This window comes from Ornithodoros turicata, chromosome 7 (assembly GCF_037126465.1).
Source record: "Ornithodoros turicata isolate Travis chromosome 7, ASM3712646v1, whole genome shotgun sequence".
In the NCBI taxonomy this organism is placed as follows: domain Eukaryota; kingdom Metazoa; phylum Arthropoda; class Arachnida; order Ixodida; family Argasidae; genus Ornithodoros; species Ornithodoros turicata.
In genome coordinates, this window is record NC_088207.1 from 51,252,199 (window position 1) to 51,663,107 (window position 410,909).

General features: G+C 45.5%; 6 protein-coding genes, 3 long non-coding RNA genes and 1 other non-coding gene across 11 annotated transcripts; 5 read left to right on the forward strand and 5 right to left on the reverse strand.

Annotated features, from left to right (window-relative positions):
* The first annotated feature begins 9,519 nt into the window (after positions 1-9,519).
* Positions 9,520-47,466, forward strand: LOC135401479 (endothelin-converting enzyme-like 1). Of its 2 annotated transcripts, none has more exons than XM_064633919.1 (24): positions 9,520-9,880; positions 11,054-11,090; positions 16,688-16,809; positions 16,879-16,944; positions 18,153-18,314; positions 18,370-18,456; positions 18,526-18,728; positions 19,887-20,004; positions 20,072-20,133; positions 20,199-20,276; positions 23,631-23,663; positions 25,033-25,166; positions 25,221-25,443; positions 26,569-26,679; positions 31,279-31,341; positions 39,992-40,098; positions 40,547-40,605; positions 40,688-40,739; positions 40,806-40,873; positions 41,135-41,265; positions 41,358-41,411; positions 41,719-41,823; positions 41,881-41,957; positions 46,878-47,466. In XM_064633919.1, exons 3-24 carry the CDS (start codon positions 16,728-16,730, stop codon positions 46,975-46,977), a joined length of 2,175 nt encoding a protein of 724 aa, XP_064489989.1. In that variant the 5' UTR covers positions 9,520-9,880; positions 11,054-11,090; positions 16,688-16,727; the 3' UTR covers positions 46,978-47,466. The 2 variants fall into 2 exon arrangements, with proteins under 2 accessions (XP_064489989.1, XP_064489988.1); XM_064633918.1 differs by having other exon boundaries at positions 9,521-9,880; positions 41,328-41,411.
* A 1,977-nt stretch (positions 47,467-49,443) lies between these two features.
* Positions 49,444-115,805, reverse strand: LOC135401480 (thyrotropin-releasing hormone receptor-like). Its single transcript, XM_064633920.1, has 5 exons — positions 115,471-115,805; positions 105,643-105,920; positions 56,643-56,812; positions 53,398-54,554; positions 49,444-51,492 (listed from the first exon to the last, which is right to left on the reverse strand). The coding sequence occupies exons 1-4, from the start codon at positions 115,792-115,794 to the stop codon at positions 54,160-54,162; spliced, it is 1,167 nt and encodes a 388-aa protein (XP_064489990.1). The 5' UTR covers positions 115,795-115,805; the 3' UTR covers positions 49,444-51,492; positions 53,398-54,159.
* On the forward strand, positions 57,174-270,994 carry LOC135401482 (uncharacterized). Its single transcript, XM_064633921.1, has 9 exons — positions 57,174-57,211; positions 57,292-57,347; positions 257,964-258,084; positions 258,846-258,995; positions 262,924-263,211; positions 264,004-264,126; positions 267,447-267,770; positions 270,628-270,726; positions 270,855-270,994. Coding segments are annotated over exons 3-9 (1,092 nt in total). The 5' UTR covers positions 57,174-57,211; positions 57,292-57,347; positions 257,964-257,978; the 3' UTR covers positions 270,857-270,994.
* Trnae-cuc (transfer RNA glutamic acid (anticodon CUC)) lies at positions 203,690-203,761 on the forward strand. The gene has a single exon. It is a non-coding gene; the product is annotated as a tRNA-Glu (tRNA).
* On the reverse strand, positions 242,196-248,274 carry LOC135401483 (uncharacterized). Its single transcript, XR_010424824.1, has 3 exons — positions 248,225-248,274; positions 248,003-248,172; positions 242,196-242,243 (listed from the first exon to the last, which is right to left on the reverse strand). It is a non-coding gene; the product is annotated as an uncharacterized LOC135401483 (long non-coding RNA).
* On the reverse strand, positions 248,275-279,850 carry LOC135401484 (uncharacterized). Its single transcript, XR_010424825.1, has 3 exons — positions 279,655-279,850; positions 272,196-272,376; positions 248,275-248,350 (listed from the first exon to the last, which is right to left on the reverse strand). It is a non-coding gene; the product is annotated as an uncharacterized LOC135401484 (long non-coding RNA).
* A 1,673-nt stretch (positions 279,851-281,523) lies between these two features.
* Positions 281,524-326,216, reverse strand: LOC135400040 (lysosomal acid lipase/cholesteryl ester hydrolase-like). The gene is made up of 9 exons (XM_064631784.1): positions 326,053-326,216; positions 309,333-309,537; positions 299,406-299,520; positions 295,341-295,491; positions 285,149-285,241; positions 284,846-284,998; positions 284,076-284,147; positions 283,361-283,429; positions 281,524-283,009 (listed from the first exon to the last, which is right to left on the reverse strand). The coding sequence occupies exons 1-9, from the start codon at positions 326,182-326,184 to the stop codon at positions 282,761-282,763; spliced, it is 1,239 nt and encodes a 412-aa protein (XP_064487854.1). The 5' UTR covers positions 326,185-326,216; the 3' UTR covers positions 281,524-282,760.
* A 47,292-nt stretch (positions 326,217-373,508) lies between these two features.
* On the forward strand, positions 373,509-374,830 carry LOC135400041 (uncharacterized). Its single transcript, XR_010424496.1, has 3 exons — positions 373,509-373,857; positions 374,438-374,532; positions 374,767-374,830. It is a non-coding gene; the product is annotated as an uncharacterized LOC135400041 (long non-coding RNA).
* Positions 374,831-376,228: 1,398 nt separating this feature from the next.
* Positions 376,229-383,678, forward strand: LOC135400638 (lactosylceramide 4-alpha-galactosyltransferase-like). Its single transcript, XM_064632469.1, has 2 exons — positions 376,229-376,764; positions 382,810-383,678. The coding sequence occupies exons 1-2, from the start codon at positions 376,229-376,231 to the stop codon at positions 383,156-383,158; spliced, it is 885 nt and encodes a 294-aa protein (XP_064488539.1). The 3' UTR covers positions 383,159-383,678.
* Positions 383,679-386,581: 2,903 nt separating this feature from the next.
* Positions 386,582-405,529, reverse strand: LOC135400042 (short-chain dehydrogenase/reductase family 9C member 7-like). The gene is made up of 5 exons (XM_064631785.1): positions 405,167-405,529; positions 390,355-390,561; positions 389,133-389,315; positions 388,857-388,989; positions 386,582-388,361 (listed from the first exon to the last, which is right to left on the reverse strand). The coding sequence occupies exons 1-5, from the start codon at positions 405,402-405,404 to the stop codon at positions 388,028-388,030; spliced, it is 1,095 nt and encodes a 364-aa protein (XP_064487855.1). The 5' UTR covers positions 405,405-405,529; the 3' UTR covers positions 386,582-388,027.
* Positions 405,530-410,909: the final 5,380 nt, after the last annotated feature.

The following is a 410,909-nucleotide window of genomic DNA, read 5'->3' on the forward strand; positions in this document are numbered from 1 at the left end:
CGCTGACAGTGATAAATGCCACCTCTGTAATCATTTTGACCAATCAGGCTGATAATTTATCCTTGAAACTTTGGTTCTTACGTAAGAGGGGAAGTGGGTATTTTCTCTATTACTGCTTTCTGTGAAAAATATGCTGCAAGGTTTATTCCGTCATAATAAGAAATGAGAACAGAGTGCAGACCTATTCTGCTTTTTTAATATGGTGGATATCAACGAAAAGGTGTCAGGATATGTCAGGAAAGGATATCTTCAATGGTAAGTGAAGTTTATTCCAACAGTGAGCTAACATAAAAAGATGTGTAAAAAATGTGCTCAATCCTTAGAGCTAGAAAGCAAATTTGAGGGCGTTTGACTTCAACATAAATATATAGTACAATGCAAATGTCGTGACGTCTACTGAATTTTTGAAGGCCAATCTTTCTTCATCTAATGTTTCACCAAATCTTTCTACATGCCGGCCAGGTAAGGCTGCCTGGACATGCATGCTGCTCTCATGTCAACCTGGTAAAAGTGAGAAATGAAATTCGAAATATTATTTTTGCTGCCTGTTATGAAGGAGCCATACGAGTGCAAAGCGAACAAAACACTGAACAACTTCACGAAGATGTGACGTTGAGACGAACTGGTGAGATGAACGCTTCACCGTCCGTTCTTCATCCCCACGCTCAAGCACAAGATGTGCTATCGTAGTTTCGGTTTCGTGCAGTCTCGACACCGGAGCTAGTGCTGAACGTTTGAGTTCAGAACAAAAAGCTGTTATACACCTGCTTATAAACGTTGTACCTTAGGATAGACATAAATGGGACGACATGGCTATAAATAATTTCTGGAGTTATTTCCTTTGAAATACAACAAATACCGTTGCAGACGACAGGCTAGGCGAAGAGCGCAGACGACACTCTCAGATGGTCGCAGACGACAAGTTCCGCTCAGGCCGTGTACCTGTTCGCCAAAGGTAAGTTTCACATCCTTTTACTGCTGTTTAAAGCGCCTGTTTCCTGTATTATCATCACTAGGCTACCAGGAGAGTTACATAATGCGTTCAAATTCTCGGTCCCGAGCTTAATTGTATCGAACAAAGCTCTAGCTTTTGCCGTTAGGGCTAGGGTTGAGAACCATAGCCGTTAAAATTCTCTAGTGCTTATGTATTGCTCCCTACGAACTAAATTCATTCGTCTGCAGCCTCCGGAGCATGGAATAACATTGATAAGGGCCTGGAAACCAACATTAACAAAACAATGTAACACGATCAACAGACCGACGTTGTGTGTGGTGGGTATTCCTAGTACCTGTTACTCAAGGGGAAGGGGAAGGGAAGGACTTCAATTGTATAAATCGTCCAAATTTTTCTTGTACAACAGGGGCATCCGTCTGGAAGGCATCTTTTAAAGGTTCATGTTGCCCTCGATCTGGGCGCGTGTTACCTGCAGCCATCTGAAATCTGCCAGTCTTTGCCTTTGCAAAGAGATTGACAGCGCACTTCTCCGTGAAGTCGGCCCAGGACACCACTCTCCTTCCAAGCCCGCAGTCCTTATTGCACCAAGCTTGTGTCTGCTTGTGTGCGCCGCTCGTCAGACACCACATGCTATGGAGATAACAAGGAACTAAGAAAAGAAACACCGAACGAGGGCAGAGAAAACTGTTTTCTTAAAGAAGAAAACAGTTCTCCTGCTGGTTAACTTCATTGTATTGTCTGTGCTGCATGCTAAGCACACGTCCTACTTTCATTATTTCATAATTTGAAAAGCCTGAGTCTTGGCACAACTAGAGGGAAAGGACGAACCCACGTCTCATCTTTTCGCTGGCTACGTTGAGATTATTCTGGCTGACTGGCTGGTACATTTTGTTCTATATCTGTTACTGTGCTTCCTGTGTGCACTGGTTGGTCATCACGTGTGCTAATCAAGTGTTCAGCTGCGTTAATTTCAGGGTACTCTCGATAGTTGGTAAGTGTGTAGTATTTGCTAGCTTCATCCACTACCAATTATCTGCTTACTTATCGTTAGATTGTTCTGGCTGGCTTGTACGTGTTGTTCTGTATCTGTTACTGTGCTTCCCGTGTGCACTGGTTGCTCATCACGTGTGCTAATCAAGTGTTCAGCTGCGTTAATTTCAGGGTACTCTCGATAGTTGGTAAGTGTGTAGTATTTGCTAGCTTCATCCACTACCAATTATCTGCTTACTTATCGTTAGATTGTTCTGGCTGGCTTGTACGTGTTGTTCTGTATCTGTTACTGTGCTTCCTGTGTGCACTGGTTGCTCATCGCGTGTGCTAATCAAGTGTTCAGCTGCGTTAATTTCAGGGTACTCTCGATAGTTGGTAAGTGTGTAGTATTTGCTAGCTTCATCCACTACCAATTATCTGCTTACTTATCGTTAGATTGTTCTGGCTGGCTTGTACGTGTTGTTCTGTATCTGTTACTGTGCTTCCCGTGTGCACTGGTTGCTCATCACGTGTGCTAATCAAGTGTTCAGCTGCGTTAATTTCAGGGTACTCTCGATAGTTGGTAAGTGTGTAGTATTTGCTAGCTTCATCCACTACCAATTATCCGCTTACTTATCGTTAGATTGTTCTGGCTGGCTTGTACGTGTTGTGTTGTTCTGTATCTGTTACTGTGCTTCCAGTGTGCACTGGTTGCTCATCACGTGTGCTAATCAAGTGTTCAGCTGCGTTAATTTCAGGGTACTCTCGATAGTTGGTAAGTGTGTAGTATTTGCTAGCTTCATCCACTACCAATTATCTGCTTACTTATCGTTAGATTGTTCTGGCTGGCTTGTACGTGTTGTTCTGTATCTGTTACTGTGCTTCCTGTGTGCACTGGTTGGTCATCACGTGTGCTAATCAAGTGTTCAGCTGCGTTAATTTCAGGGTACTCTCGATAGTTGGTAAGTGTGTGGTACTTGCTTCATCCACTACCAATTATCTGGTTACTTATCGTTAGATTGCTCTGGCTGGCTGGTGCGTTTTGTTCTGTGCCTGTTACTGTGCTTCCTGTGTTGTGCACTGGTTGCTCATCACGTGTGCTAATCAACCGTTCAGCTGCGTTAGTTTCAGGGTACTCTCGATAGTTGGTAAGTGTGTAGTATTTGCTAGCTTCATCCACTACCAATTATCTGCTTACTTATCGTTAGATTGTTCTGGCTGGCTTGTACGTGTTGTTCTGTATCTGTTACTGTGCTTCCTGTGTGCACTGGTTGGTCATCACGTGTGCTAATCAAGTGTTCAGCTGCGTTAATTTCAGGGTACTCTCGATAGTTGGTAAGTGTGTGGTACTTGCTTCATCCACTACCAATTATCTGGTTACTTATCGTTAGATTGCTCTGGCTGGCTGGTGCGTTTTGTTCTGTGCCTGTTACTGTGCTTCCTGTGTTGTGCACTGGTTGCTCATCACGTGTGCTAATCAACCGTTCAGCTGCGTTAATTTCAAGGTACTCTCGAGTGTTGGCAAGTGTGTGGCATTTGCTTCATCCACTACCAATTATCTGCTTACTTATCGTTAGATTGCTCTGGCTGGCTGGTGCGTTTTGTTCTGTGCCTGTTACTGTGCTTCCTGTGTTGTGCACTGGTTGCTCATCACGTGTGCTAATCAAGCGTTCAGCAGTGTTAATTTCAGGGTACTTTCGAGTGTTGGTAAGTGTGTGGCATTTGCTGCATCCACTACCAATTATCTGCTTACTTATCGTTAAATTGCTCTGACTAGCTGGTACATATTTTTTCTATATATGTTACTGTGCTTCCTGTGTTGTGCACTGATTGCTCATCACGTGTGCTAATCAAGCGTTCAGCTGCGTTAATTTCAAGGTACTCTGGAGTGTTGGTAAGTGTGTTGCATTTCCTTCATCCACTACCAATTATCTGCTTACTTATCGTTAGATTGCTCTGGCTGGCTGGTACATGTTTTTCTATATATGTTACTGTGTTTCCTGTGTGTAGTGGTTGCTCATCACGTGTGCTAATCAAGCGTTCAGCTGCGTTAATTTCAGGGTACTCTCGAGTGTTGGTAAGTGTGTGGCATTTCCTTCATCCACTACCAATTATCTGCTTACTTATCGTTAGATTGCTCTGGCTGGCTGGTACATGTTTTTCTATATATGTTACTGTGTTTCCTGTGTGTAGTGGTTGCTCATCACGTGTGCTAATCAAGCGTTCAGCTGCGTTAATTTCAGGGTACTCTCGAGTGTTGGTAAGTGTGTGGCATTTCCTTCATCCACTACCAATTATCTGCTTACTTATCGTTAGATTGCTCTGGCTGGCTGGTACATGTTTTTCTATATATGTTACTGTGCTTCCTGTGTTGTGCACTGGTTGTTCATCACGTTTGCCAATCAAGTGTTCAGCTGCGTTAATTTCAGGGTACTCTCGATAGTTGGTAAGTGTGTGGTACTTGCTTCATCCACTACCAATTATCTGGTTACTTATCGTTAGATTGTTCTGGCTGGCTTGTACGTGTTGTGTTGTTCTGTATCTGTTACTGTGCTTCCTGTGAGCACTGGTTGCTCATCACGTGTGCTAATCAAGTGTTCAGCTGCGTTAATTTCAGGGTACTCTCGATAGTTGGTAAGTGTGTAGTATTTGCTAGCTTCATCCACTACCAATTATCTGCTTACTTATCGTTAGATTGTTCTGGCTGGCTTGTACGTGTTGTTCTGTAACTGTTACTGTGCTTCCTGTGTGCACTGGTTGGTCATCACGTGTGCTAATCAAGTGTTCAGCTGCGTTAATTTCAGGGTACTCTCGATAGTTGGTAAGTGTGTGGTACTTGCTTCATCCACTACCAATTATCTGGTTACTTATCGTTAGATTGCTCTGGCTGGCTGGTGCGTTTTGTTCTGTGCCTGTTACTGTGCTTCCTGTGTTGTGCACTGGTTGCTCATCACGTGTGCTAATCAACCGTTCAGCTGCGTTAATTTCAAGGTACTCTCGAGTGTTGGCAAGTGTGTGGCATTTGCTTCATCCACTACCAATTATCTGCTTACTTATCGTTAGATTGCTCTGGCTGGCTGGTGCGTTTTGTTCTGTGCCTGTTACTGTGCTTCCTGTGTTGTGCACTGGTTGCTCATCACGTGTGCTAATCAAGCGTTCAGCTGCGTTAATTTCAAGGTACTCTGGAGTGTTGGTAAGTGTGTGGCATTTGCTGCATCCACTACCAATTATCTGCTTACTTATCGTTAAATTGCTCTGACTAGCTGGTACATGTTTTTTCTATATATGTTACTGTGCTTCCTGTGTTGTGCACTGATTGCTCATCACGTGTGCTAATCAAGCGTTCAGCTGCGTTAATTTCAAGGTACTCTGGAGTGTTGGTAAGTGTGTTGCATTTCCTTCATCCACTACCAATTATCTGCTTACTTATCGTTAGATTGCTCTGGCTGGCTGGTACATGTTTTTCTATATATGTTACTGTGTTTCCTGTGTGTAGTGGTTGCTCATCACGTGTGCTAATCAAGCGTTCAGCTGCGTTAATTTCAGGGTACTCTCGAGTGTTGGTAAGTGTGTGGCATTTCCTTCATCCACTACCAATTATCTGCTTACTTATCGTTAGATTGCTCTGGCTGGCTGGTACATGTTTTTCTATATATGTTACTGTGTTTCCTGTGTGTAGTGGTTGCTCATCACGTGTGCTAATCAAGCGTTCAGCTGCGTTAATTTCAGGGTACTCTCGAGTGTTGGTAAGTGTGTGGCATTTCCTTCATCCACTACCAATTATCTGCTTACTTATCGTTAGATTGCTCTGGCTGGCTGGTACATGTTTTTCTATATATGTTACTGTGCTTCCTGTGTTGTGCACTGGTTGTTCATCACGTTTGCCAATCAAGTGTTCAGCTGCGTTAATTTCAGGGTACTCTCGATAGTTGGTAAGTGTGTGGTACTTGCTTCATCCACTACCAATTATCTGGTTACTTATCGTTAGATTGTTCTGGCTGGCTTGTACGTGTTGTGTTGTTCTGTATCTGTTACTGTGCTTCCTGTGTGCACTGGTTGCTCATCACGTGTGCTAATCAAGTGTTCAGCTGTGTTAATTTCAGGGTACTCTCGATAGTTGGTAAGTGTGTAGTATTTGCTAGCTTCATCCACTACCAATTATCTGCTTACTTATCGTTAGATTGTTCTGGCTGGCTTGTACGTGTTGTTCTGTAACTGTTACTGTGCTTCCTGTGTGCACTGGTTGGTCATCACGTGTGCTAATCAAGTGTTCAGCTGCGTTAATTTCAGGGTACTCTCGATAGTTGGTAAGTGTGTGGTACTTGCTTCATCCACTACCAATTATCTGGTTACTTATCGTTAGATTGCTCTGGCTGGCTGGTGCGTTTTGTTCTGTGTCTGTTACTGTGCTTCCTGTGTTGTGCACTGGTTGCTCATCACGTGTGCTAATCAACCGTTCAGCTGCGTTAATTTCAAGGTACTCTCGAGTGTTGGCAAGTGTGTGGCATTTGCTTCATCCACTACCAATTATCTGCTTACTTATCGTTAGATTGCTCTGGCTGGCTGGTGCGTTTTGTTCTGTGCCTGTTACTGTGCTTCCTGTGTTGTGCACTGGTTGCTCATCACGTGTGCTAATCAAGCGTTCAGCTGCGTTAATTTCATGGTACTCTGGAGTGTTGGTAAGTGTTTGGCATTTGCTGCATCCACTACCAATTATCTGCTTACTTATCGTTAAATTGCTCTGACTAGCTGGTACATGTTTTTTCTATATATGTTACTGTGCTTCCTGTGTTGTGCACTGATTGCTCATCACGTGTGCTAATCAAGCGTTCAGCTGCGTTAATTTCAAGGTACTCTGGAGTGTTGGTAAGTGTGTTGCATTTCCTTCATCCACTACCAATTATCTGCTTACTTATCGTTAGATTGCTCTGGCTGGCTGGTACATGTTTTTCTATATATGTTACTGTGTTTCCTGTGTGTAGTGGTTGCTCATCACGTGTGCTAATCAAGCGTTCAGCTGCGTTAATTTCAGGGTACTCTCGAGTGTTGGCAAGTGTGTGGCATTCGCTTCATCCACTACCAATTATCTCCTTACTTATCGTTAGATTGCTCTGGCTGGCTGGTACATGTTTTTCTATATATGTTACTGTGTTTCCTGTGTGTAGTGGTTGCTCATCACGTGTGCTAATCAAGCGTTCAGCTGCGTTAATTTCAGGGTACTCTCGAGTGTTGGTAAGTGTGTGGCATTTCCTTCATCCACTACCAATTATCTGCTTACTTATCGTTAGATTGCTCTGGCTGGCTGGTACATGTTTTTCTATATATGTTACTGTGTTTCCTGTGTGTAGTGGTTGCTCATCACGTGTGCTAATCAAGCGTTCAGCTGCGTTAATTTCAGGGTACTCTCGAGTGTTGGTAAGTGTGTGGCATTCGCTTCATCCACTACCAATTATCTGCTTACTTATCGTTAGATTGCTCTGGCTGGCTGGTACATGTTTTTCTATATATGTTACTGTGCTTCCTGTGTTGTGCACTGTTTGCTCATCACGTGTGCTAATCAAGCGTTCAGCTGCGTTAATTTCAGGGTACTCTCGAGTGTTGGTAAGTGTGTGGCATTTCCTTCATCCACTACCAATTATCCGCTTACTTATCGTTAGATTGCTCTGGCTGGCTGGTACATGTTTTTCTATATATGTTACTGTGCTTCCTGTGTTGTGCACTGGTTGCTCATCACGTGTGCTAATCAAGCGTTCAGCTGCGTTAATTTCAGGGTACTCTCGAGTGTTGGTAAGTGTGTGGCATTTGCTTCATCCACTACCAATTATCCGCTTACTTATCGTTAGATTGCTCTGGCTGGCTGGTACATGTTTTTCTATATATGTTACTGTGTTTCCTGTGTGTAGTGGTTGCTCATCACGTGTGCTAATCAAGCGTTCAGCTGCGTTAGTTTCAGGGTACTCTCGAGTGTTGGTATGTGGGTGGCATTTCCTTCATCCACTACCAATTATCTGCTTACTTATCGTTAGATTGCTCTGGCTGGCTGGTACATGTTTTTCTATATATGTTACTGTGTTTCCTGTGTGCAGTGGTTGCTCATCACGTGTGCTAATCAAGCGTTCAGCTGCGTTAATTTCAGGGTACTCTCGAGTGTTGGTAAGTGTGTGGTATTTGCTTCATCAACTACCAATTATTTGCTTACTTATCGTTAGGTTGCTCTGGCTGGCTGCTACGTTTTGTGTGTGTCTGTTACTGTGCTTCCTGTGTTGTGCACTGGTTGTTCATCACGTTTGCCAATCAAGTGTTCAGCTGCGTTAATTTCAGGGTACTTTCGAGTGTTGGTAAGTGTGTAGTATTTGCTTCATCAACTACCAATTATTTGCTTACTTATCGTTAGGTTGCTCTGGCTGGCTGCTACGTTTTGTTGTGTGTCTGTTACTGTGCTTCCTGTGTGCACGGGTTGCTTATTACGTGTGCTAATCAAGCGTTCAGCTGCGTTTATTTCAGGGTACTCTCGAGTGTTGGTAAGTACGTAGTATTTGCTTCATCCATTACTTATTATCTGCTTACTTATCGTTAGATTGCTGTGGCTGGCATGTTTTGTTCTATGTGTGTTACTGTGTTTCATGTGTGCACTGGGAAGGAAGAGTGTGCATTCTGGGCAGACTTCGCATTTTCCTTCTAGCGTCTCAGGAAAAGCGAAGGGAAAACAAAGACAGCAACATTCAGTGCCAGGATTCTAACCCGGGTCATCTCCCAGTGTCGACGCGGAACGTGATCATTTTAGACACCAAACCACGGGAGCTGGTTGTTTCGTGTTACGAAATCGGTTTCGTTCGGGTTACATACTGTAGGAACCGTACCTTCATGAAATTTTTCGGGTTAGCATTTCTGAAGGATTATGACGACCTGAGCCCCTACGTCACCGATTAGGTTTCGCCGCCGCGCAAAGCGTGATGGTGGACATCAGAGTTGCGCAGTTGCCACTCCGGAGTTGGAATGATTCCGGAATCATTCCAGATTTGTCAGAGCTTGGAATGGAATTAGAACGGATTGCCGGAAACTGTCAGATGAATGGAATGGGAATGAAATTAGGTATTTGTTCGCAGGAATGGAATTGGAATAGAATGGTTTGGGTGCGCCGCTGGTGGTTTTCGTTTCAACCCGCTGGTTTCTGTCCTCATGCCCTTTGCAGACACGCACCGCACCTGCACACGATCAAGACCGAAATAACCTTGTATTTATGTTTTCTCCGTGCTGGGTAATGCCTATCTACTCTAGCACTGCTGGGCTAGCCTCCAGTACTTTTATCGGTCGATCTTCTTTCACGATGGAATTAAAGGAACGTAATGGGGCTGCAAGGCCATCCCAGGAGTGGGAATTGACCATACGTTTTCAATCAGAGGAATTGAAAGGAATGGAATTATTACAAATCCCCATTCCTTGCAATGGGATTGGGATGGAATGGGCGACCTCATTCCGCAACTATGATGGACATTATAAGCTTTTTCAGCCTATCAGACGACGCATTTTTTTCCGCTTCTTGCCCACCACAGCAAAATAAAACCACGAACCGGTCTTCTCGTGACGTCACATGTTTGTAAACATGGTTGGTCAGCGCGTGCAGCACCTACTCGCGCTACCGCTACTACCGCACGAAGAACCTCGTGAGGTCTGGCAGTCCCACCGCTCCTTTTCGTGCTCGGCGTACCGCAAGAATCGCAGCTTCCCTTAAACGTTGCTCGTCACCACGAACCATTGTCACCCTGGAGACAGCGGAGAGCTCTGAGAAAGACGTCGAGGGCCCCGACAGTTCGCCGGCGTCACCGTTGACCGAAAGCCCCGACAACCGGACGCGGCTGCTGAGCTCCACTCCGGCTCCGCAATGGAACGATTTCTCCAACTACGACCTGAGCAATCCTGCGATACACCTGGAGCTCTTTCGCGGGAAACAATACGGTCAGTGGCCCGTGGTAAAATAATAGCGAATTCGGGTGGTCATTGCATGGCAACGCGGCAGGGCGCTGGGAAAATGGCCCTCCGCTGGATCACGTGACCGTTGCCAACCGAACATGAGTGCCATGAAATCTAGCAGTTTGGTGTCTGGTTTTTGGTCGCTTGGATCACGCTATAGGGGCATCGCGGTCGCTCGTCTTCGGGTTTCGTCGTCTGGTGGTGATGGTGAAAGGGGTCGCCGTTCTCGGCCTCACAGAGGTGGGCAACGTCACGGCTAACACCCTGGGAAATGTGCGTCCTGGGACGACTTCTAAGGGAGAACCCCAACTTCTAACAACTTCAACAACCTCTAAGAACCCCAGACAGCAGAGCCGGCACCGGGATTCGAACCCGGGTACCTCGAGACTCGATGTTGTGTCTCTTGAGTCTCTTGTTTTGTCGTCTGCTAACCCATATGTATGTAACCCGCGTGGATTTCGGCGTGCCAGCCAGTGCGGGCCCTCGCCAACCTTGCAGTGCGGATGTGACGACACCGGATATAGTTGGCCAACCCGCTGCTCGGCAGTTTCGAGACCGGGCGATAAAAGTGCTAGCTGGCAAATTCCGGGTGCTCGGAAAGCGTCACGCGAACGTGCGAGATTGCTGCGCTTTGTCCAAGCGAACATGATTGCTCGGGATTTGGTAAAAAAGTTGTCACGAAATGACCACCCGAATTCGCCATAAGTCTGCAGGCGCACAGAGCTAACGCATCTAGGCATCGGTACTGGACTTTTGGTTATTGGATGGAAGAATAGTACTTTACTGCGCGGTACTGCAAGTCCATCGCCTTTTTCTAGGTTAGTTTGTCTGAGCAGCAAAAGTACTCGTGAGAATTCATGAGAAGTACTCGGGTGTCTTTAAATTTATGTGAAAGTTTGTTCTTTTAGAACTATACTTAAAATCTCGCAGAAAACTGATTTTGATGCTTGAACAGTGCCTCAGTCCTTCAGTCCATCTCGTCTGTTGCACTGGCCTGCACCGCCTTCATTGAATTTCATTAGGAGTTTGTGTGTTTGTGTTGTGTACCGCACTGCGTACATCATATAGTGTATACTACTTGTTCTTGTACCATCTTGGTAGTGAATGCTCTGTTTCGACTGACTGTGCTTACCCACAAGTTGGCCATTCTTACTGTAGGTGCCGAAACAGCCTCTTCGTTCTCTCTCTCAACAAAGTAAGTTATTTATCTTATCCCAGTGTTGACAATTGCATGCATTTTTGCTTCACGTTCGTCTGGACGCTTGTTAGTTGTAAAACATGGGACCATCGTCCACGCTAACTATAGAGCAACCACAGTACATGTATGACCCTTCGTACATTGGTTTAAGGAACACTGGAGGGACAAGACGGGGTCCCTTTTTAGACGACTTGCTCAAATCCCGGGAGGCAGCGCGAAGGCGCGCGGTGCACTGTGGGAGTTACGTACTCCGGAGCTCTTCCGTTGGCGCGTGTCTTCGTTAGGCCCTGTATGTCATTCTCTGTGCGAACACGCAGTAGTGTGAGGTTTCTGTTCAAGTTGGTTGTCTTCAGGGAATTGCAACTCTGGTCAAATTTCCCACAACTACATTCGAGTTCTACCCCGAAACGTCAACTACAGAAAGAGACACCGAACAGCGTAAGCTCGCGTACATGCCGGCAATAGGATTTCACGCCTTCCTCTACGAAACAACGTCGCCCTCAGTAATTAACATATCGACTTTATTCAAACAGATGACGCTGTCCCAAATATAAGCATACCCAGGGGCAGATCCAGGATTTTTCTGAAAGGGGGGGGGGGTCCAGCCTTCACTCTTAAAAATGAACTTCACCGCATAGCACGCTCCTAGCCAACCATAATCTCGAATGATATCGTTATCTGCCCTGATTTGCTGAAAACAGGAGGCGTACGCCTTTTTTGTGACACTTATGCTGTTCATAATTGTCACAAAAATGGCGTACGCCTTCCGTTTTCAACAAATCGAGGCAGATAACGATATCATTCGAGATTATGGTTGGCCAGGAGCGTGCCATGCGGTGAAGTTCATTTTTAAGAGTGTTGGCCAGCATGGTAGACACACAATCTAGGTCAATTAAACACTATGTGAAGAGAGAAATTGAGGAGGGGGTCAGGACATCATGACTCCCCTCCCTCTAGATCCGCCCCTGAGCATACCCTATTTCGAAAAGGAAGAATACAATTCCGCTTGACAGCGGCCATCGGCAACAATCATGCTGTACGACAGGTAGAGGAGGAGGAACATATGAAATAACAAAATATCTGCTATAATGCCATGCAAATGTCGGTTCATATGTGATAGTAAAACCATTAAACGAAATGGTAATCCACAGACGATATGACATCTCGCAGAGCATCACGTTCCGAACGCATTTCCCATATTCCTGCAGGCTCTCATAGTCTGCGCAGCAGATGGCGCTACCACCTTTGCAAGTCGTGTATTTACGCTTTCCCATCTTCTCTCCCTCTCAAGATGCGTAGCAACGCAGAGCGTTTGCCCAATCATTGCCGGGTATCGTTTGAGGAAACCAATGGGAGGAACGTTCCGCATTTTCGTGCCTTTGGAGAAGGAGAGACGAGGGAAGGTGCAAACTATAACGGTATCGTTTGCGAAATCACCAACGACGCTACGGACGAATACAGTTCCTTTTGTGTTGGTGTCAAAGTAACGGCATCGTTCACAACACGAGAAATTTTCGTGCACTGTAGTGCCCCTTTAAAGGGCCTGGACATTGCCCTAGAAAAGAGCGATACGATCGACGAAGATGGCAGATGAGTATGACATAAGGTACTTCAGTATGCACGGCAAGGAACTTCCGTGCTTTTCAACTGAATACTAAGCGTTGCGTAAAAACTTTTTATTCATTTTGCGAAATTTTATGCGTTTGACACGCGAAAATTTAGGACACTCCTAAAACCAGTAGTTGCTCTTGCGGAGATTATGTAGCCCTGTGAAATTAGCATTTATTTTTTTGAGAGACGAAATCAAATGCAGTAGGGATGTTTTAAAATATTCCGTCTTGTCTTGTATTATAAAGAGTATAGGAATAAATTACATATGAATATTTATGATTGTGATTTCCGTGGCTTATTTATGCAAACGCCGGTCAGTCACCTTTTGATCCCAGCTTGTCCTGGCTGGGTAAGAGATGGGTTCCGCAGAAAGGCTTTCCAGAACAATTCTTTTCATAAGGGGTCCGAGAGATTAGAGCAGTCTCAGCACACTAAGCTTCCATTCTGCTTCTTCATACAATAAACGAAAGTGTCAGAACATAGAAACGTCAATGAGTATTACGTACGTTGTGTCAATCTCTTACGTCAATATTGTCTTATTGGATGTTATTGCGTATCTCAATGGAGTGAGGATGAGGCATGAAACGCAGACATGACCTTTCGAACTATCCATATGCTGACCGACGTGCAACCTCTTGATAACTGACAAAATTTAGCTACCAATAACACTGCAGTTGCCTTGACCAATTATGAGTCATCACAGGGTTATCATATACGCTCGATATAACCATTACTGACTCTACGGTATTGTGTAGCGTAAACACCGAGTTGATGACAAAAAAACGAGAACAAGAACAACAAAACGAAAGAAATTTTGTTCCGATGCTGGCGGTAGGCATATAAAATTTCCGTAAAATTTGGGCCTCGACAAAAAAAAAAAAAAGGTTTTCTTGCTATTTATTTTCGATAATTTTGAAGAAAAAAAGAAAATAATGAACATACTGTTACTACTAGCCTGTAACTTGTTTATTGACATGTATATACAGAGACACCCCTGACACCCCTGCCAGCGTGCCGTGCACCTCCGATTGCTCATGCAAGCAGGGCATTGTGTTGTCTACATATATAATGATCTGAAGGACATTCAATCCCTGTAGATTTCAAAGGGATTTCGCACCGCAGTGCATAGTTATGATGCAAAACGTACGAATCACGTGTTCAAAACAATCAAGATGGCGGTGGTGCGAAGTGGAGTTGAGAGCTGTTGCTTCCCAGACGGCGACGTGCCGCTTTGCCCGAGACGTCTCTGTGTTGTTATTTATTTACCCCTTTTTGCTGGGGTTGGCGATTCGCAAAAGAAGAAATATATCCAATGCTCGACAGCGGACGAACTATATTACAAAAGTGCCATGAGCACTCCGGTCAAAGCGAAAGCAATGAATGACGATGGCAATCTTTCGCCGCTGCCCATCGAAGTGCATGCTGACGCAAGAAAAACGCCATCTGGCTTAGTTTTTCTTTTCTTTTTTTTTCACATTTGGGCAGCTGAAAAAAAGTTTTTTTTATAAATTTCAGTTTTTTCTCTCCCGTTACATCTCTAGCTGGCGGTAACGTAATGTTCGTTGTTTTGAATGTCACGTGTTCGTGTTTTGAAATACTGAATCTGAAGACGGGAGTAAGAACCGTACTGGTATATCCCTCCATCTCTGACGTCTATTACGAATTGTCTGCACTGCAGAGTAAACATGACAGTGTTTACAACAATTGTAAGCTCCAAAAGCGCGCGTGTTTACTTTGCTACTCGTAAAGCAATTCCTACGTCGTATGGCGCCCTCAGTGCTCACAACGTTCTCGAAACGTTTCTCGAATATGGCTCTGTAAGAGGGCATGTACCGGTGTACTGGTACACAGAAGGAAAGACGCTCAGCTCATGGAGGCGCATGTAAGCCGCAGAAAAAAAATAAAAATAAAAGCGTGGAAACACTCAAGCTTTAATTTCACCTAACCATATATAGGCTTTCAGTTTCTTTTGAACACACACGTAAGCATTCGGAGAGAAAATTGTCATTGTCAGAGATAATTGGCTCCGTCTGCTCACGCTGCTACATGAAGATAGCGAGGCATATATTGCTTTTAAAGGAGGCTCGCAATATATCCTTCTGAGTATTGTACATTGTTTGTCCGATACAAGTGTTAACCTATGGAGGTGAAGGTATGAGCTTGTCATCGGTGGCAACGTTGTACAGTGAACCCTAGTTAATATGACCCCCGATAATCTGACATACGCGCTTTACGACCATACTCCTGGCGAACAATGCAGTGAAACCTCTGCAACCCCCCCCCCCCCCGCGTAAATATGACAATTCCGCATTATGACCAAAATTTTCGGGAACGACCATGGTCATAATAACGAGGGTCCACTGTATGCTAGGCTAATCAGATTTCGCCAATGAACTTTGTCATGATTATGGGAAGGATTTGCATTCCATCAAGTATACCTGAGAAGAAGACAAATTTAATAGGACCTTTCATAATAATAATGTTTCGATAAATAATATGTCCCGTCCGCCACAGCGGTTCAGTGTCGGACTGCGCATGTCCATGTAGACGTCACCGGGAAAGTTCCCGGTGGGCCGCAAGGCGCGGTGGAGGCCCTCGAAATGAAGTTATGTAGGTCATAACCAAGGTTTCCGGTTCTCGGTATTTGCCGAAAACCGCCGAAAGTGTTCGCCGATAAATTTTTCGTGCCTTCGGCGAAAACGAGTAACCGCCGATAACCGCCGTAAATAGGCCCAGGAATTTTGCCTGACCGGTCCCAGAATACCACCACTGAGACGCAGTAGTCTCCCAGGGCAATAGGGGATACAATGAAGGTGCTAACTGGAACGGTACGAACATAGCCTGCAACATTTTCTAAGTATATTTCACAGAAAACAGCGATATGTCATGCATTGCGAGTCGTTGAACATGTATGTATAACGGTCTTTTCTAACAAGTTCAAGTTGTAAAAGGCTATTAGTTCTCGAGTAATAAAGGTGTTGAAATGCGCAATGACTTTCTGGATTGAGGAATGGGCACACATGGCTCACGCATCACCACCTACTCAGAGGTCAGGATCCGCCAGTTTGCGTGCACTGCGTTGACAGCTTGACTGCGTGCGCTCACTTTGAACACCAACGCCAACAGTATCGTCGTCAACGTAACAGTGTTGTCTTTCGATTTGTTTCCCGGCACGGGGGTTTTATCGCTTTTAAAGTATGATACACCGAACAGCCCAATTTTTAACAATTTTGCCAACAGTATTTCACCGCACTTCGATACCGCGTCCCACTCCACCAGCCCTTCTACTGGGTGACACTCCTCTTGTGCCGTTTGATAAGGTTATCCAGTTTTTTTTTACCATGTGTGGGCTACTTAGTCAGATGTAGATGTTCAGCATTTTTCCGCTTTTAGCCTTTATCACCTAACCCCGCATGTAAATCTCTCATCCCGGATCATCTCATCGCTCATACTTGTAGATAGCTTTTAACTGCCACACTCACTTGTTATCGTCATCCTCCTCCTCTCTCTCTCTTATCCTGGATCATCTCATCACTCATACCTGTAGATAGCTTTTCATTACAACACTTACTTGTTATCGTCCTCTCTTTCTCTCCCACATCATCACCTCTCTCCCATCATCTCCCACACACTCACCATAGTTCTGGCGCTCTTTGGCCCTTTGTCGCCTTTGTGCCATTAAACACATAATCTCTCTCTCTCTCTCTATCACTTTCTCGCTTTCACAGTGGGTGGCAACATCAGAAACGTTACCGCCGAAAGCCGCCGTTTCTAGTTGTCGCAAAATCAGCGTTTCTTTTTCTCTTTTTTTTTCTTTTGTGCCGAATTTCGGAATATATATCCGCCGAACACCGAAAACCCTAGTCGTAACTCATGAGATAATTTATGTGATCGTAATAATTGTGCATCATGAATTTCTTGTATCTGTATTCTGATGATTGCGAGTCATGAAGATAACTTACGCGAATATAATTTCGTTGCAGCGCGTTCTGGGACGGTCGCACGGCGTTAGAGCAGTGCCTGATGGTCTTCTGTGTGTCCACCATACTCATCATTACTATGATGCTTACCTTTACTTTCTACTACGCTAAGGAGTACAGCAAAGGTAATTGAGAAGTTCATGAATGTCAGTCGCGCGTGAAGCACGTGACATTAACTTATGTGACATTCGCAGCTGAACGCAGAAAACAGGTAGGCATCGAATACTACGAGTGCGAGTCGTCCGTTTGCCACGATGCAGGTAAGGATGCCCGGAACTGTCGGTACTATACCGATGTCCTGTACCGTTACATCCTATATTAGTTAGAGATGGGACGAATCCAGAATTTTACGAATCCCGATCGGGATCCGGATCCAAGGAAGGTTCTGCGAACTTCCACGAATCTTACGGATCTCGAATCTTCCGAATCCGTTCTTTAAAAACAGTTTAAAAAGCCAGGAAAAAAAAACAAAAAAACTACTACTGAAAAGTGTTTTGAAGCAGAATATGATACATATGTTTAATGAAAAACAAATTGAATAATAGTGCAGTTTCAGGAGAAAATATACCCGTATAATTATTCTTAAACGTAATTTATTTAACATGCTGTTCAACGACTATGAAACGACTAAGTTCTCGAGTCTGAATTATTTCCATAAAACTAAGCAAGTATCAAAAACAAAACCATGTTAGTAATATGTTCCTGTCTGAGCTCTCTCAGTTTAGAGCAATGTAAGCAAACAAACAAGAAAACGCACGTCGGCCAATGAGGCTTTCGGCGGACTCCGGGGGCGCCAATTTGAAAAAGAAGCAAACAAACGTGGTTGGTGGATTCGAAAGATTCGATTCGCCGTTTTAAGCACTGGGATTGGGATTCCCGAATCTCTAATCCCTGCCTAGGATTCGAGGATCCGCGGATGCGATTGGTACAATACTATTAGTTATTATATAGGTAGTATCTAAACGCATCTATAGAGGTCAGCCATAAGCTTCGCGTAAAATTACTCAGTGCCTAGTTTTTCATGCATTGGGCTTGAAGGAATCGGTATCAAAATATAACCCGAGATATGTTCCTAAGATAAGAAACGCCATATAGTTAAACCGCTCAGATTTCCTGATTGGCTTCATGTATTACTTCTGAGCGGAATGTATATACAGTGAACACTCGTTATTATGACCATGGTCGTTCCTGAAAATTTTGGTCATAGTGCAGAATTGTCATATTAACGGGGAGGAATTTGCAGAGGCTTCACTGCATTGTTCCCCAGGAGTATGGTCGTAAAGCGCGTATGTCAGATTATCGGGGGTCATATTAACGAGAGTCCACTGTAGTGGAATCAGTTATTAAACGTAACATTGCACTTCAGAAGCTGCTAAGAGACATAATATATCTCATCTACATAGGCCCACCTGTCACTGTCTTCATACAGCGCTATCCAGCTTTACGCAACATAACCTTCCTTTCTCAGCAATTGAACTGAAAGACACCTTGAACCTCGACAAGGATCCATGCAAGAACTTCTACGAGTATGTGTGCAGCCTGTGGCCCAACCGCTACCAGATCCCGGATGACATGGGACTCTACTCCGTTAAGGACACCGTCAGAGAGAAGGAACGACAAAGACTCATCCGTAAGTTCTATCTGCGGCGATTGTGTCGGGTTCCCAAACGATCCTTGCTGCTCAGCTCTGCTCATCAAAGGACATCTGGAAGACCAGAGGTTTACAGACGAGCGGTCCGCTGTGCGCATGTTTCAGTCCTGCCGAAACCTACGTATGTCTGCCATAGACTATTCTGAGTATAGAGACTGGAGATCTTAGTTGTTGCACGTGGGTTGTGCAGGAAACACGGACCAAGTCGGTGTGTACGGCCTGCGCGAAGTCCTGCGCTCTATGGATCTTGGCGATTGGCCCTACATTACCGGCGAGAAGCTGCCTGACGCTAAGACTGTCGTTCTCAAGACAAGCGCACACTATGGCTTTGCTTTCGTCTTCGCCCTCAGCGTAGAACCTGATCCGCGAAATTCCCGGGTCAACATGCTGCAGGTACAGACTGCTTGTCGACTCGTAATCTCTCCGTGTATTGACCTTTGGTGCCCTGCTATGTTGCTTTGTCTCTGGTGTGCAGCGTAAGTTGTGCAAAATGCGTTGATCACATGCTGTCTCCAAGACTGCCAACCACATATTGGCGTGGTTTCGACGCAGCCCGAGGTGCCAAGGGGCTAATCGACGTTGGCAACGGTGGCGTCCCAATCGCGGCGCTACAGACAAAATATATTTAAATTTACATAAAATTAAGTCGGATTATCGAAAGGATTCTCCACGGAGTGTGTGCAGCGGGGTGTACAGCGTGTTTTTTACTTCGGCTGTTCATGGGCTGTTCAATTAATGTTGACGAGCAGCATGAAATGACGTCGACAAACACTAAGGTACAGAACGTAGATGGGTAGAAATCCAGCGAACCGGTAGAGATGTAGGAAGGGAGTTGCCTCAGGACAGAAGCCGCCGATATTTCGAACAGAGACTGTTCTTCAGCCCAGAAGAAGAACAGTCTCTGTTCGAAATCTCGGCGGCTTCTGTCCTGAGGCAACTCCCTTCCTACTAAGGTACAGAAGATAATTTATATCATTGCATGTATTAGGAGCACGTTTACGCTAAATACAACCGATTAACTTTTGATGGCGAGATTGATTCCATGGCATGCTGTAAGTGCACCAGACGTGGCCGATCGCTTGGCGTGTCTGCTGGTCACCTGGCCAAACACTCAAGTGTTCTGACAGCTACCATGGTACAATAGGAACGCTAAAATCTGAGTGCATGAGCTCAGATTTCAGCGTCAGGTGGGCAGGCAGTTTTTTTTTTCGGGTGAGCTAAATTAAATACAAACTATAATTCTATTAAAAATCGATTCATTAAATAAGGAATTCTTATGATAGCTAATTATGAAGTCCAAATACAGAATCCCTTCAGGGCCGCTCATGCAACGCTCACTGACTTGGTAACTTGGACTTCTGGTTCTCGACATTTGGCAAAAAAAGAAAAAAGACAAAAATGTCAATAAACACACACCGAAGTTTCAATAAATAAATGCCGAAGACCAGAAATCCCAAATGTAACGGAAGCACATTTCATGGTGCCATTTGTGGTGGTCGCTGCGGAGACCAGCAACGCTTTCCAACACAACACTGCAACTTCTAATTTCAGGTGGACCTCTCAAACACACTCCTGCACTCCAACTTCTTGACGTCCAACCACGAAGAACACTCTAGCTTATTGAAGGCATACGACCAATACTTCAAGCATTCGCTCAAGGCAATCCAAGGTATGTATTGTCATCAGGTAAGAGAACTACCTGTGGAGGTAGCCAATTCAATCCAATCAAATCCAAGGTAGCAAAGCAGCAAACAGCGTGTTCAACGACATCTTGACCTTCGAGACTCTGATGGCTCAGGTGATTAATCTTTGCCACACAATGCTGCTGGCGTGCTGAGATGACTTGCGTCGTTCTCGTTGTAGCATTCAAGTCACCGCACTCTTCGTGAGTTGACGGAATTTAACGAAGACAACATTGTTCGCCTACAGGACCTCAAGAAGGTAAGCTTTCATATTAAACGGGCACTAAAATGCAACAACTACTTGCTCTCAAACGGAAGTCTGGGTTTCAGTGGTAAAATACAAGCAAAATTAGTTCACACAGCGCTACCGTTTACAAGACAAACGCAGCGAAAACAGAGATGTCTTTTGTGGCAACGAATGGGATCCCCAGGAGGCCAAGATTTGCGGTATCCAATGAGACAACAGGAGAAGCGAGCACGTACCTATCGTGGCCGTGTGGATTTGGAACGGGTCCGATCGTACTGTGCATATATGCGCGGCATGATGCGCACTGCTGCATTTTTCAATATCGATTCACTGAATCCCTAGGGTTCTTCGTTCCTAGGTTAAACCCGATTTTTCACGATAGTTCCCCCACGAACAAATTTTCAAGAATTCGAGTAAAACCCGATTGATATCTACCCGAAATCTTTTGCGGTCCTTCAACTTGTCGTTCTCGGTAAACCGTCGGAAAAGTTAATCATAATATGAGGATAGAGAGCTATTTGTGACAACCTATTTGTCCTCTTTTTTTTATGATTCCCTCCTGCAGGAGTCAAAGACGAGCTTTTGTGGAGCTCGTGCAAGTGTTTGAATACCGTGGTCATTCACTATCCCAGTTCCGAGTGGAAATATATATAAAGATTCTTGTTCTCGTCCCCGTGTCACGGCAGTGGTTTGTTTCATATGCCCTTCATTTCACCCGAAAATTCCCTCGCAACATATAAAACAGAGATCATAGTGCCCGATTTCTCTCCGAATTTTCACGCGTAAATAGCACTCGATTTTCCCATCCCGAATTTGAAAAATAATAAAATGCGAAAACGAAGAACCCTATATGGACTAGCATGGACTAAAAACACCACCATGCACCTAGATACAGAAAGCCTGCGCGCTCGTCGACGTGACGTAACAATTAAGTCAGCCAATCAGGGTCGTGTTTTCAACGGCGGCAGCCAATCACGAACGTGCCTTCAGCGGTCGTGTCTATGAAGACGAACCACCGTCGTCTGCGAGTTGTGTTTGAACGTCCCCGCGTACTGAATGGGAAAACTTTTAAGTAAAGCACAAAACTGTCTTAATCTTTCTCAAAACTGATTTTCTGGAACGCGTCTTGCGCTTTTTGTCTAAACATTTATAGGTCCTGCAGGTTCCAGGTGAGCTCCAGTCCTTTGCGAGTCCTTGAATTCGCAGAACGGTGAATCGAAGTAGCAGACGAATTCTGACTCTTATAATGTCCACGTAGCGAAGGAGAGAGAGGAGGCAATGAGGAGGCTTTCTGAATCTAGGTAGCGTTGACTAAAAACACCTATATGCACGAGCTGAAACGGCATTCACTGCTTAGCGCCGAAGCAAGAAAGAGCCCGGTATAATTTCGATTGCAACTCCGGGACAATAGACCTCTAGACCAGTTTCCGCGGGTGACGTCACAAGGCCAGTGTGGGCAAAACAAATTAACAGAGTCCGGGACAATGAGTATAATGTGACACAGTTTGCCAGAAATTACCATTCGACAACACCTGAATCAATCTGCAATTACATACGGCAATCAGGAGTTGCGTTCGTGTTGTTGCCCACACAACAATGGCGTCTTTTGTTTGTAAACGGAAAGAGGCCTCTACCTGTTTGTAAACAAATGACGTCATAATGTTCGAAAGCGCCACGAGTTTGGTAGAGTTGAACTACGTTCAAAGCTAGTGGCGAACCAGGGATGGGCAGTATTTAAATACATTGTAATTAAAATACTATTTATATTTTGTATTTAAATACAGACTTGAAAAATGTATTTATAATTATATTTAAATACCAATTTTCGGGTATTTATTCTTGTAAATACTTTATAAATACTCTTAAATACAGAATATACTGACTCATATCTTAAAGTTGCCCTGCATTTGACCTTTCGGGAAGAAGGGCGAGTTTGGGGCGCAATTATGCCGGGTTTGCGCTAGCATGCGCATGCGACAAACCATTTTAGATGGCGAGTTTTTCACTGTTGTTGCGGACAACGGTCGTGACTACCCGATTACATTGTTCTACGAAGCATCTTCGTCAAATTTAATACAAGCATTTGTTCATCGGCACCTGTGGAGATGCTGTTCTCCTTTGCGAATCTGATTGTACGGCCGAACAGAAGATGCCTAAAAGAAGCAGTCTTCGAGAAATTTCTAATATTAAAATCGCCATGATAATCTAACAAATAAATGCTATTCTTTCTTGCTGATTTGTCCTTATGATCATAATTATTTACATAATTCCCGATGACATCTTCCTCACAGTATTTATGGTAGTAGTTACGGTATTTAAATACAGTATTTATATTTTGTATTTAAATACTCATGTTGAAAGCTATTTATGAAGAGTATTTAAATACCCCTGTCAACAAAGTATTTTGTATTTATATTTAAATACTCAAAAAATGTATTTATGCCCATCCCTGTGGCGAACAAGGTCGCGCCCGAAAGGCCACGGTCTTGAGGGGATTACGATGGTCTCTGAAAAGTACGCGACCTTCGGTCCTACTTTTCTTTCAGTAGGAGGCAGCGAACTATTGCCCATTCGTGGAACTCAGCTCTCCCCTTCCGATCTGTTTTGGTTTCGGTGTGTCTCGGTTAGAGGTTTATTACGACGACAAGTACGAAACTAACATAGCGTGGAACGCAATTTGAAGTGAACTTGTCTTTGCATTTTAGTGCCCTTTTAATTAATTTCTGGGTACACGATTTACTCGCTTAGACAAACATCTCGATGTTGTCATACGGGACGCTGTCTGCCTCGAAGCTTACAAAGTAGGCAAACATTTGCCAGGACTTCCGTGCTTCGAAGGCCGGGTTCCGGGAGGCTTGAGTAAATGATATCCCGTTGCTTCCCGAAGAAATTAGCGAATATAATGCATCGCTTCAGTTGACTCTGTGTGCACTTTGCGGGTCCCTAGTGCATCACAAAGCAGCGATGTCTACCTTATGCCGTCATTTTCTGACTGCTCATTTGCCTGTGTAGCCCTTCTAACGAAGCAACCTTTCATCGCGCAGAAAATCTCCTCCGGGTAGCTGCCATCATTTACTTCCCTGTCGCGGTTCATTTCACGTTTGACTGCGGAAAAGCTATTTCTCGGTCGTTCGCGAAAAACCGCTACGCTTTTCTGTTGACAGAAATGTAGTTCTAAGCAAGAGCGCGATACTTTGACGACGTAGCTCAACATCGAGGAAAGGAAACATTCCCGTAACACGACATAAAGTCTCTTAATTTACCTTTATGTTTTTGATAGCAGGCAGGTTTCGGGGAGCGTATGACTCTCTAGCGTGCTTGCTAAATTGAAACCTGTCTTCGAATAACGTGTTTCGAATTTTTCAGGGTTCTGTTTCGGGCACTAGCCACCAAGCAAAGGTACGTCTACAGTCAATAAATTCTAAGAGAAAAATTGCTCCCTACATATATAAAAGCGTTGCTTCGTCGAGAAGCGTCACGGCGGATGTCAACAAACATTCGGTACCAATAGACTTTGTTCATTGACGTCATTCTTCCAGAGGGCACTAGCCTCGGAAACGCGAAATCGCCGCCATGACGTAGGTCTCTCGAAGTTTGGTTTACTCTTTTCGTTCACTGCCATACGCTATTTAGGGGACTATTAACGTTGCAAACATTGGAAATTACTTGGATTGTGGTACAAATAGTACTCACACCGTACAGTAACCTCAAAACACCAAATGTATGGTGAAGGCAACGTGGGTGAAGACCTGGACAGTAGGGATGGAATCGATGACGATATTGTTATCGATGTTATCGATATTACCTGCCTGCGATCGGTACTTTTAAAATAGCGATATTTGGTCGATAAAAATATCGATATTCACATCGATAATAGATATCGATACTACATATAGATATAGATATCGATATGCATGCTGGTAGAAATATCAGTAACTCGGCAGTATACTGCGCGCGAAGAGGGTATATGAAACCCTCTTGATTTGGTTTTGCAACACGATGCCGATATTTCCTGTCAAGATGTGATGCACGTTAGAGGAAAACTTTGTTAGTTTCAAAAAGTTCGTGGATCGCCCGGGGCTGCATTTCGTGCCGAACGACGCATTGGAATGTGCATAACGAATTCACCGAGCGCGCAACGCACCCGGCAGTCGAAACCGAGGATTTTCTGTTGCTGGCTAGACTCCGTATTCGCAAACATCCACTCCTCAAGGAAAAAAGGAGGAGGACGCAGGCAAGCTGGTGCGGAATCCGAAGAGGCCGACATCCTTTGCACTCACCTAAATTCTTGCACTAATTATTCCCCAATCTTTCTGACACGATAATTGGGGACGTATCTTCATTGGCTCTCGTAATGCACGTTGTTCTTCGGTTGTCTTCATCAACAAAACGAGGGCAACTTTTTCAATTGTGCAAGTAATGGCGTGACGGCTTTTCAATCATCGATATATCGAAAATTTCGATATTTTTGCATCGCTATTGCACAGTCATAAACCTGAATACCTATATTATGGCGCGGGTTCGATCCGGGCCGAAGACGGTAGCAATGTGGGGGAGGTAAATATTGCTTCCAGCACCGTGTGACGGAGGTTTCCGTCGCACGTCAAAAGAACCCCAGGTGGTCGAAATTATCCGCAGTCCCACCCTGCGGCACATTTTTTTTATAACGGCAAATCTACTAGCGACAGCGGCGCTCTCCTGCGGATGACGTCACGCGATGACGTCAGTACAATGGTGAGACGAACCGCACGCTGAACTTTCCCCACAGGGCTTGCTGGCTCGTATAATCTACGACATCTACCTAAAGGCCAGCGTCCCTCTCTCTGCCGGTGAAGAGGTCCTTGTGTGGAACTCCTCAGCCATCGAGGCCCTGGATGCCTTCTTCGTGGACGCCGACAAAACGTAGGGAACTTCCGCTACTCTGATTTCGTATGAATGCTTAGCACACACGCGCAGGCGGTTGTTGTTAAACTACGTCGGCTGGCGTGTTGTGGAAACTCTAGGACCAGCAACCAACCAGGAGCTTCTCAGTTATCGGCACCTGTTCTACCAAAGCAAGCTGGGAGCCGACGATGTTCCGTCTCTCGACGTCTACTGCTTTGAGCAGGTAATGGCTCTCATGCCATTGGCCATGGGACGTATGGCCTTTAGGAGTCACGCGGACAGATCGAGCGTTCAGGTGAGCTCGCAGGTTTGCTAGAACAAAAAGCGTTGCTGTTACGCCTTGGGGGCGGCACGATGTGTTCGCATCAACGCCACCTGGATACAGAAGGCGTGCTTAATGCCTCCTCTCCATTGGATTGGATTGGACTGGATTCTTCGCTACGTGTTCATATAAAGTCAGAATTCGTCTGCTACTGCGATTCGCCGTTCTGCGAATTCAAGAGCTCTCAAACGATTGCAGCTAACTTGCAACCTGTAGACTTGAATATGTATAGAATGAATATGTATGAATATGTATAGAAATTGTAACGTACTTTCGAGCAGTGATCGACAAAGTACCTCAGAATTGTACTTAAAGTAAAGTACGAAGTGCCTAGCACCTGTTGCAAGTACAGTACACAGTACCATACTACAAATGTACTTAAAGTAAAGTACAAAGTCTTTGGCAAAGTACTTTAATGTGCTCGTCAAGTACATTACAGATTTAGATTGTATCGCTGGATGTTGTAACGCTTGGTAGTGATAAAAAGTGAGGTAATTATGTTTCGACTGTTATGTTTAAAAAGCTTTTATCAAGCATGTTTGCCGTGTGCTAGTTACAAAACATGGATAGTTTACAGCCGATTCACTAATATGAACTGAAAGAAGTCATTTCGCGACCAAGTTTTGCATTTGTTTTGCCATTGGGTACTTGAGTACTTAAAAGGAAAGTACCAAAGAAAAGTACTTAAATTTAAATGTACTTTAAGTAAAGTACAAGTACTGAGAAATGTACTTAAAGTAGTACTTAAGTACTTGGTACCTCAAGTATTTCCCATCACTGCTTTCGAGGAAATCGTTCTTGAGAAAGATATTGAACCACTTTGCGCTTTATTTCCAAGTTTTCCCATTCAGTACACGGGGACGTTCAATCAACCCGCAGACGACGGTGGTTCGTCTTCATGACCACGACCGTTGAAAACACGTTCGTGATTGGCTACCGCCGTTGAAAACACGATCCTGATTGGATGACTCTTAATTGTTACGTCACGTAAACGAGTAAGCAGGTTTTCTCTGCCTAGGTGGTGTTGGTCCGTATGCGCAGTAGCAGTTTACTCGTTCAGAAGGTGCCAAGCACAGCTGACGCCATCTTATCGTGCAGACCCTCGTTTCCCGAATGGTACACGAGATAAAAAAGTCTTTGCTGCTATTGCTGGAACGGAGTGACGTCAGTTGGCTCACAGACGAATCCAAAGCCGTCGCTATTCAAAAGGTAAAGAACAAGCTCGTGCACAACCAACTCCTTTCCGTTAGGGGTCCTTTACAGCTGCAAAGGACACCTTTGCGAAAAGAGTTCGTGTCGGTGACACATGGCAAGGGGTGTTCCTTTTGGTGTTTCGTTTGAAAAATATATACCGAAAGATATAACAGTCAGGTAGTTAGGTAACAGTAAACATAACAAGACGAGCAATGAATTCGCAAATAGCAAAATACGAGCAAAATACGTACTGCAACTGCAATATCTGCACGCAGACTTCGAGTACTCGAAAAGTGAAATCCTTCGTTCGAGATTATTGCCGTCGTATCGCCATTCGTCCGAAGCTACGCCTTACACCCTTACAGATGAAAAGGAGATCGCCAATCTCAGCTTCCCAAAAGGACCGCTTCGTGAAAGGAGATTCTCCTTTGCCGTGTGTCGTGTCACGCAACGCCTTTCCGTTATGTGTCCTTTTGTGTAAAGGAGTTCAAACGTGCCCGTGTGTCAGCGTACTTAATCGATTTGCACGTTTAACATAACGCTAGCGAAACGAGCTAACTACTCTGCGCTCGCTCGTTGAGGCTACCGTGCTTTGAGGAAACTGCACTGAACGAATAACCGCCTGCTAACGAGGATACTATTTAACAGTCCAATAGGGTCAAATTGTGTATCTCTTCTTCGTTTCGTTAGCTGGCTAACTCTTCGATATTCGCCTCGGCTGCTGCTCGCGGATCTCGCACGGCCCTCTCTTCTTGTTGTATGTTACGAGAATTGAACCGTAATTATGTGGCTTGTTATTCGTGTAAATGAATAGGGCTGCGTCCTTGGGTGGTCAGAATAACCTAACGGAGTCAGACACGTGGAAATGAGAGGAATCTTGACGCCTTCAGGAGCAGGATGCACGAATAGCCGTTTCTGTTAATTTTCAAGCGAAGAAGAGTTGCGGCATTTTACAAGCCTTCCAGCAGAGCCAGCCTGTGATCTGCCTGGAACCTCGCGCTGACGCTATAAGCAGAACGCTCGCTGATTGGCTTAGAGAAATGTTGTCTGCTACTCCGCTGTCGTCTGCTACTCGGCTGTTCGGGGTTCTGAAAAAGCCTTTCTCCTGGCTCGGTAATGATTCGGCCGCTCCTTCTATCCCCACTTCTCCGGGAGAACTGGCAAAACTGGCTTACGGCGGCAAAGGGACAAGGCGCTGACCCCCACTGACCGGGGAACCAGAACGAGTTCTCCTTATAACGTCATCGGTGACGTGCCATCATACCTCTTCATCCTCGTTATAGCCATGTTTATGTGAGTTTTTTTCTGGGAAACAAATTGCACACATCAAAAACTTTCGCGCTATTCGGTATAATGACATACACACTTTTATCAGATGGGTAGAAATCCAGCGAACCGGTAGAGATGTAGGAAGGGAGTTGCCTCAGGACAGAAGCCGCCAATATTTCGAACAGAGACTGTTCTTCTTCTGGGCACCGTCCTCATCATTGACTGCCTTGTTAGAGCGTGGAGGGGATTATGTGAACGTAGCATAGATCACTACGTTCACATAACCCCCCACACTCTAACAAAGCAGCCATTCACTCCGGCCGTAGAAGCCCGTACGGACCCTTTCTTCCCTCCGGGCTGTTGGTACGGGGCCATTACATCCAACGAGCTGTTACATCCATCGTGTCGTTACATCCATCGATGGACGTAATGGCACGATGGATGTAACAGCTCGTTGGATGTAATAGCACGGTATGGATGTAACGACGCGTTGGACGTAACAGCATGATGGATGTAATGACACGATGGATGTAACGACACGATGGACGTAACGGCCAAAAAATCTGGGTCGCCATGGGGGCGATGGGAGGTAAGAAGGCCGACGGGAGGCGAAGCCCGGATTAGGAATGACAGGAGTGAACTGTCAAGACGACTACAACCCGCAGGCGGTTGCTGTGTGTGTGTTTCCTTTCTTTATTTTTTTCGTTTTCTTTATATGGAAGGAATAGCAAGTCGGCCTATGCCTGACTAACCTTTTCTCGCTTTTTTTTCCCAATAAACATCGCTGCATGGGACGCGCGGACGTCTGCATCCAAATTCGATGCGAAAACTTTATCAAATTGTGGCTTTCATTTCCACCTCATTCTTTCCCGAACGATCTTGAAACGTGAACCAGTACAAACCAGCCGCAGACAGTCTCAAAAAAGAAAAAGAAAAGAAACACGCGCGCTTACTTGACCTGCCAGCCTCACGTCCACAACGTGTGGCTGCAACATGTGGCAGACATTGAAAATAAAATACATAACTAAATGAATTAAGCATGAACGTGTCTTTAATGATCTTATCTGCGTGCTGCTCTCGCTATATAGTTGCGCAACGGTACTATTGCCAAAGGTATAGCAGTGACTTAACAGCAAAAGATCACAGTTTCTTGAGCAGCGCGGCCATAATTGATAATAGCAAAGTGCATTCTATATTTTAGTAGGTACATCAGTTACAAACAGCGCTTCATTCGCGGACTGTAACATTATGTACATGGCAAAACCCCAACATCTATCACGCATTTCAGGTACGTTGCGACGTCTTTATATTGAACGAGGGCACACAAAAAATAGTGGCGAAATAGTTCCATCTCTTCGGCATGCCGGGCGTTCCTCTCCCGGATTCGTGACGTTTGTGGCTTGGGCAGCGCTGCAGGGTCGCACAGCAGAAGCCACAGCTGGTACTTGTATTGCCAACTGTAGGATGGGACAAGCGTAAGCTTGTCCCATCCTACAGCGGTACTTTGCGGCATGCTGCACCTTCTGGAAAAATACAAGAAATTCCGCGAGACTCGGGAGCTGGTTCGGGGGTTGGTCATGGAGTCCATTGTGCCAACCCTCAACCACATTCGCGGTGCGTGCTCCGGAGTTGCCAAAGTGGTCCTATACGTCACGGACGGGAACGTATGTCAGCCAAAATTGTGGAAGTAGGATATGAAGCGCCGCAGCAGAGCGCTCAGAAGAGGTGATACGTGCTGAGGTGGATTGGAAATAAAATCCTCGCTGAACGGGAGACGGAAATGTTCGGGGAGGAAGGGCAGGTGCCTTACCGTCCTGAACCACTCTCGTACTTCTTCATTGTCCTCCAGACGGTTCCCAAGCAAAGCTAGTCCCGCTTTTCATTTATCGCCGTCGCATAATGAAAGGCACAGGCACTTATTTTTATCGGCTGATTCACACGTACAGCGCTGAACACTGTCACTGCTGCATTCATAGCTGCAACTTCGAAGTGAAGCATCCAGTAACCTGAGCTTTGTAGTGTTCCCAAGTGGCTGAAACGGTGTAGGAGTGTGTCACGAATTACACCATGGGCGGCTGTGTCACGTCGCCTGGTGAGAGCAAAACCACAAAGTGACACTCTCCTCGTATCGAGACATGAAGGGTGTACAACGGGATTCATGAATTCTGGTGAGTTATGCTTAAAGTTTCCGTCCCAAAACACTTACTCGGCCGACAAAAGCGCTTCCAAGTCGCTATCTCCGCACAAGACGATCATTTCGCTGTCCGGTGTGGAGTCTGTGTAATCGTCCAGGCAGCAACAATAACCCGTTTCTGGGTCAACCCGTGGTTTTTCCCGGATTCAGATGACCAGGTGTGTGCACCTTCCCAACCCTATCTGGTATTCACACCACGTGATTCACACCCAGGACGCTATCTCATAGGTGAAGGAGATCGTTGGCAATAAAGCGCAGAACCGCGACATTCGCACTGGGACCACTCAGTTTCAAAGCAACTAAGTTTCCTAAGTTTCAAAAACAACTAAGGAATTAACGACCTCAAGACTTCCTGGCCACTGACGTAGGTGCGACAAAAAAGTACAGAACAGCCATGTTGGAATGAACCGCGTTTGAGATGGTCGATGGAAGGCGCTGCGTAACAAGCACAGAACAGCGACGAAAACATTGACCGAGTATTCTGTGTCCGTGGATGTAATGGCTCGTTGGACGTACTGGCCCGATGGATGTGATGACTCGTTGGATGTACTGGCTCGTTGGATGTAATGACCCGTGGATGTAGTGGCCAAAATGGATGTAACGTCTCGTTGGATGTAACGGCACAATGGATGTAACAGCATGTTGGACGTAACGGCTCGTTTTTGGATGTACCGGCGCGTTGGATGTAATGGCACGTTGGATGTAGTGGCACGGAATCCGGGCTGTTGACCCACAATTCGCATGAACCTTTAAACACGTCACACCTAACCCTTTAAATACCATGCCAATGATGAGGACGGTGCCCAGAAGAAGAACAGTCTCTGTTCGAAATATCGGCGGCTTCTGTCCTGAGGCAACTCCCTTCCTACACTTTTATCAGATGTCTCAATCTGAAAATTTTTTGGATTTTTTTTGGTACATTGAATCTCTCATTCTAAGCCGAAACTAATAACGAATAATACGCCCTAATCAAACAGGTTTAACACACTGAACCTCTCATTATAAGACGAAACCGTTAGATCATTAATGGGACGAAAAATTACACCCCTCTAGCGCTAATGATGAAAAGAGCGCGTTGTATGCCAGTTCCGCCCCCAATGGTTCTGCCGTTAGCGCTGTTGTGGCTGATGACGATGATTATATGGTTTCAGATAAGAAAGGTTCAACTCGTGCAGCAGCCTTTCAACAGCACAATCATAGATCCAGATACACCAGTAAGTGACTCTTCATCTATATAGGGTGGTCCACCAACCATGATAGAAATTCATAGTAAAAAACGTAGGCCCCGGAGAGACATGCGGTCAAGGGATTCTTGTCTGCAAATAACTTTTTCCACATATTGGTAACATTTTTATTTCATTTCAATTGACGGAAAGTTAATTTCTTGAATTGAACTCTGAAATTCCCCAAGGCAACCTAACGTTTTCTTTGCGGAAACGGGTTCCCTGTCGTCTATTTTAGTCAGTATAGCACGTAATCCCACTCGTAATGCGATGGCAATTGCCGAAATAAATTCGCTGAAAATCCGTGGAAATGAGCCCTTGGCTGCGCCTCTTTTTTGACGGCTCGTAGTTTGAGCGCAAAGCTCCGTAGAAAGGTGGTTACATTGACACGCCACACGAAAGGGGAAAGGGTTATACAAGCCGTCGGGTGACCTCATTCTTGAAAAGATAGCTCTGATTCCCGCACTCACCGCGCGTGTTTGTTCCGTGGGTAAGGCTTGTAACCCTTTTCCCCCTCGCGTGGCATGTCAATGTAACCTCCTTTCTTCGGAGCTTTGCGCTCAAACTACGAGCCGTCAAAAAAGAGGCGCAACCAAGGGCTCATTTCCACGTATTTTCAGCGAATTTATTTCGGCAATTGCCATTGCATTACGAGTGGGATTACGTGCTATACTGAGTAAAATGACCACGGCGAACCCATTTCCGTAAAGAAAACATTAGGTTGCGGGTGTTGTTTCCAATGCAGCCCCCAATAGACGGATTATCTCCGATGAATAGAAGGATTAGCCATTGTGTAGGGTACACCACTAGAGGGCGCTACGAGCGACGCCTCACCACTAGGGGCCGCTGCTGTCGCATTCCGCGGATGACGTCATTGCTCCTTCGGGGAGCATGGTGAGAGATAGCGGGAGGCATTGGATGGCGATGCGAAATAGAGCGCCCCCTTGTGCAAGGCTGTGGTGGCGCTGCGGGCGACATGACAGACGCTCTCGGTGGCGGCTCTCCACGGCGGTGTCATGGTCTCGTGACCGCGATACGCGGCGTCGGCGGCAAAAGGGTTTTGGGTCCAGCGTTGTGTACGAGTCTTTGAGCGAGTTTATATTAATCTCACTCCGTTTATTGTTCAACTGATGGTTGTTGTTTGAGAGCTCAATTGCTATGCTGTGAGATTGGGGTGTACGGCACGCATACGGCATACGACAATATAAATAAATAAATATAAACAAAAGGACGTGCACGATAAATTACGCCACATTATTATGGCTTCCCGTGTTGCTACACTTTGCATTATAAAGGCGCTTTCGCTAACCAGTCCGTTCACAAACAGCCGTGTGCATCCCTTGGTGTATTTATTAGACTTGGATACTTTCCTTTTAATTGCCTAATAACGCTTTTGTGACTCGAGCGCGTATATTAGAAGGCTCCAGACTCGCGCAATATTATTTTGGTGATGGCGCATATGTTCAGACAAGAGCGGAGGAAAGTTGTTCCCCCCCCATTTGCTTTATGTATTTATTCACCTCAGTATGTCATTCTCACATACTAGTTTAAATTTAATTAGCGATTAGTAATACTGCAGTATATGCAATTTAGCACACTACAGTGCTGTAAGATATATTGTACAAGCGCCTTGGCTGCAGAATCACTGGGTGGATATCTGTAAAATTTTAGTGCCTTCTTTTCTGTGGTGGTCACTGTCACTAATAGGGATTCAGTTAAGTGTTGTGGCAATTCCAATGTAAACAGTCATCTGCTATATTGGAAAGTGAGTGATTATGGTCAAACAAGTCAATTAACATGATACCTTCTACAATACCATCTGTGATTCCTAAATGTTAGTATACAACAAGTCAGTATATGACAAGGTATGAAGAAAGGTTAACGTAGTGCATGCTATTCAAAGCAAGTTCTTCCACACCCCCCCCCCCCCCATCTACAAACACCCAGAAAACAAAAACAAAAAAACTGGTCTTGGGTTTGCCTCTGGAAACATAATTTAACTACACAAATGCAGATATGTGCAGCCAAACACATTTGCCATAAGGAAAGCGTGAAGATTATTGCAGTTGCAACGGTCATGTCAGTAGGTCATGTACATCTTGGTATTTTCGAAATTTCCCAAACATTTCCATGTCTTTTATATTCAACATGCTGGACATCTAGTGTGCAACACCTGATATCGAATCAAAATCTGAGCCAGTATTGGGTCATGAACACACCGGTGTAACATGAGCAACAAAAAGGCAGACCACATGTCAACAAGTTGCAAACCGATGTTCCATGTTGCACATTTGTCATGCTCATCTAGGTATTTTTAAAATTTCTCAAACATTTCCGTATCTTTTATACCTAGATGAGCATGACAAATGTGCAACATGGAACAGCGGTTTGCAACTTGTTGACATGCCGTCTACCTTATTGTTGCTCAGGATACACCGGTGTGTTCATGACCCCATACTGGCTCAGATTTTGATTCGATATCAGGTGTTGCACACTAGATGTCCAGCACGTTGAATATAAAAGATATGGAAATGTTTGAGAAATTTCAAAAATACCTAGATGAGCATGACAAATGTGCAAGATGAAACAACGGTTTGCAACTTGTTGACATGTGGTCTGCCTTTTTGTTGCTCATGTTACACCGGTGTGTTCATGACCCAATACTGGCTCAGATTTTGATTCGATATCAGGTGTTGCACACTAGATGTCCAGCATGTTGAATATAAAAGACATGGAAATGTTTGGGAAATTTCGAAAATACCAAGATGTACATGACCTACTGACATGACCGTTGCAACTGCAATAATCTTCACGCTTTCCTTATGGCAAATGTGTTTGGCTGCACATATCTGCATTTGTGTAGTTAAATTATGTTTCCAGAGGCAAACCCAAGACCAGTTTTTTTGTTTTTGTTTTCTGGGTGTTTGTAGATGGGGGGGGGGGGGTGTGGAAGAACTTGCTTTGAATAGCATGCACTACGTTAACCTTTCTTCATACCTTGTCATATACTGACTTGTTGTATACTGACATTTAGGAATCACAGATGGTATTGTAGAAGGTATCATGTTAATTGACTTGTTTGACCATAATCACTCACTTTCCAATATAGCAGATGACTGTTTACATTGGAATTGCCACAACACTTAACTGAATCCCTATTAGTGACAGTGACCACCACAGAAAAGAAGGCACTAAAATTTTACAGATATCCACCCAGTGATTCTGCAGCCAAGGCGCTTGTACAATATATCTTACAGCACTGTAGTGTGCTAAATTGCATATACTGCAGTATTACTAATCGCTAATTAAATTTAAACTAGTATGTGAGAATGACATACTGAGGTGAATAAATACATAAAGCAAATGGGGGGGAACAACTTTCCTCCGCTCTTGTCTGAACATATGCGCCATCACCAAAATAATATTGCGCGAGTCTGGAGCCTTCTAATATACGCGCTCGAGTCACAAAAGCGTTATTAGGCAATTAAAAGGAAAGTATCCAAGTCTAATAAATACACCAAGGGATGCACACGGCTGTTTGTGAACGGACTGGTTAGCGAAAGCGCCTTTATAATGCAAAGTGTAGCAACACGGGAAGCCATAATAATGTGGCGTAATTTATCGTGCACGTCCTTTTGTTTATATTTATTTATTTATATTGTATGCCGTATGCGTGCCGTACACCCCAATCTCACAGCATAGCAATTGAGCTCTCAAACAACAACCATCAGTTGAACAATAAACGGAGTGAGATTAATATAAACTCGCTCAAAGACTCGTACACAACGCTGGACCCAAAACCCTTTTGCCGCCGACGCCGCGTATCGCGGTCACGAGACCATGACACCGCCGTGGAGAGCCGCCACCGAGAGCGTCTGTCATGTCGCCCGCAGCGCCACCACAGCCTTGCACAAGGGGGCGCTCTATTTCGCATCGCCATCCAATGCCTCCCGCTATCTCTCACCATGCTCCCCGAAGGAGCAATGACGTCATCCGCGGAATGCGACAGCAGCGGCCCCTAGTGGTGAGGCGTCGCTCGTAGCGCCCTCTAGTGGTGTACCCTACACAATGGCTAATCCTTCTATTCATCGGAGATAATCCGACTATTGGGATAATCCGACTATAATCCGACTCCGATTTACGACAAATCTCCGGAACCCCTTTGAAATGTTTTTGCTAGCGTTAGCTCAGCGGTTCTTCGGTAAATTTTAGCATTTTTGGCCATATAATTTTAGTTTTACTTTTACATTCTCCCTTAGTGCTCTCAGCGTACAGGGGTCAGCAGGTGTGGCTCAACTTTTATGAAATTAATTGCGACAATACCCTTGGAAACACACGTACACAAAAAGATAAATCGGGACGCGCTTTCAAATTTCTAACGATTATTAGTTGAACTGAAGAAACTAAAAAAAAAAAAAATCGAATCCCCATCCCAAGAACGTTGCCTCAGTTATGAATATGAACATGCCAGAAAAGATAAACCCGTTATAAGTCCTGGAACACGCGAATGCGTTGGCCCACGTCTGGTAATGCACTAAATCTATATATTGAAATCTGGTAATGCACTAAATCTATATATTGAAATATGCACGCGAAAAGCTTTTTGTTAGGAACAACTCATGCACGTCCGTCGTCCATAAAAATATGCGTAAAATGCTTTTCAGCTATTGCAGTTGCTCTCCTTTCATCATACACGGTAACCCAAGTAGAAAACTGAAGAGCATCGTGCCGGAAATGCGCACATGCCAAAGGCACGCGGAATCATGCACAGCAACGAAATATACAGAAAGCCTTATCTCTGTTGGCTGCGACATGACGCATAGAAATACGATTACAAAACTTGATACGTTTCCTGCGACTGACGGAATTGAAATTTCCCAAGCAGCAAAATGTACTGAAAGTCGAGTGCAATAGGGGTGGACGGGTAGGTGGAAGGCCTTGAACAGACTGATGAAGCTAAAGAACGTTGATAAGACACATACCGTCCACCCCTATTGCACTCGACTTTCAGTACATTGTGCTGCTTGGGTTTGATATGGTTGCCAGTTATCTTTATATAGCTGGTTTCGAATAGAAGGTCGTCTTTGCTTGATGGTCCTTGAGAATGAATTTGTGCTGTCACGTGCTGTGGTGTGGCATGACTGTCTCGTGGTCTGGGAGAAAGTTTTGGGGTGAGAAGGTGACGGTGTTACGGACGGACGGACACAACGCATCGGGACTAGTTCCTCTACGGAATAGGGTAAGGTGGGGCAAGATGAGACAGAAATTTGCAATTGAATATGAATTTATTTTTCGTGTTAAAAAAAAAGGTCTAGCCATAGGTCTAGCAGCAGGTCATGCAGAACGGACGTAGCCGGTCTAAAATAAACGCGGAACAAGAAATTCAAAAATGCAGATTGTCTCATTTTGCCCCAGATGGCCATATCAAGCTAGAGCGAAAAAAAAAAAGAAAAAAAGAAGTGGTGGACTGTAGAAGTCAAGGCATGGTGGCTTGCTTCAGGATATGTACATTAGAGCACTGCACGGGCCCGGGCCCCCGACCCGGCAGGGGCCCGACCCGGCCCGCGGGCTGGGCTGGGCTTGTTATTGGCTGTGTGCTCCGGGCCGGGCCGAGCCCGGGCCGACAAAATACGCCAGCACCGCGGGCCGGGCCGGGCCCGGGCCGTTAAAATACGCCACCACCGCGGGCCGGGCCGGGCCCGGTCCGACAAATATGTTCCCGAGAGTCAGGCCCGGCCGGGCCACGCAGCTAATTCCACACATTGGAGATGCATTAGTTCATATCATCATGCGCTTGCGTCATTCCTGTGCATATTTTGCAAAGACAAGCAAAGGGTACTGCATTATGCATATGATTCGACCCTCTAGAACATTCTCCAAGCCACTTTACATTGCTCCTCACTCCTCACATATTTCACAATCACTTTGGCAAAGCTTGGTCAGAGGGATAGGGACTGGGAGAAGCAGTTTGTCGACAGCATGCTCTATCTCCGCAAAATTTTGACAGTGTAAAGGCCTGTTCCGACATATAGCTGCGCGCTAATATAGAGCTACAAAACAGCACGCAAAAACAGCGCTCACTGTTATCGGACGGTTCACACTTGCACAGCGGCGCAAGTGCTATAATTTAGTGGAAGTTATCTTTTCCGGTCTCTCCCAGCATGACGCCTCCAGAGTTCGACAGCGACGGAAAAATTCGATCAACTGACTGAGCACCTTATCAAGGACAATCAGAAAAATTATCAGGCATTTGGGATGACACACTCGCCGGTTCCAATGCGGTCGCCATGCCGTGAAATGCGGAAGCAAAACAGCTCCACTGAAGGGCCTCCTGATTGGCCAACACGAATGTATTGCTAATATTAGCGCTGAAAAAGTTGACTGAAGCTCAACTCCGGCAAGCACTAATTTTTAGTGTTTCCGAGCCCTACGAGGAGGAAAATATCGCCCTATTTTGTAGCGCTATATATCAAATCGCTATATGTCGGAACAGGCCTTTACGATAACGCCCCGTGCGTTCTGGATTTAATTTGGTCTCGTGCGGTTACGGTGTTAAACCGCCATCACTTGTATGTTTGTCTTCTCTCCTTATAAATTTACTTATAAATTTGTTTGATAATCGCCAGAAACGCGTACGTCGCGGCTGGAAATACTAGGCCGGGATCTAGTCGCCGGGTCACCGGGCCGGGCCGGGCCGGGCTCTATTTGCTTAGACGCCGGGCCGGGCCGGGCTCTAGTCACTGGGTCACCGGGCCGGGCCGGGCCGGGCCGCATAAAAATATGAAGGTCCGGGCCCGGGTCGGGCCGGGCCATTTGTCGATGCGCCCGGGCCGGGTCGGGCCCGGAAAAGTCGGCCCGTGCAGTGCTCTAATGTACATAGTACCTTGTACCTCTTCTCGTCGCGACATTGTCCGCAATGAATATTAAATAATGTTGTTCGACGTTCCATAGCTATATTTCCTGAAGTAAATGGCCTGCAGAGGTATTTCCAAGGGGAGTCAGCGTCCCAGACGCACACGCACAATCAGGTACACGCAGTGAAGCTTTCAACTGTGTATTGACACAAGCTTTCATGCAGTGATGAGGGTTTTATGCAATGTATCTTCGTGCTTGCGATCTCCGACAGGGGCCGTCGCCGAACTGCATGAAAGCTTGTGTCAATACACAGCTGAAAGCTTCACTGCGTGTACTTCATTAAACACAGAGCTCGCAAGAAAGAAGGGCAAAATAAATAGGGACAAACACATTAAAACGAGGGCATGTGTGAAGATTCAGGGTACGACAAGTGTACGAAATATATGAAACATACTTGAGTACGCGACTTAGTGATTACATTTTTGCTAGTTATTTAGATAATGATGAAAACGTAAGACAAAGAACCGAACGATGTTCGCAAACTATCACAACGGGCGGTACTTGACATACCGTGTAATTCGATAACGTTTCTGTTCCCAGGAGCCAGGTCGCATTACATTTTCCAAAAATGAAGGTATATACCTTCATTAGTGCTATATGCTTCTATAAAGCTATGAAGCCGTGCACAATACTGGCCTGCGACTCTGACCCCGCGCCACTTTAAAATTATTCGTTTTTGACGCAACCACTGCTATACTATACACAAATGCAGAGCGGTAGGTATTGTGTGCTGTCATCATATACACACCGTCGCGTGAACAAAGGCGTAGCGATAGTGACCTCAAAAGAACATATAATTTTTCGCAGTCACACGCGCAGGGTGCAGCTCCCTCGGTGCCTACATGTACGTATCATGTTGCACAGTTATACTGTTGCTCAGGATATCATATCTCAAAGAGGGCGCGCGATCGAGGACCATTCTTTTCGATCAGGTTATATATTATACTTCTCGGTTGCTTTTCAAGTGCGTGACAAGATGGCGATGTTCGTTGACAACCCCAAACGGGAAGATGTCTGTGTATGTGGACAGGTCGCCAAACTGAGAGTTGGCAAAGCTGCCTTTTTTGGGGAGGAGAGCAGGGGAGGAGAGCAGGGGAGGGGGGGGGGGGGGTAACATGAATTGACAGGTCCCAGAATTGTGCTATAACTCGACGTTTATTAAAATTGAGCGGCGAAGGAACTCAAAAGGGGTCTCAAACGTAGTCGCGCTGAACTCTTCGCGGTCTACAAGAATTGAGAATGGGGTAATTGTGCCAACTTGACGTTTATTTCCATTGAGAGTGAAGCATATCAAACTGTCTGTAAAAGCTATCGTGCTGAACGTTTTTTGGGTTCGAGCGAAAAGAACAATGGGATTCGTGTGACGGTAGACGCGCTGTCAGTGAGGAGGTAACTAGCTTTTAAACCGACAGATCCGCATGTATTTACAGTATGCAAATTCCGATGCGTGCGTGATATGCCTGTTTAAGATAAATTTATCACTCCAGTGATAGAACAGCAATAAAGGGCATAAAAAGAGTGACAACAGACCCTCCATCGTAATATCTGAAATCTGAAATGACGTTGCCCGACAAGCATAAGAAGATAATATACTGATCCCTGTCGACGGCTAGTTCATACACAAAGGCCACATTCTTTTGACTGGTACGGGGACTGTTGACCATTCTGGACATACACCGTGAAACGTGAATTTGAACGCACATCATTTTTGCTTACTTGCACGCAGGACGTGTTGTTGGAAGACAGCTACTACCTGAACAATCTGGTCATCTACCTGCAGGCCAAAGCAAAAGCCCACTGGCGCACCCTTGGGCGCCTCAATTACGCAGGCGGGTAAGTTGCTGGGAAAGGCATACACACGGCAAGTCCATTATCGCGACATTACGAGAAAGCAGGAGCGTGTTCTCTCCGGAATAGCATCAATGCTTCGGCAACCACATACATTAAACTGGCATTTTTTGGCATATTCTTTTTTGCTTTTCTGTTCGAGTGTTATAATGCATCGGTGACTGAGCGCCCCACAGGGGTGGCGACATTTCCGGTAAGAAATAATGACAATACATCATGCCTGGTGCGTTCCTGCACCAGAAGAACCTGCTGGTGCATTTCGAGCAGCTGTCATTTTTAAATCGAAACACGCAGCTGTATGTATCAAACGTATATTGTTCTTGAGTATTCTACGATAAACGAGACTAACAATACACCGTTGTCCGGACAACGCAAGTGCACGTTGTACTGACCCTCTCATTATCGGAGTATGAAAGAGTTGTCCATCTTCTAGGGTCGCCGTTCCGCAACTGCGTCTTAGCATAACATATGATGTCTACAGAAATGCTATTAGTAAGTACTTCGTATTGTGAAAGCCATAACGGATGTGTTATCGTGTACCTTTCAACGAACGCTTTGTTCATCCCGATACCAGTCGTACCGACGCTTATTGCAAGGCCGACAATCCTGACGCCAGAACTCAGTCCGTAAGTTTGCCATGAGGAACCTAATGGCCATAATTCCAGTAAGAACTAACTTTCCCTAATTTTCAGATCGATTAACTTTGGCGCATTTGGCTATTTGGTCGCACATGAGATGCTTCGAGGCATTATGTTCAGTGGTGAGCCTCCTTTATGTAGTATTGCGGGAAGTAATCGATTGATTTAATGTGAACATATTTTTAAGAAATCGAAGTAAATAACGACGTATGCCGTTCCCACATTCGATGGAATACAGGAATGTTATAAGGTCGAAGGTATCAGCAAGAAAGATATTAGCAAAATGTTCTAAATTCAGTGCTTCTGCTTGCGGTTATGGCGTCAGCAAAAAGATCTATCAATACCAATGTTTATCAATCAATACCTATATCAATACCATGTAGGTAGCATGATTGACGAGAACGGTAGCCTGCGAAAGTGGTATTTCCGAGACACATCTGCGAAGTTTCGGATCCTTGTCAACTGCTTCGAGTCCATGCTTCGACGTACCATCAATAACGAGCTCATGGACAGGGTACGTCATAGATATCCGAAAGGCCTGTTTTGTATAAATGCTTTTATCTTTCGACCGGAAAGGTACGAACTCGAAATGTCGCCTTATCACAGACAATCAACCGAGAACTGGTCATCGGGTCCACCGCTTTGCCAGCTGTCTTCAAGGTACTGTGAAGGGGAGACCAGTGTTGGCTCAAGTGCAATTACGTGTGCTATTCCTAGGAGGTAGACGCCAGAGCTCTCGGTGACGTCACTAACTCTTAGAGAATCAGAAACTATGAAGTTTTGCGGGTTCTTTCGAAAAATCGTGGAAGAGCCATAATGTCCACTGGAGACATTTGTATTTTGAGTAATTAGTCTTAAAGAGCATTTGATTAGTGCGTCGTGGCACTTAAGCTCTTCGCGTTAATTTTAGCCTCGTGCGTGATGATTTCATCCTATGTTCTGGACTGATCATGTGCTTCGCATCCAGGCTTACAGAACGTTCATGGCCATGTACGAGGGCGAAGCGGAATTCAGTTCATTGCCACGCGTGCGCTTCACCCAGAACCAACTGTTCTTCTTATATTTTGCGAAGGTAATTTTCGCTATTGGAAAAAGAACGTGTTTCAAGTTGTCTGCCATCACTGTGCAGAGCTGGTGTCACACGAAGAGAAAGGTCTACGAACCGTACTACATCGAGGACACCAACGAACCCCCTCCTGATTTGAGGTACGCTATTTTCTAGACTCGTGCAAGTATGAGATTATAATGAGTCGAATACGTGTGGGCATTGGGCAATGAATAACTGAGGCACTACCGATTTTCCATGGACATGAGCTGTGTATAGGCATGGTCAGATAGAGATGATGGCGCAGGAAGAAGACGGGGGCTATTATGCGTTACTAGGACGGCTTCACGGGAAACTGTGTCGACATCTCTCTGGATAATTCACTAGCGAAACCACAGGCAGCACGGCCGGTGGCACGATCCTATTACGTCCAGTTACGTGCAGTTACTACCAAGGGGTAGACGCTGTATCCACCCTGTCATGTCGCTGGTGCTTTCCTCCATGTCATAGAGGAACGCACTAGCGACATGACCATGACAATACCACATGACAAGACATAGAATCTCCGAGCACTATACCCTGGCGCGCGCGCACACACACACACAGAGAGAGACAGACAGACAGAGACAGACAGACAGACAGAGACAGACAGACAGACAGAGAGAGACAGACAGAGAGAGAGAGGGAGACAGACAGACAGACAGACAGACAGAAAGATAGAGAGACAGACAGACAGAAAGACAGAGAGAGACAGATTTTGTTGTGGTAGCAGGCAAATATTCGTGCTGGTGGTGAAAGGTGTGGTATGGGTGTACATACGATTCAGTTGGTAGCTGCTGGATAACTTGGTTATGAGTCCACATGACCGTGATTCAGGCAGAGCTGATATAGTGATATAGACAGAAGCCGTAGGTCTCTTGCTTCGCAGCATATCAGCCTATCAGGCAGTATCCAAGCTACTCGACCAACCTGTTTTATTATACGCAAGAAAAGTTCAGGATGAGTTCCGTCTCTAGCTAAAGAGCCATGTCGCATGCGACCAGAAGCCTCTTCTTCTATCTGCTGCCCCGCAATGCCTCCTGTAGTACTTGCTCGCTTGCCACGCGTCCAGCTGCTCAACTCCGTCATTCAGCTGGCGATGGTTGGGAGCACTCGCTGAGCTACGTGTCGATCTCGAGTGGTCGAGGTACCTCGAATGTCTTTGTGACTTTCCCCTCGGTGTCTACTGCTGTGTAAGCGAAAGCTTCCTCTGTCTCCGTCTGCTTCAGCTGGTCACCGGAGTCGCCACAATCGAATCCCTACGTATGCGACACCTTTCTACCAACATGTTTCCACTGAGTAGAGTTCGTTGTTTGGCTAGTTGGTGCATATCAGTAAGGTAATAAGCGCGAACACCAAAGACGATCACGAGATAAGTGGACGGGACGAGAGCAAACTGTCAACTGTCTTTATTTGCCCTATGCCAGGAAAAAGTGGGCTCGGCCAAGGCCAAATAAAGACAACTGAGAGTTTGCGTTCGTCGCGTCCTCTTCTCTCGTGTTCGTCTTTAGTGTTTTGCGCTCATTACCTTTATGATGTGTCCACTGTTCCCATGGGACATTGTAAAACCTTCCATCCCTCTCTTCCGCTGGAGGCCTTTAGTGCGTACTTAAGCCTTTCACTGTTCGACGCGCATGTGCCAGTGACAGAGCGTGTACTTCAGCCCAGACGCAACGCTGACATAGACAACGGCCTTCATCTTAAGGAGTGGCTCGCCCAGGTCATCGTGCATCTTCGTCCTTTACCTTAGAACAGTTAATATATCAAGCAATAGGGTTTGCTAACCTGAAACGTTACCCTGTACTTGTACCTATCTTGAGTACGCACTCAAAATACAGTATTTTAAATACTTTTCGGTATTTTGGTATTCTACTCAATACTACTTGCGACAAGTATTTTAAAAGTATTTAAAATACTTTTTTCAATATTTGCTCCACAGTATACTCGTCAAGCCGTATCCAGCACACTTCCCCACCGTGTCCAGATTTTCAGTTCACTGAATCTTAACCCCCCCCCCCTTTTTTTTTTTTTTTGAACTCTCGCATCTTGTCGTCTGGTACAATAGGCTGGTCCCACGCTTGGCCTTTGCTTGTCAATAGCCCGACCCCTTCGTCAGAGAACGGTTGCTGTTAATATTGCCAGGTGATACTCCCAGGGATTAGGTAAAGGATAATCCCAGCATTTATTTCCTTGGTCACCAAAGCAATAAACACGCGCCAGAAGTTGAATAGCGAACATGTGAATAGTAAATAGCGAACTTGCGGGTAGATCACGTGAGAAGTGGGGGGTGGGGGTGAGAATTTACCTTAGGAAAGCAGAACAAGTCGGAAGACCAGTTCAGTTTCTCCTATTTTTTTCCCCTTACAAACAAGCAAACCAACCCAAGCTGACATACAGGAGGGACTACGAAGTTTTGCGTCGGAACATATCACCAAAGATTACTTCACCAAAGTTCACCAAAGTCCACAAAAAGACATGCTTAATTATGGCGGATGAAGTTTATTCCTTACATTTGTATGGCCACTATCAAAATACGGGTTTCACTTCCTGCTAATACGAAAGTGCTTTAAAGAGTATCTTAAATACTTCTTAGAGTATTTAGTACTCTACTCAAATTACTTTCAGTTTTGAGTATTTAGCATCATCTTATTTTGCGCAGTATTCTGTGCATGTCTGGTCACTACGAACAAAAAAGAGAGGAAGAGAGACAGAGAGAGGGAAGAAAAAGCTTTACTGGATGTTCAGCATGAAAAGAACCCGAACACGCTAAAAACAAACAACCGAATGGGGGATGGGGAATGTACTTTTGTTTGTTTGGGGTTGTGTGTTTGTTTGTTGTTTTGTTTTGGTAGTAGCAGAACTAGACAGGAGACAAGTTTCATTTCTCCCTGGTTTTCTTTTAAATAATCGATCAATCATCCTCACTCTTCCTTCTTTTTCTTCTTATTCGTTATCGTCCGTCACCGTGTCCGTTGTGAAATCAAGGTCAGCTAAGGTTGACGGATAACAGCTCTGTCTCTCTTATATGCAGCACATGACGCGAATTACATTTTCCTCCAGATCTCAATATGGCCTACAAGATGTGTGATTATCCCCATGAAAGTTGAGATTTCCGGACTCAACTATACAGCAGTAGCAACAACAACAACTTTATTTTGAGATAATGAACGGGGAGTTTCATCGCTACCATAATGCTGGTGGTGATGAACTATACCAAATGTACGAGTTTCGACACGGACATACTTCTCTATCCACATGAGCTCCGTGTTTGACTATGATTCTTACTGGGATTATCTCCTAAACCGCTTTCGACAGGAGCTCGCTAGCTGCGTTTAAAATATACTCATTTCACGCCGTCTGCGTGCTCCAGACGGGCGCCGCGCACTCACTGTATTGACCCTGACGCTCCGCATTAAAAGTAGAAGGCCTGAGGCGCGGGTGGGCTGGTACATAGCAACGGAAGGGTGACCCGAGACAGGGAAAGGAGGAACACGCTACGCATGTTTTTTCTCAAATCGAGCAAAATTCTATCAGGGCACCAGAGTAAGCCAGGAGCTCGAACACAAATAAGAGCAGTGTTCGAATAAAATATAGCTGAAACATTTCAGATGCTATACAGACGACAAGGGAGTCTGTTTTTTTACAATTTAATTCAGGGCTACAAAGTTTGGGTTAGTTTGTACAAGAAGAGGTCCCATAGTTAATGCTAGTACTGGGACTTCGATTTATTATCTTATTTTGTTAGCAGCTCTATATGGTAAACGTATATGTTATGTAGGTCAAACGTAAAAAAAAAGTACAGCGTAATGCACATTAACGTACACTATATACAATAGGAATAGTTAAATTATTACAATAGAAATACACTGTATGGATCCCATGGACTTCTTGCCCGTGAAAGCTCTAACAGCGTCAGCACCGAGCAGAAAGGAGTAGCGTTCACGTACAAAGGACCCTGGAAGCAATTATATTATTGCTCGATAGATTCGACGCACTGAAGAGACATACTCAAAGATTTGCTGGAAGGCAAGAGAGCTGCATAGCACAAAAAAAAAAAAAAAAGAAAAAAACCGCAGACAGAGAACGATGGTAAAACGACGTACAAAAGCGAGCTCAATAGGTAGGACACCGCTGCTGTACACGAATCACGTATTGCAGCCGACCCCCTCGGGGCAATATGGTTGTAACTAAGACTGGACGACGCAAGCAAGGAATACAGAAAAAAGGGAAGGGAGGAAAGAGGGAATGTAAGGAGAAGAACGGCACTAACTAAGAGGACAACGTAAAGGAAGGAGGACAGAAAAGTAGAGAGAAAAAAGAGGCATGCTGTTGAAACTTTCTTCAAGTGATAAGAATGCTAGCAATCGGCTACCTGGAGTGTTCCTATATGTGGAGGACAAAAGAAAAATGCGGTCCTTGCAAAGACCTACTCTCTTGTTGGAGTCGTACTTGGGTGCATCACGTTCATTGGCCGCGTTCTTCCGAGAGTGCCAGCACTGCGCACTGCTTCCCGTTCGGTGCTCCAGGCAGTCCGTCGCTATGTGGCAACGACGCCGAAACTATGGGCAGAGGAGCTGTTGTTGTTGCTGGTGTTGTTTTCGTGACGCTTAGGCGACTAGGGTCACAGTGCGCCGAAACAGGGCCAGGAACCTACATGTCGAGTTTCGCACCAAGTTCTATCCAGAATCCCCGAGATTTCGAATCGTAACGGCAACACCCACTGGTGACGACTGATGTTGTTGTTGTTGTTGTTGTTTGTTTCCCACTTGTGACGACCCAACTACCTTGCTACTCGAGCATGTGCCGCTGTTCTATGTTGTCAGTCAGTCTTGCTAAATAGGGAGTCAAAGCACCATGCAGAGCTTCCGCATCCCATGATAGACCGTAAAAGCCCCAGGTCTTGACCCGCTGATACTTTCTTTTTCAAAGAATGCCAGTTCACGACCTGCGACTTCTCCTTTTGAATGAATATATAACGACAATAATGTACGTATTACTGTCGTGACAACGTGTCTGCCACCTTGTGGCTTTTTCCTGTTTAGGGTCAACCAGATACTGATGGACTTTGAGAAATTTGGAAAAACCTTCGACTGCCAACTGGGGACTATCATGACTCCCCATTTCAAGTGCGCCACCTGGTAGACACTACAGTACCCTATTTAGTGACTCCAGTATAGACACTGCATGCGCTGCATCATCTTCGAACCAAGGATTCGTCGGGGCAAATAACCATGGACTATAGACCGTTTCAAAATGTGCATGCTGACGGATTATATATATTTCTGTTCCAGGTCACGTCGACCTCGACGTATCTGAATGCGAATATAGTTTCGATATTGAAGAAGCTCGTGCTACGTGTGATAAAAGCGCTGCGCGTGTATTGTGCGTAACGTTAACTTCTCAACTTCTCAACGTCGTTTTGTTTGAAACTCATGTTGGCAAGTTTCCTTCGTAGATAAATTGCGACAAAGTTACTTAAGCACGTGGTACAGCGCAACGCTTACAAACGAGACTTGTCTTACTTTAGAAGAAAACAAAATGGCTGTGTTTTGTGCCATTATGTCCTCATTCAGATGTACGTACTTCCCGATAGCCTAATTTGATCCTTGTGCCGTCATTGCTAAGCCTATCTACGCTAGCCTCCATTTTTCTGTCTAGCGCTTTCACCTATACTATGGGGTATGTTACCAAGTCTGACATATTCCAGTCGAGTGCGTGTGAAAAAGCGTAACGAGCAAAAGCCCAGCAGCTCAAAAAGATAACTTCACCTGTTGAAACGACAGACCAAGCACTATATAGCACGTTGCTTCGCGTTTGCTACCGCATGAGCACGGACGCAAGAGCTTACAGAAGGAACGGCTTCCATTGCGGAAAGATGGAAGTCACTGAAAAAGGTTAAACGACATCGGGACTACCGGTCCAGGGCTCTACCGACTGAGCTAAGCTAACCCACCTCCCCCGCGACTGCCAAGGGCGCGCCATCTGCTGCCGGCGTTTCCTTCACGTTCTTCAACTGTTTCCTTAGCCGCCTTGTAAAAGGATAATCAATCCTAGCGGTTCAAAGAAAAAATAAGGAAGGTGAAAGAAAACGAAGTTCACTAAAACTCAATTATACCGGGAGTTTCAGTTCGCTATGTAATTTTTTTGAAGTTTGTTTGAAAATAGAGGTCTCTTGTTTCAACCGTTGTGACTGCGTACGCGGGCTCTAGGGGCTGCTGGGATTATAGGCACCGTCTGACTGACGGTGGTCTGATTGCCTGGGGAGTTTGTTTCAGGGAGTTCGAAAAAAAAAACGTTTTACGAACCTTGACGATGAGCCCCATCGATGAGTGAACCCCAAGACATGCCTAAGTCGAGAACGTTGAGAGAACTGGCGCAGAGAGAATGGCATTGAGAGAACTGGCATTCGACGGAACAGTTTCGTTGTTATAGTAAAAAAAGTGTTGTCCAAGCAAAGGGAAAAGGAACGAGGAAGAAATAATTTGCAAATATCCGTCAATATAGAGCTCTCGAGCGGCATGTGCTTTTCTGTGTCTCTGTCTTCTACTATCGAACGCCAATGAAACGCCGCAGCAGAGACAGCGTGTTCTCTGGGTAGCGAGAGGAGCGTACTCCGCTCTGTCCTCCTGCGCTAGGCGTTTGGGAAGTTTTTTGTCTACGTTTGTTTCCGGAGCTTCTAGCTTGCGTTCCCTCTGGGCAATTCGTTGCATGAGTTCGTTATACAGGGGTCCGGATAAACCTAAATGGCATGGCAAACATAGCTCGTTGCCTGTTTACCGGACGAACTTCCGATGGCGCAAGACGAAGACGCACTTATGCCTATCCTATGCACCTATGGAAGCAATAGACCTCCCCGTGTTTTGTAAACATTGCAGCGACTGAAGCGTCACAGTGATGGGCGTCGGTCGTACGTAGAACTATTCGCAGTGTGCTGGCGTATATAATAACGTCTATTTGTTTTGCCCACCAGTAGGCAGACCACGTCACAGTGACGTAGTTCTCGGGGAACTCTATTCCACGGAAGCCGAAGTTGTTGTCGCTTGATTTATTTTGTTACACCGAGTTTAAATTTGCCGCGATTGTTGCGCAGTCGTGCGATTGTTGTTGCGCTGCGATGCCACTGCTTGTCACGGCATTGAGTGATGCGGATTGCTACCTCACTCTAAAAACAGAACTTCACCGCATAGCACGCTGTGCGCCAACGATTGCCAAGAATGATAGGGCTATCGCTTCTGATTCGAAGAAAGAGGTGGGCGTACGCCTTTTTGTGGCAATTTGGATATGTGAAAATTGCCACAAAAAGGCGTACACCCCCCTCCCTCTTCGAATCAGAAGGGATAACCCTATCATTCTTGGCAACGTGTGCTTGGTTGGCACACAGTGTGCTATGCGGTGAAGTGCTGTTTTTAGAGTGTGCAGCTAATAGAACCGGACTACACAGTTAAAGTGTGGCCATTTTTATTTATGCCAGATAGACCCGTGTAAGTATAAATTAAACGCTATGTAATAATTGTAAATTAGATGACAATGACAATAATGACAATGACATAATAATAATGACGATTATAGTAATGATAATAATGATGATAATAATGACAAGTTTTCACCTCGTACTGGAACTTTTTAATCCACAAATAAAGTATCTGTTACATGAAACATGACAGCATGTTTGATATACAAGTATACAATAAACTCTGGCGCTATTAGTCAACAGTATGGCCTCATGCATTCGAATGTTTTACGCAGTAAGTATAGAGTGAGCAATCGTCCGACACACCAATATAGGCACATAGTTCGTTTTACCCTGCATTTTGGAGGACCCATAAACGCTGGTATCCAGCCAAACCAATCGCTACTTAATTTTGGGGATAACGATTTCACAGCACTACAGCGGAAGTACAACATACAACATGTTCCATCCAGGACCAAAGAGTACCCACGCTGATGTCCACTCTATTGGAACGCGAATGAACGGGGGGAAATATATCGTGCGGCTGCGAACTGTCCGCGCGCGCCGATGGGATTTTGGCACTTCACCGCTCCATTATAACGAACGCTCTGCTGCAGATGGGCACGTTTTCATTGCAAATCGCGACCTCGGATGCACAAATGGAGTAGCGGTGAATTTTCGGGGATAAAAAAAACAATGCTTTTCTTCTTTATGAGGTAAGATTACGCTCCTTGAGTTCAAACATTGGCCGGACAGTGCTGTCGAAGATAGTTCATCAATTGACGTGCCAAACATGCGGGATATTCTTTGACGTGTTTACGTCGTGTGCTGTACAGGACATTCCCAGAAGCAGTACATTGCAGATATGCATAAAGCAATCAAGACTGACTTAGTACAGAGAGGACTGTGCATATTTTACGGTGTTTTTTTTAGGCCAACATCCAACAAGTTCGCACATAGCAACACCAAAATGTCAACACCTGAACGAAGTACACGTACGTGCGATAAAGATATCGCGAATGAGTCTTCAATAATTACAGAGGAGTGTATATGGACAATCATTATTGTTATCTCTGTTGGTTACTCGAAGATGAGGAATGGAGACCTGTGTCTATTTACAGTGCGTTCAATTTACTGTACATGGTCATATAGGAGCGTTGAGTGGACCTGATGCGAGGCACTTTTATGTTGCACCCCGGCGTACCGTGATACACTTCACTAATCTGAGGATAAGCTCGTCGTAAACGGCTGTCGACGTTCGTGAGGCCTATATGAGGCTATCGCTTTAAAATACGACCGATCACATTACAGGAAAATAGAAAATGAAGCACATATGATATTTCGTCATTTGGAATGAGACCGAAAAGTAGCTATTCCGCAATTTCAAAAACGTTTCCTTAATGAGTTGAATTTTGCAATAGTGTACTGCGGGAAAAACAACGAGAAGTCCCTAAAAAAAACATGAACTGGTAGAACGACTTGATAGGCATTCTTCTGCTTCGTCTCAGTTGTCTCGCGACGTAAACACCCAATTATTATTATCTTCTGCTTCGTGACTGTGTAGGAGCATGACATATGACATGATATGACAAAATATGACATTTTTGACAAGATTGTGCGTAAAACTGTTACTTCACCTCCTCCATATCTCCAAAGCTGAGCGGGGCACAAACACATAGACAGTATACCACACACTGAGCTGCTGCCGGGGGCTGCCGTTACAGAATTCGTCTAGCAACTTGCCTGTATCTACGCAATTCTATCTTCACCCACTCTCTCTGCTTAACCAAGCGGGACCTATAGTATTGGCCTCGTCGTGCTCAGAAATTACGTTAACTCGATCCCTACTGCCGAAGTATCCGGCATTTCCTGCACGTCAGCTCCAGTACGGGCGAAGACGTGGATTCTCTCAAATCCCAGTGCACGACACATGTTTACATTGTCATATAGGAGCGTTGCACAACGAGTCCAATGTCGTGGTCTGAAGAACTCCTCCGCTCTTTGTCCAAGAGGATTTGGAGCCCGCGGTCCACATGTGCGTTTGTACACTGTGCTTAGACGAAAAGTCCATTGTCCACATGCACCTCTGTCTTCTACCTACTCGCTCTCCGGAAATGTCACGCCGCACCATTGAATGGGTTGCATTTGTCACTGTGCGTGTTTGATCATGTGCTCGTTTTTTTTTTTTTTTGTCGTCCCTATAAACTCTGGAAGAAGAAGAAGAAGAAAAAAAAAAGAAACTGTAATGACTGTCTCTATAGTTTCCTAGATTGCAATTACTCACTATATCAGACTCCCGTCCTTTATATCCTTGTCACACAGACTATAGCCAGTGGCAACTTAAGTCTTACAGTTGGGGCCGCCCACTCGTCCGTGAAAGGCTCCTGCGATTGGCTACCAGCCTTTGCACGACGCCCCCGCTTCGCGATGTAGTGGCGGCACGCTCTCTCTTCTCCTGTCCCCACTTGGCCGCGCCGCACTACATTCGCGCGCGGAGCGATTCTTGTGTGGGGGCGGCGTTAAGTGTATGACTTACGTTGTCAATGACTATCATTTAGTGTCACTTTCAACGAGTGACACTTGCACTTAGTGTCATTCGTGACACACGGCATCTTTTAGTGCACTCAAGGTTTAGTGATGAGCATTGAGGTGACTCAAAAAATGTTTTGTTTTTGTTTTTTCGTGCGGAGTGTTCTCCAATTAGTTCCTGCGAAAGAAGGATGAGCGCACGTGACCTATACAGAGCGAACGCTGAAAACTTGAAAAGAGCTAATGGCAGAACGAGAGGACGTCGTGACGTATGCTACTCCAGTCACGTGACCAGTGACGTACCGCAGCACAGCTCAAGCGGCACAGCGGCGCGTGAGCTGCGAAGAAAAAACAAAAGGTACGGAGCCTCCAATACATTATGCGAGCACCGAGTCGGCAGTCTTTCTTCGACTGTATTTTTTTTTTTTTTTTTGTAAATTCGGTCGTATACAGCTATAACGCACCGCAGAGCGAAAATGTTTCGCTTTGTGACTCCTGGTGGACAGCTTGACAGATGAGGCAGGATTTCGGGCGACGTTAAATGCCACCTCATCGCATTTTTATAGAGAGTCTTTGCGTACGTAAGGGATAGCGTTGTTCTGCGCACCGCGCGGAGCTCTCTTTCTATTATGGGCGTGCGCTGAGCCATGAACACTATCCCTTACATACGGAAAGGCGGTAGCGTACGATGTACTAAAACTCTGTAATAGTCTCCTAAATACCGTATGGCTGCGAACGGAAACCGGAAGCCGGAACGTGGCCGGAACAACGTATGGGCGACGGTCTCGCCTTTTCGAAGCTGGTGCCCTCTATAGAGGGAATGACGCCAGTGAATAAACTTTACTGTGTATATTACTGATCACTGTTATCCCGCGTGCCACAGCCTTGAATCATGTTGCACTTCATGGATCATAGGACTGTGGCATGTTCCCTATGTGCCCGTCTGACATTACAATCACACATCCCCTTATAGAGTGCCACTTTGGACTAATTCTCGTGTGTCTTCAGAATCCTACCAAAGTTACGTTACTGAAATCATCTTGTCTCGCTTTACGTTCCTGCAAAATAGTTTGGCTCTACGTGACGCGAAAGAAAATTTTTATTTCTGAGAACTGTGAAGGCATGTTATGCTCCGACAGAGCACCCGGCTCTCATCTGGCACCGTTGTTGCCCTTCGCGTCTTTAGACAAGTACATATACGAGATGTGGAGGGATGGTGTGATGTTAGTGTGAGCGGGAAAATTTCGGGGAAACTTGACATAAGGAAATATTCGTTTTCTCTCATGCAAGGCTCGTTTCACTCCATACATATCCATAATACTTCTCCTTTTTCTTGTATTATCCAAAATATCAAAATGCAAACTGTCGAACACCGTTTAGTGTGCCCTCCGGCTTTAGATGACAAAGACTTGTGCGGATGACCGCAACCGAAATCATACAGCTCTGAACTCTTGTATGAGACACAACACACGCAATGTTGGTACACAACGAATGACAGCACAGTCACAAAGTCGGCTGTGATTATGGTGCCTATTGTTGTGCAGCAACAGAGTCGAAGAGGAAACGGCTGCTAAATGCTATACCTCTTTTCTGTTTTACTGTGGTTTGTTTCCCGGATGTGTTTGGCACATGCAGTCGTTGTGCGCCAATGGCGCTGAAGCCCTGAACAACTTGAAGTGTAGCATTGAGGGAGGGAGTACACGAATGTGCTGAATGTCTTGACTATGCAGTCGCAAGGCAGCGAGAGTTGCACTCTATTCAAGTCACGAGGAGATTGCTGTCTGCGTTGCGTGATGAGGTCACCTCCCAGTAACTGGCCATACTATGGGCACAACTCGTAGTCTGACTTCTTGTATATTCCACCGTTCAAATTTCCATTCCGATTCATGAAACTTCTAGGGCTTTTGAGAACAACTCTGGAAACACTGTCACCGGTACCGCAAAACGCTTTCGTTCCTCGAAGCCCTGGTTGTAACTGGTCGGAACCCTGAGCACCACTGCATCACTTGATCCAGTTTCACTTCGCCTGGACTAAACTTGCGAGAGTTGAGAAATAGCGTAAACGTCTTCCTCGTCCCTTATATTTCTTTCACCCTGTCGCTTTTCACATACACAGAAGCGTCAAGCACCACGCATACTGCTAAACAGCACCATGGTCAGTGATCCCAGTGAAGACTACTGGTCTCCTTGTGCTGGAACGTAGTCTTAACTTCGACGCACTTGTATAAATACACAGGCAATCAGCTATACAGCTGCACTAAAAACTGTGCTAAAATTCAACAATCAAGTCAGAACCTGCAGTTCCCTACCGCGCAACCGTAAGGAGGTCGGCGGTAACAGAATTCCTATATGATTATGTCTTCATTCTGACTCGTGGACGAGTGGGTGAGATTTGACTTCCAGGTTCCCAGTGTGTCCCGTATGGCCGACCACCTGTTCTGAACGTAGTCGCACAGCGTGACGCGGAACATTCTCGAGCTAGCGTTGTACAGGACAAAGTTGATGGCGAAGTTTGTGTAGTAGAGGAGCATGAAGTACCGCTGAAGGACGTACGGCTCAGATCCGGTGATACTGTCACTGAGGGACAACACGAAGACGTAGATCCGGATCACGTAGCTGGGCAAGTTGAGAAGGATGAAGACCGTGGAGACCAACAGCAGCATTCGGGTGACACTGATTTGCGTGGCGTGGGCCACGGTGCTCGAGCTGTTCGAAACGTCAGGCTTGGTGGGAGAGGCGTCTGCAAAATAAGAGATCGGTACGGTTGGTACTAGAGGATGAAGTACACCACACGCTAGCGCACGTGGACACAAATGGCACATGTGACATACGCGTGACATACATTACGCACATGACGTGTCAGGCATGACGAGTGTGACCTACGCGGAACACATGACACGCATGTCACGTACATTGTGCCAAGTAGCGGAAATTTTGGCAAGTGAAGGCAGCGTTTTCTTTTTTTGCCAGAAATAGACAGTCCATGTCAGGCGATACCCCAAACCAGGTGTCGGATTCACAAAGAGCTCGTGCGACGGAATCTGTCGTAACTCCGTCGTACGGGAAAGTTACGATGGAGTGTAGATTCACGAAGGGCGCGCGTCGCAAAATCTTCGCAGCTTACGGCGGAATCCTGCGAGAGCTCCCGAGCAGTCTTACGAAGAAAGATGGCGGCGTTGTTTGGCAGCGGTGGATTTGGAGACGGCAAACAGACTCCGTAATACGCGCCAACGCATTGCACTTTGCCTCAGAACCTTCGAGACCATCCCCGAAGTGACATTGAGGCACTTTTTTGCTCGGTAACCTTCAACAAATGCTTCAACTTTGTGCTCCGTAAAATCGGGTCGCTGGGATTTTTCAAGCATCCCCTACACCCCGCTAAGACACCCCCAACACCCCTTCAAATTGTCTGCAAGAAAGGCAAAAGAAGCCATAAAAGCTGCAAAACTGAGTGCCACACACCGCTTACAAAACACCCTCACCCACCCCCTCCCCGAGACGAACATACTGGGAATATATTTGCTGTGTCAACGCGTTTCACCTGTGATTGCATGGCATCCATTATGGCTACCGAAAGACCGAGAGCACGTGCAGTAACAAAACATTTGGGGACGAACAACTTCGTCTTCTTCTAATGGGACGACTCTTATTGGTGCGATAACAAATTTTCGTCATCGTTACCATAGCGAAAACATAGTCTTGCACCCTGTGGATGTTTCTCTCCGAGGTACACGTGGCAGGAAGCGAGCAACTTCCTCTTCCTCGTCAAAGGGGATACCCTCTCCACTACGATAGCTTTGTGAATCGCGCTTACGACGCCGTCGTACGCGCGTCGCAGGCTACGACGCCGTAGCGCATATTAGCGTAACTTACGATCGCGTTCGTGAATCCGACCCCAGACACGTCCTCTGTTCCACTGGTAAGAGCTGAACGAAAAAAGAAAATCGAAAATCGTCGCAAATCGTCATCCTCATTTCGCAGTCATGAAACGCTGTGAAAAGTAGCCTTGCCCCACCTGTTCAACTCCCCTCTCAGTGTCACACTAGCCGTCACCCTGTCACCGCATATTGTTTCTCTTATCTGCCTTTCCTCTGTCGCTGTAAGCAATTCCTTTGTGGTTGCCTGGTGTGACATTTGTGGGTGAAACCGTCGACAGATAAGAGAAACGATACGCGGTGACACAGGGATCCTATTATCGGCGGCAACGTCTAGTGTGACACTGAGAGGGCTCCCATTCACAGCGCTTAATGACTGCGAAATGAGGGTGGCCGGCACTCTGCGCGTCTCAGAACGTCGACTTTCTAAATATTTCTTTCAGCTGTTGCGTGCGGAACATCGAACATGTGTCTGAATGGGTTGCGGTATGTCCTACACGGGTTGTCTACTTCTAGCAAAAAAAACTGCCTCCACGTGGCAAATTTTTTAGTTCGATTCTTAACATTGAAGTTCTCGCTGAAAAAAGCTAATTAAAACCGACGTAAGTCACGGCAAAAGTTCCCAGAATACAAATACCGCGTACCGCATCTTTTTCGGACTTTCTTTTTTTTTTTTACAGGAATTAATAACACGTTAGATGAAACACCCTGCATATTACACAGGTTATAGCTAGATTATATTTTCTATATAGAATATGTTATAGACATGGTGCGGTACACACTTACGTCGCATACTCATTTCATCCCATCACCCACTTTGGAGCCTCGGTTCCCAGAGAAACCCCATTTCGCAACCGCTTGCGCAACCCGCTCTATGTGTACACCAATCAGGTAAACCGGAAGTACAAAATACTATAAATAATAATGAGAATAAGAAGAAAAGATTCGCTCACCAAGCGAGTCTTTGCTCGAGTGCCCCGGGCGGCAAATATTCCGCTGCTGCTTGTACCTCGCGTAGAAGAGGTAAATGGCGCGGGCGATCATGAAGTTCATCACCGTGATGAGCACGAAAGGCACAATCAGCGTAATGATGGTGTCCAGGATGTTGATGTAGTACAAGGCACTGCAATGAAGAAAAGGGGCTAATTAATGGGGGATGTAACGCTGGTTAGACGAGCGGTCTCGACTGGCGGCACGTTGCTGCAGGGTGAGAGGGAAGTGCGAGGAAGGGGTGAACCATTAACTAACCTGCCGGGTATATTGAAAATGAGCTGTATTCAGATTGCATGGGCAGGTGCAATGAAAATGCGCAAGGCGGAAAATGAGCCTCTTGTGATTCAGGTAGATTGTGAATGGTAGTTGTACATAGTGTTATGTGCCGTGATGAGAGCTTCAGGGCACCTGCAAGCATCTTTGATGCATTCCTGGACGCTAAGCCGTTCGCAGAGTTTGAAGCGAACATTGTTAGGGTAACAGCAGTGACGGGCAGTGCTTGAAGTACCAGGTGCCCCAGTACTATACCGTAAGTACATTTGTACTTGTACTTTAAGTACATTTACAATTGTGTACTTTAAGTAATTTTTTCTGGTACGTTCCCATCAGGTACTCAAGTAGCCAACCAGATATGCGAAGATAAAAAAACAAGAAAAAAAAAACAAGTAAGTTTTGTTTCTGGAAGCAGTATGTTTGAGCAAAAAAGTGGAGTGCTGTCATCCTTTTTGAATTGCAGCTCATACTGATGGGCACACACTAACTAGCATTTGCAAAAAAAAAAAAAAAAAAAAAACAAAAAATAAACAAATCGCAACACACTTTTTCTTAGTCCCGCTTTTGCATGCACGTACATTGCAGGTTTTTCCTCTTCAAGATGTACCAACTTGCCTAGATTACTGCCTCGATTCAGTTACTTTACTTATTCAAGTACTTTACTTTTACTTTGTACTGTACTTCAAGTACAACTGATGCCAGGTACTGTATACATTACCTTGGGTACAATTTTGGGTACTTTGCCCATCACTGGATAACAAAGATATTAATTAAAAACCACTGTAAAAAACTCGATCGCGGTTCGATCGCTGCATAGGCGCGACGTATTTACCAGGCGGGACAGTCAGAAGCGGATGATCTCCATTGGCGGGGTGGCCTGGAATGAGGAAATGACGCGACTTTGTCTATCCCTCTAAATTCTCTACGTACCCTTTTACATTTATCTTGTTTCCTGGACAAAACCTTCGTTTCGCGGAAAATGAATTTGTTCGTGCTATTTTTGTCTTCCGTGTCTATCGCTTTTTTGTCCTTAAATTGCTATGTACAGCTCCGGTCAAAATTAATAATAACACCGAAAAAAAAAGTTTTTTCGTGTTTTAAAGCATTCCTCAACAGACTTGATGTTTCCTTTATGAAATCCACGGAAGAAACAGTCCCGACTGCCGTCTGGAAATGTTGCGTGCGGCAAGCCCTTCGGACGGAAGCGCCCACAAATAGCGGCGCGTCCTGTTTGTAGCACACTCTAAAAAATAGAACTCCTTTTTAGGTGTAATTAGGGTGTATTTAGGGTGTATCAATTGCTCTACTCCCTTATTACACCCCCAAGAGAAAGAATACACCGTGATTTTGGTGTGAAATGGGTGTAATATGTGTATGTCCCGCTCAGTGCAAGGTGTAATTTCGAGAATTGGTGTGGAAAGCTGCGCATTAGAACCTTGATGGCCACCACACCTTTATCACACCAATTCTCGAAATTACACCCTGCAGAGCCGGACATACACATATTACAACCATTTCACGCCAAAAACACGGTGCATTCTTTTCCTTCGGGGTGTACTAAAGGACTAGAGCAATTGTTACACCCCAAATACTCCCCAATTACACCACAGTAGCCTCTGTCTCTCTCTCTCTCTGCCATAGTATTTGAGAATCCTACGTCACGCTGCATTCTCATAGCGCTCTTGTAACTTAAATTGCGGCGTGATAATAGTTTGTTTTACAGAAATATTTCTTTGTGTTTGCTCCTGATACTCTGCTTGACATATGAAGCACGGTTTTAAACAATTTGAATTAACATTTTCCTGCTCCTTCAAGAACGTGTTTGACGCGCAAAATGGTTTGAACAAATTGCCGAACGATGCACCACTTTCGTTTAAAGGGTTCGAAAGCCCGAAAATTTATAGCCGCCTCCCGTTGGTCTCGGCAAACGATTTCCCGCGACGACTACGCAAATCGTTTGCGGATACCAATGGAATTTTCGTTTTATGGCTTTTTTCAGTATAGTGCTTCGCAAATTGAGTAATTTTTAACTTCGGTATATTTTTTGTCCATTTCCGCAATGCGCTCAGAAATATGAATCAGGAAAACTAGTAATTGTCGACGGAGAGACAATGCGAATTTCGAAAAGTTGGCGAACAAGCCAATGCGATGCGATGTGATGTGATGTGATAAAGGGGGAAAAAAAAAGGCAAATGTCCTGAAAACTGGTCTATATTATTTACCGAGACAGTGTGCAAAGTTTGTTCCATAGGAAATGCACGGGGCCGCCGCGAAAGTGGTACCCCCTTCTTAAATCACAAACGACTCAAAGGATACATCCTGTTCGTTCTGTATTCAGCTGCCAAGGAAACGGCATCCTTCATGCCGCGAGGAGAACACTTCTTTTTTTCTTTTTTCGCTTTAATGCCCATTGAACGATCGGTTCAGCTTACACGGGGCACACCACACGGCAGAAAGCCTTGTACCCTGAAAAGTGCGTGCTAGTGAGACCTGATGTAATTTGAAAGCCGTCCACAGCTAAAGAGCGGAGAGAAATAAAATTCCACGTTACCGACAGTAGTCCCCATCAAATTGTTAATCTGCCACGCCCCGCGGCTGCATATCTACATTGGTAATGCGTCACTCATTCTCGCTTGAGCTAATTATAGCTGTGAATACTTCACTATGAAAGCTGCGAAGTTTGGTGTGCGCACCTCAGTTGGACGGCTGTATACAGTTCTGCCTCAAAATTACTGTATTCCCCCATACGAAACGGTTCCATTGAAGAGGCTCGGATTATTGGAACGACACTATTGCATGCTTCCAGACTAGGTTGAATAGCGTACTAATGAAGTGCGGAGCCTCCGGATTGCATGCTATAGGATACAATTCTGATCTACCGTCAATACAGCATAGTAAAAGAATTCCCGGTAGACTTCATTAGTGGTAACCAATGAATGCAGCTTTACCAGAGAGTGGGATGATGAAGCTCCCATCATATTATTGTTGTTCAACAACAGCGAAGGCGTAGTGGATACGTAGGGTTCCTCGTTTTTGGGATTTATGATTTTTCGAATTCGAGGGGGGGATCGGGTGCTACTACCATACGAGAATTCGGGGAGAAATCTATCTTCATATTTCCGCTCGGAACTGGGGCAGTTTAACGACAGCGGTATTCAAAACACTTGCCCGAGCTCCACAAAAGCTCATCTTTGAACCCTGCAGGAGGGGATTATCAAAGGAGGACAAATAGGTTGTCACAAATAGCTCTCTTTGCTGATATTATGATCAGCTCTTCCGACGATTTACCTAGAACGACAAGTTGAAGGACCGCAAGGATTTCGGGTAGATATTGGGTTTTACCCGAATTCTGAAAAATTTGCTTGGATGGGGGGGGGGGGGGGGACTATCGTTAAAAATCGGGTATAACCCGAAAAACGAAGAGCCCTATAGGATACGATAAGCTTCTGTTTAAAAAAAATCGTAATTTTTAAGTAACGTACCTGAAGACAGAAGCGCCATGCGTCGAGACATCTTCTGGATTCAGTGTGAAAAGTTTACTCGTTTCTGCCTTCGTGGGGGACAAATAAAGCTGCTCGTAATATGCGTCTCACCGGCTTTTGTGGCTCAGTTGCGGGTAGCATGTTCGCCTATTAATTCCAAGGTAGCGGGTTCGAATCCGTCCGAGGACGCCAGCAAACTCCACAGACCGACCTCCGCTCACGATCCTAGTTGTGTAGCAACGTAAAGCCACGAATTATTAATAACCCTGTCACACGGGCAGTCTTCAACGACCATTGAAACCAATGACCATTGGAAATGCACGTAGCGCCACCAAGCGTGTAACGCGTCAACTTCTCCAAGAGCATTGGATACAATGTTTCCTGACAGGTTGACACATTACACGCTAGGTGGTGCTACCTGCATTTTCAATGGTAATTGATCTCAATGGTCCTTGAAGACTGCCCGTGTGACAAGGGTATAATACGCATCTGTGATGTGTCTTGCAGCGTTTGTTACCACACTTAGACTATAGTCTCAAAATGTGTAATATATTGATTTTATTTCACATACTGTCAGTTCTTAATGTGACCCAGACAGGAAAGTGATAGTGGAAAAGAAACAAATTGAAACACTCATTTAATAACACGTGACATAACAACATAAAAAACGTAGAATACTGCATTGGGAGAACTGAAATGACAATTGACCAAGTCATTGCGCAGCCGGTTTCAGTGTTGTAATGTGTGTATGTCTTTGCATTCCATTCGTTTTACATTATCATAGAAGCGTTGATAAATTGTAAACATTGTTTCCAGCACTGACACACGATAATAATAATTTAATATTATTACCGTGTGTCGGAGATTGCCGGCGCACGTCAAAAGAACCCTATAGGCGGTCGAAATTAGTCCGCAGTCCTACCCCGCGGCAGCACAAATGACACACTTTACGTGTGAATCTATTCCCAATTTGAATTGCTCGCTTTATTTATGCTAGGACTGCATATTTGATGTCCATTCTCCATCAGTCTTGTATACCATCGAGGCAAGAGCCGTACTCCTATGAATTGGAACTTCATTAATATTCATTAGCGACTGACGACCATGCTCTAATTGGTTCCATCTAAATCGCGTGCAGACTGAATTCATTTGTGCTGGAAGTGCTGCATCGCGGAAGCACCGAAGTGTCAGAGCAAACGTGAAACATCACGGCTAGTTATTAGACAAAAATGAAGCCATGCAATGGTTTTGCAACCGGTACCTGATCCGAATGGACCATTTCTGGGTACGCGTATGCGCATGCGCAGCCATGCACTTCTGGCGGCGGCCACCAGGCTTGATGAAATGAAAACAGCTGTAGCGACCCAGCTAGGCGCACGGCGATCTTCGTCGGCCACTGCGCACGCTCCCCGCTCGCTGCGCTCTTGCAATAAAACATTCTCGTTCCCCCCTTCAACTAGAAGGTTCTCTCTCTTCCTTCACAACTGTAGGTTGTGATGGCGAGTTGGCGAAGCTTTTTCTCGCAATACCTTTTTTTTCTCGTCTAATAAATATATCCCCCCCCCCCCCTTAATGTGTCAACTGCCGAAACATGAAAGGCATAAATGGGTCCGTCATCGTCTGATGGAAATGGTCCGCTACGTCAGCCAGTAGAACAAGTGGGAAATAACGAATGGACGACAGTTCAAAGAAGGAAACGACCTGCCGCTTTGGGTGGAAAGAGCACATCTATAGCACAGTAAAATCTGTCGCCTGCAGTTCGTCCACGAAATCTTTATTTCTCTCTCGGCTTGTCCCAGACACAACTGCTGGAGATGTAATGGTTACCGACGCAGTGGGTCACGAATGTGTGACAGTAAGACAGCTGAAGACAAGATGTCCTACTCACAGCTCTTTTCACATGACAGTCAGTGCCGGTGACTTTGATGAAATAAACTCGGAGGAACTTTAGCCGGAAGGCTCCATGTTGAAACAGTTTCTGGGAAGGCTAGACGAATTGCGTATTATCGGTGGTAATGACTAAGACAAACATGGTGCCACGAGCGTTTAATATATTGCACGTTAATGTTCGCAGCATGAGAAAAATATTTGACCTGCTTGTTAATTTGTTAGCCACATATAAGGTTCATTATGATGTAATCTTTCTTTCTGAGACATGGCTGAATACAAACGACCAGTATAAATTACCTGGTTATGCTTTTTTTTGTCGTCTCCAAGAAAGCACGTGGCAGGAACTTCAAGGGGTGAGGGAGTCGCACATTTTATCCTATGGGTTCTGTTGTACTGTGAGGGACATTGACCTGTGGGTGCCAGATTATTGTGAATCCATGTTTATTGATGTCGTGGGTATTGGGCTAGTTGGACGCATTTATCGTTCACCCAGTTGCAGTTTGGATGTATTCCTCAGCAGGTCTGAGAATGTGTTATCCAAAATACGCAGCAGAGAATGTGTACTTGCTTGCTCCTTTCTTTACTTGCGCACCTGTGGTGCCGTTTCCTCCTCCGTTATGTAGTACCCTTTGGGTCTTTAACGTATGACCAAATAAAAAAAAATATTTATAGCAGGCGATTTTAATGTAAATTTGTTAAATAATCCATGTAATGACTACACTATGGTTCTTGACTAATATGGGCAAACAGTGCGATCTGCTGCACATATGATTTTGCTGTTCAATGCAGCGGACGCAGACACAGATCGGCGCACTGTAGTACAGTCGAGTTATCGCGGAAACGGGTTAATTATCAACAACTCCGTAGCTACCTGGAGTCATTTGATTGGTCGTCCATGTACGATGCTGATGTAAATATCGAATTTCGTAACTTTATCGCTCTTATGTAGTATCTGGTTGATAAATGTGCAACCTACATCGTTGATGGGAACAAACGAGAGATACCAATATTTATTTATTTATTTCACTCGCTGGAGCCATAACAGGGGTGGGAATGAAATCCTTTAAAAGCTGCTAGCTTTGCATTGCAGTACATGAACAGTACAAAAAGAGCAATACGAAAACGGTGTTGTAAAGAGTGACACACGCGAGAACCCAGCATTAGGCATCTGGGATTCATTAGTTCCTTTGATGAGCTTCTAAAAGCTTTACAAACTGCGCAAATGAATTGGCGGCACATACGTCGCACGGTAACTGGTTCCAGTCCGAGATTGTTCTTGGCAGCAATGAATGCCTGAATAAGTCTGCTTCTCAATGGAACTCTTTCAGTGAGAAAGCACGGCGGTCTCTTAATGGCAGGCGATCTTTGGGCTCGACAATGTGTTTCAAGCTGTGACCATGAAGGGTAAGGTACAGCAGCTTGAGCCTTTCGTTTAGGCTACGGGTTTCGCTCGCTTCTAGGTTCGCCTGAAGGCACATGGCAGTACGGGGAGTAATATGTTCGTGGATGAACGGAAACCGGCTTCATGTTGTTAGCCAGAAGGCAGAATGGTACAGAGAGCATTGAAGATACCCTAATAATTTACTCTACATCTCCCAATACAAAAAGTTTCGAAGCCATGTAAGCAGGTTAACGCGTCAACAGAAACGATACTACTATGCGAACATAGTCTCTCGTGCGCAGGGGAACACGCGAAAGATATGGTCGGTAGTTAAAGCCGAATTTTATTTAGCGTAGCTATTCGATAGTCCAAGCCATCAGTACAAAAACGGCGCAAATTTCATTCCAATCGGTGGTACAGTTAACTAGAAAATTACAATGAAAGATTATGGGCAACACTGCATTAGTATTCGGAAGGGATCCGTACTCTCGGCCGCGTACGGCGGCAACCACGTTGCATGCGTATAACACTGAGCCCGATAGCCGAACAGCGCTGTGTTTCTTTTTGATTTTATTTCGCAAAAAACACACTAAACAGGGGTCTCTGCACTCCTATGGAAATATGATACGAAATAATATAGCCACCAAAAGAACAAAACGCGACAAAATAGTGCTGCATGCATAATACATATTCGACAGTGTTGCCCGCTGCACAGGGGGTTGTTCGACACCAGGCGTCGCGCCGGTGCACTACGCCGGATTTTTCATGATAAATTTAAAAAATATAGAGAGAGTGTTGTCGGTCGTATGGTTCCGCATATGGGATTTACAAGCAAGAATGTCTCAAGCCACGTCGCCAACATATCCTGCTTGTCTACTGCTTTACAGTACCTTTAATAGTGTTAATACCCCTGTCGCACGGCAAACCGAATGGCATTCCCAGCGAATGACAGTCGCACCGAATGTCATTCGTTTGTCTTACATCGAGCTATACACGAAGAAACAGACGAAGAAACAAAATGTCATTCGCAGATCGTGTCAGTGTCGATAAATAAGACACCAAGGCCGAACATCTGAAGCATTACAGTCAAACTCCTTTACAACGAAACTCAGGGGACAGCAAAAAAAATTTGCAGTAAAGGTATTTTCGTTAAAAAGGATGTCCATTATTGGACCTATAGGGCTCCAGCGGGACCGCAAAAAAATTTGCTGTAGTGGTATTTTCGCTAAAAAGGTGTTCGCTATAAAGGAGTTTGACTGTATACTGGTACGTTAGTTCCGTTTTTATTTCTTTTGCTCGAAACTAGCGAAACATTAGATTATTTCATAAAATCGTTGCTTTTTCAAATGCACTTAATTGGCTAAGTGCCACAAGCAAAGGCAACTAAGAAGCCTATCTGCAGCGCACTTGGCAATGTGGCGAATGGGAACGAGGGTAGTTCTAAAAAAAAATAGTGTTTAGTCTTCCTTCCTTGGTGTCAAAAGTTGACAAAAAAAAAGTGATAAAATATTGGAGTACATTAGTCTTTCATTTCTTCAAGCGGTTTACCGTTGTTTTTGATACCTCTCTACTGCGAGGGTACGCTGTCGGTGCGAGAGAGAAAAGCGAATGAGTTTCCCGAACTCAACAACAACAACAACTTTATTTTCGGTCTTGGAGAGTGGGGAGTTTCATCGCAACAGGCGATACTCTACCCCAGTGCTTGGTGGAATGGGGGGGGGGATAAAATAACGAGCCCCTTTACAATAACGATCGAAGTCCGATGGTGTCCAGAAATGTCAGAAGAGCTTTGAGCGCAGAGCGTTGCTGGGCTGGATTGGGCCAGGGACCAAGCAATTTCGGTAGGGAGAGAGGGCGAGAGTCCAGCTGACGAAGAGACTCGGAGAGTGTGGTTCGGGATTCGGGAAGGTTCGTAGTGAGGGCAATGAAGAAGAATGTGCTCCAGATCCTCAAGAGCACCACAGTGGCAGCAGGTGGGAGAATCAATTTGTCTCAAGCGGTAACGCCACTGAGCTGTAAAGGCCACATCGAGGCGCATGCGGTGGATTAATGCAGCATCCTGACGAGATGTGTTTCGTGGCATGCGGAAAGCGAGCGTGGGATCAACTCTGTTCAACATAGAGGGGGGAAGAATGTCGGTTGTCCGTTGGCGGGAAGCCAGGGGTGTCACTAGACGTCGCAGAATTGAACGGCGGTCTCCTCTGAGCAGAACAATACGGGTCCGGTTCCGAGACGAGAGTGCTGCTTCTGCGGCGCTGTCGGCCTGCTCGTTCCCCACGACACTTCCCGAACTCATTCGCATGTATTGCCATTTGATTTCACCGTGTGAAACGAAACGAATGTCATTCAGTGCGAATATCATTCGCTGGGAATGACATTCAATTTGCCGTGTCACAGGGGTACAACAAAGGGAAAATGTGAAAAGAAGACTGTACTGAGGAGTTGTGCGCGTTGTTTGGAAAGTAGTGTTCCAGCATAGGGCCGAAGCTTGCAGAGGGATTTAATAATATTCGTTCATGTCATCCCGAGACGTATTTGACTAATCGTATTTGACTAATCGCATTAGTAATTCCTGTTTCAAGTCTGCCTTCGTTGTACCTGATATGGTTAAAGTTCTGGGCCGTGCGAAATGTGAAACAGCGGCTGGTTTTGACGGCATCTGTGTTCGTGTGATTAAAGAATGTTCTAGCGAATTATCCATCCCCTTGTGTTATATGTTCAACCATGCGTACTTCAGCGGCTTTTATCCAGACATATGAAAATAGCACGTATTGTTCCTATATACAAGGCAGGTGACAAGGAAAATGTTGAAAATTACCGTCCAATATCTGTACTTGGTGTAATTCACATTGTCTTGGAGAAACTCTTCTTCGGATGACACGTTTTATCGAAAAATAGGATGTTCTACGTAAAGCACAACATGGTTCCGCGCTGGCAAATCAACGAGCACGGATGTTTTCTCTGTTATTCAGAAAATCAGCTACGCACTTTGGTTGGTTTGTTGACCTTCGCAAGGCTTTCGACACTGTGGACCATCCATAACATTTTGCTAAGCAAACTGCATCATGGCGGCTTTCGTGGTCTTATGTGGTGCTTCCTGCAGAGTTATTTGTCATCAAGGTGTCAGCTTACGTCAATCAATGGAATGCTTCCATTGTTAGGACGTCCCTCAGGGGTCTGTATTGGGTCCTCTGCTATTTTCCTTGTATCTGCCTTTCGCAGTTCCTAAAATGTGCACTTGTATGTAGGCGGACGACACTTGTTTCGTTATCAGTGGTAAGACAGTTGACGAAGTTCAAGCTGCTATTTTGAGTGGGACTAACTGCATTGTACGCTGGTTTAGAGCGAATCAACTGTTGTTAAATGCAGATAAGACATGCTTTGTTGTTTTTAAATTATCTTGATGTCTTGCTCGATTCGTCTCTCACATGGAAACCAAATATTGATTACATTGCGAGATATGTAGCGCGGTCTCTTCGCGGCCCTCTTTTTTGGCTCGTCGGTGTTTTTCTATTCATGTGACTAGACAACTTTACTTTTGTCTCGTTGAATCTCATTTGTCCTATTGTATAACCTCATGGGGAAATACATTCCCTGCCTATCAGGAAACCCTATTTAAGCTGCAGAAAAGAATCATAAGGCTGATAACCTTCTCACACACGAGGCAACCATCGATAGAGCTTTTTACGAGACTTAACATACTACCATTACCTGATTAAGCTCGATAGTTGGCATGAAAACATGACGTGTTATGAATATGCAAGTTTTCGTGTGTTTTTTTTGCGGCGCACCACGTGTTGTGTGCTTCCACAGGGGCAGGCTATACCATTCAAAACTAATATCCTGCTATATCATATATATATATATATATATATATATATATAAAGAAAAGAAAATGCCTGCTACGCCCACGTAGTGTTAATTTGTTGTCACTGCTTCGTCGTCTTCTGAAAATGGTCCATTCACACACACAAAATCAGAATCCTATCCGCAACACTGGTTCATATATATCTGATATATATATATATATATATATATCTGATGGATATCTACACGCGGTCCGCGTAAATCACGTGTAAATGTCGAAAGTGTAGCGCATAGGTGGGGAGTAACGCGTTACAAAGTCGTGCGTTACCGGTAACGCGTTACGTTCGAGTAGTGAAATATGGTAACGCATTACATTTGGGAGAAAAGTAATGAGTAGCGTAACGTCATTACATTTTTAATAACTAACGCGTGACGGCGTTACCCGTTACTACGTGTGTGTTCGGGAACATTGCTTCATCGTCTAAACTTGAAAGCTTTAGCGAGCGCCGTGCCTGCAGAATCCGGGAAAATCCCCGATCTTCAACAGTGAAAAGAAGGTCACATCTGCACCCTCGAAGAACAAAAAAGAAGGGTCATTGACCTATACCCTGGCTGAGATGTCACCTTTGTCTACGTCTACGTCTATATTTTTCACTCCCTCTGGTATTTTTCGGATGAATGCGGCAAAAGCGACAGGAAAATAGCCACTACCCTCTGAAGAAGTGACAAAGTACCAAGGGATTAGGTGTTCGGCTTCGTACTGTGTGAGATAAAAGGTCACTGTCTCTATCAACCTTGACAAGGAGCACTCACTGGTCATTAGGTGTCCTCTCAGCCAAACGGGCGAAGCTCAAAGCTGAAAATTTTGAACACCAGCTACTTCTGCGTTGCAATAAATCGTACATGTAAGTTGTGTTCATGCGTGACCCTTGTTTGTGCCCAACATAGCTTATATTGATTTGCGGAGTGCACATATGTTACTCAACCGAAAATGGTACAGATTATAAGGACAACGTGTGAAGTAATGCGCAAGTAACTGCATTACGGCGTTAGTAACGCGTTACCTACTACCGCTACAGTAGCGAATGCCGTAACCCGTTACTTTTTGAAAAATGTAGTGAGGAACGGTAGTGCACTACAAAATAAAAGTAACTTCCTCACCTATGAATTAGCGTCGTGCGCTGCGCTTTCAAGGACGGCGGCGCGATAGCACCAAGTAGGTCTGGCCACCCTGCGCCAGAGCAGCGTGACGAAACAAAGGAACTATCGCATCCTGGAATGTGTGTATGAGACCGATACGATAACGTTCGGCACCGTTTCACAGTCTATTTGCCCATGTTGCTCTTACGAAAACAGCTTACACATTAAATAAACGAGTTCTAAAGATTCGCACTTCCTCCGCAGCTAAGGAAGCCCCAGCGACAGTAACATCATTATGACGTAAGCCACTCGCACGAATCGGAGTGCAGCGTGAGTGCTCAATTTCCTGTGTTCATGTACACTGCTAACTGTGGGGAATATCCTGCGACGCAGACAAAAGATATCCTGTAGCAGACTACAGGAAAGATGCCAACGGTGTCGTCTGCAAAGTGCGCAGTACGCCACTCCCGATATTACGCACCGTGTGATTGCACAACATAACATCGGACGGAACTACTGCTTCTTCTTCTACCAATGAGATGATGGCCGTGAGCCACTAAGGGAGATTGGCCAGGACAAAAGGGGCGAAAGATGTTTGTCTATGTCTATGTCTGTGCAGTAATGGTAGGGACTAAGGCCAGGTCAGACGATGGAACGATGGCCAGGAACTTCGTCTCTGTGAGCAGTGTTTTCTCTTTTTCTTCACTAGAATTTTCCGTGAGGATGTCGCTGGTGTGAATACACAAAGAGCGATAAGTCCAAGGCGGTAAATGCGCAGACTTTCGCTTACCACTGTCAGTTCTGACGCAACACTGTCACGTGGAACACTGTGTTACGCTCCTGGCTGTACGAATATTTTCGCGCTCACACAGAAGTGACACTCCACAAGCCGATCACATACGATAACAGGCTCTCCACGGTCTGCAGACGGCGTCCCTCCCGCCCGCCAGTCGCTAAAGGCCACCCGGCGCTGCCTGATCGGAGTTGTCCACACCAAAGAGGGCTCCTTTGATTGGCCCTGTCTGAGTGACGTTTTCTCCGATTTCGAGAGAGGGAATTCCGAAATGCCCTGGACCAGTGTCGCGGAGTTACAACCCCGGATCTGGAATGATTCCGGAGTCATTCCAGCTTTATCAGAACCTGGAATGGAATAGGAATGGAATGGCGGCAACCTTCTTAGGTGTGGAATGGGAATGGAATGAGCCCACGTTTTAACCGTAATGGAATGGGAATGGAGTGGCCTCGTTGTCTTTACGATAGCTTTCGGTTTCGGCCCAGTAGTTTTTGCCCTTGCACCCCTTGTCCTTGCATTTTGTCCTTGCCCAAGCATTTTGCTCTTGCACCCCGAACCGCACTCTCCGAGTCTCTTCATCAGCTGGACTCTCGCGCCTTCTCCCTATCGAAATTGCTTGGTCCCTGGCCCAATACAGACCAGCAACGATGTGCGCTCAAAGCTCTTTTGGCATTTCTGGACACCATCGGACTTCAATCGTTATTGTGAAGGGGCTCGTTATTTTATTCCCCACATCCCCACCAGCAATGGGGTAGAGTATCGCCTCTGGCGATGAGCCTCCCCACTCTCCAAAGTCAAAATAAAGTTGTTATTGTTGTTTGCACCCCTTGAAGCTACGCCCGCGAACGCACACATGCGAGGGACGAAGAGGGAAGTAACACTGTCGAGTGTTCCCGCGTCGTCCAGCACTTCAAAAATATCAAGAGAATCTCTCCGCGGTCACTGAAAACTTGATGCAAGGATACATGGAACGACGAAAAATGCACGAACGGGGAAGTAAAAAACAGGCAAAAAGAAAAAGGAGAGAGAGAGAGAGAGAGAGAGAGAGAGAGCTGCAGATCCGCTACGTTCTTCTTGAACGTGGAATGCGTCTTGGCAGCACGTCAGTCCGCATTTAAGAGATTTCTAACTTTTATTGTCATAGCACGTAAGACCGTGGCAACGAAAGACGCTTTGATGGACACCTATTACTACGAGACTTTGTAAATAACTGAGGGAACGAGGCTACACTCTAGTTACAGACCACTGACCCTCATAGCGAACTTCGTCTCCTCAACAGGCAGAAGTGAACCGGGACATAAAAGATAAAATACGGCAGACGAGAAGTCTCGGGCGAGCCGGTGAATAAACTCCATCACGTGGAAAGTCCGAGCTTCGACGAACGAGGAGACATAGCAGACACTTGAGCTCTGTCTTCGTCCACCATTTTTCTTCTCGTTCACCCATACTCGGTCTTTCCGCATCATGGACGCCTGACATGTGCGCCGGTTCAATAACTTTAGCGTCGACGTACGACTTCTCTCCAACTTCTCGAACTTCATTATGCAACGAAGCACGAGCTCGCAGACAAAAGTGTGGTGGGTAAGTTCTTGAGAAGAGAGGGAATTTGAATGCGACAGGGTATGTCAACATGTCTCCCCGCACCCATCGTAGCAAGGCGCGTTTTCGACAAGTTGCATTACTGGTTGATCTCATGGGCGCCGTCACACGTGGGGAGGAGAGCAAGGAGGGGGAAATGAAAAAAAAAAAAGAAACGGACTGAAAATAAAAAAAATCCTAGCGGCGTCCATGGTTGACCCAGGAGGATATAATTCGTGGTCGTGTGAGCATGCACCTTTTATTCCCCACTCCTGAAGGTGCGTCGTGGGCCGACTTCTAAGTGCCCTTTGAAGTCGGCCCAGGACGCACATTTCCCCAGAGCATTAGTCGTGACGTTGCCCACCCCTGTGAGGCCGAAAACGGCGAGCTCTTTCAGAAGCACCCCCACCCCCACCACCACCCCTCTCCTTACAGACATATACGTATATAATCTCACGAACACGTCAACACCACCACCAACGTTTTATGTCATTAAACGCCATTTTTTTTATGCCAATACCAAAATGATTTTTTAAAAATTAACTATATTTTTATTTTTGCTTTAATGTTTTATGAATTTAATGACCACCTGCAATTACGTAACAGCGGATTTTTTTTTTTTTAGGGGATGGGCGAAAACTATGTTCGCAATTTATGTTGATGCCTGCAAAAATCGCTGTCATCAAAGGCTGAGTCGCCAGAAGAAGTAATCGAAACCCTGTACGATATCACATGCTCCGCTAATTCAACCCTTGGCTTCATTAGGCGCAACCTTAGGTTATCTCTTCCTTCTGTCCGACTGCAAGCTTACACCACCCTCGTGCGACCGAAGCTGGAATATGCTGCCTCAATCTGGGATCCACACCAAGCATACCTTTGTGACATGTTAGAAGCAGTTCAGAATAGAGCCGCACGGTTTATTCTTAGCGATTACTCTTTTCACTCTAGCATCACATCACTAAAGCGTTCCCTCGACCTGGCACCACTTGCTTCGCGTCGTAAATTCTCCCGTCTTTGTCTTTTTCATAAGTTCATACATTCTCCACCATTGAGCAGCACATACATCTCACCTGCTTCACACATCTCTCGGCGTCGAGATCACCCTATGAAAGTACAGCTGCATGTCGCCCACACGTCATATTTCCTGGAATCTTTCTTCCCCCGCGGCAGCAAAGATTGGAATGACCTTCCCAAAGCCTTGGCCATCATCGATAATAGACACATTTCGAAATCATCTACGTACGTTTATGTTCTCCTGATGTTTGCTGTGCATCATTTCATTTTTTCCATATGCCAACTATGTACCCTCATGTAATGCCCGCAAGGGCCGTTGAGGTATTATTAATAAATAAATAAATAATAAATAAATAGACAAGCATACGTGTGCTGTGGCTTAAACGCCAACAACAGTAAATGAAGGAGAAATGATGATGACATGGTATGTTTCCCCGTGATAGCCGCAGGACCGTATACCTCCCTTCGCAGAGATTAATATGAGATGATGAATTATGAGGAATGACAGAGGATGACAGAGGTGATGAGGAATGACAGAGGATGATGCAGAGGATGAATTATGGTGAACGTGACGCGACGATAGGTGGGAGTTCTTTTTAGAGCTCTTCGAGAGGTCCGGTGGTTTGCACGAAGGCAAAGAAAGGGAGCGAAGAGCCGGGCACTGATGCGCAGGGGAGCTCCATGTGCCAAGAAACTTTGGCCAAGGAACTCAAACTGGCGTCGAGACACCAGGAAACGCCAACCCTTACGCAATAAATGGGAAAATAGTATTATATATTTGCTGGCGGCAGCATGGCGTTTTATGTTCTTACGACGCAATAAACTTGCGTAACGTCATGAAAAGGAAAACTTAAGAAACAAACCAGCCGGTATTATACTGAACCCGACACCATTGTGCAACATTTTTAATCACATTCAGCTTTGCGCTTCAAATTTCTTCATGAAAGAAACCATTATAAAACGCGGGGGACAAGTTCACGTAATGCCTCAATCGTTTTATTTCTTGTCTTTCAGTAGAATATGACGTTGGACTTGAGGCTTGCAGCAGCGTTACGTAAGCTAAAAGACACTGTCTTCTCATGGAACTGCTTCGTCTCAGACTCTTGAGAAAGGAACCGTCCTATTAATAAACAGATACTCCTGGTCATCTAACGCCGTCGTAACGCTATGGGAGAGTTGTTCTAGGGCGAGGAGCGACCGCCAGGGTGGCGCTCTCAATACTATAGGGATGCGGCTCCAACCGCTCACAGCTGTTGCGGCCGGCGTTCGTGAAAGAATCATACCCAAATGCTGAGCTGTGTGCTGTTCTGAAATTCCGGGTACCGGTCCGGGTACCGTGATAGCACATACGTGGAACAGGCACTGTGACGGAGGCTCGTTGAACATGCAACGTCACTGGAGAATATTCAGCTCTTCGGCGACGCCTCACGAGCGACAGCGTACTTACATCACTGACGCACTAATTATGCGGTTGAATGAATACTGCTGACGCCACATGCGATATATGTCATAATATAACCATATCATGACTGTTTTAAGGACGTTTCAACACTTTATGAGGCCCGTTCACGTTTGTTAACAGGCAGCGCCTATACGAACGCCTGTGAGCAGCGCCCCTCTAGTCACGCGAGCGCCACCTGGCGAACTCGGAGGACCCTAGCGGAAACTTTCGGCAAAGTTGCATGACCAAATAGAGTACTGTGCGAAGATGAAGCTAAAATCAATATATGAATACATGTATACGTACCTTCACGAGTATGGATATACAGGATGTTTGGTTTTATTCGGTACATATCGTTGTACGTTAAAATTGCCTTGAGCTCAGACTTGTGCCTGTTACTCGAAAAAAAGTAATTGATTACCGTTACCGTTACTTCTACGCAAAAAGTAATTGATTACCCTTACCAATTACTCGACTCCCAATGTAATTGAGTAACGAGTAGGAAAGTAACGCGTTACTCCGGTCGTTACTCTGCATGCAGGCTAATTATACCCGTCTTTGTGCGCCTCAGAAAAGAAAGAAAGAAAAGAAAAAAAGGTTTGACAGCGGAGCAGCTGAAATAACATGAAAAACAAAAACGCGCAGGACAGGTAGGTAGATCTGTACGTCTACTGTATTTATCGCCCGGGAAGATGTTGACCCGATTATGGAAGAACATTGCGTGGAACTTCCCCATGACTCACTACACCTCCAAAGATTCAAGTGCCACCACACTGGTAATAGGAAGAGACCCTGAAATTTCAGAACGTTACTACAATGACCTCCGCTTGCTATAGTAGAACGGCCCAACAAAGGCTGACGGCACGAGGGGCTTGACTTTGGGCAGAACATCTGAAAGATAAGGTAATCTCTGCCGGAAAAGTAATCAATTACTGAGTAATCGATTACTCCGAAAAGTAATTGATTACTTCGAAAAGTAATTGATTACTCGAAAAATTACTCAAAAACTTAATTGATTACAAGTAACAGAATTACTAGTAACGCGTTACGCACAAGTCTGCGTTGAGCTTAACGGAAAGACTCAAGAGTCAGTCGTGTGTTCTTCTCGTCCTGTGTTTTCCCTCAAATTCGAGGCAATGTTAACATCAAGCCAACACCACCTAGGTTGCCTACTTCTGTATGTACTAGTTCTGTTCACGACGGAAGTTGATGTTCTGAGGTTGGGACACATAGAAAGGACAACAGACAAAGCCTATAAGAACAATTAACGATGAAAGAGGGAAGTCACTGAAGAGGTTAGCCACCTGCAGGACTCGAACTCGCATCTTCCGGGTTACCGGTCCCGGGCTCTATACCAGTTGAGCTAAGCTAACACGCCTCCCCAATAACTTCCACAAGGGTACGTCACTTTTGACGAGACAAACCACATCCACTCACTTCCAAGGTAGTGCAGAAGACTGGAAGGTGGTTGGTTCGAATCCTACCTGCGGCTGTGCTGTCTGAGGTTTTGCCTGGGTTTTCCGAAGACTTTCCAGACGAATGTCTGCACAGTTCCCCCTGAAGTCGGCCTGAACGCATACTAATCCCCCTCTCCCCCAATCCTTCCCGTTGTCCTCTCTCCGTCTGTCCACATCTGTACGCCACTCATAGCCATAGTTGCTTCGCGAGCTAACACGCAATTTAAAAAAACAAAAAAAAAAAAAAAACAAACTCACGCATTCCAGTTCCACTCTGACATGTTTTCTCACTCGAACATATTGTCCGCTTCAAATACAAGCCACGAGCACGACAGCAGCACAAATGACGTCTTTAGTCTTTCCCTTTTTTCGTCATTCCCTTTCTTTCTTTTTCAACCTTTAACCATATCCACCCGTAGCTTAGTTATACTAACGTAGCCTAGTAACAGTAACGAGTTACCCCAACATTATAGCGATCAACATCTAAAGTTATCCATCGCTAAGTTGTGCCATGGGATTTGACCGATAACGATAAAGCTTAGATTGTCAGGCCGGCTATGCGGTTTATCTGGCCGGCACATAAGCGCCGAATGCAATCAGCTTCAGCTTTATCACTCCATAGCAACAGATCCCCCCCCCCCCCCACCGGATACGAAAGGACCATTGTGCCTACCGATGGCTAAATATCGCACAGCTTTGGTACACATTGAATTCTCCGGCAAAATTTAACGGTGGTTATCTCAGAGTGCGCACGCGTTTCGTGAAAAGTTTTACACAATAGGACGACTTTAAACAATGACAAACTCCATATCTGCAGTTTGATATTTGCCGAAAACGAGTAAGTAACAAGGTGATTAATGCATTTCGGATGATTAATAATCTGATAGATACGCGTTCTCTTACAAGCCCTCTGGCTGAGCCCAATTAGTTTATGCAGTATAGGGCAGCAGGCCGTTAGAGACGAAAAGTCAATATGTCCATACTTCTTTCTGTCTTTTTACGTTCATCATGTCATCATGCTTTCGTTTCGCTTTAGACCATGAGAAACCATACATGAGACACACACGAAACCTTACATCGTCATACATCCTCATCAAATTAAAGCGGTTTTTGTTGCTGAGAAACCAGAGTTTTCGGATATGTTATCCTGAAACTTTTATGTTTTCTTGGGACTCCTTAAGGAAGAAAGGAGAATGGAGACACACGATTAGCTGCAACTTGAGTTTTAATTTCACATGTCACATATGTTATGCAATAAGGTACAATAATAAGGTAATACAATTCCTTCTTTCCACTTCTTCCTTTAGATAACAAGGCTAAGGAAGCAATGACAAATATCGAATCTCCTCCGGCAGCAACACGATACACGGGCTGCGGATACAGTTATCTGCCGCTCTTTGTATACACTAGGCGCCTAAAATTTCTCTTCTTGTTTGTGTGTGTGCCTTGTGCAACACTGCCGAATTCTCAAAGATGGGATTGTATCCGCGTTCTCCTCGGTGCATCGCTAAATGTCCCGATGGAGTACCTCTTAAGACTGCTGAGTGCTCGCGTAGACTGATGATTATGCATGTTCCCGCTTGCAAAGTGGCTCATAGGAACAAGTGAGTTTTATGCACCAACAATGTAGTCGCCTACAACATTCCTTTCGAGTGCGGAAAACAATATATTGGGCAAACTGGAAGATGCATAGACATCAGGCTACGCGAGCACTCAGCCGCCTTTGAAGGGAATAAGAGAGCGTTGGGCTAGTTGGTTTACATACGACATTATGGAATGCGCACAAACGACAAGGACGAATGACGGGCACAACACTCAATGCACCGGTGTTGTCCCCGTCCTTCGTCCTTCTCTTTCGTGCGCATGAGGGAGACTTCGGAACAAAATGGATTTCAAGCTCGCGGTATTCCCACAATCATTTACACAATCATTTACACATTTACACAGTTGTGAAATATCTCACTCGAAAACGAAGGTGGAATCATAAAAAACGACTTTTTGAAATTTGAAAAAGCCTCGTTCCCACCGAACGTCGACGGAAGTACTTCTTATTACTTTCTCTGCTAGGCCAACGTCACAGTGCGTTTGTCATTCCATTCCTGCGCAGTTTTCTGACCCTCAGGGAAGCAGAGGACCGTTGTTTATTTCCATCTGCGTCTGAGTCGTCCGATCCCCAATCTTCGTTCATTGTTTTGTTCCGGGAATGCAACGCGCAGCGGTTACGACCGGCCTGGTATACTACCTGTCCGCTCCATGCAGGGTGACGTAACGCGTTGGCCTTCGGAAGGGAAAGTTTTTGAGTCTCCTCTCCACATTCCGGTTTCGGTTTGATTGCTCGCTTACTTGAGACATGATTGGTCACACGAGAAAGAAACTAAGTTGATAGCAGGTATACTGTGGATGTTATGTACCAACAGCGAAGTGCAGCAATTTTTTCACCGATCGTTCCGAAGTATCCCTCACCCCATCGGGACATTTAGCGATGGAATCCCGTCTTTGAGAATACTATTAATAATCCGGGACTTTACGTCGCGATCATGAGCGACGCCACAGTGGTCGGGTCTGAGGATTAATTTTGCCCACCTGATGTTTTTCTTTTTTTTTTTTTAACATGCGCCGAAATCTGGACACACTGAGCCACCAGGGCGGCCTTTGAGAATGCAACAATTTTACGAAACAACAAGCGCACAAACGAGAAGATAAATTTTAGAAGCCGACTGTATACAAAGAGCCGCAGACAATGGACAATTCTCACTTGGCGACGCCGGACATGACGTAGAGAGCGGGCGGCGGAAATAGATGCGCATTTCCGGAGTCGGGAGAGGAGAGACGTCGAGCCAAAAAAACTGCCATGCCGAACTTCTTTCACGACGTCGACGACAGCTGCCGAGAACGACAGCTGGCGACCAATTAGGTGACACAGAAAGACCACGCCCCCTGATTTTTCGTCTGCTTTGGACGACGGAAGGTCACTGGGCGCGTTAGGCAGGCTCCCGAGCGCCATATCCCGGGTTCTCAGGGGAACGTACCCTTGGTGTCTCCACTTAATGGCGATTGTGAGGCTATCCGGAAGCCGAGCGCCAGAGCCGCTGAGCGCGCGCCACCTATCGAGCTTTCTTCTGTCGTCTGCTTTTAAGTAAACATAGCAGTAGACCATAACAGTCCTCTATAATATTATAACTATTTACCGCCGACATCCGATGGTTCCGGAACCACAAAGAGTATGGGCGGTTGCGACGTGTTGCAACGGTTGCGCCATTTCGAAAGGCAGTAGTACACCGGAACATGCGTCACGCTCCGGAACTGGCCCCGCGCTTCCCCAGCGTTCCCTGGCTCCCAAGCACCGAAGAGGGGGTGCGCAGGGTGCACCCGGGAACGTGCACCGGAAGTCACTTTGGAAGTGTTAAGTGATCCTCTGAAAGAGGGAATGTTCCCGGAGCCCTTCGAATACTTTGGTCACAATAACACCTTTTACTCTTCTCAAACGGTTAGAGGTCAGCACTTATCCACCCGTCCAGCAATTCGTAGTGCACGGACATGTGGCACCATCTCTCCTCTCCCCCTCTTTATATTCATTTTGTTTAGTCGCGCGTATAGGTCTATATACTTATACTTGTCCCCACTCCACCTTGTACCTGAAGAAGCGTGGTCCTCCACGCGAAAACTTGTAACAATTATACCCGAACAAAAATCTTCAGTATCGGTTTCTGCGCTTTAGTTATCTGCAGGAAGAAGTGGAGAGAAGGAATTGTACTACTTTTATAAAGATATAGGTATGTTCGATTAGACCTGCACTCCCTGAACCAGTTCCGGGCGGTGCAGGGACAGTTCTGAACTAGCGCAGCACTAGGCCAGCTCCAGTTCAACGGTTCAATACTTGTGCCGCCGCGAAACGAATATCGAAGTGCGAAGCGCTAGTGCAGGCCTTCTGCTCTCCGCGAGTCCTAACACCGCTACGGATTGTAGGAACGCGTGTGCCATTTCAATCACATGTGCATTGCTGCTTTTTAATTTCGAACGCAATGAACTGCTCAACAATTGTGCAAACAGCCATGGAACTTGTGGTTTCTGACAGCGAGGACGAAGAATTCGACGACCTGGTAACCATGATAGCGCTGAATCTTCTGCGAACTGACAGGAACCGTGTACCAACGGACATCGAAACTGTAGTGAATCGTTATTTCGACTTCGAATTCGAACATCTCTTCCGGCTCTCTCGGGATATACGTTTGAGAATTTACATTAACTATTATTTACCTTGTGTCGTCTGCTACCATTGCCGCCATTACTCTGCACTATACCGTTGAACTGACCCCTGCGGGAGTGCAGAGTTTCCTTACACTAGGTCTACACTTAGCGTGCACTGGTTTGAAACGAACGAGACGGTGCAGGGGGCGCTTGGCTGCACTGGCGACACGAACGGGCGAGTGCAGCACCACCGGAACCGGTTCAGGCAGGGCAGGCCTAATCGAACGTACCTTATGCGCCATGTGAAAGTAGAACTTCTCAAGTCGCTCAGTTACGATGTTTAATCGTATGCTTTGCGCTTGCACAGGACCACCAACGCTATCCCTAACGTACGCGCGAAGGCGATAGTGTACGACACACTAAAACTCACTCCTCCTCCTACTTGCCTAGAAGTAGGCCGTGCTGCGCACGACGATGTCTTTACGTTCATCCCTTCGTCGTTCCTTACACGATAGAAAGCTGCAATGTTTGTGTTTGTATTCTACGTTGAGACGTCTATCTGGCTTCTACGCTATCTCCTTGCTTGGCAGGAGCTCATTGACTTTTAAATTTAAGTTCACTTCCGGACCCAGACCATTCGTCTGGATCCTTCGAAATCGTTAGAATTCTGGGTTGTTGGCAGGGTGCGACAACCTGTCAGACAGACGCTTTGTTGAATTTCTTTTATGGAAGCGGCGTGGACGCTCAGCAAGTGCTCTCCGTCGACATAACTTTCTCTTATTTATACATTGTTTTGTTATTGATTTTTCATTTTTAATTTTCCTAGTTCCTAAACAGTAAGCAGGTACTACTCCATTTTTTTCTTGACCGCGTCATAATATCAGCATCATCACTTCTAAGCCTAACGCGGACGTACCAATTGCCTGCTGTTACAACTGTTGATGCTACTATGACGTCAATGAAAGCGCGAACAAGAGAAAAGCTCGAAGCAGCTCGCGAAGCTCACGCAGGTCTCTGTGCGTGACCTTGGGCGCAGGAAGATGAACGTCCCTGAAAATGTTAGCCAACTGTAGGACTCGAACCCACACCTTCTGGATTACCGGAGGGCTCTACCAATTGAGCTAAGCTAACACGCCTCCTCAGCGACTTCCAGGGTGCGTCATCTGAAGGTCCCTTCTATGTTGTTCCAGTGTCAGAACATCAGTTCTTTCATGTTCGTTATAGGAGCTCCTTCAAATGACGTCATCAGTCGCATACAAAGGTGCATATTTCTCATTCACACTGTTCATGTGTTCATTAATATCTGTCCGCGTCGTCCCTTCCGTCAATTCAATGATTCCATTCGTGATGGTGTTATCGCCTCAGATATTGGGACATAGTCTAACATGTCCAGAATAGTCTAATATGTGACTCCTATGGATGACATGCAAGGATGCTGCAATACGCGCAACAATGCAGTGCAGTCACCATATTGCGTCATGCGTATATATAGGCTTAGAACTTATTGGACGCCTCTCACATGAACGCCATAGCTGTCATCCGCATGCTTGATTGGAATTTGCGAGTGAAAGAGAAGGAGAGCATGGAAGGTAGTTGAGTGGACTGTCCCGTCTGTCCGAAAAGCTCTCTGAACTCGTGGACAGTCATTTAGCGTTAGTAATCAGGAAAGACCCCGGTTTTACTAGCTCAATCACTTTGTTCGTCGTTTCCCCTCATTTGTGACTACTTTGAACGTTTTCCAGTTTCAGACTAATTAAGCCCGTAATTACCACGGCCGCCGTGTGATCACCGAAGTGCCTTGGTGCTAACTGGGGCAGACTACATATTCCTCTTGGATTGAAGTATCGCTTTGTTGTACCTTTACCGGTTTCGTGCTGATTCCAGCGATATCAGTTTCGCATGATTGTGGTTGATGACGTGACTGGACACATGAAGCAGTGCGACCCACGGGGCTGCTCATTATAAATGCCTTGACATCGAACTATACTTCATAGGCTTACTAGTGTATCGTGCCAAACCTCACGGAATACGGCCTATGGTACTGGTCTGAAACACGCGTGCCATATGTGGACCGCAATGGCCGATTCTGTGCCCTCGACCACCAAACGGAACATAAAGCTCGAACAATTTATTGAGGGATTTTGAATGAAGCCAGATTTTTCGGGCATTGGTTTTACACTTGCCCTGCGCAGTGCTGCGTATAGTGCTGCTGAAGCTTAGGTATAGACTGCTTGCACTCCTACGTCATCGATTACGTTTCGCCGCCGCGCAAAGCATGTTGGTGGGCACCTATCAACCTTATCAGCTTTTTCGGCCTATATCAGCAGACGCGTTTTTCCCGCTTCTTGCCAACCAGAGCAAAATATAACCTCGAACCGGTCTTCTCGGGGCGCGACATGTTTGTAAACAGAAAGTGGTCTATAGCTAGGGTACTGCGTTTTCGGTTTTTATTTTTGGGCGCATTCGGCGTATGTTTTTCGGTATTTATTGATTTTCACGAAATCGGCGTTTTTCGATGTTCTTTCCTGGCGTGTACACGGTTTATCCGACAGTTATCGGCGAAAAGAAATCACAATGTGATTTCAGCACGACACTCATTCAAAATGGCGTCATTCGCTGCGGTGGCGTTTCACGGCTAACGAAAAAGTAAACGGACATTTTTCACAACCATCGTGTTTCTGTACGGTTTTCTGATCTATATCAACAACTTGCTGAGCACGTGCAGCAATTGAATACTGTCATCCTTCCTGGAACGTCCCGCTATATTCGGTGTTTTTCGATTAAAACCGAATTAGCGAAAATTTACCCGGCGTACGTTTTTCGGTGCTTTTCGATTAAAACCGAAAACGCGGATATAGCCTATCCTTTCGTTTCCGTTGATTTTTGTTCACTTGGAGTTGTAGTTGGTCAAGCTTGTAGAAATATTAATAATTAATAATTCGGGGCTTCACGCGTCGCGAGGCAACAGTGATCATGAGTGACGCAACAGTTGTCGGATCTGTGGGTTAATTAAATTTGCCCACCTGAGGGTTCTTTAACGTGTGCGCCGAATGATTCTCGTAGACAAGAGCAATGGAATAACAACTTAGTGTTGCTTGGGAAGGGGGGGAGGGGGGTAATGGAGCAGGATCGGCTCGCCGTTGTAGGTCACGCAGAAGCGGGCGTCATCACGATTAAAACAAAAAGAAAAGAAAAACATCAAACAAGCAAGGACGCATGGAGGATGAAGGGTGGAGGGTGTGTAGAGGGTGCGTGAGTTGGCCGAGGAATGCAAAGTGTGTGATATATCTCGAATTCCTGTCTCATTCATGTAGCAGCCTGTCAGGAGCCGCCTTGCAAAACGCTGTCTTGTCACTATAGGCAGTTTGATTTACAAAGACTCCACCAGAAAAGAGCTATGAGAGACGTGACCTTGGAGGCCCGGCATGACCAGGCTGTGACGTATTCAGATCAGTGTGACGCAGCATCAACATAGCAAGAATTAAGCTGCGAAATTCCCCACTGAAAATTTGTCAGCTAAGGACACGGCACGACTGTGCTTCCGGCGTACTCTACATGTTATTGAGTGACGTCAGCATAACTCATTCAAGCCTTGAAGGATTTGAGGGGTTTCTAGCGTTCTACAATTATAGCGTAACATAAATTTAGATATGTTTTACCGCGCTTTTCTTTACCACTCTAAGGCCCGGCTTCACCAACGCCGATTAACATTTGAACCGAGATCAACGGTCACTTAACTTGAATTTTGCGCCGAACTCTGCTTCACTAAAGGGAGCTATTGTCACTGAAACATTCATCACGTCACCAACTAACGTTTGTTAAAAGGAACTGAATGTTAACTTGAACCCTCGATCTCGGTTCAATGTTAACCAGCGTTCGTGAAACCGGACCCAAGTCTCTCTCCAGCGCTCTGAATCTTGCAAATGACCCACACAAGAGATCCCGAATGAACTTTAAAGGCAATGTAGTCTCCGAGCGCTTTACGTCCAATAACTAACTGTGGAGTAAGAGCAAGAAAGAACCCCTGCCTGCACAATAACTGTCTAACCCTCCTAGCTTACTCAGCGCCTTGTCACGTGCAAGTGTAGGACAATAACATCGGAACAATAATATCAGAAGGCTCGAGGCAAATCGGCGATCACATGGAAGGGAGGCTCGGCCGTCATACTTGACAGCAAACGCAATATATTTCGGACGGCCTCGAACAGAACACTGTTCACCACAAGATACAGCAAACTCGTGTGATGCACTTGTGACACATATACGCGGGGGGGGGGGGGGGGGGCATCCTTCATGGTACAAAAAAAAAGGAGGAAAGGTTAGCCATACTACACCCCCCTCAAAAAAAAAAAAAAAAAGAAAGAGAAATGAAGCTAAAACATAACGACAGAAACGCGGAAAACTATACAGCAATATAGACAAAGATAGCTCCTGCACTATGCTGGCAGTCATCAGGAAGGCATCATAGAGTGTCCAAGAGACAGATTTCCCGAAGGAACAGCAGCAGCGCGGTCGAGATCCCAGCGTGCCCAGTGCGGCCAAGTAAAAAGCACCGGGAGGGAAAGCTCTGGGTAGTCTAGGTGAGCGAGACGGCGCTGGTGACTGTACCGGTGTCCGAAATACGAAATATCTTATTCGAGAACATCGTTCTCTATACAAGTTCCAACTGCATGATCCTGCGCGGAAAAATCTGTGTTGCAGTCTCTCATACAAAACGAAATATAATACGCGCGTAGTTAATTGGCTGGCAGTCCTTCGTACTGCTGGCAGTAGGGGAGGATATCTTGCACGTCTGCTTGTACGTGACACGTATGGGTAAACACGAGAAAGAAGTTGGCTCATCTCAAACATTTTTTCCAGCTGATGTCTGCAGAACAGGGACGTGTCTTTGAATGGGTTAGGGCATTTCCTACTTGGGCTGTCTATCCCTAAAAAAAAGAACAAAAATGCCTTCACTTGGCAAAATTTTGAAGCTACTTAAAACCGACGCAAGACGTGGAAAAAGTTCCCATAATATAAATACAGTTGACCGCATCTTTTTCGACAAGTATACATTACTCTTGCAGGAGTTAATAACACGACTGCCACTTACACTTCGCACCGCATACAGACCATTTCCGAAAAGTGCGCGTTCCGCCTGCATACACTATAGTGCCTTTCTCCGACTTCTTCCTTGTTCGCACCGCGTTGGAATGGAACAGGTTGCCACGTGCTGTTGCTTCCATCCAGGACCCGCCCACCTTCAGGGACACCTTATCTGATTTATTATTTTATGACTAACCTTTTGTGTCGCTATCTCTACGGAGACTCCCCAAGCAGCACAATGTACTGAAAGTCGAGTGCAGTAGGGGTGGACGGTATGTGTCTTATCAATGTGCTTTAGCTTCACGAGTCTGTTCAAGGCCTTCCACCTACCCGTCCACCCCTAATGCACTTGCCTTTCAGTACATTGTGTTGTTTGGGTGTGAATTGTTCTATGTTTTTTTTTTTTTGATTGTCTCCGAATGGTTGTACTACCCTGCCCTCTTCAATGCCTCATGGCCCTGAGGGTATGGAAATAAATAAATAAACACGTTATGTGAAACATATGTGTGTATATATGGATGTATATATGGAAACATAGTGTATACATGGATGTTTGGGCTTTAGCAACACATACTACCATTTAGAGGTCATCTTCGTTAGCTGTCCCTGTAAGCTTTTACAGGTGAGACGATTTGCCATCCCGATGTATAAGATGAGGAAATGCATGCATATCTGTGCAGCTAGAAGGAGGACAGAAACATTCAGCACGATCTTCCGACGAACACCTGCTCTTCGTCAAGCCTCAACTGCGTACACAGCACCCGTCGTCTCTCTGACATAGGGCAATATGTTGTGCCGCCGATACGGAATATTTATTTGTTGAAAGACGATTTAAACCGTTCCAAGTTTACATTGACTCTTCATTGGCGAATGCAACAGCACCTCAAAGTAACATCCCGTAGTACACACAGGGATGCGGCCCTAGCGTCGATTACTTGAATTTATGCTGTTCGCATGCTTTCTAACTGAAGCTTCACCACAGTTCAGCTGCGCTGTGCGGGCAAAGCACGCTTTACAGGAAGCTGTACCTGAGGGCAAGTGTTGGGGACTTCAAGGAACAAATCGGATTTGAATCAAATCCGCAGTTTGCAGAAGGCGCGAAATCAAATCCAAATCAAGTCCGGATTTCTATTTATTCATTAAATTTATTTAATCAAATCCCTTTTTAAATCCGGATTTTTGAAATCCATTACAAATCCGGAAGAGGAACTAAAACTGCTGAACAGCTGTGGGAATGGTTTCAGAATCGACCGCAGTTTTCGGTGCTCGGAGTTTTTACACAGAATACCTAATTACTAACACGAAATCCTAATAGCTGCGTAACTAAGAAAAGGAGGCAAAACATGGAAGACATCTACTTCAGTGGAGCTCAATGAGCATATACTACGGTAAAAAGAAACGGGAACTTGATTGTCGGACGAATATTGTGCTGCGGGAAACGCAGTGCTTATTACTTCCTCGTCGCTGGTGTTGGTATGGTACACCTGCCACATGATACATTTCTTGATGTGCAGTACGTAAGAACGAATGGAAAGAAGTATGTGAAATAAAGAGATGGGAGAGGAGCATAATGTTACAGTACTTGGTGGGAAGTTGGAAGGATAACATGGGTCCTACCGCTTCTTCCTTTTCTCTCTCTCTCTCTTTGTTTTTTTTTTTCGTTCATGAAACCGTAAATCGATGTAAACAGCGTGTAAAAGTTGTCGTTGCAGTGTTCTGGCGGTACCACCGAAGAACAACCTTTTATGCCATGAAGAGTAGCCGAGGTTTTCTCAGTGGCCTATTCGCCGAATATTGAAGTGTATTGGTTTACTGTCAGCATTATGTTACACAGTATAACAGAGGCAGCCAGAGCATGCGTTGCGCCACAGTCTCGAAAGCATGCCCATCGCTCATGCATATAGGCTGACTTTCATGGCAAAATTATGTAAAATCCAAATCCAAATCTTCGGGGGAAAATGTGATTCAATCCAAATACAAATCTCTGAGCAAAAGGGTGATTGAATCCAAATACTGTGTGTCTACTGTCTCAGTTAAATCCCTGGGCTAAATAATTCGCGAACGGGTGCACCAATCGGAGAACTTTCTTTTTTACAGGTATCTCTCCGATTGCGCCTACAAGCTGCGCACCGTGTGAATGAGTCGGAGGCACTCATTATTTAAATAAAAATTCAAATGTGTTTCGTGAAAAAACAAAAAATCTATAGCAGGGCGCCGTCTGCATTACAATGGGTACCACCCCTTTTTGGGACCTTCGGTGGACATCTTTGAGAGAAAAATCTGCCACCGATCGAAGCAGGTCATTTGTTGCAGTAATTACTTGGTTTCGGTTCACATATCTTTGTCGCGGCTGGTCGCGGTGAAGCGCAAAAGGACGCTCCTCCACTTCCTTGGCCACCAATGAATCACACTAATGAATCACGTCCTTCTGCGCTTCGCCGCGACCAGCCGCGGCAAAGATATACAAATCGAAACCAGTTAATTACTGCAACAAATAACCCGCTTCGGTGGCAGCTTTTTCTCTGAAAGGTGTCCACTGAAGGTCCCAAAATCGGTAGTACCCAATTTAATGCCGACGGCGCCCTGCTTTAGAAGTTATGTTTTTTCACGAAACTCATTAGAATTTTTATTTAAATAATGAGCGACTCCCACTCATTCACACGGTGCGCAGCTTGTAGGCGGTATCGGAGAGATACTTGTAAAAAAGAAAGTTCTCGGATTGGTGCACCCGTTCGCGAATTATTTAGCCCGGGGATTTAACTGAGACGCCCGGTATAAGTCATGTTCATAATGAACCCGCCAATGAAATCCAAATCCTCTCTGTGGATTTAAATCTGGATTGAAACCAAATCCGGGATTTCAAAAATCTCCAACACTGTGAGGGAGCCCACGAGAAGCTTCATATAGAGACGTTATTGCTACACAGCCCGGTATTGCAACAGACGCTCAGCGAGGCACTGCACGAATTGAGATTTTCTGATGTGATTACTCTGCTGTCTCCCGAGGTTGTTCACGTCGCATGTAACGAATATTACGAGAACGCATTTCTTACGTTTATGCTCCGGTGACTCTTGCTCATTAAAGATGCGCCGTTACCTGCTCAGAAAAAGAGTACCGTAGTAGCGAAACAAACAGCGACGAGTGCTCTCTTTTCTTTCTTTTTTACCCGAGCATTTAGGTCGGCATGGAGCAAAAACGGCGCAGAAACGTCTTGGAGACATCTCCAGAAGCGGAAGGTTCATGTTACGGAAGATTATAGCTAATACGTTAAAAGCAGTGTTGCATGATTTTCAGCAGTGGAAACGCTTAAAGCAAAGAAAGAAGCGATGAAACATTTTTTTTTTTAAAGAAAGGCAGATGCGGATCAAGAAGACTGCGATATGTTCAGGTTACCGTAAACATCCAACGTAGTTGGAGAAATGAGCAATGAGGGCTGTAAGCTCAGCAGAAGACTTTAATTGCTGAAAGTAAAATGTTTTTAACGTTCTTCCGAAAGCCTTCGCTGGGAAGCACATAAGCCTCGACGTAGTGAATTCTTTCATGCTGAAAGGCGGTTTCAGCAGAGTGCATTTGGATTGGAAGCTGAGGAAGGGACGCGGCTTTAAAACGCGACGCCAGCCTGCTCGGAGATGACTGGGGACTAAGTCGAAAAGATGCAAGCGTGGGCAGAAATATTTCTTTCTACGAACGCACGCAGCCGTTATGAGGAGTGTTCCACATAAAACAGACCGAACACATATAATATGAAAAATGCATTAAATAAAGAAAAAAACTAGGCATAGGAATCCTTGTAGGAGGCCCATCGCAACGAATGCATCGCGTGATATTTCCTAATTCTGAAGCGAATTAGCGAAATTATCATTTTACTCAAAGAAAATGTTCAAAACGTACGAAGCAGAGTGTAAAACTATAGCGTATAGGTAGGTAGATACTAAGGCCCCTGTGGGCGTTCTTGGGCGCTACTAAAACATTATTATCATTATTATTTTTGTTCTACGCGAAATTAGATTTTATCTGCGCTGTAAACTTTATAGAGGGTTTGTCACCCGAGGTTGAAGGCTGACAAGGTGTTTTCCTTCGCATATATCCTTATCCTCGATTTTTCAAGCTTATGTATTGGTTAAAACGTGAACGTTATGATGGCGAAGAAGTGGTATAAGTAAAGGTGCTGGGGAGGGGGGGGGATGGGGGGGGGATATACATTTATTAGAAGGAAAGGTCTGCCAGACCATGGTCGGCATGCTATTCCACAAGCAAGAACAGGCTGTTTAATAAACCACTTCCAAATTTTAGCATCCAGATTAGAGAAAATAAGAGTGGGCCGCGAATATGCAATAGTGCACGGTTCGCGAAAAACTGGAGCCGCGAAATGAAAGAAGGGTTACAGATTATACTCTTACAAATGAACTTCACAGCATAGCACGCTCCTAGCCAATCATCATCCTTAATGATATCGTTATCTGCCCTAATTTGTTGCCTTTTTTGTGACACTTATGCTGTTCGTAATTGTCACAGAAAAGGCGTACGCCTCCCGTTTTCAACAATTCGGGGCAGATAACGATATCATTAAAGATGATGGTTGGCTAGGAGCGTGCTATGCTGTGAAGTTCATTTTTAAGAGTATAATATATAACCCTTTTTTCATTTCGCGGCTCCATTTTTTTGCGCGAACCGGCCGGCAAGCCGGTTCGTCACCACCTCCACCACCACGATTTTTAAGAGTGTAGGTCAACTCAGTCTCTGAACCTCGATTTGTAGGGGGTCATTAGTCCCTGCACAGGAATAGCAAGCACTTTCCTGTAAGACGAAGAAGTCCTCTCTTGGAAGGTCACTCTCGATCGAGAAAAAGAGAAAAGGAGAAAGAAAAGAGGTGCGAAAAGAAAACAAGGAAAAGTAAGCGCAAAGCAAAGAATCTTTATTCGAGCCACTTCCAGACACCTGAGAGGGAAAGTGATGAAAACGAAGACGAAGGAGAAGAGTGTGTACATCGACCCTGCACTTAAGTGTAGAAACGTGGGCTTGCAGACATATATAATCCCCACTCTTCACGCAGTTTAATGGTGTGGACTGGGCTGTGCACTGCGCCTCATAGCGCCGCTAATGGGATATAATACTTCCCGTCTAAGTATTTGCTGCTGTGCTAAAGTGGGCTATCTTCACGTTTCATGCGCGGTTGAGTGTCGCCGAGAGCGGTGCACCGCAGCTCTCCTCTTTGATGCTACTTCTGTGTAGATGATTTCATACTTAGTTTTGTTTAGGCTATACTATATTTGCGCTCTACGAACTATCTAAATTACTTCCCTAACTACGGTCTACTTCGTCCACATAGCAATCGTCATCAGACAAACTATCGAGCAGTACCGACCTTTAAAAATGAGGGGGTGGTGGGGGGTCGAAGTAGCTTGCCATTGTTGGCCGTAGTCAAGTGGGCGTCGTCACGACTATAGCAAAATAATAAAAAATAAACTTAAAAATCGACTTTACCGTGTAGCACGCTCTTAACCAACCACCATGGCGAATGACATCGTCATCGGTCCTGATTTGTAGAAAACGGGAGCTTTCGTATGCTGGCCAAGTCGGTATTATGCGCTCGTTGCCGTTAATTCATTCCAGTTCAACGTATAGGGCGATGCTTTCCGAAACTCTCACATTGTCGAGCATCTGTAACTGTTAACGAAGTTTCAATTGCCGCGAGATTAGAACGCTGATTGCGTCAGAGCAACAACAACAACAGCAACAAACAATACATGATGATGTAGCGGGATGTTTCGCCGCTGAGGCTGCACCATCCCTTTGCTTGAAGGGAGAAGATGGTGAACGATGATAAATGTTGAGAGTTCACCCAGGAGCCCTGTCGCTGCTAAAAGGACGATGAGGGCTTGAAGAGCTCGGAGGGGGGGGGGGGGGGTATACGTTTATTTCGGAAAGGTCAGCCTGACTGAAGGTCGGCTTGCTATTCCTAAATCAAAACATATAACAAAGATGAAGTAAAAACAAACATAAGATGATGAGGGTGGCGTGATGTGTAGATCAACTCGGAGCTGATGCGCTGGGTTGGCCGGAGGCTCAAACAGTTGAGGAAGGGCACACGCCGAACGCGCAACATTGTCCTCCATAACGGCACCCCACTACGTCCAAAGATGCTGTTGCCGTTAGGACGGAAGTCAGGTTGCACGTATGCGTCACTGATATCCGAAAGAGGAATTGGATGAGTAACAAATCATTCTGCCTGCCCGTACTCAACCGTCATCGTGTACCGTCCTTTTCATCTTGATTGCTGACACCTTCATGTTTATATTGATCACCGCAGCCAGAACACGGACGCCCCTCCAAAACAACGGCGTCGTTGTTGACTATATCGGTCCGCAGTCACATCGCCTACTTCCATGGTTCCTGTCTCATTTTCAGCGTCTTTGAGGAGCCGAACTTCCGGGATATCAGTTATTCACTTAAAATATCATCACTACTACTGTTTCCACGGCTTGGATCGGATTTCGCTAAACTCACATGGCGGCTTTCTTTAAAACGTGTTACTATTAGAATCGTATATATACAAGAAAGCATGCGCACAGGGCCACTCTATCGTCTTCCAGTGGATCTCGGGTCATCAGCGGAAACGTGAAAGCAGATCGAACAGCCGCGCCAGGCGCGCACCAGTACACCCGGCTTGTCCCCATCATCTTGTCTCCTGGGGATCGCCGTTACCTCGTCTCAAGCCTCACTGGTCCCATGATGCAGTGTCAATGGCAACGTGACATCATCACCCACTCTCTTTGCTTTACTCCTTTGATCCCACATTGTCCTTTACTCTCCCCCGCCGAATGCCGGATTCCTTTACCACAGTGTTCCACCGCATGAGACTTAATGTGGCTTTTACACCGGCTTTCAAATACGTCCCCGGTGTCAGCGCGTCCAGCCTCTGTTCCACGTGTGGTGTGCGCGGTGACCTCCGTCACGTCCTCCTGGGCTGCGGACAGTACGATCGGGAGCCCCCATGGAAACTGCTCTCCGACGCGTCGATCAACGCCAGTTTGACTTAGCCAAAATTCTCGGGCATGGTCGGATCCCTCACACTTGATGCAAGGCTGTAGCTGAGTTCCTCTCCAGCACTGGACTAATGGACGAACTCTAACCGGACACCTTTCCATCATGTTCACTTTCTCATCCCTTCCACAAGCGCAATGGGGCAGTGTTCCGCCATAACGGCGGAGAATGACCCACCACATCATCATCCCATTTATGTGTGTGTGTGTGTGTGTGTGTGTCTCAGCAACATGGCAGCATACAGCATTCATCGGAGATGTTGCGCAGTCAGAACGAAATAACGAACGTGTCAATTACCGGTTCAGAATAAATTCGATTGCGAACTTTCGTGCACAGGGCTCTATACTTTCTCAAGCTTGCACTGCTTATTGAAATTCTTGTTGTGAATATATTGAAGGAATCGCTCTGTAGATTCTTGCAATTAGACATGTTTGCTTTCGGCTCTAGCTTGCCATTTGACTTTCCCTCAAGTACATGGGTGTACGTGTCACTTATTCAATTAGTTGAAACTGTCAGTCTCATGACTTTGCTTTGTTGACAGCCTGGTTGGTGGAATACTTTGAGAGGGTATGTTCGTTTCCAGCTCTATACGATGTAATTATTCCAGTTCGGTAATTATCCCACTTCCAGTGCGTTCAGTTCAACAACAACAACAACTTTATTGCGAGATGATGAATGGAGTGTTTCATCGCCAGTTCCAATTTTTGGAACCATTAGAAAAACTGTGGATATTCCTGGATGTTTCTAAAGGATATGGAGCGCAGGAGTCACTTTCCTAGAAATCCAGTTAACTTCGTGTTAATCCAGTTAAATCATTGTGGACATTACTCACTCCGACATTGCACCAACATCATAACCCATCATTGGACATCAACTTGAAAACTCACGATTCAATATCTACTTCAACATCACATCACGTGATAGTCCATCCTTCAAAATCTACTTAAACACGCGGCATGCAATCATCGTTCATAATGAAACATAATTATGTGATGTAGCTGACCCTCAAAGCATCAAACCTTCGAGACTTCAGCTCTACAGTACTCGCATCTTGAAGTAGCACCTACCCCACCACACCTGTTTACTCTAGAGCACTAAAGCTAAAGCTACTAAAAGGGGAACATAAAAAACAACAAAAAACAAGAACGAAAGAAAAAACAGGAAAAGGTACTTAGCATAGCGAGACGATCAAAGCAAAGAGAGAGTCCATGTACAGTGAACGCTCGTTATTATGACCATGGTCGTTCCCGAAAATTGTGGTTATAACGCGGAATTGTCATATTAACGGGGGAGATTTGCGGAGGCTTCACTGCATTGTTCCCCAGGAGTATGGTCGTAAAGCGCGGGTGTCAGATTATCGGGGGTCATATTAACGAGGGCTACTTACCTTCCACCAGGCCCCCCGTAAAGGTCCATTAATTCTGACAGAGCCGCAAAGAAGGTTGAAGTGCCACAAACAAGGAGACACTATGAATGATGAGACCTTCACGAAGAGCTTTTCATAGAAAACTGTGATGATGATCGTTAGGAAACGTATTTATCCTGCTTGGTTGTTTGTTTGTTTGTCCTATTTTTCGTAGCTGACCTTTTTCTTTCTTTTTGTTTACCAACAAACGCGTTTTTGAGTAGCCAGTTCTGACTGGGTCGGGACTAACCTCTCCATAATTTTCTTTCCTTTCCAATCCAATCCAATCCAAACGTATTAGTCTATCTAAAGAAACAAAGATGGCGAAGTGCCATATGTTCTGGTACAATACTGCAAGACAGAAGACTGTCGCTGCAGCTGGAATGAAACTCTCATTGGGGGGGGGGGGGGGGATATGTTTATTAAGAAAAAAGAAAGGAAAGGACAGCCAGACGGAGGTCGGCTTGCTATTCAGAAAGAAAATGAAAAATTGGGGAAGAAAAGAAAAGGAAAACACAAAGTAGAAAAGAACAGAAAAGGAGAAGAAGAAAAGAAAAGCAAAAAGGAAGGACAAAAAACTAAAGCTGAAAAGTCACACACACGATCGGGCACAATCACAAGGCGTTCCCTCGAGACCTCATACGGATGTCCGAAATATCCTCCCTTCCCATTGCTGCGCGAAGTGCCGAAGGAATCGTCACACTGGCGGCAGTCTCTTGTTTCCAGTTACAAACGCGGGAGAACTCGATTACGGACACGCACGACTATCGCAACGTGAGATCGGGCTTCAACTTTCTACCGAGCGTATACGGGCTTTCGTGAATGCCGCTTACGCTGTCCAGTGTGCCATCGCTTACGAGTCCTCCGTGAAACAGTATCTACCATTGTGAGCAATTGAGATGTAATCGCGTTATTGTGACGCGGAGCTGCTTAAAGAAGGTGCATCGCTGCGAATTGGCCACAGCCACAGAGCGAATTTCTCGCAAGGATACTTTCATTTCCACACTGGGTGTGTTCAGTCTGCTCAATGAGCGGAAGTCATCCCCATATCATCGTCATCATGTATTTCTCTTTCTCTCTCTCTCTCTCTCTCCATTGTTCAGGGAGATACGCTCTCTATTCAGTTTTGAAACATACTTGTCTCGGTGTTGAAACAGCTGATTCCATTCCCATTCTACGGAATGGACTTATTCTACTTTGCTATCTTTGACTAAGGCTGGCCTTTAGACTTGTACCCATACCATTGTACCCATTGTTCTTTCTTCATCTTCTTTACTTGACAATTTTTGTTCTTTTCGTTTTATTTATTGTCTTCTCGTTCTTTCTTCATCTTCACTAATTTTCTTTTTGTTGCGGAATAGCAAGCCGACGTCCCGTTTGGCTGACCTTCCCCCGTTTTTTTTTCCCTTTCGCCTAATAAATATATCCACCACTCCCGTCTAGCCATCAATACGCTTTAGGACCTGGAGTTGTCTTTGTCTTTTCCTTTTCTTTTCTTCTGTGTTTTTCTTTTCTCTTCTTCTCTTATTTGGATTACCCTTCCCCTACTTTCGTCTCCTTTCTTTTCTTTTCTTGTTACTCTTTCCTTGTCTTCCCTCATTTTCAAGTTTTTTGGAACAGCAAGCCGACCCCCGTCTGGCTGGCCTTTCCTTAATAAACAATTCCCCCCCCCCCCCGGAGCTGGCTTCTGCGTGAACCCTTTTACGGTAATTCTCTGTATCCCTTTTGCCGTCAGCTTTTGTGCAACAATGGAACAATTTTGTGCGACAATGTTCCCAATGAATGCTTTTTCAGAAAGCAACACACAGGAAGCCAGACATCATTTCCAACCGACACTGAAATGAATGCAATTCGTTCGCTGTCACACGGGAACACATAATGATATAGTACGCGAAAATGACATTCGCACGCCGAATCAGTTTAGGGAAATCTTTCCCTTTTGCTCTGGCACAAACTATACGTACTCTCAAAGGCAGAGGTCAAGCAAAAAACAGCAACACCAAATAGTCACAGCAAAATAAAGCAAAAGCCCCACAAATTAAAAGTTATCGGCCGATATGTGCTTTACAAGTTACATTAAAAAGACGACTTCACATAATCTGCAAATAAATACTCCTGTACGCAGCTTCAACTTCAGCGCCCGAGAAACGGACGCATGCGATACTAATACTTTACGGGTCGTCACTGCCATCGTATGATCGACATTCAGCGTTAACGTCAGTTGCTAGAAATGACATTCAATTTTTCGTGTGACACGCGCCAACGCAAGAGGATCAGACACGAGGCAGATACGCCGATGCATACATAGGCAGCGCAGCGATATGTCGCCTTTTCCAGCCTTCCATCCAAGTGTGCACGAAAGATTAGAAGCCAATGCGCGTCTAAGACGCGACGCTCCATTGCAAAAAAACTCGGCCGAGCAGCTGCCAGTCATCACAAAATAATAACACACGAAGTGCGACTTTGAAGGTCTCCCAAAGATGTGCTTTTGAATATCTTTAATCCTTTTCATAGGTGTCGCTGGCGGAACATGTGGTCTCCTTCTCTAAAGCGGATCGGGGATTATTTCGCGATCCTTTTTCGCTTCGAATGAACATATATGCCCCCCCCCCCCTCTTTCCCAGTTTTAGTTCTTCACTCAATCGCTTCTCGGAAATGCGACTAAACGAAACGCTAGACAGGTAAGACAGTCCTGTACGTGAGACGCCCCATGTCTAAAGGGTCTCTAATGTGCATTTTCTGTATCGGGTTCTACCGTGACGTCCATTAGACGTAGCGCTGTCACTGCAATAAACGTGTCTGCATATACGGTGATCTCTCCCAAAAGTGTATGTGACGCGGAAACGTCATAAACTTAATTACTAGTTTTGAGAAGCATGACGTCTTGGGTTGCCGAATCTAATAATGCTTCTGGCAAAACGTGGCTCCTTGAAAGTCCATTTCCGTGTCCTTATCACAGCTGCTGTCAGTCTTCCAACGTTGAGCGGAGAGCGGAGAAGCGCACTTTGGTTAGAAGACAGACTTGCAGAGCTCCCGGCGATGTTACCTATATCCTCTCGGATAATGCGAAACAATGAAGAATGATTCCAGAATTTCCAGAATTCGTGTAATGCTAAATCAATGCTGATGGGGGGGGGGGGGGGGATGTTGAAAAAAGAAAAGAAGGAAGGAAAGGCTATTTCGGTATAGTGGCACTTTAGTCGCACTGTTGTGTCCTATCTATTTCCCACATGTTGTTATCGCGTTGCATACGTTATGATGTTTCGTCCGAAAACAATATGATATACCGGAAGAATGCAACGTCACAGAAAAAGAAAACTGTAATATGTCATTTTCAGATAACAGAGTGACAATAATATTGAAAGCAGTAGAAATTGTCAATTGCTAATCTAATCGAATGAAACGTAACAATAATAAAAAGCAGAGTGTCGACGGGTGTGCTCGTGGATGTCTCAATGACACCGCCAGAGATCGTCTGTAATTCATACCTTGCTGTGACACTTCTTAGATTATGTTTGAGGAAAAAAGAAAGACAGAAAGAACACGTGAGAAAGCTATGCCGGGAGACAGCGCAAAGGGAAGAAAGGTCCACGAAGCACAAGCAAATGGTGGTCTAATGTTGAATTCCAATGGCAGAGTCGGAGCAGGTGGCAGGCTCCGCAGTGGAGCGGCTTGATCTGGCCTATAGAGCAAGCAGACTTGTGCCCGTTACCGAAAAAAAGGAACTAAATACCGTTACCCGTTACTTCAGAAAAAAGTAACTAAATACGTTACTCGTTACCAACATACAAAAGTAACGAGTTCTCGTTACTCACAGGTAACGAGTTACTTTTACGTTACCGCAGCATACTTTCAGTTAAAGGAGCCAACAAACATGCCGTCACTTGCCTTCAACTCTTTATTAATGAGGAATTGCACTTCAGAAGAAGCTGATAATCGAAATTTGTCGTCCGTCCTTCGTGTTCCGTGTCCCTCGGCCCGTTACCATGAATGTATATCAGTTTGCCTGGACCTTCTCCCTTGCTTCCGAAGTGGGGGTGATCGGAGATTACGAAAACACAAGAAAAAACACTGGTTTTCGTGCCACCGATCACCAACGGTTCCCAAAAACAGGCGAGGGGCTGCGTCGTAATTTAGAGCGCTCAGAAGCTTAGCAAAGACAAGAAAAGGCTAGATGTCGAAACGCGTTTTTTTGTAGCCATAACACAATTGGTGGCCATTCTTGGGAAAGAGTGATGGTCCGAAATTACGGAAACAAGAGAAAGGACAACAACACATCCAGTGAGGGACTGGTCACGCAGGTCAAATCTGCACGCATTGCGTCACACGGAGTGCCGAAATGTGCTCCCCCGTGCTCAAGAAAAGGAACGAGTAACGTCAGTAACGAGTTACCAATTTTTGTAACTGATTCCGTTACTATTACTATTTTTTTAAAAGTAACTGAGTCGTTACTTCGTTACCAAAAAAAGTAACCGTTACCAAGTAACGAGTTACTTGTAACGAGTTAGGCACAACTCTGAGAGCAAGTGATCCGAATCTGCGACTGGAACACTACCGCGCAACTTGGAGTTTAGCTAGTTTAGCCCTGGGTAATTTCCCTTGGTAGATGGCGGCCAGAGACGGAGGAAGAAGAAGTAGTAGAGAGTCATGTTCCATTATAACGCGGTGTTTCGCAACATCAAGGTCCTTCTAATCTCCTAACGTTGCCCTGGTAATGTCTGACTTATCGATTCCTTCATGAAACAAAATCGCCAACATACGACGCGAAAGACTAGTCACGGCGAAGACGCGTTGCGAGGCGGGCATGTTGGCGAAACAATGACAGGAAATAGGAAGCACGAGCGACAAGTGTCACGTCACGTAGAGTTCCGGTTGAATCTGCCTATTTTGTCGGAGCGGTCACGGTTGCTCCCTGGAGCGACCTTGGCTCGAATGCCGCTCCAAAGCTGCCATTGGAATACTCCAGAACTGTTCCCAATCTGCCAATCGAACAGACTTGCTCTCATCGGCGGAGCAACAAAGCTTGCTCCGGAGGCGCTCCGAATCTGCCATTGGAATTCAACATAAGATCGTGCGTCAGGAAATCGCCAAGGAAGTTGCCAATAGTTATTCAGAACGATATGGTACCCAAAGTATAAACTCAGGCAGGAAATATAGAGCATAACTTTCTCCGGAAATCGTAGCCTCTTCATTGACACGTGTGTTGTGAGACGAAAGAAAAGTGGAAAATGAAAGAGTAACAGAAGTGAAAAAGGAAGAAGAAGATGCATATATGTTAAAATATGCACTTTGCAGTCGCAGACATCTTTCACCTCAACCGGACATGTGATCCCAGATGAACGCATTTGCATCCATCATCCATACGTCCATCCATCATCCGTTATCTCAGCCTATCGGCACATGTAAACTACCAAGAGAGGCTGCAGCTTGACCTGACATTCGACGAAAGCACAAAAGCTCAACTCTCCGCCCCCCCCCCCCCCACACACACACATGCATACGCACACTGTCCAGCACGCATTGCTCCGGAAGGACCCCAGGGCACTCATAACTTTGTGAACTCGGAATATTTCTGATCTGCTGCGGTGTTGAACTTAAGTAGGAAAAGAAATCTAGTCCCGCCAGCTCTGAAAATATTACTGCGCTGCCGAATAGAATGGCTTGACACAAAGAGGCCACTCTCACTCCCTGCTTGCGCCAGATAATGTAATTCATCATACTCACTCTGTTTCCGTACTGGCTGTTCAGACTGGCCGCATGGCATTATGCTGCGGCAGAGAGTGCGCTCCCCCATACTTATGGAGCGGGGTAGCACTGCAGTATATCTCCTGGCGAGCTATAGCTTTTCCTTATCTCCAACGGCCAGAGCAGTACACTTTACCCCCCACCCCCCCCCACCCAAAAAAAAAAGAAAAAAAAAACTGAATACGTTACTCGTTCCTTCGAAAAAATAGTAACTAAATGCGTTACACGTTACTCCGAAATAAAAAGAACGCGTTCTCGTTACTCGGAAGTAACGGGTTACTTCTATACGTTACATTTGCATACCAGACAGCAGAAATACGAAAGCATCGCCCATCTATATGTTCTCTTGTATGTTGTATTGTCTCATGTACACCGTCGACTATAGCGCTTGCATCAAATAAGCCCAAGGCTAAATGTACACCATACGGAGAACACGGTTGAAGGCGGTGATCCGTAAGAGGGATTTTCAGGGGAAAAAACGGAGGAGGCCTTCACACGATCATTGACATGAGTTCCCGAGCAGGGGACAGAGAGACGAAGCACTAAACGCCCTGAGCGCAGTGAATACTTGAAAGAAGGAACACATTGAGTGTGCTGAAACACTGTGGACATTAGAGCAATGAGAAAGGCGTTGCTCTCTGGTATCCTTTTCCCTTCGCTGGAGATTTTTCCGCATGCTCGAGCCTCATGTAATAGCGCCATATGTGCGCGGGAAAAACCACAACTGGCGGTCGTGGTTGGTGACAGTGAGCAAACAGAAAAAGTAAAAAGGAACGAGTAACTTGCAGTAACGGGTTACCAATTTTTGAAACTAAGTGCGTTCCTAGCTATATTTTTTTGGAAACTAACTAAGTCGTTACTTAGTTACCAAAAGTAGTAACGCGTTACGTACAGCTCTGCCAACGGCTCATGGCGTTGACGGACTAGATTTCTTTTCCTTCTGAAGTTGAGCACGACTATACGGCGTCGCACCTAGGGTAGGGAATCCCGACGCCTTTTTGCTATCCCGGGATTTCGGGATTCGAAAATCGTAATCCCGGGATCCCGGGACGGGACCGGGATTTTGTGCAATTCCCTTTTCGGCAATAGCCCGTACGTCCAATGACACATTGCAGGCCCTCTCTAACGCTATACGAAAGGAACAGCTTGTTAATTTTATTGCCCGCATTGGTCTCCAGGTTTTTTAAGGTTCCACAAACAACACTTTCACGCGCAAGCAAAGCAGCCCTGAAGTCTCAGTCTTTAGCACTATCACCACTGCCTCGTTGCTCAAAAAACGGCCTCAGGAAACACAGAGCGTCCAAGGTACTGTCGTCAAGCCGTGACCGAATCTTTGTGCAAAGATTTCCTGCCGAGCTGAAAATCCTTTCGGACTCCACGCTGGTCGGGACAATGGATCGGAGGTAGAGATTTGCCTCTTCTAGAAGGGCTCCTCTTCCTCCACCATGCCGAAACAGTCCGATTTCTTTCCGGAGGCGGGATTCCACTGTGCAGCGATTGGGTGATGATGCCCCAGTCCGTTCACTCGACGCCGATGCCATCATTATTGCATTGTCCAACTTTTTCTTGAGGTCATGAGGATCTGACACTGCTGCAGTTGCTTCCTGGATATCGTCTATCTCTCGCTCGACAGGCGAAGCAGACAGTCTTGTTGTAGATTCTTCCCGGCGTTCATTACGCTGTATGACTTTTGTAAGAAATATGCGGAGAGCGTCGGAGGTGACGGTCCTGAAAGACGAGTCGAGAAGACGTTCGACGTGATAGCCGTAAGAGGGGTCCTGCAGTATCTGCAGAACCGTAGATGCCATCGTGCGGCGTTGACATAAGCGTGTTCTGATATTTTCCTTCAGTAGCCGCGAAAAAGCACCCTCCTGTTCATTTAGACATTCGAACACAAATTTGATTGTGGCGTCTGCTGACAGAAGGTGGGCATCGCGACGACAAAGTGCCTCAACAGCAAGGTGGACGGGCTTCAAGCACGCGACTACGCTAGTTATGCACGCGATGTCTGAGTCGGAAAGTTCACTTCTCGATCCTATGTCAATTAGCGCTTTCCTGACGCTGTCGCGTACTTTCAGGTAGCGCTCAAGCATCGCAAGAAGCGAATTCCATCTCGTTTTACAATCCAAAACTAACACCTGTTCCTTGCCATGATCTTGAGTGATGTGAGCTTGCAAGATGTCGTTGCTTTTCGGAGATCGCTTGAAGCGCATGATCTCCGCACGGACGTTATTAATGATGTCCCGGATGCAATCATCCCTGTGAGTGGGTGACCGGACCTCTACTGCGTCATCCATTATACTCATACCATCAAGTTCTTCGTCTGTTTCCGACTCCGAACTACTACTTTTTTCCTCTTCATCCGCGCGAGACATGTTCGCCGGCAAAGCGTATAAGGCATCAGTGACTGCTAGATGGAATCCATGCGCCATGCATAATTGGTGCTGCAACGGCTCCAAAATTTTTCCAACCTTAACCATTACCGACGCTCCGTCTGTGGTAAGGCCGACGACATCTGTGCCGAGGGTGACGCCGAAATCCAGCAGCCTGTTACGAATGGCGTCCACGCATTGTTCTGCCGGCATCGCGCACCTGATCCTTACGAGTCCCAAACTCCAAGAGCAAACACCGCTCCTGAATTTTGCACCAGCGGTATGAACATTGATGTTCATGTATCTACGGTTCCTGACCGACGTCCATTCGTCTAATGTCAGGGCAAGTTTACGCCCTGCTTCGAGCTCATTCTTCAGGTCCTGCTTGCACACATCTTTTATCTGAATGTAGAAGTTCATTGTGTACTGACGGACAGTTTTTTTATCCTTAGGGAACTTCAGTCCAAGAGCGCGCATGCCATCACGTATGTCTTCTGACGAAGCAATCACATGAAACGATAACCCACACTTGGCGGCCATCCGTGCTACCCTATATTCAATCGAAGTGCTCGCGCTCGCCAGAAACGAATCAAGCGTTGGTGAAGAATATTTGGGTACCTTCGATGTCGATGGAAGGCTTCCTTTTGTGGCGTCTTCGTTTGCAGGCCTCACTCGAAGGTTTATATGATGTTGCAGCAGATGCGTATGGAGACCTTTCGTCGAGGCACCGAGAGTCTTTAACACCCTGTCGCATCTCTTACATTTCGCCGATTGTCCATCTTCTGCACGTAAGTAGTAGAACCATACACTGCTACTGTCACTGCACTTCGACGGAACTTCGAAGAAGCGAACGGCGGACATTGTCACGCTTCAACCATTTAGTGGCAATGTAGGCACCACACGGACGCTCGGATTGTGTCGGCGAGACAGTCGGACGCCGGTGCGACTGTTGCCACCAGTTCAAGACAGAGGGACCCCGTGCGCTGACCGGCCCCTCGCCGGCGCAACGGATGAGAGCTTTTGCTGTGCCGTGGCTACTTTTCGCGGACGAAAGCTTCAAAGAGCGAATCTACGGAGCCATTGTTTTCATCAAGCTACCTCTTGCATTACACCAGCAATGCCAAGCCATAATGGGAGCTTTAAGATCCCGAAATCCCGGGATTTTTGGTCAGAAAATCCCGGGATTTCGGGACCGAGAAATCGTCCGGGATCCCGGGATCCCGGGACGTCGGGATCCCGGGATCCCAACCCTAGTCGCACCCAACTGAAAGAACACCGGTAAATCAAAGTAGGGCTCTTTAGTTTTGAGCCCAAATGCTTTACCGCAGCCCTTCCGTCGCACACAGAGGAGGATGTAGAAGGGGAGGGGGGGGGGGGGGGTCCGGATGCCCTGACCTCCTCCTCAGTTTGTCTTGCATGCTGTTCGTGGCTGGACCCCCTCCTCAGAACCTCGGAACCCCCTCCGGTTGGATCCGACCGCTTGTCGCGCTCCTTGTGCACTCTCAGAAAAAATAAAATAATAAAAGCATAACAATAAAACGAGTAATTTTACACTTTTTGGGAACTAAATGCATTTGCCACAAAAGATAGTCTCTTTCGGGAGTAAATGCACGGGAGTAAGTGAATGTCACAGAGAGGAGACTGCATTTCACGCGCTGTTGTAAGAGCCGACCAGGTACGTAATTCGTGTGCATGCGTGAAAATACCTTGAAGCATACCGTCAACCGCGATGTGAATAATATAAAATCTTGCGCCCGCCATACATAGGGCACAATTTGCGAAGAAAGAAGAGCTAACTGTTTCTTACTCTGTGTGGCTGGAAAATTGCTACGTTGCATGAGTTATACAGCCTTATGCCACAAAATTGACCAAGAGCACATATTTACGTAGACTGTTGCATTCAGGAGACCATTCGCGAAGTTCAGTGACAATTTGCAGTCTTGGGGAGTAAATGTCGGCACTAAATGTCGGGTTAGGGGACTAAAATGGGAAGTAATTGGGGGGGGGGCAGTCTAGGGGAGTAGAAGCTGCAATTACTCTCCGTTTTACTCCTTTTTTTTTCTTAGAGTGTGCGTGCAATACTCTGTCGTTCCGAAGTGTGTTATTATCTTTCCATGTTAAAGGATGGTTCGCTCTTGGCGGATCAGATCGTATATTGTTGTTGGGACGGGTTTTGCAATCCCAACTTTATGTTTCTGCGCTACTTCACCTGAGGTTGTACGGTATAATTTAGTATCAGCATCGCAAAGCATAAGAATCCACGCGATTTGAAATTCTTGAGCATATATGCGACGACATGTGATAACAATGTGACGTTGGGGGCCGATCGCACTAATCTCCTGGCAAGGCAGTGGCGTCATGTTAGTTGCCATCTGCGCTCCCATGTGACCAAACCATATTGAACGTCGCGCTGTAAGCTCTCACAGCAAAATGCAAGTAACCTTACTCCAGCCACATACATTTCTGCGGACTGTCCCTTTAATGAGTAGAATGACTGAGCATCGAGTGAGAACAATGTCACAGGGGAATACATGCTGACTACATGCAGCAGTCTCTCCAAGTGCGGTGCTAGGTCTGCAGCATTTCGAAATGTGGATTACGATTCTTATTACTCGAATTAACTTAACTGGTTAATTAAATTAACTGGATTGCAATTGGGAAGATAGAAAACTAGATTACAATATTTGGGAAAATAGTTCAGCATAAATGGCTAATGAAATGCTATGTACTCTGGTAAAGGTAGCGTAACTAGTGGTTTGAGTAACTTCATTGCTCCATTGCTAATAGGCTTAATACAGAAAAAAAAAAAACTGTATTAACGACGAAAAAAGAACACTAACAATAAAGTCCAACATTAAGGCTATTCGTTAGTGCTGTACTCCGTAGCTTCGGTTGTGCTTTTTGCACACGGTACTACATTCGACGCTGAGGTACTACACTCGACAGCACTGAGGAATAACCTCACTGTTCGTGCAGGCGGGCCCTGAATCCCTCTAAGACACATAGTTCTATAGTGCGTTCATAATCACAAAGGAGTGAGAACAAGAAAAAATAAGAGTTGAAACAACGTGAGAAACGACGTGTCAGAGAGATTAATCCACAGAAGTCATAGGAAAGGCGCTGCTGACGCGACCATCGTCCAGCAAGCTTTTCTCCGAAAGGATTTTCTTTCAACCTCCGAGTCTCCTTTCTTCCCGTACGCCTTATCGCCCCCGCTTCAATAATAAAGAAAGTAAGTCGGTGCCGGACCAGGGAGGTCATTGCCTTTTCTATCTAGTCCAATTTTACCAGCTGGAGAAACAGACGTCTTGTTCTTACTTACTGTCTGCCAAGTCTGAATCTAACGTGGACGACAGACGTCTGAAATCTGCGGAGCAACGAAGTTTGCCGTTTAGTGCTGCTTAGAGTCACTAAATAATTCGTGGCTCTAGTGCTGCTGTCAGACGGGCACATTTATGACCTTGAAAGGGAGATGCGAGACGGATAAGGCCCTTCGGGGGAAATGATACAAAAGGAAAGGGTTTAGCGAAACACACTTACGCTGTGGAACGACATGATGTAAAGCACACATAATATACAGGGTGTTTCAAAAAACGTGTCATTGGGACTTTATAAAATAACGGGGCGACGGAAAAATACGGGGTAAACGGCACTTGTGTGGCAACTGAATTTGCCATCTTGCAAAAGTATTTTCATTTGATTTTAATTAGAATAAATTGAATTTCTTTAATTAAACTCCAAAATTTCCCAAGTCAACCTAGCGTTTTTTTTTGTTTTTTTTTTTACAGAATTAGAGAGCCCGTAGCGAACTTAGTCGGATCCACCAAGAAATCCGCTCGATATTGCAAATGGAACTGCACCCCCCCCCCCCTAAAAAAAAAATCCCGAAATTGAGGCTTCAAAGTTTCGGGTATTCAACGGCGCACCAAATCAGAGGCAAAGATGCGTGGAGAGGAGGACATGCTCCTGCCCCCATGAAAGATAGAACATGTTTCCATTTATGTTTTCCTCTATGTTCCTCTATGTTTTCATTTTTCTACCAACCAACCAAGGTGAGAAAACGCGAGCGGAAAAGAAGTGACTGGTTTAATATTTCAGAGTCCTGACGAGAGATTCGTTTTGGTTTTAAGTTCATTTTGTCTTCATATTTTTATGTAACATCATTCTTTTGAGGACCTTATTCGTTCGTACTAGAGCCACTAAACAGAGGTACAGAGTATCGCATTCTTTTTCCGCGCCGGAGCCGCCGTTCGGTGTCTTCGATTGGGCCAATCGTGTCACGTGGTTTCTCCTTTCAAGAGCGCGCCGTCCATATTGGGTCCCCTCCATCCAAAACCGGTTTCCTTGGTCGCGAGCTGGCTCGACTGCCCGCAGTTCTCCGGCGGAGAAGGGGAAGATTGGCGTCCCATTGCTAGGCGACGCAGCCGCGCCGGACACAAGATGGCGCTCTCGCTCGCCGGCGTGGCTCAGTGTCGCCCCACTGCTCCCTATTTAGTGACTGTAGTTCGTAGAGCATGCCGTGTCTTCGCGAATTCCGCGTACACGCACGTTCTGAAAATGCTACTGAAAAGGCAGTCACTTCATGCGTGGTCTGTGAAGGCCTGCTTTTAAAGTCATTTTCTTCCTAGCCCTTATTAACGACGACTGTGTGCGTCGTCCCGATACGCCCACGGGCTTTGTCATAAGATATCGCCGTAATAAGCGTTACGAAAACTTTTATATTTTCGCCCGTTATATCTTGCCATTATATTGGTCCTGAAACACGTGTCTATTTCACCCTCTCTCTCCCTCTTGCCCCTCTCCCCCTGTATTTTTCTCGCCCCCTGATAACTCGTCGAAAACAGCGTGCTCATACTTATGCTTACTTTTCGTAGTCAGAATTCAGGGAGCATTCTGGACTTCCGTGATCCGTGTCGTTGACGCCGACGAAGAGCAGCAGGTAAGAGTTGAAAGCAAAGCTGAAGAGGGCTGTCAACATGATGGTCACCTTGGGGCGAAGCTTGGATGCCATCTGCAGCCGCCAGAGGGGATAACGGACGGCCACGAAGCGCTCCGCCGTGAAGCTCACTGTCAGCCAAACGGACCAGCAGCCGAACGCAGACGACAGGAATACCAAGAGTTGGCACCAGCCTTGTTGGTACACCTGCAGGGTACAACGGTTTCGTCAAGAGTATACTCCACTACCACGACACAATGCTGAGGCTATGTCTGCACTCCAAGAAAGATAATATAGTTTGGGGTTTAGCATATGGTAAGCTATCGCCTTTGCGTACGCAAGGGATAGCGTTGGTGGTTCAGCGCACGCGCAAGACATAAACAGAGCTTTGCGCATTCCGCAGAACCACCGCGCAGTCCCTTACGTACGCAAAGGTGACAGCTTACGATGTACTAGAACTCACTAATATAATTCACCGACTTTACGCCTCTAGACAGCTATGACCATAATGCTGCAGGTGATCAATCTGTGGTTTAAATTTGCCCATTTGGGAGTTCTTTCATGTGCGGAGATCCGAGTATACAGGGTGTCCCTTTTTTTCGATAAAGATAAAAAAAACTATAAGGGTTATAGACATCCTGTTTTCACTTCTATCATCTCTGGGCCGACGGACGTTCTTGGACATCTGTCGCTCAACCGTCGAATGACTAATTATCTAAAAATCGTTAATTATCTTTTTAATTATAAAAGCTACAAGGTCGTCCATACGGGAACATCTGGTCCATTGGGTTGCCTGATACCGTTACCGTTTTCAGAACAAAAATCCGTTCGCTAGATCGCCGGCAAGAAAAATCGTGAAAGAACACCAGTTTCCTTCTTTATTTTGTTCATTGCGCATCTTCGGAGACGCGTCTTTCGTTCACCCCTAATGTGAGAGGGTGAAAGAGCACACTATCGCCTCTTTGCGTCCTGGAAAAAGATTAAAAGAAAGCCGAAAACGCCACCCAAGAAAAGGGCAGTTCGGATAGTTTCCGCAAGTTCGAGCTTATCTTCGACGCATGGGGCGACACTGTGCTCCTTCACCCTTTCACATTGGAAATCCCTACGGAAAAATCTGTAAAAAAACACCCTGTATACGGGAGCCATTATTCAGCGCTCTCGTGGAAACGGCGTGTATAACGGACTTGTCCAGCCACTGGAGTCCTCGACTGGGTTCGAATCCGAACTGTTGGGATCAGTGGCCGGTCGCATTACAAATTGATATAGGCTGTGAGGCAGGTTCAGGTAAGAAGGAAACTTTCAGAAATTGCCGTATCACTTCTTCGAGCTTGTCCGTATTTTCATCCATTCTGGATCAGTAAGGAGTACACCAAAACCATACTTCCCTTAACTAAAAAATATACAAGAGTACTGCAGTATGACACGTGCGTAACTCAGCTGGTCACCACCAATGCTGGTCATTCACCAATCTCTCTCTCTCCAAGTGTGTCAGAACGAGATAGGGTGAGAACCCGTCTCAGGATTCATGAACATGATAAGCTAAAGGCTCAGCGAAAGGGCTTCTTTGGTTTACAGCAGGCAGCTTAAAGCCTTAAATGTTCTAAGCATACTTGGAAGATAATGAGGTGCTGCGCTCCACTAAGTTGTCAGGCAATTATGAGAGATCAATTTGCTGGAGCTTCACATTGCGCTAGTTAAAGGAAGCGCACGTGGAGAAACCCAGTTGACGCAACGCACCGAGTATATTTTTAGCAGAGAAAAGTGCTTTGACGTAAAGGCTCGTGGGATCCGTGATATCCCAAAATCCCGGATGTTTTTCACGTGCCGAAATCCCAGAATTTTCTCGGAAAAATTCCGTTATTTCGGGAGTTGTAGAGAATAATGCAAGCCTATTGTTCCAAGGTCAAAAATAAAGTTGTTGTTGTTTGCAATCGTAACATTGACAGGGTGCGCATGCGCGTCGCTGATGAGCGGACTTCGATTGTTGACGTCTGTGGACACACGCGCCGGAGCTGTGTGCACTGCTTTCCTCTCAGATGGGTATCGGCGACGTCGAAAGGGATGCCGCCGAAATGAATCATTGAAGAATGAAAAATTTAAAATTCAATAATGTAAAAAATCCACTTTTCGAAATAAATTTTCATGGATTAACTTTATCAATATCCAAGGTTGGCAAAATCAACTCGTAGAAATACACTTTATGAAATACACTCCACGACAAATCTGTCAAAATAAACCCTCTCTGATTGGTGGACGACCGAAGCACACAACGACCTACGTCCGCCATGAAAGATAGTACGGCTGTCGTTGGGAGGGCCTCGATATTCCCAATTACGAAATTCCCTATCTCGAAACAGAGAACACGCTTCGATTGCTTCGCAACAACGACAGTTATAAATTAGTGATGATGAATGGGGAAATTCGCCAAATGCGGTGGGCCAGTGGGTGCGGCACACTTCAGGCTTCGCAAAATGATATGCCGTGTTTAAAAATTCGACATCACTAATTAACCGCTCAGCTTCACGAGGTTTCGACGTCTGTGAAGCTCGACGTCGTTTTCGAATGGAAGTCACATTGCGGCCGTTAGGCCTAGCAGGGCGGACACATCGGAACAGCATTGTTGGTTAGTTCATTCGCTAAAACGACTTTCACAGACATCGTAAACTCGTGAATAGGAGCGGTTAATTAGTGATATCGGATTTACGCATATCATCTTGCGAAGCAAACGAGCATTTTATTTTTTTCGAGGTCGTGGATTCCGAGACCGGGCCTCTGTTATCCCTGTATTCGTACACGCGTCGTCATCTGCATTTTTAAGCTGGATATTTCATTTTTTTTTCAGGTCTTACTAGAAGACACATCATGAATAACGGTAGAAATATTCATTAAAAAAAACGTTCGAGTTCTGCGTTGCATTGAGAACAACGTTGTGTCGTTCCATGATAGGCAAGCCTGAGCGATGGGCAAGACACGTAAACAAACACAAACACGAAGGTTCAAAACCAGCAAGACGTTTAATTGATAACAACGAAGCCTTCGTGTTTGTGTTTGTTTACGTGTCTTGCCCATCGCTCAGGCTTGCCTATCATGGAATTTATCCACCACATAGCCTGCATTTACGCCATTCTGTTGTGTCATTCGACACGTTCCCTCCCTAAGCCTAACTATGATTTATTTTGACAGTGTTTATTTTGAGGGTGTGGCTTTTTCAGCGATTTATTTCAGAAGGCGGATTTTCACTAGTGTATTTTTAAGCGTAGATTTTTTAATGTTTCATTTGTAATGATTTATTTGGTGTACGCCCTGTCAAACTGCCTTACATATAGGGGCGTCCACGTGAACAACGGCACACAGAAGGAAAAAAAAAAAGAACTGTTGGGGATCGGAGGTGTCTGTTTAGTTTCTACGACAAGCAAACAAACGAAGAGTTTCGCAATTTCCTGTGGACCAACCAAGCGATTCGACCAACGTATGGTTTTACGTCTTGCGTGTTAAAGATGGACTGGACGTTAAGTTTAGGAGGCGTGGCAGATTACTGAGAAGTGCTCTATGAAAGGCGTCCCCGGATAAATCGTCCCCGCAAGAAAAGTATCAAGAAAAGTAGTTTTCGTCAAACGGCGCTATGGCGTAGCGTAGTGCGCGTGCCCAGCTGTGGGGAGCCTCCCTCAACCGAAATGTGAACTGTAAAAAACAAGCCTAAACTAACTTAACCTCTGAAAACTAACCTTGGCGAAGTCAATGCGGACAAGAGGGAGCGTCTATCCCCATTCGAAAGTATAATGGGGACTGCTGAGCGGCGATGGTGAGCCGCAGCAGTTGCCCGATCCGCTACTTCATTGCCTCTTATGCCAATGTGGCTAGGGACCCATTGGAGGGTCAACCGGTGGCCCCTGTCTTCTAAAACCTTGAGCGTCGTCAAGATGTTCACTACCACCGGAGCCAAGGAGCCACGGATGCCCATGTTGTCTATGCACTGCAGCGCTGCCCGCGAATCTGTGCAAACCTCCCAGAGGCCGGGGTGGTGATCCAAAATAGACTTTAGGAATAACATGATGGCATACAACTCCGCAGAGGTGGCCGAGGTGCGGTGCGATAGGCGGAACCCACGTGAAATTGATTCCTCTGGAATTACAAATGCCGCAGATGAGCCGCCAGTAGTAGAGGAACCGTCCGTATATACGGCGGTTTGGTTTCCGTATGTAGTGTCCATCCACTCCAGAGTAGACTGCTTGAGGACTGGAGCAGGGGTTTGGCTCTTCGACCCCTTGATTCCCGGGATGTGAGACGAGATGGATGGTTTCGGCAGTGTCCATGGTGCTACTGAAGAAGCGGTTGGGGCAACAGTGAAGGCAGGTATATGGTCCGTTAGTTCTTCCGCACACTGCGCGATTTTGCTGTGGTTCCGCTTACGAAGCTTCTGTACCAGTGGGTGACGGCGATGGTGAGCGCGCAATCGCAAATAGTGGCGGAAAGTTTCTCTCTGGCGGAGGACGCCAATTGGGAGTTCCCTGGCTTCGGCTACCACCATCCTCGTCTCAGCGCAACGCGGAACGCCAAGACATGTCCGCAAGCTGCGCGCGAAGGCGCAACGGAGTTTGTGTTCGGATGTCCGTGATAGTTCGTGCAACGCAGGAAGGCTGTAGGCTACTGAGCCACGAACAAACGCTTTGTGGAGTGCAAGAAGGCCCCGCTCACTACATCCCCAGCGCAAGCCGGCAAAGTGACGTATCACATTTCCCCAACGTTGCGCCTTTGAAGTGAGATAATCAATGTGCCTTGCCCACGACAGGTTGCGGTCCAACACAACACCGAGGAACCTGTGGTGCCTGACCTGCCCTTAAGGGAGATCCTCCGATGTGTAGTTGGAACCGGCGCATCTCTTTCCGGGTAAACGGAAGCGTAGCGCTTTTCTCAGTGGAGATGTCCATCCCAGCTTTCAGCAAGTAGGCATGTATGGCATCAAGTGAGCTCTGGAGCCGACGCTGAATTGCAGGGCGGGACTTGCCAACCGTCCAGACGCAAATGTCATCAGCATAGATGGACAGATGCGCCTTCCGAGCAAGGCACCCCTTGAGGCCCATCAAGACAATGTTAAATAACAGGGGGCTAAGAACACTTCCTTGAGGAACTCCCTGTGGCACAGTGATCTTTTCCGTGTCCCCCTCGCCTGTGGAGTCTCTCAGGAACTACCACAGCACTTTCACCTTGTAGTGCGTGCTGTCAATGGGCAAACAAATTTACAAAAACTCCCGAAGGAAACAGCCATCGGTGAGAGAATACGGGGAAATCCCATCAGGACTTTGATTGTAACGAAGTTATCTCGACTTTTCCCGTTCACTTCGGGCGTGCAGGGGGTGTGCTGATCTGATACCTCTCTCTCGAGCTGCATGTCATGTGTGGTCGCCGTTCTTGTCATGGTCTTGTCAGGTCATGCAACCTGTTGCACACCACACCGCAGCAAAAGACAAAAGGAAACAATATGGAGAGGAATTCCACTAAGGCTCCCCTCGTGACAGGCACCTAAGATACAAGCATACAAGTATTCTCATTTTAGCGCCGAAAAAATATCGACCAGTGATACCGCAAGAAGTGGTCTGATCCCAAAGGGTATTGAACGGTTGCAGGGCTAGTCGTCGCTCACCCCGAGACAGAAAAGAAGGATAAGTTTTGCGGATAAAGAGAGACAAGAATCTTTTGTGCGAACAGCTATTGATCAACTGGGAAGGAAGGGGAATGTCAGAATTTGAAGTGCGTTGAATTAGTGAAGCGGTCTAGAGAGATGGAAATACGGGATGTCCTGTAGACCGCAAGAGAAGTGTCTAGACGTCGGATTATACCTTATGGCATCCCATCCCCATAAAGGACTGTGCCTTTGGCAAACAATACCTGCTGCAGACGACCAGGGGGAACAAAGGGTTCCGGGCAGACGGCTGCGAGGGCCAACCTTTTATGAGGCGGACCCAAGGTCGGCAGCTTGCGCTTGGACTTCGTCGGAGAAGCCGACGATGAAAGGTGGAAGTCACTGAAAAGGTTTGCCAGCTGTAGAAACCTATCAGTGACTGCCATCTTTCGTCGTTAATTTCTAAGGCAATTTGAGTCTTTGTACGTATTTTCCTTTCTATATGTTGCTCCAGCCTCAGAGCATCAGTTCTCTCAAAGCATACAATGCTCATTCTCATGCTCCAGTTGTATTTTCTGTTTTTCCTGCGCGCACATGTTGTTTGTTGCAATCACCAGTTGCAATCACCTCCTTTCCTATCATAACGGAAACTTCACGGAGAGAGTCTAAGGAAGACGGAGACAAAGACGACAGCGTCCATCACATCACTTCCCCCTTTTCACCGAAGGGCAAACTGCGAATACATCAAATATGGAAGTCATCGAAAGAGCCAAGACAGCGGCAGGCAACTTGAGACTTGTGTCGTGCTCGTCCCTTTGTATGTTCCAGCCTCGGAACAATTACTTTCCATCGCGAACAGCGTCTCGGATGTATATAGCGATGCACGTGAAGCGTGCGCCCTGGGAGCATCGTTCAAATGAAGGTGACATGCCTTCCATTATCCGTCCTTAATTACTGATTAAGGCTTCATTACCTCACCGAAGAGGCTGTCTTTCATTCATTCATTCAGTGACCGTACATGGGTGTAAGTAAAGTAAGGGAACACCCGTATAAAATTAAAACGGTCCGCGAGATGCTGTTCCAATATTAGACAAAAGTTGGTGGGAGGGAAGTAAGAAGACCTGCTACGCCATGTCACCAACATCGCGGCCATCTTAAATGCCGACCACCTTGGATTGAACTTCAGTTTTCTAAATAGAGAAGTATAGGCGTGTTTGTGTTCCTTCAGAATCAACGAACGGATTTGTCTTTTTCCCGTTTCGTTGCCTGCGGTTGTTATGCGACTACAAAGCCGCACACTAAAGTGTGTTAACACAGCGGCTTTGTCAATAACGAAAGTCGGCTACTATTTCTTTCGGACAGTTCCGATCTTCACTCTGTCTTCAACGCCAACTCAAAACGGTTCAAATCGACCTCTTCAGGCCCAACGCATCTGTTGGCATCTGGGGAACCACTGGAGTGGAACTGGGAATCGATCACTCGACCAGATGTGTCAATGGAGATCGCGAAATTCTTCGTACGGCGGATACTCCTTCAACACGAAGCAGAAACGGTAATATTGAGCGGCGAAGGTGGCCGAGTGGATGACCGTGCAGAGGTGTGTGAAATGGTAACTTCTATTGTTACCACGTAGGTCAACATAGCGACTGATAAAGGGTGTAAAAGGGTGGTTAAAGCAATTATCATATATCCAACTTGCTGCATAAAGGCGTACGCCCCCCTCGCTCACCGGATCAGAAGCGGTAACCCTATCATTCATAGGTAGCGGGTAGAACTTTGCAAGCTTTTTAGGCACAACATATGCGACAACTATTACTTCCTAAAAGGTGCAATTGTTCCAACTTTTTTCTAAGAGTGTGGTGACTGTAGGCTGACTCTTCTTACGCGAAAATCTACGCTCAATTATTTTTTTTAAAATGGGAATTCGTTGCACAAATGCTTTCAAGCTCCCTTAAAAACACTTACTGAACAATTCACTCGAGTCATCCATATCTATTTAAAGCAGGCGCCAAATATCACGATCCTGTCCTGACCCATTCGCGTATGTGACAGTCTATGATGCCACGTGCGCTGGGCATCGTCATCCGTCGTTTGGAAAGGAACGACAGTAATGGAAATCAGTGGGCGATGGTTAACATCAGTCATTGAACTTATCGTCAGAGTCGAGGTTCTGATGTTGCAACACCAGCTTACCAAACCGCATGAATAAAGTGAAGCGACTGCCATTTCGACCGAACTGATTCATACCATTCTGAGAGAAGAGATTGGACAATGAAAACATATCCCGGCAAATAGGATGCCGTGTTTCGTGACACAGGATGTCCGTCATGTATATACTCTCACATGCTGATTTGAGTCATATTCCGAGCGACTCGTTCATATTGAATACTGTATAAATGGTTAATTTCGCGGTCCCAATAATTCGCGAATTCCCATGTAGACACGTTTTGGAGAATATTTCGCGCACTCTCAATTTCGCGGTACTCCTGCGCCATGAAATTCTTAGGGGCGTCGTCTACTTCAGGGGACTTTCATTTCGCGGAAAAATAGCATTCGGGAAACTCGCGAAAATTGCAACTTATACAGCAACTGGATTTGGGAGGAATCCACATGGTGTTGTGGCCAATATTGGTTCCCCAACTGAACATGCGCAGCGGGACGTGTTGTTATTTTTTATGGACATAATTCTGTAGATAAAAGCGGAGGCAGCCGTGCTGGTGGTTGATGGTAGACTCTGCGACGCGGTGATTTGAACCAATGAACGTATTTTGGTCACAAGAAGAAAACAAGTATGACGAATCACCCATATGAGAACCCAGACTTGTACACTTGAGGGTATAGTGTGTCTTAAATACTTTTGCGAGCAACTGCGTATCTTGCAACTACTTTGAAAGGTCAGTATTTAGCAATGAAATAACTAACTTAAATAAACTAACCTCAATACTTAAACTACTCCTTAATTAATACTTAAACTAAATAACTTAAATACTTTTTTTTTCAATAACTTCTACTCATTTTTCCACGTTACACGCTGATACCGTGTGTATAGCAACAGAATACCGTGTATATAGCAAAGCTGAAATGCAGGAAAACGAAGTATATAGTCTCTCTCTGTCATTCTTTCCTTCTTCTTTGTTTTCTTTTTTTAATAGCAAGCGGACCCCTGTCCCTTTTTCTTTTTCTTTAATAAATCTTCATATATCATCTCCCCCCCGCCCCCCCCCCCCCCAAAAAAAGGACAAAGTCCTCTGCATTCGTCGACAGCAACCACACTCTCGTTTAGTGATAATGATCGGGATACTACATAGCGACGTACGACGCTATACGTTTTCGTCAGCGTCATATTATTGTTTGCGGAAGCCACAACGGATGTTCCCCGTTGATGCAAGAGGCCGTCGCCCCCTAAGTGTGTCTTCTATTAAATCAATCGTTAGACCACTTATCAAAGCGTGATCCCATGTGTTCTCGTTCATGCGAATAATATCCATTTCCGGCCAATGTGCGACCGCTCTAGCACCAGTGATTTGAGCAAAGGCTCATCACCCACGGGGGGCAATCTCCCTTTAGAAAGAAAATGTATAGAGAGTCTGTCTTTGCCACGAACAGCACTTCTTTTCCGGTGTTCAATAAATCAGGAGAATAAACGATTTCATATTGTTCAATGATGGCTGAACATTCATAACCATTCGTAAAGTAAAACAAAAGAAAACAAAACAATTGTTTGCATTTAGCAATCGATTTCTAGGCGCACCTTGTTAGAACGGCATTTCTGCGAGTTACACCGCAAAACAACAAACGTTTCACGTTTGTTACAAAACACTACGGGCGTTTGTGTAAAAGCAAACGTTTAATCACGTCTCTTTACAAAACGTGCGTCAAACACCACAAAGAACTGTGTTAGAGGCTTATAGGAAAATGTAATGCCAAAGGAATGTTCATTGCTAGATGAAAGTTATGGCATTAGGAAGCCATTACTAAGTTCGGGAAAGTAACGCAGTAATGTAATGCTTTTACTTTCCAACCCTGCAATGAGTAATCGTAATACATTACAAAATACAAGTTATTTCCCCACCGCTGCTTCGAACTAAGGTCATACCACGTGAAAGAGTGAACATTTCGAGAGAAGAGGAGCCTTACATTGATGCCTCTTTCATTGAGCCAGACGAAAGAGAGGACACAGAGGTATCCGGAGTCAGAAATTGCCAAGGAGCCCATGTAGAGACTGGAAGTGCGAGACTTGAGATGCGTGAAGAAAAAGGTCACGAAAGACAAGATATTGCCTACGAGACCCATATAGATGACCAGAGGCATGTAGAGTGTGTTCAGTATGTCCAACACCTGGATCGCTGTCGACGTTGCGGGTTCCGTACCGGTGACGATGGGTAGACGGAGGCTGGTTAGGTTCCTCGACAGGGCGCTGGCTCCAAGCGTGGCTTCCATTTCGCTTAGTATGTTTTCCATAGTTTGACCTGAAATGCAGAACGGGAACCGCATTAATGTACAAATATTAACACACACATATACGCACACTCTCTCACTCTCAAAGCAGAACTTCACCGCACAGTGCGCCGCCATCCAGTGCCACGAATGATGGGGCGATTGATGAATTGATTGATGAATTGATGATGATCTGAAGATAGATGGGGGCGTACGCCTTTTTGTGTCAATTTGGATACACGATACACTATAAAAGCGGAACTTCACCGCGTGGCACGCTGTGCCCCAAGCATTGCAGGGAATGATGGGGTTATCGCTTGACTCCAGGAGAGAGGGGGGCGTACACCTTTTTGTGTCAGCAAATCATATATCCAAATTGCCACAAAAGGTCCGTACTCCCCTCCCCCTTAGAATCAGAAGACGTAACCCTATAATTCCTGGCAATGCATGCACTCTTAAAAATGAACTTCACCGCATAGCACGCTCCTAGCCAACCATAATCTCGAATGATATCGTTGTCTTCCCTGATTTGTTGAAAACGGGAGGCGTACGCCTTTTTTGTGACACTTATGCTGTTCATAATTGTCACAGAAAAGGCGTACGCCCCCCGTTTTGATTGTACGCCCCCCGTGACGAGATTATAGTTGGCTAGGAGCGTGCTATGCGGTGAAGTTCATTTTTAAGAGACCAGAGCATGGCCAACAACGGCGAGCCTATCCTGCCATCACCCCCCCCCTCATTTTTAAGAGTGTGGATGGCGCACAGCGTGCTGCGCGGTGAAGTATGTTATTAGAGTGTAAATGACATAAAAAGCGTACGTCCCCTTCTATCTTTGTATCAGCAAAGCTAACCTTATCATTCTTGGCAATGGTTGCGGTGAAGTTTTGTCCTTCGAGGACACAACCCCCGAATGCCTCGTAAAAATCCCCCCCCCCGCCCCCGATATGAAAGGATCCTGGGAGAATCCCTGTCCCGTACTGAAAAAGAATCGAAATGTCTGTGTTGCAAAGAGCAGTTGAAACGCTGCTCTCCGGGCGCACATCATTTAAGCTGATGTGAGCGTTGGGCGTCGGGGGAGCAGCGTTTCAACAGCCCTTTGCTGCCTCGCCATTTGGATTGCCTCATTATGGATTGCCGATACACGGCTCACCCACTTTGAAATATAAAGCGATCGAATCTTCTCCAGAGGTTTCTATGCGAACAAGACAATGTTCCACCTGCGCAGACGTAATTGCCGAGCGTCGCATGATGGCGCTGGTTGACTTTTAGAGGGTAACATTCAGTAGCTCATTATATGATGCACGCATTGTGTTACATACTACAGTACTGAGACAGAGAGGGAACTATATTTCAGCTGTCATATGGCGGATTCGTGTAAGTCATTCGTGCATTCTGCTCAATGAGCGGAAGTCATCCCCATATCATCGTCATCATGTATTTCTCTCTCTCTCTCGTGTAAGTCATTGCGGTGCAACTTTTTTTTTTTTGCCTAATTCCGAGCATTGATGTTCGCTCGTCAAAGCGCAGCAATTTCGCACGTTCGCCTCCAGGGCGGCCTTACGTTTTTTTGAGGCGACAGGCCTAAAGGACTCATTGTGATCCCAACAGCGCTCTCAGACATTCCCACCATGACAATCACGATCAGGATCGCCATCGCCGCTCCGATCATTGCGGTCATCTCTCGTCGTCATCGCTCATCATCGTCATCACTCACCGTCGTCATCACTCATCATTGTCACCACTCATATTAGACCCCTTAGCTATGGGGAAGCGTTCCACTCCTAGAATGGAAAACCTCCCCACTTCATCATCAGAATATATATGTTGTTGTTCCCGGAATGCCTGGCCTCGACACGATCCTGCAACGGGTTGCCCCGCTTGTTCTTATTGTAGTTAGCCAGTTTTTTCTTGTTTTTTTTTTGAAGTGATGTGGAGTAGCCGGCTCTCAGAGTGAGAGCTTGTTTCTCCATTTTTTTTCTTCTGAACTCAACTCAACTGCGATGTCGTCACATCTGCACCAGGGTGGCATTGGCCGGAGCGTCGAAGTTCACGTGGATTAGCAGACGGCTACAAACCCGAAGGCGAGCGACCGCTATGCCCCTAGCGTGATCCTAGTGACCAAAACCGCCACCTAGAACTCGTGTTCGGGTGGTAACAGTCACGTGATCAATATCCGAGCAATTTCCTATCGCTATGCCGTGCTGCCATGAAATGACCACCCGAATTCGTTAATAGTTGGCGAGACCATCGCCAGGGGCGAACTCCCCGTTCATCATGCACAATAAAGTTGTTTTTTAGTTGGCGAGGTGCGAACCATCGAACAAACTTCCGCGTCACATACTGATGTCAGAGTGACGATTGCTATACACGGCTCAGAAAGTCCGAAAGTGCAAATTGAAAAAGAGAAGAAAGAGAAAGAAAGAAAGAAAGAAAAGAAAACGGAAGTGCAGATAGCTGAACGAAAAAGCACCGCAAGCGAGCAGCGAGCTTCGCCTTCTAATCATTCACTTGAATTAATCAATTTATTGAGCTCTCAAAAGTCCCATACGGGCGTTACATGAGAAGAGTGGGTTACAGGAAGTGAAGGAAAAAAATAATACATAGAAATACAGGAATAAATACATAGAATACAGGGATGGACGTCAGAGCCGATCATTACCAATCACAGGAAATTATTTCAGTCTTCCTCGGAATAATTTATTCTGAATAATATTGGCTCATTTACATATTCTCAATCGACACTCATTAAAAATCACTTAAGCGACGCTAATGCAATCTAAAATTTTGCTCGGTATCGTATGATCGAAGTGTATAAGTTGGCGGCTCATGGAAATAAGAAGCTAAAGAGAGACAAAAGAAAAGCAAAATGATGAGGTTCTACTAAACCTGCAGATTATAATCACTTTCAGTGGTCGCCGACACACAAAGAAGACGTTTGAAATGCAGAATAAGGGAAGCGTACGCCCTTTTGTAGCACCTATGCAGTTATAATAATTGTCACAAACAAAGGCGTACTTTCCGCGCTTTCCACATATACAGCACTGTTAAAACAGAAGCTCACCACATAGCACGCTCCTACACTCTTAAAAATCGTGATATCGTTATCTGCACTGATTTGTTGAAAACGTGAGGCGTATGCCTTTTTTGTGACACTTATGCTGTTCATAATTGTCACAAAAAAGGCGCACGCCTCCCGTTTTCAACAAATCAGGGCAGATAACGATATCATTCGAGATTATGGTTGGCTAGGAGCGTGCTATGCGGTGAAGTTCATTTTTAAGAGTGTAGCCAAGCATTATTCCGAATAATATCATTCTCTGTCCTGATTAGTTCAAAACAGGGGGGGCGCTTATCTGGGACAAGATAATCTGTCCCATAGGGGCCTCCTCCCATTTCAACAAATCAATACACAGGATGATATCATTCGCAATGACGGTTGGCTATGAGCGTGCTATGCGGTGAAGTTCTGTTTTAACAGTGAGTGATAACACTATTGCTCTGTGCAATGGCAGGCATTTAGCGTGTTAGCCATTCAGGTGAAATTCAGTTTTAAGACAGCACACTCTTAGAAGTGAACTTCACCACATAGCACGCTCCGAGCCAACCATCATCCCGAATGACAACGTTCTCGCCCCTGATTTGTTTAGAACGGGAGGCGGAGCTTGTTTTGTTCGCATTATGCACGGCACAGAATAGGCTCCGCCTCCCGTTTTCACCGAATCAGGGGCGAGAACGTTGTCATTCGGGATGATGGTTGGCCAGGAGCGTGCTATGTGGTGAAGTTCATTTTTAAGAGTGCAGCGATGAGGCATCCCGAACGATACTGCTCTCTCATTTGGTGTGACACTTTGAGCTTATGTTAATAGTCACACAGAGGCGTATGCCACGTTCGCTCCTTAAATCAGGGATCGTAATAATATCATTCAGAGCAGACGTGGTCTTGAACTTGTTATAAGGCGATGTTCTGTCGGTTCGTCTTCCACGCAGTTCTCAGTGGAGATATCAGTAATCTTTCATAAGAGCGGCCCACGATTTTATCAGCCGATGCGTGTGAAGCGTAAACTGGCGAAATTATTACATATGTATATGTACCCGCCCCGCGCGCGAAGCAGCCACCAGAGGGCGGCTATACCACTCACGAGCAGAACTTTCCTTAATGCTTCGCGCATGCCCGAATAAACGCAAATTCGTGTGGTCTAAACGCCCACAGGGTAGACGCAAGCGGTCTGCAGATTCACCCATGGAGCGTTAATGGAAACATTTGCATAGATTAATACATAAGCAGAGCTTCGATCTACATTATTCGTGATGCTGAAGCGACGAGCCGACGTTGACATTATATAGTAGCATCGTTATGCATGTACAGTAGAGCGGTCGTAAAATGCAGTAATGAATTAATTTGTTGTAGATAAGACGGCGTTGAAGCAGGCGAGCTGGTGGTTATGGTAATCCGTCGCGATAGAACAGACACGACAAGACCTCAAATCACGACTGAATGTTTAATGATATGAACACAAAACCAAAGCAAACTCAAAGTGCAAACTTTTCTCTCCCGCTCTGCCAAATCCTCCACAATGAGTTTGTGTTTTATGATTGCGTCATTCAACATTTGGCTGTGGTTTGAGAACTTTTGTCGTGCCGTGTCTGCATTTCTCTCTAATCTCGGGGTTCCCGAAATGAATAATTTGTGATATTGAGTTCCGACAAAAGTTTTAATGCAAGGCAACTGAGAGAACATGGATCGGCACTACAGCTCGAAACAGGGGGGGGGAGCTCAGCCCCTTTTTATACAAGTGTACATAAAAAGTCGTTAGAAAAGAATAATTGTTTCGGAATTCATTCAAATTTTCATCATCAGCATAGCACAAAGAGCCTACGGAATCTTGTTCATGGATTTGGAAGATATACATAGGAGGGTAGTCGTCTTGCGGTCATGTTAAAACGCGCCGGTAACAATGTATCCATGTGATGGGTGTGGGTATTACGAAAGGTGTCTCAGACACCTAGGAGCGCACCCGATAGAAGCTCACTTTTTCTCTTTTTTATAGAGTGCGTAATGGTTCCGTACAATTACACACATTTCACAATCGCGTTTCCGAAATGTGCGGTACCCTTGCGATCTCCATGTAAATATATTACAATCAATAAACTCTCAGTGACGGGAAGAAAAAGGACGTCAGACACACATTAAAAACGCCGCGCTCGCGTCGGGCTCGTCACGCGCCGTCTCCTTCCCTCTCCACTCACCTCGCATGCGCGCCGCGGCTACAGACGGACGACGCCGCGATTCTTTCGTAGGGAGAACTCTAATGCTAACGCATTAAAAAAAAACGAAAAGAAAAGAAATGCGTCTGTTAAGGACGACGATGAATGATAATGTGTCTTAAGGTTATCGTGCAGAGAATCTCGCGCTAAGTGCCATTCCTTTCTTGGACTTCGCTCAGTGAACCTTTACTCTGTTCGTCCCTCTCTGGCTCCTTCTTCTACTCATAACAACGTCACAACACGGTACTCAGCAAGCCCAGTCGCACAGCCCAAGTTTTAACCTTTTCTCACATGAAAAGACACTCAAAGTAGCACAGAAGTCATTTTTAACACCCTGTTTACTTCCTATATAAAACTGTTAAGTAGGCAAATAAGATGCACCAGTCATAATTATAGCAGAAATTGAATTCAAAATACGCCGCGAAAAGCGACCGTGTGCAACTGCGGTGAAGAGCAGTAGCAGCCTGTGTCAGACCTGTACGTATCTTGAGTACGTACTCACTGAAATACGGAATTTTAAATACTTTTTCCAGTATTTTGGTACTCTACTCAATACTTTTTGTGACAAATGTTTTTAACGTATTCAAAATGCGTTTTTCGGTATTTGCTACTCAGTACTCAAAATACTTTCCTTCCTCGTCAAGCACACTTCCCGCTGTGTCCAAATTTTCAGCTCACTGGAACTTAACACTCTCTTTTTCTTTCTCTTTTCGGGAATCCATTTCGGGAATTCGGGAATCCATCATTTCTCCTCCTGTACAATAGGCTTGTCCCACGCTTGGCCTTGTTGTCAATAGCCAACTTCGTCAGAAAACAGTTCCTATACGTATTGCCAGGTGAATCCCTAGGGATTTAGTACAAGAGAATCCCGGCATTTATTTCCTTGGTCACCAAAGTAAAAACACGCGCCAGAGGTTGAAAGGCCTGAGCTGGCATACAGGAAGGATTACGATGTTTTGGGTCAGAAAATATCACCGAAGTTAACTTGGGTTCACCAAAGTTCACCACGTTCAAAATACGCGTTCCACATACTGCTAACCTTGAAGCACTTTAAAGAGCCCCTTAAATACTTCTGAGAGTATTTAGTACTCTACTCAAATTACTTTCGGTTCTGAGTATTTTGTACTCTGTTTTTAATACTTTTTACGTGAAGTATTTAGTGTCTCATTTTAAATACTTTGGCGCAGCATTTTGTACAAGTCTGCCTGTGATCTACCTGGGAGCTCGCGCTGACGCTACAGGGGACACGCTCGCTGATTAGTCCATTGGAATGCTGTCTGCCACTCGGCTGTTCGGGGTTCTGAAAAAACCTTTCTCCTGGCTCGGTAATGATTCGGCATCGACATCGCAGAAAGAGATAAAGCAGGCACGGATTATCACGTCCGCCTTTCGCTGGGATAATGCTTTCCCTCTCCCAATTTTAGAAACTGTTACTTTTTCTACTATCACTCTGTGGGCTGGCTTCCGAACCTCCTTTCGTCGCACTGAGAGCGATTGCGCTCGAAAAGTCAACGCGCGCTATGGTCCGGTGCTCCGAAAAGTATGATATTCGGCTATTTTTTCGGATGGGATAGCTCGTGAATATCACTGTGAATTATCATGAATTTGGTTGAATTCGGCACGCTCTTCATATTGGTGGGGTAAAAAAAGTGACCTTTACTTGGCAAATTTCCGAGTTGAGTTCGCAAATATTTACATAATTAAACTTGGAGTACATGAAATTCACATTAGGAGGTGGCAAAAACCTAATAAGAACAAATGCCCTTGACCGCATGATTCTAGGTGGCGTAGTTTTTTTTATTATAATTCAATGACACGTTTTCTGGGACACTCTGTATACCCAATTCATCCGTGGGAACTGGCAAAACTGGTTTACGGCTGCAAAGGGACAGGGAGCTGACCCCTACTAACCAGCGAATCAGAACGAATTCCCCCTGTAACGTCATCGGTGACATGGCGTCATATAGGTAGCGTGCATATGACGTCACACCATAGCTTTACCCGTGGTTTTTCCCTCTTTCTGGTGAACCGGCTTACGCAAATCCACCCCACGAGTTAAGGGTGAACCCGCGGTGCCAGGTTTCTGTGAGTTCTTTCTTCTTCTTTTTTTTTTTTCTAGGAGACAAATTGCACACATGAAAACCTTTCGCGCTATTCGGTAAAATGACAAACACACTTTCATGAGACGTCTTTAAAAGTAAAATTTTTTTTTGATGGCCCTCTGTACTCCTTTAATACTTAGAAATCATATGGATCGTTAATAATAAATATTATAACTTCTTTACGAGTGGTGTTTATCGTGCAAATAAGAAGAAGAAGAAGAAATAGAAGAAGAAACGTCTCACACACCGCATAGCTCCGCTGTGAACCTGATCGGAACGCATGGATGACGTGCGCTTGATTGGCATTCGATGAGTGAGTATGAACGATCCCAGCTCTCGCCGTCGCCGTCAGTTCGCAAACTGTTCTGCGATTGATCTATGCACAGGTTCGCTATTCCTTGGACATCACGCAATCAAATTCCCACGCTTCAGCGCAATAAGCACGCTGCAATATGTTCCACGCTAAGAGTTTCGCGGCACGCAATGCTCGTGGCGCGTAAGCGTCAGAACACAACACATATTAGAACAACTCGAATAATCAATCTTCAGAGCTGGTGATATGCCGTGGACTCATATGTGAGGGCCGGAATGTATATTTATCTTAGCGCTGGTGGCGTTGGTTTTCTTACATTTATTTTGCTGGTTGTATGTAAAGAAATGTGCGAAGGCTCAGCAAGAAATTGAACTAGCCCACATTGGTAGCCCCTGATGGCGTGCAGACTGCACAAAAGTTCGTCAATAAACCTATAGATGCTTCGAACAGTTTGAAATTTATTCGGACTACCTCCTTCATGGATTTGACGGCGTTTTTTTTTTTTTACTACCTCTATTTACTAGACAACATTGAGTACAATTAGGGACGTGGCGAAATTCTAACGTGCCTGAATCTTTAACATCTTAAGCATAACTAACTACATCGAACTCATATATTAACCCACATTCACTGCATGATAATATACTGCCACTGTACACTCTCAGAAAAAAAGAAAAAGAGGTGGAGTAGTTACACCTTTCAGAAGGTAATAGTTGTCGCATATGTTGTGCCTGAAAGGTTGCAAAGTTCTACCTTCTACCTACGAATGATCGGGTACGCCATTTCGTATCAATTTGGATATACAGGGTGTCCCACCGAAAAAGGGCCAGGGGCTGAAGAAAAAACTGAGAGCTCTACACAACTGGAACCAACTGTACGTGCTTGGCAGTTGTGTGGTCTATCCAAAAATATTTTTTTTCATCGCCCCTTGTCAATTAATTAGCGGTAATTAATTTTCTAACTTTTTAATTATCGGTTTTAGCTCTCAGATGTCAATGAGGAAGTTGTAGTACATGTCGAAAAAGACACAACTGAAGTGGTTCGAGGTCGCTATGCTTGTGGTTTCGCTTTTTCCCGGGTTTAAAAGTTGGTTTCAGATGCCGGGCGGACCGCAGATCGCTGCCCACAATCCGACGCCCGCGCGCGACGATTCCAGCGCCCTCCGGCGTACATTCACCTTGAGATTAGCGCTTGGAGACCATCCTTGGGCCACGACACACAAGAGGAAGATATTTCACCTGTTTCACGGCACACCTATCAGAGCGCACTGCAATCGTCGCGCGCGGGCGCCGAATCATGGGGAGCGCTCTGTGGTGCGCGCGGCTTCTGAAACCAATTTTGAAACCCGGGAAAAAACAAAACCACAAGCCATAGCAACCCCGAACCACTTCAGTTGCGTCTTTTTCGACATGTACCAAAAACTTCCTCATTGACATCTGAGAACTAAAACCGATAATTAAAAAGTTAGAAAATTAATTACGCTAATTAATTGACAAAGCGGCGATGAAAAAAATATTTTTGGATAGACCACACAACTGCCAAGCACGTAGAGTTGGTTCCATTTGTGTAGAGCACTCCGTTTTTTCTTTAGCCCCTGGCCCTTTTTCGGTGGGACACCCTGTATATGATATCCAAATTTGCCACCCGTTTACACCCTCTATCAGACGCGATGTTGACCTAGGTGGTAAGTATAGAAGTCGTCTGCACCTTTTCACACCCTTTTTTCTTAGAGTGTAGGGTGTCATCACCCCCCCAAACCCCCCCCCCCCCAATGGGGTATATAGTGACGCCTCTGGCGATGAAACTCCCAATTCATCATCTCACAAAAAATGTTGCTGTTATTGCTGTTGTAGCATGTCGCAATTTATTTTTAAGCGACAAAACAACCAAAGTAACGGCCCATAAACATGTTTACAACACACCACGCGAAAGGTTTAAAAAAAAAAACGAGGTCGGGGCGTCGTGCGGAATCTAATATATGTACACTCATGTCACGTACGCGATTTCCACATTTTCAACCCTATAACGCAGGCTGGGTACGGACAAACGACACGCCTTTTTAAAAGCTGTACGCCTTTTCAATTTTATGTTACCTCGTCGGGGGTGTCCTGTTATGATATCACGTCCTCGGTCAACATTCTCATTCAGGACATCAAAGCCTATATAAACGGGCCTGCAGGGCAAGCAGCGTCACCGCCGCAAACTGCGCGTCGTTTCTTTTTCCCGTTCACCCGTTTTATTTTCACGCTCACCGAATAGGCTCGTCGAGATGCATTTTGCAAAGGCAGACGTCGGTGTGTTGTATCTGAGATTTTCTTTTTTTTTTATTCCGTGCTATCGCCGCGAAGCAGCTCTGGCTACATAGCGAAGATATGAAGCGCACCATGTATTATACTTCTCCTATCACAATACCACACTTGCCAAAGTGCGAGTAATGGCTGTGTAGGTAGATGTAAAAAGCCGACAAAAAAAATTTGTCTCCTACCCCTCCCTTGAGTGGAATACAAAGTAGGAACGCCCCCCTATCCGTCTTCCAAGCTTCCAATATTTGCTGACCCTGAGTTAGGAGCGATTTAGAAACTGTACACGCTCATTCATAATAAATATCCAATACCCGCGTCTTTTCTTTTTCGTTCCGCAGTTTCCCAAGAGGCTCGTGAAAAAGGAAACGTCTAAAAAGGCCATTCCCTATTTTCTGCCATTTCTTTCGTCGAGCTATTCCAATTTCAAGCTTTCACTCTTGACGTCCATAGGTCTTACGGGCTTAGGTAACGCCGACGTCACGGTTCTGCTTTAGATGGAGCCACGTGCACTTGCGGGATAAGGGAGTCCGTGATATAAGAGCTGGAGAGAAAACGGCGTATCAGGTGAAGTGACTGGGAGTGAAGACTTCCTTCGCAAAGAGCGCGGAACAAAAGGAAGAGGAAGGTAACGATGAATGACGCATGCATCTTGGATCGTGCCGAAACCATGGAAATCGCTAACGTGTCCGAACACGAGCTGCTACTTGCATAGCACTTGCGAACGTCTGATGTAACGAAGGAGGCGATTTCCGCGTTCTCCGTTCATTAGTATTTTGGGCTGCCAACCGGATGTCTCATTAACCACACATGTCTCGTTAATCCCTGACCGTTGCATGAGAGTACACTCTTAAAAATGAACTTCACCGCATAGCACGCTCCTAGCCAATAATCAACTCAAATGATATCGCTATGTGCCCTGATTTGTTCAAAAGGGTAGGCGTACGCCTTTTTTGTGACACTTGTACGCCATTTTTGTGACAATTATGAACCGCATAAGTGTCACAAAAAAGGCGTACGCCTACCGTTTTGAACAAATCAGGGCGATATCATTTGAGTTGATTATTGGCTAGGAGCGTGCTATGCGGTGAAGTTCATTTTTAAGAGTGTACACTCTAAAAACAGAACTTCACCGCATAGCACGCTGTTCGCCAACCATTGCCACCAGTGATAGGGTTATCACTTCTGATTAGACGATAGAGGGGGCGTACGCCTTTTTGTGGCAATTTGGATATATGAAAATTACCGCAAAAAGGCGTACGCACCCGTCTCTCTTCGAATCAGAAGCGATAACCCTATCATTCGTGGCAATGGTTAGCGCACAGCGTGCTATGCGGTGAAGTTCCGTTTTTAGAGTGTACCATTGCACCACAATGAAAGCGGTCAACAACTGTGCCGGAACCCGCCTCTATAATTCGCATTTAATGGAATACCAGCGATATAGGGATATACGCTGAGAGTACGTACGAACAATAATTACGCGCAAGCGTGGCTGAAACGTTGCCCTGCGTATCAAATTAATCATCAATACAGCCCAGCTATCTCTGATTTCAGATGATGGACGATAAATAACGTTACGCACAGTGAAATAGAGAGGCAATAATGTCGCATTTGCGGTAATGCACTTCGGCAGATAAATAAATATGCCAAGTGTTTGTGAAAGGTGAAAGCAGTACCGCGTCTGAGGCCAATAATTCGCAATGATAACAAGCTTTCGTCCGTGACGCCTACACTTGTTCGGGTGAAGAATTGGTCTCATCTTTCTGCATTGCGCCAAGCGCGTTTCGACGTGATATGGCCGTCACGAGGCCATCACATGGCGTCACAGTGTGGCCGGTTGCTCCTGGCATGGGCAACACGAAGGACACGAACATATGTTAATTCCCACACGTATTTCCCCCATCATCTTTCTTCACTTCACCACGTAACATGCTGAGCGGCAACCACTATACCGCTATCACTCTACACTCTTAAAAATGAGGGGGGGGGGGGGTGATGGCAGGATAGGCTCGCCGTTGTTGGCCACACAGAAGTGGGCGTCGTCACGACTATAGCCAAAAAAAGAAAAGGAAAACGCATAGCAAAACAAAACACAAAGGAAGGACGGACGGATGGAGGATAGAGGAGGTTGAAGGATGGGGATGCGGTGAGGTGCACGAGTTCATCGGGGAGAGTACAGTATTAGATGGGTCGATCAGCAAGGCCTGTCTTCAGCAGGAAGAGAATGAGGTTTCTTGCTTTGGCGGAACGTTCGGCAGAAGAACCAGCGGGGTAGAGGATGTCTGCTAGCGAGCCCGAGGTGGAGCGAGGGAGATGTGTTTCGCGCGCAGAATGGTATGCTCGGCAGTCTCGCAGGATGTGTTCGATTGTTTCGGGTTGTTGACAGTGGCCACAGCAGGCGTCGCCCCTAGAGCCTATCTTGAACAGCTGAGAATTGGTGAACGCGCACCCAGTGCGGAGCCTATGGAGCATGGTCTGGATGCTTCGAGGAAGATTTTTCGTGGGAAGAGGAGGGCGATTATGATGCATGATGTCCCGTATTCCAGGGTGGCGCTGTTCAACAAGGAGCTGAACAGACATCTGCCTGTCGGCGTCGTCCGGAGTTGGCAAAACATTGCTGCAGCCCAGGTGTGCCGAGGACGCCAGCTGGTCCGCCCTTTCGTTGCCGCCGACACCGACGTGGGACGGTATCCATTGGAAGGCGATATCGCCTCCAGCTTGTTTATGTTGGGCGCACGATCTTCTGATGCTTCGTGCTAAGATGTTGTCACACATGGGGTTCATCACGTCCCATAGAGCGCTTCTCGAGTCTGTGAGTAGGACTGCTCTGGCAAACCCTCGTACCTGGACCGCAGCAGCTGCATACAGGAGAGCCAGGAGCTCAGCAGTCGTGGAGGATATCGGGTAACGCGCAGATCTCCCTTGCCAGGACACGTTCACTGACGGGATGTGGAAGGCACACGTGGCACTTTTGGTACGATCGTCAATAGAGCCATCAGTGAATACCAGAGTATGTGAGTGGTAGACGTCAGTTATGAAGTTCTCAGCCGCCGTTCTAGCGACCAGGGGGCTACACTCCCTCTTTTTATGAAGGCCCGGAACGTCGAGCGTCACACCCGGCACAAACTCTCGCCATGGCACTGAAGGTAACCCAGCAGGATGTTGAGGCAATCGCTCACTGTGGGCCAGGGCGCTAGTAGCGTATACGCTGGCCAAGCGGCCGAGAGACGTGTGTGACCTTTTTACGAGGGCAGAAAAAAGAGAGTGCTTGCTCCTGGACGTGGCCAAGTTGTCTAAGTGGCGGAGCCCCCTAAGCTCGGAGTGGATACTGACAGGCTTTTCCTTGGCTTCCAGGTAGGTCTGGGTAATTCCAGAAAAGCTGGGTATTCCAAGCGCCGTTCTTATCCCTGCCCCATGGAGCCGCTCAAGAGCCTGCCATTGTGAAGGTCCCAGATCCACGTACGGCGACACGTACAGGATACGCGAGAGAATGAGGGCTTTGTGTAGCGTGAGCAGCGAACTTGAACTGCAGCCCCATGATTTGCCACTGATCCTTCGGAGTAAATTAAGAGTCTTCTTGCCTTTACACACCGTTTGGCTTACTAGCCTAGACCAGCGTAAAGAGCTGTCAATGGTGACACCAAGGTAACGACAAACCTCACATCTTGGGATGGGGGTGCTGTTGATGGAGAGATTAGGGAAACCCTTGCCCACGTACTTTCGGCGGGGAATGCAAACCAAGCATTGAGATTTTTCTGGAGATACGACAAGCCCCCTTTCAAGAAGAGCCGCACTGAGGCCGTTCAATGCAATTTCGGCGGTGTCACGAAGCTTCTCCTTGTTGTCTCCCACAACGCGGAGGCAGATATCGTCCGCGTAGATGGTAAGCTGAAGGCGTACGCCTTTCTGTGACACTTATGCTGTTCATAATTGTCACAAAAATGGCGAACGCCTCTCGTTTTCAACAAATCAGGTCAGATAACGATATCATTCGAGGTTATCGTTGGCTAGGAGCGTGCGATGAGGTTAAGTTCATTTTTAAGAGTGTAGCTTTGTCGAAAGTGTGGGACGTGCGCTTTTTTGTGACAATTAACATAACTGCGTTGGTGCAGCAAAGAGGCTACGCCTCCTGTTTTCAACAAATCAGGGGATAGAAGGGCCAAAAGAAGTATTCACAATAATATAACACTCTTCATATTATTATATCACTTGTGATCGGAACAGCTATTACATGGCACAGCACCGTCATAAAAAAAAATTGCTGTCAAGGGTCTGTGGCACCACATCATATTGATTTATCCGCAGCTCCGCCTGCGACCCTCTTATTCTCCCGACTTTTCATTCTCCCCTCTCTTGTTCTCCTCCTCTTTGTCTTTCTCACTTTCACAGAGAATCTTTACTTCGTTCCCCCGTTATATCTCTTTCCGTTAGCCTTCACTGCGCGAAACAAAGCGGCGCGGATGAAGCCGAGGTTATCCTATTTCGGGGTAAGAGTCCTGCATGCTGCGCTAAGGTTTAGCAACCTTCGCTATGACCACGGGGTCATTGCTCTGTGCTCTGCAGCATAAAAAATGGAGAGTCAAGAAGCTAAAATAGTACAATTTCTTGGCACGTCAGGACGTGTTTTTAAATCCTTCGTGTGCCCACTCCTCGTGGTATTTTTCCATATGTGGTAGGAATGCGCTATCATCGATGAGAGTCGATGATTCTTCTTTACGCCATCAGGTGACACGATATAGTAGCGTCGTCGTTTGTTGATATTTCAACAGTACTGTAATCCACCTGACGTCATACCTTCCGACCATTTTTGATCACTGGTAGTTTTTACGTCGAACGTACTGGTACGCTCCAACTTCTTTTATGCTGCTAGCCTTTCTCTCGTCTTCAATCTTTATGACTTAATTAGTAATACTGCAAGCCCTATATCGGGTAGTAACGGGAGAGGATAAACAACACAATACAAGTACATATACACGCAATACAAGCGCCACAAGTTCACGTCCCCTCTTCCAGCGCTTTCGAAAAAGAAGGGACATTACGCACATTAACAAATAAATAAGCAGGTGTGCCGTTCTGTTCCTCCGGTGTCCTTACAAAAAAATGAAAACTTAAAAGCATTTACTCTGCTCTGGAATGGTTTTAACGTGTACTCATCGACTGACCGCAATTATATTTCCTGTGATTTCGGTGACATACGACATTCTGCATCAATGCCTATAACTGATATATTGATTAAAAAAAAAAGGCGAGCTGATAGCTTTCTTGACGCTGACACTCTTAGAGCTCTCACCATTAACTCGTTCGTAATTTATCTTTTTTTTTCTTGTCCCTTACATCCAGCTTGCCCATTTTCATCTCACTGTGAACTAATTTCTTTGGATTTGTCCGTCCCCAATAAAAACATTACATTGTCTTGTATCCGATGCTACTTGTTTTCCAGCACTTTCTTGTCTCTCTCCCGGTCGACCCCATTTCGTCCACGTTATTTTTCATAGCTCTCATATTATCAGCATCATGATGTTGATAATATGAAATATTAGCATTAACAGTATCTTTGACGTCCTCTGCTTCGTGTTATACATGATTCCCGTGGCTTCAAGTTCTTTCTTAAAGGAGCTATGAACTGTACCAAGCGAGCCCGCCGGCTGTGTCGGCTCCAAACGGCGATTTCAACGTGTTGTCTGTGACACCTTTTGTATAGGTGCGTTTGATAGGCGCGTATCTTCAGCACATAGCACGCTCTTAGCCAACCATCTTCCCGAATGAAAACGTTCTCGCCCATGATTTGTTGATAACGAGAGGCGAAGCTTATTATGTATCTAGTATTATGCGCGGCTACAAAATGGACTACGCCTCCCGTTTTCAACAAATCAGAGACAAAAACGTTGTCATTCGGGATGATGGTTGGCTAGGAGCGTGCCATGTAGTGAAGTTCATCTTGAAGAGGGTAAAGTAGAATGCTATGTGTGTACCCACGCGTTGGCGTCTGATTGGGTGCTACAATACTTCAGATGACGTAACGATGGATAGAGGTACCTGGACGGCGGTGCGTGTACTCGCCCGAATACGAAAGAGAGTGCGTTTTTTTTATTAACGCTGCACAAGTTATGAAGAAGAAGCATTGAACAATAGATTGTAAATAGAATTACGAAGCGTAGAAGAACAATATTACATCTATTAAACCCGTAACTAAATACATGCAGATGGGAGTTCTTACCTCCTTTAGTAACGAGAGGATAGAGAGGTAGCAAGCGAGCTGGTGGCGACAAAAAAAACGACAAACACAGACAAGGTCTCAAGGTCTCTCAATTGAGACCTTGTCTGTGTTTGTCGTTTTTTTTGTCGCCTAGTCTCGGGTTTTTAAGTTATGAATCCTTTAGTAACGTTGAGTTAAGTTGAGTTGATAAGAGTTGACGAAGAAAAAAAAAAAAAATGGAGAAATGGAGCGTGTGTGGACAGTAGGGTTGTGGATTTGCCACTCCGGGGTTGGAATGATTCCGGAATCATTCCAGGCTTATCAGAGTCTGGAATGAAATTGTAATTGAATGGCGGGAACTGTCCTAGGAATGGAATGGAATTAGGCATTTTTTTTCGAAGGCGGAATGGCATTGGGGTGGACTGGTCTGGGTGCCACACGGTCAAGGGCGAAATAACTTTGTCTTTTTGCTTTTCCGTGATGGGTAATGTCAATCTCCTCTATAGCACTGCTGGGCTGCCCAGCACGGTTACCGGTCCCATTTCTTTTATTGATAGAATTAAGGAATGGAACGGGGTTGCCATTCCAGGAGTGGAAATCGGCCACGCCTTTTCATGCCGAGGAATTGAAAGGAATGGAATTATCACGAACCTCCATTCCTGGGAATGGAATTGGAATGGAATGGGTGATCCCATTCGGCAACCCTGGTGGACAGTGTGTGTGAGTGACTGACTGAGAGTCTTTGCCACTCATTGGTTTTATTGCAGATAGCCATTTGTGTTTTCCCAAGTGGAGTAGCCGACCTGGAGTAGCCGACTCTCGTAATGTGTGCCTATTTCTTTCTTAATAACGTCCTACATTTCGATACCATCCTTTATAAGTAACGAAGATGCCTCGCTTCCATATTTCTTCGTCCACGTATGGGGGTACGAGAGTCACAATATATCTCTTCCTTATTATGATATAGCTTCCTCGCTGCGCCGTATGTCGGGTCTTCTATAATCCTGTCTGTTACTTCTCCTTCGTCCCTTCTTCACTGTGCATTTTTATGGCCGTGCGTAACCTCATTACTGGCGCCGTAATAATTATTCTCACTGCACATTTTTCTTATCGGTATTCTTCAGGCCTTACCCTGTTGCTCATTTGTGTCCTTTTCATTATGCAGAATAAGCGCCCTCACTGATTTATTCTTCCTGCTCTTCATTTATTTTAATGTTGTTCCTTGCTGCATTTCTTTTCTTCGATAGGCTTTGACATTCTGCGCTACGGTGCTGATTAGTTTTACTTCCGCTAGCGGTTTCGCCTTCCGTAGCAGATATGTCCTTTGTGCCGTTAGGTTATGTGCTGTTAGGAAAGTACCTCTTCCATACCCCATATCTTATGCATGGACGAAGTTCATCTTGCCGTCACACCCGCTTTGGGGCCAGACCATGAACACCCACCCATAGCGACAGATGTGGTTCTCTTTGCATTCTTGCGTAGGAGTATTCTTTTAACTCAATATCCTCGCCGTTATTGATTTCTCCTTGTTCTACGAGACTCTGTATTCTGTTTATTAAATCCTTTCTGGTCCCTTTCCTATTGTTCACACGACGCTATCTTTTGCGATCGTGCCATATAGCGTTCTTTGTCTCCCTTGGGCGATATTGTCACTTTCCTTTCCTTTATACAGCTTCTATCGTTTTCTTTTTTTTTTCTGCGTCCACGGATCTCCTGCGTAGCTTTATTGGTTGCTTTCACTGCGCTGTCGTATATACTTTGTCGCCACTGACAGACTAGTTTCTAGAACACTCCTTTCCAGTTTAACATGTTCATCGACATGTCCTTCACTCTCACGACAGAGGGCGGTGGTGGTGGTGCTGGTGAAAGGGTTCGCTTTTGTCCTCCTCACTAAGCTGGGGAACGTCACGACTGATGTCCTGGGGAAATATGCGCCCTGGGCCGACTTCTACACTCTAAAAACAGAACTTCGCCGCATAGCACGCTTTGCGCCAACCATTGCTACGAATGATAGGGGTATCGCTTCTGATCCGAAGAGAGAGGCGGGCGTACGCCTTTGTGTGGCAATTTGGATATAGTATGAAAATTGCCAGAAAAAGGCGTACGCCCCCTCTCGCTTCGAATGAGAAGCGAAGAAGCGTTATCGCTTCTGATCCGAAGCGAGAGGCTGCGTACGCCTTTGTGTGGCAATTTGGATATATGAAAATTGTCACAACAAGGCGTACGCCCCCTCTCTTTTCGAATCAGAAGCGAAGAAGGGTTATCGCTTCTGATCCGAAGAGAGAGAGGCGCATACGCCTTTGTGTGGCAATTTGGATATATGAAAATTGTCACAACAAGGCGTACGCCCCCTCTCTTTTCGAATCAGAAGCGAAGAAGGGTTATCGCTTCTGATCCGAAGCGAGAGAGAGGGGCATACGCCTTTGTGTGGCAATTTGGATATATGAAAATTGCCACAAAAAGGCGTACGCCTCCTTCACTCTTCGAATCAGAAGCGATAACCCTATCATTCATTGCTGGCAACGGTTGGCACACAGCGTGCTATGCGGTGAAGTGCTGTCTTTAGAGTGTAAGGGGATTACTTTGCAGACATATGGCTGGCTCATAACACAGGACTTCACCAGATAACAAGATGGAGGCCGACCACTGCAGAGAATGATACTCCTTGTCATTCCCGATTTATGGAAAGCGCCGCGCGTACGACTCCCCTTTTTAACTTTTTTCGAGGGGCAGAACGCTGTCATTCAGAATGGTGGCTGACTACACTCTTTAAAATGAACTTCACCGCATAGCACGCTCCTAGCCAACCATTATCTCGAATGATATCGTTATCTGCCCTGATTTGTTGAAAACGGGGGGCGTACGCCTTTTCTGTGACAATTATGAACAGCATAAGTGTCACAGTTCATTTTTAAGAGTGTAGGAGCGCATTGTGAGGTAAAGCTCTGTCCTGTACACTATTAAAAAAGGAACTTCACCTCATAGCACGCTCCTGGCCACCCATCTTCCCGAATGACATCGTTCTCGCCCCTCATATGTTGAAAACGGGAGGGGTACGCCTTTTGTGACACTTATGCCGAAATGTTAATATCATATCATCATTATAACCAGAGTAAAGCGCTTTGTACAATGGCTGGCCTTCCGCGTGCTATGTGGTGAAGTTTTGTTTTAAGACTGTGAAAGTGATGTGTTAGCTATTGGGTAATGCCGGGTTTTTAAATACGCGGTGCAAGTGGGTGACGTGCCCACGCAGTTACCCAGTTTCCCTCACCCTCCTACACTCTTAAAAATGAACTTCACCGCATAGCACGCTCCTAGCCAACCATCATCTCGAATGATATCGTTATCAGCCCTGATTTCTTGAAAACTTGGGGTGTACGCCTTTTTTGTGACACTTATGCTGTTCATAAGTGTCACAAAAAAGGCGTACGCCCCCGTTTTCAACAAATCAGGGCTGATAACGATATCATTCGAGATGATGGTTGTCTAGGAGCGTGCTATGCGGTGAAGTTCACTTTTAAGAGTGTACACTCTAGAAAATGAACTTGACTGCTTAGCACGCTGTGCGCCAACCATTGCCCACGGATAATAGCTCTATCGCTTCCGATTCGAGGAGAGAGGGGGGCGTACGCCTTTTTGGGTCAATTATCACGTATCCAGGTCGTGATCCAAACTGACAATATCCGTGGGGCGACCTGATTGGTCCCTCTCCCAAATAAGCGGGCAAACGTATTAAGGTTGAGCCGCAGGTGGTATCTTCTGTGGACTCGTGCCAGTCTGCGAATCTGCGAATGCACCCTTATTGCTGCCTTGTGATTGGACAGACACTTCGTCGCGTGATTTTTCCGAACTTTTCCCCTGCGGTGAAACTAACTGAACACTGTTAAAACAGAACTTCACCACATAGCACGCTTCTAGCCAACCATCATGCCTAATGATATCATTCGGTGTCATGATATGTTCAAAACAGGGGGGAGGCGCCTACCTGGGACAAGATAATCTGTCCCAGATAGGCGCCTCCTCTCATTTTCACCGAATCAATGCACAGAATGATATCATTCGGAATGATGGTTGGCTAGGAGCGTGCTATGTGGTGAAGTTCTGTTTTAACAGTGTACCGTATCGTTTCGATGTTTGATATATCGACGTGCTTCTTTAGATAAATCAACTTGTAGGTAACTATCTGTCGAATATGAATTAGACGGCTTAACGTCTGAATGAAATTTTTTTTTTTTTTCATTCTGCAAGGTTATTTTCTCCCTTTCTATATGTATTGAAATTCCTAGCTGAAGGTTTCACTATATACGCTCTTTCACTGTAGGTGGTACTACTTGCTAGAAACTCCTAGACGAAACATGCACACAAGCTCCTTCGAGCCTGTGAGTCTGTACGGTGTGCCTCTCACGTTTAAAACTGAAGCACGCACTGTTCGCGACACGGTTGTTTGAAATCGCCCGTCAGTAGTTCTGCAGCGTATATATTTCCTTGATTGCCCTCGAGCATGTTGTTCCAATATTCTGCACGTTTTTCTTGCTCAAAATAAGTGATTTCGCAATACCTGGAGATTTGAGGCGGGGTGTGCGATTTCAGTTGACCTTAAGCTTGTAGAAACAGCTCGAGTCGAGAAAGTAATATTGCTCCGGGAGAGTAATACCGCGTGCGCCGTACTTTACTGACACCGTGTACATTGGCGTATACTGTGTCATTGGTGTGTACATTGGCGCACAGAACACGCATGCGGAATGCTAATACCCGCTCACCACTTGTTGTGGCTATCCGCAGAGAACACGTGGGGTGATTTAATTGGTACAGGCTCGGACGAAGCAAAACGGAGCTAAGAAACATGGCAAGAGAGTAAATTTAAAGTGTTTGCATTCTTTGTTACCCCGGCTTCACATTTTCTCGTTATATCGGCAGGCTGATAAGGAAGAAAGGAAGGAATGAAAGAAGGAAGAAAGGAAGGAAGGAAGGGGAGGGAGGGAGAGAGGAAGTGAGTGAGCGCCGGTTTAGTGGTAGTATAGTTTAACGTCCTGCACTTTAAAGCTCGACTCGTAGTTGACGGTGTATGCTGGATACAATACGCGACAACGCCGCGTATATGTTACACCAATTTCTACACCGACATCACGGATCGTACGAAAGTTTACGAGGCTGTAACTGGAAGTGGCAATATCTTTAAATGTGGCAGTGTTTGGTTACCCGCGCACATTACAAGGACGTAAAAAATGATGATGCGCGCGAAATTTTCGATCCCCAAATGGCGCACTAAAACGGATCGTAAAACGGATCGTAAACCGATATAGAGAAAACAAGAAGCAACTATATAGATATTGGAAAAAGAAAACGTCTCCGAGATTATTGTGAAATTTGTCTTTCGTACACTGCGAAAACACACACACACACACACACACACACACACACACACATTGGATGGTGATGGGGTGGGCGATTCACCGCCGCTGAGGCGGTACACTGCCCTATTTCGCGTTGGTGGAAAACAGAACTTCGCAACATACACTCTAAAAATAGAACTTCACCGCATAGCACGCTGTGCGCCAACCATTGCCAAGACTGATAGGGCTATCGCTTCTGATTCGAAGAGAGACGGGGGCGTACACCTTTTTGTGGCAATTTTTATATATCCAAATTGCCACAAAAAGGCGTACGCCCACCTCTCCCTTCGAATTAGAAGCGATGGCCGTGTCATTCGTGGCAATGGTTGGCTCACAGCGTGCTATGCGGTGAAGTTCTGCTTCGGCGAGCCTATCCTGCCATCACCCCCCCCCCCCCTCTGCTTTTAGAACGTAACACTGTCAAGGCCAACCGTTGCACTAAGTGACATCGTTACCACTCCTTTTGTGGAAAGCGCGGGGCGTCCGCCTTTCAACTGCCCAAGTGCTTTGGCGGCTTCCCGTTTCGCGCCAAGACACGCGCGCGCGCTTTGCTCTCTTGGCCACTGAGGTAAGTTATCACTTATCAGGTATGGATCGCGCGCTGTCGGGGGGTGCACGCTCCTACACTCTTAAAAATGGACTTCACCTCATCGCACGCTTCTGGCCAACGATAACCACGAACGATATCGTTATCTGACCTGATTTGTTGAAAACGGGAGGCGTTCGCCATTTTGGTGTCCACGCTAAGTGTGAACAGATTTTTTAAAAATCACTTTTTCCGAGATGAAATCAATTGCAACATAGCATATGCTGAAGGGCACTCCCTAGGAGGGCATTAACAGACTCCTAAGGCAATGTCTTAATTAACTTTCAATAATTAACTTTTTAATTATAAAAGCTACGAAGTTGCTCCAATGAGAACATCTGATCTCTTCGGTCACCAGATACCAAAGCCGTTTTCAGAACAAAAATCCCTTCGATAGATCGCCCGCAAAAAATTCGTGAAGGAACGCCATTTTCATCTTTCTTTCGTCTATCGAATTAAGAAAAAAAAAAAAAAAAACCGAGAAGAAGGAAAGAATTGGTGAGAGCATTCGCTTAATGATTCACTTACTGTCCTCGCGCTTTTTTGTTCTAAAATCCAAGATTCCTCCAAGAAATGTCACGTCATGCAAAGAAAAAACATTAGGAGGAAGCTCATCGTGAGGCAGACATAAACGTAAAGCGATGTTCGTCATTATACAATCGTTTTCGCATTCATATCCCTCGAGAACGTCCATAGAACATACATGGGCACCGTCCGGTCATCAATTCGAGTGGAATGCGCTCAAGGAGGGCACGTGCGCCGTATAGAACCTTCATTACTCTTCTCGAACAGAGGGGGCGTCTTTACAGTACGTGATCGTATCAGGAATACGGAGGTAATTAGCGGGTATATACTCGTCTCTCTGAACCCTTAGTGTGCATGCACACTGAAAACGACGACGAACACAAGACCACCCGTGTGTCTAATGGAGGGTGGACACGCAGAAAAAAATACCGTTCACCGCACATCCCATTTGTGGAATTCCACAAATCCAGTTTGTAAGCTCTATAAGGATGATATAGAGGTCTCACGGTTTATATTCCGGTTGCCAGTTATAGGATAGTCGAATATGCGCCTTGGGAAAAAGTTATTGGTGCGCAGCTCTCGTAGGCTGCTAACATCAGTCACATTAAGGGCATAGCCGCCACACGAGTCAACATTAAACGTCGTATAGCGGGCTCTCGCTGGGGAATGTTGACGAGGTCCCTACTTTCCATACATAGTGCGCCGATACGGCAGATGCTGGCCTACCATATATATGCCCGTCTATATATGCCCGTAGAAGATGCTGCATCGCATCTTAGCCTAAAGTCTCAAAGTATGCCTATAGGTGCACCTCGTGCCGCCGTCAATTTACTATACTTACTGCAGAGGCCAGAGCAGTTGCAGTAGACATTTTGCAAGCGCAAGAAAAGTGCGAGACTGCATTCGTCTCTGCACATCATTGACACCAGAGTTGTACACGTTACTCGAAAAAAGTAATTGATTACAATTACTGTTACTACTGCGCGAAAAGTAATTCTTTACCGTTACAAATTACTTCATCAAAAATGTAATACGTTACCGATTAGAAATGTAACGCGTTACTTTGCCCGTTACTTTTAAATTGTCTCGACTCCTGTCCCAGATGAGGACGACCGTGTAGGCGTTGAAACATCCGCTTCATTTTGTTACTATTGTTACTGTTGCTCCAGTAGGTCGCGGTTGTAAGGAATTATCGTATTATTGTGGTCTGCATGGAACACGTGAGGACTAGAGACGGCCGTCACAGTGACCTCTGCGTCATTGCTTCAGTCGAAGATCGGGCTTGCTGAAAAGTGTTGCCATTGTTGACAGAAGGTTAACAAAGTAATCGATTACTCAGTAATTGATCACCGAAAATTGTATTCAGATTACTTGGAAAATTACTTGCTCACAAAATTAATCGATTACGTTAAAATTTACTGAAAAAAGTAATTGATCACTAGTAACGCAATTACTAGGTGATGGACACCCACTAGCATGCAAAGTTATGCGTTCTCTTCCAAAAGCAATCCCTCCACAATATGACCGAGCATCCCCTTTGGACGTTTATGGTACCTAAAATGACCGGGTGCGCACCGAAGGTCAGCTCTGCCATCTACTGCGCTGAGATAGTGCTGTCTATCCATGATTCAAAATAACTTGTATATGTTTTAACCCACGTGTCCGCGTCTCTTGCTGCATTTTCACTCAAGTATGTGCTTCAACCAACTACCTGCCACAACCCGCTTGTTAACTGCAACAAGACAGCTAGTTTCACCGATGGATCGACGACAGCAGTTGGGTCTGCGTCTGGCTTTGTTGTCTCCGCGAACGCAACAGCGAAGGAATGACACGGCTACCCCGCAGAGCACTCTCAACAACGGAAGAACTAATCGCCATACTAGTCGCTCTTCAATAATATGTGGTTGCATACCAGTCTGCAACGTAATGGTATAATGATTCCAAGGCTGGACTACAAGCTATAATATCATTCCTACTTAATGGGTCTATGGCACCAGCAGTCCACGACATTCCGACCGTGTACATGCAATCCAGAGATGCTGGCCATGACATCATACTTCAATAGATTCCTGGACACACAGGCATATGGGGGAACGAAGCGGCTGATGAAGTAGTGGACCCACCCAGTACATCTGTCCTCGTCAAAAGAGCTAGATGGAAATTTCAAAAGACGGAGCCAAAACAAGGAGGCCCACGCAGGGACGGGGCGAACTGCTAACTCACGACAAAACCACCCACTTAAATACAAGAGCAACAGTATCTAGTGCCGTACCCCAAAGCAGATGTGCAAGACGTATTGACATCTCTCACACAAACTGTGACAAGACAGCAATGGCTACAAGGTGACTGGAACTCCTCGTTGCTCCATCTAGTAGACCCGGAACTGAAATTCCGTCCCCGTTACCTCGGTCTATCCACTCTTACACGGGTTCCTTCTGAACGCAGGTACGGGCGCCAATTCCTCCATAAAATTGGGAAGGCTGATTCAGCGAAGTGCACACGTTTTACAACCGTGGAGGACACTGAGCACATTCCTGTGCACTGTGCTAGATATACATCTCAAAGGGCTGCCATGAAATCCGCTCTCGACCGACTGGACAACCGCAACTTTGACCTCGTAAAAGCGCTGCGTCCTTGGCCACCTGACAAGAGGGATGCTGACTTGTCGGCGACTGTGACATTTATTCGGAGCAGTGCGTTGAAGTCAGTCTATTAGGACCGTGCTATTCATTGTGCGCTACGTTAAGCGACAATTCAACAGCGAAATAGAAATTATTCATTTCGTCGTTATGCGTTCTGTTGTTAAAACAAGTGAAAAGAGCGGAGTGCTAGTATAAGCTCCCACGCTATTTCATTTTCCCTGTCCTGCCGAACATCAGTAGTGCGTTACAGAGTCAGTAGTATTATGCAAATTCCTGCTTATTGCGAAATGAATTTGTCGAGTAAACTCTGCGCCAACAAACAGAGGCAACCCTTCCCCTTCAGGTACGTAATGAACTGTATCCGAACGAACAGCAAAAATCGTTATACTAATCCGCAATTCTCATGCTACAGGATACATACGAGGGGCATTAAGTTCTATGCCTAACATAGAAGCAAGAATTCTAGGACCAGAGCGTAGAACCTAAACGTTTCTCGGTTTGTTTCGGGTTCGGGATCAGTCTTCTTGGGAGTCATTCACTAGGCTCATGCACTAACGCATATATATATATATATATATATATATATATATATATATATAGTTGGAGGGACTTCACTCGCTGAAACTTGCATTCACATCCGTGTGCTTCCTTTGGCGTTCTGTGCGTCGGGGTTCCAACAGGCTGGCACAACATCGGCCAGCGTCTACACCTCTAAAATCGAAAGTATAGAAGTACGGCACGCTGCAGCCGCCGCACTTCCAAGTTGCAAATGGAAGGACTGAACTAGAGTCACTAAATAAGCTTCACTTCAGAGTATCGAGACTGAGATCCAAGGGAGAGTAGGAGCGCCATCTTGTTTCCGCACCACACCGGTATCATCACCGCTTGAGGATCAAAGACGGCTAAGGTAATGCGCGCTGTGCGATAGAGAAGCGTGTATCATTGTTGTGCGATAACCCATGTATTGTCCACCAGAGCATCCCGAAGATGTCAAGGTGAGCTCCAGGCCGTCAACTGCTGCTTGTAAACGAAAGGAACATTTCATCCACGCACGATAGATGGCATGGTGCGCTAACGTGCGCGTGGGTAGCGTGGCGCGGAAACAAGATGGCGCATGCTCGCTCTTGGAACTCAGTGTCGATACTCTGAAGCGTAGTTTATTTAGTGACTCCAGTTCAGTCCTACCATTTGCAACTTGCACGCAACGTGACACGGTAACTACCACCTAGAAGGGCGGTACACTATGCACCCAACATTGCAATACCGGGAGTCTAGTGTATCATACTTAGGTTTAGAACTTATTGAACGCCCCCTCGTGTGCCGGTTCGAAGTGTGCGTGTTTGTATCCTTCCTGGGGGGGGGGATGTAGGTTTATTGCAAAAAAAGACAAAAAAAAACAAAAAAAAAAAGCAAGAGTGGAAAGGTTAGCCTGGCTCCAGAAGCCGACTTGCTATTCCCTCTTACAAAAAAGGAAAAATAAAAAGATCCTTCCTGTAAGTTTCATATCGCCGCTTTGCAGCACTAACTCTATCCATTTTTTTTTTTTGCTTTTCCATTCAGCGTACATCCGTCGAACGGAACCACCTTCCAGGTGATATGGTATCGATAAGTTACCTGGAATTGTTTCGCATTGTTTTGCGACGGAAATCAGCATCGCAGCTCTTTTTCTGGAAATACCTATGTCGCTTTGTATTAGAGGAGCATTGAAGGGATGCACAGTATCTTTTCACTGCGTCATATGAGCATAATACCTTCAGGAACCGTCGCGCAAAATATTTCATCTTGGTAGCCCGAATTTATTGAGCAAATTGCTTTGCAAGAGAACGCGCAGCGGCGACGACTACGCCACGCGGCTCCTCGCGTCTCGTGACGTCAGGTGGCAGAGCGTTTTTCGTTGGCCACGGATAATCACCTGCTAGCGGGGGCGACCAGTCGAGACGCGGGACGGGAGGCACAGTCAAAAGAAAAGCGCTCGCCTCAGTACCTCAGGTACATGACGTTGCAAATTGGCAGCCGAGGAGAGCAGGTTTTTTTTCCATCGAGATTGAGAGCTCTCTTGCGCTAACCCGGAGTCTCACACGGGGCCACTTTTCCCAGCAACTCGAAGCAACTCAAACCAACGTCTTACGAGCAATTTCGAGTCCGCGTTCATACGTAGCAACTCGGTAGCTCCACCTACAAGCAACCTTATGGCGACCGGAGAATGTGGGTTCGAATCGAACTGGTGCAATCTTTTCTTTAGCTGCTGTTTATCAAATTTCAGTCAGTTTTATTGAGCGATTAGATCATTATTACCTTCCAGAAATGGCAACTGATATGTTTTCGTGATGTTAGTAAAAAAAACAGAACAAAAAAAAAAACGGTTATTTCTCAGGTGCACCTGCAGCATTTGAACCCGTGAATCCACGAACGAAAACCCCAACGACATCGGGAGTCACGTGGCAATGCTCCCCTCGCTGATTGGCCGGTGCGCGAGCAACTTCTCGAGTTTTCGGTCGTGGAGCGATTCGCAGCAACTCTGAGCAACACGAGTTGCTGGAGGTTGTCGACTGTCAGCAACTCCAAGGTTGCTCATAGTTGCTGGAAAAAGTTGCCCCGTGTGAACGCTGCCTAAAGGATTACGCGCTGCTCTCTCAGTTTTTGTGCGAATGTCTGTCCCAGGGCTTGTAATCCTATTTATCCTAATTTCGAGTTCTCTCAGCATATTTGTTCTCGAGTACTTCCATTCTCCTTTAATGCATTTTTCTTTATTGGATTTTGTACTGCCTTTTTATGTTCGATCGGTTTCTGTATGTGTGTGTGATTTTTTAAAAAATTCTTTCCTCACTCCACTCTGTAATGCTTTCGCGATTAAGGGCCAGTAAACCGAAACGAAATTCGTGCTCTTTGTTTGCCCACTGAAATGCAAACAGAGGAATACGACGTGTATCCCATGATAATTGCTAGAAACGATTATGGATTAATGTATTTGCATGCCCACGTTGCCGCTGCAGCATTACTTTCATGAAGACAGCTTAAGCAACAACATCGAATTTGAAACCGATCCCCCGCAAGGATAAACAAGGAACCCACTGATGGATCGATTGATGTGATACCCCACAGAGCAGAACCGCACGCACAGTCCATCCAATCTCCAAGCCACCGCCTGTCGGTTTATTTCACCCCATGAAATGTACGTTGCAGCGGTACTACAAATTAGGAAGCCTTGCCCAAGCTTCGTGTTTCATACATTTAAATTTACGACGTCGTAACACATGCCAGCATGCCAGCAGGAATGCACGTGCCAGGAGGAATTTTCGACTGCGTTGGCTGCCCACTTTTGAAGTACGCATTTGAAGTTAAGCGGCAACTCGATAGGAAGGGTCACAGCGCCTCGGAAGTGAGCAAGCAATCCTTGCTGATGAGGACCTAGCTTGCTGATGAGGACCTTGCTGATGAGCACCTAGCTCTGTGGGTGCTCTGTTTATTTAGCTAAGAAAAAAAAAAGAAACAAGAAAAAGAAAAGCGAGCGAACTGGGTCCCAGGTACGGCCTTTTCGCCGCTTTGTCCTTCGCACTAAGCGGATTCGGGTGAGCAGCTTCTTAATCAATGCTTTATTTATGTCCGTCTTATTTTTATTGATTTATTCGTTCACTGCATAGAGAATACACTGCGGAACTCGCAAGAAAAAGCTGCCACAAGCAACTTAACAATATCCTGGACCCAGAACATTGACAAAGCGCACAAAGAGGCAAGAAACTTCAATATAATAATAATAATAATAATAATAATAATAATAATAATAATAATAATAATAATCTTTAGTGACGTGCCCCAAAACAGCCAAAGCCTTGGTATTTGCGCACATAGACAATATAGTACTTACAAATATACAGGGTGTTTGCTCTAACGTGTCCAGAAATTATATTTAAAGTAAGCGATAAAAGAAAAGCAAGTGGTAATTTTCTGCTACTTGAGTAAGAAACAGGTACTGTTTCACTAGTAGCACCTGTTTCTTAGTCAAGTAGCTGAAAAGTGGCGCTCGTTTCTCTTTTATCGCTCACTTTAAATAAAATTCCTGGACACGTTAGAGCAAACACCCTGTATACATATATATATATATATATACAAACATATAGAGATTACACAAAACATTACATATTCAGGACATATTCACAACCAAGAACATAACAGGAAGATATTCACATTGATACGTACAGTACAAGCATAGAGATATACAGTACATGGCACTAAAAGGGAAGGAGAAAAAAAAAACGACTGTACAACTTTACATGTTACTCAGTGAACGCCAGAGCAGAGTTTTGAAAACGTCTGTATGGGGGTTAAAGATATCAAAAGTGGGGTGAACTGAGTTTGTCATTTGTTAGATACGTGCGATCGGATTTATAGACATATGGTGGGATATGTACAATATATTAGTGTGTCTGGTTACATTAACAGGTACGACGATATGAAGCTGATGTAATAAAGATGGTGTATCGAGAAAACTGCGTAAGATCTTATAACAGAGCATAATATCATGAAAACGGCGTCGCGTTCAAGGTTAAGAAATGCCATCTCTCTATAGACATACATAATAATAATAATACAATTACCAGGTTCGAAACAAAAGATATTTATCAGCCCATTTTTGGTTTGATTAAAGACGTTTGAGTCTATCGTCAACAACGATAACTGGTAAGTGATGTTCTGGAATCCGTAGCTCGCCCTGCAAAAAGGTGTCTCCCGGACTGCTGGCTTGCGTACGCGGTATAAGGCCCTTGCAGACTTCAGGTTAAACTTCTTCAGGCAGTCCTCAAGAAACTGTGCGGTTCAAAATATAAGTGTCCGGTAATCCGCTCCAAAATGTAGGCATTTCAGCCGGGACGGCGCGAGCGTTCGCATAACGCGATAATTTCAAAAATAAACACGATTTCGTAATAACAACAATAAAAAAAGCACATAAAATAGAGAATAATTTGGACCCTGTATCAGCAACAACCATCCCACCTCACAACCAACACCTCATCTTATCGTCCAGGCTTGCCAATTATGGTGTTCTTACAACCACTACCAAAAGAAAAAGAGAGTCTCCGGTAAAGCGTGCTTTGCCGCACATAGAGTGACTCCGAGGGAAAGCCAAACGTCCACTATAATTCCCTTGACATGGATGAACAAGTTTCTGCGCCTGCGATGTCTGGTACGACTAGAGTAAAAGGATACTGCCGTTATTCATATGACATGTGACCGCCATTGTTGCTATTGTTCTTGGATGAAAGCAATCATCCTTTTCGGTATCAGATAGTCTGGCGAGATGGTGTCTAAATGATTTGGCATGGGACGTACTCGTTGTGTGTTCATGGATACGGGTATGCGTCTCGTGTTTACGCATGCGCACGGTCTCATGCTACGGAAGCCCACGGTCTCTTGCTTGTCGAATTGCACACTATAAGAGGAGCGAGACGCGAATTGCAAGGTGGTTCGATTTCTTCCCCTCTTTTGATCTCTTTTATTTGTATTCCAACAGCATAGTGCAGGCGAGTAGCATTCAATTCTTGTACTACGCGGCTTTATCGGGAAATGCACCGTCGTTATTCTAAAAGAAGTTCATTCACCCTTTCAAACGCGCGCCCGCTAGTATCCTTCCTCTTTCAGTCTCGTAATTACTACGCATGTGGGGGTAGGTAACAGGATGGATAATCCCGGTAGCTAACAGGGAGCATTTACCTCCCAAAGTTCAGGTCGTTCGTTAACAAGCTCCATTACCGACGGTAAGCAATGTAAGAAGTGTTTATGCGATTATTTCTCCGCATAGCCATTTTTTATTATACATGTTGTACGCTTGTGCTGTCTTCTTTTTTTTTGCTCTCTAATAGACTCACACCCTTCTCTTTTTTTTTTTCACATACACGTATCTCTGCAGTTTTTTCAATAACTGCAATAAAATAATTTTGTTTGGTTGAACAAGAGAGAAACAGATGTTCTGAGGCTGGAACAACATAGAAGGGACAGATACAAACAAAGCCTAAAATTGCCTAAGAAATCAACGATGAAAGATGAAAGTCACTGAAAAGGTTAGCTACAACTGGCTAACCTTTTCAGTGACTTTCATCTTTCATCGTTGTTTGGTTGAATTTGGAAATATTTTTGTAAGCTGCTCATATTAACCTCTTTTTACCAACAGTTAACACACTCTTCTCTGTATTGCCTCACGGCCCTGAATAAATAAACAAATAAACAAAGAAGAACACTGTGTGTTCGATCGATAAAGAACAAAACGCCCATTGTGCACCGTCAGCCGGAACAAAGGGTGTCATTACCAAGGACACGGGATCATCTGCCGTAATGTCGCAGAAAGGGCTATCAAGCCAGTAATCTCTGTGACAGGTGTGCTTTGTAGGAGCGCAGAAATTAGGCGGTAAAGAACGTTGCCATATGACACATTGTAGGTCAATAATTGCGTGGAACAGTAGCGTTATCTCTCCAAAGTCGGGGAAAGCTGGGAGCGCGATACCTTTGGTGATAATTAACGAAACCTCATGACTGTCACAATAAGACATACGCCTCCCGCTTGCAATAAATCAGGAGCGGGAACAATGCCTGAGAAGCTGCCGAGAAGCCGAAAAAGAGAAAAGGGGGGAAATACATAAATAAACAGATGAAAATTAACAGAAACTAAACTTCACCACATAGCACGCTCCTAGCCAACAACCATCATCCTGAATGACACCGTTCTTTCCCCTGATTTGCTGAAACAGGGTGCCGTACGCCATTTTTGCGGTATTATGCAGTTCAAAATTGCCACGAAAATGCCGTACGCCTCCCGTTTTCATCAAATCAAGGGAAAGAACCTTGTCATTCGGGATGATGGTTGACAAGGAGCGTGCTATGTGGTGAAGCTCCGTTTTTAGAGTGTATAGCGAGACATGCATCGGTGTTCGGGAAAAAGGCGTGTCTTCCCGATTTACCCGCGTGAAAGGTTCGCGAGGACGCAAAAACATCATAGAAAAAAATATCTTTATCCACGTGCACCCTATCCACTTCGCCTATCGGGGATATTTGTTTAGCCGAAGAAAAATGAAAAAACAAAACAAAACACTGGGAATGGCAAAATAATTGTTTGTTGAACAAATGATTTGTTGAAAGGCGAAGACTATGCATTTTTCGGTGTGCATCAATCTCGATCGCCGATATCAGCAACGCTTAGTCGTTGTTTTTTATTCGGCGACGAAGAAGCACGAGTTATCACCGCGATTTCCCTCATTTATCTCCTCTCCTCCGATAATGGTTACGCGCGGGGCTTGCGTTCACTAATCTTCTATGAAACTGACACAAACCTTATGCCGGAGGCACCACTGCCCTGGGCCGTTTCGCTAAATCAAAGCCGCGCTAGTGGAAGCATTCGAAAGAGTTAGCCTCGTTGTTGCAGTAATGTCCAATTCGGGAAATGGCCCGATCGAGGACGGGAACGCAGAAAGTTGCCAAGCTTCTCATTGTGTGCGCGGAAACGGATATAATTTCACGCGTTGCTCAAAGAGAGACCTTAATGAATTGCGTCGTATTTTTAGCGGACACTCCTCGGAGAGAGGCTAAATCTAGCCTTGTTACACGCGCGTGCTCTGCGACCAGTCCCATACAAGAGATTCCTCGAAATCGCACCGCCGCGGATGCCATATCGCGACGAGCGCTAACAATGCCCGATTCCGTGTGAGCGTCACGACGCAGCTATGGCTATAAGCGGTGTACACACGTGGAGAGAAGGCAGCGGGGAGAGAGTGGGAAACGGGTGGAACTGTATGTCCTGGGCCGACTCTAAGGGGAACTGTGTTAACATCGCGTCCCATCCTCTTGAAAGACATCTTCACGCAGCCCGTCTCCTACACTGTTACAACAGGGTGGGAGGTAGCTTGCTGTTGGCCGCACTGTTAAAACAGAACTTCACCACATAGCACGCTAACAGCCAACCATCATTCCGAATGATATCATTCTGCGTATTGAAAATGGGAGGAGGCGCCTATTTGGGACAGATTATCTTGTCCCAGATAGGTGCCTCCCCCCTGTTTTGAACAAATCATGACACGGAATGATATCATTCGGTATGGTGGTTGGCTAGGAGCGTGCTATGTGGTGAAGTTCTGTTTTAACAGTGTATAGTCACGAATGACGCATTTTTTTTATTTGCTGTGGGGAAAGGAAGGAGCACGCGCCTTTTTGTGACACTTATGTAGTCGTGGTAACTGTCGCAAAAAGGCGTACGCCCCGCACTATCCACGAATCAGGCGTGACAATTAACGGTATCATTCTGTGGAATGGTTGTCCTTCAACGTGTTATGTCGTTAAGTTCTGTTTTGAAGCCACGCCACGTGTGGCAATAACGCTTTGCAGCAAGAGCTTTGTACTGGCCGTACCCCACACGCGTACATACAGTAAGTAATCAGTAATCATATAGCATGTTTACTACGCGCACACTGACGATAGGGTTACTACAGTCAAACTCCTTTACAACGAAACTCAGGGGACAGCAAAAAAAAATTCGCAGTAAAGATATTTTCGTTAGAAAGGGTGTCTATTATTGGACCTATAGGCTCCCGCGGGACCGCAAAAAAAATTTGCTGTAGTGGTATTTTCGTTAAAAAGGTGTTCGCTATAAAGGAGTTTGACTGAAACTCCTACGACGTCTGTTCTACTCGAATGTCAAGAATACAAACCAGATATACCAACGACTCAGCTCGTTTCCCATTCCATCTATTCCCTTCGCGGTTACGTCACGGATTGACGTCACCGATCTGCACTTTATTAGAGTTTATCAACAGCAACGCGAATATATCTCCGTCGCATGAAGCACTCCAAATTTCAATCAAGTCCGTTTGTGTGCGTTTCCGAAACAACATCGCTCGCTACCAGCATGGGGGAGGTGAAATTGCAACTCCGTTTGGACAAGCTGCTAGGCGTTATTTAATTTCATGCCTCGACTGCCGCTAGGGTGCCGGTTGTCAGCCCCAAATAAATCGGCCCCAAAACTCAAGCGTCAATGATTGGAGCTTACCCGAGTCTTTCAAAGTATTGTATGTATATAGGCTCACAACGTTGACGTCTTGCTGATTTCAGGGGCGATCCGTGCACACACAAGCAGATCGACACACAGACGGGCATGTATACAGGGTGTTTGCTCTAACGTGTCCTGAATTTATATTTAAAGCGCGCGATAAAAGAAAAGCAAGTGGTACTTTTCTGCTACTTGAGTACGAAACAGGTACTGCTTCACTATAGTAGCACTTGTTTCTTAGTCAAGATAGCTGAAACGTAGCGCTCGTCTCTCTTTTATCGCTCGCTTTAAATATAATTTCTTGACACGTTAGAGCAAACACCCTGTATCATTCATAACAGAAGATACTGTGTAGCAGGATTAAAAATTGGCGCGGTCCTCCGACATGCGCGTAGAGGACAACTCATGGAACCTAAACATTCAATGCCTGCTTTGTGTTCCGTTCAAGAACCTTATTACGAGATCAAAATCATCAAGTCACTCCCAAAGGAAGCACCTAAAGGCAGGCTTATCAGTTATATAAGATACTGGCATAGTTCTTGTATTTCAAAACTATTCTAAAACGCCTGGCACTACCCATTGAGTGATCAATAGCTGAGTTAGTTACAGAAAGTGTAAAATAAAAAGTGTAGGTAGCGAGTAACTCCCTACTTTTCGAAAGTTGCTTAGGAACTAAAAGTTCATTTTCATTACCTGTAACTTCGTTAGTAACTTTGTTACTTTTCTTTTGCACAGTGGCTTAACTGGTAACGAGTTCCTTCAGTCGAGTAACTTCCCCATCTCTGGTACATAGTATCGTGTGTTATTCACGCATGGTGCGTACTGACCCGCGGTGCGACGTCGCTCACAGGCGGCTGTGATAGATAGACGCGCTTGTGAGGGGCTGTCGTAGAAAAAGCGGAGAAACAAGCAAATTTAACATGCCCAATTTTCTTCAGGGCGTTCGTGAGAGCAATCAGGCGAAAGCGAGGGCGCTCGCGTGAGCGTGCGAGAGCGATGTTCTCTTGGCCAATGAAGTGGCGACGTCCGTACTATGCCTTCACGATTTCCGACTCCTTAGTGCCTTGCCTCTGCTATGCCTGCTTAATGTCTGCGACGTTTGATTTTCTCGCTTCTTCTTCTTCTTCGTATTTCCTTGATTCCCTGACGCTTGAACCATTCCTATCAGGAGGCACAATATTTTCGGTGTGCAGAGTATTGCCACTGCGCTATCAAAGTTATAAAAACGCCCGGAGCAAGCAGCTACCAGTCCGGCCCGATTTCCAGGTGTGACGTCAGCAGACCTGCAAGCAGCCGTAAGCTCTCATTGGCAACGAAATATTCGTCCTGCCACGGCTCTTCTGTTGCGCGTGTGTACGTCAAGAGTCACCTGGTTGGCCCTGGCATCGGGACTGCGGACGTCACGAAGTGGCATCGAATTCCCTCCTTCTCTTACACGCTTATCGAAAGAATAGAGGGTTCCTATAGGGTGTGCAGATCTGAGGCCTCTCGTATACGGTACAGCTGGGTGAACTGCGGTCGTGATTCCTTTGCAAAGGCTCATGTTTGCCGCAACCCAAACGGAACATTTATGAGGGACATTGTACTGCTCCTTTAAGAGCGTTAAAGGTACAACATGATGGGCTGCTGGAGCATGAAATGCGAAGAAATGCGCGTCGCCACAGGTGGCACTGATTGCAAAAAAAGCTAACCAAGGAACTAATGGAGCAAGGCGGGGAAATTGATGCAAGTTGGTATAAATGCTGCATTTATTAGTATCATAGAACTGTTATAGTAACTGTAGACCAAGCTAGCGAAGAGGGACATCTCAGCACGTGCTACCGCCATGATGGATACGGTACAGGCCTAACATGTTATGAACAGTTATCTCGTACAAGCTCCGTGCACCGTCCTCGCATATGTCGCGGCATGAGATTTAAACAGTAGAATACCCGTTTCTTACGGAATAGCAAACAATATAAGCACACACGATGATAGCAGACAAAACACATAATGCTTCGCAGACGAAGCCCAGCAGAAGGAATTGCGACTTGGATTGAATTGGACGCCAAGATGCCGAAGCGGACTGGCGCCCACGCCTGGGAAAAGCCGTGGGCGAATTCACAGTATCGACCATGGTGCCTCCCGGGCCTCGACGCTGGGAGGAGGTATCGCCTCCGTAGAAGTCCTTTCCTCTCCCACTATTACGCTCTCTCTCTCTCTCTCTCAGCCTTTCTTCTAGCATCTGTCCTTATGATTTCTATAATAAATATGAATATGAAAATAAATATAAAGTATAAATAAATAAATATGTAACAAGGAAATATCCCTATGAGCTCCATTTTTGCAAGAACATGAAAAACTTACGAAACAATGAACACGAAAAACTCACATCGTCAATTGGTAAGGTATATAGGCAGCAAGCCACAAAAATGGAATGTTTTGTTGTGGGTAATCAAGCTAAAATTCTTAGTGTTTCGCAAGAAACCACAACAGAGAATACGTGGGATACAGACAGAGTGCTACACGACGGAAAGTAACTGTGACTGGAACCCCAGAAAGTGCAAAACACAACAGAGTCATTGAACTGCGTAAACGCACGAAAGACTGAAATACAGCGTGCAAGTTGCAAACGCTAGGCGCAAATAAATTACACGGGAGAGACCGTCGCCGTTTTTCGTAAACACCTATTGGGGCTCTGCATTCGGGAAATCTCATCAGCCGTAATTACAGCTCCGAATATTTATTTTCCAGCATGGTAATTTCTCTCCTAACTTTATCATCGCCTCATCATGCCCCTGTCACTTGCCGTTCCCGTGTTAGAGCAGGCAATGATCAACAAGATAGAGCAGGAGTAATAAAGTAGTTTTTGTTTGATTTCGACTACCAATGATGAGTTTTCCAAACTGAATACGACATCTCTTTAAAACCAGACGCAGCTTGTCAAAGAACAGTTAGTATTACAAAGTGTATTCTTCCCCGAATTCGAAACATTTAAAACTCACTTCAGACTGGTGCAAGTGGTGGTACGTGTTATCAGGCTGCTGTTGTTAGCCTCGGAATAGCCAGCAGCATCGCGACAGCAGCTGGAGTAAAGTGCGCGTTGAGGTGCTGAGCGTGTATCAGGAGGAGGAGGAGGCGATAATTTAGGAGGATGAAGAGCCCAGAAGCAGAACAACATCAGGAGACTCTAAAGGAATCAACCTCCTCGCGTTCCACCGCAAGGAAAGCTATTGTAACCAATCTGCCTCCCTGATGAGAGATCACTGAACGTCGGCAACGAACAAATTAGACGGCACGAAGGCAGTGTTCGTTGGACTTACTTCTCACCTACACCCGGACTTTGCGGACATCTTCAGTTGAACAACGAACTAATGAATACGAACCCAGTTCGGCCTACGGAGTATTGTCCGTGCAATCATTGTGAAGCTTTTCCTTGGAAGATCAACGCGATAATCTGGTGTAACTTCCTGGATATCTGTGTGTTCTGTTTGCAGCAGTCCATTAATCACCTTTGGTGTGCCACGGTCAGCTGCAGAAGAGGTGCGGTGTGGATATGCTAATTGGTCCATTTGCCGCTTGCTCCAATAACTTGGAACTAGGTTGACTTAACTGGAACTACGTTGACGGGAAGATGTTTGATTTCCTATGCATCTTACCACACGCTGTCATATATACATGACATTCTCGGGTAAACACAAACAAGCCCCTAACGCGACTTCCGGTGCCACGAAGACTTCCGGTGCCACGAAGACTTCCGGCCCTTACGCGACCAAGGACACTGGTAGCCAGCCACCATGCAGAATTATATCTTTCGCTTCCCTGATTTGTTAGAAATGGGAGGCGTATGCGAACCCCTCTCTCCTCAAATCAGAAGCGATAACTGTATCAATCGACACAGTCATTGGAGCAGAGCGTGTTTGCCGTGAAACCGGATGTCGCTTTGGCACCAAACCGGAAGCGGTGAAAACGGCATGTACAGGTGTGTTGGCCCGGTCGTGGCCGTAAGATGAAATGCAGTTCTACGGTAATTGTGTCGCAGGACGTATGCCGAATCAGTATGGTAGTGAGTGGGCTCTGATAACATTCCCAACAATGCTAAACGTCACTTTCCCGTTGGCTCAATGGCTGACAATTGGCATCAGTGAATGCGACAACACAAAAGGTCGCCGCACCTGCATATCGAACGGAGTTGACAGTGACAAGTGATGTACTAACTACAAAGCTTAATCATATAGAATGTAAATGTACGGTAAAATGTTTCGGCTTAGCATGTTGGTAACACCGGCATGCGTGTTGCAATATGTCGTGCTACAGCCACTGAACTATAAGTGGTGTGTCATAAACGCCGCGTCTAATTTGGATGCATTGTTCCGAACAAAGTTTCTGGGGCAACGCCATGCATCTTCCCAATCTATTGATTATTCCTCATTGTCGCAGTGACGGTTGCGAAGCACGCCAACTGGGTTTCCCGCGGTTACAAGTAAAAACACAAAGAAGAAGAAAAAAAAAAGACGAAACTTGGAGGGACGCGAAGCTTGTGCAACATAGTAATGGGCACGTGTCCAACGAAAGCGCCCATTTCACGGAAATGTACAGTACTTAACTTAAGTGAGATCGACGGGTATGTCGATGCATTGTTGAACGTCACGTAATTTGTTATGGCAACGCCTATCAATCATGATACTATATGAACGACAGCTTCTGCCAACTTTGATATTTTGTGAAACGCCCTCAATGAGGCTACGGTGAAATGTCGTGCCTCAAATTCACCTGTATATGTACCTATAAGTAAACACTGGCTGCAATTTTATGCATTATGCAAGACGCGGTTACGGGACATTGATATGCGGGATTATGCATCATAGACCATATTGTGCATTATATTTATGCATCATAAACCCACTTGACAATATTCACGGTTTCACTCGAACCGTTTATTCAGACTAAGGGAGGAAAAAGGTAGAATTTCAAACCCAAGCTCGTACACACTTTTACTCCTTTTGAGAACTAAATGCATTGCCACAAAAAATAGTCCCTTTCGGGAGTAAATGCGCGGGTGTAAATGAATGTCACAGAGCAAAGACTGCATTTCACGCGCTGTTGTAAGAGTCCCAAGCACATAATTCGTGTGCATGCATGACAATACTTTGAAGCAAACCGCCGACCGTGATATAAAATCTTGCGACATACATAGGGCACAATTTGCGAAGAAAGATGCGCTAACTGTTTCTTACTCTGTGTGGCTGGAAAATTGCTAAGTTGGCTGAGTTATACGGCCTTATGTCGTTCAAATTGACCAAGGGCACATATTTACGTAGGCTGTTGCATTCAGGAGACCATTCGCGAAGTTTAGTGACAGTCTGCAGTCCTGGGAAGTAAATGTCGGGACTAAATGTCGGGTTAGGGGACTAAAATGGGGAGTAATTGCAGACTAGGGAAGTAGAAGCTGCGATTACTCCCCGTTTTACTCCATTTTTTTTTCTCAGAGTGTAGAACGACAGTTTCTACCCTGTAGTTTGTTTCTATACTCCGCAGTTATACCCAAACGATAAAATTGTCTTGAGTAGAAATGTGGTTGCAATACAGCCCTACCGAGATGCATTCTTAAAAAAAAAGAGGGTGTACTATAACTCCTTTTCCTTGCCACATACAGTATATCACTCCTTTTCGAGAGTAAGTGTCCTCTCCAAAACGGAGTGATGTGTGTGGCAAGGAAAATGGGTTAAAGTACACCCCCTTTTTTTAAGAGTATGGGTAGAAAATTCTACCTTTTTTTTCTTGGAGTGCAGGGTATGGCCAGTTCCCACATACGCCGCGATTATACTCTCAAAACCCAGAAACCGTATGGCTAGTAAGATATTTTTTTTCTTACTACCTCCCCACTTCATCGTCAGAATATAACTGTTGTTGTTGTTCTTCTTCTTCTTACTACCTTCGTTAGGTATCCTTCGCTCCTAACACGGCTATACAGTGGAGATGGATGTTTAGTCCGGGACAATTCAGACAGTTTCGCTGGACAGAGCCAAGCAGCAGATTGCATTATGGTTGGCTAGGAGCGTGCTATGCGGTGAAGTTAATTTTTAAGAGTGTGCCCGCAAAGGTGGATACTGTATGATGAGCTTGCCCGTACACTCTTAAAAATGAACTTCACCGCATAGCACGCTCGTAGCCAACCATCATCTCGAATGATATCGTTATCTGCCCTGATTTGCTGAAAACGGGGGGCGTACGCCATTTTTGTGACAATTATGAGCAGCATAAGTGTCACAAAAAAGGCGCGCCTATTGGTTTGAGCAAATCAGGGCACATAGCGATATCATTTGAGTTGATGGTTGGCTAGGAGCGTGCTATGCGGTGAAGTTCATTTTTAAGAGTGTATCAGCAAGAGGCCGCTCACCTTGGCTATACACTCAGGTTCTCCAAACACTACACTCTAAAAACAGAACTTCACCGCATAGCACGCTGTGCGCGAACCATTGCCACGAATGATAGGGTTATCGCTTCTGATTCGACGAGAGAGGGGGGCGTACGCCTTTTTCTGGCAATTTGGATATATGAAAATTGCCGCAAAAAGGCGTACCCCCCTCTGTCTTCAAATCACAAGCGATAACCCTATCATTCGTGGCAATGGTTGGCGCACAGCGTGCTATGCAGTGAAGTTCTGTTTTTAGAGTGTACACTCCTAAAAATGAACTTCACCGCATAGCACGCTACTATCCAACCATCATCTCGAACGATATCGTTATCTGCCGCGATTTGTTGAAAACGGGAGGTGTAGGCCTTTTTTGTGACACTCGTATGCTGTTCATAATTGTCACAAAAAAGGCGTACGCCTCCTGTTTTCAACAAATCACGGCAGGTAACGATATCGTTCGAGATGATGGTTGGCTAGTAGCGTGCTATGCGCTGAAGTTCCTTTTTAAGAGTGTACTTGACACCAAGACGTTGCAAATGAAAGTTATGCTGAAGCATTACCATTCATTTGTAAGGCCACGTTCAGAATACGCGTTTCACTTACTGCTAATACTAAAGTACAGTAAAGAGTATTTTAAATAATTCTCAGAGTATTTAGTACTCTATTCAAATTACTTTCAGTTTTGAGTATTTTGTACTCTATCTTAAATGCTTTTTTTGTGTGTGTAGAGTATCATCTTATTTCAAATACTTTTGCGCAATATTCTGTAGAAGTCTGTGACTCCATGTTAGTCTACTGGCCCTTTAGTTTACTCCCCAGCGCTTTAAAATACTCTTCAAACTTCGCATTCGCGAACTTGGTCATCCAAGGGGTGTGGCAATGCATCTCGTAGTACCCCAAAAAAGGTACTAACCCAAGCAGCACAACGTCTTGGCTCAATATTGGACCAATACTCGGACAAGATGTTGTGCTGCTTGGGAAAATTACTCGTTCTTTTTTATGTTTACAGAAGAAAAATGGTAATATCAACAACCAAGGAAAAAAAAGGCATAGGGCACCGCACTGGAAGAAAAGCGCAGTGTTCATGCTAACACACACCAAGCGTCATGGAGCAGTGGTCGCACCAGTACAGCCTACACCTCCATTTCTTCTTTCTATATCCGTTCGTCCACCAAGAGCGCGCGGAAACTATAGCGCGAAAAGCAATTTCCACGTGAACCGCTGAAACTCTCCGGAATGAGAAACCGAATCTCTCCTGCAATACCTTCGTGCCATGTAAGACGACACATCCGGACCATTTCAATACAATTGACGTCAAGGTTTCAATTCGAAGTACGTCGTTACCCGCGCAGAAGAGATTCCAGCTAACCACTAATAGGATCATTAATATAAAGCAGAAAGAGTGAGGGACCACAGAACATAAATCACAAACATGTCGGTCGGTGTTTATGAGAACAGAAGATGACGCGATCTATCATAGCACAACATCCACAGTGTTCCGAAACGATGTGCCCTCAGAGCGTTCGTGTAATATCGTTTAACCGTCACTAATGTTTAATAGTGTCCATTTTATTTCCTTTCAATCAACCAATCAATCAATGTTTAATGGCTCTTTTGTGTGCGATCTGCTACCGCGTGTCGCCTGCATCAGCTTATAAACGGTCGACATTAGTCCGTGATTTTCGGCAAAGCCACCCCTATCGACTGTCTTCAATGATGATTGGAGTTTTCATGACGCACCGGCAACGTGCAGGCACTGCACGAAAGTCTCGTTTTAACGTTTTAAATAAAATTTGCTCCTAACCCTCTTCTCAGTATTGTTGTACCCAACACACACGCGGATTTTTTACATCGCCTCGTTATCTATTCTGTTGTAATTCAGTAAAACTCAACATTCAATTCAACGACAGTTCACTACAACAATTCACAATCATTTTGGAGAACAACATCGTTCCAGTGCATGGCCTCTGGACTTCATCTTTTTAACTTAATCTCGGCCACTCTACACCCTACAGCTTTACAGTTCAAGTACACACAAGTACTTTACGGTACACCTTTAATGGTTCAAGCTGCATGTAAAGTGGACGCAACCTTCCGAACCTTTGGCCGTCTCCAAAAAAGCTATACGACTTATAAGTGAGAGTTAAGGTGGTCCTCCACGAATACGTAACGGGGTGCGTAATGAGCAATTTGCCGCCGTCGACAGCAGTTAAATGGATTACGAACCTCAGAAAAGAATGGAAAAAAGAAAAAATGGAAACCTCAGGATCGAAGTTTGTCAGAAAAAAAAAGAAGAAGAAGAAAAGCCACCATTCACAATAAAGAAATAAGAACTATCGAATTATTCGGAAATGGTGGCAAGACATCTCTCCAGGTGAAGTACTGAGGAGCCTCAACAACGGATCTTCCAATCAGCGCCGCTTCCGATTTTTTTTCCATTTTGTTTTATTTTTTTTCTTGCGGCTGTCCTCGAATGGCATAAAAGCACTCACATTTGTTCTGTCTACCGGATTGCATGCTATGCGTGCTTCGGCCATCGAGTAATGTTCCTTGTGATGAATGTGCCCATTATCTTGTGAGTAATACTTGAGATCCATGTTCTCGTTGAAGCACCCGAAGCCCGGTTTGCAATTGAAGTTCGACAAGCTCGGAAAATAGCAGTTTGATTCAATACAAATCGGCGAATTGACGATGATAGGAGAAACAAAATGGAGATGTGAGCCCGTTCACTGCGGGACAAGCTACTCCTCGTCTAGTAGAGAGAGAGAGAAAGAAAGAAAAACGTCTAAAAGGACGAGAGTACTGCTATGCTCTTAACAAAGGTGATGAGTAAGCGCTGTGCACCCTGACAATGAATCGCGGGCCATTCGCAGAGCACTTTCACGACGTCAAAGGGTCGGCAATCAAGACAGCATGGTCCTTAATGTGATATTTTAAATGGTATCGACGCTGCTTGACTTGCCGCGGTTGGTTCATCGTATATATATATAGATATGTTTGTAACTCAAACGTCGCCATGCCAGTACTGCACAGCTGTTTCGGCCTTCTTGGGCCTCATCAGCAGTACGCAGGCAGGAAACGTTTGAACGGATGGCGTCAGAAGGTCACGTAACACGTGATTCCTCCCGTCAGGGTGAGCTAACTCACCACTGAAAGCCCAGTGCAAAGCCAGTGAAGTATACTAGGGAAAAAAAATAGCCAGAGCTCTTTTTAATGCCTACGGCATAAAAATAAAAAGCAGGGCGCCGTAGGCGCCCTGCTTTAGGAGGGTTACGTCCCACTTCGCCTATTCCCATTTTGCCTAATGCGATTTTTAGGACCAAGAAAGAGAGGGGTGTGCCTGCCCTTAGGCGAAATGGGACTGCCAACGAGGGGGCGTTACTATCACTGATTGACAACTGTGGTTGACGTCAGCTGGGAATGGCTCCGCACCTGTGTGCAGTCCGCACACCTTACAAAGTTCTAATCACGCGTCGCGAAAAAAGCAGGGTGTCCTGATGGACAGAGTGATGCGGTTCTGCATCAGAGCCGACAGCCCGCGGCGCTCGCTCCACAGCTATAGTCTACGAACTCTTCTTCGAACGACACATCAGGACTTAATGTCCTTTTCGCTAAGCCTTGTGAATGACATTGCAAACAATATAGTAGTCTTCAACAATTTCCGACTCGGCACTCGAAATCAAAGTATTAAAATATCACTTGTCTTCCCAGTGGTGTGGGGACTACACCACTGGTTGCCTTTTCGGGCAACTTTTTTGCGAAGGTTTTTTCTGAGACCCGCGAGTGAATAACGCTGCATTAGTCTGGTCTTAGTCGTGACTGCCCCTTCTAGATATTTACAACTCGCAACTTGGGCTCTTCCTTTCCACTCGCCAAGCTGTGGCCCTCGATGTTACCAAGCTGTTCATCTTCAGCTGTATTTGCTCGAGACATCAACGGGTGTCGTTTTTGACAGCGCGGCGAGAAGGCAATCAACTTGAAGCTGGTGAACGTACGCTGTCGGACATCTGATGCGCCTTAACTTTTTTAAACTCCACGTTAGCGCCGCGAAGCAACTGTGGCTATGAGCAGCGTACAGACATGGAGAGAAAACAGCAGGAAGCAGTGGGGTACAGCTGTATGTGTCCTGGGCCGACTTCAGAGGGAACTGTCCAAACAGCACTTTAACTGAACATTGTCGTTGAACTATGCTCGTTACCCTTTAAAAACGTGTCCAGCTTCTAGCTTCGCGAGTGAAAGCTTTGAATGCAAAATACAACCTCCTCGTTCAACACGGCGAATGTATTATCGTGTTTGTACACTCTTAAAAATGAACTTCACCGCATAGCACGCTCCTAGCCAACCATCATCTCGAATGATATCGTTATCTGCCCTGATTTGTTGAAAACGGGAGGCGTACGCCTTTTTTGTGACACTTATGCTGTTCATAATTGTCACAGGAAAGGCGTACGCCTCCCGTTTTCAACAAATCAGGGCAGATAACGATATCATTTGAGATGATGGTTGGTTAGGAGCGTGCTATGCGGTGAAGTTCATTTTTAAGAGTGTAGACGAGGTAAGCACGACAGGAGTGCAGCAAAAAAAAAAAAAGAAGATGAAAGGCATTTTGCTTAAAATGCGACTTTCAGTGATGTTCAAGCACAGGGTCCAATGAAAAAGGAGACGCGCCTTCTTTCTTCATGTGACACGCCTTAGTAGGCGAAATAGGACTGCCTGACACATACATTAGGCGGACCTAGGGGACATTAGGGGACCCCGTGCGGTTCCGGGGGAAGGAACATGGCGAGGGATTGGAAGATAAGCTGATAAGAAGCATTAAGCGAAATGGGAATAGGCCAAGTGGGAAGACACGTTTAGGAGTTACGTGTTTTCGCGAAACTCATTTGAATTTTTATTTAAATAATGAGCGCCTCCCACTCATTCACACGGTGCGCAGCTTGTAGGCGGTACCGGACAGATACTTGTAAAAAAGAAAGTTCTTCGAGTGGTGCACCCGTTCGCGAATTATTTAACCCGGGGATGCAACTGAAACACCCTGTATATTTTTCTTTGCCTCACGTGTGCTTTATAATATCGCCTTTATGAATACTCCCAATCAATTTTTGTTATTTCGGAAGTTATCCAGAATAGTGTGACTCACATAGCGTGAGACAGAGATGTGTTCCTCATTTAGGATGCGCTGGATGCGAAAAACTACGAGTTACATATATGATATATTCTATTTCCATTCTTTTCTTTCCACCTCTATTCTATTCTATATTCTATTGTATGCAAGTGAAAAAGAAACATGTCTTGTAAGGCGCGATTTATTTGCAACTGATGTTTGTCTTGGAAATGGATCGGGCAAACTGGAATGGCGTGCAAACAGCGGCAAGACGGAGGGGGAAATATGTTTAGCGGTGGCGAAAAAAAAAAAAAGAAAAAAGGATGAGAAGTTAGGCATACAAGAGGCTGGCTATTGCAAAGGAAAAAAAAAGAAAAGAAAAACGAAAACTATACCGAAATATAGACGAAGACTGCTCCTACAGTAGTCGCTGTGTAGGCAGGCATCGGGGAGATCTCACACACTCTTAAAAATGAATTTCACCGCATAGCACGCTCCTAGCCCACCATAATCTCGAATGATATTGTTATCTGCCCTGATTTGTTGAAAACGGGAGGTGTACGCCTTTTTTGTGACACTTATGCTGTTCATAATTGTCACAAAAAAGGCGTACGCCTGCCGTTTTCAACAAATCAGGGCAGATAACGATATCATTCGAGATTATGGTTGGCTAGGAGCGTGCTATGCGGTGAAGTTCATTTTTAAGAGTGCAGAGTGGCCAAGAGTTCAGGAATCGGAGGAACCGTAGCATATTTGAATGATGGCAGTTGAAGAAAAGGCGCCGGCAGTTTGTCCTTCAATGTTTAATTGCCTCATCCATTACGACCGTAGATAAGCATACAGGACGCATACAACCCCCCACCCCCCTGTACCCCACTCCTTCCTGCTGTCCTCTCTCCATCTGTCTACGTCTGCACGCCGCGCATAGCCACAGTGGCTTCGCGGCGCTAACATGAAAAAAAAAAAAAGATAATCGAGGTGAAGTTGGCCGAAACCAGGTGCTGGAGCATCAGCACGATCGTATAAAGTCCGACATCGCTCGGAATCCTCTGAAACCGCATGCAATGACCCAGGGGCAAGAGGAATTATAGTATCCAGAGCGTAAACTGCGACTGTGTAACCAAATTTCGGCATCTTTTCTTTTTCTTTTTTTCTTTTCTTTGTCTTCTTTTTTTTTTTTGCATTCAACGTTTCGCTGGACATTATCACACGAAAACATGAGTGACAGGGTGCTGAGCAGGGAGCTGGAGGAACTATGCCGCCCTTTTTTCGTAAAAGTGATACTTCTTCGTCTCGTGAAGATTTAGTAATATCCGCAAAATAAACATGTCGAGTTTTTCGATACTGCGGCACGAACAACCTCTTAATCAAAGCGTCTGGAGCGGCGTACGCGATTTCTCTTCTACTTCCTGTGTCACTCATACTGTTATGGAAATTCTGCGCCATAATGTGCTATAACACTATATTGCATTGTTGACGTGTGCTCGACAGCATAAACTGCAACGTAGCAATAAATAAATAAATAAATAAAAAGAAAAGGAAGCGAACAAGGAAAAGCGCTCTCTGCACCGAACAAAGTGCTTATTAGGCCTTGAGTTTTGTCATTTTCCCCTCACTTCTTTGTCAAGTGAGTACGGGCAGCGAAAGCAAAACTGACGACGGCACGCGGTGGGTAAAACTAATGAATAGAGTGATAGTAATATTAGGAGCTTGCACCGCTACGACGAAGCTCTGGAAGTAATAGGTTCCCGGATAGCGGCCATTAAGAAGAAAAGACAAAAAGTAAAGGAAGAAGACACATGTCGTTGGACGGAGCAGACTACGATGTGAAAGAAGGGCAGGATTTGCTTCCAATTAAAAAAACATAATCCGAGTACAGTTGGAGACGCGATGACAGGATGTCCCTAGATTAGCGCGTGAGAGCAATTTTATGTAGGAATGGGAGGGGTATCACACTGTAACAGATATCTCCTTTAAAAAAAAAAAAACACTCATTCATCTTCTTCTATCGCGTTTCCTTCTCTTAAACCCAACGCCAGAGCCTTCTGCTCTCTCTCTCTCTCTCTCTCTCTCTCTCTTGTTTTCAAGTTTTTTTTACGCTTTTCTTTTCCTTCCTCTGCATCCACAAGGGCCCCATAAACACGCTGCTTGGTTTCACGAATAATATCATGGTGATATCCCCAGACAAAGGTACAAAATCGTTGTATGCGTAAGGCAAAGTCCCGCTGCTGATCGCTCAGCTTATGACCACTAAGGGACGCTTTATGCGGCTTCGATCGTTGCGAGAAAACACTTAAGAGGCGCCGACGAACGTGTAAGAAAGAAACGGGCCCACCGTATTTCTTCGAAACATGATACCAGGATCGCAATCATTTTGCTGTAGGACGTCGTCTCGACGAAAAGGGCCTGCTAGTCCGGTAATGACGGTGGTGATGTTGGAACCAGATAAATATATAAAAATATGGAGCTTAATGCCACCCGTAGCGTGAGCCCTGCCATTTCCAGGGCTATTAGTGATCTCTCGAGCGTTTTTAGCTGCCGTAACCACGGAAACGAAGCAGTCCTCAGTACCATAGGCTGTCACTATAGTAGTGCAGGATATCTGTGTTTGAAATCGTCCTGCTTTTCAGTGCACGAAAACAGGGTCCCAAATCAATTATACTCCAGTTCAATACGACATGTTTAGGGTGTATCATTTTTCGTACAAGTCCCCCGCAAGCTATTAGCCCTGACAGCGTGGCAGAAACCGCGAATGCGAAACGTACATTTTGATATTCTAAAAAAAATACAATTAAAAAACCGAAGTTCTTCGTGCGCCGTTGTCTAGTGGGTATTGCTGTTCAAAGAGAAACTTCTTTCATGCCTTTCTCCGGAATCTAGTTTTGGGATGAAACTTGTGCAAGGAGACTCCCGTTGATATTAAAAGCTCGTTCAAAGCTTAACTCGCATAAATAAGCTTTAAGAAACATTGTAGAGGAGTGCTTCTCGCTCGCGAAAATGGGTATCACTTTGAATATTGATTTTTAGGAGTTCCCGTCTATGGCCCGCTATTCGTGGAAAAGTTCGTTTTGGTAGTCCACTCTTTGCTTACACAATCTGAACAGATTAATGAAAATAGAAGATACTATCCATGAGTACCGTCTAAGCTCTTGGCGAAGGATATGGCGTGTACCTCAACGCAGCAAGCATACGCGACATCTCAGCTTCTGCAAGCGACGTTTCGTGGAAGGTCCTCACATGGGACATAGAACGCCGCTGTCGATCCTTTCTGAATCAGTGACTCGTCAGCACGTATTTTCTTTTCGTGTCGGTAGGAGGTATAGAGGAACAGCATTCTCCGTGTTACTATTTTTAGAAAGGCTAGGGTCACATTTATGTACGGTGTATGGTCCACACTGGCGTCGCATACACCAACAGCGAAGTCGTCGGGACCTGTGGTTTTGTGGGCAAAGGACAGCTCGACTGAACGCAGGCGATATTGAGCAAGATTGCCTGATGTCCCGAAGGGTAGTGATGGTCCCTTCAGCCTAAGATCGAAGGCCCATAAACTGGGATCTGCACTATTGCGCTGTGGTCTTTGTTTATTTTCCAGTCATTGAGCAGCTGCGTTGAAAGGGTTGTGATATTTCGCCCCGTCCTATGAATGCATTTATGTGAACCTGCATTCTAAGTTTTACAGCAAGGGGGCTAACAGACGCGTAGGAAATCGTGAATGCCGAAACGCATCCTGCTGTGACCCCACGGCAGGCGTCCGCGGGACAGGTCACGTGCTTTCAAGAACCAATGGGGATGGGTCTCACTCCTCTGACGTCAGAGCTTGACACGGAGGTTTGTTCGATGGAGGTCTCGTGGCAACTATCGCACGTGGAGAAATAATCATTTTGCCCTCAGCACTTTGGAATGTAATACAACTGCGTGCATAATGTAATGAACTTTAAAGTGACAAAACATCTTCACGAGCCGCAAAAGGGCGTAGACACCCGTTGTAGATGAAACACCATCCGCGTCAAATGTGCACTTGCGTCGTCGAAGAGTTTTCTCGTTCTTATAATCTCCTGATGTAATACCCGTCAGGAGGTAATAACCCACACAAACAAAAGAAATAAAACGAAACGAGTTCTAAAAAATCGAGGGAAGGCCATCGAGGCCATTATAGGCTTCATTCCGGTTGAGTACAAAAGGGCAGCCGGCAATAATGACCGAAATCGTGAAAGGTTTCTGCGAGATTGGGTTTGAAGTCTCCGTGCCTGGCAACAACGATAGCTTATATACTTTGTAAGGTTTATCGAGAAGAGGAAGACGAAGTAGGGTGCGCTGCGTGTGATGGGAAGTGAACGCGCATCGGTAGCTCAGTCGGTAACGTGTTGGCTTGCACAGCTCAAGCCCAGTAGCAATATGAGGGAGGTAAACATTGCTTCCAGCACCGTGTGTCGTAGACTTCAGGCGCACGTCAAAAGAACCCCAGGTGGTCTAAATTATTCGGAGTCCTACCCTGGGGCACGTGCAACATGTCGCCACACTGGTACAAACCTTACACTCTTAAAAATGCACTTCACCGCATAGCACGCTCCTGGCCAACCATAATCTCGAATGATATCGTTATCTGCACTGATTTGTTGAAAACGTGAGGCGTACGCCTCTTTTGTGACACTTATGCTGTTCGTAATTGTCACAAAAAAGGCACACGCCTCCCGTTTTCAACAAATCAGGGCAGATAACGATATCATTCGAGATTATGGTTGGCTAGGAGCGTGCTATGCGGTGAAGTTCATTTTTAAGAGTGTACGTGTAACGTCACGGCACCAATATTATTATTATTATTATTATTATTATTATTATTATTATTATTATTATTATTATTATTATTATTATTATTATTATTATTATTATTATTATTATTATTATTATTATTATTATTATTATTATTGTGATTATTAATAGTATTATTATTAAGGTTTTTTCCCACTCGATAACAACACGGTAGCAACGAATGCAAGGCTTCTTACGCAGGGGATTTTGTACACAGGTGTCTCGGACTTAGCTCGAGTTAGCGTATGGGCTTCGGCGTCTGCAGTACCGCTGTGGTCTTGCCAAGCAGAAGGAGTCTTTGGAAATGTGACCAGTTCGTGGCGTGTGGATGAGACGGTTCGAAGGAGTCGAGTCGCAGTTGAATGGTCCGGTCGTTGCGTGAACGCAGGGCGTCGTTGGGTTGAGAGGCTTCCAGGATGGGGTGCTGAGCACCATGCCGGTGAAACTGTTGCAAAGTTTGGGACGGATGAAGAGGCCGAATTGTTTACCGAACTGAGGTGTTCGTAGTTCGGGTCACCAAATGTAGAGGAGGTGGAGTTCCTCTACATGACTCCCGACCGACGGTGATGGTATGCCACGGAGAGGCGATGACGGTGGCTTATCTCCATGGCCGCGCCGGTCGAACTGAGGCAGGTGCTCCAGGCGCGTGGCCATCTTCGTCGTTGTCCACCGGCCGCTACAGTCCCAAAATGAGTCTGAGGTCAAGGAGTCGGCTGTCAATCCGCGCAAAGTATAATAATACAGACATGTCCAATGTAAAATGTAACCTGGGAGGTGTGTGTGTGTGGGGGGGGGGGGGGGGGGGGGGGGTCACATTGGGTAGTCGAGCGGTCGGCCTGCCTGGGCTGGCGGAACGTGCCCTGTCGTGTTTTTCTCGTGTTCTCTCAGCTGGTACGCAAGTCTAAGCGCAAGGGGAAGGGATTAGGAAAATAGGAGAGGGGTCTGGAATAATTATAACGTTTACTCAAGTAAACTTTCGCGAATGCAATATAGAGACAACAAAGAGCATCCGAAAGGTATCTTTTGTAAAATGCTAATTAAGCGGTACATGCATTTTAAAACGCTATTCGTCTTGTCCAATGTCAAACAAAGTTAGAAATTCACTTCTTTTTACGCTTGTATATTTCATTGAGAAAACAGAGTTTAGAGTATACATTTGCGGTACGTTGTCAGAAATATCTTTCGGAATCATTTGATGTCTTACCCCCAACGCAACAATATTTGTTCTGTCACATGCGGAATATTAAATTAACGCCCAAGTGCGTTCCAAGCTTTGTTGCTGCGGCCTCTTTATCGCGGGATACCGAACTTGTAATGCCTTCTTGGCCCTGAGGGTATGTAAATAAATATTAACAATATATTTTTTAACGTAAAGGAATTCTATATTGCGCGCGAAAGTTTGCGATTATACGCTTTAATTGGTTCTGAAACGTCGCCCTTTGTTCGTCGTAGTATTTGCTCAGGAACGCGAAGCGCCAGAGGCATTCAAAAATGAGACACTATTGTTTTCCTTAAGAGTCTCGGGAGATTCATGTGTACACAGAAATTAACGGCACACAAAACGGTGTATACGCAAGCGCAAGCCAGTGGATAAAAGAGAAAGTTCATAAGAAAAACAAATAATTAGAGACATTGTTGCTTCCAGCGAGGCTGCGGAAGGGGATTTTCGCGATCTGGGGAACCTTTATTTGCGGAATCAAAAAAGAGAGAGAAGAAATTGGCAGCATCTTCGGGTATTGTGCCAATAAACGCTTTTAAACGAGGCAGTTTTATAGCAGTTATCGTTCGCGGCATATTTTTTTTTACGAAACCGACTGTTCTGAAATGCTATTAACTTTTTGCTCAAATCCCTTTAGTGTGCGGTGAATTCGTTTCACGTTTTATAACATTGTTACACTGGTGGGTGGTCCTATAATTTCAGCGTATACCGGAAACACGGTCTGGCGATCACGTGGTCCTGTAAAGTCAGGGACAGACCTACAGGTCTTCTGCGACAAACATCCCTGCTGCCACCTACTCGTCAAAGAACTCCACTTCCTCACGTGACAACCCGACATTCCTCAGCGAGTCTGCATGCATGGCAACGTATTGAAATAACCCGCCAAGATACGGGCAGTATCTCGAAGACATCTCGCGTTTCTTTCACGATTCTCATACTTCACGCCCCTCACTATAGCACTTTCTTTGATTGCCTTCCAGATTGGTTGTAATGAAAAGAGGATGCATGATTGCTGCCTGCTGCGCAAGAAATGCAATCCCACTTGCGATGAGTTTCGTCTCAGTATGTGCCTGCCGCGCATGAAAATGGATTGCGCTAAGCCATACAGCACGCAAAGCTAGCATCTTGTAATACGGGGCGAGCCAGAAAACTGTACGACGAGGCGAGGAAAGAAAACAGTTACGGTGCTGGGTCCGAAAAACGAACAGCCGGGATTACCATTCGGCTGTCGTGTCATTAGTTGTGCTTCGAAAAGTGCACGTCCTGTTGGCACACCTTTTTCGTGCACGTTTTTGCTTCACATTCTGTTGCGCGAAGGGATAATCTTGTATTGGGGCTGCTTCGCGCGGACCGCGCGTTGTGTCATGCATCAACGAAGTGCAAAAAAGGAAGGCCGACAAAGATGAAAGGCAACAAAGCAGAGGCCGACGGTGTTCATTTGAAACGAAACAGTTTCAGCAGACAAGAAGAGTGTAGTACAGGTCGGAAGAAGAAACTCTTATTCAACCCTCGCATTATTTTAAAGTCTTCCCGATATCTCTCTCCTTCTTTTACGTGTCCACGTATATATACTTGTGTACGTTCCCTATTTCATTCTGGACTTTATGAAGCGTGGTCCTCCACGCGAAAGCTTGTACATATTAAACTTATAGAAAGCTTCAGTGTCATTGTTTTGAATGTTCTACAGCCATCCTGGACCTGACTCACCTGTTCTGCTAGACCTGTTCTACTGTTCTGCTACAAATGAAGAATGTAGGGGGTTGGGTCAAGGTCCACTTGGGAAGAAGCAACAGAAAAAATATAAAACACTGAAGCTTTCCTTGAATGGTTTCAAGCTTTCATGCAGTGGACTACATTTCGTCAGGTGCAAAAGCAACAGCATTGGAGTTACAAATATATATATATATATACACTGGGATGGCACAGGTGAACATACGAAAAGGGAGAGTGCAAAGGGCATAAATTACCAGAGGGATGACAAACACACATTTGTCATCCCTCTGGAAATTTATGCCCTCTTCGTATGTTCACGTGTGCCATCCGAGTGTACATATGTTGGTCACTCCAATGCTGTTGTCTTTGCACCTGACGAAATGCAGTCCACTGCATGAAAGCTTGAAACCATTACAGGAAAGATACAGTGTTTTATATTTTGCGAAGGCTTTCCACCCTGCGTCTATATTGGTCGAATTTCTTGAACCCTGCACATTTGGCCTCCATAGGGTACACCACGCTGTATCTGGATCAGTCTTGGGAAAAGTTACTTTGAAAAGTAACTTATTACCCGCGCCAAAAAGTAGCTAAGTAATAGCTACAGTTACACGGCGAAAATAGTAACTAGTTCAGTTACAGTTACTAGTTACCGTTACAAATTACAGTTACTTTCAGAAAATTTAGTAATGAACATGACGTATCAACTTTTATCGTAGAATTGCTTTGATTACACATATTATCTGCACATATTGCACTTAGGGAGCAGCTGCTGCTCGAAGTTCGCATCACAGCGTTTGCCTCTCCTAATTGGGGAAATAATCCCGGCCCACGCTGAAAAGCCGCTCAACTGGGGCGCTGGAGCGAATGCCGGTATTATATTTAACGAATATTCTTATAATTGGGAAATCATTCAGGGCAGCTGAGGTACTGCGGCTGCCCACTTTCCTCCTCTCGAATACTTCGGCCTCCTGTACAGTTCTTCTTTGTCCCGTCCTGATTTCCGTTGTTTCTTTCGCGTGTAGGAACTGAAGGCGGTCACATGACACATCCTTCTTTTCAGTGGCAGCCTAGGCTGTGTCACGTTTATGTTCTTCAAAGATGGCAGTCCGTATTGTTTTGAGAGTAAGGAACTACAGCATAACCGCAGAGCCGGTCAAACGGTCGCTAAGAAGAGAAAAAGGAAAAGAGAAGACAAATGAAGTGTGATGCGGGGTGGCCCTGCAATGGAAAATTTGCGATTTCGAAAAGCAGTAATTCGTTATAGTTAAAAGTTACATTTCCCGTACCAGTAACTAGTTACAGTCAATAATTACATTTTTTGTAACTGGTTACTGTAACTAGTTACTCGTAACTAAGTTACTTCCCAAGAGTGATCTGGACCGACCATCTGCGAACGTCACGAACCTCCTTCAGACTTCAGTGTAATTCTTCCAATTATATGTCTCAATGTACCTGCTCCCGCGGCGCATTCGCTCTCATTTCTCGCGTTTTGGAAAGCTGCACCTGCCCAGAAGAAGAACAGTCTCTGTTCGAAATATCGGCGGCTTCTGTCCTGAGGCAACTCCCTTCCTACATTCTACCGGTTCGCTGGATTTCTACCCATCTATGCACCTTCTTTGCTTTCCTGAACAAGAAGTGCTGCATCTGTCCTCTATATACTGGACATCAACTGCTCCACAGAGGCGACATGACGTACAGCATGTCGATGGAGCTATGGCCCAGCCGTCGATGCCCCAAGTACAGGTCTTTTACCATTGGAATACACAGTTTGAGTCTCTTCAGCGTGGTATATACAACCTGCCTCCACGAACTTCGCCGCTCATTGCTTGCTGTTCCTATACTGTAGACTTGCAAGGATTACAGTCGGTTAGCGACGTCAGTGTGTAATGTCACGTGATCTGTAGCACCGCTGTCAATCTGCCACACGTGAAGCCCTACGCAAACAGGAAACATCTTCGCGTGTGAAACTCCGCCTTGCTTCGGCTGGTCAACCTCGTCAACGTTCTGGTCGCTAGGAAACTGATCACACCCTCTGGCTACGTGCCCAACTATTCCACAGGCGAAAGATTGTACTTTCCTTTTCTGCTTGCCTTGATGTCTCGGTGAGTTATCTTCAGTTTTCCTTTGGTCTTTCTTAGGGCAGCTTTTGGTAAGCTCGTCTGATTCTTATCTTCGCTGACGTGCTTTTCAACGCGACGTAGCTTTAGTTTCTCTTTCGTAAGCAGCCTTCTCTGCAGTGCTTTAGCTGTCAAGATCTCTGCCTTGCTCTGGGTTCCGAATAAGCGGATCATATTGTCATACGTATCAGGAAGTCGGATGGACATTACTAACGCAACCTCTATGTCCGTGAAGGCTTATCTTGCACCTGACAGCTTCCTGTGCATTAGCCGTCCTAAATAGTCGTTCATTAGTTCGCTCCTCTTCGTTTTGATGTTGAAGAAATCTCTCGTCAACTTAAGTATGTGCAGAAGTCGCGCATTCCGTGCTTCCCACGCTTGTTTTGCAGTTACTCTTGCCCAGATATCATCGAGGTAATTTCCGTCGGCGGCAAGGAACAAAAACGTCAGTGCTTTGCTGTCACTTTTCTCCTCTTGTTCACTGATTCCTCTTTCTGAGTAGCCAGGACGTCTTTATTGCGTGTTAGCGCCGCGAAGCAACTGTGGCTATGAACGGCGTACAGATGTGGAGAGATGGACGGTGGTTACAAGCTAACGAGTGGCGGGAAATTCAAAAAGGTGGGCACGTGACACATTGCGCGTGACGTGTACCACGGCCTTCACGTTTCACGCGAAGAACGCCGTGCACGTGTTTTATCACGTGCCCACCTTCTTAAATTTCCCGCCCGCCTTTTTGAATTTCCCGCCACTCGTTAGCTTGTAACGACCGTAACGACGATGAAGCGATTAAGCCCCCAGGAGGGGGTTAGTTTGCGTCCTGGGCCGACTTCAGGGGGAAGTGTGCCGACATTCGTCTAGAAAGACTTTGGGAAAACCCAGGGAAAACCTCAGGCAGCACAGGCGGTGGTCTCCATGTCTTCAGTACGACCTTGGCTACCGCAAACGAGCGGGATGCCGTAACCACCTCCAGATCCAATGCTCCGCGGGGAGCGTTCCCGAGGTTGCGAGAAGCATAAACGCATTTTACACTTCAGGAACACTTTATGGACGTATGTTTGAGTAATAAAGAGCTGCGTAATGGAAGCAACATTTAAAAACGCGCGTGCGGTACGGAAATTCTAGAGATGGAAAAATGAATTCACGTCGACTACTATAGAACTATATCGTGTGGTAAGCGAGATGGACAACGTAGACCTTTGCGTAGATTACTTGTATACCCACTTAAGGAAGATTCAAACTATTACGTATCCGAAACGGGTTGTCTTTGTTTAGAAAGCGCATGTCATATATTGCAACGAGCGTACTGGTATCACGCGTGCGAATTCTTCAACGAGACGGTATGCGAGGAATTTTCGCAGCAGAAGACAGGTGTTTCTGCTCATATGCCCTCTTTATGCCCTTAGAATTTCGAGACGACGTGCTTCCGCAAAGAAAGAAAGAGAAAAAAGAAGTTTCTTTTCTGCTTTCTGCCTCTCCCGTTCAACGGGCTAAGTCGCGTTGTGCCAATGGGAGTCGTCGAATCCCATCTAAGTATTCGCTTCGCCGCAAAAGTTTTCACCTTCCCTCTACTTCGAAGTTTCGAACAAACGTTCTCGAAGTAGGTCGTGCTGGCAATGCGGGATTTTCGTAATACCTTAGTTAGCATTCGCATTTCACGCGATTTGCGCGAGGAATAACGGTTCCGTTGCCGCGTTTCGTATTTCACACATCGCGCGTTTCCACGTATTTCTTGGGTGCAGCTGGCACTCTTGGGGGATTGAACGTGAATAGAGAAAGAAAATTCTTTTCACTTCAAAATCAGCTCGGTTCTTCGCCGTGGGTGCGAAATATGCCGTAACTTTTCTCCACGATGGATGGCGCAACCTAGTTGATAAGCGTTCTCAGAGTGTTCGCGCTTAAAACGGAATGCCAAAATGGGTACCGTTTTGATTGGATCGATTTTTCTGGTAGCTGTCGCCGAAAGCTAACACCCGAAAGTTTTCTGTTTTCCTGTTCTCGTTTGTGTACTCTTCAGAGAGGAAACAAATATTTTTTTTTAAATTTCATGTTAGCGCCGCGAAGCAACTGTGGCTATGAGCGACGTAGAGACGTGGACAGATGGAGAGAGGACAGCAGGAAGGAGTGGGGGAGAGAGGGATTATTATGCGTCCTGGGTCGACTTAATGGGGAACTGCGCCGACATTTGTCCGGTAAGTCGTCGGAAAACCCAGGGAAAACCTCAGACAGCACAGTCGGGGCAAACGTAAAGAATAACACTCGCCTATCCATTTGATGTATTAATATATGTTCAGTTTACTACGCCGAATAACATAGTAAAGACAGTATGTTGCTTACTAAAGCTTTATTCCAACTGTTCCTTCTTTTTCATCCGAACGTGAACAAAGAGTTAACCGCTTCCAAGGTTCGTGTCTTGGATTTCTACAACGTTTAGGAACACAAGACGGTGCTGTTTCATGCGGTCAACAAGGACGAACATGAGCATTCAACAGCACACAACAAACTGTTAGGGACGAGGAAGCAGAAGCCGTCTGACTGTTGAACTGCGAAATCGTTTGCGCCATGTCCGGAAGCACTTCGTTCCACTGATTATCAGCCTTTAACAGAACAAAAGAACTCCAGGCGACCGCAAAAACATTCCTTTGTTGATCCTGCAGCTGTGGAAATCGGGTTTTTAATGACCTTCCGGCTTCGGCTGAAGGAGTTCTCTCAAATATGATCAGAACAGAGGTATATGCGCAAACTAAAATGCACAAACACACAACAAGCTTAAAATAGTAATAACTCATTTATACTCCGTTCCAAAAAGGGGCCCAAGGGCCTTGGAATTGACGCGTACCTTCCGAACACACACACGCTAGAGGAAAACAAGGTTTACATATAAAACGCGCACAACATGAAATGCAAAATCATGTGAGGGAGGACGAAAACAGTATGGGGGCACGGGACGATGTTGTACAACATGCTGCAACTGAGGGTGATTTCACGGTAGAAGCGACAAAGGGGAGGATCATTCGCAACTCACAAAATTCGTTTACATAAGGGGATCGAGGGATGAGATGCTTCATCCAGCGGAAGATGCGAAAAACGTCAGAGCTCTCTGCTGTCATGTGAGCGCAAACGCTCAACGTCGCGTCTTCAAGTACACTACTGACTGCGGGGAATATCCTGCTACACAGCCACAAGATATTCCGTTGCAGACGACAGGCGGGGAACGCGCTGACTGTGTCGTCTGCTAAGTGTCGTCTGCTAAATGCGCAGTTCGCCACTCCCGATATGCCGCACCGTGTGAATGCTCAACATAACACGGGTCGGAACTTCGGCTCTGTGAGCAGTGTTTTCGCTTTTTCTTCTACTAGAATATTCCGTGAGGATGTCGCTCGTGTGAATAAACGATCACCGTCGTGTCTTCCCGTCCACCGCCAACGGCGTCTAGGCGGAGAAGTCCTGCTTACTCGTCGACGACGTGACGTGACAACTGCGAGTGAGCGAATCAGGATCGTGCTTTCAACGGCGATAGGCGCTAACGAACGTGCTTTCAGCTGTCGTAGCCGTGGAGACGGACCGCCGTCGCCTGGGATTAGTGATTGAACGTCCCCTCGTACTAAATGGAGAAACTTTCAAATATAGCGCAAAACAGTCCCATACCTTTCTCAAGACTGATTTTCTGAGAAGTGTGTCGCATTTTTTGGTCTACAAATTCGGGTCTACAGGTTCCACCTTAGCAGCTCTCATTTGCGAGTTCTTGAATTCGCAGAACGGCGAATCGGCGGTAGCAGACGAATTCTGACTTTCGGTGCACACGTACCGAAGGAGAGAGAGGAGGCAATAAACAGGCCTTCTGAATCTATAGGTGGCGCTGACACTGCTAAACGTGGGGAGCCTGCCGACACAGCCACAGGATATTTCGTAGCAGACGACAGGAAAAGACGCAGACGGTGTCGCGTCTGCTTCACTCCCGATATTCCTCACCGTTGTGAATCCTCAATATAATACGGGATGGAACTTGGGCTTTGTAAGCAGCGTTTTCGCTCTTCCTTTCACTAGAATCTTCCGTGAGAATGTCACTCGTGTGAACACGCGGTTACTAGATTGCTCAAATTATCTGTCTATACTTACTCAGCGTTTGTGAGATGTGTACGACTTCTGTAGTCAACAATAAATGACGCCACGCTGAAATCATAATGCATAATTACATCCATGAAGCTTGCACAGTCGTATATGCATAAATATTGTCGTCTAACTTCTAAGGCAAAAGAGAAAAGAAAAAGAAAAGAGCCTCGTAGCCTGGTGTAATTTCTTCTCCCTTTCAACCAATCCTTGAGTCTGCATATGCTACAGACTTTCCAGGTGGGTCCATCAGAAGAGAGAATTATTTCAAAGCCTGTGTCACCCCCACTTTCAAGACAAATAAATGGTCCTGAGGGAATTAGCAGCTGAAAAGTCCGAAGTTTTTTTATTTTATTTTTAGACTATCCAGTGTTCACAATGACTTAGGCGTCTCTGCAGTGACTGATTTTTTTTTTTTTTTTCCTATGGGGAGTCTAATAGGGATTCGGCAGTTTTCAATTGGGACTGCAGGGCAGACAAAAAAAAAAAAAAAAAACGCGTCCAAGTCACGATAAAATCAATTTAGGCCCGCAGCGAAAGGAAGCATTTAAAACACCCTTTGTCCCCACAGGCGTATATACCTTCTTCCTCTCTGGTTCTTTTGTTCCCTTTTCTCCCTGCAGGTGATCGAGGAGCGAAGCAAATGGAACTTTCGTCAGTAATTTTCTCACCAGCAGCTTGTTGGATGGGGGAATAATGAAAGGAAAATACGATGGTGGCAGTTCCAGAAAAAGGAGATACCGCTACTCCGCGTGGTGGCGCTACAGTATTTCTCCTGGAGCGCTATATTGCGCCCCCTTATCTCCAACGGCGTATATGTAGTTGACGAACATTGTTTCTTTTCCTTCTTGACTTGAACCACTACTATACGTGTCATTAGGTGCCGCAGCACGAGAATTTTGACGATAGTGAAAGGCCGGTCTCTCAACAGTTTCTTCTCTGCACTATGATCGACGTTTTACTTGCTTTTTGCGTTGCAAGCTCAAGCGCAGCGGAGTCATTGTTGCGCATGCGGTGGTAGCGTACTTTGCGACGAGCGATTCAGCTTAAAAAAAAAAAAAAACTTTTATTTTTGTTTGATTTCATCGTAATCTACCATCCCAAACGGATCTGTACTACATTATGTGCAGGCATAGCAGTCACGAACCGAACGACTCCAGCGATGTGCAAAGGGAATCAAGTGGCAACAGCCTTGCTCGTATGTAGGTGAAGTGCCTTTCTTGGCCAGCGGTATATGCTTAAAGAAGTATAGCCAACGGCGTATCCCTAAACTTTCCGTCTGCTTCACGTGAAACAATCGCTCCCGACAACTTACTGAGAGCTGTCCTACGGCACTCGCGAGAAGTCTTTGATCCTGACACGCTTCGGGAACTCCTCAGCTCCTCAAAAGAACCGAAAATGAAGCGAGGTTGACGTCACTTGGCAGCGCGGCAGGTGCACGATGGAGCAGGCCCTCCAAGGCTATAAATTAAATTACTGTACGGTGACGTTCAACGAAAATATTTCGCTTCGAACGGACTGCCTGAGAAAGCGTTTCGCAAACTTATCTATTCGTTTGCCGCTTCCAAGGAATGCTTCCCATACACTCCGCTTTGAAGGCGCCTTAAAAATCCCGATATAATCCCAACACAAACAAATGCCAATGTAGGACGCCACGGTCCCTGCTCGTAATTTATGTGCATGCTATAATACGATGTACGACTTATGGGATTCATGGTCGTGGTATGCCGCTTGTTTTTCGCCGGAGGTGTTCAGGGAAAACTTAATGTACTGCATGACTAAAATACGCCCAACCTCCCGCTTCTATATACCAGACTCGGTGCCCTGGATATTATTCGTTGTAGACGTTCAGAGAATCGATGTACGACAGGAGCAACCGTGGGTCCGATTGACAAACACTGATTGTGATTATTGGGATTCCTCCCGCGCTGCCCTGCTTAGCTTCACTGGGCAAACCACTCCGCGTCGCCGACCAGATGGTGATAGTGATGGTGATAAAGAAGATGGGGGTGTGAGTCGCCAGGACGCCTCTAAACGGTGAATACAAACAGATGAACGGGTTAAAGTGATGGAACAACATGATGAATGTGGAGTTTCATCGCTATGGAAGTGATGGAGTTCAAAATGTGGGCCAAAAGTTTCAAACGAGTGAGTGCAAAACGGGTGAGCCGTAAACCTAGCGGCAGCGGTTGTGATCCATAGTCTGCTGACTGGACTATGTCGATATGCACCCGCTCTGAAGGAAGCAGCAAAAAAAAAAAAAAAAAAGAAAAGGAAAGTGCCGTCACAACTCTTTTAGGAGAGTAAATAGCTTGAGACGGGTTCATGCCAGCACCTCTAGAATCGTCTATGGAGTCTTCTTTGGAATCTGACTTTGAAAAATATGTCCATTCGCATATAAGTAATTAGTCGAAGCCGAAGCTCAATGGCTGCGTCGTACACGTAGCACACGCTTGGTATAGGGATGGAAAAAGTCGGGCGTGAATTAGGAAGGTAAGCGCTATGGTGGTAAACAGGAGGTACGGGATGGGATACCTTTTGTCTGAAAATTTGGGTAGTCGCATCAGTGAAAACACGCAAGCTTCCCTGAGTAACCTCCATTGGGGAGCTCCCTCGAACGCGGGAAACTCCGGGACAAGTAGTCGACGAAATTATAGTGTTTCAAAAGGTTACATGTCACGAGAACTTCACCAGCTGAGTGTCTTAATGCAAAACCAATGAATATATAACAAAGACGCTGCAGCACCTGAATGCTGTAGTACACAAATTTACAATCAAAATTTGTATAGCAAAAGGGAGTACCAACCATTTGCACTGATGAGTTAATTGCGTTAATTAATTCAGTTAATTGCAAGGCAATTGAAACGAGAAAGAGTGAGTAGGTGACTGAGAGTGAGAGTGAACAGGAGTAATGTGAAGTTATTCCCGCGCTACTCTTTCTTTCTTTCAGAATCACTCGTGCTTCAGTGGACGAGAGTTTTCCAAAGTGGGTCTCTGTTTGGCAAACTGGTCGGTTCTGAACTCTTGCTTCCAAATGACCTTTTTTACAACGGCCTATGCGCATGACCTTGAGGCGCCGGAGAGGGTCAACTCCGTCTTCACTAGATGGCGCAGTATGTGGACGAGAGAAGTGAGGACCAGTGGGGAGACCGCGCGAACGGCGCGAGCTCGTCGGTCCCACCGGTTTTGGTCTTCTCTGTTACATACATGGATTCGCTTTAGCGCCCCCGAGCGTGGTTCGCTGGAGTGCCGCTAGGTTACGATGCGTATATGAAAAAGTTCCATTGCTGCGTGCTGTAGAAGAACCACAGCTTACATGAACCTTCCCTTGACCACTGCCAAAAACTCTGAAGGTGTGGTGCATCTCCGCAAGCCTGCCGCAAGACCTCTGTTCTTTAGCAGACTTCCTCCAAGTTGCAGTGAGCCAGCGACTATGGGTCTGTGGTAGACAACCATCATCTTATTCATTCGGCAGTATTCTTGCACTGGCACTATAATGTATGACCGGCTCATTGCATTGAAGCACAATAAATATTCATACGACGGTAATCAGAAATGTGTAGCTCTTCTAAATGACAAATTTCGTATCGAAAGGCGACTCCAGGTTTGTGGAGTAATTGTAAGCTTTCTCATTTGCTTCGAAAACGTGACGTTAGTAGCTAGAAAAGCTGTATCCTCACAAGTGCGAAGCTACAAACAAAAAATACAACAGAGGCTCGCTTCATCTCTGGCTTTTTTCATGAGCACGGTGCCCTGCGATTCGCTGTTTCAAAATAAGAAGTCAAACTTGCACATACTGCACTTCTATGTGCACCGTTTGGCTTCCTCTGAACTTTCAATAAAGCCACCTCTCAATGAGACGGCGGTTGTGCTGATGTCTGCCTTTTGCAGCATTCGAGAGGGCGCATTTAACTGCTGGACTCGTCCGAATTATTCAGCTGCGTGCATTGCCCTAGGGTGTATAAGCTTCGTTGACATGAAAGGAACTGACCGGCGTGGAAAACGCTGTATGCACTTCATCGTTGTGAAAGAAACTTGTTAGCATTTGTGAGGCCACGCTTTGTAAAAATGTCGTTGGCTTAAACAGTTTTGGAAACAGTATCCGGTTGAATCAGGCTTCGTTACTCGCAGTATTCGCGCCGAGAAGTTTGGGAGTCGCCCCCTGGTGTTCACTGAACGAACCTTGTCGTGGGGATGTCCCCGGGTAGTATTCTCACATTGCATTGCGTATAAAGGCATTGCACGTGTTAGGGGCTGTCCAGGATTGATATTTCCTGGTGATTCATGAAGAAAACGACATATGTGTTCCAAGTAAATCGCATTTTTATTCCAATATGACAGTTTTTACTGTAAGTAACAGAAACAAAACCGAAACGGGGATCCCCACCAAGAGACGGCACAGTGGCGCCCCTAGTGAGGGTCTCGCCGCCAATACTCGTCGCTGCCACTTCCAAGATGGTAATCATTATCGCCCGTCTTCACAATTCTTCAGCGAACGGTCTCAAGACTAGAGTAATTAAAAAAGCGGACAAAGAACGATCTCTGTATAGTGATGTCCAGCGCACCACTACACAGCCTTAGTGAAACGTATACGGTATCAGACTACCATGATGGGATGGGCTGTATTTAATTGCGTTGTAATTAAAATACTATTTAAAATATAAATACATGTATTTATATTTTGTATTTATATGCAGACTAGAAACATGTACTTATACTTATACATACAATGCAAATTTTCGGCTATTTATTCACTTTATAAATACTCTTAAATACAGAATATACTGACTGATAACTTGAAGTTGCCCTACGTCTGACCTTTCGGGAAGAAGGGTGAGTTTGGGTCGCAGTTATGCCGTGTTTGCGCTATAGCATGGTGCATGCGACAAGTCATTTTAGATGGTGAGGTTTTCACTGTTGTTGCGAACAACAGTCACGGCTATCCGATTATACCTTGTTGTACGAAGCATCTTAGTCAAATTTAATACAAGCATTTGTTCATCGGCACCTGTGGAGATTCTGTTCTTCTTTGCGAATCTAATTGTACGGCCGAACAGAAGATACCTAAAGATGCAGTCTTCGAGAAACCTCTAATATTGGAACCACCATGATAACATAACAGATAAATGATCAAGAGATAAACTGATGTTCTGAGGCTGGAGGCTCTGGCTGAGGCTTCATCATTCTTCGTTAGATAAATGATATTGTTCACTGCTGATTTGTTGTTATGATCATCGTTGTTTCTGTAATTCCAGATGACATCTTCCTCAAAGTATTTATGGTAGTATAGTTACGGTATTTAAATACTGCATTTATATTTCGTATTTAAATACTCATGTTGAAAAGTATTTATGCCCATCCATGCAGGCTGCAATTCAAATGCGGTACAAGTTTTTCTGCGCGGAATTATTTTTCTCATTCCTACTATTTTTCGCATCGCATACTCCACGCAGGGTTCGAATCTCGGTGACTTATTTCAAGTAAATTTATCGAAGAATTAGAGCCGTAGCGTTTATTTCGTGGCTGACATTTTGCTGTTTTCCCGCACGGCCATTAACATAGCTCGCCGTTCAAGCGCGCGCTCTATGAAAATTTAAAACAAAATATGTGTATGAATAAAATACATATTTTATATAAATCTACTCCCAATTACCATTAATTAATATATCTACTTTGCAAATCTACTCCCAAATTATTGCATATGTGTATTTTTCTATCAATGTAATTGAAGATTACAGTTACTTCGCGTAAATTTTGGTTCGAATTGCAACGAATGAGCACAGACCCGCTAGTTCACCTACCCTTTCAGGCAGCGCTTCACCATAGGAACATTTATTTGATTGATTGATTGATTGATTAACATAGAACTCCTTGTATTCATATCGAAGTAACTTCAAACAGTTGCAGCACACGATTATAAAGGTGTCCTTTGATTCAGGACCGCTCATGCTCTCAGCGCGTTTGACTCCGTGCAGCTGTTCCACAAATTACCAGCACAATTTCAAGTACGCTTAGTTGAAACAGACATAACCTAGAAATCGACAGCGTCAGGAGATTATGAATGCGCAAGCCGAAGTGCCCTATCAATTAACCGGAGGGTGCTATGACCCCTACCTGCGAATCGATGGCGCCTTCTTGAGTATGGAATTCCCTGACTCGAAGACTGCTTCACATATCTGCCGCTGTTTGCGTTGACGACCAATTCACTTCGCAGTGTTTGTACTGTGAATCGATGTTCGGCTGATGTCAGCTGTGTGCACTTAACGAGACTGACGACTTGAAAGTGTAGTAGTCGACCTGGCCAACTCTTGTCACAAAGTGAACCCAACAAACGTTTGTGGCAGCGTTAAACATTCGCCTGTTTACCTTCGGTATTGCCAAGCAACTTAGCCTAATGGTTAGCAACATTCTGTTTAGATCCCTTTTGCTTGCAGCTCCTAACGTCCGCGACTGAATATTGCGTACGCGACCGCAGACACGCATAGAAACTGCTGGCAGGAATATCGCACGCACGCCGCAGTAAAGCGAGGCCGTTGTGCCTTACCAGTGCTAACCTCTGCCCTGTGTATATTGGGAAGGCCGTTCGGCGACTAGAATTTGTGGCTATACAATGATAGTGAGTATAATGAGATTAAAATACGTCGACGTCCACGATGCAGGTCGTCGTTAATGTGTCTGTACCTTGGCAAAATCCCCTCATGAGCGTCCTCACTCATGCTCAGTGTGGCTAGTAAACTGAGCATGAAATCAGCCAGCGGAGAGTTCAGTTGATAGTCAGTGAGCATTTGTGACTCGCCGACCTCTGCTATATGGGCACGTATCCGAACAGCGGCAGAAAGGTCATTTCGCATGAATCTTTCTTGTATATATGTACACCCCAGTGCGCCTTAAAATTTCAATTTCAATTTTTTTTTCCACCTACATAATCGTCGCGGATGATGTTGTAATTGCAATCATTGGATACCCAAACCTCTGTGAAAAGCAGCCGCAGTTGGAGCTACTACTCAACCCAGCTACTTGCGCCTACACAGCTTACTCGCGCATGCTTCCTAGCCTTCGTCATCAATGTTAGATAGCGAAGTAGCAGGGCGAATGAAACAGGACAGGTTTATTATTACCCGCTATCCCATCCCTGAGTTGCGTGCAGCACGTCGCCACACGGTGGTGGTGGTGGTGATGGCGATAGGGCTTGCCGTTGTCGGCCTCACGTATGTGGGCAACGTCACGACTGACGCCCTGGGGGAACGTGCGTCCTGGGCCGACTTCTAAGGGAACTGTGCCGACATATGTCTGAAAGCGTCTGAGGAAAACCCAGGAAAAACCCCAGACAGCACAGCCGGCACCGGGATTCGAACCCGGGTACCTCCCAGGATCTACTCCAATTACGAGGTTCATTTGAAAGCAAAGAGACCTCACACGCGAGTGTCCGTGATCGAGCCGAGCCAAGCGTACCCTCCTCTTCCTCTTTCAGGATGCTACGTAACAATATCGTCCAGTTTTCCTGCATCGTCATTCCCTTTCATGTGTGCGACGTCCCTGATCAGGACGCTACCGCCACCATTCATTCATTCATTCATTCATTCATTCATTCTACCACCTCCGACTTCATGGACCCCGGTGACAGCGTGGCAAGGCTGCATGTTATTATGTCACACAAAGAACCTGAACCATTATTGAATATGACGACATGATTATTTCGTGTCACATGCTGACCAGTGCACCCTGGGGTAGAGAGCCGCAAATCGAGCGGAAAATCTCCTCATGCATCGCCTCTTCAAGTATTTGCTGTTGTTTTCCTTGCTGCGTGAATATGACACCACGCGACTTGAACGAGCACGGCAAGCCGCTCATGCAGACGAAAAGCTTGGCGGACAGATAAATTCAAAAGGACGTGTATTTCGCTTTCCTGGGGTTTGGGATTCCCCTTTACGAATATTGGCATTCGTTCCAAGCATCCGTGCGATTTGTTTCGGGGAAGCAGGAAACTAATGCAACGCATAAACGCATACACTCTTAAAAATGAACTTCACCGCATAGCACGCTCCTAGCCAACTATCATCTCGAATGATATCGTTATCTGCACTGATTTGTTGAAAACGGGGGCGTATGCCTTTTTTGTGACACTTATGCTGTTCATAATTGTCACAAAAAAGGCGTACGCCTCCCGTTTTCAACAAATCAGAGCCGATAACGATATCATTCGAGATAATGGTTTGCTAGGAGCGTGCTATGCGGTGATGTTCATTTTTAAGAGTGTAGATCAGACATGTACAGCTCGCAACAAAGTTACTTTGAACGCCATTCCGGCTAGCGAACCCCGTGGTGGTGCTTAGTAGAAATAATAACGGCGGCCGGTGATTTGTTCTTCTGTTTACAGGGAATGACCCTCGTTACGAACTTCTTTTTTTTTTTTTTTTCAGCTATACGCGCTGCCAGAGAAGCAGTAACTGTTTGTCGGCTGAGACAATGTTCAAGTTAACCTTGACGCCAGCCGTACCAACCGCAGCTAGAGCACTTTCTATTTACAGTACACTGACCCGTCGGGACATAACCGCCCCATAATGAGGTTTCGACGTATACCACTGGGTTCATCCCCTTTTCTTCCTTCAATTATGTAAGCGATACGCAAGTCTATTGGAAGGCTGCCCTGATCGCAACCTCGCGGGGCGGTAACGGGGGATTTCATCAATGGGTCTATCGGAGTGAAGTGAGCGTAATGTATGCAGATTGAAAAGGCTGAATTCCACTGGCGAGCGGATTAAGTGAAACTTGTAGCCCGCACATTTCTCTCATATAAAGTCCGCTCTGTATAGTTCGCGCTCTGCATATTTCGATTTCCTAGCCTGAACTCTCCGAGATTCTGACTTTTTTTACGTGTCTCTAATAGACTCCAAGAAGAAGAAGAAGAAAAAAAAAGAAGAACAGGAGACGTTTATTTAAATATAATCGCAGTGTTTTGCAGGAATACATGAGTGGTTTACCTTTCAACTACATATGTAGATATAGTATGTGTAATACAAATATTGTTTGCATGCGTACCAATATCCGATCTCAGGTTATCTATACCAACTGGTATGTGCAAAAATTTTCTGCTCACGCACCAAATGCATTTAGTCAATGACAAACATTGAGCAAAAAAAGAAAAGAAAAGAAAATAGCATCGACACGAAAGACGTTGCAATACAAAATAGCGGCCCACTTACGTGAAATGCCACCGCGCTTCACACCATTCGGGAATGCAACTACGTGAAGTTCCCCACCAAAGCACGAGAAAAGTTTCCGGCGAACTTTCTTCGACTCCTCAGAGCAGGTCAACGGCGACCTAACTTCCTTTCACCAAACAGCGAGAGCGTCGGTGATCCCGAGACAGAGCAGGGGGTGCACATGAACGACTTGGGAGCACAAGGTCCAATACGTCCGATCACGGACTACGCGGAGCACAAGTGATGGAACGCAAGATTCAAACCTCGGCCTGGGGTCTCCCCCCGGTAGCGCCATTCGACGAGCATGCCACCGTGCGGTGGGCTCTGGAACTTCGCGAAGGGAAAGAATAGGGGGAAAAAAAAGGGAGGACAAAGCCCGGAGGCGAGAAAGGATCGGATAGAAAAACCCACGTGGGCTACTACGAAACCGATGGTGGCCCATTGATGTCGTTATTTTTATTCTTCCCCCTCTGCGAAGACAGGAGAGTTCAGCTCAGCGTCACATGTTGCGAAGGCGGTGTGATGCAACAAGTGGGATGCGGAAAGAATGGGAAGAGACCGTTTAGATGAGGTTCGCACATATGTCTTGACAAGAAAAAAAAGGAAAAGGAAAGAAGGCAGAAGACGCACGTGGGCAGTGTGATTTACCGTTCTTGTGTGATGATGACGATGTGGTAAAGAAAAAAATTTGTCCTATTCTTTTGCCGAAAATTCAATCCCGCACTCGGGTATAGGTGCAGAAAGGAAATGGTGTACTGTAGAAGAAGGAAGATTCCGTCATCAGGGGGCTTAATCGCTTCATCGTCGTCAGGGTCGTTACATGCTAACGAGTGGCGGGAAATTAAAAAAGGTGGGCACGTGACACATTGCGCGTGACGTGTACCACGGCCTTCACGTATCGTGCGAAGAGCGCCGTGCACGTGTTTTGTCACGTGCCCACCTTTTTAAATTTCCCGCCCGCCTTTTTTGAATTTCCCGCCACTCGTTAGCTTGTAACGACCGTAACGACGATGAAGCGATTAAGCCCCCAGGGTCGACATACAGTACTCGACCGTCGCCACGTCGACAGAGATCGAACGGTGTTGGCGCGCTGCCGAGAAACGATGAACTACCGTAGTGTGGATAACTTCCTCGTGCCGTCTGCTTGTACATGTTTATTCCCCGTTCAATGTAGTAGGTGGAGCATTGGGGAACCGAAATGTATCGTACTATCGCGGCACAAGAGATCTTCCGGTGAATATACGCAAGAATTACGGAAAAGAACCATCAACTCCTAACATCGGCCGGCGTGTTATCCACACTAGAAAGGTGACAGTGTCGCCCCCTATAGGTCGATCTTGCAGCGACCCTCTGTTTACAAACATGTGGCGCCACGAGAAGATCGGTTCGAGATTATATTTTGCTGTGGTGGGCAAGAAGCGGGAAAAAAATGCGTCGGCTATTAGGATGATAAAGCTGATAATGCCCACCAGTGTGCTTTGCGCGGCGACGAAACGCAATTGATAACGTAGAGGGCTCGTCTGTACGCATGCTGCGCGGTTGGGTGTCCTTACCTTATTAAGCGTGCTGCCTGACGGGAACTCTGTGGAAAGATATACACACTCTAGAAACAGAACTTCACCGCATAGCACGCTGTGCGCCAACCATCGCTACGAATGATAGGGATATCGCCCCTGATTCGAGGAGACAGGAGGGCGTACGCCTTTTTGTGATAATTTGGATATATGATAATTGCCACAAAAAGGCGTACGCCCTCCTCTCTCCTCGTATCAGGGGCGACATCCCTATCATTCGTAGCAATGGCTGGCGCACAGCGTGCTATGCGGTGAAGTTCCGTTTTTAGAGCGCAGTAATAGCACTGGGAATAACAGGAACGCATGTTTGAAATCTAGAGATAATTCAAGGAGAAAGCACGAGCTAAGCCGCACACAACAATGCTAGACATATTCAGCACAAATAACTTTCTACGTCCCCAAATTAAGCTAACGAAAGAAAGAGAGGACTCCGACTTAACGTAACAAATAACAACTTTAAGCAGACGTTTCGCCTGTCATACGACGGGCATCATCAGTGCAAGACTGAGCGGGCTGATGATGGCACTGATGATGCCCGTCGTATGACAGGCGAAACGTCTGCTTAAAGTTGTTATTTGTTACGTTAAGTCGGAGTCCTCTCTTTCTTTCGTTATGTCATCTCCCGGCTTTTGGAGTATTTTCGCACCAAATTAAGCTGCTACAACCTTCTACTGCTACATAACAAACGCATGCATCCAACAGTTCGTGTTCTTTCCGATGGTACACGGACGTACACCTCTCACGAAGCACCATACACTTACCACCACCATACCAGCACCATACCAGCACCATACGCAACAGCGCCGTAATGAATGCCACGTTCACAGCCACCTATACGGCAACAATGCACCACGAGAGACCGTAGCAGCTTGGCATGGGGAAACTTCGCCAATAATCCTGGCGGTTACCGTGGTACAGGGAGCATCCCAATGAAGACTACTGAGGGATGCTCACATGTTTTCTGTGGTGGGTAGTCCTCTTGGACTACCCAAATCCCAGAGCAAGAGGGTTAGCACGCCGCTCCTTCTCCTGTACCACCATCATCTCTCCCCACCCTCTTTCACCCCCTCTCCCCTCTTCTCCCTCCATTGGGTGCACCGAGCCGTCACTGCAGAGCAGGCTGACCGCACCTTCCCCCTACATCACCCCCCCCCCACCCCACCCCCGAGCACGCTCTAGAAAACGATACTCCGCGCGAAATTTTGCTCCGAGCATACTACAGCGCGTTTTTCGCGCTGAAATACGCCCTAAAGTCTGCCAGTACATCCATGATTTTCAATCCATCAATTCGAACTCCTTCGTACATCGTGCATAAGAATATAATGTAAATGGCGCGCTCAATCTCGAGGCTTCCTTCGCTTTCCTGAACTAACTTTGATTTAAAATATTCCTAAGTAGGTTTAGACGTTGCCGAGTTCGAATCCCAGCATCGGCTGTGTTGTCCGAGGTTTTCCCTGGGTTTTCCGGCAGACCTCCCGGACGAATGCCGGCACAGTTCCCCCTGAAGTGGGCCCAGGACGCATACTAACCCTCCTCCTCCCCCCGTCCCCCACTCCTTCCTGCTGTCCTCTCTCCACCTATCCACGTCTGCACGCCGCTCATAGCCACATGTTGCTTCGCGGCCCTAAGACGGAATAAAAAAGGATTTCCACGTAAGATGAGTCTGCACTTACATTTGTGTGGCGACATGTTGCACGTGCCGCAAGGCAAGACTACGGACAATTTCGACCACCTCGGGACCTTTCGACCACCAATCCTGTAACATGTGCAGGAAACCTCCGACAGTTTGACTTTACTTAAAGAGGTCCCGACACTTCGTCCCCCCAATAGAATAGAATAGAATAGAAATAGAAAAAAAAATGGAAACGTAGGTCGCACTGGTGCGGCCAGCTGCTACCATGAACACCGAAGCTCTACTAAATCTGACATCACTGCAGGCGTCTTCGCCACTAAAGAAGGAGAGAGAGGTCACGTGGTTACGCCACCACCAATAGAAATGGCCGTAACTCTCGCTCGTGTGGTTTCAGAACGTGAGCGCGTGCTCTATACGTTTTCTATCATGCATAATACCACACGCAGACAGATCATGAATACGGTGTTTTCCTCAATACTCTCGCGTTCAGTATTGCGTGCATCATGTAATCAACAACTACATCTATCAAAGTGTCACAACACCTTTCAGTGTCTTCCACTTGAATAGTATTTCGCGCGCCTTGGCAACTTCAAGAAACAGAACAGCATTATATGACGGTAAAGTAAAAGATTCGGTGCGGCTGCGTTCGATGATGGACATAACGCCGGCTCGTGACCCTATAGCTTTCTCATCTGACTAAACTTGGACAGGGTTCTCTTACTTCCACTTTGTATAGGGCTTTGTTGCTCACGGGTCAAGGTGGATGGACAGGACCTACAAGAGAAAAACATCGCTCGTATTGACATCAAACTCTCCGGTTTGGCGACTGGTTTGGCCCAGTCTTCCGTTTTCCGTAGCTGTCGTACAGAATTTCCGCCAGGCTCTCTGAGCACCCTGGCAAAAGATCTCGGAGGCAGCGACTGATGGACATGCCGTGCTTCCACAGTTGTGCTTGCTAGATATCCAATCTACGGGAGCTCAGAAAACGAATTACAGCTAATTTGTGGCTCTATTAGTTCCTTGTACCGTTCGCTCGTCGGTGATTATGTAGACGCCAAAGCTGCCAACACGCTTGAGTAATGAGTGATAAAGACGTACAAGAAAGGACCATTCGAGGACCACAAGAAGCTCTCCTTTGCTGTCAAGAGCAATATCCGCCGCGGAAGAAAGACAATGGGATAGCAGGTAATTCTCCAATCAACCCTCAGTGCCGACAGGTCGGAGTGGACGACAAACAAAAGAAATGGAAGGAATGTATTTTTGGAAAAGAATGGCAGACGCGTTAGGGGGGGGGGGGGGGGACCCCAGAGCTGGGTAAGAGAGTTAAAGCGACGCAACACGAGCATTGTGTTGCGCAAGCAGTGCTTGTGTTGAGTTTCTTATTGTCGTCTTTTGAACTTTCTTGCTCAGCACAGGTTTTTTTTAACGCATGTATACCAAGCAGCACGAATTCTCAATCTCAGCGCGTATGGCAGATGGTATCATTATGTACTAGCTTCAGTGGCAACAGAGCACATGCAACCGCGAAGAACTCGACACGTCGCCACGGATATCTAAGCTACGCCATAAAACTAAGAAAAAAAAAGTATAGGCAAGTCGCACGTTACCAGAGATGAGATGTCGGATGAAAAGGTAAAGGCTGCACTGGGAGAGAAAGAGAGAAGAAAATTACGCGTAACTACCTTCATAAGCTTCCCCGGATATTGTGAGGACAGAACGTTGACACCCTCTCGGTTATGCGGCTCAAAAAAGGACTGCATGTCATGCAGCTCGACTAGAGTCATCACATGATTCCTTCACTTGTCCCTGCACGGTATTGTACGTCCGTGTTCACGTCTTTTGCACTATGCGGCTAGTCGAAACCCACCTTCCGTATAGGTCTCTTCGTTCAGCGCGCTCTGTCGTCATAGACCGTTAGACGCGTAACCCATTTCACCTCTTCCCCTTACCTTCCATCTCTTATCCTCTTCCTCTTTCCCTTCTTTTTTTTATCAGCATTGCACATATGCACCCCCCCCCCCCCCCCCACACACACACCATTCCAATTACCTCTTGCGCGTGGCATTACTTCCAGATGAGCTGTACGAGCTTTAGGCTGGAGAGATGGGGTTGTGGGCAACGATCCATTCTGACAAGGAAATAAAACACAGATTACGAAATACAGCAAGCAGGAGTTGTGCTCTCAGTTGTTCCGTGTCACTGTGTTCTGCTGTGTTTGTTTGTTTGTTTGTTTGTTTGTTTGTGTGTTTCATTCCGGGCTGCTTCTGTTTATTATGGGTTGTGGGATAGGTTAGCCGAGGCTTTGTTCACCACGGAGCTGTACGAGACATGCTTAGTGGTGCGGTTCACGAACAGGAATCTGTGCGCCGCTCACTTGGCCGTGCCTTCTTGAGTGGCGGTAACTTGATAGTGAACTGGTGCCCAAATTTGCCTTGCAGCATCCAAGGAGAACCTTAATCTAAATCATATTCTGAGCTGTCGCTAGCTTAATGAACTCATGCTGAACGATGCTGGTCTACTATATACCGGGTGTTTCACGAAGCGCCTCCGGTTGAATAATTGAGGTGGCGCTATCGAAACGCTGTCTTTCCAGTAAGCTTCCTTGAGACGTCGTCCAAGAACTGAGCAGTGAGCTGGTCGCTAATTAAATAACACGCATACCTATTAGGTTTCACGTCGGACGCTTTCAGAACCTCTCTTTTATCCATCGAAACCTTCAGGGAACAATGTTCCAGCAAAAACCCACGTCGACACTTATTGACTTTTACCGTAACTAATTCATTTCGGTTTACATTTTTCTTGCGCGGAGCAGCGTACCAATGCGCTCTTTCGCTTAGCTTCCCGGTTGCCAATTACATATTCATCCGTCTGGTTCACACAGCGAAGAGGCGGATAAGGGGCAGCCGCGTAACGCGGCTTTATCGTCACGGTGATGAGTACACCGAAGCGTCACTTTTGCTGTGCCTCGGCCGTCAGCCCGTCACCCCCCGTGTGTAACCAGGCGGATAATGAGTAGCAAGCTGACCTCTGACCTGACCAACACGACGAATTTTCGGGAATTTCGAGGCATGCGAGAATACGTATTATATTGATGGGGACTGAGGGAGGGAACCAAGGCCTTTCTCAGGCAGACACAGATTTGTCATGCGCAATAACTTCCGGTCCCCTGCCCCCCACTCCCTCCTGCTGTCCTCTCTCCATCTGTCCACTACTCATAGCCACAGTTGCTTCGAAGGGCTAACACATAACTAATAAAGAAAAAAAAAACATCCAAAAACCCAGGACTGCATCGGCATGGGACTTCGCTGGTATATTCAGAAGGCAAATCCATGCACCATCAACATGATTAGTCCAAAATCGTGAGAATCGTTTCGCAATCCCATTTATAGGAATGTTTTAGCGCGTCTTCCGATGTTGCAAGAAGAAGCACAACTACGGGATCTTGTGATGTTCCTATCACTTCGCTTTCGATCGAATTCTAAGCGATGTGTTGTCCGACAAGTGTTGCGTTGCGGCTAGATCAGTTGTCAACACGTTCTATGGGGTAATCATTCCTTATCTCGTTTGGGCTGTCTGGGCATGCGAGTGCGCAGTACAAGGCGTCGCTGTCTTCTCGACGGGTTTCTCTGGCTTCCCGATGAAAGATTGCTGTGCATTACTGCCACACTTCTTCTTCTGCCGTGGAGATGATGAGTGTTGCACGTATATAGCACGATGATACAGTGCCCTAGAAGATTGCCCCTCTTCTGTAACGATGATGTAGCAGCACGCTTTATGTGCTGCATGCTACTGGCGTCTCTGCCATTACTTTTTCTATGGTAGCCCACCGTACTTTTTCTTCGAGCCCAAAGTGGGCAATGATGCGAAGAAGAAGTTAGCTAGCTATTTTTCATCTGCATAGCAGATGGAAAATAGAATTACTGTACTTGTACTCAGAACAGAAAGTGTACACATTGAACGAATATAAAGGGTATTTCCGTTAAATCCCCGGGCTAAATAATTCGCGAACGGGTACACCAATCGAAGAACTTTCTTTTTTGCAAGTATCTGTTCGATACCACCTACAAGCGGCGCAGTACTGTGCGAATGAGTGGGAGGCGCTCATTATTTAAATATAACTTCAAATGGGTTTCGTGGAAAAACATAACTTCTCAAGCAGCGCGCCGTCAGCATTAAAATGGGTACTACCCCTTTTGGGACCTTGAGTGGACACCTTTTAGAGAAAGATCTGCCACCGAAGCCGGTCATTTGATGCAGTAATTAAATGGTTTCGGTTCATATATTTTTGTCGCGCCTGGTCGCGGTGAAGCGGAAAAGGACGCTCTTCCACTCCCTTATGAATTACGTGATTTCCCGCTTCGCCGCGACGTGCAGCGACAAAAATATGTAAACCGAAACCGACTCATTACAGCAACAAATGACCTGCTTCAGTGGTACATTTTTCTCTAAAACGTGTCCCCTCAAGGTCCCAAAAGGGGTAGTGCCCATTTTATTACCGATGGCGCCCTGCTTCAGAAATTTGAATTTGAATTTTTATTTAAATAAGCAGCGCATCCCACTCATTCACTGCGCAGCTTGTAGGCGGTATCGGACGTAAAAAGGAGTTCTTAGGTTGGTGCTCGCGGATTATTAGCCCGGGGACTTAACTGAAACACCCCGTATATTGGCAGCAATACTTTTAATTTGCAGCGCAATTAACAGCTCTTCAACAGCTGATAAGATGAGAGCAACACCCACCGTACTCAGTTCATCCTATTATGCGAAAATATTTTTATTGGTGATTGACAATGGTGCAAAGGGGTTCTGCGTTATTTACGCCGCGTAAAATAAGTAGCAGACGACACGACGCAGAACCTACGTCACTAATTCGCGAAAACGACATCACCCACTGAATATTCAAGTAATGTTGTAAGGAATATGCACGTGGCTTTTGATTATCATTTTACAAGTACATGCATGTCTACAGACTTGTTTTGTTAAACAAGGCGCAATGACTTTTAAATGTCGCAGAGTGGCCATTATCGTCGCCTTGAGGGACCATGTACGCAGAAGTGCAACTCTGATCGATTATGTGCAATATTTGCAGCCGACCGCGAGTCCCATGCCTCTCACGCTTAAAAACAAAGCCTGTTTTCCAGTTCTGCTTTTTTATATTTGTCTTCCTTGAGTAAGTAGCACACATGATCATAGTTAACGTCTTAAAAGTTTATATTTATTTTTTATTTTTTACGCCCGATCAAATTTTGTTTACATATGTCCAGTTGGTGTCAACCATTCGCATCGGCCACGCATTGAATGTTTCTCTTTCTAAAAGAAAAAAAATAGCTTGTCTAGTTAGTTAGTTTAGTAATAGTTATTTAGCTAGTAGTTAGTTTAGTAGTAGTTAGTTTAGTCCTTTTGAGGACATGAACTGCCAGAACACCCCCTCCCCCCCCACCCCACAGCAAGTTTGACGCTGCCTGTCTCCCAAAGAGGTTACCGTGTCCGGTTGTACAAAACGGTTACAATTGCTCTTCCAATGTTTACAGACCGTTTCCGAAATCAAGTGCAGTTATTTTCCTTTTTTCAGACAAATATAATCCGAATGGGCTAAAAATAACCTTTCAGGTGAAGCCGTATACGAACAGTTCACACAAACAGCTGCGTACTTGTAATGTCTTTGAGTCAGTCGAGGACTAACTTTTATAGACGAGGTCACGTATCAAGTGTCCCATTAGAAAGTTGCGAACGAAGCTCTCTTCTGATACAGAGAAAAGGCGTGTTCTATACTCTTCCACGTGACAGTTCCCCAATTCTCTCGCGGACATACCCGTAAAGGGATGACACTTCATTGTGCCCGAAAAAGGCTTTCTCGAAAACTGCTACAAAGCGTCAGTTTAAGCGAAGGCATAAAACTGGCTGTCGTGTTTTCTTGGTATTAGCGACTGTCTCCGAAAATTGTCCGTGACATTTCAGTTATCACAGGAAAAGAAAAACACGCACGAGAGAGACAAAAATAAAGGTAATTAATGTAGATGCACTGTTCGATTTCTTTAAAGGGACATGTTGTCAGGGATGTGAATCTCGACACGATTCGTAACAGTGTACATCAAGGTCACAGCTGAGTATTAAAACGGAGTCTGGGGCCTGCCTGTATACCAGACGTTCCACAAACTTTCTCATCAGTAAAGTTTCTTCCGTTGTTGCTGGAAGATGGTCCGTTGATGTAGCTCACAGATCGGAGATATACCCAAGAGACGTCCGACAGGCGGTATTTTCGAACTATAACTGGGCTTTATTTACATAGTTATTTACATAACTATATACAAGACAATACTACAGCGACTGAAGTCACGGGGCTTTCGCCTCGTCTTCATCAAGTCGTTGCGGCGTCTACACACGAATTTTCGTGTGTCCTCCGCTTAAAAGGGCGACATTTGAGACACAACCTCCCGCCAGCAAACACCAATCCCAGAAGCCCGGTTCAAACGTCTCCAACTCATGGTTGGCCTAGTTTGAATTTAGACCGAACCAGGCACCTCCTAATTGTCCGCCCACTACTCGGTATTTATGGGTAACGGACCAAGCTGTCAATCCGTGCACCATGCAACTTTGGACAGTGCATCTTCCTTGGCCCACTCTATTGATTTATTGCCAGCGAGCGCATCTGGTCGCGGAGACCCCCCGAGGTGTCAAGTGTCCCCCGTCCAACGTGCCTGCCCCGAATCTCTGTCGGGTGGCTATTCCACTGAGTTGGAAATGTACAATATTTCCGAGTTTTCTAAAATGTACAACTCTTACATCATCTCTCTCACCGATGAAGACTTGAAATACGGGACACTATCAATTAACCCATCTGCACTATCGGTCACCGTATGAAGCGCCATTTTGAGTGGCAAGTGAGTTGGACAGGATTGAAATGGATACTTCTTGCAATTTGCAAAACCCGTGGATTTTTGCGCCAATTTGATGAACGCCACAAAAGCGCGCAGGGCTCACGTCAGGAATCGCCATCGGTCATCTATGAACCGCAGCCGTTGGTCGTTGTACCACTGTGCAGGCAAAACGCATACCGGTACACATCCGGTACACGTACGGTCGCCGACATAAGATTTCTCAAATTAAACATGACTATAGTTGGAACCAAAAACAGTCAAGAATGTTTGCATCCCTAAACTTCCGTAATTAAGTTCAAAATTGTACGGCACACTGCCGTTACTCTTATTATTTCGTCGTGATCGCCGTGTTCACTAGGCCTAAGAAAGACGACGAAACATAACATATTCGATAGATACCAGTCACGACCTACTAGATTATAACGACCACGTCGTGGGCACCCCTTCTCAGCGCCGCATTTTTGGAAGGTAGCGGTGGCGCTTCTCAACGTCCCAGTTATTGCTTCGTCAACTTCTACAATACTTTGTACTTCAGCTTACCTTAGTATTTCTGTACAAGCGGTGGACGTTCCACAGATGTTTCATTCTGAGGTTGATTATCATCATCATCCTACGCGTTTTCATAGGAGCTATCGCGCTGTCGTCTGCTACGGTAGTCGTACATACGCTTCTGCGCGTTCAGAATTCAAATTTCCATCGTCCAATCGTGGCGTGCCGATGAGTAGCGCCCCTAGCGGATCGTGCGGACGGGCTCCTCATAGGGGTTGCTGATTGTGACATGGTCGTTATAATCTAGTAGGTCGTGATACCGGTAACAGGCCGTACGATATGAGTTGAAACTCATTCCCCAGACACCTAAGGAGGACATATATTCAGAGTATAATCAGAGCCGTAAGTGAAAAAAAGAAAAAGTCACGAAATCCACGTTTCACCGTGTTTGCCTTCGTCGCCATTTTGGATCGCAGTCAGGTCAGGTGTTATGGCAGCTCCTATGGTAAAAAGCGAAGTAATGAGACGGGCGCCACTATGACTGACAGGCGCTTTAGTTAGGTTCCGCTAAATGGCCACACTCCCTTTTTAACACATAACTCTGAGTATGGCCAAGGAGACACTGATGTACCCTCTGGTCTACCCCAGAAAAATCTTTCTCAAACCATAGCAGCGTAGCCTGGTGGACACATCATCCGCTAATTTGTGGTAGCTTCAAGGTACAGCTACAGACTGGGAGGTGATGCTCGCAACATAAATATGAACATAATCGTGGCACCAATAATCGTTTCCTTCTCAATCTAGTTTCTAAAGTACCGCAGGCACACCGTCACTTCGGAAGAAAAGTAAACCTGGTCGCTGCACTGCCATAGGCAACCGCCATCTAATCTGACGCGGCTCTAAGCAAGTAGCTTAGGCACGTAATCCCTTTCTTCGGTACCGTTAGCTGTGCTGGCAGGGATAAGCCTGGCTCTGTGCGCTGACAGAACGTTAAGCCAAGGCGAATAACATATAGATAAAATAAGTAATGGAGGCCTCGTCTTCCTTCTTCCTTGTGTTATGTGTGTTGCAGCCAGTGTGTCTGTGCAGGCTTGCTGCATGTGACCAGCAACGTGCATTCGTCTTATATAATGTACCTGCTTCGAAACAGATGCCACACTTTCTCCAGTGTTATAGGGGCATATGATCCATGCGATTGTTAAGGCACGTAGGGTGTCTCCGATCGAGCAAAATGCTATGTAGGGAAATGTGTCTTCACTATGTGTGGCGGTGACCAGCGTTGCGTTCGTCCACAATGAAGTTTTTAGCACATACGCCGGCAATGAACTGTTTATTTTGTATAGACCAGGAATTAGAGCAACAACAACAACAACAACAATAATAAACGATGGAAAAGTGATGATCACACGGGATGTTTCCTCCCCACTTCATCATCAGAATATATATGTTGTTGTTGTTGTTCCCCGTAGTATAGCCACAAGGCCCTACCCCCACTTCAAAGAGATTAATATGATAAGATTAAAGTAATGATGAGCGCTCACACGTCACATTCGTTTCGAGCATAGCAGAGCTCCCACCTTTTTAGAGTTCCTCTTTTTTTTTTTTTTTTTGTCTACTAGATGTGGAGTAGCTCGTCCCGCGGTGAGCGGGCTCACATCTCCATTTTGTTTTTCTTCTGCCATCAACATCATCAATGGTGACAGCGAAGCGAAGACAGGCAGGGGTTCTGCTTTGAGCTCTTCGATGGGGCCAGTAGCTTGCAGGAAAGCAAAAAGGTAGGCGTAGGCACTGATGCGCAGAGGAGTTCCCCAAGGGGGCCAAGTACTTTGGACAACCTGAATGGTCTGTGGTAAAGGAGCTCACGTTGGAGTCGAAGCACCCGGCCTTCACACGTGTACCGATCGCAGTCCTCTATTATATGAAGAATCGTAGCTGGGGTGTGGCAAGCTGGACACAGCGCCTGTGTTACTGTAACCCAGCTTAACCCGGATCATAGGAGTGAAGGCAACGTTCAGTCGTAGACGCCGCAGAAGTGACGAAAAGTCGCGAGGGAAGCCACTTGGCATCAGTGATGTCATATGGCACCAATGCTGGCGGGCCAGGGCCCCCCAGGGGTGATACCAACGCAGACAAGTAGAAGAGTCTATCTCCGTTAGAGCGGATTATGGCACGGCTCTGCAGATACGGTGGGCAGCAGCCGCCGCCAAATCTGCCTCCTCGTTGCCTGAATGCCAGTGTTGCCGGGGACCCACTGTAGGGTCAACCGCTGTCCCTGTTTCTCAACAGCCTTGAGCGCAGTCAATATACTCACTATATACCACCGGGGCCAAAGAGCCGCAGATGCCCACGCTTCCTACACTTTGGGGAGCTGATTTTGAGTTAGTGTATATCACCCAGAGGCGAGGAGGGTAGGTAAGACAGACTTTAGAAATAGCAAGATGGCATGCAGCTCCTCAGAGGTCGATGAAGTGCGATGTGACAAGCGAAACTCACATGATATGAACTCGTCCGGTATGACAGAGGCAGCGGAGGAGCCGTCCGACGTGGAGGAGCCTACAGTCACTATAGTGACTGTAAACACAGACGTGCGGCCTCTAGCTGTACTTTGTATCCACCATTTCCAACGTAGATTGGTTAAGGGCCGGAACGGGGATGTGGCTCTTCGGCCCCAAGAGGCCAGGTATGTGTGTCGATAGGGATGGGCTCGACAGTGTCCATGGTGCAACAGTAAAGACAGGGATGTTGGAAGTTGCTAAAAAATCCGTCGAAAAATCGCTCCGCCCACGTAGCCGAAATGAAAAGCCAAGTCGCGGCTGTCTAGGCTGTATACTCCCAGTTCCGAAGTGCCTTTGTACCGCCTGTCATGTGACGTCATTGGCTCCCCACAACAGCCATAGACTTTCATGATGACGATGCATGGGAGTAAATGCTGATTTGCTGATAAATGCTGCAAAAAAACGTTCCAAAAGCCAGGAGATGTCACGGCGAAACGGACTGTGTATCGGCTTGACACAACAGAATAATTAACTTGTTATTCTGGTGTGTCAAGCCAGTGTACAGTTCCTTTCAGAATGCTGATTTGCAGGACACGTGTGAATAGTTCAACGGGTGCCGCGCACAGGTGTTATCGTCATCCAAGAAGCTCAAAGGGGATCTGCACTCTTCTAGAGCTTAGACTTTTACCTATAAATAGGGAGTGACTTTTTCGGGTTAAACGCGATTCCGCCCGATTATACCCCCCCCCCCCCCCCCCGAACTGACCTCCGTCCAATTCGGGTTAAACCCGATTTCTCCCCGAATTCCAGTCACTATGAAATCCTCAAAGGTCGCTACGCGTAACACATGTAAGAATACACGCATAAGAATACACGCACTTACGTTCCCAACAATACACGCATGTGTGTCAACACTGTTTATGCCCTCGAGAATTCCCACTGGAAGGTCACGATCCCGCAAAAATTAAAAAAAGAAAAACACAAATAAGAAGAAAGAAAGAAAGAGAGAAATTAGGAAAGGACTTAATAGACAAGAGGAGCAACAAAAACACCCGAAGGCACAATTATTGCCCGATTTCTCCCCGAATTACAGATTTAAAAATAGCGCCCGATTTTTACCCCCGAATCTGAAAATGGCATTTACCCCGAAAAGGTCTCTCCCTACCTATAAAGAAGAGTCTTGTGCGTGGTTAATCCTGAGTCAAGTTAACGTGCATCCGTATCCCTAACTCGGACAATAGCACTTCTAATCCATAGAGTGCGGATGGTTTTTTCCGAAAAACGGCGCCTTCCCATGACATGCAGTAGATGTGACGTCGTTGCTCCTTTCGCCCGGTGAGCCTGACAAGCTGTATGGGGAAACTGATGGAGAGAATGGTTCTGCATCGCCTCGACTGGTGGCTCGAAAAACGACGTGCGTTCCCTCACGAAATGGCTGGATTTCGTCGCCACCGAAGCTCCATGGATCCAGTTCTCGACCTAGTCTCTACAGTTCAACATGCTCGAGCCCATCGACGGATCGTCCGATCGGTCTTCCTCGACATCAAGCGCGCCTATGATACCGTCTCGCACATTTGTGTGCTGCATGCCTTGCGCTCGTTTGGAGTATCCGGTCGGCTCTTCATCTGGCTCCAAGACTTCCTTACGGACCGAACTGTCGCTGTCCGTACGTCCCAAGGCCAAAGCCCTCAGCATCCTGTTCCCCAAGGAGTCCCCCAAGGAAGCATTCTCAGCCCGACACTGTTTAACGTGGTGATGGCCGGCCTACAATCAGTAATTCCTCGCAAAGTGTCGTTCTCCGTGTATGCAGATGACGTCGCCCTTTGGACAGTAGGAAAATCACGCCCGGCTCTCCAGCGCCACCTGCAGCTCGCTTTAAACAATATCCATACTTACCTGTCGCACCTCGGGATGGACCTTTCACCCGAAAAGTGTGTCGAGCTCCCTTTCACGCGTAAAGCTATGGCCAATTTCCCACTTTGGCTTGGCTCAAAGAAGCTAGAACCAGTACGCTTTCACCGCTTCCTTGGCGTGGTAATCGACTCGGACTTGCGCTGGGCTCGGCACATTAAACACCTTGAAACTAAAGTGCAGCGATGGCTCCCCGCAATCCAACATCTTTCTGGCCCAGGATGGGGCTGTGATCAGCGTTCCCTGCTCGCGGTTCACGCGGCATTGGTGAGGGCAACTGTGCTTTACAGCCTTCCTATTCTGCACAGGATATCAACAACTTCATTAAATACGCTTCGGTCCCTGTTTGCTCGAAGCCTTCGTCGATGCCTCGGAGTTCCAAGAATGGCTGAAACACGAGAAGTACTCGCTGAAGCTGGTGAGCTCCCGCTTGAAGTTCTCCGTGAACGGGAAACGGCTCGGCACTACCTCCGTTTGCGTGCTCACATTCCCCGCCACCCGCTACTCAGGAAAATTCGATACCGCCCTGGAAGCGACTTCTATCGAGTAGCGCAGAGGACACGCCAGACTCTCACTGGCTTCATAACTAAGGACACTATACCGCCGGAAGCCCCCTGGTCTCTCCCGGTACCGCCCACGTTTGTACGCCTCCCAAACCTTCTGCAAAGAAGAGATCAGGTCCCCCCTCAAGTCCTCCGAGCCCATTTTCATGCTCTGGTAGACGAGAAGTTTTCTACGTTTACGGCAGCATATACTGATGGCGCATCCCGAAACAACAAGTCCGCCTCAGCCTTCGTCATTCCATCCGAAGGCGTCGTGCACGGAAGACGCCTTTCACATCCAACCTCCTCCACAGCTGCGGAACTCTATGCCATCCTTTTCTTTCTACAACACATCGCTGATTTTCCACCCCGGGAATGGGCAGTCTTTACAGACTCCAAATCTGCACTTCAAGCAATTGAAACTTCCGGCATACGAGGCCCATCCGCACCCCTAGTCACCGACGTGTTAATGGCTTACCACACTATCTACGCCGCAGGCCACAGGCTCGTTCTCCAGTGGGTTCCAGCCCATTGTGGTGTCGTGGGGAACGAGCAGGCCGACAGCGCCGCAGAAGCAGCACTCTCGTCTCGGAACCGGACCCGTATTGTTCTGCTCAGAGGAGACCGCCGTTCAATTCTGCGACGTCTAGTGACACCCCTGGCTTCCCGCCAACGGACAACCGACATTCTTCCCCCCTCTATGTTGAACAGAGTTGATCCCATGCTCGCTTTCCGCATGCCACGAAACACATCTCGTCAGGATGCTGCATTAATCCACCGCATGCGCCTCGATGTGGCCTTTACAGCACAGTGGCGTTACCGCTTGAGACAAATTGATTCTCCCACCTGTTGCCACTGTGGTGCTCTTGAGGATCTGGAGCACATTCTTCTTCATTGCCCTCACTACGAACCTTCCCGAATCACACTCTCCGAGTCTCTTCGTCAGCTGGACTCTCGCCCTTTCTCCCTACCGAAATTGCTTGGTCCCTGGCCCAATCCAGCCCAGCAACGCTCTGCGCTCAAAGCTCTTCTGACATTTCTGGACACCATCGGACTTCGATCGTTATTGTAAAGGGGCTCGTTATTTTATTCCCCCCATCCCACCAAGCACTGGGGTAGAGTATCGCCTGTTGCGATGAAACTCCCCACTCTCCAAGGCCGAAAGTAAAGTTGTTGTTGTTGTTGACGTCGTTGAAGGACACTGTCAATGTTGCGTTCGCATGTTCCAAATGCCCCCACAGTCGCAGCGTCCGGGAAGGCACCTCTAGACACTGGTCATCTCCTCAGCAGTCCTGGAGAGTCATGCTCTGTGATTCGCACCCGGGAGGCTCTTTGAGGCAACCCGTTCAAAGGACATATGTTTGTGGCTCTCTGAGCTGAGACTCGCTAGGTGCTCTACCACTGTGATTACTATTGAAATGTTATTGAATGTTACCGATTGATTATACACATTCGGCCTCTGTGCGATGGGCGTTCAACAAGTTCTAAGCCGAACATAGGAACGAGAGCTCTAACGAAGAACGCATTTCAACCTTCTTTTAACTTTTGGATTAGGTTTAGATTCGAATCTTCGTTGTGTTTACGCAGTGGTACAAGACTAATTAGTCTAAACTAATGAGCGACATCCTGTTTGCTTAATCAGCGAACATATTGTACAATATGTTAGGCAAACTGCTATCAGATCCAACCTTGCGAAACAGGTAGCTTACTATTGCGGTACTAAGCACCACCCTGCCAAGGTCAAACAATTTATGTCAATAAAACTATGAACAAGAGTGATTACCGATAATTCGTAAAAATATCAAGCGATTCAACACCAAAGAGGGCAGCAACACGCAACTCTTCGGGTTTCCATCACAGTGTCTGCCTTTCTACTGGAAAGGAACTGAAGAAGTAATATGCAGACTGAGTTAATGCTTTGCGGACTGAAATTTCATGTCAGCGACCATTTCGTGAACTAATGAAGCTGATTCCCTTTGAGAAATGTTCGAAACAGAACACTGCGAAGGGTTTCTTTTCTTGCAGAAGTTAATGGGAGGTACAGGTTCACGTTACTCTGGAGTCTCTGTCATTTTTTTCTTCTTCCATAGAATAGAATAGGGCAGCTTCTCTTTAATGACCTGTAAAGCGCAGTCTGTTCATTTACTGCAAGATTGGACGTTGCGAAAAAAGCACTATGCCCGTGGCAAGGACATCAACATCTATTGGGCGCATGAGGCTCCTCACAGGTTCTTCTCTCCCCGTTCATCTTTTTTTTTCAGTGTTTCAATTTGTTTTTCATGTTAGCGCCGCGAAGCAACTGCGGCTATGAGCGCACTCTTAAAAATGAACTTCACCGCATAGCACGCTCCTAGCCAACCATTATCTCGAATGATATCGTTATCTGCCCTGATTTGTTGAAAACAGGGGGCGTACGCCTTTTCTGGGACAATTATCGTAAGTGTCACAGAAATGGCGTACGCCCCCCGTTTTCAACAAATCAGGGCAGATAACGATATCATTCGAGATAATGGTTGGCTAGGAGCGTGCTATGCGGTGAAGTTCATTTTTAAGAGTGCGGCATACAGAGGTGGACAGATAGAGAGGATAGCAGGAATTAATGAGAAGGGGACAGGGGGTTATTATGCGTCCTGGGCCGACTTCAGGGGGAACTGTGCCGACATTCGTCTGGAAAGTCTTTGGAAAACCCAGGGAAAACCTCAGACAGCACAGCCGGTGACAGGATTCGAACCCGTGTCATCTCCCAGTCTCGGGGTGGAAAGCGATCGTCTTAACCACACACTATGCCACGGGAGTTGGTCAGTGTTTGAGACGGTCACCTGAAAAAGTGAACTGCATCATTTCTAACCCTGTCGCAGCTCATCTCTCTTTCATTTCTTTCGCAAATGAAGGGGACAGTGGCGTGTTCGCCTAACGTGTTACAGAAAGGGGAAGACGACAACTACCAAGACGACAAGCTGAACGGGCGAGCTCGGGTCCCGCGCAGCGAGGTTGTGTCCTTCCGTTCTGTAAAAAAACCGCGCTTTATAAAGAAATGCTCGCGAATGAATAATGAATGTGTGTTGCGCAAACGGCAGATTAAAAAAGGAGAAGCAATATGTGGGCTCCATTTTTAGGTTGTTCTCCGTGTATTTGTTACTATTTACATGATCCCTGAGGTCGCACCACCGATTCTCGCGTGTTCGACATTCATCCCTCAAGTTCACATGCGTAGGCACCCCTGTCACACACAAAGTCTCGAGGTAAGGGTGCTGGATAAATTTCGATATATACTCGGAGCGGCGATGGTCTGTGCAGCGGCGAAGAAGCATTAGGCCTCCAAACCACCGCACAAAAGAGGCGAAAGCGTATACAGGCACTGAAAACCATCCTTGTGCTATTTTGTCCGGTGTGGTCTAGTGGCTAGGATACCTTGCTCTCACCCAGGAGGCCCGGGTTCGATTCCCGGCATCGGAATGTCATGTCACAATGTTCTGCGCTCTGAATACAGCAGTTCGAGTTCGGCCCATGGAGAAATCTGTCTGTGATCCCTCATCATTGTTTCACCGTTTGTTAGTCATCTCTTTTTTGTTGTTGTTGTTGTTGTCATCTTTGTCTTTCATCTACCTCGTCCTTCTTTCATCCTTTATTTCCTAATCTTCGCGCGCAAACAGCTTTGGGATCATGTATCAGCGTCAGCCATACGGTCATGGTCCGCCATTCTGAACTCCCTTGGGCTTGCTGGTATTCCATACTCATAACGGGAGCGCTATAAAAGGGACCCAAACGCAGATGTCGCTTTGTATCTTGTTTGTCTCCTCTGTGTTTGCGTTCCTTTTTCGGTGCTTTTAGCATGCGTTACTGCACATGGCTCCCAGAGACATGTACTTTTATTAGCAACCACATCCCTTCCAATGCAAATGCAAATGGAAATGCTCAATGCATCCCCGACTATACAGGCACTATACTTCTATCTGTGACATTTCTCCTGTCTCACCATACTGAAAAATGTGTCATCAAAAGAAACGTTATTCGACGTCATCGAGGTAAAACCAATCAAAAAACAAAACATTAGCTGTGCGCGTGCACAGCAACGAGCTTTCATCCATAATTCAGCGCAATGCGGCTTGCAATTGAGCACACACATACACAAAAATACCAGAATGGAATGTTTCTTTTTTCCGTCTGAACGAAATGTGAAGTAACAAAAAATCCCAGTGAACGCCTGAGATCAATGACCTTGCCTCTGCTGAAATCACATTTCGCTATCGTCTCTAGGGTTTCTAATGAGCAGCGTTTTATTTTTTTTCTTTTAATTGTACGCTTTAACTTTTTTACAGCCCTAAAACAACAACGACTTTATTTCACAATAACGATCGAAGTCCGATGGTGTCCAGAAATGCCAAAAGAGCTTTGAGCGCAGATCGTTGCTGGGCTGGATTGGGCCAGGGACCAAGCAGGGGAATGAAGGAAGGGGTCCCGCTACAATGAGGATCGAAGTCTTGTGGCGTCAAAAAAGGCGAAGAGAGCATTGAGGGCAGAGCGCTGGTGAGCTGGATGCGTCCAGGGGCCAAGCAATTTTGTGAGGGAGAGGGGACGGGAGTTTAGCTCGTTGAGGGAGGCGGAGAGTATACGGAGCGGGAAGGGTGGTAGTGTGGGCAACGGAGAAGAATGTGCTCGAGATCTTCAACAGCACCGCAGTGACTGCAGTGGGGAGAGTTAACTTGTCTCAAGCGGTAGCGCCACTGAGCTGTGAAGGCCACCTCGAGGCGCATTCGATGAACTAATGCGGCGTCTTGACGAGAGAGATATGTGCTGGCATGCGGAAAGCGAGCGCTGGCTGGGTCAACTCTGCTCAGCATGGCGGGGGGTAGTATGTCGGCGGTCCGTTGGCCCTAAACCGGTTGAAACAATTGAAGTATGCAAATGGGCGTTGTGAAGGTATAGTGTTTTGTTTGTCTTTCTGTGATTAATTGCGTCATCCACTGCAACGTTGAAAAGCAATCTGGGAAAGTGAGTAAGCTACAAGTAGCTATAGCTACTGATAAAATTACTTTTGTAACTAACGATTACTCTCTCTCTCTCTCTCCCTCTCTCTTTGCCACTCTCAGAATGTACTTTCTAGCTATAACTAGGTATCTTCTTCAGTAGCTGCTCACAACAACTAATTACTCCAGTTACTTTGTTGGTGATTGGTGACTCTGGATAACATAACTGTCAGCATTTCTGAAGAAACTGGTATTTGGAAAGAAATGTAGGCATCGCCACTATTTCGAAACCCTTTTGGCTAACTGAAAGGATTTGAAACATGAAAGTAAAGCAGTCGAAGTAGATTACTTATATGTTTATTATATCACGGCCACAACTAACTTTTCTTTGATAACAAAAATGTGGGAAAGTGTAGATAGCAACTTATTTTGACACACTAATGTTGAGGGCCGACACATGGAAAAAGACACGCAGCTCGACAGCTTGCCGTGTCTGGGGCGGCAGTTTAACAGTTGTTTCAGCATGGGTAAAGGCATTTTTGCAATATTGCGGAACAAACCTACTGGGAGAAGCTTTGTGGAACAGCATTAGTTGCTCAGCGGCAACATATGTACCGTGCATACACGTCCACTTAGCACAGCATTTAGAATAAAAGTTTGGAGTTGAGTGCTCGATAATTCAGGAAGTCACTTTTTTAGTTGGTTTACTTGTTACATTGGGTTAGTTACTTTTTCCGTGTTGAAACTCAACTCAACTCAACTCGTGTTGTAGTTTACATAATCTTTTCCGAAGGCTGGTAAAAAGAAGTATCGAGCGAAAGAAAACGAAAAATTGATACCGCAGTAAAATTGCATTACCTTATACATACGCACATCCCAGAAATTGATGGGATACACAGTAATTGGATTTCGTGAGATACGCGTATAAAATTGTTCAGAGTATTAAAAAAATACCCGGTGTGTACAAGTGTGAATGTCTTATGCAGATCAGTCACATATGATATTTGGCTCATTTGCATACGTAAATTTTACTGTGGTATCAAATTTTCGTGCTCTTTCGCGCATGCAAACTGACCTCGTAGAGGAACGGTGCTCTCGTAAACGTGAACACGTTTATATAAATTAATGCATTGCGTCTCTTACCCGTATGGTAAACAAGTCGGATCAGCTGCCCATTACCTGAAAATGCGGATTATGAATATCATATGCCCAACCTGAAACGTGTCTTCGTTTAATTAAAACATCGATACTACATGTCGGCCGAAATCTCATGAAAGATTAATATCATACTTTTATATTTCAGGTGCACGACTAAGAAAATGAAAATAAATACTTCGAGCAGGTGTAATATTTCTGTCCAACGCGTTTACGTCCTAGATATTAGTATCAGGCACGCGCATGCCTCCATGCATTCCGACACGTTTTCATGGGACACGCGGCCCCCGCCTACGAGTTACGAAATCAAGGCGACGATTAATCTGCCAGCCGCCAGCTAGTCAGGCAGACTGCTCGTCTACCCAACGTTATCCCCCCCCCCCCGATTAATCTGCTCCTGTATCGACAATCCCCTAAATCCGCTTGTTAAAATGCGGCTTCGTTTCAAACGAGCACTTCCGCTGTCCTCTCAATATACGGGCACCCTAGTGGCGACTGACGAATGAAGGTCACCAGCTCGACGAATACCGCCAGTGAGTCTTTTCAGTGAGCGCGAGATTAAACTGGTAATAAATTGTCCACGTGGAAAATTTATTACATTTATTTCATTACCACCTCCATTGCGATTCATTGCATCGCAATCTCGTGCACCGACGGACCGGGGTTTGAGGGGGAGAGAGAAAAAGAACGGAAGGGAAAGGTTAGCCATGACGGAGGCTTTCGATGCGCTAAAGGAAAAATAAACAAACAAAAAGGAAGGAAGAAGATTATGGAGAAATACAGAAAAGGACAGCTCCTTCACTGGTATCTGTGCAGGCAGTCTCGTATAGGAGGCATCAGAAGGTGCCAAAGGTTTAGCTTCCCGAAGGAGTCGTATCAACGCAGACGTGGCTTCAGCTTGCTCAATAGGGCTAAATAGCACCGGGAGGGAATGCCCTCGGTATCCTAGATGAGCGAGACGGCGCCGGAGACTGCCTAGGGGGATGTGTTGCACGTCTGCTTCTACGTGACACCTGGGAAAAGGAATTGAAGGCAGCTGGCTCATCTGCACGCTAAGCAAGCGACAGGCTCATAAGTTCCCCCAGTTCCAATTTTTGGATGGAGCGACGCAAGAAATTGTCGTCGTTGCCCCAGCAACCATAGCCAGGTAGATTTCTATGCCGGTAACCGTGCTGCCCGCGCGCTCATATATTCTTTTATTTCATTTCACGCGTCTTCTGTAAGCCGTTTCTCGTACAGTATCGTCGCAAAAGTGCGGACGTGAGTTGGAAATCCATGCATCCATCACACAGAGAGGCTTGACGATGGACGTTTTGAAACTCAATAGTGCGGGCCTGGCTTTAAACAGGATGAGTGGAGTTCGTGCCACATTCAGCCACAGCCGATAAAGCACATCTCTCCTGGGTGCGCGGGACGCGGCCATACACAGCATGTGTCATTAGCGGGTCAATGGATCGCAGGAAAGTATTGGTGCATGCGTGTAGCTTCTTGAGCAAGAAGCTACACGGCAGCTGCACACAGCTCTTTCAGCACTGAAAGAGCTGTGTGCAGTTTACCATAACGCGGCGGGTTTTCAGCTGCCACATAGAGAGCGTAAAGGAAACGACAGTGGGCTACTTAGTGTCGTGGGCATGCCGAGCTAGAGTCACAGCACGATCGTTGCCAGAGTGTCCGACATGGCTCGAAATCCACTGGAACACCACGCCGTATGCCAGGGATACAAGGTCGGAGTGCAGGGCATCGATCATGGTGGAGGTGTCAGTGATGACTGCAGCCAAGTAAGTGGCCAGCGCCTCCAGAGTCACTCTACTGTCGGTCAAGTTCGTCCAAGCGCTGGGCGTCAACGAGGAGACGTGTCTCAAAGCGGTCAGTACTGCAAATGCCTCGGGCTCCGCAGAGTCTAATGAAATTATACAATATGATTTTCTGTATAGGATTTGTCCCATTGGTTCTCATTCATCCGTAAAAGTGGACAGCAAAGTGTTAGAGGGGTCGTTCATCAAGACCCGCGTTCTGCAGAAAGAGGAACAAGGCCCCTTGCTTTAGCGGAACGTTCGGCAGAAGAATAACCGGGGCAAAGGATGTCCGCTAGCGTAGCCGAGCTGGAATGAGGAAGATAGGCTTCGCGCTGTTGACAGTGGCCACAGCAGGCGTCACCCCTAAAGCCGATCTTGAATACTGTAGAAGTGGGTTTTTTCGCGCGGAATTATTTTTCGCGTTTTTCGCGCACACCTCCAAAATCGCTCTCTGGCCATATGAGGGCGAAAATCGTTCGGCGTGCGACACTATACCGTGACTACCTGACCCTTTCTACTCCATGTAGCGTAGGCAGTTTAAGCAAGCGCAGAAGATTGTTTTATCCCATCAGGCAAGATGAAAAGAAATGAAAATTCATCATGCTTTTGTTACTTCTATAAACGCTTTGCAATATACATGCAATATACCACTATACCACGAAGCCATTACATGCCTTTCCCCGCATTCTCAAAACCAGCTTGAATGATAGTACCACATCTCAACCGAACTGGTCAGTGCCCCGAGTGATAATTAATTAGAACTGCTAAAATAAACTGGCTAACTTGCACACGGCCAGTACTATGGCCTCCTACAGGGTCCCTAAAGGCCATTTGACAGGGCCTTTCCTCCCATCTCTGTGAGGAGAAGAAAGGAAGAGACCTAGAATGCCGCAATCCACGTGAACAACGGATGTCTTAGTACGTGCCGAAATATGCCCGAGTATTGACGGCGGCACGATATGCAAGAGCAAAGCACTCCCGGAAGCCTGTGTCGCGAATTTAAGTTCTCGCGAATCAATCCTCAAAGCAGCTCTGCTCGAAAACGCGAAAATATTTTCCACGCGGAAAAAAACACTTCTACAGTAGTTGGGAGTAGGTGAACGCAGATCCAGTGCGGAGCCCATGGAGCATATGGTCTGTATGCCTCGAGGAAGGTTTTTCATGGGAAGAAGGGGACGATGATGGTGCATGATGTCGCGTATCCCAGGGTGGCGCAGTTCAACAAGCTGCCGAACGGCCATTTGCCTATCGGTGTCGTCCGGGGAGCGGGACAAAGCGGGACACGGTACAGGGTGGGTGCATTGCAGATAAAGTGCGCGGAGAGCAATGTTTGCATGGATAACTTTTTTGTTCCGTGTCGTTTGGTTACTACGATTTTTTTTTTTTTTTTCACTTTCATCGGATCAATGCGTCATCCCGCACCACAGGAAGTTCGTGCGGTAACCAGGGAACGCCATACGTGCATAAATGTGGGTCTACTTTATCTCCACCCACCCTGTACTTGAGCCACTAGCGGTAATGCGGGAACGGCGCCCACTAAGAGCGGGTTATCGCTGCGAGCGATCCACTACGTTTGGATTCTATGATCAAAGTCGAGCTTTCATTTTCTTTTTCCCCTACGGAAAAGCACTTGTGCAAGGAACGCCGCGTTGTGTACAGATGTCAGGAAGAGCATGGAATCCCTTATATCGGACACAGCACGTCGGCGTCACAGCATGGGGAGGAGGCAGGATACCGTGTAGCACACCACTTGGGAGGTGTTGTAATTATTCTTCCAGATATTTCGTACCTTTTATACAGAGGTTACGAACATCCCATAAAATTCGAAGTTGTGCTGAAGGTTATTTCACATTTTTACAGACAGCCTCGGGCACGATGTCACATTTTGCATTCTGAGCCGCGTCTGCAGTCACCGAAATCGGCCCCATCTTTATGGCAGTGTATATACACGAAACGATCATTTCGGTTCCCTTTCATGTGCATGCCTCTTATACATTTTATTTGTCTACGAAGCTTATTCTTATGGCCTTTAAATCGATAACTTTTACCGGGCTTTCTTGATTGCTTCCTAAAGGCGGCGCCGCGTCGGGAAGCGCACGAAGGAAAAATCCGCATATAAAAAATTCCGCAAACAGAATGTGCTTCCTGAAACTTAGCATATTTCACCACGCCCTTACAAAGACACCGAGCATTAGCCGAGAGACATATATATTATATATTCCATATATCATTGGCACTCTTGTGTTGCCAGTATAATACTGTCAGTAGATAAATAAATACATATATATATATACGCTGCCTTCCGCACACAATATTTGTAACGTTCATTTTAGAGCGACAAAGAAACTCCGGAAAGCCTTCGAACAATCAATATCCGCTTCCAAAAATACATTCTTGTCAATTCAGAGCACAATGAACATTTCCTATTCGTGAAAACAGACCCGAAGGCATTTCAGTCCCTTTGCTTGTTCTCCTGTTCCAGTTGCGTCTCTTCTCTTTTTTCTTTCTGTCACCAGTTTCCGCACCTTACACGCGCCGTGTCGTATTCCCCTTACAAAACAATTCAGAAATCGCGAACGCAACCCTGAAGCACCTCAAGCGCTTCACCTGAAAGATAATTCATGCGTCGAGGTTATTATGTGGAGGAAGTTTCTAACTTGCCCTTTCATTTCTTTCCGCAGTATATCTGCTTGCGCTGCAAGAGCTCCGCAGCGATATTAAAGACGCTTCGCAAACACTTGTCATTTGGATTATCAGCTATACTTGCAATAACAAAAAAAAAAAAAAAAAGAGAGAGAGAGAGAGAGAGAGAGAGAAATGGTCAGCAGCAGTGCTGCATGAAAACGTGCTGATTACCGATAGTATAGCGGTTGCTTCTCACTTGGCAACATAGGTCAACAAGTTAGTCTATGTACCACAGCCGGACCTCCGATGGGCAAACTAAATTTTAAATCACTATTCGCACAGCCCTATAGTGAATACACAGATCATCTTTAAAATTTTCTTCTTTCACGGCCAGTCTTGGGAAGAGTTACTTTGAAAAGTAACTAGTTAAGTTAGTTACTAGTTACAGTTACTTTCAGAAAATTTAGTGATGAAGATGACGTATGAACTTTTATCGCAGAATTACTTTTATTACACATTTTATCTGGCCTCTCTTAATTGCGAAAATATCCCGGCCAACGCTGAAAAGCCGCTCAATTGGGGCGCTGGAGGGAATGTCGGTATTCTATTTCACGAATATTCTCAAAATTGGGAAATCATTCGGGGCAGCCAGGGTGCTGCGGCTGCCTTCTTTCCACCTCTCGAATACCTCGGCCTCGCCTGTACGGTTCTTCTTTGTCCCACCCTGATCTTCGTCGTTTCTTTCGCGTGTAGAAACTCAATTATGACACATGCTTCTTTTCAGTGGCAGCCTAGGCTGTGCCACGTTTTTATTCTTCAAAGATGGCGGTACTTATTGTTTTGAGAATAAAGAACTACAGCATAACCGCAGAGGCGGTCACAGGGTGGTTGAAACGAGAAAAAGGAAAAGTGAAGACAAATGTATAGTGTGATGCCAGGTGGCTCCGAAATGGAAAATCTGCGATTTCGAAAAGCAGTAACTACACCCTTAAAAATGAACTTCACCGCACAGCACGCTCCTAGCCAACCATCATCTCAAATGATATCGTTATCTGCCCTGATTTGTTGAAAACGGGAGGCGTACGCCTTTTCTGTGACAGTTATGAACAGCACAAGTGTCACAAAAAAGGCGTACGCCTCCCGTTTTCAACAAATCAGGGCAGATAACGATATCATTCGAGATGATGGTTGGCTAGGAGCGTGCTATGCGGTGAAGTTCATTTTTTAAGAGTGTATAGTTATCCAGAAAAGTACCTAGTTGCATTTCCCGTACCAGTAACTACACTGTTAAAACAGAACTTCACCACATAGCACGCTCCTAGCCAACCATCATTCCGAATAATATCATTTTGTGTTCCGATTTGTTCAAAACAGGGGGGGAGGCGCCTATCTGGGACAAGATAATCTGTCCCAGATAGGCGCCTCCTCCCATTTTCAACAAATCAATATATAGAATGATATCATTCGTAATGATGGTTGGCTATGAGCGTGCTATGTGGTGAAGTTCTGTTTTAACAGTGTACACTCTTAAAAATGAACTTCACCGCATAGCACGCTCGTAGCCAACCATTATCTCGAATGATATGTCTATCTGCCCTGATTTGATGAAAACGGGAGGCGTACGCCTTTTTTGTGACAATTATGAACAGCATAAGTGTAACAAAAATGGCGTACGCCTCCCGTTTTCAACAAATCAGTGCAGATAACGATATCATTCTGGATGATGATTGGCAAGGAGCGTGCTATGCGGCGAAGTTCATTTTTAAGGCCCAGGACGCACATTCCCCCAGGGCGTCAGTCGTGACGTTGCCCACCTACGTGAGGCCGACAACGGCAAGCCCTTTCACCACCACCACCACCACCACCATCATTTTTAAGAGTGTAGTTACAGCAATAGTTACATTTTTTGGTAACTAGTTACTTGCAACTAAGTTACTTCCCAAGACTGTTTTCACCACACGTTTTCAGTGCGTTTTATGACACGCTGGCCGCCAGGGGAGCCATTTTCGATGTGGCAGATTTCTGTATCGCAGGCCGTGCAGAGGAAGGCTAATCGGATTGGACTTCCGACCGGATACAGTAACGTGCAGCACTGGCTCCGATTTGTGGGGTTTATCGAGAATGATGACGACGACGAGGTGCGGTGCGGCGGTGCGAATGACGGGCTCCATTAAGAAGACGACCGGCACCGAAGGCACACACTGAACGCACAAGGGGGCTTTAGGACACAAATCTTTCGGAGTGTTTGCTCGGACGTCGTGTGCAGAAAAAAGAAAGAAAAAGAAGGGAAACGCGTTTTTCTTTTAGGTAGCAGTGTGTGTGCTGTCCGGGCTGTGGCTAGATCGGCGATCGAGGATCGGATGCGATGAATCCGAGTGCGATTCGGGACGGATTCGCCGAGATTGCCGCGTGGTAATTCGTCGGCACTATCCGTGTATGCACACCAGCGACATTCCCAGAGATGCGGAAGATGCAAAAAAGTCATAGCTTTCTGCTGTCACGTAAGCGCGAGCGCTCAACGTCGTCTTTTCACGTACACTGCTAACCTTGGAACACAGCCACAAGATATTCCGTAGCAGACGACAGGAAGAGACGCTGACGGTGTCGTCTGCTAAATGCGCAGTACGCCACTCACGGTATTCTGCACCGTGTGAACGCTCAACACAACACGGGTCGGAACTTCGAGCCAGTTAGAAGTGTGTTCGCTCTTTCTTCCGCTAGAATATTCTGTGAGGATGTCGCTCGTGTGGATACACAGTATAGGAGATGACGTGTTTGGAGGATAGGTTGCCGTGTCAGCTCACGATTCTATTGAAGACAGTGTCCACGAGGAGAAAGGTCTTCCGTTCGGAACTGGCTCAGGTGTTCCCGACCCGAAGCTCTTTCCTCGACACACCTGCGCATCGGGTTATCGACGCGCCCGTGCATTGGCGGGGGCAATTATGATTTACAAGAGGCTCGAATGTTCGCTTGTATATAGCTTACTTAGACCACTGGGGAACACGTTGGCAGAAAACATGAGGAATGTTTATGAGGTCATCATTCACTGTTTGTAGCACCCGAAAAGAGGCGTGTGACGTCACCCTTTTAAGGCAAGAAGCTGAAATGAGAGGTCTGAGATGGACAGCGTCGTCGGAAAGTCAAGTTACTCGGCTTTCCTCAGTCATGCGTCATAGTCGACTCCTGTAAATAGAAGTTGTAAATAAATCCCTCGTACATCCCGTGAGCGTCGGTCTCGGCTCCAGTGCAGTGAAGACAGGTAAGAAGTCCAGTATCAACCGGACCCGGGAACGACGATTGGGAAAGAGATCATCAACGACTTCCCCAGGTCTGTCATCGTTTGGGACTCCGGCTGGCGAATATAATAAAATCATCCCCTTTCTACTCAAGGTGACGTATAAAGATACTGCGAGGTAAGCGGTAATGATGTCATCAGGAACTTTTCGCGAACATATGGTTCGCGCCGTTCGACGAACCTTCGAATTTTCGGCAAGTTTCCTTCCTTTCAAATTAACTTTCTGGACATATTCGCAAAGGTTCGCAGGACTGACCTTTCTAATCAAAAGTTACAAATACTACTATGATTGATGAAGTATTTATAACTGAAGAAAAAAAAATCTGAATTTGAAATCGAATGTCAAAAACGTAAACGTTTACGAGGTACAGTGCTGGACAAATGTGCACGGAACATTCCTTCCTCAGAGTGACACGGTAGCAGCGAATGGGACCTACGGACTTACAGACACGTGCCCGGGTAACCCAATCACCTGTTGGCAAGCCCGTGTCCCGTTCGCCGGTAGCGCGTACGTCACTCCTAGGAAGGAACGCGCCGGGGCATGTCCTGTAAACTTTTGTCCAGCACTGTACAACGGACAGTCATGTAGAAAGTAACAACAACGGCAGCAATTAGTGAACAGGTCGGAACGGCTGCAGCATTAACATAACATCGTTTACGAATAATTTATGATCACAAGAACAGCACTGTAAGCGGTCTTTCTTGGGTCGTTTTCTGCTTACTCATCTTTATGAAGAGTACACTCTTAAAAATGAACATCACCACATAGCACGCTCCTACACTCTTAAAAATGAACTTCACCGCATAGCACGCTCCTAGCCAACCATCGTCTTGAATGATATCGTTATCTGCCCTGATTTGTTGAAAACGGGAGGCATACGCCTTTTCTGTGACACTTATGCGGTTCATAATTGTCACAGAAAAGGCGTACGCCTTCCGTTTTCAACAAATCAGGGCAGATAACGATATCATTCAAGATGATGGTTGGCTAGGAGCTTGCTATGCGGTGAAGTTCATTTTTAAGAGTGTAGCCAACCATCACCCCGAATGACAACGCTCTCGCCCTAGATTTCTTGAAAACGGGAGAAGGAGCCTATTTTATGCCGTGCATAATGGTAAAATAGGCTCCTCCTCCCGTTTTGAACAAATCAGGGGCGAGAGCGTTGTCATTCGGGATGATGGTTGGCCAGGAGCGTGCTATGTGATGTTCATTTCTAAGAGTGTATGTAAAGGACATATCTGTGATTGCCCAAGTATATAATACTACAACACGCTGCTAGCCCATGCGCGTGCGTGGGAGGCAGGATGTCTGAGAAGTGTATCGGATATCTAATCACACACACCCAGAAAAAAAGGTGGAACAGTTACACCTTTTAGGAGGTAATAGTTGTCGCATGTGTTGTGCCTAAGAGGTTTCAAAGTTCTAACTGCTACCTACGAATGATAGAGTTACCGATTCGGTGAGCTATAGGGGGGCGTACGCCTTTTTGTATAGCAATTTGGATGATTGATAATTGCTTTTACCACCCCTTTACGCCCTTTATGAGACGCTATGTTCACCTAAGTGGTAACTACAGAAGTTACCACGTTTTTACACACTTTTTTTCTTATAGAGTGCAGATTTAATGGGCGAAGTAAGTTCGCGGGAGTTATGACGGCCGCTGGAATAAACCTTGGTACTTGATATTTTCTCGTGTCTGAAAAGTTGCACTCAGTTATGCGTGGCACAGAAAAGTATCCGTACAGTAACGCTAATGAACCGAATTAATTTTTAATTAAGTAATTCATTCTCCTGCGGTGAGCTCGCTCACACATGATCGGAGCAGCTTTTTTGTTGTATAATAAATGAACGTTCTTACAGACTTCTCATGGTCTCAAAAAAGAAAGAGAGAGAGAGAGAAAAAAAAATAGATTGCTTTACTGCGAAAACATATGTGCTACGAGGTGAAAGCTTGTAACACATATTTTTAATGAAAGCAGGCTGGAAGTGACACAAGTATAAAACAAACGAAATTCGGGCAACACCATATAGTTAGACGAACTAAAATAACTCCTGGACGAAGATAATGATAATTAACCAACTCGTGAGAAGGAATTAGGAAGCCGCCAGAAGAATAAAGCAGCAACATTAGCAGAGCGTTGCATGGTGGGCTGGATGTGACCATGGGCCAAGAAAGTTTGACAGTGGGAGAGCGATAAGTCTAGCTGGTTTATAGACACTGTAAGTGTTTAGAACTTAAAAAAAAAATCTTGATGTTCACGATGCAGAAGTGTAAATGTTGGAGAAGTCAATCCTGAAGATAAGATAACGTCGTTGCAAGAAGGAAGCGCCGCCGCCTTCCTGAGAATGTGCGAGACATTGCTGACAGGGGTTCCTATACACTGTTAAAACAGAACTTCACCGCATAGCACGCTCCTAGCCAACCGTCATTCCGAGTGATATCATTCTGTGCATTGATTTGTTGAAAATGAGAGGGAGGCGCCTATCTGGGACAGATTATCTCGTCCCAGATAGGCACCTCTCCCCTGTTTTGAACAAACCATGACACAGAATTCGATACCATTCGGTATGATGGTTGGTCTGGAGCGTGCTATGTGGTGAAGTTCTGTTTTAACGGTGTAATACCCATTGTGCGCGACAAATACTACTGATGCATATTGATCAGGTTCACTCGATAGACAAGAGTTTATATTACGCGTAGCGAAGCCCTATAATCATTACGATGTAGCAACGATCAATCATCACGATCAAAGGGGTCGCCATTTTGAAAATGAACCACACCACATAGCACGCTCCTACACTCTTAAAAATGAACTTCACCACATAGCACTCTCCTAGCCAACCATCATCCCGAATGACAACGTTCTCGCCCCTGATTTGTTGAAAACGGGAGGAGGAGCCTATTTTGTGCCGTGCATGATGGCCACAAAATAGGCTCCTCCTCCCGTTTTCAGCAAATCAGGCGCGAGAACGTTGTCATTCGGGATGATGGTTGGCTAGGAGCGTGCTATGTGGTGAAGTTCATTTCTAAGAGTGTATAGCCAACCATCGTCCCGACTGACATCGTTCCACCCCATGATTTGCTGAACACGGGGGGGGGGGGGGGGGGCATAATGCAGCAGTCCCCCCGCGTTTTCATCAAAGCAAGGGCGAGAACGTTGTCGATCGTGAGAATGTTTGGCTAGGAGCGCCGTTACGAGGCGAAGCTCTGTCTTTAGAGTGCACTCCTTCCTGCTGTCGTCCTCTCTTCTTCTGGTTCACGTCTGTATAAGCTGCTGGTAGCCACAGTTGCTTCGCGGCGCTAACAAGGGATACACCAAAAAGAAAGAAAACATTTAAACGAAACCTATAAAGCCGAAAACCGCAGGGCGAACATAAACCTGTTGGTGGAAATAAATTCGAGTCACCACCCTTCCGGCCTGGCACCACGATTGTTTAGTGTTATTTTTTTTTTTCTTGCCCCCTCCTCCTTTTTTTACGGTGTGTGTGTCGTGTCGGCGGCCTTTGAAAAATACTTATGGGCATTACAAGTAGTCTTTCTATTTGTATGCCAAACAGTTACATCATGCTACAAAGTGGAATAATATACATATTCTTTGGAAACTTGTGTTCCTATAATTTTATGCAACTGTGGCATTTACCAGGTTGCATAATAGAATTGGCGGCATCATTGGGCATTGTGCCAAAAAATATGGTACACGTGTTTGAAATGCCATCCACTTTTTGTGAAATCGCTTATATTGTTTTATTATTTTCCATTGTCACTTTGGTGGTTAAAGAATTTCAGCGTTCCGCAAAACGCAGCCTGACGAGCACGCGTTAGTGGCACCACCACATGGTATGCTCCGGAATCACCAGCGTAAGGAGGATTTCCTTTATGGGACCAGCACCATACGCATCTCAGGCCCAGCAATAGGTTCTAGTCGGGATAGGATGAAAGAAGGTTGCACATCTTTTCCACCAAGGCCGTGCTCGAGACTCGTGGCACCACGCTACAAATTGTTCTGTTTAGTGGAACCACCTTGCGGGAGAAATCCAGGAGTCACTCCACAGAAAGCAGGACGAGCAGCCCATTATATGCAAATCACTCATTTCCATAAACACACGTTGCTTATTGCCCGTCCTATAGACGACCTGAGTCAACACCACCTGGAGAGAAAGCCTGCTCACTCGTCCACGTGACGTAACAACTAAGAGCCAGCCAATCAGGATCGCGTTTTCACTGATCGTAGCCAATCACCAACGTGCTTTCAGTAGGCCACGGGGACGAACCGCCGTCGTCTGCGAGTAGTGCTCGAACGTCTCTGCGTACTAAATGAGGAAAACTTTAAAGTGAAGCGCAAAACACTCCTATACGCTCTGCAAGTAACCGAGCGTTCGGGGCATATCTCCTCTCCCAGTTACTCCACTCGGGAAGCCCAATTGGCTAAGGTGGCGCCCTCCCTCTTCCCTCTCACTGCCTCCTCTCATGCGCAGAGACGAACTTGCGCAGCGTATTATCTTTCTCAAAAGAGTGATGCACATTATTTTTCTACAGGTGTAAGACTGCAGGCTCAAAGTTAGGTGCAATCACTTGCGAGTTCTTGAATTCACAGAACGGGGAATCGCAGCAATAGCAGACGAATATGTCCACGTACCGAAGGAGAGAGAGGAGGCGATAGGCAGGCCTTCTTGAATCCAGGTGGCGTTGCCTGAGCAGTCATCGATCACGTTTCGCCGCCGCGCAAAGCATGCTGGTTGTGGTGGTAGTGAAAGAGCTGGCCGTTGCCAGCCTCACAGAGGTGGGCAACGTCACTACTGACACCATGTGGAATTTGCGTCCTGGGTCGACTTCTAAGGGAACTGTGCCGGCATATGTCTGAAAGCATCTGAGGAAGACCCAGGAAAAACCCCGGCTATGCTGACCTTTTCGGCCTATCCTAGCCGACGCGTTCTTCGCGCTTCTTGCCCACCACAGCAAAATATAACCTCGAACCGGTCTTCTCGTGACGTCACATGTTTGTAAACAGAGGGTCGTTTATTGCATTCCCTAAGTATGGTGACACGTTACAAGATAGGCGAATGAAAAAACACTAATGCTGGCTGCCATTACGCGCCAGATCCAAAACAAATATCGCTGTCCAAACAAGATCCAGATTGAGCTTATTCAGCGGCGACTACAGTCACGGCCACAATATGTGTGGATATCGATTCCGGGAAGCAACGAATAAGAGGGTAACAGAAAGAAACTGCGGGCAAGCTCCATTCCAGGGACAGAAGTAGTGATAAAAGAAACACACACGAATGACCTTCGTTCCGGAAATGTAACATCGTCAAAATGTCTCCCGAGTCATGTACGTACTCGGCAACGTTACCATATGTCACTCCACCGCGACAGCATTGTTGTCTTTGGTTATATAGTCCGTTCATGTCTGTAAGATGCTTCTGCTCGACTGGCGGTGGAGATAAATAACGCTCGTTTTCACTGAAAAAAATTCATTTCATTTAAAAAGCGCAAGGTGTGCGCAGTTAGTGACACCTCTAGTGTATCTGCGAGGAGTATTATTTTTATTTTTATTTTTTTTTCACTCAGCGTCCTTCTAAATGTAAGTTCATTCTTCCATTCAATATCTTTTTCAAGAGGATTTCGTCTCGTAGACGGTGATGTACGTTCGCTAATACCTTACATCGAAGGAACTTTTAAAAGTACCCGTCAGTCCCCGTCATATTCCAGCTCCAACGCACATCCTAGTAGAATGAATACGCGTTGCCCTTTAGATAGTACGCCAAACCTTCTCCATCACCTTCTTCACTAAGCTTCACTCAAATGAGTGCAGCGAAGGGAATCAAAGTTGAAAAGGCGGAGGGTTCTTTACTTTGCAATGTGGGGAGGTGTGTCGACGCGGTATCTTTCACTCTTGAAAGCAGGACTTGACAATTCAATGAAGTTTTTTCCGACTTCGCTTTTTTTTTTTTTTTTTGTGTGTGTGTCTTTTTTTTCTCTCTCTCTTTAATGGCTGTACGATTCCACACACTTCGCGACAAAATGAGACAAAATGATATAGAAGTGCGCCACAGCAATGCCATCTATTGGTTTTCGGTGTTTCCGAACGCTCTCAGCGTTTCAGAAACTGTCTGCACACTAACTAAATTGACATCTAATAAACATAGTGGCTGTCTATAAGGTGTTCACGTTCAGTTTTTATACGTTCAGTTTTTAAAAATTCACATGGGCTATGCTCATCGACAGCGCGATATACTGGTGCCTTCCACTATGCTGTGTCGCGTGCCTCACACAAGACGACAATTCTGCTATATTGCTTACCCGAATGTAATAGTGGAAACCTTCCCCTGTATATCAGCACGCGCAACACATCTGTTTCAGCTCTATAGATACTAAGAAAAAAAAAAGTCATTTTAGTCCTTTCGGGGACATGTTGCATTGTTACAACCGTGATATGTTAGGGGGAGTATTTGCTGCGCTGGGGAGTAAGTTTCAGGAACTAAAATCGGGAGTAACTGCAACATAGGGGACTATAGGAGCTGTGATTAGGCCCACTCACAATTTACTCCCTTTTTTTACAGTTGGTGGGGGTGCTCCATGTTACCAGTTGGAAAAGGTGAGTACCCTTGTAAAGTAACAAGAAATAGATGTCTTCTTTGTAACTCGGTGTGGTCTTGCTCACCGGGGATGCGGCAGTGGTCTTGAGCAGGACATGCATGACCAGGAACCAGGAACTCCAGTTGGGTTAAGGGCAGAACTTCGACAGAGTGTAGGTGTACGGATTTCGTCCACGTGTTCCACGGTCCAAAAACTTCACAGAACAAGCGTTCAAGAAACGTGACCTTTCGTCAACATTCACGCATTTAGGCGACAAACAGGTTATTTATATGATCGTGGACACCGAACGGTTATAAAGTAAAAGCGCCTATTTTGAAAGGGTGCTCTTTCATGAGAAGCACTTCGCGTTCCAGAGCAGTCAATGCCTTTCCATAAACATCGGCCCCGACGTGCTCCCACGCACACCTCTCAGGCAGCGTCGCGATTTCCTAAGCAACGGCATGCTTGAAACAGCGTGTGGTGGCTCAAGGTTAGCCGCAAAAACACAATTTCTTCATTAAAACCGCGTGGCTCGTAATTCAGCGCGTGACCATAAAGGTCCCCTTATATTTTCCAAAGCCCGTCCTGAAAACTGAATACTATATAGTTAGGTGCGTTTTTTAATTACGGCTTTTTCCTTTCTCCTGAAATGGCTCTTCTCGCAACAGCGTTCTAGAGTTGCTTTTGAGAGCACATGTCAAAAGGCGTCGATTACTGCCCAAAGAACTGATCGTACTCACACGATACTTCGTGTCTTGCTATTTCGTATCTTCGTTGCTACACATCGGGCATGAATGAATGGAAAAATCATGACGACAGGAGTAATATATGTGCCCTCAGGATTAGAAATAAGAGGGGCAGAAGCGCCAACGTTATTCACAGCACGGCAATGGACGCTAGCCTTGCCTTAATAGGCCCTTAAGGTAATAAAAATTAAATGGAATTTGAGAGGCACGTTTTGATGTTATCAATAGAACTGCTAATGTAATGTCTCTTCAGGCAATTAATCCATGACAAGAATGTCCTTTATGACTTGTAAGGACAGGTAGGTACTCGTAACGCGCTGCTGTTCTGACGGGAAGCAACGATTAAGAGGGTAACAGAAAGAAACTGCGGGCAAGCACCATTCCAGGAACAGAGGTAGTGATAAAAGAAACCCACACGAATGAGATCCGTTCCGGAAATGCACCATCGTCAAAATGTCTCCCGAAGCATGTACTCGGCTGAGCCGTTCATGGCATGGTAACACGTTACCGTATGTCATGCTGCCGCGACAGCATTGTTCTTTGTGGTTACGTAGTTCGTTCATGTCTGTAAAATGCTTCTGCTCGACTGGCGGTGGAGATAAATAACGCTCGTTTCCACTGAAAAACTTGCGCGACTGCCATTTAAAGAGCGCCAGATGTGCATACTGCGTGACACCTCTAGCGTATGTACGAGGAGCTTTTTTCTTTTTTTTTCATTCAGCATCCTTCTAAATGTGAATTCAGCTCTCACACGAATGACGTTGCTTCCATTTAATATATTTTTTAAGAGGATTTCGTCTCGCAGACGATGATGTACGTTCGCTAATACCTTGCATCGAAGGAACTTTTAAAAGTACCCGTCAGTCCCCATCATATTCCAATGACGTCTTTCCGAAGAACGACTTCGCTTTGTTTTTTTGTTTTTTTTCTAATGGCTGGACGATTCCAAAAACTACGCGACAAAATGATATAGAAGTGCGCCACAGCAATGCCGTCTACTTATTTATTATTGGTTTTCGGTATTTCTGAACGCTCTCAGAGTTTCAGAAACTATCTGCACACTAACTAAATTGGCATATGCGTTCAGTGTTCGAAAATTCGCATGGCCGATGCTCATCGATAGCGCGATATACTGGTGCCTTTCACTGCTGTGTCGCGTGCCTCACACAAGACGACAATTCTGCTATATTGCTTTTTATCGGAATGTAAGAGTGGAAACCTTCCCCTGTATATCAGCACCAGCAACACGTCTGTTCCTGCTCTAGATTCTAAGAAGAAGAAAAAAAACGGAGGAGTAATTTTAGTTTTTTCGGGGACATGTTGCATTGCCACATCCGTTATATGTTAGGGGGATTATTTGCTGTGCTGGGAAGTAAATTTCAGAAACTAAAATGGGGAGCAACTGGAATATGGGGGACTAGGAGCTGTGATTAGGCCTGCTCACAATTTACTCCCTTTTTTTTATAGTTGGTGGGGGTGCTCCTTGTTATCAGTTGGAATGGGTCTGTACCCTGTCCCTTGTAAAGAAACAAAAATGAGTGGCAACACCCCGAACGGCAGTCGGGGCTGGAGCGAGAACCGGAGCAACAGGGGTAGTGCAAGTAAGAATAAATGTCGTCTTCTTTGTAACTCGGTGTGGTCTTGCTCACCGGGGCTGCGCCGGTGGTCTTGGACAGGACTTGACCACGAACCAGGACTTGGAACTCCAGTGGGGTTAAGGGCAGAACTCCCACAGAGTATAGTAGTGGTAGTAGTATGCATACGGATTCGTCCACGTCTTTCACGCTCCAAAAACTTCAAAGAACAAGCGTTCAAGAAACGTGTTCTTTCGTCAACATTCATCCATTTAGCCGACAAAGATGTTGTTAATATGATCGTGGACACTGAACGGTTATAAAGTAAAAGCGCCTTTATTGAAAGGGTGCTCTTTGCGGAGAAGCACTTCGCGTTCCAGACCACTCAATGCCTTTTCATAAACATCGGTAAGATGCCCCGACGTGCTCCCACGCACACCTCTCGGGCAGCGTCGCGATTTCCTAAGCAACGGCATACTTGGAACAGCGTGTTGTGGCTCAAGGTTAGCCGCAAAAACATATTTGTCCATTGAAAACGCGTGGCTCGTAATTCAGCGCTTAACCACAGGGGTCCCCTTACATATTCCAAAGTATGGACTGAAAACTGAATTCTATAGTAGGTGCGTCCTCTTAATTGAGCCTTTCTTCTTTCTCCCGAAATAGCTCTTCCCACACGCAGCCTCAACAGCGTCCTAGACGAAAGATGATGAAAGATGAAAGTCACTGAAAAGGTTAGCCAGCTGTGGGACTAGGACCCACATCTTCTGGGTTACCGGTCCAGGGCTCTACCAATTGAGCTAAGCTAACATGCCTTCTCAGCGACTTCCAGGGTGCGTCATCTGAAGGGACAAACCAGACACTCTCTCTCACTCATCCTCCTTTCACTCTTACATTTTTGCACACTCATACACACATTCATACGACAGGGATCGACGCAAACGGCAAATGTTGAACATCCGTTCTCTCAGCGTTCTAGAGTTGCTTTTGAGAGCACATGTCAAAAGGTGTCGATTACTACCCAAAGGACTGATCTCATTCATACGATGGTTGCTACACATCGAACATACGTGAAATAAGCGGCAGAAGGGCCATGTTATGCACAGCACGGCGATAAACATATTCCACCACCGCCCCCTCCTTGCCTTAATAGGCCCTTAAGGAAATAAAAATGAAATGGAATGAAAGCCGGGTTACTATAAATATGAGCGCAGGTTGTAAGGAATTATATCGTGTTTCTTCAGCGTGCACAAAGAAGAAAGAAAGAACACGCTGAGAAAATTTTTAAAAAACGAAGTCGGTTTGCGTTGACGTCATCAGTATTTTGCCCTATTTCGACAGACAAGATTAAAGTGAACGAAGATGTTATTAGCTACATAAGTGCAGAGAAATAAGATAGAAGTACGTATGCGTGTGTAAACTGCAGTGGACTGTTTGGACAATGCATGGGTATATGCATGTGTAACGGCTATGGAGTGCAGAAAAAAAAAATTTCTACACATATCTTTCTAGGAAATCTTTATAAATCATGCGTGGCGAAATACGAAGCACAAATACAAGCATTCGCGGATGACGAATTCGTTGACGTCTGTTTTGTTTTCTGAAGCTGACCAAGAAGAGGGAGTACTCTGCACTGAGTCTGCGGTAGATCAGTGCACTTGCACGCTGATCTCTGACGAAAGTTTATTGTTGAGATTGGAACCACAGAAAAGAAACTTAATTGGGCTTCAACTCAAACGATTATATAGTCAAGTCCTACACTCTAAATATTTTCACACCTTTAAAGGTGTAAAATTGGTGTATTCTCATGTATTGCACCTATTTTACACCCTAGAACCTTGACTTTTGAAATTTTCGAGGGTGTAACTATGGTGAATTACACCCTTTTATGAGACATTGTCAGGAGGGTGTGATGAAGGTGCAGCAGAGGGTGCATATGGAGGTGGGACAGGTTAAATGTATTCCTTTTCCTATGCAGTGTTGGAGTGCTTGTGGTACTCAGAACTTAAGCTTGTGATACAAGTTGTGATATAAAGACCAAATGCACAGTTACTCAACATTTGGTACACTGTCATCTAACCCCTCAAGGTTAGATGACTGGAAAATATAAAATTACTACTATGTGATAAAGCTGTATTAAGTGATACGTTTGAATACCTTCATGCCTACGTAATGTAGGATATGTATGCGACATGGCATAATGTCAACCTAATAAATGCATAACTATTCAGTTCCTGTGATTGTGTCTGATATGTATGATGCCCACATATACCCACATCAATCACCTATAACATGTGTGTGTGTTGTGCAACATGTGTCTGCAATGTCCTATTTTTGCTTCACACAGAGTAGAGCTGAGTAGTATACCTGGAAAGTATTACAAGTTCAGTGTGAGAAAAGTATATTCTTGGTTTTTTAAAGAATATTTTGCATGGCTGTGATCGAAGAGTGATGCCAAGATAGCCACAATGACACTCCAAAGTACCAAGCATGTGCCTTCTGTAAAAACTAAAAACACTATATTTTCGCAGTGAAGCTGTAATAATTTCCAGCTGCCTCTTCTATGGTTTGCAGGTTACATTACACCCTTCCATACAATTACACCCTTGATTTCTTGATGGTGTTCCGTTACGCCTTAAAAGGTGTGCGCCATGCACATGTTCTTTTACACCCTTTAAGGTGTAAAATTATTTAGAGTGTACCCTATATCCCACTAAGAGATCGCTGACGTTATGATGGCAAGCTACTCTTGCAGTCTGTTCTCAGCTAGAGAAACAAATGAGGAAAGAAACGGAAAACGGCATGACTGACTAAAAAACCGATGAAACCCATTCCGAGATCTAGATGTCGACTAGTAGGCATCGTATACAGCCGACTGAATACAAGAAATCAGCTAAAACGCAGAAAGGATGAGACAGTACACAGTTGTTCGTAGCGGTATAATACGGAATTACAATATTCGCATTAGTTGTACGCTCAACACAGCATTTCGAAATCAGAAGATACATCTTCGCAGAGGGTTCATAACCGCATCACGCCGACATGTAAATGCATCAGCAAACTCTTCTATGTTCATCAATGGAATCATGCACCGACGCCTCCGTGATTTAAAACTGTCTTCGTTGACCGCGCATGACAGAAGACAAAACCGTCTGAAGAATATTTCTAGCGCTCTCTTTCTCACTATGTGCGGTCCAAGTTCGCGAACACACTCAAATGCAACACGAGCTGCGTGCACCCAAGAGAACATATCCTCATCAAAGGACGTCTCATTGTCATCCTCGCTGATCCTTTGACGCATGTCTTTGTAGCACTCCGAAACAGAAACAAAATGATTCGCAGACTGCAGTTTTCTTGCAGGACTTCTAAACGCCTCAAGACCTATCGCTGCGAATAACTCTTGCGCAATCAGCGCTCCAAGCGTGCCATAGTTGAAGTGCGGTAGAACAATCTCGGAGTAGAAGACTGGCCTCAGCTGAAGAACCACAGGGACCAAGAGAAGCTGAAGCTCGCTGTGCAGTGCCAGTCGTTCGCCCAGCAATTCGCTTCCCATAGCATGCACCACACTGTCTACTGGATCTTCAAGAATCTGCCGATGAATAAGCTCTTGAATGGCAATGTATTTCTCGACAAAGTTGGCTTGTCGAGTCAGCAGGAACGATGTGCCAGCGTCGGTATTTGCCTTCGTCTCTTGATCTTCGATTAAATGAACGTCTATTCTGGATATCATTTCCACTGCTTTCTGTCTCGTGTCCAGATCCATCCATTGTGAGAAGTTGTCCTGTTGCACAAAGCTTTTTACATTGGCGAAGATCGCGTGGACGCCTTCTGAGTTGCCTAGTTCTGGGGACAGGTTGCGAACGAAAACAAGCCAACGGCGTGGAAGAGTGCGGCTTGAGACATAGAGGCACGTCTTGATGTTATCAATAGAACCGCTAACGCGGTATCTCTTCAGGTAATCCACGACAAGAATGTCCATTATGACTTGTATGGACAGGTAGGTACTCGTAACGCGCTGCTGTTCTGACTCCAAGAGCCTCATCAGGTATTCCAGCGTCTTATACTCTGGTGCTAGTATGACGCTAATGGTCGTTAGTTCGTGCTCTGGTAATGCAGAGTTTATCGCATTAACCCAAAATACTTCCGTGAAGTTCGTACTCAGATCGGTGAGACGATATAATGGAATCCAATCTGGTTTCGACGGTGCGTTCAGAAGAGATTCGAGGTGTCTATCTAATTCCATTATCTCATCATAAGAAGCACGAACGTTAAGAATTTCCATTATGTTCCTGATATACGCGCTGACCGCCTCTGTCACGGCACTTTCCCCAAACATCGCACGTAGTGTCCTTCCCAGACTAAGCTGAATAAAAGAGGCGTTACCAGACCTTCTCAGTTGCAGCTCGACAATGGTGCATATGCCGTGAGTCAGAGACAGCGCCAGGACAGGTTTGAGAGCATCCATCAGGTTGGAGCTTGTCAGGATGACCGATACGTTCAGCATGTTGAGAACTCTCTCTGTGACCTGCTCGAGAGAAGAGTTGTCCGCGAGGAAGGCCTCACAACTTCTATAAAGGGACGTAAACAAGGAATCGATGGTAGATGTGAGTGGAACCTGAATGCTCTGGTACTCTATCTTGGCGTGCAGATCTCGAAGCAACGTGGTGAGCGCGTCCTTGATGAATCCATCTCCATCACGGTCCTGGTGCCACTTAGAGCAAACGTGTGCGTAGAAGTCGTCACACGGATCGATGTCATGGTTCATGAGGCTATTCAGGTACATTTCGGCATCGCTGCATTCCGACGTCTGGCACATTACAGGTCCTGTTTCGGTTGTTCTTTTCATGGCGTACAAGAGCGAGACCGCTAGGACTATGCCCACAAAAATAGCAATCGCTACGACAAGAAATGATCTTGCTAGAGCACGCTTCTGGAGGCTTTTGTTGTCTTCAAGACCTGCAAGATCATATAGAGTATTATGTATATCAGAACGGCCGATGAGCGAGTAGTTCGCCAATTGCTGTTCTTCTCCACGTCATCACACTGCTGCAACCACGATAAAGTTATCAAACACTGGTACTGGCGCTGCGAAATCGTGATCCGGATCGATCCACAGTATATAAGGTGGGCTAGAAGGCACTCAAGATCTTAGCTCCAGTATACGACACTTCTGGAATGACGGAATAGTGTCAACAGCGTTGGTAAACGTATTGATATCAGAGATCAATCACCCAATCTTGAAATAACATTACCAGACGCCGTCCGAACAGTGGCTTGCGAATGGTTCAACGTAAGGGTTGATAGTTCTTGTTGATCATGCATGGATGCGTTCTCGTTCCGCTTTTTGCGGAACTTAACGGACAGCTGCTTTCTTGGCCCTACACGCCGAGTAAAGGTACTGGATACAGCCTCGTCGGTACATTGGTGTACCTCTTCCACGCCACTAGAGAACTGCTCTGAATTCTGAAGAGTTAGCATGTCAAGACTATGAGAATGCATTGGTGAATCAACGCGAGTCACTTCTAAGCGCGAGACAGTCGTTCCACTCTTCTTCTTCTACTGAAAAATGGGTGGACGTCGTGGCTTCTAGAATGCAGCGACGACGACGACGTCTTCCTTCCTTGATTTCATCGACGTGAACATATTTTTCTTGCGTGGAATCAACCAGCATGAAACACCGTGTATCACTAAATGTATCCCTTTTTTTTTTTTTCGTGCAGACGGATGACTCAATAAACAAAAGCGTCACCGCCGTCGTCAAGGTGCCGGTGGCGCTAGTGGTCGTCTTCAAGAGTAAACCTTCCAGGGAAATTCGGACGAACCGCAATGCGTCTGTGCGACCGCAATCGTGACGCAAGTAATTATTGCATTCAGACACGGAAGGGACCACAAGGGAACCACAAATGAGAGGGGGAATAACATAAATAACAGAACAGACTCTTGAGCTCCTTCTTCTATAGTTATGTGTTTCCAAGAATGCGGCCACTTTCATCCAGAATTCAGGTGGTACTCTCCGACTGCTAAATCAATCAAGGGTGGTGCCTGAAGGGATTGCCTGAAGGATAGCAATCTAGACGACAGAAATGCGATAAGCGCGAAGGCATGCGATGGCGTCGGCGTATACGTATGGGGCCGTTATACTACCATCGATATACTGTAATAATAATGGTGCCGTAATGTTACACGAAATGTATGTCTACCTAATATGGTGAGATCTTGCACGTACCGCAGGGCAGCGGATAATTTCGACCACCTGGGGGTTCTCTTGACGTGGGCCTGAAATCTCCGACACACGGTGCTATGGAAGCAATGTTTACCTCCTCCCACATCGCCACCGTCCTCGGCCGGGATCGAACCCGCGATCTTGAGCTGTGAATTTAGTTCTTCCTCTACATCTATTCGTCGTTTTCTTCGCATACAATTGGAAAATGACACCGCCGCCGTAGAGGATACCGGCGCTCGTTCATTGCCGTTCACAGTGCCGTGTATGCCAAAGAGAGCCTGGCCATTAGGAGGAGCCTAAAAAAAGAGGCGCGACCTGTCAATCAAACTTAGGCGCATTTCATTGGTTACTGTTTTCCGTGGGAGCTGCCATGACACCAAAAATTCTCCAAAATGGAGGATGGTTCTTGGAACGGCGAAGCGAAGATTTCGTGACAAAAAAAAAAAAAAAAATTCATGCTGTGAGTATATATCCTCATGCACGCATCTGCAAAATCAGCTGTAACTTTCGCTCCGCCATTATTATTTACGCGAAAATGGGATGTTTAGTCGCTAACGTTAGGCCTAGTTAAGATCGTGATGCCAAGAAAATAGCAAGAAGGACGACCCTTATACGTACGATTTTGCATTATATACTTCCATTATATTTATATATACATCATTGCTCATTTTTGATTCAATCTACTTACATTACGTGGTTTAAAACTTTATAGCTTCAGTCGTCTGCTACGAAGAAACGGTTGTGCCGCTCTCCTTGCCAATCACTTCTGCCAGCAACCATATCTGCAATTCTGAGCCTTCCCAACATGCCTCTTTCCATGCAGATGGCGTTGACAAAAGTGGGCGCAAAAACCGTTGTTTTGGTCTGTCACCAGTGATATCCGTTCCAATCCGAATCAATCGAGTTTCTCCAAAATGGTGGCACCCAGTAAATAGGGGTGAGGTATAAGTACTGGATGGATGTAATAATAGACAACAGTATTTCGACCTGTGATCGGCTAGATACCTCAAAAAGTGGGCGGAGCCTCAGGTATAGGCAGGTCCCATTAATGGCCAGACTCCCTTTGGCATACACGGCACTGGCCGTTCATACATTCGTTCATGTGTCGTGCGTCGATTCCGCACTTCTCAGTCGGTTCATGATAATGCAAGATACAATGGAATCCGCTGAAAGAATAAAATTTCAGCGGGTGCACGATAGAGTTTCCTGATCCACACTTTCAGTGTCTCCAAATCGGCTATAGACTCTAGACTTCTCACTGTGTCAAAATTGATTGGACCATGGCCAAGTACAACCCACCAAACCCTCTAACCTATAGAAGGTACTTCTAAATGTTTTCGACACTGTAGTACACTCCGGTCATCGCCATGAAGCAGGCTTGTACGTACCCAAAATACAGTATTTTAAATACTTTTTCAAAATATTTTTAACGTGTTCAAAATACTTTTTTCGGTATCTGCTACTCAGTACTCAAGATACTTTCCTTCCTCGTCAAGCACACTTCCCGCTGTGTCCAAATTTTCCGGGAATTCGGGAATCCGTCAGTTCTCCTCCTGTACAATGGCCGGTCCCACGCTTGGCCTTGTTGTCCATAGCCAACTTCGACAGAAAACAGTTCCTATACGTATTGCCAGGTGAATCCCCAGGGGATTAGGTACAAGAGAATCCCAGCATTTATTTCCTTAGTCACCAAAGTAATAAACACGCGCCAGAGGTTGAAAGACCTGTGCTGATATACAGGAAGGATTACGAAGTTGTGGGCCAGAAAATATCGCCCAAAGTTAACTTAGGTTCACCAAAGTTCACCAAACATTACTTGACACCAAGACCTTGCAAAATTTTTATTCCTTTCATTTGTACGGCCACGTTCAAAACACGCGTTCCACATACTGCTAATCTTGAAGTACTTTAAAGACTATATATCTTAAACACTTCTGATAGTATTTAGTACTCTACACAAATTACTTTCAGTTTTGAGTATTTTGTACCCTGTTTCTAATACTTTTTACGTGAAGTATTTAGTGTCTCATTTTAAATACTTTTGCGCAGTATTTTGTACAAGCCGTGAAGCGACTCGCTCCCACATTACCGCCAGCAATGGGGTAGAGTACCGCCCCTGCGATGAAACTCCCCACTTATCATCATTCAAATCCTTCATCATCATTCATCATCAATCATTCTAGTTGTCGTTGTGCCTTGTTCCCCTTCTCTTTCTGCAACAGTTTGCGGGGGCCGGTGTTTGCTTAGCGTAGCGTGCTCTATATGCAAACATTAACCTTAAACTAGCACCGGATATACACCATTTCATCGACAGAGTTCTATTTCGTTAGTGTTTCATCGCGAATCAATGTTTCATGCACAATGTTACGTTCACGTAGCTGCACGTTTTCCTACGCAGCGTGAATATCTCATGAACGACAGTCGTGCCGCAAAATAAACCTGTTCACTGTTGTATCTCCCTCACAAGGACACCGTCAGAGTCTTGGGTCGTCGATGCTGTATAAAAAATGTGTCCGACGGCACTCAAACATATATATATATATGTAACGTTCCAGTCTCCGAAACCGACTTCCTGGTCCGGACATTAGGCGTAACTTTATTGTTTTTCCCCATGTCCCGTGCCTTACCTCGTCCTCGTCTTTTCCTACGTTATATATATATATAGCAATAATATAAAATAATATAAATAATATATATATATATATATATATATATAGCAAATACTGCGGAGGACAGGAATACAAATAGAAAGCAACAGATCTATGACACACAATCATTTCACACAATCAATCAACGCAATCAATCAAGCAGGGTTTCGGAGTTGCCACTCCGGCGTTGGAATGATTCCGGAATCATTTCGAATTTAGCAGAGCCCGGAATGGAATTGGAATTGGAATGGACTTGGTGCCCCGGTGGCCAGTTTTGGTTTCAGCGTGCTGATTTCTGCCCTTGCGCCCCTTGCATCGCACCTACACACTGTCAAGAGTGAAATAACCTTGCCTTCGTGCTTTTCCCGTGCTTGGTAATGTCAATCTCCTCTAGCACTGCGGGACTTGCCAGTACGGTTACCGGTCGTTTTCTTTTCTTAAGGGAATTAACGGAATGGAATCGGGTTGCCAAGCCATTCCAGGAGTGGGAATTGATCATACCTTTTCATTCCGAGCAATTTAAAGGAATGGAATTACGACAAAGCTCCATTCCGCGGAATGGAATTGGAATGGAATGGGTGACCCCATTCCACAACTCTGATTTCAAGACAACGGCGTGCTCCTTTCGTTTTCCTTGTCCGACATTTATATTTGTCAGTGCTTGACCGCCGAATGTAATTGTTCGGGCGAGTTACAATAAAGGGTTCCATGGCTATGGCGGCGCGTAAGGACCGTTCACTTTTACCACTTCACCGTTACCGGAAAGCTCAAAGCGTATATGGGTCAATTACGAACATGCGCACGATCAATATCACATACAGAGGGTACATTTTTGCTCCGCATCGTTCATTGTCCGTTTTAAACTGAGGGAAAATAAATCCAATTATCTTTGCACGTGGAGGACAGCTCAAATGCTCCATTAAACGTGTGCACTGCGTCTATTCCGGGACGTCCTTGAGACTTTTCTGCACGGAGGCGTACAATAGAATAGGATGTAAAGTGTTGGAATAAATTTAAAGAATGCCCCCCTTTCATTTTTTGCTACGTTTGTTCGCAATGCGCTGGATTAAGGTTTTTACGCCCCTGGTCCTATTCGCCTCTCCAACTAGCTGTAGAGGCGCTCGCGTCGTCCTCAAGCTGGCGGAGAAAAGAATGACTTCCGACGAATAAATCAACCTGCTTCATGCCTTCTTCCACGAGGTGCCTTCAAAAACTGTACAAATAACACACCTCGCGTATACCTCGCGCGCGGTTTCCCGCTGTCTTCGTTTTTTTTTTTTCCTTTTTTTCGTTCACGCCGCTCCTGTGATATTATCTTTTTCCTCTTTCCCCTCTCGACATTGAGTATTCTTCTCCGCAGTAGTTCTGCACTGTGGAATTGAGCAGTGCTGTTGCTGTTTGAGTTCTGTAAGTCGGGAAGCTCCATCGCGCACGAAGGGAAGTTGCGGCAGTTTCGGGTCAGCACGAAATATTGGTACCTGTCGTCTGCTATTACTATCATTCATTGAGTGCTTCTGCTGGGGTACGCTAGGTGTTGAGCAGGCAGTTGGAGAGGCGAATAATCTCTGTCTCTTGTCTGAGGTTGAGCTGATATTTGTTGTGTTTCATGTTACTAGAATATAATTTGAGAAGTAAGGCAAATTACTCTCGCCCCGTGACGAAGCTCTTTTCAACACCACCATGCATGCAAATGGAGAGAAGGATCTGTGTTTCCGAGTGCCGAAGTGCTCGTGGTATCCGTGCGGTGACTATACTGTGCACGGCATTCGAACTCGTGCACCGAGGAATGTGAACCGGGTCCGAATACCTCTACAAGCTATGTTTTCCTTAGGCTATCCTCTATGCTTGAGCTACGAATTAAATTTTTTAAATTCCGTTTTAGCACCGCGGAGCAACTGTGGCTATGAGCTGCGTACAGACGTGGACAGAGAGGACAGCAGGAAGGAGTGGGGGATACGGGTGTTATATGCGTCCTGGGACGACTTCAGAAGCAACTGTGCCGACATTTGTCTGTAAAGTCTGCCGAAAGACCCAGGGAAGACCACAGACGGCACCGCTGGAGGGATTCGAACCCACCGCCTCCCAGTCTTCAGCACGACCTTGCCTACCACGGTCGAGCGGATGAGTTTTTACTCACTCCGTGATGTTATTGCAATACACGTGTCTCACTCTGTATTCTCGCGAAATACTGTTACTCTATGTGTGACGCGGAAGCGTCATAAAATTAATTTCTAATTTTCCCCGGTACGACGTCATATACATTCTTAAAAATGAACTTCACCACATAGCACGCTCCTAGCCAACCATCACCACGAATGACAACGCTCTCGCCCTAGATTTGTTGAAAACGGGAGGAGGAGCCTATTTTGTGCCGTGCATAATGGCACAAAATAGGCTCCTCCTCCCGTTTTCAACAAATCAGGGGCGAGAGCGTTGTCATTCGGGATGATGGTTGACCAGGAGCGTGCTATGTGGTGAAGTTCATTTCTAAGAGTGTAGGGGTGAGCAAATCGGCCGCACGCCTGGCGACATTTATCCTCCAAGGACTTGGATTTCGATCTCCCCGCTATAGCTGTTTTGCAGTCTTCCAGCTTGAGGCGGAGAGCGGAGTCCGGGGAAGTGCAGGCGTCCGTTCCTTGGCGGCGAGACGCCAGAGCTCTCGGTAAAAGCCCCCAGTTCTGGGGAACGCAAAGGAAGGACAACACGAAGGTTCTGAACTTTACTCAGTGCCGCTTTATCGTCTGCTAGCATTTGCACGGGTCTCGCAAACTACAACGAGTTGAATAGACGAGTTCAGAAAATCCCAAAGTGCTTAGCGCCGCTATGAACTGTTGGAGTTTACTAATACGAAAGAAACGGGTGGCCTCCAAACTGTCCCGATTTCTCCCCTACTGGTCCACTGTCCACGACGTACGACGAAATGCGAAGGATTATTCTTCCTTCCCTCGCTTAGCAAGCGCCCAGGATGCAATGCGTGCTCAAAGAGCACTGGGATTTTCTGAACTCGTCTATTGAGCTTTTTCTCTCGATAATACGTTCCTCGACTAAAGGACGGATTAGTCTTTTTGGTACCGTGCGCGTCCAGAGAAGCAGTGTTGGTATCGCGCCCATAGACCGTAATGCATTCAGGATCCGAGAAACTTCAATTCGCTAAAAGTCTGGAGCCTCGCGGTTCCATGAATGCGACAGAGTCGCATCGAATAGAGTTATCACACCTTCCCGCACTTATCCCAAACGGATGATTGGCTGACGGGGCCCTGTCGGAGAGGATTTGTTGTGATAACTCGAGCATATACGCTTTTCTCGCGTTCACGCAGATTATGGTTCGTTCGAGACCTTCAAAAACTGTGTAATTCGCTGTAGACGAAAGCAAAGGAAACACGAAAGTATGTCGGCCCGGCAAAGGTATTCCGCGCGAAAATTTCCAGTGGACGTGCGCAGAACTGCGAGTAAGAGTATAGTCACTATATAAGTGTACAGAGTATCGCATTCCATTTCCGCGCTATATAGAGCCACCATTCGGTGTTCGCGATTGTGCCGATCGTGTCACGTGGTTTCTCCTTCTCAAGAACGTGCCATCCATGTTGAGTCCTCGTCATCGGGCCTTGCGTCTGCCCTCTGACTGGACATTCTTGGAACTTTTTTTTTTTTTTTTTTCGTGCCTGTACTGCACTGCACTGCGTGCCTGTTTTTCTTTCCTTTTTTTTCCTTTCCCTTATTCGTTTTTTTTTCTTTTTGTTTATTTTTCAGTTTCTTTTGCTGAAAAGCAAGCTGGCAATAGCCTGGCTGACATTGCTTTATGATTTTTTTTTTGTTTCACTCTATTAAACATATCCTCCCTACATCCAAAACCGGTTTCCTCGGTTCGAGCTGGCTCGACTGCGCGCTGTTCTCCGGCGGAGAACGGGGAGATTGGCGTCCCGTTGCTAGGCGACTCAGCCGCCCCGGATCCAAGATGGCGGTCTCGCTCGCCGGCGTGGCTCATGGCGATTTCGGGCGATGCACCTGGTAATCCGAGGGAGAGCGCCCATGTCCAGTGCACGCTCTACATCGAAGTCAACCCTGGGGCAGTCGTCACCCGAATTTGTCGTACGCTCTGCCGCTCTTCTACGAGGGTCGCTGCGCTCGCTACGCATTGTGCGCTCGTCGTGTTCGTGAACTTCCAGCAGCATAGTTTGTTGAAACTCCCCACCCATCCTCCTGAAATAAAGGTGTTGTTGTTGTTGTTGTTGTTGTCGGGCACTTTCGCCTGATCATAAGCATGGCTTGCGAGAAGCAGGTCACATCATCCTCTTTGTCATTCGCATTTTCGGTGTCAATTGAACTTTCATCGCTACTACTTTCGTAAAAATCCTTGAGTCAATGGTAAACGCAACAAAAGAAACGGATGACAGGCCATATGACAGGCAGACAACCGCAGGAGCAATACGTAGCAGACGACGCTCGCGAGACGCATATATGCGCATGCTCGCCGTCGAGAGCGGAAGAAGACAGTTGAGGGCGGTTTTGGCTCCGCAGTGCTTATTCTGTGGCCCTGACCACAGGATAGGAGCAGGCTTTATTCTGTGGACAGACCACAGGATAGGTGTCCGTTTTATTATGTGGATCAGTCCGTGCGGCGTCTGCCTCAAGTGTGAAAAAATGCCATGCCATACTTAATCTAACCTAACCATACCTAACCTAATTCTAGAACGTAAGAAAGGCGTTGTGGCCCTAACCTAACCTAACCTAACCTAATTTGTAGCAAAAATTCAGCACTTTTTCTGTGTGCTAGCCGTCGTCGCTCAAACATGCCCACACGATGTCTTCCACATTTACTGAAACGCGTAGCAAAAAAAAACAAAAAAGACTCAAATCTTTATGCGCCTGAGATAGAAGGGCACGCGGAGCGAAGAAAAAAAAAAAGCGACTCCACGTGTAATCGAACCCCCACACTTTCTGATTACCAGCCGGGGATACTAACCACTACACCACACCGCCGTTGGCACCGATTCGGTGGAGAAAAAAGTGCCCCAAATGCATCACCCGAAATCGACCCCCCCACCCCATCAGTGTGGCTACTCCGCTTTCCACTTAGTGACCCTATAGGCAACAGGAGCCCAGGAGGCCACTACGCCGACGTTACGTTCATCTTTTATTTAATCATCTAACTCTTCCGTGTCTGTCCGCGGTTGAAACGGGTGTAACTCCCGACCGCTAAACTACAGCGTTGGTTCCCATATCTGATTCTCCCTTTCGACGACTAACAATGTTTACACAGAGAGTGCACTTCGTTTCGGCGGCGATATTTGATATCTATTCTTCTATCTAATTGTAGTGTTCCTATGTAGTTGCCCACCGCTGTGGTTCATTACTGCGCTGTAGAAATCATATCGCCGAAGGAAATCGGATTCGGGCGTTTCCCACTGAATTTTCCAATGGAGCCGGTGTTTGTCCGAAGCGACCCTCAGTGTCGGGTTAACTTTATTTACCTATGGTAGATACCGTTTCTGCGTTCTACAAAGAGCCCATATATTTGCAAATATTTGCCCAGTATTTGCGAAAGCTAAGTGTTTTGAAGACCACACGTGCCACGGGTGTACCTCGAAATAGAGTGACTGAAATACCCGATGCAAAATGAACTGCTATAGAAACAGGGGCGGATCCAGATCCTCGGTTTGGGGCGGGGGGCGGTTTCTTTGTCGGGGTGCGTAGTGGGGGAGGGGGGAGAGGGAAATTCAAGGTATAAACTGACGTTTTGGGGGGCGATCGCCCCCCCCCCCTCCCTAGGGTCCGCCACTTGCTAGAAATAAATGTTATTCAACTATAGAATGGATTGTCGGGAATGTCGGGATTGTGGTAGAATGGATTGAAAATGGCAACAGCGATCTTCGACTAGACCTGCGCATAGAAATACGAACAACCGGCCTCGGTGGCTCAGTTGGTAGCGTGTTCGCCTTCTGATCGCGGGTTCGAACCCGGCCGAGGACGCTAGCAACTTGGTGGCAGGGTACAAGTTGCTTAGACACGCCGTCTTCCAGATGAGCTTTCATCGCACGTTAAAAAACCCTCAGGTGGGCAAAAGCAATCCACAGACCGACCGCTGAGGCGTCGCTCATGATCTCAGTTGTCTCGCGACGTAAACACCCAATTATTAAAAAAAAAAAAAAGAAATACGAACACCGATCTTGGACTAACCCAATAATAAATCAGCACGCTGTTTCGTCGTGGCCGCCCTGCTAAACCTAATGGCCGCTAAAATGCGGCTATCGTTCGCTAAAACGACTTGGACAGACATCGAAAGCCCGGGAATTTGACTGGTTAAATAGTGATGTCGGATTTTTAAACGCGGTATATCATCTTGCGAAGGAGTCAACATTCTTCTTGATTTTCCTTGTTTCGAAACCGTGAATTTCGAGATCGGGAATTTCGCAGCCGGGAACATTGAGGTACTTCCATGTATATGACATATATATGTATATTGTCATACATAAGCGATAAGAGCTGACTCTGTAGTCACCGGATTCCCTTGCGGCATTGTAGCCGCAGGCACGCAGAGCCCCGAGTGAGGGCCTTCCGTAGTTAAGGGGTTGGGCTCCCCTTCAGCCGATCGCTCGTCCTCAAAGCGGGGATCCCATTCAGAGGGATAGCCCCCATATGGGTATTCCGGTCTGCCTTGTTCAGATAGATCGACTTCCGTCTCCGCCCTCGGAGGCAAATGTTCCAGGATCTGATTTACAACGGGGGTGAGTCCGGCCAGGATGGCTTCTAATGCCGTGAGTTGTTCCTCAAGTGTCATAGCGTGGAGAGGACGCAGCCTAAAGGTAACCGCAAGGAGCAATGAAGAATTAGATTAGTAAGTCTGTCTACATCTGCCCATTCTGGTTAGACGTAGATGGGTAGAAATCCAGCGAACCGGTAGAGATGTAGGAAGGGAGTTGCCTCAGGACAGAAGCCGCCGATATTTCGAACAGAGACTGTTCTTCTTCTGGGCCCAGAAGAAGAACAGTCTCTGTTCGAAATATCGGCGGCTTCTGTCCTGAGGCAACTCCCTTCCTACATTCTGGTTAGAGGCTTTCTTCCGCTTCCTGGAGGCACTGTAACTGAAGTGCACCGAAACGCGGCAGCTAACCCAGGTGTGTAACCAGGTAACCAGGTCCACACCATTCAACCACGCGTGCGTGGAACTCCCCTTTTTGAGAAAACAATAGAAACTGATACAGTGTTGCTGGGACAGGCAGTTCCGTAAACAGAAACTATGAGAGGTCACCCGAAATCAAGAACAGCAAAGCACATTTGTTTCTACTCTGTCACATTTCTATCCTCGCATATATCGTCCAAAAATATCCAAAAGTATATCCGGGTTTTATCCAAAAACGCCCACTGGACAGGATCCTTTTAAAAGTGTCCGGATCTTTTTCATCCCTGCCTGTGGAGCATTCAACCTGGGACGACATTCCGGCTATATTGTCCCCCGCTGGAGGCGGCGTATGTATATAGGCAACTTGTATCCTGTTGCTAACCCAGCAGGTGTACATTGAGCTTGTTCATCACTGGAAATAGCTGCAGCCGTACTGCAAACGCGTCCATGTTTACACTGCGCGCCTTTGACGCCTGTCCCATTCATCCTGCGGACAAGGAAGAAGAATGACGTCACGGTACTCTTCCCCGCCTTCTCTGCCAAACACGATTACGTCCGAAAACGGGTTCAATACTAAGTCGTGCCTCCGCTTCGACAGATCGATAGGCGTGGACGGCGTTACGACGTCCATGACGTTACTAAACGCTTGCCAACTCGTGAGCGCGCGTTCAACAGGGATATATGTAAAGATCACAGTTTGCATTTTTCTCCATTGGGACTTTGCGAATTCGATGATGCATGTATATATTGTGCATTAACAAAGTAGCATGACACAACCTAGCTGATAATGCCTATACGCGAAAAAAAAAAAAAAAGAAGTCTCGTTTAGAGCACCGAAAACCGCTAGCGGTCGAGCAAAGGAAATAGCTCTTTTATTTGTTTGTTTGGTAGGAGAAAGTGAAGTAAAAATGTTGTACACATTAATAATAGATGTTGAAGATGGGTTTTCGATGAACAGTAGGAACTAAGCAAAATATTGCTAGAAATGACAGCAAGCTAAGTAATTCAAAGTGACTATCATCTTACAAATCCATTATTCTGATCAGAGTATCATCCCAATACCAGGATCAACGGTATAACCTGTTTCGCAGGGGATATTCCAACTATTGCCTTTAGGTTTCTTTCTTTCTTTCTTTCTTTTCTGCATAACAGGCACTATTGTCCATAAAAATACCCCAGTGTATTCCGCAGGTAGAGTACGAAAACTTGATATGCAAACCTGGGCCAAGCAAGGGAGAGAGAGAGAGAGAGAAAGCACCTACCATTTTCATCCCTGGTTATAATGCATTGGTGAGTGTGCTCGAAAGATTTCCGAACTGCATGCTCTCACGTCATCCTCTTCCCAGCGCACGTAGCAATACAATGCCAGAAACCAGAATAAAGTTACAGCCCTAAACGATTTGGTTATCCTGGATGTTATGAAACCGTAGTAAAAGTTATTTATGCAACAGAGATATCGAATGTATCCATGTATCCAATAACATCCAATAACACAGCCCAGCGCACTTTTAGTCTTTTTGTTTTGTGTGCGCGGGTGTTTCCATAACAGACGATCAGCGAATCTGGTTTCACGCGCGTTACCGGTATCAATTTACACTATACTGGCTTACCAAGGAATTCGTCTTCTTATTATTTTCGTTGTAGGCATCCCGCGGCGGCACTATTTCCAGCCTCGGATTCGGCCTTCTTTGTGTAACCAGGATAATATTGTTTACCTGCAGGACAACTCGTGGATTGAGTTCACAATAAAAGAACGTAAATCAACTTCACAACCTCACCCTGTCTCTTCTGGTTATCTTATGCTTTCAGCTCGGCTTTCTCGTGTAACACGAAAAGCACCGTTAGAAACACGGTAACGAGTGTTGGTATGGAGACCGAAGTGGGTTGACGTCATAAGTATATCATATCACTTTTGCACGATAACGGATATCTTGCGAATATTCATGCACAAAAGGGCACTCCTGCCAAGGACGCGCCTATCCAGTAAATTAGGAGGGGGGGGGGGGGTCGAAATAACCTGGCTGAACAAACCTAATGTGAGGTTTTTATACCTTTCACTATAGATGGCGCCTTAGCAAGGCAGTCAGTCTGATGCAGAAGAGGAGCTTCAGAGGGTGTTTACAAATACGGTGCATCATTCTTTATTTATTTATTTATTTTATTTTATTTTTGTTTTTGTTTCCTGGACTGTATTATTTTCATGTATTGTGATTTGTGCTCTTATATTACGTTTAACGCGCGTTTCAGGGAGGAGCCTTCAACCGGGTGTTTTTCCTCTGGCTCCTCCGTGTCTATGGTCTCCAGTCGTGATATATTTTGTGTAGAATGAAATAAATGAAATGAAATGAAAATGAAAATATACACAAGTAACGTTCTAGATCACACTTTTTCACAATGTAAAACTTGAACAGGCATACATCCCATATTGAATCTGGCCCTGTCTGCTTGTGTTTTGTGTTCCTGTCTCTACCACGTCCTCAAGCTCGAGCAAATGATAATATCATCATCCTTACACCAGCTTTCTTGCGTTTTAATGCCTTGTTGAAATATCGATTAAGGTGAGGCTTGCCACAGTGCGAGAAAAGAACAATTGATACTTTCCCTGCCACTGGCGTTCTATAGAATACTTTGCCGTCTAAACTTATGGGCATTCTATACAAAATCTAGGCATATTATGCAACGGCGGTTTTTCAAGCAACGCCGGTAAGATACACGCACAAAATGACTGCACCGAAATCTCTTTATTTATTTTTAAATACAGCATAATATTTGTACTGTAGGGTTTATGAAGAACAAGGAAGCAGAGGTGGTGACACCGAAGGCTTTGCGCAAGGGGCTTTTGGACACAGGTTTCTCAGACCGTTCTTTTTTCTTTTTTCACTAATATGCCTGATGTGTTCTATAGATGGTTGTGATGTGGGTCTTGTCTTCAATCGTTGTGGCCCCCACAGTCCATGCAGCCACAGCGTAAAATTTTGCAGTCGTCACACAATTTGATCACAGGAATCAAGTGTCAGGCTTCATAAATCAAGCGCTTATGGAACCATCTTAGTGAGAAAAACTTTCAGTTTATGATGAAGGTAACTGTTGTGAGGCTGTCGTGAGGTGTGTGGTTCGACTCCCGCCGCTGTCTGGCTTGTTTCAACTGAACTGAACAATTATTGTTCAGTTCAATCTGCGTGTTGTGCCACCTGTGTGCGGTGATATGAAACTGAAGAAAACACAGAGAGAAAAAAACAAGTCAACTTTTGAGCGACCATTCCAATGCACTGGGTAAGATTTTGCTGGATTTTTGGTTTTGCTTTCCTGCACGACAATAAAGGCCTATAAAAAATATAGCAGTGAGTTTTAGTATACCATTGATAAAGTTAGTCTCTAAATACAGTCTCTACCGGCATGCCACGAACCACCTCTCGTCAAGATTCTGCATTAATCCACCGAATGCGTCTCGATGTGGCCTTTACAGCTCAGTGACGTTACCGCTTGAGACAAGTTCACTCTCCCACCTGCTGCCACTGTGGTGTGCTTGAGGATCTGGAGCATATTCTTCTTCATTGCTCCCACTACCAACCTTCCAGAACCACACTCTCCGAGTCTCTTCGTCAGCTGGACTCTCGCCCCTCCTCCCTATCGAAATTGCTTGGTCCCTGGCCTAATCCAGCCCAGCAACGCTCTGCGCTCAAAGCTCTTCTGACATTTCTGGACACCATCGGACTTCGATCGTTATTGTGATGGGGCTCGTTATTTTATTCCCCACATTCCCACCAGCAATGGGGTAGAGCATCGCCTGTGGCGATGAACCTCCCCACTGTCCAAAGCCAAAATAAAGTTGTTGTTATCGTCTCTATCGAAACCAATCGCACTCGTGCGTGACTCAGAATCTTATCCACTGATTGGCTCCGGTTGATACGGTGAGACGCCAGCCACGTTATCAACGGAAACTCTCTAATAAAACTATAATAAAACTTCAAGCAGATGGCTGCGAAGACTGTGATGACGCCATCTTGCATTTTCGCGACGTAATCGAAACAGGTATTGAATGCTAAATTCACCCTGCCCTCTAAAAACATGACTTCCGAGCGTATAGCTGCAAAACCCAATGTTGAATTCCAATGGCAGATTCGGAGCGCCTCCGGAGCAAGTTTTGTTGCTCCGCCGAGAGCAAGTCTGTTCGATTGGCAGATTTAGGAACAGTTCTGGAGACTTCCAATGGGAGCTTCGGAACGGCATTTGAGCAGAGGTGACTCCAGGGAGCAACCCAGACCGCTCCGCCAAAATAGGCAGATTCAACCGGAACTCTATGTGACGTGTCTCTTGACAACGAGATTTGGTCGAGGCAGGTTCGATTCCTGGCGTCAGCGCCTCTTTTCCCTGAGTTGTTGCATTTCGACGTGTCACTTGTCGCTTGTGCTTCCTATTTCCTGTCATAACACCATTAAGTAGAGACACCAAGGGTACGTTCCCCTTAAAACCCGGGCTATGGCACTCGGGAGCCTGCTTAACGCACCCATTGTTTCGCCAACATGGCCGCCTCGCAACGTGTCTTCGCCGGGAGTAGTCTTTCGCATCGTACCTTGGCGATTTTGTTTCATGAAGGAAGCGATACGTCAGACATTACAATGGCAATGTTAGGAGATTAGAAGGACCTTGGTGTTGCAAAACGTGGAGTTATAATGGAACATGAGTACCTTCTTCTTCATCTTCCTCCGGCTCTGGCCGCCATCCACCAACTGAGGTTGGCCAGGGCCACAACCTACTCTATACTAGTATAGTAGTAGGTCATGGCCAGGGCTAAACTCCAAGTTGGGCTTAAGTGTTCCAGTCGCAGATTCGGATCACTTGCTCTAGGCCAGATCAAGCCGCTCCATTGCAGAGTCTGCCACTTGCTCCGACTCTGCCATTGGAATTCAACACAAGTGCCGCTGATGCATCGTTCTTTTTCCTGGTCTGCTCAAAATCGGAAGTGTTCGCCTTTTTAGTATCCAGCTGTACTAGTTGATGATCCTAGTCGATGTTTCTAGGTTGGAGTATCGCTCACCGGTATGGCATTGTATCGGTGAAGTTATCACCTCTCATGTTCAAAGACGTACACGAAACGTGACGTTACATTTCTTTTCAAATATGCGCGTAGATCATTGAAAACTGTACACGTCTGGTTGAATCCCTCGCTTTTATGTCCTCGTTAGACTCTTCAGACATCCTTCGATTTTTGAAGTATCTGAGAGTTCCCAGCCTAAATCCTCTGAACCGAATACAAAGGTTATATAATCAGTTGGCTAATGCACATGTATATATTTTCGTTTGGCGTTTGTTTTCTTTTATTTCTGTTTTTGTTTTTATCGGTGGACTACGCTGTGCTCTTAAAGAGTTTTCCGAAAATTCAAATTGGTAGTAGATTTACAGTGAACTCTGGTTAATATGACCCCCGATAACCTGACACACGCGCTTTATGACCATACTCCAGATTAACAACGCAGTAAGATCCCTGCAAATGCCCCCCCGTTAGTATGAGAATCCGCCTTTTCAAAAAGAGCTGGCGCCACCGCGCGGCTAACCCGCAAAATAAAGTGGTAAGCAAGAGTGCAGCGCGTGAGCATGCTCTCTTCGTATCCACGATGGACATGGAAGGCTATTTTCGTTCTGATATCAAGACTGCTGAGCCCCAGGAACCAACATAGATTACTCTGTGGCTCATCTCATAGAGTCAACAATACAACAATAGACTACTCAGGACACTCACTGCTTCAATACAAGCTGGAGGAAAATCGTAAGCAGTTTGCTGGTGGCGCAGCAGCGAGCAAATACAGGACTTCTTACGTGCACAGGATCTGCTACGCGCACGTCAAGCGAAAAAGCGATTTCCACTTACGAAGGGAGGAACACAGTTGCAACATTGATGTCAGTAAACTGCGAGACAAGTTTTGTGCAACTTTTTAAAGCACGTCACTTTTTATGCCTGTCACTACTGAGGAACTGCATGAACCGTACGTTGCTATTAAGATACGAAGAAATGATGTTGACCGTGCATTACGATTTTTATGGTGCTGCGCTGCTAGGATATACAGTTATCTTTACAGTTTATTAGCGTTGGGGGAGAAGAAACGTTGTTCCACCTGCTGCAGTTTTGCATGATTAGTGAGTTTTAGTGTATCGTACGCTGGTCGCCTTTGCGTACGTAAGAGATAGCGTTGCTGGTTCTGCGCACGCGCAAAACATAAAGGGAGCTTCGCGTATTGCACAGAACCATAATGCTATCTCCTGTGTACGTATAGGCGACAGCGTGCGATGCACTAAAACTCTCTATTGTTGTGTGCCGGGAGGTTTTCAGTCCCGAAAGAAGAAAAAAAAAGGGGGGGGGGGGGACAGAGCACAAGGTAATCAAAGGTGCGTATGTTTCGTATCAGTAGGCGAAAAAAATGTTATTTTGTCTATTTTCACGCGTTGTCGTCTGATATATCATAATATGTGTATGTATCGCCAGAAAATAAAAGTTAAAGTCCGTACTGCCTTTGTGCTGCCGAATTAGTGCTGCTGAGTAAGATACCGCAGCAGTCGAAAAAGATCTGTTGAAAAACCTGTTTCACGCGTAAAATTTGTGTACCAAACTGCGAAACAAAAATGTGCAACAAAGAGTTGCGGCGAAAGTTGAGAATAAGTGTCGTGGGTCTAGAACGCACAGTCCGCGCCCAAAGGCAAAAGAACTAGGATCATATTGATAATCCAGTCTGCAGGCTCCGGGTTTTCTGGTGTGGAGCACGTTCCCAGATTTAAGAAAAATAAATAAAAAATCAGCACGTGACCCTGATCTTTATACCAGTGCTGTCCATTGCAGCGCCCTATTGACACTACATCAAATGCTGCTTCACTTGCCTTCGTGCTTCGCTACACCGGCAAAACAGATTCGCGAGCTGCCCCGTGCCTACCAGATCATTTCGGCATTCTGCCGCGCGGAGCGCAGCGGTCTTGCGCATGCGCTGTACACATTTTTTGAAAAGGCGGATTCCGCCAAAATTTTCGGGAACGACCATGGTCGTAATAACGAAGGCTCACTGTACACGTAAGGCGAGTCAGCCTATATTTTTGTGGCGACATGCTGCACGTGCCGCGGGGTATAGGACTGCGGACTAATTTCGACCACCTGCGGTTCTTTTGACGTGCGTCGGAAATCTCCGGCTCACGGTGCTGGAATTTTACGTTTACCTCCCCCAGATCGCTACCGTCCTCGGCCGGGATCTAACACGCGATCTTGAGCTCCATTCTGCCGCTTACAGGGAATGGGATTCGGTTCTTTGCTCTGTTTTCTTATAGTGTGAATTTCTTGTATTCTGGCCCAATCATAGCAGTCCAAATGTCAGACAAAAGGGCAGATTTGAGGGAACCATACCATGCCATCCATCTCGATGCGCGATTTCCGGTATTGATGCAGTTCGAAGAACCCCCTGTCTGACTCCACATGCAGTAACCACAGCGGTGTGGTGGGATGAGGTGGGTGTCTTCGGTGTGTGTATGGTTCGCTCACCTTTCCTTTTCTTTCCTTTCGTGTACAATGCTTCGGATGTCTGTACCACGTGACCTTTCTTCCCTCCCCTTGTGTCTTATGTAGTCCCACTGATGAGCTCTCGCACTCTTCTGTCTGATCATGTAACTCAAGGTGGAATACAAGAACTTTTTTTTTTCAGCTCTCCATGTCGAGGTTTATCTATCTGACGAGTCAGCCTTCTTAATCATTCTGATGATGTCAGAAGAAGCTCAGAAGGAGCTTTTGTTGCACCGTTTAAGCGGGCCACGAGCTGCTTATGGGCAAATTAATCACTTTAAGGAAATGAAATGGAACACAAAAATCCGTACGCTTCCTATTTTGGTGAAGTTCTGCTTTTTTGAGGATGGGTATCTAAGCGGTTACCTTCTACAACAACGCTGTGAAACTCGAAAGAGCAAATCGTACACAAGTATCCTAAGTGTTTTTGACAGTTCCGTACATACTATTTGTTTTCTTTTTCTTTCTTTTTTTTTTTTGTGTGTGTGTGGGGGGGGGGCACGAAACGAAGTATTCCAAGTAGAGCCATGTTCGCGTGGCTCTCTCTTTCTTTCCACAGGTGAAAGAAGTCCGTTTCCATATATAGCTGTCGAAGAAAAAACGGAGCTGCGTAATCTGCGGAATTGCCTTTGATGTTTATATCTCTTCATCCCGCACGGAAGATTCAAATCTATCCCGAAACTCCCTCGAGCCCAACACGAGATGATATCCACGGTGAATGCGAAATCAGAGCAAGAAGCACCTGCCTTGGTATACGTCGCCCTCTCCTACAACTAGGAAGAAACTTCGAGAAGTATCGAAATGTAGGAGTTTGATCGCGGTTTGTTTGGTCGCTTTGTCAACAAGCTTTTTTAAGTGGATTTTTCGCTGTCGAAAATTCGCGCAGAACACGAAAAAATATCGGAAGTATGCGGGAGATGAAACATGTCTGCCACATGCTCTATAAATATCATCGTGGGTGTGAAGACGTAAGGGTTTCCTTCCTCCTTTTTCTCAAGTGGATTTGTGAATCACATTAAAATGACTCAGGTAGGGATCAGAAGACTCATGCGCGGCGACTCGAAGTTCGGATTCTAAATATAGCGCGATAAATGAGTAGGGATATACGGCTCCTCTATTCTATACGTAACGTAGAATAATTCGTAGTCGTCTGCGCCAGCGTGCGCCATTCAGCATCGTCACTGAAAAGTAAGCAAGACGAATCCATTCAATTTATTCGTCTTATATCCCCTTCCTCATCTTTCCTTAGCTGTCTACACGCTGCAGTGTCACAATTTATCTCCGCGGATGAATGATAAAGAAAACAGGGCGTCTGATTTGCCAAGCCCTCCATCACTTGGGTATTCAGGTCGGGGCCACGCGGAAAAGCTCACTACCAATGTCAGGTGTGATATCTTTCACAAACGGAGTCTCGGAGCCAAATGCTCACGTACCCGGAAGCTATGCTGAATTGCGTCTGCGTTGTAACGGTAAACACAAGGCAATCAAGGCCCAGAGAGTGGATGGCGAAATAAACCTTCGGCAACATTTCACTCACTCAGCTGGAGCTCGAAGCAGAAGATGAAGTAAATACACGTAGCGTTGGCTTCCAGTCATGTCAGTCCTTCAAAACATGTTATTCAAGACACGTATTTCACACATGTCTTCACACTTACCCTGAAGCTCAAAAGAAATGGAGCTGCAGGTGCCCACCAGTGAGGTCACATAGCTCCAGATACCTTTCAGTTAGAAGAAGAAGAGTTCTTCGACGACACAGTGAACGTGGTGCGCTGCACTGGCGACTGCAATAGAAAATGGTTATATACCAGCATGAGGAACTATACGTGCACGAGAGGAAAACATATCGTTTGACGACGACGACATGACCTCCAGCTATTTCAAGAATGCCAGCATCGCGTCGCTGGTTGCCTTTTTTTGCCCTGGTCATTTCCTATATGCCTACCCACACATCGCTATGGCGTCTTTGGCGCACCGGAAGACCATCTCCGATCATGTAGACTTCGCGATCAGCGCAGCAGTAGGTATAAGCCTCACGCACTGGCTCACTCGCATGGTGCCTTTCACAAAGATGGCCAACAACCTTACAGCAGTCAAAGCACGCGCAGACAACGCTGTTACGGGACTCAGTGCTATCACCGTCTACATACTGCATGCGGTATTTGTCGCGGGAGCGGGAAGGTGCTACCTTGAGACCATTGTGCGGGCTAAGTTCTGTCACAGAATGAGGGTTGAAATACGTGTCTTGTGGAATGGGTACGCGCACGTGCAAGACGCCCTGTGTCTCGCTTGGCGTTCCCGATGATCATCGTACCAGCAAGCGTCTTTGCAATGACTGACGGATTCAACGTGGGAATGTTTCTCCAACACGGATGCACAAGGCTGCTCTACTCCTGTGTGGTGCAACATATGCTGATGGGAGCGGTGCTGGCCGTCACGGCACATAGGACTCCTTGCACAGAGCTTAGCGGGCGTTCAGACGGGCCAACTTTCTGCACCAACTCGGACCAGCTTTGGAGTTTGGAGTTTGGCGGCAGTCGGCCGACATCACCAACCATGACCAACTCGGGTTGCTGGGAATCGATCTGAGTGAGTGAGTGAGAGAGTGAGTGAGTGAATGAGTGAGTGAGTGAGTGAGTGAGTGAGTGAAAAAGAAAAAAATTGAGAAAATTGGCACCACCAACGTGGAAGCCGGCTACTCCATACCACGTAGACAACTCAGAAAACATACAAATAGTTCCCCCTGGTGTTCCCCCTATTTGAAATGCGGTGCGTTCACTAAACTGGCAAATGTTGTAGTAACGAGAAGTTTGCAGATGACATATTGCACGTACGGCTTTGCACTTCTACACTGTCTATACCCACGCCTTCACACAGTCGGTTGCAAACTCTATTGGGTCCGTTTCTGCTAAACTGTACCGCATGTGCGAATACTTTTTTTTTTGCGTTCACACGCGTGATTTTTGTGCGACATTTGCGCCGCGATCTTCACAATTCGATTCGACGTATTTCTCCTGATATTTTATATCGATGGTTCGATGGAAGCTCCCTCGTGTAACTATTTCTCCTTCCAGGAGCCAGCACTACGTGACTAGCAGTACGACTATTTGGGTGCTGCTAACTATGCTGGAAATCGTACGGCTCATTTTGTAGATTAAGTATAGACTGGAAAGAAATACATCGTCGATACGATGTTCGTAATTTGTTCAAATAAAGGTCACATTCTGTAACTAATAAAGATACCGTAGGTTCTCCCCTCCTGCTCATTTCCACCAAACGCTCAAAACCAGACTTTTTTTCGGTGCATATGGGCGTTTGGAGGTTTTGAGCGTTTGGAGGTTATGAGCATTTGGTGCTTATGAGCTACTACCTTCTGTTGTTTTGTTTTGGGAGTAGCAGAACTAGTCAGGAGACAAGTTCAATTTCTCTCTGGTTTTCTTTTAAATAATCAGTCAATCAATCAGCTACTACCTTCGAGCTCCCGTGCACGTTCCGGAGCCATTGCAACATGTTCATCCCTCCCTCGCCTTTGTTCGTCGAACCTTCACCAGCTCGCTTGCCTGCTCATCTTTATTTCATCACGTTGGTTGGCGTGCAACGCAGGAAGCGTACGGGACGGTTTGACAGCGGACGTGTCAGGCTGGAATGAGACAACGTGATCGAAAAGCGCAGAGTAATCTTTCTGCCCGTCAAATCTTTTGCACTCTCGAGTGAGGGCACTCTGCACTCTCGAGTGATTCGATCATGGAAGAGTCTTCATTTCCTGGCAATGAGGCTCTGGGTTCACAGAGCCAGCAAGAGAGCACTCCAGCTGCGGTTTGTAGCTTTTTGCACTGGGCCTCCAACATTTTACTTGTTACACTGTGAAATAAAGTTCCAATGCAATTCTGTTATGCATAATTAATGAAACGAAAGGCCGCCTCCAAAAAAGGAAAGAAGGCAAGGAGACTGAACAGTGCACAGTAAAGAAAAAAAATCATCTTTTCTGTCGAACATAAAAGCATAGGATCCGAGCGAGCTGGTGATAATCTGGAGGTGACATCCCTTGAGAATGAGGGAAAACAACGACGAACAAGAAGCAATTATCTACTCTCTCAGGAAACGCGAACCTTCCCAGGTTTCGGATTTCCTTTTAACTCCCCTCCGAGGGCGTTATGTAACGCTGAAATTTGATAGCTATGGACCGTTTATACATCAGCTGATAAGTGGAGCATCGGCAAACAGTCTCTTTTCCAGCTTAGTGGCCTTTCATTCAATAAGCGGACTGAAGACAAGGCAGCGGTTCGTTGTTTCTCTGTCGCTGTGCCTTCATATCGTCTCCTCTACTTACAACCCAGATATTAAATTATGGTCTCGTAAAATGTATCGATTTCCTGCATGTGGATGCTATTGATTTGCTGAGGTAATCTGATATTCAGATTCCAAAAAAAGGAAAGAAGGCAAGGAGACTGAACAGTGCACAGTAAAGAAATAAAAAAAAATCATCTTTTCTGTGGAACATAAAAGCATAGGATCCGAGCGAGCTGGTGATAATCTGGAGGTGACATCCCTTGAGAATGAGGGAAAACAACGACGAACAAGAAGCAATTATCTACTCTCTCAGGAAACGCGAACCTTCCCAGGTTTCGGATTTCCTTTTAACTCCCCTCCGAAGACGTTATGTAACGCTGAAATTTGATAGCTATGGACCGTATATAGATCAGCTGATAAGTGGAGCATCGGCAAACAGTCTCTTTTCCAGCTTAGTGGCCTTTCATTCAATAAGCGGACTGAAGACAAGGCAGCGGTTCGTTGTTTCTCTGTCGCTGTGCCCTCATAACGTCTCCCCTACTTTCAATCCACATATTAAATTATGGTCTCGTAAAAAGTTTCGATTTCCTGCATGTGGATGCTATTGATTTGCTGAGGTAATCTGATATTCAAACGGGGATAGAGATGTCTGATTGAAAATGGGTTCCCCGAGCTTGTCGCAAGTTTGTATTCGTCGCAAGGTCGGTTGGGTCATTTGATGTCAATTCCACTTCAACGCAAACGTCTGAAGAGAGAGCAAAAAAGAAATGGAAAGGAAACAAGACGAAGCGCCGCGCGAAGAGCTGGCAAGGGGACTGAAATGCTTTGTAACATAAACGACAAAGGGCGCAATCGATATTGAGGAGTTTATACAGTTATCGCTTCACAAAACCGATTTCTGATGACTGAGCGTTTCTAACGTGTCTGGTTCTATGAGAGAAGACATTTTTTCTTCGATAGTATTTTGTTGATTTTAACGGTACAGAGTAAACAAAAGAGAACTCTTATTAGTTTTCTCTCTTTTTAAGTATTTTATTTCGTTTTTCACTTTCACATTCTGGCTGAGTTTTGGCATACTCAGAGGTGGGTCCCAGAAAGTGCCCCGATTTTTCGGCGTTTCCCGTCCCGCTTTTGTCCAGATTTTAGTAATATTTTTGTCCCGCTAATCCCTGATCTATACACATCACCACTCACTTCACAGATCACAGGGCAGTACTCGTCACTCTAGAGTCGCTGTGCATATATATATCAGCAATGAAAGTGTCAACATCCACACACAATAGCTATACCGCTGAAATTCGCGTTACACAATCTTGACCTTCCTATAATTCTTCGTTAAATTCCATGTCCGACACACACTCATGTCAGCCTCTTTTTAAATTTTCCGGTGTGATGAAGAGTGAGGGGAGATAAAAAGACATATCCGATAGGTGAATCTATCTGCATACCCTACCGAGCCTACACCGACGAGCATACATCCTACACCTATACATGCAAATCACAGTTTGATATGATGCCACAATGTGCTGCTTCGTAACTTCTTTGCCGCGCCGCTCGTGCCTGCACTCAGTCAAAATCATCGCCATAAGTGTATTCATATTTTGTGCATATTTTTCCCCATCCATGATCATCTATCATTCATTGCCTCTCATTTGTTAATAGCCGCATTTTGCATCGTCCTGCATCGTTAATCTTGTGTGTGTGTTGTGTTTGTTGTATAGTACCCGTGCGAAATTCGTTCAGTAAATCTCTCCCCCCACTAAAAAATCACTCACAGTTAATACGTTGGACGCATTAAGAAACTCAGGCTTTAATATCGGACGCTTTCAAGCACTGAAGTTAAACTGGGGACACCACCCTAAGTTGACTGCAAAGAGCCGTAGCTGGAGTTATGTGCCCTAAATGGGACAAGTACGGAACGGCAAAGCAATGGAGGGCACCCGGCAGTGCAAAGGTTGACAAGCCCCTTGTTCACACGGAAACGCCTTCAAAAGATGCCGCCAACCAATCGGACCTGAGAAATTATACCGCCGTCACCGGAGGGTACAAAATGACGACTGTGGTCCTGAACATGAAAGAGTCATTGGGCTTGACTAGTGAACAGGACGTATCTACGAACGGAGTACAACTGGAAACGACACGGTCAGCTGCTTGCATCTTTGTCGAAGGTAGGACTGGATTTTTTGCATCAACCGTTCTTTTCTTTACTTTTTTTTTTCTTTAAGCGTAGACCAACGCCACGCTTACCATCGCCCTCTGGGAACCGACGATATCAACATATTGAGAACTAGATGTTTTCATTATCTAGATGCAGATATAGACTAGATGCAGAGCTGTTGACAAAACCGGGTAATTTGGAGCTTCGAACAAGCTCAAGCTTTACGAAAGCGAAATCTACCTTGATGACTGAAACGAGGAGAAAAATACTTGGAAGTGGTGTTCATGTCTGAATCTATGTTATAATGTTGTTCGGTACGAACGTCAACCAATCGATCATTTTGTGGAATGTATTCGTTTTCAAAACGTTCTCGTGGTGGCACATACGAGATTCGCACTTTTGGTTTTATATGCTGTTGCAGTTTATTTTGCTGTTTCTCGCTGTGTCTATGTTCATAACTCTAAAGATGAAAGAACTTTCTTCCAGCTCTGAACTTTAAGCTGCTGGACCAATATGAAAACAACAGACCGTTTCTCCACTCCGTCTTACGCTGACATTCCCCAGAGTCGAGAACGCCATATATCAACTCCTGTGTACATTAACATACAGCTTAGCGAGCTCGCGGCTACATGGATGCATAATTCATCTCAGAGCTATAGGAATGACGGAAGCACTGTACATGGTACTTTAATGTCCCCGACGAGCACAGAGAAATTAGATGATCTATCACAAAGGGAGACATATCACAGCCGCGCTCAGCGGCGAAAAGAAGACGATGTCCCGAAATTAACTTTCCTTATTATGAATTTTAACGTAGATGAGGCAATTCAACTTAGAAGGACGAACACAAGAGAAGCCTCACGACGAATTTTAATGCTCAGTCCAACGAGGTAATATTCTCGCGCAGAAATATTAATTTGCCTGAACGTCGCGCCCGCACGTAGTATAATTATTCGGGCGAGAATGAAGTTGCAGGATTAGAAATAACGTGATTACGATGTCCTGCTATTGGTCACGCACAGTGTTGGGATTCGGAATATCCCGAATCAGACGTATGTCGGCACTCGGCACAGTTCCCTTGGAAGTCGGCCCAGGACGCACATTCCCGTCAGTCGAGACGTTGCCCACCTCTGTGAGGCCGACAGCGGTGAACCCTTTCACCAGCACCACCCGAATCCCGGAGCACCGTCTGTTTTTCACGTCCCGAAATCCCGGGATCTTTTCGAGAAAATCCTGATTAAAGAAATTTGAGGCTCATTAAACTGCAAGAGCTCCCGTGTTCCTAAGCTTCTATTCCGCTGGCGCAACGCGAAACTGATGTCACAGGAGGTTCGGAGTAGAGTCACTAAATAAGCTACGCTTACGCTACGTAGCTTATTTAGTGACTCTAGTTCGGAGCTCATTCATCGGATGATCGCCAGCGGCAGTTTCGCAACCGGATTCATATCAGAAACTCGAAGCTGCGCGATTATCTTCAAAGACGGTTGCGCATTCTGAATTACATGAGGATAGTGTAGTAGCTGAAGGATGAACATGATACCTGGAGCGTGGCAGCTCCTCCCTGTGATCAAACGCCATGCATGTCACAGGAACCGTCGCTGCCGGCTTCCGCCATCAAGCCATCGCGGTATACCCTCAACTTGGAAGGAACCCGTCCTTTTTTTAAGTAACTCCGTAAACTGCGAGTTACATTTCATGCTGAATAACTTCGTTATTAACTTAGTTACATTTTTCACACGGTAACTTGACTCGTAACAGGTTCTTTTGACGGGTAACTAACTTCTCGATCTATGGCACACGCCCTGTCTGCCTTCGCCAACCCACCTCCTCGACGCTCCGGTACTCGTGGCCCACCAGGGACCGCTAAGTGACTGCTCATTCCTGCACCATGCCTTTTGTCGCCGCGTCTCTCTACTCGCTCCGCGTCGGAGGGGGGGGGGGGGGGAGCACTGTGATGGCCGCCGATGGTGACGACGATATGCCCCTGCTGCCACGCGCTACTGCGCTGGCTCATCAGTTCTATCGGCGTCGTACTACAGTGAGGCCAGTATCATCTGCCCGCTGGGATATTCCATCAACGCCGGTCAGGACTCGTGTAGAAAAACACCGGCTGTAGTTCCGTATCGGGACCACTGGCTTCTTTTAAAGAAAAAAGGATACAAACAAGAATCAAACGCTTTTACGTGAAAGATGAGCTAATCAGTAACGAAATTAAACAGGAATGACCCTCGTATATTGCGTGAAACGTATAAAAATTAAATTTTATCGCCGGTTTCTTGAAGGCGAACCGCCATCTTTACTGAGGAGCACCTGACCTAACTCGAGGCACAGTCTCGACGCCCGCACCGCCTAGTGCGTGCCTTGGGGGGGGGGGGGGGGGGCGCCCCCCAATAAGAGAACCTAACCAATAAGTAGAACCTAACCTTGGCTAACCACACTAAAGTGAGGTGATTTAGTCCAATTCTACGGCCCTACCTCTTGCAAGATGGCAAGTTAGGCTTAGCATTCCCGTGTTTCTCCTGCGCTAAAAGTGAATCGGATGGGGTTGTTGAAATGCATATAAAAAAAACTTCTAGTCCACGGAAGTTTATAATTCTTACATTTTTAGATTCAGTATATGACATTCTTCCACTTCTATGCAATATTTACCTGCCTAGCCCTTCCACTAATTTTTAAAAACGAGTGGTACCGATACGGAACTACACCCGGAACACCACCTTCTCTATATGCCAAGCTTCGCTGTAAAACCACGAGCTTATAACCAAAGTTATAAACCATATATGCAAACCCAGCAACTCTGACCAGCAACAAGGTGCGCCGCATAAAAGCAGTGTACGTACGTTGCTTCTCTGTCCCCGAAATATGACAAAAGGTTGGTATGAAAGCGGAAGCTTCGGAGCTTACCTCGAGTCTTCGATTAATTCCACATTATGCTGCGATAAAGCGTACTGAGCGTCTAATAACCATGGACGTGCAAGGCATATGCTCTGCCTTTATAGTCTCAGGACATCAAAGAGCCGCCTGTTGCGCAAGTTCGTTGATTAGTGCGGCGTTTAACTATATGCCGCGTTCCGTTGTTTGTTCTCTCTCAGTACCCTATTTCACAAAGTAATTTACATACTTCGAAAGAAGCGCTCGTGAAAATTTCGGAAGGCCACAAGACGAGGTCACACGCGAACTTTGCACGTATGGTATACTTCTTTCGAAAGTTAATAAAGTCCCTATGGTTACTGCTCCGGAGCGATCGATTGTTTCAGGTCTTAGCTTTCACTTAACTATACGTTTGCAGGTTAAACCGTGTATCTTAAAACCACGCTCATCGTGCCTAAAACGTAAATTATCCGGTTGGATGTAGCATGAGGTTCTCAAAGGCGCTGTTGTGTTAATAGCACCTGCCGACCAAATTTGCCCGTCGCCCACCTACGCATTGCTGATGAAGGCCCAATAATGCCGAAACAGCTGTCCAATGCTGGTGTGGCAACGTTTGGGACTTATAAACAAAATTGCCCGTAGTACGGCTCGCGTCAAGGTTAACTTGAACACCGCTCCAGCCTTCGAAGCGGGGAAGACAGCCACCCTCTGGCCAGAGCCCAGAAGAAAACAACGCCTTTATCAACGGGAGTCATCCCTCTGACTGTAAATAGATGACGAAAACACCGTCCACCCGTTGTTTCCACTGAGCACCACCACAGGGTCCGCAGGCCGTAATGGCGTTCAAGTTAACTCTGATGAGAGCTGTACAAGCAGGGCCCCATCGTAGCGCACACTCAGAACGGAACTTCACCGCATAGCACGTTGTCCGCCGGCCACCGCCACGGATGATATAGGGTTACCGGCTTACCGATTCTGATTCGGAGAGCGTGGGGGCCGTACGCCTTTTTGTAGCAATTTGGATGTATGATAAATGCCTCAAAAATGCCGTACGCCCCTCTCTCTCTTCAAATCGGAAACGATTGCCCTATCACTCGTGGCAGTGGTTGGCGCACAACGTGCTATGCGGTGCAGTTCTGTTATGGCTTGCACCTTGGAAGCAGGAACAAACGATGGGCCGTGGCGTTCCGTCGCGATCACGATCTGCGATCACGAACTGCGATCACGAGCGTGCACCGAAATATCAGCCACCAAGTTGCTGACGTCCTTGGTCAGGGTCGAATTCGCAACCTTGGGGTCAGTAAGCGGAGTCGGTACCAACCGATCCACCAAGGCTGGTGCAAGTCACGTGACACGAGCAAAAATGACAAGTATGGATGTCGCAGCGACATCCATTCTAACACTTGAAACTTTTATGACTTCAAGTTGTAACTTTGTAATTTAAATTTTACGCTGTTCTACAGCCTAAGCTCACGACCTGAAAAACAATGTTTAAAAAAAAGGAAGCGGTACGGTATTTTTTTCAAAGACCAATTTCTATATTTTTTTAACCAATAGGCGATATGCTGTCAAGACGGTCGCACTAAAGAGTAGGAAGTTCGGGTATCTCTTTCATTATTTTGGTATTACGGGGATTTTCCGTTGGCTTTCTTTTCTGGAATAACTGAGCAACTTGTATGCTGTATAGTGATCACGCATAAATCTGCATAAAAATATTGTCGGCGTCACTTTGCAATGCTGAAAGCGAACACCGGTTTGCGTTCCTTTTTTTACGTGGTCCCACGCTCACATAGCATTACACTCCATAATTACTCTGCCATGATGCAGCCACAACATTTACCCAACGCAGCGATGCTTTCCATTGTGCGCATATATCCATGAAGGAATGTTTCCGTATTGTGGTAAAATATGCCTTACGCCTGTAATATAATACAACAGATCCCATTCTCCTTTTACGAGTCCCTTTCCAGGTATAGGCTTAATATTACAAGTTACAAAAGAGACTGCGCATTTTTCCTGGTTACCCCGAGCGACGTATTCCGTATCATATTCCTCGAACGGATGTTTTTCCTTTTCAGAGTGCAGGCTCCAAGATGTTATCGCATCACATGACAAGTATCTCGGTTCTTCTTTGCGCTGCTGCTGTTACAGGATCTCCGCAAAACGAATCAAACGTACCGTCACACAGGAGACCCAAAAGTAAGTGGAAGGACACACAGGACACCCAAAAGTAAGTGGAAGGACACACAGGACACCCCGTGACGTTCGCATAATGGACTGGAATGGAATCGCACACCGCCTTTGCATACACAGCCCTATAGGCATAATATTTCTAAGCAGTGAGCGAAAAACATATTGCGTAAGGTATGCGCTGTTTTCTTGGTCGTCAACAACAAAGTTCTATATATAGTATCGACGATAAAGTGGGGATTTTTTTCCACTCTAGGAGTGGAACGCTACCCCAATAGCTAGGGGGTGAGGTAGCGGGGAGAACTTTGCAACCTTTTGGGCCCAACATATGCGACAACTTTTACCTCCTAAAAGGCGTAACCGCTCCACCCTTTTTTCTAAGAGCGTATAAAGCTACCGCATTTAAGCGCGTTTGGCGCAATGAACAAACACGCAGTCAATTTCTATCACCAGCTTAACAAGAAACAAGAATGTTGCATCTGACTTCTCATGTTATTCCCAGATTATATAGATGTATCCTTGCAAATAAATTGGTGAGTTAGAAACTAATAAGCTCCATCATGCTCCATTCAATTGAATGAAGATTTATTAATCGTTCATCCAACCGCGCAAAGAGCCTTTGCACGAATAATTTAGCTAATTCCTTCTTCATTATCATTATTTTTTAAATGCCGTCCATAATGTAGTGGCAGTTTGCAAGGAGAGATGCCCATTTCAAGAAGGAATGTATGTGCTTTGCATAATGGAGCTGTCTCTCCGTGTGCACGCAGTTGGCCTTTTCAACTGGGTTCGGTTCCAAAACGAGCCGTGCATGTCTGAGAACGGATTCTCCGGTGTGTGCTTCACCAGCGCCGAATGCAGTCTTCTTGGAGGCAAATCGTCCGGCACATGCGCCCAGGGCTTTGGCGTCTGCTGCCAAGGTGAGCAGCCACTGTTTGCTCTACAGTTTGACTCAACGTTAAAAGCGGCGGCTGTAACGTAGCTTTTGTATTTCGTAGTTTGTGTTGTAAGTGTCAACATGAAACATAGAGAGTAACCCACGAGGACACCACCGAATTAGAGCCAATTAAAGGAACATAACGTATATGTTTTCGCTTTCTCTTCACAGACACCGGTTGGTTTGATGTTTGCATCGAGCGTAGTATTTACACTGCTCGTGTGAGCAGCACTGTAATGTGCTCTTCGTTTTAATGTACACATGACACCTAAATGATGCGGTCACCTTTTCGTCGAAAGTTGACGTATCGCATCGCAACATGGGGTTCGCATGAGGTATTCCCGTTGCTAATGCAAAAACAAGTTTATGACCCTGCACATGCACTCTTAAAAAAAAGGGTGTATTTTAACTCCTTTTCCTTACCACATACTCTTATATAACTCCCTTTTGGAGAGTACCATTACTCCTCAGAGTCTCCTCACTCCCTTCATGGAGTGCGGAGACCCTTTAACTCCCTATTGGAGAGTAATTGTACACTTCAAAGGGGGTGGTATATGTGGCAAGGGTGTACTCCCAAAAAAAGGAGTTAGCCTACACCTTTTTTTTAAAGAGTGTCTGTTTAGTAATATCACCTGGCTGCGGGAAAATTGTGCATAATTTGCACGGTCATATAAAGCAGCAAAAGAACATGGACTAAACAAACAACACACATACACTCACTAGAGTCACTAAATAAGCTACGCTAAGCGTAGCTTATTTAGTGACTCTAACACTCACGACCGTGTGTTGTTACTTTAGTCTGCGTCACACCAACGCGCGAGGTGTCACACAGCTTCGCCGTAAGCCTGAAGCTTTGCCGCGTGGAACACGTGATACGCGTGACGACAGAACCGAACACAAATAATGTCTCAAGGTCTTCCATTTACTCTTGAACTTGATCTCAACGGCAATGGACACTGATAGACAGAAAACTGTGATTTTTTTTTTTTTTTTATTCGTTCTGTCATTGCGCCGGACTCGAATTTACCCTGGCACTGTTTTCATGTCCCTTACCCTGTATTCACACGAGAGACATCCTCACGGAATATTCTAGCGGAAGAAAAAGCAAAAATACTGCTTACAGAGACGTTCCGAGAGAAGTCCCGTCCCGTGTTATGTGAGCATTCACACGGTGCAGAATGCTATGCAGAATGCAATGAATATCGGGCGTGGCGTACCGCGCATTTAGCAGACGACGCCGTCAGCGTGTTTTCCTGTCGTCTGCTATCGGAATATCTTGTGGCTGTGTAGTAGGAGATTCGACACGGTTAGCAGTGTACGTGAAGACACGCCGTTGAGCGCTCGCTCTCAGGTGACAGCAGAAAGCTATGACGCTTTTCGCATCTTCCGCTTCTGGGGGAATGTCGCTCCTGAGAATACACGGTTATATTAACCTTCTCACCTACTCCCACTGTTGCGAATAGATTCGTCGATGATATTCTGTAGACCTTGTTCCTGAGCCGTTATCGTGTCATCCCTATGCATCGGGACTTTTCTCTTATTGGCCGCCAACGACAGCCCTATAAAGTTCCCGCGTTCAAACCCGCTCTGCACAATGCCCAAATACGTTGCTAATGCATTTGAACAGTTTGTTTCCCCCTATTCCGGTCCTGCGCGTCCATCTATTTTTACCGCTATGTGTTCGCGTCTTCCCAGCCTTATTTTAAATCGCGAAACCAGAAATGCCATGTCCCCCCTTCCCCGTAGTGCGTCCAGGGCTGCCGTTTATTCCAGGCCTTCGTCGAGTACTTGCTCACAATAGACAGCCGTGCTGTTTCTTATTTTTTTGCTTCTTCCCTGAATGTCTACGTTATTTATATCATTTGTTTCTCATTTTGGACGTAATACAAAGTAAAGCGGGCTTCTCCGCATCATAACCTTTGACGTGGGAGAGCACCCTTTAAAGGGACGAACTACGTGGTACCGCACGCTGGCGAACAACAACTTTATTTCGAGGTGATGGATGATGGATTATTTCGAGATGGATGAGGAAGCACGTTTGCGAAAATAGTATAGCAGCTAGTTTGTTTGTTTGTTTTTCTTTTTAATGCGTTAGCATTTGGAGTGTCAAAATGGAAAATGCTCTGTGCGTGCGTGCGTGTGTGATAGTGTGTGGGAGTGTGTGGGAGTGTGTGGGAGTGTGTGGGAGTGTGTGGGTGAAGCCTCACCAAGGCAGCGGTATAAGTGGACCTGTAAAGGGGATATAAGAGTGTGAATGTAAATGGAGGTAAATGATTCGAACTTGAAGTAGTCGAAGGTAATTAAGAGTAAGAGGTATTGAAGTATTAAGAGTAATTGAAGGTAATTGGAGGTAATTAAAGTCAATTAAAGCAAGAAAGTTGAGTTTAATGGTAATGAATGTAAGATACATGTAATTAAGAGAAAGATTAAATGAAATTAAAGATTACCGAAGGTAACCGCAGGTTACCGGAGGTAATTAAATGTAATTAAAGCTAGATAACGTCAATTTAAGGGGAATTAGAAGTAACCAAAGCAAGTACATGTAATTAAGGGGAATTAAATGAAATTCAAGTGAAAATCAAGTGAAATTCAAGATTACCTCATGTAACCTGCGGGTACCTTCGGTACTTAAAGGGTAATTAAACGGTGACTGAAAGTAATTGGGGCTCATTAAATGTTAATTAAATTGACTTACATAAAGTAGTTGAAAGTGTCGAACCGGAAGTCAAGTATAGACCGGAAGTGGACAACCGGAAGTTGGGTTTAGACGGAAAGTGGATACCCAGGAAGTCAAGTATGGACCGGAAAAGGCGCTTAATGCTAACGCATTTCTCTCGCATTTACCGTTAAATCGCCACTGATCTTTTTTTTTTTTTTTTGATCGTGGAGGAAGAGCAGCTTTGTAGGATGACATTGAGGACAGAAGGAATTTTCTTTCATTTGGCGGAGGGTGCCACGTGTACTTGAACCCCCTTGACCCACGCATCAAAGTGTTACAGGGGAAGGTTTTCCCCTTAACTAGAGGCAAGCAACAAGAGGCAAGAAAACCTCGAGACCGCGAAAGACTAGGACTTTTACCTAGGATTTCCATTATTACCCCTTAGGTTTCGAACTGCTCTATTCGCGCCCTCTTGTACATTTGGTACACATCATGTACATCATGGTACATCATGGTACACCTTAAAGTAATGTTGGCGAATCGCTGTAAAGTAATGTTGGCGAATCCTCCAAGCACAAACGTTTGCAAATTGCATGGATGGCCCGCCAGAGAGCGCCGTGTTGCGAATGCCCCACTGCACCTTGGGATTTAGTTTTCATGAGTCAGACAGAAGAAGAAGAGCGCAAACGATTTCGGTTTTCCCTCCTTGCTTCGAGCAACAGGCAGGCAAGCACGAATGCAAACCATTTCCCACGACGCATTGCGCGATGCGCGTGACTTGGGCGACGGAGGGCCCCCGTGCGGAGCACAAGGGCAATATCTGAAATCGCCTATTTGTGCAAGGTCACCACGCGGAAAAAGTTTAATTTTCGTCATTTAATAACCCCGGTCACGCAGGGAGCCTTAACGGTCATTGAAACGAATGGGCATTGAACATGTGCGTAGCGCCACCTTGTGTTCAACGTGTCGGTCTCTAAAGGAGAATTGGATCCAATACTCCCCGAGAGGTTGACATGTTAAGCACTAGGTGGCGCCAAGCGCATATTGCCCACAGATTGGTGGACAGGGCCAGTGGCGGATTTAAGGGGGCGGTTGTGTTCCCTATGCAAAAACCCTATCTCCTGGACGATCCTGCGTCGCAAAGCACGAAATTTCCTTAAGACCCCCCCATGACAGACCCTTAAATCCGCCCCTGGACAGGGCATAAAATGATAAGATCTCTTAAATAACAGTTCGTTTTGTTTTGCCCAAGTGACAAAGACGTGCGGAGAAACCATACGCAGTAACAACACCTACTTCGTGGACCCTTCCTACACCGGTGGCGGCCTTGGAATGAAAGCTGGATCTTATTGTTCCGTTACGGTCGAGAAAGTCAATCCGAATGTGTGCCAGCTTCGACTGGACATGGAGCGGTTTGACATCGTAGGCCCGAACACATTTCCAATTTCTGGAGAATGTACCTACGACACATTTTCTGTGACGGGGCAGGATGCCAGCAGCCCCGTACCAGTCATCTGCGGCATCAACCACGGCCAGCACAGTGAGTATGTTGAACGTGGAGAACGGCGGTTCCATATCGAGGGGCTGTTGTTGTAAAAATCGCTGTTATTAAAACAGAACGTCGCCAAATAACGCCGCCTGGAGCCAACTGGAAGATAATTCTGCTTGTTTTCCCTGGATCTTTCTCAGACGCTTTAAGGCAAATATCAGCCCCTGTGAAGTCGGCCCAGGACATACCACACGAAGCAGGCAATAACTACACACACACACCACACACACACACATAAATGGGATGATGTGGTGGGCCATTCTCCGCCGTTATGGAGGTACACTGCCCCATTGCGCTTGTGGAAGGGATGAGAAAGTGACCAACCAACCATGTAGCTAACGGACATTCAGAATGGCATCGTTCTGTCTCCTGACTTAACGAAAACAGGAAGAGGACAGTCAGTGCAAACTGCAAAGTGTCCAAAAAGGGGAGGACATTTTCAACAAATCAAAGGAGAGACACCAATATAATTCGGAATGATGGTTGACTAGCAGCATGTTATGCGGTGAAGCTCTCTTTTAAGGGTTCACTTTCTTCTGGCCCATCTAGTGCCCTCCTGCTTTTCGAAGTATTCCCCTCATTTCAATAGGTTAAGGGGAAAACCTCAGGACGAGAGAGCCGCGGATATTTTGAACAGAGACTGTTCTTCTGGGCACATACCGTCCTCACCGAGGTTTAAGGATATTATAGGTCAACAGCGTGCATGCATGGGATAAAATCCAGCTAGGCTTTGAAGCCACCCGTATTGCTATGAACAATTTTTATTCGTATTGCCAAACGCAGTGTACGTCAACGTGGGACAACCGGGAGCTTCCGTTCAACTTCGCATGTCCTTGGCTCCCAAAAGCACTCAACGAGCATGGAAAATTAGGGTCACACAAATCCCCTGCAATAGCCCAAGACAAGGTAAGCCAATGAACACGGAAGTGATTGTCGCGCCATGTAGCCTCCTCTAAGAAGACAGTAATTTTTAATACACCTAATATCCTACCATAATAATAATAATAACCATAAAGCATAATCCTACCTTTACAGCGCTTAGCATGTCAAGTGCCGGTATAGGTGACACGGGATCTGAGACTTTACTCATTACGTCTTAAAGTCAAGGCTTGGGCACCATTACGTTAATTGGTGTCCTAGGATTACTAAATTTTCCAGGACAAGAGCACCATTAGGGATTATGGCAGTACACAGCTAATAACGCATTCTTTATTCAGTCTTTCCATTTTTAAGCATTCTTAACTTGCACTCTTAAAAATGAACTTCACCGCATAGCACGCTCCTAGCCAATCATAATATCGAGTGATATCGTTATCTGCCCTGATTTGTTGAAAACGGGAGGCGGACGCCTTTTTTGTGACAATTATGAACAGCATAAGTGTCACAAAAAAGGCGTACGCCGCCATTTTCAACAAATCAGGGCAGATAACGATATCATTCGAGGTTATCGTTGGCTAGGAGCGTGCTATGCGGTGAAGTTCATTTCTAAGAGTGTGCATTACCGGTACAAACCATGCGGACTGCTGCGTCGACGTGGCAAAAGCACTTCCGAAACTCATATTTCGCAAACTGTATGCAGTGAAGACCATTGTATGCAGTGAAGATCTGGCTGTGTAACCAGTAGCTTTTCTCTCTCGTTGAAGGACCGCGTTAGAATTCTCAGTGAGTGTACTTGAAGAGAATACGTATTTAATACGATCTCTGTTCCTCACAAGAACTAAACTCGATATAGGCTATACATCATTCTAGCTACGTGGCAGCGGCCTGTGCTACGAGAAGACCTATGTAGTATTCGCACATGCGCACTTTCGTTCAAGAACATCAACATTTGCGTAAATATGTGAACACTTCAAAGTTTCTCTACGAAAACTGTGCGGGAAACGAGGTGCACGATCAGGAACATGAAGTACGCGCGTTAAGCACCGAGTACTCTCGGAAGTACCGAGTAAAAACGTCAAGCCTGCGCATTAAATATAGCCAGCTTTCGAAAGCGTTCAGTAGGCGCGTCAATTATGCGCATACTTGTTGGACATACGAATATCTCTTCTCCAACTGTAGTTATGCAGCGCCCAAAATGACGCAGTACATGGTCCGCTCTTTCGTTGCCTAAGCAGCCATTAAGCTACGTGCGGCGCTTACGCTAAATTGGAATCACTTTTAGAGTTTTGCGTAACAAACAACAGCAACTACTTTATTTGGAGATGATGAACCGGGAGTTTTATCGCCAGCGGCACACTCTATCCCTTGTGCTGGTGCTGACGTGGGGTGTTTGCGTAACGGAGCAACATGTACGATATGCTTCTCGGTGTTGCGAGTGTTCCAAATAAAGATGAAAATACTACACACACACACAAGAACGAAGTTTTCGCATATCAATGGCAAGCCATTTTCTTTGCCGTTTATTGGCAACCTGCACGTGATCGCTATGTGATCACTGTGTAGTCTGGGTGTCTTCCCTCGGTTTTCCTCGGACGCTTTAAGACAAATGTCGACACAGTTCCCTGTGAAGTCGGCCCAGGACGCAGGGCTCCCTGCGACAGTCGTGACGTTGCCCGACTCAGCGTGGCCGACAAGGCAGGCACGACCGCAGCAGCAACATTACCAACAACAACATCCAAAAATAAAAAGAGAGCAAATAGTTTACGAATGAGAATCATTGTCAAATTAATAACTGTCACGTGTTGTTAATATTGGCAGCTTAGCCTACGTGATGCACGGCGCAATATTCACAACGCCTATATTTAACATAGGAAGGAGTTGCCTCAGGACAGAAGCCGCCGATATCAAGTTCCCCCACAAGGAACCAATGTTCCTGGGTTCATACCAGTTTAACATAGTCCTTCGCTGATTTATTAAATCTGTCACGCGGGCAGTATTCAATTATCATTGAAACCAATGGGGCATTGAAGATGCGTGCAGCACCATCGAGCGAGAAACGTTCCAACTTCTCGAAGCTCATTGCATCCAACGCTTTTCGAGAAGTTGACACGTGGTACGCTTGGAGGCGCCACGCGCATGTTCGATGCCCATTGCTTGCAATGATCATTGAAGACCGCCCCTTTGACAGGGACAAGAGTTATTTGTCAAGCCCATCAAATATCACCTCACTGGGAACGGCACTGGGCGACGTGCAGCATCTACCGCCGTCGCTGACCATTCATTCATCCGCCATATTTGAAGCGACACAGGCGCCTCTATAGGTTGCTGGAGAGGCTAATAGCCAGCGATCGACACATTAAGCAACCGGATTTTACTGATATTAGTTTGAGTCTTCCTGCAAACTGGAATACGATCGTGTTAAATATGCTGGATTTGACTGGAGCTACCTTTTCATACCAGTTTAAAATTGTGCAGACTCTATAGCTGCTCTTCTTCTTCCTTCTTTATTTTGTCTTCGACAACGGCGTGAAATGCCGATGACTTTGTGTCGTATATCAGAGCCACGTCCATAAGCCAGAGCACGATGAACGCCAGCCATTGCACAAAATGGCCGCCATTGCACAAAACACGTTATCGCTCCTGACTTGTAGAAAGCGTGGGGTACACGTCTTTTTGTGACGACTAATCATGTCACGTCCAGACTGGGAGGCACCTGGGTTCGAATCACGCTGCCGGCAGTGCCGTCCGAGGTTTGTCCTGGGTTTTCCTCAGACGGCTGTCAGACATCTGTCGGGACAGTTCCCTTAGAAGTCGGCCCAGGACGCATATTCCCCCCTGAGCGTTAGTCGTGACGTTGCCCACATCTGTGAGGCCGATAGCGGCAAGCCCTTTCAGCACTGCCACCAGCACCCTCGTGACAATTAACATAACGGCATTAAGTATCACGAGGGGGCGTACGCCTCCCGTTTTTAACCAACCAGGGGTCAGAACGACGGTGCGGCCAAGAGCGTGCTCTGCGGCGAAGCTCTGTTTCAGTGTGTGTGTGTGTAAACAGAACTTCACCGCATAGCACGCTGTGCGCCAACCGTTGCCTCGAATGATATGGTTACCGTTTCTGATTCGAAGAGAGAGGGAGGCATACGCCTTTTTGTGGCAATTTGGATGTATGAAAATTGACACAAAAAGGCGTACGCCCCCCTCTCTCTCTTCGAATCAGAAGCGATAACCCTATCATTCTTCGCAATGGTTGGCGCATAGCGTGCTATGCGGTGAAGTTCTGTTTTTAGAGTGTAGAGCGCTCTAGCCTTCCCACACTTGTTCCTGAACACATTTCCATCCATGCCCAGCCCCGTCGGGATGCCTGCAGTACCACGAGGAACCCACGGGCATCATATCCAGCTTCAACTACGACATCGGTACATTCGAAGAACGTGGCTACCCGAACAACCTCCACTACTCCATATGCTTCCGGCGGGCAACCGGCACCTGCAGGGTGCGATTCAGTAACGAGGGACCATTCGGAGTGGGAGCAGAGCCGGTCGTAGCCGGTAGAGGAGTTGCAGTTAACCAATGCCAGGCATTCCAGCTAGGATCCCAAATGCAATCAGACTTTCTGCGTCTCGGCCTCCTTGCATACTGTGGTAACCGCTTTCCGCCTGCATATGAAACAGGTGAGAAATGCCACACGATTCTTTGGTACTCATTAGCTAACAATAAGTGCATTGAAGATACTCGTTTCGATCCGGATGTATTGAATTTATTATTCCTATTTGGTGCAGGTTAGATTGCACGTAAGGTTGATATCTGTGGCGATATACCGCACGTACAGAAAGGTAGGACTGCGAATAATTTGGGCAACATCGGGTTCTCTATAACGTGCGTCAGAATCGTGCTAGAACCCTGGAAGCAATCTTTACCTGCCCCACATTGCTTCCGTCCTCGGCCGGGAACGAACTCACGATTTTGAGCTCAGGAAGGCACCAGTTTTTTTTTAAATGCCTTTAATGAACAATATCAGGGCCTGTGGACATACACTATTGAGGCGTTAAGGCCGAAACGCATGGAGCGTTTTCCAGACGACTTCACAACGCGCGCTCGGCGTGGGTGTGACCTCGAAAAAAAAAAAGTTTTCCAAGGCGCGCGGAGAGTACGGGTATACACCGGGGTCTGTCCACTGCAGGTACTCGCGAGCACCCGGGCGCATTTTCCGAGGAGTGGACCGAGCGATGGCCTCCGTGAGGCAGACAAAGCTGTGTATGAGTAGCTCGCACACGTTTTTGGGACAATATCCACAACACTAGGTTTACTTCTACATCAGTTTCAATGATATCTGGAACGAATGAACTCAAAAAGCGTAAAAAATAACAACATCGGCACATTTAAAAAAAAAATTATTGTAGTTGACGAATACGGCAATATTGATGCGCGTCACACGCTGTGTACGCGTCCCATGCGTTTCGGGTTATCGTCTCGCGGGCGTTTCTCGCAGCATTCCACGCGCAAGCGTTCCATGCATTGACATAGTGTGAAAGATATGTCAATGCATGGAACGCTTTCTTAGCGCCATTAAGAGGCGCCAATAAGAGGCATTGGAAAAGAGTGAGAAGAGGATGAACCATGTAAACGTGCATTATGTACAACAACTAAACACGCTAAACGTGTGCATCGCATGTGTACATATGTCTGATACCAAGCAATGACAGAAAAGAAAAGAAAAAGGAAACACGCGAGAGAAGCAGCACCTGCGATCCAATACTGAGAAGGACTTTTGTCTGTGAAATCGAGAACTAGCATTGCGGATCGCACCGTGGCTACGAGAGTAGCGCTCGTGTAGCGTCGAAAGAAGAGCAAGGACCCAACCGGGGGATCGTTTTGATCTCGTATTCAACAGGCTATCCACAGAGAATACAGGCCAACCTACATCAGGGGCTTTTACTTTTAACACACTTTCTAATGAACGTTTGTGCAAACGCACATAATACGTTGTCAGGCTCGTTGGCATTTTGTCCCAATGCCCCCCAGTTGTATGATTGAAATGAATAAACCTAAACCTGAACGCTAGGGTGTAGTTTTACAGCATCGTCAAGGGAACACGTTATTACCAGTTTTTTTGTGTGTGTGTGTGTTCTCGCTTATTCTCGATAGAAACACGATATTCTCGTCACTTAGTGGTATTGTCGTATAAATTTTGTGGCATTCTATGAATAGCAAGGCAGGTTTTTGTCATTTTATATTTTACTCTACGCCCATACTCCCCGTTACAAACTTCAGTAAAACGAGCTCGGCACGGTGCGCAAAGGGTACTACGAGTACTACTACGGGTACTACGGGAAGAAACAAATGACGGAACATTCTACCGCGTTTCTTTTGATCGTGGAATCAAGGGATTGCTTTCGCCACCGTTAGAGGAACAGAAATAGCATAGAAAAAACCGGACGCAGTGGTGGAAACAACATCGCGAGAAGGCAACAAAGAAGAAAACTTTTCGTAGTTCGTTCGGTGATGGGATGAAGGTTATATTTCCTTGCTACAGAACAAAAATTTCAACGCGAACGCATAAAATGGCATCTCCCCTTGGAGACTAATAAAAGTCTGGGTAGGCGTCACATGTACGCATTTAACTCGACTAAGAAGTTAAAAAAAGGCCAGATAGCGCTACCGTTCCTTGTCCTACAATAAGTATATTGGCGGGGAAGAGGCCGGTATTTTACTGTTTCGTTCATTGAGATTGTTGCGTTTACGTAACGATCTATATGTATATATATCCTAAAGAAGGAGGATTGCGCAAAACGCGTAGATATGGTAGCTTTTCAGGGCCATCGCTGGCGGTAAATTTTTGGCGACACTCTTTTCGAAATGCTATTAGATTTTTATTGAAAACCTCTTAATGTTTTGTGAAATCACTTTCTTTCTCGTGTTTCTCTTTTTTTTTTTGGGGGGGGGGGCACTGTCACGTGTGTGGTTTGCCCTATAAAGCCATGGACGGACCTGTACTGTGGTCGGCCCCCATACACCTATCGCTTTAAGTGAAAAGGTGACACAAGAAAACTCAAAATTCTCGACTTGAACTAATTCTTTTCCGAGCTTGGAGCAGTCAAGGTGTAGGAACCCGTCGACCGATTTAGTAAGCAAGCTCTAGGAATTTCCACCTGCGCCTCTAAACGTGCATAGGCCAATTCCAGGCGTGTGCTTGCTTCATTATTCCAAACTCTCGGAACGTTTCACGAGGTCCCACATGGAAGGCGGAATTCGGGAACAGATGTGTCCACACCTTCCACCTGGAGATTGTTCCTGCAAGCAGGATTGGCCGTTTATCCGCTACTATACCGCTCTCGTCCTGTACAAATTAACGATTTAAGAAATTGTGGAAATTAATTATGCGTATCTGCCGACACTTCTACATGTTCGATAAACATTTGGAGCATTTTCCATGGTGAAAACGCTCATTCGAAGACAGATACCCAGCAGGTTTCGTTCGTAAGTTCATCTGGCTTCATAATCGTGTTTGTCTGCTTTATTTCGTTGCAGACGACACAGGGGTCATGTTGGCTGTCTTCGTATCCGCCGGCACCCACTCCCCACTGCACAGGGGATTCCGGCTAAGGTACACTCTGGTAGCATGCTCATGTAAGTAATTTACGGGGCGAAAAAGTATGTGACGTCACTTCTGGTGCATGTTTGAATACTAATGGACGTGCGATACAACAACAAAGAAACTAACCTCCTTTTTTTCTTCTGTTTCTTTTTTCTCACAGAAAGTAATCCAAAGACTAACCGTGGGAATGCATGGAAGGCCACCCCATATGGTTACTCATTTATTCGAGCAGAAGACAGTGTAACATCCGTCAATAACAACACTGTAATATTTACTGAATAAACAATATATGGTCATCCACACAGAGAGTGTAAGACCTGCATCTTTCAGCCGGTGTCATAATCCGGGACCTACAACTTTCTAAACGTGTCAAAGCAACGCGAACCGGACAAGGAGGGACACGGACAAGGACAGTTCGCGTTGCTTGGACATGTTTCAAGAGACCCAACACGCTCTACATCCTCTTGGGCAACTCTCTATCCCGTGTATATCTGAAGCACATGCATGTAACTCCTCTTGATGAGTGACGTCGTGGCTGCATATTTCACTAAAGCGCTGGCGTGTATTAATGAAGAGATCCAAAAGTCGCAAAGCACACCTGATGCAGAATGGGAGAGGAGGTCACGGGAAATGCGTCTTGCGAAAGTAAAAATGATAGGACATTTTAAACTTTAAACTATTTTAAACTTTTAACATTTTAAACTAGTTTGGTAACAGTAGAAGGTGCCGTTACATTATTTGATAGTAGCGAGCGGTATCGTAGCGGTATCACGGATCTGTAGCGACACCAGTATTGGGCGACTTATGAATGGAGTAGCGGCGAGTATAGCGGTATTCCGTTTCTGTTTTTTTAGGTAGTACCTACAACACTGATGCTAGAGGACATATCCAATTTGTCATCTTCTCTTTTCTGTTCTTTCTCTTGCGTTTCAGCCTGCCCACTGTCTGTACCTCATATAGTTGAGGAGTACACCACCACCACAGAGTTTGTGATACCAGAGCCCGATCCCAGACTGTACTTTTCGAACGGAAATAATAGTTCGACCGAATCAAAGGCAGTTACGGTTGCCTCAATAGATAATGACACATGGCTCTACAGCGAAGTCATTCACACAGAGAAGCCACATTACGGAGAAGAGGAAGCCAACTCTTCTTGGATAAGTACAAAAGGCACCCCTGGAATGGGGAATTACATAATTCTTTACGAGAAAGGCGACTACAGGTACTGGATGCGGCGTCTCAGGAACAGTATGCTTAACTTCTGGAGGGTTTGATTGTGATACATCTGCCGAGATTGCCGTCGAGATACCATCTTTTCTACGAGATCTATCCGTTCAATGAGAATTGTACTTTGTTTTTCGAAAATAAATTCCTTCCTTGTCGTGCCGTAGCTCCACGTATTTGACGCGATACTGAAATATACACGATACACAACTACAAGACTGATACAACCAGTCTGGTGCCCATCTTCATCTTGTTCTTACTTTTTTTTTTCTCTTACCATGGTGCGATCCCATGAAATCAAGCGATCATCAGTTCCAACTGATGTGTGACTCAGTGGTATTTGCCGAAAGCGGGACACAGGACGACCGCCGCTGTGCGTTGGCTTCGTCCAAGGCTAGAAGGATAGCTCTGCACTCTTTAAGCAGAACTTCACCACATGGCACGGTTAAGGCCGATCACTGCACAGAATGATACCGTTATTACCCCTGGTTTGTGGAAAGCGAAGGGCATACGCCTTTTTCTGGCAATTAACATAACTGACATCAGTGACACAAAAAGGCGTACTCCTCACGTTTTCGGAGGGAAGGCCAACAATTGCACAGAATGATACCGTTATTACTCCTGGTTTCTGGAAAGCGTGGGGCGTACGCCTTTTTGTGACAATTATCGTACTGCAAAGCGTCATAAAAAGGCGTACTCCTCCCGTCTTTAGAAAGATAGCTCTGCGTTCTTAAAACAGAACTTCACTACATAGCACGGTGAAGGCCAACCATTGCACAGACTGATACCGTTATTACTACTGGTTTCTGGAAAGCGTGGGGCGTACGCCTTTTTGTGACAATTATCGTACTGCAAAGCGTCATAAAAAGGCGTACTCCTCCCGTCTTTAGAAAGATAGCTCTGCATTCTTAAAACAGAACTTCACTGCATAGCACGGTGAAGGCCAACCATTGCACAGACTGATACCGTTATTACTACTGGTTTGTGGAATGCGCTGGGCGTACGCCATTTTTGTGACAATTAACATAACTGCAGAAGTGTCACAAAAAGGTGTACTCCTCCCGTTTACAGAAGGAATGCTCTGCACTCTTAAAACAGAGGTGGTGGCGAAAATCGGCTCGCCGTTGTTGGCTTCTCTATAAGTATATATCTGTATAAGTGTCACAAAAAGGCGTACTCCTCCCGTTTTCAACAAATCAGGGGAGAGAACGATGTCACTTCGGGCGACGTTCGCTGGGAGCGCGTTACGCGGTGGGACTTTATGTTTAGAGCGCAGTGACGCAGGAGAAGTAAAAGCCTTTCGCGATCCACGTCTTGCAGCAATTTTGCCACGCTTGATTAAGCCCCCATAAAGCTCTTTTTATGCATGCGTTGCAGCGGACGTTCGCGAGTGCAGTAAAAGAAACCTCCACAGTAACGACCGCACGTGCCTACTGCCAAGCGTAATGGGGGGTTCGCAGTGTATGAAACACCTCTCATTTCTGAGTTCACTGACGCATATTCTAATCCAATTAGTCTGCTCCAAGTAATATAGCGCCAACTTCTGAAACAGCAACATTAGGACCCCCTTAAGCTGAAAACGCAGTGGATATTACGCCGAAAAAGTTACTATACTTTCTCGCTTTTTGCGCAATTGCGCGAAATCAAGCTCAGGAGCGTTGAACCTGGCATGGAATCTAATTGCCGCTTAACTGTATAGAGCGGCTGTGCTGCCGCATACGGCTAGGTGATTATAATCCAGTTTCTCCCCGCTAGAATAAATCATAAATTCATAATCATAAGTAACACTTTTATGCCGCGATGTTGCACAACTGTTTCGTTTCAACGAAATGAACGTGGGATGAATATTCGCACGCACACAGGAAATTATGTTGTGTTCTTTCCGTGAGTCAGAGGGCGTTTGTCATCGCCACAGGGCGAGCTGAAGTTTGGAAGGTTCATACTGAACGAAACAAACAGCAAGAAGGAAAAGACGGAAGAAAACGACAAGAACAACTATGGAGGGACTGAAGTTGGAAGGATTGTCACACTAAGAACTTGCCTGTGTACAGAAAGATGGCGTAATGGAATGACACATGCTCAACGCGGTAGAGGATGACTCCCCAGATATGTTCCAATTTACAGCATTCCGTTAATTAGAAAATGGCTCGTCTTTCTCTATGAAAATAAGACCTATAGGCGTGTCAGGAAAATGGTGACAGCACCGGTGAATATATTTACGCGACGCAATAGCTTTTCCTCGATACAAAAAAAAAATAGTAATAAGAAGAACGTTCTCTGTAGTAAACAAAATGCATACTAGTTAGAACATGCAAATTGTATATTTCCATTCAATAAATATATATCCCCCCCCCCCAATTGTATAAAAATACCAGACACTTACACCATGCCCGTGCATGATATGGGTCGAGGTCCCGGCGGCCAGAGATCGGGAGTGTGTGTGTGTGGGGGGGGGGGGGGGGGGGGGGCGTTGTCCCCGTTACCTCCCCACTTCCGATGACACTGCCGTGAGTGCGTGTTTTTAGCGCTTTCAGCAAGTCTAGGCATCAGCACAAGCCCAAAGGATTGTTTTAGTTGAATGTCACTGATGACAAAATTAACAGGCAAAAAATGGGAGAAGTGTAGCACTCGCAAGTGAATAAAATAAGTATTTAAAGAGATGGAAACATTTACTTTATTGAAAAACAAGCTTCCGGACCTTCATCCGGTCGACACATTGAACACTTGGTAGAGATATGTACATATACTAATGTACATAGCACATATATGTACATATAAGTATCTCTACCAAGTGTTCAATGTATAGCACCTAATGAAGGACGGACTCCGCCCGAAAGCATGTTTTTCAGTAAAATAAATGTTTCAATCTCTTATCACTGATACGATGACGTTGGCTTCTGTAGTAGACTTTTGCGTATTACTCTGCACAACCATTCAACAACACCTTGTTGATTGCTTTCGTCTAACCTCCTCCATGGCTCTTATCTGTTCACACGCTCCGCGTTCACGGGAGATTTGTGACGCCAACCTGCAGGACGCTGCACTTTCCTTGGGTTAGGCGCATTAACCGGGAGGTCATTTGCATGATATCTAATAGGGGGAATATACGTTGCTAGCTCAGCGTTCCTGTTGGAGGTAACGTTAACGTATGGTGGCTTTCGTGACGGTGATAATGGGCTGCGGGTCGTTGGATCTATGGTAAGTGTCTATGTAGTTACAGTGACTATAATGGCTATCGTTTAAATGTCATACGCTCTAAGAAAAAAAGGGGTGTGAAAGGTGATAATTTTTATAGTTACCACTTAGGTTAACATGGCCTCTGATAAAGGGTGCAAAAGGGTGATAAAAGAAATTACCATCCAAATTGCTACAAAAAGGGGTTCTAGTTCTAGGGGTTCTAAGAGTAATAGTGTTGACCAAATATAGCGGAAGATCGACCCTCAGATGGTGGCAGCTGTGCAGTAATATGCGTGTGGCTCTTCCTGTCAAGATTCTGTTGATGAAAAAATGGCTAGGAAGCAAGCGAGCCGGTGAAGATAATGCATAATGTAAAAACCTCTTGAGACTTCGTATTGTGTCTGTCCCTTCGTGTTCCCTAGTCTCGGGGTTTTTACATTATGCAAGATTCTGTTATTTTGTGTGTAGCCTTTTCTGTCTCTCTCTCTTTCTTGCCTGTTTTCCCTTTCTTTCCGGCGTTGTACAGGGATAATTCTATTGGTCTCGGATCGCGTTCTGTTTGTTCTTAATTGGGATCGCGTGTTTATATGGCGCTTGCGGCCAGCGTGTTGTTCCTTTCATTGTTTGCCCTCCGCGCCTAATCCGATCGGCGGTAAGCACGGCGAGCCGCAACTGGCACTGAAGGCGACACATGATGACACTAGCTCCTCTCGGAAACGCCGACCGCTGTGACCGGCAGTTAAAGAGGAGCTGATCCGTGTCACATGTCGAGCTCAGCGCCGGGTTGATAAGCACATTCCTGCCCTTGTTCCCGGGAGAAATCCGTGGCTCACACTCATTTAGATGGACAGTAATCACGAGGATAAAGAAGGAGAGAACGGAATAAGAGGGCCCAAGAGCATTGCTTGCCTGCCTTCTCCTGGGCAAATTGTTCGGGGAGGACCAAGGCGAATTCTGCCCCGCTTAGAGAACCGAGGCGGCGCGGAGCATACCTGGGTAAATTAATTTTAAAATGTAATTAAATTACATTGCTCATTACTGCAATTGAAATGCAATGGAATTACATTACAATTACTACGAGAAAGTAATGATATTACTAAGTCATTACTGCGAACTTAATCGCTTTGTCTCTTCTGCATGTCAGGGTGCCACGTATGACGTATCGTTCCACAATGTAGAGACGAAGATGACACAATGTATCACGGCAACAGGACGACTGTTCGGAGGATTGGGCCAATGGCATTGGATGATTCTCCAATGCCGCAAACCGTTAACGTGAAAATAGTGAGTAATGTCATTAAAATTACTGCCAAAATGTAATTAAATTACGTTACAAATTACATAATGTCAAAAGCAATGCATTACATTACAAATTACCAGAAAAAGTAATTCATTACTGTAATTTCGTTACAGTAATGACATTACTGCCCAGGTATGGCCCGGAGTTTCTCTGATGAGAAAAAAATATCTTTTATGGTGAATTTCGCTGGTCGATTTAGTGCAGCGCAGTGCTCCCTTAGAACAAATGGTGGAGCAGTTACATCTTTTAGGAGGTAATAGCTGTCGCAGTATGTTGTGCCTAAAAGGTTGCAAAATTCTACTTGCTTCCTCACTCTCAAAACAGCACTGCACGGGCTCGGGCCTACTCGAAAGAGCAAGCCCGGCCCGGCCCGGGTAAAGCCTTCTGTTTGCGCACCTGGGCGTAATCTACTAAAAAAAATATTGAGTACATTGTGCTGCCGGAAGTTGTTGATGTCGAAATGGTTTGGGTGAAGCTGTTCCTCTCATTTGGAAATTTGCTTGTAGGCGGCTTTTACAGGCCTCCTTCTGCAGGCATATCCGTTCTGAATAAGCTATCTGATTATATAAACACTCACGTTGCCCGCCATCCCTATGTAATCCTTGGTGGTGACTTTAACTTGCCCAACATTGACTGGTCTGCTCACGCTGCGTAGACCAACGATGAATGTTCCCGCGCTCTCGTCGATATGACATTCTCGTTCAATTTACTCCAGCTCGTTAAGGAGCCTACGAGAACGCAGGGCACTACCTCGTCAATATTGGATTTGATGTTTGTATCAAACAAGATATTTACTAGAGAAGCGGAATGCAGCATCCTTGAAGGCATATCGGACCACAGGATGGTACTGTTAGAATTTGGGACCCTTCACCAAAAACGGCAGCAGTTAACAACTCGCGTATTTAATGACTTTTCTAGGGCAGACGACAATAGTGTAATTGATGAGCTTTCCAACTTCTTTGATACCTTCAGTGCCCTAGCAATTTCATCTGTGTCAGTGAACTCCCTGTGGGACCTCTTTAAACGAACAGTGCATGAATGCATCCGGAAGTTCGTGCCCCAACGACGTAAACGGTTTCGTTCCGAAAATCCATGGATAACTCGCTCAATAATTCATAAGAAAAGGAAAGTACAAAGATTAGTTAGGAAGGGCGACAAGAACCTATCTCTTGATATCAGGCGGCTTCGTGCTGAACTGAGAGCGGATATACGGGAATCAAACACAAGGTACTTCAACATAACACTACATAATCTGCTAACATCGGACCCATCCAAGTTCTGGAGGCACGCCCCGCCGAACAAAGTTAATCAAATAATGATAGCACATGGCGATAATATTGTTCACGACGGCTGCTCCGTATCCTCTCTACTCAATGAACATTTTGCTGGCATATTTACCATTGACGACGGGTGCTTACCATCTGTGCCCAGTTTTCCCACAGAACCAGTGCCACGACTTAGCATTAGCGAGCAAGGAATCCTTACTCTACTCCTTAACTTAAATGGCAAGAAGGCCATAGGCCCAGACGGCATCCCAAATACTTTTCGAACTCGGTACGCCGAGTGGTGCACCAAGTACCTTTTTCTTATTTTTAACGTATCTTTGACACGTGGGGAGCTCCCGGACGATTGGAAGATAGCCAAGGTTGTTCCTATTCCTAAAACAGGTTCCAAACTAAATATTGCAAATTACCGGCCGATATCCCTTCTGAGCACATGTAGTAAAGTATTAGAACATATCGTATATAAGCATATTTCAAAATATCTGGAAAGTAAGAATTTCTTCTCCACCAGTCAACATGGCTTTCGCCACGGTCTAAGCACAGTGACACAGCTTGTGAACATTACCCATGACCTTGCCAAAGTTGTAGACGCTCGTGGACAAGTCGACGTTATTTTTCTGGATTTCGCTAAAGCATTCGACAGAGTCTCTCACAGTAAATTATTATTAAAATTGAAGGAAATTGTAAACGATGAACTCTTTACCTGGCTTTCCAAATACCTTGACAATAGAAAACAATTTGTCCATGCGAATAACGCCGACTCGTCCTTCGTACCAGTTACATCCGGTGTTCCCCAGGGCTCGGTCTTGGGTCCTTTGTTGTTTTTAATTTTTATAAATGATGTTAGCATGGGTATCGATGTTAAAATGAACTTTTTTGCCGATGAATGTGTATTGCATAAGGAGATCAATGGCGGTGATGACTATGCATGTTTAAATAATTGTTTGCAGAAAATGGCTGACTGGTGTGAGACATGGCAGTTACCTCTTAACATAAATAAGTGTGTGGTCATGAGTGTCACTCGGAAAAGGAAACCGCTCACCTTCAATTATTGTATTAACTCAGTGAATCTCTCAAGGGTCTCCGAATACAAATACCTGGGCGTTTTTCTTACATCAGACCTGCGCTGGAATAAGCACATCCAGTACATAACAAAGAAGGCTAACAAGAAATTATGGTTCTTAAAACGTCATTTCCGTGAATGCACAGCTCATACTAAGTTAACGGCATTCAAAACATTAGTCCGTCCTATTCTGGAATATAGTGATATTGTTTGGGACCCGTACACCATTGCGAATATTCGACTTCTTGAATCCGTACAAAGGAGAGCGTTACGTTTTATTTTTAAGTCGTACCATCGTCTCACCTCAGTTACTCCTCTTTACGCACGGAGTGGCTTAATACCGCTGGAAGAGCGTAGAAAGACTCATAGGCTCCAGTTTCTTTTTCATTTACTCAATGGTCAATTTCGAATCAATCATCAGGACTATATCACTCCACACGCACCCAGATCAACACGGCTAAGCCATCAGCGCACACTCAAACCATTCCAGTGCAAGACTGACTGCTTTAAATATTCGTTCTTTCCTCGAACCGTCGAAGAATGGAATTCTCTGTCATCTGCTCAGGTCTCACACCGCTCTGTCACGGCATTTGTGAAAGGCTTGAACGCAGTTACATGATGTGACATATGTGTCCTGTTGTAAATTATTTTGGACTTTCTGTGCCCCTCCTACTGGGACCCTTTCAGGGTTTGTAGTATTTTATAAATAAATAAAATAAATAATAAATCCGTAGGGAAGAACACGTGTTTTTCCCCCGTCGTTCATCTACATGCCGTTGCTGGTTTGTGTCATCTTTATACCTTCGAGCATAATTAGTGTGATCACATTTGAATATAGCACACAGTGCGAGAAAAAAAAGGAAGAAAAGAAACAAGGCAAGCGATAACAAAGAAACTCTGCTAGTATACTCACGGACTCTGCCTTCCTCTCCGTTCTTGTATATCACGACCTACTGCAACACTGCTTCTGGCTCGTGATATGCTAGACTATGTCGCTATGCGCGCACACAACAAAACGGACCGCTGGTCTGACAAGGAAAAAATAATTTTGTTCTACCTTCAGCTGAACGCGAGCAAATGAATTGTTCCCGGAGAACTGCGTTGAAAAATCACGCACACGTGCTGGCCATTTGAAAACAATGACGAATGGTTGCCAGACAACATTCGGCGAGCGGGCTAAATTCAGTGACACAAAAAAGTTTCCTCGCAAAAATAGGCGAAACAACACACACGGTAATAGATCGCATTTCACTGAAGATTATGATTTCAATGCATGTTTATTGAAATTCCTACGCCTATAAGAAGCAAACATTGTGTTGGTGCCGCTTTTAACTTTTTCGCTGTTCTTTCTGTTCTCTTTTTCTTTCTTTCTATTTTTTTTTTTTTTTTTTTAGTATCAAGCCGACCTTCATTCGTCTAGTCTGGTTCGTAACAAACATATCATAAAACACCAATCATCATCAACATCAAATAAAGTTGTGTTACGTTGTTTTGGTTGCTCATGTGGGAACAAGTCACCATGACTGTTGTAGGTTCCCTGCTCACGCGTGTGCGCGACATGTACACAGACACACCGTCCCACATCGTGTAAAAATTTTAATTACTTTTACAATGTTTTTGATAGTTCGATACACTAAAAGTTCATTGCGCTATACAATATCAAAACTGACACATCAGTTGTGAACAGGTGCAGTCCCTGCTCTGGGCAGCTAGATGGAACTATAGTGTCATTAAATGCACCCTATTTGTGACTCCGTATGGAACTATGCTGTATTCACAAATGCTAAATTAATATTTTTATGCAACGTGTGGCGACCTGCGCCGTAAGGAATTGTTGCAGACGTGTCAACTGTGAAAGAGCTGTACCTACTACAAAAAGACATAGGGCAAAGATATGTCGTTATATCCAGAAGACCCACAGCTCCGCCTGGAAGTATATATGCCAGATGCCGCCGGGTTCGAGAAGAACAGTAAAGTGTATATGCTTTACTTTAAGTATATAGTAAAGTGTAATTTACTGTTCCTCTCGTACCAGGCGGTGCGATTCCGTGCTCTGTAGAATGGGTATGTGGTAATCGAAAACAGAGAGAGGGCGCAGACAAGCTGGTTCATGATGACAAAGATGCAACCCGAGGCAGGGAAATAAGAGGAAATTGTTGTCTGTTGTTTGTTTCCCTGCCTCGCTGAGGAAATTGTTGTCTGTTGTTTATTTCCGTGCCTCGGGTTGCATCTTTGTGGGTATGTGGTAAGTTCGAAAGTGCTATAATAACCGATTAAGGTGCATTTATAACGACAGTTATCGGCTTTGATACTTCGAATTACCACTCTTCCGGTTGTACTATAGAGAATAAGTAGCTTTTACTCATAGCGGCCCATTGGTGGAATAAATGAAAAATAAATTCAATGGCGATTTAGCGGTAAATGCGAGAGAAATGCGTTAGCATCAAGCGCCTTTTCTCGATTATACCTAACTTCCGGTTCGACCGCTTCTACTGCAATATGTAAGTCCATTTAATTACCCTTAAATTAGCCTCAATTACTTTCAATTATCCTTTAATTACCGAAAGTAACCGCCGGCCACCTGAGGTAATCTTGAATTCCATTTATTTCCTTTTAATTACGTTCACTTGCTTTAATTACTCTCAATTTCCCTTTAATTGACGTTGATTACCTTTAATTACATTTAATAGCTCCGGTAACCTGCGGTTACCTTCGGTAATCTTAATTTCATTTAATCTTTCTCTTAATTACATATATCTTATCAACTTTCTTGCTTTATTTACCTTTAATTGAACTACCGTATGCGATAAGGGGATAAGCCGAAAAATCTGAAACCGAGAAAAGTGGCCCATCTGATTGTCCGTCCCATTGACACGCATGCATGTCCCGTTTCTTATCCTCCTGTAAGGGGCCTTTGAATTGCAATACGGTCCTAAATTTTTCTTTGGCAGCCGCATGCATACTGATATGTAGATGTCATTGCAGAAAAAATAGTAAAAAAGGGATATGTCGACTTATCTCTATTATTGCCATACAGAGGTTCAATTGCCCTTACCTCTTACTCTTACCTTTTCTTTAACAATTTCATATCATTTACCTCCATTTACGTTTACCATCATACCTCTGCCTCGGGGACGCTTCACCATCTCATACACGGACGCACACACACACATATATATACATCAAGCTTTTTCCACTTTGACACTCCTAATGCTAACACATTAAAATGTTGATGAGTTTCTCCACAACTTTGCTCGTGTTCATCCAACAAAAACCATTGCCATTCTGTACATCCATCCATCAGGGAAAAACGCAGTGTACTCTTAATGGCACTTGTGCGAACTCCTGTGCGTTCATTGAGCCGTGTAGAAAAAAAAGTGATGCAATGACACCTTTCACAGCTGGGAAGCTCAACTCCAGATGGACAACTCCAAGAACATATAATTCAGTCACATATAACCTGCTACCTGCGATAAAAATGTCGCGCTCACTGTCTGCATACCCCCAGAGGGACATTAGTACGATATGTGACCAACACGTGATATGACTATATGACTCTATAAGCATGACAAACACAGATAGGAACACGCAACGACCCGAGTCTACAGTAAAAACTAAGTAAAAACACCTGAGTTCAACCTTCCTGCAAACACCTGAGGTGATGCGGTGAAGTTCTGTTTCATCAGTGTAGTTCCCGATAAGTCTTTGCTGGCACCGGTATAAAGGGAAACATTGGCACGACACGTCCAAGTCTCGCCTATACTCAATGGAACTTTAACACGGACGGGGGGAAAGATATGCCCACACGACAACCAAAATACCCAAAAGTGCAATGGTCTCTCTTCTTTGAAAAATATTCACAGAAGTATCCCAATGGCTCCACAGTTTACGCCACGGACCACACTCTTTGCATCGTGCTGCTTCATGTCCTATATAGCTCTAGCATCACGTTGTTCAGGTTGCCTCGAACGGATTCCATGAGGTGAGAGGTATTTCAAATACGATGTCCTTCCCTCAGACTATCTCCGTAACTGAAACTGCCCGAGGACGGCAAGCACGGGCTCGAACAAGATCTCTTGCGCGTGGATTCCCAGGACAAAGTCAAGATGCGCGAAGTCTTCTTGCGGCACAAGGTAGTCGTAAACCAGAGATCCGAGATGGTGCTTCAGGTCTTCGATGTCTTGTAAATCTGCCAGGCGATCTCCTGGTCCAGAGAAAAGAGCGATGGGTGCCATGATTCGGCTGAGGTCGTACTCTGGGGGTTCCGGCTACGACAGAAAGCAATAGTGAAAAGTTTGCACGGTCTCCTTTGTCATGAAGATTATATGAACGGTAACAATGAAGTTTCCCTTTTCGCTTCTGTCGGAAATACTGGTGTAAAGTTTGTCAAGGATCGGATTTACCTGGCTAATGACAAGAACGGGAATTTCCTTCAGCAGTTTCTAAAATTTACAACTCTTGTGGCCCATGGCAAACGCTTTGCTCTTCCCTTATCTACAAGAAGGCTGTAAGTGAAATGCTTTCCCTTTCTTTTTTATCCTGCTGGGTGTACGTCAACTGTTGGCATCTCTTATGTCAGTTTTCCGATTAGGTTAGCCTCAGGACATTAACGTGCTCACCTGTCCGTAAACAACCATGTTCTCTTCGCTTCCATAGTCGAACTTCACAAAATTCTTCTTTCTGTACATCTGTAAAAATTGGCAAGCTAATCTGAGTGAAGAAAATAGCGACAATTGGTCCGTGTACATGCTGGAAGATGATTATGAAGCTCGTATCTGTTCTGTATAGCGGCAACGACAATATAGGGAATAGCTCAGTTCTTTAGGCAGCGGAGTTCAAATCATGACAAGCGGGTGTTATGAAAGTGTGTTTAAAAGCCCTGATCCCACCCAGTGCTTTTGAATATGTACAACGAACCATCCCGGAGTTTAACCTTGCTTAACCTGTTGCGAAAGCACCGCCTACTAATTCACGAGCCTTTTGTCTGCAGGCGCCGAACACTAAGTGCAGCATCTGCAACTTGGCACGTATCGATTACCAGGATTCCACGCAGCCGCCCGCTTGCGGAGAGTGGCGGAAGGAGGCAATGAGTGTCTATAACAGCGATGAATGGGCCTACGCAAAATTTCCCCACGCGACAATCCCTGTGTAGCAGGATGTCCATGTACCGAGATGTCCCTTCACGGAGATGTCCGCACACCGAAATATCGAGCATATACTGAAACGTCCGTGTACCGGCATGCCCGTTTCGAAATATCCTTTACCGAAACGTCCTATAGGGCTCCCACAATAAAATTATCGAACACCTTCAAACAAAAGAAAGTCGGCACGTACCTGCGCGTAATGAACCAAGTTTTTTGTCGTCGTTCCAGCTGGCATATGTGCCGTGTACACAGGGATTCTCGTCTGCAAAAGGATTAACAACGATGGGCTGCGAGCGACCGTAAATATTTACGAGGCGTGCGCGAACAGTGACAGCCTCGAATATATACGTATAATGACTGACAAAACGCAAGGAAAATTTTTTTTAGCTATCCAACTGAGTGCCAAGTGGTGACTAATAAGCGCATGTTAGAGCAAAGGCAGATACATAGACAGCGCTCACAAAGCAAAAGGTCATTGGAACATGACTCCAAGTCACTTCCAGGCTGCGGAAGGTCAATCGTCTTTCCAAGATGTGCAATAATTGTTAGAACTGGGAGCTACTGAACCGCAGGGTCTGCACAAATTAAGGAATTAGGTTTAGAGAAAATAAGCTGATATTCATGTAGGCTGGGTCTGCTTTGAACCTTAGGACACCCACCCGCGCACAGAAAGCAAAAGTAATGAATATATCATGATGATGATGATGATGACGTGGCATGTTTCACGGCTGGAGCACATAAGTCACACACTGTGACACATAATAAATTGGGACTAAAGGGGTTGCGAGAACCAGGGCATAGTTTTATACAAAGTTACAGCCGCCAAAGTCAATCAATCAAAGACAAAGGCAGAATTGGCGATCACTGGAACAGTACCTGAATGCGCCTGAATCTATACTTATTGGGCTGTCCCGACGTTTCGCATGACGTAGCAACACCTTAACAAAAATGAGTGCGTACCTTATTGAGCTGATAATGACTGGCACCAACGCTGATCTGGGTTGGAAAGAAGCAGAAGCCCCTGATCACGCTATTGCAGAAGTAATTAATGAGAGCCCGCGTGACTAGATTGGATCTCAAAAGGCTGCCTTTGGTCACGATGTCGATGGCAACCTGTTATGAAAGAAAAAGAATAATCTCAAAGCATATCGGCACTATCAGCAGAGTGTGTCTTATCCAACGGGCGTCGTTTCGGCAGCAATGCATGAATTCAGCGTGTGTACATGTTTCGAGACTACATGAAAATATCACCTCGGAGCTCACCTTCATGTATGGGGCGAAAGGACCCAAAAGTGTCAAAGGCGTCGCAATATGTGTGATATTGGCGACAGGTGCCAAGCCAACCAGTATGCTCACCTGTAAAATGAGTAGACAGCACAACCATCAAATATCGTCTATATAGGCTGTGTTGTAATCGGTTCACTTTTCGCATGTTAGAGAAGCAGTTAAATGAAAAAAAGAAAAACAACTTGTTCTAAAATGAATGCCCGTGTTTTAATTAGTATAATGCACGCCAAATTAGTTCACACACAGCGCTACCGTTAAGAATAAAAACGCAATGAATCCATGGTCGTCTTTGGTGGCAACGAATACAGCCGCGGGAAGCAAAGATTTGCGGCATCCAATCAGACAGCAGGAGAAGCGCACGCATGCCTACGTGGATGTAGAACGGGTCCTGTCGTAGTGTTGTGTACATGCGCCGCATGATGCGCGTTTCTGCATTTTTTCAATATCGATTTACTGAATTGTAGCCCACAACAGTAATCGTAAATGTTCTAGTGACAACAATTATGTATCTTCGCGTCCTTCCGACAGCGACAGCATGTTTTTCGCCGGAAGTGCTCCATGGCGTGGCAGGCGCGTTCACGCGCATCATGCGCTAACAGCATTCGATGCACGAGCTGAGGCAACGTTCACTGCGTAGTGCCGAGGTAAGAAAGAGTTCGGTATACTCTTGATTGTAGCTTCGTAACGGAATCAAAGTTTTGAATGAGGACAAGAAGTGCGAAATTAACACAGCGTGTAATGTAATTTTCAGAGAACTTGTGGTGGCATTTTAGTGCCCCTTTAAAAATAGGAAGTGACAAGTATGTAGCTATAGGACATTTGCTTCGTTAGTAATCGCACATCGTCTGTGAACTTTACACCGTCCAAAAATTATATCACATCTTAAGTGGTCGTACACGTAACGGCATGATAACATGATAACAATTCTTCAATTATTAACTGTCACTTTTTAATAATCATACATGTCCTGATGCACAAAATGTAAAGCAGTCTGCAACTCTCGTCTTACTCACGTCATATACTTCTCGAAATCTTGAAAATTTTGTTTTTGACAAAATGTACCAGCTGCAAGTGTACCTGTACACATGGATCGAAAACTTTTTTTTTTTCGTCTTCTTTCAAGTCCAACTCAATTCTATCTTCTTTTCATATCAGGTTGCCTATTTCGGGATACAGAGGGCACACATGCGGCGGTAGCCTTATCCCTGAGGCGTCAGATTTCGTCTTGACGTTTACAGTACATCGCTGGGGCACGAATAGGCACAATAGGAGCCCAAAATAAGATGTGCGTTCACTGGAATGCGCAGGATTACGCAAACAGTGCCTACGTGTAGCTCGATTCCCAGGGAGGAGAAGGAAGAATGCAGCCGTTCATCGAATCTTCTTCCTCCTTCCCGGAACAGTCCCTGAGTCACGTGGAAAGCCATGAATGAAACCGCGAGCAACCTTCTTCTTCTTCTTCTTCATCTAACTGGATAGGGTCTGGAGCTATGTGGTCTCCCTGGTGGACACCTGCAGCTCCATTTCTTTTAAGCTTCAGCGTAAGTGTGAAGACGTGTCTTGAACGTGCGACGCTCTGCCATCATGAGCGTCACTGTTTCCTTCATTCTCTCATTTTCACATCAGCGAGAGAACGGCTTAATAGCGGTTGACGATGCCGCTGTCTTTTAAAAATGCGCAGAGGGCTTTCATTACTTTCACTTGTTGCTGTTTGCAGCGCCAGTAGCCAAATAGTTTGCAGAAGCTGAAAGGTCGAGAGTCAAGCTTGTCGAGCACAGCCTGAAGTCGTTCTCTGTGAGTCTCATAAGATGGACACTGCATGATTATGGAAGTCACGCACAATATGTAAAGCTCGATCACAATATGCAATACTCGAGGTTTTCGCTAAAGTATAAGCGGGTTCCGTGCCGTTTTCGGATCAAGTTATGTAGCCGTGTGGGCGGGTGTCGCTTTTCGTGTCACGTGCGGTAGTTTATCCAGAACAGCAAGCTCGCCGGGGGGGGAGGGGGGGTTGCATGGGGGGTGAAGTTACATTGTAACAGTGGTACACAGGAAAAAAAACATGAGGGTGTTGGGGGGGGGGGGCTGCATAAATTAACCCTAACTAATTTCAACCCTGGACCGTTAAAGAAAAGTCCACTCCGTGACGTCGTTGTAATAAACGCGTCTCGCAGGAGCATTTCGAACCAAACAATTTTCCCTCTCTAAATCGACATATTTCCAAATTTATCCGTATCTTCTCCTGACAGTCGGCAGCGGACCGGCACTTATTAGGGAGGAGCAGACGCGAGAATCTCTTCATCGTCTCGCGTGACGACTCTGTGAGGTCCTCGCCAAGATGACCACGTGTCAGCGTCCTGCCCGCAACTCCTCCTCGCGTATTCTCTGCTGCGAGACGCAAAGAATGGACCTTTCTCACACTCGCACTCTATCCTAGCGGCTGTGCGGCGAAACACGATCGGCGCGCGCCAAAGCACAGCAGGCGCCATCTATGGAATATGTAGGGAACCTTCTTCGGCGCCGTCAGCATCACAGAGCATGCGCAGAAGCAGGCACTCGGTAGGCAAGGCAAATATAAAGGGTGTTTTATTATCATTATTCGTGATAGATTTCTTATAAATATAAGCTGTGAGAGCAGCAAAGATGCCATTTTGCGCAGGCGGGTTTTGCGTCTGGGCTGTCGTCCTGCCGGAAAGCGTTTGTGACTAATGCAGGACTAATTAGTCGGCCAGTTAAAATTCATTCGTTGAAATGCGAGAAATGCGAGATAGCGGAATAGACGACTTCAGAAAATCCCAGTGCTCTTTGCGCCCGCAATGCATCCTGGGCGCTTGCTGAGTGGTGGAACGCAGATAATCCTTCACGTTTCGCTTTTAACAACATCGTGGACAACGAACCGGAAGGGAGAAAGCGAAACAGCTTAGACGCCACCCGCTCCTTTCGCATTAGTAAGCTTCCACAGTTCAAAGCGGCGCCAGGTACACTGGGATTTTCTGAAATCGTACATTGAAGTCAGCCATTATTCTCTATCTTCCTTGTTGAACGCCTTGAAAAGTGAACGTACTTTGAGACATAAATATGCAAATTTTGCTTTGCAACTGAGCCGAAACCAGAACCCCGCACTTTTAGAGCGCAGAAAAAGGCGTTCCACGTGAGAGGGTCACTTGATTTGAAGTAGGAGTCGCTAAATACGGGTACAGAGTATCGCATTCCTTTTCGGCACCGGAGCCGCCATTCGGTGTCCGCGATTGGGCCGATCGTGTCACGTGGTTTCTCTTTCCAAGAACTCGCGGTTCATGTTGAGTCACCTCCATCCAAAACCGGTTCCGTGGGTTGTGATCTGGCTCGACTGCGTGTTGTTCTCAACCGGAGAAGTGGGAGATTGGCCTCCCATTGCTAGGCGACGCAGCCCCGCCTGGCTCAAGATGGCGGGCTCGCTCGTCGGCGTCGCTCAGTGTCACTACTCTGCTCCCTATTTAGTGACTCTAGTTTGGTGCGATGCACGTGCTTGGAGTAGGTTGGCCAGATGGAGTCTCCAGAAGGACTCTCCGGCCCGGATAAGGGGAATGTCGTGTCGTTTCTGCGCTAGGGACGCGCATAGTTCTCGTTTGGGCTCATTTGCGTAGAAATGTGGCGATTCGCAGGGCGTTTAATAAGGGCGATGGATTTGAATATTGAATGCCCCCCTATTCTGCTATCTCGGGTTTCCCAGAAAACAAATTCATAAGTTAACTAATTAATTTTAGCAAATTAGTCGTCCAGTAGTTTCATACAGAGTCCTGCAGGATGTCTCGCATAATTCGCTTGCCAAAAAGGCATAGCACAGCTCCCACGGCGTTTCTATAAAAAAAAAATCTGTAACGAATAAGAAAAATGTATACAGATGGAGAGGGCCATCTCAAGGCAAGCGCGGGACCCGGTGCTGTGAACCGATGCGGGGGCTCATATAAAAATGATGAAAGCACATACACGCACATAAAAAATAAAAAAAACTGCATCACGTACCATAAAACATGTGTTCTGTTTGTGCCATAAAACAACCAATCATCGGCGACAAAACAACAAAGATGCTTACGCGGTACTTGAATCTTTACTACGTTGTTTCACTATGAAAATGGATTTTTCCTTTCTGTGGACTTCTTGTTTCCTGTCTTGACATTGTGTCGTACATCGGTGTCGTCGTTGACAGTGCACCTATGCAGCAAGTATACTTATTTCAACCGTTTTCTTTTTTCACAAACGAATTCTGTATTATTAATTACTGCATTATCGTCCAGTAATGTCCCCAGAGGTCTACTTCTATGGGGGTACAGAGCATCCCATAGGGGGGTGGGGGTATACGTGTATAGAGGTATGCGTGTGGGTCCATTCATTGGGAGACAGGCTGTATGGGTAATATAAGTAATTTCATTGTATGTTGCAAAAAAAAAAAACTATGTAGGGTACACACCCCTCCTTGGAGGAAGAGAGAGATCCGTGTTATCGGCTCTATGTGCAAAGCGGTATTTGAATCTGACCCTATGACTAAATGTATAGCGTGCAACTTTGTCACCTCTTAGCTACATATGAAAACTCTAAATACGGTTTCAATTACTTTGAGAACGCGGTCCCGCGTTTTATTTATACTTCAGTTCAGTATACAATATATTTCCAACATATACGACCACATGAGCATCATGCGCGCATGCGATAGGCCTTCTTTAATTTTGGTCTTGTCCATCCATAGTCATCATACGCACATTCCTACATACATGCATATCACATCTACTTGCTCATGCATAGTCTTCATACGTTATATATATATATATATATATCGTCCTAAGTACGCGCGTCTAGCATGGGCTTACACCCCATTACTACGCACACAGACATATTCGTAATTACGCGCTTTTGTCCTGGCCACTCTCCCTTAGTGGCTCATGGCCATCTTTTCATTGAAAGAAGAAGATGGGTCATCACCATTAGCATAATCGGGCTGTCGTTGGAACATTAGTCTTGGCCAATCTCATGTTGCAACAGCGAGTCTCTGCGCTCGCACGTCCATGAAAGAACAAAAGAGGATACGATTTTGCGTCGTTGCGTAACCTGTGTGATTGAAGTGTGTGATCAAGCTGCAGTTTTATTCATAATACGACTGTACTTTTTTTCTTTTCTTTTTCTTTTTGTTTGAGCGGCGGCTGCAGTCTTGCGCGTCCAGTCAGGTACACTCTTAAAAATGAACTTCACCGTGTAGTACGCAACTAGCCAACCATCACCTCGAATGATATCGTTATCTGCCCCGATTTGTTGAAAACGGGAGGCGTACGCCTTTTCTGTGACACTTATGCTGTTCGTAATTGTCACAGAAAAGGCGTAAGCCTCCCGTTTTCAACAAATCAGAGCAGATAGCGATATCATTCGAGGTGATGGTTGGCTAGGAGCGTGCTATGCGGTGAAGTTCATTTTTAAGAGTGTAAGTGCACAACATGGACGTAAGGTGCACAAGTATCAGTTCGCGGCTGTGTTGCCTCTGCTAATTTCACTCTCGTTTTTCCAGGCATTACTTTGCTGAACAGTAGGCTGGTTGAACCAGCTTTGTTGTTGCTATGACAACTTTACTCACTGTTTAACCCAAACAACAACAACAACTTAATGGTAGGCGTCACCATTTGAAAGTTTGTTTCTCCTAACACCTTCGTGCGCTGCGGGCAAACCCACTTCAACGAACGCCGAACGTTGCTCAACTCTTCGTTTCTTCGCAGTTTAGCGTGGTTTGCGCTGATTTCTTCGCCATTTTCGATACAATACCAGGGGATTCTTTGGTTGGCGTTGCCGTTCTGCAAGGCGGCTTCACATCATTATTCTAACGGATTTGGAGGGGCAAGGGAAGCTGTCAGGCACCATTAATCTAACGTATCACTAAACTAACCATATTGATGGATGTCTTGGGTAACGCTGTGAAGGTAGGTTAGGATTAATAGGTCCATGGCAGCGTCCCTTGCCCCCATATCCACTTCGATAACGGAGTTGGTAGGGCGATGCAAACTGCCACGGTACACTGTGTCGCATAAAGCGTGTGTAGATGTGCAATACTTCACTGCTGTGTGCGCGGGATGTATTGTATGATTGTGTCGACACTGGGTACCACTTTCAAGGTATGCATAAAATCGATATATATTTTTGCGGTTCTTCATTTCGTGTATTTTATGCATGTTGCAAGTGAGTGAACATGATAGAACGGAGAAATTCAACTTAGCTCAAGTCACAAAAACTCCACAAAAAACTATTCACATCATTCGCGGGAGGGTGTTACCAGAGTTATGTGGCCAGTACACATAAAGTGAACAAAATATTGCACAGGTATTCTGCAGCCAAATATCTACAGAAAGTTGAGGCCATAAGTCAACAATCATAGTAAACATATGGTGTAAAAATGAAAGCAACACAGACTCTGAAGAATGTTTGTTTTCCATGTTGACCTCAGTCTGTAGAAAGTAATCATAACTAAACACCTTTTTTTTTTTTTTTATAAAGGTTGTGCACTTCATATGAGTACACAACTGTTGACTAGCGATGGGCATATAGATACAAACTCACAAAACCATTTTTATTTCGCTGTTTCTAGCAATCTCCCGACACACTACCTCATAAATGATAAGTAGACTTGAAGCTCTCTTGAGTACCGTACCCTAAATATTGTATCTGAAATACTTCTGTTGGTATCTTAGTAGTACCTGTACACAACTTTATATGTGAGGTATGAGAAAGAAGTTAAAGTTGTGTACAGGCACAGCAACATAATCTGTTGTCTTATCAGCAGACATGGAGAAGATACTAATTAAACGGCCATTAAACAATCCATTGACCTTCCTGATCTCTGAGGCACGGGGTGAAGTTTATATAGGCTCTGTCTCTATATCATAAATTCTTTCATAGCAGTTTACTGAGTCCCAATTTTTTGTTACCAACTGTACATATATCCCCGTGATTGAGTCATCGCTTTAAAGTTGAACACCACACTTTTTTTCTCCCTCATATAATGCTTCGCGTGTAATGGGGTACTGTACTGCTCTCCAGCGATGAACCACACCATTTATTTATTGTCGTTCGATGTCGAGCTCTTACGGGTACGACAAAAGAGCCAGAGCCATTCCCATGCGTTCTCGTAGGCACGTGTCATCTCCGCGTCTATCTTTCACAGTCGAGTGACAGGTTGGCTCGATTTCCACGCGAAATAGCATTTCAGATAAGAATGTGTATAGTGAACATGACGGTTTTCTTCCCGTTCTTCTCACTTTCAAGTAAAGAGAAGACTTCACTGTCTAGGAAAGACGGCTGATGTGAAAAGGGACGCGACAGTTCTTGCGTAAGTAAAGGTGAAGCATTGTGGAGTATTCTTATATATATGTTTGCCCTTTAAAATGCTGTCTGCGATCTCGTAAGGTACGACAGAAACGATATTGGACACGGCGAAAGAAAAACCCACGGAGGTTATATAAGAACTGGCCCTGACAACCGTAAACTTTCTTATATGTCTGCTCGTTCATCCGTCATAGATTTCTCTTTGGCGATGTCATAACAGGTCCCCAGCAGTGCGTTCTTGCTTCCACAAAAGCACAGTCCGCCTGTAATTTCTCGGCCATGAAAGAGAGTGAAAGCTACTGTAAAGCAGCCGGCAAAGAGGTTACGCTGCCTGCGTCTGTTGTTGTTGTTGTTATGGTTACACACAGGTTACACGTGTGCGAATGACAGCTACATATTAGTAATTTGCAGGTGAAATTGCGGTAGAAAATGGCTCTGGCGACGTCCGGTGGAAAGTAATTCCCAATTGGTCAAACAACCCGACCGGCTCATGGATGACTACGTAGCCGACAAAGTAGCCGACTTCTTTTGCTTTAAACAGTGTTATGCGCATGCAATGTAGTTTTTGCCGAAGTACTTGATGGGCAGTGCACAGCTGGTGTCGACTTCGACACAATGTTATCCGTCATTTTCCATTTTAATTTTTTAAAAAGATATTAGCGCAATTGTGACGAAAGTTGTCACGTCAGAGCACTGAAGGCTCAGGCTATCGATTAAATAAATTTTCTCAGATTGCGGTTCTACTGCCTCACAGTACCTTTCATGGCAAATAATTGGGGGTAATTACATTCAAGATGAAATTAAACGGGAGTAATTAAATTAAGAATTAAATTGATTGGGAGTAATGAAATTAAACGTAAAATTAAATGGAGTAATTCCGCTCTGCTTGTTTGATAATTATCCGCTTCGCTTTTCGAAAACTACGGACATCAGCACAGCCCTAGCTGTCTTGTTCAACACTGTTTACGCCTTTTTGTGGCAATTACCATATACACAACTTGCCACAAAAAGGCGTACGCCCCCTTCTTTCCTCGAATCGGAAGCGACAACCCTATCATTCGTGGCAATGGTTGGCGCACAGCGTGCTATGCGGTGAAGCTCTGTTTTTAGAGTGCACTGCTTGTAACACAAACAACACCCTTAGAAATGAACTTCACCGCATAGCACTCTCCTAACCAACCATCATCTCGAATGATGATATCGTTATCTCCCCCATTTGTTGAAAACGGGAGGAGTACGCCTTTTTTGTGACAATTATGAACAGCATAAGTGTCACAAAAAAGGCGTACCCCTCCCATTTTCAACGATCATTCATTTCAACGAGATAACGATCTCATTCAAGATTATGGTTGACTAGGAGCGTGCCATGGCGCTGAAGTTCACTTTCTTTATTTACCCTCAAGTCACATGGAACTACAGAGGGGAGTGGAAATAACGAGGAAGTAAATGAAAAAGTAGAAAATGACCCATGAAATACGTCGTGGAGTAATGAACGGAACCTTGTTGAGTCCCGGACCACTGCGATGGCCGCAGGTAAGTCATTCCAGTCACTTGCTGTCTTGGGAACGAATGAGTTCTGGAAATCATTAGTTCGACTAAAGGGAGTGGGGGCTTTTTCAGGACGATCCAAGTACCTAAGATATACGGTGAGGAGGAGAAAAAAGAGAATTACCTGGGAAGAGTGTCATTATAATAGATTTTATGAAACAGCCACAGACGAGAGAGTTTACGGTGTAGAGAAAGAGGTTGTAGAGAGGCGCGACATTTGAGCTCGCTGACGTTCGAATGACTTGAGTAATCTGAAAAAATGAAGCGAACAGCCCTGTTCTGTACAGATCGAAATTTCCGAATGAGGTGACCCTGGCAAGGATCACCTCTAAGGGTGCTGTTTGTGTTATAGTTCGACCTAAACAATTTCAGCGAGGACTGCCTTTGTGTAGGACCTTCCAAGAGTAAACCGCAATCGGAAGCCGTCGACTGAGGAGGATGCGGGCATCAGTTTCATCAGGTTAACTGCGATCAGATCGGTCCAAGGCCGTCATTTATTCAAATCCCGCACATGAAACCGACTGTACTCTCGGGTTTCCACTCCACATCACGCTCAGGAACGGGATTGCAATCGAGATCCGCAACTGGGTTGCGTAATGCGGTCGTGCGTCGTATATCTCTAATCCTTGAGAGTACCCGTTTCGTAAGAACGTTTCCGTCAACGGATCAGTTCCAGAGAGGCTGAGAAAGCGACGTACGGTCCTTGGTTGCCCCTAGAAACCACTCATGTCAGCAGATATCGAAAAAAAAAAAAAAAACGAAAAATGTTGTTGCTATGGTCTTCGGAATTAATTAAATGAGTTATGACGCACATGGATTTTAACCTTGTTGCTCCCGCCTTACAAATATTAAGCTTGCATCTTGTGCATGTTAATTGAAAATGTCTCTATGGCCTCTTCTCTGCTGGCAACTTCAATACTGCTTTGACGTCATCAACACTTCCTCCACGTGGACACTTCACGTCGAGCCTTCTTGCGCATATTCTTTGTGCAGTCTACTTTAGCTAACTATTCATCATCAACGACCAGCAACTTCAAACTTCCACTGAAAGTTCCATCTGCTTTAAACCGTACGCTTTAGCCAAGTTACACCGTTATATGTATTTTCCATGCTAGGCGCTTCGATTATGCTTCAATGTTTGCCACCCTGAGTCTGTGCCAACAAGTAATTGACATTTTTTGTGTAACACTGATATCGAGCACGAGATTTCTTCTTCGCAATTTTTTCCTATTGAAGCGTGGAAACTCGTCCGTTATGGCAAAGAAAGAGATCACTATACCTTCAAGTTGTACTCTGGTCGGTCCGAAAGCAAGACCAAACACTCGGTGAAACCTTGCGACCAGGCCACCAGGGACACCTGTTGCGTTCCTGTTGCCCTCAATATGAAGTCGATGGAAGCAGCAAGGTCATAGCGCCCAATATCGTCAAAGCTGTAGAATAAACAAAAAAAGCATACTTGCATCTTTGGCCATTGGCATCCGGTGGGCAAACCTATATCTATGAAACAGGTACCACAGCATCGACAGACAATCTACTTGGCTATTTTTTTTTATCGTCCTAAAAGTGCTTAGATATTGAATCAATGAACATTAAATATAAACGCTGCTTCCGCAGATGCAGAGGCTCCAGTGGCAAAGACACCAGCGTGACGTCACACCCTAACAGGAGGAGTGAGAGAGCGGAGAAGAGAAAAGCATCACCTGATCTTATGTTTGGGTGTGGTATAGATCTCTCCCTGTTTGGAAACAGATGACGTCATAGTGTTCCACAGCGCCACCAATTTGGTAGAGTTGAACTAGGCTCGAAGCTAGAGGCGAACAAGGTCGCGGCCGAAAGCCACGGTCCTGAGGGTATATTACGATGGTCCCTGAATGGGACGCGACCTTCGGTCCTATTTTTCTTTCAATAGGAGGCAGCGAACAAGTGCCCATTCGTGGAACCCAGCCCTCCCCTTCCAATTTGTTTCGGTTTCAGTCTGTCTACCAACGCCATGATGACGTATTTCGGGTAGAGGTCTTTTTTCCTTTATTATTATTTAACTATAATGCCAGCCAACTGAGGTCGGCCAAGGCATGAATGTACATACAACATCATTCAACGTACAACAACATTTCACAAAGTCGTATATGTAGCATCTAATCTATCACAAAAAGGACTGCGACGACTGGGCACATACGACACTGTTTGGAAGAGCATTCCATTCAATAGCGGTGCGTTGAACGAAAGAATACTGATAACAATTCACCCTGGGTCGAAAAGTGTCTACATGCCGGCAATGGCGAATTCTGCTCTGTTGAGTGGAACTCAGCGAAAACAAATTTCGATAATCACGTTTCGTTTGACTTCCTCTTGTTCGTGTGTGTTGCTTTCTTTCATTGTGATACACGTTCACTGGAAAGGTCACGCATGTTCTTCTCTTTGCGTTCGACTTGCAACACATGCGAGCGACCAGTCTTGGGTAAGTTACTTCTAGAAAGTAACTGAGTTGCAGTTATAGTTACTTTCTTGAATAAGTAACTAAGTTACAGTTATAGTTACTTTCTTGAATAAGTAACTAAGTTACAGTTATAGTTACTTTCTTGAATAAGTAACTAAGTTACAGTTATAGTTACTTTCTTGGTCAAGTAACTAGTTAGAGTTACAGTGACTGTGAGAAAGTAACTTAGTTACATTACAGTTACCTTTTATAAAAATGACCATGAGAGGGTGATACAATCGTTAAAAACATACATTTATTTACATTTACTTAAGTGCGATAAAAGTATTATTGCACTTAACCAGAAGCTGTATAAGTCAATATGTGGCTCTCCCACAGGGAAAAATACGTACGTAAAAAAGGATAGAACATTTATTCGAGTAACTAGTTACATTTTGCAGTTACATTCACAGAAATAGTAACTAGTTACAGTTAAAAGCTACTTTTCTGGAAATGTAACTAGTTACTGTAACTAGTTAACCCCAAAAGTAACTAGTTACAGTTACAAGTTAAAAGTAACTTAGTTACTACCCAAGACTGCGAGCGACACCCATGGTGTGTGTGTGCGCGCTCCTCAGACCCAAGGAAATGAGCGAGGAAATTGCCACTGTCCACTGTGCGTCAACGCGCTATCCGATTGCCTTATTAATTTCTGCATTGCAGTAACATCCGTTTGTCCCGTATTACTTTTTCGAGACAATGGTTATGGGAAATTGAAAGCATACGTGTGTGAAAGCAGCCGTCAATGGGCCTGATGGGGTTATTAAGAGCAACGTGACATTCCGATCAATGCTGGTTATGAGAGGATGAAAAGTTTTCCCGCAGACGTTAATTAGGCACAAACTACGGTTACTTGTGTACAAAGGAACTTAGGTTTTGATGAATGTGTGGCAATATTTGGGGACCACATTGACCTCTCGCCATTCAGCTGCGCACTGTTAATCCGCTAACCTTGTATTCTAGAAGTGATCATGGCTGGCAGTACCAGTGTTTAGGGGTTATGGGTAAATCTCATGATTATTACGGGTAGCGACAAGGACGATACCCGAGACAGGAAGAAAAAAACAAACACGCAGAAAAAAGACGGTGCACGCCGAAATAAACCATTAAACATAAAACATTGAAAATACAATCATTGAAATATAAAAATAAAACGTAAAACACGCTTAATAATACACCAGTGAAAATCCACTCTCGGAAATAAATCGCAAGAAAATCCACGCCCTCAAAATAAACAGTGCCAAAATAAATCATAGTTAGGCTTTGGGAGGGAATGTGCCATATGTTAATTTAAGGACGACACACCGTTGTTTTCAATGCAACACACAGCTCGTACGTCTTTTATTAATATTTCTACCATTATTAATCATGTGTCTTCAAAAAGCAGCAGCTTAAAAGTGCAGAAGACAACACGCGTATGAATACAGGAATAACAAGCACCCATTACACGCGTGCCCTTGAGCCTGGTTGAGCTGTGAACGAGGTTACACCCGAAGACGTACTTCCGGTGGCTTCTGAAAGGCAATGCACGAGCACGACCACATCCGGTACAGCAAAGTACTGTCTCGTAAGTCTCGTTAGGTAAGTCTCGTTCTCAGGAGAATGCCAATACGGCCCACACCAAGTACGCGAGCCGTATTATGTTCCGAGGCGGATGTAGGGAGCTTCGGCCGTCCACTGATCAGACAGGATTTATTTTGAACATTTGATTTCCTGAAGTGTATTTCTACGAGTGGACCTTGCCATCATGGATATTGACAGAGTTTATTGTTGAAAAGTTATTTTAAAAAGTGGCTTTTTATACATGATTTATTCTTCACTGTTTTCAATTTTTAAATGATTTTTTTTCGACGTCATCCCCATGCAGCAGCTATAGTCGTGAACTAGTCCGTGAACTACATACACCGTTGGAGATAAGGGGACGTAATAGCGCACCACGAGAGACACTGCAGCGCCACCACGCAGCGTAGTGTTATGTGGCCAGTGTTAACAGCCAATACGGAAGCAGAGTGAGCATAATGGGTTACATTATCTCGCGGGGGAGCGAGCGTGACCTCTCCGTGTCCAGCCATCCTATCTGCGGCGCAGTTATATTTTGAGACCTGACGGACTAGATTTCTTTTGCTGAACACGACTATAGTGAGTGTCCTTGTACTCCTCCTATAGTCTGCTCCTTTCAATTACATTACGGGTAGCGTCAGGACATTAATCCTTGTTTTTTTCTCCTCTCTCACTCGTTTGACCTTCTCTCTTTCTCTCTCTCTCTCTCTCTCTCTCTCTGTTTGTTTTTGTTTACCCTGAAAAGTCAATTAGAGGTCACGGGGGGCCCTTTTCCGGCGCAGTCGAAGCGGCACGTCGGCAAACAGGCTTTACGGGCCTCACGACATAATCAGTCGGGACAAGATCAGACAGGATCCCAGTCGGCGTGCCTCCGCTCGGCCCCCGGTGATGTCTCGCTCTCATCGAGGCACAGGATATTGCGCTTTTTTTACCGGGAGTGTTACAAAAGAGGAGTAAGTCAGGGCTTTCTTCATCACCTGCACTTTAAATACGGAAATTCACTACATAACGCGCTGGAGACAAACCATTGGACAGAATGCTACCGTTACCACTCCTTTGAAAAAGCACTCTGCGTACGCCTTTTTGTGACTATCAACATAGCTACGTAAATGCCACAAAAAGGCGTACACCTCCCGTTTTCTGCCGAGAACGATGTCCTCCAAGATGATAGTTGGCTACGTTGCTGTGGAGTTCTGTTACCTTTTGCAGCTGCTATATTGCTTAATTTTTGAAACTCTGCCGTGAAGTGTCATTTTGAAAGGGCGGTCTTCCTCTTGGAAGACCCGGCAAAGAGCACAAAAAATTCACCTGAACGTCAGGTACTCCCGGCTTCTTCTATTCAGATACTCATGCTGATCTGAATACGGTGATCCTCTTGTATTGATCATCCAGACATCGTAGCCGGCATCCGCGAGAACAAAACCTGCAATGAGAAACAGGCAACCACTTTGAACGTATAGCTTCACCTCCGAAATGAAGTACTTAAGTATACAGGGTGTCCCAGAAAGCGTGTCACTGAATTACAATTTCAAAAAAAACTACACCACCTACAGTCATGGGGTCAACGGCATTTGTTCTTACTGGGTGTTTGCCACCTCCCCATGCGAATGTCATGTAACGTAAGTTTAATCATGTAAAAAAAAATATGAAAAAAAATATTTTTGCGAGCTTAAGTGGGAAATTTGCCAAGTAAAGGTCACTTTTTTTACTCCACCGATGTGAAGAGCGTGTCTAGTTTACTCAAATTAATGGTAATTGACAGGGATATTTAGGAGCTATCCCATCGGAAAAAAATAGCCGAACATCATGCTCTACGGAGCTCCCTCAGAATAGCGCACAATGAATTTTTCAGCGAAATCTTTGCCAGTCCGATGAAAGGAGGTTATGGAAACCCAGCCAACCCCGGCATCGCAGAAAAAGATAACACGCGCATGGCTTATCGCGCCCGACTTTCGCTGGAATAACTCTTTTTTTTTTTTTTTGGAACCGTTACTTTTTCTACTATCGCACTGTGGGTTGGCTTTGGAACCTCCTTTGGTCGGACAGAGAACGATTGCGCTCAAAAAGCAATCGCGCGTTATGGTCCGGTGCTCCGAAAAGCATGATGTTCGACTTTTACCGTATTTTCACGCGTATTAGCCGCGGCTTATGCGCGAATTTTTTTTTTTTCGCGGACGCTCTGCGGCTTATCCACGGGTGCGGCTTATCTGATGGCTATTTTTCCCTGGTATTTTCCCCATACCCCGGATTAAACGAAAGGGTGCACAGTGCCTCATGTTTTTCGGAACAGGACCGCCCTGCCAGTGCATGAACAATACCGAACAGGGGCGGGTCTACATTCGAGTGGACTGTCCTTCCGAATACGTTCCCCCCACGCAGCTTTAACAAAAGGGGTGACAGTGATTAATGTCTCCTGGAACACCACTAACTCGTCAATCCACAAAAACACGCAACAAGGGCACAATCCGATCTTAGTAGAACACTAGAACTGACCTCCTTTGTTATACATCATGCCGATACCGAAATATGGACCACAGGGTTTATGGCCTTCCCTACGGCCTCCTTTGTCGGCAGACCCACAGGAAGGGTTCAATACACCTGACATCGGGATAAAACGTGGTCAGCTAAGCGTCAGTTCTCATTTGACCTGAGCAGCAGCATTCGTGGACACGGCAGTTATAGGTAAGGCATGGCTCCATCGCGGAGGTACGCCAGCGGCTTCAAACTAAAAGTCGTCGACGTCGCGGACCAGTACGGGAACAGGGCAGCTGGCAGGGAGTACGGCGTCGACGAGCGTTGAGAGTCTCTATTGATTTTGTTTGTGCAACTCTGGTTTAGCGCACAAAGCCGTCGCGTCGTATTACCCGCGGCTTATCTGCGAGTGCGGCTTATCTGCAAAAACATTTTCAAAATGTATCAAAAAATCAAAAGGAAAAATCAAAAAATCAAAGGTATCAAAAAACGAGTCCTGCGGCTTATCTGCGGTGCGGCTAATACTCGTGAAAATACGGTATTTTTTTTTTTTTTTCAATGGGATAGCTTATGAATATCACTGCCAAATATCATGAATTTGAGCGAATTCTACATGCTCTTCTTATTGGTGGGGTAAAAAGTAACCTTTACTTGGCAAATTTCCGAGTTCATTTCGCAAATATTTACAAAAATTAAGCTTGAGATACATGACATTCACATCAGGAGGTGACAGAACTCTAACAAGAACAAATGCCATTAACCGCATGATTCTAGGTGACGTACTTTATTTATTATAATTCAGTGACACGTTTTCTGGTACACGCTGTATAGATTCGTGGAAGCGAATAATTGTACGTCTGAGAGCCGGACGGGTAATGCCGCGTTACAAGAGATACTAAGGTTGAGATCGACAAAAGCAAAAATCGACTTTTAACTATTTTAGCGATAATGCTTGGTCGTTTCCCGGAGTGACAACACCTGCTTTTCCTTACAAAATAAGGAACCCGGTTCGAAGCTTTCGTAACGAACGTTACGACAGCCACTTTCGTTGAATGTATTCGCTCCCCGTTCCGTATCGGGTCCCGTTTCTCATCATTCGAATTCGCAGAAGACGCATCCAAACTGGCAACGGCCCCGAGTGGGCTGTGTTATATCGTGTTACTGGAGGCGCTAATGAACACCAGGTGTCTGAACACGCACTACAAACGATGACAAACCAAATACGTTGACGCTGCTCTGCGGATATATAGCTTCCGTCTTCCTACCCAAGAACGATGGGATATCTATGCCTAGTTTCTTCGCTGTGTCCATTTTGGATTGTTGAACAAATTCGTTTGAATAAATAAATAACTTCGCTGTTTACTAACTGTAGTCGTGTTCAAGTGAATCGTAAACCGGCAGACAGGCATGTTATGTGTGCGGCGTAGTTTAAAGGAAACTTCAAAAGAATTCGAAAAAAAATAGGTGAGCATCATACCGAACACAAAACGCCCCCTAGCTATCAAATACAGCATTCGCATTCATTTTGTGCGACAATAGCAAACTGAAACCGAAATGCAAAGTGAAGAAAACAGAGCTCCATATTACGGCGGTTCGTCCAGAGGAGGATATCGTGACGTCACCCAGCATTATCATCTACTTCCCAACCTGCATTCTTCCTTGCCGGATGCTGGATGATTTCAGCAGTCTGTTGCTTTAAGTGCCTTCTCGAAGTCGAAGTCGAAGACCTCGCTTCGAAAAAAATTCGTTTGAATAAAATCTGTGCAGCTTTGGAACGAGATATTTCGTACACATGTTCCTGACAGTGACATCCCAAAGGTTACGGATCGCATAATGCCATACCCACACACACACACACACATACACACACACACAAACACAAACACACAAAGAGACGATGATAAGATGGGGCTAGTGCCGGCCAGCAGGCGGGGCGCGCGCTGCCCCATTGACATTTGTAGATAGTGAAAGATGATGATGAAGATGAGGATTCAGGTGATCAAAGCAGGGTGAAGAGGCATGTTGATGACAGGAAATCCGAAAGGTGACGGAGACCTTGGTGCGTACAAGCGCTACTGTACCAGGAGCCCAGCACCTTGCCTATGGTAAAGGAGCGGTGGTCGACTGCATGCATTCTGTGCTGCAAGATCTCGCGTTCCCGCTCGTAGACAGGGCAGTCCATAAGTTGGTGGTGCAGGTCATCGCGCACATTGCATGATGCACAATGGTCCGTGGTGCACGGCCAAGGCGCTGCCTCATAACTGCATGGGGTGAATGCAACGTTCAGCCGCATACGGTGAAGAAAAGATGCGTAGTGTCGCGGAATGCGGGGAAGCGACAGAAAGCGAGACGGATCCACTGCGTGGACCGGAGAGTAGGATGCCATGCCATGCAGCCACTGCGATCTCGTATTATCTGCAGAGATAGCACGGACAAGGGCCCGACGGTCACCTTTGGGCAAGAGTGGATAGAGTGGACTGAAGGTACCTGATGACCCCATAGGGCAGCCTGGTCAGCCTCTCACATTGCCGGGTATGCCCACATGACCAGGTACCCACTGTAATACCATGGAATTGCCCAGGTCCAGCAGCTCCTTGTACGATTCAAGCACGTCAGCAACAATGGACACTAGATGACCGCGAGTGGCCATTATTGCGAGGCATTGGAGACCAGCCTTTGAGCCCGTGCAGAAGACCCATGGTCGAACCGAACACTGCAGAATCCCACATAATGCCACAAAAATGGCGTACGCCCCCCGTTTTCAGCAAATCAGGGGAAAAAGCGACGTCACTTGGGATGAAGGTTGGCTAGGAGCGTGCTATGTGGTGAAGTTCATTTTTAAGACTGTAGTTCTCCATGCAACCTGTCTTCTCCACGGAACTCGTAGCAACCAACTTTTTCGCATGACAAAGAACAGCCTTTTCTTCCCGCGACACGGATCAGTAGGCGAAACGGTACTGTCTGCCGCATACAGGCAAATGGGACCCCGGCGAAATGGAACCCCGAACATGTGAAGTGACGGGAAGATAACCGGCTAGGAAGTATTAGGCAAAATGCAGTGTTGTACCCGTTACCGAAATATGGTGTCGCGATACCGATACTCGTTACTTGAGTAAAAAGTATCGAAATACGGATATCGATACTTCTTTTTGAAAGTAACGGAGTACCGGTAGCGTTACTAAACATAAGTAACGCGATACTTTGGGCGATACTTTTGTTTGAAATACGTAGATGACGCAACACAGAAATATCGCTTACGCGAACAGTTTTGCAGTGAAAAGACAGCATATTTCATATGTAGTTCGGAAACTTTATGCTCGACTTTTATTGAATTGAATTGAATTGAATTTATTCAAGATATGCGAATGTAAATTACACTGGCTATGTACAAGGGATGGCCTAAAAGCAGCAAGACTGGTGCTTTTATCAAGACTTTTATCAATAGCTGGTCCTTGAAATCGTCTTCTGCCATCCTTGCAAGCCGAGGTCTCCCCGGCAGCTGACAAAGCCCAGTGTGACAATTACGTTAGTGTCAGGCCCACACTACCATGGAGTCCAATGACCAAGGAATCCTATCCGAAGTTAACAATGTCACAGTATTGTGAGCGTGACTCAATGCAACATGGTAGCTTAGCAGTGATATCCAGAGCGCACTGTCTTTACCTCTGTTCGTTGACCTTAACACTTTTGTTGGGCACAGCGTGGTTATTCCTTTCAGTTTTAAAGAAAACCAGTGAACACATGTTTGTTATAACTTCATAATTCCGGTTACGAAGCACGTAGGCGTGTCCACAAGCTCCTCTGTCGAGGGCTAGGCGGACCATTGACAATGAATATGAGTGAGAAATATCGTCGGTGAAGAAACGGTGGGACACTAAAAAGTATCGGTAACGATACAGAGATGGCGTTACCATAAATTTGTAACGGAAATATTTTTACGGTACCGGCTTAAGAAAGTATCGCGATACGCTCTCCGATACAGAAAAAGTATCGATTACTGTAACAGCGTTACTTGTAACGGCGATACGTGCAACACACACAAAATGGGAAGAGACGGAGACGGTTGGGCTGGGGGTTCACTGCTCTCCCATTAGTTCGGCCTGCGAGAACGTAAACACAATCTGCTTCTTCCCTGAAAAATGGAATTCCGACGTCTCGACAAAGCACATTACGTAAAGGACGACGGGTGCAGCATTCTTTCGAATACACAACCGACGATTGCAAAATGCCTAAAAGGCGTCCGGGAATTACGGATTTGCAGTGACAAACCCTCCTGAAACGAAACAAGGCTCTTTTCGAGCGCATGTTTTGAAAAGGTTGTTGCACTCGCTATCGACGCGTACTGCAGATTACCCTTCCCTTCTTTTTGTTTTATTGCGTTTTCCTTATTTCGTGTATTTCTTTTTTCTTTTTCTTTTTTTTTCGTGTGAATGCACATTTCGCGTCAAATTCTGTTCCTTGCAGAGAGTATGCTTGCTGTAAACTACTACTTCTTTTTCATCAGCTAGCTTTATTCGGTGACCAGTATGCGAGTACACTTCGACTCTCGTCGAAAATTTGTCTTGTCTTTCTTTAGTTATAAGTAATGCTTGACATTCATATTCAAAAACTTTGTACGAGATAGTCCCTCTAGCATGCTGCATAGTGAATAGTGTTGCTTCTAGCACATAGTACAGCGGCGTGTGATCTTAATGACTGCAATTTCGCTTCTGTTCCCTTTCAGTTATCATCCTGTGCAAGCGTCCATCGATCGATTGCTTAAAATAAATAATAACAAGAAACTGTACGTGTCGATATAGCAGCGTCGTTACTCCTACAAAAAGAACAAACAATAAAGAAAAGAAAGGACGCAAAAAAATATAAAAAATCAACAAAAACGAAAGAGATATTGGTGCATTGTGCCGGCATTTGGCGAGTTCGATGAGACAAAGTTGCTAGAACTGTGCATCTAAATACGATTCCGTAACTACGAAACTAACTTTATTACCCTGTTGAACATAAAAGTATGCAAGCGAGCTGGTGATAATCTGGACACGACATTCCTTGAGATTGTAGGAAGACAGCGACTTGTCCTGTTGCTTCTTGTTCGTCGTTTTCTTCACCCAATTTCAAGAAATACCACTTCCTTTATTATCCTGTGGCGCATATATTAACAAATGCTCTACGGCATGCAGTGGCGGCTTTGCGGGCACAAAGACACGTGACCCATCAACAAACGTTATCTCAAAAAGCGCTCACAGCTGCACAACAACATACAAGAGGACACGGATTGCATAAACGCAAAGTGGCAAAGCGAAGACCAGTCGATATCTACCCCGCCGGATTGCCGGAACTATAGGCGTGCCAGCACTGTCGGTAATTGAGCAACCGAATAGTGCGCGCGTGAGACAGACAGATATGCCTCGTCAGTTAAAAATTTACGTCGCTAAGATTACATGGCACAGTGTGATTACTTGGCACATCGACGAGACAGCCAGAAGATGTCATGAGCTTACCGAGATGACAGTAATACCCCTGTCAGACGGACTAATTTAGTGTCACTTTCGCCGAGTGACACTTGCGCATAATGTCATTCCTGAGCTGTCACACGGCATCTTTTAGTGTACAGTCGGCAGAAAGTGCACAAACGATTTGATGGGTTTCCCCAAACTCGCTTCACTTCTCTTCAGCGGGCCCAGCTTCGACGGCAAGCTTCACAGGGCCCTGACAATCCCAGTATTTTTAAACGAGTACTTTCAACACCGTGTTTATTTGATTTTTGTACAGTGTGTCATTACTCTTGTTAACAGCCTGAATAAACTTCGCAGTTTCGCCGATCTGGCGACGCCCATGTTTGTTTTGGCACGTGTTTGAGGCCAATTTGTGTAATGTTGGAAGATGATTTGCAGGAAGTGTTTCAAAATCAAAGAAAAACGCTCTCGGGAAGGTATTGTGGCGCACGCCTAAAAATTTTGCCGCCGTTCATTCTTATAATAACAATAATTTTATTTTTGTTTCGGTACCCATAAACAACCACTAGTGCCTTCTTATTGGTGCACTTCAAAAGGTTATACATGAAAAACAAAGACATTCAAATAGACAAAGTTAACAGTGAAACGAACGAAGTTAAACAGAAACAATGGCACTAATACTAGTAAGAAACTCACGAGAAGGAGCGAAAATGTCAATGTCATGATGTTGCAACGCGGAGTTCAAGATTAGTTGTAAACGATTGGTTGGATGGAGCCTTGCAAAAGAGTGAGGATAGAAAACAAGATGAGGCCTCAGAGAACGTGAGGGCACTCGGAAGTTGATGCACGATAGTAGTTCGGGGCAGTCAGTGACATAATGTATGAGCTTATATAAGATATGACAGTCACGAATCATTCTGCGATGAGATAATGTGGGGGGTAGCAAGTTTGTTCAGAATACGATCGTAGTAAGTGCTACAACCAAGATGACGAAGATGAAAAACAGAGATCAAGCGTCGCTGAACGTTTTCGATTTCAGTTTCGTTATCTATCGTAATGGACCATTTCCACATTCGCGTCGCCCCTGGCGACGGAATGTCGAACGTCGTGTCTTTCCCCCCAATAATGGTGAAGCGCTTTTCGGACTGGCACATTGCGTGGGAAAGTTTGCGTACGCTATACGAGCTGAAGCTCGCAAGCTATTTCCGCTAACGCTCTCGGCGAGTTACCAAGCAGTCGTCTGCAACTGTAATGGACCTTTTCCATATTCGCGTCGCCCCTGGCGGTGGAATGTCGAACGTCGTGTCTTTCCCCTCAATAATGGTAACGCTTACGAACTGGCATGTACGTTGCGTGGGAAAGTAGCAAAAGAAGATTGGAAGAAGAATGCGGAAAGCACATTGTACTCATTACCAGACCTCAAACATTCGCGTAACCTTGAAACCGATTATCTCCCCACAATGAACACGACAGTCTCCCGCAGGTGGGTCCATAGCGATGTTTTCCACTTAAAGATGGCGGACTCAAGGGCTGGGCATGCGCATATACGTTGTCGGAAACGGTCCATTGCCATTCCTTTTTTTCTTCTGTCTCTCTCTCTTCTTCTTTTTCTTTGGAATAGCAAGCCTCTAGGCTAACCTTTCCTCTCTTTTTTTTTTAATTCCCCCCTTCCACTTTGTGGAAGTGACATTCGCTTGCGGGAGGAGTGCACTTCACGAAAATGACACTAAATGAGCTCGTGCGACTGGGGTTATTGCTCACCGCCGAAACGATTTTTGTTTCATGGGGAACACAGCCTGAGCTTTTTGTTACTTGCACGCTGGGGAATGGACCTCTTTCACCATGGCCTATGCGCATGCGTATGACCTTGAGGCGCCGGAGAGGATTGTCTCCGTCTTCACTAGATGGCGCACTATGGAGACGACAGAAGTGTGGACCAGTAGGGAGACCGCACAAATGGCGCGACCTTGTCGGCCCCACTCCGAACCGGTTTTGGTCCTTTGTGCTATCCACGTGGATTTGTTTTGACGGGCGCCGAGCATGGTTCGTTGGAGAGGGATACGACTAGGGTTGCCACCTTTCGTAGTGAAAAATACCGGCTGAGGGAGAGGAGGTGGAATAGAGGGAAAGGAGGAGATACTCGCAGGAAAGGGAGAGTAAGTGAGGGGTGGACAGTATACAGAGAGAGAGAGAGAAAGAACGAGCGTACTGGCTCAAGACGACAATGATAATAATAATGAATAATTAAGAAAACGACTGGTGACTACGGAGTTGGGTCTCTGCTCCAGATTTATTCAAGCTGCAGTGGAATGTTGGAAGGAAAACCCCGTAAAAGCCCCTTTGAAAGGTGTTGAGCCAAAAATACCGGCAAAAGGCTGCCGGTATCACTCTCCTACCGGCAACCGGCAGAGAGAGCAAATAACCGGCCGTGCCGGTATAATACGGGCCTGGTGGCAACCCTAGATACGACGCGTATGTGAAAAAGGTCCATTAGAGAGTCTTAGTGCATCGTACTCAAGGGCGATAGCGTACGTAACAGATAGCAGTGGTGGTTCTGCGCACTGCGCGAAGACGCTATCTTTCTGTTATGGCCCTCTTGCAGCACCATCAACGCTATCCCTTACGTACGCAAACGCGGTAGCGTACGATGTACTAAAACTGTCTATTTTTAGTGGATCATACGCTATCGCTTTGCGTACGCTGTAAGATAGCTTTGCCGCCATTGCGCATGCGCAGTGGTTATGTCCTCAAGGATGGCTTGTCGGCGTATAATAAATACGCTATTTTTCAGGAATAATGAGCGAAGAAGAGAGAGAGAATAGTGAGATAGAAGGTTTTGCGGGAGCATGTCGCAGGATTCCGGCTCAGCTACTCTTTGGACTTTAGGCTTTATTAATTTGTTAGTTTTTTTTATTGGGTGTTAGCGCCGCGCAGCAACTGTGGCTATGAGCCGCGTCTTGTCTGTTGTAATTACAGTTGCAGACGACTGCTTGGTAACTCGCCGAGAGCGTTAGCGGAAATAGCTTGCGAGCTTCAGCTCGTATAGCGTACGCAAAGCGATAGCGTACGATCCGCTAAAATTCTCAAAAGCGAAGTGAGGCTATTGTACTTGAATATTCAAGCATGAATTACACATAACTAGCAAAACACATATTTGAACAGCTTTCGCAGAGGCGCGCTGTCGTTGCCTCTTAGTTGAGGCTACTGTGCTCCATTTCTGTCAAGGTATAATGGTAGCGGTAACTCCTTCGAGCAATTTTATGGACTGTGTAGCTACACATCCAGCCTCTTCACGTCGTTGCATCATACGCACCAAGACTTTGATGTGGCATGTTGATGACCCAGTCAGCAGCGGATGAGATGATACCATGGACAAGAAGCAGAGGCGGCCCAGGAAAGCGCTCGTAGCTGTGAAAGCCTCTGCCATGTAAGATTCTGCAGAGCGAGAGTACGTATCCATCTTCAGTGACCACGAAGTGCTCTTCCGCTGGGTAACCCCATTTCTCGATTAGCTCCATCTGAAAAGAGCAAGAACACGTCCGCGTTCATGGCACGCATAAACGCTACCAATCCTTTGATTCTCAAAGCTGAACAAGATTCATTAAAGCAATCAATAGGATCATCGGTTGGATTAATGCTGAAACCTCTGCAAGAGAAGAGTTCAGAAAATCCCAGAGTGCTTAGCGCCGCTTTGAACTGTGGGAGTTTACTAATACGAAAGAACCGCGTGGCCTCCAAACTATTCCGATTCCTCCCTTACCGGTCCATTCTCCACGAGGTGTCAAGGTCAGCGAAAGCGAAATGTGAAGGATTATTTATTTATTCTTCGTTCCCCCGCTCAGCAAGTGCCCAGGATGCAATGCGTGCGCAAAGAGTACTGGGATTTTCTGAAGCCCTCTATTGACCTTTTTCACATTCGCGTCGTAAAAAACAAACCCATGCCAAAACAAACCCATGTGGGTAGCAATAGCACAAACTACAAAAACCGGTCCGGGACGGGACCAACGAGCTCGCGCCGTTCGTACGGTGTCCTCACTTCTGGATGGATGGACGGATGGATGGATTCTGTGGCTTTTCCCTTTGGAGCGGGCGGCAGCTTGCGCCACCTAGCCTAGAATTGACACACTACTGAGGTGAAATTACTTTGGATGATCAGAATTACTTCACACAGCCGGTGTTTGCATTAGAGACAAATACATTATTCGTATGCCACCAATCATTCAGTCGGTCCTTTGTACTTTGTACTGATTTGAGGTTAACTTCGCCCCCATCGTATCAGAAACCCAGTGCTTCCCATAAGGTCACATCGCCCTGCGTCGGCTGAATACCTTTGCATGCCAGTATGACATGCTCCGCAGTCTCCTCTTCTTGTCCACATACACCGCATGTTTTATCTGAGACCTCTGTATATTTTGCGGCATGAGTTTTCGTTCGTAGCATCCCTGTCCTTGCCTCAAACAGCAGCGCGCTTGCTCTAGAGTTGTCGAAAATTCCCTCTGACCGTATTTCCCTTATATATTCCCTGTACACCTTAAGTGACGGTTTCGCCTGCATTTTAATTGTCCACTGTCTAATTTCCGATTCCCTTACCCTAGTATTTATGCTTTTCTTCTTACTTTCCTCGTCCCAAGTTAAATACTTAGCAGACAGACGCCTAGTTCTTTTCCGCCATTTTGTGTCTGTCTCCCTCGTCCAGCGCCACCTATTGAACACAGATATAACCTTATCCGGCGCACTCAAGGTTAGGCGCATAAGCAGTTGCGAAAAAGCCAAATTTTCTGAAACAAGACATATGACGTCGTGACGTGACGTATCGTTGAAGAAAAAAGGCGATCTGCCGTGGGGGGGGGGGGGGGGGGGGGGGCAGAAGGATGATAAGCGATAGGTGCCCTAAAAAGAGGAAAGAAAGATGGAAAAAAGGAAAAATACAGTCGATACAGCAGGTTTTATTATATAGGGTGTTGCAAAAGCATGTTTATATCCGACTGTGACTCAAGCTTTGCTTGAGCTATACACTATAGCAAAGCTATGGCTCAGGCCGACTGTTGCTTGAACACATATGTGTTCTGTATCTACGGAATGTTGTTGTTGGGTTCCGTATATACGGAACCCAAAGTGTGCTCGAAAGACTCGAGCCTTGCGTCTGCCCTCTGACTGGACTTTCTTGGGACTTTCTTTCGTGCCTGTACTGCACTGGACTGTTTATCTTTCATTCTTCCCCCTTTCCTGTCTTTCATTTTCTTTCTTTCTGTTTATTTTTCAGTTTCGTTTTTGGAATAGCAAGCTGGCAATAGTCTGTCTGTTCCTTTTCTTTTCTTTTGTCCTGTTTTCTTTCACTCTAATAAACATATCCCCCCCCCCTCAAAAAAAATAGTATGCTTCCTATGATCCTCCATCTAATGTAGCATGATGTAATGCTTTGAGTATAGCAAGGGCTTTGAGGGATGTTTCTTGCCGTATATAAAAATAGTTTTTACTCCAACATCTACTACCCAATTTCTACCTCCTTCAACTGTTTGACAGATAAAGCTTGAAACTACTTTTTTTTTTCTACAAGTCAGAGCACCACTGGTTTCCTGCGTAGAGTTTACTTACCCGGCAATAAAAATAAATTCCCACGGCCACCAATATCAGTTATCCGGAAGGAGAGATAGCTGCAACAGAAACGGCAGTATAGCGCTTCGGTTGGCTGGTGGAGGGTTGCCGAACACGCATTATCAGTGTTGTTGTAACGTTGGCTGTAGACCAATACGGGGTCTCTACACGCGATGCAGTGTGTAACTCGGTCGTCGCACTTTTGCCAAAAATGCTGTCTTTTTCTTTGTTTCAGTTTTTCACTTTTAAGTCCCCACAAACACTCTTCAGTATACAAAAATCACTTAAAATAAAGCTGACTTGTACGTATCTTGAGTACGTACTCAAAATGCAGAATTTTAAATACTTTTCCCGGTATTTTGGTACTCCACTCAATACTTTTTGTGACGAGTATTTTTAACGTATTTAAAATACTCTTTTGAGTATTTGCTATTCAGTACTCAAAATACTTTCCTTCTTCGTCAAGCACACTTCCCGCTGTGTGCAGATTGCCAGCTCACTGGAACTTAACCCTTTTTTTTCTCTCTCTCTCACTCTCTCTCTTTGGGGGAATTCGGGAATTACTCAAACTGCTTTCAGTTTTGAGTATCTTGTACTGTATTTTAATTACTTTTTTAAATGGAGTATTCAGTATCTTGTTTTAATTATTTTTGTGCAGTATTTTGTACAAGTCTGAAATAAAGAAACAAAGCGACGACTTTCACCGCAAAGTAACAGGCAGATACGTAGAGCAGACATCAGGACACTGGACTCGAGCCAGAATCCAACGATGTGCAACGAAACCTAGAACTTGATTCTACAGGTTTGGCGACAGCGTTAATTACTACCGCTAAACGAGGAAGCAGGATGCCCGGCACCCACTGATGGAACACTTAGACACGAGAAACACCACAGGTGCTCGCAAACGTAAACACGTTATTGATAGATCAGCAGGAAGTTGCCTCCGTGGTAATACATAGTTTGAGAAAGTTGGAATAGGGGATTGCTGCTCTGACGAAGTAAGAACGACGACTCGATATAGCGACATTGGGTAGGGGAATGAAGAGGCACGTCCTTAAGAGAGGTCCCGAAAATTAATATGCGTGTCCTTGAAAAGCGCAGTATGTAAGTGAAGGTCTCATCACTCAGTCAGTGAAGGTCACCTCTCATCACTCAGTCAGGTCAGTGAAGGAGATTCGCATCCTCACCAATGAGATTAGGGGTTGAACGAGCGTGAGTGTTTACAGATCGGAATAGAGGCAACTGAAGCTGCAGTTTTTGCAGCTTTTTGTCTGTATCCCCCCACCAAGTGTCATTGGTGAAATAAATTATTATTATTATTATTATATTTATTATTATTATTATTATTATTATTAACTGCGTGGGCCGAGGAACCTCCCCCCAGCCTCCCCGTCAGGGGCTTACAGACACCAAATATTGAAAGATGAAAGTCACTGAAAAGGTTAGCCAGCTGTAGGACTCGAACCCACATCTTCTGGATTGCCGGTCCAGGGCTCTACCAGTTGGGCTAAGCTAACACGCCTTCTCAGTGACATCCAGGGTGCGTCATCTGAAGGGACAAACCAGCCACTCTCTCTCATTCATCCTCCTTTCACTCTTACATTTTTGCACACTCATACACGCATTCTTTCATGACCAAATATTGTCCTTTCTATGTTGCGCTCGTGTCTTCCCATTTCGCCTATTCCCATTTTGCCTAATGCTTCTTAGCGGATTATCTCGCCATCCCTTAGCAGATTCACTGACCTCGAACTGCAGGGGGTCCCATTTGGCCTAATGTATGCTGCAGACAGTCCCACTTCGCCTACTAATCCGTGTTACGTAAGAAAGAAGGCGGTCCTCTGCCAAAAGTCAATTTCGGATCTTCATATAACTTTACATGCAACCTTGTTGGTTTCACTGAAGCATGAGGTCTGTATTTATAATTCATATTACACTAGGGTTTCCTCCCTCATCTGTTGGTTCACAAATATAGACTGTGCAAGAGTGAAAACATAGTTTTTACGTACATTTTTTTTAAATTAAAAGGGCAGCTTTGTTTTCTGCGCTTCAAAATTCTTCCAAATTTGCAGCTCTACTCAATATGCATTAGATGTCCCACGGCATCGAGGTACGACATCATGTCCCGTTCGCCATTCTGAATTATTGACTGCTCAATGACATTCTTAAGTAGCATCACAACTTTTTATTAATTCCAACGCCCTACGCCGGCTTTTTCAACTGACCCTAAGTGATTTCGGAGAAATTCACAGCACACCCTGGAGGAGACTAGAATTTGTACGACACCGACCAGAAAAGGAATTCCTGTCGGAAATATTTCCGTGTATAACTCCCACCGTTAGATAATGGGCAGGCCCTCTTCAGAGCACCTTTTTACCGAAAAACGCGCGCGTTATACACCGGAAAATACGGTAGTTAGGTTGAACGTGGGTTAAGGCGTCTCGCTCGGTGGTGTCGTGCTAGCTGGGAGGCGGTGGGTTCGAATCCTACCCCCGGTTGTGCTGTCTGAGGTTTTCCCTGGGTTTTCCGAAGACTTTCGAGACGAATACCGGCACAGTTCCCTCTGAAGTCTGCCCAAGACGCATATTAACCCCCTATCCCCCCACTCCTTCCTGCTGTCCTCTCTCCATCTGTTCTCATCTGTACGTCGCTCATAGCCACCTCTCATCTCCACATAGCCACATCTCGCTCATAGCCACCTCGCCGTCGCTCATAGCTTCGCGGCGCTAACACGAAAAAAAAAAAAAAAAAAGAGTTAAATTAAACACGACTATAGTGACACCAGTTTCCATATTTAATATCGCTCAGGTGACACTGAACATGGCTCGAAGCCTTGTTTCATTCGTCATGCTGTCCATCAGGAGTCACTATGTAAAATGTTTGTAAAATGTTTTTGTTGTATTTGTACATTATATTTACACCTTATATTTGCAAATGTAAGGGGTCTTTGTTTCGGACGACGTAAGGTAGTTGTTCGACGAGCACATTCATTTCTTGCACACGTCATCATCGGGTCGGAGCGTGTAAGTAACGCCCACTTGCCGACAGTCCGGTTTTGCCTAATGAGATTGCACGGCAGTCCCATTTCGCCTAACGGCTGTTACCCCTCCCGCCTCTTTAATCCGATAATCCGGGTTAGGCAAAATGGGAATAGGCGAAATGGGATGTAACCGTTGCGCTGCAGCCTCAAAACATCAGTTCTCTCATGTCCAACAGTTGCCGCTTGCTTCGATCCCGTCGTATGATTGTGTGTATAAGTGAGCAAAAATGTAAGGGTTAAAGGAGGATGAATGAGAGAGAGTGGTTGATTCGTCCCTTCAGATGACGCGCCCTTGGAAGTCGCTGGGGAGGTGTGTTAGCTTAGCTCAATTGGTAGAGCCCTGGGCCGGAAATCCAGAAGATGTGGGTTCGAGTTCTACAGCTGGTTAACCTTTCAGTGACTTCCATCTTTCACAGCTAATATTCGCCCGCCCTGTATACGCCGTGTAGCCTTATGTCCAGATCAAAGGATAACGCTCATGTGCGTGATATTTGGACAAACTGCAAAATGTACGCTGCAGCACCTGTGCAGCAGCAACAACAACCTGCGCTGTGTGCCCTGGCGAACATCCTCAAGGACATATGAGCTCAAATAATATTTTAAAGCGCTCAATGTTTTCACGCATCAAGCGTCATGAACAGCTGGTCGCACCAGTACGACCTACTTTTCCATTTGCTTTTTGATCTTGTTCTTTTCGCTTTCGTTTTCGCTTGTCTTTGATCGTGCATCTTGTGTGTTTTGCTGTTGACTGCCGCCAAGCTCAGTGTCACAAGCCTCTCGGCATAGGCGGGCCTGTTTGCAGTATTTTTAGTTTTGTTGTTTGAAATAAATATTATTACTATTATTACTCGTAGGGAGACACGGTCACGGCCAAACGAAACTAGGGAAAAGTACCGCGTTTCCTGGATTACCGTCGTTCCGAAGTGAAAACGACGGCGGCATTGTTCCGAATCACGTTCGGCCATGCGGAAGTGAAGCTTCTGCTCCATGTATTACGGAGTTAATGACGGGAACGGATGCCCACGGCGATGTTTCGAAAGTAGTCGAATTATATTAGCCTATAGGTGAACAATAAAACATAAAAGAAAGAAAGAAACGCACGACGAGACGGCTTCAGTTACATCGAGATAGAGAGCAAAATGAACGCGAGCGACAGGGGAGGAGAAAGAAAGATATGGAGCAGTACATGTAAGAAAGAGAGAGAGGGAGTGTGACACGTGTGATCTGGATTGTGAGCAGACGGGTCACGAGTGTAAGTTTCGGGGGTTCTTGTCTTTTCGCAGGTATAGTTTGTTTTGTTCTAATACCAAGGATTAGTTTCCTGCTAGTTTCGCTTCAAACGAAAAAGTATCCGAATTTATTTTCATATTTTTTCACTCATTGGACAACTTAAATGATGTCGCTAACTTGGAACCAGCGCTTACGGGAATTGAGAGAGGGTAGCTGTGTGGCTGGCTGCACCTGGGCGGGAGTCTCGAAGTGAATATTGGAACATCATCACCAATCTGCTCGTGCACACGTCGTCACGCGCAGCCTTTGGGTCACGTGACATGGGAAAACATGGGGATGCGTCACAGACGTCATATACTGCTGGCCGAATGAGGCAGCAGCGTGCCAACACCGCCTAGATAGAGAAAGCCTGCTCACTGGTCGACGTGACGTAACAACTAACAGTCAGCCAATCAGGATCGTGTTTTCAATGGCTTTAGCCAATTACGAACGTGCCTTCCACAGTCGTAGCCATGGAGACGAACCGCCGTCGTCTGCGAATAGTGATTGAACGTCCCGTATACTAAATGGGGAAAACTCTAAGATAAAGCGCAAAGCAGTTCCGTATATTTCTCAAAAGCGTGTTGGGCTTTTTGTCTACAGATTTGAGTCCGCAGGTGCAAAGTTAGGTGCAGTCATTTGCGAGTTCTTGAATATGCAGCAGTAGCAAATTTCGCAGCAGTAGCAGACGAAGTTTGACTTCATATGTGCACGTAGCGAAGGGACAGTCCGGGAAAACCGGAAGTTCATTTTTTTTTCAAACTGCCACGGAAGCTTACATATGCTGTGTGGAAAGTTTCAGCTCCCAAAATGGCGTCGTCTTCGAGACACCGAATTAAAACTAATCCTCTGAAAACATCCGGTTTCGTTTTTCTCCCTCGCATACTGCTTGCCCCAAGGATCCTCTACACTCTAAGAAAAAAAGGAGTAAAACGGGGAGTAATTGCAGCTTCTGCTCGCCTAGTCTGCAATTACTCCCCATTTTAGTCCCCCAACCCGACATTTAGTCCCGACATTTACTGCCCAGGACTGCAAATTGTCATTCGCGAATGGTCTCCTGAATGCAACAGTCTACGTAGATATGTGCCCTTGGTCAATTTGAACGACATCAGGCTGTGTAACTCCAGGCAATTTTCCAGCCGCATAGTGTAAGAAGCAGTTAGCGCATTTTTCTTCGCAAATTGTACCCTATGTATGGCGCAAGATTTTATATCACTCGATATATCACGGTTGACGGTTTTCTTCAAAGTATTTTCATGCATGCACACGAATTATGTACGTGGGACTCTTACAACAGCGCGTGAAATGCAGTGTCCACTCAGTGACATCCATTTAGTCCCGTGCATTTACCCCCGAAAGGTACTATTTTTTGTGGCAATGCATTTAGTCCCCAAAAGGAGTAAAAGTACGTCATCCGTCAAGTGAGCATGACGTCCCCAATGGACACAGTGGGGCGCAGGACTGCGCCGTTGCTGGGAATGCAGAGAGGTGTTCTTTCTATGACTGTACTGAACCGTAGGCTGCGTCGTGATACCTGTGCTTACATTGACGCTGCTGTGCATTCTACTCTGCATAACGTGTGATTCCTACTCAAAATCATCACAATGGGCAAATGCTAGCACGCAACAACCAACTATAGCACAAACAGGCATGCGCAAGTCACATGCGGCTTTGCTCTATGCACGTCCCCCGAGAGCTGGTTGCGGCCATTACTCGGGACCAACTGCGGCATAGAAAAAAAATCTATTATAAATCGCGCGCTACGATTTCTTCTGAAATATTTTGCACGGTGGTTGTGAGGAGTATTAGAAATCATAAGACGGTGTTTCCAAGACCCATGTTTTCGACCGAGCTCGACTCAGGTGCGGCATCATGTTTTCCCGTGTCACGTGACCAAACGTGACGTCACTGCACAAGCCCTCATTCATTTTCACTTTTATTTCAATACTTGGTACGCACTATATATTGCCCGCAACTTAACCGATTGACTCAAGGCATCTCCTCTCTTAAGGTCTCAAGTACTCTCTGAAAGAAATGACAATAATTGACACATACACACACAAAAAAGAAAAAAAACAAGAGAAAAGGAGAAGAAAGAAAGAAGAAACTAAATTTAGAGAAAGAAGGTGAAGCACTAAATGAAACCAAGCATGCCCAGCTCGAAAGGTAGAGTAAATATGAAGATCCGCCTTCCCGCCTCTTTGTTTTGCCCCGAGAAATTTGCCTCCCTGCCCCTGGGCTTTGTTTGCACGAGAAGTGCGTGGATGGAACGGTTTTCCGTCAGCTGTCACTTTGGCAAACATGACCTCAATTTGTGAACGGATTTCATGTTCCCGTTTCTCTGAACATGTCGGTCCGTCTTATGAGACTTTCGAAACGGGTCCACCTCATTTCGGTAAATAACTCTCACCGTTATATTAGAGCCTCTACACTTTTGAAAGTAATTGCATTGGAACTGCATGAGCCGTGACCTTAAACCCAATGATGCACGTGCGCGTTCGCGGAACAAAGAAATTAGTGGCCCAATGTAGCGTATTGTTCGAGGCAACTGAAAACGGGTTGTAAATGAAAGAGACACTGATAATGTGGCCAGTAAGTGCAGACTTGCCTGGGTTGCAAATTACAAGCACATATGTTGTTATGCGTAGGTGGCATGCATATAATTAAACTCTGTTGAAAATGCCACCTCCTGAAAACTAAGCAACTGTAAAAACGGTGTTAAACAACTCACAGAGCGCTCGAGAACCCATTTATACACGAGGGGGGGCTTTCCATTTTCTTTCATTTCAGTATTTTCCCTTCGTGTCTCTAAACGCGATCACATGAGGCCTTCATTTTCTTTCTTCGTCCATTAAGGCTAACACTACGACGAACAGTCTTTATTCGAAGCGCCATCCCAGGCGTTGTAGAATCATGTACTACATATTTTCACTGTTTTTTTTTATTGCATGTTAGCGCCGCGAAGCAACTGTGGCTATGAGCGGCGTACAGATGTGGACAGACGGAGAGAGGACAGCAGGAAGGAGTGGGGGACAGGGGGATTAGTATGCGTCCTGGGCCGACTTCAGAGGGAACTGTGCCGACATTCGTCTGGAAAGTCTTCGGAAAACCCAGGGAAAACCTCAGACAGCACAGCCGGCGGTAGGATTCGAACCCACCACCTCCCAGTCTACAGCACGACCTTGGTTATCACCAACGAGCGGACGCCTTAGCCCACTCGGCCATGCCGCTGGTATATTTTCACTGTTACGTCATAAGTATGACATATCCGCCTCAATAATGACTATCCTCCCTGACCACAGGCTCACTTCAAAGAGAAGAGAACGACAATACTCATGCAGTACACGATTTACTTGTGCTGGAGGAAAATTTAATATGACGTGGTATTACCATGTACACGGTGGCTCCTACACTTTAGCAAGGCTTCCTGTTCTTGCGGCTTCAAACCTGTAGCCTACCAGAGGCAATTATCAAGCGGCCCCGCAAATGGCCCGACTTTAATCGCTGCTCAATTTGAGAAAGCCCTAACAAGCCTTCTCTCCACAGCCATCCCAAGTCCACATGCAAGATACACATCATGTAGCTACTCTATAGCCAATAATTATGTCCGAAGGTCACCCGATGCTCCAATAAAATATAGAGATCACTGGTGTTCTGGACAATTTGTTCATCACCATTTATTCTCACCATTTCTTCTCATCCGTCACCATTTTCAAGACATGTTGTCAGCTCTACTCGCTTAATTTTAGGTTCTCGAAATATTTTTGAAATTGGGTCACGGGCTTCTAAACGGTAATCTTGTCTCCAGGTGTCAGACATCTAGTCTGTAACATCCATCATTATACTACAGTCCGTGTTTTACTAACTTCGGGTGAATCGCGTGACTAGCGGCGGGACGGCAGTTAATCGCTGGCTAAGCGTCATTCCGTGTACAGTAAAGCGTGAGGCAGGGGGATATGTAAAAAATAATACCGAGAAAGTTGGGTGAAGGCGGTAACCCTCAATGGAGGAAAAAGTGCAGTGTTTCATCAGCGTCACAGAGTCTAAAAGTATAGCTGGGGACGCCGAGTTATGCAACGCTGATCCCATAGAGGTTGGTCCTGTCTCGCACAGAGGTGCGTTCAATAATAGGTTTAGTAGAAGCGCAGTGAGGTTTGGTGCTTTTTTCTCTGCTATAATGGCTGAACGCTCTTATAGTGTTCGTTTTAAGCTACACGTTGGATTACGCGGAAGAAAATCCACATGCTTTCGCCACTTCGTAAACATAGAGGAACAGTCAGGATTAGGTTTCGTAAAACGTCTCGCAAGTGATATGGACAGTTTGCAATTACCAGCGATCTCAAGCAGCCGTCTGACTTGCAGTTTCGCAAAAGCACTAGCGATTTGTCTGACAGTTACTTTGCTGTCTGCAGGGTGTAAATGTTATTATTTTATGAACTTTCCACTCCCCACGATCAAACCTCCTGCGTACCTTTCTTTCTTTCTTTCTTTCTTTTTTTTTTTTTTGCAAAGCAATGACTCTAATGGCGTTCGGCGTATAAGAACGGCGTTGCGGCTGCGTTCTTTGACACAACTGGTGTAAGTGGTATTTGTTCATCTTACACTTAGGTGTAAGTACCATTCGTGGGTTTTAGTACGCTATCGTACGCTATCACCTTCGCGTACGCAAGGGATAGCGCGGTGGTCCCGCGCACTGCGCGAAGTTCTCTTTATGTTTTGCGCATGCGCAGAACCACCAACGCTATCCCTTATACGATGCACTAAAAGTCACCATTATGGTGACCTCCGGTTAGAACCTGCCCATACAGTGCCCGATATGATAAGAAGATGATTAGATAGTGAAGCCAAAATCTCCATTTTATTTTTTCTTTAAATCAATCAACCAATCAATCAATCAATGATTAGATTGGATAGGACTATGGAATTGGACTGTCAGCTCTACAGGGTGTCTCACGTTACGTGTCAAAAAATTATATTTAACAATCTACACGTCGGAAAATTACGGGGGTCAACGGTATTCGCCTTCAGAGAGTTTTTTTCCATCGTGTGAGAACACTTTTATAAATTTTTCGCCATGGGAAAAGTCCGGAAATTGGCTATATAGTCAACCTAACATTTCTTCGACAGATTCGGGAAGTACGAGTCGGGTTTAGCTCACCACTGAAAAATCCATTTCGTGGTACAAAAGTAAGGAGCGGGGAAAAAAAAGGGGGAAAATATCCCATTTCGGACCGCGCAAATTGCCGCTCACTTTTCGCATCCTTTCAGAGCGCTCCGGGAAACGACGCACAAAAAACAGTCGCCCCGTCCCTTTAATTCCCCTCTCAACGCCCTCATGTTTTTAGCGACAGGTGCATTTGGTGATTGCTTTGCCCTGTATAGCGTTCGCATGGCCTTACTCTGATAGCCCTGCAGACTGTTTATGAGCCCTAGCTGTTGAGAATCCAATGAGCCAAACCAACGGTAGGGGTGGAACTGCTCGCCGTATAGTCGGCCACGCTGAGGCGTGCAACATCACGTCTATATCGCAAGAGAGGTCGTGCGTCTTGGGCCGACTTCACAGAGAATCGTGCCGACATTTGTCTTAAAGCGTCTGAAGAAAACCCAGGGAAAACACCCTGCCGGGGCCCGAATTCGAACCACGGTCACCTCCCTGTCTCGGCGTGGAACGCCACCATCGCAGTCACCTATAGTTCCGCGTTTTCGGTTTAAACCGAAAAACACCGAACACAGAGGTACATTCCAGGACATGACAGAGATAAATTGCTGCACATGACCTGCAAGCTGTTGATGCAGAAGCCCGAAAACCATACAGAAATACGATGGTTGTGAAAAATGTCCGTTTACTTTTCTTTAGCCGCAAAACGCCACCGCAGCGAACGACGCCATGTTGAATGAGCGTCATGCTGAAATCATATTGTGATTTCTATTAGCCGATAACTGTCGGATAAACCATGTTCACGCCAGGAAAAACATAGAAAAACATAGAAAAACGCTGATTTCGTGGGGAAAAAATAAGCACCGAAAAACATACGCCGAATCGGCCCAAAAATAAAAACCGAAAACTCGGAACCCTACCTATAGGCCACGGGAGGTGGTGAAAACCAGCGAAATGGAGCCCCAACGCCACCGTTCCCGATTTGGATCGTTCCCAATTATTCGCTGTCGAGCTGTCCAGTGCTCACATTAGCGCCTGTTAGCGCGAAAGCGGCGAGTTTTGATTTTCTATTTTTTTAGTATTTAAATCTAATTTTTCTTTTTTTTTGGGGGGGGGGGTGTTGCGATGGTCTGTTTCACATCTTTGTGAATAAAGATATTATTATTATTATTTATGGGAGTACCCGAATTTACCGTGTGACGAATTCAATCTCTCCCTATTATATTCCCCATTCATCACCATTAATTTATCTGTTGTTGCCGTTGTCTCCCCATTATTTTTATTTTTTCGTCAACATCAACTAAGAAGAAAAAGAATGTGCATGGAATGCTTGAGTTCAAAGGATCGTAATACCTCCTGTATTTCGAATTTTGAAGAATCTACTTTCTTCTGTATATGACTGTTCACAATGTGAATACTGACAAAACGTACCGGGAAATATCGGCAGAATATTTTTGTTGAAGGTGCATTTTAGTAGCACGAACACGAAGCAAAGTGATAATATTGAAACACAGCGCCGCCCCGCGGGGAATCGTGTAATACTCCTTCTCGATTTCTGCTCAGAGTACATTTAATATGCTACGGCATCTCCATATCTACGAGGACAATATTATACTCTCCAGCACAACTTGCACCGACGGGTCAATATAGCTGTCAGAACTTCATATAAAGCTACGGCTGTTGAAGCTGGAATGTCCTGTTCAACTGAAATTGAACCTCTGTATGCAATAAGGGGATAAGTCGAATTATCCCCTTTTTAGTGTTTTTGTTGCAATGACATCTACATACCAGTGTGTACCTGCTAAATAAAATTTAGGACCATTCTGCAATTTATTGACTTGCTACAGGAGCGTAAGAAACGGGAAATGCATGTGTGTCAATGGGATGGACAGTCAGAGGCATGCGTATTCTGTGAAAGAACTGATGTACTGAGGCCTACAGCTGGCTAACCTTTTCAGTGACTTTCATCTTTCATGCGTATTCTGCTCTGCGTTACTAAATCGGTTATTGGTTAGGGATGAATGGTTGGGGGAGTGTACATGTTTGTTTCAGTAAAAAAAGGAAAAAAAAAGATTGGGGGAAGGGAAAAAATAGAAGAGAAGGAGGAAGAAACTCACAGGTAATTCGTCTCTATAATGTGATTCACTATAATTCTGAAGGCAAGTCATGCGTTCTGTCTCTATCAGGAAGCGGAGTGCTGCTTTCGTCAGTTAGTACTGTATAAGGAGCAATTGGAAGGTCACTTGGCCCTATATTGAGATAACACATCCTTTGGTCGGTATCTGCTACATTTCAACTGAGAGGTTCTCAGCGCATCTCACGTTCTATGAGAGTATAGTTAATGGCGACGATGCTTATCCTGGTTTAGTTTAGTTTCGTTGCCTGGTTATGATCCGGTCTACCATTAGTCAATGAAAATTGCGCTTAAAACGCGTCAGAATTACCAGTCGTGCCGACCGAAGACACCGAGCCGCTCTGCATACGCAATGCGTTCTCGATTATCCATGAGATAAGGCGAATCCTCAATCGTGATTACGCACGGTTACTACTATATATACTCGCTTTATAAGCACAGAAGAGGGGGAGGGTGGAGGATGTAACGGAGAGGTCAAGGCATCGTGGAAGGAACAAGCTGATTAAAGCTAATTTTGTCTTTCCCCCTTTTCCGGATTAGTTACGTGTTTCTCTCCCTACTAACCATAGTCTGCACGTCCCCCGGAGATGAAAGAAAAGTGAAATCGTGCAGATGATGAGTGTGGAGTCTTCGGGAGCAGTTCTGTACCGACCTCTTCGCGTATTTTACGTTTACGGCAGACTTGTGCGTAACGCGTTACTAGTAATTGCGTTACTTGTAATCAATTACCTTTCTTAGTAATTTTTCGAGTAACCAGTTACTTTACTGTCAAAGTAATTTTTGGAGTAATCGATTACTTTTCCAGCAAAGATAAACTTATCTTTCAGATGTTCTGCCCCAAGTCAAGCCCTTCCTGCCGTCAGCCTTTGTTGGGCCGTTCCAGTATAGCAAGCGGAGGTCATTGTAATAACGTTCTAGAATTTCAATGTCTCTGTCCCTAATCTCTCCCTGCACCAGTGTGGTTGTGCCTGAAGCTTTGAAGCTTTAGTGAGCCATGTGGAAGTTCCACGCAATGTTCTTCCACAATCGGGTCAACGTCTCCCCGGGCGATAAATACAGTAGAATTACAGATCTACCTGTCCAACGCGTTTTTGTTTTTGGTGTTATTTCAGCTGTTCCGCTGCGGACCTTTTTTTTTCTCCCTCTCTCTCTGAGGCACACGAGGATGGGTATAGTTTGCGTGAATGTAGTGTAGAGTAACGACTGGAGTACACTTTAAGAAAAAAAGGAGTAAAACGGGAAGTAATTGCAGCTTCTACTCCCCTAGACTGCAATTACTCCCCATTTTAGTCCCCTAAGCCGACATTTAGTCCCGACATTTAATCCCCAGGACTGCAAATTGTCACTGCTTCGCGAGTGGTCTCCTGAATGCAACAGTCTACGTCAATATTGCCCTCGGTCAATTTGATGGCATAAGGCTGTACAACTCAGGCAAGGTAGCAATTGTCCAGCCACACAGAGTAAGAAACAGTTAAGGCATCTTTCTTCGCGAATTGTGCCCTGCGTACGGCGCAAGATTTCATATCACTCGATATATCACGGTTGACGGTTTGCTTCAAAGTATTCTCATGCATGCACACGAATTATGTACTTGGCACGCATTATGTACTTGTGACATTCATTTACTCCCATGCATTTACTCCCGAAAGGGACTAGTTTTCGTGGCAATGCATTTAGTTCCCAAAAGGAGTAAAAGTACTCTTTTTTTTCTTGCAGCGCAGCGCGTTACTTTGCTACTCGTTACTCAATTACATTTGGAGTCGAGTAATTGATAACGGTAATCAATTTTCGTAGAAGTAACGGTAACGGTAGTCAATTACTTTTTCCGAGTAACGGGCACAAGTCTGGTTTACGGATTCCCATATCATTTTTAATTCTAACGACGCAATGTTTACAAATGGAAATCTTTTCCCTATTGCATTGCATTGCATGCAGTGCGTGCATTATATAGGTTTTTTTTTATCCGTTACAGAATTTTTATTTAAGAAAAGCAAAGAGAGCTGCATAGATGTTGTTTTTTGCAATTAAATTCTAAGGTCGGGCTAACATCCTCTCGAAGAAAGTATGCAACTTTAAGACGACTGATTACCTAAAATTCATTAATTAACTTTTTGATACGCGGACATCGGGCAAAAGCGAGGGATGATCAATCAGAGACTATCCTAGTTGAAAGCCATTCCACGTTTTCAAAAATCATGAAATGCGGACCTGCGTTAAGATAACCATCCCCGAATTTTGATACGCAAATGAGCAGAGACAGGAAAACCCCTCCTAAGAAGCGCGTCGCCTTCGCCGCCGAGGGAGGCTTGTCTGGAGGGGAAAGCGGTTTTATGTGACCCGCAAGTCGGCACCAACTCCAATCATCTCCAAAATCAATCTCCATCTTCCAAAATCGCATGACGCATGACCCTCTGACATGAAATGAGGGCTATCCCCTGCATTCCATGTCGACGAGGTTTCGGCTCATTTGCATATCAAAATTCGGGGGCGGATATCTTTACGTACGTGAGTGTTTCAGGTTTTTTTTAAACGTGGGATGGCTTTCAACAAACGTGGTCTCTCATTCTGATCTCGCGCTTTTGCCCGAAATTTCCTAATTAATGAGTTCATTAATGAATTTAAAGTGCCCTGCCTAGCGCTTGCGTTTTGGGTCCTCTATCCCCACGATCCCTATTCTAAAACTACCTACCCTTTTATAACCTACCACATGAATGACCGAGTAGGTCGGTTAATACGCGCCTGTAGCGTGAAAGATATACTACTAAGTCTTCCCACGTACTCGACACCAAAACACATAATCGGTTCTTACGCTTTACATTAAAGAAATGCAAACTTACCGGCCCCATGAAAGCGTCCTTCTCAAGATTCGCCTTGCCAGGAAGTCCGAAACACATTTGCACCACAAACGTTAAGCACAATGTTGTCAGGAACATTGGGTGCCGCATCAAGTGCATCCGCCTTGTATACATTCTTTCAGAAATGTCTTTGAACGATCAGTGGCCAGCTTCTATGCACGCACGATTGTTGCTGGTGTAAATGACAGTCTAATAACGCGCATGGCGACGTTTCGATGGCAACCTTCAGAACGCTATGCCTTACGGTAACGAGTCCTCAAAAGGGGGGGGGGGGGGAGAAAAATATCGGTGTTCTCTTACGACGCTGAAGTTGATAAAGTAAGATCATGCGTCAAGATTGCTTAATTTGTAAACAATAATCTATCTCATCATTCTTCATCCTCTCTTGAAGTGTTTTTTCCCGGCATACAAAGAAAGAGCAAAAAAAGAAGAAAGAAAGGACTCGAGTAGCTTGGCATTGTCGAATGGGTTAGAAACCTCTCCGAATTACAGCGAGTGGCTGTTGCGTTGCAAGCGGGACTCAAACACTACGCCGCGCGTTGTAGTGCATCTTCTGAATCTATGAGATGAAAGAAGAAAAAAAGGTGAAAAAGGGGACACTAAAGGCACAGCACACTGTCCGTGAGGTGGTATACGATCATCTATCACTTCGGCGAAAGCCACCAGCAGACACGACATAGCAGGTGCATTGCAGACGAAGGTTACAAAAGTTCCACGCACGAAGTTCCATGAACAGAGTCGTAGATGAGTCAAGAGCGATGCTCGTAGGAAAGACACGACAGACAACATTCGCGCACCGCGATACCGCGCTTTCTCCGATGAAAGTTTCCGCCACACAGTTCACGTAGCGCAGTTGATCTTACTCTGCGAGTGAGCGAAATTTTTTTGCCGTCATGATTTTGCCCGTATCTCCCGAGTAAGATCTTTTCTATCACACCGGTGGAGAGGAGCAAGCGGTGCCACAAGTAGGTCGGGAGAAAAAAAAACGAAAATCACTCTCAATTGCTGAGCGAGGGGGAATACCGGTGGGTGGGCATGTTTCGTGACCGGCAGTGTTACCACGGTACTAAGCTCCGGTTCGGAAGCCAGCTTGTCTATAGGCTGACCTCTCCTTAAATTTCCGATAATGAAAGAAAGAAAAGCATCTTAATATAATGAGGAAAGGTATGTATGGTCTCCAATTGCTTCAACGTGCTGAATGGGGCGGAGGTGATTTTGCACGTGTTCCAAATATGCACAATGACCTCTGAGACAGGACTAAAATAATGTCAGCGGTGGTCGATGATGACCTGTGATGCTGATGTTGACCTGCGCCGTAGCTCAGCTGCTCCTGTGTTGACACATTTGGTATCCTGACGCCGGCAAATTCAGCTGAGGGGACAAATCTCGTATAGGACCTACTGCCCTAGAATTCGCGTATTCCTCGGGAGCTCTACATCATGAGGGTTTCATGCACATTTTCAGCATTATCGGCATGGACTGATTAGAGAGCTTTCTTTTTCCTCTTTTTCTTAGGCCCTTTCAAATCGGTGTCGCCGCTTTGCGGGCTTCGCGTGGTTACGCAGAGTGGGCATTAAAATGTATTTTTGTAATTTTGACTTTCATCATGTATGCTCGTAGAAAGATCCTTAAACGCGTTCAAAAGCAAACTTACAAAAGCAACTTACAACTTACAAAGCACTTTGATAAACGGCTACAATATATTGTGGTAGCATTATTTACATGTGCTCTAGAGTTTCTCGTACGCTAATTATTCTTTAGAATTCATTGGATATCGTTACATTCATTTGTATTGTTTAGTTTCTTTACTTCTTTTTCTTTTTTTCAAGATTCCTTTTTTGTGTATGTTCTGCGTACGATGACTTATGGACTGAGTAGGGGTGAGTAGGAGCATCTTCTAGGGAGCAAGATTTCTTTCAGTTGAGGCCAACCTCTCCATATTTTGCTTGTTTTTCCAACCAGCCAACCATTTTTGGATCTACCGAAAAAAATTTCATGAAATGAAATGAATTTTTTAAAGGTAACATTTCTACGCAGTGCACTGCATCGGATGTTGAAGCACAAAAACGTGACTGGCAGGTGCTTCCTCACTGCCGTGTTGGGCGCAGAAATGTAAGACAGGAGTTTCTGTCTCAACCTGTGTACGAACACAGAAAAAAAAAATTACATTTTTTCAACTCAACGTAGATATATAGAGAACGTTATCCACAATATGGGAAAGTACATATGCATGGCTTACATGTAAAGTTCCACTGAACCTCCCCTTGCATCGTCTCAATCATATAGCCTACCTTCAACAGTTCCGAAAACTGTATCTGTTGCGTTTTTCCTCGCTGGTACATAACCATATGTGTTATGCTCGGTCATGTTCTGCTAACAATAGGCAATTCTTCCAAGATGGAAAATTAAGCTGGGCAATTAAAAGAAAAGAAAAGGACGTTTTCATACGGTGAAGGTGTACATATACGAGCGTTTTGTTCTCCCACAGAGCGGCAGCTTGCGCCAATCTGATTAAAGGAATACTTCCACTTCTTCCAATTACCCAAGGAAGAGATATGGAGTTGATAAAGGTATTACATGTGTACCCACGGCCTGTGTTGGAACGTGGGAGCGAACAGCTGATGATTTGAACGGAAAATGTCATGGTGGAGCGGTTCAGGGATTCTTGCTTCGTGATGCACGAGGCAGGAATAATAATAATAATTCGCATGAACGAAGTGTGTCTGTCCCACGTGTCTTCTGCCTTTCTAGAATTCTAGATAGCGAAATTGTTAATGGACTGTGTCTTCACTTTCACACACTCTCCGGCACAGATTTTCTATTCACGTTACCATCTTCAGGAAGTGCGGCACGCAGTCGTGGTTATTTAAGTTCTCGGTTTTTAGATCACGTTGTTTCGTAAGATTTTTTTTCTATAAAGAGACTGATTTGCCAGTGACTGCAGGTTTCGAGCGTGCTGCTCTACTTTGGTAGTCGGCAACTGGTAATACAGCTCCATGTTATGGGAAAATTTCTTATGACCGTAATGCACAACTTGTACTCGACACAAACTAAACCTATATATGCAACCGGGAACTTCAGAGAGTCGAACGACTATATACGACTCGCAAAAAAAAAACAAAAAAAACACAGGCACTATACAGGATAAGCTATGCGCACTATATACACATAAAATTCATTGGTCATATGGTCTATAGGCTATACTTGTATACCTAGGTCTGACAGTATGAAGAAAAATAATTACACTATGTACACTATGTACAATCAAGGCGGCAGGGCTCTGCACAAACTGAGGGATGTGCTCCCCATCTTTTCTTTTGTTTTTTATTTATTTTATTCTTCTTTCCTTCATTTTTCTGTTTTCTTTGCGGAACACCAAGCCGACGTCCCGTTTAGCTGACCTTTCCCCCCCTTTTTTTCCCCTTTGGTCTAATAAATATATCCCCCCACCCCCACCCCATAGCCTATCGAACCGATCACGTCCGAGCACGAGTAGCTCCGGCTGCAGGAAGTTCGTCACATTCACTGGGGCAAGCGTCGCAGCTAAGCAAGAACAACGAGGCGCGATCTCGACGTCGTGCTACCACCTTATACAGCGCGCTGTCCACAATATGTCGGCGCCACTAGCAGTCACAAGAACACTAAGGTAGAGCACTAGAAAAACAAGTTGTTTTTCTGGTGCTCTACACTAAAGGTGGTGAGACGGACGGCCACAGTCGAATGACCAAGGGCAAACGACGTTTGTGTGACGGCGAACAAGACCCCAAAAAGATCCTCGTCGTTTGACACTCGTAGAGCGTATGATTGCTCGTCGCGACATGACCACGATAGGGACAAGTGCTTGTCGACAGAAGGTTCCACAAGAAAAGATGGTCGCGTGTGGGCAGGATATCCCAGGCAAACCACCGCATCACATCACGCAGAAGTCCAGGGAGCCACGGGTCGACCAGCACCGCCCACGATCATCAATGTGTTAACGGTAAGCGGAAACTAGGAAGGATTTTATAAGAAAGATCACGCAGTGAGCTTAGTTGCAAAGAATGAGTGTCCGCTACTCTGCTTTATAATTTTTCTCCTTGTAACGCTAAAATGGCAGCAAGCGTCGCACTTGTCGTCGATTTACCTTCTCCTGTTGACACTTGAATTAATCTACCTTTGTTTTCTATAGATGGAGGAAGATGGAGGAATCTTTATTTGCAACGGTAGAATTGCATACAGTGTAATTAACAGGATTGCTAGGTCAGGCCTGTGATGCAATCCGCAGTTGCTAGTGATAACAATAGCATTAAAATTGATAACCTTCGATTATCAAAATGAAAGTAGGAGTGTCCAGTTTGTGTGACACACCCAAATGATCATATGACACGGTTAAAGACTAGAAGTCGGTCCTGTGTGAAATACCTCAAGCGGATTTTACGCAGCAGCGTAGGTGGGCACATTCCAACATTTTTCAGAACCACACTCTTCATTTAAATACGAAACGAGAGCGAAACAAACGCGACACAAAAACTGAAATGCTGCAACATCTGCGCTGTCCCATGATACAAACGAGGTCGTGCATTCATTATGGACAACGCTCGCCTTATTTATGTTACAATATATACGAGCTTCCCCCACAAGGTCAAGGCATCGAGGTCCCTCGGAGAATTAGACAAGGGTGGATTTTAAAGAGCAGCGGAGAAATCCGCTTGCCGCAAAAGCAACCGGCTGCAGCAAAAGAGAGGAGTTTCCTGTTGCTGATATACTGAGCCGAAACATCTTCACAGGCTCTGCGACAAACGAAACGCGGCAAAGGTTTCTTCACAAGGTTCACGAAATTGGTCACAATACGACACGTAGAGCTGTGCTACAAGGTAACAATCTGTGCAGGTGCGCATACTATTATAACTATTTCTGTATTATCGGTCTGGTTTGGTAGTGGTGGGCGGTATCAAAGACCCATTGAAATCAGCCCTGTCGTTGAATGAAGGGCTATCATGTATACGACGACAGCCTCTATACTGCAACACAGAAGGCTTTCATAACATTTATTTTCTTTCAGGTTTGTATGGCATTCAAGGAAAGAGGTCAGTAATAATGTAGAGAAAATCAAAACGGCTCCTCCCGATTAGGTTAAAGTCCTGGTCGTACTTTCGCCAACAATAATATAGAGAAGAAAGTTTGGAAATATTGGCGCTTCCTAACCTGAGGCTTCTTTTTGAATATGATCTCATCACGTCGCTCCATTTTCAATCAGAGTTCGAGGTAACTCGTTACTGTAACTAAGTTCCTTTTTTTGGTAACTTGTAACTTAACTCGGTACTTCTGCGACGTGCTAACTTTCAGAGGAACTCGTTCCTTTTTCAGGTAACTTTGCCAAAGTAGCTTAAGTTAAGTTCCAAGTTACTTTTATCTCGCTTTTCACTCACGTCCACATATTTTCTTGCTTTCTCTCCGGTTCCTTCATGGCGTTTGTTGCCATAAAACGTGATATTCAATCAATATGACAGTATTTTATTCAGGAAGTAAGAACCGCTGCCATTGAAATGAAGCTGAACCATTGTGCGCCCACAGGGGGTAAGATGCAAAGCGTTCGAATAGACCTCTGCCAGAGAATCATCATCATGACATTGGTAGACAGAATGAAACGAAAACAAATCGGAATGAGGGCTGGGTTCCACGAACGGGCACTTGCTCGCTGTCTCCCATTGAAAGAAAAGTAGGACCGAGGGTCGCGTCCCGTCGGGACCATGTCGTATTCCCCTCATGACCGTGGCTTTCGGGCGCGTCCTTGTTCACCTCTAGCTTCGGACATAATTCAATTTTACCAAATTTTGGCGCTGTCGAACGCTATGACGTCATTTTTTTACAAACAGGGAGAGGTCTATTGTTTGACATAAATGAAAACCAGCTAAGCGTGTTGCACTCCTGCGCAGGCAACTCAAAGTCTAACTCAACTGCTCACGCGCGCTGCACCTGCGTAATGCTATTTTGTGTCCGGAGTAACTTGGAAGTAACTAGTTTTTTTTTAAGTAACTCAGTAACTGCGAGTTACATTTCACGCTGAAGAACTTCGTTATTAACTTAGTTACATTTTGCACACGGCAACTTAACTTGTAACGAGCTCTTTTTGACGGGTAACTTCTCAATCTATGTTTTCAATTGTAGTGCGTGACAAGCTGATTCTGGAAGCTTACTTGTGCAAACAGATTAATTCTCGAGACGAAACACAACACATTCATATTCTGAGTATGCCCTTAGATGTCTCATAATGCGACATATGACCATGAGCTTGTGAAACATGCCTTCACAAACTCTGCATACTCCCATCCCGTCTGCAAATATTTAATGTTCATTTATGCGATATGCCGTCTATAGCTTCTATCGAAGGCAATATGATCGTGCCTATAACTCCACTGCTGAAAAGAATCGAGTGGCAGGAACACGACGTGGACAGCGTAAATAATATACCAGCAGCTGAAACAATAATTGGTAAAGTAAAAACTGCAGCAAAAGGATGCAGACAAGCAGGTTAAGACAGTAAAAGACAGATATAGAACTGGTCTTGTCCGCGTCCTTTTGTTGCAGTTTTTTACTTTGGTAGTACTTCAATCAGCTAGCCCGCTTCAACCCACCTGTTACAAGAATAACAACGGCAAGAATAACATCACAAGGACAACCACATAGTTCTACAGAATGTGTATGTGTGCTCATCCACAAGAAGAATAGCAGCACAGTGCCTAAAAAAAGTCGTAACGTTTGTTCTTATTGGAAAATTCCTTTAGCAGAAGAAAACATGAATTGCACCTAGTTGGACTGGAGTTGTGCTAGATCAATTGTTTCTGGGTCTATTTCTAAATAGACCGATGCTCGCAGATGTATTGCGTGATGTGCAATACACTGATATGTATATAGAGCCAATACATATACCTACACGCGTGCACTTACAAGAACAGATGCTCTGATGTGTTTTCTATACATTCTGTCTATTCCTCTTGAGCGCAATAAACAAATAGCGTGACGTGATCGTTCCGTGCACAGTAACAAATGAATTATGCGCCTTAGATAGCTAACAATGATACCCCATCGGATAGTCTTGAAGATAGACCAAAAGGCCAGGGGACATCATGAGAAAAAAACTTACACACACTGGCTTGACGTAATAATGAAACAGAATGTAATATGACGTTTCGATGCCTGTTACGTTTTAGGCATCGAAACGTCATATTACATTTTGTTTCATTGTTACGTCGAGCCAGTGTGTGTAAGTTTTTTTCTCATCGGATAGTCTATAGGGTACGTGACAGAAACACCGCAGTACTTAACTCGCGCGTCCATATAGAGCATGCTCGTCATTATGAAACAGTTTTATATACATAAAAAATAAAGAAGCTCGTCTAGAGAGAGTTCTACAGACTATATAGCCTGTCCAGCTTACTTATACATATACAGGTTGGAGACGGAAGAGCGTGCGTGTATCAAAGGACCATCATTAGTCGAGAATCACGCCTTCACAGCCCGCTATCAAGTTGCTTCGAGCACCGTGTGTCGGAGGTTTCCGGCGCGCGTCAAAAGAACCGCAGGACGGTCGTAATTATATCCGCAGTCCTATACCCTGCGACACGTACAACGTGTCGCCACACAAATAGGCTGACTCGCCTTACGTGTAATTCTGCTCCAACTGCCTTTTACCACTTCCTTTTCAGAGAGTAGAAGAGATGAATTCAGTATTCAGTATTGCATTGCCGTACACATTCTAACAACATAACTTCACCCCATAGCACGCTGTGTGCGAACGATTGCCTCGAATGATATGGTTATCGTTTCTGATTCGAAGAGAGAGAGACGGGGGGGGGGGGCGTACGCCTTTTCGTGGCAATTTGGATATATGAAAATTGCCAAAAAAAGGCGTACGCCCCCTTTCTCTTCGAATCAGAAGCGATAACCCTATCATTCTTCGCAATGGTTGGCGCACAGCGTGCTCTGCGGTGAAGTTCTGTTTTTAGAGTGCAGGGTTTCGCGTTTTCGGTTTTAATCGAAAAACACCGAAAAACATACGCCGGGTAAATTTTCCCTCTTTCGGTTTTAATATCGGAAAGCACCGAATACAAAGGGACATTTCAGGAACGATGACAGAAATAAATTGCTGCACATGCCCAGCAAGTTCTTGATGCACACTCTTAAAAACGAGGGGGGGGGGGGGGTCGAGGTAGCTTGCCGTTGTTGGCCGCACTCAAGTGGGCATCGTCACGACTATAGCCAAAAAAAAAAAGGAAAAGAAGGTGGGAGAAAGGGGAGATGAGGACTTCAAAGTGATGTAGAAGCAGGATGACCGGCACTGATGGGACGGAAGCACACTGTAGGTGAGAGGTGCACTAGAGTGGTCTTAAAAACGAACTTCACCACATAGCACGCTCCTAGCCAACCATTATCTCGAATGATATCGTTATCTGCCTTGATTTGTTGAAAACGGGAGGCGTACGCCTTTTCTGTGACAATTATTAATAGCATAAGTCAGGAGATCAGTCGCTACCCCATAACATCGCGTAGCTGTTGAATTAAATTGATCTTGAATCCATGTCAGCTGTCGCACTACGGGCCATGTTTAGTGGTTAATGATGTCTGCGTTTCCTTTTCTTTTCTTTTTTGAATTTTCTGTGATGTATATATGTATATTTATCTCGTTTCCTCGTTTCATTGTAGTATTTTTCACGCTTAAGATTGATGACCACAATTACTGTATATTGCTTGCTGTTGCTGCACTGAATGCCGATGCACCCTCGTCAAACAGCATGATGCTGTTTTTGGCCATCCCCTATGTAACTCTTACACTTGCATTGCAATAAAGTTAAATTGAAAATTGAAATTGAGATAAATTACTCGAGAAATATGCATCCAACTTTCGAGGCGGGACAGAAAGCATAATAACAATGAGAATCAAAATGCCTAACTCAAAGCGCAGCAACAAAAAAAGGCTAACGACCTTGCCATGTGGGTAGACAAGGGCGGGTGTCAGAGGAGGGAAATGTAAAGGTCACAAAGAGGTGCGACACGGATACAAAAAGAGTGATACGGCAGTGGTGAAATATGGGTACAGACTACAGATGGTGTTTAGCTCGTTCGCATCGTCCACGCGGGGCATTATGAATGCACTTCCATGCACTTGCAAAGAGGGAGCTGTATTCCAAGGCAATATGCCTCGCCGACTCGAAAGCCTATGCTTTGGTTATATTATATTATTGGTTACATTGGTTACATTATTGGTTAAATTATACGTGCGCAATATGTTAGAACACTGTCTCAATTCGGTTTACTATGAGCCATCGTTTAGCTAGCTAAAATGACAGCAACGTCAAAATATGACGGCGCTCTATAGAGCGCCCTGATCCTATAACAGGTTCTTAGCCTCTTGAGGAATATAGTCCATTTTTACGCCGTGCTGCAGTCGTCTTACAGTGCATTAGGATTACATTTTACATTTAGGAGTTATTTGACGGATGGTTTTCCCTGGAAATACGAGTACGCGTCGTTACACTAAACGACGTCTTCTACGCAAGAGATCGAAACACTGTTTTTTTCTTTTCTTTTTTTTTCCCCTTCATGGCTGCTGCCACGTGTAACTGTCGTGGTTAGAATGTATTGGTACTCCAGCTTACATTCTGCCCCTGTTTTGGTGTTCTTTCTTTTTTTCATTTCGTGTTAGCGCCGCGAAGCAACTGTGGCTATGAGCGGCGTACAGATGTGGACAGATGGAGAGAGGACAGCAGAAAGGAGTGGGGGACAGGGGGGGTTAATATGCGTCCTGGACCGACTTCAGGGGGAACTGTGCCAACATGCGCCTGGAAAGTCTTCGGAAAACCCAGGGAAAACCTCAGACAGCACAGCCGGTAGTGGGATTCGAACCCACCACCTCCCAGTCTTGAGCACGACCTTGGCTTCCGCCCACGACGTCGTTTTTAGTAAAAAAAAATGGAAAAGTAAGCAAATAAAAGGCATTTTATTGGACGCTGGCCTATAGCATCAACTTCCTGATCTTCCATGCGACGGTTCGTCTCTCTCTCTCTCTCTCTCTCTCTGAGCAAGGGAGAGGGTAAATGGTGAAGCAACCACGTGGCGATGTGTCTGTCCGATCACAACACAGCAATAAGGGACCGACACGGGCTCACAGACAAAACCTGCAACAACCTTGTTATAGCGATCTACTGCCCACATGCGGCTAAACAACATCAATCACGTTTCATACACTGACTCCTTTACATTCCCGTGGCGATTACGCGTCATCAAACTTTTGCCCTGGCGCGTTGATCTAAATGTCCAACAACGCTCGTTGCTTGGTATATACACGGGATACACCCTGTCAGCGCGCGACACGGAGCCTAAAAATGAACACACCTCTCAGCGGGTTGTACGATGTTATTTGATGTTCCTGACACGAGCCGAGATTGAGCCAACGATGTTTGTGATGGCACACCCCGCACAATATCGGGTAATTGGACCTTCGCGAATCTCGGATGCCGAGCATAAAGGGACCCTAATAACGGAAGGCAAGTAAAGGAGGGGCGATAGAGAATCGGGCGTATAGGATATATAGAGCCCGAAGAACACGAGCCTTTTTTGGTATATCCTTTCGACATAATAATAATCTCTCGTGTGCGTGTGCATGCCTATTTTAATAAAGTGATTCCAAATTCTCCGTGGGGAGCTTTGTGTGAGTAAAAGTAAACAAGAATTCGTTCATTTTGTGGTATTACGATATTATGTGCACGGCCCACGGTGGAAAATTGTGCCTCGGGGTAGCGAAGGCGACGGCAACGAACTTCTACGAGCGCTCGAGACATGTTGTTGTTGTTGTATGTTGACATGTAATATGGGGCATGACTGGACGTGACCTTGGTTACGTTAGGTAGGTGTAGCAAAAAATACGGAGTTTTTGGCTATGACTACAACCGAGGGGTGTCCCAGCCTAACGAGGAGCCGTACTGTAGGGTTCCAAATTCTGCCTTAAATAATACCACGAAGCCTTCAAAATTCTGACCAGAATAAAATGGCGTACCCAATGATAAAGAATCTACACAAAGCACACACGAGAGCATGCGCAGAACAGTATTCGATATAGTATTGCGATGCAAAGGGAAGGGGGTGACGAAAGGTTTTCTGCGCACCCAGGGTGATCGAAATTCACTCTTAGCATTTAGCTACGCAAGTGCAGGCAGCTGGGAGACCCGCGTCTTACATGTAAATCTACTAGAAGTTATTATTAAATATGCGCTCTGATGGCGAAATACGATCCACAGCAAACTAGAAATAAGTAAAAAAAAAAAGGAAAGGGAAAGTGTTAATTGAATCCGATTGAGAACAACTGGCAGGGCAGATATTATTAAGCTGCTACGGATGATTGTATGATATATGACAATCAGGTGATTCAGTTTCTGCCAGTGTTCCGTAATAGCTATAGCGCGCTTGACTGGTAAGAGTTTCGGTCTCCAATCTCTACATGAAGTCTGCCCTTCCACCATAAGAAATACAACTTCTTCCTTATACCCATTTTGAACCGATCTCACGCTCCCGCCACATCTGCATTTAGAACGACGAGTTGCGATCAGATGCAAATGAAATTCACATACGTTAAGATTTTTTTTTTTTTCCACACCACCGCACCCGGTGATGATAGTGCACATGCGTTATATACGCAAATAATATCACTTTCTTGAGTTCGACGGGAGGGACACATCAACGCGAAGATGTGCTCCTGTCAAGCTGAAGTAGACGTCTACGCCTCTGTCTATGCATGCAGGCTGGAACGAACTGTATTACTATGTTCGCTACCTCCGCGTAACACGGGCCCGCTCTATCTCGCGCAGACACACAAAAGCGGTTGGAAGAACGAAAAAAAGACCGCAAAGAGCAAATTATATATGCGCGCAATGCAATGTGTCGTCATTGACCCGGAATGAAAGCTGAGCATATTGTTCTGCTTCTCCCTTTTTTTTCAAGTTTTCTCGAATGGAGACTGGCAGGGCGGGAGATGAATGAAATCTTTATTCTTCCATTGTGCTCCAAGGCTGCAAGTGAGAATTTCTCGACTGACATCTCTTTGCCGCTTACACTGGTTGGGTTAATGCCCTAGCGGTATAGACATAGACGATGTACAATTCTGTTATGCGTGGTGATGTGGTGTGCGTGGTGACCTCCATCACGTCCTCCTGGTCTGCGCGGAAAGTACCATCGCGAGCGCGCCCTCATGGAAACTGCTCTCCAACGCGTCGATCAACGCCAGTTTGACTTAGCCAAAATTATCGGGCCATGGTTGGACCCCTCACATCTGATGCAAGGCCTACGAGCTGTTGCTGAGTTCCTCTCCCACACAGGACTAATGGACGAACTCTAACAGGACACCTCTCCATCATCATCATTTTCTCATCCCTTCCACAAGCGCAATGGGGCAGTGTACCCACCACATCATCATCCCATTTATGTGTGTGTGTGTGTTATGCGTTTGAGCGCCATGTAACATCCTTGTGTGTAGAATACTATGAATATGAATCGTGTAAGGTCATGTGAAGACATTATAAACATGACGTATTCGTGTGGACGCAGTTGACATACAGGTGGATACTTTAACGCAAGGTGGCTATGGTGGTAAATGCCCACTACAACATCTACAGTAACCCGTGGTACGACGAAATTGTCGCAGAAGCGCTTTTGCAACATTTTCATGTTGAACGAGTTCCCGCAAATTCGAAGCGGCGACAGCGAGACATTAGCCTATCGCCTTTGCACACCTAAGGAATAACGTGGTGATTCTGCGCAATGCGCTAAGCTCTCTTGATGTAGTGCGCGTGCGCAGAACAACCAACGCTATCACTTACGTACGCAAAGCAAGGCGATAGGGTACGATCCACTAAAACTCACTATTACCTATTGAGTTTTAGTACATCGTACGCTATCACAGAAAGAGAGCTTCGCGCAGTGCGCAGAGCCACCAACGCTATCCCTTACGCACGCAAAGCCGATTTCGTACGATGTGCTTAAAACTCTCTATTTTAACGCGTTTAGCGCCTCGCTCTTACGGAACCCAACAACGCAGATTGTCGTAGAACAGCACGTTTCAGTTACCAGTATTATTCTCGTACAGATGCTCGCTATCGCAGTCAACGTGCCGCGAAGATCTGAGCTTCGAAGCACGGGGGCACCGAAAGGAGCAATACAAACAAACTTACTGCATGTAGGTCACATCGATGAATTCCACGGATATATACTCTTCTAAACGTTTGCTTATTTGTATTTCAGGAGTGCAACATCCCGTCCCCTTCCGACCACCCCCATCCGACGAAGCGGGAGGACCGACGTATTGCTTCATCTGCGGCGCATCGGACCCTTTCAATGCCAACGGAAGCCGTGAAAGTGGCTTCGGAAGACGTCCGGTTGTTGTTCGAGAGCGAGAAAGTAAACAAGCAAGCAGGCGGCGTCTCTCACGCGTGGCTGCTCTGCGCTTTTAGCGGAGCGTGACAGCAGAGTAACCTTTCAATGAAGACACGTTGAAAGCGTTGTTAGCGGCAGTGGTGACAGGGCTATTTCTTATCGCGCTTCTTTCATTGCAAGGATAGAAACTGTATTGAATCGGAGATGGTCTCTACGAGGTGAAACTTTCTCAACACATTGTTAAAGCGCAGTACTTTTAAAAAGGGGTTGCAGTGCGTCGTAGAACTTTCTCAGCATGACTGAGTAAGATTGCGTAAAATCAAGGAGACAATGAGGCGCTTTTTAACGGATGAGAAAGGGAGTTCACGATGACTGTATACCGAAAAGACGATAAGCCAAACGCCTCTGAAATGGCTGACATCTTACACGTTGCTGTGCTTTGATTTGAGAGCGAGAAGGCTTATCCGTTCCCAGTGACCATTTGTTGCTTACCCTTCCGTAATCATGCTTCCGAAAACGGTCCGATAAATGCGGCTGTCTTAAATGAATGGCCAGTAACGTGTTGTCAGCCACTTTAAAGGAATAAGGCGGTTGGCTTATCATAAACGAACTGAATGTGGTTAGTACAAGGTTGATAAAAGTAACTCCGTGCAGTTGGTCTGGCCGGGATGCAATCTAGCCTTGTCACATTCACTGCTCAAAATATGATAGCTCTAGTACTATAGTGCGTTGCGACTCTCGCCAGCGCTGTGAAAGTCTCACCTCAGCGCTATAGAGTCTATACTCAGCCAAAAGGAGATAAAATCTTCAATGCAGGGATTAGTAAAATACAAATGAAGTACCAGAATTTCCCCTATATATACGAGCGCAGTTCCCGACTGACAGCTACACCGAATGTATATAGTATTTATACATCTTGGCTCCTTCAAATCCATCTCGTGACCAACGAAGTTTCTGATGCCATTTTGTCTGCCAGGAAGCAGTTGATCTTCAAAGAAAAATGATGGGATACAACCGGCGTGCGAAGTGCGCTTCGTGGGCTAAAGGACCTGCTGGGCTAGTCCATCCATGCGTAAGTAATCCATCCATTCGTTTCTCCAGCAAGATTAACTCACCTTTTGACAGACAGAAAACAGGGAGCTCATCCTAAAGCCGGGACCGATTTGGACGGCGCCTGAGTGATATATTACATGAACGCGGTCACGTGTGAATAAAGCATCATCGTCGCTACTGCACTGTGCTGCTTTTCAATATTGCTTTTTACATTCAGTATCGCTTCTTAAAATACGTCGAGTATCCTGCTCTTCTGCGGAGAAAGATTTCAGAAGTAGACCACTGTGCATGAGGAAATCGTACGTCTGACATTTTCGTGTAAAACCCGATTCTAATCGATGTCTGCCGTACCACCAATTGGTCTAGGTCTTGATCAGTATAAATCTCGACTTTTATCGGCAGCACAGACGTTTGCATTTAGTCCAGGAGATCGAAGGTCAGGCTGTTCGAGACTGCTAAAATTAATACGCAAAGATATCGAAGCTACGCTTATCGTTGGTAGTGTCGTTAATGACTTAATCCGTGTCTATTAATACCATCTCTACGAAACAGCCACTTCCAAGTGCCACGTGATATCAGTTGATCAGTTACGTTGATCATACCATCAACTGATGTCGGTCCTGATCAGTAGGGACTTTTATCGACGGTTCATACGTTCTCCTTTGCTCCAGAAGATCTAAGACCTGTTCGAGACTGACAAAATTGATTCGTAAAGACTATATCGAAGATGCGCTTATCGTTGGTGATGTCGTTGATTTAATCCGCGTCCATTAATATCATTATACGAAACAGTACTTCCACGTGCCACGTGATATGCGAGCTCACTGGACAGAATCATGCAGTTCTGCACCAAAGCACATCTGCAGCTCTCGCCTTCACAAGGAAACATATGCACCGATATCAGCTGTTTCTTGCTGGCTCGCCGATCAAGCAGGTGAAACCTCACAGATTTTTGGGTGTCGTCCTCGACTGTAACTTGTCCCGGAAAAAACATATCGACCACCTTGACAAGAAGGTTCAGCGGTAGACCTCCATCCTTCGTCATTTTGCTGGCGCCAAGTGGGGTATGGATGAGCAATCACTCCTGGCTGTTCACAAGGCTCTTGTTCGTGGTTCACTGGTGTATAGCCTTCCTGTTCTTCACGGCATTTCTGAGACGCAAGTTCAGCGGCTTCGGTGCTTCTTGCACACAGCCTGAGGATCTGTCTTGGCGTCCCAGAGCTGCAGAAACGCGGATGGTCATCGCCGAAGCTCGTGACATACCAATTGAGGTCCTTAGGACGGGGGAGACTGTGCGTCACTATTTACGCCTTATCGCTCATCACCGCCGTCACCCATTGGTAGCAAAACTGTATTGGCGCAAGCAGAACAACGTCTTCAAAATCATTGCGGAAGCAAAGCCTAAATTTCCCTCGTTTGTAGTAAAGTCAACAGTGTCTTCGTCTCCCGCCGTGGTCTCTGCCACTGCCCTCCATCTCCCCCGGCATTCCGGGACTCAACGTAAAAAAAAAAAAAAATGAAGTGCCACCGTCAGTCCTTCGCCAGATGTCATTGAACATGATGGTAAGCGTCTACGTTGAGCACACTGCTGTCTACACCGACGGGTCTTCCACACCTGTAAGTTCATCGGCCGCCTTCGTTATTCCAACGCCTGGCACATTGTACTTCCTCTACGTCCGCAGAGCTTTACGCCATCTGGTCGTTCCTGCGGTATGCTCTGCACGAAGCTCCGCGAATATGAGTTGTATACACGGACTCCAGAGCAGCCCTGCAGTGCATAGAGTGCATGGGTGCACGGGGTACATTGGCTCGAATTGTCACGGACATCCTCAGCGCTGCTGAGTGTGTTTGCGACGTAGGTCACTCCATCACTTTTCAGTGGATCCCAGGTCACTGTGGACTAAGCGGAAATGAAGAGGCTGACAGAGTGGCTGCTGTTGCCAGACAATGCAAGGCGGTGATACCGAATATGCTGACCCGTGGCGACAGGAGGGCATTCTTGTCGGCGATGATCCTACCAATGACATCCCAACAATATCGCCGGGACATTACAGACAGTTCTTTGCTGCACGCCGTCGATCCAACTATGTCGTTTTCTCTCCCAGGCCGTTTGCCCCGCTGTCTCACTTCAAATTCTGCATCGACTTCGCCTCAACGTGGCCTTTACCCCACAGTTCAGACACAGACTAGGTTATGCGTCAACCAGCTCGTGTTCCAACTGCGTCATAGTGGCAAGTATTCAACACGTCCTCATCGACTGCCCTCTATACAGTTCGGAGAGAGCACTGCTCCAGTCCCAACTGACCCGTCTCAACAACAAACCGCTCAGCCTTGCAGAAATCTTGGGTCCCTTTTTTGGTCTAACCCTGTGCAGCACCGTCAATGCCTTCACTCATTCTATGTGTTCCTGACGTCTTCTAACCTGCTTGAACTCCTGCGACCTCAGAGCCGTTGCCATGAATGCGGAGATGTGTTCTTCACAGCACTCCATCTCCGGTAGCCGACCGGATGAACTACTATCCCATCCGTTACGACGCACCAACGTGTGTGATATCTCACTTGCGTGTGTCATGTGTGTGTACGAGTGTGTATGGCTCATCTTTTTCATCGTCATCCCACTCATATATTAACTCTAATGCACTGGGGCATGGTACCGCAATTGTTGCGGTGAATCCCCTCATCCCATAATGATTCATGTACTTGTTGTTGTTGTTATGATATGCGACACCTAACGCAATCGCCCTACAAACGTTGCCTAATGTAGCATGAAATGCGGCATTAAATGACTTCTCTTTCTTCGGACAATTGTTGGCCACATACTTTTTTTTTTCGTCTTTCCCCTCTGGCACTTGGCCGCAGGCACAGCTTTTTCTACCGCCGTTACTCAATTGCAGCAGCGAAATGTTTTACTTCCTGAAATCCACGCGTCTCAAAAAAGAAAAAAAAAAGAACAAGTGCACCCTAAGTTGGGAATACCGGATATCATCAGGTCTCGCTTCTTCAAGTTCTTGCAGAAGACCATTATGTGCCTATTGTTGAACCGTAACGCGGAATAGATGTGGACTTGATATAGCCACCGGACTACCGCCGAATTCCAGGTAATCCCTTCGACGTTATCTTCTTACGGGCACGCAAGTGTCGATAGGAGTAATGATAGTGTTTCTTTACCGAAAGCCTATGAAACGGAGGCATGCAGACGAATTCGTTGTATACGGTTCGTCAACTTTTAATACACGTTTCCAGAAATAGAGGAAGTTGGCGTGTCGTTATAAGGATGCAGGGTACGTGCTGGAACCTTCCGTCTTTCTTAAACAGTCGGTACTTTCAAATAAAAGTATGGCGAATAACCTATAAGATCCACCAACAACGATCATCGGGAGAGTTTTAGTAGTACATCGCACGCTAACGCTTTTGCGAACGGATAGCGTGATGTATGGTTCTGTGCGAAATGCGCGTTGCTCTCTTTATGTTTTGCGCGTGCGCATAATCACCGACGCTATACCTCCTACTTGCGCAAGCGCGATTCAGTACGATACATTAAAACTCACTAATGTGTCTGTCGTGGGGATCTCCGCATCTTGTGTCAAGACGCCACACACGTTTGCAGAACAGATTTTTGCCCAGTTTGAAGTCGAATGTGCCCTCAAATGGCTGAAGGCCTCACGTAGTCATGGTTACTGCGGAACACGTGAAGTCCACGAAAGACGAGGCTGCGCGATGGGCGAGAACGAAGTGTCTTCTCGCCCCCCATCGCTCAGGCTCGCCTTTCATGGAGATTAGCCACCAGCTACTCTACGCCATGTTATATGTATACACATGAAGCCTCGACCCGTAGCATGCACACGGACATACATGAAGAAAGGAAGCAGCCTAATACCTTGAAGGAAGTGTGAATTTGTGTTGGCTATTGACGTGTAACGAGCATTCTTTTTTTTTTTTAATATATAGTCGTGACGATGCCCACTCGGGTGCGACCAACAACGGCAAAGTATTTCGGTATCCCCCCCCCCTCCATCCCGCCCTGAAAACAAAGATAAAGTCCTCGTTACTCGATATCGAAAATACAGGGGAACATCTGATGCACGGCAATAATGCCCACATGATGTATTTCACCAAGGAGCTTCATACACCGTCCTACGGCATCTTATATGCGGCATTCAAACAGCATTGCACCGCCAGGTTGATTATCTATAAACGACCATAGGTATGCAGCCTCTCTGTGTAATCGTATAGGCTTCGACAACAATAGATCAATGGCACAATAGAGATATGTAAATGAGAATTGGTATCTACTTTCATTAGACATTGAACACATGTCGCTCTGCTTTTTCAGGTCGGAAGCGAAAGCGGTATGACAGCTAGTCCTCGCCCGTTTGAATGGATTCGGCTATAACGGACCCTATATAGGGATATATATATATATAGGGATAACGGACACTATATATAGGGATATATATATATATATATATATATATATATATATACGTATATAACGTAGCAGATTGCCTGTTTGCTATTATCTACTCATTTCGTCTAGATAATCAATATGCAGAACTTCGTTTTCAACACACCTGGTTGTAGCAGGCTACCGACTATACAGCAGATTCAATCCAAAGTGAATTTTGATTTATTTGGGCGATAACAACGGGCTTTTGTAGCACCGAAGTCCGGTGGTTGAGTTTCACTTTACGCGAAGCAGAAGGAATCGTGTGTGACAACATCCGATGTGTGATGAAAGGATTGATAGCTACTCCAAGCCAAAACAGTGAAGGTTCAAACCTATCACTTTCGTCTTTATTTCGTCTTCATTTTCGTCTTTATCGTTCTGACAAGCGCTGGTGAGGCCGCAGTAAGATGCCATTAAAATGGCGCGCAAAAACAAGAAAACGGAAATAACACAGATTGCTCTTATCGAGAAATCGAAGATTATCGGCGCCGTTGAGCAGAGAGCGAAAGGCAAATAAAGCAAACATCGCGAAGGTCATGGGTCTGTCCAAGCAGACTGTGAGCTTGATGGCATAGAGCCCCAAGCAGCACAATGTACTGAAAGTCGAGTGCAATAGGAGTGGACGGTATGTGTCTTATCAATGTTCTTTAGTTTTACGAGTGTGTTCAAGGCCTTCCACCTACCCGTCCACCCCTATTGCACTCGACTTTCAGTATATTGTGCTGCTTGAGGGTGTTATAAATAGATGGGACGTACTCTGCGAAAACAATAATCGATTATCAATAATCGATAATAAACGATTTCGTGTAAGCACAGCTCGCCAACGTGATTAGAGCCACATCAAAGAAATAATACGCGGTTGACTTCTCGTGCTTTCCAACTCCCCCATTACCGTGAAAATCTTCCTGTCTAACAAAACTTGCTAGTGCTTAAACAAAGGGACTGCCCTTCTTTATTTTGTACATAGTGTACTCTGGATACAACGGCTTTTTTTTTTCTGGGGATTCGTTGTATGGAGCTTTGGCAATACGCTACGAATACCCTACTTGCAGCAGCGAGCAGAAAGCGGTCAGTTGCTCAGCTTGCATATCAACCCCACACGAGTGAATTGCTCACGGCAGTAAACTACTGGAGGATTCACAGCACTAAAGCGATATTGGTCAGCACGACACTATGAGTTGCTGTAAAGAAAGTAAGCGTTTGGGTATATAGGGAGGCTTTACAGTGCAAAGAGCCGACGACTTGAGGCCATATATCACTTTAGACTCTCTAAAGTGCGCCACAAGAAAAGAAAAAGAAGAATAGAAGTAGAAAGAAGAACATTGAAACGTAGGTCGCACTGGTGCGACCAGTTGTTCCATGACGCATGATGACCTTGAGGTAGTTCGCCAGGGCACACAGCGCAGGTTGTTGGTGCTGCTTTGGCCAGCTCCCCAGTACCTTCTCAACACTAAAAGGTCGGTTGTCAAGTTTAGCAAGGGCGTTCTTAAGTGCTCGCCGACTAGAGTCGAATAGTCGACAGGTGACCTGCACGTGCTCCGTGTTCTCCACAGGCTGAACAGTTCGGCGATCCAACGACACCTATCTTATGAAGGACTGCAGCTGCGAACGGGACGTTGAGTCGCAGGCGATGGATGACGGACTCTAACGGCCTTGGCATCTTCGATGGGAGGCAGTAGGAGCAGTTGGGGTCGATTCGCGCGAGGAACGAGTGGTCCAGAAGTGAAACAGTATTAAATTGGATCCTTGGACATATCTTTCTCATTGCAAATTCCGACTTAATGCAAGCTGGTTTGGTTTGGGCTTAAGAACAACATAAAATGGAGATTTCGGTTTCACTAACGTGAGGCAGTACTAATGCAAGTAGTATTTCTCAGACTTGTGCCCGTTACTCGAAAAAAGTAATTGATTACCGTTACCGTTACTTCTGCGGAAAAAGTAATTGATTACCATTACCAATTACTCGACTTCAAATGTAATTGAGTAACGAGTAGGAAAGTAACGCGTTACTTCGGTCGTTACTCTGCATTCACGCAAATTATAACCGTCTTTGTGTGCCTCAGAAAAAAAAAAAAAAAGGTTCAACAGCGGAACAGCTGAAATAACAAGACAAACAAAAACACGTAGGACAAGGACGTCTGTACGCCCGGGAAGACGTTGACCCGATTGTGGAAGAGCATTGCGTGGAACTTCCCAATGACTCACTAAACCTCCAAAGCTTCAGGTACCATCACACTGGTGTAGGAAGAGATTAGGGAGAGAGACTCTGAAATTCCAGAGCGTTATTACAATGACCTCCGCTTGCTATAGTAGTACTAGTACAGCCCAACAAAGGCTGATGGCTGATGGCACTAGGGGCTTGACTTGGGGGTGGGGCAGAACATCTGAAAGATAAGCTAATCTCTGCCGGAAAAGTAATCAATTACTGAGTAATCGATTACTCAGAAAAGTAATTGATTACTCGAAAAATTACTTTGACAGTAAAATAACTGATTACTCGAAAAATTACTCATAAAGGTAATTGATTACAAGTAACGCAATTACTAGTAACGCGTTACGCACAAGTCTGGTTCTGTACTTCAAAGTGTCCAGGTAAACTTCCTGAGTCATTTATTTCTCCGCTATTTTCTCCTGGGGCAACTTGGACCCGCACAGGTCTTGATTTGGAGCAGGTCCGCGGCCCTGTAAGCCTGCAACACGCACAAACATTTGCATGTCGATTTGCATTTACAATTACAATTCATTCAATTTTCCGCCACTTTGGAACGACCGTGGTGTAGCGACTTCCTCTACTGTCATGCAGGTTCCCTCTCGAAAGTTTTTCATCGCGTTCACGCCGCAAAAGCAAAAGATACATAGCAAGTGACACAACAAGGCACTGCCCATTCATTAAAAATTCAAAAAAAAAGCAAAAAAAAAACAAGACAACCGTACAGAATCTAGCAACCTTTTTCTGAAGTCCCCAGATTTAGCCTCCAACGTTAGTTTCTTCTGTCTGCTTCTGGCGCAATATTTACTGCCGCGATTATTGTGTGCCGGAACCTACGGGTGCCCTTACGGCCCCAAGAAGGCTCTCGTGGTCATCAATAACGTCTCTTCTTTTTTTCCATCAATAGGGGAGACTCCCATTCAGTGCGTTGAATAATGACCATTTTGCACCGATGCCGGGCGCTGTATCTGCTTTTCGGCACGGCCCAAATTCCGCCTGAAAGTAGGACAACTACAGTTTTCGTTTTCAAATACAAACCTAAAGGACAACGTATACGCAGACATCACATTCCTTAGATAAACGGTTGATGAAAAGTGGGAGTGAAAGTTTTAACATCTTCCGTTAGGCGGCGTCATGATACGCACTGCTTTTTTCGATTTAGCGAGAGGCCGTGCTTTTGACAAGTCATTTGTCATGACGCCATTTAACTTTTCATTAAGTTTTGACTCACCGCCAGACGTGATCATTTCATGTCGTGAGATTTGGTTGGGATTATGGGGCGGTCGAAGATGGGCCAAAAGAAGGTTATGGTTGCTGGGTAATTACGGCCGTCGGGCACGCGAAAACGTTAACTTTGTAATTCAAGTACGTCTGGAAAAAGGTGACTGAGTGCCAGTGAAAGCATGGCGCGGAACTGAAACGATACTATACGACAAAAACAATTACATGCTTGCGGTTGAGACATGGTAGCACCAACATAGCCAATAAACTGCCATTTACTACCTATTCATTGGCTTGATTAGGCGTCCACAGGCCCAATGAAACCGGGATAGTACCAGTATCACGTGCTGTCTGGGAACCGTTTTCTAACTGAAAAGTTTATTTTGTGACAGTTGGCTCAAGGAAGAGGTAGGGGGTGCAGTCGTTTTCTTTTCTTTTCCTTTTTCCCCCTATCGAACCCGCTCGTATCAGCCAGCTCTCGTTCGTCTGGCCTCGAGACGTTTTATGTGTTTGCGTCGTTCTTAGTTAGAGGTTGCCTCGGCTTTATGTCTTTCCTTCGTATGTGTTCCGATACTTTGGTTAGACAACTTCCCGGCGTTCTAACCTAAAGTGCCGCCACGTAACGTCGCCATATAACGTTGGTCTTCGAACAGCCTGCCTCATCATTGGCAGTGTGTTTTTGGACATTTACTAATGGCGATTCTGGGTGGTCATTTCATGGCAACACGGCCTAACGCTCGGAAATTGCTAGGGCAGCGGCCATACTGGATCACGTGAGCGTTTCACCCGAACATGAGTGCCAGGGATCCACCTCTTTTAGCCTCTTGGATCAGGCTAGGGGCGTCGCGGTCACTCGTCTTCGGGTTCCGTCGTCTGCTAACCCGCGTGAACTTTGAAGTGTGGGCCAGTGAGGACCCTCACACCCCCCACTCATCGGCTACTCATCATGATATGACAATGGAAACTTTAATTTTGAACGTGCCGAAGCGGACGTACGACTACCGTAGCAGACGACAGCAAGAATTTCTATGAAAATGCGCATAGAATGATGGTGATAATCAACTTTAAAAAGAAGCGCCTCTCGGTGGGACATCCACCGTTTGTACAAAAATACTAAGGTAACCTGAAGTACAAAGTACTGTAGAAATTGAGGAAGCTATAACAGGGCCGATTAGTAGCGCCACCGCCAGCCTTCAAAGTATAGGTCGTAGACGACATCGGATATAGTTGGACAACCCGCTGCCCCCGGTTGTATATAGGTCAGGCGAAAAAAGTGCTAGCTGGCAAATTCCTAACGTTCGAATAGCGCCACGCGAGCGTGCGAGATGTGGCGAGAACTGTCGAGATCAGGCGGGATATCGCAAAACAATATAATAAAAAATAAATAAATAAATAAAATGTTGCAATGAAATGACCACCCGAATTCCATATAAGAGCAACGAAAAGAAGAAGACATGGCGCTGTCACGCTGTTTTTGTTTGTTTGTTTGTTTGCTTGTATGTTTTTTGTTGTATAACCCTTTCCGCTGGTACCATTTGCTTGTTGTCTCACCCTTTGACCTTATTCGCATTAGAAACGACGTATAGGAATACCTTTCGTGGGCTGCGGTTCGCTTTCCTATCTTTTCTTTTATGCAAAGGAATAGTACGGGACAAATGTTTACATATACAAATGGTGCTCGTGAAAGAAAAAGAACAACTTGATCCTTGGATTGTACCAACATCCTTCGAGAAATGAAAACAAGGACCACTAGCTGCATATTACATCCAGGTGGGATCAGTCTCAGTGGTGCCCACGCGTGTTTTTCTTCGATACTGCTCTCCAGGTGCGTTTCAACGAGTTTGTGCAGCAAATCCGTCTGGGTTTTTTATTTTTATTTGAAATACTATTTTTATTTGAAATACTACTGGCTTCCTCCTGGAAGCCTAAGTAGGAATGGGAAAAGACAACAAAACCGAACAATGACAGAATTGTACATCTATGCCAACTGCCCTTACAGCAACGACAGAAACTGAACTACAGTCTTCGCCGTGACAACCTCCTCCGGTATGCTATTCCATTCCTCTACCGTCCTGTGTAAAAAAGATAATTTAAACGCGTCTATTCCACATTGGTATGGCTTTAACTGCAGAGCGTGTACACTACGAATAGATCTCTTTTCCTGGAACATAATGTACTGATCCCTATTAATATTAAGCTTATTTTTGAGGATAAGAAATAAAGTCTTGAGTCTTGCAATTTTACGTCTATTGACCAAATTCTCCAAATCCGCTGTGTTTGTTGTGTGTTGTGTCCAAATGTTTGCTGTGTGTCCTTGTCCATGAGTTGGTATTCGGCTCCAGCTCGTTTGAAGTTCCAATCTGATGACAATGCATGTTGCCACTGCCACTAATCTGATATGGCGGCTTGGTATGTGGATATCAAGCGTCTTAAAATGACACTTGGCATTGCTCGAAATCCTGCTTCATTCATCAAGGAGTACATCAGAAATCACAGTGCGAAATGTATTCTCGGAATAGTATTTCGCCGCTGCATGATTCCATTTACGAGAACCTCCTCAAAACCCAGCCATGAGCGGTACGGCGTGACCTTGGAGACCCGGCCTGATCTCGTGGTGTGACGTTTAATCTCAGATAACAAAGGAGCACTCCGAGCACAAAATTCAGGGATGGATGTGATGTAATACTGAAAAAAAAAAAAAAAATGGGGACGTAAGTCACGATGAAGTCAGACTGGCTACCCCAGACCACTTAGCGGCAGTTAGTTGAAAAAAAAAAAAGAGGAAAACCCAGTAGTTGGGGGGTGGGAAACAAACACCCCGAACTAGTGGGAACACTTGTCTCAAAACGACGGACCAGAAAGTGTCACAAAGTGTCAATCAGATGAGTTTCTTCGAGGAAACGTGGGGAAACGGGGAAACGCTTTCAATGCAGCCGCTTGATGATTGACTAGGCTGAGGACCCACGAGCTTTACAAGGTCAAATGACTCGTTGGATGTACTGGCTCGTTGGATGTAGTGACCCGTGGATGTAGTGGCCAAAAATGGATGCAACGTCTCATTGGATGTAACGGCACAATGGATGTAACAGCATGTTGGACGTATATAACGGCTCGTTTTTGGATGTACCGGCGCGTTGGATGTAATAGCACGTTGAATGTAGTGGCAGGTAATCGCTTCGAGAGGATGTCTGCCTGGGAGTATAACTCGACTGCAAAAACGGTTTCTATGCTGCTCTCATAGCGTTAAAAAAAATTAATTTGGTGCAGCTGAAAAACAATCTGTCTATTTCAAGAATGCACGTATCGCTGTAAAAGATTGGGTGTCGAGGAACCTGCGAGTGTTTACCATAGGGAATCGTCCTACAGCGTGGAGAGTCTTTTGCAATATGTTTATGCTATACCCACGGAATGAAACAAAATATTCTGCGTGTCTCCGGAGATGCTTGCATGTCAGAAAAACATTCGGACACAAGGAGAGTTGTTTGCTCAATGCCGGATGTCACCTGTTTGCACTACGAGCAAACACCGAATTTTACGCCGGGGTTTCGTCCCTCTCGGATTTTAGTCGCTGCAGGCGGAAGGAAATTGACGGGGGGGGGGGGGGGGGGGGGCTTCAGCTAAATAAGGACGTGATATCGGTTACAAAATGCCAGGAAAGTAGGTCGAGAGATACGGTTAGGCTCCCAAACTCCCATGAGGCATTTCCACCTAATCGAATTTGCGAGACGCTTTCATTAAATGGCGTCTATGGTATAATGCTGCTCAACAATTGCTCAACACCACTTGCAAGTGAAAAATACTCCAGTGCCTCCCGTAGCAATGTGGTAGGGTCTTTCATCAAAGAGACTATAGTTCACCACGGCCTGCATTTCACTAGATGCAGGATGAAAGGTTGAGGAGCACCTACGTTCTATATGAACATTGTGATGCCTACAAAGCGTACTGAAAGGAAATTGCACTACATATTGAGGTTCATCGCTTCTTGCTTCAACATAGGAAGCAAATACGTTCATTGCTCTCATTGCTCTCATAAACACAGTATATACACAGCTAATATGGTGGATGCTTCTTTTTTCTTTTTGGCCGTTATGAGACATCTTCGGCCGTAATGAGACTACCTTCGGCCGTATTTAGACTTTGGCCGTAACGAGACACTTGGGGATTAAAGGATTTTCGGCCGTAATGAGACTTTCGGCCGTAATGAGACTTGGGCCGTAATGAGACTTCGGCCGTAATGAGATGTTACCGGTTTAAGACAGCAACCTTACTTTTTTCAACGCCCATCACGTATGTGACTAAGTTATTCTCTAAACTTGGTGTTATCTCCAGACTCACCAAGAACTTTGACCAACCCTTGTGCTTCTTTCGCCTTTCTATTGTTGTTCCAGATCTTGAGTTTTCCTCAATTGTGTCCAGCTACGATTCATATCTCTAGTACATGCCCGATACTTTGATGAAACAACGTACTAAAACTATGGTCCCATTCTTCATAAAATTAACTTACCCACCTTATCCCACCGTTTCTATGTTTTCTATTTCTCCCTGTTTCCATGTTTTGTATCTTAATATCGCAAACAACCGTGCTCTGGTACCTCGTTTATTGCGCCATATGAGAGCACTCAGCCAAATGACGTTGACTTTTTTTTTTTTTTTTGCCTTAATCGTCGTTTACGCCATCCATTTTTAACATAAATGCGCAATCACGTTAACCGGTAGCATTCCTACACTTTCTCGATGCTTGCTTTGTATTCTTAATGTTTCGTTTTCTTTCTGCCATGTTTTTTCTGTCTTTGATCTTGTTCGTGCACCATCCGGTAGACCTCACGGTTGTTGATGGGCTGCTTTCAAAATAAAGTATTCTTATTACTATTATCCTGCCTCCTATATAGGCAGCTATGAATGTAACGACGCTGCTACAGTGACACCCAAAGGGAGAGATATTGCTCTGAAATTATTCGAAGGCTCGGTATTATATTTCTTTTATGTGTATACCCCCCACCATCCTCTATTTAACTTCAATTTAATTCTATTTCTTCCCTATTGACGACCCGCGCCCCTACGTCATCCATTACGTAACGCCACCGCGCAAAGCATGCCGGTGGGCACTATCAGCTTTATCAGCCTATCAGCCAACGCGTTTATTTTTTTTCCGCTTCTTGCCCACCACAGCAAAATATAACCTCGAACCGGTCTTCTTGTGACGCCACCATGTGACACGTGAATTCAAACTCAGCTCAACTCAACTTCTTTCACTTTCTTACCACTTTCAAATCGCGCCATGCGAGCGCTGAGATAAGATCGTACAACGCGAAAGAATTCACACACACTTATTGTCCTTCACGTCCCATTGTGACCCACTGCATTGAGAGACACATGCACACGAACTGGACAACTGGTGTATATCAGCTCCGCGGCCTGCGTTGCCCCGCTCCGCAATATCCGAATCGATTGGGAGGGACGAAGGAAGGATGAAACGACAATCGTAATCGAAATCTAATGCTCGTCGATGCGTAGGCTTGCTGGTTTCTGCTGCGTGTCATCCCTGATACGTGCCGCAATCGCAGCTTTTTCTGCACGTTCTAGCTTACACTCAATCAGTGCTTGACAGGGCACAACGGTTACACGATCTTCTAGAGGGATGGGCTTCACATAGGTACAGTGACCTCGGCTGTAGCTCAGCAGTTCCCGGGTGAAAAATTGTGCTGGAAATATAACACATATACGTGTTTGCAAATGCAAAGGCAAAGGATACTGTCATAATATTACCGTGCATGCTCCTTAGTAGGGTGTCAAACTAGCCGAGAGCACAGCGGTCAGTTATGCGAGCAATCCGCGAACGACGCTGTAGATTAATGAAACTGAGGTAGCATCTTCAACACTTAAATTACACTCGAATAACGAATTATGTTAAATTAATTGAATTAAATTGAATTAATTCAATGAATAGCTACCATCGCGCCTTTCCGCTGTTTTCTGCAAGCTAGAGATGTAAATGCGGTACATCAAGCTGATATGGGCGAGCACATCACACAGTATCCGCCTTTGCGGGCACTAGAGCATTCCATAAGAGTGTGCTGGGTGTTCGCCACGACACCGCAGGTGGAACAGAGGGTTGTGTCACAGCATCAGCAACTTTTAACAGCAAGAGACCGCTCAATTTAGCCGCACTCAATGGTCCCTATGAAGATGTGCTCCATATCGTCGGGTTCTTCACCTGTTCATGGACTTCCTGTCGTCCACTGGATTGCCTCCAGACGCTTGAATTATTTCTTTCCCGTACTTTCATCCTTTCTTCCTCATCTTCATATAATGTTTCGCGTGCAATGGGTAGGGTACCGCACCTCCGCGGTGAAACACCCCATCTCATCGTCATCATCTATATTGTTGTTGTGGTGGTGGTGGTGGTGCGATGTTATAAGGAAGAGGAGTGAGGTCTGTATATATTGTTGTTGTTGTTGCTGTGCGGTGCATCTATGGTGAAAGGCTCGAGGAAAACGCTGTGTCACTGAGACTGGCCATTTTGTTGTCGTCATCGAGGTGTAATACACATTGCAGTGAAAGTGGCGTGGGAGGACTCGTTAGAGTAAGATGCACGTAATACACCAATACGAATACACAATACACCAGGGATACGAAGGAAAGGGGTGTAAACGGCGGTGCACGTGATGGTGGTGGTATCATTGTCCGCCCCCTGATGAAATGTAAGTCACCCATGAAAGCTCGTCATTGCACTCTTTCTTCTTCTTTTGTTATGGTACGAGAACGGTAGCAATTTCGGGGGAGGTAAACATTGGCTTCCACCACCGTGTGTCGGAGATTTCCGGCGCACGGCAAAATTATTCCCAAGGTGGTCGTCCCAAGGTGGTCGAAATTATCCGCAGTCCTACCCTGCGGCACGTGCAGTATGACGCCACATTTGGCTAACAACACCTTGCGCGTAAATCTACTCCACTTATTCATTTAAAAGGCAAAGGCAAAAAGTAAACGCAATTTAGCCATAGCAGAAATGTAATTCCGTGATACAGTGCTGCCAAATGTATTTTGTTTGCCCACCACTAGAGAGAGTCGTGCACGCCGGCCGTGCGGCTTGACGAGAAATGTCACTTGACCACAGCGCCATCAATTTGGCGTGCACCCACCCATTAGAGTGCACCAGGCAGGAGCAATTCAGCGTTCTATGTTTGGGTGCAGAAAGCGGAAACCCTACAGGTTCGCTGAATGCTGAAGATGTATGGGTACGCCTGTTGTGTGTCACTTCCACATGCGTCCAAGTGGTATACAAAGTGTTCCAAAGTGCGGTGTCAAGTCTTGCAGGGTGCACTCCGCTCCGGCTTCGCGCACGCTTGCACGACTGAAGTGGCTGAAGAACTGATATATTGTTAAGTGAAGCAGAGGGACAAAACACTCCCCGCACGATTAGAGTCACTAAATACAGGTATTTAGTGACTCTACGCACGATGAGCGTCGTCGTCCTTTTATACTCGCCTATTACCCGTGGGCCGTGGCAATATCATTCAGGGCATTGTGCAGTATACAACAACGTGTCCGCTGTTCTTCTTCTTATTCTTCGTTTTTTTCTGCGTCATTCATGCATTGGTGAAGCGCGCACGTGTTGGACGCGGAGAAACTATGTCGCGAAGTCACAACGTGCTTTTTATGATGCCTCTAACATCGTGCAAATAAAAAATAAATTGTGTTTACTTTGCGGCTCTGCCTCGTATATTATTAACAACTGCGGATAAGCATAGCGTACAAAGAATTGCACATTATTGCACGTGTGAAGTTATACGATGGATGAAGCCCAAGTTGAAGTCCGCACATACATACATAGAAGCATTGCAGACCCCTGAAACGATTGTGACGTTCTCAAAGGTAAGATGAAATGGAGGACGTCACTCACTGCTGGAAAGCGCATATCATCGAATGAGAGACAGCATTCACAGTTGCCAAGTACTCTCAATGTTTATCATACCTTATTTTCCTTCAGACACAGCCTTTCTGTAGTGTGGCTGTTTAGACCCTGTATCTATGATCTCGAAACTTCACTGAAAGCTGGAGCTTTCCAATTGTCTCCCGGCATGTAAGTGGCCACTACGATTTAAACTCGGATACCAGTCCTTTAGTTCCGCGTATAGTTCCTGAAGGAACAGTCCACGTAGCGGTTGCGGAAACGAATATCCAGAGAGTTTGTTCGTTGGCTTGCTTATCAGAAAAAAAAAGAGAGATATCGTCCAAGGGAGAGCATGAGCGCCATCTTGTTTCCGCACCACACCGGTACTATCCCCAGTCGAGGATCAAAGGCGGCAAACATAACGGTCCCTGTGGGATAGAGAAGTGTGTATGATTGTTATGCGATAATCCATGTATTTTCCACCAGAGCGTCCCGAGGATGTCAAGGTGAGCTCAAGGCCGTCAACTGCTGCTTGTAAACGACACGAACGTTTCACCCGCGCACGATAGATGGCATCGTGCGCTCTGAGGTGCGCTGAGGTGCGCGGTGCGCTAGGGAGCCTCCATGGGTTGCTGCGACTTCTCGCCACTGAGGTGCACATTGCGCGTGCGCGTGGGTAGCGTGGCGCGGAAACAAGATGGCGCATGCTCGCTCTTGGAACTCAGTGTCGATACTCTGAAGCGTAGCTTATTTAGTGACTCTATCCTTCACTATGCTTCTGATACTGCTTCACTATACTTCTCAAGTGCTCTGCTCACAAGTGCTCCTTGATTTGCAAGTGGTTTTTGAACCTTTTATTGATGTGAGTCACCATAACATCCGCCGCATGAAAGCAGTATGTCGTAAACAACTCTTTTCCCCACATTCAGAAGCGTTCCCGCCATAGTGAGCGAATAAAACCAGCAGAAAGAAAAACCGATGTATAATAGCGCATGCAAGAAAGAAGCCCGGAGCGCGAAACAGGAGAGCTGTGTTTACGAGTGTTCGCTTTCATGCGGCTCAAATGGGGCACACATGCATTATAAGATCAAGTTGCATACGGTCTTCTTTTAAATTAATCTGACAATATTGCCGAAACCCGAATATGCCTGCACTCTTGTTTGCACTGTTTTAGATTTCATAACAACAACAACTTTATTTTCGACCTTGGAGAGTGGGGAGTTCATCGCCACAAGCGATACTCTACCCCATTGCTAGATGGAATGGGGGGAATAAAATAACGAGCCCCTTCACAATAACGATCGAAGTCCGATGGTGTCCAGGAATGTCAGAAGAGCTTTGAGCGCAGAGCGTTGCTGGGCTGGATTAGGCCAGGGACCAAGCAATTTCGAGAGGGAGAAAGGGCGAGAGTCCAGCTGACGAAGAGACTCGGAGAGTGTGGTTCGAGAAGGTTCGTAGTGAGGGCAATGAAGAAGAATGTGCTCCAGATCCTCAAGAGCACCACAGTGGCAGCAGGTGGGAGAGTCAACTTGCCTCAAGCGGTAACGCCACTGAGCTGTAAAGGCCACATTTCATAAAAGGTCAAAGGACAGATTTCATAACGTTGCATGATGATGATTAGGATTTCAATGGCGCAAAGGCACCTTAGGCCATTATGATGTTAGACCAGATTTGTTTATGCTAGTTTAGACCGTATCTATTTATAGTTTCCGGGTAACTGCTATTCACCCTGCAGTTTCCGGAAGAGCACCATCGACATAGTCAACAACGACGGCTTTATTTTATGTGGGCCCGAGCAACATGTCCCCCCCCCTCTCTCTCTCTCTTTTTTTGCTTCACATCCCTAATGTTTTGCAGAAGTCAACTTCATTTCATGACTTTCTATTCCTTCGGTATATGAATTACGCGCATGTCAAGGATAACGACTTGGGTCCGGATCAATGCACGTTTCAGAGACATACGCTTTAAGAAGGCAATGAGTGATTTTAGCACTTTTGGGGACTATGTAGATGCACTGCCACTGCCGTCATCCTCTCATATGAACCTCTTTGGAATGGGGTAGGGTCCTGCACTCAACGCAGGGAAACATCCCACATCATCATCATCCATTCATCTATGTTGTTGTTGTTGTTGTTGCCACAACCATTAGCGCAAATGTGCAGGCTCTCATCGCCCAGTGTTCGCGGAAGTTCGTGTGTCTCGGATAAGCTAAGATTTCCTTGACACCGCCTGAGGGCAAAGAGAGACACAAGACAGAACACGACACAGGACGAGACTAATAAAGAGTCTCGTTTCCTTGCATTTGCTAACTTTATTTTATAAACGTTTCCTGTGGCATCGGAAACAACCTCCCCTCGCCCCCAAATGGGGGTATGATGGAACACTCCTGATTTAATTGAAGGCACACTGGAGGTGATGGCGAACACTCTAAGGGAATAAGGAGTAAGTTTGCTCCTTTTGGGGACTAAATGCATTGCCACAAAAAATGGTCCCTTTCGGGAGTAAATGCACGGGAGTAAATGAATGTCACGCTCTGTTCTAAGAGTCCCAGATACATAATTCGTGTGCATGCATGAAAATACTTTAAATCAAACCGCCAACCGTGATATAAAATCTTGCGACATACATAGGGCTCAATTTGCGAGGAAAGGAGCGCTAGCTGTTTCTTACTCTGCGTGGGTGGAAAATTGCCAAGTTGTACAACCTTATGCCATCAAATTGCCCAAGAGGACATATTTACGTAGACTGTTGCACCCTGAAGACCATTCGCGGAGTTGAGTGACTATTTGCAGTCCTGGGGAGTAATTGTCTGGGTAAGAAGACTAAAATGGGAGAGTAATTGCAACCTAGTGGACTAGAAGCTGCAAGTACTCCCCATTTTACTCCTTGTTTTCTTAGCGTGAATAGCTTTCTTAGCCGCCGGCAAGATGATCTGCCTCCGCTTGCCTCACCGCTATCGCTCTATTTCCTTTCATGACTCACAGACTACGATAGCAGAACACTTTAAATTCATGTCGTTGAGCACGTAAGTCTCAAATATATGGAACCCATAGCGGCGAAACACAAAAGGAGAATGTCCATCAACTTTCACTCCGCGGGCATTTCTTGGTCGTCGCGCGTTCGCGATTGATCCTTATCGATCAGAAGCTTTGTTTTGCTCCTTTCCTGGTTGTCCTTTCTAAGCGCTTCGATGCCCATCAATATCGCTATCATTTGATCATCAAGAAAACCAGGAAGGGATATTTTCAGGCGTCCGTTTTGCCAACCTAATTAGGCTCGTACGTCTGCGCTTCTTTCCCATTACGTTTTCTTTTTAATGGCATCCAAGAGACGCCGTAATCACGCCACATAAGTCGCAGTATACGAATAGCATCGGGCTACTAAACAAAAAGAACGTATGCGTGATGTAACCATCGCCCCAAGTTGTCGTTTTTATTCTTTGTTGTTTTTAATAAATCGACAGCTTTATGGAACGCTGCGGTGGGTGCGGCAATCACAGCCACTCCGTTAACTTTGGCGACAGTTCTTGGTCAAAGAGAGGAAGAGATAAATACGTCTGCAGTTACGTTTGTCTTCTTGTTTTAACCTCCCTTCGTCTACAGATGCGAAGCCCCGGAACACAAAAAAGAACGGAAATTTTGGGGAAAAAACAGTTCTTTCCTGGTTTTTTCCTCGTCTCCGGAAAAATTTCACAAAATTTCTATTGCTACAAAATTCAAAATGTAAATTTCTGTGCCCTCGATGCGTTCCAATCAGCCAACAGTGCCTTAGGAATGTGCCTATAATCCGGTTACAACCACCAACTAGAGCTCCGTCTGGTTGCTCCGAGCGATCGCAATCGCGTTCACATAATTGTCTGAGTTCTGGTCGGAGTGGACGGGTTGTCCTAATTACCTAATTACCTATCGCTTGGTAGACAGCAGTCTCATGGGATGCTCTGCTCTGGATTTATGCCTAGAGCTTTAACACTACTAAAGTTTCTATCTCATTCTATGCTGTGGCTTGGCGGGCAATGCCTCGACACAGCAGTAACCGCGTTTGTTTCCATTTGTTCCAATTTTCCGGGGGGGGGGGGGGGAACGAAAGAACCCGTTCTTTTCTTCTTCTTTTCGAGCGATTCAAGATTTCCGAAAATTTTGCATCTCTACCTTCGTACCGTCTGAGTGCTGCAGTGTAGCGACATGGACAGTGCTTGGGCCCTGGACCGCCATCCTGCAACGCCGTCGTGCCCTGCAGATTTTCCTGGGAGGACGCTCTTCCACTCCCTTATCAACCAATGAATTATACCAACTAATTACGTCCTCTTGCGCATCGCCGCGACCAGCCGCGACAAAGATATGTAAACCGAAACCAATTAAATATTGCAACAGATGACCCGCGTCGGTGACAGATATTTCTCTAAGAGGTGTCCACGGAGGATCCCAAAAGAGGTAGTCGACGGCGGTAGTTTAATGTCGACGGCGCCCTGCTTTAGAAGTTATGTTTTTCGCGAAAATCATTTGAACTTTTATTTAAATAACGAGCGCCTCCCACTCAATCACACGGTGCGCAGCTTGCAGGTGGTATCGGACAGATACTCGTAAAAAAAAAAGGAAGTTCTTCGATTGGTGCACCCGTTCGCGAATTACTTAGCCCAGAGGTTTAACTGAAACACCCTGTATAGCGGCACCATAGCATATAGGCCGGGGATAGCATCTCTAACCAGCAATCAGAGTGTGTGGGTTCGCGAGTCCCACTACTAGTGCCTTTTCTTCAAACTGCTTTACGTGGCCTACCAAAACATCAACGTAGGAAGATCACCATATAACCTAGTCTGCAGTTTGTGCAAGCATGTGGTAAATAAATTAAAAACAAGTGGTGGTGATGATGATGATAGGAGAAAAAAATGGAGACGTGAGCCCGCTCACCGCAGGACAAGCTACTCCAGGTCTAGTAGAGAAAAAGAATAAGAAGGGGAAAACACACACACACACACAAAAAAAAAAGACGAGATGCCTCGTCGTCTCAGATCGTCCATACCATCATTATAGGGTCACGTGACACATATGTGACAGCGCCACCGCCACGTGATCATCAGACTGTGCTTGTGGTACGCTGAAATTGTGTAACCACCGGAGCAACCACGAAAGAAATTGAACAATTTCACAAAATATAGAAAAGTTTTCAATAAAAAAAAACTTTACGACATTACAAACGCTGTTTCGAAAAAAAAAAATTGCGGCCAGGGATGGCCTTCATAAAGGTAGAGCCTGTAAATTTTTTTTGCTGTTGCTTTATTTTATATTTATCTTTTTCTTAATATTTTTTCCTTCTCCGTAGCCTCTTCACGGTCCTCGTGAAGAAACATGCAAGACCTGGGAGCCGTCGCCTGCACTTTACGTTTCGGCGGCATCCTGGTCGTTCGAACCTCCATTTTGTAGCGTGTATATACAGGGTGTCCGGTGAGAACGTGTCATTAAATTTCGAAAAATAGGTTTAACTCCACAAAATTATGAAACTACTTGGAATACACACACATAATTTTGCCACAGATTCAGGCCGTTCGCATTCGCGTCCCACATTAATTAAGCTAATTTTGCTAATTGAACTCGAAAATTAGCCAAGCAAAGGTAACGTTTTTCTTGATGAATTCGGAAGCCAATGGCCATAGCACACTATTCCAACCGAAATCACGGGTTTTTTAAGGAAGTAGAAACACTGTAGATGTAAGCAGCCACATACATAGCGTAAATAGAAACGGCAATGCAACTAAGAATGTTCAACGAACACTACCCGCTGATACGCTTCCATGTCGCGGTTGTACGTCAATGAACTTCTTTCATAATTGCCTATGCGCATGCTCCTAGCCTTGAAGGTGTGGCTCCACGGAAGGTTCTCTTTGTACTCGACAGATGGCAACCTTTCTCCGAGTACGCCCCTTGGCCTTGACATCAAATATCTGGGGTACGGCAGGAGTACCACAGAGCCGTGAAGGTGCGTCCTTACTATGCCGGTCGGCCTTAGGGACCGTGGTACGACGTATGCTCAGGGGAGACACGACACCTCGATAGTCCTCCAAAACCTTTTTTTTTTTCTTTTTTGCCACTGGGTGCTATGCACTTAGGCTTACTTTGAACGCGACAACAGTGGTTCGCTGAACAGCCACACGGCTCTGGCATGATTACGAAAGATGGAGGTGTCCATTCTGTAACATTACGCGCCCAGATTATTACCAAAGGTCACCCCGCGTCGCTTCTAAACGCGAAAACGAAAGTCATTCCGCAAAGATATGATCTTACGCTTTTCCGTCGCTAGCAGGACGAGCATTTTAACCACTTCCATGATCTACTAACTACGGTGACTTTCCTGCAGTACGAGGAATTTTGTGTCTACCGCTATAATTGGTACATAACACAGTTTCCTAACAGACCAAGATATTATCAGTCACGTGATCACAACGTACTAATAGAGCGATATGTATCTATCCGCGTTACCAGGTGGTATTTATGGAAGCAAGGAAGGCAACAGTGCCGAGGGTTCGTTTGCAAGCAAGACAACAATGGTGTACAGTTACGTTCGTATCACGGTGAGGCGACGCTCCTACTGACGGGAGCGACACTATCTCGGTTACCTGCATTCTGTTACCTCATTGTTCGAGCATTCATCCCGTATTTGACGCTCACAGAAAATAAGCACCCAGTATCCCATTAGACGCAGCAGAAAAGTGGAGGAAATGCTGAGCAGACTTATAAATAGGATAAGACGCACTCTGTACGAGATATTCGATAAGATAAGCATTGTTACACGCACGGGGCGGAAAAGACCGAAGCTTTGCATCCATTTTGGGGTCCTACCTTTCAGCTTGAAAAAAGATGTCAATCGCGTAGCATTGTTCATCTGGGTCGCGTTGATACAAATCGTACGACTGCTAAATGAATGCAGCAAATGATCTTCACGTGCAGTCGTACACATATTTTTTTCACATTCAAACTCAAACTCTCGACGTATCTTGTGCATCGAAAGGGAAATGGTGCAACGGGAGAGGCTAAGTGCCCCTATAAGCTGAGACGGATTGATTGTAGACTCAGAGGACTCCAAATCGATCTCTTTCTGTTTGTTTGTTTTTCTTTATTTAGACGCATTCCTATATATTCGGTATGAAGACCACCAAATCCCATTACAAAAAAGAGAATGAAAAAATGAGGGCATCATATCAGCGCAAATGACACGAACAGGAGACGCACCGGTGACAAGCAACTACAGCGAATTTAAGAAACACATAAATGGGATGATGATGTGGTGGGTCATTCATAACCGTTATGGTGGTACACTGCCCCATTCATTGCTCTTGTGGAAGGGGATATCAAGGTCCCGGATGGGGCTGCCTTTGTTGGAATTGGGTGGCAGTCATAAGGCCGACGCTCATAAGGCTGAATTATCAGCAGGCCGAAACTCAAGCGGCCGAAAAATCAAAACACCGAACAATCAGAAGGCCGAAAAGTCAGAAAACCGAATTATCGAAAGGCCGAAAAATAAGGAACCCAAGATACGGGAACCGTCATCCCGAGTGGGCTGTACGCCGAAATAAATCTTTTAAAATAAAACATTAAAAATCCACGCTTAAAATTCCACCCTTCGAAATCCATTTTCGGAAATAAACCGTTTAAAAATACACGTCCTCAAAATAAACGCTGTTGAAATAAATCATGGTTAGGCTTAGGAAGGTAGTGATAGCCGTATGGGCGACACGATGTTCTTTTCGGCGAAACATGCTATTACGATGTTTCTTACTCATTTTTGTATTGTTGGCCCTACAAGTTGAGTAGGACAGTCTTGTTGGGAATTAGTACAGCAAATAAAGAATTTCACCGAACTTCGCGTTAATAACGTACTTTCGGTCACTTCAAGGGAAAACAAAAAGGAAACGTAGACAGTAGTGTTATTGTATGTGTTTATTGTACACGGTGGCAAGTACGTTCGGTTCACCAAATGTATAGAGAAGCTCCGTCTCCTCTACAATTCATTCAGTGGGTGACACGTGTCATTCACTGACATTCACCAACCAGGCACCTTTTTTAATTTTCTGTAGTAAACGTGTCATAGATTATTGCTTTTGTTTTTGTTTTCTCTAGCCAGTCTATCTCCGAGCAACAAACGCTATGCATAACTAATTATTTGATTTCTAATACAAGAGCCACAAAACATTTTCATAATCTTATGAAAAGAACAATCCCCTTCAGTGGTCATTCACTGGGGTGCTTGCCCTAGGTCTTCCGTTTCTTTGGCCTTATTATGTTGGCCCTTCGACAGTTCGGCTTTATGATTTTTCGGCCCTTTGGCATTCGGCCTTATGATAGTTCGAAGTTTTCGGCCTTTTGATAGGCCTGAACGTGCTGCTATTAAATGTATTAAATATTTCCCATGTGTGCATGAAGCCCCAATTCCACCTCATTGTTTATTCATGTCGCGCAGTTACCTTTTGTTGCACCAATAGCTCTGTGTACATTATTGATATATCAATAAAGTCTTATAAGTTCACTGCCGTTACTTTACTGGTGTATGTTAGTGTCGCTATGGTATGTGAATTCGGCGAGCAAATACGACCAAGGACTATACAACAAAAGTAAACATCAGAGGAAGTTCGACTGCCCCGGGGAAAGCCTTTGGGTCAAGGAGAAGTTGTCGGATTAGGGAAAGGGACAGACGACGTCCTCCATTGTTGACTCAAGTCCTGCATTTGACCTTGGAGTGAAAACGTTAGACATGAATGGCTCTTGTCTCCAAGGCTGAGGATATGACGAGTTGGAATGCGTGGGTGGATCTGTGTTGAACTTTGTGGAACACTTGATGCTTGAACATTTGATGCTGATATTTTGGGGTGGCAATCATAAGGTCGAAGCTCACAAGGCCGAATTGTCAAAAGACCGAAACTCAAAAGGACGAAAAATCAAAACATCGAGTAATGTATGCATCGAGTAACATCGAGTTGGGAATTAATACAGCAAATAAATCGTTTTACCAAACATCGCATTAATAAAGTAATTTCGATAACTTAGGGGAAAACAGAAAGGAAAAGTAGAGGACCACTGTGTTATTGTATGCGTTTATTGTACACGGTGGCAATCAGGTTCGGGTTTCCAAACGTAGAGAAACACCATCTCCTCTACAATTCATTCAGTGGGTAATACAAGTCATTCACTGGCATTCACCTTCTTGGCACTTTCTTTTCGTAGTAAACATGTTATAGATTATAGTCAGATTTGGTTGGCAATACGATGTTATAGTTTGCTTTTTTTTAATGAAAAGAGCAATTCCGTTTCAGTGGTCATTCACAGGAGTGCTCACACTAGGTCTGCTGTCTCTTTGGGCTTTTTATTTCGGTGTTCGATTCGGTGTTCTGATTTTCGGCCTTTTGGCTTTCGACATTCTGATACTTCGGCGTTATGATTTTTCGGATTTTTGGCTTTCGGCCTTCTGATTGCTCGGCCTTATGATTTTTCGGCCTTTTGACTTTCGGCCTTATGATAGTTCGGCGTTATGATTTATGCGCCGTGCTGAAAAAAAAAAGAAAAAGGCGATGTTTCACGAGTCTTTGATGTCAATTGAGGTCGTTTTAACGAATGAAAGCCCCATTTTAGCGGCGTTATGCTTGGCAGGACAGACATGCCGCCACAGCATGTTGGTTACAAGGTAGTTCAAGTTGGAATCTTTTAAAATAAAACATTAAAAAATCCACGCTTGAAATTCCACCCTTCAAAATCCAATTTCTGAAATAAACCGCTTAAAAATACACGCCTTCAATATAAACGCTGTTAAAATAAATCATTTTCGGCGGAACATGCTAATATGATGTTTCTTACTCATGCTTGCCGTCGGCTGTCCACCAATGAGGGATGGTGGATTTTAAAATATTTATTTTGAAGCGTTTATTCTTCAAAGTTTATTTTTCGGAGTTTATTTCGACAGCGTGGATTTTCTCATGATTTATATTGAAGAGTTTATTTTGAAAGTTTGATCTTTAAGAGATTTATTTTTGAACGTTTTATTTCTACATGATTTATTTCGGCGTCATCCCGCCGCGCACGCTACGCCCCACTGGCTTTCATGTGCTGTTGGTACTTCGTCATCTTCTGTATAGCTCGACGGCAGTCAGCTTCGTTGCACTTGCTCGCTCGCCCATGTTCGATGTTGACATTTCCCGGCGCGAGAATGAGCAGCAGTTGATCCTGCAACACTGCTGCTTAGCATTTTAGTTACGTAACTAGTTGGCAGACGCAACAACATGTGAACGTGTGAACAATACAGATTCAACGTGCTCACCTCAAGTTAGATTATATCTAAGCAGAATAATATATGTCTTAAATAAGAATGTTAACTTTAATTTTTTATTGTCCCATTTTCTTTCTCTCCCTTTTTCCTACTTGCCCCCTCGAAGTTTTCTGTCTCAGAATAAATCAAAGTCTCGGTCACTTCGTAAGTGTGTATACTTCTATCTGTCACTGAAAACTGTGGCTATTACGTGTGGGTCGTCCTATAAAGGTAAGTCCACACGATTTCAGACAAGCGGAGCCGCTTGCAATAAAATCCAATAAAATCTCCTACGCAAACGTACAATTAGAGAACATGGTTCCGTAATCTACCACAAGAACATGTAAAGATCCGAATCTTGAGGTTGAACATCACATCATCATCTTCAAGTATCCTTCTTGGCGAACTATGTGTTAGTGGCAACGTGTCGCCAGCCTAGGCAGCAGATCGCTCGTCTTCGCAAGGTTATGCCCCCCCCCCCCCCCGTGTGCTAGGTGAACGATCAACAATATATTATTAATAATTATATAGTGATATATTAATAATTAGACACAGTATTTCCTCTAACGTGTCCAGAAATTTTATTTAAATCGGACGATAAAAGAGAAACGAGCGCTACTTTTCAGCTACTTGACTATGAAGTAGGTGCTACTATAGTGAAGCAGAACCTGCTTCTCACTCGTGTAGCAGAAAAGTACCACTTGCTTTTCTTTTATCGCTCGCTTTAAATGTAATTGCTGGACACGTTAGAGCAAATACCCTGTATAGTTATAATATATAATTATTTATAATATATAATTAATATGGTAATTCAAGATTTAAAACACAAAAGATGGTTAGGAGCAGCTATCTATTGATTAATAATAACAAAGACGGTTAAGAGCATCAACTGTTTACTATATACATTAAAAACAAGACTTTCGTGCAGTAGGCTGCACTTCTTCACGTTTTGTTATTTATTTATTTTGTTATTAATTTATTAATAACAAGATTTTCCTGCACGAAACTGTACTTCTTCAGGTTAGAAGCAATGTTACAATTATAACCAAAGGGATATAGAAAGGGAACCGTACGACAGGCAAGATGGCGGTACTACAAAAAATGCCTTGTGCTTGACGTAGAGGTGTACCGACAGCTCGATGCCATCCACAAGCTTTCCTCAAGGTTGAGGGCCGTTCACACCGATGGATAATGGGATTATAGTGGAGAAAGAAATTCCGCAGGTGCACCACAGGTGCACCGAGTAAGCTGCAAGTCATGGCACATGATGCCAGCAATTCGTCAATGCCTCCCTCCACGTGCTGAGGCTGCTCGAGCCTAAATAAAAGGGGGAAAGGTATAAGCCCATATACGGGCATAGCGGGATTAAATTGTGAGAGGACAGATTTTTGTGGGGCGTGCACTTATTCGCCTGCATTCCCCACTTTTATATCGGCGACATTTCCTGGCACTTTATTTTATGCCGTGAGCAATGCCTTTTACTAAGTTGTCAATAAAAACGCCCAGGGCATGGAATCTGACAGGGATAAGCGAGATGTCACACAGAATATCTTGGGAGTAGACGCATCATCATTTTTCCTTTTAGTTCAGAAGCGAGTGGCATTGAATACCAACAACACGTGAACAACATGTGAACGTGTGAACAATACAGATTCAACGTGCTCACCTCAAGTTAGATTATATCTAAGCAGAATAATATATGTCTTAAATAAGAATGTTAACTTTAATTTTTTATTGTCCCATTTTCTTTCTCTCCCTTTTTCCTACTTGCCCCCTCGAAGTTTTCTGTCTCAGAATAAATCAAAGTCTCGGTCACTTCGTAAGTGTGTATACTTCTATCTGTCACTGAAAACTGTGGCTATTACGTGTGGGTCGTCCTATAAAGGTAAGTCCACACGATTTCAGACAAGCGGAGCCGCTTGCAATAAAATCCAATAAAATCTCCTACGCAAACGTACAATTAGAGAACATGGTTCCGTAATCTACCACAAGAACATGTAAAGATCCGAATCTTGAGGTTGAACATCACATCATCATCTTCAAGTATCCTTCTTGGCGAACTATGTGTTAGTGGCAACGTGTCGCCAGCCTAGGCAGCAGATCGCTCGTCTTCGCAAGGTTATGCCCCCCCCCCCCCCCCGTGTGCTAGGTGAACGATCAACAATATATTATTAATAATTATATAGTGATATATTAATAATTAGACACAGTATTTCCTCTAACGTGTCCAGAAATTTTATTTAAATCGGACGATAAAAGAGAAACGAGCGCTACTTTTCAGCTACTTGACTATGAAGTAGGTGCTACTATAGTGAAGCAGAACCTGCTTCTCACTCGTGTAGCAGAAAAGTACCACTTGCTTTTCTTTTATCGCTCGCTTTAAATGTAATTGCTGGACACGTTAGAGCAAATACCCTGTATAGTTATAATATATAATTATTTATAATATATAATTAATATGGTAATTCAAGATTTAAAACACAAAAGATGGTTAGGAGCAGCTATCTATTGATTAATAATAACAAAGACGGTTAAGAGCATCAACTGTTTACTATATACATTAAAAACAAGACTTTCGTGCAGTAGGCTGCACTTCTTCACGTTTTGTTATTTATTTATTTTGTTATTAATTTATTAATAACAAGATTTTCCTGCACGAAACTGTACTTCTTCAGGTTAGAAGCAATGTTACAATTATAACCAAAGGGATATAGAAAGGGAACCGTACGACAGGCAAGATGGCGGTACTACAAAAAATGCCTTGTGCTTGACGTAGAGGTGTACCGACAGCTCGATGCCATCCACAAGCTTTCCTCAAGGTTGAGGGCCGTTCACACCGATGGATAATGGGATTATAGTGGAGAAAGAAATTCCGCAGGTGCACCACAGGTGCACCGAGTAAGCTGCAAGTCATGGCACATGATGCCAGCAATTCGTCAATGCCTCCCTCCACGTGCTGAGGCTGCTCGAGCCTAAATAAAAGGGGGAAAGGTATAAGCCCATATACGGGCATAGCGGGATTAAATTGTGAGAGGACAGATTTTTGTGGGGCGTGCACTTATTCGCCTGCATTCCCCACTTTTATATCGGCGACATTTCCTGGCACTTTATTTTATGCCGTGAGCAATGCCTTTTACTAAGTTGTCAATAAAAACGCCCAGGGCATGGAATCTGACAGGGATAAGCGAGATGTCACACAGAATATCTTGGGAGTAGACGCATCATCATTTTTCCTTTTAGTTCAGAAGCGAGTGGCATTGAATACCATTTAATAATGAAATATTAAATATTATTCACTACATTCCTTCCACCATCCGTGTCATCAAACTCTTGTTGTCATGCACATTTAGGACGACATCACTTTTTGCTTTTTGTCGTCATCTTCTAACTCGCGAATGACTAGCTATATTGACCAGCTACATTGATGGGGCTATCTGTCTGTCATTATTCTCAATCGAAGAAAGAAAATACTTAGCAAGAATGCTCTGTACGAAAAGTGCCACGAAAATGTATAGTCGAAATAAATACAGTTATAATCGACAATATACATTAAGAAATCGGTAAATAGTAGATTGCGATATCACTGCATATATGTAAACCCAAGCAAGTTATGAGAGCAGCGCGTCCCAGTCAGTATCAGTCGATAGTATCATAGTGAAAAAGTATAGTAATGTGAAAAATTATTAATTTTATCGCAATATCCTAAACAAACGTCAATATAAGCACATCTCATTGTGAAACCCACGCATGAATGACCTCGCACAGACGGCAAGCGCTCGAACGAAGGGAAAAGTTGTCAGAGCGATCTTGCAGCAAAGAGGCTGCAAGGACATCTCCAGAAAGACCAAACGGTTTTTGAAGGTCTCCCGATTACTGGCCCATCAGTTTTCGCTCCCGCCGTCAAACGAAGGCTATCTTTCCCCTTTGTTAGCTGTTTCAAGTTTTCCCCTATGTGTGACGTGGACCCTTCTCCCCTCTGCCTTTCTGTCCCTCGTCACCCATCTATATAAACGATCATCCCAATCGCTCTTCACTTTGCCTGTCTTCTTGTACCACGGGTAAGTTCTCTCTTCTCACGTGTTCCTCTCGAAAAGACTCCTTCCATACTTTTCGAACTCAATAGTAGGGTGAGATATGTAGGGAGTGTTGTGTTACTGTTTACATTATGAGTGTCTGTACCGCTAATTCTCCACCCGAAGTGAACAACGATTCTTCTCGAATAATTTAGAATATGATCTTTGATAGCGGAAGTTAGCAGAAATTTGCGGCCATATTCTTCTGTTGTGTGCACGTTTCAAAGTATTTGCATATTCGTTGATGTAGATCATGATGGCGTGAATATTTCATACTGCAAGAAGTGCTTGCTTGATGCATGTATATCATACTGTTCTTTCGCTCGCAGCTACAATAAGAACAACAACAATGAAGATCGCCTCTATCGGTAAGAAACTAGCTCTCGGTTTTTCCATTTTATTCATCGTTGTACTTTGACACCATATTCAAGTGAGCGCATGCAGCGAGTGCAAGCGTTGTTAGTCTGTGCTCGATTTTTGTATTGACTGTATTTAATTTGTATTTTGCAGTTGCCGCTATCCTGTCGGTGGCTGTCGTTGCCTCAGCTGTGCCATACGTAAGTGCTTTTGTTTTGCAACACCAAGCATCGGAACAGCGTTTCCGATTCTGTTGACCCCCATGTGCTTCCATTATTCCAGGACTACTCCGGCAATGCTACCGAGTCTCCTCAGGCCGCTTACCTCGGCCTCCCCTCCGGCTCCGATGACGTTGTTCGCCCCATCGACGTGACCTTCTCCTGCGCCAACCGCGGTCTTGGATACTACGCCGACATTGCCAACCACTGCAAGGTCTTCCACGTCTGCAACCCAGTCCTCCTCGCTGACGGCACCGTTGCCATGATGCAGTACAGCTTTTTCTGTCCCAATACCACCGTCTTCGATCAGCAGACCCTCACCTGCACTTTCCCCCCTGGCACTGCTCCATGCCAGCAGGCCGAGAGCTTCTACCACCTCAACAAGCACTTCGGCAAGACCGGATACGCATCGGTCCCATCTGCTAGTCCCGTGGTCAGTGTCCCTACGCTTCATTTTGCTCGGTTAGGCAAACAAATGTGGGAGTCGACGCGCAAACAGGTGCGGCTTCCGTCAAGTGACTAGGTTAGCGATTAAGGGTCGTTCAGTAGTCGTAGCAATTGTGTCCCTTCTAGCGTTAATATTACAAGGGTCACTGTGCGGGTAATCAAAACCTCCTCCTTCTTTCAAGTTTAGCGTCTCTAGGATGTCGTGGCATATCATGGCTAATGTGAATTTTCGCGGTTTAAATTTATTTTTAAAAATATATTTTACTTCACCCAGGTTGCTCCCCCATCCGTGGTTGATGGCGCCAAGGTCCCGTACTTTGGACAAGTCGCGCCTCATCCCCAGCAGGCTTTCCCCCAGGTGCAGCAGGTCGTCCCTCAGGTGGTTCCCCAGGCGCCCGAGGTTGTGCCTCAGCAGCCCAAGGCTCCTTACCACGCTGTCAAGGCTGTCCACCCTGAGAACAAGGTTACCTACCCGGAGACTAAGGTCCCCTACCCAGAGGTCAAGGTTCCCTACCAGCAGGTCCCCGTCCACAGCTACATGCCGGCCCCTGGCTACGAGGTCTACAGGCCCGCTGCCTACTACTACGCAAAGAGTAGTTAAATGAATGTAGCCGTGCACCTCGCTCGTTTTATTTTTGATTGAACATGCTTCTGTAAATAAATGCGCATTTTTAAACTTCGGCTCGTCTATGTCGCACGTTGCACTCTCGGCAGCGATGAACGTCACACGCAGTGTATTTTCCGGGTGGTCGGGTGGGGCGATTACGCAAGTATCCTACAAAGCATAGTAAGTACAAGTGCTTCGGTTTAGGTTGAACTGCACGTGGTCCTCCGGAGTCTAGGCTTTTGGCGCTAAAGCTATTGAACCAAGGCATGGTTTTGGGCCTTCCCTTATATTTCCTTATCCCTGTTCCCCATCTTATCGTCAGCATCTATTGTTGTTGTTGCCGTTATCCCTGTCGTCTGTGTGGCATTGAAACAACAACGAAAAAAGAAAAATATTTGAATGCAGAGTGGTGGATAGTAATAATCACAATAATCCATGACTTTACGTTGGGCGACAACAACGTGTTGGACGTGGCAGCTTTCGTAGCATTTTCTGATGCGAATGACACTATATGGTAAAATCTAAGCTTCGCGTGAATAGATGCCACTTCCTTTAAATGCAGAGCTGAAGAGGTAGACTGCAATATCTGTTTTAGGTTTTACGGCTGCCAGCTTTTTAACCTTTGCTAGTCTTTCGAACCAGCAAGCCGTTTTGAAGATGCTTACTGTTTCATTCCAACGTGATCTCTAAAAAGTCGTTTCCGACAGGCGGAAATAGAATCGGCCACGATACCACAGACATTTGCTAATGAGAACAAGCCACACTTAAGCCATCACTGCCCTCAACGCATTAACCTCATGCTTTCCTTTTAAAGTCATCTTCTGTGATCCATCTCATCATTCTTTCACCGTTTGTTAGTCATCTTTTTTTGTCATCTTTGTCTTTAATCTACCTCATCCTTCTTTCATCATTTGTTAGTTTATTCTTTATTTCCTAATTCTTTTTCTTTTTGTTTATTTCCTATTTCATAATTTTCTTTATTTATTTATTTCTTTCTCTCTTTAATTCTTTTCTTTTTACTTATTTATTATTTCTTAATTTTCTTTGTTTCTTTATTTATTTCTGGAATAACAAGCCGACGTCTCGTTTGGCTGACCTTTCCCCCGTTTTTTTTCTTTTCGTCTAATAAATATATCTCCACCCCCCCCCCCCCCCCCCCCTCACGGCTCAACGTGTTCTCGCACACAAACACGTGGCTGTTGAATAGAAGCCGTAAATAGCCTTACTGGCACTTCACTATCAAAAGCCGGACGGCGCAACCATTCAACGCCACGCGTACAATTTGTATCATGTTTCCCCTTTTGCATCGCATTATCCTTTAAGTGTCCGCACACAAGTGGACGCGTGTAACACGACAAAGGAACGACGTACGCGAAAAGACCGGAAACTCATATGCTGTCATCGAAACAAAGCCAAGTTGGTGCCGTTATAATGTTGTGAGGGACATCCTGGCTACTTCCTAAACATCCTAAATGTCACGTGACGGCAGTGTGTCTGCTACCTGGTCTGTCGTCTGCTACGTGGTGCCGAGTTTCATGGCGGCTTGTTAACGATTCGGAGCACGAAGTCACAGACGGTGAGTGCAGTAAGTTGTGTATTGCGCCCATATTTTATTTACCCAACCTCTATTTATTTCGCAGTGGTCGTAGTTGGATAGTTGGTAGATTAGTGAGAAGAAAATAAATAAATAAAATAAATAGGGCTTGGAATATGTTCATCTCTCAACAGTGTAGCAGTTTCGGTGCACGGTAAACAACACTTAGGTGGGCAACATTAACCCAGAGACTGTGGCTCCGACTTTGTCAGAAGTGACACAATCACCATCTTCCTCAGAGTCATTGTACTCTTCTTTTTCATTAATCATATGCAAGATATCGTTTGCAATGGCCTCTGTTCCTCTTTTGCGTCGTGTCCTGGTCAATACAGAGAGTGTTAGCGCATCGTACGTTATCCCCTTTGCGTCCGGAAGGGATAGCGATGATGGTTGTGCGCACACCCACAACAGAAAGAGAGCTTCGCGTAGTGCGCATAGTGCGCGCGTAACGCTATCCTCTCCGTACGCAAAGGCGGATTCCTCTGAGTTGAGCAACGCAGGCTGTATGCATTTTCTAAAGTGCTTCATTAAATTTGTCCGTACTTATTTGTATTTGAAAAAGAATGGACGGGCATCTGACGATCAGCAAGCCGGCAACGTTGAAGACCTTCACAGTAAGAGGAGGCCTGCTATGTGCCATAGGGTGCATGATCATCTGTAAGTCTTCTTAATCGAGCACGTTATACGAAACCTTGCAGTATTGTGTCGTCCTTTTAGCTTTGCTCTCCTCCTCTCCTTTCGCCTCCTCGGCTTTGGGCTGTCTTTTTCTTTTTCAGTGATCAATTTCGAGTATGAACTACCGAACCGCCCGATTTTTAATCGTCATGGAATGAAACCTTACAATGGCTTTATTGTTTTGTTTTGTTTTGTTTTGTTTTTTCTCTCTTGCAGTCTTCTGTGCTGTCTTCGATAAATATGAGTTCGCAATAACAGCCTGCAAATATAAATTCCAAGGTTTGTGGCAAATACTTTGCTCTTTTGGAAGCTCGAGTCTATATTGTGTGACATCTGCTTCGAGGTATTCCGGCTCTTCCTTGTTGACTCACTGCCTTTTCCCTAACTCCGGCGTAGACTCAAAAAGTGATATACTTAGCAGTTGGAATGCCGTTGATACATTCTTCTTTCGTGCTCGTGAAACGGTTGAACGGGATTAGTGGTGACCAACGACGACCCGATAACCTTTTCAAAAATTCTTACGATTCTTACGGATACTTAAATGGACGGGTTATTAAAGTGAAATGACGAAGTTAATTTAGGTTTGTACCTGTGCACCTCTCTGCAGGCTAGAGAGTCAATGTTCGATGTAACGGAGGTGTTTGGCTTCTTGAGTCGGTGCGACCTGCACTGGGTGGGCCAGTCCCATGATGCCTTTCGCACCTCAAAGGTTCGATTGTACAGCCTGTATACAGAAAGCACACCGATTGCCCATATGAAAATAGACAGCTTTTAGCATTGCTGATTCGAGCTTTGGCCTGAGAATGCGCAAGCGGGTCACCGTATGGAAACATACGTAAAGAGGTAAATAAGTGCGACTCAGGCTGAATTTTGGTAATTTTGCTGATAGCTGTATATTTTATGACTTTTCCCATCCCTATAGGCCTGTGGAAATAGGTACTGTTCTTAAAAAAAAACGTACTAACGTTGAACCACCCTGCAGCTCTCCCTTTTCACTACTTAATTGCGTTATATTACCATCAATTATTGCGTAACACCAATCAAAAATTCATACAAAAATAGTACACACATCCCACCACCACCGCCCCGTAGTATAGTTCATCCTGCCTATACAACGAATTTAAAGGGGCCCGTTTTAAATGCAACAACTGTTCCTTCTCGATTTCATTATTCACATCACATTCATCGAGTTTGCTTCGCGGCGTTAACACAGAAGAAAAACAAAAACAAAAAGAAAGAACATCCATCGAGTGGAACAACCTTCCATCTAATCTTGGAAAAATTACAGACCCTCCCAGGTTTTGAAATTGGGTTTAACACTTCTTCGTGACCATGCGTTTTCCCCTATCTTTTTCTTGCTTGTGTATTGTTTAGTTATTTTGAATTTGTGTGTTGAATTGTGTGAATTTGACTTTATTAATTGTCGTTCTTTCTTTTTGCCTGTAACCCCATTCCTCCCATGTCAATAAAATTGAATTGAATCCAATTAACCTCTTTCCCAGGGACTTTTGGAAGTAAAAAAATTGTTGACGACGGTATCATAATACGAAGTAAAACTAATATTTCTAAACGCGATGCTGCGTTTTTTTTCTTTTTTTTTTTTTTGCTACAAAGTAGACTCCGCAAACATAACACATCTCTAACTAATTTCTCCCTCTAATAACATTTTAAAGGAATCATGCCGGAGCAGCGTACCACGAAACCCAGAAGAAAGCATTTCAACGAAACCACGGACAACATTTTCTTCTTGGAGACAGCCGGTTCCACCTGCATCAATGCGAGGCAGTCGTGCGCCATAGAGTCTGCTGCTCTGCGTAACCCGGCCACGAACATCGTTTTTCTTACTGCGAAACGAATGACCTGGAGGTGCAAGTTGCTGGACGTCCTCACACAGATACCGAATTTCCAGCAACATTCTGCGCCCTTCGAGGACCTCTTCCGGGGCACCGTCTTGGAGTCATGGCACGAGAACGGACCGTGGCGAAGAAGTCCATTCCGTGTCAATCACCTGAGCGATGCTCTCAGATTGGTGGTGCTGTGGAAGTTTGGAGGTGCTTATGCCGATTTGGACGTCGTGGTACTTGAGGACATGAGCACACTGAAGAACAGTGTGGCGAGGGAGTTGTTCCCTGCTGTGGGGAATACTGTCATGGTGTTCGACAAGGGACATCCATTTCTTCTGGACTGCATGAAGGAATTTTCTGTGTCTTACAAGTAAGTAGGTCCATGTTACGTCTTTTTTTTTTCTTTTCGTGTTAGCACCGCGAAGCAACTGTGGCTATGTGCGGCGTACAGATGAGGACAGATGGAGACAGGACAGCAGGATGGAGTGGGGGACAGGGGAGTTAGTATGCGTCCTGGGCCGACTTCAGGGGGAACAGTGCCCCGACATTCGTCTGGAAAGTCTTCGGAAAACCCAGGGAAAACCTCAGACAGCACAGCCGGTGACAGGATTCGAACCCGTGTCACCTCCCAGTCTCGGCGTGGAAAGCCATCATCCTAACCACTATATCCCACGGGAGCTGGTTCATGTTACGTCTGGAACACTAGTGAGATGCAAGTGTTCTGGCTTATAACATGGTGAATTTTCGGCGATGAACAGCGCTTATCCTGCTAGTTGAAGAGGAAATCAGTACACTACAAAGAATGTTATAAATTAGAGCAGTTTATAGACGCTTTATTTAAAAAATTCCAGGTATACTGGACACTGAAATTGTAACGGCCCCCGTTATAAGCAGCAAACTGATTTGTGCTTCGTGTTCGAAACACACTTTCAGCATTATAATGAGATGTTCGTGCGGTTTCGAGTTTTTTCAGATGAGGCGGTGATTATGAAATGGTTGCCTAAAAGTGGGATTCACCCACGCAGTTTAACATCTAACTCGTGGACTGTGACGTCTGCCTTCGCTGGAACGACATGTATTGCCTAATAACAATTATGAACACGACGTCACACCCACGCACCAGGTACCTCTAGTTCAGAGCTGTACACGTTACCCAAAAAAAAGTAACTGAGTACGTTACTCGTTCCTTCTGAAAAAAAGTAACTAAGTACGTTACTCGTTACTAAGAAATAAAAGGAACGCGTTCTCGTTACTCGGAATTAAATGGTTACTTTTATACGTTACATTTGCAACATTTGCTTTATTTTCCTCACGTCATCCATGAATTGCATTTCAATAGCAACTGGTACTCGAAGCTGGCATCTTGAGCTCGGAGTCTTCAGCAGTTTCAATCATAGCTTGAGATTTGAGAAGCTACCCGTCAAAAAGAACTCGTTACGAGTTAAGTTACCGTGTGAAAAATGCAGGTAATAACGAAGTTCCTCAGCCTGAAATGTAACTCACAGTCACAGAGTTTCTTGAAAAAAAAAAAAGAAGGAGTTACTTCCAAGTTACTTCGGACACAAAATAGCAGTGCACAAGTGGAGCGCTTGAGCAGTTGAGTTCTACGTTGAGTTGCCTGCGGAAGAGTTCAACACGCTTGGATCGTTTTCGTTTTATGTCAAACAATTCAAGCGCTTTGCATCTTAGTCCCTGTGGGCGCACAATGGTTCAGCTTCATTTCTATGGCAGCGGTTCTTACTTCCCGAATATAATACTCTCATTGATTGAGTATCACGTTCTGTGGGATAAAATGCCATGAAAGAAAGGGAGAGAAAACAAGAAAATAAGTGGACATGAGTGAAAAGTCAACGAAAAGTAACTTGGAACTTAGCTTAAGTTACTTTGGCAAAGTTACCTGAAAAAGAAACGAGTTCCTCTGAAAGTTACCACGGGGCAAAAGTACCGAATTAAGTTACACGTTACAAAAAAACAAAACAAAAACAGGAACTTAGTTACAGTAACGAGTTCCCTCGAACTCTGGTTTTATTCATACGACTCTGACGCGTGAATGCGAGGAAGTCGCCTGTGTTGGAGCTCGGTGTGGTCGTTGGTCTCCCCGTTGCTGGCGTGCTGACGTCGCTCAGGTCTTTTTTTTAGCATCTCAGGTACAATCTCTCGGCGGGAAGTGTCGGTCAGCCAGGAAACCTTGAAACGCGGAATGACAGCTGCAGCAAGGAGGAGTCTCGAACCACGCGAGCACCAGCGAGGTAGCGTTCCACGCGTTCCAGAAGTCTCTCCATTTCGCGTTTGTTGAACCTTTGCTCGTCGTCGTGAGTCCTTCCGTGACAGCATGGAGGCATCCGAAATTATACCAACATGCTTCCGGCGGTCTTTACACGTCCTTCGAAACGTGCGGATTTTGCGGATCGGATGCGGATGTTTCGTTTTGCTCAGCGGATTGGATGCGGATGTAAACGGTTGTGTATGCTGCGGGTATGGATGCGGATAACGTGTGGGCGGATGCGGGTCGGATGCGGATGCCAAAAATCTCATCCACGCAGGGCTCTAGTCCAAGCCTCGCGCATCAACCTCACGCATCAACGGCGTGGAATGGTGGCCGCTAATGACGGGAAAAGTGCTCGCAGCCGTGGTTGATGGTAGTAAGAAGAAGAAGAAGAAAAAGGAACGAGTACCTTGCAATAACGCGTTACCGTTTCTTTTTTTTTTTTTTTTTTCTAACTGATAGCGAATTCGGGTGGTCATTTCGTAGCAAAACGGCGGAGCGCTCGGAAATTGCTAGGTCGGCGACCGAGCTGGATCACGTGACCGTTGCCACCCGAACATGATTGCTAGGAATCTAGCGGTTTTAGGTACTTGGATCACGCTAGGGGCGTCGCGGTCGCAAGTCTTCGAGTTCTGTCGTCTGCTAAACCACGTGATTTCAACATGCGGGCCAATGAGGGCACTCGCCACCGTTGCAGTGCGGATGTGATGACACCGGATACAGTTGAGCAATCTGCTGCTCGATCGTTTTGAGACCGGGCAAAAAAAGTGCTAGCTAGCAAATTCCGAGCGCCCGGAAAGCGCCAGGCGAACATGCGAGATTTGCTTCATTTTGACCAAGCGAACATGACTGCTCGAGATCTGGCAAAAAAAGTTGCTCCGAAATGACCACCCGAATTCGCCATAAGTACGTTACTAGTTGCATTTTTTGCAAAGGACCTTGGTCGTTACTTAGTTACCAATAGTAACGTTTTACGTACAGCTCTGGTCCAGATGTCAACAAATAATCTCACTCGAACGGGGACTCTCCGTTCCTCCTCACGAAGATCGCGCCCTCCATCGGGAACCTGGAGAAACGAAAGAGCGCGAATTTGAAGCCACGTGACCTTGTTTATATCTCGCTTTCGCGCTGGTATAGACCGTTCCCCGTCGGATTCAATTTATCAAACGAGCTTATTTTGTATAAAGTGCGGGCTCCTCCTTCCTCGTGACTACGTGGGTCAAATGGGTCGACTGAGTTTCCACGACAGTTGTTATTAGCACCTCGTTCGCAGCTGTTATTAGCGCCTACAGTAATTATGAATGCCGGAACAGACTGGCAATCAACGCACAGACGCGAACGGTTCCGACGTCCGACCACGGCTAACTTGTGTAATGACGTTGCCATAGTGACGTGTGAGTACGAACGGCCGAGGATTAGCTGCGCGATGCACTCTCGATTGCGCCATTGCGCTATCCCGGCCATTAGCACAACACGCTTGTTTGCATAGAACGAGGGAACGCAGAGCATCGCTTTCGGTGTGCAGTATGCTCTGGTGCCTCTTTGATCATTAGAACGCACGTCTGGCTTTAATTCGGGCATCCAGATGTTTTCTCACTTTGTTTTACATACAGGTTGATTCACCTAATTAACGCTGCATAAATCAAAACTCCATACCGTGTCTTTACGTGGCCCTATCCATGGGCGTACGGAGAGGGGGGCAAGGAGGGTCATGCCCCCCTCCAGGAGCATCAGGCTCACTTGTGAAAATTATGCGCGCTTTATACTATATGGGATAAATGGGAGACAGAAGACGAAAGTAGGGGAAGTAACAAAAAGGAGTTTATTAAAACTTAAAAGCTATAAAAGTTAGGGGTGATGTCTACGCTACTGCGGAAGCTCCACCTTCTTCGGGAAATGGTCCCGAAATTCTGAATCCCAAATCCCGAAAAAGCTAAATGTGGCCACTAATTATTTCGTCCCGAAGAAGGCGGAGCTTCCGCCGTAACGTAGACATCACCTCCCTTTATAGCCTTTTAAGTTTTAATAAACCCTCTTCTGTTACTTCCTTTAGATGGCTTCTATGGCTGCACGCAGAGAAACAGATACTCATGGAACGATGCGACAGCACCAGAGGACACGTGTTTCGCCGTGTTTGCGGCTCGTCAGCTCTGGGTAGCTGCGCATCGTTCGGAATTGGCAAATCAGGGGTCGCCCAGCGAGCGATAGAAGCCATAGAAGCGCGTGCAGCCATAGAAGCCTTCTTTAATGGCTTTTTTTCCCCTCATTATAGTTCACTGGCTTGCACTGTGGCATTGAGGAGTGCTCAGTCACCCTCCCAGATGTATATCGCTCGCTGAGCGACCCCTGGTTTGCCAATTCCGAACTATGCGCAGCTACCCAGAGCTGACGAGCCGCAAACACGGCGAAACACGTGTCCTCTGGTGTTGTCGCATCGTTCCATGAGTATCTGTTTCTCTGCGTGCAGCCATAGAAGCCATCTTAATCTGTAACTTTGAATTTCAAACACGTCTAGTCTGGAATGGCTTCTTTTTTCTGCATTATATACATATATATGTGTGTGTGTGTGTATTGGCATCAAATTTCATAGGTCGTCATGAGTTTTCTCATATATCATAATAATATGAACCTCTGAACACCCGCACAGTACGCACAGCGTCGTCTCCAGAAAAGGAGGTGGAAAACAGCAGCGTCTGCTTTATTTGTTTCGTGCCACTATCACCATCAGTAGGTAGCGCAACGTATTTTTAGGCACTGTTTCAGTCGTTGTCACGTTCCGCTTTTGCTGTGGCGCAGATTAATGAAAATATTTCAGCTGTCGACAGTCGCTTGGGCCACCGTACAGTTCTTAGAACCGTTGCCTGTTCCGCGCACCCAGCGTAAACAATTGACTTTATTATGTACGGAAAGATATCTTCAAATTGGAACCCATCGTTGCAGTCTGGCTTTCAGTTGCCAGACCTCGAACGCGTAGCTATATTTCAGCTGTCAGGGCAGGGCTTCGTAGCCACATTGTCCGTGAGGAAGCACTGTACGGTTTTGTGGAGTGCTCTCGCCGCCGTCTGACATCTACTCGTCTTTTCCGCCACGTTCAGTGTAGGATGGCTGGACACAGAGATGTCACGCTCGTTCATCCGCTAGATAACATAATCTATCATACTCACTCCGCTTCCGTATTGGCTCTCAAGACCGGCCACATGACACTATACGCTGCGTGGTGGCGCTGCAGTATCTCTCCTAGCGCGCTATGCGCCTCCTTATCTCCAGCGGCGCATGTAGTTGACGGACTAGATTTATTTTCCTTCTTAAGTTGAACACCACTACACTGTACACCAGTAGGTGTTCCGCGTTCTCCGGTGCTGCAAGTCGGACAGTTCAGCTTTCGGGCGACCCTTATCTTGTAGCGAATCATCCAGCCTTCTCCATGCGCATTCCTCAAACTTTTGTTCTCGTGTCATAGTAGTGGGTGAGGCTGTTCAACATAGAAGGACAAAGACAACACGAGCCTCACAACGGCCAGTTTCGTACTTCAACTGAATGATGGCAGTTGAAGAAAAGACACCGGTAGCTGACTCGAACCCACATCCTCTGATAGCCGGTCAAAGATGCTACCAATAGAGCTTCTCGTGTTATGGAAACATTGCCGAGACAGCAGCGCCACAGTGGTGGGTGCCGGTCACCCCTGGAACTATTCGCATGTTATAGCGTTTATGACCACGTGTTTTTGTGTTGCCCACCAGAGGACAGATCAGGTGACAATGGCGTCGTTCTCGGGGAACCCTATTACACCACGCTAGCTACTCATGGTAATCCCGGCAACCAGATGGTGTGGGTTCGAACCTGTCCTACTGCTGGTGCATTTTTCAAGTGCCGTCACACAATTTATGTTCTCGAACACGAAGGAAAGTAACTGTAATTTAACTGTGACAGTAGTCCTCATGTTCATCAGATCCGCTGTCGCAAACTTTGTGCCCTTCCTTCTTCGGTGTCCCATGGCAAGTTGCCCGGTAAGTGTAATGCCGATATGGTTGTAGTCGGTTAGCGCACTTGACCTGTGTAACAATTATAGCATTGGCTTCCGCCACATCCTACCTTTCTCGACGACTGCCACATTCTGAGCTCTTATGTTCTCGCCCTCTTTCTTTGCAGGCCTACATTGTGGGCCTACAACGGACCGAGACTCCTGGAACGCGTCCTCCTCAAGTACTGCTCAGAGACCGCGCTTCGGAGCGAGCCCTACGTCAACTGCAGTGGTGTGACTGTTCTGCCGGATAAGGCGTTCTATCCCGTCCGTCAAACCGAGTGGGAAGCACTGTTTCGGCCTGAAGACTTGTCCCGTGTTCTCAATGCGACATACGGCAGCTACACGGTGCATTTTTGGAATTCTTCCAGCAAGACGAAGAGACTCAGCATAGGGCTGAGCTCAGCGTACGATGTGCTTTCCCGGTTTTCGTGTCCTGCGACATATCGGTTCGCGAAGCATCAGGGGCAAGTTTGAAGGATTAATGGAACCGTGTGCGACTTAGCCATTACCAAAATCAGAGTGATAGCTTTATACGGTCTATCAACCGTATGGACCCGTCTGGCCTTATAAGGCTAACCGTCCGTCGGGTATAAAATCAAATCAATTAATCAATCAATCAACCATCCGTATGACACCCTATGACTGCGTGACATGGTCACGTTAAGGCCCTAAGAGATGACATTCTCATTGCACGGTACTTTGTTCGGAGTAACTCAAGTTTGGCAACGTTCGCTTCAACGAGTATACCTGCGACTCGTGGATGCCTTCAGTACACATGTGCAGAAGGTCTCCGTAATTCTTGGTATCACAAGTTGTCTACGTGCGCTGATGTCAACACCGTTCGGCGTAAAAGTTGCATTTTACTCAGGCTATTCGTTTTGTATTCTCTTGTTTTCCGGAGCAAGAAGCAGTTCATCATAACAGTCTCCTTATATTTTCCACGTGTGTTTAGCGATTTATTCTGTAATAAAGCGTCTCAACGGCCTTTCAGCAGTGATGATGATGTTGAATGGAACAATAACTTTTGGTAACGTTTGCAGTAGTAATCTGTAGACATTCCACTGAGTTACCATCGCAGACCTATATTCTTCTGACCACATTCTATTCGACATGGTAGGACGACCTTTGGGAATGGTTACCTGCACTGGAACTGCATCATCTCATAGGAAACTCTTGAAGCAGGTGTTGAACGATGATAACACTGCAGGTGGACTTGAACAACCGGCAGTACGTTGATATATTGCCAACTATAGGATGGGACAAGCGCAATGCTTGCCCACGCTTCAAAATACTAGTACGGCTCTCGCCCTGAAAACGAAGAGCAGGCATGCACTACTTTCCACGGCGAAGAACGCCGATTTGAAGGGAGACGGCCGTTTCTAGCTTGTTAATTGGCTCTCATCGGCACAGCGTAGGGATGCTAGTGGTACCTACAAAGTAGTTCGACGTAACCAACTCGTGCACGTGACACCGCTTTTCAGTTTCCGTTTTGCTCAGTTTGGGAGCGGTGTATAACTATGGTAGTGTAACACCGTTTTCCACCCAGCCTCACCCCCAGCGCTTCTGAGGCCACCGGGTCACTGTTTGCCGCCCAAGGCAGAAAGGAGTAATGCAATACCAGGGAGGAAGCACACGACACGTCTGTCTGGCTCGGGCGGCAAACAGTTTTCAACGTGCTCCCCCGGCCAGATGGCGCTGCGCTTTCAATATGGCGGCGTCCATAGGCGTCGTCATGCCCCCCCCCCCCAAATATTCTGCTCTGCCCCCTCCCTGGAAAAAACTACTGGCGGCGTCCACGGGAACACTGTGTATGTTTCTCTGTTAGATTTCTTCAAACTGCTGCACATATAGACCAGCAGAACGCAATAAACAGTATATTACTAAGTAGTTCAGTGTCCCGCGACATATTTATCAAATCCCCTCCGGCAGGCAAATAGAGGCAGCATGAAATTGATCGACAAAGGGAGTAATGCTGGCTGTGCTGATGAGCGCGAAGAAGAAAACGCTTGGGAAAACGCTAATGTTGCCCGATTTGACGTGGGTTGCAGTTGGTGTAAAAGTTGTTCCACAGGAGACTTGAGCCAAATGTAATCAGCCACGTGTAGATCGTGCAACCCCCCCTCCCCCCCCCCCCCCCCGGCAACGCACCTCCGTCGTGCGCGTAGCCCGCTTGCTAACAGACGTATGCACTAAGAAAGAACCCTGAAAGCTAAACAGACTCACTAGCTCAACAACAACGAACCGCACGCGCCGTTCTCTCCAATAGGACGCTACAAGGAACTCCGCTATCTCATACACTGTCCCAGCGGCCCAATCGTAGATATAAACTACTTTCGTTCATTGCCTCCGGGGAGTTTGTCTTGAACACCACGTCAAACACGAGGCCCCTAAGAATTACCTGTTCACGAAGTCTACATCGATGCCGAGACACGCAATATTAGCTGGAGAAGAGGCTATAATTAGGTCTTTTCCGACAACACGAGTATCCTCTTTGTTGACGTTCACTCCCTGTTTTCGCTTGTGGTTGTTCATCAAATATGGGTGTTCAAGTCAATGTCGGCCTTTGCTAACGCTCTTCTTCAGTACACGAATGCTGACTTGCCGGTGAGGAGCACCAACCGATCTGGCCAACGAAGACGCAAGAGCGGGGCATCTGTTCTGATTGGAGCTTCCCTTTCACTGTAATGTCAAGGCATGCTGAAGAAAAAGGTTCAAATAAAGGTTTAGAGAGAGAGAAACAGGAGGAAATCTCAGAAACCCAAGCAGCACAATGTACTGAAAGTCGAGAGCAATAGGGGTGGACGGTACGTGTCTTATCAATGTTCTTTAGCTTCACGATTGCGTTCAAGGCCTTCCACCCACCCGTCCACCCCTATTGCACTCGACTTTCAGTACATTGTGCTGCCTGGGAACTGGCTCTTGCTTATGAACCTTTGCACTGAATTGTTTTTTTTTCTTTCTTTTTTTTTATCAAGAAACTGTGGGCGGTAACGATACCACTACATCAGTTTTTCTGGCCCAGTAAGACTTCCGCTCCCCGTTGCTGATTGTCGCTAACTATTACGTCCTATAGGCCCTTGTTTCCACACGTCAAAATAACTCCAGAAATAAAATCCAAACAAAATTGTTCTACTGGCATGTTGATAACGTTCGTTCATGCATCTAATACATCGCTGCTGACAAGTACGTTTGACTAATGTCGTGTGAAGCCCATTTTCAACTGCGATTCCACTTGATGTCCTATGCGAATGGGTGCCTATGCGATGTTCGAGATAGCAGACGACACTAAATTTGATACGGAGACAGATAGATGATTAACTTACGCTATGCAAACTCTTTCGAAAGTGTTTTTCGTGCGCACTCCGCGTGATGTGTCATACAAGACTCAAGAGAAAGCATCTATCTGAACGAGGTATAGCCAGACACACACGCACAAGTTCCCACACTCTTTTGTGCAGTATTGCCTGCAGTACTGCTCCTTGAAAGACTTTTCCTAATCTTTTTTTCATACTCCTAACGATCGGGGAGCGCTATGGCGGAGCTTGATTTCGCTTCTGCTAGCCTCAATGTTGCTTACATCAAGTCGTCAAGCAAAAGTCGTCTATCTTGACGGGAGACTGTGCTATTCAGACGATAGTGGCACAGAACTTCGGGTTTGGGGTTTTTATAAAGATCGGTTCAAACGCCGAAGCACGTTGAAATTTTCCCGAGCGTTTCGTGTTGATGTGTGCGTAGAATATAAATCACAACCGAAACTTTGGTTCACTAGCACAGAGCTAAAACCCACTCAAGGCAAGGATATGGATTCACTCAGCTGCTCTTGACACACGCGAAAAACAAGGGTTGTTGCAAGCAAATATAAAACGCTTCTTTTTTTCTTTTTTCTTTTTCATTCACTTATTAACTCTTTTTTATCGTTGTGACTTTTATTTTTATTTTTCACTCGTAAGTAAAAAAAAAAGAAACCACGAGACAGGGCTAACATACACTAAAAGGTACGTGAACTAAAAATGGGTACGCAAGACAAAAAACCAAATGGGTCTTGTGGATGGGACAATGCCACTGCACCACCTTTTCGAGTGTCCTGACAAACACGACACACGTACAATACACACATATCACACAGAGCATACCTAAATACAAACCGCTGAAAAGAATTGTGTTATGCAATTTATAAATTCAGGTCCCACAGAGACTCACTCTCTCACTCTCTTTCACTCGCTCACTCACTATAAACACACAATAAAGACAGCAGGTACAATTGGGGAATGTAGTCACCGTTTGTAGTCACCAATGTATAGTCAGCCGTTTCGTCCACCACGTCAATTATATCACTTCGGTGCGGCTGTCATCCTGCGAGACGTCATCAACATGTAGCAGTGGTTGGTAAAATTACCCGCGAATTTTACTTAGATTACAGTGCTAATAAGCCGGACAGGTACTTTGAGCAATTTGTTGCATACACTATTAGGAAGTACTTGACTATTTGGTCCCATCTAGGCGTTTAGTGAACCATAAAGGAATGGAATGCTGAGGTTCCAGCCATCAGCCTCCACTGTCTGTGTCAACCATCACTTCTAGCTCCGTTGCTCTCGTCGTTTAAGAGGCCATCACGCAAAATGTGCCGATTAGCTTCATAGTCAAATCACTGCTGCTGCTGCAACAATAAAACTATGAACGGTGCGAGCCTTGTATAGTTTTGGTTTGGTCTGGTGTCACCATTACACCATGTGTCAACTCTTGTCTTATACCGTGAATTCTGCAGACACGGTTTGCGTTAAGGTGATTATGGTAATTAACATGACTATAATGACGATAGGTGGCGGTGATATATCACCATCTCGAAACACCATCACTAGGCAGATGAATCTCAAGTAAAAATACCGCCGCCCTTTTTTTTTCTTTTCTACGTAGGAAATGACGACAATTTGTTTCGTTATGGTGTACAATGGTGAACCGGTCAGGGAAACACATCAAATCATAGTCGTGTTCAAATTAAGAACGACACGTTCAACGCACGCCCTACACTTGTTCCTATTGGCTGCAAGCGGGCATCACTCGCTACGTCACGGCAAGTAGTGCGCTGACAACGTAACTATATATATCAGTCCCATGGGCGGCATCTGGTTGCGCTGCACTGTAATTTCTCCCGCGCAGTAACTCTGTTGAGGTTGACAGACCACATTTCGTACCGTTCTTACGTCGAACACGGGCGTAGAAGCCTTACCGGAGGATTGCTAAACTTATTATCGACGAGGCAGCAGTGCCGGATGACAGCACACACGGCACGACAGGTGACAGAACACAGGATCGTCCAAAACGCACCGTGCTGGTTCAACTACGTCACTTTGGCCCCTTTTCCATCAACTTCTGGTTGAACCAAACGAAAAGGTCCGTCCACTCCGTCGGCACTATCTGCGCGAGAAGCAGCTGCAGGTTGTCGAAGAACCCGCCTGTCTTGTAGAGTGGCATCGGATGGGAATCCCGAATGGCCAACTCCATCTGGTCTACTACTTCATCCAAGTTTGATCGAGCGTACTTGCCAAGCACGTTGACGATACTCGTCTTGAACTTGCTGAGCTCGTTGTCGTCATAAACATCCCGTAGTTCCTTGTCCATCTGCTGCACGGTATTGTCAACGCCGCTCAGCATCTTCTGCGTGTTCAGCAGACTTGTCCTGGAATGCCGAAAACAAATTAGGTGCGAAGATCATTTTCCCTTGTCTGCAGCAAACAAAAGAAAAGAAATCGTCACTACACCATGAATAATTAACTGAGGTCATCTTGACTGAGCCTACTCGCTACTACGGTTCCTCCAATAAAAAGAACCTGCCTTCGACACCTGTAGTCCTGGAAACGAACGGTTTCAGCCGCTTCGAAATTGTGTTCGGCAATTCCTATACTAGCAGACGACACGGAAACCTTGTCGGGACTTTATGTGTCTAATGCGCTCTACTGGCTCAGACTACAACGATCGTCGCCTGCCAACTTGCAAGTCACTGCAAATGCCAGATTGCGCCGAAAACTGCCCTTCGGTTGCATTCTTTAATTTCTTGCGCAATCGTCCGCAGCGAACAAAATATATGCGATTGGGTATGTACACTGCAAAGGGAATGCGAATGAGATGAAGATGAAGATGAGGCGAAATCCGTAAATGAAGGCATGCAACTGACCGATAAGCCACAGGCTGAATGGCGGCCACGTGCACTCCTTTGTCTTGCAACTCACGTCTCAGACCATCTGCAAGTGACTGGACAGCGTGCTTCGTCATGCAGTACGGCACGGCACCTGGAATGGTCATGCGGCCTGGGAAGGGAGGATGAACGGGAGAAAAAAACGCATAATTATAACGTTGTCATCGCCTAGCACATGTATCATGCACTATGGACAGATGAGCGAGTATCTGAGCTTGCAGTGGCAACATCAAACAATAAACTGAACTTGCTTACTGAAGCCGCTGGCGACGATAACTAGGCGTCCTCTGGAGCTACGGAGCAGGGGCAGAAACTTCCGTGAGACATCCATAGCACCAAAGACATTGACGTTGAACGCCCAATGGATGTTGGACCAGGTTTCCCATTCGGTAGCACCCACGGGGAACACGCCGGCGTTAGCCACAACGGACCACAGCACTGCAACATATCGTCATCATCATGTTTACGGACATCGGGAGCTCGTCTGCAACGTAAACATTGACGGTATGCAAGACACGGGGACACACCAAGCTATGCGTCGCGCAGGTCAAGCGATTCTGCAACATCTTAAGGTTGGGGGTGTTTCGAGCATGCTCTCGGTAGCCCAGTACAGCCGTGCCCCGTTAATATGGACAACTCGAGTAGACCTCTACCCGAGAAACGTCATCATGACGTTGGTAGACAGACTGAAACCGAAACAAATCGGAAGGGGAGTGCTGGGTTCCACGAATGGGCACTTGTTTGCTGCCTCCCAGAGCTGTGGGGTAGCAATGGGGTAGCATTCTGCTCAACGAGCGGAAGTCATCCCCATATCATCGTCATCATGTATTTCTCTCTCTCTCTCTCTCTCTCTCTCTCTCTCCCAGAGCTGTAGCGACGGGATTGTGAGAGAGCCAGCTTCCTCGGGCGCCCTCGCCAGACAGGGCGCCGAACGGCAAGCCCTGGCATGTTGGTTGGACAGTACGAAGTTGGAATGAAGAGAATTTGAATTTACGGGCTCGGCAGTGTAAATGGGCGTTTTCTTTTTTTTCTTTCTTTATTTACGAGGGTCTTGACGGCAGTGAGGCCGCTTCAGATTCGCCCTGCCCCGGGCGCAAACTCGCTTGGAGATGGCTCTGCTGTCTCCTGTTGAAAGAACAGTAAGACCGAAGTCCGCGTCTCCTTCAGGTACCATCGTAATCCCCTCAAGACCGTGGGTTCGGGCGCGACCTTGTTCGCCCCCTAGCTTCGAGCGTAGTTCAAATCTACCAAATTTACTACCAAATACTTTTTCATTAAGTATTTCGACTTAGAAATGGTGCGAAAACACAGAACGTCTTTTTGCCCTCATACTTTCGGAAATATGAGTATATATTGGAAGCTGAAGTTGAAATTTCAACTTTTCGACACGCCTTCGTGAAATTTTCTAAACGTAACCTATAAAAAAAAAACTTGTTGAAAAGGAAAAGAAACTAGACTACCTTGTCAACAGTCTTACCTCTGTCTTGAAGGTTTTTTTCCACGACATGCACCGCTTCGTCCACTTGATCTGGCTTAGTGACGTCCACCTGGACCAGATGAATATTTTGAAGACTTTTCAATGCAACAGCCCCCTCGGACTTTTCGTTTAAGCAACCAGCAAACACTTCGAAGCCTTGATTGGCCAACCTCTTCGCCAGCATATGCCCGAAGCCATGGTCACAACCTGCACAAAGTAAAAGCGCTCAAAGTGTTACGTCGGAATATAGGACTGAAACCTCTTGCGGCAAAATGACAAAAGGCATGCACGCCCCTGCGGAGGCGGCTTCGTTCTCACTGGTAGGATATGTTTAGGTAACAACAACAACAATTCTATATTGGTAATTATGATCGGGGCGTGTGATCGCCACAGCAGATACTCTATCCCATGGCTTGGCTTGAGGTATAACTTGGTAAAAAAAATATGTCGATGGGTCTCACAGTGGGGAGTACCGACGCTCTTTATGCACTGTCTAGAAATGTTAGTAGTGCTTTTAGAGCACAGCGTCGGTGGGCTGGATTTGACCGTGGACCAAGTAATGTTGTCACGGCGAGGGGGAAAGAGTATAGCCGAGTTAGAGACGCTGTGGCCCCGGAAGGCTGGTCGCGCGTGCGCAATCGTGAAAAAGATGCGTTGTCGCGAGCGATACCGCCACTATAGGTAAGTATAGGTAAGTTCAGGTAGGTTTACGGCTCATTGATAAGATGTTTGACTGCCCAACTTTATTGCTTTAACTGCCTTTAATTCGCTCTAATTGCCTTCAATTACTCTTACCTCTTACTCTTACCTTCGACTACTTCAATTTCAAATCATTGACCTCCATTTACATTTACCCTCTTATATCCCCTTAACATGTCCACTTATACCGCTGCCTCGATGAGGCTTCACCGTCGCTCTCTCTCTCTCTCATACATACATACAGCTTTTTTTCCATTTCGACATTCCTCATGCTAACGCATTAAAACCCACTGGATAAAGCGCGCACAGCTTAAACGTATCTCTGCATTGTTCTTGGTTCTGATGAGGGGACACTCCAAGGCACCGTCACTGTGAACACTAGTTTTCAAATCAGCCAGACGCTCGCACTATGATGAAATTGCTTGATCCATGGTCAGGTAGATGTACACCCCCCACCCAGGGTGTCAAACCGGAACCAAACCGAAAACCTGAACTGAACCTAAACCTGAGCCAATGAAGACTGTAAGGTTCCGAACCGGTTCGGGTAAACGCGCGCGTACGTTGTCATCAGCTCATCCTGCATATCTCAAGTAAATCAATGCCGATGTCAAAACGCCGTTGCACTTAATGTATTCGTGGGAAGGCTTGCGAAACGGGATGCACGAAACCTTCTGACGAACACAAAAGAGTTGCGCCAACTGGCAACACGCTGGAATGCGCATTACCAGATAATGTTGGCACAACTTTTTCTGCAATGCGCTGAACCGTTATAAACACAAATGATCCAGTTCGAAGCGTTATTTGTGCACTCCAGAACTGAACCGGAACCAAACCAAAAGGCCCCGAATCTGAACCTTAACCGAGCTCATAAGTTTTTCGGTTGGACACCCTGGGGAGTGGGGCTTAATCGCTTGCACGCGTTACGGGCTAACGGCGAGCGGGGCACTCGTCGAGAAGGACACGTGATAAAACACGTGCACGGCGCACTTCCCGCGATACGTGAAGGGCGTGGTATACGTCACGCGCAATGTGTCACGTGCCCATGTTTTTTTAATATCCCGCACGCCTTTTTGAATTTCCCTCCACTGGTTAGCTCGTAACGACCGTAACAACGATCGGATTGGATTGGATAGGAAAAGAAAGAAAAATATGGAGGGGTTAGTCCCGACCCAGTCAGAACTTGCTACTCCAGAACGGCTCCCATCAACGTTCTGCACTAAAAGCAACACTCTAACCTTTCTGAACCATGTAGGACTTCGGCCCTCATCACTATAAGTCCATCATTATATTTCAGCATATGGTTCAGCATCGCCTATCGCGACGACAACCCCCAACTCGTAATCATCCACCACCAACATCCACTTTAATTTTGTAAACAATATTTAGACGACTTCATATCCCCCCAGGAGCGCTAGGAGGCTAGTTCAGGCGATGCGTGGCAATTTTTCTCTCCAATATCTCCAGGTCCTTCTCTCTCAATTCAGAAGAAAGCAAGGCCTTGAAATTTGCGTCTCCGAACGTGATAGAAGCAGTGGTATCGCAGCATTAAGCGCGTAATTATTTGGCCATTTATTCCGAGGCCACCTTAAAGGTAGCGTTATGAAACACATGATCTGAACAAAGATTTTTGTGCCTGCAGGCTGAACAGGTCCTGTTTTGATGCTCGCGAAGCGTGAACGGAAGTGGCGCGTATGCTTGCTATGGGAAATGATGAGTAACCGAGCGAAAGTAAAAACGCAGGAACGGAGAAAAATTAGGTCCGCAGAAAAATTAAAAACCCCATACGTCCCCTCGAAAGTGTGTGCAATGCACGTTTCATATGTATATCATTGTCTGTATCATTTTATATCATTGTCATATGTATCATGCATTGTCTATGCATGCATGCTGCTATGCACGCGTGCTATACACTCTCAAAAAATGAACTTCACCGCATAGCACGCTCCTACACTCTAAAAACAGAACTTCACCGCATAGCACGCTGTGTGCCAACCATTGCCACGAATGATAGGGTTATCGCTTCTGATTCGAAGAGAAAGGTGGGCGTACGCACTATGTCTTATTCTGCAGACATTGTACGCTCTAAGAAAAAAGGGTGTGAAAAGGTGGTAACTTCTATAGTTACCACCTAGGTCAGCACAGCGTCTGATAAAGGGTGTCTCCGAGGCTGTAAAGGGTGTATCCGAATTGCTGCAAAATGGCGTACCCCCCCCCCCCCTTCTCACTCACCGAATCAGAAGCGATAACCCTGCCATTCTTGGCAACGGTTGGCACACAGCGTGCCATGCGGTGAAGTGCTGTTTTTAGAGTGTAGCCAAGCACCACTTCGAATGATATCGTTATCTGCCCTGATTTGTTGAAAACGGAAGGCTTACGCCTTCCTTTTTATTTATTTTTTTGTGACAATTATGAACAGCGTAAGCGTCACAAAAAAGGGCGTACGCCTCCCGCTTTCAACAAATCAGGGCGGATAACGATACCAATCGAGACGACGGTTAGCTGGGAGCGTGCCATGCGGTGAAGTTCATTTCTAAGCGTGTACGCGACATTATACTATACGGCAACACGCGACATGTGTAGAACTAATCTGCAATTAAGCGTATCCTGGTGTGGCAGGGCATCGGTCATTATTTCAATGAGACGAGATGACAGAGCCGCCAGCATCCTCCATATAAGGAAGTAGCCTTGAATTGTGATTATTTTCCTCCAAATGCAGGCGCTGATTGAATAAGCGTTCCCACGAGCCTATATACCCTATTCAGGGACTGGGGTAGTTCGATTAGTAGGCAACTGCGCTCAAGATCGTGGCCGAGGCCAATAACGCGAAGGTGAACTTTGCTTCCGGCACCGTTTGTCGGAGATTTTCGGCGCACGTTATCCGTGCTCTGACCTTGCGGCCCGTGCAGCATGCAGCATATGTCGCCACCACGAATGTGGGCTGACTCAGCTGGTGCGTAAAACGGCCCCATATGTAGGGTTCCGCGTTTCCGGTTTTAATCGAAAAACACCGAAAAAAAAACATACGCCGGGTAAATTTTCCCTCATTCGGTTTTAATCTAAAAACACCGAATGCAGAGGGACGTTCCAGGACACATGACAGAGATAAATTGCTCCACATGCTCAGCAAGTTGTTGATGCAGATCGGAAACCGTACAGAAATGTGATGGTTGCGAAAAATGTCCGTTAATTTTTTCGTTAGCCGTAAAACGTCACCGCAGCGAACAACGCCATGTTGCTTGAGCGTCATGCGGAAATATTACATAGGGATTTCTATTCGCCGATAACTGTCGGGTAGACCATGTACAGGCCAGGCAAAAACAACGAAAAACGCCGATTTCGTGAAAATCAATAAACATCGAAAAAACATACGCCGAATTCGCCCAAAAATAAAAACCGAAAACGCAACCGAAAAACAATGACCCACACAATATGACCCACACAATGACCCGCAATACCTGTGCAGGGTCGGAAAGCGTCGCTCAGCCAGCTGCGCTACCTGTGGCGCAGTAGCAGACGTTGAGCACCTCCTACTAATCTGCTCGGAGTACTCTGCAGCCCGCGCTGTCCTCGCCAATCGCCTCCAACGCCTGGGACACGGCTCGCTCTCTCTGGCCGTGCTTCTCGGCCCCGTCGCACGCCAACAACAGGGAGCCGTTACAAGGGCTCTCCTGCAATACCTACAGGACACCCAACTGAGTGTTACGTTGTGAACTGAGAACCGCGGCCCTGGGCACTCGCCCCCACTGCAAAGAAACCGGCCGTTTTTTTTTTTTTTTTTTTTCTTCCTTTTTTTTTTTGCTCCACCAGGGCGTAGCAAGCCGACATAGGTCTGGCTGACCTCTCCCTGCGTGGACGCCACCTCCTCTTTATTAAACTTATATACCCCCCCCCCCCCCCACACACAATATATATGACCCCGAGAAACGTGACGCAACGTGAGCAGTGGAACAAAACGGCATGAAAGACTATGTTGTGGAAGATAATTTCGGCCTATCATATATTTCCGGAATATTCCCGAGAAGAAAAGAAAATGGACGGATACGCCGCTTGTGCTCTGTTCCCCCCTATAGGCGTTTTCTGGCAAGGTCGAATATTGTACAAGAGAGAACTGATGTTCTGAGGCTGGAACAACATAGAAAGGACAAATGGATACAAAGTCTCAAATTGCCTACGAAATGAAAGATGAAAGTCACTGACAAGGTTAGCCAGCTGTATAGGACACGAACCCACATCTTCTGGATTACCGGTCCAGGGCTCTACCAATTGAGCTAAGCCATATAACACAGCCTTACAGCTGGCTAACCTTTTCAGTGACTTTCATCTGTCATCGAATATTGTGCCTCCCATCTCAAATTCTTCTCAGCACAGCACATACTGATTCCTTAAGAAGAGAGTCTGGGCTGTTTACGCAACGGAAGAAACTTTTGGCAAATCGTAATTCATGCGCATACTTTGCGTCGCAGCGCGTTTAGGGACGAAGAACACGGTAACCCAGTCCACGACCATCGTACACTTCCAGACTATTTTTCTGTTCGGTTTTCAGGAAGAATTTAAACTTCGTTTTAAGACTCGTGGCACAAATTTGGTAAGTGGTAAGTGTAAGTAACGTGGTAAGTTTTCATCGCATGTAAGGATTCAGGATGAAAAGATGTGCATATAAGGTATATGTACATGTAACGCTGGCTAACATGCTGCAGCACCCCAGAGGTACACATTCAAACGAAGGCGTTCGAGCATTCTTGTTCGTTCGTAGTCGGTGTGCAGAGGCTGTAGCGTGTGTAGATTGACAGGCCAATCATCACACGTGGAGCGCGACAGTTGTTGCTGCGATGTACCAAATTGGATCTCTCTATCAATCCCATATCTATGCCAACAACAACAACAACAACAACAACAACAAATAGATGATGACGCAATGATATGGGCGTGATCACCACCACCTTCAACAATGGGTAGAGTATCGCCCCTGGCAATGAAACTCCCCAGTCATCAACTCAAAATAGAGTTGTTGTTGTTGTTGTTGTTTGGGCGTCATGAACGATGACATGCATCCAAGTGTTTTCTATCTCAGGGAATATTGTAGTTCGTGGCAAGCTATGACGGCTGCACCAACAGCGAACAGTGAGGGAACAGTGATAATTATACGCTCTAAGCAAAAGGGTGTGAAAATGTGGTAACTTCTATGGTTACCACCTGTAGGTCACCATAGCGTCTGATAAAGGGTGTAAAAGGGTGGTAAAGGCAATTATCATATATCCAAATTGCTATGAAAAGGCGTACGCCCCTCTCGCTCACCGAATCAGAAGCGGAAACCCTGTCACTCGTGGCAGAGAGTGAGGTAGCGGTGCAACCTTTTAGGCACAACATATGCGACACCTATGACCTCCTAAAAGGTGTAACTACTCCACCCTTTTTTCTAAGAGTGTATACGGTTACGCCGACTCATATGTGACTAATCTTCCTCTTCATTACTATTATTCACAACAAGCATATCCTCCTCCCCCCTCCAATATATGTGAAACATTTGGCTGTATACTAACAAAAAGACGATAAAATGAAGAACGAAAACATCACAAGGAACATCGAGGGACATTGGAAGACATGGGGGGATACGAAAGTTTAGTAAACGAAAAAGGAAAGGTCAGCCAGACAAAGGTCGGCTTGCTATTCCGAAACACAATTACCTATATTTAAAAAAAAACAGAAAGGAACAGGGAAAACAGGGTATATGACCAACAACATATATATATTCTGATGATGAAGTGGGGAGGTTTTCCACTCTAGGAGTGGAACGCAACCCCATAGTTAGGGGGTCTAATATGAGTGGTGACAATGATGAGTGATGACGATGACAGATGACGGGAATGATCGGAGCGGCGATGGCGATGCTGAACGTGATCGTGGTGGTGGTGGTGGCGTAACACTAAAGTCTCTGGAGACCTTCAGGAACTCTGAATATCGCAGTTTTAGTTGCTTTCTCACTCAGCACTTAGTCCGGCTTTTATTTATCGTGCATCGTTTTATTTGTCATATTGTGTTGTAATGTTTGTTCTAAACAGGTACCGACAATGGTACGAGAACGAACTCTTCTATCGTTCGTCTGCTTGATGACGTGTACGTTCCTTGCAGAAATGTTTAGGAGACTTCTACGCCGGTCGTCACGGCGACAATACCGCTGATATCCTTTCTTTTTTTTTTTTTTTTTCGTGTTAGCGCCGCGAAGCAACTGTGCCTATACGAGCGGCGTACAGGTGTGGATAGATGGAGATAGCGCGGACGGCAGGAAGGAGTGGGGGACAGCGGTTTAGTACGCGTCCTGGGCCGACTTCAAGGGGAACTGTGACGTCATTCGTCTGGAAAGTCTGCCGGAAAACCCAAGGAAACCTCGGACAGTATACAGCCTGTGGTAGGATTCGAACCCAGCACCTCCCAGTCTTCTGCACGAAGCATTCTGCAAAAGCTGCATTCTTGTCCGGGTTTCTTATTCGAGCAGCGCGAACAACAACAAAAATGAAACAAAAACTACACCGTACACCCGCCAATAAAGCCGAATAAACAAACCCGAAACCAACAAGGCCAGAACTAGCCCCTTCCCCTCTCCCAACACTGACTCCTAAAATATTCAAGTCCCAAGAGTAAAGGCTGTTTCACATTAACTGCGTTTACGGCTGCGTACGGCGTAAAGCAAGCGCAAGGACAATGCTGTCAGAGGATAGATTATAAATGCAAGCCAGCAGAAGGGAATTATTGTGCGTCAATTAGTAACGGCGCAGGACATTATCTGATTATCTTTTTCCCGAAGAAAACAGTGCATTCCTTATCTTTGAGCTCCAGGCTGCGTGAAAAGTAGCCAATACGACTAGAAAAAATCTACTGACTGCCTTCAAAGCCCCCCCCCCCTCCCCTTTTTTTAGGGAATATTTTTACGCGACTTCGTTCAAGGTCTCTGAAAAAGCTATCTATGGGGACCAAACTTTCCCTTAGGCCTTCCAAAATGTCACGTGATGTCAAGTTAGAAGGAGCAGGTGCATGCTAGTGCATGCATTAGATTTCCCGCTGGCACCGTGCCGAAACGTAAATCCAGTAAGAGACCATATCGATTCCACGACGAAGCGCATTCCAATCGCTCGAAACGAAACCTGAATGGACAACGAAAGTCTGTTCCATTTATCAGTGCGGTATATAGGATACTAAAATACTCCCTTGGATTGTTTCCAGAACTGGGCATGCTGTAAACAACCCTTCCGCACGTTGCTCTAGCAAACATAGTGAACAAAAAGGGAAAATATTTACGAAAACATAAAATTGGTGCTTTTTGCGCTAGTCCATGAGACATTTAAACCCCCTTACGCCTCAACATTACGCAGGGCCCCACACGTTTGCACATGACTGTTGATTGTAATGACATGACCACGATCATGTATTTCTCTCTCTCTCTCTCTCTCTCTCGCTTCTACCCTTTCCTCTGGACGACCGCGTGTGCCTCACTTCCCTGTTAACGACGTATTCTCACCTCTTTGATTTTGGGCAAGCCAGCAATGGGAGTCGCGAAAGGTGTGCATCACCACATTGACACCAGCGCTTCCCCTCCCGTTCGTCAGCGTCCGCACAGAGTTTCTACTTCCTAATCGCGCGACCATCGAAAAGAAGGCGTCAGACATGCTTTCTCGGGGCATTATTCGACCCTCATCCAGCCCTTGGGCCTCTTAGTAACCTCATGGGCGTCCCATCTAGCCCTTCCATGGGCCCATCTAGCCCTTGGGCGTCTTGGTTGTTTTAGTTAAGAAAAAAAAAGAAAAACGGCAGCATGCGGTTCCGCGACGTATCTGCGACAAGTCCCGCGTCGGGTTTTTTTTTTTTTTTTTTTTTTTTTTTGCGAACCAGAAAGTTAGTTTTTGGAGTCGGGACAAAAAAAGGATCAGTTAGGGGGGGGGGGGGGAACAAAGTTGCAATCAACGGGTTTCGTGCGGCTACACAGCCCGCTGCAACTTTCTCATTGACGTTTTGACTCTAATCCTTATAATTAAAAAACTGACTAATTAATTTCACTTAATTAATTAATTACCATACAAAAATAGCTTGAGTACCCTCACACCACTGGTAACACTATGCAGTCCGTCTTCTTGGTGTGCGATGAACCTTTTTGTCTCTTTCTTTTGTGCTCATTTTTCGTGAAGCACATACAGGAAGCTAGGTGACTACAGGTTTTCTCGGCGATTTTAATCCAAGTTCCAGCTAAATTAATCCATGCCCCATAAAGTTTGCATGGCACATGGATTAATTTCGATGGCGCTTGGATTAAAATCACCCGGAAAACCTGTAGAGCTGCAGAAACGGGCGTCATAACAACAAGCTGCGCTGCATAAGTTCGGACATACTTAATCAAATTGGGAAAGGCAACAACAACAATAAATACATGTAGTGAGGGTAAGTGAGGCAAGTGACCCTTAATTGATGGCTCGCTGATTGATTAATTGATTGACTTGTAAAAGAAAAATGGAGATGTAAGGATGGCTACTCCAGGACGCGTTATTCAGAAGAGGAAGGGAAACTATACACAAATCTATACACTACCCAATGACACTGGTATAAGATGTGAAACGATGAGGTGATGGTGAATCATGATATTACATGAGGGCTGGCACACGGCCGACACTTCTGTCGATGATATTACGTCCTTGTCCTGAAGTCCTCTTCGCCAGATAATGTCAGTGCATAAAGCCATAAACGCTACAATACCCGCTCTGCTAAAGTGTGTAAAAGAGCCCAGTGTCGCTTAGAAATTCCAGAAAAGAAAAACAAACGCATCACGGTGCATGACATTAGGCCAGGGACCGATGACAATGTAAGCGGTACATCAGTGACATTACTGATTCAGTCTAGCTTGCGCCTCTTTTGCATTACAATAGAGATCACAGCCTCTGTATGATCCTGAGCTCGATATCCATCAACAAAGCAGTTGGAACATACCGTCGTGGCCAAGACATCAAGACCAAAGTGCTCGCCATAAAAGTTTACTTGCTTCCTGGCTTGAATATAGTTTATTTATTTACCTTCTGAGGCAATGCCACTGTTTTTGCGGCGCCTCCGCTTTTATCGAATCGCCGCGTATATCGAATTTTCTCCTGCTCCCGTTGATTTCGTTATACAGCGAGGGTTCACAGTAGCCTGGAGTTCCCTATGGACTTTAATATGGAAGAATGGGCCGTAGCGCTTTGACAGTGATAGAAGGTGCGACGCACGTTGTCTTGAGTGCTGCCCAAAGGTGGAGTGCATGAAATGTACGTTGTGTCACTTTTTTGTCGAATGTGACCGGAGGCAGCGCTCCTAGCTATCTCTACGAAACTCCTGCTAGGTTTTCTTGTTTTCATAGCCTAGCCTACACAGTAACATAAAGGAAGCCGAAATGCGCCGTAAAAGACGACATCCCCGATCAGCTCCTCCACTGTCGCCATCGGGCCGTATTCTGGCAGCGCCTCTCAGAGCTCGGGTGCACGGGCGTTTCCGCCGGAACACTCCTTGGCCCCGGGCAGCGAACTAGCCAGTGGACTGTCACAAATGTGGTGCTGGACGTGATGTGTGCTTGTACGTCACTGACCTGAAAAGGAACTCTGCAGGAAAATATTTCCGTGTATGTATAACGCGCAGGACCTCTTCAGAGCACTTTTTTTATTGAATAACGCGCGCGTTATACACCGGAAAATACGGTAATTCGGGCCTCCTGTCCTCCCTGTGAGCCGTCTGAATTACTTTTTTTCTTTTTTTTTCTTTGTGTGTGTGTGTGTGTGTGTGGAATAGCAAGCCTGCGTGCTGCCTGGCTGATATTTCCCCCTTTTTTTTCCGTTTTCTTCTTTCTTTCTGCCAATAAATTCCCTCCCTCCGAAAAGCACGTAATATGAAGTCACGCATTCATTTCGCGATGATTATTAGTTCCACCACGCGTTATTCTTACCGTCTGTACAGCCACAGGATCCATAGCCTGCAACAATAATCCAAGAAGGTGCAAGAACTATATACATGATACTTAGCATCGTGATCACTACGCAAGTCTTGCGCATATGTACGCACGAGTTCCCATGCCTGATGAAAGACACCTATAGTATATATCCGTCCGTAATGATCTAAGTTGTTGGCACTAGACCACCAAGGATAGGTGTCTGGCTCAGACCAGACCATCGTAATTCTTTTTCTTTACGACTTGCGAAGGTAGCCTGCAGGTAAGACGAAGCAGTCAATACCCTTGGCAGTGCAGCCAGCCAGACTAGTCCAGTACAGCTGGAAGAGAAGGAGGCGAACCCGGTTCGAATGCCGGCTATCCTGTCTGATTCTTTTCTCTGAGGCCGTCTAAAAAGCAAATATCAGCACAGTTCCCCACGATTGTAGAGGACGTTGAACACGTCCCCAACAACACCACATGTCCTCCGGATCTACAAATAATGTCCGAACGGATTCGTTCGTCCGATGGATATCTGAGGGACATCCATCGGACGTACGAACTCGTTAGGACATTATTCGTACATGCATAATACGGTGTAGTTGGGGATCCTTCTCAGAAATACGTCGACGCTCGAATGGTACTAGAGGCGACCCTCTCTCGTGTGAACTCCCGAGCCTTCGACATCGCGAAACTGTTAGGTCCCCCGTCGTCCGACAAGGCAGCGAGAGCACTCGGAGATTTTCTACATACAACTGGGCTTATGGACGTCCTATGACTCGCTGAATGTCTGCTGTGTGTGCCCCCAGCGATTCCGACATTTTACACTGACTCGGTTGAAACTTTTAAACTACATGTTGAACTCCATCATTTTAACTCGCTCATCTGTTTGTATCTCCTGTGTGTAAGCGTACTGGGGTAGCCAGTTGGACTTCGTCGTAACTCACATCACACCACATCGCCGTGAAGTCGGCCCAGTACTCACGCTTTGAAACACGAGCAACATGCTGCCACATCAGCAAGCAAATCTCCTCGCCAAATAAAACGCCAGAACCAACAAGCAACAAAGAAATAGAGAGAGAGAGAGAGAGAGAAAAAGAAGAAAAAACGAAATTGGGTCTTCCCAAATCATACCTGGGTAAATTACTTCTAAAATGTAATTAAATTACATTACTCATTACTCCAGTTAGAATTTAATTAAATTACATTACTCATTATTGCAATTGAAATGTAATTAAATTACATTACAATTAATACTAAAAGTAATGACGTTACAAAGTCATTACTGCGAGTTTAATCGTAACGACATTGAGGATGTGAAAGTTCACTGTCAGACAACACTACGCTGTAAAAACATGACATTTTATTCTGTGCTGATTGCGTGTATCACCGTTCATAGTGGACGTTGGAATTCTTTTAACTCGCCAGTCTGCAAGTCTGCAGTCTTTCTCCCAAGTGCCAACACAGAACACACACTCGATTCTTTTGTAAAAAGCCTTTTTGTAATGCCATTAAAGCCTCTTTTGTAATGCCATTAAAATTACTGCCCAAAATGTAATTAAATCACATTACAAATATACATAATGTCACAAGTAATGCATTACATTACAAATTACCAGAAAAAGTAATTCATTACTGTAATTTCATTACAATAATGACATTACTACCCAGGTATATGTTCCCTATACTGGTTCGCCTCTTCGTATCCGCAAAAACAATATTGTGACGTAGTATGGTTATTCTTATATGCAACGTCAGGTGATTGTCAAGGTTCCGTCTTGTCACGTTTGATGCTTTCCTTATTAATGGAGGAAAGAATATCGTATTGCATGTCCCTCTGCTTCCAGACACGCAGTGCAAGGCAAGCGACGCAGCACCATATAGGGACACGTCACACAGCCCACTTAAGTCATTCGTGTTTATGAGTTCTCTTTAAAGGAACTATCGCATCCGGAAAGATGTGTATGAGACCGATACGATAATGTTCCTCCAACGTGTACCCTTGCTATATACAGAGTTAATTCTGAAACAGGAAAACTTCCACAAGCATTTTATTTTTCCAATTCGTGCGTATTTTTTTCCCCGCGATCTAATCATTAATGGAAGGAAAATGATACGCATAATATGAAAACGGACGGAAGTCAGACCCGGAGCGCTCAGACTCTCGAAAGGAGAAAATGCGGCAGCCTTTCCTGAACGAAGGGCATGCCTCTGGGCAAGGATGGAAAAGAATTACACTTTGATGTTCCTGCCGACTTCCTCTGACGTGTGTGCATTCGCTTATTCTATATGCGTTGACTACTATGCAACATAGCAGGGGAAGACAGATATACAAGAGCCAAGAACAACTATAAGGCAACTACGATGGCTAAGAATATAACAGAGCAATAGTGAGCAATTAATTTCTAAATGACGTGTAAATAAAAATAATTCGAAGAACGTTAATGCGGAAAATACTTTCGAAACTGAAATATAAGCGTACGGGTGATAGCTCATAGCACCAAATCGAACGAATTTCACTAAAGTGTGCGTCAAGAAAGGCCATAGCGTTTTCACGAGAAAACTAATTTCGTTATTTTCTTTAAAAAATCATTTATTTCTTTACTCATCATCACTTCTCCTTCATTCATTATCGTTGTTGTACTTCTTTACAAGGGGGAACGAGAAATAAATGCGGATATTTGCAAGCAGCAAGTGATATTGAAGGCATGATAGGGTGAAGACAGGGGCACATTGACGGTATGACATCATCAGACGTTGCGATGTTTAACAAGATGACTGAAGCGCCAATGCATGGTTTAAAACACATGCTATCGCATTAGAAGGGCGGGCTCTTGGCGTTTACTGATTTGCATGATGTGACGTGATGTGATGTGATGTGTGTTTCGTTGACGTCTTCGCCACCCCTAATGTTGACCTAACGACTACGCTGACCGTCAACCACTCACTTCACCGTCACTCATCACCATGGCTCACATTCTCATTCCGTCCATCGTGCCTTGGAGTAGTGGGCCGGACCTCATGTGGCGAATTCCCTCATTCATCATCATCATCATCATCAATTTATCTGTTGTTGTTGATTTACGTTCTCTCCTTGGCGATGAAACTCCCCAATCATCATCATTATTGTTTGATCAATCATCAATCAATCATCACCGTTGTTTGATTTACATTCTGATTTAGAAAGAGACTGCGTTAATTGGTCACTCACGTCTTCATAATCGACAGTGATTGCACGCAGGGTAGTTTTCGTAAGTTATTCCGTAAGAGCTGCGCCGGTAGATAAGGATCACAAGGATCATCCCACTTGCCTTACCAACAAGGTCTGCTGGAACTGCTTCAAGATCGACACGGGCGCATCTGGTCTACTCTTGGATTATGTGATAGTTGCAAGATATCTCGGAAAGATATATAGGTGATTTCTTTTAGGAAAAAATAACGTGCTGATTGGGCAGCGGAATGTTGCTGTGGGGGAATGGCAATCTTAAGCATGCGTCGCATATGCGAATTACAGACGGAAACATGTCTCGATGCATTTTTGTACTCGTTGTTTTGGACGGTTGTTGTTTTACTCGTCTTTGCACGTGTAGCATTCGCAAGTATATAGCTACACTAGCACGTTGTCAGTTAAGCTTCATAATGAGTGAGGGTGGCGTGGAAGGAAAACCTCGTGTGTGTTCTATTCCAAAGTAAGCATTTTATGTCCAATCTAATCTTATCAAAAAAAAGTGGCGGAGAGCAGGATGTGCCTGCAGTTTGTTTGCTGTCGATTTCCCAACAAGCATTTTATGTCCGTACGCATGCTTGCAAGCTGTGCCCTTCTTGTTGCTCTCACCCACTTATGATCACACATATATATACACGATGATCCCACAAACACTAACATACGCACAGGAAAGCCATGTGCGACGTATAGCCAATTACAATAGTTCCAATGACAAGAGTTGCTTGATTAGTCGCACCGGCTCACGCGGTAAAGCCTCTCCGCTACACAAAACCATATGCCATAACATTGCATCATTGAAGTTAATTGCATACATGCACATACAAATAACATACAAAGCAGGCACGCCTATATCACAGGACTAAACATTTTGGCTCGCTTTTTTACGTGGTTTACACGCTTCTCTTGTTTAGAAAGTACGTACTCAAAAACAACCGTTCACATTCGTCCCTCACCTGTGATGAACACCGCTTTCCCATGCGGCTCCAGCAGCCGTCCAAACACGAGCCTTTGAATCTTCTGCGCCAACCAATATCCTACGAAGACGGTTACGATTCCCGCTCCAATTGCACTATTCACTTTGGTCAGCAGGGCTATGTTGAACATAGCATGCTGGAAAGCCACTGCGACCACCACGAAAAGCAACAGCAGCCGCATGTCCTTGTTGTAGACACCAAATGCACAAATGGGCATCGAATGGCAAGTCCGTTTAACTACGCCTTGGAGGATAAGAGAGATTCAAGGACGCCTCCAGCCCTCTCTTGCCCACTACGGTGGAGCGAGTTTTCGACCTGTATAATGAGCAGTGTTACCGCATCGTTCCTTCGGCGTACAGACACGACGGCATTGGAAGTTGACACGGCAACAGTGTCGTTATATAATCGTTGCTGAAGTATTTTAAGCGCTCCGGAGCAGATGGTAGAGATCTTAATGCAGAAATGGAGGTAACGAACGCCTTTTGGAGATGAAAGAACAAAGATTGCCTCGCGCGATTTTTATCGCAAAAGTTGATTTGAAGCATACGTCGGAAGGCTCATTGATTTTGCTTCCCACGTGTAAAGCTGAGTGCAGTCGGCTGATAGGACAACAACAACAACAACAATAAATAAAGGAGAAGTGATGATGACATGGGATGTTTCCCCTGGAAAGGGAGGGAGGGTGGGATTCCTGAGGTTTGGTGAGCAAAGTGAAACTTAAGTAAAAACTGCAGGGCCGTACGAACGCTCGGATTTTTCGAATACCGGAAGGAATAACTGTATATATTCGATTCGAATGAGGCTTGTGCAGTGACGTCACGCCTGGTCACGTGACGTTGGCGTATGGCTCAGTGGCTATAGTGTGCTGGCCATGTCACGTCGAGACTGGAAGGGTCCCGGGTTCGAATCCCGCTGTGCCGGCTGTGCTGTCTGGTATTTTTCCTGGGTCTTCCTCAGACGTTTTCAGGCATATGTCGGCACAGTTCCCTTAGAAGTCGGCCCAGGATGCGCATTCCCCTGGGCGTCAGTCGTGACGTTGCCCCCCTCTGTGAGGCCGACAACGGCGAGCCCTTTCACCACCATGTCACGTGATTCAAACGCTGCGCGTGACGTCATGTACACGAACCTCGTTCCAAACCGAATATGGAACTCTGCATTCGAAGTTCCAGTCGAAGAAATGTATCTTGCAAACGAAATATGTCCGAATAGTTCAGAAGCTGCGCAAGGAAGTCCAAATGCCATAGAAACGAGGGTGCAAGACAAAGTAAGTGCTATTTCATGCAAGGATCCACACTGTGAACTCCCTTTCCCTCCATTTTTTTCTTTCACAATAAATATATATTCACACCCACACACACAGACTGAACGACTGCACAGCCAGGGGCTAGGGGGGTGGATATGTTTATTAAGAAAAAAAAGAAAGGAAAGGTCAGCCAGACAGAGGTATTGTGTTGCATTGATTTTCATTTCATTTCACATAGAAGTGAAGGGTCAAGTGCTAAAGGGAAGAAGGTGCTAAAGGCCGGCTTGTCATTCCAAAAAAAGAAGAAACGGAAAAGAACAAGATGGAAAAAAAAACTGAAAAGTCACGCACACGGTCACACAATCACAGGGCGTTGACAAGGTTGGAAGCGTGGAAAAATCGGAGGAGCGCGGTGGTGACGGCTGGGTCCCGTTCTTCAGGTGCTATGGTACAGTACAGAATACCAGATGTTATAACCATGCAGAATTGTCAAGCTGTTGATTAAAAACAAAACGCTTCTCTCTGGTCTCCTCTCTCATCGCAGGCGAATGAAAACTAAAGTTATATCGCCCACCTCTCTCTCAGTACATAAGCACTTGCCCCGATATTTATTATCGCAGGAAAAATATTTAGAGGAAGCAATACTGGGGCCCCTGAGGGTGAAATAGGTAAGCATACTATGATTCCACTGCATGCTTTCCTCCCACCTTCTTTGGCTGCCGATGCCGCATCGGGGCTTTTGAAAAACAGAACAGTCACTTTCAAACCATGCCGTTGTTTCTGAATAGTGATGATAGCAGGGGCACTCCTTTCTCAAGCATCTGTTTTGACAGCGGCTTTAATATGTTGCGTCAAACCTAAAGCATGCTGCAGTACAAGCGCAGAAGCAAGAGATGGATGTTGTAAAGCTTTGGTTATTTACATATTTTTTCTTTTTATCTTATTGTGTGTGTGTTTCTTTTTGTTTTGTTTTTTGTTTTTGTTATTCTTTTTTCAAAGTACCCGTAGACGCAATTCTCTTCAAGTGGTCGCCAAAACCATCTTTATGAGCAACAGCGGTGAAGTCGGCATGTGATAGGAGATCAGTTGGTGCCAGCGACATTGGAAGTACCAGTGAGGCCTTGTACATGACGTCCAAATATTTAGCCTGGACGAATACCGAACGAAGCGTCTGACGTGTCTGCAATAGCCGAAAACAAGAACGTGTTCGTTGAGCGGTGGTGATTTCTCACAGCGTTACCTTCAATGTTGCCTACGAAAAGCAATCATTCTTTATGTCACAATGTGGGCAATGAGCTTTTATCAACCGATCATCAATAGGCAAGCAATGATTCCTTATCAAAAGATCACCAATATCGACTCCATCCAGCATCTGCAGATTAAATGATACGCTTAAGGTGACACGGATATAATCTTCCCTTTAAACTCTTGGAAAGGCCAACACAGCCGATACACACTCCGATAACGTAGCAGCATGTACGCTAAGTAAATGGTGTACATCTTATCTGGACCCTTATCACATCAGATAAGGCGACAGTGGTTCTACTTAGAGCCTATACCACGTTAGAGATGGAATACTCTTACGATGGAATCAGACGTAGGAAGACAGATGAGAGGAACTATAAAATGCAGGAATAGAATAGAATCGAATAAAATGCAGCACCAGTCAGTGGCTAGTGCACAACGAAGAATAATAAGAAATACGAACACGCTTGAAGTGGATGTTAGACTTACAAAGAACGCCTTTTTTTTTTAATTCATTTTGACACCGAGCCAGCTGCTGCAACAGTTGTCTCGCAGTAGACAAAGGTGGTAACAGCAGCAACAGGAAGGCAGGAAAGCAGGCCTCAGTGTCAGTAACGCAGACAGAAAAAATATTTCTACGACAACTTTACATGGAGGAAGAGAATTCCACTGCGTCCCGCTGGTCGGTGGTAGCCAAGGTGGAGCTGAAGACTTGGAGGAGGTGGGTTCGAATCCTACCACCGGCTGTGCTGTCTGAGGTTTTCCCTGGGTTTTCCGAAGACTTTCCAGGCACATGTAGTCACAGTTGAAATAGTGTGCTTCAATACTAGCTCCCTCTGTTTGGCTGGTAAGCCCTCCATAGCTATACAGCAACACCACCCGGAGAGAGAAAGCCCGCTTACTCGTCCACGTGACGTAACAACTAAGAATAAGCCAATCAGGACTCTGTTTTAGCAGCCGTGGCCAATCACCAACCTGCGTTCAGCGGTTGTGGATGGAGGCGAACCACCGTCGTCTGCGAGTTGTGACTGAACGTCCCCGCGTACTAAATCGGAAACCTTGAAAATAAACCCGAAAACGGTCCCATATCTTTCTCCAAACTGATTTTCTGGAGAGCGTGTTGCACTTTTTGTGTAAATGTTCAGGTCTGCAGGTTCCAAGTGAGCTGCAGTCATTTGAGAGTTCTTGAATTCGCAGAACGGCGAATCTCAGTAACACCGTTTTCCCGTGGACGCCGCCATATTTGAACCGCAGCGCCGTCTAGCTGGAGGAGCACGTTGAAAACTGTTTACCGCACAAGCCAGAGAGAAGGAAAACACACGGGCCGTATGCTTCCGCCGTGGTATCTCTTTCCTCCTTGCTGGAGTGTGCTGGGTGCGAGGCTGGCTGGAAAGCGAAGGAGGGGGAGGAGGCAATAAGCTGGCCTTTTGTATCTATAGGTGGGGTTGGCGACAGCCGCCAGAAGCATTGTCGCGATTGGGTGACCCTTAACCGTTACGTCACGGCTACCACCAGGCGTATCTGCCACCAGGCTGCACTGCAAATATGTTACGGTCCGCCACCGGCGGTATGGGAAATGTCACGCGACCACGACACTTTCAATGTGGCCGCTTCCTTGTTAGCAACCAAGGAGAAACATATCGTTCGGTGATCCAGGTTTTGGGTGCAGAGGGTGGAAGGACCGCGGCTAAATTCATATCGCAGAATGTTGAAGCGGTACGGAGACGCCTGTGTGCCACTTCGACGGTTGCACGAGTGGCACAAAGAGTTCCGAAGCGGTGCGTCAAGCTTGACGGACGCTCCTCGCACCGACAGGGCCTACACTTCGACGACGGCAGACACAATCCCTGCAACCGAACGGCTCATACGTACACGGAAACCACCGATGTCACGTCGATGAAGTGATTATGCAAATAAAAAAAATAATTGCCGTTACTTTTTGGTTCTGCCACTTATAACTGTCTAGAACGATTTATCACACACGTCAATCACTACCGGCCGTTCGTGACTGACGTATGCAACAAATGAATGCGCTCATTGGTCGACAACTCCCTTACGGAGTTCTAATGAACGACCCTTTACATTTCCAACTCAAAGTGTGCGCGATATCAGAAATAGTGAAGCGATTCGGCTATTATCGATGAAAACGTTTTCAATGGTTGATAAGTAGATGGATGGATTGATGCACCTCAATGCTTTGACCTGTTATATTACAGAAAATCACTGGCAAATGTACGTTTTTCGTGAAACTAAGAGAGTTGAATTTCGGGTGGCGTTTTAAAAAAAATTATTTTTAGTACTCAAATTGTTTAGTACTTTTTAGTACTTATTTATTTATTATTATATTTCTATTATATTTTTTATTATATTTAATTTATTTTTATTATATATTTTTCTTTATTATATATTTAGTACCTTTAGTGACGGCTAGGCAGTCCCGTTTCGCTTAACGCCATTCACTCATCCCACCGCTTTAATCCCATAACTAAATTGCGCTCTTGTATAATAACCGTGCACTAAAGTTTCGGAGTATTGGTGGCGCCCCCTCCTGTGAAACCGTTTTCAACTGGGTATATAGTATATAGGTAGTTGAAACATGGAGACCTATGAGGGGCAACCGAAAACGAAGATCTGAACACTGGAAAGCGTCCACGAAAGAATGGTTAACGCAGGAGATACTGCGATACAGAGATCAGATTAAATATGGAAGCTAAGCTATAGTAACCGTGGGAATCTTTTCTGGATTTAACCGAGCCATTTCCATCTTACTAATCATAGTATTCTTCTCCAAAAGTCGCACTGTTATGGAATCAGAGGTAGGCCTCTTGCGTTGCTTAGAAGCTTTTTACAGAACAAGGAACAGTGCGTATGTGTGTCTTGATGGTAAAGATTCCTCGTGCAGACGATTGCACTGCGGCGTACCCCAAGGCTCACTTCTGGGTTTTCCTTTTTCTGGTTTATGTCAACGACCTCCCTGACTATCTTTCCAACACCTGTTTTAGGTATGCTGACGTCACTGACGACATCCATACTCTTTATCATAAAGCAACATCAGTGTTACAAAAATTGAACACCTGGCTTTCCAACAAACTTTTTGCTGAAGTGCAAAAAAAAAAAGAGTATTGCATTGTTTTCCGCCCCTCCCAGAAATGTACTGCATTCACTGACAAAGTGTTTTATCTTAGCAACAAAGCTACAGCTCAGTTGTTCGGTTCCCGAGCGTTATCTTACGTG

Bases quoted from the DNA above. Each gene is read 5' to 3' on its own strand.
- LOC135401479 (XM_064633918.1), top strand. From the start codon at position 16,728: ATGGTCTTCTGTGTGTCCACCATACTCATCATTACTATGATGCTTACC. The intron at 18,729-19,886 runs GTACAGACTGCT...TTCTAATTTCAG, and splicing joins CCCGGGTCAACATGCTGCAG to GTGGACCTCTCAAACACACT. The intron at 20,277-23,630 runs GTAAGCTTTCAT...CGAATTTTTCAG, and splicing joins GCCTACAGGACCTCAAGAAG to GGTTCTGTTTCGGGCACTAG.
- LOC135401480 (XM_064633920.1), bottom strand. From the start codon at position 115,794: ATGGAAAACATACTAAGCGAAATGGAAGCCACGCTTGGAGCCAGCGCC. The intron at 105,921-115,470 runs GTAAGGCTCCTC...TGTACCCTGCAG, and splicing joins TCAATGAAAGAGGCATCAAT to GTGTACCAACAAGGCTGGTG. The intron at 54,555-56,642 runs GTGAGCGAATCT...CTTATTTTGCAG, and splicing joins CTCGAGCAAAGACTCGCTTG to ACGCCTCTCCCACCAAGCCT.
- LOC135401482 (XM_064633921.1), top strand. From the start codon at position 257,979: ATGTTATCGCATCACATGACAAGTATCTCGGTTCTTCTTTGCGCTGCT. The intron at 258,996-262,923 runs GTGAGCAGCCAC...GTTTTGCCCAAG, and splicing joins CTTTGGCGTCTGCTGCCAAG to TGACAAAGACGTGCGGAGAA. The intron at 264,127-267,446 runs GTAAGCCAATGA...ATCCATGCCCAG, and splicing joins CTGCAATAGCCCAAGACAAG to CCCCGTCGGGATGCCTGCAG.
- LOC135400040 (XM_064631784.1), bottom strand. From the start codon at position 326,184: ATGTATACAAGGCGGATGCACTTGATGCGGCACCCAATGTTCCTGACA. The intron at 285,242-295,340 runs GTATAGTGATCT...CTCATTTTACAG, and splicing joins GACCAGAGTACAACTTGAAG to GTGAGCATACTGGTTGGCTT. The intron at 283,430-284,075 runs GTACGTGCCGAC...CAATTTTTACAG, and splicing joins ACTTGGTTCATTACGCGCAG to ATGTACAGAAAGAAGAATTT.
- LOC135400638 (XM_064632469.1), top strand. From the start codon at position 376,229: ATGCCGGAGCAGCGTACCACGAAACCCAGAAGAAAGCATTTCAACGAA. The intron at 376,765-382,809 runs GTAAGTAGGTCC...CTTTCTTTGCAG, and splicing joins GAATTTTCTGTGTCTTACAA to GCCTACATTGTGGGCCTACA.
- LOC135400042 (XM_064631785.1), bottom strand. From the start codon at position 405,404: ATGCCCATTTGTGCATTTGGTGTCTACAACAAGGACATGCGGCTGCTG. The intron at 390,562-405,166 runs GTGAGGGACGAA...TACTTTGTGCAG, and splicing joins GAAAGCGGTGTTCATCACAG to GTTGTGACCATGGCTTCGGG. The intron at 388,990-389,132 runs GTAAGCAAGTTC...CTCCCTTCCCAG, and splicing joins TATCGTCGCCAGCGGCTTCA to GCCGCATGACCATTCCAGGT.